General features: G+C 38.0%; 23 protein-coding genes and 2 long non-coding RNA genes across 47 annotated transcripts in view; 15 read left to right on the top strand and 10 right to left on the bottom strand.

Annotated features, from left to right (window-relative positions):
- Positions 1-10,822: 10,822 nt before the first annotated feature.
- On the bottom strand, positions 10,823-12,970 carry LOC115430262 (uncharacterized). Its single transcript, XR_003936907.1, has 2 exons — positions 12,300-12,970; positions 10,823-11,686 (listed from the first exon to the last, which is right to left on the bottom strand). It is a non-coding gene; the product is annotated as an uncharacterized LOC115430262 (long non-coding RNA).
- Positions 12,971-13,674: 704 nt separating this feature from the next.
- On the bottom strand, positions 13,675-42,241 carry nrip2 (nuclear receptor interacting protein 2). Its single transcript, XM_030150200.1, has 6 exons — positions 41,615-42,241; positions 26,373-26,687; positions 20,497-20,579; positions 19,773-19,879; positions 18,007-18,059; positions 13,675-15,261 (listed from the first exon to the last, which is right to left on the bottom strand). Exons 1-6 carry the CDS (start codon positions 41,768-41,770, stop codon positions 15,145-15,147), a joined length of 831 nt encoding a protein of 276 aa, XP_030006060.1. The 5' UTR covers positions 41,771-42,241; the 3' UTR covers positions 13,675-15,144.
- Positions 42,242-44,595: 2,354 nt separating this feature from the next.
- On the bottom strand, positions 44,596-48,820 carry klhl42 (kelch-like family, member 42). The gene is made up of 3 exons (XM_030150188.1): positions 47,631-48,820; positions 47,156-47,349; positions 44,596-45,964 (listed from the first exon to the last, which is right to left on the bottom strand). Exons 1-3 carry the CDS (start codon positions 48,392-48,394, stop codon positions 45,510-45,512), a joined length of 1,413 nt encoding a protein of 470 aa, XP_030006048.1. The 5' UTR covers positions 48,395-48,820; the 3' UTR covers positions 44,596-45,509.
- A 1,714-nt stretch (positions 48,821-50,534) lies between these two features.
- On the top strand, positions 50,535-69,857 carry LOC115430239 (UPF0577 protein KIAA1324-like). Of its 2 annotated transcripts, none has more exons than XM_030150175.1 (22): positions 50,535-50,777; positions 56,897-57,017; positions 57,101-57,299; positions 57,450-57,597; positions 57,937-58,023; positions 58,514-58,610; positions 58,700-58,849; positions 59,753-59,841; positions 61,045-61,225; positions 61,926-62,054; positions 62,550-62,640; positions 62,774-62,876; positions 63,046-63,183; positions 64,227-64,499; positions 64,779-64,952; positions 65,646-65,841; positions 65,921-66,017; positions 66,741-66,842; positions 67,273-67,399; positions 67,887-68,065; positions 69,163-69,325; positions 69,430-69,857. In XM_030150175.1, the coding sequence occupies exons 1-22, from the start codon at positions 50,673-50,675 to the stop codon at positions 69,499-69,501; spliced, it is 3,021 nt and encodes a 1,006-aa protein (XP_030006035.1). In that variant the 5' UTR covers positions 50,535-50,672; the 3' UTR covers positions 69,502-69,857. The 2 variants fall into 2 exon arrangements, with proteins under 2 accessions (XP_030006035.1, XP_030006036.1); XM_030150176.1 differs by lacking the exon at positions 50,535-50,777 and adding an exon at positions 55,181-55,443.
- A 9,048-nt stretch (positions 69,858-78,905) lies between these two features.
- On the bottom strand, positions 78,906-80,146 carry LOC115429274 (uncharacterized). Its single transcript, XR_003936755.1, has 2 exons — positions 80,058-80,146; positions 78,906-79,273 (listed from the first exon to the last, which is right to left on the bottom strand). It is a non-coding gene; the product is annotated as an uncharacterized LOC115429274 (long non-coding RNA).
- A 42,877-nt stretch (positions 80,147-123,023) lies between these two features.
- Positions 123,024-133,354, top strand: LOC115430316 (tetraspanin-9). Of its 2 annotated transcripts, none has more exons than XM_030150266.1 (9): positions 123,024-123,231; positions 128,337-128,378; positions 128,719-128,798; positions 128,935-129,126; positions 130,285-130,359; positions 130,450-130,551; positions 130,730-130,861; positions 132,765-132,848; positions 132,941-133,354. In XM_030150266.1, exons 3-9 carry the CDS (start codon positions 128,736-128,738, stop codon positions 133,010-133,012), a joined length of 720 nt encoding a protein of 239 aa, XP_030006126.1. In that variant the 5' UTR covers positions 123,024-123,231; positions 128,337-128,378; positions 128,719-128,735; the 3' UTR covers positions 133,013-133,354. The 2 variants fall into 2 exon arrangements, with proteins under 2 accessions (XP_030006126.1, XP_030006127.1); XM_030150267.1 differs by having other exon boundaries at positions 123,026-123,170.
- A 115-nt stretch (positions 133,355-133,469) lies between these two features.
- amdhd1 (amidohydrolase domain containing 1) lies at positions 133,470-137,928 on the bottom strand. The gene is made up of 9 exons (XM_030150265.1): positions 137,505-137,928; positions 136,766-136,872; positions 136,567-136,631; positions 136,209-136,486; positions 135,901-136,126; positions 134,816-134,940; positions 134,637-134,730; positions 134,353-134,513; positions 133,470-133,824 (listed from the first exon to the last, which is right to left on the bottom strand). The coding sequence occupies exons 1-9, from the start codon at positions 137,639-137,641 to the stop codon at positions 133,719-133,721; spliced, it is 1,299 nt and encodes a 432-aa protein (XP_030006125.1). The 5' UTR covers positions 137,642-137,928; the 3' UTR covers positions 133,470-133,718.
- Positions 137,929-138,023: 95 nt separating this feature from the next.
- On the bottom strand, positions 138,024-140,493 carry snrpf (small nuclear ribonucleoprotein polypeptide F). The gene is made up of 4 exons (XM_030150268.1): positions 140,358-140,493; positions 138,993-139,118; positions 138,657-138,721; positions 138,024-138,299 (listed from the first exon to the last, which is right to left on the bottom strand). The coding sequence occupies exons 1-4, from the start codon at positions 140,358-140,360 to the stop codon at positions 138,233-138,235; spliced, it is 261 nt and encodes an 86-aa protein (XP_030006128.1). The 5' UTR covers positions 140,361-140,493; the 3' UTR covers positions 138,024-138,232.
- A 4,239-nt stretch (positions 140,494-144,732) lies between these two features.
- On the top strand, positions 144,733-175,537 carry ntn4 (netrin 4). Its single transcript, XM_030149885.1, has 10 exons — positions 144,733-145,157; positions 146,759-147,312; positions 155,482-155,760; positions 161,313-161,439; positions 162,381-162,566; positions 167,496-167,709; positions 168,543-168,637; positions 169,097-169,165; positions 169,894-170,067; positions 171,033-175,537. The coding sequence occupies exons 1-10, from the start codon at positions 145,112-145,114 to the stop codon at positions 171,170-171,172; spliced, it is 1,884 nt and encodes a 627-aa protein (XP_030005745.1). The 5' UTR covers positions 144,733-145,111; the 3' UTR covers positions 171,173-175,537.
- Positions 175,538-177,235: 1,698 nt separating this feature from the next.
- Positions 177,236-187,258, top strand: usp44 (ubiquitin specific peptidase 44). 2 transcript variants are annotated; one of them, XM_030150541.1, is made up of 6 exons: positions 177,236-177,649; positions 179,813-181,533; positions 182,651-182,852; positions 183,604-183,712; positions 184,444-184,694; positions 184,979-187,258. In XM_030150541.1, the coding sequence occupies exons 2-6, from the start codon at positions 179,971-179,973 to the stop codon at positions 185,101-185,103; spliced, it is 2,250 nt and encodes a 749-aa protein (XP_030006401.1). In that variant the 5' UTR covers positions 177,236-177,649; positions 179,813-179,970; the 3' UTR covers positions 185,104-187,258. The 2 variants fall into 2 exon arrangements, with proteins under 2 accessions (XP_030006401.1, XP_030006402.1); XM_030150542.1 differs by lacking the exon at positions 177,236-177,649 and adding an exon at positions 179,333-179,424.
- On the bottom strand, positions 186,733-193,215 carry metap2a (methionyl aminopeptidase 2a). The gene is made up of 11 exons (XM_030150543.1): positions 193,036-193,215; positions 191,661-191,756; positions 191,503-191,565; positions 191,222-191,324; positions 190,108-190,269; positions 189,800-189,981; positions 188,932-189,026; positions 188,757-188,853; positions 188,429-188,532; positions 188,145-188,260; positions 186,733-187,813 (listed from the first exon to the last, which is right to left on the bottom strand). The coding sequence occupies exons 1-11, from the start codon at positions 193,190-193,192 to the stop codon at positions 187,561-187,563; spliced, it is 1,428 nt and encodes a 475-aa protein (XP_030006403.1). The 5' UTR covers positions 193,193-193,215; the 3' UTR covers positions 186,733-187,560.
- Positions 193,216-194,377: 1,162 nt separating this feature from the next.
- On the bottom strand, positions 194,378-207,901 carry vezt (vezatin, adherens junctions transmembrane protein). Of its 4 annotated transcripts, none has more exons than XM_030150537.1 (12): positions 207,695-207,901; positions 206,292-206,429; positions 201,909-201,998; positions 201,607-201,791; positions 201,098-201,382; positions 199,278-199,436; positions 198,907-199,054; positions 198,314-198,669; positions 197,991-198,184; positions 196,831-196,937; positions 196,500-196,707; positions 194,378-196,132 (listed from the first exon to the last, which is right to left on the bottom strand). In XM_030150537.1, exons 1-12 carry the CDS (start codon positions 207,728-207,730, stop codon positions 195,582-195,584), a joined length of 2,457 nt encoding a protein of 818 aa, XP_030006397.1. In that variant the 5' UTR covers positions 207,731-207,901; the 3' UTR covers positions 194,378-195,581. The 4 variants fall into 4 exon arrangements, with proteins under 4 accessions (XP_030006397.1, XP_030006400.1, XP_030006396.1 ...); XM_030150540.1 differs by having other exon boundaries at positions 199,278-199,424; XM_030150536.1 differs by lacking the exon at positions 207,695-207,901 and adding an exon at positions 207,254-207,654.
- Positions 207,902-208,215: 314 nt separating this feature from the next.
- fgd6 (FYVE, RhoGEF and PH domain containing 6) lies at positions 208,216-226,555 on the top strand. The gene is made up of 21 exons (XM_030150209.1): positions 208,216-208,458; positions 210,707-212,807; positions 215,289-215,397; positions 216,679-216,746; positions 216,857-216,887; positions 219,811-219,962; positions 220,648-220,804; positions 221,137-221,224; positions 221,492-221,542; positions 221,656-221,714; positions 221,806-221,877; positions 221,970-222,038; positions 222,164-222,247; positions 222,540-222,619; positions 222,748-222,850; positions 223,840-223,983; positions 224,071-224,173; positions 224,273-224,367; positions 224,511-224,639; positions 224,741-224,889; positions 224,979-226,555. The coding sequence occupies exons 1-21, from the start codon at positions 208,449-208,451 to the stop codon at positions 225,022-225,024; spliced, it is 3,900 nt and encodes a 1,299-aa protein (XP_030006069.1). The 5' UTR covers positions 208,216-208,448; the 3' UTR covers positions 225,025-226,555.
- A 905-nt stretch (positions 226,556-227,460) lies between these two features.
- On the top strand, positions 227,461-230,361 carry ndufa12 (NADH:ubiquinone oxidoreductase subunit A12). Its single transcript, XM_030150751.1, has 4 exons — positions 227,461-227,585; positions 228,372-228,457; positions 228,710-228,797; positions 230,087-230,361. The coding sequence occupies exons 1-4, from the start codon at positions 227,497-227,499 to the stop codon at positions 230,265-230,267; spliced, it is 444 nt and encodes a 147-aa protein (XP_030006611.1). The 5' UTR covers positions 227,461-227,496; the 3' UTR covers positions 230,268-230,361.
- Positions 230,362-233,886: 3,525 nt separating this feature from the next.
- On the top strand, positions 233,887-278,409 carry LOC115429644 (transmembrane and coiled-coil domain protein 3). Of its 4 annotated transcripts, XM_030149271.1 has the most exons (7): positions 245,471-245,520; positions 246,319-246,330; positions 249,180-249,186; positions 271,177-271,347; positions 272,053-272,834; positions 274,710-274,845; positions 276,382-278,409. In XM_030149271.1, exons 1-7 carry the CDS (start codon positions 245,486-245,488, stop codon positions 276,685-276,687), a joined length of 1,449 nt encoding a protein of 482 aa, XP_030005131.1. In that variant the 5' UTR covers positions 245,471-245,485; the 3' UTR covers positions 276,688-278,409. The 4 variants fall into 4 exon arrangements, with proteins under 4 accessions (XP_030005130.1, XP_030005132.1, XP_030005131.1 ...); XM_030149270.1 differs by lacking the exons at positions 245,471-245,520; positions 246,319-246,330; positions 249,180-249,186 and adding exons at positions 233,887-234,068; positions 234,930-235,033; XM_030149272.1 differs by lacking the exons at positions 245,471-245,520; positions 246,319-246,330; positions 249,180-249,186 and adding an exon at positions 237,758-237,939.
- A 3,481-nt stretch (positions 278,410-281,890) lies between these two features.
- On the top strand, positions 281,891-287,539 carry eri1 (exoribonuclease 1). The gene is made up of 7 exons (XM_030149406.1): positions 281,891-282,303; positions 283,500-283,681; positions 284,560-284,776; positions 284,858-284,941; positions 285,023-285,132; positions 285,262-285,376; positions 285,993-287,539. The coding sequence occupies exons 1-7, from the start codon at positions 282,229-282,231 to the stop codon at positions 286,233-286,235; spliced, it is 1,026 nt and encodes a 341-aa protein (XP_030005266.1). The 5' UTR covers positions 281,891-282,228; the 3' UTR covers positions 286,236-287,539.
- Positions 287,540-287,948: 409 nt separating this feature from the next.
- lamb1b (laminin, beta 1b) lies at positions 287,949-321,660 on the bottom strand. Its single transcript, XM_030149405.1, has 33 exons — positions 321,566-321,660; positions 320,980-321,155; positions 316,130-316,265; positions 313,472-313,545; positions 312,204-312,392; positions 311,982-312,045; positions 310,768-310,970; positions 310,485-310,605; positions 309,419-309,607; positions 308,024-308,200; positions 307,072-307,184; positions 306,899-306,978; positions 304,716-304,851; positions 304,464-304,622; positions 303,550-303,683; positions 303,360-303,480; positions 303,080-303,266; positions 302,803-302,946; positions 301,740-301,971; positions 301,352-301,509; positions 300,908-301,132; positions 299,934-300,151; positions 299,105-299,201; positions 296,480-296,849; positions 296,212-296,396; positions 295,428-295,669; positions 295,020-295,220; positions 294,789-294,933; positions 294,337-294,544; positions 292,332-292,473; positions 291,271-291,447; positions 291,001-291,160; positions 287,949-288,595 (listed from the first exon to the last, which is right to left on the bottom strand). The coding sequence occupies exons 1-33, from the start codon at positions 321,597-321,599 to the stop codon at positions 288,459-288,461; spliced, it is 5,334 nt and encodes a 1,777-aa protein (XP_030005265.1). The 5' UTR covers positions 321,600-321,660; the 3' UTR covers positions 287,949-288,458.
- A 3,188-nt stretch (positions 321,661-324,848) lies between these two features.
- On the top strand, positions 324,849-332,261 carry ssbp1 (single-stranded DNA binding protein 1). Of its 2 annotated transcripts, XR_003936827.1 has the most exons (8): positions 324,849-324,908; positions 325,289-325,373; positions 326,848-326,905; positions 327,015-327,155; positions 330,168-330,255; positions 330,991-331,079; positions 331,154-331,249; positions 331,283-332,261. XR_003936827.1 is itself a non-coding variant. In XM_030149408.1 (7 exons), exons 2-7 carry the CDS (start codon positions 325,350-325,352, stop codon positions 331,195-331,197), a joined length of 444 nt encoding a protein of 147 aa, XP_030005268.1. In that variant the 5' UTR covers positions 324,849-324,908; positions 325,289-325,349; the 3' UTR covers positions 331,198-332,261. The 2 variants fall into 2 exon arrangements, 1 of the variants encoding a protein (XP_030005268.1); XM_030149408.1 differs by having other exon boundaries at positions 331,154-332,261.
- A 1,156-nt stretch (positions 332,262-333,417) lies between these two features.
- On the top strand, positions 333,418-362,245 carry creb3l2 (cAMP responsive element binding protein 3-like 2). 2 transcript variants are annotated; one of them, XR_003936955.1, is made up of 13 exons: positions 333,418-333,998; positions 352,080-352,320; positions 353,248-353,465; positions 353,559-353,637; positions 354,737-354,939; positions 355,162-355,308; positions 355,425-355,483; positions 356,099-356,167; positions 357,600-357,699; positions 357,873-358,002; positions 359,288-359,522; positions 360,257-361,231; positions 361,278-362,245. XR_003936955.1 is itself a non-coding variant. In XM_030150624.1 (12 exons), the coding sequence occupies exons 1-12, from the start codon at positions 333,900-333,902 to the stop codon at positions 360,327-360,329; spliced, it is 1,653 nt and encodes a 550-aa protein (XP_030006484.1). In that variant the 5' UTR covers positions 333,418-333,899; the 3' UTR covers positions 360,330-362,245. The 2 variants fall into 2 exon arrangements, 1 of the variants encoding a protein (XP_030006484.1); XM_030150624.1 differs by having other exon boundaries at positions 360,257-362,245.
- A 7,062-nt stretch (positions 362,246-369,307) lies between these two features.
- Positions 369,308-436,638, top strand: dgki (diacylglycerol kinase, iota). 9 transcript variants are annotated; one of them, XR_003936941.1, is made up of 35 exons: positions 369,309-369,812; positions 400,964-401,072; positions 405,361-405,456; positions 407,385-407,459; positions 409,723-409,779; positions 409,888-409,956; positions 410,051-410,119; positions 411,043-411,159; positions 411,608-411,682; positions 412,061-412,156; positions 412,269-412,351; positions 412,703-412,763; positions 412,858-412,971; positions 415,915-416,040; positions 418,001-418,079; positions 418,364-418,419; positions 419,076-419,138; positions 420,227-420,300; positions 421,037-421,148; positions 421,268-421,354; positions 422,854-422,966; positions 423,900-423,962; positions 425,684-425,784; positions 425,864-425,943; positions 426,251-426,295; positions 426,888-426,957; positions 427,345-427,385; positions 427,496-427,677; positions 428,781-428,806; positions 430,024-430,061; positions 431,569-431,689; positions 432,191-432,227; positions 432,519-432,618; positions 433,810-434,831; positions 434,894-436,638. XR_003936941.1 is itself a non-coding variant. In XM_030150472.1 (34 exons), the coding sequence occupies exons 1-34, from the start codon at positions 369,586-369,588 to the stop codon at positions 433,918-433,920; spliced, it is 2,970 nt and encodes a 989-aa protein (XP_030006332.1). In that variant the 5' UTR covers positions 369,309-369,585; the 3' UTR covers positions 433,921-436,638. The 9 variants fall into 9 exon arrangements, 8 of the variants coding, with proteins under 8 accessions (XP_030006333.1, XP_030006332.1, XP_030006331.1 ...); XM_030150472.1 differs by having other exon boundaries at positions 407,388-407,459; positions 433,810-436,638; XM_030150471.1 differs by having other exon boundaries at positions 409,891-409,956; positions 433,810-436,638.
- Positions 436,639-439,968: 3,330 nt separating this feature from the next.
- On the top strand, positions 439,969-448,448 carry LOC115430458 (apoptosis facilitator Bcl-2-like protein 14). The gene is made up of 7 exons (XM_030150479.1): positions 439,969-440,099; positions 442,539-442,952; positions 444,611-444,718; positions 445,450-445,511; positions 445,619-445,771; positions 446,486-446,599; positions 446,696-448,448. Exons 2-7 carry the CDS (start codon positions 442,544-442,546, stop codon positions 446,735-446,737), a joined length of 888 nt encoding a protein of 295 aa, XP_030006339.1. The 5' UTR covers positions 439,969-440,099; positions 442,539-442,543; the 3' UTR covers positions 446,738-448,448.
- Positions 448,449-450,540: 2,092 nt separating this feature from the next.
- On the top strand, positions 450,541-535,886 carry rassf3 (Ras association domain family member 3). Its single transcript, XM_030150478.1, has 7 exons — positions 450,541-451,133; positions 469,700-469,812; positions 524,518-524,625; positions 526,944-527,117; positions 527,934-528,021; positions 530,608-530,723; positions 531,208-535,886. The coding sequence occupies exons 1-7, from the start codon at positions 450,593-450,595 to the stop codon at positions 531,355-531,357; spliced, it is 1,290 nt and encodes a 429-aa protein (XP_030006338.1). The 5' UTR covers positions 450,541-450,592; the 3' UTR covers positions 531,358-535,886.
- A 2,288-nt stretch (positions 535,887-538,174) lies between these two features.
- Positions 538,175-556,281, top strand: LOC115430025 (adipocyte plasma membrane-associated protein). Its single transcript, XM_030149897.1, has 9 exons — positions 538,175-538,265; positions 541,960-542,049; positions 542,219-542,340; positions 544,521-544,622; positions 549,037-549,189; positions 549,287-549,402; positions 551,120-551,280; positions 551,355-551,550; positions 553,049-556,281. Coding segments are annotated over exons 1-9 (1,155 nt in total). The 5' UTR covers positions 538,175-538,263; the 3' UTR covers positions 553,262-556,281.
- Positions 555,510-566,359, bottom strand: gnsa (glucosamine (N-acetyl)-6-sulfatase a). Its single transcript, XM_030149896.1, has 14 exons — positions 566,043-566,359; positions 564,625-564,684; positions 564,178-564,384; positions 563,784-563,849; positions 562,434-562,532; positions 562,048-562,215; positions 561,826-561,908; positions 561,206-561,324; positions 560,782-560,885; positions 560,548-560,649; positions 560,132-560,242; positions 559,136-559,246; positions 558,863-559,023; positions 555,510-558,281 (listed from the first exon to the last, which is right to left on the bottom strand). The coding sequence occupies exons 1-14, from the start codon at positions 566,208-566,210 to the stop codon at positions 558,206-558,208; spliced, it is 1,635 nt and encodes a 544-aa protein (XP_030005756.1). The 5' UTR covers positions 566,211-566,359; the 3' UTR covers positions 555,510-558,205.
- A 1,410-nt stretch (positions 566,360-567,769) lies between these two features.
- The window catches only part of tbc1d30 (TBC1 domain family, member 30), a 23,548-nt gene continuing 16,284 nt past the window's right edge, over positions 567,770-575,033 (top strand). Inside the window, exons 1-2 of one of the 4 annotated variants that reach the window (XM_030149887.1) lie at positions 567,770-568,433; positions 571,542-571,706. In XM_030149887.1, the coding sequence (XP_030005747.1) occupies positions 567,911-568,433; positions 571,542-571,706 (688 nt within the window). In that variant the 5' untranslated portion in view covers positions 567,770-567,910. Of the gene's footprint in view, positions 568,434-571,541; positions 571,707-574,644 lie in introns of those variants that run through there. The other 3 variants (XM_030149888.1, XM_030149889.1, XM_030149891.1) reach the window with 3 other exon arrangements.

Genomic DNA, 575,033 nt, shown 5'->3' with positions numbered 1-575,033 from the left:
TAAGCTCACTCTGATACATGGTTATGACCATTAATGGTCAGGCACATGTCATCATGTTGCTTTAATGGATCCTACCTGTTAGACATGGATTTAATTTGTGAGGCCCAGACTCAGTTAGTTTAGTATCATACAGTTTAAATCAACAATTCGTCTCCTGTTTCTATCCCTTTTTCCCAAAGAAAATGTCAGTCTGTTTATTATGCAGTCCTCCCTGGTTTTCCTGTGATGAATCCTGTGTGAGTCTGACTTTTGCTCTGATATTTTCCCCAAGCAGGCAGGCTGGACATAAAACATGTCTCAGACATCTGACCCTGGGACATGACCACACAAGGGTAATGGTCTTGTCACAATCAAGCTGACCTTGAATGTGCATGTGTACAGCTTTGTCGGTTGCTATTTTAGCCACATCCTTTCTTGTATTAACTATATATTGCCCTTTTTTAGCAGCGGTACCATCTGGAAGTTGATCTGTAAACGATAATATCTCCCAGGAGGCATTGCTTGGATTCATGAAGCATTTTGTGCTTATCCTCTTAGGAGCTAAGAGAAAAATATGATTGGAAAATGATGTCTTCTACTGCGGGTTCTAATTCTGAGTAATAGGTTTTTGTGATCTGTTGGATGAATTAGATTTATTAAATGTCAAAGTCAAGATTTCATGAATAACTTCAACATTAGCTTTTTCAAATGTTAAATAACTAAATGAATCATATGAGCAAGATAGAAAAGTGAACAGGAAAAAAGATAACTTTTTGTCAAAGATTAATGTCTGACATTTAAGATGTGGCTTTGGATGCACGGCCACTTGCCCAGAGAGACTGAGGCAGCCATACCACCCCTTTAATATCTATAAAAGACCACTGCCATAAGACATTTCAGTGAGTAATAAGCTCATCACAAGAACCCTGTCTATAGATCTTGACAGTATACAACCACACAGCCTTCAGGCTAAATGCTCTCTGCTCTCCCACAAACTGATGCTGCAGTATTCTGTAAATGTATTATAATATTTATATAATATATTAAGCCGATCATTTTAAAACCAGCTGCACTTTGTCAGAATCTCAACACACATTTCTTATGAGTGTAAACAAATTAAAGACCTTGAACTTAGGCCTTATGTGGACTGAATTGAGAGGGAATTAAATACAATTTAATGAATTATTTGAGAACTTTGACTTATTTTCTAAAATTGTGTGTTTAATTTACTAAAAATGTGTTCCAAGTAATGGAAGATACTCATTAGACAAATCTGAACTGATAGGCCAGCCCCTCCTGAACCACATAGTGTCCTGCTAGTCTCCTAGTTGTCGGCTGTTGGTGAGAGAGGATGATCATCCATTAATCAGTGAAAGAGGGACTGCTCTGATCTGAAATATTAAAATGAGACCAAGACCTAAACTTTCATACAGACCTGTGTTTACACAAGGACACTTTACACCTGGTCAGCAGTGGTGTCTTCTTTGTTATAAAGCTTTGACTTGAAGAACCCAAGCAACAGTTGTTGTTTGGATAGTCTCTTCCAACTCAGCTGTTGAAGGCTTGACAGAGTAGTCATCCGTGTCTTGCTGGCCTCCTTCACTACCCTCATTCTTGATGGTCACTCACTCTGAGGATTGGCCTACCCATGTGCCATATTCTCTCCATTTCTTGATGATGGATTTAATTGAACTCCAGGGAATTTTTTTCTGCATTTCTATTTGCACATTTTTTGTGTCCATCCCCTGACTTGAAGTGTTCTTCTGTCTTCATGGTGTAATCATAGCCAGGCATACTGATTATCCAGTTACTGGACCTTCCAGACACAGGTGTCTTTTTACTACGTTCACTTGAGCCACATTCACTGCATTCAGGTGATCTCCGTTACACTTTGTGAAACTACTTGCACCATTTTGCTGGACCTCTGTTGAATTAGATCAGTCACTTTCAATGAGGTGAATATTCATCAGATCACTTAAGGTACATTTGGTGGTTTTTACTGATTGATATTACTTGGTAAAAAAATACATTTTGTCTCTAAACCAGATAATGTTGACGCAAAGATCCAAAACAAGCATTTTAACAACTATCAGTCCAAAATGGCAATGGTCTACGACTACTACTATACACTGCTATTCATCGAAAAAAAAATTAGGTTTCACTTCTCATATAGGAGTATGCATATATGTATATAATATGAATATAGGATGCTTGACAGAAGCAAAGAGAGGCTTATAGATTAAAGAAAAATACAAAACTGTGCTGCTTTTTGAGTGTTTAGAGTCAGTAGTGGTGGAAAAGTAGCTCTGTTGGTGGGTGTCTGTTGCCATGGAAATACTCAGTCTGACCAAAAAAGTCTCACACTCTTTCATTGGACTGCCTTTTAGCCTTGATTACAGCATGTATTCACCATGACATCATTTCAGTAAGTTCATGCAATGTCACAGCATTTATTCTGGTCATTTTTTGAATATATAGGTTAATGGTGTTAAACCTAGACCTGACCAACTGAACCAACCCCAGATCATCACACTGTCCCCACAGGCTTGTACTGGAGACACTAGGCATGATGGACAATCACTTCATCAGCTTTCTTCTCACCCTGATAGGTCCATCACTCTGGAACAGGGTCAGTCTGGACTCATCAGACCACATGACTTTTTTCCATTGAAGCACAGTCCAGCCTTTATGCTCCGTAGCAAACTGATGGTTTACTGATACTCACTACATCAGTCAGAATTAAAGCATTTTTTTTGTTTTGTCCTTTGGTCCAGATTGTGTATGTGTTGACTTTCAATAAATAACTTAAAATACCAAGAACTCAAAGTCACTGTAGCATATCATAACCCAACAACAGAGCTACTTTCACCTCTTTGCTTCCATGTTTATTTGTTGTCAGTTCTAGACAATATATGCTGTTAAGATATTCAGAGGGGATCCTAGAATTCATGAACAGGAATATCTGCTCGGTTATAGCTACTTAAGGATGATCCATTTTTAAGAAATGAGAAAAGGGATCACTGTAAAACCCCTCATTACTTCTTCAGTAGTTCCTGTGACTCTCCCTGTTACTATAAATACTATTGTTTAGTTTTGAACCTTAGCAGTCAAAAGCCTTTTTTTTTTTTTAACATTTATCTGATGCACATTCACCATATCTCAACATTCAGAGGAAGATGTGATAAAGAAATATATGCAGCTTTTGTGTTTTATAGCACAGTCTTTGTTAACAAACACAGCCAGTTATTTATTCACACACAATGATAGTTTTTATTTACACTCTTTATATACCAGGAGCAAATAGGCCTACTAACGAGAAACAATACACTGTATCTTGAGTAAATAAGGAGAATAAAGGACTGAATATTTACAAAACTGCTGTTTTAAACCTCAGTGAGAGGAGATGAGGCCACCTATGGATGCAATGAAATCCACTGTAACAAATGACACCTTCTCTGTTTGTGTTTGAAATGGAGTAGTTATATTCGAGCCTGTGTTTTACTGCGCATTTGTTTTGGAATGTATAACATTAATACATCATGTAAGGGGATGTGGGATTTAGTGAACAATCATACTGTGATTTTTGTGGACAATATTTAAATTTGTGATCACCATTGCAATAAATAAATTGAATCATACATGTAACTACATATAATAATAAAAATAAGAAAACTTCACAATAGCTTGTATTTAATTAAAGTTGCCTGTTTGTGATTACATATTTGCACCAACTGACATTGTAATTACATCTTGATTCACTGTACAGTTCTAGATGTATATCTTGGCATGGATTTGCAATCCTTTGCCACTTCAGATGAGCATCCTCAGTTTAAACTCTTTCCTCGTGCCTATGCTTGGCTGTGGTGGCACAGTGGGATGTGGGGCTATGGCGATCTGATCCTGACTGACAAACAGCTGGATTCCCAGCCCCCAAAATGGGAAGGGCTCAACAAGAGCTCCTTCATGTTCCATCAACAGCTCCAAGTCACTCGGAGAGCTGACACCACTGATTAACAGCATCCAATTTTGTCTGTGTCAGATTTAATTCAGTACAGTTTCATTATCCAGCCCTACATGCTGGTCGTAGCGGCTGCACGAACAGCATGACAGGCAGTTTTAAAAGCCACTGGTTTTATCTCAGCAGATGCAGGGAGGATTCTCATCTAACTGGCTGCTTGATTATACATTGTAGTCAGCAAGTAGGCTTGTTGGTTTCAGTTAAATACATTTAATGGGTCGATTTTGATCAGACAAATAATGTGTCTTAATGCCTTTTGTAATTCATGGCTGTTGCTTTAACATTAAACGAGAAAGTCTATGTAAGTTTATTACTAAATAAATAAATAATAATATACATTCACATGATATGTTTTTTTTTATGTCAATTCATTAACATTATTTTATTCAACAAGGAATTTAAATCTGTATTTGCACAGACATGAGGTCTGCCATGCTGGGTTAGTTGCATATTAGGTTTTACATATGGATTTTTTTTCTGCCTCTTATGTACCATCTTAGGTTTTAAGTATCACAGGTCTTAAATTTCAAGTTAATCTGTACAAGTAAAATCCATGCAAAATAGTTTTGTACTCCACAAGGTGCTGTATGATAGATATCAAAAGATTAAGTTATTACTGAATATATATACAGTAGACTGTATTTGTGTTGTGTCACTGTGTATTTGATATAGATGTAGATGTATGTAGATATAAATGTAGATGTAGATATAGATGTGGATATACTGTAGCTAGTTTTCAGTTGTAATTTCCCTTGAACAGTATATATGTTGTTGGTAAATGGAAGCACTGATTAATCCTGATGACATTATTAGCACCATGTGTCGTCTTCTACTGCTTCATGCATAGCTTAAAGTTAGTGGTTTTGCACATTAATTAAAATGTGAATGATTTCAGGCAAAGGCTTACATGTTTCTATTGTCATTTCAACCCTCTCTGGAGGATCTCCCCCTTAGTGGTGCTGCATGTTACATAACAGCTGCATCACCACAGAGGGTCTAGTCTAATCAATATTATCCTCACAGCATTTCAACCTCACTCGATGGGGTGAAGGCTTGTGGGTCATTCCCACTGAGTTACTAGAGCCTGCAGAGCTGCACTGGGTGTGTGTCTCTGTGTGTATGTGACCAGATGGAAAGAGGAGATGCTATTGATAGAGACAGCAGACAAAAAGAGACAGAAAGCTATTTCTGGTGACAAGCAAAGTAAATAATTTCTTCTGTAGCTGGGTTCAGAGACAGTCTTATGGTGTGGGAGTGAACAGGCTATAAGGAGGGTTTTGATGGGGGCGTGGACTGTGCTTATATGGAAGGTCTGTGACACAAAGGCAAAGCCTTCCTGCCCACATGCCGTGTACAGTCTTTAGTCATACACAGAGGAGTGGAAATTCTACTAGGTTAAACTAGGTTTCCAATGCAGGTGTAAAATTTCTTATTTCTTTTCCTTTTTCTTTAGTGGCCATTTGTTTTTAAAAACCCTCTTTGCTTTCACTATAAGATAATCTGTGTCAAGACAAAATACATGTTGAAATATAGTAATCTGAGAGGACATTAAATATCAGCATTTTTTTTTTTTTTAAATTCTCTTTATTGAGTTTTTTCATATAGTAACAAAAACGTGTTCATGTACATTCATTGTGCTCAATGCAACAAAAATGAGAACATGCAGTAAAACAAAAAACACACAAAAAACAGTAAACAATGAACATCAAAAACCAAACTGAGGACATCATATATCACCAATCCTAAGTTGTTTACACATTTGCATTATTAAAATAATCAATGAAAGGTTGCCATGTTAAGTGGAATGCATTTAATTTCCCTTTTAATGAAAATTTAATTTTTTCCAATTGTAAGTGTTTCATTACTTCTCTCATTAAGGTTGAATGGGCGGGGGGAGTTTTTTGTTTCCAATTTAACAGGATTAGTCTTCGCGCTACCAACACTACAAAACATATCATATTGTTTTGGTTGTTGGAAAGCTCTACAGCAGCCGGCTTCACACCAAACAAAGCAAAAACTGGATCTGGTTTAAGTTGTTTTTTTAAGATTTTGGATAAAGTCTGAAATATCTTGGTCCAGTACATTTTGACACAAGGACAGTTCCAAAACATATGTGCAAGTGAGGCCGGCCCCTGTTTACATCTGTCACAGGAGGGGTTTACCGAGGGAAACATCTTTGATAGTTTCAGCTTTGATAAATGAAGTCTGTGCAGAATCTTGAATCGCAAAAGGCCGTGTCTGATGCATACAGAGGAGGAGTGAACACGTTCTTGGGCTTTTAACCATTGATTGTATTCAATGTCTACACCCAAATCCTCTTGCCAGGCCCTCTTTAAATGATCCAGTGTGATAGTACAGTCCAACTGTGACAGCATGTTGTGGATTTTAGCTATTGCACCTTTTTTAAAAGGATCAGACAAAAACAATGCATCCATTATGGAATCAGGAGGCTGATCAGGAAAGGATGGAAATATAGTTTTTACAAAGCTTTGGAGCTGTAAATATTTGAAAAAGTCTCTTTTATCTATGTTGTATTGTTCTCGTAGCTGATGGAATGTAGGGAAGACCTTATTTATAAATAAATCTTTTATAGAATTTATTCCTTTGAGATTCCACTGGTGGAATTGGTTTAAAGGAATGGTGTAAACATGTGGTTGTTTATCAATGGAGTTAATAAAGAAGTACTATCCCATCCATAATACTTCCTTATCTGAGACCAGATTGTAATTGTGTGAGAGACTACTGGGTTCTTAAACTTTAACTTAGAAATAGGGAGAGCTGAATAAATATATGCTTGTAATGAGGAAGGATAGCAGCTTTGATTCTCCATCCTTGTCCACTCAGTCTCTCGGGTACAAAGGCTAAATAACAAAGAGCGAATATTACAGGACCAATAATAAAGTCGAAAATTAGGTAGTCCCATACCTCCCTGAGATTTCGGTCTTTGTAAGAAAATCTTTTTAATTCTTGGAGTTTTTTTATTCCATATGAAACTAGATATTAAGGTATCTAATTTATTGAAAAAAGCTTTATTTATCAAAATTGGAATACTTTGAAATAAAAATAGAAATTTGGGTAAAATGTTCATTCTAATAATATTTATTCTTCCCACTAATGAAATTGGGAGATTCATCCATTTATCTATATTCTTTTTCGTTTGGTCATATACTTTTGAAAAATTATGTTTTAACAGGCCAGAAAATTCCTGAGTAATGTTTATCCCAAGGTATTTAAACTGAAGTGAACTTGCAAATGAAAAGGTGTTGAAGGTATTTGTGTTTTGTCGGGCTTTGGAGTTGATTGGAAATAGTATAGTTTTGGACAAATTTAGTTTGTATCCCGATATTGCTCCAAAATCTTTTAAAATTATTATGACCGGAACTGATTTTATAGGGTTCGAAATATACAATAAAAGATCATCTGCATATAAAGATACTTTATGTACTGTTTCCCCTCTTCTAATCCCAACATATTTTTTTGTTGCATGCAAAGAGATAGCAAGAGGTTCGATGGCTAGAGCGAAAAGTAATGGTGAGAGGGGTCATCCCTGTCTGGTAGGACGGCTAAGGGGGAAATAACTGGAGTGTACATTATTTGTTTGTACTGAGGCTTGGGGTTGAACATATAATAATTTAATCAAAGAAATAAATTTAGAGCCAAATCCAAATTTTGACAGGGTCGAAAATAAATAGTCCCATTCAACCCTGTCAAAGGCTTTCTCCGCATCCAAGGAGAGCAGGATCTCAGGGTGAGGGTTCTCATTATCTTTAGTGTGAATAATATTTAATAATCATCGATGTTAAAAAGAATTGTCTGTCTTTTATAAATCCAGTTTGGTCCTGGGAGATTATTGTTGGTAAAATTGTTTCTAGGCGTGTTGCTAAAATTTTAGCAAGTATTTTATTATCTACATTCAATAAACTTATTGGTCTGTAAGAACCTGCATTTGTGTTTGTTTTGTAATTAAAAAAAAAAAAAACATTAATATGACTTCTTGATATGATAAGATAGATAAAATAATACATAGGCATTGTTACCTTTATGAAGCACTACATATAGGTTAAGGTCTTTCGGCTGGGTTTGTTGACATGAACAAAACACACTGTGTAATGTCTCCATCTTTTTAGCCTTCAAATATTATAATAGTAAACTGACAGGGCACTCAGTAGAGCAAGACCCCATAGAGCTGTAATTCAGTTCTCACAAGGTTAGAGGACTCCTTCTTTGGTTAGACAAAATGGACAGTACTCTAATGCAGTGCTTTTCACTGCACTATTAAATAGATGATTAATATTCCATTTGGCAGTTTTGTTGAGTTTTTTCTTTTTTTATGTAACAACTTTTTTCTGGATCTGCTCCAAAATATAATGGCTCTGTCCTGCTCCTTGCCCTACCCTTCCACCCAGTTTAATTAATATCAGTGCTGTAGTTTTTGTGTAATCCTGCTAACATTCAAACCAGCAGACAAGCTAATTATGTAACCTCCTTATGAGTTTAACTGTGACTCTGTAGTGTCTGTTATAAACAGGCAGAGTAACAGAGGAAGGGTCAAATAATTTTGATTCATAATACTGTGGGTGTTGTTTTAAATTGTACCCTGTCAGGACATTCCCACTTGGACGTCTGACCCTGCTCACCAACAATTAGCCATAACTGCAATTACACAGGTCACCAGGCATGAAGCCGGTTTACTGTGTATCTATGGTGCCAGAGATCTAATCCCTCATGTGCACTGAGATCACTGTTACTCTGTGTGCTCAGTCCTCTGGGTGGAGATTTATATTCCTCTGTCTCCACTTCATATCAGCATGTGCTTGTCAAGATAACATATTTCACGAGATGAGAAGAATCTATATACCATAAACACGTTGCTTTATACAACACTTTTTCTGTACAGACAGAAACCAGCTGTTGTATATTACTTTAAGTTCAGCTTGAAGGTTAAGTACATCAACATAACATTTTCATTGTTTTTAAGACTGGTGATGTCTTCATAAATCAATCAGTGGTTTGAGACAGAATTTTTTGCCTGTCTTAAGTTACCAGCACAGACAAAAAGTGTGACAACACATCAAGATTTCTGTGCATACTTGACTGATGGTACTTTCCTACAAAAGGTGTTGCCATCTACATTGTTCACAGGATGTGGTGTGCAAACAGGAGGGGTGAACTGAGGGGGATTTTCTCTAAAAGAGTCGTTGTAAATTTGTGTTCCCCTATTTTTCCTATTTCATGTTCCTTGGCTTAATGGTGCTGCGAGCTGTCACACAAGGCATCTCAAAAAATACCATCACCTGACAGCTCTGACAAGATGAATGCAGTTCATTGTTTTTAAAGGGAGTAGACGTGTCAAACCAGAAGTGAAAATGAATGCATATGTGCCCCTGAACAACAGAAAATGTCAATAGGTGGCTTCTTTTGCTGTGAGCATTTTTTAGTTTTATACCCCTTGGCTTACAATCTGTCACATTAGTTTTGCGAAGATGTCATGGTGTACGTTGTATCTCATTTATTGTGACTATAAATTTTGCTCATATAAGATTACAGATAATCATATTTTATGATAATATATTTAGGTTGCATTAATTTCATGTCAGTAGAATGAATGGTATAGGAATATTTTCCATGATGAATACTTATTTGTACATTATGTTATTGTCATACAGTTCATAATTGTATATGCACTTTCTATAATTCATTTAAATGCATGTAAAACATCCATACTGTCAATGTTAAGATTGTGCATACTGAGAAATGGAGTAATCATTGCCTGTCATACCAAATAACATTACTGTTGGTTAATTGAAAATTAGCCTGACTTCAGTAATGGAAGCTGTTGGTCATGTTCCTTCAGGGCACAAACTTGTGTGTGCATACGTTGTGCACTGATTGCAGTGGATATTAATGACATAAAATGTGGAGATTCTTTTTTTTTTTTTACTTACAGGTCCAGTGTGTCACTTACAGGACAATCTAATTGCAGAAATGGAATCCAATATTCAGAATTATGATTTCATTAGTGTATAATCTCACAAAAATAAGAAATGTTTTTCATCAACTCAGAATGAGGCTTTTGTATCTTGAGAGATATTGTCTTGCATTCAGTCTATCATGTTTCAAATTAGAATGGACATCCTCTTTTTCTGTTTTTTTTAATATATAGTGAGTGGCTTCCAGTGCTAAGGAACTGATCAGCTGGAAGGGCAAGTGTGAAAATTTGTATGGCAAAACAGATAGTGTAACCTGAGGGTGATTATTCCTCTCTCATCTGTGATCCATTTTACATGGGAAACACAGCCTAAATTATTTGCTGCAAACCAGTATATGGAAAACACATTTTTGTATTTTCATTTTTACGACTTTTCAAAAGGTTGCTCAAATTCACTTGACATATTATGAGAACAGAACTGTTTAGCTTTGGTACAAGTTGTTTGTCTGTGAGACTGAACTGTAACAATACAAAGATGAAGATCTTCAATGGTCAAAGGGGTCAACTATTGCAGAAGCCCCCTGGTACTGTTGAAACATCTGCTGATTCTTTATATAGCAGAATGTACCAGTGAAGGGCAAATATGCAGTGTTTGTTTGTGAAAACCATGGGAATCAGTGTGAGACTACAATAAACTAGGAACTGGCTTCTCTGCCTGTCTTGCAGCACAGCCCTCCCACAAACAGTCTGGCAATTCACTTTATTCAGATAGATGGAGATTAGCCATATTAAACGGCTGCCCTTTCACATCATGTTGCTCTGGTTTTCCAAATAAGTCCATCACTCATATCCCATACTCTGTCAGGGAATAGAAAAATTATGACAACAAACAGGGCTAGCCAGAATACGTATTTTTATTAGGCAGAGAAAATACTGTTTAGAGGAAGAGAAACACCAAAAATAAATTTCTGTCATACACTGATTCCTCTCACACGGTGTAGGAAGTTCACTAGTACATCAAAGAGAAACCAACATACATTGCCAAATCTATATGTGGATGATCTCTGTAAAGAGGTTAAAATGGATACTGTAGCACAGTCAAAAGCACAGCACGGCTCAGATGTTATTAAGCAGAGCATGATGGTCTTCAGAAAGCACATCTGAGGCAGTTCTTGATTCTCCACGCTATGAAAACACAGAGAGAGAGAGACAAGAGAGGCAGGTGGCACTGCAGTGGGCAGGATAAAGTAGTTTTCATTGTGACAGGTTTCATAAAAGACCAAATTGGTTAACGTAAGGTGTCAGCATGAATAACATCGGCCAAAAGGTGGTAGGTACACAAAGAAACTGGGTGTGTAAATAAAGATGGAGCTCAAAAGATGAGCCTGAAGAGCAGCCTTGGCACAGAGAGGAGCCTCAGCTGAGTGGTTAAAATCTCCTGAAAGAGGCAGAAAGGGAAGGCAGCTGGGGTCGGCTTTTGGCAGCTTGTTCTGACCGGAGCTCAATGGACCGGTTGGGCAGGTAGGGCCTCCTTTGCCCATGTGAAACATAAACTGTAACAAGGCAATAAAGTCCTGTTTCAACCCTGTAGCTTTTCCGCTATAAGAACTTTCCGACCCATAACTGAATTGTCCTTGGTTCTGTTTTTTTCCCACTGTCCTTAAGTTCTGGGGTGACCCTTCAGAACGTGGCATTAAATTAAATTCCACATACTTATAGGACATAGAGGTTCTCCACTAACCTGAGCAAGTAGGTACAGTCTACTCTTGTTATACCGCCAACATCCGTTCACGGCCAAATTGGCGGTATAGCGAAAATGGCGTTACAACGGGTTGCGTCCATAATGTGCATGTCTTTACTATATGATGTCTATGCTGCCTCCGTTAACCCGTTCTAATTGCGTTTCTGAATAAATCTTGATTCTGTTATGTTGTAAGGGATCATTTAAAGTGGGGAAACATTTTAAGCATTATTATACCGTGTCGGGAAATGATACCCCATCATCTTGAGGCTTTGGCTTAATCCCACGTCCTCTTCCCGACATCCTGACCTACTGAGTGTTCTGCGATAAATGAACGGTGGCCGTTCCGTAGACCTACTCGTAGCTTGTCGCGATCAGCGTCTGGCGCGTTTGTTTCAGTGCATTGTTAAAATTTATGTGTACTCGATGGCAATCACGCTGGCGGTGTAACGGTCGGGAAATCAATGGTATAAGTGTTGTTTGTGCATGGAACTGGGCTGGCGGATGGTGATAGGCGGAAATGGCGGTAGCTAATGGAATAATGCATTGGGGATTTTTGTGCAATGGTTTTGTTCGGCGGTGAGCGAAAATGGCAGTATAACGGCGGGCGGTTTAACGAGAGTAGACTGTACAAAAATAACATTGTGAACTCATAGATTAAAGTAATAATAAAAAATGCACCTTCACCATCATGTTTACAATAATAAACATGTATTAAAGTTTGAGGAATATTTATCTATAAAAACAGCAAGGAAATGATAATGATGTTCAGCCTCAAAGAGGAAACCTGGAGTGCTTTGCCATGTTAAAATCCATATATTCATTCAGCAAATTTGACTTTTGTGGTCATACGCTTCATCTGCTTGACAAGATAGCTTCATCATATCAAATATCAAATATCCCATGTTGTAATACCACTATACAGCTACTAGGCCTTGGCTCCAATTCACTTCCACTGAACTTCCCCTTAGAAATATTAAATCTTTTTTTTTTTTCTTTCAAATCACCAATATGGTCTAAATCTCTGTATGTAGGCCATCTAATATGTGTACTTTGTGTGAACTCTTGTTTGACATTTCTGGGCTAATAGCATGGACTTGTATTGGGAGTGATTGACAGCTCACCCTCCTGCCAAGGTGGAGTTGTGGAGCCTCTATTTATTTAATAAGATGTACAGCAATTTTAATTTAAACTTTTTAAATGTGATTTTATCCTGTTTGATTACTAATTTATATTCTCATACATGATGTTGTTTTATCTCATTTATTCATTTTTACATTGATTTAACAGCATCATGTTATGTTATCCCTGCTCTCTTTACTCCAGTTCACTTAATTTATTCGAAGTACCATATTTTTTGCATTTGTTATACACATCTTTCTTATTGTGTTGCTTCTGTTGTAGTGTTTTTACTTGCTTCTTGTATCCTGCTGTTGTGCCCTCTGTCAAAGCACTTTGTAAACTTTGTTTTTAAAGGTGCTATACAAATAAAGCTATTATTATTATTATTATTATTATTTTATTATTATTATTATTATTATTATTAATAATAATAATAATAATAATAATAATAATAATAATAATAATAATAATAATAATAATTTGTAGATGAGTTAATACACTAACAAGAACTTTATTTTGTCACATTTTATGAGTTGCTAGTTTTGTACCACTAAGTTAGCATTAGCACTAGCTTGGTTTGTCTGTCCCACCAACTCATGCATGTCCCTAGAACCCATTTTGGGCACTTTGGGTTGAAAAAAGTTAAGATAGAAACCGCAAGGTGTAAACATTCGGATTTGAAACAGAAAACCAAGGGGTGTATGGTTGTATTTAAAAAATGGCTAAAAATAAAAATAGCCATGAACTATTGCCATGTCAGAATTTTTATGCTGACTTTTGTTTGATTGACAGAATTGGTCAAAGTACCATCCATACCCAAACCTTTGCTGGTGTGTTTAAAGACATGCCTGTAATTTTTCCTGGAAAAATTCACTACCAGTTCTAATATATTGTTGTAAAAACTAATGAATGCCATACCAGTTCTAATAGGCTCAGGTTATGGGAAGCTCCAGCTAATGGATCGATAAGCTCCTGTAATGGAAAAGTCTCATTTGATTGGTGACACACACAGATTCACACACATACAGCCCCTTTAACGTGACACAATCAGACTAGTACACAAACATGCAGACTTATACAAAGGCAGAACTTTACAAAGTCATGCAGATGGAATGTTTTGATATTTCTGTAGCTGAGTCTGACTCAAATAGATTTGGCTGGCCTGAAGTCTATTTTGAATTAGAGGGGATTTGTAAGAAACTAATTTAGTCCAGGTCATTGTGACTGACTGACTGACAGTGCTGGAAAACCTAACCGCAGCAGTCTTTTGATGAGGGGGGAAAAAAAGAGTAAAAGGGTTTTACAAAGCTGCAAATACATACTTCAAAAAGCAGGGTATTTTCCTCAGATATTTTTTATTTCTAGATGTGATTTTGTCTCTCAAGGAGGTAGGCTAATTCATACCAAATTACACAAGACTTCAGAAAACTTCTATATTTCCTTAAAGCACACTCAAATAGGCGTCCTGAGTTCCAGCTGGATTTGTGACTCATGCTGATTCTTAAAAACATCTGAACTGAAATAAACTATATTTCATGAGTCTGCTTTTTTCAAGTAATTTCCAGCAAACTTATCCAATAAATTCTTTAAGATTCACTGTTACGTACTGCAGGTGTTAATGACAAGAAAATTTGCAACACCAAAATGATTGTTATATTTGACTTTTAAGATTAACAAAAACTTTTATTTACTTGTGACATTTAGCTGTCACATAAATAGCCTTGGTAAATGTGTATCTAAGTGACATTTATGCTGTATATTGTTTGTCAATCATCATCTGAGTCTGACGCTCCAAACTAAAGTATTTTAATACAGTTAACAAGTGGATGTGTGTTTCAACCAGTATACAAAATATTATGTGTGGACACTGGTTGCAACTTTTCACCAATTTGTATGGGATCTTTTTAATTAGCATTTCAACATCAACTCATTTAGTAGAGTTTCCATAAAATACCTGGAAAGGACAAGAACTGTGAAATAAAATTTACAAATCAAGAAGCTATTAAAGCTTTTGTCATTAGTTGATTTAAGGTAACATTTGACCATCTTGGTTTTCAGCCCAATCAAACAGTATACAACAGATTTCTGAAGATTTATCAGATTCACAGAGATCAGATTTGCTCCAAACGGTCTTTTATCTGCTCTGTAAACTAGACTAATTGAACATAAAGATAATCATTTCATACTTCTACAAATACAATGGTGTAAACTCAAGAGAACGGTGGTGGCGAATGCTCATCCATGTTCTGGCAATGTGCGACGCTGCGATCAGACAGTCCAGACACAAATGGCTTCGCACCGCACATCGACACCCAGTCAAGGTGCGAGGAAGTGGTCTCCACCATCCTGTCAGGCTCACAGGTTTTCATTTGTGTCATGTTGGCACTGGCTCTCAGCCGGTGGGTTCAGGAAGGACAGCTCCTCTCCACAACCTGTCAGCTTCAGGACCCGACTGTTCAGATCCAAGCAGCACTATGAGGAAAAAAAACACCCCACAGTGTCGCATAGTTGAATAGTTTCAAGGGGAAATCATTCACTTATTAACCAGTGTAATTATGACAAGGTATCACAAGTAGTCATTAGTTGGACAGAAGATGAAAAAAGTACACTTAACCCAGATTAATTTGGAACTTCAGTCTAAGTGAGGAAAGCATGAGTCGAGTACACAGTATATAATCTAGTATTCAGTATAATGTGTATAATCTAGCATTTAGTGTATAATCACACAAAAATAAGACTTGCTGTGTTTTTACAACCTTAGAATGAGCTGTTTATATCTACAGAGGGAGTGTTTCACTGTTCATGGTAAACACCATGTTTCTAGCTCAGAATAGATTTTTTTTGAAAGATTTATTACTTTCACCTACTTTGTGTGAGGGCTTGAGTTTATTTCTCCACTGATTCTAAGGAGAATACAAAAACACTTAAGTACTTTTCCTTGAGTTTGGGTTTAAGCCACTAATGTATTCAGAGTCTATATTGATCTTCTCTTGAGTATATTTATATACATCTCTAATGTTTGAAGAAGCTACCAAACTATACACTGACTTGACCTGTTTATGGTGATAACAGCCACTCTGGACCCTCTTTTCACTGAATGAAGAGTCCTCATTACTGACTTTGAGTATAGTACAATCTGTTCCAAACTATATAAAAGGCAGAATGTGGAATTTGGAATCCTGTAAAATTTAGGCAATAAGGCCACTTTAATTAGCATTATGTTTTAGTTTAAATATTGCTAAATGTACTTTTTCTTTTAAAGCCCAGGTATTTTTCATCTACCTGAACCACCCACTGTAAGTGTGTAAACAATCATAAAATGTTAAACAATGAATGCTGTTAATAAAACCATGTGATATTGTAAACATTTAGATTCATGCCAAAATGACAATAAATGAAATAGAAATAAATAAAAATAATGGATTCTCTGACTACTCAAAAAGCAACATGCTGAACATTAACCTTACTTAGATGTACAAGGTGAAGCCCTGAGTTCTCACCAGGGCTAACAAAGCCCTACAAGTGGAGAATGAAGAGCTGACACAAGAGCATAAGTCGAGAATAAGGAGAAAACCACTCTGCTCTTTGAAACTCAAGAGCTTCAAGTAAAGGCAGACAAAGCATCTTCACTATACAATCAGTGTCGACAGTAAAAGTCTACAGTCTTTGTATTATGACAGAACAGCATCGGCTAGAAGCAAAATGCTTATGTATTCCTGTTTATATCAATTTTCTATATAATAATTATATAAATAATTGTTTGGTTAATATCATTTAGTGAGGCCTGTCTACCCTCAGGAATAAGAAAAAACATTCACACTTGCAATTCCCAAAAATATCTTTGGAAACATTTCTTTTGAAAAATAAAAGTGAATTACACATTTGTAATTCACGCTGGCAGTGGTTCACAGTTTACTGCATAAATACAAGCATATATCCCTCCAATCCCTTTTTTTTATTTTATAATAGTTTATTATACACAGTCTTTGATTGATCTTTGCTTACATTTTGCCCTGAATATGATTTGCTTGATTACATAATATACTAAATCACTGAATTTCATAGCAGGGAGATTTAAAGGTAGAGGTTCAGTATGATCATAATAAACCAATCTCAACTGCAGTAAAACTACTGAACCACTGAGTTATAAGTCATATAAAAAGGAAAAATGAGCGTAACTTAGTTATAACTGAGAATTTAATAATTGAGTTATGCTAAAGAGGACCTTTTATTTAAATTTTTAGTGACCACCTTAGAAGAGGGTGAGCTGAGGAGTATTCAGGTGGTTGAAATGTGCCATTTTATCCCTATATTCCACTAAATAATACACACTGAACCGTCAACCTCTATATAAGAATATTCTGGATATACACTTAGAATAGATATTGAATGATATTTAAATGTCCAAAATGAGCTTATTGTTTGTATTGTGGTTCAATGTGTGATATCTATTTTTTTAGACATCTATCAGTGAAGTTGCAGATCCAAACTAAATGCATCCTCACCTCACATGCAGCAGCCATAAGACTTGTAGAAGTCCTTCATTACAGCCAGTGATTGTTTTATTTGTTTAGTATTTTTAGTTAAAGGGATATTTACTCTGGTCCACATGCAAACTTAGTAGCTGACACACAGCAGCCACGTAAAACAGAAAAAGAACAGGAGCCCAGTTCTGAGCGACTGTAGAAATGTGCCAGTGCAACATGGAGGACTCACGGTACTTAAATCTGCCTATTGTGAAGTCAATATCTGAATCTTTGTGTTAAATGCTCCATTATTTTCCCCTGTTCATTACTGACTTTGTCTGCCTTACATTTCATACAGTCAAGTGTGGGTGTGCCACATAACTTCCTCCTGCAGTTCCAAAATGATAAAGTTGCAAAAAAAATACATGAAACCAAAAGATTGCTTGGATGATAAATAAGATGAATGCAGCAAGGAAAAGCCTTGACCATTTGATTGAATAGGACTGACATTGCTCTTTTTCCAATAGCCCTCAACTCCTTGTATCTGTCAGCTGCTCACTGTGCAGTTGGTAGGTACTGTAGCTGTAACTCTACAATAACACTTCCAGGCCTTCCCATGAGATAGTACCACATACAGTGCATATTCTGGCTCACTTAAAGCCATGTGAACCATTTTGGGAGATGGTTCAGATACACACCAATAGACATATGACAGCAGACAAAATATTTGCAAACCAAATGAGGACCTTACTTTAAGATCCAGCAGAGTCTGAAGACCCAGGCACAGCTCAAACGCCTCATCCTCTGACAGGGAAAAAAGAGGAAAGATAAGGACAGAGGGATGGAAATGAAAGAAACTTAATTTCATTACTGCTTTGTGAAACCCATTCCAGTCTCCATTCATTAACACCCTACCTTGAATATGCATACATCAACCAGTGCTGAGGTTAAATCATCCACACAGTTAAATTATTTTGCCATGTCTTAATGAGTGTGACTCATTGGGTGTGTGTGGTTTTTTTATAACTGCAAAGTGATAGTTTTGGGTCTTGGTGAGAATTTAATGTCCATGTAAGAAGCAAGAGGATGAATACTTAAAGGAAGACAAAACTGTATGTAGACTTGTTCTTTTCCTGTTCATACCAAATGTCCTTTAACTTACAGCTTCAGAGGGCACTTTTGACCATGTGACGTGCAGGGATATTTCTGTAATTTTATGGTTGGCAATTCTAGGAAACAGGATTTGACTTTAAAATACTTTTGTAGCCTTCACAGCGAAGGAGAAAATATGCACGCTGAATGAACTTTTAAGAAGCATATTGCCCTATTTATGACAGTTTTATACATTTTATGTTCTAAGCATCCATGGAAGATTCCATTTTTCAGACCTGCACAATATGTTTAACTATACAAATGCATGCAATAGTATAATACAAGAATCATTATAAATGTCACCCAATATGACCACAAGAAAAATCAACATCATAAATTCCATATTGAACTTACTGCATTAGTTTGGTTTCTGTTGGTTGTTTTTGCCCTTTTGTGAACTATACCTTTTAATGTATTGTTTGATGTTGCTGTTTTGAACATTATCAACATTTACATTATGACTTCGTCTGAAAGCTGTGTGTACATCTCCACATTACAATATCTAAAATGGATCGATGTAGGTTATATTTTATGTGTGCACTTCAATTACATCACACATTGCCAACAATATTCATTTTCTGAGTGACTTTTGGGTTTTTGTGTCATTATATGATTATCCTGCACCATGGTTAAGAATGAATGAAATACCGTTCAACTGTTACACTTAGTTTGGTTAGTTAATTTAAGCTGTTCAACATATCCTTCTCCCATTTATGTCAAATGTAATTTTTTTGTGGTTTAGTGGACAGAGCACCTTCATTTCTTAATAAAACTTTCATTGTGAAACAGATACATGTTGTTGCTTTGCAGATATATCTCTATACCTACCTATATCTTGACATTTTAAAAATTCCTTACTTCATTTCTCAAATAAATGCTGAGTTTAATGGCTTTAAAGTCTTTTATAACTCATCAACATTTTGGCATTAGTCTTTAACTCTCTGGGCCTCGTTTGAACTACTGACTTGTCTTTGCTGAGTACTTCTGTGAATATGCAGTACATCTACTTCTCATTCAGACAAAAATTTGAACATTGTGTTTATCTGAGGAGTCTGTTAATTAATTAATTTCCACTTTAAAATGGTAGTGGTCCACCTAGCAGTTCCATTATTTTATGGTAATTTTTGATGGTGTGTTTTCTCAATGCAAGAACACAGACAAGACATATCCACACTCTATGGTTCTCTTAACAGCATCTGTGCAGAAATGACACAATTCTTAAGTTGTTTCTTATACTAGAGCTGAAAGGGCAGCCATGGTAGAGGACAAAAAGAACATTAGCACCTGTCTTAAGTCATATGCACAGTAAAACATTCATTTTAACACAGACATTACTCATTGGATGTTCTAGTCTCAAAGCCTTACCCTTGACATAGGCTGAACACTGGACTGTCTGTGTTCCCAGCTGCAGCTGTAGACCTGTCACTGAGCTGGTGGCACCACATGGTGAACTGTCCTGACTGGGTACCAGTCTAAAAATACCCACACCCACAGAAAAACAAAACATTATTCTCAGCAGGATACAATTATTATTTCATACTGCTGTAGTATATGTCAGTCATTGACAAATTGATGAACAGTTTTTTACTACAGCTGTCAATCAAAAGTTTGTACAGATGGGAATTCAATTCAAGACAAACAATATCACAGTTTTAGCAGGTTTTACTTTCTGTCTTCCTTCTAGAGCTGCTTTGAAATTAAGATGAAAACCAAACATCACATATTTTTCCACTCTTCCTGCACCACTGCACAGCTTCTAATCTGCAGGCAGAGCTTTTTTTGGATTTTTTTTTTTTTTTTTTTGAGTCATGGTTTTAAGATGAAGGTGGTGTGAGAAAACCCTTCCTCTAGAGCTTAAGAGCTGCTGTTAATAAATCCCTCTTTTTTTAGTCTTTTTTAGTTTTGCTTTAAATTTGCCATCTCTTTGTATCTTTTTTAATCTTTATTGGTTTTCTTGGTTTTACACCACAGTTTTCACTTTTGAATGCATCTCCTTGACTGTGTTTTTTTTTTTTGTAAGTTTTAAGATATAAGTTGCGTACTTATTATGCGTAAACAGTGTGTTTTCATTTTAGCGTGCGTCTCTTACCCCAGTCTCTGGCAGCAGGAGCTGGAGATGTGGTTATGTTGGCTGCCAGTGTTGATGGATGCCCTAACTTCAGTCTCACAGCACTGTAGAGAAGACAAAAGGGGACTTTAGTGGCACATTGAGAATTTCCACTTCAGTCTGGCACTGTTGCACGCAAGGAAACAACCAGTCACAACACATTAACACAACTCTAGGGAGTCTTTTAAATTCACTGATCTCTTCTCTTTTGAACAAACCCATTCTACTGCCAAACATCTGTGAAACAGTCAAGCTCGAATATTAAGGCAGAGGGGGCCATTAGTCAGTTTTGCATAAACAAATGTCCCATTAACGAAATACTTCCCACTTATCTCATTCTTACAATGTTTGCTTGAGCCAAATGTTACTTTGTGCTTGAAACATGATCTGCACTGACTCTGCGTTATAGCTTGTTAATAGTTGCAGGTGTTTGGTTCAATAGTCCAGTTAATAATTTAAACCAAATGACCACTTAGTTGATGTCCTCTGATCGTGTTGCTGACTGCGTCTTCTGTGAAGATGCTGATTCTTAAGTTTTCTAAGTGCACTTTGACTTTTAAACATGTATGATCTGAAATGCATCACCAGAGCATGAAATACTATCTCATCGTATCACGTGAACAAATACAAAGGGTAAAATAAGACCTGCAGCATGATTTATTTTACAAACTAAATTCAAAATTATAGTATATTCACATTCTCAAGATTGGTACAGTAAGGATATACACAACACCACTGTGAAAAAAAAACAAAAGTCACAAAGAATATCCTGCTTGACAACCTTTAGTGTTGATTATGGGTTGTACTCGCCATGGCATCATTTATGCTATGTAATTCTTATGGAGTGTCACAGGAAATGTCACATTTATTTTTGTCTGGAGTTGCACGAATTTTTGGCCAAGATCTTGTATTGATGATGGGAGTTGTAACACAGCATAAAGTCTATGCAGAATGGATAAAACCTATTAACTACAGAGTTTTTTTGGGTAATTAAAGGTAGATGTTATTAGCTTTGGGCAGCGCTATGCTTATAATTTAGTTTCATCCAATGCTTACTTAACTACCCTTCTCTATATTGTGGTTTAATATTGAGAAAAATTGAACTATTGCTTTAATTTAATTTAATTTAATTCCGTCCTGCAAGATAGGTTTTACAGTAGCCATGCCAACTGGCACTTTGTCCTAATTTCCAGTGACATTTCTCTTCTTCTGCATCTCACAGTTGCTCTGGTGCCTGCAGGGCACTTCATGTCACAACAACATGTTTAATGGGAAGCAGAGGAAAGACTGTAATACAGCAGATTGTAATGGTGTATGGAGACTGTTCTCCTTAACCCATAAAGACCCAAACATCCACCAGCAACCAAAAGCATCCACTGACGTAAACTGTGTAACAACTGTTGATCCACTAATCCTATCAATACATGTAAATAACTGGTGAAAAATACAGTTTGTCATCTTTTCATGGTCATCAGATATGACCCATTTGGACGTTTAGAGGCTCCATAGTGAACGTGGAAATACTGTCATCTTCTACGATAGCAATGTGTCCACAAGTGGGTACAGTACATGTTTGAGAAAAACACAATAATGGAGGGAAGGTCAGGAGTCCAAATTATGTGTTCGGAGCATATGGGAGCTCTGCATGCATGTGAAATAAGCAGTAGGTTGGCAGCCACCCTGCCACATTAGCAGTGTAACCCAAGTACATTTTTTCCTCTATGAACACTGATTAATCCCAAAAATATGGTCTTATACATTCATCTTCGGAATCACTCTGTTCTCAAGAGGGTGGCGGGGTGCTGGAGCCTTTCCCGGCTACCACTGGGCGGAGGCAGGGTACACCCTTATACATGGTCGTATAAATAAAAAATATCATTATATTTTCATATTTTTACTTCCAGACAAACCAGTGCTAGGGTAGAGTGATTTATTAAGGCCTTGATAATTTTTTAAAATGGTTTTGACATTTCCATTTTTTCCTGTGTATGTGTGGGGTTTTTTTGGATATAGGTGACTGGAAAATGTTAATGTCACATACCTTCATTAAGGTAAAGCCACATTTGAATCATATTGTAAAGTGACACTTGATATTTTACTTAGATGTGACCAAATCCCACATGTCTTCAGAGTTTTTGATTGTTAAACTATTGTTAGAGCAATATAAATGTCATTTCTGCATTTTAACTTTGATTGTTAACTGTTTAGTCATTATATTGTTAGATTATGTTATAAAAAGTGAAAGACATGTTCTTAAGTCTTAACAAATATTTTGTGCCATAAAATGTATGAAATTTAAAATCAAAGTTTAAAATCAAAATTTTTTTATGTAATACAAATAATATTCTTATTATATAGCCAGTAAATCAGAGGGAAATGGGACCACTATGTTTATGCAAACACTGTAAACATTTAATCTCAACATTTCTCAGTGAAAAATACATTTCATATACCTTTCTAGATAACTATTAAGAATTGTTGTGGTTATGTTTATGTATTTACAGCGCTTGATTAAGGTTACAGAAAGATACCAGGAGAGACAGAGGAAAAAATCCACATAAGTGTGAATAAAAAAAATGGCAATGGCTACTACCACAGTACTGTGGCAAGAAATATCGGTTTGTCTGTTGCCACAGAGTCAATCAAATGATCCGAATTCTGCACCCTGAACGTTGTGCCAGTGCCTGATTTATGTTCATCAAAAACCCAGGCAAATTCCTCATATGAAGCAAAACAGTCACCATGTTTCATGTTGTTTGCCTGCATGCTGAAACTGACAGTGTGAATAGGCGCACCAACCAGCTTCTGGTAACTGGTACCCCAGCCTTTTCCTACAACCGGATAGGCGCATGGCATGTGCTATGCTTATTGCCCCAATACTGTGGCAGCAAGATGACAGGTTGCAGGTTACCAGTCTACACATGATATAATGAGGGCGCTGATTGGCTCTGTGGTAATACACAAATATGAAAGTAAGTCCCACAGTACTGTGGCAATAGCCACTTCGTAAAAAAAGAAAATACCTAATATTATTCAGTCCTGCCAGGAGATTTTATTACCTACATCTGAAAACCTACAGGAGTCAGTCTGTGATGACAAAACCCTGAAAGAAAAAAGAAACACCTTTTTGTAGCCTCAAATTCAGACATTTTATAATACATGAAGTCATTTTAACTGTCCAGTCTCCTTTCCAGTTCTTGAGGACGTGTCTGTGCATCTTTCCCCGCCTGTCATCTCTCATGAATCAGTGTCTTATATCCACTTGGCTTGAGGATATTCACCCCTTTGGAAATAAACACATATGGTTTCGATGAGGCTTGTTTTGGTACCTCACTCTCTGTACAGACTGAGCTGGGCCCTCTTTGTCCTCAGTTTCTCACAGGCTTATCAGCAAGTGCATAAACCTGTTCTTTTGTCTCAGTCCAGACAGTGCAAAAATCCCCCCATCTCCCTGAATTTAAAAATAGCTGCTGAATGAGTAACCAAGGAACACTTTGCATTTAATAAGTTGATGATGAAACCAAGCAAAGGACAATGAGTTATAGGGGAAAGTGCTGAATCCTCTAGAAAAGGCTGTGCTCAACAAAATGTAAATTTAACATACATGCTGGATTCACAGACACTGTGCTTTTAACACCACAGGGAACAGCAGTAAACTGTGATCAACACCACTGATTTCCCACAAAGGATGAAAAATGGCTTTATCCTTGAAGTCACACATGCCTGCATTTCTCTTAAATCACAATCAGAAGGAAAATTACAAAATGTTGGCTTGGTTATTATTGATTAGAATGTAAAAATACTGGGCCATTGCATGCGTGATGCAGTTTTTACTCTGTTTCAAATGTAATATGTATAAAATATAACTCCAGTGTCCAGAGACTCATTATCTCCTCCAATTACTCCACTAATAACTCATTTTCATCCTCCCAATATTAACAACTGTCTTGTAACTTTATTACCCCACCCCCCGAAAGGGAGGCAAGGGGTATTGTTTTTGGTTCACTTTGTTTGTTTGTTTGTTTGTTTCTTTAACACTCTAGCAGCAAAACTATTGGTTTCATTCATACCAAACTGGGTTTATAGATTGCCAGTGACCCAGAATAGATCTGATTACATTTTGGGAACAGTAGGTCAAAGTTCAAATTTTTAAAGAATTTTTAAAATCTTTTTTTCCCCCATTTACTTATAATGGGTGAATATTTACATGTATGTGGCAACAAAACTATTCGTTGAATTCATACCAAATTGGGGTGTACAGATTGCCAGTGACCCAGAATAGACATGGTTACATTTTGGGAAAAGTAGGTTAAAGTTCAAATTTTTTATGAATTTTTAAATAATTTTTTTCTTTTTCTATTTACTTATAATGGGCGAAATTTCAAATGTATGTAAAAACATTAATTTCGTTTCAATTTACTTCAAACTTGGCACATATATAGGGGCAATTGATATGCTGACATCAGTTGGATCGATGCCAAAATAAGATACAATACGTTTGTTGTTCCTGGCACCACTTGTCTACATATGCTTCTGTTCATTAATTCCTAGTTGGAGCCTGTTTTACTTATATGGTTGTTGTTGCTGCTCTGTCCTTTCTAAAACATGTTATTACAACGCCCTTGTTAGGTCTTCCTTGAAAAAAAGGCTGCCAACTTCAGTAAGATTTATACAGATAAATAAAGGTTTAAAATATTATGTGACCACCAGCTTATTAGAATGTTAGCAAACCCATCTTTAACAGTCTGACATTGCAACCACATTTGCAATGTCAGGGCCTAAGTAAACATCCAGTATTAACAGACTGCAACATGAGAGTGGAATGAAGACGACCTGATGTAGAAGACAGAGAGGACAAAGACGACCCAGAGTTTCATTTCAGGAACATGCCACTAAATTGTCTGTTTATTGTCTATTCATTTGTTCACATAATTGTGGTGATTTGAGGGAAATTCCTGCTTCAAAAATAACTAAAAAGAAAAACAGCTGTACATATCAAACTCCTTTGCTCAGTACATAGGCTACTGTATGTTCCAGGGTAATCGTTTTAGTTGCTTAGCAGATATTTGACGCCAAACTGTATGTGCAGGCTACTTAATGCAGTTATTATATAGTAATGGATGTAGCTAATATAGTTACCTTGGAGGGACTGAGGGGACAGAACATATAATGACAAAATGTTGTTTGTTAATTACTTTGTTTTAGTGTGATAAACAATGAAATGGACAGACTTAAAGCTCTGTAGCTGACTAGCTACTGTATCTGAAGCTAAATTATATCAGTTTTGGTTAATTTTACTTGTGTTTTACTCAATCATCCAGTCTTAGTCAGAGTATCAACCCTGTCCTTTTGTAACTAACTGAAAACCTGAATCCCATAATGTTCATGCTGTATTTGGTCTGGTCTTGGTCATGACTTGGTCTTTGTTTAGAGGGTCTACAAAACTAGCAGAGGGTTATCTGTGTCCTGGAGTAAACATGCTACAAAACAAATTTAATGCCAGTTTAGTCTTGTTTTTTTTCCTCTTTTTGTCCTGAGGCCCACACAGGTTTCTATTTTTACATACACTTTCACACTTGCTGCCCCATGTAACCTGATTTAATCCATTTGAGGCCTGTGTGTGCAAGTTGGATTTTTAGATATCAGCGACTTTGTTATTTGTTGTTTGGTTGAACCACACAAATGGGCCAATCATCTGTGTTTTAAAGGAAACGAACTAAAACGAGGAGCAGGCTTGAGTTAGTGAGATTGTATTGCTGTCTCTTTATCTTCTCTGGTTTTCAGTTGTTTTATGCTCTAGTAGATGTGTCAAAGAGCTGAATGTGGGTGATCAGAGTCCATTTAAACCAGAGCAATACCTTGCACTGAATGAGCAGAGCTGTGAGCGGGGTCGAGCTCTCCACGGCCTCGCTTTTCTCAGCTGTCTGTCTGGCCCCGGCTTCACTGCTGTCATCCTCCTCATCTGACCGTAGGCTTCTCTCGCTTTCCTCTAGAGATTCCCTCTCCTCTGTGGAGTCATCAGCTGTGCTCTCGCTCTTCTCCTCTGGGTCAGTGGGTCCATCTTTAGTGTCAGCCAGTGGGGAGCGAACCCTGGTGCTGGGGTCCCGGGCCTCCCCTCTCAGCCGTGTGATATTACCTTCCAGAAGGCGGCGTTGGACAATGCTGTGTGGTTGCTGAAGAGAGAGCAGAATGAGTTATCTGAGACATCACATCAAGTAGTGTTCAAGAGCATATTCAATAAACACCTCAGGATGAAATTATAATCAGAAAGCTTGAAGATTTCATGCACAAATCAGTTACATAAAGGCAAGGCAAGGCAGATATATTTGTATAGCGCCATTCACACATAGGGTAATTCACAGTGCTTTACAAAAATGGAAAAGAGACAAGTTAAAAAAACAATTACAATTAAAACATAATCAATAAAACATAAATAATAATCAATAAAAGTGAAAGAGGAGAGTGCAGATAGAACCCTTTCAGTTGTTCTATGCACAGTTGAACAGAGCCGTTTTCAGCCTGGACTTAAACATTGTCAGAGTAGAGGCCTGTCTCACGTCATCAGGAAGACTGTTCCAGAGTTTAGTTGCATAGAACTGAAAGGCAGCTTCACCGTGTTTAGTCCTGACTCAAAAAGACCTGTATCTGAGGTTCTCAGGGTCTGATGTGGTCCATATGGGACCAACATGTCAGAGATGTATTTTGGTGCTAGACCATGGAGAGACTTATACACGAGCAGAGCTTTTTTCCAACCTTGGGATTGGGACCCCACGTGGGTTCGCCTGGAATTCAAATGAGGTCGGCTGAAATTTCTAGTAATTGATAAAAAAAAAAAAAAAAATCTTACTAATAAAAAATATATGGTAAGACAATCCCAATACATAAAAGACATGAAAAACTGAAGCTGAAACTGAAGCACTGTGGTACTGTTTCTCTTTCAAATGTTCATTGTGGTTGGTTTAAGATGCTGCAGCTCTTTCATAATTCATAGTTTGAGTTATTGTTTTTTTTTGTTTGTTTGTTTTTTCAGTGTTAATTGTCAGCCTTGTAAATATAAGCTGGACTGACTGTACATATCCTGACTAAGGAAAATAAAATTCTCAGTGCAGTAATCTACACCTGGCTTTTCTACCTCCGTCCAAAATAACATACATTTATATAGACTAAATGTCATCTAAAATCAATGTCGATTTGCAACATAGTATAGCAAACTATTACATGATCAAAAACAAATTAATTTTATCCAAAAAAAGTCTCTGTTTTGAATGTCTGGGGTCGCCAGAAATTTGTGATGTTAAAATGGGGTCACAAGCCATAAAAGGTTGGGAACCACTGTATTAAAGTTTCTAAATGTTTTCCTGACTACTTACAGACAAGTGATGGGCTTCTCAAGCAAATTAAAAAAAACTGCAGAACTCTCTGCAGCATGCAAGTGAAACCGGAACCTCAATTCAGTGAAGATAGCCTATAAGTGTGAGATTCTTCCAATCCTATTTTCTCACCAGACTTTGTGCTAGTGGTGCATTAAACTGAAAGAACGTGGCATAAACTGCCTGAAAGTGTTATGTGTGGCTCCATATCACCCACACACCCAGACAATGTGAAATTTCCCACCCACAAGACTGATAACTAAATATTTTATGCACATAGTGATAAGAGCAATATATTTACATAAGTTCCAGTGACATTATACCCATACACACAGCACAAGTTGGTTAATCTTCTCTGTTGTTTCAAGGTACTTTTTTTTATTCACTGAGTTTCCTTGTACCTGTAATTATCCATGTGAGAATAACATGTGGTCCAGCTCAGGGGCAATGTTGTAGAATAATAGTTAATTAAGGTGGATGAAGAGCACATGATTTTAAAGACAAATAAGTGGCCTGTTAACACTTTCAGGTCATCTAGGATATCTGCTGTGGTCTCTTTGCTCAGTCTGCAAGACTTTTTTTTTTCTTTTTCTTTGTTGGAATGTTTGTACAGCATCACATATATTGGGTGTTTTCTCTGTAAAAACTTAATTTGTCCTGTAGACTCAATGCACAAGGCCTGTGATGATACAATTAAGCCTCAAAGACCTGAACTAGCAACAAAAAGTATCTTGATATAAAATGTTTAATAACTTTTTTTCCACTCATCCTATCACTACATGTAAATGATTCAAGTTACATGCAATTTCTCAGCTTTTCAGAAGCATCAGATATGACCCATTTGGACGTTCAGAGGCTCCATAATGAATGTGAAACACCATCATCTTCTACAACATTTATTCACCTCTAAAGCCATGTAGTTTGACAAGTGGCAGTAGATGTAGATGCTTGTTTTGATGTTCAGTTAATGCCGTGTTTTCCAACCTTGGGGTTGGGACCCCATGTGGGGTCACCTGGAATTCAAATGGGGTTGCCTGAAATTTCTAGTAATTGATAAAAATAAAAATAAAAACTTACTAATAAAAAATACATTGTGAGTTGATAGAGACAATCCCAATACATAACAGACATGACAAACTGTGAAGCTGAAACTGAAGCACTGTGGTACTGTTTCTCTTTCAAATGTTCATTGTGGTCAGTTTCAGATGCTGCAGCTCTTTCATAATTCACAGTTTGAGTTCTTGTTTGTTCAGTATTAATTGTCAGCCTTGTAAATCCAAGCTGGACTGACTGTACATATCCTGACTAAGGCAAATAAAATTCTCACTTTGTGCAGTAATCTACACCTGGCTTTTCTGCCTCCATTCATAGTAATATACATTATATAGACTAAATGTCATCTAAAATTAACATTTAATTGCAATATAGTAAAGCAAACTATTACATGATCAAAAACAAATTAATTTTATCAAAAAAAGTCTGTTTTGAATGTCTGGGGTGTCCAGAAATTCTGGATGTTAAAATGGGATCACGAGCCAAAAAGGGTGGGAACCACTGAGTTAATGGTATATCTTGCTTTTCCTTAGTTTTCCCCTCTTTTAATATAATAGTCTTTTTTTGTATTTTTTGTATTTTATTTATTTATCTAGACAGGGACAATGTGCAATATACATTAACCTTAAGCACAAGAGATGTAGTGTGCCAAGTTGTAGCAGTAGTGCTAATTTCCACCTGCAGTCCCTGGGCAGGCTGATGTGATCATTAAAAAAGCATGATGAAAAAATAAAGTAAGGTCCGCACAATGGACCTTGCAGACCTTACTTTATTTTTTCATCAAATTTTTTTGGGGTCCTGCAAACCTTTCATTTTCTGGATGTGAGTGTTGATCACCTCTCATCACTAAAAAAGCAGACATTTATAAAAACTAAAATATTCAAAGAGCAGTATAATATGCATTTCTATAACTCCATGTATATAAAAAAAAATCATTCACATCCAACCATTCACTCTTATTCGTCCCACTGCAGTCCGTCACACACACTCTAAGCATGTTTGCATTACATTACATTGTGGCTACAAGTTTGGTTAGAGTAGCTGTTTTTTCACCATGCAGAAGAGTGTGTGATAGTTTTCTGAACATCTATGTGATCAGTAAATTAAATATAGGAAAATACCAGATTTTCACTGAAAAAAAATTGCTAAATTTGCAGGGTAATATTATAACAACTGGTGATAATTTTGGAAAGGTTAGATGTAGAGAAAAATACACTTCAAAGTTACCATAAAGATAGTTCTAGATATTTAAAGATTAAAAACACTCATTCATGGCTGCGCAAACATCTTTTCTGACCATATACATTACATATGTGGCGCCATGAGCAATTTCAGTGCACGTGTTCAGTCGAAATGTGTTGGTCTTGATCAAGGTTAGATTGTTTCAAAACATGTGGCCAGTGACTGGTTGTTCTTTCTGGATCATAAGTAAATTATATTTAAGCTGCCTGTACCCTTATAATCACATTGCTGTTCAGCTGTACAGTGTTGGGCTTTGAAAAGAGCAGCTCACCCAGCAACACCAGCAGAGTCTCAGTGGTAATAAAACACACACCAAAACACCATCATCTGTCAAGATATATGTATTTGCTCTGTTTCATCATCTTACAGTATGAAACATGTGACAACACTACTGATCTGGTATTGTGGCTGTTGTAAAAGGAGTCAGGAATAAACTGAAAGATGTTTTTTCATGTAGGTATTAGGTCTTCTAGATAGAGTAGTCTATATGTAAGATACAATTTGCATTTGAATAAATTTAACCTTTTGAAATGTGCATATTTCTCTGGTTGACAGTTTGATTCTACTGTAGAGGATTGGAAAATGATGACATCCATTATAATTATACTGCTCTTGTCAAATAATAGCACATTAGGATTAAACTTGAAGGCCAGCCAAGGCTGATAGGACTTAAAGTATCAGCTTTTCTATTATGAGTTGACATGTTGGACATGTTGAGAGCTTTAGATGGCAATATAAAAGCAAGGGGGTCAAACAGAAACACTTTGCTAATCTGAATTCACTGCGATCAATATACAGTTTCTCATGATATGTGGAATGGCTACACTTTGTTAACACTGTGCCTACACTGAAGATAGGTCTAAAACTGTCCCATCAGTCTGGAATGGAGGTGTTGTGGAAAAAATACTCTGCTCATTCGTCCTCAGAATAAAAAATGGTCATTAGACTTTCAGTGTCTTTCTGCGTATTTTAATTGAAGCTTCTAGGTACAGGCCGTACAGAGGCAAAAGCTGTCTGCAGGAGTGTACAAAGATTACAGCCTGTCATTGTCTCTTATATGAAACTAATTTTAAAAAAAATCATGTTCTCTCTGTGTCACAATGATATCCCATGTGTGCCAGAATGGAATGTCTGGAAGAGATAACTTCTGTGAGAAACTCCTGTGACAAAGCATTTTTGAACACAGGCGTCCCTATGTCCTAGAACAAACACAGAGTGCAAAACAACCATTTGACTAACAGGAATAAAACCCAGTCTCATATAATACAGAGTTCAACCAGTCGTATATGTAATATAGAATATATGTAAAATTACCATTGCAGAGGAAAAACCCCTTGGCCTCTTAGGCTAATTTCTATTTCTTTGAACAAATTGCATTCATTTTGGTAGCTGCTGAGCGATACAGCAACAATATGCCTGCAGTTGTTTTGATGGAACATTTGTACATGAGGAAGCAAGCAGTGTTATTAAAATGACTAATTGCCCACAAAAGACAAGACAACAGCACATATAAAGGGGCATGAGCATATCCAAATTTGCTGTTTTCTGCATTTGCCATTCAGAGGTTGTTTTTCTTTCACATAGTGATGGGGACTATGAAAGCAGTAACATGCAGATAGTGGAAGGGAGGGGAAAGCCAGCTGAAATGGCACATTATTCAAGCAGAGAAAGTGACATCCTGTGAGCTAATTTACACAGTGTATATAGTCTGGATGTTGATACATTAAACTCTAGACCAAAGCAAAGACATATTACCAGCTACCATGAATTCTGACAGTTGTTACTTTTTGTACATCTGCCACAGTTGAAGTTTTTCCTGCAGTGCTGTTTCATAAACATCATTCTTTGGCTTCTATGTGCCTCACCACACAGTTTATATTGCTTATTGAAGCAGTCTCAGATGCATAAATCCATTTTTAAGCATTATTCCAGTCCTCCTTCATCTTGCCTAATGGGCTAACAGGCTGTTATGTCACCAACATTTGTATATCTGACCACTTCATAATATTCATGTTTTAGAAAAAGACCTCCTAAACATCCCTGTTATTCTAAGTGATGGCAATGATTTTCACAGACTGGAAAGCATTTTATAATCCTGATGAATAACCTCTGATCACCATCAGATGTGCCGACATTATGGGCTGTCTTATTAAACTGAACAAGACACTATAGTGCTTGAGCATACTTCCACTTTCAAAACCACTAGATTGTTGTTAATTATTTACATTTTTTTAATGTTCACATAATTCTACAGACCATTTGTAGGATGATATTGATGTACTGCGACACAGATAATGGTTGATTAAAATTACTGATCTTCTGTCTATGAGGCAACTCCACTCAGCTGTGACTCTATGACATTGACCACCATTTAGTGGAATCCTCGGACAAATAAAAGTGGTATAGTAGAGACACTAGTATTCTCTTCCCTGACTTATTTAACCCTAGATTCTGCTGTTATTCTATCCATGACCAGAATCTGAATGAAGACAAGGACAAATGCAGTGCAAAAAACAAGCAAAAATGTGACAGCTGCAAGACAGGAAAATAAGTAAGAAAAGGCATCATGTCCTCCAAGACTGAGGCCATATTACCTTAACTTGGCTGCAATAAACTTATCTCATGCCCGAGCATGTCTGAGTGTTTGTGGCCTCAATCTATGGGATCTGTCAATATGTTTCGATAGCATTTTGCCTCAGACATCCATCTCTCTTCTACTGTTGGGCATAACATCTACAGAACAAAAAGTCATATGATTTTCAAATCAAAATCTCATTTTATTGAAGTGTAGTACATTGTTATCTATTCACAAGTCTGTCCCCATCTGCCCAGCTACAGGACAACACCAGTTCAAACTGGTAATCACCACCTGTGTCGATTCAGACCATTCACTCCTCCTCAAGCTCCAGCTGTAGCTGGTTTATAAACAGACAGTAATGATGGCCTCCCCTCTCTGTCCATTATCCTAATTTTCTTCTTTTTCCTTCACAATTTCTCCTCTACTTTATCCAAACTCTCTCTTCTCTGTACCCTGTTCCAACTAGCTTTAGGTTTTTTTCCCTTTCCTTTCCTTTCCTTTCCTTTCCTTTCCTTCTCATCTCATACATTCCTTGTCTCCTCTCTCATATCGTGTCATTCTGTTTCCTTTTCTTTTTTGACGTTCTTTCTTCACTCAACTCTCCTTATCTTCTCACTGTGCATTGCCTCATTTATTTCCTCACCTGTTTTTATTTTCTTACCTTTTCTCTCCTCACCTCTCTTCCCTCATCCCCATCTCTTCCCACCTCTTCTTTTTATTAGTGCAATCAATACAAGACAGCCTTTGCTTGATTATAATAATTCTCTGAGCCAACTCACACCTTGAGCCTAATGAAAAATAAACCAGAATCTGAACAGTAATCCTCTGTTCCTCTCTTGACATGAACCTCTAAAATAAATATATAAATAATCCTCTAAAATAGGTTCCTTCATGTTGAGCTTGTTGACGTGTGCACTAATCAAATTCAGCCGAGAGGTTCACTTAACATTGGACTGAAGTGTTGTTACTATTGTTGTGAATCTGGCTTCCTCCTCGTATTAAACCTCCTTGCTGTCTTGGTACTTACTGATTAAATCACACATATATTTATCAGTAATTACGCTTATTGTTAAAAATTACAAATAGTGCTCTGGGAAATACAAACAGTTTATGGTTTGTCTGCATCTCTTGCTGTATGACTCAACAAAAGTGCATTAAAACACCATTTTAATAGTTTAGATGCACTGTGATAAGGTTTTTATTTAAAAGGGCTTCAAAAGGAAACATGTCAAGCTCTAACACTGTGTAGAGGAGAGGCAAAGACGGACAGAGCAACTGATTATGGGGTCTTTCTGTGAGAGATGTTTCCCCCATCTGTGCTTTCATCAGCTGGAAAAGAAGCAAAGATTGAATCTAACAGACAATGTAATTTCTCTCTCTCTACCTTATTTCTCTCCAGTCTGTGCTCTGTTGGTGGACTTCTGTTTCTGCTGAGCCATGGCTGCACCAGGGTCAGCCTGTAAGCAAATCATGTTAACAACAGCAAGCTGCCAGGCAGCATTTTGTGTTGCCACATGTGACCCAGTTCTATTTCACAGTAGAGGGGTGAACTTTTAATTTTACACCTGGCAGGCTGCATTTGATCTATGTACACTTATAACAGTGTGATTTCTGTGAGCAAAACTGTGTATAGAGATAAATTATCACATGAGAACAGTCTCATCAAGAGGTTTCAACAAATTTCTCACCTCGAGCCACTGACTACTTGTTAACAGGCTGAGAATATCTAAATTAGCATTAATCATATGTCGTCCTCGTGGATTTCCTGTTTTGATTTCTAATGGAGGCAGCAGGCAGCAGTGTCCCATGATGCAACCTGGTGTTACACATCATTTGACAATGATTTTTTTATTTTTGAAGAAGCTGAGGTAGCATCAATGAAGTGTAAACTGCTTATTTTCCACAGCATGTGAACAATATCGATTTGGACATTTATTGCCTCTTATTGCGAGGCATATCCTAGACATTGCGGCTGCTGAATTAACTGACTATTATACATCATAGCAGGAAATTAATGACAATTTACACTACTCTGCACTATCTATCTTACTCTGTGCACTTGTCTGTACTCAAGAAATGACAAAGGTTAATCTAATCTTATCTTAATAAAAGGACAATCATTCTTCATTTTCCATGGTCCAAAGTCATCTTGGATATTTTCTTGTTGTGCATAAAGCTTTAGAAAGAATTCTGGATGAAACTGGTTGACTGTCTCACAGACACTTTGCTCCTTTGTGTCTGTCCATACGTGGGTTATTTCTGATTTTTGCTGATGTGCTTCCTCTGATGACCCCAGAACTCCAACCAGACCAAACCGGTCTGTTGCCTGTGGGACAGAAAGACTGTTGGTGCTGTGTGATGTGAGTGCTCCACATCATCATCATCATCACCATCATCATCATCCTCCTCCTCCTCCTGCTTCCTGTCAGTCTTTTCTCTGATTCTTGTTCATGGTATTTCTCCCACTGTGAGTCAGATTAGAGGCTAATTGCCTTGTGGACTAATTATCTGACTGCAACAGGCTCCTCTCTCTCTTCCAGCCAGTCATGTGAGCTTTCTAATGCCCTCTTTCTCATTCTGATAGAGGTCCCCAGTGGCTGACTTCCTGTCGTACTGACCAGGATGCTCCAGCAGCAGCAGTACATCTGCTTCTGCCTGTCTGTTTGCCTCTCCTCTTCCTCTTTGGACTCATTTTACGTCCCTGTTTTTCTATTTTCTTACTGTACATGCATGTAAACCTCCATCTGTCTCATTAATATGTATTAAAGCAAAGACCTTGACCCAAATAAATTTTTCAGTGGAAACTCCAGAGGGTGAAAATTATTTTCCTGTTTTTCTTTTCTGAATGTAATAAGAATTGTATTTGCAACCATTAACCATGGTTAAGCACCATTACTGTTTTTCATCTGTTTTCTACATCTGATTTAATACAATAAAGCTTCAGTAGGCAATATATTTTGGCATTAGTGAGCTAAAATGCCGTGATAACAATTCAACATATTGCAGTTCAAGTGTTCTGAGAGAAAATAAGACATTGTGTGCCACCTCTTGGTTATTTTTCCAAGCTTCAAAACAGTCAAGGGTGCAGTGTAAGATGGCCAAGCACATATCTTTTCAGAACAGCAGCTATAATGACAGATGCATCTCTACTTCACTTACTCTTGGTCATCACAGTACCATAGGAACATGAAATACGGTTGCATCACTCATCTTTCTGTATAGCCTGTGCTACAGTATGTGATTTAGAATCATATAGCTATGAATTTTATCGGAAAAAAAAACAAAAAACATATGACTGCTTTTGAAGAAATACAGGGATCCTAGTTTGAGGGCAACAAATAGTTAAAAACTTAGTTAGAAAAGCATAACTCTATATTTATTTAGAAAAAAAAAATGCAGACATTATAAACATTATAAGCATTTCCACTGACTCCCAATGTTCGGAACAAGTTCAATCACTCAACTGACAGAATTAAGTACAAACTCTGATGCTCACAAGTGTTTTCTAATCCTCTCTATTTTACATCACTGTAAATGTACCCTGTGTTGTGTCTAGCCAGCTGGTCATCCAGGCTTTGGCAATCCATAAAGTTTAAGTAGAATGAAATTGGACTTCTTTTGGTTCTTCAAGACGTTTCACCTCTCATCCAAGAGGCTCCCTTTGTCCTCCTAACAAAGCCTCTTGGATGTGGAATAAAGAGCCAAAAAGAAATCCAGTTGTTTTCTATTCCAGCTGTATGGACCTTTTATTTTCTTGTTTTACACATACAGCATAATCCAAAACATGAAAATCAAAGACGTTACTTTGGCTTCTGCAGATTTTTAACATTTATGAACAAATCTATTGAGAAAGTAATAAATAGCTGCATCCAGACCCCTAAATCCTTAATCTTTTGCATGTGCAAGTATATATCTGCATGTGAGTTTGTGTCTATAGATATTGCAACTCTTACATGTTTGGGAGTTCTTGAATCTTGTGACTAATAATGAAGCCCATTACCAGTATGCCTATGTGCCTCTTTGTCTTTAGGTTCCCCCTCCTCTCCTCTGATGTTGGGGTTGTTTGTGTTTTTGTTGGGTATTTTTAGCCTCCTGCCTTCCTCCACAGCACTGAGGGAGCAGCTGAGGGGAAAGTGTTTCCGCCCATCCCCAGCTCCCGATGACACAGAGAAAGACAGGTTCACACTGACACCTCCTGCCCACCTAATTGTCCTCAAGCTAATAATACTCCTGAATCCGAACCAATTTAACACGGTTTGTTTTGAAGGGAACAGGCACAGGAAACAAACTCCCAAGAGGTTGATGATCACATTGAGTGACATTGTCAGGTTTGCTGTTCACTTTCATGTCCTGCTTTATGTTGAGGGAAAAAAATGTGAACAACTAAATTTGGAAAGCAAGGACAAGCATTGTATATTATTGTATTAACCATCTGCTCTTACAAATTCATCACTTTTAGAAAGAATAGATCACCAAAATGCTGATTTGAGGGGGAATTTCATAAAATCTTTGAAGTGTTTTAAATGGCTAACGAGGATTGGACAGCTGTGGCTACAGATGTAGTTTACCACCACCAGAGTGTGAATGTGAGCGCGAATGAATAATGGGTCAATAATGTAAAGCGCTTTGGGTGTCTAGAAAGACGCTATATAAATCCAATCCATTATTATTATTATTATAATGTTTTATAGATCAGGGCTTAGGACCTGTATGTTGCTGCACACAGCAAATGTACTGCTCAGTCATCAGTTTCTTATATTCACACCCAGTTGTGTAGCTTTTGATCTTCCTCAAAAGTACATGGAGAGTCCAACCTCCCCATTAGACAGGCCTTCACACACTTATAGACTCCTAAACACACACAAGCACCCACACAGGCTTCAGACCTGCTCATGTGTAAAACAGGGACATGAGCAAACGGACAGCTATGCTGCAGAGAGAAAAAGACCAGGACTTGTCTGCAGCAGGTTACGTGTGTGCAGAAAACCTGAAAATCTGATTGAAATGTAATAAGTGTTTATTTACTGTTCACCTTGAGTCTTTGTTTGATCATAGCAGAGCAGTGACTGTAAAGAATTAAAATATTTAATCACTTGACATTTTTATGATTGTGCCAAAAATTTGAGAATAGCAGTCTTTTTTTAAACATTATAAAATATCCCAGTACAAAAACTGAATATAAGAATAATTATTAAGCACAAAATCAATACTCCTACTGTGATAAAGCAATGTGTTGTCATGACTGCCTCTAGAGAAAAAAGTGGCATTGTCCTTTAAATTTTTTTTCTGCATCCAACATGATGCTGCAAAGCCTGACCTAGCTACTCATGTGCCTCATGTTGGTGCAGCTTTTGGGAGTAAACATTGAGTGTGTACTGTGCAAAACACTGAGGTTACAAAGTGGCTCCAGAACAACTAATGCCAGGTGTTAGCTCAGGTGTAAATGTAACCAGACTCAGCTTTTACCCTATCCAGTTCAGTTGTGGTTACAGTCAGAGAATGTTATATAAATCAGTCCCACTAAACTGTATGTCCTCCCTAACCTCATCTCAGGCCATTGCTTTCCTTCCCCTCTACTGCCCTTGCATTACAACAGTGGATTTTGCCCTTTTCATGCTCACTGCTCCCCACACTCTGCCGCACAACACGGCTGGATTGTAGTGCTGCTGAGTGAGAGGTCCTCAGGCTAAAGTGCAGCAAAACAAATTCAGTCTTACGTAACAGCCTGTGCTGCTGAATACATACTGGACAGGACTGGGTTGGAAAAATTAAAAGGAAGAAAGACAAGGTCTATTGAAAACTCTAAAGATAGCAAAAAAAACTCATATTTTGATTAATTTTAAGTGGCAGAAGCTTGTAGCACAAGAATATTAATATGAATATTTAAAGGAATTGTTCAGAAATTTGACAAACTGGCCTGCTTGTGCTTTGCAGTACATCTTCTTTATAAATGAGTTGGGAGATCAGTTTAAATTAAAACAAAGAAATGAGGGAATGGGAAAACACTTAAACTAAAAAAAATATCTGATGACCAGCAGTGACTGATTAAAGGTGGAGTAAAAAAAAAAACAAAAAAAAAAACAAGAAATTCATCACATCTATATTATAAAAGAGAAGTGGACTCTGTCTGTCTCGGGCATCACACGAAATCCAGAATGAGCTGACTGCTGCAGGTTGGCATACTTATGTATTTTTGGTCAAGGAAGAGACTAGCAAAAACAGCGAGTTGATAGGATCCAATATTTTGGGAGATATTAGTCATTTTGGAATACAGTAGCCTTCTAATCACATTGCTGTGCTCAGAATCATAGAATCATCATTGAAGTGGGTTACCTAGGAACAGATAAACAATAGGGCCATCTTGCCATGGTGTCAAATTTCATGTGCAGAAACAGACCTGCCAGCTGAGAGGTTATTCAACTGAAAATGCCAGTGGAATTTACCAAGAAAGAAAAGGAATGAACTGTATCAGAGGATCTAAATATATTGTGTAACTATTCATTGACCTGTTAGAATCAGTTTTAAAAGTACTTCTGTGCAGCACCTCTGATGGTTGCCTGATAACCTCATTACGAGGTGAACTGGTAAATGGTATTGCATGTGGAGGGCTATAACTAACATTTACTTACATAATTTTCTCATTTGAGACACATAAACTTCTTTTTTTTCAGATTAATGACTAAAACTTTGAAATGATGAGAGTGGTCATCCATTTCAATCAGATGATTCATGTCATCATTGCCAAAGCCCTGATTTCAACTTTAACTATATTCTGTCAAATTTAAAATTTAAACCAACTTAGTAGGAGGTGTTGAATTGAAGGTCAAGAATGTAGGAATTATTCAGAGTATTCAGAAGGATGTAATTGCAGAAATATACAATATTTCAATTACTTTTGTTAGTTTACAGCCCCCAAAAAGTGAGCCACTGTGTTTTTGTTACCTCATAATTATCCGTTTATGTCTAGAGAGGGAAGGAGTCCACCACGTTTAACATCAGGTTTCTACAGTAGCTAAAAACAGACTTCCTCTTTTCCTTTTTTCCATTTCATAGTGGGTGACTTCCAGGGTTAAGGTACATTACTGTCACACTTTGAGTGTGACCAGAGTTAATATCCCCATAACGCTGACTGTAAGGAGGGACTTGTGTGTTTTTTGTGGCCTCTATTTGTAGGGGCATTCATTTAGTTGTTAGATGCCAGCAAAGATCACTCACAAGTAATTAATTCTATATTAGATGGGGAAAAAAATAAAATTAAGTCAGTGTCAAATAACAAGTCCTGGTTTTTAGGAAATATTAAGGAGGCTACAAGTCTGTAATGTGATCCAGTAGAAGAATGTACACTGCTGGAGCTGATTTGTAGTCACGTAGCCTCTCAGAGACGATGGATCCCACAGATGATCTTATCCTTTATCTAGACACATTTGGTATGCAGTGTACCTCAGGAACACATACTTTCATTTCTTTGGTAAAACCCTGTCTATTCAGACCATAAATGATGTTGCTGCTTAGAAAAGATGGTGTCATGATGGAGCTCTGCTGGCAATTTCTTTTCCTCCTCTCTTCAAGTTTCAATGCTATTTTGACATTGAAAATAACATGTTAGAGATTCCATGCAACTCTCATTGCACTCCTTGAGAACACGTCTGCACCACAGATTGGGTGGCTGATAACTGAGACTTTCTGAAAACTGTTGAGATGGGATCTGTTCTCTCTTCAGGGAAAAGATAATTGGTGTTATGATAAAAGGGTTTGTGTCTCCTGCAGGAGATCTGAATCAAAGGCTGAGTTGTACATTAAGGTCTTTGAATCTAATGGAGTTCTGGGAAACTAATAAGAACCTTTATAAGGATTTGTCATACTTCATTTATCTTTTTTTGCATTAAAAACTGTGAGAATGGGATGTCTTGTTGTGATGGCTAGAGGTGCAGTTGTAAATAGTACATAATTTCCCAGACACAGTATGTGGCAAAAGGATCAGCTGAAAACATGAATGCCATTCAGCCAAAGAAGAAAAAGGATATGGAATGTTTTTCTAGCAGCAAATGGTGATATTAAAATTTGGCAAATATAAATGCATCATATTGTGAGCACTGCTCCCACAGCACTGCTACTGATTCCTCCCAGTGCCAGTGATGGTTTTTTTTTTTTTTTCTCAGTGCCAGTGATCGTGTTGAGGTTCTTGGAGAGCTCTGGGGAATCTGGGAACTCGGCATCAAACCAGAACTGTGTCAGGAGAGGCAGAGTAATAAATTGTTCAGATTATTACAGGGACTTCCTCTAGAGTGTATAACAGTCTCAGATTAGGAGGCTACTCCAGGGAGAGAAAACGAAAAGGCTGAAAATGTTGATGTTCTACTTAACATGCGACACTGTCTTTCATCCTTCATGTCAACTCTAAAATGTGTGGTTTCTTGAATATGATATGGCATTTTGTTCAATTTCAGAGGCCCTGCTCTGTGTACTGTAAAGGCTTTGACGACACATCACCTTCTCTGTATGCAGAGTACAAGTCTCTGAATTTTTCATGATCTCCCAAAGACAAATCTCCTTTTTAAAGGCCTCGCTGTGTTACAATACATACAGTGCAAATGCTCAGATGGGTTATTTAGAGTCATAGTGTCATCACTCAGTTGACCTCAGAAGAGCATCAATGAGGTGTCAGACATGGCTTTTTACGTTCACCACGTTGTCATTTCCCCTCACAGTTGTCAAGACATGCAGTTTTTTCTTGCAGATTCCATACACCTCAACTTAGCATCTAGCAACACAGATAATAACCTCTCCAATCAAATATATTATTAACTGCCTTTGGATTCTCTGAGAGCTCTCAGTGGTTTAAGTCTGTTCCACTTACCAAGTCTTTGGATGTGCCCAGTCTCTTCAGCCCATCCAGGGGCAGGAGGTCAGCTGAGTCCTTGTGTGTGAACTGGGTGGCCTGCTTCAGACGCCTCTGCTGGTGCAGAATGGCTTTATCCCGAATGGCTAGCTCACCTTTCTTTGCTTCACTCATGGCTCAGACTCACTCAGACTATGAAGCAGTTTTTTCCGCTGCTGTGCACAGAGCACGGAGCCTATAACCTCTCAGTCTCTCAGGAGCTTCCTTTCAGCAGAGATGTACGTGTGGATGTCCGTGTACAGAGAGAAGAAGAATCCCAAAATGCAGCTTTTAGGGGTTGAGTGGTTCAACCCACAGTGCTGGATAGGTTCTCTTTAAGGTCCTCAGCAATTAAACAAACCAGAAAATTACCCTCTAAAATGCAGCTGCTGTCCTCCCCTTTGGGCTTGCTGCTCTGTGCTGTGTGCATGTAGTCCTTGGCATGTATTTATATCAGCAGGTTTAGGAGCTATTGTCCTGTCCTGAGAGATGATGCTCCTCGGATGTAGACATGCATCTTCCTCACAATGTCAAGATGTGTCTCTCACAGACGCGGTGGGGTTGGAGTGAGTGAGTGTATTTTTTCCCCTCCCCTCAATGCCGTCTGTCCTTGGATTTCTCTCTCTCTCTCTCTCTCTCTCTCTCTCTCTCTCTCTCTCTCTCTCTCTCTCTCTCTCTCTCTCTCTCTCTCTCTCTCTCTCTCTCTCTCTCTCTCTCTCTCTCTCTCTCTCTCTCTCTCTCTCTCTCTCTCTTACACTCACATCTCTGCTTTCATGAGTACCCCCCCCTTGTTGAGCCCTCCTCTTTCCATCACACGTCTGATACAGACGCATGCTCACCTCTGAATCTCCTCTGAATGCAGTGCATATTTTAATCAGCTGACTCTCAGAAGGGGAAGCACAGAGAAAAAGCAAGTAGTGTTAATAAATCAAACCTTTACACAGGTTATTAATGAGTGGAAACATTGAGTGGAGTTGTTTCACAGGCAGCAAAACAGTGCAGATGATTCCTTCCTACTGTCGTTGTATTATTCAGTGTATAACTCTGGGTTTTGTTCTGAAACCCAGTAGGCTGTAGTTTTCAGTATCAGTCCCTTGAGCAGTGATTAGCCTCTGGAACCCCACTGTGGAGGTGTGACACAGACCTCCGTGATCTGACCCCTTACAGGAGATCAATCTGGAATACTGAAGGCAAAAATTGATTTCTTCATGCCTGCAGCAGCCACCATAAATTAAAGATCCCAACTCCAACCATCCATCAATCCACATGAACAAAGCTATAAATACCATCATCCTCCTGATGATGACACATTTTATAAGTGATGATGATACAACCCACAGGTCTGTTAATCATACCTGTATTACCACAAGCTGTACTAATCTCCTATCTGTATATCTATTCATGGACTGTGTTTGTTCTTGAATGCATGTAAAGCCATTAAAGGGATATAATATCAACAGTAGTATTAATATCAGTGGTATTTGAAATAGTACAATTTTATATATATATATATATATATATATATATATATATATATATATATATATATATATATATATATATATATATATAGAGTCCTTGTGAAGGTGAGGTGAGAGAAAGTTTTTTAGTATGTGCTGCCCCCTGCTGGTCATTGCTCTTTACTTTTCTGTTTTTTCGGCCTGTGATTCATCTGATGATCAAATACTGCTATGACATGATTGAACAACAGATATGGCCATGTGTTGTCACAAAAAAAATCATCTAAGGATGTCATTTTACAAAAGATTAAATTCTTGGGACATACTTATTAAGGTAAAATCAAAACAATGCTTCAATCACTTTGTTTACTCAAATTGCCATTGACATATTAATCTATTAAACCTTATCAGTTGCCATCAGTTATACCTGTCATTCTTAGATATATTCTGTTTGGGGACAACTCATTTACTGAAAAGTACTGGAAAAGCTTTTGGATATCATTTGTTCACCACATTAACGTGAAATAATGATTTCCATCTATTGTTATTAAATCAGCTACAATCTCATGGCTTCAAAATGTAAAACACTGATAAGAACAATGTATCAGTTATTATGTCTGTGACAGCAAAGATGTTGATCGAACACAGCTTCCACTCACCTGTTCAACTGAATGGAAGCCTGATTAACTTAATGAAGGGAAACAATTGTCTGAATAAATCATACTTAAGTGGATTTAAAATGTAATGGCTAGACACTCCTAAAAGTGAGGGATAAAGTGTTTGGGTTTTTTTTTTTGTTTGTTTTGTTTATTTGTTTTGGGTAATGTGGCTGAAACAACCTTTATAATAAACAATGATACACCAGTAGATGTATATTACAGACCTCTAAATGGTATTATTACACATTCATACAAGTCTTGGCTGGCAGGTCACCAAGACATACAGTCTTTAAGATTTTGTTTTAAGCTTCCATAATATCCTTTATGACAGTACAAGGCCAAATGCTGCATGCTTGAACTCTTCTACCTAAAATGTCTTAATATATAACCTCTATCTGATTAAAAAAAGACTTTGTCCAGCTGCAGGACAATTAAAAGCATGGAAATTTGAGTACAAAGCATTTCTTAGCTCCCTATATGGGGTGTTGAGATGTGGAGAGTCAGCATGGCTCCCCTAGGGGCTTGATGGACATGGATGCAGATTGGTTGAGTTGTTTGGCCAAGCTTTCTGAGAAGGAATGGAGCCCAAAGGACCACAGAGGCAGGGATTCCTGCAGGGTCATGTCCTCACTCAAATGGACCAACAAAGCAAATGCCATAGCATAGGAGATGAAACTTCACAGACTGTATGTATTAAAGGCAATTCTGATTCTGATTATATTGCAAAATATTATGAATAGCCTGGAAGAAAATAAGAAAAGTCACAGACAAAAAAATAACAGCATTCAAATAGCAAAAAGAAAATGTTATACAATAGATTAAAAAATGACAGCAAAATGTATCCCTGAACATCATCTTTATTGTCATGACCTAAATTTCCAAAGTGTCAAACAAAATAAGTAATGCAGAGAGAGGCCGAAATCCATCAAATTAAACATTAAGTGCCATCTTTACTCAAAACATCAAGAGTTTCAAAAATGAATTTCACTTCATCTTTCTGCACACCACTATTAATAATCAAGGAACTAAAAAGTACCTTAATGAAAAACAAATCTGCTTTAGCAGAGAAAAAATAAAACACAGCAGTTTTGGTCAGTGGCTGGAAATGTAACAAAGTCTTGCATTTTGTGCTTTTTTTTTGTATCAAGTTCCTAACTGAGGTTGCAGAAGGCACATGTGCATCATTTCATGGAATAGCGCTTTAAGCTTTGTGTACCTTTGAAAAATGACTGTGCAAGTGTTCAACACATTAAGCTCCCTCTGAACCATCACATCACACCTCAACCAGTAACCCCTCTAACACCCGTAAAACTGGCAGTGTAAAACCAAAGCCATTTTCATGATTATCTGCTATTTACAGTACATAACAAATAATGTCTTTTGATTCTGAGATATTTTAAGGTTTGTAGTGAAATATGGATACAGAATACCAATGCCATACTTGGAGTGTAAACATCAGGAATACTGTGGCCTATAGATTTAAAAGCATGCCATTATGATGCTGTTGATCTTCAGGCCATGGAGCTTTATCACTTTCATACTTATCACTGTAACTTTTGTATTTGAATCCACAGAAGTATGTACAATGTAGTGCATTTTTTGAGGCACAGAGGTTACCAGGATTTGAACCTGGTGCAACCGTACAATGTTCCCACACCTGTTCAGTAATGCCACAGAGCTTCAATCTGTGCAAGAAAAAGCAAGCCACACAATGGCCTAAATTAAAAGGTGCCCAGGCTCTACCATCCCTGCAAATCATAATACATTGGGGAGGTAAAGAGAACACAGCAGCATGTTCTGTCCCAGCGCTGGGAACCGTCTGAAAGCCTCCCAGGCATCAGAAAAGATGTTGTATTTCAGAAATACACGGTGCTCCAGGCTGGTTGGCAGGCTAACATCCCGGCTCATGATGTAGATGCCATCATTGTGCAAAGTGCATGTCAGGTTCAGGCCCGACTTGGACGTGTTCTCCTTCAGTTGGATCCACTCCCCTGTAGCGATGTTGTACGACTGTACTGTCAGCACGTCTTCTGTTTGGCTGGGTCGGCGCTGCCGTCGGCCTGGCTCTAGCTCATGGGTGTAACCACCCACCAGGTATATAGTGTCCTCCACAGAAAGCATCTGCTGCTTTCGGATGTGTGCCACGCAGGAACGAAATATTGTCCATGTGTCAGAGGTTGGGCAGTAGCGAAGGACGTTTGTGTTCCTATCTATCAAACACAGATTAAAAAAATGTTCAACTTAATGAAGCCTGCCTAAAAGGTCTCAGCATTTGTCATTTACTTAGTGCTGTGACTACATGAATTGTAACATCCTATGCATTTGAATAAATAAAGTTATGTAACATTATAAGTAAGGTTATATATGAGTATGTATAATAAACACAGTGCTAAAGACTGCTAAAATTACAACAATTTTGTGTTCAGTGGATATATGCTGCTTATTGCACTCCGCTTTACAACAAAATCTACTAAAATAAATGGAAAAGACTTCTCAATGTAAGAGTTATCTTACAATGGCATCTTTCTTTTGCAATTATTTCCAACTCTGTAAAATTTGTGTATCTATGAGAAATCCACTGTTTCTGCTTTGTACAACTTTTTTAAGGATCTAAAAGCTTCCGGCTAAAGGTTCCATTCACTTTTTCTCATTTACCTGGTCATTCAAAATGCTACTTCTATGAAAAGTTTCACAAAATAATCTTAAAGCTGCTGCAGACATCACTTGAGCACTTAAGCTTTAATTTCAAGTAACTGAAAACGTGTAAAATTGTGTTCTTATACAGCACAAATACTGTAAGCAGTAAAAGTGCTTCTCATTGGGACTAGTTTAGAGAGAGTTCAAACCACCAGCCCTGCAAACAATAGATTACCACCTAGGGCTGTACAATAAGAAAAATTATTAAACTGTATAGTTTTGTTTTATTTTCTATTTTGTTGCGTTACAAATCACTCTAGAGAAATATCTTTTGTCATTCGAATAACACTTTGCATTTTTCCATTGATACTGAGTTGTTTGTCATAATTTATACATTTATATCATTGTTTTATTGTTTTAGATAAATTTTTTTAGCTAAACTTTTGTTTGTTGCTACAAGTCAAGTTAAACCTACAGTGCAATACAGAGAACTTTGAAATTTTAGAACACTCCCATTTTTGGCCTACATTTTTTGTAAATAACTTTTAATTAAAAATGTAATAATAAACAGGCCATTCCACATGATCATATCTGATTATGTCCTTATTAATTACAAAATGTGCTATATTGGGACATGTATTGTTATTTGCATATAAAATGACCTATACTGGAATATGACATTTTGTCATATCACACACCCCTATTAGCATAAAATGCACAAGTAGTGATATCTAACAGTGGAATTCACATGTAGCTATACCTACCTCTTGCAGTATATCCGCCCATGACATAGATCATACCCTGGCATTCACAAGCAGAGAACTCAGCCAGTGGGTCAGGCATTGAAGACACACAGGTCCACCAGTCCTGCTCTGGGCTATAACACTCCACTGTGCCAAGACACTGGCCTCCAACAGCATAGAGCTTCCCCTGAACTGCCAACAGTTTGAAGTTGGACCTAAAGAGATGGCATAGTGAATCCAAAATGAGAGCAACACTTGTGGTGGTTGTGGTCGGAGTAGGTAGGTAGGTAGGTAGGTAGGTAGGTAGGACGGTATAGATGGATAGATAGATAGATAGATAGATAGATAGATAGATAGATAGCTAGCTAGCTAGATAGCTAGATAGATAGCTAGATAGATAGATAGATAGATAGATAGATAGATAGATAGATAGATAGATAGATAGATAGATAGATAGATAGATAGATAGATAGATATGTTGTTGTTGTTTTTTTACCTTTTCTGGTTGAGTGGAGCCACCTGGTTCCACTCGTTTCTACAGGGGTTGTAGCAGTGCACTGCAGAGATCTCCTGACTGGTCATCCTGTAGCCACCCACTATGAAGAGGTAGTTGTCTAGGACAGCAGAGCCATACCCTCTGACATTGATCATATCTGGAGGCAGATTGTTTGCAAGAGGTTTCCAGCGCTGCTCCACCTCTCCGTACCTTAGCATGGACCAGGGCTCATCCTGATCTGGCACATCTAAAGACAGACAAGTGAAGTCTCCGATGGCCACAAGGGTGGCGGTGCCTTTCATGCGCATCTCCCTGATTTGATCTCTAACAGCCAAGGGCAGGGTGCCAAACTCTGGCCGCCTCAGCATGGGGTGATAGTAGCAGCTCATGTACTTGAGACAAGCATTACGGAGGTCATGAGTCCCGTAAACCTCAGAGAGGTTGTACAGCTCCACACAGTTCTCCAGCCGGATCTCCGAGGTGAGGAGTTTGAGGATGGAGGTGACCTGTAGGAAGGAGGCGGTCTCAATCAGGTCCTCCAGAGTCTCATTGACAACCTGCACTTTGGAGGTGTTGATGAACTCCAGGACCAGCTCCAGGCCAGGGACACTGAGCCCCTGCAGCTGCACTGAATCCTCCGTAGACTCTCTCATACCAGAGCTGTACAGTGCACGGAAGTAGTCGCTCTTCTCTATGAGCTTCTTCTTGTTCACCTCGTAGATTTTGTCATCCATAACGATGGCAACATTCTGCTCCGATGACATCTTTGAGTTAGCGTGATAGTGTTTTGTTTTTCTTTTTCGTCCTGGCTTAGTCTTAAATTGTGTTGTTGCTTGTCCTTTGCCAGCTTGTAGAGCGACTCGCCGTTTACATTTCACCGGCGAGGGGGGTCTGTAGCCGGTCTATATATGGTAATGTTCAGCCCATAGATCGCCATGGAACAACTTTCTCTGGTCGAGGAAGCTAACTAGCTAGCTACAGGGGAGCTGCTACTGCTACTACATGAACTAAGTAAAAATACATTTCCACCGTTTAGCATTCCTCGACAGTCGACTAAAAAGTCACTTCAGTGTGTAAATATGTCGGCTAAGTTGTGTGCATCGATTTTAATATAAGCTGTAACATCTTCCATTACGTTTTATAATCCTTCTGAGGAATGACACTGAGCTGTCAAACGTTAACTGTTTTGATCTGTACCTACGTAACTTCCGGGTTTTCTTCTTCGTGTTAAATCTGTAGCTGTGTCTGGTGCTTGCTGCTGCCACCTACCAATCAGTGGACGAATAGCTCAACTTTCCAACTATCTTATCCTGGTATCTAATAAAAATGTGCTTGCATGGAAATGAATAGCATCACAGACCATTAAAGAAGCTTTACAGTTTTACAGTTATATTTTTACATGTTCTTCTTTATACCCATAGTCGACAAAAAGTCAGTCTTTTAAGAGTGAGTGAACACAAAAACTTTTAAAGATATATAAATTATTGGTCTGTTTCCTACTAAACAGCCATATCAGGCTTTCGTATAATGAGATCGTTTGTATAATACTTAACATTTACACTATTTTCCTGTAAGTGGGTTATGTACTAAGGCTGCCACTGTCCTATATGTCTTTGTTTGCGTGTACCTATGTGGAGATGTGTGTGCGCGTCACCGGACGTGATTAACATAACCTGCTCTGGCTTTGTTTTAGTCACAGTTGTAGGATAGGGAAGGTGAGTGGTGTGTTGTACATGCTTTCTTTTTAAAGTAAAATATCCTAATATGTGTGTGTGTAACCAAAATGCAAAACTTGACATCTCACCTCCATAGCCCTCTCATTGACTAACTTAGAATATCTTAGTCACTGCCAAATAAATCAGAATATAGACAGCGCTGAACTTGAAATTCTGTCTAAAATCAACATCTACATAGATAGTCTGGTATCAAATGCATAAAACTAGCCTATCAAATTGTACTTATTGACCAAACTGTATTTTGGCTCTGAACATGAAAAATGTTTTTGTTTGTTTGTTTGTTTGTTTGTTTGTTTGTTTTATCATGTATTTGTTTGTTTATATATTTAGTTGTATTTTTTATTGTGTTGATCAGATGGTCTGCTTTAAAAGGCTACACATCTGTTGATACCTGTACCCTAATGTTTTTTTATTATTTCTTGAGTGGAAATCTTCATCCTTTATCCTACCCTCCCTTATAAACCACTGATCACATTGATAGTGGATTCTAGGCCTTGTTTTTGTTTTGTTTTGTTTGTTTGTTTGTTTGTTTGTTTTTGTTTTTGTTTCTTTTTTACATTCCATTTATTTATTTATTTATTTATTTATTTATTTATTTGACAGGCACAGTGCAGTCAAAGATAATTGCAGTTGATGTGATGCATATAGAGTTTATAGCTAGTGCTAATTCTCAACTCCAGTCCCCGGTTGGGCTCCTCCACAACATTGCACACAAGTTGACAAAATGTTCGCAGTTGATGGATGCTTTCCCTTCATGCTTTCTACACAAAGCCCCCAGTGATACTGATAGTGATGTTATTATTAGCTCGGCTGACAGTGGATCAGTTTTCTTTACCTGTCAATCAAGATAACGTCAGTTATCACGCATGGCGTCTGTCTGAGTGAGGGCTTTGATAGAAACTCAAGTCAATAACTGAAAATTAAAACAGTGCTTCCAAATTCAAAATAAAAGTCTGTCCCTGGAGTTTCATAAAATAGCTGAGTAGATTTTAAAACGGTTTTAAGGCTACACATCTGAATGTTGTTGTTTTTATTCTATGCCGAATTACAACAGAAAGTATATTTAATAATAAATTAGGACATTATTCATCTGTCAGTGACGTTGTGTGGCAACAGCTTTAACTTTGAAGGCAGAGTGTGGAAGTGCAGTGGCTGAACCTTCGTGGACTTGATGTTGGTGTGGGTGGAGAGTGTCAGATCCATTGCATCAATGATAGCGGCATCAAATCAACCCTCATCCCTCGGCTTGTTTCATGATTTTGACTCCAGGCAGCGGACATCAGGCCGTCTGTGATCCGACCTGAGGATGCCGGAGCAGGTGTGGGCCTCCTGGTTCCCCCGCTGCCTTTTCCTCCTCATCACCGCTCACAGCTCCGTGTCCGCCGACAGAAACCTGCGGCCGTGCAATGAGGTGAGTGCGGCTGTCTGTTCATCATCATCTGCCACTATCCGGATTTTTTCTAACGCAGAGGATGCTTTTAGTGGAGTGAAATCAAAGTCTTAAAGGTTCACCTATATACACAGCATTTTTTTTTTTTTTTAATTTAAAAGTGAAGAAATTGGCATTGATGTAGATGTAAACAAAACTGTAATGCACAACCCTACAAGTCCATCTAAAGCTTTATAGTAGCACAACAGAGTCTGGATCTAATCGAGAACATACGGTCCTCTTCCCGTCACTGATCGGCTTAAAATTGCGGGTCTTGTTGACTGTCAACACGCACTGTAACAAGATGTGGCCGTCTACTGGCCTCCATCCCTGCTCTGTGCATCCCTCCGTCCGCCAGCCCCAAGAGAGGAGCCCGAGGGTGTCTGTTGTCCAGTCTCCTGCTCCTGAATCAGGCTTACAGCAGACCGATTTCATGGTGTGAACACCGGAAAGGGCTGGTATGTGTCTTACACATTGTGCGTAAATGGATGGATGCATCAGAGCAGGGGTATCAGACTCATTTTAGTTCAGGGGCTACATTCAGCCCAATCTGATCTCAAGTGGGCCGGACCAGTAAAATAATAACAGTGAAAAAAGTCAAATTATTATTATTATTATTATTATCAGGTTTACATCTACAAAGTTTCCTTAAAAGTCTGAATAACACGAACAACTTGAATTGTCTTAAGAAAAACAAGTGCAATTTTAACAATATTATGCCTCGGTTTATCAGTTAATCATATACACATGTACATTACAATCGCACAAAACATTTAGTAACAGGCAGAATATTGGTAAAATTGCATCTACTTTTCTGAAGACATTTCCATTTGTTTATATTTGTTCAGGTTATTCACATTTTTTGTAAAAGTATAATTTGGTAACGTAAACATTTTCATGTAATTTTACTTTTTTTTTTACACCAAAAAAACTAAGCGAAAATATGGGGTTGTCATTATTTATAGGTTATTATGATAATATTTTACTGGTCTGACCCACTTGAAATTTAATTGGACTGTATGTGTCTGTATGTGGAACCTGAATTAAAATGATTTTGACACCATTGATTGTTAATATCTTCAGTGTAATTTTTGCATTTCACAAATTCATCCCGTGGACCGGATTGGACCCTTTGGTGGGCCGGATTTGGCCCCCGGGCCGTATGTTTGACACCTGTGCATTAGAGCAATCTGCTTTAACATCTGCCTTTGTTGGGTAGTGTGTTCCAATGTGTGCTCCTGAGTTGTCTGGGCTCATCTGAAGTGGAGTTAAAATCAGTGGAAACGTGTAGTGGTCAAACAAATCCATGTTTACATATAGCCTATGAAAAAGAACATCCAGATTGTTATTCAAAGGTTGTTTTTTTTTTATTGTTCATTCACTAGATGCATGGGACATACAGAGTATTGAGATACCATTTCTTTCTCACCTTGCTATTAAATGCAATGCAATTTTAAAAAGAAAAAAAAAGAAAAAGGTAAACATAGAGTAAGCATAAATAAGTAGTATAAAAGATAAACTACAACATAACATATATATATATATAAACCAAACCTATTTACAGTAGTAGTGGTAGTGGAATACAGTATCGGTTACGTGAGGAAGTGCATAATGGAGCAAAACAGCAGCAGATATGACAATTGTGCAATTTGCAATAAAGTGCAGAGGACAGTCTAGCAGCAGATGTGAGAAATATCACAGAGCTTACAGTATGTCTACTGAGTGTTATGTGTGCAAAACATTTGAGGTGGTGGGTTACAGTCCAGGGGCAAGGGGCAGAGGGGACAGGTAGTGGACTGAGTTCAGCACCCTGATGGACAAATCTATTGAAGTAGTTTTATTTTTGTTTTAGTTTTATGTTTTTTTTTAATGTTTTAGTTTCATAGTTTTATGGAGCAGGCTTGGAAGGTGCAAAAGATCTATCGTGGTGTGTGTGTATGTGTGTGTGAGTGTGTGTGTGTGTGTGTGTGTGTGTGTGTGTGGGGGGGGGGGGTTATCACTGCCCACATGGCTGACCTGCATATGTGTGTGAGGGTAAGACCACAACCACAAAGGAGAAGCTCAAATCTATTAAACAGCAAGACTGGGCAAAAAAGTTTAAAATAAATAAATAAATAAACTTTTGTCCTCAGTTCCCCCACAGTTAACATGTCATTGCAGTGGTCACAATCTATATTTGTTTATATAAACAGAATACAAGTTGGTTGGTCTATGAAAACCTAGAAAATCTTTTCTCTGTACTTGTGTCAGTTAAAATTTGAAACAACTTATACAAAATTACAGATTTTAGTTTTATTGTGTTTTTGAGAATGTCTACTCCTTTCTGAAAGTGCGGGTTGTGAATATAAATTAGTACAAGTAAGTACTATATGGTTGTAATAAGTACAAATTATCAGCAACTTTAGACCAAATGATTATTCTAAACCCTCCTTAAAAAATGTATATCCTCCTTCTGGATCTTTTCTCACAGGATGGTTTACGATAGCATTGCATTGTATCCACTGTCCCTCCTCTTCTTCCCATCAGTCTCCATGACAACCAATGCGAGTCACCCAGGAGACCAGCAAAGAATATTAGCCGGTGTCCTTTATGAGTCTCACCTTTTCCCCACTGTCAACACATGTGCACAGGCAGCAGCCCTCATGTTTGTCCTTTTGCACACAGACGCAGCAGGTGAAATTTTGCTTACTACATATAAATGAAGTCTCCCACATTGTAGGCTAGTGTGTGTCTGTTTGTGTGTAAAGAGGAGGCAGTGAAGCATGAACAGACATATTTGTTGCTGCAAAGGGGTGATTAGTTGTTGGGGGGGGTTCCGGTATTTTTCTATAGCACACACATTAACCCATATCTATATACCCACCAGTGGCAACTCATCAATAGAGAGCACAACAGCGCCGCTCCACCTGTCTCACATGAAGACGATAGGAATCACTTAAAATAAATACAAAAATAATGAATATTTAAATAAATGAGCTATACATCATACAGTTCGTGAGTACCATGTATAATTTGCATTCAAGTGTTGTTTAAAAATGTTTTCCATTGTTTAGGGTGAGTGAGCAGTTAAGTGACGTATTTCCTGTTTTTGGCATAAAATTCTGCGCCCAGGCCCCACCCATAGGAGTCAACACCACACCCTGTTTTTAGGTAATTTTTTCAGCCATGGAGAAAAACAACTCAGTTCCGTCCCTAAAAACGAACCATTCATAGAAGAACACAAGAGGAAAAGCTTCAGCTTTAAGATCTTGGACCTGACCAACCAAAAATGAACAACAAACAGAAGACAGAGGAAGGAAGTACATGCGGCCTTTCTGCAGGAGCAGGTATGAGAAGAAGGTCTGGCTAAGTGGTTGTTGTGAGACACCTGCTCTGTTTTGTTTTCCCTGCCTCCTCTTTCAAGTGCCAGGAACCAAACAAGCGGGTATTAAAGATTAAAACAATTTAACGAAAAAGCCAAAAAGCACGAATAAACCAAGAACCACATGGAAAAAGTGATGCGTCTTGCAATGTTTGACAAAGTCAGTATCACTGTGCAGCTTAATGAGGGCTACAGGATAGGGATCCGGTGACATAATGAGGTGGTTGACAAAAATGACACATTTTGTCTAAAATTATAGACACTATTAAATTCTGTAGTGCATTACAGCTGGTACTGTGTGGCCATGATGACAGTGAACACGTTGAAAGTCCTGGCCTTTTTAGAGGGCTGGTGGACTTTGTTGCATCCCTGGATGCAGCAGTTCATCAACATCTGTAGACTGCTGCTGTGTTTAAGGGGACATCTAAGACACAATGAGCTCCTTGACTGTATACTCTCAACTGCAAGAGAGCAGATCATTGTTGAGATCAGGAGTGCTGACTGTCTCCATCCAGGCTGACAAAACAATGGACATTTCCACTCGGTTTCAGCTTGTGATTGTGATTCACTACATCGACAAAGCCCACAATGCGCAAGAATGTTTTTTTGAGCTTGTATCTCTATAGAATGCAATAGCTGAATCCATCACCACAGCACTTTTGGAAAGGCTGATCTCCATTATCAGTGGTGACCACAAGATCAAGCTTATTTCTTAGTTATATGATGATGCAAGTGTCATGAGAGTACCCACAGGTGGTGTGCAGAAGAAGATGCAAGATGTGTATGAGAACGCACACTATATCCATTGTTATGCCCACCAATGGAGAACATCAGTGACTCGGATGACTTTGATCATGTCAGTATAGGAGAAGTTGGATGGCATGGGAGGATACTGGAGGATTAGGGTTAGTGTTAGGGTTATATTTATATTTATTACCATTTCCTAAGCATTCACAGTGGAGCTCTGTATTCAATTATTGCCTCCATTTTGTTTTGTTTTGTTTTTTTAAGGTTGTGACACTATGTTGGCACATGTGAACGAGAAGTTTGCCTTCAGCGAGTTCAAAAAGGAGTTCCCCGATGCAGCACTTAACACTATTACAGAGACTTACCCAATGCTGAACAAAAACTGAGCTGTCACTCATTTACAGCAATGATGAGTTCAGGAACTGCACTGGTGCTCTGTTCCAGCTCTTTGAGCACAACAACCTTCAGAACATCTTTTCAGAGACTGTGGCACTGCTGGAGATCTTAATTACCACTCCCATGAACAGCTGAATCTGAGAGGTGCTTTTCAACTCTGAAAAGAATCAAGACCTGCCTGAGAAATTGTTTGTCACACAACACTTGTCACGGACATGCCTTACTTTAACAACAGCGTTATAGTAAAATTTGTATGTTTCAAGAATAGATGGGTGAGATTTACATATTAAAAAATAAAGGACTGAAAACATATACTATGTATTTTTATTTTTAAATAAAATTAATATCTTAAAATAGTGGTTCTTGTGCTTATCCTAGTAGTGAGATGTGGTTATAGCGCATCCAAAAACTGACTTGCATACTGCACCCCACCAAAAAGTAATTTCATCAGCCGCCACTCATACCCACTTCTCATTTTTCTTGAATAATACCCAGGTCATTGCTGCAGTTGCTTCAATTAAATTCACTGCTACTTAGATAATTTTATGCACTGCTACTGCCAGATATCTGCATATTCAGGGGATTTTGTCAACCCAGCTGAGTAGCATGAGGCGACTGAAATCTGTGAGGGCAAGTTATTAGACTCAGAGGAAGTTGCATTAAAAATACAAAGGAAGCTTGTTTTACAAGTTCAGATTTTGTGCAAGATTTACACATAGCAGAAACTGCTTTGTGTTGAAATTTAGGTTTACATTGTTACAAGTATTTCCAAACATGGGGTGCACGGAGTATAAAATGTAACATGAATGTCAGTATTACGTTTTTTTACTGCCCTCCTACATTTTTACAGGTATGATCCAACTAATTTCCAAAAGTGCCACTTTGTGGAAAAACTTTAATGAAACTTATTTTGAGAGTAGTCTCATGATCTAATCCTGAGAACAGGATGAAATATGAAATATGTGGCACAGTAAACAGTTTCCTAAAGGCTTTTTTGAAATCAAAATGTATTGGTTTAAATTATTTACATTTGTCAGTTTTTCCATTGTGTTTTGCTAACTTTTGTAAAAGAAAATTAAAAAAATAAATGCAGAATGTAAAAATGATGTTGAGGAAAGTCCGCACTATGTTTTTTGACACTTGAACTGAACTTGGAGTTGTTTGGGTGATGTTCTGTACTCAGGCAGAATCAAGGTCAAAATTTCCATTTGGACCAAAGTGCTTCCCAGATGAATTTTAATGCACTGTCCTATTAATTCCAGTGGTGAAAATAATGTCACAAATTGCTGTCCTTGAAAAGAAGTGCGTGTATAGATGTCCTGCTCTTAATGGACCATTAGCAGTCTGTTGCCATGGTGATCGGGGTCAGTCATGACTCTGAATACACCCTGTCTTTTGTATGACCAGCTTTTTGTTTTTGTAATCATTGTGGTGTTACCAGGGCATGAGTGTCCAGGGTTCTCTGTGGAGGAACTGGTTTTACAGAGAGAGATGAATGTGTGCACAGTTACGTGTAATGATGGCATTTCCTCAGATAAAACCATATAGATTGGTTTATTGTTGTTTACACATTGATGTTTATATGTGTGTTCCGCAGACAGACTACTACTACCAGTACACACAGTGTGACAGCACAGGGTCGCGGTGGAGGGTGGCCATCCCTCTGAGTCCAGGCTCCTGCTCAGACCTTCCACCTCCAATCAGAGGAACAGACTGCTGTGAGTACTGTTAGCTTTTGTCTTACTTATGTCTGTTTCCACATGATATTCTCATGTCTTGTGTCTTGATGTGTGCACTGCAGCTTTCTCCTGTCCAGCTGGGAAGTTTTTAGACATGTCTACACAGGAGTGCACACCGTGTGATACCGGCTCCTACTCTCTGGGCAGTGGCATTCGTTTTGACCAGTGGGATACCATCCCTGCAGGTTTTGTCAGCCAGGCATTCTACCTGGACCCCGGACCAGGTGGAGACGGTCCAGGGTTTATTGAACCTTGTAACAGGTGACACAGATACCCACAGACTGGCAGATTAAGTGTACACTCTAAAACTGAGATCTTATTTATGATAAACAGGATTAAAACATTTAATGAGGCACTGTGCTGTTGAGTGCATATTAATGTTTTGCTGAGTCTGTTTTGTCTTTGCTGTAGCTCCTCCTGGACACCGCAGGGCGTGTATCTAGAGTCAAATCGTGATGAGTGTACAGTGTCTCTGTTTTATGCCGTCCATCTGGAGAAACAGGGCTCTGTCTCCTTCACCTACCAGTACCCCGACAACACCATCTTCTTTGAGTTTTTTGTAAGGGATACTTTTCAACATTAAGATTGATCACTTAACTAACTTGTCAATGTGTTAGTCTGATATACAGTGTATATATATATATATATATATATATATATATATATATATATATATATATATATGTGTGTGTGTGTGTGTGTGTGTGTGTTATGTTGCATATAGTCTTTTAATCTTCTTTTACCATTTATCATTTTTTGCACATATTTCTTTATTTTTGCAGTTGTTTGTATTGTTTGTACTTTGTAAGATACTGAATGCCTTATTATTTTGTGGTCAGTGAAATATCTTCTGTCTGCATGTGTATGCTTTATAACTTTCATATAAATATGTTTTCAGGTACAGAGTGAACAGTGCCAGGAAGTTGTCCGGACTGATGAGCTGATGTGGAAAATCTCCAATAATGGAGAATGGGCCACACACACTGTGAGTCAATTATTCTGTGTGTACACATCTTCGTGTGGGCACAAATCATCCTCCATAATGTAAACCATTAACGTCCTGCTCCATTTAATGTATTTTTCAGTGCTCATTCACAATCTGCCTGTTGATACTTCAAGTGCTCTCTCACATTCATTCACATTTAGGGAGAAGTCTTTCTATGTTCAACAAAAACCTGACTTTAGGGGTAACTATAGAGAGGATTTCACATTTCAATCTAGTGTGTATCTTTTTCAGGTGTCATGTAGACACATGAAGCTATCAGCACACAAATTGGACTGGTAGGGAAGCAGCAAAATAATGATGGAAGCAATGTGGATGTAACATTTTTAACAACATCTCAAATTTTAGTGTGGGGGAAAGCTATATGTCACTGAAATAATTATATATTGCTGAGTATTTTTTGTCTCATAATTGTCACATCAAAGTTTTATATATTATCTTAAGCTTAAGTATGTTCTCTCACCCCTTTCAGGCAGATCTGAAGCCAGGTACAAACATATTGTACTGGAGAACCACAGGGATCCTAGCAAAGGTAAAACCTGTGCTCCTCAAGAACATCCAGATAGAAGGTAAAGTGTGGATGGTCAGATACACAGTATTGTATCTATGTAATTTGTGCAGTACTGTTGCTGTAGAACATGTTTACACTTGTGTCTAGGTGTAGCATACACTTCAGAGTGTTTCCCGTGCCGACCTGGGTGGTACAGTGAAGCTCCCGGCTCCTCGTCCTGCCAGCCATGTCCCAGCAACACCTTCTCTGTGAAAGGGGCATCCTCATGTACTCCCTGTCCTGAAAACCACTACTCACGTAAGTAAACACAGGACAACAGACCCATGTTCCCAGTTTTTTGTGCATTCTTATGCACAAAATGCATCAACATCAGAACCTTTGTAAGTTTTAAACAAAAGCACCAGAAGTATTTCACAATTCTCTTCTTTGCACTTTGTTTCTACAGCACAGTTACTTCAAATACTTAAACAATTATTGAGAAACCACTTCCATGTAAAAGGCACCTTGTATGTAAATCAGTATTTTTGGTGAAGTGAAAGAGTAATCCAGATGGTGCACATGTAAATTATTTTGTTGCAAAAAAGCCATTTTTTGGGGGGATGTTAGGTGTTATTGTAGTTTGATTAGGTGCATTTAAACACATAAATGTTTATTATGTCTCCCATTACAAAATGTTTATGAAATTGGATTGTTGAGGTGTTTTTTGCTTATTTATTTCCATAAAGTATGAAAACACAGTTGATAGAAATGGCTCTAGGGCTGAACAAGCTGAAACCTTTCATTTGGGGAACCTTTATACATTTATTCCAGACATGTTGCCTTTATCTTAGCATATTGACAACACCATGTAGCCCAGTTTATTCACTTCTAAAAGTTTATGGAAAAGCAGATATTCTTATTTTCTTTTTGCAGCCTTTTCTGCTATTGTACTGTTTTTGTCCTCTTTAGTTGGTGCCTTTGTAACACTTTCAGACAAAGACCCAAATTGCACACTGTGTAAGGAATCATAAAAAAACTTTTAGTAGGTCAATGTAAATTTATATTTTTAACACTAAATATTATAATAAAATGTGTAAACTCTTTAATTTCATTTTAGTGTAATAAAATGTACAATTTGTCCAAAATTCTCTTCAGCTTTAAAAGACAAGTAAACTGAATTTGTTCTGTGATATTTATTCTATTGTGTTTCCTTGCTCTCAGATGAAGGATGGGCAGAATGCAAAGTGAAGCCACCATGTTCAGAGGAGGATTATTTTCAGATCCACACAGCCTGTGACAGCGAAGGGAAGGTAAGCTGGACAAAGACAAACCCACACACAGTTTTTACTTGATTTTTGTCCAAATTAAGGTAAAACCACCAAAAAATAAAGACAAAGTGAAAATGTGCAGCTCTTTGACAGTATACTTGACCGTCACATTTAAAAACAATGGTAGGTTTTAGTAAATAGATGCCTGTTAATTTAAGCACTTGAAGTTTTTTTTCTGTGTTGACTGAGGAATAGTTTTTACATATAAATGAACAATAAACACTGAACACATTTGCTCAGCTGTCCTTTGGCGAGGCATCAAGAGACAATGTGACCGCAGGAAATGATGAATAGCTTAGTCAAAGCTTTGCATGTCATCTGATCCCAAATGGCACTCCTACATGACCTTGGGCCATTTTGTTTCAGATTGATACACATTTTGCTGAGCCAACTGACAATTGTTAGAAAACAGAAGAAAGACACACCCCTGTGTTTTGTTGTAATTAATCTTTATCATGATTTATCATCTTTTTTTTGTCAGAGAAAGGAGTGATATTTTGCTTTTTTAAATGGAATTATGCATTTTAAAACATTTCCCTGTGGTCTACATGAACTGTAAATGCTATGCTTTGGTCTGAATTCTTCATTAATTCAACTCCACAGGTCCATCTTCAACCCTATTTCTGAATAATGACACCAGAATGGTCATTTTGAGCTCTGGCCCTTTAAATGCAAACAAGACACTTCACACCCCACCCTCTCCAGGTTGTTGGCAGTGCTGCTATGTCCCGTTCAACCAACAACTGAACATTTTAGGTAATCGGCTCAAAGTTTGGACATATTTTCAGTATTGATTACAGCCGCTGCTGCTGACAAACAATTATGGTGTACTGGGAGGTATGTTCGATGACAGTCTTGACCGTATATGTGCAAATGTTGTGACATAACTAGTTATAGACATAACAAATTAAGCAGGAATTAAAACAGGTTGTAGAAATCCACTCGATTTTTGCCAAAATTAATATAAAGATAGCTTTGCAGCACCTGGAGGGTTCTAATTCAAACTTTTTGAACTATTAGGGTCCGAATACATAAATAAATGAACCAAAGACTAATAAAAGTGGCTTTAGCAAAATATGACTCCTTTAATATGACTCCAACTACAATGTAGTTTTTATGTGGAAAATAAACATGTACACCTACATTTTCACTTCTAGTTGTAACCTCTGGCTGTTTCTGTTACAGACACAGATTTTATATCACTGGGTGGAGCCAAAGATTTGCTTGGAGAATGTCACCGGGGCTGTGGAGCTGCCTGCAACAGGGCAAAGGGAGCCCTGCCCCCCCTGCAACCCTGGCTACTACAACAGCAACGACTCCACCTGTTCACCCTGCCCGCCTGGAACCCATTCTGATGGCACCTATGGTATACCTGCTCACACCTGTCTACACCTGACATCTATTGCTCCAAGGCAGGCTAGTGCAGTGCTGAGGGTCCTTTTGAGTCTTAAAATATCACCCATCCATTAATTTAAAAGTACCAGAACGCAGGGTATTCTCTGCAGAATCTTAAGTGTAAAAAAATGCATGTGAATTAATGATGAAATTCAAACAGTGCTTTTTTGTATTTAAAATACATTATAAATGAGTTATACAGGTAATTACAGAACTGCAGTTATGAGAAAATGTAACACAAGTACACAGCTTTGAAAATGATTATGTCTATACAGTGCTGGTGATACTGTATCCCATACTGTATTAATATTTCATATACCTTCATACAGTAGCATAACTGAAACAGAAAGCCCCAGTGGGTAAATTATGAAAATGATTTATTGCTCTCAGGAAGAATTAAGCACTGCAGGATATTGTGTAACTTTATTGACAAGAGATCCCTTACAAACACAGTGACAACCCACCCATGCAAGAACATAGTGCTTTTGTACTTTTACAGTAATAATACACTATAATAGACCTATAGTTCCTCCTGTAATGAGCCTTCAATCTGAATCAAAGTTGTACCAAAATGTTACCCAGCGATATCCCTAAGAAGATGTTTTTTAGTAAATGTAATGTTGAAGTGAAGAGTGAAGGGAAATATTTAGAATTTTTGTGTGTTTGTCCAGTGTGCAGAGACTGCCCAGCTGGTACAGAGCCAGTGTTGGGTTATGAGTATAAGTGGTGGAACGTGCTGCCATCCAACATGAAGACTTACTGCTTCAACGTGGGCAACTCCAAATGTAACAGCATGAACGGTGAGTATGAAAAGAACTTGCTTTACCAGAATATCCAGTTCATTAATATATTGAGGTCAAAATTTTTTCTAAGTTGAATGAATTTTGTGAAATATGAGTATAAATATGAGACGTCATAGTCTAAGAATTACATCTCAAACAGATTCATTCATAGAACATCCCCTGCACCTCTACACAAAGATGATAGTCTTCATCTCAACTTGAAGCATTTGTTGCAATGTGATCTACTCACATAATGTAATCATGTAAATTTAAGGTCCTGCAGGTTGATGTAAAATGATGGAAAATCTCAGTTTATCAGCTTTAATTGCATTGCTTTTGATTATCTGCTGTAAAATGGCACTTAAAATGTTCTAAACCCTTTCCACAAAGTCATTCTAGGCATATCTTGCGGCTTAAACCAATAAAAAGCTGCAAATTAACAAGAAATGAGCGTTAAGTTAATGTGTGGGTGAATGGTGTCATTAGTGACTGTGGATCATTTCTGTCAATCAGGATGGGAGGTAGCAGGAGACCACATCCAAAGTGGAGCGGGCAGTTCAGATAATGATTATCTCATCCTCAGCTTGCATGTGCCAGGATTCAAGTAAGTGGTTTTTATTTGATAGCGATGTTGAATAGTAGAGTTTTTTCAACATAGTTCTGGATCTCTGGCTCTTGTTAGGAAACACAAATCCTGTCTGGGAGACGTGTATGCTGATGGTGTATTTTTGTGGCAGGGTCCCAGTCTCGCTCTCAGGGATGACTGATGGCGAGTTTGGACGAATAACCTTTGAGTTTGAGACCATCTGCTCTGCCGACTGTGAGCTCTTCTTCATGATGGTGTGTGTGAGAGTGTGTGAGTTTACCCAAAGCTGATGGTCGTATTTAGGTGACTGATTTCATGTACAACCCAGTACAGTCATGTTGCCCAAGTTTATTACCTACATTCCGCATGTTTTTCTTTCATTGCCACATGTTGATTTTTGTGTTGCTTTTGCGCCCCCTGCAGGATATGTTTAAGAACAGCACCACAGTGGTGGAGTCGTGGGAGGGCAGTAAAGAGAAACAGTCATTTTCACACACCATGACGAGGAATACTTCTGTTACATTTACATGGGCCTTTCAGAGGACAAACCGAGCACAGGATGTGAGTAAACACAAACACCGAAAATGCATCACTGACTTGGATATAATATTTGATTTGCATTTAATGGTATTTTGTACAAGTGAGAGTTTTATTAACAAAAAAAAACAAATTTGTATTTATACACTAAAACAATCATTTAATCTTTTTTTTAATCAAATGAACAGTATTTTTCCATCACCTTTAAATAAACAAGGATAGTCTGTTGACTCGCATAAGAAAAGCATCAAATCTCCCTCATGTACAGGGTGGGGAAGCAAAATTTACAATATTTTGAGGCAGGGATTGAAAGACAGTGTATGACCAGTTAGTTTATTGAAAGTTATGAGAATTTATTTGCCACAAGAAAATTTACATAATAGAAAATGTTTTTATTCTATGTGTCCTCCTTCTTTCTCAATAACTGCCTTCACACGCTTCCTGAAACTTGCGCAAGTGTTCCTCAAATATTCGGGTGACAACTTCTCCCATTCTTCTTTAATAGTATCTTCCAGATTTTCTCGTAATAGTTTTGCTCATAGTCATTCTCTTCTTTACATTATAAACAGTCTTTATGGACACTCCAACTATTTTTGAAATCTCCTCTGGTGTGACGAGTGCATTCAGCAAATCACACACTCTTTGACGTTTGCTTTCCTGATTACTCATATGGGCAAAAGTTTCTGAAAAGGTATGGATAATAGTGTTAGGTATGATTATGACATCAATATATATTTGGTTTCAAAACAACTGACGTAGTGCCTGCTGAGAAAAAACAACCAAATGTTCATTGTAAATTTTGTTTCCCCACCCTGTAGAAGTCTATAATGTATCTTTTTACCTTAGTCTACATTCTTTGATCAATTAATCTTTGCAGTCCTCTACTTCTTAAAAATATTTTTCTTGTCTAAAACCATAAAAATCAGGAGACAGAACAAGACTATGGCTATGGAAAAACAAGCATAAACTCTAACAAAAACAAAGACTTGAGCGTCTACAACATAAATATTAAATAAAATGTCTGCATATCTTTTTCATCCTCATCCCCCATAAATCTATGTCTGCAGATGCGACGCTTCGTCAGTGACACAGTGAAGCTGTACTCCATCAGTGTGACCAACGTCCTGGATGGGGTGGCGGCGTCATGTCGAGCCTGCGCCTTGGTTCCTGAGAATTCCCAGCAAGCTGGTGCCACTTGTGTTCCATGTCCTGTTGGTTTTTACATTGACAGAGACACCAACCGCTGCCTGGAGTGCCCACCTAACACTCACCTGGCAGGACGTCACACATACGGCCAGGATGCCTGTGTTGCATGTGGACCTGGAAGTATAAGCAACAAGGTACAGAAATGCCCTTGGTTTCCTTTGGGCTGAATGATATGAACAAAATAATGAGATGTCGATGAATTAATCATATTTTAACATTAGTGAAGTGCAATTCGGTTTCAGAATTTGCATAATTTTCACAATTTCATGTAATATATATCCTCTACATAATTTACAATTGCAGCAGATATTTGTAACTTCATTATGAGCTGAGAGCCAGTTCAGTCTCTTGTTTGTAACACAGCTATTGCATTATTTTGTTTTAATGATATAATATATAGTTTTCCCTTTCAGGAACACACCCACTGCTACAGCGACTGTTCCTTCACCCACACAGAAAACAACCGAACACTGACCTTTGACCTCAGCGCTATGAGCACTGTGGCTTCGCTGACCGCAGGGCCAAGGTTTACTTCTAAAGGCACCAAGTATCTGCACCTGTTTAATATCAGCCTGTGTGGAAATGAGGTACGTCACACACACCTGTAGCTTCACTTACTGTTTTATCCAAATAGTCCGTTTGACCTCTTTATTCAGACTTTCAGTCCTCTGTCTGGTCTCATTTCCCTGTGTCTTAGATATTTTTGGACGTGTGTTGATGTAGTTCTCATTGTTCTGCTATTTCACTCATGGTTATCAGTGCTGAATGGGTGGAAAATCAATTTAAAGCCATGAAGTGTCATAAGAACTGATTTTTAAGGTGACATGTAATGGCATTAAATCACATTGTCTTCTTGTTTTTAGTATGTTTGTATTTGCTATACCTTCTTTACAAATATTACATTTATTTGTTCTAAAATTAAAATAACAATATTTGACTGGAATTTTAAAAGCTTAAAAACACCTGAACACTTTTTATTGTAACCATAGAATTAAGTTGGGATAAACACAATAGCAACAAACTAATCAAAGCTCACCTGGGAAATTATGTCAGAGTAAATTGCTTTGTGATGCAGATTGTCTCTCATTTCTACCACATTAATATTTCTACACACAACACAAACTGAATTTTTCCATCTTGATCAAATTGCAATGTGAAAGCAAATTACATTTTTAAATGCAGTCTTGTCACTCCAGTGTAATGTGATTAAAATGGAAATGTCAGGTGTTACCAGAGAAACCGATGGTCACACACTTTTTATATGTTTACATCTGTTACAGGGGAAGAGAGCCGCTATCTGCAGAAATAACATCACAGAAGTCACCGACACGGCCAAAGATGGCCAGAGTGACTCCAGTCGGTTCGTCACCTCAGTGGAGGCCTTCATCTGTCAATCAACCATCATCCCGACAGATGGGCGGGGCCTCCGGCTGGCCATTTCTTCCCTGTCCATGACCCTTGCAGACATCTTCCTTGGTATGTTTTTCTAACCATATGTGTGGTTTTATCCTCATCACCACATTTCTCATGCGTTTTCCCTCTCTTTTTATCTCAGGAGCTACAGCAGACACCGTCTTGGATGGCGTGAAGGCAAAGCTGGATCTTTTCCCTAAAGCCTCAAACCAAGTTCCAGACATAAACTTTTTTTACAGGTATAGTAACAGTGTAAATTATGTGCAAAGAGTGATCAAATTAAATTTCATTTATCAAATCATGACAAAAGGTATCTCATGACACTATACAGAGTGGGGAAGCAAAATTTACAATGAACATTTAGTTGTTTTTTCTCTGCAGGCACTACGTCAATTGTTTTGAAACCAAACATATATTGATGTCATAATCATACCTAACACTATTATCCATACCTTTTCAGAAACTTTTACCCATATGAGTAATCAGGAAAGCAAACGTCAAAGAGTGTGTGATTTGCTGAATGCACTCGTCACACCAAAGGAGGTTTCAAAAATAGTTGGAGTGTCCATAAAGACTGTTTATAATGTAAAGAAGAGAATGACTATGAGCAAAACTATTACCAGAAAGTCTGGAAGATACTATTAAAGAAGAATGGGAGAAGTTGTCACCCGAATATTTGAGGAACACTTGCGCAAGTTTCAGGAAGCGTGTGAAGGCAGTTATTGAGAAAGAAGGAGGACACATAGAATAAAAACATTTTCTATTATGTCAATTTTCTTGTGGCAAATAAATTCTCATGACTTTCAATAAACTAATTGGTCATACACTGTCTTTCAATCCCTGCCTCAAGATATTGTAAATTTTGCTTCCCCACCCTGTATATTTAGAGCTGGTCAAGACCAGACTCTTAACCCCATTCAATGATTTGTTTAAGTCCTAAATCCACATCTTTTTTCTTTCAGGTCAATGCAGCCAACAGGTTCATGTGAAAATGGACGCAGTTCAATCATCACTCTTCGGTGTAACCCTGACAAGTCTGGACAGGGAGAGCTCACTCTACCCAGGTTTGGTGATCATGTAGTGTTTTTGTGTTGTTTTTTGTTTTGTTTTTTTTACAAATGTTTGTTTTTTTCTGTTTGGTTATGAATGAACCTGATAAGCAATATAATGAGAATAAGAATGTAAAAATAAAGTGAAACAAAGGAAACACTGCACTATAACTGAGCAAATTATATCAAAAACTGTTAAATAAGATACAGTTGATGTCATACACCTTGGTTAAATGCGTTCACATTGGGGTCTTTGCAATTCTGAAAAATGTATTTCACTATACATATATTTCCAAACTACTTTGTTTAAAAAATTCTGAATGATGGAAGAAAATTTTTCATTTCAGCTTTTATTTAATCACACTTGGCTGAGATGTATAACTTCAGACAGCTGTATTGTATACTGACAAATAAGACATTTAAATATTTTTGTATGTTTTTGTAGCGCTTGTCCTGAAGGAACATGTGACGGATGCACATTCCACTTCTTGTGGGAGAGCTCTAGTGCTTGCCCACTGTGCACCGAGGATGACTACCATCAGATTGAGGAAGCATGCAAGGGAGGCGACCAGGTACATTACTAAACCTATTAAGGAGGGATGTGCTTCCTACATATACTGAATGTACTGGATCGCTAAGGATGAAGCCATAGCAGTTGATCGGTTACATTTGTACACATTTGAGTTATTGTGTGTGTGTGTGTGTGTGTGTGTGTGTAGGTGTGTGTGCATGTGTGTGCGCGTGTGTGTGTGTGTGTGTGTGCATGCATGTGTGTGTGGTTCTGAAAAGAGAACAGAATAGACAATATAATGAATGAAGTTCAGTAAATTACAAACAAGTCAAACCAAGAAACGATATGATGTGATAATTATCCCCTAATCTAAACATAGTAAATTAGAACACAACAACAAAAATAGTAGAAACATTTAAACTTGCACTAACACAGTGTGAAAAGCTCTACTATCAGAATTAACACTGTTTGCAATGGCCTTTTTTATAAAACCGATCACACAAATGCACAGCACAAGGCAACATAAAAGACATTTTCGATATCTGCAGGAAACAATCTACATGTGGAATGAGCCGAAGGTGTGCACAAAAGGAGTGTCACTGCCTCCTAGTAGCTCCACCCACTGTGTGTCTGTGGAGCTGTGGCTGAAGGTCGGGGTTGGTATTGGAGCGTTTGTGGCTGCACTGCTCATCTCCCTCACCTGTTACTTTTGGAAGAAAAACCAGAGGTAAGAGGCACTTACATTTCAACAATACAACCTGTATCAGTGCAGGCTGATGGATCGTTTTTAAGAGCCCCGGGAATTGTTAAAGTAAGATGGTCTCAGGGAGGTAGAGGGAAAATGTGTCATCTTTAGTTTTTTTTGTCGAAAAAGATGATATTATTTCAATTCAATTCAATTCAAACTACTTTATTTATCCCCATAGGGCAGTTTAGTTTACAGTCTACCAGTCGTTGAATTCAACAAAAACATCAAATATACACACATACACAAACAAAACAAAATCACATGGACAACCTTTCAGTGCAATTGAAATGCAGGAACCAGAGCAGCATAGGTCAAAGTGCATAGACCAGCAGGGACCAGAGTAAATAAATACATAGATAGATAAGCCAACAGGTACATATTGTGGTCACAACTTTTGACCATCAACAGAATTAAGAAGCCTGATGGCAGAGGGAATAACAGAGCTGGTGTATCCATTTGTTTTCCTTGGTGGGGTGAAGTATTGGCTTCCTGATCTGTGTTCATGTAATCAAGTACCTCTTCCCAAGTTTGAGGTACTTTTACTGGACTATATTTGCATGATAGTTCTAGTTAATTTACAAAAAGTTTGTGTTTATTTTTTTATCCCTGTCCTGTGAAAACCACATATCCCTAAATATATTAGTTTTGATCAATAATTTTTTGCATTTGTAAGGTCATTATAACTTATTATAACTATAACTTATAACTATAAAATAACAAAGTGCCCTAAAACTTTTACACAGAATAGTATCCATAACTAAATATGATGTGAATAAACTTTAATACACTACCCTGTCTTTAACACTATTTTATGTCATTTTTGTTATTGGCAATGGTGGAAATAACACCCATACAACTTAATTTCATCTACTACTACATCTTTAATGTGTTTTGATTCAGTGACCCTTAGAAGCAGAAACTGCATTAAATATTATAAATATTCCCTCAAAATGTCCCACCATAGCAAAGCATTTCAGTCTAAAAACTTATGTAACCAACACCAAACCCCTCCTTGTTGATCTACACCTAATGATATGCTGTCTCATGCTTATGGTGTCCCTGTGGTCTGTGGACAGGCTGGAGTACAAATACTCTCGTCTGGTGATGTCTGCCAATAAGGACGGTGAGGTGCCAGTTGCCGACAGCTGTGCCCTGGATGAGGGAGAGGAACCTGATGACGATGTGGTCTATGCCCAAAGACCAACTCTGCTGAGAAAACTGCGGGCAATAGCCAATAAGGTGTGTGTATTTTAGATAACATAGTGCCTGTTTCTTTAACTTCAGTTACTGTGTTTATATCTGGACAAACTAAATAAATAGCCTGTCTGATATCTGTATTTCAGCAAGAGGAAGAAGAGGGCAGTGAGTCTCTGCAGATGAACTCCTCTCAGTCTGAGCAGTGGACTCTTGGATAAAGACATTTCAACAGCGGAATGGTTCAGCAAAGGAGGAACAGCTGTTATGCATTTCCTAATACATCATGTCCTTTGACCCCTTCTCTGTTTTGGGGGTCACCGACACAGACCCCAGTATTCACTGGAGACTCCCCAGTTGCCACAGAGATGATGGGAAACAAAAAGGGCAGTGGCATTTAATCAACTGTATAAAACACAGGAAAACTCCTGCTTTAATGCCATGGATGCTGGAGGGCAGCGGCTGAAAGAAGAGCGTGCTTTTACTGTTTTTTGTATATTTTGTATTTTATTTGGTATGTTCTGTTTAAAGTCATGTACTGATGAACCTTTAATAAAAGTCCTGTTTGGCTTTTGGATTTGTGTATGTACAACAAGGCTGCACATACAACAGAACTGACCTTTACTGACCACTTGAATGGACGGTTTTCTTCAAAGAAACATACAACAGTTAATAAAACACCTAACATTGCACCACACATTAAATACAGATCGTGCCATATGTACACAATCTGAGTGTACATTAATGAGAACTCCGTAATTATTTGAACTGTAATCACAGTATCAGTCAATACAATTTACAGGTCCATAAAAGGATTCAGGATGATCTCACTGAAAACATGGTGAAAAAATAGATACAACTTCTATTGTCTGGAGGTATTTTGGGTTTGGTGACAAATGAACTAAGACAATTACTATGTAAATCATGCAAAGTTGTTTTTTTGTTGGTTTTTTTTGTATGTTTTTACACTAGTTAAAGTTTGCATGTTGTAATTGTAAAAATACATATTTTAAAAACAGGTAATCTTTGCATTTCCTTGGTAACCAAGCAAGAGACTCAAATAGCAAATGCAAATCGCAGTATTGCCCACAATAATCACAATATGACTTTCCACTAAAGTGTGTAGTGCTAATATTAACATTATCACCATTTCCAACTGAGGATTCAGTATATATTCATTTCAAAACACAACTGTTACAACCATACAGGCTGTTGACAACATACACGTTAATAAAGAGCAGGGTTTTTTTTTTTTTTTAAATATACACATATTTCTGTATGCTACATTGTGCAATTCAGTGAAATTATTTGCAGGAGTCATTTAGAAATGAGGTGTATTCAAAAAGTCAGAATATCCTCACTCTATCAACAATACATGAATTTCATTGCAGACATTTTGACTCTTTATGGCAGAAAAGGCTCAGACATCACTGATCAATATGGTTGCCTTCCATTTATCTGTGTCAGATTGAGGGGCTTGGTGTTGTGCAGGCAGGCTCAGTGGGACAATTAAATGTAAGAGCTGTTGGTAAATGTCATCAATAATGACAATGTTTCTCCTATGTAACATGTCTGCTATGAAGAATGGCTCTGTTGTTGCTCTGTTGCAACAACTTGACTTTTTACTTGATGAACAAATTGTCCTGAGATTGGAATGTTTGTCCTTAGTCTCCATTTTTGGTCGGTACAAACCACTGCAGCCCAGTAACACCCAACAAGACCTGCAGTTGTGGAGATGTTCTAACCCAGTCATCACCGTTACAATATGGACCTGGTGAAAGTCACTCAATTCCTTACATTTTTGTTTGTTTTTCAGCACAAAAAACAGTTTAATACAATGTTGATTTAAAATATAAAAGAAACAAAACAACCCTACCAAAATACATGTAAAGACAAAAGAATAATAACATGTGAATAATAACAACATCAAACAACATGAGCATGGGAGAGGTAGAAGCCAAAAAGGCTTATAAAACACCACGCCCATATAAACTAAAGAATGAACTAAGAATTAAATAATTTTACAGTCATAAAAACATAACAGGTTCAGCTATCTGATATCATTTACCAGTTCACTTTGGGATGGGTGAGTTTTAGTCTGTTCCTATATGTATTGTAGAGACTGATGAAGAGGTATCTAAGACATCTAAATGAGTGTTCCATAATTTTGCACCATGACATCTAATTGAAGACAGGTTATGAAATGTTTCACAGAATGGTAAATGCAGATTTACAGACTGCCTGGTAGGATATCGATGAATCTGGGAGTTGTGAAGAAAATAATGCTTGATATATGATTGATTGATTGATTGATTGGTTGATTGATATGATGATTATTTTGTTTCTTCTATCACATCAGCTTCGAGGACTAAATGATAACTTGCTGCCTAATATATCCAACCCAGTGACAGACATCACCGTAGTGAAATTATCAATGTTATCACCATTTCTCACCGTTTCCGTAACGCCATGGCTGATTGGTGTTCATATAAAGGTGGTGTGGTTGCATATAATCCACTGAAGAGGGAAGTAGCCTACCTCTCTCAGTCCCTTCCTTTTTTTAATATGTGAAATTGAAGATCACACACACTGTTTCTCCCCTTTAAAAGGACCATCTCTGATAAGAAGGGGGCTTTTTCTGTGTCTGATTGTGTGTGTGTGTGTGTGTGTGTGTGTGTGTGTGTGTGTGTGTGTGTGTGTGTGTGTGTGTGTGTGTGTGTGTGTGGGTGTGTGTGTGTGTGTGTGTGGGTGTGTGTGTGTGTGTGTGCATTGGTATTTGTGGTTTAGGGGGACATTTCACCTGACTACACACCTGGGCTCCGAGGACCTATGTGGTTTAGCCGGACCATGCCAGAGTCCTCATAAAACAAAGAGTGTTACTGTGTTATTGAGTGTCTAAATAACACTTTTTCGCTTCCTTATGTCCTTATGTAATACTTGACCTGATTTTGAGTGTATCCCAGTGTATAGGACAGCGTCGCCACTGGCCAGTGGTGGAACTGCACTTCCTTACACATTTTCGATACACACGTCAAATTTGGCGGGCTTTCTTCTGATTGGCTGGTTTTTGTCAGTGGGCGGTACCTACAATACGTCAACTCCAAGGTCCGCCCACACTTTCTCCAGACCTTCAGGACGTTTAAAAATGGAATACGGGAGGAGGAAGTCGCTGCTTGGTGGACTAACTAACGGAGTAAACACAGACAGGTAAGGGTTTTTAATCTAATTCAGCCTCTTTTTGCTGATTGTGTGTCAAGCCATCGATGTGTGTGTTCTTTGCACATGGTAAAGTTAGATGAGAGAGCTAACGCTCATTAGCTAACGCTGCTATGGCTAAAAGCTTTGTTAATAAGAGGTCAAGGACAGCCGACAGCTCAGGTTTGGTTTTTGGATTCAATAGTTATAAACCAGTATATGTTATGGCACCATTGTTGGTTTTGTGTCCTGCAGCAAGCTATAGCTTGCTCATTAATTAAGCCTAATTAACATTACGTTGTGCAGTCTTTAACTGTAAGTGTACACAGAGAGTAGACAGCAGTCTGACAGCTCAGGTTTGGCCTTATGATTGAAAAGTAACAGCACTGTATATAATATGACACCGTTGTAAGTTTTCTGTATGTGCAGCAAGCTACGGTGGTTGTTAATTAAGCCTCGTTAACGTTCCGGTGTGCATGCGGGGCAGGGGGAGAGGAGGACAGACAGCAGCAGGACAGCTCAGGTTTGGCTTTTGGGGGAAAATATGAACCACAGCAGGATATTTAAACTGTAACGATTATGTGATGGTAGGATACCACTTTAAAATGTTCATGGCCTGCTTTGTATAACACATGAGGGGGAAACAAACCTGACCTGTACCTGGTGCATGTAGTTAACTGAGGAGGCCAGGGGCAGGTGTTCTGAGCAATCAGCACACAGCTGAGCCTGCTTTAAATGTTGGCCTTTACACTGGTTCTTATTACTCATCAGTTTGGGACTGACAGATTGAACAGGTAGAGGAGGATCTGAATGTCTTTCTCCTGTTGTTGGTTCACAGTTTTTTGAAGCATGCGTCTAGCTGAACTCTCTCAGTAATTAGTCTCTTGTAGTTATGTCTTTAAATAAGAATCAAACAATCAGAAATTAATCTGATGTCAAAATCACTATAGTGAAAACCCCGGTTTGTGTTAATCTCACAAGGTTCTTGGACCCAAAATCATAATGTGGCTCCTATCACTGTCATATCACAAAATCAAAATGCTGCCGACCTGCTTTTATTTTTATTAGTGTAATATTATTGCAGTAATAATCTATAGTGAATGAAGAAAAGTGAAAGAAGGAAGATGTGATTTGGAGACTGAGGATGGTGATGCAGAGAATCAGTCAGATCGAACACCATTTAATTTTTTTTATATGAAACCCATGGCTGCTAGTGGACTCCAGTTAAAATATTTCCCTTGCCGTAGCCTTGTCAGTGTGGTTCTTTTGGAAGCTCACTGGAATTGGTTCTATAAGTGAAACTGTTTCATGTTGTGGGGGACATTGTGCACTATCAAAACATGTAACAACTAAAGCATTGGGTGGCAGAATGCAGTTCAGCCTTATGTAGTCAAGAACAGCTGCACATACAGCAACGGTCATCCGTCTCCTGTTAGTGTCATGCAGACTCCAAACCGTGCATTTCTATAGTGGAAAGGTGTTTCTCCACTTAGGGAGAGACACATGCACTGTACAGCAAGGAAACTTAATGGGTTCTTCAAATGTGAACCTGTTTACCTACTGTTGAACAACATTTTATCTGAAGAGTAGCAAGGGCCATATTCCTCCTGTTGCATATGACAGCAACCAGAGCCAGTCAGCTGTCAGCAACCAGAATCAGACAGGTCCAGTGGTCAGTCTGCCCAACACAGTCAGAAAGCTAAAATAAATCCAATTTATGGCTTAACTTTGGGCAAAATATCACAACTGCAAATGTGGTGCTGTGTGTGTACTGACATGAGTATGACATGGTTTGTATGGACAGTAGTATGGTTTATATGGACATGGTTTGTGTGGACGATGGTATATAAGGTAGGAGGTAGAAAGTGGCCTAAAGCCTAAATAGGTTGGGAAATGCTTACTTAGAAGATAGTAGTTTTTGGAATCTATAGACTGTAGTCATGCGGTTGGCTAAGTGACTTAAGAACTGTTTCAGAGTGGATTTGTGTCTTACAAAAGACTTTCAGTAGCACAGCCATAATACCTTTTTTGTAATGTTACATAAGCAACATCCTATCTTCACATATTTAAGATATCCCTCTTTTTTTCTTCTTTTTGCAGGGTCTTGATGAGGAAATGCATTCAACAGTTTGTGGAGCTTCAAATTCCCCATCCACAGTCAAAAATATTAATGAGGTATAGCTTCATAAGTGATAGATTTTAATCAGTATCTTACATTGATTGTATCTTGTAAAGCTATCTAGAGATTCAAAACAAAGTTTTCCTCTGTGTCCTTGTCAACAAGAGGATGGTTTCTTTTATTAAAGCCTCAAATGTCCTTTCTGGTGGTACATTTCCAGTACCTGTCTCTTTATTGTCCCTCTCCTATTTGTTTTATCCATTACAGGTGCTGACCAACAGCAACCAGAGCCAGTCAGCTGTGAGCGACCAGAATCAGACAAGTCCAGTGGTCAGTCCACCTAACATGGTCAGAAAGGTAAATTAAATCCGATTTATGGCTTAACTGGGGCAAAATTTCACGACTGCAAACATGTTTCATTGATGTGAATAGAATAGGCTTTATTATGATTACACCAGTTGTGCAATGAAATTGCAGATGGTCTCTGCCAGGGACAGTGCACATACATCTGATAACAAAACAATAAGATACAGACATATCTTTAAAAAAAACAACAACTTTAAATTATAAAAGTGTGCATTGAAAAATATATGCAAATTAGAGATATACAGTATGAAAGGCTAAGATTTTAAAAAAACGCAGTAGTAGTAGTGTAAGTAATGTAAACACATGTGTTACAGTGACATGTCAGTACACAGTGTGTGTACTGACATGAGTATGGCATGGTTTGTGTGGACAGTGTTATGGTTTATGTGGACATGGTTTGTGTGGATGATGGTATAGAAGGATTCTCTCATAACATTATTTTCAAAGCTTCAGTCAGTATATCTGAGTGTATATGTGTGTCGAACTGTGGCCTAACCAAATGTGACTTACGAAGTCCTTATGGTTTATATGGTCCTGCCACCATATGGAGTTGAAAGAAGCATCGTATTGGTTTTTAAGAAATACTTGAATTACTATACTTGATTTTTTTTTAATGTTGGTTAAGTGTGTACGGTGGGTTGTTGACTTGCATGTCTGCAGTAGATAAACAATGAAGTAATCCAGTGCTGATTTCATGAGTCAGTGTTACCTTAGAAGATAGTAGTTTTTGGAATCTACAGACTGTAGTCATGTGGTCGGCTAAGTGACTTAAGAACTGTTTCAGAGTGGATGTATCTTACAAAAGACTTTCAGAGGCACAGCCATAATACATTTCTTGTAATGTTACATAAGCAACATCCTATCTTCACATATTTAAGATATCCCTCTTTTTTTTTTCTTCTTTTTGCAGGGTCTTGATGAGGAAATGCATTCAACAGTTTGTGGAGCTTCAAATTCCCCATCCACAGTCAAAAATATTAATGAGGTATAGCTTCATAAGTGATAGATTTTAATCAGTATCTTGCATTGATTGTATCTTGTAAAGTTATCTAGAGATACCCTTTCTGGTGGAACATTCCCAGTACCTGTCTCTTTATTGTCCCTCTCCTATTTGTTTTATCCGTTATAGGTGCCAACTGACAGCAATCAGAACCAGTCAGCTGTGAGCAACCAGAATCAGACAAGTCCAATGGTCAGTCCACCCAACACAGTCAGAAAGGTAAATTAAATCCAATTTCCTGCATAGTAATGTTTGATGAAATATTGCATGAGTGTGACATGGTTTATATCGGATATTAAAGTTCTCCGTCACCATGACGGATTTCCGTCAAATGGAAAAACTAAGGGGGGAAAAAAGTCATATTGAAGTAACTTCCCCAGTCCAGTCAGCACTGCGATCCTGTCCTGGGTCTGCTGTCCTGAATCTGCAGGTGTTTAACACAGGCACGCCACGCACAGGGGGCTGATAGGTTTAACAGTGATGATAAGAAGATGACTTCTTTATTTTTATGTCGGGAGGAGAGATTGATGACTATTTCTCTTCGGAAGGAAACGCTGCCCATTCTGTGCCTCAGGAACACATGGACAAGTTCAGCTTTACCGAAGTTCAGCCTCCAGACGCTTACTTTAGTTTAGTGCTAACAAGTAGCTTTCATTATGAAAGAACCACAGCGAAAAGGGAAGAAGACAGAACTGATCTACATGTACCTTCATGTTTGGGTTAATAGCTTATCTCCTCTTGCCGGTATATGACTAGTGTGTGTGTTTGTGTGTATGTGCCCTTCCCGTGCGTGCGGCTGTGTACGCCCGACTGCATAAGTGCTTTATTTTGACCCATTTAGCATCTTATTTCTATCTGTGTGGTACAGTACGAAGATAAAATTGAATGAATGAGTAACACCCTTGGTATTTGCAAAGCCGCTGTATTTTAAATACCCTCAGAGAGTATCTGGAACGGAATATAATTTCTGTTTCATTTGACGTAATTTCTTCCAATCAAAAGAGAACATGATATTGGCGGGAGGGGGTTGTGGACGCAGGTTTGACGACGTACAGATTATTTTGGCTAGCAAATACGACATCATGGACACGTTTGTAGAGGAAGGTGCTGAGGTGGTAACTATTGAGAGATGCGTGAAAAATAGATGGACGTGGGTGTGGCTTGATGAGTAGGGAGACGATGGAACTCCAATTAGATCATGGTGCAAAAAAATGAAGCTGCCTGGTGCGTGCATGTGCGTAGTTTGCCACAAGAAAATTCTGTATGATTCCAATGGTAAAAAAGTCCTGATCCGCCATTAATCTGAGAAGCTGAAGATTGGTCTGTGATACTGGTTCTAGTGAGTACACGGGCAGCATTTTGGATTAGCTGAAGGGTCTGTAAGGACTTTTGGATTAGCTGAAGGGTCTTTAAGGACTTTTTGGGACAGCCTGAGAGAAGTGAGTTACAATAATCTAGTCTGGATGGAATAAAAGCATGGATTAATTTTTCTACATCGTTCTGTGTTCAAATCTGTCTAATTTTAGTAATATTACGCAGATGAAAGAAAGCAGTTCTAGAAATCTGTTTTATGTGAGAGTTAAACGATAGATCCTGATGGAAAATAAGGCCTAGATTCCTCACAGTGGTTTTGGTCTCCATGGTAACACCATCCACAGTGACTACTTGGCTGGACACCACATCCCTAACAGTTTTTGGTCCAAACACAATGACTTCAGTTTAGTTTGAGTTTAACAGCAGAAAGTTGTTGTTCATCCAATCTTTAATCTCTTTAATGCACTCCTGTAGTTTGGCTAGCTGATTGGCGTCATCAGGTTTAATGGATAAATGTAATTGGGTATCATCAGCATAGCAATGAAAGTTGATGGAATGTTTTCTTATTAAGTTACCTAAAGGAAGCATGTATATGATAAACAGTATTGGTCCAAGAACCGAGCCTTGAGGTATTCCATAACTAACTATAGCGCACTGAGAGGATTCATTATTAATGCTAACAAAGTGAGAACCATCTGTTAGATGGGATTTGTTAAAAGATTAAACAGACGATAAATGGAGCATGAGAACCAACGCTGACCTGGACCATGTAGAAAACTGTCTGCTAGAAATAAGAATACGCTCACTAAAGTTAAAAGGTTTATATTTATTGTCATTAAAAGTCACTGGTCACATCACTGGCCAACGGACGCCGTTAGTCTATACATTCATATTTCACAAAATATTACAGTATGAACATGGATGTGTCACTGAAGGAACAGATGATTTTTCTGCCTTTCCGCAGGTTTTCTATTTGAACACACTGGAGCCCTGAGTCAGCACGCTGCATTCACTGCGCCTGGGAAAAAAATCCCTGACTAGAGAAACCTCATCTGGTATGCATTTGTGTAGTAAAACTGTATGTTTGTACTTTTTTTATGCAGGAATCAGTTTACTGTTAATACACAAAAATAAGATTCAACAGATGCAGAACATATGGTTTTACGTGTTAAAGTCTGATCAAACTGTTGTGACGGTGGTTTTCAGAAGGATTTGATGATGATGATCCAAAGCTTCAGTTGTAATCTGTAACTTTACGATCAGTTTCTGTATAAAACTAGGATTTTAGCAGATGTGTTTTTATGCAGCATCCTCTCCAGATGTTACCTGTGGAGCTGAACTGGAACCTGCAGCTTTAGGCCTAAGGTCAGAGCGCTGCTTCAATCCTGTCTCTTCTCTTGCTTTTACAATCTGATTTAATGTTACTTTTGTTTATTATACTTATTTTAATCTTTTTTGCTGACTTTTTCTTCTTTCAGTGCTTGGCTGTTAGGTTAAAGAAAATGAGAAATTAGAGAAGAATTTTTTTTTTTTCTCTTTTTTTGTAAATACGACCATAAATGCACAAGTATTTTGTTAAAGGGGCAGAAAACTGAATCGAAGCCTCATCTTCATGTCTTTTCCAGTTTTTTCCCGCAGGTTGTGAATGCAGTGTCACAAAAAAACCCCAAAACAAAACATTGCCTCTTCTCTGATCACACAGTGTGGATGTTGTTGCCAGCGGTCGCCACAGTTACAGCAGCATCCCAGACGGAGGCGGGGCTCCGCTGACGCCGACCTAGTGCAGGATCTTGTGGTAGGGGTGGAGCGGCAGCGATGCTGTGAAGGCTCTGATGTCAGTGATGAGCGCAGCGTCCTGCAGCTGCGGCGTCCAGGCCGGCAGGAAGCTCAGCTCGCTGTCTTCGCCGTACGCAGACAACGGGGGGTTGTTGGCGCCGTCTGAGGGGCAGAGGACGCTCTGGTCTGAAGGGTCGTTCTCCTCCACGCCGAAACCAACCACCTGACGAGGGCCAGAAAACCAGCGCGTTGAAACGTGGGTGAAACAAAGACTAACGTTAAATCTAATGACACCGGTGAATATTACAGCAGAACATGGAAGTGTTGTAGTATAGATCACATTTTATATAAACTAATAGAGTTGTGGGATATATAAAAAGATCATTGAAATAGTCATATATAGTGTAAATTAGAAGGAACAATGCATATAATTATGGATTACAGCCAACTGTATTTATATGGGTTTCTATGTAGTGCACTGCAAAAATCTACATCTGTCCACATGTATTTGTCTCATTTCTAGTTCAAATATCTGATCCCACTGAAAATCAGGCAGAATCACCTGAAGAGGAACTTTTCAGTCAGATAGAAGAACTGATTTATAGACAATAGATCTGGAAAATCTGACTTCAAGAAATCTGAACAAGTTAATTTTCACTTGGTCCATTGGCAGATTTTTTTGCTTGAATTAAGCAAAAAAAAAATTGTGTGTGTATATATATATATATATATATATATATATATATATATATATATATATATATATATATATATATATATATATATATGTATATATATATATATATATATATATATATATATATATATATAAAAATTTTTTGTGTGTGTGTGTAGACTTCTTGTATTGATCTAATTAGTGTTGTATTAAAGGGGGTGGGATAAACAGTTTGTTCCTGTGAGCTACCACTAACCCTGCAGTCAGTCATCTTTTGTGTAACTGTATGAATGTGTCTTTGGTTTTGGCCGGCTTAGTTTCTTTTACTTACGTGGACGCTGAGTTTTCTGCTGCTGTTTCTGTGTTCCAGGAACCAGGAAACCAGTTCAGCCTGAGAGAAGAGTTTCAGAGCCTCGATCTGGAGGAGAAACCGCAGAGGATCAGGACCAGGAGCAGGTCACAGAGCACAGACTGGAACCCCACAACAGGACTACAGATCATAATCAAAGGCCAGAACCACATACCAGAACCAGGTCCACAGACCAGGACCCACGATCACTTCAAAACAATCACTTTCCCACTAGAGAATATTAATTATATATTAATTATCTCAGCCTTAAATTTAAAAGGAACACAAAGAAAGTAATTATGTCGTCAATTTCATTTACATTTAACCTTTCCTCAGTGATTCATCACCATTTATTAAAACATTATCCTCTGCATTTTTCAGTGTAAAGCAAGTATTTTCCTACATTTAATTCATGTAGATGTTCATAAAAGCTAAGTAAATTCAAACCTTATTAGATGAAATCAGGAAAAAAAAATAAGGAAAATGTGACTTTTCCAGCAAAATATATCATGAACTGAACATAAACCAAATGTCTCCATCCACTGTCACTGATCCAACTACTTCAGTTCCTCTACATGTATTGATAGATTAATGGGAAAATTTTTCAAAGTGGCACCAAATCCAGAATCAGATCCGGATCGAAATAATTTCAATCCCTTGTGTTGACATCATCATACAGAAGCTGTATACCAAGTTTGAAGTCAATCAGAACTGGAGTTTCAGAGAAAAAGACGATTGAAATGTTTTCCCCATAAGAGCCCATGTTAAATTTTGTGTCAGTTCCAGATCCAGAAGAAGATCCTGATCAGCATGTGGACATTATGTTTGGGTCATCTCCCCATCAGGGCTGGACTGGAGAAATTTACACTGGATATCATTTAGATTTACTGAGTTACTGCATCCATCCACTTCCTATCTCTGATAATGGGGACATTTTTCAAAGTGGCACCAAATCCAGAATCAGATCCAGGTCCAAATAATTTCACTAACTTTTGTTGACATCATCATAAAGAAGCTGTATACCAAGTTTGAAGTCAATTGGAATTGTAGTGTAGCCCGATGGAAATAAGGGGATGGGTGTGTGTTAAAAAAAATAGCATAAATACATAAATACCTAAGTTCATAAGTGGAATACAAAGGGTTAAAAATTAAAACCATTTCAGTGTGGGAGTATTAAAAAGATCATGTATTTGTGAAAAGGTATGTAACTTTGTTGAGTTCATGCATTATATTGTTTACAGGATGTTAAATGCAAAGTTTGTTAAAATACTTAATTATAAATAATATTAATAATATGGGAAAGTTGCGCAAATATTTTATGTTTTGTTAAAAAGTAATGAAAATGTATATTTTATGTTATATGTATTATGATCTTGGAGAATAGTTCGGGGTCAAGGGGAACAGGAAACAGGAAGTAGAAGAGAGAAAACCTGATGAAGACGACGAGCGCATGCGAGAGTATGGAATAACACACAGTGTATTCGGGAAGAAAAGAACACCAGTTTAGTTCAGGAAAGTGGTCGGACAGATCACAAACGTGACTTTAATGGTGAGAGACTGTGTTGTAACAGCACTTCGACTAGAAGTCCAACGTTAAAAAAAAAACACAGACTGCGACCTCAGTAAGTTAGCTGCATGTGGCTAGCTATGGACGGACTAGGCTAGCAGGTTAGCTAACCGCTAACTGCAGAAGGTTCGGAGGCCCGGAGGACCCAGACTGAGCCCACAGCAACACTGGAGCTGACGGACAGGGGGACTGCCGATTACCGGATTCTGGATTTCCTTTTCACTGGACGTATGGATTAACATTTCTCGGGAGCTGGTGATACAGGTACCTTTTTGTTTTTTTTATTGCCCGATGAGGTGAAGAGGCCATTTGGTTTTCGGCTGCAGCGCACAGGCCTGCACAGCCCTTATAAACTGTGTGTATGTTTTTGCATTGTAAATGGAAGATTTCAAGTGCATACAGTGTGGTTAAAGTGCCCACGGTGTTTAGAAAAGGGTTCATTTCAAGGGTAAATGTTTTTAAAAAGTATGTTAAGTTACATTGCGCTAAAAATAGTATAAAAAAGAAAATAGAATCATAGTTTAAATAATCGTTAATATTGTAAGAGATTACATACTTAACAAGAACCCAGGTTAGCTACCCCTGTCAAAGCAATGAAGAGCAAAGGGGCGCTACTGTAGTTTCGGAGAAGACGATTGAAATTTTTGTAACAGATGACAGACGCCACATGAGGACAATAGCTTACTGCCTGTCGGCCGGTAAGATAAAAATCAGTCTGCAATTTACACAGAAGGATGTGGATGATACAAAGACACAGTTGGGCAATCCAAAACAACAGAGTAACACCACCCAGACAGACTTGTTCAAGGTATGTGACAGTATGCTGGTCGTGTCTGATAAAATAGAGTATCTGGAGTCTCAGTCCAGGAGAAACAACCTGATGATAGATGGCGTTACAGAGTCACCTGGAGAAAGCTGGACGGACACAGAACTAAAAGTGAAAAAGCTTTGAAGTGAGAAGTTCCAGTTCCAGAAGGATGTTGAGATGGAGAGGGCTCACCGTGCTGGAAATCCTAAAGGAGACAGACCAAGGCCCATTTTAGTCCGGCTTCAGAAGTTCAAGGATAAATCCGAGATACTACAGAGAGCCAAATGCTTCCGAGGTACGAAAATCTATATTAACAAGGACCACACAGATGCTGTTTAGATAAAAAGAAGAGAACTAATGCCAAAGCCAAAAAAACACTGGACTACATTGAAACTACAATGGATCCACATCCAGAGATAGATCCTGATAATAACTTTCTATCTACCATAGCAACGGATTGCAATTATTTCACCCAAGAGCAGTATGAAAATATTAAATCAGTAGGTAAGTTGTCAATCATATATTTTAACAGCAGAAGTATGTATAAAAATTTTAATTCCATCAAAGTATATTTCAACGACACTCATCCATTCAGTTTCATTGTCATTTCAGAAACCTGGTTTGACATTGATAAAGGTATTGACTTTTGTCTGGAGGATTATGAATTGAGATATATGAACAGAAGAAAGAAAATGGGGGGTAGGGTTGCACTATATATTCATAAATCAGTAAAATGTAAGGTCTTAACAGAGATGATATTAGAAATAGATGAAACGATGGAATGTGTGAATGTAGAGATCCACAATGAAAAGAAAAATGTAATTCTAAGCTGTGTATATCGATCACCTGGTTCAAGTATTGAACTTTTCAGTGAATGGATGGAGAAACAATTTTCTCCTGTAAAAGAAACTAAACTTAACTAAAAACTATAGCTGACTTCTTGGACATAATGTACAGTATGTCCCTTTATCCATCAATAACTAAACCAAACAGAATAACATCACATGGTGCCATGATTCTAGACAATATCTACACTAACATCATGGGAAATCAAACCACCCGTGGCCTGCTTATATGTGACATCACTGATCACTTCCCTGTTTTCACTCTGTTTGACTGTGACATAAAAGGAAAGAAGACATGAAAATTATCTGTAAACCAATGCCTTTAACAACAGTCTAATGCTCCAGGATTGGAGTACAGTCTACAGGGAATCAGATGTGGAGAGTGCATATGGTAATTTCTTAGATGTATTTATTTTTCTGTATAACACACACTGCCCTGCCAAAGAACTCTGCATAAAGAAAAAGAAAATAAAAACACCCATGGCTTATTAAAGAAATAACAAATGCTTGTAAAAAGAAAAATAATCTCTACAAATCGTTCATTAAGTTAAAAACTAAAGAAGCAGAACAAAGATGTAAGACTTACTGAAATAAATTAACAAACATAATCAGAACTACCAAAAAGCAATATTATAATAAATTATTATATGAAAGTAAGAATAATATAAAAGGAACTTGGGATATATTGAACAACTTAATTAAACAAGGACCTACTAAAGCAACATATTCTGACTATTGATAAAAATAGTGTAAATCACAGCATGAATAACATAGTCAACCATTTTAAGTGGTTTTTTTGTAAATGTGTGCCTGGAGTAGGCTGCAGATATTCCCAACCAAGGTGATGACCAGTGTAATGAAACCATTAAAAGGAATCCATATTCAATTTTTCTGTGTGCAACAAATGAGCAGGAGGTGATAAACACTGTTCTAAAGTGCAAAAGTAAGCTATCCACTGACTGTCATGATATTGACATGATTCTTAAAAGAGTCATAAATAACTTTGCAAAACCTCTAACCCATATCTGTAACTTATCATTCCATTCAGGTCATTTCACAAATAAAATGAAAATAGCAAAAGTCATTCCACTGCACAAAAATGAGAGTAAACACAGCTACACAATGTACAAATTTTCCAGGTCATATGAAATCTGGAGTTTGTAGACGTTCGTGGAGGGGGCATGTCTACGATGTCCAGATTTAGTACAAACCCATCGTTTTTAAGAATCTTTGTGACCTAGGTATTAGTGCTCTTTCCTTGAAAATGACAACATCCGGTCTCAGAAAATGAAAAAGACAGGCATTTTTGGTCCATTTTTCCATTTCTGTCAGGTAATAACTTTCTTTTTTGTTACTAGAAAGAGAAAACGAACATCAGAGAAGTAACAATAAATGAACAGCATTATGGTTCTTTGTAGCAACGACACCAGCGCCACCACCTGGAGCTCCTACAGTATAGAGGGTCTGCACATACATCACTTCTCCCCCAGGCCACACCCCTCTCAGTCAGACTGAGTGTCTTAAACCAACCTGCTCAATATGACGGAGTATAGCAGTAAACACAGCCAGAGCGGGAAAATGTGAAATCTGAAATTAAATGAAGGACAACTGGATTGGACATGGATCTGTACGAGCGGCCAAAGAACAAGTGGTCCATGAACACTGACATGTGAACAGAAATGGAGTATCCGGACATCCAGGGTGGAGGGGATCAGCGCTATTTTTACATGAAGCAAATATACATGGTTTCATCATGACTGACAACCAGGGTCCAAAACTAGGGCCCAGAACCAGCTGATCCAAAGTGCATTTCCAGTCGAGCGTGGACTGACCCCAGGGAATATATGCATGATCTACTGGGACTGAGCAGATTTACTGAGTCTAGTTCAGATCCAGTCCTTTATCCAACACAGATACTACTGCTGTGGACCAGCAGGGCACCACTGGATTCTGGGAAATTAGCAGATTTACACCACCTGTTTTTAAATTGCGACATTATTCTTGTAATATTATGGTTTTATTGTTGGAATATGACAACTTTAATCTCATAAACGAATGACATTTTTCTGAGTTCTTTTTGTAACTACAACTTTATTCTCATAACATTGTGATTCTTTTTGTATTCAACTTTATTCTCATAAAATTACGGGTTTTATATCGATGTTTTATGACTTTATACTCGTAGTCACAAGTATTTTTCTTTTCTTCTGTGGTCCTAATACTCCATTGTAGCTTTATTCTCCAGTTCCCCCGTATTTGTAAAACTAGGTTGGCCTCCGTTTCATTTAGTTTACTAATCATGTAGGAGCGCAAGGTTCACAATCACAAAATGAAGACAAAAACCATGAAAGATCTGATCATGAAACCAAGAGCTGCACTAAGAAGGAACGTTGGCCAAAACAATAGGTCATTTAAGGTGTAATTTTACCCAAAAATACAGCATCAGTGAATGTTAGCTGACACCAAACAGGATCCACAGATCTAGGTTTTGTTTCCTGGATTTTTGGATCCATCTCCTTCTCTTTTCTTTGTCTTTGGGTGTCTGTAAAACTTTAGCTCCGACTGCTTTAGAACCTGTTCATACAATCAGTCACACAACAGCTCTTTCCCCATTTTTAATTAAATATTGTTCTTCAGTTTAGACAGGATTGAAGCCAACGCTGTCACTCATCTCCCTCTCTCTGCCACTCAGTGGGTGGAACTGCGGTGACTTCCGCTAGCGCTGACGTCACGTGCAGACCCTCTATTGTTTGCCACAGAAGTTCAAGCCTTCAGGTAGTGAGTACTCCACTTTACATTTCAGTCAGGAGCTTTGATGTCACTTTTTTCTAACTTCAATCAAGTCACAATCCACCAAATCATCTCATAATGAAGTCCAGTTTAAAGATTGTTGTGTTTGGTGCAGCATTAACCGACAGTATGTGAACCAAGGGAAGCTGGGAGCAGCCAGACTGGGAAGCCACACAACAAAAGAGGTGAGGTGGGAGCTTTGCCACACTGTCACTTGTTTGACATTAACTTTTGATTTATATGAATAATGCATCTCTTCTTTTCTTCAGTACAAACTGCTTCTGTATCTGAGCCATCAGAAACAAGTGACCGCTGCCAAGGTCCATCCAGGCTTTATGTTAACGGTGAGCACAAACCCAAAAAAATTTTTTTTTTTTTTTTGTTTTTGTGGTTTTTTTGTTTTTTTTTGACACTTTTATAAACATTGTAGTTTTACAAAACAAGAACATGAAATTAAGGTCTAGATATGGCGATTATAACATCAAACATGCATACAACATCAAATGCTTTTATTAACTAGTACTGTCACTGTTTGTAGAGTCTGTCCATTTTCTCCAGCGCCTTTTTCAGGGCTCCTCCTGGAGCCGCAGGGTAAAAGTCAGCTGTTCCATCAGTCAAATGTTTTCTGCGATAGAAATAAAAAAGCCTGTTGCAGGTGGCTCTTTCTGTAGCCAACATTTTGCTGTGACTCTTTTAGCTGATGTCAACAGAATCTTTAGGAGATAAACATTGTCTGAATCCAGTTTGTCTGGGAAGCAACCAAGATACAGTACAGTAAAGGAGCAACTGATGTGAAACTGATGTTTTGCTGGTTTTGAAATGTACAGACAGATTAGAAACAGCCAGATGAACAAATAGAATAGAATAGAGTAGCCTTTATTGTCATTGTGTGTACAATGAAATTAGGAAAATTAATATCGTTAGACATTTCTGGACTTTCTTTTTTGTTACTAGAAAGAAAATGAAAATCAATCTGTTTTTTAAATTTGGTTTCTCTGTTTTGACACTGAAAAAGAAAAACACCTTGAAATTCCATTTTAATTTGCCTGTTTTAAAATGAAAATCAATTACCCACTAGTTTTCCTTTTGTTTCTGAAAAGAAAATCCAATTACCAAAAGATACACTGACTGGTTTTTAACAAGCACATCAGAATTTCATTGTGTATGCGCTGTGTATACAGTGACAATAAAAGGAATGTTGTATTTTCTCCCTCCGCTCTGTTCTCTGCATGTGTTTCTGCCTGTCTAACCCCCCTCCTTCGCTTCATGTCTCTGTCTCTGTCATCCCTTCTTTTACTATTCTCTCAGTCTGACTGGGGGAATGGGTGAGGAAAATGGAGAGGGGCCATTTTTCCAGACCACAACCCCAGCCAAACCCCCTGCGCCGGCCAGCAAGTAGGAAGAGAAGGAGGAACTGGTCAGAAACCATCTGTAGAAGTCCAGACTGAGCGCTCAGATTTGGTGGGAAACCCCGAGCTCTGCCTTGTGTTCCGTCTTATGTGTTCAGTCAGACACCGTTGTACCAGATCTTTCCTCATACATCACTCATATTTGATTTCTTTTTTCTCTCTTGTTTGTGTTCAAAGCTTGAAGGGGCATTCTTCACCTGCTCCCCCTGCTGTTAAGTGACGACGACGAAGACGATGATCTGGACTGGCTAAACTGACATGACATGCAACCACAATAGTGTCTGTTTTGTTTGAATGGTCAACACTGTAGTAAGTAAATCAAGCTTTATTTATATAGCACTTTTTAAAACAACATGTTACAAAGTGCTTCACATAAAGGAGACATAGATAAGAACAAATAGGAAAGACAAGAATAAGAAAACAGTTTCAACATGCAGATACAAACTTTCTGGCACAAGCAACACACACTGAACGAACACCATGGTCACATATGTTACAAACAACCCCTAAGACAGACCCACAACCGACACTGAATACAGCAACATACAGACACAATATAGATGGAAACAAACCTCCATACACAAATATATGCACACACACACTACACTGTCCTGATTTAATGAAATGCTTGTTTATAAAAGTGAGTTTTTAAAAGTCGCTTGAAGGCAGATAAAGAGGAATCTGGTGCTTTCCCATCTGTCTGCGAGGAGAAGCTCATGCTGATGAACTGAAGGAAAAGTCAAACAGATGAACAACTTCTCTGCGGTTTCACATTGACTGAGCTGCTGCCACAGCTTCACGGAGGACAAAACTACAATCCCTGGCTTTTATTCTGGTTAAAATAACAAGCCTGTAATTCACAGAAACTGCTTTTCTTTAATTGTGTCATATCTGTTGGTGATACGATTTAATGCCCAACTTTTTACACAGCACTGTAGCAGATTATTTAGTTGGATCAGCAGTTACCCTGTTTACATCTGTGGTTTCAGACTGTATCGCGAAATGGTTTTTAATTATTAGCTCGCTGCTTTAAGAATAACTTTTACACAATTTTGCTAAAATGACATTCATTCCTGAATATAAATGAGATGAAATTGTGGCCTTCATTGCCCATCATAATGTTTTCATTCATTCATTTTCTGAACCTGCTTTATCCTCACTAGGGTCGCTGGAGTCTATCCCAGCTACACAGGGGCGAAGGCGGGGTTCACCCTGGACAAGTCTCCAGTTCATCTCAGGGCTGAACATATACAAACAATCACTGTCACATTCACACCTGTTGGCAATTTAGATTAACCAGTTAACCTATCGGTGCATGTCTTTGGATGGTGGGAGGAAGCCGGAGTACCTGGAGAGAACCCACGCAGACACGGGGAGAACAGGTAAACTCCACACAGAAAGGTCCCACCCCCCATCGACGGTGTTGGAATCCAACCCTGGACCTTCTGTCTGTGAGGCACTAGTGCTAACCGCTGCACCACCGAGTTGCTCATTGTAATGTTTAGTTCATGTTAAATGTGTTTTTGTCTGCCATATTTTTATTAAGTCCTCTGAAGATGTTATTTTCTCTCCTCCATTTGCTTGTTAATTTATTTCTCTGAATATCCACTGCACATATATTCATGAAACCTGGATGAAGCGTAGAGCGTCGGCCATGGATGAACCCAGTAGTTTCTGGAGCAGACATGTACAAATTGGATACTTTTTTTTTTTTTTTTTTTCTCATTGCAAGATTTTGATTGAATTAAATGACTTTCTGCAGAGGTATGTCCTACTTTTTTGGTTTTTCACATTGTTTTCATCTATTGTGTATTTATTGTATAGTTAATTACTTTGGAATCAATGAGCCTGGTGCTTGTGGAACAAATATGTGCCACCAGATACCACTGATTTAATTATTGCCTTTGGAAGTTTTTGTTGAAATGGTAAACTAATTATGTTGTAGTTCAGTCTCATGTTAAACTTCAAAATATGGAAATGAGCAATCATACCATTAGATTTAAGTGTCAAAACATGAATTCAAACCCAATCAGATGTTTGTTTTAAAAAGATGTAATATTTCTAATTTGGACTTAAATCTAATGCTGTTTATTGTAATGTACATAAAAGCCTGAATTATTTAGTTCAAGGCTGTTGTAAATGTGTTTTTACATTTTTTTTTTTTTTTTTTTTATACTGAAAATGTTGAGTTGATGTTGTGACTCCTTTGAGCCAGCAATGAGAGCTTAAGGCCCTCGTAAACCATTATTGTAGCCAAACAGAAGCACCGCACTGGTCATAAACTTGGATCAAAGCCCAAACTAATATGAAATATTCTGTTACAGTCATGTAAAAGGTAGGTTTATTCCAGTGGCATTAGGTTTGGTGTAGGGTTATTAGTTGACTGTTGACCTCAAAATGAAAAACACTTTATTTATATATATATATATATATATATATATATATATATATATATATATATATATATATATATATATATATATATATATATATTGTTTTTTTTTCTTTTTGAATTTTTAAATTTTTATTTATTTTTTTTCATTTTTCTCCTTTTTTTCATACTTTACTTACAAAATACCATATACACATAGGCCAGAACATGGCATGGAGAAAAAAAATATAATGCTTGAGGTGAGGCAGGAAGAAATTAAATACAATTACATAAATAGGCAAGTAAATAAAATAAAAGAGGAATAAAAAAGAGAAAAAAATAAATTACAACTTAAACTCTTCACATAAGGCTTTAGTCTTCACAACTTTAGGGTTAGTGCAGAAGTTAAGTGTGTCTAGATAGGATTTCAAATAAGATTTAAAGACCACAGAGCTGGGTTTCTGATTGGCAGACTTGCTTGTATGTATATGAAATTTAGCTAATAAGGAAATGAGATTAAGAATAAATGATTTCCGAACAGGCAAATCAGTAATAAAGAAACCAAATAAAACATCTTTAATTTTGAGGTTAAAAGAAATATCCAGCTTCTATTTAAAAAAAAAAAAGAAAAGATTATCACACTAAAAAGTTGAACAAAAGGCCCATTCCCAAAACAAATGAGTTAATGTTTCATCTGAATTATGACAAAATGAGTAAAAAAGGGTCGACATTGATCATCTACTTAATCAGAGCTAAATTAGTTGGATAACAGCTATGGAACAGTTTTAAAGACGCCTCTGTCACTTTATTGGAAATAAAACACTTCCTTGGTAATAACCATACATTTTCCCATTCTACATCAGAATATAAATTACTCCAAAAAAAGATGGAAGCTGGCTTACAAATTGTATCCCTTTGAATCACTTCTCTAATGCATTTATTATTAATTTTTTTTTTTTACTCAAGAATGGATGTAAATTTTCTGTGTATAATTCTGATTGTGCAGTTTGAGGGCTAGTGGTTGTTGAAGGACTAATAGTAGAAGGTAGCAAAGGTTTTAAACCTGAAGGGATAGAATCAAACACAACTGCATATTCTGTAGGGAGCACCGGAGTTTTATATTCCAACCAAAATTCACTGTAAGTAAGTAAGTGACCTTCCCTGTTAAACAACTGACAGACAGGCAGTGTTCAGTAATCAACCCAATTCTTTAAAAACAACGACTTACGTTTGAAACATATATTCCGGTTATTCCATATACAGGGTGTCCCATAAGTCTCCATACATAGGAGACAATCCATTCCATGGTTCTAACATGTATTTCTTTCTAGTTCTTCAGCAGTGGAGGACACGCATTGAAATGTGTTCCCGACAAAATGGCAGTCACATAGAGCATATTCTAGAAATTAAAATGGTTTATGTCAAGATTACAAGAAACGTTTATTTTTCCTATGTATGGAGACTTATGGGACACCCTGTATAAGATTTGTGAGGGGAAAAGTTATGGAGGACCAACATAATAGTAAGTATTAATGAAAATGAGAAAGTGTCTTTGGTCTAAATCCGGTATTTCCTCCCGTTTGCAAAGACATGAATTTGCACGTACACTTGCCTCTGATAGGCTAGAAAGGCTCTTCCGCGATTGGCTACTTCAATCTTTATTTATTTTATTTATTTTTATTTATTATTATCTTTATTTGACTTGATTTGAGGCGTTTACTCATTTCCAAGGCAGGCTGTCAATAGTTTTTTTTTTTTTTTTTTTTTTTTTTTTTTTTTTTTTAGAACGTTCTGTCAGAACGCATTTTGGGGGTGGGAGGGGTGAGGCGTGACGTAATTTGTATAAGGGTTAAATACAGTGTCGAGCTTCCAATGGGTGGGGCAGCCCGTTGGTTCAGTGGTCTAAGCTCATGTCTCGCGAAGCAAATGTTGTGGGTACGAGTCCAGGTGGGAACCCCTATGGTCAGACATACTGGCATTAGCAATGTGGCACTACGCTGCGTCACCTGGTCGGCATGGTGCTCAGGGTGCGAGCGGAAGGGCGTGGGGTCAACGGTCCTATTGAGGGGGTGGTTGGGTGATAGGCTCCGCCCACGTCTGGAAGAACGTAATCATCCCTGGTCCAGTGCTGTGCGGGCTGGGCTGGCAAGGCGTAGGGGGGGCCACGGGAGTTTGCGTGCCAGTACGTCCCCAGGGGCATACGTCGAAGGGGGCGGGGCCAATGGGTTCCGTTGAGGTTGGCTGGCAGGAAGACAGAACTCACCCGCCCCTGGAGGCGTGTCGACTCCAAGTAGGGGTTGTGCGTGCGTGCGTGCCTGCGTGCGTGTGTGGGTGAGCGTGGGTGAGGGTCGCTGCGCTGGCGTGCTGTCCTTTTGGGTGTGCGTCAAAATCACGTCATCCACATTCTAGAATAGAACGAGAATGCTTTTTTTTCTTTTTTTTCTGCTTTTTTATACATATTAGTACATAATGTATACTTAACAGGGGTGAATGGATGAATGCATGGGAGGTATGTTTTGTGTGTTTAAACCAAATAAATTATATTAAATTTATAATTATATTAAATTCATAATTCTATTATATTAAATGTATAATTATATTACATTTATAATTATATTACATTTATAATTATATTATTAAATTTATAATTATATTAAATTTGTAATTCTATTATATCACATTTAAAATAATATAAAATTTATAATTGTATTATATTACATTTATAATTACATTATATTAAATTTATAATTATATTAAATAATTCTTTTCTATCTTTTTCCTTTTTTTTTTTTAAATAGACATAAAAATATCAGGACACATCTACAGCTTGTAGAACTTGACATTTTGTTATTTGACATATTGTGACTGACATAAATGCCAAGTCGTCAATAATTTTTAGGGTAAATATCAAAGCAGTATTTCTTGTAAGTTTAAGTTTTGATTAATTGTGCAGCTCTAGTTTTAGCCTTCCTGGATGCACCGCCACAGGGATTCCCATATTCAGTCATTTGTACATGTTTTGTAGAGGGATCCTCTGTTTGTTTTCTTCATGGAGCGGGCCCTGCTTATGTGACCGTTGGCTCAGACAGTCTAGACAGGTGTCCGCACAGCTGCTCTACCGAACTGAGAAGAAACAGAAGAAGGGAGAAGAAGACCCCAAATGAGCCAGTGTGTGTGGAAGTAGGTCAACAACACAGATGTGCCTGACCAAAGAGCATTTAATAAGAAAACAAGAGCTTCTGAAGGGGACAGAAATCAGTAGATAATTTCTGCCGGTGGAAAAACAGGCCGAACCTTCTAGAAGGACGGAAAAGGGTGTAGAAGCTTGTGGAGAACAGCCCGTGTGTTTACTGTGTGTACCCGTGGAAAAGCTGCTGAAGACGGCCTGACCCAACTCTGCTGTTTTCACTCCAACTGTGAGTTTTTGAACTTCTGTTAGGAACAGGACTTAGTATTCAGTTCCAGTGAATTAGTTTTAGAATAGAGTGATTTGGTCTTCTGTTAACGGACGGGTTTTCCCGTCAGTTGAACCTCCAGAAGGAAGGAAACAAACAAATGGAAACACACTGAAAAAAGGGCAAAGGGAGGGTGCTTCACTTTTCAAATATGTACTTGGTATATACAGCACAGTTTAATTCATAACATATACAACAGTTTAATTGTGTTCTTCCTCCTAACATATGTGGGTCAGGTTGACTTCTGAAACACTCCTGCTTCAGGAGGAAAAGCTCAGCTGCACTCGGACAGTTTTTCGCTGGGACTCAGAATAATGCTGCTTTGGACCACTCTGTACAAGGTAAGGATGAATTCAGTTTTATACAACGTTTTTCAAAATGACTTTATGCACTGTTTTCACAGAGCCGAGCTGTTCTATGCTATTAGCACCGAGCTACATGAATATGTCAGTGTCAATGCTAAGGTTAGCTTAAGCTACCACTTACGTTAGCTACACGACTGTTGGCGAGTAGTGTTTTATATGTGGTCATATTTATTGAAATGTACACACAGCATATGTTTTGTGTCGACTTCAGTCTAAAGTGTGTGCTTTCAAGAGGGCTGTTGACAACTGAGCTTAGTTTAGTGGGGCAGAGGCAGTTGGAAGCGGTGCAGAGGAGAGCTAACATGATGGTTGTGGGTAAACATCCTTCTGTACATTTACATTACGGCTCAAATGGCCTTAGGGGGTCAAAGGAGTGGCCATTTTTGGACAGACAGCGAGTGCATATTGAGGCACCGACACCGCCGGTGGCTCACTTCCGGTACCACGGCTCGGTGCCGCCGCTAGCTGCCGCGGTGCCACGGCTCGCTGCTAGGTGCCGTGGCACCGCGATACCAGGGCTCGGTGCCAGGTGCCATGGTGTGGTGCCAAGGGTGCCTATCAATTGCACTGGACTGTGAGCTAAGGAAGCACCTTGTTCGGAGCGGTGTTCTGAACCATGTCAGTGCTACATAGAGGAGTTCCAACTCACTACCAGCAGAAGGTGTACCTGCGCAAACAGATTAACATATTGTAAACACTGACTTCGTTGTTGTGTTTGCACGGTAATTGTCATATTCTTCCCACTATTTTTTGGCAACCCTTTAACGAAAACGTGAATAAAAAAAAACCTTTTGGGAAAACTGGGGCCTGTATAATTTTAATACAATCCAATGTCATAGATATGCAATGGAAAATGTTTGAGGGGGAAAAAGGAGCAGTTTGTCATGAAAAGAACAAGGTATGAGCAATGGCTGAGTGCATGACAGGAAGAAGAAGACAGAAGGAACACAATAAATTTGAAATAATTGATACTGGTCAAATCCAATCAAATTTTATTTATATAGCACCAAATCATAACAAAAGTTATCTCATGACACTTTACAAATAGAGCCGGTCGATTATTCAAAGCCCTGACTGTCGCAAAGAAAATAATCGTTCTCCACTGGAAAACCAGAAATCAGCTAAATATTCCACACTGGAAGAACCTGTTAAACACAACGGCATATTAGGGCCGCATAAGAAAATAAAAACACTTGTCACTACGAGAATAAAGTCGTAAAATATCAAGATGAAACCTGTATTTTCATGAGAATAAAGCCGAACACAAAAAATCATAATTTTACGAGAATAAAGTGAAATATTGAGAATAAAAGTCATAATTTTGAGGGAATAAAGTCGTATCTTAAAAAAACAAAAAAAAATCTTAATTTAACGAAATTTCAGTTGAAAAAATGTCCACGTTACTCAATCTCAAAAGTACTCGTTTCAACAAAATCTGGTCTATGACCAAATCAATGAACAAACTTACGTCTGCATTATTAGCCTGACTCCTGTGGTGGAAAAATTTACTTTTTATATTTTATACTCTTTATATTTTATACTGTTAGTACATCTTCTTTTAATGCTGAGTCATTATTCATTATGTGTGATGTTTACCACTCTGTAACACCCCCAACCCAGGAACGGAGTTCTTGCCTTGAGTTAAAACCCAAACACCTAAATGTCTGAATGTGTAGATAGAGAATGGCGCCTGCACTCCAGATTGGATCCAAGCAAGGTTAGAGTGGAGAGGTCATCATGACCTCTTCACGGAGCAGAGAAGGAGTAGTATGGGGTGGTACGATGTACGTAAGGAATGACATCATAGTTTGAGGGGGTTGGATTTGGTTCTATATAATCTTTAGTTTTGTCTTGTTTAATCAGACTTCACTTACAGAGTTTCTCTGTGATTGACTTCTCAATAAATGCATTTATTTATTTTAACTCTAACTTTCTCTCCTCCTCTTTGTGTGTGTGGGTTATCAGTTGAACATTTCCATAACAAATTGGCGTTGTCGGCAGGGTTCCATGTGTGCTGTCGGGCGGGGAACGGAGGTTGGTGGACTGATCATCCTACGGGCCAAAAAGCGGCTGTAGCCCCGTGGTAAAACGACACCGCAGACGGGGGACCGGCCCCGAGCCCCGCCCGTCTCACCACTGGAATCGGAACTGAGTTCAACGCCACACACGGTGAGAAAGTTACAGTTTGGGGTGTTGGGGCTTTTACTCTCTGTGTTCCAAACTCACGTCACTGGGCACGTCACTGAAACAATAGTGGCGTGCGATTCGGGTTTATATATATATAAAAAAATAAATAAATAAAATAAAATAAAAAAATAAAAATGAAAAATAAAAAAAAATAATAAATAAAAAATAAGAATAAGTATATATATATATATATAGACCTGAGTCGGGTTGCTATTGTATGCAAATACAATAGAGTACAGGCGTTTTTGTGAGATTTTTTCGCCTTCAACCAAAAAGAAAATCATATAGGGTTGCTATTGTATGCAAATACAATAGAGTACAGGCGTTTTTGGGAGATTTTTTCGCCTTCAACCAAAAAGAAAATCGTATAAGGTTGCTAGTGTATGCAAATGCAATAGAGTACAGGCGTTTTTGGGAGATTTTTTCACCTGCCTTCAACCAAAAAGAAAAATCGTATAAGGTTGCTACTGTATGTAAATACAGTAGAGTAAAGTTTATAACAAACTTGAAAGCGTTTTAGGTGATTTTTTCGCTGACAACTGAAAAGAAAAATCAGGGTTTTTTAGTATTTTGTTCGCCAAGGAACAAAAACCACTTAGAAGACGTTCTAAGTGTAAAAATGGGAAACCGGCCGGGGCACAGTGACGGGGGTGTGGCCAGAGAGGCCCCTATTCCAAAACCCATGGGTAAAAAGAAAATATGGGGAAATTGTGCTTGAATGTGCTGATTATTGGGTAAACATGGGTATTTTTTCTAAAACGCCAACTTTGGGTGTGCAAAAACTGAATGAGTTAAAGGGAGGCAAAGAGAGAAAAAACAAGGTCAGGGAATTTAAACAATAGGAAACTTGTAACAAATGTTTTGAGATGTGGTGAATGAAGCAAAAACAAACTGAGGCATGTGTAACCGTAGATGACACCATCTAGCTGTGTTTTTTTCCCTTTATGCCTAATTTGTTAGAATATTTAAACCACTTCTTTTCATTCATAACTTTATACTTCCCTTGTATTTTTGTGCGACGTCTGTGCTACGTCTGTAAGATCTGGTAAATTATGCTGCTGGTTATAAAAACAGATATAAAACAGATTATACAGATTAAACAGTTATATTTTCGATTGTCAAGGAGCTTGAGCTCCGCCACTTTACCATATACCATATGCCCCCCCCTTGTGTTTCTGTGCAGGCAGCGAAGTTGGTGTCCGGGTCTGGACGCCTGCCCACAAAGACGCCGCGAGAACCCGCCCCCCCTCCCGGAACACTCAGCCGTAATTCCAGAACCGGCCAAACGTCAACGGGCCCCAGCAGGCCCCCCCAGGTCTGCTGACCCCCGGCCTTCTCCACCACCGGAGCCGGACTCCACACAACCCGACTCCACCCCTGCTGCTGATGCTGCAGGCAGGGGGGAGGACTGACTTCTGGCACAGCTGCACAAATGCCCATGGTGGAAGTCAGCGGACCAGACGGTCCTGTTGTGGTGTTCAGGGCATGGACATTCACTGAAACATCTACCTGATCCATCCGAGGGACTTTCTGCAATGAACACAGACCCACTGGGTCTGAACTCAGGCGGCTTCTGGCTGCACAGATGACCCCTAGCCTCTGCCGGACGTTTTTTCCCACCTGAGGCTGTCTGTCTGCATGGACAAACCTGAAACAGGCCTGATGAGACAGTGGAAGATTCCAGATGCAGGGCAGGGGTCACTTTCATCAGACACTCCGGACTGGTCCGCCCGACCCCCCCCCCCCCCCGGGGAACAGCGTGGGCGGGGACCGGAGAACACTCGAGGCCCACCTACACCCGGAAAGGGGTGGTCCGACATGTGAAGGGGTGGGCCACCTCTGTGGCCAACCAGGACATGGGAAAAGGGACTGCCCACAGAGAAGGCGGGGCGGAGACAGCCACGTGGAGGGAACGGGGCAGGGGATTGGCTCGCGGCCCTGGAGGGCGGGTCTCCAGACACGGATTCCACACCCACTACAGCTTCTGCTGCACTGCCCAAGGGAGGAGGAGGTGACACACACACACACACACACACACACGCTCAGCTGTGTACTGACTCCTATCAGAAGCTCCCTGTGGTTGATCTTACTTTAAGTAGGTTTAAGTTATTGTTTTTAGTAGATAGTGGAGCTACATACTCTGTGATCAGACATGTAGACTTAACACCTACACTAAAGTTGAGTGGAAAAACTATTATTTCTGTGTCGGCTGGTGGTAAACAGGACAGAGAGAGCTTTACTGTTCCGTTGACATGTGTTTCACAAGAATGTACTTTCTAACATTCTTTTTTTACTCGCACCCGTCTGTCCCATTAATTTGTGTGGGCGGGATTTGATGTGCAAATTGGGGGTAAAACTTGAATCGGGTCCAGAGGGGTTAACGATAACTCATCAAAACACAGTCGCAGGCACAGATCTCCACTCACATTGTGTGTATACACACACAATGGTTAGGTATGCTGCTGGGTTACCAGATTATGTATACCAGTGGAAAGTCTGTTCCCCCCAAATTACAGAAAAATGGGTCGAGCTAAGTGACAGCAGACTTCAGCCTGGCGCTTATGTCTCACCCCCAAATGATTTATAGTGTGCTTCTCATTTCAGTCCTGGAGGCCCTGACCCCACATATGAGGAAAAGTTTTTTCACACAGTCTGATAAGCTCACAACTGGTTACATGTTTTGGGATTCATATTTTTTTGGGCATTGTCTGTGTCACTGACTGATAATCAACATTCTTTTTACAGGCTTGGTGCTGCACCACGCATGTTGCTCTTTCCAAACCATGCCATGCAGATTGGAAAGACGTGGGCCCGTTTGTGGAAAAGGCCTTGCAGGTGTCAGATTTGTGTCCCACCTCTGACCCTGCCATCATGTTCGCTCCCCGACTGGGGGTATACAGACAGAGCATGATATCAGTGTTTCACTGTCAGAAAACTGTACAGTTGTTAAATGATGAAGCGCTGACCTGTATGTCTACATCTCCCACAGGCCTCTCACCCGTCTCCGTGCCACCCAAACTGGCTGATATCCCACCTGGTGTCTGGGCTACTGGTCCACATGATGTGGGTCTCGTCCGGAACTGCCCACTGGTCATCATTACCCCGCGATCTGATTACAGGCCATGTCAAAAAAAGTCCGAGTTCTAAGCTTATTTGAATGTGGGAATTATAGTTCCATGTCCTGATTCACCGGTCAGGACCCCAATTTTTCCTGTGGAAAAAAGTGCGAACCCCTCCTGACCCAGACACATGGAGGTTTATTCAAGACCTACAGGCGGTAAACAAAGCCGTGGTTCCACGCATACCCACGGTCCCAAATCCACACACGATTTTATCACAAATTCCGCCGTCTGCATCTCACTTTTCTGTCATTGACCTTTCGAACGCGTTCACATCTGTTCCCGTGCATGCAGATAGCCAATATTGGTTCGCGTTTCAGTTCAGAAACAAAATGTACACATGGACACGCATGTCTCAGGGGTATTGCTAGGCCCCAACCATTTACAATTCGATTTTGGCCGACTCGCTGTCCCACTTTGACCTCCCACCAGGTGTTGCTCCTTTACAGTATGTTGATGACCTTCTCCTTTGTTGTCCTTCTTCACAGGCTTGTGTCTTTTGTTTCACTTGAGGCAGCTGATGGACGACCTTGTCGGCCCAAACATTTCTTCCCCTGGTTTGCTAAGCTGACACATGGCGTAGATCATGTGTCTAAGGGAGGAATGTTAGATAAATGTTTTCCTGCAAAGCATGCAGACAGCTCTGCAGTGGCTAAGGCTTTGGTAACTGAAATTTTGTTTTGTTTTGTTGGGGGATCCCAAAGAGGATCTCATTAGACGATGGGTCCCACTTTGTGAACACAGCACTAACTGAGTTAGGGGAAATGCTAGGTTTTGACCTCAAAACACACTGTGCATACCATCCACAATCAGGGGGGGCTATTGAAAGGGAAAATAGCACCCTAAAATCAAAACTGGCTAAATGTTGTGAGGAAACAGGTCTTAACTGGGTCAAGGCCCTACCTCTGGTTCTCATGCAAATGAGAATGAGACGTAGGAGTCGAAGTGGGCTGAGTCCTTTTGAGATTATGTTTGGGAGACCCCATATACAGGTCTCCAGGCCCCCCAACTAACCGGGTTGACATCATTGTTGGAGCATGACATGGTGTCTTAGTGTAGAAAACTCTCCTCTGAACTATTTCAAGTACAGGTACTGGTGAAATCAGCATTACCGGTTCCTGCAGAGGGGCTGCTCCATCCGCTGCAGCCGGGGGATTGGATCCTGGTTCGGGACTTCAGACGAAAGCACTGGAAACAGCGCAGGTGGCGAGGCCCTTTCCAGGTGCTCCTGACGACGCACACAGTGGTCAAGGTTGCTGAACGTGCCATGTGGATCCACGCGATCCACTGTAAGCGGTTTCTGGGAGAACCGCCAACTGCTGCAGCCGAGGACGGGCCGGAGCATCGATCGACAGCGTAGACTGGACGACTGGACACCGGAGCTGGACACAGCTGTATCACGCACCTACACTCACAAGACTCACTGGTTGAAACCTAGCGGTGGTAACGACCCCAGTGACGTCTCATATACACTTATCCTTTGCCTGGTCACTGGCGAGTGACTGAAGACCCCCTGCCCCACACATACACTGATTCGACGACGATGGAGGTGATCAAAGGGTCAGCTGTCATCTGCATCACCCTCCTGTGCCTGTACATGTGGTACATGGACACATTCTATCAGGTATCTGATCCTTCACCACCGCATCACATTCCTGTTTGCGCCCTGGTCTGTCGGAGGACAGCTAGGGTCAGAGGAGCTTCGGGGACGTCACGGACGTGACCTCCACCTCATTGATCACCACGACTAGCGATAACACATGGTGGCGAGTGACACGTGATCTGACACGACGTGTCACTAATCAGTCATGCTATGTGTGTAGTTTGATGCCACACAGCTCACATGAAGATACTCTGTTCGCTCCTTATCCTCTCTCGATCAATCACACACTATTGACAATGATAAAATGGACAGTGGCCGTCTGTCACGGCGTACCCCTGGCTGGGGTTGAGACCCAACGTGACCTTCCTTCAGAAATCCCAGAAATTTCTCTAGAGACACTAATATTACTATGGTACAGAAAAATGTTGTTTTTCGGCTCAGAGATCTGTCTAATCTTTTTTTCACTCCACAGTTTTGCTTCCATTCCCCAGTCACAGAACACACACGGTATAATTTGAGACACACATCTGGGTGTAACATTACTCTCAAGGTAGCATGCGAAAAAAGGGCTGATAAATTTACTTTTCTCTAGTTATAGTCCTTTACAATCTCACGGCATTACTAGGTACACCATCCCCACTGACACATTATGATGCTAAGACCTCATATTTTTATTTTATTTTATTTTATTTTTAATGTTACTACCACATATAATGCCACCGTAGCTCTAACTCCTTCTGATTATGGGTATGGCTGTCCTACAGATATGGTGTGGACGTGTGGTCAACACTCTTATTTGTATTTCCCAGCATGATGGGCAGGTACATGTCACCTCTCTTATTTGGTTCCAGCTACCTCCAAATTGACCATCAGCCCAGTTATGTCACCGCCTCACACCTGTGTAAAACGGGATCGGATTTCAGGTGGCCATAAGTTTGAAATCAGTATTATTCCCATGTACGGCCCTGATTGTTTAGCTTGGTACATAGAAGAACTTTCTGTGGAGCTAGAGAATCTCACTGCGTCTGTTGAACAGGGGTTTAATGACCAGTGAGATGAAAGCTCTCCGCACTGTCGCATTACAGAATAGGGCAGCTTTAGATCTCCTATTGGCTGAAAAGGGAGGTGTCTGTCATCTTATTGGCGACCAGTGTTGTACCTATGTACCTGATGTTTCCGCAATCAGTTTGATCACCCTAGACGAGTCCTACATGAGGAAAACACTGCATACACTACAACAGGCTGGGATTTTTGGGGCTGGCTGCTGTCTGGGGGATGGAAGGCAATGTTGATGAAAATTATTGCTGTGATTTTTGGTGTGTTTGTATTACTCCTCGGATTATCCTGTTGCATCATTCCAATAATACGTTCAATGATTAGCAGTGTGATTGGTACTTTTAGTATGGTACAGCATGAAGTGATTGATGATGATGATGATAATTATGATTTTGATGACTTAGATGATCTTGATGATGATTTGATGGTGTATGAAGAAAGCAACGTGTAATCCTGTCAAATGAACAAAAATTGTGAAGCTGGAAATTACTGTTCTGACTGATGTCCAAAAGCAGATAGATCATGGGTGGATGTTTATAGTATTTTTTTCATAGTATTTTGCTATTTGTCCTCCAATGTCAAACCTGATCTAAAAAGAAAAAAGACACAAAGTCTGGAAATTTGGCTACATATAATTTATCTGGAGAATATCTGGAGAAATATGGCTTAATTAGGTTGTCTTTGGGTTGATAATCATTTATAATCATTTATTGATACTCGTACGTAAATTTTATGTTTTTGCATGATTGATTCGGTTGAATAATCAAAAGGGAGGAAATGTGGTGGAAAAATTTACTTTTTATATTTTATACTCTTTATATTTTATACTGTTAGTACATCTTCTTTTAATGCTGAGTCATTATTCATTATGTGTGATGTTTACCACTCTGTAACACCCCCAACCCAGGAACGGAGTTCTTGCCTCGAGTTAAAACCCAAACACCTAAATGTCTGAATGTGTAGATAGAGAATGGTGCCTGCACTCCAGATTGGATCCAAGCAAGGTTAGAGTGGAGAGGTCATCATGACCTCTTCACGGAGCAGAGAAGGAGTAGTATGGGGTGGTACGATGTACGTAAGGAATGACATCATAGTTTGAGGGGGTTGGATTTGGTTCTATATAATCTTTAGTTTTGTCTTGTTTAATCAGACTTCACTTACAGAGTTTCTCTGTGATTGACTTCTCAATAAATGCATTTATTTATTTTAACTCTAACTTTCTCTCCTCCTCTTTGTGTGTGTGGGTTATCAGTTGAACATTTCCATAACACTCCCATTCCATAACCAACAAACAGATTTACTTCATGCCTGGCTTGAACGTCCGTATAGTCGTATGATGCGCCTGCCATTGTAAACTGCTCTTTACCAATAGACAGTGCAACCTATATTTTCATAAATATTGGATTTTAATAACAGGTGTATGTGAAAACTTTTGCTGGTGGACGGACGTGACATTACCCATGACGCTCTGGTCAGTACCAGTACTTTATTAGGAATAAACTTATAGACTTACTATTGCTAATTGTGCTCTTCTTCATAAATGTTAGTATTGTGGATCTAAAACAATACCAGCTGACACAAAAACGCTAAATGTGTCAGTGGACAGATGTGACATGGTTGTTGTGGATCCCATCATACTGATGCTCTGCAGCCATGTCACCGTTTACACTAATGATCCCTGTGCAAAAACTAGGATCACAATTATTTATTGGATAGTTCATCATCAGACTAAAGAGGAAAGAACAATATAGAATTATTTCTTTACAAAAATGCTTATTATTAGTAAACTGTTGATTTAAAAAGTGACGTGTGACATTCTTCATGTATGCATTGGCATAACATAAGCAGGATGGATCAGCACCATACTCCATACTCTGGGGGGGGGGGGGGGTGTTCAGTCATAGTACTGGGTTGATGACGTAAGCTACTGCTGCTGTTCCTGGCCTGCCACCCCCTCTACTAGCAAACTGTTTTGTTTTTTTTTCTTCCTCTTTTTTGCAGACGTACCGTGACCTAGTGGAATCTGTCCTTGCATATGGTTAGTAGCTCTATACTGTAGCTGTGGAGCATATACCATCTGTGCTCTGTAGGCTGTGGATGGTCAGCTGTGTTTGCTGTTTGAAACATGGATAATAGAAAGAACAAGGGTGGTGTGGAGAAGACAAGAATTAAAAAGAGGAAAGCTCTGGAAGCAAATGCAGCCAAATGTGACAAAATCGGCAATTTTTTCACAAAAACGACCTCACGGTTGGAAACAACTAATGAGGACGATGAACCGGGTAAACCACCTTTCAAGTTAGTTAATTATTGAGTCAGTGAATTCTGTGGCATTGTGGCGCGGAACATAACGTTATGCATTTTAAATAATAGTATGATGTGACGCCACAGAACTGGGAAACTTTGTCTTGTAGCTCCTCAGAGTCAGAAAGCAGATCCAGCAGTAGACACCAGTCATTAGCCCACAAGTCTAGAGTGGGCAGGTAGGACTGCTCATAGAGGGAAGATTATTAGAATAAATAGGCTCCAATGAAGAGTATGGTGTAGGCCTGTTCAGTATGAAAGGTGCTCTGAGATGCTCCAGGATTCAGCACTACATGAATGAAACTGACACCAAGGCTTTGCAAAATAGAAGATTTGTGCTGAGAATTCTGAGCATTTTTAAACTGTGCTTTAGTGTCAGAAGCAGAGCCAGGAGCCAGTAGTGATGAGGGGATTGTTCCTGTCAGGATGGAAGGAAAAGGTGAGCTGTTGGAACAGACTGTGTGAACAAGCATTAGTTCCAGTAAAACCACTTTCTAGACCCAAACCATAGTCCTGACCGATTTTATTTTTTATCATTTAAAGTGAGACAGTAAATACACAAAGCCCACAACTGATAGGCAACAGCATAAAGAAATATTAAATAAGCCTGCATATTTTGCCAATGTAAATATCTGAATTGGTTAAGTAAGTCCAAATGTCTGTCGATATAATTTTTTATTGTGATACAAGTGCAGGAGAGTCTAGAGAAACTGGAGGAAGTGTGAAAGGGAGAGCAGAGTCTACTGATGACAGAGGAGCAGCTCAGCAGCACAACCCTGAACCACTAGGCACAAAGGAGACAGATGAAGATGAGTCTGTTGTTAGCTTTGATTACTTTGCTCACCCTCAGTCACAGGATACACATACATTTTTTTCGTATCATCCTTGTCAAACCCCTAATATCACTGTACCAAAAGTTTTTTAATTGCAAAGTTGGAACAAACCACAAGTGGCTGACTTACTGTGAAAAAAATCAGTGTCTCTACTGCTCTATTTGTCTCAAGCTTTGCAGAACAGTGTGTAGACCTAATATGTAAGGTTAGAATGACATGATTTTAATAATAATTGGTTGTGATCTAAAATGGGCCGGTCTGAGGTATGAAACTCCAGGGCTGAAAATGAGTCTCAGTCTGGCCCTGCCAGAAATAGTGAACCACAGGCACTGGAAGTAAGCCACAGGCCACAGTGAGGTCTCGTCCCTACTGTTGAGCTGGTGGGTCAATTCTCCGTTTTTCTGGAGGTTAGGTCGCTGTGCCGTGACGTAGACCAGGGGTCAGCAACCCTGGTCCAAGAGAGCCACTATCCTGCATGTTTTAGATGTGTCCCTCTTCCAACACAGCTGATTCAAATGATAAGCCTATCATCAAACTCTGCAGAAGCCTGATAACGACCGTCAGGTGTGCTGGAACAGGGAAACATCTAAAGCATGCAGGATAGTGGCTCTGTAAAACCAGGGTTGCTTGATGCTATCCCTTCAGGTTTAAAAACTTTGCTATCTTCTACTATTAGTCCTTCAACAACCATTAGCCCTCAAATTGCACAATCAGAATTATACACAGGAAATTTAGATCCATTCTTGAGTAAATAAAACTAATAATAAATGCATTAGAGAAGGGATTCAAAGGGATACAATTTGTAAGCCACCTTCCATCTTTTTTTGGAGTAATTCATATTCTGATGTGGAATGGGAAAAGGTATGGTTATTACCCAAGGACGTTTTTTATTTCCAATAAAGTGAGAGAGGTATCTTTAAAACTGTTCCAGAGGTGTTATCCTACTAATTTAACTCTGATTAAGTATAAGATCAATGTCGTCAATTAAGGTATAATTTTACCCAAAAATACAGCATAAATGAATGTTAATTCAAAAAATGTTTGGGAAGGAATGCTTCTCGGACCAAAAAGAGTTTGTTTGAGGTGCTCTTTGGAAAAAGGGATTCAAAAAGTATTTATCACACTGGAAGAAGAATCCAAGGCACTCTCTTTCAACATTCAAATGCCTTTATTATCATGGCATGGTCATATCTAGACCTAAAAAACTTCAACGCGTTTCAGCTTCAAGCCTTCATCAGGAAGTCAAACAGGAGCCTGAAAAAGTGTAGGTTCCTATATAGTAGGGTCTAACCAATAGGAACCTGCCAGCTGGGCATGAAGGGAATGGCCTGCAGAGGGTGTCCACATGGAAAAGGCCAGCAGATGGTGTCGCTGCAGGTCAAATAGAAATATTTACAAGTATACATGAATAAAAAAACAGTGCAAAATTTACATATTAAGATGAAACCAGTGTAAAGTCTTTAAAACAAGAAACAGATAATACATTATAAGAAAACAGAAAAGTTCCACTCTTCATTCAGTCCAAGGGGTACAGTGGCTTGGAGTTTAAAAATCCAGAAAGCTTCCCGTTGGTTTAATGTCTTTTGCCTGTCCCCCTTTCTTAAGGAGGATGGAATGTGGTCGATGCCAATAGCTTGTAGTGTAGATGGGTTGCTGTTGTGGAGTTCCAGGTAGTGTTTTGCCAACGGGTAGTTTGTGTTTCCAGTTCTTATTGCATATTTGTGTTCTGACAGTCTGTCCTGTAAGCGTCTTTTTGTCCAGCCGATGTAGAACACTTTGCAGGTTGGACATTCCAGTCTGCAAATGATGAATGTTGTTTTACAGTTAATAAAATGATTGATTGTGTATTGTTGATGTGATGTAGAGTCCATGAAAGTTTTGGTCTGTATGACATTTGTACAGTGATTGCAGTGGCCGCATTTGTAGCTCCCTTTAGGTTTCTGACCCAGCCATGATGGAGTGCTAGGTTGGAGATGGCTGTGGACCAGTTTGTCCTGCAGTGTAGGACATCTCCTAAAGGTGATGAGTGGAGGCTGTGGAAAAATTCGTCTGAGCTGTTTGTCGCTCTGAATGATGTCCCAGTTTTTATTAATTATTCTTTTGACTTGGTCCACTTCTGTATTATATGTAGTGACAAATACTGTTCTGTTTTGTGTTTGTTTAGGGGGATTCCTTTCTAGTAAGGTGTGTCTGTCCAGATGTTTAGCTCTTGTGTAAGCTTCTTGTAATGTGGCATTCTTGTAGCCCCTTGCCTGAAACCGTGCAAACATCTCCCCTGATTTACTCACAAAATCTGCATCTTGGTCGCACCCTCTGAAACTGGCCATAAGGGATGTTTTCTTTAAGCCATTTGGGATGAAAGCTATTGGTATGTAGAACAGTGTTTCTGTCAGTGGGTTTTCGGAAAATGGATGTGTGTAACATCACTAAATTGTCTTCATAAATAGTGAGGTCCAGAAAATGAATGCTATCTTTACTGTAGTCCAATGACAACTTAATGTTTGGGTTAATGTTATTAAGGAAGTCATGGAAAGCTTTAAGTTCTGCCTCTGACCCTGACCAAAACAAGCGTACATCATCAATGTAACGTCCCCACCAGACAATGTGCTTTAAAAAGCTGTTCTTTTCCTGATTAAACACAAAATCTTCTTCCCATTTACCTAGGTAGAGTCCTGCATAAGATGGGGAATAGCAAGCACCCATTGCACATCCTTTTGTCTGTCTGAAAACCTTATCCATAAAAATGAATATATTATTGTTCAAAGTCCATTCTGTAAGAGTTAAAAGAAAATCATTAGGTGGCATTTCAGATTCAGGATGGTTTTTCAACTAAACCTTTGTGACCACCAATAAAAAACAAACAGAGCTTGACAAGTGTAGTCTGATCTAGTTCAAAGGAGTGGCTTGAAGTTCTGTATATCAAGAAAAATAATTAGGGCTGAAAGGACTAACTGACAAATAACATAAATAATCAAAATTAATATGTCTATCGACAGGTCTCTAGTGACGTTATACACTTTTGTATAAAGGAAAGTTATGTAATTCTTGAGTATTTAGTTGTGTGTTTAAACTTTGTCAGACTCTGTAATTGTTAATCACAAAATGCTCTTTTGTTTAACCCATAAAGACCCAGTAGTATTATTGCCCAAGCTCCCAAATAAATGTTTCTCTCCATTTAACCTTCCTCAAGTGATGTAGCAGCTTTAACTGTCATATTATCCTCTATATTCTGCAGTTTCACCATAAATCATGTATTTTCCTATATTTAATTCCCTATTTTTAATATAAATCTTCATGAATATTCACAGTAGATTCAAAGGTTATTGTATCTAAACAGAAAACAGAAGAAAAAGATATAAATAACTGAACATAAACCCAGTGTTCCCATCTACTGTCATTGATCCAACTCAGTGGGTTTTACTGGTAACTTAATGGTGTAGAAGATGAAAATGTTTCCACAGTAACTACGGAGTATCCGAACATCCAAATATGGTCTGATATCTGATGACCATGTAGAGATGAAGAACTGTATTTTATTATTGATAGGATTAGTGGATCAGCAGGTGTTAAACAGGTTAGATCAGTAGATGGTTCTGGTCACTGGTTGTCTGGGGCTGTATGAGGAAAGGGGGAAAAAATGTCATTGCTGCTGCAGTATGTTTTGAATTTTGAAAAATGAATTGAATATTTTGTTCTACAAACTGTAAGAATTCAAATTGTTGTGCAATAAGTGTTCCCATTAAAGGAAAGAAAATGTATTTAATCACTGCAATAAATATAAGTCAGAGCCAGTTCTGCTTTTACCCATTGCACCTAGTTGAAAAAGCACAAGGATTGTCAGTGTTTATGTTATTTGTGTGCAACACTGAGTCACATTAGAATTTACTTTTAGAAGTCTGCAGAGTTTGTCTTAAGTAGGCCTGTATGTGTAGGTTAGCCACATTGTCAGACCAACTGAGGTGCAAGTAAGATAGAGGAAATTCGTGTTTAAGCTGTAAGATTTCTTTTGCAATAACTGCAGTAAATTTGAATGTGAGCGAAAACTTTCAAACCTGTAGTTTATGTACAATTTGCACATTTTTGGGGGAGTTATGTTGTAGGCCTCATATTATAGCACTCTACTGGAGATTGTCACTGTTAAAAACAGTTAAAAAGGCTCATTTCATAACTTTATTTGAATAGTAAAGTTAATTCATTTTCAGACTTCAGCCTCAACAGTAAAATGTATTCCTTCGTGATCAAATGTTATTGGAATATTTTATGTCTCTTTTAAGTCTCAACGGGATAGAATGTTAAAGTAATATCTTTGTTTTTTATTTCCTTCTTAGATCTTATGGTGTGTTCAGAGCAAAGGTTTAAGAGTTACAGTGCTGTAATATAAAGATTTTCACAGATTTTCATTTTTCAGTTCAGTTCTGTTATTAATTAGTGATTAGAAAGTTCATCATTTAATTGCATTTAAAAAGGTGTCAAATGATTGTAATATAATATTTGCTTTATAATTTGCATGCTCATGGCATTTTAGTTACTTCATGTCAATGTATAGACAAGTTGCTAAGGATAAATATAAGACCTTGTAGCTTTAAGATCCTCAGGTGAGCTGGGGGGTGCTATAAGCCTAGGGGGTATGTGACATTAGAGCCCAGAGGAGCTCACAGTTTTTCTGGCTGTGTTTGGACTGTGTGCTTAAGTTCATATGTATTTTATTCTCTATTTTTTGTATTTTGTTAAATAAATCTGAGAAGACGAACTTTAGTAGAGGAAACCCTTTTTACAACAGGAATTAGTGACAGATGACCTGTATTGAGGAAGATTGACCCAATTCTTTGACTGTGGCTTCCTACGTGTTGTCTTCACTACTGTAGTGGCATTTTCAGAAGTAGGAGTAAGGGCACAATAAAGATGGAACGACTATGAAAATAGACAGGAGAACAAGGCACCACAGGATGCTCTGAGGTCACTAAATCCAGGCCCCCTGAACGGGTGCCGTGGTCTAGGTCTATATCATAATTAACACTTAATATTTGCGTTGAACCTTACAGAATACAAGGGTAACTTTTACAACAACAACAACAAGGAGAGACAAGAAAATGATCAGTACAGTCAGGGACGCTGCTTGAGATGGTTGGTTGGTGTGTGATGACCATCAGCTGAGTCCAGGCCCTTTCTTCAGGCGAGGACGTAGAAGGAGTGATGTCTCTGAACTGTCCGTCAGAGTTCATGAACACAGTCCGTTTGTGAACCACCCCTATGTCTTACTAGGGTTGGCTTTAGTTGACACTAGGGTTTCCATGAACCAGAGGTTTGTGTTCTCACCTCTGTTTGACCTAGTCAGACACAGGCCTAAACATGTACTGTGCAGTGGTTGTGTGATGTCAACCACGTGACCCATGAGCAGCGCTAGGCTTGCACTCAGGGTTTTTAGCTGTATATGTGAAAGCAGAAAGTGAGAGAAAAGTTTACGTTCTTGATCTCGTTCAGGGGGTCTCTCCCATGTAGGAATGTCATCAGCTTCACAGGTGGAACAGAGCGTTTGAATTCCCCATCTGTTCGTTGGTGGTTTTGGCTTTACCACTGATGTCAGCCACTTCTCGTCCTGGTCTACCTCGTTGGGTGTTGACTTGGGTCATGCACCTTTTAGGCGGCTGATGCAGAGATGACCTTTTTGCAGTGACTGACGTGAACCCTGGTGGCTTGTTGGGCCTTCTGAAGTCTGTGACCAGCATGAAGTCACCTGGTTGAAGGCTGTGAAGTGGACCTGAGGCTGGAATGGACAGGTCCACAGCTACCTGTTGACAAATCTGTTTGAGGATGGGAGAGAAAGCAGCACAACAAGAGAGCATATCATGTTTGAAATGAGAAGTAGGAAAGGTTTTGGAGATTCAGAGCAGAATCTCAAACGAGGAGATGTGGCAAACCGAATGTCAAAGGGGCTGAGGCTATGTCTGTCACAGGTTCACATGCACATACCCTACAGAGCACCAGTGTGGTTTTAGTGCTTTAACCATCCCCTCTTTGACACTTGGTCACACCCATGGGTCAATTTCACCAACAGCTTTTCAGGCTGACCTTCAGGGGACCACTGTCTCCAATTTCCCTTCTAGGAAAAATGAGTGAATACACAGTTGAATACCATCGATGGTTTCTGTCTAAGACAGGGATTAAAGTTCTCCGTCACCACGACGGATTTCCGTCAAATGGAAAAATTGAGGGGGGAAAAAAGTCATATTGAAGTAACTTCCCCACGTGTTTTGCGGAGTCCAGTTGGCACCGCAATCCTGTCCTGGGTCTGCAGGTGTTTAACACAGGCACGCCACGCACAGGGGGCTGATAGGTTTAACAGTGATGATAATAAGATGACTTCTTTATTTTTATGTCGGGAGGAGAGGTTGATGACTATTTCTCTTTGGAAGGAAACGCTGCTCATTCTGTGCCTCAGGAACACATGGACAAGTTCAGCTTTACCAAAGTTCAGCCTCCAGACGCTAACTTTAGTTTAGTGCTAACAAGTAGCTTTCATTATGAAAGAACCACAGCGAAAAGGGAAGAAGACAGAACTGATCTGCATGGACCTTCATGTTTGGGTTAATAGCTTATATCCTCTTGCCGGTATATGAGTAGTGTTTGTGTTTGTGTGTATGTGCCCTTCCCGTGCGTGCGGCTGTGCGCGCCGTGGCCTTACGCAGTTATTTGCCCGACTGCATAAGTGCTTTATTTTGACCCGTTTAGCATCTTATTTCTATCTGTGTGGTACAGTACGAAGATAAAATTGAATGAATGAGTAACACCCTTGGTATTTGCAAAGCCACTGTGTTTTAAATACCCTCAGAGAGTATCTGGAACAGAATATAATGTCTGTTTCAGTTGACGTAATTTCTTCCAATCAGAAGAGAACATGATATTGGCGGTAGGGGGTTGTGGACGCAGGTTTGACGACGTACAGATTATTTTGGCTAGCATATACGACATCATGGACACGTTTGTAGAGGAAGGTGCTGAGGTGGTAACTATTGAGAGATGCGTGAAAAATAGATGGAGGTGGGCGTGGCTTGATGAGAAGGGAGACGATGGAACTCCAATTGGATCATGGTGCAAAAAAATGAAGCAGCCTGGTGCGTGCATCTGCAGAGTTTGCCACAAGAAAATTCTGTATGAATTGGTTAGGGTTACATTTACACAGACATTTTCCCCAAAATTCATGTGCTGTTGGAGTTATGTTTTAGGAGTTCCTAAATTGTTAAATAAAAAGTTTTTCACTCATTTTTTGCAGTAAGCTTTTCTTCTAGTTATTATTTTCACTTGCTTCAAAGGTTTTCATACCCTTTAAAATTAACCAGAGAGCACCAAAATTGACCTGAAGCTCTAAAAATTTTCTGGGGGAGGACCCCCAGACCCCCCACCACTACCACTCATGAGATTTTTTCTATCCATGTTACTAATCTTCTACACCTGTACACTCTCCCATTCAGTGTGTTTCACAGTATTGCCAAATTTGACTATATAAACTTGTACGCTATAGTAGTATTGTATTGCATCATTTTTAATAGTGGCCAATGATTTTGACCAGAAGAAAATTTTCAGTCAGATGAAAAATTTTTGCTTTAATCCCTGGTTTATATTGACAATGGTGTGTTAAGATATTCTCAAAACATGCTCTTCAAAGTGTACAGTGCGATACAGTAATCATTAAGCATGCATAAACACAACATAATATTTTTAATGTCAGTTCTTGTTTTTCAGACTGCTGATTTGCCACTCAATTTTTGTTCTTTTTTCATGGTTTAAAATTTTGTAACAATACCAACTCATGCACAAAAAGCACCCATTTGCTCTCATTCTTTCTTTTTTTCAGGCGGCCACTGATCACTACAATCAGCTCTCCTGTCCAGGTCAAATGGATCCAGCTGTCAGCACAAAGGTAAATTAAATGTCACATTTAACTTGAATTTTTTTTTCTTCACTGGTAGATATTAACTTGTAAATCTGTGGTACATGTAAGTGTTACATTCAAGGTTTTGCAATGTTTGTCGGGCAGTGTCAAAACTATCGCTTGGTATCTGCAACAGTATCCTCCGTGGACAAGTGTGTTGAGTGTCTGGGACTTATATCTTCCTACAAGTGGCTTGGCTATGTATGCAAAGGTGAGATATTTAGTGAATTCATACAGTGTGTAAAAGGACAGTAAGTGGATGTATAGCATGTGTTATGCTCTAATGATAAACAGTGTTGGGGTTAAAAAACAAACTTACTAAAGTAATCACATTACATTTGTCTGTAATGCTGTAGTGTAATGCCTTAAGTGCTCTTAAATTCAATAATCACATTACAGTTAATAATCAAACACTTATCTCCAAATTATCTGCATGATTGAGGTAAGACAAAAAATCTTTAATCTATAGCTGTTTATGCATATTCCCACATCAACAGCCTGAGCTCTACAATAAAGACTATATACCCATGAAATTCAACACAATGGTGTCATGTTTTCACCCATAAAGAGGCTCTTAATCCCAGGCAGTCTTGTGCTAACTCAAAGGAGCAGGTGATTTGACTCCTCCTGATTACGTTTAGCCACTACTTCCATGATAAACATGTCAAATTAACTGGACAAGTCTACTGTAACGCAATGGTTTTGTCAGCAAGTTACAGGGGTAAATTTGTTGCTTTTGCGATTTAGTGCATTTAGCCTATTACATGTGGTTAAGGCAATTTAAACGTTTCTGTCCTTTTGAAGTCTCTGTTATGAGTATTATTTTGAGGTGATTCATATTTGCACTGGGTGGTGAGAGAGAGAGAGCAACTGCTTTTATATTGTTTTATAAACTGATATTGTTTCATTTTTAGGGCAAAGTGATCGTGCTGCAGTATCAGTCGTACTCCACAAAGATCAAACCAGAGAGTGTAACATGTCTGTGAAGAATAGTGCCACAGAAATGAATCCTAAAACCAGAAAATTAGTTAGCATTTTTACACTTCAGTTTCCCTCATCTCAAAGTCGACAGGTCTTTGTGGCAGATACTTCAGGGCAAAAACAGGGCTGACAAGCCACTCCAGGACCCACAAAACTGAAGTCAAGGTCACCATTAAGACTGATGGATGAACAACAGTGTCTTTGTAGATCCGATCCACAATGCACATGTGTAAATGGTAAGTTGAGGCAGAATATTGTTAAAATTGCACTTATTTTTCTCAAGAAATTTAATTTTTTTCAGGTTCTTTACTTCTTTTTTGTTTGGATAGTTTATAAAAGTATTTTCACAATTGAATTGGGTTTTTTTGCACTTAAACAAAGACAAAAATTTTGTTTTGTCATTATTTATAAGTTATTATGCAGTTATTTTACTGGTCTGACCCACTTGAGATGAAATTGGGCTGAACGTGGCACCTGAAAGTAAATGAGTTTGAGAGCCCTGATCTAGGGTATAACGGTACACACAGTTCACGGGCTGGTTGAGTATGATTCAGTGGTGTCACTGTTTGGTATGTTTTCGGTACAGCCAAACAGAAATGTCCTTGACTTTATTATTTACATTTAAAAAATGTAATTTGGCCTCCTTTTTTCTTTTTGTCGTTTCTATTGCCCACCGTGTGTCAGCAGTGAATTTGTCATGTCCCCTGAGCTCTCTGAGCTCTTTTAGTCTGATAAATACATGAATTAACATCTGTGTTGAATGCTACAATCATATAAACACAAGCTGAACAGCCATCACTAATGTACCTCTCTGTCGTTCTGGCCAAATTGATACGCTGGCATTTACTACACACTGCTGCTTTGGGATAATGTTCACTGCTGTCAGCTGCTGAACGAGAAGCTGTCACCCAAAGTGGGTTTCATTTCCTGGTTCAGGATGCGTGTGTGCTCTAGGTCCGACTCCTGACATGAGTCGTTCACCATGCAGCAGCTCATACTAGGTTAGCCACTAAGGAAAGTCTGTAGCCTTGCAGTGGTTCGTTCTTCAGTTCGGAATGTTTTTATCCACCACTCTCTCACCATCGGCCTCATAATTTACAACAAAACTGACACTGATGTGGCACCAAACACGAGATCTGTAGGTTATCAGAGGATCTTGTTCTGGCCTGGTAATAGTGTTACTAACTATCTTGCGGCTAGCTGGCAGTAGCTTAGCAAAGCTGCATCCCAGTGTATCTTACTGGAGTAACATGGTATAGTGTTTTGATTGTGGTTTGGCAGGTTGAGGGCAGTGATAACTTCATTTTAAATACACTTTGAGCTAGGGCTGCTTGATTATAGAAAAAAAAAAAAAAATCACGATTATTTTAGCAATAATTGAAATCACGATTATTAAAAACGATTATTTGTTAACCTTAAAGTTGTTTATTTTTTTCTTGCAAAACAATGTAAAATATGCTCTTTAAACATAAATAAAGCTTTTAACCACTAAAACAAAGTATTTTCACTTTTGTACGAAACAAAAAAATCTTTGAAATCAAATAAGTGTACTGTAAATTCAAGTATGTTTCCTTTTGTAAATAAATAGTGCACTGTAATTAAACTACTATAGACTTGCCATAGAACTGTAGCAATAAAAAAAAAAAAAAAAAAAAAAAACTCACGTAAAGTGCAAAAAAATTCAAGTATGTTCAATGTAGTATGAAACATAGTAAATTCAGTGGCGTGCTGTGAGGTTTCAGTTAAGGCCTTCTGTATACATCAGCCATCTACAGGGTGTCCTATAAGTCTCCATACATAGGAGACATACAGGGGTTGGACAAAATAATGGAAACACCTAACATTGTGGCATCATAGAAGGTGTTTCCATTATTTTGTCCAACCCCTGTAATACATATGGTTCTAACATGTATTTCTTTATATTTCTTCTTTATAGTTCTTCAGCAGTGGAGGACACGCATTGAAATGTGTTCCCGACAAAATGGCAGTCATATAGAGCATATTATATAAATAAAAATGGTTTATGTCAAGAAACATTTATTTTTCCTATGTATGGAGACTTATGGGACACCCTGTAGAATACGTACGTTAGGGTTATACAGGTTAGGGTTAGGTTAATACGGGAGTTGCAGCGTAAAGAGATTCGGAGACTGAAGATTGCATTGCAGACGAAGTTGTTTTTATGCGTTTTAGTTTTTCATAAGATAAAGAATATGATAAAGGTGGCGGTGGTTAAACTTTAGATGGTTAAAAAGGTTTGTTGTGTTACCGGTCGGTGCGGACACAACTACGAAACACTTTTTGCACGTGATGTGTTTTTGCTCTTCGTCTTCTTCATCAAACCCAAAGTGATTCCATACAATTGAATTTGACTTGCCTTTTTTGTTTACCAAGCACTTCTGCTGTGATTCTCCTGCCATTTTTCCAGACCGCTAGGTACAACTTTCCTCTTGGGGTGGACCTGCCGGCTAGCAGGCAGCAGTAGCTTAGAGGGGGGCGGGGCAGAGCAGCTCATGGTAGCTTGCGTGCGCGTGAATTAAAACAACTCAAAATTAATAATCGTTTTTTCTCGATTACATAATTTTTGTAATCGTTGTGTGTAATAATCGAAATCGTAATTGAATTTCGATTAATTGCACAGCCCTACTTTGAGCTATATATTTTGTTTTCAATATATTATAAGATTTGTTTAATGTAACATTTGGTTTGTAATGTGTACCAAACTGAAAGCTATGTACCAAACAGTTCAATACAAATACGTGTATCGTTACACCCCTGATATAAACATCACTGCTGCATCTCAGAGTGGGCTAGTTTAAAATTTTTACTTTACTGTGGCTGTGTTAATTCATTTATTTTGCACATTTTCAGTTGTTTTTATGTCCATCTATTTACATGAGTTTCACTTACGCCTCTTGCCAGATGAGATTGTGTTCAAGCGAATCTGATGACTGCAGCACGGCAGTCACAGCAACAGAATGTGGAACTGTGGAGCCTATGGATACTGACGCTACAATCAAAGAGCAAGTTCATGACATGGAAGATTTTGGTAAGCTACCTCACATTATATTTGTTTCTGTCAATAAAATTTGTTATGTTCCGTGCAAAAAAAAATACTCTTGTCAAATTATCTGTTCAGCAGGGTCTGTATTGTCAGTGTCATCTATAGTAACTGAGGGTACGTTTACACAGAACACTTGGATCTAATTCTGCAAAGATTTCTCCTTTGCGTTATAAAATCATTCCGCGTTAAGACGAAGCCGCTATGATAATGATCTGCGTTAACATGAGTCCGCGAGGACGGCTGAATACGCTGTACTGACCATGCCAGACCAGTAGCTGGCGATCTCCTAACTGTCCTCCTTCGATGGTACGTTAGGGATTGACTCAGGCATTGGCGAATATAAGAAATGCGTCTCCGCTGGTAAGAGTGTAGACGTAGTAAGTCTAACTTTTGGTGGAGAAGCGACAGCAAACTGAGCACAGTTAGCAGCATGTATGTTGTTCTGAAACTGGCCATTGTTGTTGTGGTTGTTCCTTCTTTTTCTGCAACTTTATTGTGTCATAGAGGCTGGCATACCAGCTTGGAGGCGCATTACTGCCACCAACTGGCCTGGAGTGGGTTAACTGGCGGTTCTTGGCTGCGCGCGCATGCGGTGACGTCATATTTTACCCCGGAACGCTCCAATTCACGTTAACACGGAGCTGAAATGCGGAGCGTATCGATAACATTCCACCCTGGACCCTGGTATCAGAAGTTTCCGGATTCAGGCACTCTAGGCACCGTTTCCATGTTAACAGAAGGCTAATCCGCGATGAAATCTTCCCGGAGTCGACTGAATCCTACGCCGTGTAAACAGCCCCTGAGACTGCTCCTCCCTCTGAAGGTAAGCCAAGTTGACTATAAAGCAAAAAGTGAATTGTGAAATTTTTTGTGAAAATTAAATGCTGTATCGTTGTCATGGGCAGGGAAATTAGCTATAGAGATCAAAACAATTTTTTTTTCCCAGGCTGTGAACATTTTTATTTCTGTTGTAAAGTGGGGCATTTTAGCATTGGCTATTATGGGGGTTTGTTCTCTTCTGGAGACAAGCTGAAGTGTCATTCAAGGAATTTCAGTTTTTGGCATTTGTGCGTTGTCTTCACTTTGCTTCAGTTTGGTTCACTACTACAGATAGATCACGACCACAGGTTTGACACACATCGCTATACACTAACATTGTTTCTTTTTATACGAATCAGGCATTCTGAGTTCATCTTGTTTATCTTGCTGGTGTTGTAACTTTCAAGCCTGGGTGTTGCAGTTACTTATCAGTGTCCCAGGTTCAGACCAGTGTTGGTGAACCCAGGACAGATAAGAGCAGTGATGCACAAAACTCTCAAGCTTAAATTTCCTTGTCTATGAATAAGCAATGATAATTAATGTGATGCATATCAGTAATTTAGCACTACTACTACTGTGTTATTGGAGATTTTTGATGTAATGCAAAAAAAAAAAAAAAAAAAAACCTGTCTAGTTGTTGGAATCACGTTACGTGAGCAATCAGTTGGAAACCTCAACTGAATTATTGTTTCCTCAAGGAGACAATTTCTTGTCAGCCTTAGCAATAGTTTAACTTAACTTTATTGACTCAAACTAACTAACACAATTTTTTTTTGGTTTGTATGTTATTTATTTTTCTATTTTGCATATCTTCTAGGACAAGATGCTTGTGAAGACCAGCATAGAAGAGTGCCAAAGAAAGTGTGGTTGAAGGCTGAGGTTGCCGCAGTATTGCGACATTTCAAAGATCACATTCAAAAAGGAAAACTGGCCACCAAAAATGAATGTAGTCAATGCAAGCTGGTAGAAGGCCTTGTGCTAGCACAAAGAACAGTGCAAAATATTAGGGACTTTGTTAGAAACTGAGGAATAGCTGCAAAGAGGCAGTCAGAGAAAAAAAAGCTTTAAATTCGCTGTCAGCCTTTTGTATTATTCTTAACACTTGGAGATAGATTAGTCCAAACCAACTGTATGGAGCCATTTTAAGTTGTTATTTTGTTTTGTCATGTTACGAAGTCTTATGTTTGTATAGCAGAATGCTGCTTGGTTTTGCTGTGAAGCAGCAGAAATGTAAAGTCATCCTTAAATACTGGAGGTAATAAAATGTTTGAGTTAAAAGGAATTAAAAAGGCCCTTGTGATTTTTTTGCTGTATTAGGCTGTTGGTCAGTGTCACCACTGCATTTTACTGATGTTTTAGATCTATATAGTACATAAATAAATATAAATGTCCTGTTCCTTTAATGCATGGTGCCGTCAGGTCAGTGTGTTTTTATATGTTAATAAAGGGTGATTTAAAAATGACATCATTGTCCCTTTAAAGTCCTGATAATGTTTGTCAGGTCATTGTTTGTTTATGTTAATGAGGGGTGATTGACAAGTGACATCATTGTCCCTTTAAAGTCCTGATAGGGTTTTTTTTAGTCCGTGTAAACCACATATTTGTCAAAAAGAGAAATGTCTGCCTAAACCATTATAAAGTTAGGGTGGTGTGTATCGAGTTCTGTAGGGTGTATCTGAAAGCTAAAGTGACCTAAATTTTTTCAGAATTTTTAAAGTGTTTCAATGCAACTCCTATAGCTCTACGACCCTGGGAAAGGGTAGTCCACCTAAACCACCACCAAGCCTGTTTGGAGAAATTGTCTGGCTAAACCACATAAACCCGTGTGTGTGTGTGTGTGTGTGTGTGTGTGTGTGTGTGTGACCTGCAGCTCCTGTGGGGCACTAGAAGGGAACTTTACTTAATCCTATCTGTTATACTCATCTGTATAATAAATTTATATACTGAACTTAATCTCTTCTTCTTAGAAGGTTCTTTTTGCCACAACAGTGGTTCTATGGCAGTGTTTTTCAACCTTGGGGTCGAGACCTGAAATTTCTAGTAATTGATTAAAATAAAAACCTACTATATATGGTGAGTTGATAGAGAAAGTCCCGTCCATAAAAGACAAACTGTGAAGCTGAAACTGAACCACTGTGGTTCTGTTGATCTTTCACATGTTCATTGAGGTCGGTTTCAGATGCTGCAGCTCTTTCATAATTCATAGTTGGAGTTATTGTTTGTTCAGTATTAATTGTCAGCCTTGTAAATCCAAGCTGGACTGACTGTACATATCCTGACCAAGGAAAATAAAATTCTCACTTTGTGCAGTAATCTACACCTGGCTTTTCTGCCTCCATCCATGATAATATATATTATATAGACTAAATGTCATCTAAAATTAACATTTATTTGCAACACAGACTATTATATTATACAGCAAACTATTATATTATAAAAAACAAATTAATTTTAGCAAAAAAAAAAAAAAAAAGTATCTGTTTTGAATGTCTGGGGTCGCCAAAAATTTGTGATGTTAAAATGGGGTCACGAGCCAAAAAAGGCTGGGAACCAGTGTTCTATGGTGAGCCTTCTGGACTAGTGGACAGTTTGTATGCAGTACCACGCACGGCCACTAGATAAAAAAAGGCACCAATAAGTCACTCCTCCACAACTTTATCCTGATAAATTAGACCAGGGGTGTCAAACCCATTTTAGTTCAGTTACATTCAGCCCAATTTGATCTCAAGTGGGCCAGACCAGTAAAATAATAACAGTGAAAAAAGTAAAATTATATTCTGATCAGGTTTCACATCAACAAAGTTTTCTTAAAAATCTGAATAATATGAACAACTTGAATTGTTTTAAGAAAAATAGGACCAATGGCCCTGTAGCTTACCGGCCAAATGAAAAGCTTTGGGAAATGTATCCAGATGCCATTTATTATCACCCAGTTATGTGTATTTATTACATTACAGAAATAGCCCATGTTTTGGTCATATTCCAATCAGATCTGTAAAACATTCAAATTCCAACTTGATATCATTGATACTTCCTGATTTATTGGATCAATCCACTTCCTATCTGTTATAATGGGAAAATTTGTCAAAGTGGCTCCAAATCCAGAATCATATCCAGATCGAAATAATTTCAATACCTTGTGTTGACATCATCATAAAGAAGCTGTATACCAAGTTTGAAGTCAATCAGAACTGTAGTTTCGGAGAAAAAGATGACTGAAATGTTTTCCCCATAAGAGCCCATGTTAAATTTTCCATAAGTTCCCGGATCCAGAAGAAGATCCTGATCAGCATGTGGACATTATGTTTTGGTCATCTCCCCATCAGGGCTGGACTGTAGAAATTTACACTGGATATCATTTATATTTACTGAGTTATTGCATCGATCCACTTCCTATCGCTTATAATGGGGAAATTTTTCAAAGTGGCACCAAATCCAGAATCAGACCTGGATCCAAATAATTTCACTAACTTTTGTTGACATCATCATAAAGAAGCTGTATACCAAGTTTGAAGTTAATCAGAATTGTAGTTTTGGAGAAGAAGACGATTGAAATTTTTGTAACGAACGACAAACAGACGACGTCGACGGACGCCACATGACGACAATAGCTTACGGCCTGTTGGCTGGTAAGCTAAAAACAAGTGCAATTTAACAACATTCTGCCTCGGTTTATCAGTTTATCATTTACACATATGCATTACTATCGCACAAAACATTTAGTAACAGGCAGAACATAGATAAAATTGCATTCACTTAAGACATTTGTCGTTTGTCCATATTTGTTCAGCCTATTCACATTTTCTGTAAACGTATAGTTTGGTAATGTAAACATTTTCATGTAATTTTACTTTTTTACACCAAGAACCAAAGAGAAAACTTGGGATTGTCATTGCTCACAGGTTATTATGATAATTTTGTAACGTAGATGGAAGTTTTGCAGAGTGTTGAATTTATGCCAAGTTTGTGTTCAAGTTGTAGCATAGTTTGGAGTTTAACAGAATGTTAAATTTATGACAAGGATGTGTTTAAGTCATTTAATCAATATTTAATTTGAAAAGTAGATCTAATCATGACATTTGACTCACAACAGGATATCCATTGCTCTGCCTATGACTCTCACTCAAGTTGCAACTTTACAAATTACAAAAATACAAAAAAAAATAAACAAAAAGGCCAATAAGCATTGCCATACACATATTAAGTCAAAACTTATACTAACACAACAACCCCACTGAATTCTTGCACATAAAAATAACACATTTACAACAAAATACCCACTACCCATAATGCACTGCGGCAAACATGCCACAATATTTGACTGGTCTGACCCACTTAAAATCTTATTGGACTGTATGTGTCTGTATGTGTAACCTGAAATAAAATGATTTTGACACCATTGATAATTACTGGATCGTTGTTAACACTGGTCTGCAAGTAAAATACCAGAATAAAAGTAGTAAAACCTGAATCTGAGTCACTACTATAGAAAAAATTAAGTCAAAAATGTAGTTTCTGATACAGTCTAGGGTCAAAACGTGAAATTCTGATAATTAATGAGAGAATGGGTTTTACTCTAAAGGAATGTTTGTCTCAGATCTACTTCACAACAGTCTGTACATTACAATACATTCACTTGAGAGGTTCATTTTAAAGCAGGGGTCTCAAACTCATTTTAGTTCAGGGGCCACATTCAGCTAAATTTGATCTGAGGTGGGCCGAACTAGTAAAATAATAACATAATAATATAAACATAATGTCAACTTCAAACTTTTCTGTGTATTTTAGAGCGAAAAAAGTAAATTTACAATATGAAAAGGTTTACATCTATAAACTATCCTTTCAAAAGATGTGAATAACATGAACAAACTGAAAAAATAAGTGTAATTTTAACAATATTATGCCTCAGTTTATCATTTACACATGTACGTTATAACTTACAGATCACAGTGGATCTACAAACACAAAACATTTAATAACAGAACAAAAATTGTTAAAATTGTACTTACTTCTCTTAAGACATTTCAGGTTGTTCATATTTGTTCGGGCTATTCATATTTTTTGTGAAATTATACTTTGTTTTAGTGTAAATACATGAAAATATTTACATTTACAAAGAGAAAAATTTGGAGCTGCCATTATTTATATGTTATTATGATAGTATTTTACTGGTCCTGCCCACTTGAGATTGAATTGTTCTAAATGTGGAACCTGAAATAAAAGAATTGTTAATATCTTAGTGTCATTTTTGTATCTCACAAATTCATCCCAGGGGCCAGAGTGGACCCTCTGGCGGGCCGGATTTGGCCCCCGGGCCACATGTTTAACACAGTGAATAAGACAGAAAAGAAATTACAAATATGTCCCTTTTTTTTCCACATTTCCTCCAGCGGGTCTTTGGTGGGTTGTTCGTGGAAAAACACGCCTTCGGGGCCGCAGCTGCTCCGCCCTCTCCAAAGAAAATATCCTGCTCTTTTCTTCTCCAGCCATCGACGGAACTTCAAAGCCGACCACAGAGTTTACAGACAGAGAATTTCTGTTTTCTTCTGTGGAACGGCGGTGAGGAAAAGCAGCACAAGTAGGCATGTGAAGGTTTGTGCGGCTAAAACTTTGCGCCAGTATCGGAACCATGATGTGCAGTTGGTAGTCAGAGGTAGGACACTGTCTTCTGTTCTGCTTTCATTTCCGAGCCTGAAAACAATCACGGCCTCAACAGCACTCAGGCAGATTTAACTGTCGAAAGAACTGCAAATACGGGTATGTTTGTTATATAGCGATGGATAAACGCATGGCTTGTCCACTTTTTAGCGATTTAATCTGTTTTTAGCGCAAAGTTTTCTTAAAACCGCAGATTGAAGTTCGCTCCAGTGACGTCACGCCGAGACGAGATCTTTTGCGTCAAATAATAAAAAATAAATAATGATGTAAACAGTTGTATTTGACTCGGGGAAGTATAGTTAAATTAGATACAGGTTGTCGGAGCAGATATTCAGGTCTGATTACACTGGGTTACAAAAAAATGTTTTTTGCAAGTTGTCTAGGTTTTTTCAACTGAATTAGGACCATTTTGCACGGCTAAATCCAAAAATGACATCTGTTTTTCACAATCAGGTCAGGTTTTTTTTTTTGCTAATTTAATTTTGAAAAATTTGATCTTCTCACAAAATTGATTACATTTTTGTGACTTTATCAGTTGATTTTTTTATATACAGGGTGGGGAAGCAAAATTTACAATGAACATTTAGTTGTTTTTTCTCAGCAGGCACTACGTCAATTGTTTTGAAACCAAACATATATTGATGTCATAATCAATCCTAACACTATTATCCATACCTTTTCAGAAACTTTTGCCCATATGAGTTAACAGGAAAGCAAACGTCAATGAGTGTGTGATTTGCTGAATGCACTCGTCACACCAAAGGAGATTTCAAAAATAGTTGGAGTGTCCATAAAGACTGTTTATAATGTAAAGAAGAGAATGACTATGAGCAAAACTATTACCAGAAAGTCTGGAAGATACTATTAAAGAAGAATGGGAGAAGTTGTCACCCGAATATTTGAGGAACACTTGCGCAAGTTTCAGGAAGCGTGTGAAGGCAGTTATTGAGAAAGAAGGAGGACACATAGAATAAAAACATTTTCTATTATGTACATTTTCTTGTGGCAAATAAATTCTCATGACTTTCAATAAACTAATTGGTCATACACTGTCTTTCAATCCCTGCCTCAAAATATTGTAAATTTTGCTTCCCCACCCCGTAGTTCTCACCCAAAATAGGTTTTAAGAGAAAAAAAAAAATCATTTTCTAACAGGATTCCTGTTAGGTACAATGGTGTATTCACCGCAGATGTAGCAGAATACGTCAGGCTTATTTTTGCAAGATCTTCTAGTCGAAGCCATTTCATTTATCTGTAATATTAAAAAAAAAAATCATAAATTGGCAAAAGTAAAATCTTCAGAACTCGTTTATTGCAAGAAATATGAAAGAATTTTGTATCATACGATGTGAAAATGCCCATAAATGTAAGCAAAAATGTTAAAAAGCCAATATGTAGCATAGTTCAGAAAGTTGACCTGATTGAGCAAAATTAATGTGATTTTTTGATTCAGCACACCAAAGTTATCCTAAATCAGCTCAAAAAACTTAAACAATAAATTTGTTGTTGACCAGTGGTATTTTATGTGATATCCAGTACAAAAAATGAGTTTAACCCTTTCATGCATACTGGTCACTACAGCGGACAGTTCTTCTACAGCTGTTCTCTTGTATATTCATGGGTTTTGTTGTTTTACTTCCATATCAGCCGACACAGTGGACACTTATGCACCATCCCATACACTGACATTCATACTATTAACTTTATGCTCTTGATAAACCTGATCTGTAGTAACATGATTGTGTGTAAATCAATCGCTAGTTGTTATTAGACTGAAATTAACAGTTTTCTTAAACAAAAAGGGTTTTTTTATATTATCTCCATGAAGTGAGTAAGAACTAGTATTAGAGTATGATAAAAGATGAGAAAACATCAGATAAGCTACATTAAAAATGCTTTTGTTTCATAGTTTTCACACAGTATATCACTTTGATATTGCGTTTTAAATACATGTTTCTTTGCTTCAAAAATTAAACACATGGTGTCCAATTGAGTGGACATTTTTGTAACTCTGTGAAAAATAGGTTAATTAAGAAAAAAAAAAAATCATTCTCATCGTTTTTTTCATGCCTAAAGAGGAATAAAAACAGTCAGGAAAAAAATCTTGACTAAGGTTTTCATAATTCGTGCATCAAAGGGTTAATATATGTTTTCTATCCACCTCAGGTCTGTGTTTCATCTAAAGAACCACATGTTTTAAGATGAACTACTCTGATCGAGGATGCTTCATTATGGTTACACACCATGCGTAATAGCCAACAATGTAATGAGTAAAGAACAGTTGTTTATTTATTTACTAGTATTTACTGGATCATTGTTAACACTGGTCTGCAAGTAAAATACCAGAATAAAAGTAGTAAAACCTGAATCTGAGTCACTAATATAGAAAAAATTAAGTCAAAAATGTAGTTTCTGATACAGTCTAGGGTCAAAATGTGAAATTCTGATAATTAATGAGAGAATGGGTTTTACTCTAAAGGAATGTTTGTCTCAGATCTACTTCACAACAGTCTGTACATTACAATACATTCACTTCAGAGGTTCGTTTTAAAGCAGGGGTCTCAAACTCATGTTAGTTCAGGGGCCACATTCAGCTAAATTTGATCTGAGGTGGGCCGAACTAGTAAAATAATAACATAATAATATAAACATAATGTCAACTTCAAACTTTTCTGTGTATTTTAGAGCGAAAAAAGTAAATTCACATTATGAAAAGGTTTACATCTATAAACTATCCTTTCAAAAGATGTGAATAACATGAACAAACTGAAAAAATAAGTGTAATTTTAACAATATTATGCCTCAGTTTATCATTTACACATGTACGTTATAACTTACAGATCACAGTGGATCTACAAACACACAAAACATTTAATAACAGAACAAAAATTGTTAAAATTGTACTTACTTCTCTTAAGACATTTCAGGTTGTTCATATTTGTTCAGGCTATTCATATTTCTTGTGAAATTATACTTTGTTTTAGTGTAAATACATGAAAATATTTACATTTACAAAGAGAAAAATTTGGAGCTGTCATTATTTATATGTTATTATGATAGTATTTTACTGGTCCTGCCCACTTGAGATTGAATTGTTTTGAATGTGGAACCTGAAATAAAAGAATTGTTAATATCTTGGTGTAATTTTTGCATTTCACAAATTCATCCAGAGGGCTGGACAGGAGCCTTTGGCGGGCCGGATTTGGCCCCCAGGCTGCATGTTTGACACCTGTGTTTTAGAGGATGATTTATAAATTTCTTGTATAAATGTAGCTGCATATCTGTAATTGGGCACAGTCAGGGGACTATGAACACGTTGGATGAAATAAAAACTTTAAGATAGACTTATTTTGTCATTTTTAGGTTACACATAACTGTTTGGTAGTCCTAAAACCAACTTTACTGTTTCTAAGTGATGTCTACAAAAAAAAATAGAGCCGATTCATTTTCATTGTTTTAAAAGACTAGATTTGATGTCCACATTTACATTTTTGTCTCATACTATACTTGCCCAAGAGAGTACTGGTTTATATCTCAACCTTAATTATTGTAGGTTTTAACCATTATTTGTACTTATAATTATTCATTCCAATCATGATATTGGGGTAATATTAAATCATTTGTGCTTAACAGATCATTTTGATTACCAGCCTCGAGGACTTGAGAATTTACCCTATGTAACCACACTTCCCTTCATATTGATATCCCCCAACCCTAGACCGATTAATTTTTTTCCCCCAAAATTGTAGGAGTTGCAGTCAACAATATACCTCACACTATGGTAAAGTTCATTTTGGCAACTTCAGGTGAAAACAGCAACTTTTGATATGCTGAAAAATGTGCCAGTTTTTTATGTTTTTTGTTTGTTTTTTTTTACCCTACATAACCGAGAACTTTTCATAAAGATTTTGGTGAAAATGACTGAAACTGACAAATGACAGCATGACGTCAAAGTACTACAAATACACTTTCCATCCATGTAATTACACTTATATGCCAGGTAAATGTAGGCCAACTCATTATCATCTAAACAATGTTTTTACCCTACGTAACCACTTGACCATACCCAATTGTTACACTTTTATCACATACATTAAAAACTTCAGCTAACCAACACTTTCGTAATTTGTTTTCCAATTCATCTTATTAAAGTATGTAAGATTTGGTGCCTTTAACCTCTGAGGCGCATACTTTATTTTTAAAAATTTTAAAAAGTAGACCAGTGTAATCAGAAATCTGAAATGTACAAGGTTACTAAACTGTCTATACAACTGCACTCAGTGTGTGAGGGTGATGTGAACCACAAGTATCAAAGTAAAAACAGTAGTAGGTGCATCACTGGGTCAAAAAACTAAAAATGTGAATGTATGTAAAGGAATTAGACACTGATGGGGGTGGGATGTATGGAAAACACAAGAGCAAAAAAGACTATTGCAAAAAATAATAATAATTAATGTCCAAATAGTAAGTAGTGGAAGTTTACTACAGCCAGTCTGATGTCTGTTGAACTCTGATAGAAAAAATTAAAATTTTCTATTACCTACAGGGACAGTTTTGCTAATGTATTTTGAGTTTTTAGAGAAGTGGTGTCCCTGTAACAAAAAAAAATTTTGTTTTTATTTATTGTCTGAGTGCCTCGGCTCAAACTTGTTTCTGGCTGTTGGATATTTGCACTACTTATATTTGAACATTTAATATTGTTTTTTTTTTTGTTTTTTTGCTGCAGTATTTTTTGCACCTTTGTTTTTTGTGTATTTTATAGGCACAATTACATGTTTTCAATACTAGATGGAGTAATGTGTATTTGCTTGTACGTTACTACATTATTATTGAGCACAGTACTTTCAACTGTCAGACCTGCATTCATGCTACCCAAAAGGTTTGCAAGTTATTTTAATTACTTGACATTGTGTCACATTTTTATTTTTGATGACCATCCTAACTGTGTATCACCTTTATTTAAATGACCAATTTGACTATAATTTCCAAACACAAAAGTGCTTAAAATGGCATAAACTGATAAGGTCTTGTTGAATCATCTCCATACCTGCGTGACTCCTAAATTGTATTTACAATATGCTGTAATTGTTTGTGTCACAGGTTCACCATCAGAGCTTCTCAGTTCATCTGCTTGTTGAAGTGGTAAGTTTATATCTTGTTATTATCAATTCTAGGTAGAGAAATGTCTACAGTTGGTGTCTGAAACTGGAGACAAACATAGACGTTTGATGCCTGATCTTAATCAGTATGCTCAAGCTTTTTTTTTTTTTTTTCAAGCTATCTTCCTTAACGTGTACTAGGTATGTCATAAATGTTCATGTTTATCCAAACTTAACTTTTTTATTTCATATGTGCTTATTTTTCACTACCTACAGTGTAGTAGTATATTTAGATTAATGAACAGTGTATCAGTCCTGTGAGGAACCTCTTCACATAATTCACTGATACCTCTTTTTTTTTCCTTCTTTCTTTTTGGCTAAAGTTTCCATCAGTTCAGTCATGGCTCGTGGCTGCATCTGCTGCGTTAAATACATGCTCTTCCTCTTCAACCTGCTCTTTTGGGTAATTATAACACTCGACACACTGTGACTCAGTTGTTTTGTAGATGTTGCTACAAATCAGGAGTCTGATCAAAGTGCTTAATTATCAGTGAATCTGCAGTTTCAGGAAGTCTCTGAGTTTCCCGTGTGTGTTTCAGCTGGGTGGGTGCGGGTTGTTGGGTGTGGGTGTGTGGCTGTCGGTATCCCAGGGCAGCTTTGCCACCCTCTCACCCTCATTCCCGTCTCTCTCTGCCGCCAACCTGATCATCACCCTGGGCACTGTTGTCATGGTGACAGGTTTCCTGGGTTGCTTGGGTGCCATAAAGGAGAACAAATGCCTGCTGCTGAGTGTGAGTGTTTATTCTGATTTAATTAAATGAATGTCATACAGCTAAACAGTCAGTTGTGATGATTTTGTATACATTTTGTTCATTATATTATGCAAGGGTGATATAGACAAAACCTAAAAGTAATTTTCCTAATATATCTAAATCTGACACAAGGAGTCAGTAAGGATGTTTGGATGTTTTGCTCTGATTTAAGAACAACTATCTCATCCTTGTCATTAAATGTTATTCAGCTGATTATTACCCTGCCCCCCAAAGGGGAGGCAAAGGGTATTGTTTTTGGTTCGGTTTGTTTCTTTGTTTGTTAACACTTTAGCAGCAAAACTATTGGTTGACCTCATACCAAACTAGGTTTATAGATTGTCAGTGACCCAGAAGAGATCTGATTACATTTTGGGAACAGTAGGTCAAAGTTCAAATTTTTATGAATTTTTAAAATCTTTTGTTTTTTCCCCATTTACCTATAATGAGCAAATATTTACATGTATGTAGCAGCAAAGTTATTGGTTGAATTCATACCAAATTGGGTTTATAGACTGCCAGTGACCCAGAATAGATGTTGATATATTTTGGGAAAAGTAGGTCAAAGTTCAAATTTGTAATGAATTTTTAAAATCGTTTTTCTTCTCCCATTTACTAATAATGGGTGGAATTTCAAAAGCCTATAAAAACAAATTTGTTTCCATTTACTTCAAACTTGGCATATATATATATATATAGAGGCAATTGGTATGCTGACATCAGCACACACATAGACATGATGACATCAGGTGGATCAATGCCAAAATAAGCTACAATACGTGCGAGGGGCAGGGTTTGTTGTACCCTGGCACCACTTGATTTATTGTTCTATCTTAAAATGTTAAAATAGTGAAAGAAACAACTTTTCAATTTCCCAGATCCCCAAATGACATTTTCAGTATAATAATGATAATAAGCAGAATAAAAATAAGAATGATGATGATTACCAAGAGTTCAAAATGTCAATGTTCTGCTATTTTTCAGTAAAAGTTTTCTTTATTGGTGACTAATTAGAGAGAATATATAACTGAATAGATATATAATGTAATTATAGAGTAAGTCTGTCAAGACTGTTTATGTAATAGTTCTAGGTGTAGTAGTCCTAATCTAAACTGTTTCCCACTATTTGTTGCTGTGTAGTTTTTCATTGTTCTGTTGGTCATCCTCCTGGCTGAGCTTATCCTCCTCATCCTGTTCTTCGTCTACACAGACAAGGTAGGGCTGTCTTAAGAAACAGTCGCATATACTTAACAGTTATCCGCCTTTGTGCCTAAACATTGCATTTCTTCACCTCTGTCCATACAGGTGAGTGAAAATGCCAGACAGGACCTGAAAGAGGGGTTGGTGCTCTATAACACAGATAATAACGCAGGCTTGAGGGATGCATGGAACACCATACAGGGAGAGGTATGACAAAAATGACTTTGTATGTCCTCCAGCTGTTAAATAGTACAATTTGTGCAGTCATTTCAGCTTGTTTTCTTTTGAGACCATCTGTATTGTTTTTCCTCCCCTGTCATTTGTCAACATGAATACATTTTACTATTTCTATTGTAACACATCTTTGTTTGGCTTTTCTTTTCAGTGGAGGTGTTGTGGAGTGATGGGTTACACTGACTGGTACACAGCCCTGCAGGTCAATGTGGTTCCTGATCGATGCTGTCAACATGTTTTCCCAGGCTGTGGCCACAATTCCTCCAATTCCTTTTGGACACGGGTCAGTATGTGTCAGTGATCAAATCATTGGTATGGTGGGTTAGATTTAAAAGTCCCACAAAAATACCCCAAACCAACTTAGCATAACTCTCCCCCAGTTCTGTGTTTAACTCCACCCAACTCATGACTCTGAAAACTACTACACAGTTGGAAAGCTGTTGAGATGGAGGTCATCAGGGTCTGACGTGCAGGTGTAAATGTGTAATGGGAGAGTTCAGGGACAGAGAATAACATGACGCCTATGTAGAACCATGTGAGGCTGTGAAAGGGTTAGAGTTTTTGTACTAGTTTTAAGTCCACCTACAAGTCAATATATATGAATTCCATATTTAAAACAATTATCGACATTATTTTCCCTGTCATACATTAAACCTACAATATTTCCCTCACAAAACAAATTCTATAGCTTGCTCTTGTGTTATTGTGGTGTTTTAAAACATTATTTCGGACTCAAATGCACCAATTGAGGCAGCGGTTTTACACTGTGCTTGTGTGAGACTGGGGTTTGAAAATGAGCAGTACAACAGCCTCAATTTGACCCATCAGAAGAATACAAACTTCATGACATAGAGTCGCACTAACCCAATACTGAAAGTGCAGTTCTACAGTTTGACATGAGTGGGAAGGGTCAAGAAGATTTAAAATTTAAAAAAAAATAATAAAATCATTAACAGAATGCACAATTTGTACACATTTATCTATGTTGTGTGCATTATCATAAGCATTGATGCATTTCATTAAAACCAAGTCATATATTTCTGTTTGCAGCTCAAAAAACATGTTTTAGTCTTTATTATAGCTTTAACTTAACCAATTTAACAATTTCAAAAGTACTTAAAAGTATCCCAAAGCTGATATTTAATTTTTATTTTGCTCATCATATCTAAAATTGTTCATTTCTCTGAAGCACTGGGTGTAAAATTATTACAATGAAAGGGACACTTTCCTATTGCTACAAAATACTCATTAGAAAACTAAATATGTAGACTGTGGTAAAAACAGATGCATATATTCCGTGTAACAGATTGCTCTAGATAGATTCATCAGAAAACACTGAGAAGCAGAATAAAGGCAGTCTTGGTTCTAGGTATATAAAATTCTTAGCACTAATGTCAATCTTCTTTGTTCAGCTTTGGTTCTGTATGTGTTATGTTTTTCTTTGTGCTCATGACAGAATCCAAAGTCAGATGCCTTTTATGATACTAATGTTTTAAGTGTTAGAAAAGTCAATTCAGTGCTGACTATGGTTACTGCAGTTACAAGTTAGTGTTGTAATCAGCATATTTTTACTTCATGTGTTTTTGTGACCGTTTGCCTTGAATAAAAAACGTCATCATGGAATGATGTTGAAATACAAGTACAAACAATATTTTCAAAAATGTTGCATGCAAAGTGCCTTTCTGAGTGCTTTTTTACATTAAAGCAGCAGCAGGGGCTGAAATCTAGAGGAAAAAAGATTCATCTTCAATATTCACCATTAAAAAACATTAGGAAAAAAAATCTTCTCCAAGTTTCCATGTTAAGCCACAGAGTAGAGTAGTAGTCTTGTCTGAGGGAATACAAACAGTGATCAGTAGCTCCAGCTGTCAGTCACATAGTTAACCCTCCTACCTGCATGAAAACACTAAAACCTGCATTACAGGGTGGATTTTCTACAGCTGGAAAACAACCCCACAGTTGGTAGAATCCTTGTTTGATCTCAAAACACTTCAATGACAATATGATGAAAGGTAATTATGGAATTTTTTCCCACCGACGCCAAAAAAAACTCTCAAAGCCTGCAGCTTTAACTTCTGGTTATCTGTTGAAACGTGCTAATAAGAATATGAACTGATGAAGTCTTGGCTTCAGATTGAATATTTTCTGATCTTCAGCCTCTAATTGTGGTTGGTGTGTATTTTCAGGGTTGCTATGAGAAGGTAGAGGAATGGCTGGATGACAACAAACACCTTCTGGGAACCATTGCCATGTGTGTGTTGGTCATACAGGTAAGTAGCTGTTTACATGTCAGCGCTGAAATAGAGTGTGACGGTATTCACCGCACATCATTTGATGATATGTTTTTGCTCTGTTTCCACAGCTGCTTGGCATGGCTTTCTCCATGACACTTTATCAACAAATCCATCGATCAGGAAAGAAGTATGAAGCTTAATGGTTACTCTTTAATATATAAAATATATTACAACCAATCCCACAACACACTGCATGTGTTTGCCTCACTTTTTGTTTATGTATAAATATGCCAGATGCATACTCATAGTGTGTGCCACTACTGCCTTAATCTCATTTATTCTCCCATTTACTGCTGTGAATAGCATGTGAATTAGTTTTTCCTGTGGTTAGCTTAATTATCACACGAGTGTTTTTATGTAAAATATGTGATGAGGATTGGTCTCTGAATCAGAAAAGACAATGGTTGGTTGTCAAAAGCCTGTGGATCTGTTTCAACAATCATTGTGTACTAACATGTTCAATAAAAACAGAGCTTTCTTCACTTGTGAGTTAATGATAGGGTTTTATTTCATTGACCTCTTTACTTTTGTTTTCTTGCTCCTTTTCCACTCAGAGGTTTCAGTATCTGCTTTCACCCTGGTAGTCAAACACCAGCTCTTAAATGTGTCAGATAAAAGCATAGTTAGCAAATCCATTCAGTCAACAAACCTTTTAACCTCTTAAGACGCCAAACATTTTATTCGTTCTGAGAACAAAGAAGAAGGCACATGCATTACAGAAACACAAAGTCAATTGATATGACATTTATCTAAAATACCTGAGCATCAGCAGGATTTGTTAATTACTGTTAGGATAGAACATTGTTTCATTGATCTTAGGCACAATTCTTAATCTTTGTTCCTTTGTTATAAGGTTGTGATTTTGTCATTGTCGTAGATAATGTTGCCCTTGATGATGACATAACGAATGAGTTCCTGATGACCACCCAGCTGGTAGATCAGGTGCTCCCATCTGCAATAAAACACAAGGAAAGTGTGCAGTTAAAGCTGTTTTTCTAGTGTACTAGTAACAAACTTGTGCAAAAATATATCCTACAGCAACAAAATATTTTTATGGTTTAGTTCTGTTTCAACCCAAATTAGATCATTTTCTTTAGAAACAGATCAAGTGGTTCTTCAGATTTTTGTTTCATGATGCTGGTTAAATATCAAAACAACACTAGGTTTAGTGTTGATTGCAGTGTCTGTACTGTGCACCAATTTCAATTCAATATGGAACAAAATCAAAATAAGTGAAAAGAACAAAAATTTTAAAAAAATCAAAATCAAAAATCAACTGAAATGAACAATTACAGGTGTGCTCTAGTTCACAGTTCATATTCAACATCCTAAAGCTCTTATTGATTCACATCAGCCTGTTTACCTGAAATGACATCTCAGGAGTGAAAGGTTTAAATGAGCAGTTGATCACAAAATAGGTAATCCACATGTTACATCAAACTCCAGTCATCTGCACCTTTTTGTGTGTCGAGTGATTTACCGTGTGGTGTTGAGGACCAGTAGGTCTCCATGTTTGTTGACCTCCAGGGAGCCGTGTGTGTGGGAGCAGCCAAGGGCGTAGGCTGCATTGATGGTGGCCGCAGCCAAAGCCTCAGGCATGGACATCCTCATATTGACACAGGCCAGGTGCATCACTATTGGCTAAGAAAAGACAGACAGACATGGTTGAATTTAAACCTCAGGGCAGAAACACACTCTTTTCCTCTGCTTTTAACCTCTGATCTAATGATGTCAGACTTCTCACACCTCTCCTGCTGAACTCACCATGGAGCAGCAGTAGGCATTAGGGTTGAAGTCACTGCCGAGGGCAACAATTACTCCAGCATCCAGCATGTCCCTGGCCCGGGGCTGGGGAAGCCTAAACACATACAGATCATTAGACAGTTCACAGCTGTAAAAGATAACTGCTGCAGTGTGTATGTACATGCGGCTACTACAGTTACCGCAGAATGTAAGCTGTAGTTGGCAGAAGGACTGCAGCAGTTTTTGCTTTTGCCATGGCAGCAATCCCTTCATCTGTGACTTCCTCCAGGTGACTGATGGCTAAGGCTCCAAGCTCTGCCCCCATCTGATACACAAATACACTCAGGTGAACAAACCCACAGATTTTGTTTACGTTTAACCAGATCAAGTGTGTTGTTTTTTGCAATTCTAAACTTCTTGCAAGCCTGAAGAAAGCATATGATCAATAAGTTTGGCTGTCTTTTAGAGGCTTTCTGCTTTTCAGACTGAAGTCACAAGGTTAAACTAGTGCCAGCAGCCACATGGAAAAAAAAAAAAATCATGTGAAAACATCTTAGGTTTATGGAACTACTAAAACCCTAAAGCTTTGCTCAAAATAATAAAATTTTACCAATGTTTTTATGCAGCCCTCAGTACATCTGATCATTTTTATGTGTATTCTAAAACTCAACAGCTGTTTATTTTTCACTGGATTAGTTTGAAATTTGTAGTAAACAACAAGAAGTCCTGAGGATAATTTACACATTTAGGTTGTTGAAATCAAATTAAAAAGGATGACCCAAACAAAGAATCTTTAATTATTTCCAAAAATGTTTACTTTTTTTGGAACCAAATTTTGAATCGCTGTACTATTACTATATTTCTATCTTAAGTTATCTTATCTCTTAAGTTTTATGGTCTGGTATAAAATTGCTGCAGAGCTGGAAATCCACATTTTGACTGCAGTTTCCTAAGAAGTGTTCTAATGTCTCTGAATGTTTTTTTAAGAGAAAGGTTTAATATTTCCAGAAGATATTCAAGCAGAGTTACACTTTTCACTAGACCAAACTTTAAAAATCCATCCAAGAATCTGGAATGTGGTTTTAGGGTTTTATGAGACATGACCAGAGGGCTTCACTGAGTTACTTTGGAATGACTCATAGGTTAGAATTAAGATGTTTCACATGTATGCATTACATAATCTGTAGTTTGTGATTTTATCGAATACGATGAATTAAAAATATTGTACCTAATATATATGTTCAGCCTGCAGTTTCTCTGTGGAGTTTGTGTCAGTTAATGATACCTGCGCAGAGTTCATGGGATGGAGCTCATCTCCATGGAAATTGATGTTGAGACCCATGTCTTTGCCTGCCTGCAGGATGGAACGTGAAGAGCTGAGGTCAAACACTCCCTGCTCACAAAACACATCGATGTTGTCCACTCTAAGAGTCCCGGCTGATATGCGTTCTCTGAGCCGAGGCAGTTGAACCTGTAGAATGTCTTCAGTAGCTTCTGCAACCGTCTTCCCTCTAAGTAAGACAAGAGAAGCACAGCGGTGATTAAAATTCAGGAAGCTGTGTGATATTTAACCATTTTCAGTATGGTCCTTACTTAGGCACTGCATGTGCTCCACAGTAGGTTGAGGAGATGTTGATGGGCAGAGTGCGCCTGGCCTCCTCAATCACCTCCAGCATCTTGACTTCTGTCTGCAGGTCCAGGCCATAGCCACTCTTACACTCCACCAGAGTGGTTCCGGCTCGCTGCATCCGAACCAACCTGCTGCTCAGAGAGGACAGCAGCTCTGAAGCTTTAGCAGCTCGGGTGTGCTCCACGGTGAAGTGGATGCCTCCACCTGCCCGATGTACGTCCATATAGGTAGCACCTGCCAGCTGCGAGACAAACATGCATCAAAGGTTTAGATGAATGCTAAAAAAAAAGGGAGCAAAGCATTGGGATCATAAAAATTTACCTTCATTGCAAATTCATGCACTCTGTCACCAGCCCAAACTGGATGAGTGTGGGCGTCAACCAACCCTGAAACCAAAAGGTTTTGTTAATCAGCTCTATGGACATTATGCAGTTATATACACAGTGGTAAATACATATTGAAAGGGTGCAAAATAACTTTTTTTCTGGTTTGCTATGTAAAAATTATGTCTCAAACTCACCAGGCAGGACACACATTCCTGTCGCATCAATCACTTTATCAAATGAAGCCTCTGGATACTGAGCTTTGATAGTGTCAGCAGGCCCCACAGCTTTAATCAGCCCATCACTGGATGAAAAGTAAGTCTAGTATTATCATTAAAAACATACCTGAGCCTGTCTAAATATTAAACATCTTTTTTTATGTTTCCTAAGAAAAGAGAAATTCTAAAATTACATTTTATATCTCTACTTCATCACACCTTTAATGTTCCTAGTGATGAACTAAAACTATACTATTATAATTGTTAGTAGCCTGATTAATTTCACCTGCAAAAATCCAGTTTAATTTTTGGCAGTGGTTTACTTTAACAAGTAAACCAGTCTAAAAGAAAACTACAACTACAGAAGTCATTGGTAAATCCATCAATTTAATTGGTTTTCCCCTGTAAGTCACTTTGGAAAAAAGCATCTGCCAAGTGCATAAACATAAATCCGTTTCTTATGGTGCAATCAAACAATATAGAAGCAAAGCCTTGAAGTTGCTTGCTTGAGACAAGTCCTAGAGTTTCACAAAAATATGAGGCTATGTAGAGAAATAATTTAATTCCTTCATTCTTTATGTTTTTAAGTTGATTTGGTTCATTATTAGTAGTCTATACTTCCAGTTGCATGTTTAATTTATGTTGTACCTCTTTTTCTTCTGTGTAAATAGACAAAACTCTTCCCCATTTGGAGCCAAATTATGATTTTAAAACTTACCTTCCAATCACCACACTGCCATTTTCAATTACACACAGACTGTGCAAGCCATCATTTCTCAGGTACTTTTCCCCTTTGTTGCAGATCAGAACCACCTGTTGAGCGTTCTTCACCAGAAGCCTGTTACTGTAGGACATTTTGATTCACGCCAAGCTGCTCAGAGACTGTCACCTCAAAGAGAATGGTTTATCCATCAGTCAAGGACTAGGCAAATATTTGTCCAGGAGAGCAGAGTTCAAACTGCACTGATGAGGGGCGGAGCTTCCAAGCTGATGCATCTCCTAGTTTGTGAAATACTTTGACCAACAGGATTATTATGTAATCTTTTCTGTTTGGTTAAAGCACATGACATAAACAAATGCATTACAGTGAGGGGCAAAATCATAAAAACTGGCAAAGAATGAAATTTTAAGAATTTTTTTCCAGCAAAATAACATATTTGGCAGGACCTTTGGCAGATCAACCGTCAGTATAGTCATTTTAAATTATAAGGAGAAAAAAAACACCAGTCATTTCTAGAAAGATTACAATAGTCATTTATTGTGTCGTTATCACAATGTTATAACATAAAATTGGCCCCACATACAGTAAAAAAAAATGCTTGAAAAATAACCCAGACCCCAGACGTTCATTTGTCTCACATGGTGAAAACACAAACACACATCAACTCAACTACAAGGTTGAATCACACTCAAGACAGAAAACAGGCCGAATCATCTTCACTAACATCACTCTCTCATTTCTCCATCCTCTTCCTCTTCTTCTACACCTCTGATGTACAAGACATTATTGCATCTGTGGGAATGAAAAACATTTCAGCACCAAATGCTGTCAATTATGAACAAACGAGCAGTTCACTATATAATTACTCCTACTTAATGTGATAAAATTACACATGGATTAGATATTTTGAGGCCAAAGAACATAAATTGACTTGTTTGGTTTATTTTCAATATTCAGATTTCAATCTAATAACTCTTCAACATTTCACACTGCTAACACAAATACAGGCTATGTATTTTTCTTGTTATGTCTTGTTGACAAGATCTTTTAAAATGTTTACAATAAAAATGTTAAACATGTTATTTCAGATAACTTGAATATAAATAAAGAAAAGCTTAAGATGACCATAGGTTTATGTTCACAACATACCTGATAAGCACCTCTCCCAGATGTCCTGCCAATGCACCATCCACATACTCTTCTGTGTTTGCCAGCTGTAAAGAAAAACATTTAAAATATAAGCAATGTTTACATTGTCAGATAAACAAATATGCAATACTGAGATCCACATCTGACACTTATCCACTAAGCAGGCCATTCTTTGGTAAAATGTGTAACTTTTGTCCGAGTTAAATATACTCAATGCCACTAAAAAGAAAGTCAACGCTTTAAACTGACAACTCAAAAAAAGTCCACAAAGGACACTGCATCACTACAACTCAAATGATGGATTAATGAATATGGAAGAACGTGTGCTGTACTCACCTGCATGTTCATGTACCCATCCACAGACACCAGGTAGCCCTTATACTCCATACCCCACTTCAGTTTCACCATTACTGGCTTCCCTGTCAGGCCATTTAGGAATGGCTTTGGATTCAGAGGTAAACTCTGTGGGATAAAGAGAAGAAGCAGGCTGATTATTATATATAAAGGAACTTCTGTCGATGCCGTAACTAAAACCTCTGGAAGACACAGTCAAAACATTTTTCTTAAGAGCGGTACAATACTCTAAGACACAGGTGTCAAACATGCAGCCCAGGGGCTAAATCCGGCCCACCAAAGGGTCCAGTCCGGCCCTTGGGATGAATTTGTGAAATGCAGAAATTACACTAAAATATTAACAGTCCTTTTAGTTCAGGTTCCACATTCAGACCAATTCAATCTCAAATGGGTCAAACCAGTCAAATACTATCATAATAACATAAAAACAATGACAACTCCACATGTTTCTCTTTGTAAATGTAAATATTTTCATGTATTTACACTAAAACAAAGTATAATTTTGCAAAAAATGCAAATAACCTGAAATGTCTTAAGAGAAGTTAAGTACAACTTTAATAATATTCTGCCTGTTACTCAATGTTTTGTGTGTTTGTAGATCTGCTGTGATCTGTAAATTATAATGTACATGGGTAAATGATAAACCAAGGCATAATATAGTTAAAATTACACTTATTTTTTCAGTTTGTTCATGTTATTCACATCTTTTGAAAGGGTAGTTTGTAGATGTAAACCTTTCATGATGTAAATTAACTTTTTTTGCTCTAAAACATAGAGAAAAGTTTGGAGTTGACATTATTTATATATTATTCTGTTATTATTTTACTGGTTCGGCCCATTTCAGATCAACTTTAGCTGAATCTGGCCCCTGAACTGTTTGACACCCCTGCTCTAAGACGACAGCACATTTAGAACTCCAAGTGGTGTTGAACAAGCACAAGAATTTTGTTACAACTAGCTGAGAAATACATAAGATGCACAAAATTAGCACATTTGACTAATAATATAACAATGTCCGGTAGGTTATCTAACTTCAGCAAAACCAAGTTAGTGACTGTATTAGTGCAGGGAAGAAAATACAGCCTGGACTTAAGAATAGTCATTTGATACGTTTCATAAAATTACGTTTCACATTCATAAATATGACAGAAGTCAATAACTACATAATATATGTTTACGCATTTGAATATAACATGTTACTTTGCTCTTGTTTGCTTCATTCAATTAAGCTAAATTATGAATGAGAAGCTAACGCAGCTAATGCTAACTAACTCTTATGCTACTATATACTGCACGATGAGACGGAAATCTGTTCCAGAAAACATCCTCTGAGTAGTGCGTACTCACCATTTCTGTTTAAATTGGTGCTGAATATAGGGGTATAAACCTAATGTTTTGGTATCTTTTCGTCACAATAACGTCTGTTCCTACAAAAGCAGCCACACACGCTTTACCGCCGAACCGGAAGTACAACCCTTTGACCTTAGAGGAGTCTTCACATCTCTGCAAACTGACGCCTAGTGGCGGGAGGTGTACACTGCAACTAGTCAGAAAGTCAAGATTTCGCTCAGTGTTTATCTATTTTTGAGGACTTTATGTGTATTTAATTTTTTTTTTTTTTGCATTCTTCTACTTCACTGCATCTTAAAGGCACATATATTTTTATCCAGATCTGTGTGACAGCCTTGGTTTATGGATTACATTTTGCAGAACTGTCAGAACTAATCCGTCCAGTAGAATGCAAAGTATGTGAAACTGGTTCCATTTTGACAAGCTACAACATCAGATTTGTTGCTAGTTGTGTTTCTTACTGATAGAAGCATAGTAACATAACAGTCGACATTGATTAACATTTTGAAATGAGCCATTTTGTACAATGACCACTTTTACTATGACCTTTATTGCTATAAACACTTGTAAATTTTTACATAACATTATTCATACTTTTATTTTTGTAAAGTTATGTTTGAAAACTTCTTCCACCTCTGATTGTTGACCAATAATTTACACTATGCAAATGTGTTAATATTTTTAAACTAGTGATTTCATGATTTATAATAAACTTTACATAGTGAAACATATTTTACTCATCTTTAAACATATTCTAATAACTCTTAAGTCCGATGATAAAACAGTTACTTTTTAGGATTCCAGCATTAGACAATGCCACAATTCTTTCTGTGTGTCTGTTCAGCAGCACTGTTAAATTTTACATTAGCCCTGAAGTGAACTGAACCACACATTGAATGATTTCTATTAAAATATCTTTCACTGACATGAAGCTTGACAAGGAATCATTCACCTACTAGAAATCCTGATTTGTTATTGGAGCAAAAAGTGAAATGACTGTCATATCTGGGTCGTTGTGGCTCTGGGCAGTTCATTCTCTCCGGGCACAAACTCTGAAGAGTCTGGAGATTTCTCTCATTTTTCTGTGATGAAGCGTTCAACGGTTACTAAAGCGTCTGACAAGTTCAAACCTGATATTTTGAATAAAATCAACATCTAACTTTCTACTGTACAGGGCTGGGTTCTGTCAGGAATTCCTCTGAAATTGCACTAGAGCTTTCTCTGCATGTTTGAAATACCCCTGTACTTACATCACTTAGCCTATTTTTCTTCACCCATCTTTTCAGTGTAATTAACTAGTCTGTCAGTCAGCCGCCGTGTCAGTTACAGTATGATGACAGTATGAGAATAGGTGTATTAAGAGGAAGACTTCATAGTACTGTGAGTGTAAACTTTTAATTCCTACACTTTGCATATCTTCTACCCTGCACATGTTGGTATCATCATTTGAAGGGGAAGAGGTTCAAGGCCAGATCCAGTCAGATCATTCCAGTCTGATGCAACGTAGCTCTTTGATGTCTGCTGAAAACTGCCTGAAACGCAGTAAATGCACTAGTGTGTGAACTGCAGGAAGTGTAGGGTTCAGGACTCCTGAATAAACCTACTGAATGAAACAGTCTGCTGCTGGACAGACTACGTATTTATTTATTTTTGTGTGTTTTCAACTTTACAAACACTTTATTAAGTTTTTAAGTAAAAAAGAATAGAAAACGTACAAAATGTCCAACAGTAAATCCAACACACAACACCAGGTCAGACTCATTCACAAAACTGTTATAATGATAAAAAGCATAAAGTGCATATAACATGATGGCAGAAACAGCAGACTCCATGTAGCTCAAATGAGTTTACAGACTGTTAAAGAACTGATCTGTCTAGGATATATATATATACATGTGAGGCTTTACAGCAGTTCTAACACATCTCTTTCTGCAAGACTTAAACTTTACTGAAACGTTTTTTCTTCCAATTTAAGAATAACGTGCTTTATGATGTCATAGTGGACCAAAATGAGGGACACTGGATCCATTTCCAAAGCCTGTATTTTTTTTTTTTTTTTTTTTTACTATTTACATTAGATAAGAACATTTTAAATTTTTTGTTTGTTTGTTTTTTAAATGTCACTGGTTAAAGACTGAAAAGAGACAAGGTTGAGGTGATGCAGGGGTAAATAAAAGAAGATATAAGCCAAATAAAAAGGAGGATTAAAAGAGGCTTAAGTGGCTCTAACTTCCACTAAGTCCCTGGGAAAGATCCTAGTTTTCATCCTTTGAAATAACAGGGCCTTCACTGAACCAGGACAGACAGAACAAAGTGAACAGGTGAGATAGTTTCCTTTGGCTGGGTGCTTATTGGACATGGGTCAGATGCACAGAAAGCAGGTCATGGTCCGATTACATTGCAGACAGAGAAGCTAAAACCATGCTGTGTTCACTGGAGCCTGACCCAAATGGTCAGGAGCCCTGGAAAGAACAGTTTTCCAGCATCACTTTCCAACCTACTTCTGTTTTTTCATGCCAATACTGAGCACAGGGGGGCACACTGCAGCTGCACGTTGTCGTCTTGTATTGTTCATGCTGATTGGGAAAAAAGCTCACTACCATACTCTCAGGCTGAGGAAGTTAGAGGCTTGTTTCAGACCTTTAAGTCTTCAATAATTCATATCCTCTTTAATTTTTACGGGCTGTTAGGCAGCTATTGTTGTGAATAGACAGCCATGTGGAACTGACCTGCCATTTGTTGGCTTGCATATTTCACTGGTTTTGTATGGACACGAACAATGATTTAAACAAAAGCCTCAGTCATGTTCAGAAGAGCAACCAATCGGCGTAAATCAAAAATGCGTCAGCAGCTCATTCTGCATCATGTTGTGTGTTCACGTTTTCTGTGCAAAGCCAACTGCTCAGAAATTTGGATATGAGCATCCTGTTTATGCCCCGTATCAGCTTTTCATTAGGCTCCACATGATCTGTAACAGGTGGTCCTGAACTCTGCCATTAATTTATGATCTTAAATAATCATAATATGTATTTAAGGATTATTTTATACAAGGAAAACTTCTAAGTATAACACACTGACATTATGTTCTATATACTCCTCAAATAATAATATAATTATATTTTGTTAAAAAATTAAAAAAGATTTTATATAAATAAAGATATGTGGGCCCAATATTTTGCAAGAGAACATTCACACAGATTATTTCTCTTCATTTTTCTGGACTTTTTGTAACATTTTGCTGATAAGAAAGACTCAGATCCCTTCAATACTAGACACATACCACACTGTTCAACTCTTCCACTAGAAAAAGGAACTGAAAAATGCCAGCAGTTTTTAAGTATCAAAGATCAGCATTTAAATGTTGTAATAATTATCCATATATCATATATAAGCATTATAAAGTAATATATGCAATCTTCTACTGTTTGTCTGTATATATCAGGCATCCTTGCAGCTCTTCCAAGGACTAAATGAGATGGATGGATGGATGGATGGATGGATGGATGGATGGATGGATGGATGGATGGATGGATGGATGTTCTACCTCTGAAATGTAGTGAAAAATATGACATGAATAGTTTGTATGTATTTTTGAGGATCTTTTGCTATTTGGAAAAAAACAGTTTAAACATTCTTAAAATTTTACACAATCTCAAGTATTATAATGAAATATTTGCAGAACAATCTTTTTTGTGTTTCAAAAGGTGTGGCCACATCAAACAGACAAAAATAAATGCAATTTTTTTGTTGTTGTTGTTGTTTTTGTTTATAACTGACAAAAAAAAATCGCAATGTATTTCATTATTTTGCTGAAACATCTATTTTTGACCTTGATGGAACAGAGCATGTGCAAAAGGGAGCACGTGGGTTTGAAGAATGGCTTAAAAGTGATTCTTAATACAATACTTCACAAATGCATGGGGTGTCCAAAAACCTTTTTCCAAGACTGTATTGTATGTATGTGGAGTCCATGCACCATCCTTCCATGCCACCCCTTTGCCACCCCATCTAAAATGTTCTAGGTCCACCCCTGGTTTTACACATGATTTTCCAAGTACCACAGGAAAAATATGCTTCATCTACTAATGCATGTGACAGAGGAGCCCATGTGATCTGACAAAGTATAAAACATCTCCAGACGCGTTAATCTGTTGCATCTGATATTATTTCTTGTGGATTAATCAAAGACTCCATGAAGCCCCCAGAAGGGCCCCCCAGAGGTCCGGGCACCTCACGTTGGCAGCCTCCTGCTGTGAGGAGAAGGGTCGTGAGATCCGTGCCAGCTCTGCACAAATTGGAAGGCTCCTTTAAGTCAGAGAAAAATCCGGAGGAGAGGCGGAGCTGCCGCACAGCGCTGTCACTAAACAACCTCTGTGTCTGTGCGCTCCTTAGAAATAGATCCACGGGGCAGAGCGGCCAGCAGACGGACCCACTGTGGGGAAATGAAACACGCTGCAGGTCCCGAAGACGCAGACGAGCTGGCCAGAGCCCTTCACCTCCTCAGTCTTGTCATCACACACCGTTCCGGATCATGTTTTCACCTACGACTCGGGTTTTTCTGCTTCTTTGGGTCGAAGTTGAGTGAAAGAGAAAGTCCACATTGGATTTGATCCTACGCACTTGTCTCCTTCTGCGGTGCCACCGTGGATGAGGTCCTTGGCCACTTTATGTTTCAATAACTTAGACCGGTTTTCTTATTCAGCTGTCTCACCATTTCTCACCTAATTCGGATTATTCTGAGACAAGGAGCTATGTGGATTTTATTTTTGATCAATCTGGTCGTGATTTCAGATTCAGGTGAGGGTACTATCTTTATTTATTTATTTATTTATTTAATTTAGAGCTCACATGTTAAAACATCTTGCCAGTCATTGGCATCAGTGACTCTTCTCATGGACAAGTGCAGCAGGGCAGAGTTCCCCCTGAACCTTTGCAGTCACAGCAACAGTTTCTACTGCTTATTACTGACACATTACATTTTATGTCTTTTAATCTATTCTTGTATTTTATTCTATTATTTAGTTTTTTTACTCTGTTGTACAGCACTTTGGTCCACTGTGGTTGTTTTATAGTGCTTTACAAATAAAGTTGGATTGGATTATCCACATTTATTAATACTTTAACCATATCATTATAGAATAATAACCTAAATAGTGGAATCATTATTTTCCGTGAACCTCAAAGTAAAGCAGAGTAATGTGTAAAGCCAGTGTCACATTGTTATTAAACTGGATTATGATTAAAATAAGTTTGGATTTACACATGAGGCTCTAAACTGGGACGCCTCATTCCCCTGCAAAATTAGTTCTAGTTCATGCTGATATCGTCTCATCGATAATATACTATCTGTAAATGAACTGAGACAGTTAATGTACTTCAGTATTTTGATAAAAGTTTCAGTCTTTCCACCTGGGCCTCTCTACCTGCAGACAGTTATGTAATTGTGCCCAAACTTCTAATAGAACATGTTCTTTTAGAAATAGTTCAGTACAAACTTGGCAGTATGGCTAAACTATGAGGACTCTGACATAAAAAAGGGGAGAGGTCCAGGTTTAAGATAATAAATCCAGTTTGGAAGATGACACTGTGGCCCTCAGGCTCGCAGAGCGTCTGGGAGGCGTCTCAGAGCAGCTCATCCTCTGAGTGCTGCCAAACTTTATCTGTGTCAGAGTCCACGCTCGCCGCAGTCTGTGGCAGGCAGGTGCACAATGCCTCCATTATCCCTTTTGCATAACATTTCCGATCAAGGTAAATCTTTTGTACACACACACACACACACACATACACTGGGTCAGTGTTTGTGGCCTGTGTGCACACACCCTGGCTCTGTTACTACAACCAACCCTCAGGGGAGTCTGATGATCGGCCACAGGTTCAAACTACACTGAACTTTTAAACCTGCTTAGAAAGTAAGTCGAAGTGGGGGCATGAATGCTGACTAGCAATGTGTTTTATTGCTTAATATGGTCAATTATTTTATATAGCTAGGTCATAAGATTATCAGCTTTTAGGCAACACCTGCTGTAATTGCTTTTCCAGTGTGATTTATTTGTTCATGTTGAAAGTTTCCTCCCTTTTTCCTCCTTCTTCTCCTTTATTAAAAAACTGTGACAGTGAATTTTTCAACATCTGCATGATACAAATGAAAGATCTGTCACTTTGTATGTGTATGGAAGATATTCCTCCCTTTGTTTCATTCATCATATAAACCAATGACAATGACATCTGTGGTTATATATTGTAAGACTCAATGCTTTTAAAGAAAATGAAAACTGGTCAGTGGTCTCTCACCCACTGGTCAGATCCATTGTCTTCTTTGTACAAAGCTGTTACATCGCCTCAGTTCATATTTACAATGCACTTGTGTGAATTACTTTTCTTTCACTTCATCCATCCAGGCCTCACAGTGGAGGTGTTTCGTGCAGGTGTGGCCCCTCGCTGTGAGAGCCGGGCCTGTAACCCCCGCATGGGTAACCTGGCACTGGGTCGCCGGGTCCTGACGCAGACCGTCTGTGGGAACAATGGCACCGAGCTCTACTGTTCCTACTCCGACCCTAACATCAACCTGGCCTGCAGCAGCGCCAAGTGTGCCAAGTGTAACGCCGGCTTACCCCTGCTGTCCCACCTGGCCGGGGCCATGTCCGACTCGTCCTTCCGTCACCCCAATACCTGGTGGCAGTCAGCTGAAGGCGTCGAGTCTGAGACGGTGCAGCTGGACCTTGAGGCTGAGTTCTACTTCACACATCTCATCGTAGTGTTCAGATCTCCAAGGCCTGCCGCCATGACCCTGGAGCGCTCCCAGGACTTTGGCAGAACGTGGAAGATGCTGCAGTACTATGCCAGTAACTGCAGTGCCAGCTTTGGACTGGAGGAGGGAAAGGCAGGCATGGGCCGAGATGGAGCCACATGCACGTCCAAATACTCAGGGGCTTATCCCTGCAGCCGAGGAGAGGTGAGGAATGAGTGATGTCTGATTTACATTTAGGCTCTACATACAATAAATGTAAACGCAATGCATCCCCAAAAGGCATTTAGAAGAATAGACTGTGCACATTTTAATTTCTTTTTAATTAATGAGCATCCATCAAAAGTGGTTTGGCAGCTGATATAAAGTCTTGGTGGGATTTCATAAGTCAGTCAACAAGCAATGTTAAAGCCAAATGGAGAAGAGGATCAATACACACCTGCAGTTAAAGGAGACTTTCTGTCACTCCAAGGTATAATATGCAGAAAGACTCACATTGTGATCATTTTGACAGAAATTGTTGCGAAATGAGTGGGAATGGTAATTTTGGTATTTAATTTTCACAGAAATAATAATAATAAAAAAAGACTGAATCAACCAAAAAATAAAAATTGATATATCCCTATGATATAAAAATCATAGCGGTGGACATGTTTACTGTATGAAATCAGTTGATCAAAAAAAATGTTGCCATTGTACATTTATGCAAATCACAGATATGTATCATCTCCTAACCATAACTTTTAGAATTTTTAGAACTTTTAGTGCCTACATCTAAACACATACAGGTAGTCATAGTTGAGATGTGAACTCCAGTCACTACTGGCAAAGTGTCCACCATGCACATGGTCACCTCCTGCCTATAGAAAAATAACAAAGTTTTGGGGACATTGTTTTGCTTTATTTTTCATATCTGTAGTAGAAATGTACAATGGCAGCATTTATTTCTGGGTTCTGGTACTAAAAATCCTCATTTATAATTGGATGCTGTGACACATTTGACCAAAACACTGCAGTTCCTGTGATGTAGACATTGTACTTGGCAGTTTTAAATCTACCTTTTGCTCCTCCATGCTACAAAGTGCTTCTGCTGTCATTTTCTATGGTACATTTGCACCAGGCAGATCATGAAGCTGCATAGACTACAAACAGCAAATGACAATCTGCCTTTTCTCTTAATGTCCGTCCTTCTACTGGAACAAATTCACTTCATTCTGCAGTAAGTCACGCAACATACACAAGTCATATGGCATACTTAGCACACTGAGCAGAATGAAAGCAGAGCGTAGTCAGGTGGGGGAAGCCGTGTGTGAGTGTGAGTGTGCATGTGCATGAGTGAGTGTTTAATAGGCGTACTTTGACTGTAGCACAAGAGGGCTTCCTGAAGTCCACTGATGTTTAATTGAAGCAGTGTGTGTAGGGAGCTGTGGTGCACATGTGTGTGGGGAGGCACATGCCAGGCGTGGTGCTGCTCAGAACACCCTGCAGTGATGTTGTATGTAATGTGTGTCCACACCGGGCTCTCCCTGCTACGACTCCTTCTACGTCCTCCTCACAGCTGTTACAGCCCTATACTACTGCTCATAAATCTTTCTATATGGTGTCGTTCTTTGTGTGAGTTTGAGTATTAAAAGCTTCAGTGTGTAATTTTTAGTGACATCTAGCAGTGAAGTTGCAGATTACACCCAAATGGATACACACCTCTCCTCCTTTACAGAAGCATCAATACACAAAAAAAGCCCTTGTCAGAGCCAGTGTTTGTCATTTTGTTCCAGGCTGTTTAGATAAGGAGATATTAACTATGGTCCGTACTCACACATAGGAGTTTTTGAATAATGTACCTTAACACTGGATCCTGCACACTATAAAACAAATAAAGAAGAAGTCTGCTCTGAGTTACCATAGGAACATGGTGAGAAGTGACCTGCTCCCTCTCAAGATATAAATGACTCATTCTAAACTGACAAAAACAATTATTTTCCTTCATGTGATTATACAGCAATTAAAATATAATTGTGCATATTATATATCATTTGTGTAATAAGATCTCCCTAAATCCTCCTTAATCTTACACACCCTGTAATAGTGTCTAGGTATTTACATATGAACATGTTTGCACATGTCATAGTTCTTTTGCATACGAGAAAGACAAAGCATGTTATGCATTTCTGATTTTTTTTGTCTGCCTTTTTTCAGAAAGGTGTAAAAATAGCAACTTTTTCTTTTTTTACTTTGGCTTCGTAGTGACTCAGCCACCTGTGCCAGGAACATGATCTTTGCCTTTTGACCCTTTCAACTGATTGACCTCCAGGTCAGAGGAGGTCAAGTGGCGCTCTGACAGACATACTACAGCTGCTGCTGCTCATCTGTTCACATGTTCTCTACTTCTGTTTGTTTTTGTTGTGATGGAGGCGACTCGTACAAAAATTCTGACAGATAAACTGTCTGTGGTCTGTTTAGGCTGATGACAGCAAAGCAAGTCTTTACAGAGTCTGGTGGTTTGCGGCTGTAATGTCTCACTTTGCCTGTTTAATGCACAAATATCTTTTATGAGCATGGATGTGCACCTGATTTAGTTCAGATTAAATATCAAAGTAATGTAAATTAAATTCATTACCATAATTCTGCTAGAATTATTATTACTATTTTTATTTATTTATTTATTTATTTATTTATTTTTTTACAAAAAATCACATCTTCTTTCTCATAAACTTTACAAATATTGACAGTGAAAAATAAATAATTTGACAGAAATGAACCACAAGAATGTAAGCTGCTTTTCTCTTTTTTATACCATTATATACTGAACAAAAATATAAATGCACGACTTTTGTTTTTGCTCCCATTTTTCATGAGCTGAACTGAAAGATCTAAAACTTTTTCTGTGTACACACAAGGTTTATTCCTCTCAAATATTGCTCACAAATCTGTCTAAATTTGTGTTAGTGAACACTTCTTCTTTGCTGAGATAATCCATCCACCTCACAGGTGTGGCATATCAAGATGCTGATTAGACAGCATGATTTTTGCACAGGTGTGCCTTAGGCTGGCCACAATAAAAAGCCACTCTAAAATGTGCAGTTTTATCACACAGCACAATACCACAGATGTCACAAGTTTTGAGGGAATATGCAATTGGCATGCTGACTTCAGGAATCTCCACCAGAGCTTTTGTCTGTGAATTGAATGTTCACTTCTCTGCCATAAGCCATCTCCAAAGGTGTTTCAGAGAATTCATGAAGAAGACTGTGCAAGGAAAATGGTGGTCACACCAAATACTGACTGGTTTTCTGACCCCCCTGGACCACCCAATACAGTAAAAGTGCACATTTTAGAGTGGCCTTTTATTGTGGCCAGCCTAAGTCACACCTGTGCAATAATCATGCTGTCTAATCAGCATCTTGATATGCCACACCTGTGAGGTGGATGGATTATCTCAGCAAAGGACAAAGGAGAAGTGCTCACTAACACAGATTTAGACAAATTTATGAACAATATTTGAGAGAAATAGGCCTTTTGTGTACATAGAAAAAGTTTTAGATCTTTGCATTCAGCTCATGAAAAATGGGAGCAAAAAAAAAAGGCGTGCATTTATATTTTTGTTCAGTGTAGATTAGATATCACAGTGTTAGTTACTTGGACAAACCCAGCAATTTTGAAGATACCTCCAGTGGATCTTCACCATATTAATTTACAAGGTGCAACCACATTAATACTTTATATAGCTTTGCTACTATTGCACAATGAACTTGTGTCATGAACATCACTGTCTTCACTGACTAAGACAGTGAAGACTAAAGATCTCAAAGACATAATTGCATCAGCAATATGTATTCAAATACTTAAAGTACAGATAACTTGATTTAAAGGGTACTTGCACGCATTGCTGTTGGCAAAATGTGTTGCACGTGCAGCTTTGTAGTGTGTATCAAAGCATGTTGAGCTGCATGTGAGTGTCTGTGCTTCAGTGATAAGATAAGTGGGAACTTTGATGGATGGTAGTGAAGGTTTGAAGGGGTGTAGAAGACGGGGCGGGGGGGGTTCTTAGCTGGCAGCGATTACAGGGAGCAAGTATTCTCAGCTTTCTGCTTTTTCCCGCAAACATGAAAGCATGTCATCTCTTGTGAAAAAAAAAGCTTTCACCTGTAAAGTGGGGAAAAGGTAGTTTGGTGTGTGTATGACTGTGCAGGGTTCCTTGTCTTATTTATGAGGTCAGCCCGGCTGTAAGAATGTGAGTGTTTGTTGTAGAAGCTGACCTCCTTAGGGAAGAGAGTGAGGCAGACCAGTCTACACACACACACACACACACACACACACACACACACACACACACACACACTTACATCCGTGCCCTTTCAGATAAACATATACAGTCAGTTCTCCGTCTGTCTGCTGGGAAGGAAGTGCTGTTGCTCTGATGGATATTGGTACTGTTGGCTAGACACCCATCCCCCCCTCTCTTTTTCTCTCTCCGTCTTTCTCCTTCCATCAATGCCCATTGTGCCTGTTTACCAGATTACAGTCCACAGTGCTTTGATGGAATTAGGACTGTTAAAGCCAGACTAACTGTATTTTTCAGCCTCAAATAGGATGAAAGTGGACAAATACCCAACATTTCCTCCGGTCTCTGTGAGACGATCCTAAAATGCTCCAAAAGTTTGGCCTGAAGTTGGCCCAGTTGTAAAAACTTTTAATGTATTTACCTTCAACACTCTGATGTTTAGTCTCTAATGACTAATAAGTGATATACGCAAAGTTAATCAGACTCCTGTAACAAAGGAATGCGATGTAATGTATAAATTAAAACAGACTGTTCTTTTCTTTTATATCTTATAATGGTACAAAAGAAATTTGAAGTTTAAGAAAAGTTCAACTTTCAGCAATTGTAGGAAACACATACTTATTCATGATACTCATACACTCATGATACAATATTATCATGAGACTTTGCCTATGATAATGATGACATGATACAACAATGCTGTGATACTTGATACGTTATTATCATCTGTGACACATAAAAATGACTCAGTAACTGAAGAAGAAAAATAACCCTTGAGAAGGTAAAAAGCAGGAAATATGTATGTATTCAGTGCATTGTGGTGTCAGTGACCCATAATTGGACAAATGAGACGAAATGTATGAAAAGTGTGAACTTTTAGCCTGGTAGGTGTTTAATACACATTGACTGCAACTTACTTTACCTTACAGTCTTTAATGTGTAAATGTTGGTGTGTTGATGTGTACGGAACAGTTTTTACACGAGAGGCAAAGCAGTTTCTTTGTATGGGTGACTTATAATGACAATACAGTATTCTATTCTATTCTATTCTATTCTATTCTATTCTATTCTATTCTATTCTATTCTATTCTATTCTATTCTATTCAACTACTATATACACAAATGCATCAAAATACAGATACTTAGTGCAACTGTATCAATACCCAGGCAAAGTAATGCAATGTATTCCACTGTCAATATATTGCTAATACTAAACGTCTTCTTACAGCTGATACCTCAGGAAACACTGCCTAACTAATCTGCTGATCACACCGAGAAGTTACTTAAAATAATCAAATATTATTACACAATTATGGGTTCAGTACCTATAATTTGCGTGTGCTTCTGCTGTGTGTATTTGTTTATTTTAATTTATTGGTTTATTTAACTGAGGCATTGTACATTAATTCACAATACTGTAAATGCACCATGAGTTAGGATAATGACCATTTTTCATCTGCAGTCCCTGGACAGATGTTCAATTGTCACCCTAAAAGGTAATACATGCAATTTAAAAAATACATATGTATAAATTTAAAATACCATATGTGTATGTTACATTTGTGTTGGAGTCTGTTGTGGGTGCTCATGTTAGCTGGCTACATTTCCATGCTAACATTAGCTGGACTGTGCTGCTGTAGAGGAGAAAAAGAGATGCTTTAAAGACCTCAGGAACACCTATTATCATTTTTGTGGGAGAACCATCTTGAGTCCTCATAGAAGTCAGTCTACTGACTCTTATCACAGATGTTGGGAACTCTGATACAAACTTTGGGTAACTGAACATTTGAAGGGCTCCATCGTAGATGTTTTTAGTTGCAATGAGTTTTTTAACACATTCCACAGAATGTCTATGACCCTTTTTTCTGTATGTTTTTTGTGCATTTATTTAAAAGAGGTGACAGGAAACCAAAGCACAGAGATGAAGAATGTCTTGAGGTAAACTGGGATTTGATTCTTGTCTTGTTGTGCTTTATTGTCAGTGCTTTTTGCCCTTAAAGATCCTCAGTGTCCCTGGGTTCATATCCTTATAGTACATAGAGTAACATAAACAAGAGTATTATCAGTGTGTTTGCTCATGCTCATTTTGAATTCCACATTACATGGAAAACTATGAGGCATGACTTTGTAGTGAAAACTCCAGGAAGTCCTTTTGCAGTGGTATTTTTGTGTAAATGGAAACACGGCCTTAATGTGTTTTTATCAGCATTTGCTTGTGTGCGGGTGTATGTGTGCGCTGGTGTTGCTGTGGTGTCGCCGAGCTGTCGCAGGCCTTTTGTCCAGCTCTGAGTTATGTGAAGCTGCATCTCCATCCCTGTCTTTGTCTGGCCCTGCTGTCCTTGCTCTCCCGTGGACCGGCGCCCCTCGTCCTATTTGTCGTGTTCTCTTAATTGCGGACCACAATGCCGTGACCCCATGACCTTTTCCAACAACAGGGAAATTAATAGTGCCCCTCCCATCACACTTTTGGCAAGTCATATAGCCAATGAGGGAGCAGCATGGGGGCTTTGCTTACATTTCAACCAAAACTTCTATCGAAAACACACACTCACTCACACAGACACACACTGCTCTGCCAATAATATCAATGACAGCCTGCCAGTGATGACAACACAAACTCTGCTGAAGAGACACACTACAAATACACACATTTCTTTCACAGCGAGAGTTGGGGCATGCACCAACTTTTTCACCCCGACAACAGCAGCGGTGTTGGTTGCTAATGGCAGCAGTAGCCATGGTGATGGCAGCCTATAAAAGGATCTTCAATTTGAAGGATGTCCAGGGACCAGACAGGGTAAAGAAAAAGAGGGAGAAAAGGGGAAAGAGGACAGCCAGCTCCCTCATGGTCATGTGAGGATGTAGATAATGACGGTGGGTCACAAGGCCAAAGTTTAGTGCACGACTGACACCAAAACCATTAAAATGACAGATGTTGTAACATGAGGAGCACCAATGGACCTGATTGTGTCACTGTATGCATCTGACACATTGCTCTAAATCATCAACAGCAACAGAGATCATTTTGAATATTAATATATTTTATATATTTTTAATAAATGTACTGCTGGATTTATATTTACAATTCCCATGCAGCTCCAAACAGCTTCATAAGGGTGCCAAAAGCCACTGAACCCCCAAAATATGCCTAGATTGTTTTTCAATTGTCACTCCAAAAATGTAGTATTGAATTAAATATTGTAACCACATGTTGGTGTATTGACAGGAAAACTGCATTATAAGGAGGCAATGAAATGGACAAACTGCAAACTGTTGTGAAAAGGTTGTTATTCAACATTCAGGTGTTTCTTCTCTCTGTTCCACCTGCATCTTGTGAAATAAAGCACTTTAGATGTTGGTTTATAGTTATCACAATCACCATTGCCATGGAGTAACAGCCTTTTATATGCAAACTTCTTTGAGAGACCCTTAACATTTTCTAGGTCTCGACTTTTGGTGCTTTCAGTTTGATTCAGAAAATGAATAGTGTAGAACCTTCCCCAGTCCACAGTCCAGACCAAACAACCAACCCTGAAGCATAATTGAATTGTTTCTGGAAGGTAAAGACTTTCATCATTATTATTATTATTATTATTATTATTATTATTATTATTATTATTATTATTATTATTATTATTATTATTATTATTGCTGTTGTTGTTGTTCAAATTTACAGACCAGTTGCAGAAAGTTACAGCAGGCTATCGTCAGCCTTGAAATTAAAAACAGTGGAAATAGGAAAAACTGAGCCAATGACATGCACATCTACAAACTGATCAGCATCAAGTAGAGACACAGCCCACATAGGTATTACAATAAGATATAGGTATGTTACACAGCTGCAATGTGGAAGTAGGTCTCATGGGCACAATTTAACAACAGTCTATAGTTGATTTCTCAACTTCATGGCCTGTCAAACCATCTTAGATTGATGCAAAAGTCTGTTGCTAGATACAAGTTTAGGTGTACACTGACACATATTTTAGTCTGTGTCACTTTATTTTAGTGTCATTGTCTTACAGTCGTGTGTTGCACCAGAAGAAGTGGCAGTCACCCATTTTCAGACCAAATATCTCTCCTGTCCTTTTCCACAGGTGATTTATCGTACCCTTCCTAAATGGGAGTCCTTGGATCCGTTTGGGGTGGAGGGACAGCAGCAGCTGAGGGTGACAAACATCCGAATCCGCCTGCTGAAGCACCAGTCTTGCCCCTGCCAGGCCAAAGACCCTGCCTCTGCACATGAAGCTCTTCCCACACAGCATTTCGCCATCTATGACCTGATAGTGAAGGGGAGCTGTTTCTGTAACGGACACGCTGAACAGTGTGTTCCTGCAGCAGGTTACCAGCCCGTCAGAGACCGCACCAACCATGTGGTAAGTAAAGAATAATCTATGGCTTTTAAAATCCATCTCATCAATATGAAAAGGCTCAAGGGTATCCTGTGGAGTTTTGTTTTGGATACATTTCACAGTGTGTTGACACTGTACTTTGTGAGTAGGCTGATTACCTTTCCAGTTATCTTAGCAGATTTTTCCCACTTGATCCATGAAAATTAAGATTATAATGTTGAAAGCAGACGGTTGCATGTTCTGTATATCAGTCTCCCTGTGTTGGCAGGCGGGTTAATGGCAAGTAAATAGAGGACTGACTTGGGGGCGGACCCCTTTCCCTCTCCTACTTCCTCCATTTTTTTTTTTTTTTGCTCTGTCTGATCTGATAAACGGCTGCCTTTCCTCTGAAACCCAAGAGATGTAGAAATTGATTGAAATAGTGTCTAATGATGGTGTTGATGTGTGTGCGTTGATAAAGGTGTGATTCAGTGTTTTTGCTGGAGATTAACCATATCAGACCCAGGTTCCTATCGCAGCCATCTCCACAAACATAAACAATGGACAGCTTTGAAGCAGACTGCTGGTTCTGCTACAATCAGCGGAGCTCGACGGGGAAAGTGGAGTTTCCTTTAACTTATGAGCACAGAGATTTTGACACTTACTTAACTAATATAATACATGGAAAAGCCTGATAATAGATTTTGAGGACAATACTCATGTCAAAACTTAAATGACTCTGGTTACTGAAACTAAAATTTAGTTGAAAAATAAATATTTTGATCATGATTCTTAATACAAGTGCTATTTCTTTTACCTTGCTCAGGCAGGTGCAAATGCAGGGGATAATGGATTTTTTTTCCCCTGTCTTTTCTAAAATAAATATTTTGAACTCTTTTAAAGTTTCTGCTTGATTACTTACTTTAATTTCTAACTAAAATACCCTTTTCATTTCATAGTATTATGGATCCCTGGGTTGTTTCATTAGTGTTTGTTGTTAACTCTGAGCCATCATCTTTAGTGGATTTTACCAGTGCACCAAACACCAGTCTTCATTATAAAGATCATATTAGGGAAAATGATAACTCATGTTTTCAATAGTGTATAATAACCGGAAAAAAGAGAATTCTTGTACTTTTGTTATCTTAGAATGGGACCTTTATCTACTGCTGCTTTTGGCAGATTTATAACCTGGCATACACATAAAAACAACTAGTTCAAGTGGATGCAGCTGGAATTCTTTGTCAAATAGACAATTATGGCTGGTATGATCATCAAACTGCTTCTTTATTTCACATTCCCAGATTTCAGCCATTACTTTGATAAGTCAGTGTTATTATAACCAATAGAATAAATATATTATGACTAAAACTTGACAGGGATCATGCTTAAAAGAGTGAATGAAATGCAGTTCAGATTATTTTACATTCATGATTCATGCATTTCCACTGCCTCTGCTTATCATCAGGCATTCAATCATTTAATGTATATTGTTTAAGAAAACAACACTATTCACTTGGATAAGCAACTAAAAAATGACTGACATGCACATTCTTTTATCCTGATATAAAACAGAGAAAATGTTTAGCATTTTACTTGATGAATAAATTAAATGATTAATTCACAGTAGAGGGTTTCTGATGCTGATACCAGCGTTAATGGAATAAAGCTGCTGATAGCTGATTTATTGGACACAGTTGTTTAAGTCTTTAATTGTGCCAAGAAATTCCAAGTGGCTCTACTGAATGTTTCATCAGGATTTCCTTCTTTGAGGGCAGAAAATCCTCTGAAATAGTATTTAGACCACGGGACTGTGAAGTTCATGCCAGAATGTAACATTAATAAAAACAAAAAAAAAAACAAACAGCATTTTAATGCTTACTTGGATGGACTGTTGCACAGAATGACTGAGATTTAGGTGTTTTTTTTCTTTTGCCAACATTGTCTCGAAACATGAGTGTGACTGCACAGACGACTTAAAGTTTGAACTGTAAATCTTTCCTCACTGTCCTCACAACATTACCTCAGGTCATTGGAGTGCCATGCAGGAGCGTTCGGTAAACACACAGAGGTTATATAAGTGGGTTTTTGTCCCGCCTATCAGCAGATTGTTTTGTGTCTCTGTTTCAACCCAGAGCCGGCATTTTTGGCAAAACCCAAACAAGCAGAGCAGTACAAGAAATGAGATGAGGGCAGAGATTGCTGATCACTCAGGGAAGGAAAGGGAAGGGAAGGGCGTGTGTGTGGGGGCATGCATTTTTGAGCCTTTCATAAAAGTGTGTGAGCTTACTGTGAAATGTACAACCAATTTCTTCTCCTTTCTGTTAAAATGTGCACAATATGTCATGTTTGTTTGGTCTGCTGAAGGTTTGAGGTGCGTGTGCTTAAGCATGTTGTGTTTTGTCTGCTCTGTGTGTGCATGTGTGTGCAGTAATCAGTGGTGAAAGTGTCCCTGATAAACTGAGCCATTACTGCCCAGACGCTGTGAGCAGGAACGAAGGGACTGGATTGTTTGTTGTCGTTGTTTTGTGCTGCCATTCCCCCACATGGGGTTTTGTGGTGCAGGGTAATTACACTGTCTGTTAGTCAGTCACAAAGCCAACACACACACACACACACACACACACACTTACACTTAATGACCCCCAGGGCCGGCTACTGAGGATTTAGCAGCAATTAAGGTTTGTGTGCTTCTTTGTGTTTTACCATCTCTCTGCCTATCTTTCCATCACTTTGTACCTGACTTTCTCTCATATTGCTTTTCCTTTTTTTTTTTTTTTGCTCTATTTTGTCTCTTTTTGTTATCTATCTTCACATCATTTGTCTTGCACTTTCTGTGTTTTCTTAAGGAGGAGCTGAAGAGAAACCCATTTTACACATCAACTTTAGTTCACTCCCTGCTAATAGAATGTTAACCCAGTGAAATCATGTGAAATATATATCTTATATGGCTTCAGGGGAAGCTTTCTGAAAACCCCTTGATGTCATGAGACTTAGGTCATTAAGAGCTTTTATACTGGAGGGGAAAAGTGACAGGGACAATGGCAGTGAGCAAATAAGATGGATCTGTGTGAATGTTGTACATCTTCATTGGAGCTTGATCTTAAAGGTCTTCTTGAGTGGTTATTTTTTTAAGAAATTGGGTTTTTGATGGTAGAAGGTAGTTCTTCTTGTTTTTAAGTAGACCATAAGTAAAAGATAAAGCATTGTCAAGTGCTGTCATTGGCATTATGCACACATATTGACTATTAACTACAGTATTTGCATGTAGTCGGGCATATTAGCTCTTTATTAGTCATTACAAATGACTTATTAATGCTGTGTTCTGTGTGAGTATAGTGTACAACTAGTTGGCCATTAACTAATTGATTTCCCCCCATAACCTAGTCATTACTGCTTACCGATAGTGCATAAGGAAGTTACTATATACAAACTATGATCTTCATTTGATCTGCTCAGTAGGAGCCTTATATGATAGTACTGACTGTTCTATTCATAACAACAGAAGTATCATAATGTCCAAATAGCTGTAAATTAATTCATAAGTTTTCCATTCTAAAGGCAGGTTTTGCTGATAAAGAATTCAGTTGTAGTTTTATACTAACAAGTGCTATTGAAATATTTGTAGTTAAAGTATGGTCATGCCAAATAAGGCATTATAAGGTGTTTTATAGTGACTAATGAAGAGCCTTTATGCTGCTAATGTTAAAGATTGGGAGTTACAAAGATGCAGTCTTATAGGTGGAAGCAAATTATTTGCTGTGGCAATTCCTAAAGGAGGCAGCCAAAAGTAGTAGTAGTAGTAAGGATCTAATCATAAAAGTGGAATATAATATGCATAATGTTGCTTTCACTAGCGTATAATAAGATGAAATGAGAACTGTTGCGTTTTCATTACCTAATACCTTACAACAAGCTGTTTATATCTACAGAGGGAGCAGTTCTTGATATCATACCACCATATCTTTATAGGAGCTTAGAACAGACTTCTTCCTCTCTAGAGGGGAACATCCATTTTTAAGGTGCTTCCCTGTCAACTACCATGTTTGCATGCAGACCAGAATTGACATTCACTTAAAAGCCTCAGAAAGGCAAAACAAACATTGGTTTTAACTATTTTTTGGTCACCGTAGGGGAGGGAGTGGTGACAGAACAATCTGTATTCTCCAACTCCGCCACTAGATTTCACCCTGATCACACACTGAGCATTTAATTTGTTAATACGTGTGCTTTTATTGCAAAGTGTCACCAAATAGTTTTGTGGCATAAGGGTGTTGGTATTTAAAGATGCTGGAATGCTAAACAATCAATGTTCAGGGGCTTGCATTTTTGTCAGCATTTAGGGTCTCATATCACCCAGCCTGCTTCTCTCTTCTGCATGGCGGTGATTACATAGTTGCGTGTGTTGAGCTCTCAGTGTGTACATGTGTTAATTGTCCTGTATCACGGTATGGTAAACATATGAAATGGGTTGAAATACCAGCTGTCTGGACCCATGCCAGATGCTGCTGGCCTTTTCCCCTTCTTTTCCTTCCTCTATGTCCTTTCTCTCTGTGCCCCTCCTTTTTCTCCGCTCTGGACTTTTTCATTAATTGCCTCTTTTTCTGACTGGTATTGAGTCCCCTGCCACCAATTTTCCTGGACCTGACATTCATGCAATTGCTCCCTGTATTAGGGTGATTGAAACAGTGTGTGATGTTTGTAAAGTCAGTCATGTGTGCATGTCTGTGTGTGCAGAACTGATCCAGAGTCAGAGCTCTGTTCCTCTGGCATGTGGATGTGTTTAAGGCTATGCCGAGCACTGTGACTGTATGTGTTTCAGTGTGACATCTATTCAGGAGTTAGTGACACAGCATATTGTGGGAAATGAATGAGTGAATGAGTTGATGTGCATTTACAACTATTTTCAATGAATGTGTATCTGTATGGACTTACCTCTGTAATCATTGTATAATTGTGTGTGTGTGTCCTACATTACAGTTGCTCGCTGTAACGCAAACAAATAAAGAGCTTCCTCAGATGCCTTGAACCCCCCCCTTTCAATCATTATCCAGCATGCATGGCATTCCAGCTCACAGGAATGACAAGGAGATTGTTATTGTGCTCTCAGTGCTGCATACTTTCACCCTCCGCATACACACACACTTGTAAACACACACATACAATCACACACAGGCTTTTCAGACCAGAGGCCCTTTTTTGTTTCCAGTGATGAAGCCAAACAATCAATTTCCATTCACTAATTTCAGGCAGAGAGGGACTGAGAATGAGATGGAGTGGGAAGAAATTAGGAATAATTTCTTCCCACTCCATCTCATTCTCAGTGAACGTCTGTCTCTTTATCGGTTCAGAGAAAAAGAGGAAGAAAAACATTTTAAAGGAAAGACAGTGTGTCCGAAAGGTAAAACAAAATAGAAAAATCAGTGTATGAGATGAAATTTACATTATCAGAGGAGTCCTCACCCCCAATGTGCTTGTTCTCACATGGGAAATTTCCCTCTACATCACACTGACCTCTTTGTTCATCCCATCTCTACCTCCGTCTATCATTTTCCTATTGCTAATGAGCTCTCACTCTCTTTTTCTCTCTTTCTAAGGTCCATGGGAAGTGTGTGTGCAGACACAACACTGCAGGTGATCACTGTGAGTACTGTGCACCTCTCTACAAGGATCGACCCTGGCAGGCGGCTGATGGACTCACAGGAGCTCCACATGAATGTCGGAGTGAGTCATATAGACCCACACCTTTACACAGAAGGAACTGAACTAAATGTTATAAAGCTGTGTCACAGCTTGATTTTTCTACTTCATTTTTCAGAAATGGCACCTAGCACCAAATCTTATCCCACTCATTCCTTGGAGAAATGAACCTTATCACAGATTAAAAGTCATCCCAAATAAATATTGGACACATTTTTAACAAGCTACATATTTTCTGAAGAAGCTGGCACTTGAAGGACGTTTTCACATTTTCTAGGGACCCCAGTTTTAAAGTGAATTTGATTTTTTTTTTTTTTTTTTTTTTTTTTTTTTTTTGCTCTTGTGAGATTTGGTGACACATATCTCTTCTAAAGGAAGACAGCAGGACAATAAAAGCACATCATATTAATAAACTCACAAAGAAGTGATGTTTGTTACCTCTAAAAAAACAACAAAAAACGCTACATTACTGAATTATAATTTTATTCAGAACTCATTAATATACTTTCATCCATGCTCATAATGTTCCTATGACTGCGCCCACTTAAGACACTTAAGTCTTAGAACAGTTATAGAGGCAGAGAAAATGGTCGTTATGGAGGTTGACAACTGAGGAAGCTCATATGTAAGGATTGCTAGTATACTGGAAATTTTAAAAAAAAAAACAATTATTGCATCAAAATGTATTCACATACTACTAAAATTAGTGAATCGTAGTTTGTTTTTTTTAAAGTTCATTATGTTAGTTAAAAATCCATTAGACATTACAGCAAAGTGAGTGAGTGTGAAGTACCATAAAAAGGCTCATTAACGTAACTAATTAAAACTGTACTTGAATAAATGAACATGTTTTCCTTCCATTACCACACTTAATGTATGTCCATGTAAAAGCCAGTGTATCAGTCTAAAAGCACAGCTCTGTTATCTGTTTGCTCAGTTCTCCACCTTCTACTCTCTCATTGCAGAGTGTAAATGTAACGGACATGCCCAGAGCTGCCACTTTGACTGGTCAGTGTGGCGTGAGTCTGGCCAGCGAAGCGGAGGAGTGTGTGACTGTCTGCACAACACAGAAGGACGTCAATGTCAAAACTGCAAAGCCGGCTTCTACAGAGACCCTCACCGACCCCACACTGCCCCTGACTCCTGCAAATGTAAGACATCACTTACACCAGCAACTTGAACTTTTTTTAATGTTATTGATATACATTAAACCAAAGAAGACATGTGCAAGATGTGAATTTACCAACTTTTACCATTGATCAGTGAATTCTGTTGTTTTTATTTGTATTATTTTCATCTACAGACAAAATGGTGCGAAATTGTCACAATATAAGTCACCAATGAACTCAACAATATTTAGATTTGAAGACATTTTACAAATAATTAGGACATTAATTTAACTTGATTCTAAATTCTGACAGACACCCTGAAGCCATAACCACGACATGTAAAACACAATGTCATCAAACACAATTAATCATACGAGTGTTGACAAAATGTTGCTGGTGTATATCATAACATTAACCTCATACACACCACACTGGCACAGTGCTCTCATTTTCTCAAGGAATGCTGAGGATGGGAATCACAAGCTGGGACGTGCTTATAATGTTGATTTGTGACGGGCACCTGGCTCTACGTGTGTGTGTGTGTGTGTGTCTGTGTTTGTGTGTGTGTGTGTGCATGAGAGAGAGAGACAGCAGACGACCCACGCCACATCCAAGGCTTACGCTGTAGTTAATCATCAGATAGCGGCATACCTACCTTTTGACTCAAAGCTCTACACACTGCCCCGTTTGTCCATCTCCGCTTGTTTTGCCGTTTCTCACTTGTGACTCAGAGCTCGAGTATCTTCACGTTAATCATTGGTAGTATTTGTAAATGTGTGAGGGTCTTTTGTGAGTGCGTGTAGGTTGCTGGTTGACGTGCTTCGTGCTGCCCTCCGGTGATGAGACGAGTCTTAAGTAAACATGAGATAGTCATCCATAAACACAGAGCAGTGGCTACATTCTCCCTCTGATTATCTGTCTGATTTGACCCAGTGAGCTCAGTCCTGTGGAGCATGTTGGACTCATCATCCGAGAGACTGGAGTGTGTGTTCATTTAACACATGCATCTACTTTATTCCAAAACAACTGTCAAATTGCACCAGACCATTCAAAAACACCTTAGCTTGAGCAGAAAGCATGATGTTGGCTAATGATCCAATTTTGTCACCAAATGTTGGAGTGTTGTGCGTTTTTTGTGTTTTTCGCACCTGAAATCTCAATTGTGGAGGCCAGAAGGCTAATGATCCTCACTGATGGCTGATTGCTAGAAGAAAAAAAGAAAAGAACTGTTGGCATGCTTGGAGAACCCCTAAGATGTAGGAGCAGGTTGTGAAATCCTGCTGCAGCCGCTCGCTGACAATGGAGGAATTTCCCTCCGTCGTGAAGAACATTTCTTTCATACCAAGCACCGAGGGGCCCAAGAAAGAAAACACCCATGTCAAGTGCCACACAAGCTCATACACACCAAAACACTTTAGTTAGAGGGAAGGTTACAGTGTGTGTTTGTGTACGTGAGGTGAGTTTGTTTTCTGTGGTTGTTCAGGCAGGTGCCCTGTCATGTCTCAGCAGACGGTCGTAAAGTTTTCATTGTCAGAGCTCCTGAAGCTGACAGCTTTCATGAATGTGTGCACAACCGTACAGACATATTAGCATACATAAGTCCTTGTGTAGTGTGGCCCTTTCAAATGCTCATAAATTCCCACACTGATATGTAAACACACAGGAGCACAATATCGCACGTGTTTTTGCTTTACATGGGGCTCATGTGGTGTGGTGTAATCTCTGTTAATTATAAACGTGTGGAGGCTGCTCACTAGACATAAGATAGAGTTGTTAAATTCAGATGCACGCTCACATTAACTAAATACATAGACTGATGTCAAACCTCCTTTTCATCTTACTCTGTAAAGGAAAATGTGTGCATTTTAGTGTTGGTTCAGCAGTTAAATGTCTGTGTGCACATGTGAGCGTGTCTAGAAAGTCCTAAAGGTGCTATCTTTATGATTATATTGATATTGTGCAGGTCAGTCTTTTGATAAGGTTTATCTTATCTGTGTTACCTGGTGGTGTTTTATTTGATAAAAAACAACAGCAGGTCTGTCTGGTTCGTAACCCAGCACATCTGCATCCAGGAAGTTTTATGGAGCAAAAGAACTGCACTTCTTTTAGACTTTTTGTTAGAGGTTTTTTAGAGGTTTTCATAGATGACCCTATAATTAACCCTATAACTTACCCTATAATTAATATATACTTAGAAACCCCCATCTAGAAAAAGGATGAGTTGATCATATAATTTGAAAGACAGAGCAACAACTAGAAGGATTCAGGTGACACCTCACTATTTAATTCATTTTATAAATAATAAATTAGCTAGATTTCTATTCTTATTCCTCTTGCTCTTGTTTTATTAGATATCTCTGTTTATCACTGCAAATCTGCATATTCTCATATTTAAGTGTCAGTTTTAAGTAATAATAATAAGAATGGATTAGATTTCTATAGCGCTTTTTGAAGGCACCCAAAGCACTTCACATTATTGATCCATTATTCATTCACTCTCACATTCACACTCTGGTGGTGGTAAGCTTCGTTTGTAACCACAGCTGCCCTGGGGCAGGCTGACAGAAGTGTTGCTGCCAATTTACACCAAACGGCCCCTCTGACCACCACCGAACATTCAGACACCAGTGTGAATGACACTGGAGGCCAGGTGGGTGAAGTGTCTTGCCCAATAAGTAATAGTTACTTAGTCTGTTAACTATAAAGCTGGGAAATTTTTGTTTTCAGACATATTCCTCTGTTTATTCCTATTTATACACCAGTAATCACCTTTGACCAGTTGTAAGGATTACATTACACTTTATCTGTCAAGAATAAATCACAATGTCACAATCATTTCATTCAAGATTCAAGAGGTAGAATTATTTTATTCCAACTTTATGAGCAATTGTGTATTTGATGAAACATTTGTCTTATAAAACTTAATGAGATGTTTGGGTTTTAAGCCAAACATGAACAATCTAGTCTTGTTTTCTTTCATCTCAGCTGTGCTCTCTGTTACAGGAATAAAATCACCTTTTCTCTGAATGGACTAATCAGTTAATTAAATCATTATTACACCCTAATGTTGTAAACTTTACCACAAGGCAAATAGGCCAATTATTTTCTTAAATATTATTACATTAAGTGCATCTCTGTCAATCATTAATCAGTCAACTTGTAAAAATGAAAATAGGTTGCTGTTAATAATCTGTACAAATGTAACAAAATATATGTCATTCTTCAGTTTATGCATTGAGCTGAAAATGTAAAACAGATTGACTTAGCGTGTGGATACTTTTTGTGTAGCACAGGTATTTGTGAGTCATCAAGTCTCTGATGTGTCAAAGTTTACTGCATATATAATTTGTTTATATACGTTGTCATGTGAGTTTAATTTCATACCATAACCTTTTAAGAAAACACAACAGCCCATGTGTTGTTATGTAACATCATTCCTATAACCTATAATCAAAGACAGCATTAACAGGGCAGACAGGCCCCTGGGTTTAATGTAACTAGTCTGAGTCATTTACTGCCTGCCGAGCTTCAAGCATCATTAAACTGCAGAGAAACAGCTCCTAACAGCACCCTGTCTTTGTTTCTTCTGCATCTCCTTCACCGTGTCTCCTCCTGTCCTCCCTCCCACCCTGTCTTCCCTCGAGGTAGGGACAGATTTATGGGGGAGGCCTGACACCTCCTGTGAGGCTCTCAGTGGGTCTCAGTTTAGAGACAACAGACAGTAGTTTTCACAGTGGAAACATGGGTGTGTATATTTGTGTGTGTTGGTATATTGTTTTTGGAGGTTGTTTAAAGAACACCATATCAGTACACAATTAGAGGGGGCGTGAGGGAGGGAAGAAGCCGGTTTGTGTGTGTGTGTGATAAGGAAAAGAGAGAGGCCATTGTATTACAAGCTCCTATAACAATACCAGACAGACAAATAGAATAACCGATGACTGATGAAATACTTTGACCTTTGGACCACAGTAATCTGTGAATGTGATTTAGTCAGGTTATCCTTTTTAAAAAATAATTTTTCAGTTTAATGTTTTACATTTTGAGGTTTGTATACATTTTCTTAATTAATACATTAGAATAGTACCCATTGTAATGATCCCATTAAAGTGTTCATGTCAGGTATAGAGTACAGTGAGCCTTGCATTATTGCAAAATAAAATCCGGATAGGGGTGTCTTGGATCTGCTCTGCAAAAAAATCCAATGATTCTAAGTGCATACAGTGCAGAAACAGTCTGTTATGAAGACATAGTAGGCTCAGAGTTTGGTATTGAATGCTGTGTAAACATTTTAACCCATAAAGGCCCAGAGCTACTTTTGTGGCAGTTCCCAAATGACTTTTCCTCTAGATTTAACATTTCTTAATTAATTTATCACCCTTTAATTTAATATTATCCCCTGTATTTCCAATTTTTTCAGTGAAAATCATGTATTTTCCTGTATTTAATTCACTGATCGTGTAGATGTTTATTAAAGCTCAGATTAAAGTTGTGTTATTATGCTAAAAAACAAAGAAAACTGAAAAAAGTGACTTAAAGATATTGATAACCAACACAAAAATAAGCATGTATAAGCACTGTCATTTGTCAAACTCCGTGGGTTTTACTGGTGAATCAGTGTTATAGAAAATGATAGTGTCGGAGCCTCTGAACATCCAAATGGGTCATATCTGATGACCATGAAAAGATGACAAACTGCATTTTATACCAAATATTTACATGGATTGATAGTATTAGTGGATCAACATGTATAAACATTTTAGATCAGTAGATGATTTTGGTCGCCAGTTGCTGTTTGGGTCTTTAAATATCGCGTCTCTATCTCTGTCCGTGGTTCTTGGTCAAAACAAAATCCTCCCCTGTGAACATCTTACAAGATATTTGCTGCTACATGAAGTCAAACATTTAACTATATGACACTTGAAAATGCAGTAACATAATATCAATAATTCACTTCTTCACTTCTTTTTCCAGCATGTAACTGTCATCCCTTGGGCTCCATGCCCTTCCACTTGGCCGACGGCTCGCTCTGTGACCCCTCCAATGGAAACTGCATCTGCAAACCTGGAGTGGGTGGTGCCCACTGTGACAGGTGCATGGTGGGATACTGGGGCTTCCATGAATATGGCTGCAGACCATGCGACTGTGCAGGAGACTGTGATCCCTTCACTGGAGACTGCATGCCTGGGTAAGAAAAAATATTATGCTTTTGTGTGATAGAGGCTGACAAATTTGGTAAATACACTGGATTGGTATCTTGCTTAAAGCTGCCATTATCATCACACCCCACCAATGGACTAAACATACAAATAATATAAAATAAAGCAAATATTACATGACACACAAAGTTTATCTATACATGCTTGGCTTTTTGATAGAACTTGCTATGTCTGCTGAGGGGAAAAGGCCAAATCTAAACATCACTTTTGCATGTCAGTATTGTATCACCTCATCAGGAATCGTCTACTGGACAAAATTAATTCATACGTGTTCATACTACATTTTATAGCATTACAGCAAAAGCATGAGGACATATGCTTTGGTTTTTAGAATTTGTAAGAAACCTTAAAGTACAGGAAAATAAAAGTTAAAAAAACATACAAAAAAGTGAGTCATCAACAATTTCTGCTGTCATAGGAGGGTTTATGTAGTTCTAAAAAAGTTTTATCATCATAAACAAGTTTTAATATGGAAAACGTGGCGCAGCAAACAGATACTTTGTTGTAAAACACAATGTAAATGTAAAATACAAAAGACAAAAATAGGTACTTTTTCAGAGCCTTTTTCACTTTTACATGATGAAAAAATTAAGTCAATACTTTCACACTCTTACGTAATTATCTGTACTTTATTAAATAAAGTGTGTTTTCTGACCAACCTCAGCCCGCAGAGAAAAAAATAAAAAGTGAAACTTCACATTAAATACATTATAGGTGTGTCAGCTCAACATTCCTTTCGATGGCATTAAGTTGATCATTTCTGAAGTGCTTTAATTAATTAAAAAAAAAATGTGTTGGCCAGGCCTGATCTGGACCTCTACAACTTGGAGGGAAACTCTAGTGAGCCGGTGAGGATCTTCAGAGCTGATGAACTCTTCTCTGCCCTTCACTACTCAGGTGAGATCCAAACTGTGTGTGTGTGTGTGTGTGTGTGTGTGTGTGTGTGTGTGTGTGTGTGTGTGTGTGTGTGTGTTATCGTCCCCCTCCACAGTCCAGTGACCAAGCATTAATGGTTAAGTAATGAAAGTCATGACAGGGCCTTAGAAGGACATGGAACAAAAGTGCGAGTGTGTGTGTGCATGTGTGTGTGTGTGTGTGTGTGTGTGTGTGTGTGTGTGTGTGTGTGTATGTATGGACGGTTTCCAAGTGTCCCTTCTTACGGACCCCCCACCGCCATGTAACTGCAGCTTTCATAGGTGCATTCCTCACGGGACACACACACCATGCTTGCATTCTTAGGACGCCATGTACAGTATCTGAGACCACACACACATACACACACACACACACACACACACAGAGAAGTAGTCAGTTATTCCACAAGTATTAATCTACCCTTTTATTTGTCTCCTGCAGAAAAGTGTGAGTGCAAAGAGCAGGCCCTGACCAACAGTAAACTCTTCTGCACGATGAATTATGCATATGGTAAGAAAATGTGTAACATCTGACACACGTTCTTTGTGATCTTATTACTGTGTTTAGAATTAGGCAGGACACCTTTTTAATGGTGACGTTGTGGTGTTTTGTGACAATGCAAAAAGTTTATCACTCATAGCAGTGTACTGTGCTTCATCAGAAAGACCCAGAATTATTTAGACTCTCAAATAAATCATTAATTTAATGACTATTTTGATATATCTCATATTGGATTTTAGATGCCATCCAAAAGATAAAAATATTGGCCCTAATTCAAAGTACAATCCCAAAAAATTATCCCAAATCTTATATGCAGAAATATCTTTATACAAAAGTGTAGACAAGATTTATAAGGGACTAGAAGACAGTCAAATACAATCTCAACTGGTTCCCAACTGTGCAAAAATGTCCTATTGTCTTTGATTTAGAGGTTTTATTTCAGATATGAAAGTATTTAGATCAATGATTTATTTTGTTTTGGGCCCTCTAGGGAAAGCATATTTGATTAAACTTTAAAATCCTTTATAATCAGATAAAACTTCTTCTGAAGTTTATCCAAACACAGCAGGTTGGCAGCTGGCTTTTTCTTTCAGTCTACATTAGCCTCTTACTGTGGATCTTTTTTAAAGTACAATTAGGCACATGTGCCATGATAAATTGGGTTGGATTGAATGTACTCCTTAATTTCAGAAAAACACCTAAATGCATGCACATTTTGGCTCTTCTTTCTCTCCCAGTTCTGAAGGTGAAGGTGCTGTCGGCCCATGACAAGGGCTCCCATGCAGAGGTAGAGGTCAAAGTTCAGAAGGTGCTAAGTCAGAATACCAAGATGAAGATACAGCGGGGTCGGGTCACCCTTTACCCTGAGTCCTGGACGGCACGGGGCTGCACCTGCCCCATCCTCAACCCAGGTCAGACATGCAAGTACATGCACCCACACACAATGAATTACCCTTTAGGTTCACATGCAAACCAGTTCCACTTTGAAAACAAACAGTATGGCATTTCTTCCTTGGCAATGAGAACATATTTGATAAATACAAGGTCTTCTTATTTATACATGTGCGTTCCTGGAGATTTTTTTCTTATCTCATGTCATTCCTGATAAATGGTAGTTAGGTCCTGCATTTAAGAAAGGTTCTTGGATAAATAACTTAATAATAATAATGATAATGATAAACTTTATTTCAAACATAACTAAGAGTAAGATATAAAGGTGAACAAACAGCAAAAAGAAATTACAAATTTAAAATGGAACACTCAAAAAACAGCAAAAAAAAACAAAAACAAAAAACTGTCACATAATGCACAGCTATTTCATTGTGGCTCTGTAACAACACTTTATGTCAGAAATGAATTAAATTAAATATTTATCACAGAAACTTTATTACATCTATTTTGCTGAAGGTAAGGTATAACCATATTGGATTTAATATATCATCATTAAAATGAAAAAAAAAAAGCATAAATCTTTACAGTCTGTTACTTTGTTTGTTTAGGAGACTTCAGAATGTCTGAAACTGAGTGACCTACCACAGGCAACAAGAGAAGAATTTTATATAGCATAGGGTGTGATTTATTGCTTTATTATTCTACTTGATTGCCATCTCTTATATTTTACCACTGCTGTTTATCATTGCTGTAATTCCTTTGATTATTCTGTTTTATTGTTAATTGAATTTATTGTTCTTATCACCATTGTTTGGCCTCAGTTCATTTCAAAATTGAATAAAGACTGAAAGACTGAGATTTACCAGAGTAGTTAAACATCCACAAAACAAACTTTTTTTATGCTAAAGTATGTAAATAATGCTGAGAGTGATGGAAATTGCCTTCTTGCTACAAATTTTATTTACTTTTTGACCTCATTTACCAGGGGTGGAGTACCTGGTGGCAGGCCACTCGGACCGCAAGCAGGGCCGCCTCCTGGTCAACATGAAGAGTTTCGTTAAGCCCTGGAAAGCCAGCTTGGGGCGCAAAGTCCTCACGCTACTCAAAAAAGACTGCAACTGGTAGACAGAGAGTACACTGGAGGACAGATGGACACATGGACAGACAAGACTTTTCTCAAAAAAAACAAGACTGTGGATTTGTGTTTTGCAGTCCTCCAGGTGTGGATTCCTTTAATCGCACAAGCTGATGAGTGGGTGAGATGAACTACAATGATTTAAGCCTCACCTTTGCTCTTCTCTTGTCCAGTGACAGCCTGAAGCTGCTGGTGGACTGTGCCGCTAAAAGTGCACAGGATGTAATTTTATTAAGGCGCATCTGTCTTGTATCTGAGCAATCTTATTCTTACATTCATATGTAGGATTCAAGCGAAAGAAAAATCCTCTACTGTCTCAGCTGCAGCTTAATCTTGACCGAGTGCTCTATTTGAGGGACTGAATAGCCTTTGGACTTAATGAGACTCACTGAAACACACAAAACAGAAATGTCTCTGCAGCACTTTAGCCTAAGATGGACTATGAGAGGATATGGACACACAATGAGAGGAAGATTTAACACACACACTCCAAAACTCCCTGACATGGAGCTCCATTACAGTGGACACACATTCACAGAAGCAGCAGTACGTGTGTGTGCGTTGTGCGTGTGTGTGTGTGTGCGTACAGACATAATGTGCAAAGCATCCAGAGTGACGCTGAACAAGCCATACAAGCCACTACAGGTGGTTAAATCTTAGCCAGTCCAGGTGTGCCTGTGTTGTAATCAGAGTGAATGGGTTTTACCCCAGCGTGAATGTATTTGCCTGCCTGTTTTGTCGAATATGTGTGTGTGTTTGTGTGTGTGTGTAACCCAAGTGAGAAACAAGGAGAACGCTGAATGATAATGAGTGCAGTCCAGATTCAGTCCAGCTCTATAGCTCTAGGTTTTTATTTTTTTAGGTAAATATATACTAAAGAAATCAAAAACAGCCGTTCCAGTGTTTATTACTGTGTACAACATTACTATTAATGTTTCATTATCATATTACTGTCCACTGCTGAATTCAGAAAATTCTTATTATTCCTTCCTTTGTTCTTGTGTACAGTATTATTTGTATATACCTATATAAATATTATTGTGTATCATTCTTCTGCTTTTATTTTGACCTCTGTTTTGTAATATTAAAGGGTAATAAATAGTTCGTGCAACTTGGGTCTTTTTAAAAACACATTAAGTCGTAATTTCTTTCACTTATGATTATGCTGTGCTTTATGTTGAGCTTTGAATTGCTGAGATCTGGAACCAAAGACCAATTGGACAAAAAAAACATAAGTAATTAGACAGGTAGTAAAAAGCCAAATTATAGAAAATGACTGTTTGAGTGTAAAACCTAATGTGTAAATACACATATGTGCATTTTCCTTTTTCCTTGTGATTAATTTGTTTGGATTGTTTCAAACTTTTTTATTTGTCTATGTGTTTTTTGCTTTGTAAGTCTCTTTTTAAGGATGCTGCTTCCTTTCCACTTCTCAGCAATTAAACTGGTGGTTGAAGCTTTTCGTAACTACTAGAAATGCTGGCCAAAGCTACAAGTACCCAAAAGACCCAAGTTGTAAAAAAAAAAAAAAAAAAAAAAAAAATGAAATTATCCTTTAATAAATTGCAGCACTCTCTCCTTGACAGTGAAACTTTGTTGCACAGTACAACTATTCCCAGACTCTTAACAACAGCTGATATAACAGAGGCCTTGAAATACTTCACATAAATTGGACTAAAATATCCTTATCACCTTCCTCTGTTTCTCACACATACACACACCTCCTGTTTCTCTCTGTCTGTCCCTTCACATTAAGTCATCCATCACTCTTGCTCCCAAAACACTCTCCCCTACATTCACACAGAGCCACAGAATGTAGACCATAACAGAGAGGCCGGTGCAAGCACACACACTCTGTTTGGGTTTAGGCGGAGTGCATGTTTTCCACCGCCTCCTCGCCCACTCGCCGTGACGTGGTTGGCCAAGAGGTGCGGACACATTCCTGGCGCGTCGTGCAACGCTCCACGGCAGGCAGGGTTAGGGGTCACTCACCTATCTCTGTGATGGAGAGAGGTGAACAGGAATGGATTTTTTTTTTTACCTTTTTTTGGCAGCTGTGGCCGGATAGCCTCCTGTACCCACATTTCCTCATTCGTGGCCCATTCACAGATCTGTGGCAGAGGGGTCACGGCTCCTTCTAGTTTATGCCAAGCTGTTTCCAGACAGCAGGGGAAGGGGTGAACGAGTGCATTAGATGAGAGAGGAATGTGGCTTGAGGGAACGGCTCAGCACAGACCTTCAGGTTAGATGGGGAAGGAGATGTTTTACATAGCGGGAACTGGCCTTGATGGGTAGACGCAACAGGGAGTCACAAACTGTACGTACTACTACAGCTGAACCTCAGACCACTCCTCTCTCTCACACCCACACACTTGTTCCGTTGCTTACTCACTCATTCATTGTGCCCAGATTGACTGGCCATTCCCAGCCTGTGATGGAGATGTCCTGTGGGGGGCTGTATGGTGTGGGAAACTAGTTGATGAATGAGTGTTTGGCATGCTTACACAAATGCATAGTTTGCTCCTGTATAGTTTGTGTGTATTATTGTAGTAATGGCGAATGCATGTGTATGAGTGTGTGCGTGCTGTATGAGCACAATGCCTCACTTGTATTGCCATAGAATTGAGTTATGGCCTTTGTCCTGTCAGCATTCTTGTGTTGCTATTGGCCCCGGAGTGTATGGCAGCTCCTGCAGGCTTGGGGACAATAACCTTCCACCCTCCCCTCCTCTCATTGGGAGTCACAATGCTCCTCTTCTGCAGCACCCATCACCCTGAGACAGACGCTGCGAAACAGGCTGGCTATGGGTGTCACACTGCAGCTAGCGCCCACAGGTCCTGAGGAGGACAGGGGGAGAAAATAAAAGAGGGGGATAAAATATGTAAAGAGGGGATTTTGTTTTGGCAGCATTAGACAGAGGAAGTATGCGCAGGATGAGTCATGTGGTCAGCGTTACCCTCTCAACTGTGATTCACTTACAGAGGAAATGAGAAGATTAAGGAATAAGGAGCCAGACTGCAAATCCTGTACTGAAGTCCTTTATGCAGGTTGTCCTAAAAAATGTAGACAGTCACACTGTCCTTAGAGAGCATCCATTGCTGTTTAATTGCACATGAAAAAAGCACATGCATGCATACACGCATCAGGAATGTTTCTCTAGCAGAAGGGCTTCAGAGCAAGCCAGAACAGGGAGGGCAGTGTTGACATAGCAAAGAGATTGAGACGCTACTGATTATTATACAGCCATGCAAACAAGGACCTGATGCCATCAACTCATTATGAACAAACCCACATAACATCAGACAGACAGTTTGAGTGAACTGATGTGTGAAAAAAACAGCCAGGCATGATGACTTGGAAACTCTTTAAAAAAAAAAAAAAAAAGAAAAAAAGAAAAAGAAACATGAGCAGTTGTTTCAATGCCAACATTAACATTTAGTCTTACCAACCAGAGCAGACAAGCTGCACATCCTAGTGCAGAAATTACAGGAGAAGTTTGTTTACAGGATGTAAAGTATTTCCCCTCGCTTCATCAGCACCTGTGCTTTCACCCACCACAAAACCAACACCGTGTCCAGCTGCGTTAACATCACCATAAACCACCGGAAAGGCTTCCTTGTATTGGAATTATCAGCCACTTTCAATAAAAACTGGTTCCAAAGTTGTATGTTTTTGTCTGTTACCTTGTATTTTAACCTTTATGGGGGTCTTCCTTATATGTTTATTCCAAACAAAACACTCTGCAGATGCTGAGCAAACAAACAATTTCAGGTATGTACAGGAGAGGAAAAATCTGCAGACAAAGGCTTTTTAATCTTGCTATGAGGTGAAGAGCAATATAAACATGTAGTCTTTGGATCTTAGGATCCTCTACTTTAAACCTGCATTCAATTTGTTTTTCATTTTTAATAGGTTTTTATTTTGTTTGGTACATTTTTGTGATCATCTCTGCCACTTTGTTGTAATACTTTTGGACAGACTCTGGCCAATTGGCTCACAGAAAATATGTTACATTCTATTAAATGACACTAGTATTAAAATTAAAGCTTGATAGGGCTTTGCCTTGAGCAGAATCAGCACAACAAAGTAATTGAACTACATTTCTTCATTTTAGAGAAAAATGGAATTTAGCATACACACACTGACCAAACAGTTTATTCTTCTTTTTGCATTTATATTCACAACAACTGGTTTAGAGTTGTTGTGTTAGATTGTGAACAAAAAATGGCGCTGGGACTCTGGTTACGCTATATTATGTCAGTCACATCAGATAACACTAGGAGACAAACTATTGTGTCTTCACACATCCTGCAGTAACAGAGCAACAATACTGTCTTATTAAAGTTGTTTTTTGGCAACCTGATGCCTCTAAGTCGAACATTCATTTGTTTTGTAGTTCTGTCTCAATTTCCACCACCTCTAGGGACAAATACCTTGCTCTTCAGCTGCCACTTTATCTGTGGCAGGAGAGGGCACAGTGTGTTTTATCTGTTAGTTTGCTTAAACAGCTGCCTGCTGTTCCAAAAAACAGGGCTGATATAAAAAAGGGACACTGATCCATACAGTAAATATGCGATAGAACCAAAACAAGGAGCTAAAATAGCACCAAAGCAAGGTACTGTTGCAAGGCTGACTGATTTCACTAAAATATATTAACAATAATCAAATGATACATTTTAAGAGATAGAAAGAATAAATATATAGAGGTCCTCACAGGCATTTTCAGGCTAAAATGTGTGTTTATGAGAAGGAGAATACAGATGAAAAGAGGACAGAAGGGGAGGGGGAGAGTTAGCATGTGCAGACATGAAGGCAGTAAAGGCCTGGGGACATAGAGGGAGAAAAACATTAGATGTGATTCACAGGCATTGCATGGCACATCAACACATACCTCTTTCTATAAGTCACTCACAAGTGCCCCTAATCTCTCTCACACACACAGACACACAAAAACCTCATGTCTCACACAATCATCTTTCTCCATACAGTACACACAGACATACCCTCACTTGCTTTAAACTATACACCTATTACCTAACTTTACTTGCTCGTGTGGGACTTAAGTAGGCTTGTATGGATGAGTTCCCCACTAATCAGCACACAAGAAGGATTTTTCACATGCAGCCAAAGTGTGTTTACAAAGATTAAAAGTCCTCCTTCAGGCAAAATTTCGTAAATGAAAATTTACTCCTTCTTATTATATTTACCCAGTGAGAAGTGTGAGGATTGATAATCTTTTATAATAGCAGTACCTTATAAAACTTCCTCTGTCAGACACCTGTGGCTTCACTTGTAATGTTTCTAGTTTTAAGCTTTTTTTGCTCTCATATTGACTCCGTTGCAATATTACAGTTAAAGGTGTAAGTATACTATGTTCCCCATTGTGGTTCATGAGGCTAGGTGCTTATATGTGCACTGCACTGACAGTAAAAAAAACAGTGGCTTACACTGATAGGATCTACATAGTGAGTATCCCCAGCCCCCATTAACCAGCATAAAGTGCTACACCTGCATCCCACACCAACAGACAGGTCTTTAAAATACCTTACTCCAACCACAGGGCTAGAGGGCATCGGATGTACACACATGCACTCATGATCCATGAAAATGGAAGAGATTGGCGATGTTTACATGATCAAATTACTTGCAACACACTGCTAGAAATGGAAAGATACCGTGGTGTACCAAAAGATGATTGACAATTGCAGTCATATTTGACGCAGAGATAATAATTTACCTCTGAAGGTACATTTTACTGACGGGCTATATCCAAAGTAACTAGAGAGTATAATAAGTCAAGTGAATAAAGTGGGGTTAAAAATGATACTTTAGACTTAAATATGGGGAAGCAAAGGGAGGCTATGGGCTGAAATACCTAAAAATGTAACCTGTTTAAGTACAACAGCAGAAGAATGACTCCCTCCCACACATACGTGACTTTATTATCACATACCATATACCTATTCTGAGCAGATGTGGGCATTAACAGTCTCTTTAAATTGTGCAACACTGCCCTCTAGTTGCAGAGAAATATACTTCATCATCAGTGGTGAGCAGTGATTTGGTTCCCTCCTTTTTTGGCTTGTTGATTATTTTCCATGGAAAGAGGCGCTGTTAATTAAAACGAAGAAAAGCCCTCACAGTGAATTACAACTGAAAGTGATACTGGCCTATTCAATGGCAAAAGAAAACTGACACTATTACTAGGTTAACTATGTAGCGTTTGACTTTAACTAAATATAACTTGATGTTTAATAGGGAATAATTACTAAACTGGAAACAGAACATAAATATAATGGAACACATCACCAGCATAAAATGTTTACTATATAACTGAACACCGTTAACCATTCACAACAACAACGTCACACATCGAGGACGCGCTCGAGCAACACCATGCGACGGGGACTGACAAGATGGCGATCATTTTAGAAACAGAAGAGTAACTGCCGTGAAGGAGAGGCTAGGTACGGTGTTTTAAATTCATATGAAGTGTTTTGTTTCACGTTTAGAACAGTTTGACCTATGATACACGCGTTCTTCTTTATTAACACTCTCAGGCTGTTATAAAGCCAAGCTTACGACAACAAACTGACCTCCGGCTAATACATGAATTTAAGATTAACGCATCTAACTAGCATGGCAGGGTAATGCTAGTTAGCATGCTAGGCTAATGCTAGCAGCAAGGGCAGCTAAGACTCACTAATCTCTTGAATAAATACAGTACAGATGATAGAGCTAGCATAGCCGACGATCTTCTATATATGTACTGCTATGTATGGAGACCATTCAGATACATATTTTGTAATGGTTTTACGGCCATTTAGGTTTGAGTGTAATTTCAGTATTTTGTTATTGCTTCTCATAGTTGTATCAATTACACGTTAGCAACGGTAAGCTAATGTAAGCAGTGGAGAGTCCTCTTGTGTCGTGTCGATTAACACCATCGTGTGTGTCGTTTATTTGTTGACTCGTACCGTTTGCTGAACTGTCAGACTAAGAGATTGTGTTTTGTTGTGGCTTTTGAAAGACGGTGGTACGTTCAGCCACTTAGGAGCATGCAATCACAAGGACGAACCAGACAAGGCGCGCTAACTTGGGATAAAACTTTAAAGGCAGAAAGAAACTCTCAACAGGCTTCCCAAGAGGATTCATTCAGTGTTGTGTTCTTGATGCAGCCCTTTTCGAAATTACAAATCATTAGCGTTATTTCTGAAGCTATGTTGCGGTGGCTGTACTGTCCATAGAGCCGTACTGTCTTACTGCAGTGATGTGTGCAGTGTAGTTAAGTCCTAGCTTGACAGAAGTGCCACGTTATTCTAAAACTTTGATGGAGATGTGATACGACCCTGAGTTACGTGCGAAATTAAGTCACTATGTACTTTTTAATGAGTTAATAGTAAGACTATCTTCCAAGTCTTCTCTATTTGTTAGGGTCTGTCTATATGCTCGAGATCCCATCTAATTACCACGGTGATGTAAAGGATCATACGTCTTTTACATCAGAGTGGGAAATCAACCATTATTTACCCATATTCATTATATTTTTAGTGACTTATGAAATGAAGGGACAGCAGCATAAAATCAAACTTTCCATAATGAGGCATTTCTGAAGCTATACAACACAGTGTGTCTCTAAGTCAGTCTATTACATAAACAATTTCTTATAGTAATTTCGTGTCTTTGGTTTCTTCCATTTCAATTGCCTGGTAAGGTCGTCCTGTTAACAGTCAATGGTGAACCTCTGCAAGCTCAGGCCTCCTTTTGTTGGTTAATCTTACTTCTTTGACATCAGTTAGGGGACACTGGTAACCGCAGCCCACTCAAGGATCAGCACCTTTTAGTTACGTAAACCCCTCGGGGGACATTAAAAGTTTAGCAGTAACTGATAGTTCTGAGTTTTTATTCTTTTTCATTTTCTGGCTTCTTGAGTAAGTTATTTTTAGACAGGTCTTTTGTGTGCCTTTGAAGTAAAATACCGTAATAATAATACATTGTAATACTTAGGTTAGATGTGCTTTGGTAATTTAAAATATTTTTGTTCATGTTAGTTTGCTATGATGGCTGTAGTATTTACAAAGAGCTTGTATTAATAAACGTGAGTCATCCAGATTAATTTCTGTATAGCCTCTGTGATTTGGTGTTTTCAAAAACTATCTCTGGAAAAGCTCTCTAGATTCAGGATGTGAAAACACTGAGAGAGTTTGTGTTAACTACACACACCTTTCTGTATAAAATAGAGGTACCTGGCAACACTCAGTAGAGTCATTTTTATCTGCTAGTTATTTTACTATTGCCCCATGTTTCTGTCGGGAAATGTTCAGTCCTTTTTGCCACTTGGCAGTGTGCTATTATCTGTAGCTATGACATTATAAATCATTTTAGGTCAGATGGAACTTTGAAATAATGACATTTATTTATAATCTATTGTATTTCCAAATAAAGAGCAGGATGTCATGTTGAAGTATAAATAAAATAAACATGCTTTTGTTGCCTGAATTTAATAGTTGAAAATCTAGATGCTCATAGCAAATAATGCGGAACAGGTCAAGTTATTTTCCCAGTAAGAGGTTTCCTTATATTTTCCCCATCACATTGAATAATCATATTTGTTTTTTTCTCTCTTTTAGATAACACCATGCCCTGGGAGGGTCCCATTTCTCAATTCACCATGGTCACCATGGTGATATGAAGCCAGTGTGAAACACAGATACACAAAGATTCACACACAGACAGTCAGTTATTGACTGACACAACCAGCCGCCACCTTGGCAGGCAGGTGTGTGTAATGGACAGGTGTAAGCATGTGGGGCGGCTGCGGCTGGCCCCAGATCACTCCATTCTTAACCCCCAGAAATGGCACTGCATGGACTGCAACACCACCGAGTCTATATGGGCCTGTCTGGGCTGTTCGCATGTGGCATGTGGACGTTACATCGAGGAACATGCTCTCCAGCACTTCCAGCAGCAACGCCATCCATTGGCAATGGAGGTTAATGAACTTTATGTTTTTTGCTATTTGTGTGATGATTATGTCCTTAATGACAATGCCACAGGAGACCTCAAGCTGCTTCGTAGCACACTTAGTGCCATCCAGAGTCAGCGTTATGAGGTCACCACCCGCAGTGGGCGCACCCTCCGCTCAGCAAGCTCTGCCCCTGACGCCATCATGCCCTCTGGTGCTCGTGAGCTGCAGCTGAGGGATGAGGACAGGATGTTTACTGCCCTCTGGCATCGACGAAGGGCGCTTATGGGACGTGTCTTCAGGTTCTGGTTTGGACTCACTGAATGTGGAAAGAAGAGAGAAGAAGAGGAGAGGAAGAGGGAGGAAGAGGAGGAGCAGAAAAGGGAGGCAAGGGAGAGGAGGAACGCTCTTAAGAGGCAATTGCAGGAGGAATTGGAGAATGCCCCTCTCAGGAAGAGTCGTCGCCTACGGCAGAAGAGCCAGAGAGTAGTGGACGCGGCAGCAGTAATACCAGCCTCTCGTAGGGCGCGCAACGTGACAAAAAATGTAGTGCCCTCATCCCTTACGCGCAGGCCAAGGACTCGAAGCCCTGCCACATCGACACCTCAGAAAGCTGGGCAAACAAAAAAAGTTCAACCAACTCCCAAACTCCGCAGCCGTTCCTCTGCCACCAAAACTAAGCCCAAAACATCCTCAGTGACCTCGCGTGCACCCCCAACTCCTGTCCGTCACAAACAGCAGAGTACAAAACAGGGTGGCTCACCCTTCAGACGGCGTCCTACAGTCACTCCTGGAGTGACAGGACTGAGGAATTTGGGCAACACCTGTTATATGAACTCTATCCTTCAAGTGCTCAGCCACTTACATGTGTTCAGGGAGTGCTTTCTGCGCCTGGACCTAACACAGGCACTGGAGCTCCTGGCATCTGCTGTACATGGCCAGTTGTCAGGGAAGGCTTCTTCCCATTCATATATGGTCCACATGAAGGGACCTCAGGCCAGCTCAGGCTCAGGAGTTGGGCTGAGCGGTGGGGCTTCACGGGCCCGCAGCATGGAGCTTATACAACCCAAAGAGCCAAGCTCAAAGCACATCTCTCTTTGCCACGAGCTGCACACCTTGTTCCAGGTTATGTGGTCCGGCAAGTGGGCGCTGGTTTCGCCTTTTGCTATGCTACATTCAGTCTGGCAGCTGATCCCGGCATTCCGGGGCTATGCTCAGCAGGATGCTCAGGAGTTCCTGTGTGAGCTGCTGGACAAGGTACAGCATGAGCTGGAGAGCACTGGCAAGCACACGACCACAGCAGGAGTACCACAGACACAGAAACGACTCATCAAGCAGGTGCTCAGTGTGGTCAACACCATCTTTCATGGCCAACTCCTTAGCCAGGTATAACACACACCTGTTAATAGCTACTAACATCTATCACACACAGAATAACGTTGTCTTAAGTGTCATCTGTCCCAGGAGTAATACATCTGCCCACTGATAATGTAACATCAAGACAGCAATTCATATTTGTTGACCATAATGGATCAATTTCCAGATACTAAGGTTAGATCTCAAATGTTGATTTAAATCTAAAATCTGGAATCTATTTTTAAGGGCTGCAAGTTGGGCTCCTTTCTTGATTTTATTTATTTATTTACTTTTTAAAGAAGTTTTTCCATACAACTTGAACTTATTCTTTTACAAGCATGCCTCTCCCTCTATCAGTTTGGGCATTTATGATGTCCTGGCCCCCATGTAGTTGCTTAATCACTGGACAAAGGATGGGGAATGAAGCAGAAGTTCTCTCAACTTAAGCTAGCAATTTCTAAAAGTTTACAAACTTTACTTTTATTTCAAACAAACAGTTTATCAGTCATTTTTTTATTGTTCCAGCTCTTTTTTTTAATGTTCCTCTGTTTGTCGCATTCATTATAATAATTTTGGCTATATCATGCAGCCTTACATACTCCCTATGTATATAACCAGATTTAGGCACTAGTGCTGGTTATCGACAAATTGTATGTAAATCTGCGTATGACTGTGACTTACTAACACATGTTTTGCTGGGGCAAACAATACTAGGATGAATTTAGGCAACTTTTAGGTCTACAAAGTTTAGCATTACTTGTGATTGATGGAATAGGATATAGGGAGGGTAAGACTGGGGAAAAGATGATAGTATATACTTGCAGAAGCTGAACACACTGACACACCTGCTCTTGCTGAATAGAGGGTTGTGTTAGTAACAGTTGTGGGGTGTCTTGGACTTGTGGCTAGTCACTATATCAAAAATCTGTTGCTTAAAGTTTCTGTCGAGCACAAAAATTGAGCATATTAACATTTCTGTATTGTCTGCCAAGAGATGAGCACACCAGATGAACAGGACTATGTCAAGTTCAGTGTTTGTATTATGACTGTAGAATAAATTAAAGTACATGTACAACATAGTACTATATGATGGCACTTATTTCTTGTGACTCACTCATCTGTTTATTTTTCTCACTGTCATTTGTAGGTGACGTGCCTTGCTTGCGACCATCGCTCTAACACTGTGGAGCCATTCTGGGATCTGTCTCTGGAGTTCCCTGAGCGCTATCACAGTAACAGTAGCAGAGAGTCGGCTGCACAGGCTTCCTGCCATCTGACAGAAATGCTAGCCAAGTTCACCGAGACTGAAGCCCTGGAGGGAAACATTTACTCTTGTGACCAGTGTAACTGTGAGTTCAACAAGGCTGCAATAACTAATCAGTGAATCATTTGTTGAGTCAACTATGTTAATCATTAATTGCATCAGTATATGTAAGATTCAGTGAAACATCTTTAGGTTTTAGAATGATTGTTTGTGAGAGAAACTGGAGATGTCACTTAGGGGCTTTTTCACCTTTATTACTGACTTTTTATGGTAAATTGAGAAAATCAGAGTATTTGCTAGGAAAGTAGTTTGTGCTTGACATTTGACATTCTGTTCATCATTGTAGCCATCATCAGTCAAACCGTTAATCAATGGTCTAGTTTGGTCAAGCACTGTATGTATACAGAGGTTAAATTATTATTTTTAAAATAGACGTACTATATTCCTGTGCACCTTGAGATTGTTCTGACTTCAAAACTTCAAAATCACACTCAAATAACTGTGATTGAAGGCAGACGTATATCATTTCAGAAGTAATTTCAAAATGTACGTATATGCTCAGTTTGATATCTATTTAGGTCTGGAGCAAAAAACTGAACCCATCTCATGTCAGTGCACAGGAATAAAGGGTCAGAAGTTTAGAGAAGTCCATTAACTGTTACAGGATATATTGTCACGCAGTTTTTGGAATGGATTGTGTAACAATGTGATCTACATTTAAGGGGAGTCACTGCTCATAAAAGCAGTGTCTCTCTAGTCACAGGCACGAAGCAATTAAGGGCCACTTGAAGAAGTAATATTCATAAAGTATGTTAATCCTTTGTTCTTGTCTGCAGCTGCTCGAAGGCGGACCTCCTCCAAACCAGTCATCCTGACTGAAGCAAAAAAACAACTCATGGTCCACAAACTGCCTCAAGTCTTGCGGCTTCACCTCAAACGCTTCAGGTATGAGGAGTAAAATGTTGCATGAATTCAGCTGTAGTTCATTCTTCACTGAAGCTGGGAGTGTGGTGATTGTTATGCTGCATTCCAGAGTGCAGGGAGGTAGAATATATCTCACTTGGAGTTAACGACATCGCACCTCAAAGTATTCCAGGTGATCCATGTTGAACATAAACAACAAATCTGGAGATTGCAGATCTGATATTTGCTTTGTTACTGAAGAGGCATTTTGACTGTCCACAGTACAGTGTTCTCATAAACGCAAATGAGATGGAAGAGATGAAATGACAGATGAGCTAATTATATATTGTGAAGTTTTTGGGGGTTTTTTTCATTGCGAACTTGCACACTGTGCGCCACCATTGTGTTGATGTCACGTTGTAGTTCATGGTGAGGTTGGGGTACTTCTATCTGGCCCCACTTTGCAACTAGGACCTCCGGCTTAGACAGGCATTCTAATGCATTTGACTTGAGTTGGATGTCGGAAACTTCCCATCTCCCAGCACTCTTGAATGCAGCATCACTCCATGATTTTTTTTTTTTTTTTTTCAGGTGGCTTTGACATTCTAAGTTGGATAGAATTTCTCAGTTAGTGGCATGTTAGTGTGTAGTAAGAGTAATTAAATGAAACATGTATTTTAGGTATTTGTTACCATCTGACTGGTTGGTCTGTCAACCTGTGACATGTCTTGTTATGTTAACTATAACCTTTCTCTCTCCTACTTATTCTTCAGGTGGTCTGGGAGGAACGACCGGGAGAAGATTGGAGTCCATGTCAGCTTTGACCAGCTTCTCAACATGGAGCCTTATTGCTGCCTTGAGCCTTCACCTAAAGGTGTGCCCTGCTCCAGCCCCAGCAGCCCCAGCTCTGCAGGCTCACCTCGCCCTAAGCACTTCATCTACGAACTCTCAGCTGTGGTGATGCATCATGGGAAGGGCTTTGGCTCTGGTCACTACACTGCCTACTGCTACAACACAGAAGGGGGTTAGTAAAGAATTTACAAAATATTAATAGCTTTTGATAAGCTTTGCTTTTGTTTGTATTGGATTTTACATTTATGGTGTCAATGTCTTACAAAGTGAATATTTTCTGCATATGCTTCTTTTGTCAGTTGTAAACTGGTGTCTGGAATGAGCATTATATCAGCTGACGCTAACAATCCCAGTAGAAGTTCATAACTATCTTTAAGACTGTTCAGACTGTTTTGACTGAGTTTTCTCTGTGCTATTGTTCACTCTAAAATGTTTCTCCTCTTCTCTTCTGTCCAGGCTTTTGGGTTCACTGTAATGACTCTAAGCTGAATGTGTGTTCAGTGGAAGAGGTGTGTCGTGCTCAGGCCTACATCCTCTTCTACACACAGCGTGTAACTCAGGACAAAGACAGGCCACTATAGGACCACAGGCCCTAATCCCACCTTTTCCTCCTCAGCTGCAACCTGACCACTCAGCGAGAAGGTATCAGCACAGCCCAACCTGTCACTTTCCCTCTCCCGTGTGTTTCTTTGGGCATTTTATATCCTGGCTGGATGGGTGTTTTTTAAATCTAAAAAAAAAATAGAGGAAAGACTCCTTTTTTGAAACAGTTCTGCTTTGTGAATTTATTGTATATGGTGTTTATATGTAGGTATTTTTTTTAAAAAGGTGATGTTTGTGATTGGTGTACAGTTGTAATTTTATAAAAAAGAATTATCAGCCAAGATGTGTTTGAGTAGCAGCCAACAGACTTTGGCCGGGCATGACTACATACAAGTGTCCTCTCCAGGTATATTCACATGTGGCTTGTTGATTGTAAATTCAATTTGGTCATCTAAAATCAGCTGAGATGTTTCTCTGTCACTTTAGATAGTCAACACAGAACTGGATATAGGGTTGTAAAATGTCATTCACTATTACTAGAAATGGCCTGGTTTTGATAATGTCCCCTTTTCCACAGACAGTCCTGCCACAAATGCACTATTTTCTACATAATAGGTTGTCTGCATTGTTTGTACTTGCACTCCGTGTTGGTTCAAAAATCGGTACACAAGCAGAGTAGAGGTTATTTTTCCACTCTGCTGTGTCTGTCAGGAAAAGATGCAATTGGCAGACCTCAAGCCTAAACCTTGGGGAAAGTGTTTGGAAAGTCTCAGCATTTCCAAAACAGCTCAGCATTTGCTGGGTGCTTTAATTTTTTTCCTTCTCTGTTGGATTGGTAGAGGAGGAGAAAGAGTTTTCCAAAGGGATGTTTTTGGTTGAATGCTGCCACCTCTATGCTCCAGAATGTAAATTGTCTGAACACTCCCTGACAGATGACAGTGTACTAGAAAAGTGCCCTTTTGTTGAAAAAGCAGATATATTTTAAGAGACCATATCAATTCAGCAAAGTGGAATCCGCACAGCTGTAGACCCAACCAGACCAGCATTTAGATTTTGAATGTATTTTTCTACAGTCCTCCTCAGAGGTTTAAGAAAAGAGGCCATTGACTGTTTAAAAAGTTTTATACAACCGCTGATTCTTTTCAACTTCTTGCTGATTGTTCAATGCCACCAGCAGTTATGACAGATTCCACTGTTTTAAGTAGTGTGTACTGTATGTGTACATACTGTATTTGCCAGATCTACCTGGAATTTTGCAGTGTATACAGATTGTGGTATTTATCTCCATACTGGAGAAAACTGTACAAAAGAAAATCTCCGCCTCATCCATGTTCTCTCTGACTTGTCCATCAGGGGGAAATTTAAAGCACACTTTATCTTGTGTCCCTTTACTGTCAGATGTTGTGACACATTTTTGGCTTTTGGTTACTACTCCATGGATGTGTGTGTAAAATTATGGAAGATATACTATGCAAATTGTTACCTCAATTTTTTCTAGAGAAAATTACCTCAATAAATGAGAATATTTTTTCATTTTTCTACAAAAACTTGGTGATGTTTTCTTTCTCATGTTTGGGCAGTAGCTTTTATCACAGTTATTAACCTTCACATTATTCTGAACCCTCAACCATACAATTGATACAGAAAATATAAGATGAGGACAGCTCTCAATGAGCAAAATTATTTTAATTGTTTTCTTACAAAAACATTTTAGGGAGTTCAAAATGAAGCATTTAATTGGGAACATACATTGGCAGCAGCCATTTCAAAGATATTTTACAAATATCAAAGAAACAATGACTGGAGGGCCAGAGTGCAGAGTTCCCTCCTGTAGCGACAGAAGCCAAACATACAGCTGTAGATGCACGGTGTCTGTATGAAGATGGCGTTATTACTACAACACCCCGAGCTTAACGTTAGAATTGTCTGTTTGCAGAGATTTCTGGCCATGCATTGACCTAACCACCTTTTATGCCTGTCAGTAGCATTCATGCTCAATTTAACTCAAGCATTAGACACTGTAGGCTCAGAGTGGTGCCAGAGAAACTTTGAAAAAGGGAGGTAAAAAGGGGCTTCCCACCCTCACCATTTCAAAACAAGGTTGCATTAATGCAGCACAACCTTAAATATTTGTATAACCATCTCATCTTTTGTAAAATAATGGCTGCAAGGCTTTTGAAGGACAGTGTCTGCGAAAAAAATCCTGACAGTCATGTTGGCTCATCTATAATTTCTTTAACTGTGGTTGCCACCTTTAGACTAATTTATAGAAAACTCAGAAAGCCAGTCCTCCTCCTTTGCAAGCTGTGAGTGGTGCATTATGGGTAATATACAGTAGCATTTGGCATCCTTCACTGCTGTTCTAAGACAGCCACTTCCTGTTCAAGGTTTCTTCTGTTTCAGGTTGAGTCTCTGAAGGAGGAGTTGGCTAATGGGTGCTGGGAGGTGCAATGGGCGGTGAGGGGGGTGTGGTGGCGGTGTTGGAGGGTGGGGTGTCAGTAGTCATCTCCTCGGCTCACCACCTCCTTACAGGTGGGCCTGAGCAGGATGGTGTGCTCAAACTGAGCGGTGTAGCAGCCCTTGGTGTCACAAAGAGGGGGGTAGGGGTCCACAATGCCCAGGTCACACAGGTTCTTCAGGGCCATCAGGTACTTGCTCTCACCCAGGCGGTCGAGCCAGCGGCGACAGAATGCCAGTGTGCCAAAGTTCTCGTTGATTACATTCAGCAGATGCTTTGCTCTGGGCAGCCTGTAGAGTAATAGCATAAATGAGTCCTTTTAACTGAACAGTTTAGAGTCCGCTATTTAAAAGTTGAGAACTACGCATCAAGTAAGGTGGTCGTGTGTGTGTGTATATTTTTTATATATATATATATATATATATATATATATATAGAATTTTTTATAAGAATTTTTTATTCATTTATTCTTTATATCTCTACATTTCAGAGATTTAATCATTATAACCAGTAAAATAAAAACCATTCAGCCACAAACAAATTTATGACTAACCAGTAGCAGGTACAGTTTACTGAGAAAAAGAGGATCTTTCTTAAAAACAGAAAATGTTTGTCCATTACCTGATAGGAACATGGCCAACATCAAAGTTTTTCATATAGTGAGAGCACTCCATGTCATCGTGGACCACACCCTTCCCTGTGCTGCCAAATGTCTCAATGGCATAGACCTCTCCCTCCTGGAGGGAGAAACAATCAGTAAAAAGGTTTAAAAAAAAAAAAAAAATTCTCCTTGCAGAAACATGAGGCATTATAGTCTCAAAACTCGATCAGTATCATGCAACGCTATCTTAAATAATGACACTAGTAGAAGAAAACCTGGGTGTCAGATTCTGTAATAATCTCACCTCCATTCTTGTTGCTTCTCCTCCTTTGACGATAGGTACAGTCTTACCAGCGTGTATTCTGTATTGGCCAATTGAGTGACCATTCAGGTTTCGGATTGGTTTCACTAGAGAAAAAATTTTTTATTTATATATATATATATATATATAAATTGAAAACATGTTTCAACTAGAAAGCTCTCTGAGAGCGCAGACCTCTTTCATCTTTCAGATTTCATTATTTACGAGTAAAGACATGTTTATAAATATTAATATGTTGTTTAGTTTATATTCATATGTGTTTTCTTTCCGTTACTTTATGTCTGGACATATGAGTAGATGAAAATTTTACCTTGGTATGTTTTGCCATCAAGTTCAACTTCATATGATTCCATCACTTCTTGGATTGCCTCTCCAACATCACACAGGCGCACATCAATTCCAGCGTTCTGCAACATGGGAAGAGGCGGGTTTTAGCCCAAACCGACCACATCACAGTGAAAGGTTTGTATGTACAGGAGTCTTACTTTGATCCCAGTATTGGTGGCGTCTCTCACAGCCTCCAGCAGCTTGTCATACTTTGGGTTAAATGTGACAGTGAAGGCACAGTCGATGATCCGCCCTAAAGACACACACAACCATAAAATGCAACAGCTTTTAGGATCCTTAATTGAGGAGATTCGTGCTTTTGATGGTGTGTCTGAACTATTTTTACTTGCTTTCTCTTTAGTCAAATCATTGGCAATACATAATTTTAAGTTTGTCTCTCACTCAAAGATTTCTAAAATATAACCTCTGAGCTGCTCACGTCAAAACATTAAAAAGACCAACATTAAAAGATACACTAAACATTACAGTCACTGATGATATCTATTAACAGCTTATCTCCCAATTATTTTCATCACTGTGACAGTAAATTGACATTGAATCCTTAGCACTGTTGGTTTTACAGTCAATCTTTTTTTTAACTCGTTTAATTTTTGCAGCTCTAATTTCAGCTATTGTTTTAGCAAACCATTTTTCCATTTCTTCTGTTTGCATTGCCTTTCTCCATATTTATTGGGTAACTACAATTGCAAAATAATGAAATAGACTGAGTTTTGGACTTTAAGTTACTCAAAACATCCTTTTGTGCCCTCGGGAATCATACCTATGGACTGAACAAATAGTTGCAAAAATTACCATCAGATTCTTATTAGCTGAACCATTTTTGCAGTGCCAGAGTAGCTGACCATTGCTTTGATTAAAGAGTTGCACGTTAATTACTGTTTGCTCAAAAAAAGCAGCTACTCCATCTACTCGTTGTAGCTACAGAGCAGTCCTTAAATGCAAACATTTTCAGCATCAGCACAAAATGTGATTGAGGCAGCACTTAATCTGGATAAAATAAACTACCATTGATGTGTGTGCCGAAGTCAATCTTGCAGACGTCGTCGTATTGCAGGACAGTGGTGTCTCCGGCATTGGGAGTGTAGTGGGCAGCACAATGGTTCAGGGAGCAGCCAGTGGGGAAGGCCAGGCCAGCGTTCAGCTTGTTTTCCTTTATCAGCTTACGAGAACAGTCCTCCAACCGTTCACTGGGGAATGAGAGGAACACAATGAACAGCTACAAATGAAAAACACATCTAGTGCCTTCCCAAAAGCATGTGTACAGAGTGAAATTCAATTGTAATAAGTGATCACAATCATAGAGGTAGCCTCACCAGATTTCGATCATGGTCATGCCAGGTTTTAGGAAGCTGCGGACGTGCTGGCGGACCTGTCTATGGGCTTCAGCTGCCTGTCTGAAGTCATTCCATACCTCCTCATTGGCTTTATCCAGTACTCTCTTCTCGTCACTGGTCGTACGCCACACTGCGCTGCGACTGGGAGGTGAACATAACAATGCATAGCATTTATAACAAAGAGAAAAAAAGGCAAACACCAGCTTCAGAGATGACAAATGCTGATAAGGTCATGTACTTCCCACTGAGAATTACTTTGAAATAGGGGTGTGCGATATGACAATATTAGATCGTTAATGCTGTGTGAGACTTTCGTTACCAATTTTTCATCAAATCTGTAAAACCCAAGTCATAGCCTAAGTATCACAAATCCGAAAGTCTTTCCGTTATTACTCACCTGAATCTCTTACCTCACAGCGAACAATTCCGAAGTGTACTGCACCATAAACAAACCATTTGTTTACAAACAGAGCTGGTAGGTAACTCGGGCATCTTCAGAATTTTGTCGCAATGTGCATTGTGGGAAGCGGAGCTCCAGCCGTTTCCGCATCGTGTTTGTTGCAGCTGCCACTGCCAGGCAGCTGTGCGAACCTCCACTTCCCACGATGTACATCGCGACAAAATTCCAAAGATGCCAAAGTTACCTACCGGCTCTGTTTGTAAACAAATGGTTTGGTTATGGTGCAGTACACTTCGGAAAAGTTCATCCCATAGTATTATAAGTAGGATGGAAACCAGCTGAGCCCTGCCAGACCCCATGCTGCCGCCAACCCCCCATGACCGACCAAAACGTGTGTATTACCACCAGATACCACCATGATATTTTATATCATGAATTGTCTGGAAAATGGCAGATAAAGTTTGCTTTTGTGTTTAAGATTACATTACAGCAGTTTCATGCTGCGTCACTATGACAACTAGCTACATTGCAGTGGAATATGCAAAGCAAACAAAAGGAACAACTGGGGTTTTAAAACTCTTGCCTCAACAAAGAGTTGTTATACTGCAGCTCCAACAGTCCTGACAAGTAACTATGAAACTATCTGTCCAAACAACTAGAGATCTATATGTTTGAGTTGGGTGTTCTCCTTACCCATCCTGTGAGGCAGGGTATTCACACTCCTGACCAATGGGGAACACTCCATTCGGGTATAAATCACAGATGGGCACAGATGGGGGATCAGTTTGAGCTTTGGCTGAAAACATAAAATAAACACATCAAAAAGTATTTGGAGTAAGCAATCTAAAACTGTGTGCACACTTGCCCCACAGAACAGAATACAATACATACATCATGTGTAACTGTAACCAAATTAGTGGATTAATCATTACATCCATTTTACACCCTCAGCAAGAAGAAAGAGATAAACTTACGTCCTTTCTTCTTCTTTTTCTTCTTCTTCTTTTTCCCTGCTGAGTTTTCTCCATCATCACCATCTGTGGACACACCACCATTTTTGACAGCTGACACTAAAGTTGTCACAAAAGATCCAAGAGGAAAAGCTACAAACTCAAAAGGGTTGAGCAATCACCTTCTTCGCCATCCTCCTCTTTCTCTTTGTCTTCTATAGCTTGTTTTTCCAGCTGTTTGCTCACCTCAGCCACTCCATCCACCTCTGCCTCAGGGCCTACAGCAAGAAGCAGAATATCAACAGTTACACATGAAGTCAAAAAAAACAAACAGCCTGCAGCCAAAAGGAGTTGACTCAACATATGATGGAGTAAACTGAGAAGCTCTACAAGCAACAATTATCAATAGCAGTCCAAAACCATTCAAGTGATCATGTTGTTACAGCATGGGAAAAACAGATAAATATATGAAATAATCAACCAATTACCAACACAGCATGTTCTGCGCTCGATCTGGGAAAAACTGATAAGTAAAAATATTATTTATATAGCATCAGTATGACACTTTAAGTTGACAGGTCTTTTTTTTAGCATTTGCGGTGAAATTAATTGAGCTTAACAGTGACAAATACCATTTTGATTTAGTTAATTTGTTTTTAAAAACCACCATTGCGTATACTGTCCTTACATAATAAGTCTGGCAAAGAGTGAATTACGAAATAGGAAACCTTGGCTCTGCACAGAACAGGTTCCCAGTAGGAGGAGGTTGCACGCTAAACTGTTCAACTTTCCCTCGCTTTACTTGATCGATCACTTTTTCTTTCGATATTGTTGTTTGAAGAGTCTGACTAAACCCCGGCGTGTTTCATGAGGCCTGAGAGGCGCCACAGCTCCACAACCTACGGTGCTCTCAACCCGCATGGCTAATGAGGATGAACGTCAAGTTGGGGTTTTTAACTAGGGCTTCCGGCATCCGGCTATTAACAATAAAGACACATCGACAACGACGACGAAAAAACAATCCATCTTTCAAAAAAATTCAGCGGTAACGATGATAGATGGAATTACTTGTACAGTGTTTTCCCTGCATCTGCCACACATTCAGACACTGTACATAAAAGGTCTGATTTGTGATATATTTAGCACGCTGTGCAAGAGTCAAGCGATTGGATGAAGTACCCGTCTTTAAAGACTTTCCCATCACCCACATCACTAAAATAACAAACACCTACCGAAGATCAACTGGACAGGTGTAGAACAGAATTTTTCTTTTAGTTTCTTAGACTCATCTATTCCTGTTGTATAATATAGTGTTTAGAAGCAAAGCTGATTAGTACACTGTTTTACAGTTATATCAGCCATTTTCATTATAACAACACCTAAATAACGTTACATATAAAAAGGGATTTACCGACTCCCTTCCCCATAAAGGCCTTTATTTTGAAGCTATGGTCTCTACAGCTCTGGGTTAGTCGTTGCTGATTGTCGCCGCCTTAACGCTGCGCTGTTAGCCCTGCTAGCCTGTTAGCAAGAAAGTAATCGGAACAGACAGTCCACCTGTGGTTGACGACTTATTCTTCTTCTTCTTTTTCTTCTTCTTTTTCGCTGTCTCCTCAACCGGGTCGGCCTCTTCCCTGTCCTCCGCCTCCCCGTTCAGCTCCCGGTCCTGGACTGGTTTCTGGTCTGCTACCTGCTCCGCAACCACGTCCGCCATGATCGCAGGCGCTGCTGGAAAAGGAAGCGCCAAGGATTGTGGGAGTGCTGTGAATGGTGTTGCCTTAAAATACACTTAGTGTTTTACACAATCTATTCATCAAAAAATAAAACATGTATGATTTCATCAACATTCATCCAGTCTTTGCCTTAGTTTCTCTCTAATATTCTGTCCTGATGAATACCGTGGTATTTTTATGTAGCGATACGGATTTAACAGCAAAATACATGTGTTGTTAGAACATAGGTGTTTAGGTGTTCGAAGTTACACTAAGAGCCTGAAGGTAACAGAAAGTAAAACATGCCGAATCAGCTGAAGGCTCGAGCTCAGCTTTAAGCCTAATGAGAAAATACCATAAGACCGGTAAGTAGTGTAAATTAGATTCTTGTATTAGCGCACATTTATCTTTGGAAAGACAAAAAGTGCTTAACACAAATTCAACAGTTACACAGCACATACCTAAAATACTGCTCAACAAACAGTTTCAAGCTCATTTATACTAGATTCAATTCTCCATAAAAATGTAAATATGTACGCTTCCGGTCCCCTTCCATGACATTTTTAAAGGCAGTAGTTTTGCCATATGGAGTACGCACTGGCCGCTAGGTGGCATAATCATTACAGATAATAACCTAATAAAGCCTTTTTAATTATATAGGTCAATCAGTCAAATTTTTACTTATATAGCGCCAAATCATCGCAAAAGTTATCTCATGACACTTTACATATAGAGACCAGACTCTTCAGCCAATCGTATGTCTTTGTATTTAGAAGCATTTGTTCATTTAAAGCATGTCAAACTCTCAGGATATTGCACCGTTTCAGTAAACGCAACCATAATGGACGTCAAATCCTCAGTTAATGTGTTTAATTCCAAGCTAAAATGTTAAAGCTCCACTTTTTTTTTTCTTTTTCTTTTTTTTAATTGTGTTTGCCCTCTTAACTGCATTACATCCCAGGACAGGGGGCTTAAGATGTTAAGTCTTTGGGCTTGTATTTAAGTTTCCCCAGTAAACAACAGACAGGGGTGGATTAACAGGAGAGCACCAGCTGTTGTGGGTCAGACAAATGCAGAATCCCACAAAAGGTATCAAGTAACCCACCAAACCTGTTTCTTAGCCGTGGATATCAAAATCTTTGAAACATGAGTGTGATGCCATGTCAGAAAAGATTCAGTATACATCAGAAACTTCAAGAATGGTATTTTATTTCACATTGGAAAATGCAGAAGACCTCCCCTTGAGGGAGGTGCAGGACCAGTCGTGATGGGGGGTCAGGACAAGGCAGACACGGTGACAAGAAAGACTGGAAAAGTGAAGTGGTGGGTGTACATCAGGGCTGTCAGACATATGGCAACTTCATATGAAACAAACATGTCATAGATTGCCCTCACAACAATGTTTTTTTCTTTTTGTTTATTTTACAAACATTACTCCTTTATTACTATATCCACATAGGTATTTTATTTTTCAACCCCACAGCAACTCAGTTCAACAATCCCACCATTCAACAATCCCACCATAAAGCTTCAAGGCAAAAACAAGGCTTCCTGACCTTTCTACCCCTGTAAACAGATGCTGAACAAATGGGATTATTGAAGTCTCCATAGATAGTATTATGAAACAACTGTATAGTTTTCCATCTATTTCACTTTTAATAAGATTGTGAGTGTATGGCTGGCTATGTGTCTTCATTTCTGCCACCCCATTGTGTCCAATCGGCCAAGAGATGGATGGCAGAAAGTGCTGGACAAAAATAAAGCGTTGAAAATAAAAATAGCATTCCTGCTCCTCTCCAGAGGTGCTCACTCAGGCTTCTTCTGTGTGTCTTCCTGTAAGGAATAAGGTCAGCTGAGTTCAGCTTGGACGTCTTCATTCTTTTGCTTTAGTGAATTACCTCTATATTTGAGAATATTGCCCTCAGCACCGCACCTTTGTACCTTCCACACATCATGCACAAAACCTCATGACAGTAACAGAGCTTGTATTGTTTGTGACACCACTGCAATTAAACCATTTTTGTTTTAGGTTTTACACATTTATGTATGATGCCAATTACTTGTTTCCTACAATCTCTGTTTCCACAGCTACTAATGACTGGAAGCAATATACACTATGTGGATGTCACCAAGTAAACTGTAGACATTCTGGTCTTCATGACCTATTTTGTTTTAGTGGTTCTGATACCTGAGTTTTTTAACAGCAATAGAGCAGTAACAACTGTGGGTAATGTCAAATGGACGGATTTGAAATGAGTGGCACAATTTGAAATTCTGCACACCAAAAAACAGTTAAGATCTAACACAGATCCATCGATAAAAGATACCCAGACAATCAGACATAAATACAGTCTCTGTTCAGTGTTTCAAGAAAGCAGCAAAGTTTCAGTTCTAGTCCTTTTCAGGGCTTCGTCTGACACTCTCTTCCTCTTCATCGTCCTCATCATCATCGCCAAATGTCTGCTCTTCCATGTTGAACAGTGAGTGTGAACGTGCCACCACCTGGGCAGCGAGGGCAGAGCTGAAGCTGAGAGCCTCTGAACCGTGCATTTCTGTCAGCCTGTCCATCACAGAGACAGCTGGAACTTTGGATTTGAGGAAGAGGTCCAGACCGTTCTGTCCCTCTGTCTCTTCCAGCACTCCATCGTATTGGTGCAGCTCAGATGCCCCTCCTCCTCCTCTTCTGCAGACTGAAGTTGCTCCTAACTCCCCTTCGTCTGGCTCCAAACCACAGCTAAACTCTGTCAGTGGCTCTGTGAAGGGGTCAGGTGTCACCCTGCCTTCTTTTCCTTCCCTTTCCTCCCCTTCATTTCCTGTAATGCATTCTGATAGGTGGTTTCCTTCTTCATTTTCAGCTTCTACAGAGCCTACAGACATCAGAGCATCTAATAGTTTGGTAGCAGGATCAGGTACATCACTGTGAACTGAAGGTGCTGCAGCAGCTGCAACAGACAAGAATAAATATATAACTTACAACTGGATGGATACATTAAGTATATTTGCATTTTATAAACCATGTGTTTCAAATCTAATATGGACAAATCAGTTGCCTTCTGATATAACAGATTCATGCATTTGTGGAGATTCATTCATTCCATATTACTTCATCATTCTGGCTTGTAACATAGATCTAAAGTCATGAATACAAATCTGGGAGAAACACTGGTAGACAGAAATCAGCAAATTAACACTGAATTCGAACTAAAATCAGCCCCATTTCAAGACAATGCAGAAAAACCTATCCTTTCAATTCAAAGGTAATTATCTTCAAAATTTAATGTGACTGAGATGACATGGGTCAGCACAGACCTTGGTCATTAAACAGCAGCTGCTTCCTCTTCATCCTCTCCCCCTCTGAAGCACGGAAGCCTAGCACAGCTTTGAGCTCTGACAGAACACGATGTGACTCCTCTCTCTCTCGCCGCTGACGTTCACGTTCCTCCGGTGACAACATATCGCACCAAGATTCTTTTCCTTCAGCATCAGAGTCTGAATCACACACATATGCCTCCCACTCCTGGACAAACAAAACAATCCGAGGACAACAGCAGGGGAGGCAGATAATTGGGGGTAACAAGTGAAGCAGGCTGATTTTTGTAATTTTTACAACTAAAAGAAATTTGTAACATTAGAGTCTCACCAGTTCTTCTGGCACTGGGTCTCTGTCCAGGATCAAGGGATAAGATGGAGGAGAAGCAGGAAACTCTGGTACGGGAGGGGTACACTGCTCTAGACCCTCAGCATTATCTGCAGAAATGGGAGGTGGGCAGATGTTACATTTGATACAAAAAAATGGATGACTGGAACAAATTGCTACTGGAGCTCAGCTGGTCATTGTTTACTGAACTCATGTGGTTGGACAATATCTTGTTCTACATTTTGAAGGACCTACTTCCTCCATGACTGGCTATATTCTCGTATGGCAAAGGAAGGAGGAAGTCTGTGCTAAAAATAGTACAATATAAATGTTGACACCCATACTACAAAAGGGGGTAACACTATCCTGTCTTGTACACATATTATGCATGTTTTATATAGGCAAGATATGAGGCACACGAATAATAAGTAGATGGGGATTGTTTTGGTGAAGTGACAAAAACCAGCAGCATAATGTTGACTATTTAGCATTTATAGATGCTTAAGTTGTTTTTGTTTTTTTATAGATTATTGTGAGTATAGCTGTAATTGCTGTAAAAATAATATTACAAATATATATACTCTTATTGTTATTGTTACTCAAATGTAACTTTTTATAAGGTACCTCAGAGTATGCTTTATGGAGCTCAGATCACAGTGGAAATATTGATTTTTCTCATAATTTGCTGGTAGTTTTGAAGACTTCTATCATGAGTATCATGGAAAATAAAATTACCTTTTCTCAAATCTAGCAACTTTATGGGCTAATATAAATTATTTCAGCTCCAATAAAGAGTAACAAATGTTACAACAACAATCTGGTTTTCTGCATTGGCTGCTCTGTGGAGAGATTCACAAACTTCAATGGTTATGTTTCAAATATATAGGAACAGTCGTGTCAGGACATCTTGAATATGCATAAAGTAGCCTGTGACACAGTCTAGCTTGAATTTTCAGAACAGGTTTTAGAGACCTATTGAAGGTAGTTGTCAAGACTGGCTCAGATGTGAGTTGATACAAGAAAAAAGAACAACATATGGATGAAATTCTACACAAGGGCCCAGTGAAATACAAGCAGGAACACTGGGATTTGTAACTGGTGCCATAACATATCTTAGTCACTATATTTACTTCATTAGCAGGAAGTTGTGTGTATTTGCTCACCAGGACAGGCATTGGCCCGTCGGAGCATGCGCTCCACCTGGTTGATGGTGTCTTCCCAGCAGCCAGTGCTGGCCTGCATGTGTGGCTGGAGCTGATGCAGCCGGTCATTGAGGTCCTGGTAGCCCTCGAATGTCAACTCAGCTGGTTCCTTGGACACCATTAGTTTCTCCAGGTCATCCTCCAGAATGATCATCCTGACCACAACATAAACAGAAGAAAAATGTTAATTGCAGAATGTGAAAGATCAACAATGTCAATTAAAGTCCTTTATTGGGGGAGTTGTATAACTCAAATCAGGATGCGTCTCTATGTGTTTTTCTCACTCGCTGAGCAGTGCCTTGAGGTGAAGTTGCAGGCTTCGGATGGAGGTGTGTAAGGTGTTGAGCTCTCTGCATTTTTCTCTGGCTCGCCCTGTTCTGTCTGAGCCTGTCATCCTAGGCTGGGTCTCAAAGTGGCGGTGGAAGTTGTAGCTGCGCTGCACTTCACAGAGACAGCTGGCAAGAGCATGGTGGAGGGGCTCTGTCACCGCAGAGATGGATCGGTGCAGCGGCGCTGTAGGAGAAGAGACATCAACTTTGGGTCCACTCTCCGATGGCTCCTCTATTTGCTGTGGGGACAGAAGAAGGGCCAGTCGACGGAAACATTCAGAACTCTGTCCCACCCACAGCTGGAACAGCATCTGAAGGAAAACAAACCAAAAAACACAAGATTAACCCCAGACAGAGTAGCTTCAAGGCATAGCTGCAAGGCCCTATCACTTGGTACTATTTCACACCCATGTAGACAACGATATGACATTTTTTTATGGATTGAGGGGTTGTGGTCCTCTAGCATTTCAAACAGGGTATTTTTTTAGATGCAATTTAGATAGCCATCATTCTTTCCTTTTCTACCACCCCAAATCACCAGATATTACCTTTAGGGCAGGTAGGCTGTAGTCATCTGTCAGCTCCTGAGCCTGTTCATCACCCAGGTGTTCGATTCCTAGTCCAAGCCCCAGCTCCTTCAGAGGCACCGCAGATACATAGTTGGTCACATTATCAATCTCAGAGTTCAGAGGGAACGTTCAAGAAAGTTAAGGACAAATGACACATCCACAAAAACAATCTATAGATGGCTTATTCATCAATGACACAAGCATTAGTATGTTGGTTGAAACAAGTCAACCCTCCAAAAAAACAGTAATATCAGAAAAATTATGACAACAAAATGTGTATAATCTGCTCCAAAATAAAAGTCATTATTGTTCCAGTACAAATAACAGTTATATTTAGCAATGAAGGATATGCCTTCAGCATGTGACAGGTAGCTCTACGTGAGGCTCTGAAGGCTGAGCGCAGCGACCGGTACAAGGCCTTCCTCAGTCCAATCAGCTGCTGGCCTCGTGGCACCGCCCCTGGCCCCGCCCTGCTAAAGGAGCTGGCCGCACACACCCTGTCGAGCAAACTTGACAAGTGAAATGTGATACAACTGTGGAGATGTCCCAAAGAGGCAGGGGGCACACACAACACTGAACAGCAGACAACGAAAGACGACACATGACACATTAGTTATAAAACAAAACAGCATAGTGGCACAATGAACAGGATTGTTTAATAGACCAGGACGTAGTGACAAACAAGACAACATCACATGCTATGAAATCACTTGTGAATTGAGCTTTAAAAGCTTATAGACAAAACTAAAGCTATAAACACATAAAGAGACAGTGGTGCCAAGAGAGATAACAAACACCTACAAGTAAGCCCATATGAACTTAGATACCCTAATAGTCCATAACATAGATTTAGTTGAAAAAAATGTTAAACATCTATTTAGTTTGTGACTTTGCAAAATACTAAGATGTGCTCTGTTTTTTAAAATTTTGAATTTTTCATTTCAAGAGTAGCTTATTATTTTCATTGGACTGAAATTCATGCTTTTAGTTGCAAGAAATGGCCATTCATTAAATTAGAAAATAATAAAATGATAAAGTAATATAACATCTTCCATCATCGAACTATTCATCCATCTCTTTCTGCTCATCAAGGTCCAGGTTTTGGGGGCAGCAACCTAAGCAGTGGAGCCCAGGCTTCCCTCTCCCCAGCCACCTACTCTAGTTCCTGCAGGGGGAAGCCGAGGGATACAATCCCTCCAGCATCACCTACTGGTTAGACATGCCCAAAACACCTCACCAGAGGTGCCCAGGAGGCATCCTGACCAGATGCCTGAACCACCTCAACTGGCTCTTTTTCAATGTGGAGGAGCAGTGGCTCTACTCTGAACCCCTTCTGAATGGCTGAACTCCTCACCCTATCTCTATGAGAGAGTCGAGCCACCCTGTGGAAACTTATTTTTGCCGCTTGTATCCATGATCCACTTCCCACGGCTCAGGACCATCAGTGACGGTAGGAACGCAGACCATCCAGTAAATTGAGAGCTTAGTTTTTTGGTTCAGGTCCCTCTTCAGCGCAACAGACCAGTACAGCGACTGCATCACTGCAGGCACTGCCCCGATCCACCTGTCCATTTCTTGCTCCTTTTGAACTACATTCATAATAATTATTTATGCAAGATCATATGATAAAATCCTATGAATCCAACGTAATCAAAAATGAAAACCAGTGCAGATATTAGTTTTTTGAAAATCAAACACTAATAAAGACAAAATAAAAATAACTATTTGCATTTACATGTTGCAAATTATCTTTAGATTTTCTTTAATGTTTGATACAAATTTACACCCCATCCAGTGGAAAAAAAGAATTGGTGCATCTTCAAGTAGATTAACAGTAATGATGGAACTTGGCCAAAAACTCAGTCAAAAACTCCAAAAATCCCAGAGCTAGGCTAATCCTAATTTTAACAAAGATACATATTTAATGTAGAGCTTTAGGATTTTGCAATTTTTTTCCCCCAAGATAATCGATGACATGAACTGGAATGGTCTTGCATGGAATAACCTCTATAGACACACTACATGAAGAGCTAATGTTTAACAGGTGGGAACAAAAGAGTGCACTACTTAAGCAGGCTCGACAGGACAGATATGTGACACCTGAGAGAAATGCACACTGATGAAATGCGATTGGGTGACAGGTAGGTGGACAGAAAACAAGCACACTTACAGGGTGAACCCTCTCGAAATGACCTCAGTCTCCTGCACGAGGCGCAGGGCTTTGCGAGACAGGCCCGTCAGAGTCTTGCTGTTGTGGACCAGGGCCAGGAGCTCTGTGGCCCTGGTGTGGACGGCTCTCTGCATGCAGCCCTGTCTCCACAGCATGAACCCCTTCAGCCCCACCCAGCCAAGAAGGGCCAGACTCCAAGGGGCCGCAGCCAGGGACCACAGGCCCTCAGTGATGGAGCACAGACCTAGCAGTACTGCAGCCAAACCAACAAGCCCTGCCATGTCCCTGAGTGGAGAGAACAAGGGGAAAGGTTTTGCTCATGGATCATAATCTATAAAGGTAATCTTGAAGGTGGATACTTCAAGAGAATCTTAATGGAATCATGGAAATCCTGTATAAAGAGGTGTTTTCAACTTTATAAAACTTTTTAGCCAGCAGCTTCAGTTTGTGGTAGTGTACTGAGTTTTTTGCCTCAATTACTGATGTGTATTTGTTTCTAAGCATTGTACCATAGGGAGGGGCTGGCGATGAGGCTCGGTCTGGGCAGGGTGTTAGTTCGAGTGGGTGAGCCAGAGGGTGAAGAGCCCAGTGTGAGCAGGCCTGGATCTAACAGCTCGATGAGCTCTACATCCTCCTGCAGCAGCACATCCTGGTCCAATATGCATCTCACAGAGTACTGGCCAAATGCACAGTCCTGCAAGGAGCAAGAACAATCTAAGAAAGAGCTTGAAGGGAACAGATGCATTGAAAATCCAACTGAAGTACTGCTGGTGGTGGCAGAATCCTTTAAGATTTCCATTTTAGAACCTACCAGTTCCTGCTCCAGCTTACGAGTTGTAGTAGCCGGGTGAATCGGGCTGCATCGCCACAAGGCTTCAACCAGTCTCCATAAGCGTCCTCCCTGTGAATCACGAACAGTCAAAAAGGTCAGGCTACATTCCACTTTTAGTCAGTGCTTCAAGATTAATATATAAAATTGTGTAAATTACTCATGCTATGTTTTGCATGTTTCCTTTACTTTTCTAGTGAAGCCTGAGAATATTTCCCATGAATCCTACATTCAGGAATCACACACAATCAATAGGAGTATCCCAGGAGACAAACTCTTTCAGGCAATAACAAAAAGTGCAATGTGTGTTTGTAAAAGCTCACTCCTGGGACTTTGTGTATTGCTACTGGGGCACACAAACCACATGACTGCTTTAGTTTGTTCTATTTCTATTTTGGTATTATAATTAAATGTTTACATTTTTGGCATCAATGAAATTCAACTAGGCTATTATTCTTTTTAAAAAGATGGCAGACAAGGAAGAATTCTTTTCATACCAGGAAAAAGAGGTTGTGTGGATTACAGACCAGCACCACAACACTGCTACACATCTATTTTATTACTTGCTTCCTAGTGTCTACATTTCCCCCATCAGTGTCTCCCACTTTAAAAAGTTTGAGAAACCCAATCACAACCAGAGAAACAAATCAAGTCATACTTTTCATTTTAACATATCAATCAAATTTTATTTATATAGTGCCACATCATATAAGTTATCTCATGACACTTTAATTTTAGAGCTGGTCTAAACCAGACTTTTAATAGCCCAACATACATTAATGTTTCAATGCCTAATAAACACTAGGCTTATAATGCTGCAAGAGAGCCTAAAAATATGTAAAACTGTAATGCCTAATCATGAATAGGATGAACTATTCACTAATCTGCTTATAGAGCTTTGTGGACTCTATGAAATGCTTTGTTAAAAATCGGACTATTTAGAGAGATGGATGTTTGCATATGGACCATTAGGCTTCAGTAAAGATAATATCAGGAAATAAAACAGCAAATAATCAGTGAGTATAACATTAAAAAGCTGGGGACCAGGTTTATTTTTATATTTATGTACCATCTCCAGTTTTATAAATGTATATAAAAACAAAAAAAAAATAGGACCAATGGACCTGTAGCTCAACGGTATGTTTGATCAAGAACCTATAACAACTTGAATATGTGAGGTTGTCAGGTTCTGCCGCTATGTTAGTCCTGTGGTCTCGATGCAGGAGATCAATCTCCCAATAGAAGTAGGTGGTACTTTCACTGTAGGATAACTCAACAAATTCAATGAAAATCCATATATGACTTTCTATCAGTGCTCAATAGTAAGTATATTGATATCTTTAAGCATTTCCATGTCATCAGCCATTAAAATATGGCCCATTATAAGTAAAGGTACATTTTTAAAATTTCAAATATTCAAAAATCTAAATTTCTCAAAACTGTGAACAAACTTTGTAGACAGTCCCAATGAAGCTACATATAAAATTTGAAATGAAGCCGACCAGTAGTTTCATCTGAGAAGATGTTTGAAGAAATTGCTAATGAACTGAGACAATGACGGGCACAGTGTCTTCACAACAGCTCATGGCCACAGTGAGCTAATTAAAAAAAAAAACAGGCTACTGTGTATAAATGGATGGAAGTAAATGTGTTTCAGTAGAAGCAGGACACTATTGATCCAGACTGGGCAGTCTGGATTCTGACCTTTTTCTGGGGTGTTAGGCACTACTGTTATAGGTCAAATGGCTGCAGTAGTATTGATTAATAACGGGAGACTGAGGCGTTTAATAACACTGATTTCACGCAACACTTTTTTTGGGGTGAATAAAGTAGACCACATCTGCTCGATATTCACTGTTGTATCAAGCAGCTAATCGTGTACAAGATGGTGATGTAAACCGTATACAGATTAAGACACATATGCTTACTTTTTAAATTTTATATTCTCTTTGAAACTCTGCACTGCAACTTTTACTTTAATATGTGTGTGTTTTTATTTTATTTTATTTTATTTTATTTTGATTTTATGTGTTGTTTTCTTACTCGCTGTTTTTAATCACCTTTTATATGTTTCTTTTATAATGTTTTAAATGTGTTTCTTTTTGTTTCTTTTATTTCAATGTCCTGTGTGAAGCACCTTGAATTGCCTTGTTGCTGAAATGTGCTATACAAATAAACTTGCCTTGCCTTGCCTTGCCTTGCTTATAGCATAATCCCCTTACAGTTTATATGCTGGATTGGTCGTGTTGTAATTCATAACTATTCTGCCCCTTAGTTTCCATAACTGAGAATGGGAGAACAAATAACCTAAGCACAAACTACATGTTTGTGTAAAGAAGCATTTATCAACCACAACACTGATCAGTATGGCTCATTTACAACAATAATTAGGAAATAAATACCAAAAATATGGTTATTTTCAGCAAACAACACAAGAACAAGTCTTCATACTTTAAATGTGGGTTTGGCACTACAGTTAATTTGAAACACCCTTAGTTGCAGCCCAAAATGTAGGGTACTGAGAGAAAAAACAACATTGCATTAAACTTGCAGCCTTGCTGTTTTGTTACTTGTGAGCTTTTACAAGACAGGGCTGCCAACATTTATAACAGAATATTAATGTGTAAGGTTAGGGGGTTCAGGACATCCATTCACTAAAATCTCTCTGCAAACACAATTTTTACTAGTAAGCAGTTGTATGAAATGTAATGTGGTCTGTCTATAAGGTGTTTATTTGCCTCAGTCCCAGCTTTATCTAGGCTACAGGAAAGTGGTCACATAGGGACAACCCAAAATCTTTCCTGTTTCATCGAAATGCCTCATCCTCCTTAACTCTTTAGAATAACACTGTACCAGAGAGGAAGCATGACATGTTCGGAAAGTTCCTTAACAAAGCAAACACAACACTGTTTCCCGTCGTAAGAGGAGGAGGCCGAGGGGAGGCCAAGTCATGTGATCCTGAGCTGCCCAGGACACATCAGTTGTCCAAATGAATCACAGGTTTAGTCAAATTACAGTCCTCCACTGTTATGTTAATGCAAGTGCTACTGAAAGTTCAATGGTTTTAATCCTTTGCAAAAGCAATCCTTTGCAAAGCCAGTGTACACACGGTTCCATTAAAAAAGCAAAATGGGTCTCAACACAATCCACACTTAGTGGGAAGATGCACTCAAAGCAGAAGGAATAATGTCAGATAGAAATAATTCAATAATTGCATCCTGATAATCTCTTGTAAGATCAGTACCAGGGCAGAAAACAGGGAACACGGTTTCCCTTGCAAAAATCAACTCTCAATGTACAATAACAGAACAAAGACCATACAACACAACCTACCTGATTGCGTGGGTAGAATGTACTCTGTGCTTAATTTTATGAGTGAAGTAAAGCATATAAGGCTGAAAACATAACTGTGAATGTGCAGATATATGTCACTGTTCACAATTAATAATCATATTAATTACCCTCCATCTGATTACACAAGATAAACAGAGACAAACAAGTGCACATATGCATTGCCCCGGGTTAGCCAGAGATGCAGAATGTTCCAAGTTGGTGTACTTTGCATTTTATGACAACTACAATAATTAAATCTGAATACCACAAACAACTCCAAATGAAACCTCTAAAACAGCAGAAACCTAATATCTGTTTTAATATTTGAGAAAGCTGTGACAAATATATAGATGTTATGTTAAGTTTTAGAGCTTTTTCCAGGGTAAACATTGATTAAATACACAACTCTGTTGTATTATACACTACTCGTGATTTGGTTCAACTGTTTGGATAGATTTAACATACAGCACACATGTCGTTTATGATAACAACTGATGACAAAATTCTTATTAGTCAATTACTGACAGTTGAGAAATTAAAGAAAAAACATTCTAAAGTATCTTAATACAGTGATAGGACATCACATACCTCCACTACAACTCCACTGTCCCTTGACATTGATTTTACAAGTCAAAATCTCCCATAGATATTCAATTGGACTGGGATCTGGTGACAGTGAAGGCCAAAGCATGTGATTCACATCATTCCATGCACTATGGCTGAGGCACTGGTATCCCGAAAGAAACCACTCCATCTGGATTTGATTTGTCACCCATCTGTAGCCTAGATAGACTGGTTATATGATGTTTTTTTTTTTAATTTATTAATGTGCATTGGTAACATCAAAACAACTTTGATAAATATGCTAGAATCTGTTAAATGTGCTTAATTTACAAATGGACTTTTTCTCTGTATTTTTCTATGGAACTTCTATGAATATGTTAACCAGAAAAAGTCTTTCACAGGACAACTCTGATGCCAACAGCTGTGGCATATGTAGTATCTGTGGTATCTGCAATGAGAGGCACTTACTGAATTTTTCTTTGCCTCTTCTGAGTGAGATGTTGCATCTCCCTGGTCTCCACCACATTCCTCTTCCTGTGATGCTGTCGGACATGCCTCGAAGTCTGTGTGCCCTAAATCATGCAGGTACTGGAAAAGAGGAGAGTTCTGCAAGAAAGAAAAAGACATTCAAGCCAGTTTAGTGGTATTCCAAGGCTGACGGATGGCAAGTAAAATTAGAGCGGTGGGACAGGACAGTGGCAGATGGATGAGGAGGGCGGGAGAAAAAGAGAAATGTGGTGATTAGGTCATCAGACTGAAGCTCGTTGAGCTGACACTCATCCTGGTTTTGTCCTATTTTTTCCCAGTGTGAATCCAAAGGTGCCCTGACTCCGATAAGAGCGGGAAAAGCATTGTAGATTTTCTGAGCTGCTCTCAGGATTCATGAGCTAAATTTGAGGCTTTACTCCTGCGTAAACAGTAGCTCTCTGGCCAGAAATATTGTAAACCCAAGTGCCTTTACATATTAATTTGTAAATCAACAGACATTTATACAGATGCCCCAAATATCTGAGCTCCTTTTATACACTGGAAAGTACCCTCTACAAAAATAGGGGACACTACATGTGTAAACAAGTCATCAAGTTGTAAGCTTATGTTCTTACAGGGTTATAGAGACAGGCAGTACACTGTTTCTTGCCCTGAACAAAGAAGGCTCAGAGACAAATTAGGCATGAAGTAAGCAAAAAGGGTGAAAAACATCCCATGCTGAAATCTAACCAAAAGATGCCTGACCCAGTTCCCCTCCGGCTGCTTATTCTGTCTTGCTGGGAAAGAATTCCTCTTAGTTTCTCTGCTGTATTTCGATATTACTAGGTAGCTGCACAGGAGCACCCTGTCTAATGTGATTGGATGAATGTCTCCTATGTATGCACACTCATCCCAACACATTACCTGCCTATAGAACAGTCAAACAATTAGATGGTACTCACTTGCATTGTCACACTAGTCGCAGCGCATGTTGTCACCATCCAGCTGTACGTGTTTCAGTGAAGCTTTTTATTTTTTTCAGAACCGACGCATTGGTCATCCCCACCCCACCTCTCGATACAGCACAGTAATGATGAAACACCAGCAACAATGCGCACACTAGCCCAGTTCAGCTCCTCTCATGACCACAAAAGCTCCTTGGCAGAAATACAGCTAGCAACCAGCCAAATGTGTGGATTTGTTTAGAAATGTCAATGCGTGGCAACAGGGCACACGGGTACTAACTAAAGCTAGCATTCCCTTTAGCTTAGCGAGCTACATCTGCTTGCTAGCTGCGTTAATCGAATACTGTTCTTACGTCCGTATTTACCGCTGAACCCGAATGGTATGACAAAGCACCAGTTACAGGTTTCGATTAAAAAAACAGTGTCGGTCATACAAACCTCGAATACCACATCTTCATCAAACTCTTCAGTCATTGCTGTCCGCCATCCATACACAGCCCGTTTTGCATTCTGAAGTTGTAGGCTACAGAAACAGCAGTGAAGTTGATAGTCAGCCGGTAGCTAAACTTGTCTTACAACTACAATTCCCAAACAGCCCGTCTTTGATGGCCACTTCGTTGTCACCGAAATATGTTCGTGTGGGCTCGGACGCCTCTAGTGTCTTCGAGAGGCACAGCCCAACCGTTTTCCAATCAAACGCCAAGCAGCTAAAACTAGCAGTGAATACCGGAAATATTACTTCAGAATAAAATAGACATGTTTAATATAATAGTCATGAATAGAAAAACAAGCACATATCTTTACCTAATTTCCTTCGGTTAAATTTTCTTATTTAAGACACAAACTATGGGACATTTTGCAGCAAATATGTAGAAAAAAACTTTAAAAACTATGTTGACATTTATTTTGAAAGTCCAGGCCGGAAATGCCTTGCCTTGCTGTATCTTACTAGACACGGTTTGGAAAAGCACCGTGGCCGAAAAGTTCGGGAAAAATGGAAAAACTAACAGGCGTAAAGACTTTATTCGTGCATCCGCTGGCGGGATAAGGAACAACAGCTATGGATCTACATATCTCCTTCTCGAAGCTCTTTTCGTGCTGACAATGGTGTCGAAGGCGGAAAAAACGCAGCCTTTCACGCAATTCCATTGAAAGTAAATTTACTCATGGAGAAAGGAGCAAGTCAGGAGTCATGAGCACAGGTTTGTTTCGTGGGGGAGCTAACTTAACTTAGCACAATTCTGCTGTGCAAGCGCATAATTTGGTAGGCTAAAACCGAATCCAGATATAGTTGTTATTTTGTTCACATAAAGTGGACAACTATCTAATGTGAACGTTGTAACTAACGGACGGTAATGTCCACTCTTCTTTGACGCAGCCGCAGTTAATTACAGTTTTCTTAATAACAGCTTAAGATATAAAAGTGGTCGGACTCGAACTCAATTTGAGTGCCTTCTAAATACACCCATGGTATCCAACAATTAAAATTTCCCTTTCCGTTTGTTATTACAGCCTGTGTTGCAGCTGAAGAGGGTTCAGTCCTTTGTCTTAAAACATCTGCCCTGCTGTTGATGCAGCAAGTCTAAGGCCACAATAAGCTGCAACTTCAACATCTTATATAAAACACTTCAAATCAAGTCAACAGGCATGTCCTTAGCTCTAACTGTTTGGTTGTGTGCCGTGGTTTTCGGATTGTTGTTTTCCACGGTCAGCCACTAGTGCTACCTGACGCTGTCTTTACACAGAAAAGTTTAGGCCAAATGTAACTATCAGGAGTTAAGGTAACTTTTTAGTTATTGTTGAGCTTATTCTTTGATCAACCGTTTGGGTCTTTTTCTTGCATGCTTTGGATTTTTCGGTTTGTTACGTATTAGTAAGTAAAAGTTTAATACAGTGTCTCCATCTCAAATCTGGAGACGTTTGGATGAATAATTATTGTCACTATTTACAGTATTGTGTAATTGAAGTGTGGCGCTCGTTTATTCGTAAAACCCTTCTGTAGTTGTGTGTAACATTGTTGTTATACATGTGTTCAGTCCGTTTGACTTTTAGATTTTTTGAGCCCGGTTTGTTGCGGGACTCCTCCGCTAAAGCAGAGGCAGAGGTGGGTTTGGGTTGTTCGCCTTTTCGGAGACATCCGCTTGATGACTCCACTTCTCGTGGTGTCGGCCAGCCAAGGCTTTCAGGCAGTACAGCGGAAAATATGGCCTACAATCTTAAATCACAGCGTTTTATTAATGTACAGCCTCTTTTTTGTTTACCTTTAATTCACTGTGGCTGGAGACTTACCATACAAAAGTTCATACTCATTTCAGTTTAAATACACTGCCATGAATCTCTACATATTTCCCGCTAGGTTTTTGTATTTTTCAGCGACAAGTATTAAAATATGTTTTCACGTAGGCTATATTTACTTCCAATATATTTATCACCTTCATATGTAGGCCTGTGGTATTACAAAGTTCTCAATGTGTGTTTTCTATGTAGATGAAAACCAACTCCAGGCAAATCCACACTGAACTGCATATGCAATAATGCAGTTTGTATAAACTGGAATTATATTACAAATACACAGTTTCCCATAAAGTTGGAAAAATTTTGTTTTCAGACACATTCCTCTTTTTATTCCTGTTTCTACGCATCAGTAATCATCTTTGAACAGGTGCAGTGATTACACACTGAGCCCCAGTTACATTGTCTATCAAGAATAAATCACATTGTCACAATCATTTCATGAGAAGAGGTAAAAAAAATTTAATCCATCTTTATGGGTAATAGTGTATTTACCACATTTATGTATGTTTGGTTTGTTAAATTTTTGTACAGCTTTTGATATCCGTACAGCAGAGACACATACACCACTAATATCACTTCTTATTTACATAGATTTAAAAAAGACAAAACAAAAAAACCTCAAAAAGATGCATGCTTGCAAACTGACAAAAGATGTGAAATATAGGGTAGGAAGAAACAAATGTTTAGTATTTTTAGAACACATAAATGAATCCCTTATCTGTATTGTCTGTTCTGTTAACATGTAAATCATGCATAGCCCTCTAAAAATGCACTGAACAGTCATGCAGCAATGTATGTGATGTACACTCAGCCATCCCTCCACTATGAATTAATTACTTTGTAGTAAATCATAATATTTAAACAAAGTAATATGAACAGGGATTTCTTTTTTTGAGTTTCAGTAACTTTAACTTATTTCTGATCCTTGAATTCATTTTGCACATTAGTACAACCCCTTTTTCTTCCCCTCTGACCCCTAGAAGGAACCTTTGACCCTAGCCTAACTGCAGCTTGCAGCTGTCTATATTAGACGAGCCAAGGATTAAGTATGATTTCATGTGTTCTGCCAGTGCTGCTGCATACATTTGAAAAGCCAGAGATGTGAATAATTTTGTCTGTTTAAATAATCTTGTCCTCCTTTCTCTTAATATACAGGTGTGAAGAAGCCTCCATTAGCTCCCAAACCTAAACTCCCTGCCACTACCAAGCCCTCTCCCCCACCCATTGCTCCCAAACCTGGTCTTCTTCCTCAATCCACTGTTGTCTCCCAACCATCCCCAGCTACTCTCAAGAGAACCAAACCAGCTGTTGCCCCCAAACCATGCATTCCCAAATCTACTGCCTCCTCTCCCTCTGTTTCCCCCCTGCCACCCAAAGCCAGTGGACCCCTTATCCCATCTCAGGATCAACAGGAGGCTGTAGAAGATAGCCTCTCACTTCTCAACTCTAAAAATGGGTTTTTATGTGAGACAAGCAAACATGAATTGGACTACATTATTCCCACTTGCTCATGTGGACTTCAGGACTGTTCTCAGTGCCAGCATCTGGAAAATGGAAATGCAAGTGATATTGGGAATGATTTGCACAAAGATCTGCCACACAATGGGATTTCTGCAGAGGGATGTGGTTTCACAGGGACAAGGCTACAAGGCTTAGCAGAAAAGCTGGGAGAAGGAGTAGCTGGAGAAAAGGACGAAGGAAGAGGGATTAACAAAAAACCCAGGGACAAACCTCAAAGGCAGAGACACTTGGAGAGGGGTTTTGTGAGTAAAGCGGCACAGAGGACTGAAGAGCAAAAGGAGAGGGCATCAGAGACTTTAAGCACTCAGGAAAGCCCTTCAAGTCAGGCATGTGCTGGTCCTGAGCCTGCAAAGATTGATCCACACACCGAGAGCCCACACACAGATTTAACAGACTCACATTCAGTCTGTGATGTTGCAGGCAGCATCATTGTCTCCCCAACTGTCACTCTTTATGAGCCTGCAGGTGCTTCTGAATCTTCTCAAATAGACAACAGTGAGCCTGTCAGTGGAGCATGTCCTACCAGGTTAAACCCAGACCTGGAGGTCCCTGCTCCGCCCAGTAAGCCTCTCCCAGTCCCTCACCCACGTAAATTTAAGAAGCCAGCCCTTGTGAGACAGGATGGCATGGAAGGCAGTGTTCAGGATCAGGTAGCAGGGGAACAACAAGAAGTGCTCGAGGCTGAGGGGAAACTGAGTTTAGCTGGTCTGTGTCTCAGTTCAGAGGCCGAGGAGCTGGAACGGGATGTAAGTGAAAACCTTCTACTAGAAAAAGACTTGTTTCTGGAAGATGATGGGTCCGTTGCTCCCGTTCCCCCTCCTCGACAGACCTCCCTGTCACCTAGCCTCCATAGGGCAGTTCAAACACCCTTAAAACTTAATAGAAACACCTCCCACTCTTTAGACCTGCTCTCACAACCAGAACCCATGAGCCACAAAAAAGAGGGGGAGGAGCATCAAGCAGTGCAGGAAGAAGAAGATGGGTATGGCGATTTTGCTCGGTACCCAATTGCTCACAGCCTCCCCAAGCAAATCAAACTCAACTGCCACCCACCTTTGGTTGGCACAAGGAAGGCCTTTTCAGCAGATGATCAGCAGTCACCAAGGGCACCACCAAGAAAACCTCAGCGACACAGCCTGCCAGCACCCCCCCCACCTTCAGTTTGCCCTCCTGCACCTCCACATGCTAACACCCCCATGAGAGAGCTGCCTGCTCCGCCTCAGGAGAAAACATCCTGGCGCTTTACCCGACCCTGTGTAACCTTCTTTAGCCGGCAGATGCCCACAAGGAGCAGCGTGCCATCAAAAAGCCGTGTCCCAGCACTTGGGGGCAAGCAGAGGGCGCAGTCCTTCTCTGCCGCTGACCTGGCAACCCGAGTCGACTCTCAAAAGAGGAGTCTGTCTTTCCGGAAGCTGCTGGAGCTCAGGCTGTCTGTCAAGATGCTGCCAAAGCTGTTGGCCAAGGGAGGGCAGTCTCTGGATTGTACCAGTGTGGAATCAAACCGGGGAGAGAGAAGCCTGGAGCGGCCCAGTAGCTGCATAGGGGAGACTGATATTAGTGGAGAAGTTGGAGAAGGTTCAGCAGAGTATGAGAATGTTCCCCTCTACGAGGAGATCCCTGAGTACATGAACCTACCGTTTCACAGTGCAAGGCTGGGCTGGCCACATGATCCTGATTCTGACATCTATGAGGTGCAGGATCCCTATCAGAGATGCCAGGACTCTGACTATGAGAGGTACAGTGCATTTTCCAGAATATCTGCACCTGCTGCAATGAATATGTTGTTTTGGAATGAATAACTTAGTCTTCATTAAAGAGATTATAGTAGAGAGATGACATGAAATAAATGGAGAGAGATGAAACCTAATATATATGAATTTACGGATAATATAACAATGCATTTGATTACTTTTTGGTTAACAAAAAATTTAAATGGGGCAAGAAAGCTGCACTCCTAAAAACAACAACTGAAAACAGGCAGTGTAAACCTAACAAAATACTTGGTACTTATTATCAACACAATTTTTATTAAAAACAGTTATTTTTTACATGTGGACTTCTTACAAATGTACCTAGAACTGATTACTGATATATTTCTTTAGTAAATCAATTACTTAACACCATTTCATGTAATCAATTATCCCCTCAACACTGTTTTGAAGGTGTTATAGCAATAACATGTGCTGTTTATAAAGCCATCTGACCTCCCTAAATGCAATAAAGCAGTAACATGTCCAAAATGTTGTGTTTTTATCAAGCCAGTTTTCAAGGTAAAGGAAAAACAGAGAAAGCTGTCAAAGCATCATGTGCAACAGGTTGCACAGGTGATGTTGTTGGTTTGTGAAAGTTGGACTCCAAGCCAGTGACATTGACTTTGAATAGTGCATTGATGTGCAGCAGGTCGGCCTGTTTTCCTGTGGGTTATTTTCAGTGGCCAGGGCAGGAAATGTCTGAGAATCGCAGAAACGCCACACAGCTCTCTAGAACAGGGAAAATAAACCTCCAGCAACCACCAGCCTCCTCCTCCTCACACTGCCCACTCTTGCGCTGTGTTTAGCCTCTTCCTAACCTCATCACTTTATTTATCTCCTCTGTAAGTCTTTGTGAGAAAACATGAAGTGACTTCTGTACACACAGAGCTGATGAATAGTCTTTTTATTTCATATTTGCCAGAAGGTCTACATGCAACTCTGCTCACTACACTGAAACATTGATTTGATAAAAATATTGAGTAAAATGACATAAAAGACTCCAGAGCTTCTGTAATTAACAGATTATTTAATTAGTTATTAGTAACTATTTCAAGCAAAAGTCAAACTTGGATGTAAGTATTAGCTCTGTATGAAAGTCAGTGAATAATCTTTTTACTTTGCAACTTCAAGTTCTAAACAATATTTTGAAGAGCTTTGATTTGACTACATTTTTGTCACCATTTTTAAATATTTGTTGGTTATTTATTCATTTTTCAGGAAAGCAATTAGCATTGTCAGAATTGGTGATCATTATCAATTGACCGATTAAGTTCAAATTTAAAGTAAAGATTGTGAATTTAATACTATTACCGGTGTGACCACTTGATGATACTCAGTAATGTGAAATTAAAACAATTAAGATGTAGTCTGTTTCTTAATTCAGTCTGGTATGCAAAGTGGTTGGAGTGTATCTGTAGTGTTTCCCAGGCATCTGAGCCTGTTAAGTTTATGTAAGTAGCCTCAGGCTGTAAACAAGTGGAGCTCTGTGCCTGACCCAGTACGCTGGAATGCTCTACCAGAGAGAAAGGAGATGAGAAAAGGGAGGAAGACTGAGTGTGAATTGAAATTTAGGTAAAAGAAACTGAAGAGTGGCACATAAGAACAACACGGAAGTGAAGAGTGGACTGTTGCCAATGAAAGGAAATGAGGGGGTTTTGGAGTCCCACTGTCTTTCCCATCTTTGCCAGAGGAAAAGCTTGAATGTGGTAGACTCATGACACAGAGAGAGGACTAGAGGCCTGAAGAGGAAAATCAAGACACTTAAATATTTCTCTTTTGAATTCTCTGAAATCAGACAGATGCATTCTAGAGAAACACTATGCGAACCAGATCAAAACATTAGTGACACACAAACACATGTTGCTGCTTGTACTAACCTGGCAGACTGCACTGTTTGTGGGTAGCAATGAGTCGAGCCAGCATGCTGTCTTGCTGCCAACAGCAGGGGCGATAGAGACACAGCATGGAGAAATATGGGTTTGTAATGTCTGGCAGTAGTCAACAAAGAGGCCCCTCTGAAGCATATAAAGGATAGGACCGGGCAATATGGATGAGATGAAATCTAACAATAAGACTAACAATACTAGCAATAACATTTGCCATCTCCAAATCTAATGAATCAAGTTTAAAGATAGAGACTAATTCACATTATTGCCAACATTGTAATCCATTTCAACAGATAAAAGTCTTCACCCAAACACCAAAAGCATGTTATTGTTTGTTTAATTGATCAATCTCCTTCTTGCACAAAACCCAGGCCTATATGAGAACTTTATCTTTATTTATCCAGGGAGGGTTTTTATGAACACACACAATGTTATTTAGCCCTTCCCTCCTTCTGATTCACACATTTAAACAAGTCTAAATCCACTCGGCCATGGTCTGAGTTTAATCTTTCCCATCTGACGCTCTCTCTGTTTGTGGATGTTGTGTTGAATGCGTGGGCTTGCGGTGTTGGCGAGCAGTGGTTGGCTAAGGCAGGATGTCCACTCTGAGGAGGAAATCCACAGCTCAGATGAAGAGGACAACAGCTCCACCTCCAGCAAGGAGCATCTGGATGAAGCAGATCGACAGGTAATTTCTCTGTAAAATGTGAGGACAGGTCAGTTATTATAAACTAGTAAACAGCTAATACTGTCTTAAATACTTTCCAGAAAAAATCCCAACAAGTGATGCCAGGCACAACAAACCCCACCCCTTGCACGTACTTCACCCATTATAAGTAAATGGGAATTTTTTTTTTTTCAAAATCATAAAAAAATTGAGCTTTGACGTACCTTTCCCAAAGTGTAATGACATCTATTCTGGGTCACTGGAAATCTATAAACTTGATTTGGTATGAATTGAACCAGTAATTTTGCTGCTAAAGTGTTAACAAACAAACTGAACCAAAAACAATACTCCTTGCCTCCACTTCGGGGGGCAGTGTAAAAATGCAATTCGGGGATCACACTACAAATGAAGAAAAATCAGAAAGGTAATTACTACTGCTGTAAAGTATATGGAATGATCTGAATTTATCAAAGAATACCTATCCAGTATATCATGATGTTGTTTTTGGGCTAACATAAATTTATTTGCCAAGATTCATAAAAATTACTAAATTTTAGTGGTTGAAACTAATGAAAACCCTGCTTAAAAACTGATCAGTTATTTAAAAAAAAAGTAGTTGTCACTTAATTCATCTTTGTTTGTTAATGGTGATAGAGTTATAGTGACTCACTCCACTGTTGGTGACTATACTAACACTCCGCCTGCAGGAGACTTTGTGTGTGTTTGCTGTTAAGTGTGTGTGTCACCTCCAGCAGCCCCGCTAAAGTGGGTGTGTGGGTTTGTGTGTGTTGAAAGGGGGATGGTGAGCAAACACGGAAGGGTTGCAGGTTCAGGAATAGCTCTCTCAATGACTGAAAGAGCTTTTTTCCTTTGTCCTGTATGACCCCGTCTATGATACTGTCAGCACCTGTGTCTGATGCCCCTCAGAACTCCATGATATCACAAATACAGGCTCTGATAGGACCAGTAGGGCATTTCAGTCAAGCAGTGACCAAGGCTGCTGTCCAAATTAAGTCAGTGAGAGACCGCCCCATTACCATTCAACAACACACACCATCAGAAAGAGACTGGGAGAGAAGACAGAGGGAGCAGAGTGAAAGGTCGCTGCTCTACTTTCAGGCCTGAGTGAGCTGTAGTTTAGAAGACTGAACAACACCATTCCAATGGTTTTCCACAGTGAAGCAGTGTCCAGGGATCATGGTGATTTGTAGTGAGACTGTGGGTGAACAATTTTGGTAAGGCTGTAAAAGTTAGCATCTCTTTATTAGCATTGCCTGACTGTTTGTGTTTCTGGTCTTTCAGCAAGAGGATGAGATGAAGAGGAAGAAGGTGGTGCACATTGCCCAGGAGATCATGAGCTCAGAGAAAGTGTGAGTGGTTTAATAATGAACCAGGAACACATAACATCCTTTTATTTGTAGCATCTGTATTAAATAGCCATATTTACTGAACTAAGTTGTGGTTTTGTATTTTTTACTAGGTTTGTGGATGTCCTAAAGCTTCTTCACATTGTAAGTTTCTTATTTATTCAAGACTTTTAATTCAGGAACATTTTTACGAGTGTCGTTTTTGCAGCTAGACAAAAAGGAGCTGTGGTGTATAGTGTTTAGAGTGCCTAATATATTGTATATTTTCTATCACCCACACTGACACCATGATTGTTTTGAATGGTGATCAAAGTATGAATTAATGAACTCTTGCCTTTCATTGTTTCTGCTGATGTGTCTTCACAGTGGTAAATAATACAGTTAGTCCAGAACTGGGGATTTTTAAGTTGCTGTGTTGGAGGATTTTTTATTATTTATGCGGGAAGGTTAGCACACATGGCCATAACTGGGCAGGCAACGCTTTGATCAGTTCCATCACTGGGCGCATTGACAGGTGTGTGCATGTAAGTGTGAGAGATCTTACAAGAGAGACTATAAGCATTTCTGTTAAGGCTTGTTGTGAGGAGCCGTGCAGTTTGAGCAAATTCAGGGGCCAGAAATACTGTTAACATACAATACACTCAATATGCCTGAAAATTCATGCTATTATTTGGTAATGTAGGGAAAAAACAACAGTACAATGTGTGTAAAATAAGAGAGCTTTCTTAAAAGATTTTTTGTGAAAAATCTTTTTTAGGTGTCATACCATTCATTATCCTGCTGTTTGACCTCTAATTGTTCTCAAATCCATTAAAATGTCACAGTAATGCCAAAAATGACACATACACAACTCTGTGAGCACTTTAAAGGAATAATACTCACCATTTCCACATTGAAATATATAAAAACAGCTTGGCCTGGATAGATTTTGTTGACTTGTGTAGGTATGTAATCAGAGAAATCTCAAATTTTATTCCATGTACCAGCCCATTTACTTTGACCATCTGTCAGTGGTGTTACATCCCTGTTAATGGGAAATAACACGAACACCAGATAAAACCTCAGGATGATTAGTGTCAATCATAGAATGTCATAGAACTTTACTTAACAACACAGCTGCATTTCTTTTACATTGCATAATTTTTTATCACACAATCAGGTATAAAGCTTATTATCCCTGATATATTTATCTCCCAGGATGTGTAACCAGTAGCCTAGCATTTTAATATCTTAATATTTAATTTACCAATGTCAGCTAATCTAATGTTGAGTTAGCTTTTAATATGCATTTGTTAACATTTCTTGGTGACTTTTTATTGGAATGAAATGACATAACTTGAATATATGCGACTATAGGTATTGTTACAAATTTTTTTATTAGTCATGTTTAATAGATTTTCACTGGCAATGGTGGTGAAAGTATCAGCTCTCATAATAACAATCTATACTGTCAAACTATGTCATTTTTTTTGGTTATTGTTTTGAGTAGCATGCGCCTAGTGGCAGAAACAACTACTGTGAGTTTAATTTGGCAGAAAAAAATCTAGTGTCTTTAAAGGTATCAGTACATTAGGGAATGTTTCTGAGCTGTTTCTCTTTGTGATAGATCAATTGTCAGGAAAGCTCTGACTTTGTTTACAAATATGTGAAGGACAGCACTCAGGGAAATCCCAGGTGAGAAGGTTCAGACAACCCACAGTGAGGGTCAAGTGTCCACCTGTCTGTTAGCCTCAGACTTGTCTTTAGTGAAACCACTGCAGGATTAGTAGAAAGTGTTGGCCTGTGGCTGTTGGGGGACAGCAAGGCATGGCGCTGCATACAAGAAAAGAGGTCAGATAGCATTCTTGTCTTTCTGTGGACGGCCTGGCCATGCCGCAGCTGCTTCCTCGGGCCACGGAGATGACCTCCAGACACACACATGCCTTAGATAATCCAGTGTGTGCTTGAAGTGTTTGTGTATGAACATGTATGTGTGCAGGTGGGTGTGTGGGTTGGTGGTGTATGTGTCTGCACATTCCTGGGGTAAGCCATCCAGCCAACATCACATTAGTTTTTTCATTTTTAAATTTAATGCTAGGTTAATTTAATGTTATTGTTGACTCTTATGCGTAAAACTCTAAATATTATGATGTTTGGCTGTGGTCACTTGAACCAGAATTGACAAAATTTTATTTATGTTTTTTTGTTTTAAGTACTGGGGATGAAAGATTAATAGATATCAGTAGGTGTTTTTTTTTTTTTTTTTAAACAAACCACAGGTATTGGCAGAACTTGGTTCCAGTACTGACTGATGGGTAATATTAGGCCTCATACCTGGAATTATTGACTTAAAAGGGGAATAGCTCAAAAATAAACCATCAGTCCCCACTAGATTTATTTCCTTATTTATGGAGGTATTTATTACTCTGACTTTGACTCAGAAGTTAAAAAGTATAGTTCAACAGTTTCTAATAAAGTCAAAGATTGTTAATCTCCAACACCCTCAAATTTTAGGGGGCCTAATAATTCAGTATATTTTAACCACTAATAAGAACACAGCTGTACTGGTGAATTGACTAGTATGAAAGTGGATTACATTTAATAAATCAGAATATGTTTGTCCAATAGCAACTCACCAAACTAAAGCGCAATTGTTCCTTCCTTCTATTTTTACTTTTTATTAATTAATTGAACAAATTTTTTCGTTATCTAACTGCTAATAGCTGGATCCTCTCTGATGTACACTTAATGTGATCTTAAAATAAATGAGAGCAGCGGCTGTAATTATCTGTATGAAAGTGAGACTCTAAGTTAACTGGGACGTTGGGATCCTGCGTGGCCTCCCTGCTTCCTTCCAGGTGGATGTATGTGTTGGCACGCTGGATTGAGTCATTAGTGCTGACTCAGCTGCGTGTAGTGAAATACACACAGAGGAGTGGGGGAAGGGTGGAGGAGGGGTCACTTTACGAGGTGCTAACCAGGTGTTCCTGTTCAGTCATATTACAGTTTGTTGTCATGCATCCCCTCCACCCAGCGCAGCTGTGTGCATACAAGACGTCATCAGAATTAATCCTCAGTTTCTCTACAGGACTTTCGGGATGCTGTTGCCAAGGCAACCCGCCAGAATGGGAAACCAGTGGTAGATGAGCGTATCCTCACCCAAATCCTGTATTACCTGCCACAACTGTATCAGCTGAACAGAGACCTGCTTAGAGAGCTGGAGGAGAGAGTTGCACACTGGTACTCAAATACTGTGCTTTTTTTTGTTTTCTTTAAACAAACAGTACCTTATATTCTCTTACTGTGGTGGGAATCATTTAGTTATGTGACATTTAATTGCTGAGGTGTGGTAACAAGGCAACAGGAATGGCATTACAGACAGTCAGGTGGTCAGTGATCATGTTATAAACAAATTCCTAGATTTATGCATCATGTGAATCATTTGTGCGGCTGTAAAAAAAGAAGTATAGCAGTTATCTAAACTATCTGCTGTAAAAGTCAGATGTTAGATTTTGTGGAGCATTTCAACATTGACCTTAAGTAATTTTATTTTAAATGCATAGTTTTGTGCAGTGGGAAAAGTTTCTATTCCTGATAAATGACATATAAATAATAGAAAAATATAAATAGTCGTAAATAAATAGTAAAAACAAATTTTTATTATATAATTAAATGTTAGCTACTGAGCTGTATCTACAGTAAGCTCAACTGCTAAGAATGGTAGCGGAGTAAAATAACAAACTTTTAAAATAACTTATAATAATTTAAATGTATGAGTTCTAGTACTTTCAGCAGGAAGATACATTGTACTGCTTTGCTAATACAGTACTTTGATGGGCTCCAGGTGCTGTTCATAACTGAATAAACAGATTTCTTAATGCATCTGTGTCACTGTAAGGAACTGTAAATGTCTGTCCGGTTGTAGGAGCGATCACCAGAGACTGTCCAACATCTTTGTCCAGAAGGGTCCTTACCTAAAGATGTACTCCACCTATATCCGTCAGTTTGACAACAATGTGGCTCTGTTGGATGAACAGTGCAGGAAAAACCCAGCATTTGCGGCTGTTGTTCGAGAGTTTGAGGTAAAGCTGCATTTCTAGCACATTTTCGTTTCATCTTTATACACACAAGGGAATGAGGACTGCTGTAATCTAGGATTTAGTTTAGTTTTATCAGAAAACTGTTTTATTTCATATTTTCTGTTATACAAGTGTGCTATTTTTAGGCCTTTAAAACCTTGAAGATTGCAGCATTAACGCTGTTACATTCTTAATTTCATGGCAGACGGTATTACTATGAATTTATTTGTATCAAGAGAGCCTGTCAAGAGTCCAGATACCATAATATTTTTAGGTTTCAGTGTCTCTGTATTTACAGCAGTCTTGGAACACATTTTTTGTTTGCTTTGATTCAGATGAGTCCAAGATGTGCAAGTCTGGCTCTGAAACACTATCTGCTGAAACCAGTGCAGAGAATCCCTCAATACCAGCTTCTGCTCACAGGTACAAACACTGACACACATTCAGCCTTCATTTTGGTTTGTTACAGCAGCCTTTGCTCTCTGTACAGCAAGGGTTTATTGAATCATGCCGCTCTTTTATTGGCAGCACGTGAACGCAAACTTGAAGGAAGCAGACTGTTTTGGCTTGTCAGGTGTTGGTACTATACTGACATCCAGTGGACAACCACTGTAAATAACATGTAAATAACAATGTTAGATGATCATTAGGAGAATAAACTGAAATGTCGTTTTGCACTTTGTGCTCCAGATTATTTGAAGAACCTCCCAGAGGACTCTGAGGATTATAAAGACACACAAGGTTTGATGAAAATCATGATAAACAAACCAGTGCAGATAAATATGATACTTTAATTTAGATCTGCGATAATGTCTACTGTGGTAATTTATGTTTCATTTTAACTCTTAATCCAGCTGCCCTCAGTATAGTGAAAGAAGTGGCCAACCATGCTAATGATATTATGAAACAAGGGGTAAGAAATTAGAAATGATTCCATTTTAAGATTTAAGGTGTCATGATCTACTTCGGCTTTCATGTCAACTCTCAACTGTAATTTATTTTAGGACAACTTTCAGAAGTTGATGCAGATTCAGTACAGTCTTAATGGTCACCATGAGATTGTTCAGCCTGGAAGGGTAAGTCACACTCCTTTGATTATAAATCCATCTGATATATTCTCCTCATAGGACTTTATTCAGTCCATTTAAAACCAACATTTCTCTCTCAGGTTTTTCTGAAGGAGGGTACGCTCATGAAGCTGTCCAGAAAAGTCATGCAGCCACGGATGTTCTTCCTGGTGAGCAATAAGGAGACTAATGCTTTACCTTTCACTCGACTGATTTTATTCCCAAAATGTGGCCATATTGATTTGTTATGTTTGTTTAACGTATATGTACTTTGATGTTTTCTTTGTTTCCTCAGTTTAATGATGCACTAATGTACACCACTCCGGTCCAGTCTGGCCAGTATAAACTTAACAGTGTCCTCTCTCTGGCTGGAATGAAGGTTGGAGTCACACTTATTATTCTTATTATTTACTTATGTTTTATAAATGGACAGTTATTGTATTTAATCTTTTTTTATAAAGAGTGTGTCTGATTGTTTTTTTTCTCTGAATGGCCTTATGGTCTTTATTTCATTAATTTGATTTATAGCAATGTTTTTTTGTTGTTTTTTTTTGTTTTTTTTTTAATGTTTCTAAGATGAGTTTGCAGTCATGCTTTGACTATAATTGATGACTCATTGCAAATATGCACAAATGTTCCTGGTGAGATTCTAATGCTCCTGTATTTTCCAGGTGAGTAAGCCCAGTCAGGAGGCCTATCAGAATGAGCTGAACATTGAGAGTGTTGAGCGCTCTTTCATCTTGTCTGCCAGGTCAGTATCACCTCTTTGGAAATGTAATTTTTTACCCTAATGACCTTAAAATATGATATTGATTTGGTTATGACTCACTGTAGCGTCACACTGGTTGCTAAGGATTATGGTGTATCTTGTGCTTGTAGCTCAGCTACAGAGAGAGACGAGTGGCTGGAGGCTATCGCCAAGGCCATAGATGACTACACAAAGAAGAAAATAACTTTCATATCCAGTCGTAGTCAGGAGGAGGTAAAACAAATCTGCTTTTCATGTGAACATTTTTATGAGTCACAATGTTTTCCAATGCACGAGATCTCAGGAACTGAGGCGGAACTGAGGTGACATTGTCTTGGTCTCACAGATGAATGTAGTAGATTTTGTTGGTCAAAGGTCATGGTCACTGTAACCTCACAAATACATTTTGGCCATAACTCTAGAATTCAAATACTAGTAATGTCAAAATGTTACACTTTTATTTGTATTATAGATTAAAATGGTGAGGTGATGACAATTTCTATCCAAAAAGGTCAGAGCAACTTTACTGTAACATCATAATGTTCTGTCCATTATTCAAGTCCATACTTCAAGATAAAAACAGTCAGTCTGTCAACCTAGACACCATGTTTCTCACAGGGAATGATTCACTGGAATCAGACATGCCTATATTATTGACAAACTCTTTTATACAAAAAAACTGTGCACAGAGACTTTTCTCACACCCACTACATACGAACAATCATAAATAGTATTGCACTTCAGTGTCATGCAGTGTAGATACAAGCCAGGGAGATATTGTACCAAATATATAAACTCAACAACAGAACAGGAGTTACATACATAGGCAACAAGACAAACAAACAGGCATAACAAGACAGATACTGCAAAAATAAAGAAGATGCATGGAACAAGTGTATGCAACAGACAAAGGATAGAGAAATATTATCATGTTGAGAAACAACTGCATTTATGATAGAGTTCCTGAAAGCTGACTTACAGGTAAAATTACATTTTTATTTAGTTAATGAGTATCATTTCTGAAGTGGACAACAAGGTGTCAAACACTTGTTTTTCATACATTTTTAGAATTATTTATATGATTTATAACTTGTTTTTCTGCTTTGTGAGTGTTTGTACAGCTTCTGCTCCTGGCTTCTGGTTTGAATTCTCTTGTAATTGTCTTGTAAAATCATGTACAATTGTTGTATTCATGACACACATACAAAATTAATTCCCTGTAGGCTGAGGGTGTTGTGGACAGTGGAGCCCCATTGGGTTCAAAGGCTCCAATCTGGATCCCAGACCTGAGGGCCACCATGTGCATGATCTGTACCTGTGAGTTCACCCTTACCTGGAGGAGGCATCACTGTCGCGCCTGTGGCAAGGTCTGTGCTACTAAAGTGACCACCACTGCAGCACTACAACATCTAAACAGCCTTTGCCTTACTGAGATGTTTGTGTGTGTGCTGTAGGTCGTGTGCCAGGCTTGCTCCGCTAATAAGTACTACCTAGAGTACTTGAAGAACCAGCCAGCACGTGTGTGTGACCACTGCTTTGCCAAGTTGCAGGAGAGCAGTATGTGACGAGGCATTCATTGCAGCATAAAAACCCAAGCCAACATGAAATATTTATGTGTGGTACAAACACTATATTAACTGTACTCTTTTATCTTAGGTGACCGCTGTGCATCTACATCAGTTTCTCCGATCAAATCAGGAGCATTCTCCTTCACTAGGAAACAGAAGAAGATCCCTGCTGCACTAAAAGAGGTGAGGAACATGAATGAACATTTATTAATGAATGCATTAGAAGACTACTTTTCAGGGTTGTTTTTTTTTTTTTACATTTCTTTTCCTTTTTAAAAAATAATATTTTCTTTACATAATTTGTGTTTCTCTTGCCTTTTTCTTAGGTGTCTGCCAACACAGAGAACTCCTCCATGAGTGGCTACTTAAACAGGTCAAAAGGCAACAAGAAGCAGTGGAAAAAGCTGTGGTTTGTCATTAAGAATAAAGTCCTGTATACTTACGCCGCCAGTGAGGTATTTATTCTGTTTTAATGTGAAGTGGCTTCATTTTTTTTCCAAAGATTATTTTCTAGTATTATTCTGCCTTTTGGTTCAGTGATTATTTTTCCCTGCAGGATGTTGCAGCTTTGGAGAGTCAGCCTTTGCTGGGCTTTTTCCTGCGAGAGGAAAAAAATGGGCCAGCTCAGAAGCTGCAGTTTAAACTCTATCACAAAAACACGCTGTTTTACATCTTTAAAGCTGATGACATCCCCACTGCACAGAGGTAAAATGTTTGAAAATCCCTCAACTTTAATTGGACAAATTGCTTAATGAAAATGTATCTAACAATGTGTCAAACCTGTTTGTATTTAGATGGATCGAAGCCTTCCAAGAGGCGATGATTCTTGAACAAGAATGACCTTTTTAGAGAAGTTCTGGAGCCAGTCAACAGAAACTTACGACCCCTGATCTCAAGTCAAGGGCCACAAGCTCAGGAAGTACTCCAGATGGACCGTATACTTTGAACAGAAACACCACAGAATGTATGTGGAAATAAGGCGGCTTTTCCCTCTAAGAACTGGATTGCATTTCGGCTATGCAAACTTATTTCTGTCTCCAGCAGCGACTGATGCTCAGCACTGCTGGTTGAAGTCAGAGCCAACAGCTGTGGGTCAAAGGTCAAGTTCAGAAGCATGTGTGTGGAAGTGTCACAGTACAGTTGTTATGACCAGTTTAAAGCCCTTGGAAATCCTTGGAGGACTGGAGTTTGGGGGTCATTTTAAATACAATGTATGAAGGAATTAACTACAAAACAAACAAATAATGCTGTCCATCTTCATTCAAACATGTTGGTGTTGGCTACTTTTTTGGTATTAAAACACACTATGTCATTTTGTTTTAGCAATTGATCAAATTCACTAAGCAGCCAGCTTGAAATGTTCATAATGGTGAGGTTTAATTGACTCGTACATGTAAAATATCACTAAAATTAGTTTATGGATTGAAGGTGGGATTTTACTGTGAAAATCAGACATCTGCAAAAAAAAAGATATTCAGCTCTTTAGGTTAATCTCTCTGGTTTAGAGATTTTATTTTTAGATTTAAAATGCCACATTTGAAGCAGCATCCTGGTGAAAACTGGAATTGTCACAGATAATGTAGATATTTTTTAAATACAGTTGAAATGTGTCTTTGCCTAATTAGCCACATTAGAAGTGGCCCATAGGTAATACTGTGTATATGAACATAAAAAGAGCAACATTGACTTTTTTATATTGAAGCCAAGAGCTAATATTTATGAAGTGGGAAGAGGTTGATTTATTGTTTGAAATGCACCAGCTGCCACTTTTTGAGGAGTCAGGGTTTATCGGTAAATAATTTACATCAAAACCATTATTTTTTTTAATTGTGTTAAAACATTTGAAGAGATCTGCTTACAGAAATGAGCATATGTTTTTCTTTAAGTAAATACTGTGGAAAAAGAATTCATTAATTATATTTTTAAGAAAATTCACAAAAAAACAGGAAACATTTTGAATTAACTGATTTTGTTACCGTTATTGTGCCTTAATCTTTTGTAAGATCAATGCAATAGAATTAATGTTATGACATATTTCACTAAATCGGGACATGTAGGCATTCAGAGTTTACAATTACTGTTTATAGTAGGACATTTGTGGATTATAAACATACATATTTTCTGGTTTGTTTGCTCTTGGTTAGATTGCTGTATGTTGCACTACCCATCATGGACCAGTAACCAAATCACATATTTACTGAAGGAATGAAACAATACTTTTAAAAAAGAGCTGCCACATATTCATATCCTCATGATTGTACATTACTAATGATGGTTTGTAAACAGCCACTCTGTTACAGAGTTAGAGTCCTCTATAAACTACAATTCTAAACTGTCAGGCAACAGTTTTAATAAAATATACATAAATATATCTATTGTTGTCCTGTGTTAATTTCCTGTTTAGTCACTTGGTGTGAAAGTCAATGAGCTGTGGCGAGTCCCCGTAAGTACAGATTGTGAGCAGCACTTCACTGCAGACAGGGTTGTGGGAGGCAGAACTGCACCTCTGTCAGTGTACAGTGTCTGTGTCACTGTTTGCGAAATAACAAAATTGTAGGATATTTTATGCTCTATTTCCCCCTGCCCCCCTCTGGGGTGACACTGAGCTGTGTTAGATCCACTGTTTTGGGCAGTCAGGAGATAATGAGGGGAAAATTTGCCCTTTCATTAAAAACACAGATCAGGGTGGTGTCAGTGAGCATCACCTCAAGCAAACTAACCCCTCTGATGTTCTGTTCACCTGTATATTTCACATTTTAAAATCCTTGTTAGAAACATTTTTGATTATTGCAATGGTCCCATCCCCCATGCACCCAACTAAACTCATGCAAACACGTTAACACACTTGGATTTGTAATGGAAAGGTTAATGGCACATGTGCAATTTTTAAATTTTCACTACCCAAGACAAACATATCTAGTAAATGCACCAGAAATAATGAGATCTGGGTGAAAACTATGATAAAACATCTCTCTAATAGAATCTCTAATATCTTTACAAAAGAAAAAGAAGAAGAATTATTATGTTTTTGCCGTTTATAAGTATAAAAGCTTTGTGCAGATAGGGCACTGTGATATGGCCAAAAATGTAACCATAATAAACCTCCTCATAAATGTTGATACTGATCTTTTTTATCTGATATTATATCATAGTAACACAACTATCCGTCTTCGTGCCGTTGTAGTTAAATATTAGAGCTGACTGATGTATGTGTCAGCGTTTGTATGCGTGGAACCATAAGCGTATGCGCTTGTTTCATACGGACTGACGTAAATACAGTACGGTACGTCTTCTTAATAAGTCCGTCTAAAGATGGCGGAGTATGCAAACCTTGTCCGAAGGGCTTTGGGGCAACTAAGAGGTCATGCAGGTGTAAAAGGTTTCCTTCTTCAGCTATTCAGGTGAATATTTTGGGGTCTGTGCTAAACCAATTAATATGACTGTGTAATATGAATAAGCTTTACACAGACAAGATATAGATATGTGACCCGTGTTTGTCTTTAGACCAAAGTTAGCTTAACAGCTAATTCAGAAAACTGGCACGATCCGACAAACTGCAGCAATACATCTCTGGATGTACGTTTAGAGTTAAGTCCGATCGAATAAAACATACTACAGGGCTTGTAATAACTAAATTATTCATCTGGCCACTAATAGAATTATCTGAGCCTTTCGACTATCATATTTTAATGTGCAACAATTAGCTACGAGGTGATCAAAACACAGAAACGAATTGAAGGAAAACTGAAGCTATGTCTACGAATCAATCCTCTGTGGCGTCAATACACAGCGTTGGTAATGTTTATTTGAGCACCTTTTGGGTTTCAATTTAGTTCATTAATTCAGGATAACATACCTTCAACATATCTGTTTGATGTTGTGCTTTTGAGATAATTATTTCTGGAATGTTTGTAAATATCTTATCAGTCATCGATAAGTCATTTTTATCATGAATGTTAAATTTGTCTACTTTGTCACAGTGGTCCATTAATTATTTCTGAAATTACCTGTATTTTTTTCTCTCCATGTCCCATAATTTTAAATGTCTTGAAACTGGCTAAGAGGTTGTGTAGAGAAAGTGTTAAAATATTGTGCAGTTTTGACCACATTGTTACTTTGTCTCAATGGGTCTTCTTTTTTGAGTTGTAGACTCCATTATTGCTGATGTGTCTTCATTTTGTTGGCAGAGTGAATGATGTAAAAGTAGGATCCCTGATTGGTGTGGATAAATATGGAAACAAATACTATGAGGATAAGAAGCACTACTTCTTTGGTGAGTAGAGACTGCCAGATAAAACTCTAAATGGCCATCTGTTTAGATTTGTCTTTCAACACCAAGATAACAAACATCATAGAAGCTGGAGATATTTTGTAATCAACCTTAAATAGTTACTTTATGAGCTCTTTCTCTATTAAAAGTTAAGAGATTCATTTTTCAGCTTGTAATTTACTTAATTTTTAAGCTTTTAAAGTGTGTTGAGGTGTTCTTTGTTATGTGTTGAAATGTTTATCTCCGTTTATCCAGGACGGCATCGCTGGGTGATCTACACCACAGAGATGAATGGGAAAAACACCCTTTGGGAAGTGGATGGCAGCATGGTGCCAGCTGAATGGTATGATAAGAAACTGAATGCAGAATTACCACAAGCATGCATGTTTAAACAAAATCCTATTGAATAATGAACTCCAGAGTGCAGTCCAAATGAAAAACAAGGTCTTGTTGAATCTTCACACTCGGGAAAGTTTCTTTAAACACAATGGTGACCAAAATTATTAGAACACTTTGCATATTCAAGAGGTTTCATCTTTTTTTTTTTTTTTTAATTTCCATTGAAATACCCAGAAAACTGATGAAATATCTATAAAATCATCGTTATACTCTATAAATAATAGAATAATCATAAGGAGATGTAGTTAATTTTCTGTACAAAATCAAGCTGTGCTTACATTATTTTACTGTCAGTATCACACAATTATGTTCCTTCACAGAAGAAGCCAAATTACTGTAATCCTTGTGAGATGGGATTGTGGTTAAATTGCTTTGATGCAAGACTCTTGGGATACAACTGTGTGATTATTTAGAATGTACAAGGTCTATCCTGCACATTAAGTAACTAGAAGCACTCGGAGAGCGCAGACCTCCGCCAAGGCTGATCAGTGGCCCCCCCCTGTGGGCCCCCCCACCCCCGATCACCACCAAAATTTAATCATTTCTTCCTTATCCCATTTCCAACAAACCCTGAACATTTCATCCAAATCTGTCCATAACTTTTTGAGTTATGTTGCACACTAACGGACAGACAAACAAACAAACAGACAAACAAACAAACCAACCAACCCTGGCAAAAACATAACCTCCTTGGCGGAGGTAAATATTAATATTGAAAGTGGCTAAAAAATAGTAGGACCCACTCTGGCTCTAGAACACTCTGGCCCAACATAACATATGTGCACAGTCCATCGAGCACTTAAATCTCTTTTAGTGACGCACCTGTTTGCTAAGGCTTTTAATACAAGTGTGTGACTTTTATTTGTTTTATCTTCTGGTTGTGTTTTAGATGCTGTTTATCCTATTATTGTGTATCCGTTTTTATCAATTTTAGTATCTCTTGTAATTATTCTTATTTGACTACTTTTAGCATGTCTTGTATTTTGTATCTACAACTTCATGTTGTTTTAAATGTGCTATATAAATAATCTTGACCTTGATATTTGTTGTGCTCAGAGCAACCATTTGCATAATAATTTTGCCTAATAATTTCAGCCACTACTGTAAGTTTTATAAAGCTCTAAACAAGTCACAATTATGTAAACTGATATTACAATATATGATATTAAGATTATCATGCTTATCACACGTATTGAAATGATTCGTCTTTTTCTTTTGATACGTCTTCTTCAGGCATCGCTGGCTGCACTGTATGACAGAGGACCCACCCACCACACACCCACCAGAGCCCAAGAAGTTTCTGGCTGAGGTCCACCAGTTCAATGTGAGTGGCTCCCCACAGCAGTATGTGCCCTACCCGACCACCCGCAAGAAGATCCACGAGTGGGTTCCTCCAAAAGCCGGAGCTCAGTGACCCCTGACTGCACATTTCATTTTCCAAAGTGTAAATTATAATCTATCCTGCCACTGTCCCCACCATGTGCTGAATAAAACCTGTATATGGAAGTATAAGATGGGATTGTTAATGGTTTATACATACACATTTTTTAAACTTCTGTAAAGTATATTTGTATTTCAGTCTTTAAATTCATAACATACGGACTGTGTTGCAGTAAAATGTAACATTACTTCCAATTAGACTTGGGCAGTTTATCAAATTGCAGCATCACCATATGCAATTATACTGTACCAGGAGAAAAATACTTGATTTTACCTACAGTGGCAAGAAAAAGCATGAGAACACTTTGAAATTTCCTAGTTTTTTACATTAATTGGTCATGAAATGTGTTCTGATCTGCATCTGAGTGACAAATATAGACAAACACAGTGATCTTAACTTAGTACCACACAAACAATAATATTAATATCTTTATTGAAGGCACCTATTAAAGACTCAGTGCATCGGGCAAGAGTAGGTGAAACCTTGGACTAATAATTGGCAGAATCTCTTTTGGCAGCAGTTATCTCAGTTAAGCCCTTCTTGTAGCTGCTGTACCATTCTTAACAGATCTGCTTTAGCTCAGCCAAATTCTTTAGTTTATTTGACAAGGCACCATGTACAAAACATAACGGGCTGTGCACAACTACCCCTCTGCCTAAATGGACAGACGGATGGCCAGACAACAAAACAATCACAATACTCCTTTGGCCAGTTGGCTGAGGGGTAAAAACACTACTTTCAGCGAGAAAACATTTCTTGCACCATATTTAGGTACAAGTTAATTTCCATCAACAGAACACATGTCAAAAGTAGTAGCTACATTTTCAGAGGGGTCATATGTGCATGCATATGGCAGGTTCAGTCCTCCAAAGTATGACCCCACACACACACAGAAAATCTTGTTTATTCCTTTCCTTAATGGCATTGATAGAAATGGCAGATCATCCAAAGACAGAACTTCTTTTAGGGACACTACAGCCCCAACGAGTTGTTGATACTCTGGTCATAAATTCTGAATAAAGTGCATAAATCTATTCAACAGTGGAGGTGGAGTATTGTGACCTAAACACAAGATATCAGAGTATAAAATTAAAGTCTTAAAATGTAGTATTTGTATTTACCAAGTATGTAACCATGATGAAACAATTGTGTGTGGGGGGTTCTCCATTACTTTAGGGCCGGATTATAAAGTGATCTGATTGGTTTCAGCGTTGTCTCACATAGTAATTAACATGACAAAGAACCAATGCATTCAGTTCCACTCTGCAGGCTTCATCAGTGAGTGAATGTCAGTGTGCACAGCTTTCTTGAGGTCACGCCACAGCATCTCTACTGGATTCAGGTCTGGGATCTGACTGGGACACTCTAAAAGGTGGATTTTCTTTTTCTGAAGCCATTCTGTAGTACATTTACTTTGATGTTCAATTCTGTTTTCCTGCAGCAGTGCCAAACTTCTACTGAGCTTCAGCCACCCTGTTAGTGTCTTATAGGACACGTTAATAAACTTGGAAATTCATTTTGTCCTCGATGATGCCGAGTGGTCCAGGCCCACATCATGATGCTCCCTCCTTCATACACCACGAGATTATGTTTGCATACGTGCTTGTCACAAACTACTCATCTTTAGTTTCATCAGTCCAAACAGCTTCTTCCAAATTATCCCGTGGGGTGTCACTGTGCTCTTTGGGAAATTCGAGGCGTGCAGTAATGATTTTTTGGGAAAGCTGCAACTTTCTCCGTGAAGTCCTGCCACAGAGGCCAATATTGTTCAGTCTTTTACGTATTGTAGATTCATGGACAGAGATGTTAACTCGTTCCAGTGACTCCTTCAACCCTTTAGCTGTTACTCTGGGGTTCTTCCTCACCTCACAGAGCATTTTGCGTTGTGCCCTTGGAGTCAGTTTGGATGGTCTGCCACTTCTAGGGAGAGTAGCCACAGTGTTAAAACGTCTCCATTTGTGGATAATTTGTCTAACAGTCGACCGATGAATCCCAAAGGTTTTTGAGATTATTTTGTAACCCATTCCACCTTTATGCAATTCAACAATTCTTAATCGTAGGTATTCGGAAATCTCTTGTTTGGGAGGCATGATTCACGTCAACAGATGTTTGTTGTGTTGTTGTGATTCCGGGTTTAACGTAGAGACGTCACTTTCTACTTCCGTGTCACGTGCTTCCGGTTCCTTTATTTTCAATATGCTGCAAACTGTATCTGAGTCAACGAAACACGTCCAGTTGTCATTCTAACACTGTACATGTGATGATAAAAAACAGAGTAAGTGGATGAAATTGAAGTTTCAAGTCTTAATCAAAAAAGAAATGAAATTTGGTGCTAGTTAGCATCACCTCCCACTGCATCTGTCAAATTGAATCAGGTTTGTATGGTGTTTGGTTTGTCAGTCCTTTATCTGTGCTGTCTACTTCAGGGGAAAGTAAATAAATGTTTTTGCCAACACACAGCTGAGTATTAAATAAAATGGACCTTTGGCTTACACAAGATTTAAGATACTTAAAATCGCTATCTACTGGAGGTAAACCACTGACAAAGGAAAATGGTACTAATTACTGTATTTGAATAAAATAAATAAATTTAGCCCCTTCTGAACCCTGATTGGTGCCTCATTTAAAAAAGAGGACACAGTAAAGGAACATACAGGATCTGATTGTTTGGACCCTGAAGTGAATTTTATAGCCCTTGACATTAGAGTGGTTTGTTTTTGGGTTTTTGTTTTTTTTTTAACTTGTTTATGAGTCAAAGTCCACACATGGCTCAAATTTCAAATGATGATTAGACTTAAGGTTTGCTGTCTTTTGATTCAAATGAGCTCTTTTGGACTCTTAAGCTTATGGGATCACTGACTTTTTCAAGCTCCACTGAATCTGTACTAATTCTGTAGTTGTGACATAGGTGCAGATCAGATCACATTTTATGACCAATTCATGCAAAACTATGAATTTTCAAACGTTAACTCACTTTCTTCTTGCTCTCAATTTTCTTTTTTGTTGCTGATGTCCAGTGTAATAACAATGAGAGGACAGTTGTGTAGGCTGAACAAGTTTCCATCCATCTTCTCAAAACATCTGGTGTCGGAAAATCTAAGGGCTATTAGGAGTTGGAGCATTAGATCTTTTTTTTTTTTTTTTTTTCTCAGATGCCATATGTGACAGTTGGTCATCTTTTTCTGTTCAGCTCCACAATGACCTCCTCACTGAGCTGATATCTTTTCAACATCATAAAACTTAAATAGATTGAGTAATATCCCTAACCCTAAACTTTCAGTGACTGTTTTGCTCAATCCATTTCTGAGGGCTTCCTAAAAATTGCACCTTTTTAATGTTTAAAGTTACTATACTGGATCCATTTTAGTGCAGCAGGTTGAGAGAGAAAACTAAACCAAAAAAAGTAAAGGTTTATGTTAGTCGTTCTCTATTTTAAGATGTTCTTAAAGTTTTGTGGGTCATACTTTAAAGTTACAAAATGATCACATTTTGAGGATGGCTAGGCTTATCAGTTTAAACATCCTCCTCCGAGGCAGGCGGTGTGTGTTACAGTAATCTCACACCACAGTGTGTCTGAAGTGTCTGCATGTTAATCACCCAGGATTAGGTTGAGTGGAAGGAAAGCTGCACCACATTGCATTTCACGCTGAGGTATGTAGAGCCTCTCCAGAGCTAACTGGACATGAGGTGTGTATAAATGCCTGGATGACTCAGAGCCTCAGTCCATCTGTAACACCAGCTACAACTCTCATGTAGGACTACTGCGAACTAGAGGTTTGTGTACTTGCTTTCTTTTTTCCCCTTCTTTGAGAATCACAATGAATTTGGTGATGCATTTTTAAGTAGTTTGTGCCTGAGGAGACAACACCTCATTTTGTTGTTTGGCATAATTATACACTCAAAACTGCATTTATTATTTAGCTTTAGCAGCAAAATCATGTTGCATCATCTAAAGTTACAGTCTTTCAGTGTAAAATTGTCTTGTTTCCCTGAGGATGTTTGTACTAAAAATGCTATAACTTTGGATTATATTAATTTTGTTTATGTGTTCGAATAACTCAAATCTTATTTTGGAAGTCAGAAACTTGAATGTATTTTTTGGCCTAAAAGGGGAATTTCCATCACTTACATTAGTGTACAAAATATTTATTTAAAAGTACATGTTGAAATCTGTTTTATGATACTAATACGATTCTTAAAAATTCTGCACCATGAATAAAATTTATACAGAATGCATTACATTAGTACATTTTTTAAATAGCATAAGTTTTCATTAAATTCCAGTCATAGTCTTGAAGCTTAAATTGCTTAAACATGTTCTTCAATGTGCCTCAGAAATGTTTATGGGGGAATCGAAAAAAAAACCCAAAACACTAAAGTAGAAAGGTGCAAGAATAAAAATGTGTGTCACTGCCAAAACTTTTGGAAATAACTGGTAGATAAAAAAAAATGCAATATATCATTATCATCATCATCAGCTCACTTTGTCACAATATATCAAAATACACTAAGCTATGTATCATTTATTGACATAATGTATTTCCAGATTCTTGTGATTACACAACCCTAATATGGATCTTACAGGATGTCAGGATGATTGAGTGTTTTGATATATAAGACCCTGTCTTTTTTCAGGTAATTGTAGCTGTTAAATGAGGAGGCTCACTATATCATCTCTTCTTCCTCATTGGGACAGTTTAGAGGAAGAGGAAGAAGAAAAAGGAAATAGTCACCTTAATGTAAGTCTCAGCATATGTATCTTGTTAATGCTATTCACCATAATGGCCAAAAGGGAGCGTTGTTCCTTTTGCTTCAAGTGTGTCAGTCAGCCCTGTCATCCTGACTGTATCGGTATAAGATCAGTGAGAGAAGATGAAAAGGCTTTTGGCATCTATTGAGTCAGCATTTTAGAGAGCAACAATGCTCTCTCAGCTTTATTTAGAAACTAGACAGGGCTTTGTTTAGAGAAAGGATGTGGTACTTTCAGCAGAACCCTTGAGACTAATTAACTACAAATTGCTTGTACTTATTGAGGGATTAACAATAACAAAGTATGGGAGGAAAATAATACCATGTCAGTTTTTAATTTTACATTTGTTCTCTGTTAATGGCTCTTTTGTTGCACTTTAGTTGTGTCTGACAGTAACTACATTAGCTGTTAGCTATTGTCTGGTTCATCCTCTGCAAATGGAGCACATAATCTCTCTGTTGCTTTTGAATTGCTGATGCAGCATTATACTGAAGTGGCAGCTGGCTGGGTGAAGATGCCAGCTGGGCATTGGGTGGAGGCTAAAGAGGGTCATTCTAATGTTGAGACTCTCTGTGTCTAGCTTAGAGCCCTAGTGTTCCTCTTCTTCATCACTCCTGGCAGCTCTCATAACTCATTCATGCTCCTTTTGTAGTCCATCACCTTCTCCTCCTCATCTTCTTCCTCAATTCTCCATCTCATTGCTTTAACATCACTGTCTTTTGGTTCTCTGCGCCTCCCTTCTCCCTCTCCCCTTGCATCATTCATGCATGACTTTGCCCCGTGGATGGATCAGACTCCTGGAGGAGTGTGAAAGATCCTTGATGGGTATTTCCAGACTCCCATTGTGTCTCTAATTAGCTGAATGTTACCCATCCTTAATGGGTCAGAGTCAGCCTTGGGTCTTTCATTTTTAAGGTCTCTCCCCTGAGGATTTTTGCTGTAAAAACACCAATGTCCCAGTTTTGTCCAATTCACAACGTGTGTGTCTGGAGAAGAGGGAGAAATGAACAGAACAAAAAAGGACTGAAAGTCTCGAGATCCTCTAGATTTTCTGTTTGTCTTGTATTGATTGTGCACTGCAATTCCCACAACACACACATTGGTCTACTTGAAATCAACTTGAATCACATTTGATTTACTTCTCACAGACAACAGCAGACAACAGCGGCTGAAGAAGTGCTCAGATTCTTCACTTCAGTAAAAGCAGAAACATCACAGGGTAATAATCAGTTAGCCTATGTACATGTTATTTGAGTAAAAGTGCTGAAGCATTTTCACCAAAAAGTGTCCAAACTAATAATAGTCATTATGCAGAATGGTTCTTTTAAAGTCAAACAACATACTGTTATGTGTAAGACAATTTTAATGCAGCAGTTTGTCATTGTGAAACAATTTTAGGTACAGGTATAGTGTATAGGATCAGGTATAGTGCTGTAGACATTAACAGTATCGTGCTGCATCATATCATATAAATGTATCATCATTTTTAGTGACAATTAAAAACATCAAATCAGTGGAGCAAAATAAAAAGCATGATATTTCCCTGTAATGGATTTCTGCATGCTTTGTGACCAGAGGCTCCTGTTACACTTAAATTAAAATAAACCAATTTTATTTGCATCCACTCTGCTAATTTAAAATAAATATTTAACATTATTGTAATATGTATCACATCGAGTTACATTTTCTGTATCATATGTTTGTTTGGTTTTTTTTAATCAAATGATCAACTATTACTCAGTGTAGATTACAATCCAACGCCTTTACAGATGATACTCTTATGCATTTTAAAACAATAAACATAAAGAAATTGTGAACTTTGATACACCTTTACTGAATGTGGACATGGATGCAACAGTCAGAAAATGCAGTGAATTGGTATTTTGCATTGTGTCGTCTCAGTGATTAAACTGTAAACCGACACCACAGTTCCTGCCTTTTTGCCTTTTTAGGAGTACTATTCTGTTCAGTTACACAGATGTAATTGATTGTCTTTCAATGAATTCTAATGTCTGTATAATGTTATGGCTACATACAAAGAAAATGCATTGTTTGTTTGCATTTGTTTGTTTCAGTGTTTTTCATGGTGTAGACTGTTACATAAAAAGCTTTGGCCTTAAACTTTAAGCTAAATAGTTAAAATCATGAGTAAAACATTCACCCTGCTCTCACTCCCACTCATAAAGAATGTATTTTTATTTGTGGGAGAGTCCAGCTCGCATAAACAGTAACACACATGCTGCTATTTGGCTCTGCAGATTAGAAGTGCTGTCAAAGTCCTTGTCCTTCAGAGTGCATTCACCCTCAGGGAGGGAATCTGGCAGGAGTTCCCTGCACTAACTCAACATCATTCTCATTCATTCCTTTAAATATCCCCCCCCCCCCTCACTCCCTGTCCGTCCCCAGCTCTCCATCCTCCGTCTGCTCCCTCCTGATTGGCAGTGGAGGTTGTTGTTACTGTGGGGAAATGTGGCTGGGCCAGTGAATTGCTGATAGGGATCTGAAAATTCCAGCTCAGGCTGTCTCATGCCTTTTAAGGTGGTATTTTCCCCGCCGGCCACAACAGAGTACAGTACACAGCAGGACAGGAGAGGAATGCACCTCAGGACAAGAGGATGTGGTGTAAGGTGCTCAGGGAGCTGTGGGTTTGAGCCTAATAGCTGGCAACACAGGAAGCAAAATATTTCTCAACGCAGTAAGGGCATTGCACACACACAACTAGGTGCACACGCCTCCCTCAGAGGGTAGTCCTAAAGCTTAAAAGAGACAGACAGAGCGCTTTGATGTGCAGGGGTCCTCTGGAGCTGGTGTGGCATGCACTTTGACCTCAAGCTCTGAGGACGAGGAGGCATGAGGAAGAACTACAGCACTATTCCGCTCATCTATGTGACAGAGGTAGAGTCGTTTTTAATCTTTGCTGTTTGATATCAGGCAATCACTTCTTTTGCTAATCAACCAGTCAGCTCTCTGCATGAATGCACCACTGTACAACACAGCAGTTTGAAGGGAGGGCAAAATGAAGTCATTTTCAGAGTCACATGCAATCAGCTGTGCATTACTGCCCTATGAGCTGGAATCACACGAGGAGGTGTTTGTGTCAGTAAGATAAATTCAGTTATGGTTTAAACCTATCGTTTGTTGCAAACATGCATCATACATTTGATAGCTTTCATCAGACTTTCTTTGCACCTTTACAAGTTGTTTATTTGATAATTTTGGGGAAGCATAAAAATGTACTTCCTAATAACCATGTTAACCATGATTGTGTTTTGCTAAGCTATACGGTCATGGAGGTTTCATCCTATTTTCAACAGTACAAGGAGTCAAACAAGTTTCATCATGTCTCCTTTGTCTTTTTACTGAGTATGAATCATGGGATTGGCCTTTGGGACTTGTAATATGTAAGGAATGTCTATCATACACCATAGATCCTGCAAAACCTATTGAATCTGTGAGAGCCAGTTTTCATTTTCTCAGACAGGAGGTTGTGTGTGTGTGTGTGTGTGTTGTGTATGTGTGTGTGTGTGTGTGTGTGTGTGTGTGCGCGCGTGTGCGTGCGTGTGTGTGTGTGTGTGTACGTGCGTGCATGTGTCCTGTGTTTATCTGTCCATCACTGTCTCAGCTGTTCCATCAAAGAATTTAAAAGCCCAAAAGAAAAAGTGTCCCTGAGCCAATGCCTAGACAGTCTGTACTTTAAGTTCCCTACATTGTGCTGACAGTGTGTGTTTATGTGGCTGCATGAATTTTGTGCCTGCCTGCCAGTATATACACAACAAAATGCCGTAAAAAATAACGTTATGTAACCCTTCCACATAATGGCTCTCTTCCTGTCAAGCCAACTGCCTTCATCAGTCCACACACAAGAAAAGAGTACAAGGAAGAAGCAGCAGGACATTGGTTTATTATGGCTCCCCAGTGTGTTGTCATTCATCACAAGGTCTGAGCCTCACAAGAAAGTCTTGCAACAAGTCTCAGTGTGTGTGGTTTTTATTTGTGAGTGCAGATTACCTGGCTACATATCCTTTGAAATGTAGATGCCCTCCGACGGTTTACTGTCGTCACTGTTATCCATGTACCATGGTAACTGGTGCAATGTCTTTCACACACATTTTACAGGTTGCAAGGGGTTTGTTAAGGACAAGACAGTTCTAAATAAAGGTTAGTTTATGTTACACGGGGATATTAGCAGGACCTACTGTAAATCACATCCCACATAGGACTGCATTTCCTATGAACTGTCTTCCATCTATATCATCTTTAATCAACACAAATGCATTATGAAAGAGCACCTTCGATGCATCTTTCCTATCGCAGCTTTTCTTACCTAGAAACACTGGAGATGTAGCAACACACTAACTTCATCTCTTGCTTAAGCAAGAGTTTGCAAACACTTTTAACATCAACATAAAGAACACTATTCACATTTACAGTGTGCTAGATATATATTTATGTTCACCTTTCATTTTATTTAGTTATTTTTTTCTGTATAAGCAGCTGCGTGCCTTATTTTTACCTGAGAATGTTAAATTAGCCGTCTGTGTTTCTTGCTTTAGCGGAGCAGCAGAGTACTTTGCAGGTACACAATTAAAGAAAAAGTATTTATTGATTTTAATAGTAAAGGAAGTCTCATAATGACAAAATACTTTCTTGTTGCCTCAAAGTGAAGTGCTACTCCACATGTCACATGTCATTGTGGGTCGGTTTAAAGAGCACTCCTTCACCTTCCTAAAATATCCTTGTTTTCTTCAACATGTTTATAGTAAAGTCTGTGATTTGTGAAACTATTGAAAAATGCAGATTTTCAAGTTTCTTGTCTTACACACAGTCCACTCAAAGGCATTTAACTCATAACACTGTAAAACAAATCTCAAATCCATCTCCTTCTGCTCCTTCACCAACATTCCCTGGAGACAAACACATCCTGAACTTGATCTTATCCTCCACTGTACGTTGTGTCACACTGATTAGACCTGAGCTACGTGTGTGTGAGTAATTTTCCTTGATGATGATGACCTTAACATCAACAGTCCTCAGCCTTTAATTCTGCTCACACACACAACTGTAAACTGTTGCCTTACAGACATCATCCATTTCTCATCATGTGTGGTGCAGATGAACTGCTCAATTTGTCGCCATGACAACAGGAGATGACGCCAGTGCTAAGTCACTCTGTCTTCGTCCATACTGGTAACCATCTGGCTTCAGCTGTACGACAACCAGACACCAATATATTCATGTATTTGTAGTTTTACTCTTTTGAAGATCATCACTGGCATTATTTGTATTAAAGACAAAAATGTCTGTGAATCTCTTGTATTATCAAAACACCTAAGCAGTTCTGAGCCGTAATTCATTGGAAATTTTTCAGTATCAAAATCTGAGGTGTCCTCGATGTCTAGTGATTTGTGTGTATAACATGTCCATTTTGATCAGTGACAGTAGTCTGTGTATCATAACTTTATTTATCATCTGTATCAGATAATATAAAATGCTTACATAGATAATCTGAAAATTCAGAGGTGACATTCCCTGCTGTTCTTACATGGTATTTCCCCAATCCTTAAGGGCTTTTGTTTTCTAATTTTATTAAAAATCTTAGAAGGTAAAAGATCTTTATCCATTACATACTTAAGTTCTACTTCCTGTCTTCCCATCAATATACTGAATCTCATGATGCAATGATATAATTGGGCTGTTTTTAATCATGTAATACTTTGTTTATATTTTCTTAATCTCTCATCTTTATGACTCAAAGTGAGCATAAAATATCTAACACACTAAATATGGTTTAAACTTCATTTTACAAACCTGCTAAAATGCAGCATAGTATAGGGGGAAAAACTGAAGGACTGCATTTTCTTGTCATAAAGAAAGAGAGACAAGTCAGACAACTGTTGTCAAAACATGGTAAGTTTTTGTTAGTGGTGTTTATGACAGCCACTTATGAATGTGAATTGGGGGGGGGGGGGGTGTCTCATCTCCATGTCTGTGGACAATGTGACAGGTATCATGGGATTATTCATGATTGAACTGCCTCATTAAATCAAGGTTAAACAGAGCTGTATCTGCAGTGCCAGGTATTGCACACTTCATGGGAACAAACCTCAGCTTCTCATAACATGTATCATTTAATTTAAGGGTTAAGAGTTGTTTATGGTTAAATTTAGGCATGCTATGAATGAATGTAAGTCAGTGTAATCACTCTGAAACACGTTATGTGCATGTGTGTGAACTGTGTGCATGATTTCATCTTCATTAACATATAACCTTGTCTGTGTCTGTAGCCTTTAGCTTCAGTATCTGCTCTGAAGAGGAAACCAGGCTCAATGCTTTAAACACACATTTAGTCTTTTCTCTGTCACCATCTGTTTTCTCTGCGGAGTCAGGAATAAAAACAGATTCTATCTGTGTTTGTTTAATTTCATGCCATCTTGGCTTCATTGCCAGTTTATTAAAAATGTAAAAAAAAAAAAGTTAATGTTGGCTAGTTCAGTATCTTTGTGAGTACGTCTCAAAGTTATAGAGGCTTTTTGTTACGCTCTTCAACACATTTCTACTGACAGGTGGTTAATCATGTTTTTGTCAAAATTTTACTTGAATGATTACACAATTACATCACAATCACTAAATTCATAAGAGTTGTTAATAAATAACAAATGCATCATTGACCATAACATAAAGCTGCAGTACTTGACTTTTTGGTAACTTTTTGGTGTTACCGAGCAAAAAATCCATAAGTATCTTCCAGCATGTTGTAATTTAAGTGTTGTGAGAGGAAACAATAATTCTACCTATTTTTGTCGATTGTAAAATAAAATTCTATTCCTTGATGCAGATGTTGGCTACTCCTGGGTGTTGTCAAACAACAGTTGTTGATAAGTTTCAGTCAGATGTAACTTTACTGCTGTACTGAGTTGTTTGGAAGGTACAGATGAGGGAAAAAGAGGGAAAATTCTAAAAAAAAGTACAAATTAGTGTTATACTAAGAAATAATATTGGATTATATTCATAATATTCAGTTCAAGCAAGTTAAATTTTTATGTGTGAATCAGGATGCAGGATGTGCTCACTTTTCTTCATTATTAATTAAGTTAATACATTTCATAAAGGCAGTAAATGGTTTTGAGACTTCTTCATCTAAACATATCTTGTTTTCCTTCCCATATGTATATTACTTTTCTTAAAGGTGAAATTATTAGTGTTTGCCAAACACACTGTTTAACACTCAGTGGGGACATATTTATATTTAGTCCCTTAATTTGAATAGACAAGAGAGAGCTGCAGAGGCAAGGAGGTATTTTATATTCAGGTTGTTAACACTGAATACAGACCCATGTGGAGCATGGTGTTAAAACTGAACCCAGGACCTCCTTACTGTGAGGTGACAGTGCTAACCACTGTACCACTGTTTTACCCTCTGTGCATAACAGGAAAAAAGATTTTAGCATCCCACAGTCTAAGGTCATGTAGCCTATGTAAAGAGACTTTTTCATCATCATTATTATTATTATTATTATTATTATTAAAACATCGACTCCTCACATTTGAGCTGTTCATTCATGCCCAGAATTCTTCTTCATTGTGAGTAACTGATCACCATAAATGCTGATTAATTATTGATTAACTGATTAATTGCCTAATCATCACACCTTTTTTGCAAATAATGTTAGCACTAGTTGAGATTTGGCTTACCAGCCATCATATATCAGTGTGTTAAACTGTATTTTTTAATGTGTCTCTGACCTCTTGCTGTAATGTCACACCTTTGTGTCTTTCAGTGCTTTTAACTCTCTCCATGCACCTACATACAGTATCGCAGCAGCTGTCATTTATTCTAAAAAAATAAATAAATAAAAATCTTTAATCCACTTGGATGGAGACAAAGGGCTGAAATGTCACAAGCTGGTTGTGGTGGGTGGGCAGTGACGTGGGTGTATAGCGAGATGACACATGAAAGTGTAGCTTGTCTCCCACCCTTCCCCCCACACACGCTTTGAAAGTGTGACCCCTTAGATATTTATTTCAAACAGTCTCTGGTGCCCGCCGTGGCTCCGACTCAAGCTCACTGTCCTCTTTGAAAGCATTTATACATTCTGATATAGCTATAGACCTAGTCTTTAATGTTCATGTTTTTACATTACTATCATCTCCATTTGTATTGTATAGTGTGACGCATGTAAAATGATAGTGGGTCATTACTTGCATGTATTACATTACGAAATAATTGTAAATGTAATGCAGTCACTGAGAAAATATATGCTCTTTAGTTGGGTACTAGTTAAAGTGATGGTGATTGCATCCAAATATGCATGTGTGATTTGTTTTGAAGTTACCTTTACTAAAGGTTCGGTGTTACTGCTATGAGGTTAACTCTACCTGCTTTAAATGTGTGTTTTTAGGACTCTGCTGCCTTAGTTCACAGTTTAACACTGGAGTAGCTGGGTGTTGCTATAAACCTAAAACCACGAACTAGTAAAATTCAAACGTGCACCATTTCTAGGCTTCAAAACTGTAAGTTTTTATTACTGTAAGTTCCCTTTCAGTTTCTTACTGATTTTTTTCTATCATTAGCTGTGTTTTCATTGTCAGATTTGTATACTGTAATTAAAGTATCTAAAGGATTTATATAGAGTTACATTTTGTCTGGTTGATGATTGATGTAGATGCTCATATTTTCATTGGATCCATCTTCAGTGTATTTAACAATAGGGATTGTAACAAAACACAGTGTTAGGAAAAGTCCAAATCTGAAGGGTTTCAATATTCTACTGAAACATAGTGATAACCAACTCAAACACAGCTGTGATGTTTCAGTAGGAAAGTAATCAAATGCAATATATTAGTTTGATGAAGTAAGTACATTGATTATTAATGAAATTTTTTAATAAGGCAACCTGTTGGATGGCATGAGTAATCTTCCCAGGACTATGTACAGTATGTGCATAATGTGTATAAATGTAAATGTAAGTGTCTAAGGGAAGATTAAAACAGATCGGTCTTGTGGAACACATAGAGACAAACATCATTTTCAGCTTCTGGTGCTAGGAGGAAAGAAATATGAAGTTAATGAAGTAAAGCGTGAAAGTAGTGGGAGGTGCAAACAGTGAAGTGATGAATGTGATGTTAGCCTGGGTTCACATAACCCTAAGACACAACACATGGCTAATGTGTGAGATCTTTGCATGGATGCTCTTTGTTTTTATACATTTTGAGATTTTGTAAATTTCTCATTTTGTCTGTTCAGGTGACCATCTGTCTTTCTTAGCGTGGTTGATACATTGACCTGTTGTACTGCGGTTTGTGAAACCATGGCTGTGTGATTAATGTTGACAGCAACTTGTATATCTTGTGCAACGCTTCACTTCCACTCAGCTTAAATTTACCGCCAGATTCCCCTCTAAAACAGCCTGCCCCCTTTTCAGTCCAAGCCTCCTCATTCAAATGCCCCTTGGTTTAGTCCCCCTGCTAGGCTGGGACAAAAGACACGGCTGGAGAGCAGGGAACCTTAGCTGTCCCTGAAGAAATGCTATTATAGTGTATGAAAAGACCTTGATGAGCGTGAGGATGGGGCGGAGGGGGAAGGAGAGGCTTCTGTTCATTTATATGAAAGAGAGAGGAGCTTTTGAGTCGGAGACAGCAAAGAGGAAAGAGGCAGAGAGTGAATTCAGCGGTTTGGTCTCCCACCACATGTGCTCATTTGTGTCCTGACTGACCCAGTGTCATGTTTGACTGCCTCTCTGCTGATTACTTTTGCCTGTGAGACTCATTAGTCACTGTCCCCCGCAGACTTCCTCATGCTCTTTCTCCTCTTTGTTGCAACATGTTTGTGTGCAAGAGAAGATCATTACGTATCCACATTTCTGTATCTACACAATGTTTTTGCAATTGAAATCCATCATGCTAGCAAATCCATCATTTTTTGGCAGTGAGATCCAAGGACATTATATAAATTCAACTGTCTTGGGATAAAACTGGGGCTCCAACTTATAATTATATTCACAGTCTATTAAACTTACATTTCTTGATAGTTTTTTAGCATCACTAGGCAGAAAAAAAATCAGTTATTACTTTTCATTTTATTGTAATTCAAGTGCTCTGAGAGAACATGAGATTTCTGCATGCAGCTCTTCCCTGTGTTTTCAGGCAGTAAGTTTTTAGCTAACCACAGGTGGTTTCAGACAGGCAATAGAGATAAATACATGACTGACAGTGGTCATTTCCAATCACTGCCCAGATTCTAACCTGGAAACAATATTACTGCTCCTCTCTGTGTCTCGATGAGGAAGTTTGGAAAAGTGGATTTAAGAGTCAGCAATTAATCAATTAATAATTGCAGCTGAAGGGAAAACTCAGACAGCTTTCCTTTCCAAACAAAGTAAGGCTGCAGTATTCACATGGATGTGCAGATCTGACTGAGTATGTGGTTTGTAAAGATAATGTCATGAGGAGTGTAAAAGAAAAGAAGGAAGAAAAAAAGTCATGACGTAAAAAAGACAGGCAGCGAAATTGTCTGTCAGAGACTCATGATATTAGAAAATGTAATTGCTGGCTCTAAAGCATCAATGTAATAAAAAAAAGAGCAGGAGGATGACAGCTTTAATAAGAAGAGAGGATGATGCGATGGTTACACATAGGGGGTTTTGATGAGATAAGGGATGTTTTTTTTTGGATTGGTTTGTGGTGGGGTTATATAATCCCAAAATAGACCATAGCCTCAATGCTCTGCTTGCAGAGGCCAGAGGATGCGTATGTTAATGCGCAAGTGTCTCCCTGTTCAATTGATTCAGACTGAGTTGATGGTGATTCTGTCTTTGCCTTGCACTGGGGCTCTGCCTGGAGTTATATCAGCAGACGCACTGGCGTTTTGCCTCTGTGCTCATCTGGATGCTGATGTACTGTTTCCCCAAAATATGACATGTAATATTATGAACACATTAGAACATCTTTGTGACAGTAATACGAGTGAATAATTGTACTACAATACAAAGCTTTCATTTAACTTCACCTAATGTCCATGTGAAGAGTGCAAAGGTGAATGTAATCTTCTGCTTTTCATGATACTGATCACAGAAAGACATTAGCTGCCATGGAGAAAAAAAGAGTGCAAGATTTATTAAACATGACCTCTTTCAGTCTTAATCTCATTTCTATCAGATGATTTAAGTGGCCTGTATTATACCCATAAAATTTGTGTAGGGCTGTGTGTCACTGTCAGTTCGTCCAGTTCTGTTTCTGTTCTATCTTCTGAGGAACAAAGGAAATGAAAAGGCAGAGAGAGGAGAGACAGTTCTTCCCACAGATACTGAATGAGTCTCCTCTGCAGACTTTCCCTTCCTGTCTGGCTCAGCCGCATTAGGACATCTGTGGGTCAATTACGTCTCAGTTGCACTTTCTGTTTGTTGCTGATTTTCTCACACATATAAAGATAAGCCAGAAGGGACATGTTGTGTTAGTGCCGATATTAGCACTTACACACTGTCATTGAGGAGTCGCAAACAAAGATAAACATCTGCAAACTGCAGATTTAGCACTATTGCATAATTCTGTTTTCTTCTACTTTTATGGCCATGATAATATTTAATTTTTCCTTTTAACTCTTTATTAAAAAAAAAAAAAAAAGACATTAAGAGAAAACAGGCTTTGGGACATGCACTCCCTTACCCTCCATTAAGGTCATAAGTTTAGCTCTAATTGGTCCAATCACATGTCACCAGACTGAGATTTCTACAGTGTTAATTTTTTGTGCAGTTGTGCTTCTTATAAGTTCACTTTAAGTGTCAAAATGTGACAATTTTTCACTAACTGCCAGATATGGATCCTTTTTGGGTCAATCCTTATAATAGATCTTTAGACGCTACTGAGGTATTTTGGCAAGATAACATTCATTTATCACTATACAAACAAACATACATACATAAGAATATTATCAAAGTGAATTCAGTTGTGGCAGTAACACAAACTGACTTTTTGAAGAAATGTGATGTGATGCATTTGAAACTAGTAATTGTCTTCAACATACCTCAGAAACACATTGAAAATAATCTAAAATAAACTGAAGCAACAAACAGCAAAAAAAAAATGGGCCCTGCGTGTAAAAGCTGTAATAATCAGTAATTATGTCATTTACAGAAAAAAAATTCAAGAAATATTGTAGCCTTTAAAAATGTTCAGGAATCCTCAAGCAACATTCTGACGGCCCTAAAATATCCTACAAGATCCAAAACTTATGATCAGGACCAAAAATCTGTCACAGACATGTATGTATTGGCTTGCCAATTGCCATATTGAATTATAAGACAATGGTATGACGTGTGAATTAATTTTCTTTATATGTATGTTTATCTCCAAGAATAAAATAATTCTCAGCAACACAAGTCAAAAAAATCCTGGGCAAAGGAACCTGTGACAAGAAAAGATTTTCAAGAGACATTTTCCTGACATGACAATTACTGAATTTATCTTGTAGCTGCAATTAACATTCCCACATTCTGTCCTGTCTTGTCCTCAAAGCAAAGTACATTTTAGTCAACCCTGTTTTGAAAGTGGAAGAGACAAAAAAATGTATCTTTTGTGTCTCCAGCTAAAAAAATTTTGACCTCTTGTTCTACAGAATGATAACTGTGTAAACAGAATACAGAATTGTGAATCTATTTATACACATTTTGAAATCCAACTAGATCATTGTGATGCCTATCCTAAATGAACCAGCCCAGATGTTTCCTAGATATTCCAACATAACTAAAACGTCCTGATCCAGAGCCACGCCTACTGCTGTGACGCTTGGGAATGGTATCAGTGTTCTGGATATCTTTGGAGTTCAGACTGGTGTCACTGCTGAGACAGAGGCAGGAAGTGCCACAGGAAGTCCATAAAGAACACAAACATCAGCAGTGAGGAAAGAGAACAATGGCATAGTGTGATTAGCAACATGGATTTTATGTATACACACAGATTCCTTGACAAATATCTGAATTTCATATCATCATATAATTGTACATTCTTACATTTACTTTGAGAAAATGAGGTGCAGTATCTGTCTTGTCATTGGATTGTTGGATAATTGGATCATGAACTCTAATGCATTTATTAAAAGTCAAATGTTGTGACATTTAGATGAAAAATCACAGTTGCTTGCACGTCAGAGAGTGTGAGTCTGGGTGTGCAGTCACCTCAGATCAAATGTGCTGAATGGCTTCCAGCGAATTTACACGGACAAAATACAAGCAAACCTCTTCTTGCTCTTTCCCACTTGTAAAGCCTCTTAAGTGTTCTACACTACCAGTATTGACCTAGCCTAAAGTTGATGTCATTGCCAATCTCTCACCCAGATCAATGCAAAAGTACAGAGAGACCACTAATCCAGGCCTAATTAAATGTCACAATTTACTCTGTGTCTGCTATCGCTCTTACACACACTCATCAGCATGACTTTTATAAATCAATAGCCAGGGCAAATGGACTGGAAGTGTGTGAGGGCATTGGGATCATTCAAAGCTGAGAGGTTTGTTGTGGCTCTGTCATGAAGCTATATCCTCCTACATGTGCACGCACACTCATGGAAAAATGATTTAATCAGCCTGGATGAGATTCAGACTTTAATAACTGAGGTCTTGTCCTACACACTGCCTCAGTGCCAGGTGCTTTCTTTGCTTCGTAGGCTGAATCACCAAGCCTTAGAGTGTCCAACCTGTCAGCACACACACTTGTCACAATGATAAACAGTCAGCTGACTCAGGCACCATCCTCATAAGGCAGACAACAGGTCGATGGGAACACAAGGGGGATAAAGTGACAGAAAGAATAAGAGAAGAGGTAGAAAACAGGTAACTAGGCTGTTATCTGTGAAGTCAGGGGGCAGACTGGTGGACAGAATTGTGAGGATGAATATTTAATGCACGTTTGGACAGTAAACTATCAGTAGAGGTCCTAGATCATGTGACAGGGCCTCTAACCATGCTAATTAGTTTCTTTATCACTAGGGCCACAGTAGACCTGCTGTGCTTTTAAATCATTCATAACACATTCTGCAGACCTTTGTGGGGTAATTCATCTATCCTTTCACTTCAGATATGGGCTGTGTAATGTAATGACTATCTGTCTATGTAATTATTCAGGTGTCTGTGTGTTTTATCCAGCCTTAATGTGAGTTTCTAAAAGGAAGGCCTCTGAAGTTAGATATACTTGACATGTAAAATGGGGGTTTAGGATGATTTCTGGGGCTGATCAAGTAATGCAGGAGCAACAACCTTACCTTTACTTTCTAAAGACAGTTTTTTGTCTCAAGCCTCTATAAATATTTGAGCCCAAGTATCACTTGGCATATGAGACACATGATTGTCAACACATTTTTACAAGTGGATAATTTAGTAATTACTTTGGCCTAAAAAAACATCATAGCAAAACATTAAAAGATAAGTGGTATTAATTTCTATATGTTTTCATATGTTTTTCATATGAGCCATAGGTTGACTTCTACTGCAGTAATGGTTCAAGACACTATTAAGATATATATGAATACAAATGTACATTACAGGTAAAGACTGATATAATAACTGGAAAAGCAGGTCAATTACCTGAAAACCCTGAATTATTGTCTAACTTTTAATCAGAACATCTTGAACACTATTTACAGTCAGACTGTCTTATGAATGCGCTTTACAGTACAAGGATTTTCTCTGCAAGGAAAAAAAAGAGATAGTAATGAGTACAGAGGCATCAGTAGTACAGATTAAAACATACAAATGAAAGACAGATAGAGAAATAAAGGAAGAAAATTGTAATTACAGTAGAGAGCTAAATGTAAAGTAAGGACCAGTTGAACCAGTTTGTATACCTGTCTAAATTCTCCTTTCTATAATCTTTTACGAGTAAATAGAAAGTGAGTGATATTCTCCGATGTCTTTATTTTTGAATATTTCAGTTTTTGATGTGGTTGGAATAGTTTATATAAGACAACCTTATGTGGGAGTACTTGTCTTTTGAGCTGAATATCTCAACCAAAGTAATAAATATATAAATAAATCTGGATCATTGACAATCAAATTCAAATTAATGAATTAATAAAACTGATTCAAGGTGTGATTTTTCTTCTCCTCAGATTACTATTTTAATGACTGCCTTACAAAATTTAGATTTTTTGTTGGCTAGAGTGACTATAAAACAGCTTGCATAAGCTCCTTCTTGACCTTCTTGTTTGGTTCACTCTCTTGAATTTTCTACAGAATTAACACAAACAGTAACAACAAGAAGATACTAAATTACATGGAAAAACAAGACAATATTGACTGAACATGTGAAAAAGCTGCATGCAGCAATATGATGAATCTGTCATTCTGCATTAGTATCACTTTCATTTGTTGATGATTGGTTTGTCAGGAGTGCATCTTGTGATGTGTTTGCTGTTATGTTGTTGTTGGACTTTGCAGACCTGTGAAATCCATAACACTGTGTGGTTACTCTGGTGTACTTTTTTTTTTTTTTTTTTAATAGAAATGATCTGCCCCAGAGATTAAATGTGTTATATCTTCCATACTTTAATAAGATGAATTGGAAAACAAATAACAAAAGGGTTGATGAGCTGATGTTTTCAATGTATATGAAAAAGGGTTATGATAGATAGATAGATAGATAGATAGATAGATAGATAGATAGATAGATAGATAGATAGATAGATAGATAGATAGATAGATAGATAGATAGATAGATAGATAGATAGATAGATAGATAGATAGATAGACTCAAATAAAAATCAGTTATAAATAATATATAGTTGCAGGCTACTTCTCCTTTTTCACTACTTTTATTCTAAGGTTGTTGTTTTTTGACTTGTAGACCAGTGTATGAATTAATTTATGAGAGTGTACTCGATATCCTCCGCAGCCCCTCCCTCTGTACAAACAGGTGGGCGGGGCGTACTCACACACTTTGCCTCCTTGGCTCCGGAGGTTAGCCAGATTACCGTGGCGGATAGGCAGACCGCACAGCTCTTGTACTCCAGTCGGCCGCAGCAGGAGCAGCGGCGGTTAGAGCCCTTTGAGCCCGTGATGGCATGTGTTTCACCGAACGCCTCCACGGACAGTACCGGTGAGCCCGAGGACCACACACCGGGGGCTCCCGTCTGATTATGCCCGGCGTTTGTTCTACTGCTGGCGGAGAAAAGTTTATCAGAAGTAGGGATACACTCACGGCAACGGCGGTAACATGGTAAATATGCGTTTATTACCCTTTTATTATGAAGCAGCTAGCTAACAAACTAACTAACTAACTAACCTTTACAAAGAAGTCATACACCGTCTGCGGAGAAAAACCAATCCTCCATATTATACAGCTGGGATTTTCTACATTAACGTCTGTGGCCACGTTGACAAAAGACAATTATGGAGCCAATATGTGAAAATGAAAACATGAACAAACATATTAACACTTGACAACTGACTTTAATTCCTGAACATCTCCAAAACTAGCTTATTCGAGTTTCGGTTCACTCTGTAGACGAGGCTGACTCGTGAATCTCTTCTTTTTCCATTTTGCGCAGCGGTTAACAGCTGTCTATGCGATATTTGTTGACTAGTCCAGACCCGTTTGGGTTTCCTGAAAGAGGAGTGGAAATTAACACACTGTACTTTAAAAGTGCAGGGTTCTGACATTGGAAAATGTGGGACAGAACCTATGAATAGGCTATTTGTGTAGAATGGTTGGGGGCTGTTGTGCATTTGGGCTTACAGTACATCTGATCCACCTTGTGTTTGAAGGGCTGCATGATGTTGGCAAAACTTGTGATACGCGATATGGGTGTACAGCATTGCCATAACGATAATATTGCGATATTTCTCGTTCACCTAAAGAAATACCAATTTCATCTTCTAAGAAAAATGTTCCCTAACAATATTAAAATGAGCCAGTTGTATGCGGATTCATTTATAATTTAGGACTAAATACTGTACTGCTACAATCACTTACACAGTTCTGTCCAAGAACCTGCTGCTGCTATAGACCCCCTTCAGACACAAACATAGTCAAATACTTCGTCATTTTATTCACATATAACAATGTGTACATGACATGGATGTATTTCATAATAACAAAAGTGCTAGAGTACTGCCATGTAAGAGCTTTAACAAAACAATATTCCATTGCTTGCCTGGTTTGGTAAATACTGCATATAAAAATAAAATTTTTAAATATAATTGTTCAGGCCTTGCCCAGAGTTGTGCTCTGAACATATTCACATCTTTTCAACATTAATAATATGTACATTTGCAGTCAGCAGTAGCATTACTTCGGTAGCATGTTAGAGTAGTAGAAAAAACCATTCTGGTACTCCCAATACAGAAAGTTAATGGAAAAAAAAGAAAAGAAATTATTGCACGTCTTTGTGATGCGAATATTACACACTCTGTTATCGCGATAACGATATTTTTATATATATGTTTTGCACCCCTACTTTGCAGTGACTTTATCTTTCAATAGAAGTTATCTTCATATTCTTACATTCTTGTGTGTGTATATATATATATATATGTATATATATATGTGTGTGTGTGTGTGTGTGTGTGTGTGTGTCGTGCCTCCAAATGCTGCTCTGTTTACAGCTGTCTTTATGTATTTCTGTGTGTCAACATTAAATTAGATCAGTTTCGGATCATTTGTTGACTAAACTGTAAACTTGGCTTTGCCATTTGAAAGCATTCAGCCTTTGGTTATGTTGACTTGTCGTTCAGGTGTCCCAGCTATTGTTTCCAAAACACTAGGTGATGATGGTGCAGCAGCAGTGGAGCAGGTTTGTCCAGTTTGTGTGCAAGTGATTTCAGATGTCATCCCATGTAATCATATCTAAATAGTGTCACTGCAGGGAAGCGTCTTTCTCTGACCCTGGCTGTGTCCAGTTCTACATCACAGAGCTCCTTGAAGGGAAAGTGCAAACGACCACATGTGCCTTCCTGAGTGGTGCTGCATCAGTGCCACACATCATTTGAAGACATACTTGTGCCAGCCTCTTATTCATCTTAAAGGTTGCATGACAGGTTCTTCAGCGGGTCAGTACAGGCTGCTGCTGCTTTGTGCAGAACCAGCAAAAATAAGTTACTACTCCTATGCACAGGGACTTTTCTGTCTCTATGATTTACTGATACACATTATCTCTAAAATGAGCCTCACCTGAAACAGTATTTATTAAACAGCTTAAATTATATGTTTAGATATCTCTGACACCTAAACAGATGTAATAGATATTAATAATCCTGTTATGAACTATTACATTTTTAGTGGTGCTATATTCAATATTATCATGACCTCGGTGTATAGTCATCAACTTCTTTAAGAAATATAAACCATAAAATAATAAAAAACCTCAAAATATTAATTCTATTAATCATACATTTGCAACAGGTAAATCTAGTTATTTCTGTCCATTTTCTTCGTTTGCTGAGTGTCCTTGAACTCATACTCGCCCTTCTTAGTGTGTACTTTACCAACCCTGAAAGACAACTACAATACCACTGAGACCATCTCAGGATTTTTTTAAAAAAAATTTCCACACTCGTAAAGTTCCACCCTGTTTGCAGGATTTATCCATGTATGGAGATTATACTCACAAGACAAACATACTATATCTGACATTATTATCTGTAGAATATTGACTCACTAAATGTTAAAGATCTATGGCTAACTTGGCTCTGTTGTAATAACATTTATTGGAATATTTATAGCAGAATGGAATGCAAATGTATTTTTTTTCCCCTCCATCTGCTCTGTTTTATAATTATTAGCAATTGCTACTTTTTTGTCCTTGAGTTTGACAAATACTTATATATTCCTAAACGATTAACATACCACTATGCAGCAACAATGAAAAAATGACCTTAATTAAAAAAAAAAAAAAAAAGAAAAAAAAAAAAAGAAAACAAATAAACACTTCTGAGGTCAGAATGTTACCAGATACCCATGTACCTCGATAGACCCACATACTCATTTAGTTGTATAACAGCTTTTGAAAATTAAGGGGACTTGTGGTGGCTTCTGTGACACCATGAGATCCTCTGTTCTGTAGTTTAAAATTTGTGTAAAACTGCAGTCACATCCCAGTTTTCATCATTCAGTTGACTCATTATCCTTAACAGAACTGTTAAAAGAGCCTCTCAGACGGTTACAGCCCTTAGAGAGATGAGAGCAGCTTTTTAGCCAGCTGACACCCACATATACAAATGTGAACCATCACGCCATGTTGTCCTGTTTGGCAGTGCATTGGTACACCTAGGTACATGAGATAAGGCACAGGGGCATTTTATTTTTATTCATGAAAGCTTTATGAGGTGTTCTGTGATGGGAGGCAGATCATTCTGTCGTCAGTTGTTAGGGTTTATTTGACAGCACTCACGGGAGGCTGTAGGAGCGTTGACTCTCTTTCACACCTGGGAGCTCCATGGCTCTAACAGTTTATTAGTTGGCCCTGAGCGGCTTTTTTTGGTGAAGAATGAAGTGCTTGCCTAAGGGATTCTCAGCAGCTAGTTTTTTTTTATTTGGGAAGAATATACCATGACTCACTGTATTGAAGAAAAGAAAACAAGCTTTAGTGTCTGTGAGGGATTGTAGAGGATCTGTTGCCTGAAGTTCTCTGGAACATATCTTTTACTGACTGTGTTTCCTTGTTGCTCAACTGATTTCGCTGTAGGAAATTGCAGTATAATTTCTCGTTGACCTAAATAGTCGCCTGGTTTATTAACTAAGCATATTTAAGAGACAAATAGTTGATCAATTAACCAATTACACAATTGAGATGAGACAATTAGTCTGAGTCACAGGAAGTATCCTGCCATTCACTGACTATTTCAGTCCTCTTGCTGTTCATCTGTCTGTGTTACTATTTTCCCTCATTCTCTGGGTTGTGTGTATTCCTTCAAATCACTCACTACTTTCTTTGATGGCACTAAGCACAGTGTGCAGCCAAGATGTCTTTGCAGAGTTGTGTTAAGAGAACTTGTTTTGCTGGATTATATGCTCAGGGGAAGTGAGCTGTGGGATTAAAATGAGTAAATCCCTTCAAAAGAAAATGACAAAGAAACCTGCCATTTTCAGTGTGCAGGTTGTCATTTCATGTAGCAAAGGAGACTTCGAAGATGGTAACAAAGTTAGCATAACTGTTCCACGGCCACCACCAGTTCCTCATGCTATTTCTCCTATTACTTTTCTACATATAAACCACTTTTGTGAAAGCATGATCATTAGCCTACCTTTATTGTTTACAATTATACAGAAATGATGTGCACATGGTGGCATGTAATTGTTGGACTTTTGTCGTTATCTGAGATACAGTAGGTGCTAGTTTTGCATATTCTATGGTACCCAGGTTCATTGGATTCATGTCACAGTGTGGCTTCCAATAAAGTTATAAAAGTGCTAAAATCTCACAATCTGCAGGAGCCTTGTCTCTTTACAGGTCAAAATATTTTACAACAGAGAGATTAATTATGTCTGGTTCATCCTGTTTGGTATTTTTCCAGCTCCTCCACTGACTTCAGAGGTTTGTGTCTTCTGAAGGAGCCAGCCAATAAACATAGGAGGCCTGCTGTACACACCTGTTCTGTCATGACAAGAAAAGACAAATTAAGTTAGCGAAGAAATGGATTTGTGCAGCCAGGTAATGGCACAGCGGTTTGACTCAGCTCATCGAAATATCAATATTGATCATACTTAAATGTCAGCTCACTTTTGTGTGTGTCTACGTGACTGTGAGCAGTTTATGTGGGTGTATAATTAATGCACAGAGTGGCTTTTTCTCTTGCCATAATTAGATCCCTTTTAAGGAGGAATTTACCTTCAGCAAGTTAGACTTTTCTGTGTATACAGTATATGTGCATTTGTTTTAGATCTGAAGGAATATGATGGTGTGCTTCTTGTCTGAGCTTTCCCTCTGGCAGTGCTTTGTTTGTGTGTACTTATAGGTTTTTTTTCTTTGGATTTTAGTCAATAAAGCCGAGATCATCTCTCTCAACATCTAACCATGTTTTTTTGCAAGGGGATAGTTAGAGTTTATTTATTTCAGAAACAGCAAGATATGGTTTGCTCATACATTTAGTTTTCTTTGGTTGAGAAATATTCCAAGAAAGATGTCTTTATGCCTTCTGGGAAGATAAATGTCGCTGACGTCTGACTGAAAGATCAAAAGGAAAAGAAAAAATAAGCCTGCACCATCAGCAGCAGGATCCCTTTTTTGCACCTTATAACAGACATGAAAAGAAGTCATAAATTGTTTTTTTTTTTCTCAGTTTAATTTTGCTTTCACACTTCACAGTATTATTCTGCATTCATTTACCATAACTGTCTCATAAATACACCTGAAAGGACAGTAATAACCAACCCTTTGGGTGATGATATTTCTAAAATGTGACAATTTTCGGCTCCTGTATGTTTTTTCAAAGGTAAATTAAATGTGAGATGGAACAGAGATTTCAAAGATGCCAGTTTAGAAAAGCTGTGCTTTTTTCAGTACTTTCTGGCATTTCGTATTTAAAAGCCCAGGAAATTAACTTTGAGGAAATACGGAGTAGCTGAGTGACTGTAGATTCATATTCATCGTTTGTGGTATCTATGGAAAAGTGGCATCAAGCCTGCATGATTTGAACAAAATATACATATGTTCAGAACTGAGATGGTTATATAAATGTGAGGATATATATTGAAGTTTACTTTTTAGCCAAATGGTTCCTATATCTTTTTTGTGTTAATAGGCTATGTATATTGCTTTTGTAGACATACAGTTTTCTTACTCAGCACTATTTCAATTAGTATTTAATGCCCATTTTCTATCAGAATTCCAAAAGTTGACTGGTAGTAGACTCTAAAATATGAGGATTTGATGTGTTTTCTTTGTCATACCTAATAGTGACATGTTGAGGTGTTGGACTGATTTTTACATTGTTTTGTGACAATTAAGATTCATTTGTGGTGAAAATACTTGTTAGTTAGCTCAGTTTGTGCTTCATCAGGATTTTTCTTTTAGTTTTGACTGATCCGCTCAAGTTCATATGGAAATGTTGACATTGAGAATGCGTTATGCATGTCTGAAACTAAGTAAATGTAAAAATCAGATTCACTGAAAATCAAATGCAAAGCAATTCAAATATACTAAACTGAAAATATCAGACGGGGTGTCATTTCCTGGTTAGAAGCCAGAATGGGCACCAAATGCTATTGATACTTGGTGAACTGTTCCTGTTTCAGACTTGAACAGGAGGCCATGAAGACACCATTGAAGTACTATATTGTGTCTCCTGTCATTGGGGTTGATTCTTACTGTCCTCACCAATCACAATACATGATGGTGTTCAACAGGTCAGAGCTTGCTTTTGCTCTGTTTCTGTAGTATACACCAAGCCAGTTTTCACAACTCCCACAAAGTCACACAAAGTCCCCCATCAGCGCCACAAATCACAGGGATGAGCTGCGCTGCAACCATTGTTTGCCCGTTGAGAGGGATTGAAGTGGTACTGAATGGAAGCTGACTGATAGTGGTTAGCTTCAACACCTAGGCTAGTTCACCCCACTGTTTATTACGGTGAGGCATAAACCAAGCTCCACTCATTCGCGTCTGTTGTCAGGGTAACCAGTGGAATCTGTGTCACCCTCTCATGTCATGAAATAAATGTTGCTTATAGTATTAAAATGAGGGACCATGTAAGCAAGCAGTGTAACAGGCGACGCATGCTGAAATGTAAATGATTGAGATGGTTCCCATTTGGTACACAGGTTTGTCTCTCTCTGTGCTTTGGATTAGGGGCTGAGTGGGCTAAGCTGACACTGAATAGACACACACTGCCAGTGATGCCGGGTGTCTGAGTAACACTGTACGGATTAACCATTGCACAAATGCTCTGCCCATCAAAGAGATCCTATGTCGGACACAAACACAGCAGTGCTGTTTCCCCCCTAGTCATATCATATAAAGGTGATTCATCTGCAATTATTGCACTGTGTGAGCAGATGTATTCTGCAACATTTCTGCTATGTTCAATGAGAGACTTGAACTCATTTATACAAGTATTTGACTAAGCTAGCTCATGTTTCTCCCCAGTTACTGAGCTGTAATTTGTTACCTTTTGTAGCACAGTAAAGTCTTTCAAAAGGATAAATTGCCTAGTCATAGAAGTCATGTGAAGTTAGCATCTCAGCTATCCAGCACAGCCTGATGGCCCCCACACACCTGCTGCCAGTCACTGGATTGAAATACACAAGCGGGTTGTGTGTTATAAGAAAAGTACTTGGACATGTTTCAGACTTACTACAATGAGTAGTCTAAAGATAGCTCTATTTTGTACTCCTGCCAGTAACTGAGTGTGCTTAGTGTAGTTTTGTGAAAAGTAGTATATCTTTATGTGTGGCAGAGGGAGCTGGTTCTCTCCTTACTTGAGATTTTACATCAGATTTCAAACTCTGCATGTGTCTTCCTGAATAGCTTTAAAAGCTGTAGAATACAGACCAAAACCCTAGAGTTTTGATAGTTTTGTCAGTAAAACAGATCACTTAAATATGTCACCTTATCTCTTCTTAGTAAAAACTAGATTAATATTGTATATTAAAAACTAAAAGATGGCCAGACAAAAGTAATTGCTGTCAGAAGTTGTCAGAAAATAATGAAATATTTATTTAATTAATTTATTTTATTTAATAGGGACAGTGCATATTAATGAACATCTACAACAATTGCAGCTGTAAATATGCCAGATTGTAGCAGCAGTGCTAATTTCCATCTGTAGTCCCTAATAAAATATTAAATCAATAAATCTGGAACTCTGCATTAAACAGTAACAAGTGTAATTCAGCCCTAATCTATGTGTCATCTTGTTTAGCTAAACCACATACAAACAACAAACAAATATGTCCCTAGTGTTAATTGCAATATGTACATGCCAGTTCTGTACACCACTCTGTATTATATATTCACTCTAATGAATATACACTGAACAAAGTATGTACACAAAAGGCCTATTTCTCAAATATTGCTCACAAATGTGTCTAAATCTGTGTTAGTGAGTACTTCTCCTTTGCTGAGATAATCCATTCACCTCACAGGTGTGGTATATCAAGATGCTGATTAGAGAGCATGACTATTGCACAGGTGTGGCTTAGACTGGCCACAATAAAAGGCCACTCTAATGTGCAGTTTTACTGTATTGGGTGGGGTGGGGGGGGTGGGGGGGTGTCATTATCTGGTGTGACCCCAATTTCCCTCACTCAGTGCAACACATCTCCTTTGCATAGAGCTGATCAGGTTGTTGACTGTGGCCTGACGAATGTTGGTCCACTCCTCTTCAATGGCTGTGCGAAGTTGCTGGATATTGGCAGGAACTGGAACACGCTGTCATATTCAGAACATCCCAAACATGCTCAATGGGTGACATGTCCGGTGAGTATGTTGGTCATCCAAGAACTGGGATGTTTTCAGCTTCCAGGAATTGTGTCCAGATCCTTCAACATGGCACAATGCATTATCATGCTGCAACATGAGGTGATGGTCGTGGATGAATGGTACAGCAATGGGCCTCAGGATCTCGTATCTCTGTGTATTCAAAATGCCATCAATAAAATGCACCTGTGTTTGTTGTCCATAACATACACCTCTGCCCATACCATAACCCCACCGCCATCATGGGCCACTCGATTCACAACATTGACATCAGCAAACTGCTCACCCACATAACACCATACACGCTGTCTGTCATCTGCCCTGTGCAGTGGAAACTGGGATTCATCTGTGAAGAGAACACCTCTCTCGAATGTGAGCATTTGCCCACTTAAGTCAGTTATGACGATGAACTGCAGTCAGGTTGAGACCCTAATGAGGACAATGACACATGACGACGCATGCAGATGAGCTTCCCTGAGATGGTTTCTGACAGTTTGTGCCGAAATTCTTTGGTTATGCAAACTGATTGTTGCAGCAGCTGTCCGGGTGGCTGGTCTCAGATGATCTTGGAGGTGAAGATGCTGGATGTGGAGGTCCTGGGCTGGTGTGTTTACACATGGTTTGTGGTTGTGAGGCCGGTTGGATGTACTGCCAGATTCTCTGAAATGCGTTTGGAGATGGCTTATGGTAGAGAAATGAACATTCAGTTGACAAGCAACAGCTCTGGTGGACATTCCTGCAGTCAGCATGCCAACTGCATGCTCCCTCAAAATTTGCGACATTTGTGGCATCATGCTGTATGATAAAACTGCACATTTTAGAGTGGCCTTTTATTGTGGCCAGCCTAAGGCACACCTGTGCAATAATCATGCTCTCTAATCAGTGTATTGGTATGCCACACCTGTGAGGTTGATGGATTACCTTGGCAAAGGAGAAGTGCTCACTAACACAGATTTAGACAAATTTATGAAAGAGAGAAATAGGCCTTTTGTGAACATAGAGAAGTTATAGATCTTTGAGTTCAGCTCATGAAAAATGGAAGCAAAAACAATAGTGTTGCGTTTCTATTTTTGTTCAGTGTATAATACATATACTAAATGACCAAATGTGTTCTTGTAATGTCACAACATAAACTCTGACCTTTAATTGAATACTCATTAGTCTGTTAAAACTCTAAAGCAACTCTCATCATCCACCTGTTCCAACGTTGACCATGACTTGTTACAGCAGGCATGATTTTCTTTTCTTTCTTTTTTTACTCTCCCTCACGTCTTCCCTGTCACCCTATGTCTCCATCACTTCCTCTTCTACACCCTTTAAATCTGTTTTACTATTCTTGTCTTTTTTCTCAAGATTACATCCTCACACATCTGTGTCATCACCCGGTCTGTTAGGCCTGCTTGAATGGGAGTGAGGACTGCTGGATAATCTTTAGTGTGGAAAGAACAGATTAAAATCTGAGATTACAAGAGGAGAGAGAGGAGGACGGATTACAACTCTTTTTTTTCTCCCAAAAAGCTTGCCGATATGTAATGCACGTTAAATAGAAACATGAAAGTGGTTGTGATTGTACAGAGCTGTTCTGGCATATGGTGAATGCATCTGGATGTTTATAGCTCTGTGTGTACATTGTTGTTTTTGTAAAAGTAGGTGCTGTATTTGAAGTCGTTAGTTGCTGCTGAGCTACCAAATGGATTGCCAACAGTTAATTGATTTTTAACTCAATATACATCAACAACTTTTCCTCACTAGAGAGTGTTTTGTATAGATTACTGAGTTTCCTGTGCTGTTGTTAACATTGCAGTAACGGAATCACCTCACAGTATGCAGCACATTTTAGTGTTTCTCTTTTTTAAATTTTTGGTTATACTGCAGCAAGGCACTGCTGAACTCAAATGAACTGTTATAATATATGAAATGTTCCATATCAACTCTGAATAGCAAATGTTTAAAAACAACTTACATTTGCTCCAGTAACTGTCATTTTATTTTCACGTGTCATTAGTGTTATTCATTTAGGGAGATTATCTTAATTACTGCAAACAGATTAGACCAGATGACTGAAAAGTTTGGCAGCTGTGCAAAAATCATGTGCACTGTTCTGGTAAGACTAGCGCATTGACCCATGGGGAATCATGGGTTCTAAATGTGGTACTTTTTATGCTGGGGAGAGCTGACTTTTGGGAAAAGATCTTCCACCTCCTGGACTTCATCATTGTCAATACCAAGGGTGGGATGTGAAAAGGGGGGATGTTTTTAAAATCCACAACCCGAACCTGAGGGGCAGTATCTCAAAAGACCATATCCCAACCCTTGAGGGGCAATATCCCGGTCCCCCAGCACGGATATTTGTTGCGTATTCACGGATGCTGTACCGCATTTGTCCTGCAGTTTCTGCCAAAGTGTAACATTACCCCATTGTTCTAAGTATAGGCAACATGATTCTGTTCATAGCAACATGATTGTAAGGCTATTGTATTCCAAAAATACTAATGTGTCCCAAAATATTGGTCCTATCAACTTGCCATTTTTGCTAGTCTGCTCCTTGACCAAAAATACATAAGTATGCCAAACTGCAGCAGTCGGTTCTTTCTGGATTTTGTGTGACACCCACACAAACACACACACACACGCACACACACGCACACACACACACACACACACACACACACACACACACACACACACACACACACACACAGAGTCCACTTCCCTTTTAAAATGTAAGATAACTTCATCATCATTCTTTGGACATGCACTTTCCAAAAGCTGTTAACTTGAAAAGTTGCAGCTTCAGTGCTGACTGAACCATTTCAGATTGGGTTCAGGTGTGGTTTAAAGGCTAAAGTTTCAATTTATGGCTTTTTCTTTTTTTTTTTTTTTTCTTTTTAAAGAATTGACATGAAAGCTTAGGTTTGTGAACACCCAAATTTTCTTTTTTTTATTTTATTTTATTTTATTTTTTACTTTTTGTGCTTTTGATACCATCACATTGATGAATGCCCCATTTGGATGAGGTTTTGGATTATTTGTTCATTAACTAATTTATTTTCCAAACCACTTAATCCTCAAGAGGGTTGCAGGAGTGCTAGAACCTATTCCAGCTACCATTCAGGCAGGACACACCCTGGATGTGCCGCCAGTTCATTGTAGTAGATGATGTGTTATTCTATCTATTCTGCATCTGGAGTTTGCATGTTCTCCCTGTGTCTGCGTGGGTTCTGTCCGGGTTCTCTGCCTTCCTCCCACCATCCAAAGATGTTTATGTTTATGCATTTGGCAGATGCTTTTTTCCAAAGCGACTTACAGGGGAAAACCAATCAAATTACTCAATCAACCAAATTTTATTTATATAGCGCCAGATCACAACAAGAAAGCTATCTCATGACACTTTATATATAGAGTTGGTCAAAACCAGACTCTAAGCCAATTTACCGAAACCCAACAGAATCCTCCAGAAGCAAACACTTGTGACTGGTGACAGTGGTGAGGAAAAACTTCCCTTTAACAGCAGAAACCTCGAGCAGACCCAGATTCCTGGAGGATGGCCGTCTGCCTTGACCAGTTGGGGTTAAAGAGAGAGGGTAAAGAAAGAGAAAAAGAGAGAGCGATAGAGATAGAGACTGGGGGAGAGGGGGAGTAGGGGGAGACACATGGAGGCAGTTGAGGATAAGTGAGTGATGATGATGATATGCAGTAATAGGTTGCTTGGTCAACCTAAATCACCCATAGGAGTGAATAGATGGATCGATGGATCGGTGTGTGTGTGTGTGTGTGTGTGTGTGTGTGTGTGTGTGTGTGTGTGTGTGTGTGTGTGTGCGCGCACGCATGTGCGCAACCTTAACTGTATCTTGGCTGTTCTCAAGATGTAAGGGTGTAGTCCCCATCCCTCCGGTCCTCTGGGAATATTATACCTGATCAAACTTTAAATTTGCAGCAAGTCTACAGAGGAATACACAATGAGAGTATGGGAGCAGGATATCTTAGTCAGTCTGACTCGGTGCCCCCTCCTCCCTCCCTCTTCCCTCTCTCCTCCCTCCATCTGTGGTTTGTTAATGAGTCTCTGGGGGCTTTTCCTCAACCATGACACTCTAACACTCTGACACTTTCATATGGACATCTCAGTCTGACAGACCACAGAGCACAGCAAGAAAAGTAGGGTTCTTTTGAATATCTTATCACAAGCCCACATATTGCAACCATCCAGTTTTCTAACTCACCAACTAAAAGGCAAATTTCCAAAAGTTATTTGAAGTTTTTAATGTTTTCCCAAATATTTGTTAACTTTTCTTTTTTTGAAATGTCTTATGTTTTAAAACCTGAATCAGTTTGCCGTTATCCCCCAATGTCTCACTGTGTCTAAACTGTGTCTAGGAGTTTTTAGAGCCACAATTTTCAGTACTTTGAGAAGAATCACTGCTAACACACAACTCTTTACACACCTTACACAACCTTGATTTTAGAATAGCTGTAATTAATTGAGTGGAATGTGTTAATTAATAGAGACACAATGTAAATGGGTTTTTTTCCAGCACAGAACCAGCAGAGAGCCAGAGAAGTGCCATGAAATTAAATGAAGTGGCTTAAATAAAAGTAATAATAATCATGGGAGCGGAAATGACAGTCATTTCAATCATGTTGTCTTGAAGGTGGTTATTTCTGAATATCCAGACCCTGAAAGAGTGTTAAAGTGATTTGATATTAAATAGAGAATATTATTAAAGTGGTGAAGATTGTCCAGGTACTGATCAGTTACATTTTTGTAGATCATCACAGATTGCATATTGATGTTACAGGTGTCATATCACTTCTGGGCAATGTGGACATGTTTGACTCTGTCAGCTATGAATTCAGCGTGTGGTTGGGTGTGTGCACAGAGCAAGCCTGTTTAGACTTGAAATCAGAGCAGTGATATAGTACTCAAGCTCATGCTGTTTACTTCCCCTCAGCCCAGCTTTAAGATTGGCCTCTGTACAGCTGTGAGTGTGTGGGTATTATCCAAGGTAGAACAAAGGTGAGGCTTTCAGCTCACTGTGAGGGTAGAGCCATATAAGGAGCATGCAGCACGCCTTTAGATCATATGCTTTCTTTGTATGGTAGAGTGTGTATTTCCCTTTACTTTTCTAACTCTGAGAAGTTACTGTAAAGGCCTAGAAATACACCAAAATTGAATTAAAAATATTTGGCTTGAGCTTGCCATCCTTTCTCAAATGCTTACAAAATCGCATGAAGTACAAACTAATTGTAAGGGTTCATAATTATGTGGATGCGTCTAAACCTTGCACACATTTTAATAACAATTAAATGATGACTAAGCGATTAATCAATAAAGACAATAATCATTACTTTCTGTGCTACAAACAATGACTAGTAATAATCACTGTATGGTTCAGATATTTAACTGCAGTATTGATTTTGCTATTGATATTGTCACAAATACTCTCTTAGTTTATAAAGCATCAGGCACCACTGATATTGTATTTTGTCCACACTAGGGATGCAAATTATCGATTAATTCATTAATCATTAGTCGGTTGCCCTTATCGATCAATTCACGATTAATTGATAAGCAGCGATTTTCCTGAGAACCTGAATTTCTTTTTCAATACGGTCTATAAGAATGAAAGCTAAATATTGATTGTACACTTCATGACAAAGGTATGTCATATTCCTGATTTATTGTACCATTGGATACAGTCAGTGTTTCCTGTGGAATTCATCCGTTGATGTGGCGGTGTGTAATGAGGGGGGGTGCACGCGCGTGACTTCCGCCGGATTGTGTGTGTGTGTGTGTGTGTGTGTGTGTGTGTGTGTGTGTGGTGGTGGGGGTGTATTCGCACGCGCGCAGTACGGTCGGGGGTTGCGTGCGTGTTGGTTAGTAACCGCGCGCGTGCGTGCGTGACTTTCCGTCCTGCCTCTATGGCATGGCCACTACAGCGTATTCAGCCGTCCTCGCGGACTCATGTTAACGCAGATCGTTATCATAGCGGCTTCGTCTTAACGCGGAATGATTTTATAACGCAAAGGAGAAATCTTTGCGGAGTGTTGCCGTGTAAACGTACCCACCGTTTCCATGTTAACAGAAGGCTAATCCGCGATGAAATCTTCCCGGAGTCGACTGAATCCGACGCCGTGTAAACGGCCCCTAATACTGTGGGGGTACTGGGCAGTCCGTGCCCCCGCAGAAGTGAAAGTGAAACTTTTCACTGACTGTAGACTACACCAGCCTCCAGGGAAAACGCTCCGATACCGACCCCGCATTTGTGCGTGTATTTATTCGGGGGTGTACCGCTGCCACAAACAGACAGGCTGGTGTGTGTCTGGCTCCACCATGTCCATACAGACATTCTAACTCATCAACGCCATGATCCGGTTCAGTGACCAGCTAGCCCAGCCGTGGCGCAGCGCGAACAAACCGGCAGCCTTTGGACAGGTGTGGACAGGCCGAAAAGGGCAATTAACCGACAATTAATAATTTAATCGAGCAAATTCTTATCGACAATTAATCATTAGTCGATTAATTGTTTACATCCCTAGTCCAAACCCCAAAATATATCCAATCTATTAAACTGTGAGACTGAGAAAGAAGGCAAAATCATCACATTGGTGAACTACAAATCATCAGATGTTTTGTGAATTTACATAAAACACTTCAAACTGTTGAAACACAGTGATGAAAATCATCCAATGCTACTTGAAAATACATACACTATTCAGTTCTGTTCAGAATTGCCTGAAGTCTCTTTTCCATTTTCTGTCTGTTCTGTTACTGTTTTCCCTTCTCTTCATTCTCAAGGGATAATTCACTCATATTTTTGGAGCCCCAAGGGGAAGATGTGCTCGTCTGCCGGCTCCTCTGCCCCACAGGAAGCTCCTCTTGGTGGTCACAGACGTAGACAGGAGGCTCTGATGAGCTGAATGTTATATTTCACCTTAAGCTGTATTTTTTTTTATCAGGTGATCTGAACTTCTTTGTATATTTGAGCTTAATTTGAATACAGTTGTGTTGCATATTAACACACCCAGGGGATATTGTGCTGCTAATAACAAGCCGTCACTGATGTTTTTTGTCTTTCTCTGCATAAATCTGTCTTTTAAATATTTTACTTTTCAAATTAATCTTGTCTCTTTGAGGGAATAAGAAATTATAAGACCTCAAATTAAAAGAGAGGCAATGAAAATATGGGTAAAATATATGAAAGGGCAGACGGAGCCACATTTTTCTGAAAAAACAAAAACAAAACCCAAAACAAAATAGCAATAATGTGATTAATTTCTAACACACTGCTGTGATTAGATTGTCTGGCAGCCCATGTAAAGCACAAGGTAATCTTATCAATGAATTTTATTGTTAAAGATGCAGTGTGAGACTGTGTCATAAATTATTCATGGGTAATACTTTTGCTCCCATTCAGTTAAATGTGTAAAAAGGATTCTGTCTGCGTACAACACTCCCCCCTCGCTGCATCTGCTTGTAATAGACTGAATGGATCAAATTGGATAGCAGGTGCAGAGATTTTCGTAAAGTGGATGTGGTTCTGTGGTGGAATGGTGCATTAGTTTCAGTGTTTGAGGTTTCACTGCAGCCCTCAGAAGTACAGTCATAATTTGTCAAGAATATTTATTTGTGTTTTTCTCAAGTGTGTTGGAACACAGTGCCCTGGCCAATTTTAAGTAGGCTGGCTGGATTGAGCCTTTTTAAGTGCCACTAATGTCTAAATGATGAGTCCATATTCATATTTGTCCATAGAGCTGCTGTACTGTTAGGAAAAAAATTAGGGAAACAGTACAACGACCTCTCTTTTAAACTATATCCTATTTTGGTATCACACCAATAACTGACGAATCACTGAAGAACCTCTTAAAAGTAATAACATATATCTCTATGAATACTTGAAGCTATGTCAGAGACTACATACTGATTTAGATGTGATGTAATAATAAATTGTGATGTGTACAAACAGGGCCAGTGTTTTTCTATCAGTGCACAAGTTAGGTTAAGGACATTACCTCTTATTTGTTTGTTCTTAGGTATTTTCCTTTGATTGGCTTAAGATCCTTGAGTTTAAAAGTATCTTTTACTAAATCTCTTGATTCCCCCAATCCTGTAATCTCTCCCCAATGCTCCAATACAGACCAGTTTTAATCAGTATTAATTTACTGTGCTGGTTGAGATATTGTGTGGCTTCATGCTAGGTGAGAGTCAACTTGTTGAAGCCCAATGTTGAATAATCCCTGACAAAATAAAGACAATGCATATTACATTGTGTGAAGCAAAAGACAATTAAATAATCATGTTTGCACAGTAGTAGAGCAAACGCAATATTCTTTATAACATATCACATACTGCCAATGGACCTACCAATGCCATGGACCTGTCAGTTAAGCCAGATTAATATAATTGTTTTGTCCTAAATTTGACAAAGGATCAACTTCATCATTTGAAGGAGCCCCATGTGATAACATTAAACCAGCTGTTTTGTCTGAGTAATGTCAGAAAAACAAAGCTGGTGAATTTAATAGACAGTTCAATAAATAAAAAAAACTCATCACATGAGGTGTTATGAGCACATTCATCTTTTGCCAGGGTCAGAAGAAGTGACTTATGGCATCAACAAATATTTAACTGTCAGTCAGCAAGGCTTTAGTTTTGTGCTTAACATCTTTAGCTTGAGTTATTGATCTTGTGCATTGATTTGTTCCTTCACTGTTATTGGATGGATGCTAATTGGTTTTTGACAAAGTATTACATCTCCTCTCTGTTGTCAGTTTTTATATTTACAGTGATTTGCTGCTGAGTTGCATCATTCGAGAGTGATGACATGCTTATGCTTGCTTTATTTTACCCCTGGCTCATGTTAGTTATAAGGTAGTTGATGAAATGGAGGCAGGATTAAATCACTTCTGACTTTGTGGTGGAAGAAACAGAAGGGAGGTTTCCATAAGGCAGATTCCTGTGTGTTGATGCCAGGCAGTCATTTTCCTATGGCAAGGTCGCTGCTCCCAGCTTCATCAGTGAGTCGCTCAGAGGGGCTGGTGTACTGGGATGCGGAATAACACATGGTGGTCCCTACTATAGTCCCTCTACAAATTAAATATACACCTGATATCACACACCAAGATGTTTAATGCAGAGAACTAAAGTAACGCATTAATGCTGACTGATGAATCTTTAACATCATCTTGTTATAAATGTGAGATCATTAACGCAGAAGAAGACTATGTGAATTTTGACAAATAAGAAAAGTGATTTTATGTTTCATCATTTATTTTATGTGTCACTGTGACATTCATACTCTCAGAGCATGAAGCCCTGGATACATGGTCCATGCATCCAGATCATTTGACCAGTTAGATGAAACCCACCAAGTCAGCTATATCCCCAAATCTGTTGTCAGTTTAGTGGTGACTGGAAGGTTAATTTACCCATTTTATCATCAGTGCTGGCAATGTTGTCACACAGTGCTCATTATCCTCACATCGTGTAGGACTACAATACACATACCTTGTCTTTTAGATGAGACCAGATGTTATGTAAATGAAACAACTAAGCCTTTATTGCATTAAACTTTTCCTTTTTTGAGAGGAATCTAATTTATAGCAGGTTTATAGCTGTAGTTTCCTCTAAGGAAAATATTTGGGTCTCTTGCAAAACATGCCCTGCATTCACATCAAGTCATACATTTTTTATTTCTGGTGAAGAAATCAACTGATGTTAGATCATGGAATTTCTTAATATGTCCATTCCCAGTGGATGAACAGAAAATGTATAATACTGAGACTGTTGCTTTGTTTGTGTTTTGGTCTGCATTTGCCTGTCTGTGTAATAATCTCTTTGGCCTCAATGCCAACCACGGTCACAGGATATGTAGTCAGCAGAGAGCTGCTCTATAAAAAACACACGTGTGTCCTCAGAGACATATGTTGCCTCTGTGTGTTAATAATTTCCGACACTTACGCTCAGACCCATTTTCCAGTGGATGTCCAATACGTGTGTGGACTGCTGAATGTGATGCACCAGCAGCTGCACATAGCCTATACTTTCCTGAATGTCCTGCACGAAGCAATTTATGGTGTGGCTGTTTGTGTGCGAAAGGCAATAAAGTGTTGGAAGTAAAACTGCTGGTTTGTATAAATTCCTGTATAAAATGTGATTCATGGCCTTGTGAGAGTCCTAATCCAACATCTGGGAAATGCTGTACAAAGAAAAATGTGACAGTCCCTGATACTTAAATATGAATGGTGTTTCTCTTAGTATGATACTTTGGATTTTTTTTTTATTCTGAGATACAAGAACAAGATAATAAACTGTTTGGTTGTGGATGATAACAGTGTCAAAATTTGTTATTTGAACATGTCACATTTGATTTATGACATCTTTTAACACTTAATTTAAGGCCAGTTAAAGATTAATCCTCACAAAAACCAGATGATTTGTTGATGATGGAAATGGCAGCTGTAGCTCCAATCAGTAAATGTTCAGTGTTTGTATCTAATACAGTCAGATCATAAAGAGGATGAGCTGTTTCATTCATTGTGTCTCTGGAGCTCTGGTTGGATTAATAGATGTGTTCTGTGTGGTGTTATGAGAACATTATCCATCTGTGCTCAGGCCGAACTGACAACCATCCATTTGCATGAATGGCTCTGTTACTAACTGCTTGATACTGTAGGTGTGTTTTTACACTGTTAGGGATGATAGTTGCTGAGTCTGTAGGATGCCTGAAAGGTTGTGCAGCTCCAAGCCGCAGGACACAATAATAGTGGCATAAAGGTGTATTCTATTCGTCTGTGTGTTAAGACAATAGAGCCAGAAAACCTGCCTTCAGGATGTGTCAGCAGTTGGCTCGTGTGTGTATTTTTGAGCTTAGAGCTATGTCTGTGTGCGCTTTGCTGCCGTGGCAACTAGAATTACCAAATACTAATATTTTAGGGTGCCTTACATAATCGTCTGCTTTTGTTAAAGTAGTAAGTGGAGTTTCAGTACAAGAGGCACTGGGGGCTGTATGCTTGGAGGCCTGGCTAGGCTCCACGCTGCTTCACTAAGTGACCATTGTGCAGTCTTATGGCAGATTTACTGTTTCATCAGCTGCTTCTTTTGCCTCTTCCCCCTCAGTCTAAATACAAGAATCCTCTCAAGACTGCACTCAATACTTGGTTAATCCTCTTGTTTTTCTTGTCTAGCTCTGCCCTTATTTTCTGCCCTTTTTTTCAAGGTGCCTCGTGCCTTTAACCAGAGATGAGACAGACACTTTAGTCACACGTATAGAGAAAAGCAGTCGAGTGGAAGATAAAAGAAACAGACATAGAATATAAATCTCAGAAACTGTGCTGAAAGCTTTTTTTACAAAATAGCCTGAAAACCTGTGCAGGAGAAAACCTTTCTGTGCTTTTTTTATTGTACCACAATGTCTTTTGAGTCCAAAGTGATATAACCTCCTTTATATCTATACCTCTTCATAGACTCTGCTGTAGGTATGCCACTTTAGTACTCTAGAAGAGTTTTCATTTTCTCTCTACAGCTGCTGAAAGGGGTTTTCACAGCTTTTCCCTTTCAGCATTGGCCATTGTCATACCTGAATTTGTAAGAGGTTATTCATCTCTAAGGCTTTACAGATAATGCAGGCATCAGATGGTGGTGTTCTAATATTAGCTCTTTTGAAGAAAAATTTCAAATAACATTATCTCTCTTCACCTTTGTTTTTTTTTTTGTTTGTTTTTTTTGTTACCAGGCAGAGCGCATTGGCTCTGATGTCAACATCCTCAGTATTCCAGTGCCCATTCGTCGTGGTGGTTCTGAGTCCAACCTAGACGTGGTGAACAGCGTTGGAAATGATGGAGTGGGCCTGGATTTCACCAAGGGAGCGCTGGGTATTGACAGCCTGCAGCAGAAGATCCTCAAGGTCAGTTTACTGTTTGATTTACATCTGATGTGGAGATGAAACAATGAATAAACACACAGGATAAAAAAAAAAACCCTAATCATTTATATTCTAACTTATTGCTCAGTTTTTACTTGTTTGTATTTTGCAACACAGTTACAAATTTGGCTTATCCAGAAATGAGCCAATATCCATTTAGATACCACAAACAATACAGCATTTACAAGTAACTCATATAACTATTACAGTAGTAGTTAGTTTGATTTACCTGAAATTGTGTTCAACTACTTCTTTTGCTGAATTTCATACAGGTGTCTCAGCTTTAAGATGAGAAGGTAGAAAATAATTTCACCATAAAAATATTCAGTGAATAGTCTTAATGGTTTATATAAGGGATACTCAACATGCTGTGACAGGAGTTAATAAACGAACAACAATGATTTGTTAAACAAATAAATATTAAGACGCCCATATCTCATCTTTTTTTTCCAATTACTTATTTTCACATTACCAGGCTTAATTTATTTACTAAATTAACTTGAGATAAGAGTGACACAAGGCTTATATGTCTTATAAACTACATATACAGTATTGCCACTTGTGACAAGTGTGACTACTTTTTAAATTTGTAAATGCTTGGTTACAATAATAATAAAAAAAACAAAGTTCCAGGTAGTTTATATTCATTGCATCCGCTCAGTGTATCTCCTCATCTTGTCTGTTCAGGTGACAGAGCAGATTAAAGTGGAGCAGACGGCTCGAGATGAAAATGTTGCAGAGTACCTGAAATTGATGAACAACGCAGAGAAGCAGCAGGTAGCGCGCATTCGTCAGATCTTTGAAAAGAAGAACCAGAAGTCGGCGCACACCATCGCCCGGCTTCAGAGGAAATTGGAACAGTACCACCGTCGCATGAAAGACAGTGACAGCAATGGCAAGCACACCCACAAGGATGGTAACCACAAAGAGTCTGGGACTCACAGCAAGGAGGGCAGCCTGCGGGACGTAAGCACTAGTGGACGGCACCAGACACTAGACAAAGTGAAGACCATCGGACCAGGAGTGACACTTTCACCACCATTCTTCTTTAACAAGCCACGGGAGTTCGCCAACCTCATCAGGAATAAGTTTGGTAGCGCCGACAATATTGCCCACCTAAAGAGCTCCATGGAGTCAGGGTCAGGGCTGCAGGTGGACGGTGGGGCTCGAGGTCTGAGTGGTAGCGCCACCACAGTAGCCAAGCCAACTAAGTACCAGAGTGATGATGAGTGCTCTATTGGTTCAACTGGGTCCGCGGATTCTAATGGTAATCCAGCTGGTGGCTCTGGGACTGGGTCTGGAGGTCCCGGGAGGTCTGAATCCAACGGACGTCTGGTTGAGGTGCTGGAGATGGTCCGAGAGATCAGGGAGGCCCAGGCACAGCTGGCCGAGGACATCGAGAGTCTGAATGCACAGTTCAAACAAGACCACAGCTGCTTGTCACAGGTGCTTCAGGAGGAGAGATACAGGTGAGAACAGCATCAGAAAACAGGTTTATCCAGTCAAGAGGAAAATCACACTTCGCTATGTGATAAAACCCCATTCAGCATCCAGTTCACAGCTCATAACAAAGCAAGTTATTAAACATCATGGAACATCACATTTCATAGTAGTATGCCATGAGGTTCATTATGATCATTTTGTTAATTAAGGATGTAACACAATTTTAAATATTATATAGATGGTCTGAAATGTGGACATGAACCTACCATAAGAACCAGTGTGCAGCAGACAACATGTAGACTCGTTTAAACATCATATCTATAGCAGCCAGCACTGATATCATCATATTCCAAGCTGACTTTGTATTTTAAGTGTATGTGAAGGCTGCATACCAGTTATATGACATACAAAATAAATCAATAGTTTGAGTTCTACATCCATTTATTTCTCCTCCAGTAGTCAGTCTGCATATTTCCCCTTGGTCCCTATGAATATTGAAACTTGTTTAGTTGTATTATCACCATGGAAGCAAATGAACTGTTTGCCTGGTTTGTTCTGAGAATGGGGAATGTAAATCTGTGATAAGAGGGGAACGGCTGGATGCCTTCTCGATCATACTGGACAGATACAGGTGGTACAGCTCATCATGCTGCTCCACCAGCATTTTTCACACAAAGGACTTCTCATAGATAAACTATGTCCATGTGACAGAAGTACCCCCCCCCCCCAGTATCAGCTTCCCATTTTGTCTCAGCTGTCCAGAGCTCACCTCCTGTTTACAGTTATTATGGTCTTTGTCACATTCACTTCATGTTGGTTGTGTTGCTTTAATACAAATTTCCTGACTGCATCTGTGTCATGTGGCAGAACACAAAGCACACAAAGCAAGTGTCTTTCAAATGACAATGTGTTGCTTTGAAGATTTGTGAGTTGTGATGAGAAAATAAACCAGTCTGCAGAGTGATCTGTAGTCATATAGCTCAGTCCTAATTTCTCAAAACCCTTTACTGTCAGACATATAGCATTAGGTTTGATAAAAAATGAATGAAAGTCAGGCCTTAAATTAAGGTTGCACAATTAATTGATTTTAAATCAAAATTGGATTATTTAATTTGGATGATGGTTAAAATAGGGTAATTGTTAAATCAAATTTCATCTTTCTCGTGTCTCTGGGTTGTGTGCCTCCAGGCCACTGTAGGCTCCTCCTCCTAACTGTGAGAGCACCGGTCTCCACAGTCTTTGGTCTCCCCACACCAGTACAAAAATGCCTGTTTGTGTTGGATTATGAGCAGTCGGAACACCAGGAACATGTTGAAAGAAGAGAAAGGAAGTACTTCAAAGAAGTCGTCAATGACAGATCGCATTAAGGTGCAGAAGCTCGTGGAACAGAGGCTAAACAGGAAATCTGGACCTTGGCTCTATTATGTGCACAAACATCACTCTTCCCACAATGGATTTATGTAAAGTAACAAAAGGCAAAACATTTTTAACACTTATCTAGACAGGCTGAACATTGCACCTTACACAATGGGAATATATTAAACTAAAAATAAAGGAAGACTCATTGTTGTACATAACACTAGGTGGTCAAGTTTTCTAACTGGCTCAAGTTTGTTTCCACTTCTGCTGTTAAACTTTTAGTAGCTTTTGACAGTTGACCCATTATTATAAGCGTTTATAAACTAAAAATAGACAATGAGGCATACACACAAACCTCCCAGACTGTTCCTATGCAAACCAAGGGCAAATGTTTCCGCAGCTTTGTTGTAGTTGTATATAAACTGCTGTACTGTTACTCGCCCACACACATACTCAATTATGCATTGTTTCTCCTGCTCTCCTTGGCTCTCTGCCTCTATCCTCTCTGCATCACTGAGTGTGTGGGTGTTTCTCTCTGTCAGGTATAGGCAGTTGGAGGAAGAGTTAAATGACCTCACAGAGCTCCATCAGCACGAGACCAGTAATCTGAAGCAGGAACTGGCCAGTATTGAGGAGAAAGTGGCCTACCAGGCCTATGAGCGGGCCAGGGATATACAGGTAATGTGTGTTTTGTGTTTACACACTAGTGTAAAATGAGTGTGAGAATTTGATAAATAAATGAACTACACGTTCGTATCTAACCTTATATAGTCATATATCTGAAAACAGAAATCTGTGCACAAATTATAGGCTTTAGCTATATTGTTTTTGCGGGGTTTTGATGAACATTGTATTTTATTATTTGTTTGGGCTACTTTTTGCCAAGGGGACACAGGTCACACTTATTACTGAATTACATGTGACACTTTGCTGCGTGTGTAGACAGTGTTTTTTGTATTATAAATTCCCCATATATTCTCAGTTGGTATCTTGATACAGAGACTGAGAAAGACTGAGAATTGCATACCCTAAGATTTTACACTGTACTATACACACACTCTGGATTTATTTTAGTTTTTGTTTGTGGTGTATTTTAACAATTGTGCTGATCTCCCTTGGTGGCTTTGTGAAGCTGTAATATTTATGCATAATGTATTTCTACACTGAATTGTCTACAGTATGTAGGCATGTGTCATGTACAGTATTTTGTTGACTCTGATGATCCTGATAGTTATCAGATGTTTATGTTAATGTTCATTTTCAGAGAAGCTGTATTTCTGTTTCATTTAATTCCTGGTCAGCGGAGCCCTTTTCTGATATTAATGTTACGAACATTTTCTCTCTCCTCAACCACAGCCAAGCCTTCTGCTCTGGCTGAAATAAAGACTCCGCGCATTTTATTTCCTGTAATTAATCAAATTATAAGTAAATTGCATGACACAGATGCCATACATGGATGTATATGCAGCTGAAAGCAGCATATGACAAAGCACTTTTCTTTGACGGAGACGTGACGCACCGATGGTTGGGCCGTCTTAATGTAAACAGACTGCTCTGACTCAGAAACAGAATGAATATGAAGAGGGAATAGTAACAATAGTTATTATGATGTGAAAAAAGATTCATTATTCTGAACTCTCAGCACAGTTTACCCTTTTTGACATATTTGCTTTGCTGTCGTGGAAATTCAGTCGACACTGGGAATTCATTTATGATTTATATTACTGTTTGTCAAAACTTATTGCCTTCTAAGATAATTTAATGACTTTGATGGTTTTGTAAACCAAATAGCATTCTAACATACATGGATGGGGTTTGTTGCTATTTCTGACAGTTGGTTCAGAGTTCAGACTAGACTTCACAGCAAGAAGGTCATGGGTTCGATCCCAGCACCGGCCAGTGGGGCCGTTCTGTGTGGAGTGTGTGTTCACCTGTAGGTGTGAATGGTTGTTCATCTCTATGTCAGCCTACATATGGCAACAAGCTGTGCAATTAATCTACCAAAAAAATCTTTTTGAGAGCTTTAGGTTTTGGGCATTTTGACGGTGTCAGGACTAGTCTGTAATGTTTACATGTTAAATACTGGGGCTGCTTCCCATTTCCATTCAATTTATACACAATGTACAAACTCCTGGTTATTTCTAATGCAGTTTTGCTATCCTACACTATTTCTTAACCATCTTATGTGTGTGTGTTTTGTTAATGTGTGCACAGGAAGCCCTGGAGTCGTGCCAGACTCGAGTGTCCAAGCTGGAGCTTCAGCAGCAGCAGCAGCAACAGACTGTGCAGCTGGAAAACACAGACGCTAAGGTGCTGCTGGGAAAATGCATAAACATTATGCTTGCTATAGTCACTGTCATTCTGGTGTGTGTCTCCACGGCAGCCAAGTTCACTGCACCACTGCTGCGTAGCCGCCTCCACCTGGCACTCACCTGTGTGGGAGTGTCTGTGTTAGCACTGCTGTGGAAAAACTGGGAATTTTTACAGAGTGCTTTGGAACGATTGCTCCCCCCGCCCTGAGCTATGAGCACAAAAGAGTGTGAATAAACTTTGAACATCAGTTTGATCAGGTCTCCAGGAGGTGTGTTTTCATGTAGACGTAGAAGAGAGGAGGGGTTTACATGTAGCCTTACACTGACCCTCACCTCCATGGTGACTTGATTTACGGCTCTGTGCTTTGCATGTCACACTGCTACCAGGCGGTGATGGGCGTCTGTGACCAGACAGCCTCTCCCAGACAAACAACGCACAGATGTAAGCTGTAAGATGTAAGCTGATATACGTTATCACCACTGAAAGAACTGTGACTAAGCTGTGCAAAATGCTGAAGAAGTGGACATAAATATGAGGATTGTACAGTGGTGTTATATGTGTCACTACATTAGTTCCACTGGACCGACAAAAGAGCAACAGATACACACATAGCAGTTGTATTATTGGCTTTTGGACTGTGGTCACACCAGTAATAGACACTGATCTAATCTGAACATAGAGGAAGGCTTGATTATTACCTGTCCTTAAAAGGTTTGTGACCTCACCTCTGAACAAACACTTTGGCAGTATGTGGCCTGTCGGTCATCTGCACACACATCCTCATACACCAGCCAGCTGTAACAAACACTCATCCATCTGAAGGAAGATTGATTTGTCCTGTGTGTCTGTCCTTTACTGTACTCTATTTATGTGAAGTTTTTGTCATTGTCCCCTCTAAAGATAAATTCCTGAGGCCTGATATACTGTGGGTGTGTTTGCGTGTGTCTTCAGTGTCTGAAGTCTGTGCTTTTAGATTTTGTACACCTGTCTGTTTATTCTGTGTTTTTAAGGAATAGTTTGGCAATTTGGGAAGTATGGTTCTTGGAAAGTGTAAGATGAGAAAATAATGTTCTGTTAGCTCAGCTCACTTTCATAAGGTATCCAGGTTGTGAAACATTACAAGCAACTTTTATCAAACTCACTATACACAGTAGAGTGCTATCAAAAGATAAAAAGTTTCATTGTTCATCCAAACGCCATCATTATCACACTTCCCATCTCACATTAATGAACATTAATGTTGATCTTTTTATACAGATGCTTTAAATGAAACTAGAGTTAGCGTAGTTAAGCACAAATGATAGAAACAGAACTCTATCTTGGGTCTGTCCAAAGATATAAAATTCACCTTCTGGCACCTTTATGGCCAATATTATATATTTATACAAAAAAACAAAAGGCTAAAACCAGTAATTTGTGGTTTTTACTGAGGATTATGACTTTTCTTGACACTGTGTGAGTGGCCTGCCAGTCTCATAGTGACAGGAATTCTGCAGGAGTTTGAGGTTGCCGAGCATGAAATATCCAACACATAAGTCTGTGTTTATTCAATTAAATGTAACATGAACATTACAACTGCATAGTTTTTTAGCATCATTGTGTGAACGTTCCATAATTACCATATAGCATATTGTAATTCAAGTGGTCTGAGAGCAAATTCAATTGCTACCTCATTTTGAAGACTTTAAGTAAGCTGTAGAGGTTCTTGTTTATGTTTTGTACCTTTGGGCAGAGCAAAGCAAGCTGTTTTCCCTCCTCCCAGATTTTCATCCAACTCAAGCCAGTTGTCAGCAATTCATCTAACTTTTGGCATCAGCACTAATGAGCATATCTCCCAAAATGTGACACTGCTCCTTTATTGTAAAGCTTACAAACTGCCTCTTGCTGTGTTAAATTGAGTCTTGTCATGTTAAATGGTTTCTCTAAATTTTAAAAAATGGTCATAATGGACATGCTGTACTCTAAATACTCCAAAGACTGCAGCTTTACATCAACCATTGAGCATGCAAACTGTGAGGCAGGCCTTCCTGATCCATGTTTTCACTGCAGACAGTGGTGCTGCCTCATGCTGAGCAGAGGAACAGTTCATATTAAGCCCTGATCTGATTTTTTTTTTTTATTATTGAATTGCCTTTTTATGAGGTGAACTGAACAAATTAACTTGTGTCTGAAGCCTTTGATTTTTTGCTGCATTCATGTCCAATGGGAAATAACAAGCAACCATTTGTTCGTTTTTACCTAAAGGATTCACACCTGTTGAGTCTTGCCACACTGTACTTTTTACTCACTCATTATAATTCCTTTCAGGCTCTTCACGCTTAACTCTTTGACAGCAGGGAAGCGACTCATTTAAGATGAAGTCTAACCTGAGTTCACTAAGCAGTTCCCTGCTGCCACATTTGAAGACTTAGGAATTGTAATGGATGATGTTTCGGCCCTTTTACCGATACAGTGGGAAAATCAGCCTCGTCATCCTTTTCATAAGTGGCACTTTCATAACTGTTCTTCCCATGTGACATGAATGCAGCACAATAGATGTAACAGAGGGAACTGAACAATGTAGCTCAATGCTCCCTAACCCCGTTTATCACTGTGATGATGAAGAAGGGGATGAAATGGGGCTGATGCCTTTTCAGTGCAGCTTATTTCTTCGACTTTGTGATTCTTTATTCTGTTTGTGTCCCTTCAAAAAGCCAAATATGATGTGATTTTTAGCCAATGTAGGCTTGTCTGAATGACCAGAAATGATCAGAAGTGTTTTATTTTATGTTCTTACCATTGGTCTTGCTCAAACACTGTTTCTGCCCATCTGCCCTCTCCAAAGCTGTATTTGCAAGTCCATAATGTATATTTACAAGTCTGTCTTTTCTCATTATACATACATGTGCATTAGTTCTTTTTCCTTACTTCTTTTATTTTTCAAAAGATGAAATAAATCCTCTTTTTGTAAAAAAAAAAAAAAAAAAAAATTCTCCTGGTTTGCTGCTTTTTATTCCAAACATCTCATGCATCATACATAACCCACCAGACAGGCATAAGCAGATCTGTTGCAGAGATCAAACTGTTCTGCCTCATCATAAGGAATTCATACATAAAATGGTGTAAATGACTTTGGCAAACACTGACAAGCTGTGCACCGCAGATAAATTACTTGCATTCTCTGTAGTATTAGAAAGAAAGGGTTTTTTTGTTTATTTTTTTTTTTTACCTCACTTGTGTCCAAATTAATTTAAATAAAATCTCCAAGGTTTGGCTTTGCTAATTCAGAATGTAGCTAAAAGCATTTACCATTTCACATAAAACTATTTGTTTTAATACTGGTTTGTTTCAGTGTGATTCTACAATGTGCTCTGTTCTCCAACATAGTGATGAGCTCCTTTGTAGATACAGACCTTCAGAAGTACATGTGAGGGGGATGATAAATGTGGTTAGTATGAAAATTAGATATATTCAATTGAATTATGTTAAACAAGGTCCATCTCTTAGTCTGATCAGTACACATTATGTAATATATTTTACCAAACCGTCTTCCACATTTTAAGAGTCAAGTAGAGCACTGAGAGCTGGTTCAAAGTGCCGTGAATAATACATGTCTAATGTCATCTTGAAGGGAAGTATTTCTGCAGATTCACCTATAATCAAATACCAGGTAGTCTGCCTGATTCTCAATAATGAAGAAAAACCTTCAAATGCAATGTCATGACAGATGTTTCAATTACATTCCGTATCCATATTATCAGAGTTTTGTATCCTAAAATAACTAGTGTGTGGATGAAAATGTCTGAACTTCATTTAACACACAGGGCAGGCAGAAAGTCCACGCTCCAGCTGTTTAGTGAATCATGAATGTTTAATCCAGATTCACCAGCCTCAGATTCATTATTCAGACAGTGCTCTGCTCCTGGTTCCTCTTCTACTCTTTGCTCTGCATACTGCTCTACTTCAGTTCATTTCCCTTGTTGAGAGATGAGGCTCAACAAGGCTCTGACCAGGTGAAGGTCAAACAACTGAGGGACATACATCTGTATAGTTTGTATGTTTTCATGTGTGGTTCAGTGAATAAAACTCAGAGGCAAGTGTCACCTACTGGTAAGACAGGAGCAGTGCCTTCAAATGATTCATCCCAAACCACATTTCCAGAATGGAAATATAAATGTTTACAGAGTTATTCAGTTCTCCTAAACATCCCAAAACACAGATTTGTAAAATAAATCATCAAATCAAAATGTATAAACTCTAGATGGACATAGTAACTAATTAAGTTATAGCATTATTACCACTAAGGAAATATTTTTGATTAAATTTGTCTATTTTGGGATGCCCTGGTGGCAGGTATTGACAGCAGTCTTATCACAGTGACTGTTCTCCCATGTGGAACTCAGTTACATTGGGACATTTCATAAAATACAACAGAAACTGTATGTGTTTTGCTAATTTGTGTGAACCGTTATTTAATTATCAAAAGATGAAAGAAAATACTTTCATTGTTTTAACTGTCAAACTTGATTTTTATTTTAAAATATAAAGGTCTTCATAAGGGTCATAGACTGTATATAATTGGGCGGGGGGGGGGGGGGGGCAGATGATACATCCCCTCAATATTTAGATCACAGTGTGATGATGATATGCAGAAAATTCAATGTTTGGTGCTTAGAGGTTCCTGGGGACTCCTAATTTACAAACTGTTTGCCACACCAGGACATAAATTAACCCATAAAGACCCAAACAGCTAAAATCATCCACTGATTTAAACTGTTTAATACCTGTTGATCCACTAAACCTATCAAACCATGTACATAATTGGTGTGAAATCCAGTTTATTATCTTTTCATGGTGATCAGATATGACCCATTTGGATGTTCAGAGGCTCTGTAGTTACTGTGGAAACACCTTCCATACACCTTCCACCTTCCTTTCATCTTCCACAACATTGATTCACCAGTAAAACCCATGGAATTGGATCAATGACAGTGAATGGAGACGCTTGGTTTATGTTCAGTTATTGATGTCTTTGCTAAAAAAAAAAAGTCACTTTTTCTTCAGCTTTCTCTGTTTCTGATATAATAACCCTCAACTTTAATCTGAGCTTTTACGAACATCTACATTATTAGTCAGTTATTTATAGGAAAATACATGACTTACACTCAAAAAACGCAAAATAAGAAAGATAATATTACAATCAGTGGTGATAAATCACTTAAGAAAGGTCAGATATGGACAACATTTAATTTAGGAACTGACATAAAAGTAGCTCTGGGTCTTTATGGGTTAATGTATGTATGTATGTATGTATGGATGGATGGATGGATGGAGGGATGGAGGGATGGATTGATTGATTTTGCTCCTGCGTGAAAATGATCGTAAACCAGCCACAACAGAAGGTGGCGATAGTGAGCACATTTAGCGTTTACTTTGTTTTGGCGCAAAACCGGAAGATGTCCTAACTGTCTGCACCTTAAGAAAACTTGAATAACCTGACCGCAGAGACTCTGTGGCGCTTCAATCCAAACTAGGTCAAATCCGCGTTTCTTTAGTGTGTATTTTTAGATAAATAGGCTCCATTGGACACCTTTAATATTACATTCTACAGTGAACAGCCGGTACATGTGATGCGGGAGTGTTAGCATTTCTGTTAGCTAGTGGAGCTAACAAACCAGCAGCTGGTAGATGGTAAGGTTGCGTTCAAGATTTGAGATAAAGTGAAGTGAATCGAGCTGTTGCAGAGTTTGTGGTTTGGCTGCGGGTTTAATGGATGAACACAAGGAGAATATTCATGCTAAGGGCGCCTATGTGAAGATGTCTGATTCAAGAGAAGATGAGAAGGTTGGTGTTAGCTTCATGCTTCCCACTGGAATGGTCTGTTGACCTCAGTTGTGTCACAGAAAGTAAGCAAAGGTTAATTACTGATTCACCATCCCGTGATAAACTGATACACCTGAGGTATAAACTGACATATCAAAGGGCATGTAGCCATTTGGCAGAGAGACGCATATTAATGCTCGAAGCCTTTATTTTTAACATTTCTCATTGTAGCATTTGCATATGCTAGCCTAACAGCATTGTCGCGCAGTTTTTCTTGGATTTTTCACATTTTGTTGTTGGATAGCAAAGTGAATAGTTCTTTGTTGGTTTTACCTATAGGTGGGTGAAAACGTATTATTGCGTATCAGTTGTTGTGGTCATTGCATTTTGAGACAATTTACCTCAAGAAAATGCATGTATTCTTGACCAATTTCTCAATCCAAATACACAAGTTTGAACTACAAGCTAGTATAAAACAATACTAAAACCCCAAAACTAAAGCTGTTGTGACTTAATTTATCCTTTTTCACACAGTACACAATCACTGTTCAGTGTCAATGGATACAAAATATCACCACACACTGCATCTTTACATTTAGCCTTTTTGAATATGCTGTACATAATGTATAGTGATGTGATTTATTATGCATCTGTCATATCAACAGTACTGATGGGTGCCGAAAACTACAACTGACATGGTTATAGATAAAGGCAGGTTTATTTATATAGCACATTTCATGTACAAGACAATTCAAAGTGCTTTACATAAAACATTAAAAGCATTACAGCAGAAGCAAAAAAAAAAAAGTAAAGGCATGAGAAAAACAAACAAACAAAACTCAGGTAAATAGATGAAACAGTTAAAATAGAAAGGCAGATAAAACAGATAAAAACTTTTAGCTTAAAAGGAACAGTGCAGATCTGAACTGATGAATACAAACTCTATTGAAATGCAGCTGAGAACAGGTATTAAAATGGATTTAAATAAATTGAGTGTTTCAGCTGATCTGAAGCTTTCTAGAAGTTTGTTCCAGACATGTGGAGCATAGAAGCTGAACGCAGCTTCTCTGTGTCTGGTTCTGACTCTAGGAACTGACAAAAGACCGGATCCAGATGACCTGAGGGGTCTGGGGGGTTCATACTGGGTCAGGAGGTGTAAGATTGTCTCTAAATAGGATCTTCAGCTTTTCTGATTTCATACTTTCACTTTTCTTTAGGCAAAGCCTTGCAGTAGGATATGTTCTGCAGGAGAGTCTGCACCCAACACATCCCCGTCTCAGTCAAACAGTGACTATAGTCACCCTGTGTATAAAGAGATTGCTTTGGCCAACGGACAAATCAACCGCATGTCCAAGGAGGAGCTTCGGATCAAGTTGGCAGAACTGAAGCTTGACACACGGTAAGAAAAAACAGAAACTGACTTTAGTTGTGTTTACTTGAATGCATGGATGACTCTTGAGGATGAAAGGCATCCAGTGATAAGCTATTTTCTCTCTGCATTTATTAAGATTTTCATGTAACACTGGTCTACAAGGAAAATGCTTCCAGAGTAAAAGTAATGAAATTTTACCACATGATAGTCACTGATAAAGAAAAGTCAAGTCAAAAATGCTGGTTGGCTGAAGTTTCCAGGATACAGCCTTGGGTCAAAATGTGAAATTCAAGAATTAACGAGAGAATGGGTTTGACTCAAAAGGAATATTTGTCTCAGAGCTACAAGATCTACTTCAAAACACCGTCTGTACATTAGAATACATTCACTTTACAGGTTCTATTTAGTGGAAGATTTATAAAACTATTATATAAATGTATATACACCAATATATATATGTGTAATAACACTTTATCATATACCTTGAAAACATGAGCAAACCGGCACTTTTGTCATTTTTTTCCCAGTTAATCTTATTAAAATACGTAACATTTAGCACATTTAATGTCTGAAGCAAATCATTTCTAAAAAAATGTAGACCAGTGTAACTTAGTGTGAATTACTGATGGAAGTAAAATTTTTCTTCCATTAACCATGTGCTAAGAGGTATTTCACCTGCGTTTTGTGTTGAAGTTATTGTTTGTATTTTATTGTGTCAGTCCTGTAAAAGCGTGGCATCATTTAACCTTACAAAAATTATTTCAACAATGGTGATTTCTTTAGAGAAAGAAATTGAAGTATACTGCTTTTTCTGAAGGGTATATTTCATGCTCACATCTGTTGCTGATTTGACATTATTTCCTGTACTTATGTGTTTTGTAAACCTCTGCGTTTGTCTTCAAAAGAGGGGTAAAGGATGTGATGAAGAAAAGGTTAAAGAGCCACTATAAGAAGCAGAAGTTGATGCAGTCTGCTGCAGAAGGAGGACCCACTGACACCTACTACGACTACATCTGTGTAGTGGACTTCGAAGCAACATGTGAAGAATATAATCCATCAGACTTCCTTCATGAAATCATTGAGTTCCCAATGGTTCTTATCAACACACACACCTTAAAAATTGTAAGTTCATAATTAAGTACGGATCTGTGCATTTTTTTACTCTGCAGTCTAAGTCTTACAGCTCTATGTTTTTCTACACAGGTCGACACTTTCCAAGCATATGTAAAACCAGAGTTGAATCCACAGCTTTCAGACTTTTGTGTGAAATTAACAGGAATAACACAGGTTGGTAGAGCTCATCTCGAATCAAAAATAATCTGGAGTTCTTGTTTACTTGAATAAATTTTTGTTTGTTCTGCTGAACAGAAAATGGTTGATGAAGCGGACCCATTTCCAGTTGTTCTTCAGAGAGTCGTAGATTGGCTTCAGGAGAGGGAGCTCGGCACAAAGTATAAATATGCCATTCTCACTGATGGGTAGGCTTTTTCTTTCAGTTCTGTTCCAAATAAAAAATAAATTGTAAATATTTCTGTTTCCACTGTTTTTTTTTTTGTTTGTTTGTTTTTTTAATCCTAAAGCCTGTTATGATAATGAATCTTTTTCAGGGCCTGGGATATGAGCAAATTTCTCAACATTCAGTGTCGTATAAGCCGGATCAGATATCCTCAGTTTGCAAAGAAATGGATAAACATAAGGAAATCCTATGGAAACTTTTATAAGGTAGGTAAAAAAATAGTTTCATGAAGATGAATTACTTCATTTTTGTTTGGCCTTTACTTTTTTTTTTTTTTTTTTTTTTTGGGGGGGGGGGGGGTTGGGGGTTATATTGATTACACCATAATATGAAATCAATCAGAAGTGATCAGAGTGCTTGCTGCTATTTGTGATGTGGTGGATGGCCTAATCTGGCACCCCCTTTTATTTAAAAAGAAGTTTGAGCTACTTTTATCTTATACAGGGAAATATAACTTCAGGAAGATCTGGCTTTAATGGTCATTTGAAGCCTGTAGACAATAACATCTTTGAAGCCAACTGTCCCTAGTGCAAGAAAATGCTTATATTAAGAACTCTGGGTAAAAAGGCACTTGTGGAGTCAGAAAATACAATCACACAACTAAAAGCCACATCAAATGCTTGTCATTATCACCCAGTACTATTCTATATTCACCTCTGGAGTATTTTCCTTCATATCCTTTATACTTCTTTTTATCCTAATATGTTCATTATGGTCTCAGTGCATTTGTTAAGCCCTGAATTTTCCTTGCAAACATACAGAAAGCATTTAAACAACAATTAAGGCTAATTTAAACCATCATCTGGTTGTTTGTGGCCTCAGGTTCCCCGTACACAGACGCGACTGAGCATCATGTTGGAGAACCTCGGTCTGAAGTATGAAGGTCGGCCTCACTCTGGCTTGGACGACTCTCGTAACATCGCCAAGATAGCACTGCGCATGCTGCAGGATGGGTGCCAGCTCAGGGTCAATGAGCGCATGCATGCGGGCCAACTGCTCTCGATTCCTAGCTCAGCGCCTGTGGAAGGAGCCCCTCCACCACATGGTCCCCGCAGTAGGGACTAAAGCCCAGAGACTGAGGCTTGTGCATACCAGCGTTAAAACAGGAACCCCTGATGTCTGTTTAAACTCTTGGATTACCCCTGTGAATTTAAGAACAAAAACCCAAAGGACTTTCACAATCTTGGTATAAAATAGTTTGCTGTCATTTCACTGATAAATGGGAGCAGTACTTTGATTTAAAATAGTGTTAGTCCTTCTATAACTGCGACTCCACATTATTTTTCTACCAGATGTTTGAATGAGAGAGCCTTCATGTGTCATTAACGTTTTCTTCACCAATGTAGTGGTGTCAGTCTGTAAAACCTGCCTTATGGAGCTGCTACAGCACATGAAAAATAATAAATTATATAAGTAGGACATGGGATCGTACCAATGTTGCATAAATCCCGTACAGAGTACAACTCTGAAGAAACACTGGGTCTTTGTCATTTGGAGAGTCACATTTATAAAACTTGTTCTGCAGCAGTTTCACCTCAACATTAGAAATGTCAGTGCAGGCCTTCAGAATCGCATAACATAACAGTGGTGCAAGTATAACATTATATAGTGTACACCGGGAATTCCGTCCGAGATTTTTGTCCAACCGATTTCTCGAAGACTATTCACCCAATTCTTTTTCAGATTCAACACATATTTTCTGACTACTAAGAGAGGTGCTGTGCATAATTTAATGGGTAACTTTGAATTTTTGGATTTTTTTTTTTTTTTTTAACTTTTTTTTTTTTTTTTTCTTAAAGATCGAAATTTGAGACTAGGACAGAATAATGTTTGCCTTGGTTTGACTGAGGTATCCAAAAAGGACAGTAATTTAGTTTAGTTTACAATTATCTTTAGTTTAAAATTCAAAAATAATTCCTTACTAGGCAAGGTATCAGTGAGCAAGAGGGGTAAAGTGTTGAGCGTCGGGTGGGGGAATTAGTAAGCTGCTTACTTTTTCACTTAATATTCTTTTACTGCTGCTACTTTTGTTTTAAGTGCTATGTAATAACAGAAGATCACACTGTTTGCCACTTTCCAGAGCTTGTTGAAAGATTTGGGACTGTTAGAACATAATTTATCTGTTATTTCTTAATTTCAGAGATCGTATGATAAGATATAAAGTTCAGTCCCTTTCAAAACCTTTTTTTATGAACAGCCAAACAATATTTTTCATTCAGCACTATAAGTCTTACATCTATGTTGTCAGATTTTACTATCTTTTATATGGATATGAATAAGTTTTGTTTCATGAAGCTTGATCTATTTTGTTCAGAGAAAATATTCTAAAAAATGGAAAACGTTAGAAATAAAACGTGTTCTTGTATGCAGGTTGTCTTCTATTTTTCTAATATGGTTTGCTTCGAGGACTCTCCTTTTTTGACAAAATATCTGGTTGTGTAGCTGGGAATTTGGGAATGAAGAGCCTCAAAAAAGTACACCTCATTGCATTTTATAACCTGCTAAAAATGATGTACCACCACACAGCCACCAGATGGCGTGAAGGGACTTTATCAGGTTTCTGGATGTTAAGTTACTATTAAGTTGAAGTCGTACATAAAGCTGAATGTTAGAGGTGAGTGTCTGTGATTCAGCACAATGCATGGTTTAAGTTCATATGATGCTGATCAAATGCAGTGTAAACCCCAGGCTGATTATATCAACAAAAATATTTTCCACGCATGAAACCAAGCACCAAGAAGATTAAAAAATACAGCGATGACCCATTATCATCTTTAGAAATCCAATTTTATTCTTTTTATAGTCGCACCATTCAGAAAGGCTTTTTGGTCCAAAAACTCATGTCTTTGGGGTTACTAAGTACATAATCACACTGTCAAATCTGGTCAAATATGTTCACTGATAGTTAACTATGACAGTAACTTATACAGTTAAAACATGGATTCTACTACAGAGTTCACATTGGCTTTTTGTCGCCCCATTTTTGTACATGTAATTCTTTAATATTCTTTGGCATGTTTAAAACTTGTTTCCACTGTTTGGTTTGTTTTTTTTGGCTGAGCTGTTTAATTTACTTGGGTGTTAAGTTACTGGCAAATACAATCAAAACATTTGGCATCGACACTGTCAAACACATTCTATCGTTCAGTTTTATGGCCTACAAAAATCCTTTGGGAATCATTTGGGAGTAGTGATCTGTAATGCTTTCAAAACATTTGGCACTATTAAAATCCTTGCCTGGACACATATGAACAGTAAAGGGTGTTACATGCCGGAGCGTCCCAGTGATCACAGACAGGTGCTGTACAGTGTGACTTTGTAGCTGATTTCGTCCAGGACGCGGCGGACTGTTTGCTCCAGTTGGGCCAACTCCGCAGCTCTGGCTTCCAGGATGCGCTGGTTGGCCTCATAGGAGGTTTCCAACACTGAAAACACAAAAGAACAGGGAATAACATCACTGTGTGTTTGAGATAAGACTTAGTGCTGGCTTTCAGAATGACAGTATGGGTGTAGAGCAGGGGTGTCAAACTCATTTTAGTTCAGGGGCCACATTCAGCCAAATTTGATCTCCAGTGGGCCGGACCAATAAAATAGTAGCATAATAGCTTATAAATAATGACAACTTCAAATTTTTAAGTGCAAAAAATAACATTAAATGATGAAACTATTTCTATCCAAAATAAAAAAGATGTGAATAACTGAAAAAAACTGAAATTTCTGAAAAAAAAAAAAAAAAAAAGCACAAGTTGATCAATATTATGCCTCAACTCATGATTTATACATGTGCATTATGGATAAGATCTACAAAGACACAAAACAGGCAGAATATTGTTAAAATTGCACATATTTTTCTTTAGACATTCCAGGTTGTTCATATTTGCTCAGGTTATTGACATTTTATTATTAAAGAATATCAGAATTTAATGTTCTTTACAATAAATCAAAGAGAAAAAATTGGCGTTGCCATTATTTATCGGCAAAATATCATATGATTTTCCTCACATTAAACCAAGAAGAAAATTTGGACTCATTATTTCTAGGTTATTATGCTATTATTTTTGAGTTTGATGCCCTTGACTGTTAATATCTTCAGGGTAATTTTTGCATTTTGCACTTTGTAAATTCATCTCGCGGGCCAGATTGGACCCTTTGGCGGGCCGGATTTGGCCCCCAGGCCACATGTTTGACACCTGTGATGTAGAGGAAAATGGAAAAATAAAATGTCCTCATGAATCCACAGCTGGGGGGAATCATGTAAGATAAAAGCAGCATACAAAGGAAAAAGGACATTGGGTACTACTACATGATAACAAATGAAAAAAAGCAAGTTTGCATTAAAACATTAAGACTATCTGTGTATTAGAGATAACTGGAGTAAGGAACTGTTGGTAGAATGATGTGGAACTCAAGTGACTACATCTAATTCCAGAAATTGGAAAATATTTTGTTGGAAAAACATAATGAGGTTTTTTATAACACCAAAGATCAAAAAAGGCTTAACTATCATTACCTCAGTCCTGCTGGAGGTTGTGTGGTGAGCAAGATGTGGGTCATGTGCATGTTTTTTGGCAGTGTACAAAATTATCCCAATATTAGAATAATATCAGCGAAGAATTTGGAAAAATATTGGGATACGAACTACGGAGTACATGTTCTGTGCTATATTTGGGTCATTTAACAGGAAAAGTCATACCAAGTAAGGAGAAATATTTGATTAAAATCCTCTTGGTAGCGTCTAAAAAAGCCATCACATGAAAATGATGTAAAGAGGACCCCCCCCCCTTAAATATTTGGAGAGACACTGTGGATGGAATTCACAACATGGAGAGACTTAGTTATACATGTGTGAATTATGTGAATCATCAGTTACTACAGCTTGTTTGTAACAGGTAGAAGTTATACTATGTAATTTGCATTGTCCCTATTAAATAGACTTGATAAATAAATAAATATCATAAGACTACAGCGAGCAACATGCGAAGATCGATGGAGAAAGTGGACAATATACAGCAGGGGTGTCAAACTCATTTTAGTTCAGGGGCCACATTAAGCCCAAATTGATCTCAAGTGGGCCGGACCAGTAAAACAGAAACATAATAAAATAAATAAATAAACAAATAAAACAGAAGCATAATAACCTGTAAATAATGACGACTCCAAATTTTTCTTTTTGTTTTACTGCAATCAAAATTAAATTATGAAAATATGTACATTTACAAACTATCCAAACAAAATGGTGTGAATAACCTGAAAAAACTGAAATTTCTTGAGAAAAATAAGTGTAATTTTAACAATATTACACCTCAAAATTTCACTTTCAAAAGTTCAGGTTTTTCACATTTTATTGTTAAAGGATAGTTTGTAAATGTTAATATTTTCATAATTTAATGTAAGTTTTTACACTAAAACTAAGAGAAAAATTTGGAGTTCATTATTTATAGATGTAATGTAATATTATGTTTTTCACATTAAACTAAGAACATTTGGAGTAATTATTTATAGGTTATTATGCTATTATTTTAGTTGAGATCACATTGTTCTGTATGTGGAACCTCAACTAAAACGAGTTCGACATCCTTGGTTGTTAATATCTTAGTGTAATTTTTGCATTTCACAAATTCATCCCAGGGGCTGGATTGAACCCTTTGGCGGGTTGGATTTGGCCCCCGGGCCACATGTTTGACACCTGTGATATACAGGAAGACAACTGACACTTTGTTCTAAATGTTTGTGTTGTAAAATCTCAAAAATGAAACAATAAAATGTGAGTAAAAAAAAAAAACATTAAGCCTAAAGAGTATGCAGTAGTAGACTGCTGCTTCCTGGTCACCTCTGAGCCTCTCCAGTTTGCTGCTGCTCTGGGCCAGCAGCTCTCTGGCCTCCTGCTGCAGTTCATCTGCCCGCCTCCGCGCCTGAAGCACCGACTCCCCTTTATCCTCCACCAGATCCTCCGCCTCCTGGAACTTATCTTTAACTTCTATTTCGAACTCCTAGACACAAAGAATAATGACTACAAGAAAAACATTTTGTAGCTGAAGAAAACCTGTCCTTCTTCTCCCCAGTTCAAATTACAGATCATGTTTGTGCTTGGATGCCGGACCTGCTCAGCCTCGTCTGCGTCCTGTCGGGCCTGGTTGGTGATCCGGTCGGCCGTGTCTGCCAGGTGGTTGACCTCCAGGTTGTTCTGTCTCAACAGACCGACCTCCCTCTCCAGCTGAACCAGACGACCTGTAGTGTTGCTCAGTTTGAGCTCTGACATGGCTGTTTCTGACTCCACCTACATACGTACAGCAACACATTCAATAAAAATAATAAACTGTGAACATAAATCATGGTAATGTCCATTATCCCAGTAGTTTTGGAATCAAACTGCAGAGGCTGATTATAAGGTGACTCAGAGTTCTTTAAATATCGATCTAAAAATGTGTAAAGACAGAAAAATGAGTTTACATGGAGCTGACTGAACTATAGTGTGTGACTTTACATTCTTATTGTTTCATGGAAGTAAGTAAATTTTATTTACAGAGCACTTTTCACAGACAGAGTCACAAAGTGCTTTATCAATTCAAATCAGAATCAAATCAAGTTTACAGAGACCCAACAGAGTCCTTCAGGAGCAAACACTTGTGATTGGTGACAGTGGCGAGGAAAAACTTCCCTTTAACGGGCAGAAACCTCGAGCAGACCCAGACTCCTGAAGGATGGCCGTCTGCCTTGACCAGTTGGGGTTAAAGAGAGAGAGTAAAGGAGGAGAAAAGAGAGAGCAATAGAGATATAGAGAGACTGGGGGGGAGGGGGAACATGGAGTATTTTATGATGAATACATAGAGTGTAATCAGTTTGTAACTAAAGGTTTTAGCTGCTAAGGGACAGGCAGACTATCTGTACAGTTTGAGTCTTGAGCAGGTAAAACACCATATTTTCTTTTTGGTCATGGAATGTGCAAAAAGTTGTGTTTCAATTACAGTTTGTTTTCTTATTTTTTTCTGGAGCTGTAGGAAAAAAAATGGAGTGAAAACTTTTTATGGTCTGCTTCTAAAATGATGAAATGGCAAATAATCTCCTCTGTATATCAAAATCAAAATGATGTGTTGATTTATTTATTTATTTATTTTTATTGCGTGGGACATGGTGATTTCATAGCGCAGAGGTTAAACTCACAGAAATGAGCAGGTCCAGTGTGCCTTTGGTGTTGTTCTGGGCCAGCTGAATGGCATCCATGGCAACACTCTGAGCATGCTCAGTCTCGTCTAGAGCCGCCTTAACTACGTCTGCTGTCTCCTTCATGTCAGAGGCCATCTTACTGATACACAGACACAAATGCAACAGGTTAACTAACATTCATACTTACTCATTTTTTTCAATCATACATGTTTTAGAGTTTATGTGTATTTGGCCGGCAGAAAAAAATAAAGTAATCTTCCCCACATACAGCTGACTGTAAAAATAAAATCAATATTATTTCGTACAGGTTACTCTGGAGTAGATATTTTGAGGTCCTATATATGTTTTGTCCCCACCCACCATGAAAATATGTTGCCCATGTATTGCAAAATCACGGTGTTGTTTGCTGCTAATCATACAAATAGTGATTTTACAGTTATTCTACTAACTGCAACCAAAAAGCAGACTGTGACAACAGTTACAATGAACAAAACAGAAAAGCTGCAATGATGAATCTACACAGCTATAAAATCAGCTGAATATTGCTGATAAGCAAAATATGGTGAAGAAATCAATATTTAGTCATGATTTTTTTTTTTTTTAAAGATGGCCAATAGAGACTTCACACAAATAATATTCTTATGCAGAAAGTCATTTATTGTCATACAACCCCACATTATTATTTTAATGTTAACTAGGTTTAAATTTAAAGGTTGAATATTTATATTTATGATATCTCGTGTGGAAATGGTGAAAATATGTTCTGAGCTACATGGTGACACACGCCCTCTGTAAATAAAAAACTCATTCTAAAACACAATTCATATTTTTCTGTAATTATACACTAATGAAAACTACTACCACTACTGCCACTACTACTACTACTACTGCCACTACTACTACTACTACTGCCACTACTACTACTACTACTACCACTACTACCACTACTAGTGCCACTACTACTACCACTACGACTACTACTACTACTACTACTACTACCACTACGACTACTACTACTACTACTACTACTACCACTACCACCACTACTATTACTACAACTACTGCCACTACTACTACTACCACTACCACTACTACTACTACTACTGCCACTACTACTACTCCTACTACTACAATTACTACCACTACTACCACTACTACTACCACCACTACTACCACTACTACTACTACTGCCACTACTACTACTCCTACTACTACAATTACTACCACTACTACCACTACTACTACCACCACTACTACTACTACTACCACTACTACTACCCCTGCTACTACTACTACTACCACTACTACTACCACTACTACCACCACTACCACCACTACTACAACTACTACTACTACCACTACTACCACCACCACTACTACTACCACTACTACCACTACCACTACTACCACTACCACTACTACTACTACTACTACTACTACTACTACTACTACCACTACTACCACTACCACTACTACTACTACTACTACTACTACTACTACTACTACTACTTCCAGCTGCTCCCTTTAGTATCTCCACAGCAAATCATCTACTTCCATCTCACCCTGTCCTCCATATCTTCTTTCACACCACCTACCTGCATGTCCTCCTCCACCACATCCATAAACCTCCTCGGTGCCTCCTGCCTGCTAGCTCCATCTTCATCATCCTTCTACCAGTATATTCACTATCCCTCCTCTGCACATGTCCAAACCATCTCAATGTGGCCTCTGTCACTTTGTCCCCAGTGTCCAACCTGAGCTGGCTCTCTGATGTACTCTTAATCCTGTCCATCCTTGTCACTTCCCAATACAAATCTAAACATCTTCAACTCTGCCACATCATTCTGAATATTATATTCCATTTCTGCAATTTGTTACACATTGGACCTTTAACTAGACAGCTGTTGACAGTCTATTCTGTGTATGTTTTTTTTTTTTATTAGATAAAGCTCCTTTGTGTTATTCTTACCTTAACTGGAGTATGTTCAAGTGTATTTATTACCTGGCTTCCTTGGCTTCTTGCAGCAGGATCTCTGCAGCCTGGATGTCCTTGGCGCTCTGACTCAGGATGGCCTCCACACTGGTTAAAGTGCCAACCTTCTCCTTGATCTCCTTGGTGAGCTCCTGCAGCTTCTCAGTTGAGGTGGGCATTTCCAAAGCCAACACCTCATTGGCCACAGCTTCAATAACTGACACATCTGCTTTTTCATCTGGATAGTGAAAACAGTAAACTATAATTCACCAAGAGGATTTACTGGTAAAAACATCTTTGAAATATGAGTTTTCTCTGTATGAATAAATATTTATAATCCATCTTTTATGTTTAATTTTCAAAAATGTTGAAAATGTACAGTTTTGGTTCAGATTATCCCTGTACTAAAGGTACAGTTGCGCTAAATATGTCTTTGTGGAGATGTATTTCCAATAGATTGTTAATGTTTTTGTTGTACTCACTAGTGAGGAGGTCACGTATCTCTTTAATGAGGTTTCGGAGCTGCTCATTGCTTTGCTCCACTCTCTCTTTACTCTGGTTTGATTTCTTCAGCACCTCCAGAGCATTCATTTTGGCCTCATCTGCATGGATTTTGGCTTCCCACACCTGAATCAAGCAGATTCATTGACATTTGTTCATATCCATCATATTCATTCTGCCTTCAATGGCTTTAAATGACCATCTTCACTCACCATCCTGGACAGCTTATCGACTTCCTGCATCGCTGCAAGAATCCCCTGGTCCAAATCCTTGGCCGACTTCAGAGCAGTTTCAGAGACTGTGACGAGGCCTTTGCATCCATCTCCCCCACAGTGAGGGGCTCCGTCCTCACCTGTGCAGCCCAAACCTCCACAGGGAGAGCAGCTATCTCCTTCTGCTGCACCACCACATGTCTGCAGAGAAAGAATAAACACAGATGGTAACGATCATCCAACATACTACAACTGTACCTGTGAATAGTTTGACAAAATCGCTGAGCAGTAAGATGATACTTTGAGTGTTAAGTGATGCTACTTCATAAAGGATAAATTGTGAAATTTGGGTTACATGGAAGAGTTGTAATGGAATTCGTCTTTTTTCTGTGCTCTGCTGTTTCTTACCTTCTGGCTAAGCGGTGACAGGTCAAATGAATCCAGCTCATTGTCCAGTTTCTCCAGCTTCTGCAGGTTTCTCTGATGCTTACGGTCAAACTCCTTCTGACTGTTTTTAAGTTTGGCCTCTGTGGCTTTTCGTGCTACAGCTGACAGCTCCACTGTGTTTCCAGGAGTACTCGTAGAGGCATTTGCACGGGCCTCAGCCACATTGGACTGCATGTGGGCAGCTGCAATAGTGTCCATAGCACCTGAGAACACACCCACATATGCAAATGATTCATTTTTGTGTCATACAAAATGAAACTGTCCCATCTGACTATAAATAGGATGGTGTATTTTTCAACTCAGGCTTTTCATGTCTCTTAAGTTTTATATGACTTGTCTAATTAAAATGTGACCTATGACGTAATATGATGTAGATGTTGACAGTTTGGAGCAAGAAGAGAAGCCAGTTAACTAAATCGTAGTCAAAGTCATAAACAACCAATTAAATAAATAAAAATCCCCTCCCCGTGGAATCAATAAAATCTTATCTTAAGTGAAATTCTTGACATAATATGCCTCAAGTTCTATAGACTTCATATGTTGGCATGTGACCATTGGATGCTGTATAGCTATTGACCACGATTGGAGGCCAAGTTTAAAAAACATCCCAAAATCCATTAACTGATATTTTGACCAAATGATTAATCAGTCAGCCACTAACATGAAGCATTATGGCAACAGATAATGGTTTTGCTTTTAGTTAAAGGTAAAATCCCACTCTCCTACAATCCTACAGATTTCTCACCTTGGATATTGGCATTTTTGATGTTGTACACCTGCTGTCTTAGCTCCTTGATGTTCTGATCCAGTTGCTCAGCCTTATCTCTCAGTGCATCCAAGCTAACGCTTGTGGCATTGGCATAAGTGTGCAGATGGTCTAAGGTCTCCTCTGTTGTGTTCAGCTTTCCATTCAGGTAGGACATCACACCACTGAGGATAGAAAAACAGTATTTAGCTCAAATAAAAGGTGCTGACCAGTGCCTCTGTGGGTCTCCATTTGCTTGTGTACATACGTAATCTGGTGCATCAGGTCTTGTATCTGCTCCAACTTCACAGCTGCTGGGTTGTTCTCCACTATGTCTCTCACAGCTTTGGCATTCCTCTCCAAGCTGCTGACTAATTCTTTATACGGAGCTGTCACCCCGCTGGTCTGGAGCTCATTCACTTGGGCCTCTAAACGCTGTGTCTGGTTGGTTAATTCACCAACAACAGTGTCCCAGACTTCGAAGCACTCATGGCAGGGTTCACATTCAGGGAACTCTCCCCGGTACCCTCTGGCACACTGGTCACAGCGCTGGCCAGACACACCCTTCACACAGGTACACTGTCCTGTGGCACGATGGCACTGTGGGCTGGAGATCCCCCGAGGGTCACAGTCACAAGCTGAGAACACACACAGTCAGGGATTAAAGGGTCATTCCATATATTTTTAGGAATACAAATCAATTTGGGAGTGCACATTCATTATAAAAGATAAATACCACAGGACATGATGGGAATTAAGAAATATTAAAGATCATTCACACAAGCAGTCCCTCCACATGAAGATCACACTGTCTATTAAAGTAAATATTTAGATTATTCCAGAAACTCTTCCATGTTTAGTTCATCTAACTTAACTTTTTTACTTTTACAACCTGCATCACCAGACTTTCCTTTTAATATAGCAGAAAAACTTAAGTAGTTCAGGAAGCAATTTTTTTTGTTCCTTTGCAATTCCTCATTTCATTTTCATGTTGTGTTCACCTCATTCAGTGCAGGTGGTAGGGTCTGTTTATATGAGAATGACAGGGCATAAATATTAGAGACTAAGGAGGGAGAGGCTACAAGTGGTTAGTTTTTATTTTCTGTTATCTCTAAGTTAGTTTGTCTGACTTCAATGTGTCTGCTTTTCTTAGTAAAATTAAACTTTTTTCAACTGAGGACACTGTCTTTTACAAAAAAAATTAATGCATTTTTTAGAGTTTAGTGCTAAAAAACAAAGTTTTTTTCTCATATGGGGTCTCACTGTGACATTCCAATCTTTCAAAATGTAACTGAAGACATCTGAGAGGAAACAAGGAGATGTCATATTGTCTCTGTTTTCAGGCTTTAGAAAATATAGCCCCTGTTAGTCTCCTGTTTTAAAGGATATTTAAGGTAATTAAGAGCTCAATAATTAAAAATTAAATAGTTATAGAAGATACTGTATGTGATATCCAGTTTTTCTAATGTCCTCTGGGAAATTAACTATTTGAGAAAAAAAGGTTTATTCAACATCTAGCAACCCTCAGAAAATAAACTACGACTGACCTTGTAGGTCATACTGACCCCCTAAACTCCACAGGGCGGCAGAAGTATGAGAGCAGGTTTGTGTCAGAAAGAAGGAATGCAGGGTTTCATCATTTCACTGCTGGTGTTCTTCTTTTTTTTATGTGATTTATGGCGCAGAAGGAGAAGGTGGTTTGAAGTCTTGCTTATGTCGAGGTGAAATATTATGCCTGTCTTTAAACCACATAGGGTCACCCCCATACATGGTGATTATGAACCACTTACTCTCATGTGCCACACGATAGCCTCATGCCAGTAACTCTCACTGGTTTTGTCCTCTTAAATCACACTATGCATACAAAGATACTGACACTTAAATCTAACCTTAAGAAAATACCTTATCTGTGGCAACTGCTTCAGGAGGCTAAAGAATCAACACTCTCCAGCTTGGGTGCACATTTCTTTCTCACAAATGTTTCTGTGAGGTGGTTGTAATGTTTAGATTTCCCATGAATGGATGCATTAGTCAATCATCCGTGAAGATAGGAAGAGAGGTCCAGCTGGTCTAACTGCTTAGGAGACCATTAGGGAATACAACGGGAATAATTGAGGATTCCTGTTTCCTCTGAGTGTTGCTGTGTGACGAAAATGGTTTGCCTGGGAGTTCTGGAGAACATCTGGTTCTCATGAGTGGAGAATAAGAGGTCATTCCCAGATCCTCTGCTCCTCCTCCCCTCTTCTCTTCTTTCTCTTTCTCTGAGGGCGATCCAGCTACTGTGAGGCTCACATGGTGAATACTGCCTTGTCTCTGTAACAGTTTATTCAGCAGACAATGACATTTTTCAGGACATGGACTGATACTCTGCATTAATACGCACACTGAGTGATGCTGTCCTGTAATAGCTAACACTTGTTGTCACCAGCAGCATGGTTTCTTGTATATAGCACAAACATTCAAAAATAGACCAAAAACAACAACAGAAAACCATGGAAAAAGTTAAGTTTTCAACATGATGACTCACAGCAATAAAATCCTATGAGAGCCTGACCCACACCAACCTAAATAAATGAGATGCAATAAACTTAAAAAAGGATACACACATAAATGGAAGACATTGAGTAAATAGTGGTGTGTTTTTCATTATTTTCAGGCCAAAGGAACTGAAACAAAACAATGACTTTGACATTTAAGTGTGATGACAAACAAGGGAGTTTTTGAGTTATGATGGTCTTGCTTGCAGCAAAAATATTTACTCACTAACCAGAACTATACTGATGTTGTCATTTGTCATGCTATTATCCTTCCATCCAGCTAGTCACAAACAACCCAGTTTTGTTTGTCTTTTTGTTACAGTGTACTGATGACAATGATTACGATGATACCCTACCATGACATTTGACCTCTGGATCCCCCCAGAACAGCTCTCTGCACTCCCGACATGTCTTGCCTCCAAAACCAGGTTTGCACTGGCACTGCCCTGTGATCTACAGAAGCAGCAAAAACACAAAAAACAGCAGGTCAGTGGTTGTGCAAGAGTCTTTTACCCAGTTCTTTCTGAGTAACTGAGTGGTTAGATTTCTGAAGTTTCTTTCTCATGCAGGCACAATGAACCTTTGTAGTTTGATATAAAATATTTCCCTTGGAGAAAGTGTTTTCATTTATTCCTCAGTGTATTTAGAGACTTCCTTCCTTTCATGGAGTGTAGCCAGTAAACATAGAAACCCAAGGTTTGTGTGTGCAAATGCATGTGGATGAGTATGAATGGGTGCACACTGTTCTGTTATTTATGTGCATGTTTCTGTGTGTACACAGGCAGATGTGTGTGTTTAAGTAAAATGGGGCTTCAGGAAAACAGAGGGAAACAATCCCCAAACAGCTGGAGCCAATGTATTAAAAAAGCTGCACAAACACAGGCCTCAAAGATTAGATGGGTTGGTCACAGAGCCTTAGTGCAGCCCACTACTATCAGTGAGAACAATTTGGAAACTTTTAAGTATGTTCCATGGTCAGTCCAATGTGTGTAACAAATATACCAGCTGATTGAGAAATAGCAGGATTGGGAATCTGGTCAGTTATACATCACACTCAGAGAGAGCCAACAGAAGCAGCTGCTGTGATGCTGATAAATAAATTAATACAGGTAGGTATAGGATTTACAAAGGGGTTATGACTCTATGCTTCTGCTCCTGTGGTTTTCATCACAGTGACTGACTTACCACATCACAGGAGGATCCAAAGGAGTGCACAGGATCGCAGTCACAGCGCTGGCAGCCCATCCTACTGGCAATGTTCCAGGTATCAGCAGCACAGCGATCACAGTTCTGACCCACGACATTTGGCAGGCAGGGGCACTGGCCGCTATGCTGGTCACACTGACATCCATCAGGAGAAGAACAGCCTTGAGGTACAGTGCCAACTGAGTAACACATACACTCTGCAGTGAGGGAACAAAGCAAGAAAAATGTGTGTTTGTCAAAACTGGTTAATATAGAATGAGGATGGAGAACATATGCATGTCTCAGAGTCCAGTATGATGGGTAGATTCAAAACATCTAGTGAAAGAGAAAACAGATGAATCCACATCGCAAATATATAAAACATGCACTCCCTTTGGTTTTACTTCATACAGGCATAATACTGTACATAGTTTATATTAGAGGCACTTCTGTCTCTTTGTATGTATAGTTGTTGGGAGAGATTAAACATTATATAGACATTAAATCACTAAGATGGGTTCATGTCAAAATCCTCACTGGAAACCTCTGGGGGCTGAAATGCCCAGTGTATGTATTGCCAGAAAGTTCAGACGAAGGTTTAGGATTAGGAGCAGACAGTTTATGTCTCCCTTACCATATAGATGTTTTATTACCTCAATGAAATCCATCAGCAGGAGCTGTTTGGTATGTAGACCAAGTACGCATTTTCTACTCTGCTCTACTGTTGTTTGTCATCTATACACAGTCAGATCTCTTTCATAGATAGTGATTCTGTGCATGGAAAACAGCAAGACCTAAATTAATCTGAATAAATAAGTGTGAAAATGAATAAATAAAGAAATGTCTCAGCAGGGCAAAGCAGAAAACTAAGAATATGAGTTTTTTATTACAAAACATGAGGTTTTTGTAATTTTTGAAGATCTAGTTTAGAGTTGTGACTCATAGTTTGTCTTAAGTTGTGTCACGGTACTCACTTCTACAGCTTTGAGTGGCAGCGTTGCCATAGTAACCCAGTTTGCAGTGCTGACACCCATAGCCTTGGGTATGGTACAAGCACTTGAGACAGGCTCCGGTGTGAGCATCACAGGACCCTGGATCATGCATGTCGATGTTGTTGTTACACTGACAGGGCATGCAGCGGCCTCCAGGCACCAGCGGGTTCCCGAAGTATCCAGGGGCGCATTCATCACACCTGGCACCTGAATGAGGACAAAGAATAGGAAACAACTCAGCTGCTTCTATGACAGACAAAACCTTCAAAGATGGCTACGTAAAAACACACAATTTCCCTCTAATTACAGGACCACTGAAGAGTTGCTTTTGGTGCGTGTGAGGTGAAGACATAAAGTGTAGGATGTAATGATTTGAGCATTTGTCACCTGTCACATAAAAACAAATCTTTGTGGGTGGTTATGTACCTCTGTAGCCAGGGCTGCACACACACACCAGCTGATTAGACAACAGGTAACAGCTGTCTGCAAACTGCCGCCCACTGCGTGGTCCGTCAGGGCACATGCAAGGGCGACAGTGGCCACCTGAACCCAGCTCTGGATCACCATGGTAACCATCCAGACACCTGCAGATAGAGGGACAGGTGAAACAAAAAACATGTATATGAGATTAATTATTTGCTGCTCAGTGAATAAGTCAGGACCTTTGTTACTCCCTAAAGAAATCCTAAATTAAACTGTTGACACCCTGGAAGAATCCAAGATATCCAAACTTGAATTTTACACATCGTACTACACATATTTTTGATCATTTATGGATACGGCTAAAGTCTGCTCCTTCCACATCAGTTTGTACCGTTCACAGTGGTGCCCTGTGGTGAAGTCTCGGCAGCCCTGGCACTCTCCAGTCTGAGGGTGGCAGTACTCGCTGTGGCCGTTACACTGGCATTGTCTACAATGAGGGAAGCCCCAAAAACCTGGCAGGCAGTGGGAGCACTGGCGACCAGTGGCCCCTGAGACACACTCACACTGACCGGTGGCTTCATTACAGAAGGCGCTCACTGAACCCCGAAGGTCACAGTCACAGGCTGGAAAAGGAGAAAATAAAATTATGATACATGTCACTAACTGTGGTTATGTGAACTGTATTTATTCCACCCAACTGAAGTAATTAAGACCAAAGGTTCCAATTTAATTGTTTATATGGCCAGAAATCTTCTTGGATGGTTTATTCAGGATTTGTTCATCTTTCCAAACCTTTACTTGCAGAGCTATATTTGATTTGACAATGACTGTTTGATTTTTTTATACATTTACACCCTCACAAGTCCAGATTTTGTAATTGTTTTGCGATGTTGCACATTTTCACAGTATGACATTCTAATAGTGAAAACTATTTTTACCTCCACCAAGTGTAACGGTGGAGGTTATGTTTTCATCAGGGTCTGTCTGTCTGTCTGTCTGTCTGATTGTCTGTTAGCAAGATAACTCAAAAAGTTATGGGTGGATTTTCATGAAATTTTCAGGAAATGTTGATACTGGCACAAGGAACAAATTATTAAATTTTGGGGGTGATGGGGGGGGATCTGCCCTGGCGAAGGTCTTCGCTCTCAGATTGCTTTTCAGCTTGAGTTATGTTTTGTCTTGATTCACTCAGATCAAACAATTCTGAATCATCTAAAATACTGAGAAAAAAAAGCTTTAATTTTTTTTTCCATATTTACCTTTTGTGGTTTAACTGTTTGGATGCTCATTGGCCCAAAATTCTATTTTTCCGTTACCAAATGTTCACATAACTCCTTTCAACCCAATTGAGAAGTCTTGGGACAGTCTCTTCTGATTGAGGTGGTTACATGAGTCATTTTTATTCTGACAGGGCAGATTATTAGTGGACTAAGACCAGCATCTTTTCAACTTACATCTGCAGCCAGCAGGGCTGAAGAGGAAAGTGGCTGGAGCACAGTGCTCACAGTTCCTGCCAACAATGTTGGGACGACACTGGCATTGACCTCCATTTGGCTCACACACAGCACTCAGTGATCCCTGTGGGTCACACTGGCATGCTGGGAAACAAGAAGAAGAGAATAGCTGAGAATATTGTCTTTAAAGACAGCTTAAGAACTTTAAGCTTAAAGTATTAAATAGGGTCAAGTCAAGCTGAAGGCCATCAAAAATATATGCAAAAAAAGTCCATACCCATGGCTCCTTTGTGTATCAGAGCAGACACACTGAAAATGTAGTCATTACAGATGTCTGTCATGGGGCTTTTGATGACGCTTTGGCTGCTCTCCAGACAACGGTAGCGCTGGAACGTATCCCACGCTCCTTCCCCATCTGTCCCATGGAACATGTCGAGCTCCCTGACCCGCGGCATCAGCACCAGCTGAGGAGGCAGTGATGCCAGTGTGAGTGGAGTGGAAAACATGATACAAATATATACAGTATGTAAGAGAGAGCAGATAATAACTCAACATACAGAGTCGATGAGTGTGTACGGGCTGTGGATGTCACTGGCCGATGAATAGAGAGGCAGACTGAGGCGAACTGTGTAGTTCAGTCCTTTTTCAAAACACACTGGACGCACCAGCAACACATGTCTGAAACAGAACAGATAATCAGTGTGTGCAGTGAAGTGTACTGACACTAAACAGGTGTGAGTGCGTTACCTGGATCCAGGAGGAAGAGAAATGTACTGCTCATCTCCACTCTGGATGGAGTTGCTGCAGTGGCTGGTGTAGTTTGGAGGGTTATAGACGGGACGTTGCACCCTGATATTCACTTTCTCCCACTGCTCTGGCAGCTACCAGAAAACACAGACATTTATATATTAGTTTTATTGTTAAAAAAACATTACTGAAGATAAGTTAGGCCATCCTTTGTTATGTCATTAGAAAGGCAACTATGTGTTAAAAGGAAGCATGCTGACTACACATACACAAAAAAAGATTGGGGATGTAGATAATAATATATAATATAACAATTAAAATAACTTTGTTATCAAATGAGTACGAATCCAATCATATAAACCATACAAATGTACGAAAAAGCTCCTAAAATAACATAAGAATATCACTGCCATCAGTGAAATGACATCTCATATGGGGATACTGTCCAACCCTGAGGTTAACACCAACATGTCAGTGCATCTTAAACATGACAAATATCATAAAAGCATGTATTGACTGTATCTCCATTGGTTCATTGGTTTTCAGTAATCCACTGCAACACAAAGAATTAGCTGAATAGATTCTTTACAACCAGAGAAATCACCACACACCTGAAGTTCATTTCCCAGTTTGTGTCCTTAAATACATTTATTTTTCTTTCTCATTTTGTACTTTGGGTGAATATTTTAGGTTTTCGTTTATTCTGTAGAAATCCCTCTCCGTATATGGAGGAACTCATTTTTCTGTTCTCCAGCTGACTGATCTTGCCTTGTTATTGAATGTTTTGCCCCTGTATTTTAAAACTGCTCTAAAATAAAACCTGAGGAAACACATCATCTTTGAATGCAGAATTTCTGCCATTTAACTGCATTAACTTAAAGTAATAAATGCTAAATAAATGAAATGTGAGTTACCTGTGGCTCGTAGCGAATCAGAATGTCATAATCCATAGACTCTGGGATGTTGTCAATGTTGAACTCTAAGTATGCTCCTTCTGGTACACTGACAAAGCCCATACCGGTCCATGTAGGACTGCGATCCAGTGGATAAGGCCTTGGTACAACTGTGACACCCTGACAAGTACAAACGAAGAGTTGGAGTCTACATAACTGAAAACTGGAGAACACCCACTAAAAAGCAGTGACATTATGTTCAAACACACTCACAGGTCCGTGCTTGGCGACCTCTGCTTCATAGGTGTAGTGGTCGAGAGTGATGAAGTAGAAACCAGACTCCACCTGGTCACAGCGACGTCCAAACATATGCTCCCTGCACACGCACTGTCCAGAGTGGGGGTCACAGCTGTGGGCAGAGATCGAAGGCGAATGTTTAACTCATTTAGTGTTATAGATTATTTGACTTGTCACTGATCATGGTAGGAAAAGCACATTCATTAGTCTAATTAAAGCTACACCTACCGATCTGGCATTTCGCACAGCACTTAGTAAAAATTTGAACATGAACAACCCGCCTCCTTCCCTCAGCAACCAGACATATCATCTACCTGCTGTACAGCAGGGGCTCCTGTTTCATCAGTAGACCCTGTATTTAAGGGTCTGGTCTGTGCAACGCTGGGTCTCTGTCTTCACTGCACCTCATCACCTGGGTGAACTGGGCCGTACTGTGAGGGTTTAGACTCCGCCACTGTCCGTGGATATTTGAGGTTTCATAGTCCATACATGTATCGTGCTACATAATCCTACATTGAGTGACACCAAGTACATGTACGTGGAGTCCTTCCGTCGTAAAAATTGAGCTTTGCATGGATGTGTCACTGAAGTCAAGTACACCCAACTCCCAGACTTTATCTCCATCCTTCATTCAATGGACTCTGACTGCTGCAATTGGGGTTTTTCTGTTTGTTCCCCTTGGTTGTTGTTTCTGTTAATAAATCCATTTTTTCATTTCATATGCATTTCAGTCCTATCCATACACATCCTAGACAGGAGACAGCAGTCAGTGACAGGAGGAGCAGCACAAGTGAAGCGTCAGATTCAGAGGTACCGATATTGGATGCGGAACGGCGGTAACTGATGACTGACAGGAGGCTCAGCCAGGCTCGGGCCAATTATTTCATTCGGACCGAATAAAATGATTGGTCAGACTTTTCTTCATCTGCCAAAGTTTCACTATGAAACTTTCCTGCTTGTGTTTGTGAACAGAATTGTTAAAACTTCACCTCCTCTCTGCAGTGGTGGAACAGAAATAAAATGAATGAGGACAGTGACAGAAGGTCAGAAAAGATGTTTGAGAAGGATTATTATTGTATGAGTCTGCATATTGCTTTAAAATGTCACATATTTTCCTTTAATTTTAAGCATATAGTGTGCCTTTTTTTGAATGTCAAATACACATTTTATGAATATAACTTTATTGAATATTCTACCAAGATTTATAACATTTTTCAACTTCATGTCTTACCATAAAGAAAAGTGTAAAACCACAAGTAACTGGGGACAACAATCCAGCCTTTACACTTGAAACAAGTAATGATTTGGCATTTATTATGATAATTGTCTGTATTGACTGATAATTATAATTTTATCATCGTCCAGCTTCATACTAGAAGTTATCTTAAATGAAAAAGGTGTGATATTTTGTTGAGAGAATTAGGGGGTTTTTCTGAGGATAACAGGGTCTTCATTCCTTTACTTTGTTAACATTATATTCATTTGTGTTACTTTACGCTCTTCCTGTGCTGTTTCCGTTTATTGCAAAGTTGTAATGACTCATTTTAGCCACAAACATTTTCCAGTTTTCACAGGTTCTTATGACGTTAATGAGCTTTTAATGAGAGCACTAGAAGGCTAAATGTTTGTCCTGATGACGTTCCAAACATGCAGACAAAGAGATTTAGGCTAACATCTATCATTAACACTCTTATATTTCTGTAATGTAGAGCAATATTTACTTTGCCAATGAAAAACATGGATTTGGCTAAACTTCATGTTGTTTTAGAGAAATGTCTGTTTTATTTACTTGTGCATGTGTTGGTTATTGGTGTGAATCTTTACTGGTGTCACCATTTGAATCAATTATGATTCATCCATCAATGATTTTAAACCCTAAAGCTTCTAAATGTATCTTAATATACTATGTAATCAGTTTTATATTACTATATTACTGCACATGGCCATTTTTTCATCAGTTAAAACAAACCTTAAATCTGAACTCTCAATAATATAAATGGCTGCATGGTTTCAGTACTAGTGTCTGAGTGGCCTCCTACTGGATGTAAACACCAAAACACAACTATGATTTTAATTCAATACAAGTAGAGATGTTAGGATTCAGATTATGACAGCAGCATCTATTCTATACATGATTGTTATGGGATTTGTAAACATACTTATTGTCAACAGCCCCGCCCTGGTCGCAGTCACATGGTCTGCAGCCATCCATGTCATTGGATAGACCCCAGTGCTGCGGCTGAAAGGAACAGGACACAGATCAGACATTTAGTAACCACGTCAACATACAGAGAAAAAAGTCTATAAACTGTAGTTGTGTTTAGATACGAACCATACACTGATCACAGTTATGTCCGTCAACAAGGCGTTTGCAGAAGCAGTGTCCTGTGTCTGAATCACATGAGTTTCCTCCAGGCAGCGTGCCCAGCGGGTTACAGGTACAAGCTGCCAAAACACACAGTGAAACAATGCAACAACAGATTAAACTGTAACCGTTGTCTCCACAGACTAAATGTGTGTCTGGGAATTTCTGAATCTCACATATAAATAGTTTTGGCTTTACACATTAAAAAATGGCCACTGGTTACATAACAAAATCATGGCAAAAAGGTCACACGTATATTTAAATAACACAATTAATTTCACAGGAAAAGTAGACTGAGATTTATTACATATTAGTCAAAAATGTGGGTAGATTCACTCTAATAATAGTATTTAGATAATAGGTTTTTGTCGTACTTAGAGTAAGTCTAATACAAGTTAATTACTTTTCAAGAAGTTTAAATCTATTCAGTATAAAGCGTCATTTTTTTCTTTCAAGTTTACCCAGTAATTAAACTGACTCATTGTTTATTAAATCTTACATAAGAAATATAAATATCTCATAAACAGTAATGCAAAGCAATGTAAAATATCAAGTGACATTAATTTAGTTACTCTCATTATCACAATCTATCCAGTATAGTTAGTTTTTTCTAACTAAAGTTAAATATGTTCAAATTTAATCTATATATAATTAAAATATGTGTATTTCCACTGTTAAAGCTACTTTTAGTCTATTGTATTGAGTAAATATTCCACTTATTTACTGTTTAATTATTAATCTAATCTTGTCTTTCTATTTACTGTGTAGTTCATATCATCATATCATTGCTGACTAATATAAGTTATCATTAGATGTTGTATTATCATACTAACTTCATCATTATATTAACCATTACTTTTTGTAAAATGTTGTAAATTTTAGGAATAATATTGATTTTTATGTGTAGTTCGTGACATACGCAGGCAGCCATGAGGTCCTTGGCCCAGTCCATAGTGTCCTTGTCTGCAGTGGTCGCATCGCTCTCCTTCAACATTGGCTTTGCAGCGACACTGGCCTGAGATCAGTCCAGCTACCACATCAGTTCGAGAGTCACACAGTCCTCCTTCCAGTGCTCCGGATGGGTCGCAGTTACATGCTGCAGAGACATGAATTGCATTATGGAGACTATGTGAGCACTTATGGCCTGAAAGGAGATTAATGTATTGTATGTTTAATGACATCGGACACAGTAATAACAACCTGAATCTATTCCCTGCCACAAAAAGCAAAAACCTGATGAAAGAATATATTTATCATAATTAAAACTATCAAAGAATTAAACTGTCAGCAACCTTTGAACAACCACCTGGCAATTGGCAACACTTTTAAAGGTTTGGGTAAGAGTAACATTTGAGACATGTATCAACTTATATTGTGAAGTTGTGTTTCCTCCTCATTATACATAGGATCTTAAAGATGTTCCCATTCAAATGAATAAAGTCTAACCCTAATCCCAGGTGAAAGTCTGATGAAAATCAATGTTAAAATGTTTTGAAACACTTCTCCAAAACACACTTCAAATCCAATACATAATATTTATACTTAGGGCTTGTTCACAGGAGTGAAGGCAAAAATACAATCATCTTAAATGTTGTGAATATTTTGCAACCTTTCAGAGGCACAAAGTTAACTTCAGGAAAACTTGTAGAGTGTCCAAAATATAAGCATGCAAGAATGTGCACCGTAAAAATCACAGAAATTCCAGGCAGTAGAGATTATTTCTTGTGCAAAAGTGGAAAATGTTGCCTAACTGTGAAGTAAGAGAAGAGGCCAAGTTTTCAGCAGATGCATTAGCATTCATCGCCTTGGGATAACTGTTCATGCTAGATTTATAACTCATTTTCATAAATTTCATAGCAGATGTTACAGTAAGTATATGCTGCACACATGTCAAAGTAGTTCCCTTTCAAATAAAGCAGTGGATGAAGGGATAAAAAAAACAAATCCGCCCTCATAAATTGTACCCAAACTAGGAGCAGGATTTTGTAGAAACTAATATGAATAATATGAATAAAGTTGTCTTAAATCACAACCGCTCTATTTATGAGTGAGAGACACTTAAGAGGAGGAACATAGAAGGAAGCTGTATCTTTTTACGGCACTGTTTCCACTTCTACCCAGCACTTAGTAGGTAATTACAATCATGTTCTAACAACAGATACTTTCTGCCTTTCACTTCAAAGACTTCAACACAGTTGTGAGTTCAGGTCCAGATGGTGCCTGTCTATGTTTGCAGAGCTGAAACATGCATTTTTACAGGCTGTTTGTGATTTAAGGAAAACAGACACTGGAAGGTCATATGGGGGTGACGTACGTTCACAGACGTTGGGGTCCCTCAGGTCTCGGTTGGGGTGCTGATAGAAGAAGGGCATGCACTGCTCACACTGTCGACCCCTGGTGTTGTGCTGACAGTCGTCACACACACCTCCACTAACGTTTCCAGTTGTCATATACACAGCCAGATCAAAATGACAGGAGGTGGAATGCTGGTTACACTCACACTCTGAGGGAGGAAGAAGGGCATTCATTTAAACACAGAACCTGACTTTACTGTGAAATATACTGATTCTTTACTCTGCTGTGTGATTTTAATTGGTAAACACTGTGTAGAACTTGAATAACACACTTTGAGACTTATAATTATTAACAGAGCTAATACAAATGAAACCTATTGAAAGAATAGTTTGACAGCTTGAAAAATGTCTCCAAATTCTTGTATAAAATTAAGAAAGTCAATACTACACTGTTGCTCATAAAGTTGGAATATTGTTTTTCACACATCTTTTCAATCCTATGCAGCAATCAGCTTTAAACAGGTGCCATGATTAGCCTACATGTTTGACACCCCTGGTCTAATCACTTTATCTATCAAGAATTAATCCCATTTTTCAGAATCATTTCATGAGAAGAGGTAAAATATTTTATTCTAACTGTATGGATAACAGTGTACCTTAATGTCATTTAACTAAATATGGAACTAGTACGTGGGTGTGGGTCATTAGTTTAGCTTAGCTTAGCTTAGCCTAGCATGAAGACACATTAACAAGTAACTTTGTTCAGACCTACTCTGATATTACTTCACAATATATTATTTTTACACTCCAGTTCATTTATAAATTAAACAACATACAGTGTGAGAGTAAATTAGCTTTAAAAAACATGTGTGTGTCTTTTTAAGCTAAGCCTGGTTAGCTCTTTTCCTTTAAGCTAAATGACTCTGGCTGTATCTCCATATTAAACATGAGAATAGTGTCACTGTTTTGATGTCACCCTCAGGCAAAAGGTTGATAAGTGACAAATACAAACCAAACAGTAAACCTGTCTTCACATGTGTGAGTTGAATCAGGCCAATCTGTATTAGTGGGTGTGTTTTTTCATACTCTTGCAGGCGTGGGTGTTGCGCCCCTCTGCAGGTCTCCAAGGCAAGTCCTGGTAGAAGTCTTGGCATCGCTCACAATTTAGTCCCTCAGTGTTGTGATTACACACACAGCGACCATGTACCTACACACAGTTACAGTTTAGTTCTGAATTTGCAGAAATAAGCACAATACTTCTATTGTTGAGTCCTTATCTCTGTAGTGAAAGAGTCATATCCAAATAAATCAGGCAGTCACATGTCTGGCAAATCATTGTGTGTGTTTGTGTAAAATGTGTTTAATGTACCATGCCCTCAGCTCCAGTTGGTGCCCCATCAATGGGAGCGCATTCAGAGGCGTGGCCATAACAGAAGCAGTTGCCACGGACGACCATGTCATAGAGGGCGTAGTAGTACTTCTCTGTCACCTCATCACGGGAGTCCAGCAGGTTGTCGCCCAAAGTGTGGAGTTTGATGAAGTTGATTCTGAGGTTGGTGATCTTCAGCATGTCTGCACACAATCAATCAGTCAATAGAGTGTTAGTGTTCAATATTTAACACCTAAAACTGAGATTTGGTGCACTGAAATACAGTAAGCAGCACATTATTGTGTTGTTTTTTTTAAAGCTTCCAGTCCAAGTTGGACTTTGCTGACGTTCGCACGCCCACAGAATTCACCACATACTTAAAATGAAGCCTCTCTATGTTTTGTGAGTGTGTATCAGTCTGGCTGTACTGTATGTGAATTTACAAAAGCTGAGTCGCTTCCACATGTGAAATTCCACAGAGTGCTCTTCCTGTTGGATCTCTGACCCCTGCAACTCGGATCCAGGTCAGTGTTACCTGGACTACAGACACCTCAGAGTTACTGGAAGTCATCTCAATACTTTACACTACGTCACTATAGTTATATTATTTCGGAAATAACATGTGTTTCATTCTCACTTTTACAATTTGTATTTTTCTAGCTTTTCCTGTCCTATCTGTATTTTTTCTGTCATCAAAAGGTAAGTACCTACAGGATGGTTTTGTACTGTATGTTTTGCACTACAGCACTATTTGTGAACATTTCTGCAGTACTACCTTGGCAAATTTAAATACCTAATTTTAATTCTGATTTTATTAAGGGCAGTAAATTGTTTGCGTGTTTGCTTACCAACCTGGGATCTATACCACAGGGAATTTCAAATGTCAGAGGTTCAGAGATTATTTATAATATGATTCTGTAATAGGGAATAGCCTTTATTTTGCAGAGTGTGCTAAAGTTTTTGTGAGATGGTGAATGACTTAGCTCCTTAAATCTAAGAAAAAAAAAATCTAAATTAATTAATCTGATAAAACTCTTAGTCACTCTCTCACTCTTAGCAGCTTAAGAACCAATTGTGATGAGGACCTACAACTAAATGCTGCCCTGTCTCAAGCCAAAAAAAGCCTGGGGTACTTCCTGTACATGCCACAGTAGAAATCATTTATACAAAACTTGAAGAAACATAGAAATCTGTCAAAATGTGTTTCCTCTTACTCTGAATCCTCAGGCTATAGGGGTCCTCGATCTCAAAGGCAGGATCCAACACCCTAAAAATCACCTATGAGAGAAAAAATGTATGACGCAAAGTAGGTTAAATGTTGATTTAGACTCATTTTCAAAAACCAACTTTCCAGATGCAAACATTTGATTTTTATATTAAAAAAGGGAAATAAGTTTCAACCTCCTCATACAACCCAAAAAATAAATTAGTCTCACCTCTCCCTCAGTGGATGGCTCAATGTCTGAGTAATGTGAGTCGCAGATGATCTCGTCCACTTTGATCATGGCTCCTGCAGACACGCCGGGGAAAGAGGACTCACAGTCGTACGCAAAGTAACGATAAACCTGCCACGATTTCCCAAAGTCCATGGACCGCTCGATCACCATGGCCGCCGGCCGAAACGTCTGTCAATGAACAACGGTAACCTGTTCAGTGTGTCTCTGATGTGGGTGAAATTCACTGAATGACCATGACTTTATTCCTGATGGAACTTTTTTTCCTCTTTCTTTTCCTTGTGTCTTATTTTTGGATTTGTGTATGTTTCCATCAGCTATTAAATTATTAACATACATCATTTCAGATGACTAATATTAATGTTAACAACACTTAATCTGGAATCGGTCGCAATGAAAGGCATTAAGTAATACATTTTCTTTTATTTATTTATTTTTTTAAATTGTATTTTGATCCCAGAGCTATTATTTCTTAATGCTTTTAATATGTTTACGTATATGTATATGTTTCCTTGTCTTACATTATATGGTTATACTGTGTGAAGTACAATTAAATCAAATTATCATGGTGTCAAATCAGAAGTTTACTATATTTTATTGAAGTGTTAATGCAATAATCTAATATCTTTCTTTCTTTCATTAAGATGTGATTGATCCTTTCTGATGTAGTGTGCATTTATTTTATTTAAACTATTCCTTGTTTCATGCATTATCCTGGTAGGTATAGGTGTCCGGGCATATCAAAAGAAGGAAGGAACCATGGTATCCTGTTCTCCATATTTAAGTGAATTGTGATGAGTTAATTTTCCTGTAGAGTTAATGTTGATCCTCCTTTTATAAAAAAAAAAACAAACAAAAAAAAACAGCTAATGGTGGATATGATGACAACAAGAAAAACTTAAAACACATTACCCAGAGGATATTATCCAGAGATGCTGATTTTTTTCAAAGAAAAACAGAGTGGGACAGGATGTACATTGCATGTGTATCTTTGTGTGTGTGTTGACTGTGATGAGAGACATAAAACCAGCTGGCCGACATCACAGCAGATCAGAAAGGCAAAGAGCACAAAGGTGTTTTTAGTGAACAGCCCTGTGCATGTCCTCTCCCTCCTCCTCTTTTCCCACTGTTCTCCAGAGACCAGAACAATTTTCCACATTCCTCCACCACAGCTGTCCAGAGCTGTGTTTATCTCTGTATGGGAACATACATACACGACACACTATATATGTGTGAGTTTGAACAGGCACCTTGAAGGTCATGATAAGGTGTGTGAAATGAAACTCTGCCTCCAGGTCCAGCTGGATGGTTACATTCTCCACACCTGGAGGTGAAAAGAAAAACACATAGACAGGAAATTAACAATTAAGGCCGCTGTTCTCTCTGAGCAGATGTTAACTTAGGAGAATTCATTATTAGATGAGCTTCTCCCACTCTAATAAACTCCACTTTAATCATTTACAACTTCTTCTGCCAGAAAATACTTGTCAACTCCTACGCGAGTATGGGACCTTATTTCGATAAAGAAAGAAATAAATAAAAAAGCTAAAAGACACACATGACAGAAAAACACAGAAAATGTCCAACTCCCACATTTTATTCTGTACTCTGTTCCACTACTCCTGGACAGTGGTGGGAATCTGTCAGAGGTGTGAGTCACGGTGGGAGTGGTGTCCAGTCATGCAGATGTCTTTGAAACAGCAGGAAACTGCAGACACACAATGGCTGTGTGTGGGATTTCCTAATCCCCTCAGTGCTGTCCGCCAGTTTCTTCTTGGATTCTGAGTTCACCAGCTGTTTCAAAGTCTTATTCCCAGACTTTAGTTATTTACATGGAGATTTACACGTCAGGAAATTAAAACTACTGTGGGTATGTGAGCAATTACTGGTTAATATTCCAGTATTTAACAGTTGAATAGTCAAATTAAATCTGCAGGGCTTGATAGTTTTAAGTATCACTGGGCAAAAATGACAAAATTACTTTCAACATATTTTTATTCAAGTGGTTTAAGAGGACATGAGACTTCTGCATATATTTCTTCCATGTGTTTTCAGGCTGTAGAAATCATACTCCATGATTATTTCCCACTTTGTCTAATCACAGGTGTTTTCAGACAGAAAGGGGGTTAAATATGTGCTTTACAGCTGTGATAATTGATCAGATTCTGTAAGCTTCACTTTCCCATAATGGCAGGAAACCTCAGTTTCATCTATATTCATATTTAGTCGATTACTTTGGACTGAGAGGAAAGAGCTACAGAAGGAAGGAGTGTATTTTCAAAATTTCAGCTCTTGCAGCTCTGACCTGCTTAATATTTAATACATTTTGAGATGAAGTCCTCATTTTGATGTACCTCAGGAAAAGAAACACAGGCTGCAAAATTAAAATAATAAAGGGCGACTTTAAAATAGTTTCAATCAACACTACAATACATCGGTCAACTAAAACAAAACATGTTATAAGCACCATGTGATCAAATTAAAAATTTTAAATAGAATTTGTTTAAATTTTTACTGAAATTTGTTAAGCTCATTAACTACAACATGAAGAATATGAAGAGTAGCCTTATAAGATAATGGTACATGTCTCCAGGACAACAAACCTCAAACACTATGCAAACCACGAAGCAGTGTTAAACAAAAAACGACACGTCGACTTTTGTTGTCTTTTGTAGTTTTACCCAAAAATTGAAATTGAAGAAATGGAGTTTTTAGACAAAAAAAATTAGGATTTTATTTTTGGCCAAAATCATGCAGCCAAAAAGCAATAGACACATAGCACCAGCGATTACCTAACATGACTGGGACATTTACAAGTATTAAACTGATTAATATTACCATATATTCATGTTATACCATTTCATTCTAATGCAATAGCGGCAAGTAACACTAAAAAACTAGAAAAGCACTCTGACAGCGCAGACCTCTCCCAAGGCAGATCAGTGACACCCCCCCCCCCCCCCATCACCACCAAAATTTAATCATGTGTTCCTTGTGCCAGTATCAACCTTTCCTGAAATTTTCATCTAAATCCGTCCATAACTTTTTGAGTTATCTTGCACATGGACAGACAGACAGACAAACCAATGCCGGCAAAAACATAACCTCCTTGGCGGAAGTAATAAATTGTGCATGTGCTTGAATTACCTTCTAATAAACAGTTTTTCATGCAGGAATTGAGCAAGTGCTGAAGTTTGAGCAATCTTATAATATAGAAAAAGTCAGAATTCTCTGATTCTGGTTTGTTAGATTTGACTATTTTTCTTCCCTATGTTTCTTTCCTCTTCTATGACTGTAAAGTGAATAACTTGGGGCTGAAAATTAAATTGGCAAAAAGGGAAAGCTGCATAAATTTGAGCATGGTATTATTTCAAAATATGCTAAATGGATCAAATCAAGAAACATTTAAGAGACAGACAATCAAATTCAGATATACTGTATCCACTCTGGAATCACCACATGTATAGATGTAAGTACATAGTAGGATGTTGTTTGATAAAGCGTACATAATTTGTCTGTTTCATGGTTATACTGAACAGTTTTATTACTCAAAGATTAGACTTTTATGTCAAATCAGTGTTTACGTCATTTCCATCTCCTCTCTTTGTAACGCTGTCTCATTACACACTCTGACGGTCTGTGTGAGTTCAAGTGTTGAACACACATCTGTTTCTATCTGCACACCTGTTCTCCACTGCACACCTATAAGCCCCGCCCCCCAAACCTGCGGTGATTGGCTCTGTGATCTCCTGTCTAGTCATTACCGAGGTCAGTTCCCATGAGAACACTGTCAGTTCACGTTCACGCACTACACTGCTCTTCCTTTCCTTTAAACCTGAAGGAATCTGTCTTTGACTCTTTAATTCAGAGACAAACTCTCCTCAGTCTTTCTCATGCATGTTTCTCACCGTTCTCCGACTGCCACCAGGTCTTGAGGCGATTGTGGGCGAAGGTGGTGACCACGTTTTCAATGGTGTGGCTGATGGGATTGATGTCTTCATCGTACATCTGCCTGGAGTCACAGACAAAACATTTCTTCTCCTCCTGATGGGTAGAGACCACACATAGCGCAGACATGAACATATCTCCTTACTCGCAGTAAATAACCCCTCAGACAGTTTGAGGTTTAATTATGGAGATTTCCTCTTCTAAACCCTTCTAAGTGAAAAACCTGATTATAAGAATCTCCATCAACTAAAAAACCACAACACAAAATACCATATTGCTGTTTTAATAATGAAGGATTTCTGATGTATAAATTTTAGATCAGTAAAAGCTGCACTTTTCTTTTTTTTTTTTTTTTGTGAAACTGATGGATTAAATCTTTGTTTTGTGTTTCATAATACAAACTGGAGGCCTCCATAGTGCTAAATGTGGCAGCAGTAACAATTACTTTTATTATAAACTCATGTGCAGATGTGATTTTCTCTTTTCTACCATGTCGAACTGATTCCCAAAGTTTCATTTGAGACCAAGAATCAAACAAGTCCTCACATTTAACGCATAAAATTAAAAAGAACAATTTTTGTGGGGACCTTTAAGTACAGTTTTCTCTATATTTAGCAGTTACTAAGTGATTTATCATCTTTTAATTATAATATTATCACCTACATTTTGCATTTTGCTGTGAATATCAGGTACTTTCCCATTATACGTTTGCTCATCATGTTGATGTTCATAAAAACTGAGTAGCGTCAAAGGTTATTACAACAGAAGAGAGGAAACTGAAGCAAGTGACCTTTTAAAAAAATATAACGTGTCAACAACCACTGTTTTTTATCAAACTACATGGGTTTTACTGGTGGCAATGACAGTGTTTCTATGTTCTACGGGGCCTTTGAACATCCAAATGGGTCAAATATGATGATGCTGAAAAGCTGAGACACTGCATTTTATCTCAATTATTATAATGTATTAATAGTAGTTCAAAAGCTGTTTAACATTTTCGATCAGTAGAGGCTTTTGGCTGCTGTTGGTGCCTGTTTAGGTATTTGTGGGTTAAATTAAGGAACAACTCCTGAGGTTTTAGGAATTTTGCTTTAGATGAATTTTAAGTATTCCTGACAGCTGCTGCCACTTCTCTGTTCATGATTAACACTAAATGTTAGGTCAACATTTTGGGTTGTTTTTCCTTTATGTAACTCTTAACTGTAAGTACAGTTTCATTTACACAATAGCGAGCTAATGCTTTGGGGCAGAGGTTTTCCCTTTAATTTTAGTGAACAAGCCCTTGAAAGCAGAGTCCAGACCTGCTTCCGATGAGCTGGATTCAGATTAATGGTGTGTATATATCAGGTTGCTGGAGCTCTCACTCACTTTGACTGGAGGCCTGGATGCCAGATGCTTTGGCATGTGCACAAGTTTTACTCTGGTTCACACACATATACAGTCTTAAATCACAAAACAGCAGCAGAGAGTGAATAAACAAGAGGAGTTTCTCAATTTCTCCGCGTCTTCGCCAACTATGTCTGTGTTGAAATGTGACTAGAGTCTGGGTAAGTGGCTCCACTTAGCAGGGTATGATAAAAAAATGTCTGCTACTTGACTTCACTTCCTTCTCCCATCATCTGCAGCTCATACTTTAGGACTGTGCTCATCAGCTGGCACAAAAAAATCCTCACACTGTGTCTGTGATATCATAAGGACACCATTCACACAGCAGAACTGCCAAAGGGGGTTTGATAAAAAGAGAATATCCCCTACCTCGCCCCCCAGGCCCTCATGCACACAGGGCTGGGATTGTGAAGCATACAGCACTTTATTGTGGAGGGGAATGTCTGCACTCCCACTCAACATGACAGCAAGCAGATACTGAGCAAGTGAACGCACCCGCACACAAATAATCCAAATAGTTTATCGGCTTAGTTACAGAAACAGACCTAAAAAACAGGGCGGTGTTGAAGGTTGGTCATATCTTTCTTAGTTTTTGTCACCACCACACTAGTAAAATCCTGTTATTCCATGTGATTTATGAGGGGTAGATTACACTCAAATTCATTTATTCAAACTTTCCTCTCATTAGGATTCAGAGGTAATAACTCACTGTCATAAAAATGTCATCTTCAAGGCTAGCAGTGTTGATATACTTCATATCACTGTAATGAATTCTGTTTTGTAAAAATAAATGACCTCTTCTTGTCATATACAGGCTTTTTTTTTTTTTACATCAAGTAACAATACATCCATTTAAAAGTCAAAGAAAATTGTCCAAATTATGTCTTATTACTTACATTGTACATCAGTCAGTGTATACCTCTGTATATGCATTAAAGATAAAGTTACAGATGTGGTCATTAGTTAATATGACAGCATCAGTATTGCTTTTTTTTCCTTCTTGCTTTCCAAGGCTAAGTTAGTAGTTTGCTGTTTCTAATTACTCTGCATGAATAAAGGTGTTTACTTAGAGTGCATTCCTGTACTGAAGCGCCCCGTGTTTGCATTTCTTAACCTTAAGTTTCATTAAAATGATGATTAATTGATACATTGTAGTATTATTCTTATAAGTCAAGAAAATGAAATGAAATATGTAGTGGTTCTATTACAAAATAACTGTAGTCATATAGAAGAATTATGCCATAATTCTTTCTTAGATGTATTGTGGCTTCTTTAACAGAGGGTGATCATATGTGTGAATAATTTTATATACTTAATGTGGATTTCTGGTTCAGCTGGTCAGTGCTGGTGGTGCAGTCTGATAGAATCATACATATTTCATTTTACGCAAATCTTAAAATGAATTGTTTTGTGCTGCTGTGTGCTTGATGTATGGACTTGTATGTAGTGTTAGTTATTACAGTGTAATGTTCAGTCTCTATACCATCCAGACCTGGTTTATAAGGAAATGGAAAAAATGCAAGCACTCTACAACAGCACATAAACCAAATAACATCTAGAACACAGGTGTCAAACGTGCGGCCCTGGGGCCAAAACCAGCCCGCCAAAGGTTCCAATCTGGCCCGCGACATGAATTTACAAAGTGCAAAATGCAAAAATTACTCTGAAGATAATAACAGTCAAGGGCATCAAACTCAAAAATAACAGCATAATAACCTAGAAATAATGACTCCAAATGTTCTTCTTGGTTTAATGTGAGAAAAATAATATGATATTATGCCTATAAATAATGGCAACATCATTTTTTTCTCTTTGATTTATTGCAAAGAACATTAAATTATGATATCCTTTACCGATAAGGTGTCAATAACCTGAACAAATATGAACAACCTGAAATGTCTAAAGAAAAATAAGTGTAATTTTAACAAAATTCTGCCTGTTTTGTGCCTTGGTAGATCTGATCTGTAATGCACATGTAGAAATGATAAGTTGAGGCATAATATTGATAAAATTGTACTTATTTTTCTTCAGAAATTTCAGTTGTTTCCAGTTATTCACATCTTTTTTGTTTTGGATAGAAATAGTTTCATCATTTGATGTTATCTTTTGCACTAAAAAATTTGCAGTTGTCATTATTTATAGGCTATTATGTTATTATTTTACTGGTCTGACCCACTGGAGATCAAATTGGGTTGAATATGGCCCCTGAAAGAAAATGGGTTTGACACCCCTGATCTAGAAGGAACCTAATGGCTCCACAATCCTCCTTTCATGTTTGTGGGTGGTATGGATGTAAGATCAGCATTTCCTAAACATGGTTAGGGTTTATTCTCTGACCCACTAGAGTGGTCCAAAAAAATTTTTTTTAAGATTCTCTGGATTAGAACCCTGCATTTGGTTCCATATCTGGCCAAATTACTTTAGTCCAAATTTTATGCAAATTAATTAATATTTAGAGGTTGCACAAGACACGTGAAGGTTGCTCTGTATACTATAACATAACTAGCCAAATGAATAGGGCATATTAGAATAATTTGTAAGTTTATTCTCAAAATCAAACTGCAACTCACATAAAAATGGTACTTAGAAAGTCCAGCCACCACTGTTGCTTTATTGAAATTACAAAAAATGTTCCTGTGTTCTTTAACAACTTGGAGCCAGAACTCTTTGTGATCTTCCTTTTTTGTTCGGCTACAGTTGAAGTCTTGAATAAGCTCCACCCCTCTTTCAGCAACATCATTGACAACTTTTCTGGAATGCACGATTTTTGCATCCTTCTGAAAGTCCTCATCATCAGCCCAGTCTTCTGGAGGAATTCTGAAGAATGTTTGTGGCAGAACCAAAGTTTCAAAGAAACACATCGTGCTGGTGGTGACAAAATCACTGATCTGCTTCCCGTCATAATCTGATGGATTAAGGACATCCCAACACTTTAGTGGAACCCAAAGAACCTTCATTTTCCATCATGTTGTGAACCATCAGCTGCTTCTGCTCTTGTGTCACACTGGAGTCCAAGAATGCCAGGCCAACCAATTCTTCACTCAAGTACCAAAGATGTCGGCCGAAAGCTGTTAAGGCTGCTTTCTTGACAAGTGAATTTTCATTCTGTGACAGTTTTTTAAGGAATGCCAAATCATTTGCAGGGGCTTTCACTGGTGATGGGGCTTCAAACCACGCTCTGATGAAGAGGCTTTGTGCAACCTCTAAAACATCTCCTTTTTCTTCTAAATGTTTTCCTAAATCATCTTTTGAATGCCAAAACCTAATGCAGGGTTCTAACTGAGGTTATCTGAAACTTGTTTTTTTTTTACCATGATTGTTGGCCCACCCTACTGACCCACTCTCCAGTCAAATCATCCTCATTCAACTCAACCCCCTGCTGGGTGTTAATGTGTTTGGTCCTTCAGGTCATGGGTTTTCTCACCTCCAGATGTCCCACTATGCAGAAGCGCTCCGGCTGCTTGAGGCCGCAGGTGGAGGAGGCGCTGAGCTTGTGCGCACGGCCGATCAGCAGGTCACCGGTGGCCGGGTAACAGCTGCCCTCGGTGCAAACATCCGGAAACTCCGGCTGCTGCTGCGCCCGGACGGGCCACCACAGGGCTGAAGGGATGAGATGCTGTCAGTGCATATGGTCTGACCACACTCTGAAGTGGATTTGTTCCTTCATTAGACAGCCACTGGCCTTGTAAAAGTAAAGCCCATGTCTCCTTTTGCCTTCAGCTGTAAAACTCAGCTCCTGAACAAACTCTCTGTTAATTCATTATAATGAAACTCACATGAATTCACTCTGCACCAATACTGGAGCTGTTTACTTATGATACCCTGGTATTCACTCTTATTCTCTTATTTACCTTTTCTGACTTGAGTAGTTAATAGTTTTCATATGGTTTTCATTACATTGGACTGCTGAAAACATGTTGGCAGCTGCAGAAATTCCACCCACTGAGCTGACAGCATCTACCGACGTTTGTGTTTGTACATGTAAGACTTTAAGAGTAAAACAGACTCACCCAAAGTTGTAATAATGTGGACGAGGATCAGCATCTCCACTGACAGGACGCCTGGTCGGAGTTGATGATGGCTCCTGCAGCGTTGTGTGTTTTTATGTGTGTGAAGAGTGAAGTCTGAGGCAGGAGGAGTTGTCTTGTAGAAAGTCCGCATCCCACCAACCAACTCCACCCCACAGTCCACAGTGCGCCTCGGATCATTCAGAGATGAGCGCGCCCTCTGCTGGCCCCACGGACTCAAAACATCACATATCAGTGTTTATTCCCATGTCCAATCATATATAGAGTGACTGACGTTTCAAACATGAAAAAAAGACAAAGATAGACATTTATAGGATAAACTACAGTTACTCCTATAATATGTTAATTAATGGAATTTTGTATAATGTTCTGGATCTACTAAAAATAAAGTGAGCTCCTTTGCTTTTCTGTGAAGCTATATTTATTTAGTTATGTGCTGTTCACACACTCCTGTCATATTCTTAAGGAAAAACATTGTTCTTCAAAAATAAGAAAGCATAATTTTTAAGATCCCCTTGGAGGTGTTTATGTTTGACGGTTAATAAATCAGTCCCTCCAGGATTTCGCAGGATTTTTAAAAAAATTTTTATTATTGTGGACTAAAATGCCTGATTTTGCGGTAGCTTTTCCAAAAAATTGCAGTGAAAGTTTCGATGATTTGAGGCTTCTTTTATTAAAGTCACAGGAACATGGGCATTTGCAAATTACCTAGAACAGTCTTTTTTGAGTTTTTAGCCTTAAAAAGCACCAGGAAGCAATGATTTTAAACAAAACAGGCATTTTTTCATTCATTCATTTATTTGATTTGAGCAGCCAAGAAGAGCGGAGCGTCAAAGAACATCAACCAATCAGAGCGCAGCGTCACAGAACGTCAGCCAATCAGAGTGCAGCGTCACAGAACGTCAGCCAATGAGAACGCAGCGTCACAGAGTGTCAGCCAATGAGAGGGCAGCGTCACAAAACGTCAGCCAATCAGAGCGCAGCGTCACAGAACGTCAGCCAATGAGAGCACAGCGTCACAGAACGTAAGCCAATCAGAGTGCAGCATCACAGAACGTCAGCCAATGAGAACGCAGCGTCACAGAGCATCAGACAATGAGAGGGCAGCGTCACAGAATGGCAGCCAATCAGAGAGGAGCGTCACAGAACGGCAGCCAATCAGAGTGCAGCGTCACAGAACGGCAGCCAATCAGAGAAGAGCGTCACAGAATGGCAGCCAATCAGAGCGCAGCGTCACAGAACGCCAGCCAATGAGAACGCAGCGTCACAGAACGCAGGCCAATCAGACCGCAGCGTCACAGAACGCCAGCCAATGAGAGTGCAGCGTCACACAACGCCAGCCAATCAGAGCGCAGCATCATAGAACGCCAGCCAATCAGAGAGGAGCGTCAGAGAATGCCAGCCAATCAGAGCACAGCGTCACAGAACCCCAGCCAATCAGAGCACACCGTCACAGAACGCCAGCCAATCAGAGAGGAGCGTCACAGAACGCCAGCCAATCAGACCGCAGCATCACAGAACGCCAGCCAATCAGAGCGCAGCGCAGCGTCACAGAACGCCAGCCAATCAGAGCACAGCGTCACAGAACCCCAGCCAATCAGAGCGCAGTGTCACAGAACACCAGCCAATCAGAGAGGAGCGTCACAGAACGCCAGCCAATGAGAGCGGAGCGTCACAGAACACCAGCCAATGACAACGCAGCGTCACAGAGCGTCAGCCAATGAGAGGGCAGCGTCACAATACATCAGCCAGTCAGAGCGCAGCGTCACAGAACGCCAGCCAATCAGAGCGCAGCATCACAGAACGCCAGCCAATGAGAGCGGAGCGTCACAGAACGCCAGCCAATCAGAGTGCAGCGTCACAGAACACCAGCCAATCAGAGAGGAGCGTCACAGAACGCCAGCCAATGAGAGCGCAGCGTCACAGAACGTCAGCCAATTAGAGCGCAGCGTCACAGAACGCCAGCCAATGAGAGCGGAGCGTCACAGAACGCCAGCCAATCAGAGCGCAGCGTCACAGAACGCCAGCCAATGAGAACGCAGCGTCACAGAGCGTCAGCCAATGAGAGGGCAGCATCACAAAACGTCAGCCAATCAGAGTGCAGCTTCACAGAACGCCAGCCAATCAGAGCGCAGCGTCACAGAACGTCAGCCAATCAGAGAGGAGCGTCACAGAACGCCAGCCAATCAGAGTGCAGCATCACAGAACGCCAGCCAATGAGAGCGCAGCGTCACAGAACGGCAGCCAATCAGAGAGGAGTGTCACAGAACGCCAGCCAATCAGAGCGCAGCGTCACAGAACGCCAGCCAATCACAGCGCAGCGTCACAGAACACCAGCCAATCAGAGCGCAGCGTCACACAACATCAGCCAATCAGAGCGCAGCGTCACACAACGTCAACCAATCAGAGCACACCGTCACAGAACGCCAGCCAATCAGAGCGCAGCGTCACAGAACGCCAGCTAATGAGAGCGCAGCATCACACAACGCCAGCCAATCCGAGCGCAGTATCCAGAACGTCAGTCAACCATACCTTATTAACTTACATTGAAGCCACATTTTTACTCTCAGATAAAAAAATATTAGATGACTAGAAGCATGACTTTATAGTAGTTTTTTCACATGCACATTTTGACTTGAGTGTCCCCAGAGGGTGCAAAAAGTGTCTGTAGTGTATAATAGACCTGTCAGAGTAACTGACACTGAATACAATATATGTCTAAAATATGTATTCTTGTAGAAATTCATGTCATAAACTGTAACACAGCCATAACGATCACCAAATTAAAGGAAAAAATGACAAAATCTATCAAATCTATCAGACCAGTTATATTAGGGAATCTTATTTCTGTGCTCCCTCGTGGACATGGAGAGAAATAATAAACTTATTCAGGTCACATTTTGAAAAGTTACCAACCTTTAAAAGAAATGATTTGTTCCCATGGTCTGGCTAATTTGTGATTAGTATAATTTCAGGTTTCACTAAAATGCTCCCAATTTTTATTAGGTTCAAGGTATCTTCATTATCCCCCAGGGGGACCAACATCAATCATCCAACAACAACAAATACTGACACAATTCCAAATTACCCTGTGTAATTTACAAGACTGATAGTATATTCGTTTCCTGTTTTAAGTGACTATTGAAACTACTTTTTTTGCCCACTTATTATTTTTTTTAAATCAAAACAAAATTTTATCTTTTGAAATATAAAAGTTTGATTGCGGAACTCTTTTGCCGAACCCCGGTGTTATGTGGGACGACTGTTGGAGGCGGACCGGAAACAGCGTGAGGTTACCGAGATCTGTTCTGAAGTGTTTCATCAGGTAAGTTTTCAACAAGCTTTTGTCTCTTATACACTGTCAGTTTTTATGTGTCGTTACACTCACATGGTGCCTCGTTGTGGGAATTTGTGTCCTATGGAAATGTATTGAGAAAAACCTACATTTTGAAGGTTTATTTCACGTTCCGATTCAAAGGCGGGAGACTACACGAGCCTCGTTACCGGTTTTCAACGGAAGCTCTGCCTCGACTTTGAGCCCATGTTGACATATGCATGTTCCGTTGATTGTCACTTTATTTATTTCTGACCGCAAAGACACACTGCTGTCAGCATGCAGTGATAAAATATACAATGAATCGCACGGAAATTTAAGACACCCCATTTAGTTTTGTTCTCTTGTGTTCTGCTCTTTGTATCTTTCAGACCTCATCCACTTTGACGTCTTCAGTTGACTTTAAAGTGTGCACACCTCTCCATTTAGAAGATGTTGAGAAGTGCCTCAGCTCAGGTGAGGGGTGGGAAACTGTTCTTCATCAGGTACAGATGCAGACAGGTGACAGGGCGTCCCACATAGTGAAGCACGATTTCATCCTAATGTATTGCACATTTTAAATGATGTTTCAGGAAAATTGGTAATAGAAAGCATTATTATAAAGCATCCCTTTGAAACATAAAAGTTACCGATATCCTGTTTAAGATGTCATCCTTTTACCATATCTATTAACTTAATCAATGTAATTTAACTTGTGTAACAAAATGTATATTTGGGAGTAAAACTGTAAAGTGTTGCACAGTAACACTAGAGCCCTTATGGATTTCAATACAAGGGAATTATTGATTTAATGTTTATTCTGTCCATATTTTTAAATGCAGTCTTCAACTTGACTATATTTTATTGAAAACAGTTGGAGAAGAACATGCTGAGGAGTCAAAATATATAGTTGTTTTTGATCAACAGTATATCATTGATATTGTATTGACACCTTTAGTGGATGATTGCAAAGTCACGTGAATAGTTTCAGGCATTTGTTATGTTCTGCTTTTTATTTTTCATAAAATAACTGACTAAAGTACTTTTTTCCTCATTTACCTACAGTTTGTAAAATGACCTGAAAATGATGTTATTAGTGCTTGAAAACCCATCTGTAAGAATGTGTGGGGCTAATGTAGATGACATTGTAACTTGTCCCACATTATCCCACATAAATATGCTCTTTGCCTTATATTTGGGTCGTTGGATCTGGTTATCACAGAAAAAAAGGGGAAAAAATCCTTAGAACAGCAAATGGATACGCTGTACATGTAGTGCAGACACAGGATGACTAATCAGACATTTCCTCATGAATGAGTTGTTGTATTTTGTTATGGATTATTTACACGTCTCAGCTGTAATCAGAGTAATCCATGACAGAACAAAATGGTGTAAACAGTCAAAGAAAGGACAGATAGAGGGAAAAAAGGCAAATAAATGGAAAATATCACAGAATCATTTTGGATTTTTGTATAAAATACAGAAGTGTGAGCTGCAGATGTGATTTGCATGTCTGTGCCATGTGTTAATGTTATGTGTGTGGTTTTCATGCTTAGTGTGTGTGTGTGGGGGCGGGGGGGGGGGGGGGGCAGTTGTTTAATGTATGCTTAGCCTTCAGTCCAAATTTGTATGAATGTGTTTGACTCTAATGAAGTCCAGTAATCAACCATTCCACACAGGAACGGTTACTTTTATACATTTCAATCTTGGTTGTATCTGGTATGGTACAGAAACAAGTTTATGCACATTTTCTTTGGACTAGAAATTTCTGTTCATAATAGGCAGATCTGTTCAAGAGTAGCTTAGTTTGGCCTTTTTATAGTTGACCTGGGTAAGTTTCTTTGTACAGAACTCATTAAAGCAAACAATATCAGGTAATTATTTGCACAGTTTAGTCTTTGTAACTCATTGAAGTAAACGTCATGATGATCATACTTCCATTCCTCCACAGATCTTTCGGCAGGTGGTCAGGTTCAGGACCACAGACTCCAGCCTCATCTTGGAGAGATGTAAGTAAAATCACTGCTGCTCTGTGAGTCATACATTGAAGTATATTAATAGATGTTAACATGTCATCGTGTATACACCCTAAGAGTTGTTTTTTTTTCTTTTTTTAAGCAATAAATCGTGTGCAGCTTTTAGGCCGAGTTGGTCAAGACCCAGTGATGAGACAAGTTGAAGGTCGTAATCCTGTCACCATCTTCTCATTAGCAACTAATGAAATGTGGCGCTCTGGAGAGGGAGAGATGAGCTCAACAGGTGGGACATCTGTGAGAACTGTGGAAAGAAGTATTTTATCCAGTTCAAGGCAGGCTTGGGGGGGGGTAATGATATTATAAGATTATTTTTCTGTGATATTTTGAAGTAGCTCTATTTAGAAAAAAAGTATTACTCTAGGATGATTTTGGTGGCTGTATCTGGTGTCAGTGCACCAAACACAAAAGCAGCCATGTGCTATTGTGTTTCTGAGCTGCTGGATAAAATTCTTCCATAGTGCTGTTGTCTGGTTGAACTAATCTTAAATTCAAACTCTTAGACACTGTGTTTCTTACCAAATACTTGTCATATTACAATGGAAATTTTCCGCTGTTGACCTTCAGCAGCAAAGATAAACAACCTTTTTTGCATCTTACATAGTTTGGCCTCCTGCCCTTCAGTATTACTGAAATGCACTTTATCATTTCTCTGCCACCATTTTTTTTTACAAAGGTGGTGAAGGTACAAGTAGTTTTAAAACAGCATTTTTTTTCATCTATCCAATTAAAGCAACTGTATTGGTGAACAGAAGATCAATCTGACATGAGCACAAAAGTAGCATAACAAATAATGTGTGTTAAACTGGAAGGAAATAAATGAATAATAAACAATATCATATAATAATGTGGTGAGCAACATGAATGAAATCAGGTTTTTAATGCAATTGTGTTCATCAGCTCTCATGAATAGTTTGCTAAGGATATTTAGGCAACTACATTTAAATACGGAGGGCGACACGGCGGTGCAGTGGTTAGCACTCGTGCCTCCCAGTCCTGGGTTCGATTCCAACACCAGTCGACGGGGGGTGGGACCTTTCTGTGTGGAGTTTGCATGTTCTCCCCGTGTCTGTGTGGGTTCTCTCCGGGTACTCCGGCTTCCTCCCACCATCCAAAGACATGCACTAATAGGTTAACTGGTTAATCTAAATTGCCCATAGGTGTGAATGTGAGAGTGATTGTCTCTATATGTCAGCCCTGCGATGAACTGGCGACTTGTCCAGGGTGTACCCTGCCTTCGCCCCTATGTAGCTGGGATAGGCTCCAAGCGACCCCCGTGACCCTAGTGAGGATAAAGCGGGTTCAGAAAATGAATGAATGAACATTTAAATACAGTTGGATGATGTTATTGTAAAGTAAGTGTATTGTAGGCCTGTAACAGTACACGTACCGAACCAAACCGTTTCGGTACACACCTGTTCAGTTCGGTGCACAGCTGTACCGAAACGGCACAGTATGATGAGAAAAAGAAAAAGGAATGAAAGACGTCATTTGACGCGGAACTTTAAATCAGCGCAAGTTTCACACGGACTTAATAAAGGAGCACACATTGACCCGAAATATGAAATAACAGTTGATATAAGGTTAAAAAAAACAACAAATATGATGTGAACCTGGAAGAAAGAGACTGAAGACCCTCCACCATCATTACAGACCAGTTTGGATCAGTTCAGGTTCAGGTGAAAGACAACAGCGAAGAAAGAGACGTTAATAAGACGGACTTTGTTTGGCCCCTCGGAACTACGGTAGTTCTACAACACTGACACGAGCTCTGTGTGTCTGTCTGTCTGTCTGTCTATCACACACGCTGTATAATAGAGGAATAAATAAAACGTAGAAAGTATGTAAAGTTTCACTTTCGTTTCACGACAGCGTTCGTTACGTTAGTTATGGACTGCACCCCCAGGTATATAACTGCGCGCCCCCCCTACCCCCCCGGTTCTGACCAAAAAAATATATATATATCCCTCGTGCACACAGGCACACACAAATACACACAGTGTCCTGAACAGTTTGTTCTCTGTCCTAAAATAAATAATTTGGTTCATTGTGTTGTCAAAGTTTCTCTTCAGTTTGTTTAAACAGAATACCAGTTTACCCTCTTGTTAATGTTGCACTTCATGTGGATTTTTTGTTGTTATTTTTATGCAGAATGTGAACTGACAGAACTGTGATTAGATTTTTCTTGTTTGTTCAAAACTGCCTTTCAGGGAAAAGTGCAATACTAATGTTTAAAATACATTTAGTAATATTAATCATTTATTTTATTTTCTATTTGAATTTTAGCAGCAGAATTATATTATTCCTGTTTTTCTATATTCTATTGTCTCCAAAAATTGGGGGGAAAATGTTAAAAAAAATCATAAATGCATTAATAGACATTTTGAGGGCTTTTCTTTCTTCCCGTACCGAACCAAAAAAAAAAACCGAACTGTGGCTTTGAAAACCAAAAACGTACCGAACCGAAAATTTTGTGTACCATTACAGGCCTAGTGTATTGTAATGTTTTATGCTCCAGTGTATTTGAGTTACAGTTTGTGTCCACTAGAGGGTGCAATAGTATGCCTCTTATTAAATGCAGTATGTTAGATTTATAAAGTGGTTCTTCTTTACTATTAGGCTACATAAAAGTTGTCAATATAAAACTGTCAAAAACAGTTTAAATAGTCTGCGGTATTAGACTAGTTGGCCCTAGTGATAGGGAATGCTTTCATTGTATTATACTTTAGAGGAAATAATAATTTAGACACCAATTTATAGACTTTCTTTATAATTTTTTTCTAAATGTGAATGTCTTGTAACAGTACTCGGAACAATGTCTGTTGTAAAGGGTCACTATGAATCTATATGTGGAATTATCTTTAAAAATATCAGAATTAGGCTAAATGTCATCTCCTTCTGTAATAAGTTATATCTTGTGACTGTTTGTTGGCTACAATTTTTTTAAGTAACTTTTAAGCTGTATTGCTAGTTTTACATTATTATTTCATAGCATTTTACGTAGTACATAAAATGACTTATAGGGTGTGAAATAAAACATGGTGAACCTTCAGATATCTGGTAAAAGATCACTGAAGTGTAAAGTTTAACCTGTTCAGTAGTTGTGGACAAAATTGGTCTTCTTGGATGCTTTGTTTGACCTGTGTGACAACTAAAAGTATATATGCTGTGGATGACTTAAAAGTATTATGTGCAGTGTTAAATGATTTGTGTTGCTCTGTGTGCTGGTATCTTCCAGGTGACGTCAGTCAGAAAACAACCTGGCACCGTGTTTCCGTGTTTAAGCCTGGTTTGAGAGACGTGGCCTACCAGTACGTCAGGAAAGGGTACGAATTCCATGACCCCTGACCAGGGAGAGGACCTGGTGTTGTTTGTGTCTGAGTTCAATTGTATAAAATGGAGCCGTAGACAGGAAGCGTGGGTAGAGAGGGGGATATCATACCACTGAGGACACAGTGTTTCTGCGGTTTACAACTTCAACCACTCAGCCACTATAATAATAGTCTGGGTAGAGTTGATCTTTTCAGCTCCAAATAGCTCTGAAGGTTAGAATCTATATTTAAGACTTTCTTTAAACAGAGCTGCATCTGTGGTCAGCTTGAATGTTTTTCAGTCACAACAGATTAAACCACTGTAATCGTTTGTGCCACAATCCATTTCTCCACTGTCCATGTGTTAGTATTTTATACATAGTGATTCTTCTTTGCAAAGATAATTCAAAGGATGTGTTGCTTCATTTTGGTAAACAGATCAAATGGGGGAAAAAATGAAACATTAGTACTACTACCCATTGACTGATGTTAAAATTTAACTTCAATGTAAAAAGTTTGAAAGCACGGTGAATGCTTCACTGTCAAAAAGCATTGTTAGAGATGTTAAAGGTTAACTCACTTAAAAATCCTCACCTAGCACAGTGAGTTACTGTTAACATTTACAACAGCACATATCACTGAATGTTTGTAATCCTCTTTATCACTACTTGAAAATCATTACAATGATTTTCAGGCTCACAGAGTTGTTGAAATTGCTGCATGAATTGACTCTGGGTCTGTGCATTGCAGGTCGAGGATTCTAGTAGAAGGGAAACTGGACTATGGAGAGTATGTGGACAAGAACCAAGTCAGACGGCAGGCCACCACCATCATTGCAGGTCTGAGAATTACACACATGCACACTTAAACATTTGTAGCCCCTTATGTCCTCACTTTGCTTTTGTCTCCCCAGATAACATTGTCTTCCTGAGTGACAACATGCGAGACAGGACCTGAAAATGTCCTCTTCTCATCCGTCCAAGACTACTTCTTTTTGTACAGTTTTCTTGTGTTGATACAAAAATAAGACTGTGGACCTGAACGCCACCAAAAGGAATTTTGTATAAGGATCCTATACAAAGGGACATGTTTGACTGTGACGCCTCCTACTGGTGGGAAATATCACTTGTGGCCTCTGAATTTACAGAAAACACCCCTTGTTGGAAGTGTAAATATGCTGGTTTGAATTGTGCTGTGTTCATACAATATATACACTCACATACTGATGTTTAGTGTCTGAGAATAATGTTAGAAGCAAGACTTGTTTCAGTTGCTTCACATAAATCATCAGGAAAGTTCTGATTCTGTTAATGAATGTCCCAAGATAACTGTCATGTACAAATGTATCTTTCTTTGATCCAAGATTCGGGAAAACCCTCCTCATACGGTAGCTCAAGAATTTAGAAATATTCTCTTGACTACAAGGGAGATGCCAAACGTTTAACACTTCAAATACTGCCCGTGAGTAGCTGGTTGCATGTATAACTGCGGACATGTTGCCTCTGGAGAGGACAAATCACACTCAAGATAAGATGTCCTCAGAAATGTAAAGGTTTAAGGCAGTATTATGTCCTTCAACCTGGTCCAATTTGATACCAGCTGTCTATCCTGCTCATGCAAAATTTTCACAAGTGAAGGTTTCACAACTTCGCAGATGGCTGAAACAGTTGGGTGCAAAGTTGTCCAGTACGCAAATGCAGACGAAGTGTACAGTCCATCTTTAACTCGTTTTTTTAGATAGTGTGCCTCCAGTATATACAAATCTAATAGTTCATACCAGTTTAGTTTGTTTGATGTTTCATTTGTTTTAGTTTTCTGCTCTGTCATGCTCTTTTCAGTTATCTTTCTTTTCCTTCCTCAATAGTGACTGGTTACTTATCTCCATTCATCACACTGCAGTTGTTTCTTCTCTGTTTTTGGTTACTGTAATAGTTTTTTTTTTCCCTAGAATGTTTTGTTTATAAATGTGTGCGCACCTTCTGTACTCAGTATATTATATCTTTCTGTTCTTCATAAATGCATGTATATTTGTATTTATCTTTCTTTGTAGATGAGTAAAACACCAAAAACTAAATCTAAGGGGAAGTAATGTCATACAGGCCAAAATTGCTACTAGTCCATTACTTCTCAGTTTGTTTTTGTCAGTCGGGTTCTGTGGGCGGCCTTTTGTCGAAGGGATTCTTGGCCTAAAGTGATTGGTCACCAGAAGTATTAAAGCCTTTTCTGATTGGCTACATGGATTGTCAGTTAAAGCTCCATAGCCTGACAGAGTGGACTTTAAACAGAGGAATGATCTGATTGGCCAATAAGATAGATGTGGGCAGGCTTTAACAGAAACCTGTTGAATCAGTTGAGAGCAGTGAAGTTACGGAAATATTGATAGTGAAACCGGAAACTTGGAGAGGACTTTAAAATAACATCCCTAGCATATTTTTTTTTTTTTTTTTTTTTTTTTTTTTACTATTTTAGCTCGTTTATGGATACAATAAAACAATTATGCCTTCCCAACAACAGCCTGTGACTTATAAACGATACAAAACATCAAACAAATAAACTTCAATTGCTAATGCTAAATGTGTAAAGTAACTCAATCAGTAAGATTCAGTGGACAATTTAGTCCTTTTTTGTAAGTTCAGAGGTAAACGTCTCAACTGTACAGCATATTAGTATAATAATATTGCATTTTATTCAGAGGCACTTTTCAACACTTGGTGGCACAGTTAAAAAGAACAACAAAAAAAAAAGATGCTCTTAATTGCAGAATGTGTTAAAACAAATTAATAAAATATGAGGTTAGAAAGCAAGATATTATAATGTGTTCACAGCTGAGGGAAAAAACACAGAATAGAAAATATGTTAGAAATCTTACATACAAATTTGTCGCTAATTAAACAACAGGCATTTTTTAGAAAGTCCAAACGTGAGTGTGTTTGTCATTTTTTAGTAAGGTATGAAAATATTACAATAAAAACAGATATTGGTTGAAAAATTAACATTAAAAATATTTACCTAACTGAGGCCTTTCCTGGTTTTGTTTGAATACTTTGAAGTTATAGTTTTGATCTTATTTTGAAATCCAAGACCGGAAACTGTACTTTAAGCAGTTAATGCAAGTACAATGATAAACAGCTGGAGTCGTTAAATCATCATCCTTGACATTTTAAATCCTAATCTGAACTCTGATATATAATGGTAAAGGTTCAGTGTATTATCAGTCGTCGATAACAGAGTGAATCATTTCATAGCATGTATGTTGTTTGTTTTATTCCTATTTCTTTCCTCTGGCTCCGCCCATAAATTCCAGTCTGTCTGGAGTGAGAGGAGGAGGAGGAGGAAAGAAAAGCGAAGAGGGGCTACAGAAATCTGCTTGTGGACCCTGGACCAAAGAGATGAGAAACAACAACAAAACTGGAGCTGGATCCGTCTGCTGTTCCACACCTGTGTTTTCCCTCTGGGTCTGACCGGTTCCAGTGTTGTGTTTACGTACATCCGCCATCTGAGTTGTCCAAAACTTTTCCCGGAGTTGGTGCTCTTTAACTTCACTTTCTGGCCTGAGAGGAGTTTTCCATTTGTAACACAAGCCCCGCTGTGTCTCTGCTGCTTCTGGAGGAAAAAACCCAAACCATCCACAGGGCCTGACAGAGTCTGTGGAGGACATCATGGAGATCCTGGACAGTAGTGAAGCCTTCCTACACTGGGACAGGAACCTGAGTGAGCTATCTGAGGCCGGGGAGGTGGACTGTGCACTCTACACCAATGTAAGTGATCCACCAGACCCTGGGGATGAGGAGGGATGGAGGGTTACAAGGAGGGGGTCGACGGGGGCCTGGGGCTGACACTTAGGATATTAGTTAGAAATAATCACCTTTATCTCAGCGTGAGGAGTTATTTTAAGACAGGGGGAGGGTAATCTGTTTAGTGTCTGTGTGTGCCTTGCTCTCCATTCACAAGTACAGACTTGGGGTCCAGGATGCACCAGGTATCAGCAGGGCTTTGTTAAAGTATTCTTTTTCTAAAACACATTGAAGTAAAACTCCTTTAGGGTGTCTTCCCCAAACATAGCCTTTTTTAAGGGTAAAATGCCCCAAAATACTTTAATATGTGGATTCATTTCCCTCATTCCAGTGGTAGAATGTAGCATTATATTTACTCACTAATATATTGTTTCATCTCATACTTTATACTTACACTGTAACCCATTACATTTCCAAAGATGTTTTACTCACTCCATTATGGTTATTTGACACTTATGCTTATGTGACATGATGAAAAACTATACCACTGATCTGAAATAGAAAAATGTAAAATAAGCTCCCCATTGACAAACTGCAACAGTAAAATGCTCTCACATGTATTTGTATAATATCCTACAATAGTATAAGACAATTGTACTGAAAGCCATTCTGCACAATAAGGAGGCATTACTTCTACTTTTGATACCTTAAATTGCAATTTGTTGAAAATGTCTCTGTACTTTTAGTAGCATTCAGGCTTTTTCTTTCTACATTTACTGAAGTAAAAAGTCAGGGTACATTTCTCCTTCTGCCTCCTTCAATTAGCAGAAGAATTATCTTTCTTGCTTCACTGATCTGTTCATCTCAGATGCTTTGTGCAGCATTTTAACAATGGAAAAATCAGCACAAAATGTGAATGTTACAGTAGTTCTCAATGAATTCTTCTTCTTCTTAGATCCCAGGGAGACACAATATATGTGTTCTGGTATTTGAGTGTTTAGAAGCCCCTGGTAAAGCGTCAGAGGCAGAAAACTATATACATTTATTTAAGTTAATTGAAATTTTAATAGGATGTGAGCACTGAGAAGAAGATAAGTATCATATAATCTCAGTTTAGTCATGGACAACAACTAGGCCTACTTGTAATCACTACTGCATTTTTTAAAATTAATTCTGGCATTCTGAGGCATCAAATAGTGATTAACCTCAGTGTTTCCATTTGTTTTCCATACTGTTTGACAAATTCAGGTATTTTTGCCCTTTACACAAAACAGAAGTTAAAAGCATGCATTGCTAATAAGTTTGGAATCAGTGCATCCAAGCATACTTTATACAGTCTTCACATAGTATTTCTTTATGAACAGGAGCTACATATGTCAGATTTTGGTTGCATCAGTGGCTGCTATCAGACATTACATTCCTCTTTTTCTTTCTTGAAGTATACTGTATGTTAAGTGATAGCTTCTTGTGAAAGTTGCTCTAAATCCTTCCCTTAAATTCACACTGCATCTCTGTTTGGATGAATCCTACATTTCAAAAAGGCCTTTACGTTCTCTTATGTAACTTGAAGTGTGCGTTTTAGCCATATGGTTTTGTGGGTAAGACCATAGGCCAAGAGCATAGTGTGTGCACATGAGTGTGTGTCCAGAGGATGGGAGGAGGAGGAGTGATATGGTTTACAAGGAAAAAATCCAGCTGGCTTGCAGGATGGGAATCAGACACCACAGAGGCCGACTGAGCCTGAGACAACACACACACACACACACACACACACACACACACACACACACACACACACACACACACTGTGACATTTGCCTCTTCCACTAACAGGTAAAGACTTGTGCTGTTAAAGCTTCAGAGGGTTCACACTGTGAATGCGAGATCTTTAAATAAGTCCTGAGGCTACAATTCCTGTCAGATACCACAGAGCTGTTCTGATGTCTGCTACACAAAGTTTGGTCACCTGTTGTGAGGGCAAAATCAGACAGACTAAATGATAAAACTTAAGGAGTGTCAATATAGGTGCAAGCCACTTAAAAACAGCAAGAATCAGTGAAGTAAAGCCTGCACCGAACAGTGTTGTCAGTGTCGACAGTGGTGCTTAGTGTGCTTCATGGTTGTCAGTTAATCCAAGTTCAGACTTTTTACTTCATCATCTTCTTAGTCATTGTTTTCCAGATTAAAATCTAAAAGAGGGAACCAAGCCTGTATTATTTGTCTGCTCTTACAGAGCCACACAGATGTTAACCTTGTTGCTATAGTCAGCTCTGTCTGTTGAATATTACATTGAAATTTAATTATTGATCATTAGCAGTTCTAATGGAAACATGGTGCAATGTTCTCATTTACCATCCTACAGTTAGATTAATTTAAAATATTTAACAATTTACACAAACTGTCACTATGCATTTCCAAATGGTTTTGTATTTAAAGAAGAGTTGAACTAACTTGTGTCCATTCTGGAATCACAAGATAATCTGCTAGAAAGAGAAAAGGCAACTGAGGCTTTTAAAATGATCAGACAGGCACTAAAGGTATAATATGTACCATTTATGGTTCATATAATTTAATTGGGTTACCTGTCAGTGACATTGTATTCACTCCACTAATGTTAACATTTAATGTTATTTTGAAATGAAATGACACAACAAAAAATATATATATCACTGAACATCATAGGAATAAAACTTAATGTTACTGTGGTTTACACCTGAGTCACGTCAGACACAGAGAAACAGATTTTCATGAGTATTAGAGGATAAAACAACAATTCCCATGACCCCACAATATGCTACAATTGAACAAACCACATCTTTTTTTCATTGTGAGACTCCTAGTAGCAGAAATTGCATAGAATGTGCATCAAGCACATTTGCATATAGAATATGTGGCCTCCTGTCTCTTTACACACAACCATTACAAATATAACTCTCTGTTATTAATAGGTTTTAGACCTGGAAGTAATAACTATCAACGGGGATGTGTTAATTATTAAATGCTCCAAAAGGACACTTATTAACTAAAAATGATATAGCCAAGTGTCTAAAATCAGGGGGAAAATGCCAAATGGACTAATGGTGATACCGGACAGTTATGTTCAATTCTGTTTCCTCGTAGTTGCCATATCACACTTGGATTGCTCTAAAAAAACATGTGCAAAAAGGGGTAAAATATAGAGAAGCTGCACTCCTCCAACACACAAAGCCCAGGTTGTGTTCAGAAAATGATGCTCTTGTTAGCGCAGTGAATATTCTATATATAGTAAAGCATGAGTAGTATGTGTGTGAGGGTGGGGTGGGGGGGTGCGTGAATGTGAGAGCCAACAAGACTGTAGTGTTTGGGTCTCAGACTGAAGTCTTTGTGCCCCCCCCCCCCCCCCCCCAAATGCCTGAGCCCCCTGTGGGTCGGGGCTCACTTTCTCTCCTGTGGTTTGTTGACATGGGATTCCTCACAACAATGCAAATGTTAGACTGTAGCATGTGGGGAATCCTCAACCCAGGATCCGGATCAGGTCCCTCCTCTGTCTGTTGCTGTTGTGTAATAGTTTTTATCATAATCAAGTTCCTCAGGTTTTAATAAACGTCACTGAAGGTGGAGCCCTTTATTTTCATCCTACTCACCTGCCACTAAAAACCTTCCTGACATCACAAGAGTATTAACACACGTTATGGCTTTGTCTGTTTGACATGAGGGAAAGCCTGTTCTAATCAAGGTGAAATAATCAATTAATCATATTTTACTGTCACAGTTTAAAACAATTACAATATAGCTGACCAAAAGCTTAAGAGTGCAACAAATGAAGAAAAATAGCTAAATGAATGAGTGCTGCATAAAAGGCAAAAGGGATGACATTTACAAAACAAAGGAGTTCACCTGTAAATGAACAGCTAATAGTTTTATCGAATCAGATCATTTGGATATTGATTAGTGAATGATTTTTTAATAGTTATTTAAAGCCTCAGTAGGAATAATGTGTGCATGCAAGTTTATGTGCTGTTTGTGTTGGAGTCTGTTTTATGAGGAAACTGGTGAACAAATTACACACTGTCGCCACTGTAGACGAGCAGAAGAGAGACGAAGCAGAACTCAGGAGCAAACAGGTTTTTCACTGGAAACCCAACAGAGACTCAGTACTCTGAGAGCAGTACATCCGGGTTGGATGTAGGAAACTTAGAAAGTTATTAGCTTAGTAATGGAGTTAACTAATGTCAACAAAAGGCTGACTGTCAACACAACAAAGACCCAACACAAACTTAATGCAAGCACACATGCAGACACAAATCTCTAATCTTACATTTTGGACTTTTAATCTGTTTGCATAAAGGGCTTAATTATTTTTGTACAGTTATTTAATAAGTGCACATGTGAACATGCCAGTTTAGGGTTTTCAGGGTAGTTTTGAGTGGAAGTTGTGGCCTCTCTGTTGTTTCCAGCCTTGGACTCAACACCTTTACAAGGTTCATGCAATAAATCAAAAGCATAATAAAATAATTATCCACAATATTATACAAAATGATGATGACTGCTGTCACAAACACTACAATACATGAACCATAACACATGGACACCTGTTAAAGAATCCAGATAAACAATATAGTTATAATTTGGTCATGAAACCACTGTACTACCAGTGTAACACTAGATGACATATCAGTCAAACTGTTGTGGAGACGAGAGAGGCCTTTCATTTGCACATGATATACTAGTTTTGACGTGTTGTTGCTCAGCACATGTTGAACTGGCTGCTCTGGTGTGCATGTGCATGTGTGCATTTATGTGTTTGCTTGCATAACACATAGCATACCTGCAGATAAAGAGCCACCTCTGTCCATGGAGCTGACACAAGCTGTAATCCTATACTCTTATTAAATATACCTTCAACAGCTCCACACACACTCAGGCTGGAGTTATTTCATTCAGCGTGGACAAACACAGCAGAGTGGAGGGTGAACAGCTTGCTCCATGTGCTCACAGTGCAGTGCCTGTTCTCCGTTGGTGCAGGGCATCCTGCTCCCTGGTGGCCTCACTCTGTCTGCATCTGAATGGACCGTGTGTCTGCTGTAATGTGAGCGTCAGTGTGTAGGACGACAACATCAGGACACATTTACACAACGGTGTTTTAAAAAACTGAATAAATGACCACATTATCTCACAAACTATCACAATTTGCTACCAGTCAAAGGTGAAGTATCTCTTAAGAACAGTTTTGCTTATTAGCATCTATCCTCCCTATCTGTACTCAGTGTAATCATCCCTTTGCATGATAATGAAGCAAACTGTGTTATTACTGCAGGTGTGGTGCCGGATGTTCAGGTTGTTCTTTCAGGGCAAACAGACAGTAGTGAAATGAAGTCTCTGCGTAAGAAGCGGCTAAAGTACACACTACTTTTAGTAGAAGTGTAACTGGTAGAAGTAGAAGGACTGGCTGAACTTTTTAACTGCAATAAAAGTGGAAAAAATATAGGCGCTGAAATATGCTCAAAGTATGAAAGAGGTTTACCTGCTGTTTCTATGAAAACCTATTATATACCTTGTACTATTATACAGTACAATGTCAACTATTAAACCATATCCTGCAAATGATGAACCTTAACTAACCAGTTTTCAGTGTGAGCAAGAGAACATGATGTATTATTTTGTTGCTTCTCTTCCACAGGTTTCATCTGTGTGTGTGTTCCTCTGTATCATTATTCCATCCATTTAGGCAGAAAACAGTCTTAACATTGTAAAGACATAGTAATGCGTTTTAAAATTTGTAATCCAAACACATTGCACTACACAAAGATGCTAATTTTGAAAATGTAAGAAAAGATACAAATATTTTGCTAGGAGCTAAATGCAGACCACCTCAGTACAGTAATGAAAAGTTTATTTCCCACTTCTGCTCTGCGAGAATAAAACCAAAAGTTTTGTCACAAATCTTGACATGAAAAATTGCTGTTCTGACTTTTTAATGTGAATCTGTTAATTAGCTCCTTCTGGACTAAAACACTTCCAACCAAGTCTTCTAATGTTTCATTATGATTGGTCTCTCTGCGTCCAATTGCCTTTTTCAGCCTACATTAGAACCAAGTCCTTACAGGAATGCTGAATATTTGGCAAATTTGTCAATATCTGTCCTGTTCTTCATTATTCATGTGAGTGTTGAAGCCACGTTACTGTTTTCTGCGTCCTTGGCGTGAAGAAGCACACGCACATGGAAAGCACGTTTTTGTCTTTGCCTTTTAAATCTGATGCAACTTCTATCCTGAGTCTGAAAATGGCCTCAGACTTCAGTTTGCTGCAGGCAGCCATTTCAGAGCAAAGTGAAGGTAGTAATCAGAGTGTGAGGGGTCATTATGGAAAATCCGCAGGAGCCTTGGTTCTGTGAGGCAAAGCTAATTCTACCCCTCTGTCTGTATTTCTGTCTCTACCTCAGCCCCCACTTCTTTAGCTTTAGGCTCCATAAAAGGTTGTGTGTGTGTGTGTGTGTGTGTGTGTGTGTGTGTGTGTGTGTGTGTGTGTGTGTGTGTGTGTGTGTGTGTGTGTGTGTGTGTGTGTGTGTGGTTAGCAGGGTGTGGGTTTAATATCCCTCTGAGTAATTTAGACACCCAGCCCTAAACAAGCCTGAAGCTATAGCATGAGTAAAATACTAACAAATTTACTCTTTCTATCTTTCATGTCATTTTGTTTGTTTTCTTCATCTCTTTTTACATTTCTTTTACACATTTCTATTTCACTGTGTACCACTTTATATATGGTGTTGTGTTTAGGAAGTATTAAAGACAATACATCTACAGAAGTGTGATTTGTGCAGAGTTTCGCAGCTGGTAAAAACAGTGCAGTGAAAGGACTGTGAACCTGTCTCAACATCACTGTTTATTTTATGGTTTTGGCCTCATACCCAGGATTTTTACTCTGTACCCTCAGCACCTCTCCATCCACTGTCTAGTTAACCTTTCACCCCGCTTTCCTCCTGTTGCTCCTTCAGAATCTTTTATCTGGGGAGGACGAGTCAGCTCCTGTCCAAACTGTTTGTTCCTCCTCATTTTTCACCTCCTAAACATGCAGCTTTATCTACTGAGATACTGCCATTGTTTTGTCCTTCATTTGCTATCTACTACCACTATGTTCTTGTTGCACTTTTCTTGCTTTGTCACAGTTTGCTGGTTGTTTAACTTCTTAAAGCCTTAATTTTCTCACTCAAATAAAGAAATCAGTAAAATTATGAAAATAGTCCTGTTTCATATAATAGATGAAACTGCCCAACCTATTTTAAAGGATAACTGCTTTTTTGTTTCTATATTTAGTCTATTATGAGTGATCGCCAGAGTTTTGTCAGTCATGTTAACCTCACTACTTACACTGTGAAGATTGGAAAAAACATCGATGTAAGTTGCACAATAGACAGTGAGCAAAAAAGGGGGAAAAAAGTGTGCTACTGTTTTATCATTAAACATTAAGTTGCAACACTTCAAGCTCAATGTGAAATTGCATAAGCAGAGTAGTGACACTCAAATTGTGTAGTCAGTAGTGATTTTGGGACATTTTCATCACCTATCTCATGGCATAAAACTCAGGTAATAGTTAAAAAAAAAAAAAAAAAAAAAAAGGGTATTGATGTTTACTGTTTATATCAGTAGGGCTCAGCAATAAGGCTAGAGCTAATAAATCTGTCAAGCATATTGTAAAATTATAATAAGTACACACAGGCATGCAAATTAACCATGAAGATAAACTTTTGTCTTTGTTGTCATTCCATAATTACCAAATTAACTAACAAATAACCAGAAATTAAACATTTTGCCAGAGGGCAAGTAAAAATGTCCTTTTTAAAGTAGATTTCTTGTGTAGAAATGAAAATAACAGCAATATAATAATGATGACTTTTGATCAAACTGTACCTCACCCGTCTCTTCGCATTCCTCTAAAAGGGCAGTCCTCCTTCACACCTTAGTTTTTTCATTTGTATACCGGTAGGCATAGACATTCATGCAAAGCTCAATGTGTTTGTGTGTCTTTGTTTAACTTGACACTCAAGCATGCTGGTACTTGGCAAGCCCCAAACAGCTCCTCATAACGCAGGAATTAAGATCTGAGGCACACCCAAACAAGTTAGTGTTTGCCTTTTCTGTGAATTAAAAAGCTTGCTGGGGGTACCCTGCATTGACCTATTTTTTTTCCCAGCATCCTGCAGGAAGGAGAGTGACTGGCTCTTAACTGATCTTGACAATAATAATTGGTGATAATCTTACAACAAACAACCTGCAAACACAATGAAACACAAAAGAAAAGAGTGAAAAATTAGAAGAAGTGAGCTTAGCTTTCAGTAAATCCCCAAATCATCTCACTTTGAGACATTAATACCTTTTAAGTGGTTCAAGGAAGATACTTTTGAAGGAAAGAAAGGCCTTTTGTTTAGGAGGAAAAACTTTAGTGAGTAGAGTGTGAGGAGAAGAGGTGAGGGAGTTCAGCAGTAGTACAGCTGTGTGTCTTCATGAGGACTGGTCAGCGTTTCAGTGGAAGGATGGAAAATGTTATGCATGTGCTCGAGTTGACCCAGTTTTAAAGCGGCATACACAAAGGAAGAGGGAGAGGATGAGAGACACAAACAAAGTGTGTCTGAATCTGACAGCTGTGTTTCAGAAGAGACAAAACATGGATTCAGTGATAGTTACTCCCATATAAAACTACAAGAAAACACTGTAATTACGATTACTATTAGTAAAAAGGCCCATATAAGTCAGAACCAGAATCCGCTTTATTGGCCAAGTATGTGAACACAAACAAGGAATTTGGCTTCGGTTTTTACATTGCTCATGACATACAGTTCAGACATGAACCCAGACAATATGAACCCAATCACATATGGACCTAAACATAATATAGGCAAACATTCGACTAGAGACAAGGACAACAATGGGTTGAGATTTACAGTGGATTTATAATGTAATATGTACAGAGTGTAAATTAGAGTTTTTATTCAGTGAGTGGGTGTGTGGATCCAGTCTATTGAAAATATGTTTATGTATATTATTATTTATAGTGGGTTTTATATTGTAGTATGTATAGAAAGTGCAAATAAGTTTTTATACAGTGAGTGGGTATGTACAGGGATACAGTCTGTAAAAATGTATGTTTATGTATATATTATTAAGTCCTTATAAATGTCATTATAGCGTGTTAAGTCCATAATAACAGCATCATATTAAGGCATTGTTAAACCTTTATTAACATTTTGTTTTTGCTTTTTTGAGATTAAACTTTATTACATATTCATTATCAGTTAACCATCAGTTTTAAAACATATCTATACATTTTGCCGCTATTTGATCTAAAGTTAAAGCAGTTCTTTTCAATTAATCTGTCATTATGCAAAGACAATGTGTTTCCACTGCCAAAACATTGTTTGTTTGTTTTTTAAATTATATCTCTGTCTTGTAAGAAAAATGTGTAATAACAAGTCCAGAATATTAGTGTTTTTGACTCGGGAGGTGGATTGGGTGATCCACAAACTGCAGGTTTGTCTATTCAATCACCAGTTTGGTTTATTTATCTCTGCAGACAGAATAGCACTGTTTAAGCTTTTATGAATTTGTGAGCCTTAATTGTTCTTATAGTTAACTGGTAGGCTAATAAATGTAAAGAAAGTACAGTCTTAATGAAGGAAACAGACTCAGTAGATGTTTAATAATGACATAATAATGAGAATTTTACTATTAAGGCTTTTATTTGTAAACATCTATAAAGTGTCAATTTTGGTATAAGTGATTTTAATATTATAATGTTTTATAATCCATTAATTAACATGCTTACATTGTCTTATTAATGCACAATGTTAGTGAGCATCTTACAAGGGCCTATTTGTTACTTAATAACTGAAACTTACTACATGTTTTTACCGTTTTTACTTTTGTTCAAAAAATAATTTGTACTTAAAATGGAGGAAAACGTACATGTTGTTGTGGACTATTTTCAGTTGCAGAATCCCCTCCGTTTATTGATTTTGTGCCTTTTCATGTCATGAAGGAATTGGTCATCCAGGTCATTGTGTTCTTGGACAAACATTCAAGGCTCTCATCACGTTAGTTCGTATGGATTTTGTTTTTTTCCTGAATTTATAGAAAAAATGTGTTCTTGATTCACTATTGTAAGTGAAGTAAAGATATTTCCATGAATGCAGGTATTTGGAAGCTGATATTCTAATCCAACTCTGGAGAAGTCATTGAGTAACATCTGGAGGGTTGGTGTGTTTGGAAAAGTGGGGGTGGTACTCACTGAACGGTCAGTATGCCTCAGCAAGACTGGAAAGTTTGTGTGCTCATGTGTTGGGGGGTGGACTTTTGAACTTTTGGGAAGCTTCAGGAGACAGACGGGGGGGACGGGGGGGTTTTACAAAAAGAGAGACCCAGAAGGGGAAAGAGACATTTTTTCCACTTGTCATGTGTGGCTTTTACTTATACACACACACACACGCACACACTAATATCAGCAGCACAGTATCCTCAGAGATAACAACTGACTCATATTTCTGAACTTTGACTGGGGATGTTTTTCACTCTATGAACCCAACATCTCTCCGACTCTGCTGCTTTACTTTCTGTTTTTAACCTCATTCAAGCATTTCCTGTCATGGCCCAGCATAAATTGACCTTTTCCTTCAAGCCTGATGCATTAATGAGGTAAAAGAGGTTTAGGAACACAGGAAATGGACATTTAAGTCTGGAAACAGGTTTATAATGGATCTGCTGTGAATTTATTCATGCTTCTGGGTGTGTGTTCCTTTGGGTTCAGTCCTGCTGGATGCCACAGCCTCTGTTGTCCTTTCACATCCTGTTGTTTACAGCTGTCTGTGCCCTTGTCAAAGTTGGCTTTAAAGTTGGCAAATCATAAAATCCATCACATTTATGAGAACTTTATCATTTATGAGAGATCAGATTTTTTTTTAGACCCAAAGTGGCTTCAACAACAAGGTTAATCCTGAACTACTTTGATAATAATTAACATGGCAAATAAAATAGCAATTTTCAAGAAAACATTGCTGAATACTTTACTTTAGCCAGACTCTCAGTGGTATGGATTTACAACTTTTCATGATCTATTTGAAGCATTTTGCAGCATATTAAGTTTTTTTTTTAATAGATCTAATAATTTGTTGAAATATTGTATGTGTATAAACTAAAGTCATTTCCAAATATTGTTGCTTGTTCTATTGCTTCTTCCTGTTTGGCACACAACATCCTTGATTAGATGTCATTTTTGGCTAAATCAGCCTGGATCAGTGTCTGGGAAACTGGGTCAGGGTGTATGCACTGCACTGTTATCCTTGTGAGAACCAGATTGAAGCTGCCTTGGAATCAGGACATTTTTGTAAAGTGAGGTCACTTCTATTGAGCTTCAGCTCTTTGGGAGAGATGTCGAAATTGATGGAAAAATTGATGTCAGCAAGGCAAATGCATGTCTGGAGGTGTTGAGATAAGTGGAGCAGAAGTAAGAAAAATGACACAGAATGGAAGAAGTAAAGTACTGTACTGAGTAACGACACTTGAGTAGATACTTTCCAAAGCTTGATGGTGTCACACTTTGAATACTGGATACTGTGCAGACATGCAGCCTTGGTGCTGGACAGATAGGACCCTGATAGCAGAAACCCTCCAAGGCCTGTGATTTGTCTTCCTCTCCTGACTCGCACAATATCAGCACTATGGCAAAGACTGCATATCCTGAAGTGAGCTTACTACTGTTACGACAAGTGATAAGTGGTTTCAGGGTGATGTATAGTCCTGTTAACTCTCATGGTTATCAGGTGCATGGTTTGGCTCAACCCAAGTCTGGCAATGAGGTTGCTATGATGTTTTCTGATTAGTATGGGCATTTTGGAGTGCAGCTCTATCATAACTGTTATGTATGAGCTTAGAGTGCAGAATAATGTTTGCATCACTTGCTACCAGATAAAAATCTATCAGTATTTTTTAAAATGACAACAAAAGTGAAATAAAATAGTGAAAAAAAAACTCTTTTCGGTCTTAGCTTCACTTTAGTTTCTTTTCTTTTTTTGTCCAAAAATCATGTTTCTTTTACAGTTAATTCTATTTTATGTCCACTTTCTTTATTTGAGTGTCATAGTAACAGAATTGTCACTGCTACTTCACCTTTTTACATTTAGAAATGTTAAAGGTCGGATTTGTGGTGGAATCCCAGCGTCTGTGTAGTTAAAGTTTCTGCAAATGTACTTCATCTGAGTGTTAACACAGCTCGCACACATTGTTAGCATTCCAGTGGGTACTTGTTGTAACTGTGCTTCCAGCTGCAGGAGTGGGATTCACCACTTAGAGTCATGAATGCTAACAATGCTCAAACACTGTAACTACAGCAGTGGAATCCAAATATGCAAATGTTGTAGCCATTTCTTGACCTCCAAGCAGCTTGGGAATTTCACCAGATGGTCAGAATATTGCAAAGAAAGTAAAGTAGAGATGACAGAATGGATAAAGATTTACAAAGAGGCCTGTATTGTATAACAGTACTTACACTTTTATTGTTCATTGATGTACCTTTTTAATGCCTCATTTATATTTACATACTTCGCTTATTTTTGCTTTGAAGTAGATTTCCTTCCTTCATTTGTTTGTCTTTTTTTTAAACTATTGAGACATGGGTATGCATCCTCATACTGACATCAAGCCTGAATATACACACTGTATTTACTGTATTTGTATTTAACCATTCTGGGGTTTTTAGTTTTGTGGATATTAACTGTGATCAACACTCAAACATACACACCCTATAGAATAGAAGAAAGAAGAGGAAAATACAGTAGAAACGCGATGGAGGTGACAGGCTCCCTCCGTAGATATAAAAAGGACCTTTATTTAAGTATAAATATTTATTTTTACAATAATATGAATACCACAGCAGGCTCATTTAGGTTCATTTAAACTCGACTATTAACAAGGGTTATCTAAAGTTCAGTTAACATGAAATCTTTCCATGTTTTCTCAAATTGTCATTGATAACTAAACGTTTTGTTAAGCATTTAGAGAGTTTGCAGAACAGGCTGTCTGACAGATAAGTGCCCAGATATGTGTTCAACCTTTAATACTGCTTATCTGTTTACTGCATGGCACGTGCTGCTAATTAATGTTACTGCAGAAAGTGGATCCAAAGTAAAGTGGTGACTCATTCATTTCTCTCGACGTAAATTCATTTGTGCCCGTGTTGGTTTGTGAACTCAGTTGAGTCATTGACCAAAGTATGCAAAAATGAGTCCTGGGCAAAGTATGCACACACACACATGCACACACACACAAAGATATATGTATGTGTTCCAGCGTACACATCTGGTTTCTCTCTCCAAGTGGATAATGGTGTTATATCATCAAACTTTCCTCTGTATCTCTGAACCTCAGTGGCCCTTAAGGGTTAAAACAGACACACATCCTACTTTCCAGAGGAATTATAGACCAGGAAGACATTCCTTCCAGCCTCTTCACTTGTAGACCAATAATTTCGCTGCTCAGTAGTGACCACACAGCTGTCCAGGCTTTTATTGTTGAATCTTATCACTCCTTACTCAGCCTGCTAACTAGAGAGCAGTCTTCATCTTCTTATTGGCAGCTGGTATCATCAAGTTTTCTTCTGCAAACAAAGCCTGTAGCTGGTTATTCTAACCGTTGGTCACAATAACACATGTGCTGCATGCATGTGCATGTATATGTCTACAATCCAATACACTGTCATCTTTGGCAAAATTTCAGAGCTTATGTTAAGCCCTAAAAACTTCACTGTTAGATATTTTTGTCATAAAAAAGTCAAATTTTTTATGACTTTGGGTTTGCTGTCATGTTTTAGAAAGTTAGATGTATTCGTCTTCTGTTTTCTCAGCTGACGCTTCCAGAACTGCAACTGTAAATTTCATTAGCGCTGAATTCAAATTTGTTACTTTTAACCTGTGACTCAACTTGTTTTGCTAAAATGTAGTCGTTAAAAAAAAGTTCAAAGTTTGCTTGCTGTTGCTAGTTTATCTGATTTGACTATGATCAAACACCGGTTTGTTTTTCTTCAGGCATGATCTCTGAGAAATGCAACCAAAACGCAGTAGATAACTGTTCTTCTGTCAATATACTGTGGCTTTAATTAAAAGATTCCGATCTGCACTTTCAGCAGAGATCTTCACTTCCTGCTTGTTGTTATTCATAAATATATGAGAATATCTTCTTTGTTATTAGCTCTACTCCACTGATTCTCGCTCTAGTTCCAGTGCCAAGTCCCAGTTCTCCCATTTAAGTTTCAACTCAGGAGGTTTTGTGTCTCAGCTGGAGAGCTTCGAGTTACACATTCAGCCCTAAATAACACCTCTCTGTTGGGCTCCCAGCACAAAGAGGTTTCTGTTGTGTGTGATGAGTTACACCCGGCTGGTGACTGATCCTGCAGCCCTGTCGACTGCCCTGCATTGCATTTTCTCTGTCACACACAACCACAACCACACACCGCGACTTGGGCAGTGATGACAGGGAGGGTATAAAGCCTCGCTATGTAACTTTGGTGTGGTTCTGTGTTCATGAAGGCGAAGTTGGACCTCTCCCATTTCCTGTTCTTAAACAAGATGAGGATTTATCCCGTCATGCTGGGTGGATTGCTTGTTTATTTCTTTCCGATTTCACCAGAGTTTATGGTGATGAGTTTCATGTTTTATGCTGTTTTATGCCACAACAGGAGAAATGTGACTAGACCAGATATAGAAAGGGGTTGGTGTCAAAGGTCATGTATGTAGAACCTACAACATTCTCAAGGACAAGTTTGTACAGCTTGGTTTTTAGGAATGGGTTAAGCACTACCATAACCCCCCCCCCCCCCCCCGTCTTTTCATTCCCTATAGTTAGCGGAGGGTATCACAGAGTGGCTCATCATATGATTCTTTCACAACATGTTATATACACTAACAATAGAGTCACAGTACAGTGATTGTGTGATAGGATTCAATATAAGACAATCATCAACAATATATCATGTGTTTCTTCACTGCAGTATATTATCAGTGTCACAGAATTTGATAAAATTGTACACACTGACTAAATCATTGATTTCTGTGTGTCTTCAATAGAGCACTGCATGATTAATATAATGTATAATTTATAAATCTGAGGGATAGGCATTTTAACATGTTCTGAAGTCCAATAATCAAGCCAGTATTAATCATTTAGTCGCAAGGTCACTGTTAGTTATATCTTCCACTCAAACCAAAATAATAATAATAATAATAATAATAATAATAATAATAATAATAATAATAATAATAATAATAATAATAATAAAGGACCAACCACATAATGGATGAACCACAAGTGTAGCATTTTTAATTTTTAAAGCACCTTAAACATTTTTTCAGACTTCATATATGCAGCATAAACATTAGTTCTGCATCTCTATGAAGTAAAACAGAAATCTCCTTTCCCCACTCCAAATAAAAAAACTAAAAAAAAAACCAAAACTGTCAAGTATGCTTACATTGATTATTTGCACAAATTCCCAATAAATATTGATATTTAGCACACTATCCTTCATGTATCTTAAGATATGGTGTAATTCTGTCTCATCAGTAGTGATAATGATTCTTTGGGCTGAAAAACAAACCTAACACCATCTCCCTCATATTACTCTTTTTTTTGGCCTGATAATGTAAAACCTCAGCCACATGAAACTATATTTGCTAAAACATAAGAGAACACTTTAAGTATATGACCTACAAAATGTCTCATATTAACAGTATCAGTTCTTGTCTAGTGGCTGCTATTAGCCACAATATTGACCTTGTATGTACTATTATTATTTCAGGAAATGTACATGCTGTCCTTGTCCGTGACGGTTTCGTTGTGATCACTGAATGTGTTTGTATCCTGGGTGTTGAACTGTTGCCTGTGGAGCTCTGTCCACACTATCGGCTCGGGGTGTTCACACATGGCTTGTCTTCCACTTTGTCAGCGTGTGCCTCCAGATGATCCACCTGGACATCTTCAGTTGCTTTGTGCAGTTAGAACATTTAATGAAAACATTGATTTCCTCCAGGATCACCAAAATAATTCTGATAATATTAACGTCATCACTGTTTCTTTGTTGCCATGGAGATGCTGTTGCCAAGATGTGTAAAAAAGGGTACTGTGAATGTTTGTCCAAATGTGATGGGTTTTGCTATGTCCACAGTCACACACATGCGCGCATACGTTATCATCATGGTTTGTTCACGTTAGTGTCACACACTGATGGTTGTTATGAAAAGTAATGGATAAGTGTGTAAATGTTTGTTTTCCTCTTGACTAGATTCACGGTGGGCTGTCTTTGTTTACATTACATTACACACACACTCCCGCAAACGCCAAACGCACACAGAGGCCTGAGACGCTGCCTTCTAGGGCAGTATTCAGCCACAGAAGAGTGTCATCTGTTGATGGAGTGAAGAGGTCATTTTAGTGTGTGTGTGTGTGTGTGTGTGTGTGTGTGTGTGTGTGCGTGTGTGTGTCTGTGTGTGCATGTGTGTGTAGTGAAGCTCTGTAATGAAAGCCACATGCTTGGCGTTCACTGTTCACTGCTAGCCCTCCTCCTATTTCTCTGTCTTCCACCATCTTGATTTCACTCTCCCTTTCTTACTTCATCTATCAGTACTCATCTATTTGTTGTACATTGTGATATTTTGTCTGTGCATAAACAACAACACTAAATTTATTTGAGTCATCCATAATCAATAATGAGTCATCTTCTTTACCGACTTTTGTCTCCACCTTCAGTTTCATGTGTGTTTGATTTAAGCTGTTTATTTCACTGTCATTGGTGGAGCACAAACTGTTCCCATATGGCTAATATTTTCATTGGATAAGCCTGGTTAGTCTGCCCAGCGACAGAACGTGAAGTGGGAAGGTTATACGAGAAATATTTTCACATGCTCATGGAGGGATGGGTTCAAGTCGGGACACTTTTTCCCCCCTTTTCTCTATCCATATAATAAGATGCAGAAAATTGTTATAATGAATTTGGCATATATAGTAAATGTGATGTAACTCACAATTTCAAGTGGGAATGAAAATGTATAAAGTTTTGTCTATACATGACTGTCAGACCAAAACAAGGATAAAAAAAAAAAAACATCAGATATATTCATGAAAGCGTATATTACGTGTATGCATGTGGCTCAGCTAGATCAAGAAGTTTTTTTTACAAAATACGGTAGCTTTCATACAGTATTTTGTATAATGTACTCTTTCATGGTGCAACTACAATTTAATTAAGTTTTTTTTCTCCTGTAACAGTCAAAAATTTGCAAAACCCTAGGGAATATTTGAGTTTTTGAACAAAGAAGATTAAAGTGACTTAATCAGGAGCTAATTTTAAAAACAATAACTGGAAATTGGCACTGAAAGTAGTTGGTAAATAATGATAATTACAGGAGTCTACACATTCCATGTCAGAAAATGTTGAAAGAAATCCAACCGGAGGTAACACACACACACACTCACACACACCGGAGATGTATGTCAGTGTGTTATCAGCACATCTGTTCCAGCTTCATCTTTTGTTTATGCTAGTCATAACACTGGAGGAGAGTATTTAACACCCACAAACGCACACCTTATTTATTGGTGGTAGAAAGAGATAGACAGGAGATACAGGGAAGGAATGTTGTTGAGAAGAATTAGGATGAAAGAGGAGATTGAAGGAGGGTGAAGAGGGGGAGGAGGGAAGGTTTGTCTTTAGACTTTTGCGTGTGTTTTGTAAATGTGTCACCACACTGAGAATCACACACACTCACTGAAAGAGAAACTGATTGATGGGTGAGATATTTACTCGGGGTTTGTCCTCAGTTTAGAGACAGCTTTACAAGTTTCTGATTGGTTGCTTCCCCGGGGGGGATGCTGGGGGAAAACTTCAAGGAAAGGTGGCAATAAAAAATTTAACAGTCTCTAATTACAGAAGAGACCTCCAAATGTCTTCATATAATTGATCTGCTGTCTCCTCCTGCTTGTGGCCTCATCTCTGATTGGTCCATGGAAGTACAAGGGTTTAATGTGATATTTGCGGTGGTATTAAGTGTCCTCTGAAGATATATTTATCATTTTTATTCCTTTTTTTCAGCATTTCTCAGAGCTCCTGGATGACCTCTCCCAGGATGCTTTGCTGGGCCAGCTGCTCAGTGATCCCTTCCTGTCCGGTGTGAGAGGCGGAGGGGAAGCCATGGAGGGAGATGACAGTGACCTGTCCCCATCCTCCCCTCTTCCCCCACACATCACAGCTGAGCACAGCTACTCCCTCTGTGGAGACAGCCGACCCCAGTCGCCCCTGTCGCACCTGACCGGAGAGCCAGGCAGCGAAGCAGGTACAATATATGTCATCTCATTATGAGGTTAAGGGTTTGGGGACATTTTTGTACAGGGTTTAACCCCTTACTGTCTAAATATATTTACAATTATAGAAAAAAATATTTGTGTTGCTGTGACACAGATCCTAAATTATGTGGAGATTGTTCATTTGAATATAGCGCATACAATAACTATGATGCAAATTAGTGACGTTAGGCATAATTGTGATAATAGTACTTAAATTTTCCAATCTCGGGTGCATAGATTAGTTTATTGATGCTGATATTGATCAGTTATTCCACTAAACAATCCAAACAGAACAAAAATCATCAAAAAATCAATAAAACTATGTAAAACCTGTAATTGCTGTGAACTGAATATATTGTTTATGTGAAAACATTTACATGATATACATTTCTGTTTAAGTTAGTGTAAACACACACACCTTAATATGTTTTTTCTGGTTGAAGAAGAAGCAGAGTAAGCCCTCTCCCACTTGTTATAATATTTCTTTATTCTACTAAAAAACCTGGATTAGCAATGATTACTCTCTCATTCACATTTGAGGATTTGAGGTATGGACATTGAATTGTACCCGAAAGGGAAGTTTTGTATGATTTATGTATGTATGAGAATGGGGGAGGGGGATCAATAGAATGTCATGGAATTAATAACACTGTTACAGAGACAGGCCATTGAAATTGATCCATGAACATCAGGGATCAGAGGTAACCAGGTAACATATGTGCATTCACAGAGAGTGTTGAACAACACCTCATTACAAAAACAGTGGAATATTGCAGTGAACTCATGACAACAGTCTACAATCTGTTTTACTATGTTGTGGGTCAACAATACAAAATTAATCTTAGAAACAGTACAAACAGAGACTTAATCTTGTTAAAGCCACACAAATAAATATTTCACATTTAAATGTTCTGTAGCTGAGTCAGATGGAGATTCTGCCGACTGGCCCATGGAGCAGGAGGAGGCCATAGACAGCCTCCTGTGTGAGACTCCGTCACTTCTCCCCACCCTCACACTCTCTCTGCCGACCCCTGATGGAGCCCAAACAGCAGAGGCCCCCACTGTGTCCCCTGCAGCTTCCGTCACCCCTATTCAGACCACAGCCATCAGCCTCAACCAGGGAAAAGGCATCAAGGTGAGAGCCATGAGAAAATAACCTAAACATGTCATATAGTCACATGTCAGACTTTCCCCTTAACTTATAAATTATCTTCTCTTGACTTTGTAGATAAAGGAGGAGAATATCATCCCTCAGATTAAACTGGAGCCTCATGAAGTCGACCAGTTTCTCAATCTGTCACCAAAAGGTCAGACTTACTGGATCGTGAATCTGCTTTTGTTTAAGTTAAGCTATGAGGACCCCTGCTGGACGTTTCCTCAAACACTTCACTCTCCTGTGAAACTGAATTAAAATGTCCAAGCCCTGGTCTGATATCCCTCCACCATCAATGTGGAGAAGGTGCCCTTCCGGTTTATGCACCTAAATTCAATCCACTGAAAATAAACTGGTCGAAACAAGGTCAAGTTTGATTGTAGTCATTATAAAGTAGCAGGAGAAAAAGTAAGCAGTATGCAGAACTAGTCAGAGATAGTCAAAGTAGATTTTCACATGGAAAAAATAACAAATAATAACAAAATGAAAAAAATGAGGGACATTTACCAAAGTTTAACATATTTATGAGTAAAAACCATTGAAACCTACCCTCTATCCCCTGATCTGTTTATGCCAATAAACCACTGCAACTAAAATTAGATTTGCTGTCCGATCTTGTAACTTACATTAACATTTTTTAAATAAAATCTTATTTGACAGGGACAGTATATATAGACATTAGTACATTTGAATAGAATTTAACTGATGCAATGTATTCTGGACTATATTTAGTCATTTGCAGACCATGTCCCTCATTAAGCCTTTAAGAAACAACAGTAAAACAAAGAAAACTTAAGTGTATTACAGAACATCATACAAATCAACAAAGTCTAAATGTGTGACAAAATTTAATCAAATGTCAATGAACAATAAAGTCTGATCATAATACATATTACATAAAACACATGTGTAAACCTGTCAGATTTACTTGAGGAAATTATTGGTCAAAAGTCATGGAAGCTTGTAAAATGTGTTTGTAAAAATGCCCCAGAGCCCCAGATGTAATGTGGCCCTTATGTGAAGCTGTCCTCATACATACTGGCATGAGGTGATGAGATATGTGCTTGTTTTTAGAGATTACTCTGCAACATAAGACTGTGTATGCATCTTAAATAAGTTTTGGCTTTCCTTAAAAAATGTTAAGAATAAACCTAACATCAAGTCTTATTAGTAAGTATTTAAGATTTATATCACAATTGATTATTTTCACCAAAATGACTGTTTAGTTTTATCACTTGTGTCTACTGCTCCAGGTCTGGAGTCACTGCAGATGCCTCCCACTCCTCCCAGTTCCCACGGTAGTGACTCAGAGGGCAGCCAGAGCCCCGTCCACGCCCCACCGGGTCTGTCCTGCCCCACCTCACCCACCAGTCCCCCTCCATCCCAGGCCAGTCTCAAAGTGTCACCACGAGCTCCTTCCTCTTTGTCCAACTCCCCTCTGCTCACTGCCCCTCATGTAAGTACAAGATAAACCACACTACCTTACTACTTTATAATTTGGTTTTAATCTGCCATTTACTTTAAAATGCTGATGTGTTAGATTGTATTATTATTTTTTCATATTCAAAAATGGATAATGTTAAGTATAAAGTGTGGGTATTTTGAAGTTTCTCTTTCATAATTGCATTTATAAACATTTAACGGATCAGAAAGACTAAATATCCTTGTTCATGTGTAGAAACTGCAGGGTTCAGGGCCTCTGATCCTGACGGAGGAGGAGCGTCGTACTCTGGTGGCCGAAGGTTACCCAGTTCCAACAAAACTGCCACTCACCAAAGCTGAGGAGAAGGCACTGAAAAAGATCCGGAGGAAGATCAAAAACAAGGTACCAACAGTATACTGATTATTTAGCTCATCAATCCTACTTTCTGAAAGCTAATGTAATTTAATGAAATATTTTGTGATCAGAATAATTTGATAAATGTTTTGTTTCCTGCCTAGATTTCAGCTCAGGAGAGTCGTAGAAAGAAGAAAGAGTACATGGACGCCCTGGAGAAGAAGTAAGTCCTCCTCCTCCTCAGCCTCTCTGAAGTTATGAGTGATACTTAAATTAAAAAAACAAAACAACTAAATCACTGTACAGAACCCATTTATATAGAGTCTATGTATAGGCTCATTTATGGATGCCATTACTGGTTACTTTCATTACTGAATAATGTGAAAAATCCTTTCTTGGATTAAATGTGGTGGTATTTTCCTTTCCTTCAGAAAACAGTATGTATTTTAGCTTTTTTGGACATGTTTCTGGCAGTGAAGTTTCTCTCTCGCCATCAGTTGAGTCATGTTTTAGCTGTTGGAAGTCTTTAATATCCTCTGTGAGATTTAACATTCTCAGTAGATGTTTTCATTGGTTTTATAATCTATTAACCTCTTCTATGTAGAGATCCTTACATGCAACTAAACTCGGAACTGATTTTATTTGTTACTCATCCACAGTGTTTTCAGTTTGTGATTACATGTTACCTTGTGTTTTTTCATAAACTACTACGTTCATAAACTACTAAAAAATAATAAAAATATAGGAATCTGAATATGTAATTTTGAATAAGATGAGAAAAATGTGTAAAGGCAGCTCTGAGCAGTCACTGACCTGCAGTACTCCTATCTAACCACAGGGTGGAGACCTGCTCCAACGAAAACAATGAGCTACGCAGGAAAGTGGACAACCTGGAATGTACCAACAAGTAAGAACTATGCAGATGATGCAAAGAAACATTTTTACACATAATTTAAATGTACCATAATGGTCCAGACAAGCCACTGAAAGTAGAACTACACATATCTCCCTCTTGTTTGTTAAGGAGTTAAAGCAGTTCAAGCAGAGAAAATTATACTTTATCCCACACTGTGACATTCTTCATAAAGCTGTTCTTGATTTAAGCAGAAATTACACATGTTTTAGTAATTTAAGTATTTTTGACTGATCTTTTTTTTTTTTGTCTTGTTTACTAATTCACTGGCAGTTCACAGCTTAAAGGCTTTGACAGTTGTGTCTTGGGACACATCATATTTATAGATGTGACACAGATGAGTGAGCTGCAGCAGCAATGACAAATCTGACTCGTGTCAATCATAAACACTCAAAGATCACAGCAGTCAAAGCTCCAGGACATTTAGGAGAGGACTTCCCTCTGTTTATATAGGACTCACTTTCTCTGGGAATCTTTTTTTAAGGCATATGTGTTTATTTCATTGTGTAGCTGAAAAGACTGGTGATGGTGTGTTGTGAAACACCACCTGAATTGTATTATTGGCTGAATCAAAAGCTCCCAGTAGATCTGCTCAGCTGCAGTTTTGCATCCATGCATAATCATGAGGCTATTTTAATGTAAAACACTAAAGCTGCTTCAAATCGTCAGTGTTGCTTGCTCTTGTTATGCATCGGTGACCTGTGTGACAGTGTGTTTGTGTGTGCACAGTGAGTGTAGTGTTAAGTATAGTTGAATGGAACGCAGCTGTAAACTCAGTGTTATCATCTGAAATTTAAATGAACCGATTGCGTCTGTGTGTGTGTATGTATGTGTTAACCCTGATGCACCTTGAAAATATGAAGCAAACGCCTTGCAGAAAAGGTGAAAACAATATCCGCAGTAGAGGGGATTTTGCAACATTAAACTGCATCTGATCAGAAGTAATCATCCCTATGACAACAGAAAAAAATAATGGCCATGTGGTTGTATATTTAGTAACACTTCAGAAACACTTCTGTGGAAGGAAATAATAACAGGAGAATAAAACAGTGTGGATCTCGAAATACTGGTTGACATAACTGGTGTTTTAAAAATGCAAAGTACCAGAAAATATAAAGAGATATAAAGATGCTGTCAGACTCTAAAATGAATTATTTATTCTTTGTGTTGCTCTGTGTTTGTGTCCTCTCGTCTAAAGACTGAACAATATAGGTGATCAGAACCCCCTCGTATTGAAACATACACACCTGTGATCCATTTTACTGTAAATATAAATACAGTAAAACCTGCATAACCATTTTTATTTCTTCATGTGTCATTCATGTTATTCTGCCCCTCCTCTAACTGTTTACAGTATGTAGACTATGTAAGTTTAGGACATGTGTGTGTCTAATGTGTGTCTTTAACCCATGTCTGTTCTCTCCAGGTCTCTGCTGCAGCAGCTGCAATCCCTGCAGGCGGTAGTGGCCAGCAAAGTCCCCAAATCTTGCAGGGTGGCTGGCACCCAGACATCATCCTGCTTAATGGTAACGTGTGTGCATGTGTGTGCGAGCATGCGTGTGTGTGAATCCTAACAGGAGATTATGAAACATTGATTGAAATATTGACAAGGAAGCATCTGCCTCCATCAATTATTATTAGCACATCACTTTGTGTGAGTCATCAGTTATTTATTCCGTTCCCCTTTCTTTCTCTTTAGGTGGTGGTCTTGTGTTTTGCTCTGTTTTTGGGGAGTTTTTACCCGAGCAGTTTGACTTCTTCGTCCACCATCACTGAAGCTGGTCACACTTCCACACAGCTGGCTGTCAAAGATTCCTACACAGCCACAGGTGTGTCTCATGCAAATACTCATGCAAACTGTATGCACTGCATGTACACGCACTACAGACATTTAACAATGGTTTGTCTGTAACATCTGCACTACAACACTAAAAAACAATGACTAAAATGAGAATTGAAACTGTATGACAAACGATTTTTTTTTTTACAGAATAAGAAATCTGAATTTTTGACCATTTCAAATTCACCTTCTCAATCCATTTACCAAATATCTGTTAAACTTCTTAGAGGACTCACTTGGCAGAAGTAGGCAGACCTAAAAATAAAGTCTTAGCAGCAGAGTTTGGAAAGCAATATCTGTATTTTGTCTTTAAAAATGTTTTGAAGGGGTTGTTCTCCAGCTGTCTAAGAAGACACCATCTCAAGCCAAAAGAACAAATGCTTTTACATTGAAACAAGACATTTTCTCACATTACAGTGAAAAAATCTTCACAGCAATGAATCACATTCTTCCATCACAAATTTTGCAAGACTAGGCTTAACTGTAACTACATTAATGTACAGATAGTCACACCTTAGATTTCAACACCCTGTTACCTATGGTTTAGAACAAATTTCAACCCAAGAAATACTAGCACAACTGTCTAATACCAAGGGAGTAGAATTAAGATTATCTACGTAGTCATTTAAAGATACTGACTTGTAAACACAAAATCCAACATATATTGATATATGTAGCTAAAATATGCACACTCAGACTGGTTATTTTACCCACCAGCTGGGTACCAAATGCATACACACGCTCACACACACTCACACACATACACACGCACAGTCACTTTCATACTGCTTCAGCTGAGCTGACCTGCCGTGCTGTCTCCATTTAATGAGTCATTAGTTCCCAGCTATAAAACTGTGGAGGCCCATTATAACATTGCCAATAATCAGATTCCACCTACAGCTGAGCAGTAACAGAAACAGAGACTGATTAGAGGAGTTGACCTTTTGATACATCCTCTCCGCTACCTCCTACACATGCACACACACTGTTGTAAAAGGGACCAGATATAATTTTCTTAACAATTAAATTCAGTTTCCTGTCCCATTCTGCCCACACAAATGGGCTGAATAGACTGTTTTTCAATGGAAGACAGTAACATGTGTTACCTCAGTGTGATAAAGTGCGTGTAGGAAGGTGTGTATTCATGTGGGGTTCCAGGGTGTCTGAATAGTTTTAAAACTTTATTACTGTGTTATGAAAACAGAGCTAGAGAGCACACAGTTGTAGCTACTAAGAAAATATCACAGCTACATATATTCTCTACTCTGTTTTAGTTAAATCCAGGAATCTGTTATCAACCTTCGAAGACGAGCAGCCACACCTCCTTGGGCTGGGCGGAGAATATCCCGACCAATGGGAAGATACACCAGCTGTTGTCATGGCAGCATGGCGTCGCTCAGAGCAACAGAAACTTGGGGCGGAGCCCAGCAGAGTGGAAACACACCCACCTTTCAGGAATAAAAACAATGATACGCAAACATCCAAAAATCTGCTTCTGGACCTGCACAGGTAAACTGACAAACATGCTGACATGAATACTAACATTTAGGTTTTTTATTTATCTATATTTATTCTTTTATTTATTCTTAAAAAATAAAGCTCACTGTATTCTATATGGTACTGCTTTTTTTGATGGGCCTATTTCTTTTGCACCGTATAGTATATTATTTATGGTTTTTAATCTAACAGTATTTATGTTTTATTGTTCTCATTCTCTTTGTTAGCTGGTTTTTATATAGCTGTGTCTTTTCACTGTTATATCGTGTTTGTGGTTAAACAGGGTGTTTTGAACTGCTACAATAATATAAATTATATGAATATATAATGTGGTGCCTTTTTTTCCTATGAGGTAGTTCTGAGTAAATGAATAAATAAATCTATAAATCTCAAACAGTTTTATGCAATTATTAGTGAGGTCTTTATTTCTTGTAATTGGCATTTAAGTATTTTAAAACCAAAAGAGCAGACTGCAAATTATTCTAAAAAATGACTTCTCATCCTCTAACCCTTTACTTGTGATGCACTCATTAAACTCCTTAAGGGACCTCTATGTCATTTGGTCTAATGTAACCAGAGGAACTTCAAATGTGGTCTTTTTTAGATGGTAAGTGTTTTATGTGTCTGGAGAAACATGAAAAGAAGGAGGGAAAAACAGAGAAACCAAAGTGAGATTAGAAGACATATTGGTGTTAGACTGTGTGTATTAATTGTCTTAACATCCTCTGTTGGTCTTCATTTCTCAGGTCTATGGAGCAGAGGGTGAATGAGAGCAGTAAAGTGATAGAGCTGGAGCGAACAGTCAACGAGACGTCCTGAGGCGGATGTCGACACCACCTCCCCTTTGACCTCCCCCCTCTAGAGCATGGTTCAGTGTCCTGAAGTAAACCTCTTGTTTCCACTGCTGATGATTAGAGGCTAGATTTTCCTGCCATCTCTGCTTAATTAGATACACTGTATTAGTAATAACATGATTACAATGACAGGGCACTGGTTGCCTTCATTTCTGGAGTGAACTTGCACTGAATAGTTTTCTACATGAGTCAACCTATCACTTTTAGTTCCTGTCTGTTGTCTTAATGGAACAGACTTGAGAAATTACTTGCAGATAAGTTCCAATATAACTAATGAAGTGTGGCATGGCATTTACTCCATTGCAAAGCGTGTTAAAAGATGACATGTGAGGCTTTTTACAGGACACTGACAAGCATAAAAGCACGGAGGATCTTTATATTTATAGAAACTTTTTTTTTTTCTAAAATTATTGCTCTTTGTCGTTGTATTTCTTTTAATATTAAATATTTTTATTCCATTCCAGTAAGTAAGTACATCCCATTTTGATACTTGTGTGTGTTCATCCTGTTAATGTTTTTCTTTATTGTATTCTTTTATATACAGTTTATATTTTCTGCAGTTTTATGCATCATTCTGTGCTTGGCTTGTGGGTTCCTGAGCTCATTTGGAAAATGTGAAAAGTTCTTAAAAAGTGTAAAGATTGGGGACAAAATAATGAGAAAGTGATGGTCAAATTTCATGCAAATAATGTGGGAACACTAATATTATGTAGCTGTATCATGTCATTTCACAAATCTGTGAGAATCACTCATTTAAAATTGAAATCCACCAATGCGAATGAACACGAAAGGTAAAAATATTTGACATATGGGACTGTAAGCTACACTTAACATGTTCTGCTTGAAGGGTTAGGAGTCATCATTTAAGTATTTACTTTGTGTCCCACAGATTTAATTCAGTTTTCATTGCCAGAAATAATCACATTTATCAGGTTGCTTTAATTGCTCTTACCAGTTTGGATCCAAACTGTATGGTGATCAGTAACTCTTATACAAAAAAAAGAAGATCTTTCACTTTTTTTTTTAGCCTTTTGTCTGCTGGCGAAGCTTAGACCTTGTACACTTTCATTGTCATCTCCAAAAATCTGTCAGCATTTGCCAAAAAAATCTTCCACTGAGTTAAAAGTATCTATTTTTGTAAATATGAGTTGTTAATAAATAAGGAAAAATGTGTCTGTAGTTTATAAAGTAATCCATAGTTCATTCCAAGTCCGTTTCATATACTAAATAATGAACATTTAGTGCTTATTCTGTCCTGACTTGCTTTGGGCTCAGTTTTGTAATAAAAAATGGTGACATTAAAAGTCTTAATTGTTCATTTAAAGTCCATTACTGGCAGGTTGTTGAGATTTGCTGCAGAAATATTTTCTTTTACAGACTGCTATTAAAACAGAGGAAAGGCCAGTTCAAGTTCTCTACATTTATTGTAAATAGAAAACAGTCATCTATCATCCTGGGGTTTGAGTAATATCTGTCTGACTGTTAATTAACCCTTGAAATGTAAGACATTGTATGAAACAGCTGATGGAGAATCAGACTGTCAATGCAGATGCATCTTTCTAACCTATTTAGTAGATCAGTCATTTGATCATCAGATATTTAATGTCTTTTCAGTTTTGTGTATTCTCAGGCTGCATTAGTAGCATGGTGTCTTAGTGCTTAAAAAACCAAAAACAGATTTCTGAACACAAGACATAAACATGGATTTTATTGGGAAATAGAATGGAAAACTTTGCCCTAAAATGAAAGAGGCAGTCACTTGAGAGCAGCTTGGTAACATTTTTTCCTAAATCAGATTTTATTTTGTTGTTGCTTCTGCCTGGACTAGGCTTTCTGTCTTTGCTTTGAAATGAATAAAGTATTTTCCGTAGTAAAAGCATATTTCCAGCAACTCTGTGTGATCTGTTCATTTTAATTCTTGATGAGTCATGTTTTTTGTGTTTAAGTTCATCGAGATGAATACAAATACACAAAGTACTTTGATTTTATCATAAGTAGCCATGTTGTCAGTTTCACTATAGTTAATGGCATATTACAATACTGTGCCATAATAGAATGTTGCATAATAATATCCACTACTATGCCACGGTATTGTTAAATTTGGTCACTGCACTACCATATTTATAGGTGCAGTATATTCTGAAACTGCAATTGTGTATTAGTACATAGAAGTACTGAACTTGAAATAACACCATAAGTTAACTTGTATTTACTTGTAGGATCTCCATTTGTTATTACTATAGTAATAACTAAATGCACAATAATTCCTATGTACCTGTGCAAATGGAATTCTATTCTATTCTATTCTTCAGGGGTACACACACAATTATTTGCCACCAAACAAAAACATATGCTACAGATTCATCTCCTCCTTGACCTTAAATTTCCTGCTTCTTCATTTTTTCTGACAATGATTTGATCTTGAAGTTCTTCATGTTTAACCATATAGACCCAGCACTACTTTTGTGTCAGTTCCTAAATAAAATTTCATCTATATTTAACCTTTCTTAAATGATTTATCAGCATTTATTATAATATTAACTTATGTATTTTGCATTTTATCAGTATAAATCAGGTATTTTCCTGTATTTAATTTACTGATCATGTAGGTGTTCATTAAAGCTCAGATTAAAGTTGAGGGTTATTATATCAAAAGCAGAGAAAACTGCAGAAAAAGTGACATTCTCAGTAAAATCTATCATTAACTGAAGATAAAACAAATCTCTACAACTGCTGTTATCTGTCCAACTCCATGTGTTTTACTGGTGAATCAATGTTGTAGAAGATGACGGTGTTTCCACGTTCACTACGGATGCTCTGAACGTCTAAATGGGTCAGTTCTGATGACCATGAATAGATGACAAACTGTATTTTACACCAATTATTTACATGGATTGATAGGATTAGTGAATCAACACGTATTAAACAGTTTAGATCAGTAGATGCTCTTGGTCGGTGATGGATGTTTGGGTCTTTGTGGATTAATGCACATATTCATATGTAATTCAATACATTAAGATTATGTGCTTTTAATGGAAGTAAAAAGGAAAAAAAGTCTGTAAAAACATTTTAGAAAACTGATATGCATTTATTTTAAGAGCAAACATGACATGCATTAACCAAAACATGCTTATCATTTGTGTCTTCAAAGCATGTTCTTTATAAGTTTAAATGAAGTTAAGACTGAACTGACTCACATGGTTTTCACACTGGTGTATAGAGGAGCTTCTACTTCCTCCAACACGACAAAGCTCTTAAAATAGATCCACAGCAGCGCCTCGTAATAAGTAGCACGAATCACTCTGACAGTCCCAAGACGATACGCAGTCTCACAGCGTCACAACAGTCCGGTCTCACAGCAACAATGAATTCCTCCATCACTGCAGCCACAGAGCATTGTCATAAAACTGGTATGAATAGCAGAGCTGATGTTGTGAAATGTGTGACGAAACTCGAGTAAAAGACGGTTGGTAAATAGATGGAGGAGGTGCAATCTGATTTCACACTTTGATGCAGGATTGCAAGAGTTTTTAGCTACATAATCCTATTAATTATAAATGAAAAATCCTTTCATCAGAGCTTACAGAGAACTTTATGAATTGTTTTCTGCCTTCTTTTTTTTTTTTTTATCATGGTGTAAGCATTATCTCGAAAAGGAGTTGAGGCTTATTGTTACTAAATTTGATTTTTACACAAGAAATTCAACTGATTAAATTTAGCTCAAGATAGTCATTATTTAGCACTTGAACCCATAAAGACCCAAACAACCAAAATCATTCACCAATATACAATGTTTAATAACTGTTGATCCACTAATCTTATCTATACATATAAATAATTGGTGTAAAATGCAGTTTGTCATCTTTTCATGGTCATCAAATATGACCCATTTGGACATTCAGAGGCTCCGTAGTGAACGTGGAAACACTGTCATCTTCTACAACATTGATTCACCAGTAAAACCCATGGAGTTGGATCAGTGACAGTGAAAGGATACACTCATTTTATGTTTAGCTAACAATATTTTTCAGAAAAAAAAGGGTCTTTTTCTTCAGTTTTCTCTGTTTTGGATACAATAACCCTCAACTTTAATCTGAGCTTTAACGAACATCTACATAATCAGAACAATAAATACAGGAAATTACCAGATTTTCACTTAAAAATGCAAAATACAGAGGATAATATTAGAATAAATGGTGATAAATCACTTAAGAAAGGTTAAAAATTGATAAATATTCATTTGGGAGCTGCCACAAGAGAGAGAGAACAACATAGCACAAACACAAGCATACACAGAGACAAGATAAAGTATCTAGAGTAAAAAAAAAGGAGATCACACAAATGAAAAACAAACTGATTTTTTTTTTAAAAAGCTGATCAATTAAAGGTGCGTTTTCAGAAGCAACACACAACAGATCCATTCTTTCCAAAGGTTGTGGAGATACAACTGTAAAAGCAGTCACCTCTGGATTTAAAATTGGCTTAAAGTTCAATATCAGAGGATCTGAGAACTGAAAAGGAATTTCTGCATTTGACATGACTGCTAATGGAGGAAGTGAAGGATTAGGAAATACATCAGAGAGATGGAGAACGTCATCCAAGAAATGTTGGTTCTGCTGTTATCATTTTAATCTGTCCTTTGTTTTGTTTTGTTTTTAAGACAATGTGAGTCTGTGGCACCTATTGACTGAATGACCATAAAATCCATGTTATTTTTTTAGGATAAAGAAGAGCTGTAATCTCTCTTTTCCTAAAATAGGAACAATTAGAAACCTTGTCTTTAAGTGCATTACACTGAAAATGTGGAGGATCTAATCTGATTTTATTGATAGTTCGAAGTTCAGGTTTCACATCTTAAAGAACTACAGGAAAAATGTAACTTTAGAGTGTTTTTTCTCAGATTCAATGGATTTAAGTCATCACTATGAACTTTGTTCTGTTCCACTTTGCATATATGAGACATGGGCTAAAGGTCTACGATGGGAGACTTGGAACACCACCCCTTCCACCCCATTGTGATTAGATAGGAGGCAAATGATTAGTTTTTGGCAATTTCCTCTCTAAGAAAAAATTACTTTGGAAGACAGATACATTTTCTGTCCAAAACTATATAATGTTCTGTACTTTTGTGCACAGATGCAATCATAAGAGTTACAGTAAAAGAGATTAAACTGGGATTTCTCTAGCAAAATATGATGTTTGTTTCTTGTGCTGATTTCACACCATTCTACTAATACTGCAGTTAAACAATAACTGACCAGGACGTGGTGGGGCATAACACATCTTTAAAGTGTTGCAAACCACATCTTATTAACATTTTCTCAATGAAAATAAAACACAAAACTGAAAATTTATGGTAACATTGTGATCCATATTAACCCATAAAGACCCAGTGCTACTTTTGTGGCACCTCCCAAATGATTTTTTTTCTCTATTAAACCTTTCTTAAGAGATTTATCTTCATTTATTACATATTATCCTCTGTATTTTGCATTTTTCAGTGTAAATCAGGTACTTTTTCCTATATTTAATTTACTGATCATGTAGATGTCTGTGAAAACCCAGAGTAAATTCAAAGGTTATTATTTTACAACAGAAAAAAACTGAAGAAAAAGTTACTTTTTCAGCAAGGATATTAATGACTCAACATAAAAACAAACATCTACAACTTCTGTAATTTGTCAAACTACATGGAATCAGTGTTGTAGAAGATGATGGTGTTTCCACGCTCACTACGGAGCCTCTGAACGTCATATCTGATGACCACGAAAAGTGCATTTTACACCAATTATTTACATGTATCGATTGGATTAGTGAATCAACATGTATTAAACAGTTTAGATCAGTAGATGATTTTGGTTGCTTGTGGCTGTTTGGGTCTTTATGGGTTAATACAAACAAAAGACAAACAAAAATAATTACAATAAATATATATTGCATTTCATTTAACCTTATTCATACTACATTAGAGTGCTCATACTCTTCAGTTTGCTCAAGAAAGCTAAGGCTCTTTATCTTAATAAAACTTTTTTTCTATTTGAGCCATAGGTCTTTTTGCTTCTTTTTGTGGAAATGTTCCAACTTGCCCAAACACCACAGTAGGTCTACAGGAACACCCTGACTTTGACATTAATCCACAAGATCTGTGATTTTGTTGCAGATTCTTGAATTAGTGCCATTTGTAGCTGATAAATGTGTTGTTATTTTTCAGCGCTGTGGATAAAAAATATGTGAGTTGAAGTAAAAAGTCTTAACCATGAAAGTCTTCCCTGGATGAAGTGTGTTTTGTGAAATTATTTATGGCAAGCGCTTTGCCTGCAGATGCTCCCAGTGGAGAAGAAAATGGGCTAAAGTCAAAGTTCACCTTCAGTCCACGATGATTGGATGAACTTGGCGGCTCAGTGTAATGAAACAAAAAGGAGGCTGACAGATGTGGCCATATGTTTGACTGACTGTAAACAACAATAAAGAATTAGTGAACATGCTGAACAGGAAAGTGGTACTGAATTCATCATGAAAGATCTGACATAAATACAGCATATGGACTGTGTGTGTGCATGTAATTATTGCCACAGAGGGAGATACTGACAGCATGCGTGTGTTCGTGCGTGTAAGCTCACCCTCTGCCCTACTTTCTGACTGATGATGCTGCAGAAAGGAGGAGTAGGAATATCCCACAATGCCACACTGCTCGTCCCCTGGGCCAGATGGATGGATGGATGGATAGAGAGACAGACAGACAGGCTGACACGGACCGATTGACGGAAAGATACATGGATCTGCAGATGATGGACAGATGAGTGATGCATGACTACATGAATGGATGGATGAATGTTGCAATTGACTGTGGTTTCATCCTCGTGTGTACTGTCGCCTCCCTCACAACAGATCGCGCTTTGCAGTGTTTGAAAACGCCGTCAATTCTAAAAAGAAGCAAATACTGAACTTCCTTTCATTTGTTTAAAAAATAAAAGTATAATTTGACTTGTTAATGCAAGAGAAATCATATGGTCACAGCATGTCTTCGTTCAGGTTTATTCATGACACATATCATAATATTGATCTGTTATTTAGGCCTGTTTAGGGTGCACACTTCATGGTCTTAAAGGTTTGAACTTGTGAAATGAAGTTCCTAAATCTAAATCTGCACACACACAAAAAAAAAAAAAGAAAAAAAAAAAGAAAAAGAAAAGCCTGTATATATGTAGCATAAAATAAACTGTGATGGAACATGTAGAGATATTCATGTCTGCCCACTTTCAAATGCATATTAATATGATTAAATACTTGTGTCTGCTTAGAAATTTTTAGGCACATAATGCCAATTAATTTATGTTAAATATGTGATCTGAAATTTTTTATTAAGATACATACTGTGAAACTATTCAAACTAAGGATCAGTATCAGCTAATACTGGGCTATGTTGATATCTACTAATGCTAAATAAAAGTATAGTTTGACCACTGATAGTGGTGAATATTTTTGATGTGTTGCAGGCTTTTTATTGTCACTTTATAAACTTGTATGAATTGAAAGAATCTGAAGATATTGTGCTGATCACCTTAGTTACTTTTTACATTCAGGACTTCTTTCATCCCTGGCAGAAAAATGGGAAAATAACGACAAAAACTAAATAAACAAACAGCAAATGACACTGGCAGTGACATGTTAAAATTACTGACTCAGAATTTTGTGATCGCTGCAACATAAAATAAATATGTGCATAGTAAATCTAAATCAGAATCAGAATTGTGTTTATTGCCATGTTAGTAAACAGTGTTCACATTACTAGGAATTTGCGTCAGTGGTTTGGTGCATACATAAAACATGGAGTGAGTATAAACATGCAGTAAAAAATAAAATAAAATAGAATAAAATAAATACAGGAGTAAGAAAATAAACAAGTAAGATAAAGTTCAAAATATACAATATGCAGTTTGGACAAAACCAATGGGTTTGAGTGAGACTCTAATGCACAGGTGTCAAACATGCGGCCCTGGGGCCAAATCTGGCCCACCAAAGGGTCCAGTTTGGCCCTTGGGATGAATTTGTGAAATGCAAAAATTACACAAAGATATTAACAGTCCTTTTAGTTCAGGTTCCACATTCAGACCAATTCCATCTCAAGCGGGTCAGACCAGTACAATACTATCATAATAACATAAAAATAATGACAACTCCAAATGTTTCTCTTTGCAAATGTAAATATTTTAATGTATTTACACTAAAACAAAGTATAATTTTGCAAAAAATGCAAAAAACCTGAAATGTCTTAAGAGAAGCAAGCACAGTTTTAACAATATTCTGCCTGTTATGACATGTTTTAAGTGTTTGTAGATCCACTGTGATCTGTAAGTTATAATGCACATGTGTAAATGATAAACTGAGACGTAGTATTGTTAAAATTACACTTATTTTTTTTCAGTTTGTTCATGTTATTCACATCTTTGGAAAGGATAGTTTGTAGATATAAACCTGTTCATAATGTAAATTAACTTTTTTTCACACTAAAACATAGTGAAAAGTTTGGAGTTGATATTATTTCTATATTGTTATGTTATTATTTTACTGGTTCGGCCCACTTCAGATGTAATTTAGCTGATTCTGGCCCCTGAACTAAAATGAGTTTGACACCCCTGCTCTAATGGTACCAGTAATGGTTTTTGTGCAGATAGCGCAAGTAATCATCAGTACAATCAGCTGGTGGATAAAGGGACAATGCAGTGTATTTGGTGATGGTGTTATTTAGAGTAAATAAATAAATTAAAAAAATAAATAAAACTATAGCAGTGGTCTAGGACTTTTTTCATCTTTATTTTATGAGTAAGACCCTGTACAGTTATTCAAAAGACATTTAGGGAAGTTGCTGCGGATATTTTAACATCTTAAGGCTTTTATTTTGAAAATTAGATAGCTACGCTTCCGGGATGGGTCCTCGAGCTTGACGTAGGTTGACGTTGGTCCTGTAGGGCTCGTGAGTGCAGTTCAGTCTGTTGTCCAGGCGGCTACGTGTACCGTGCCGTGCCGTGCCTGGCTGCAGTACACAACAGCGGTCAGACACCTCCATGGTCCAGCCGCTTGTAACCCGACCTTGAGCTCTTCACCCCCCGAGTCCTCCGCTCCTTCCCCGTCCCCTTCCCTCCTCTGCCGGCATCTGCGCCCCTCAGCAGCCGGAGGAGAGGGGGTCCAGAGCGGGGAGAGTCAGTGAGGGTACGGCCAGCATGGACCCCCAGGCGAAGGACCGCAGCAGTCAGGCTTCAGCGGGGGGTTTCAGCGGGCGCCTGGCTTCTCTGGGGGCCGACGGCGGCGACTCCGAATCCGGAGCCGGCTCGGAGGAGGCGGCCGTGGGGTGTTGCAGCGACACATTCAGCAGCCTGCCCGACATGGAACAAGACAGCCTGGAGGAGAAATTAAGAGGACTGGCGTTCAGAAAGCAGACCTCGTATCGGTGAGTGGGGATGCTCGGACAGGAAAATGACACATATGTGCGTGAATTTATCTGAATATACACCCCCATTTCATAGACAGACCTGGTTTGATATAATACTGGATACAGGTACGTTTTGGACTTTGATAATCCGGATGTTAATTTCACATGTGTAGTGCTATTTTGATAATTACATGTAAGCTAGCTGAAGCTTAGAAATACAAGCCTGGTGACTGAGGGGGGCTTTTACATTCAGGACTGTTTTGTTAATGTAAAAGCTGTAATATTCTAAGGAGACACGTTGAGCTCCTCATGATATTGTCAACAAGCTCAACATGGCATAATTCTCACACACACTGAGCAGCGTTTTAGCCCATGGCAGTGATGGATCAAAACAATTTTGCCTACACAATTCATGTGTGTACGCATCTCCCTGTGGTATTGCCTTGTTGTGTTGGAGCATGTGCAGAGTAGAAGGGGGGAGGGGGCTGTATTGATTTTGAGTCAGTTAAAGTGTGTGTATTTTAATGTGTATGTGTGTGAATGCCAGCAGCAGCCTGACACCCTGGTGAGACTGGCAGCTGCTGTTGATAGTGAAAACAGGCTATGATGTAGACACACTTATCTATCTATCTATCTATCTATCTATCTATCTATCTATCTATCTATCTATCTATCTATCTATCTATCTATGTCAGCCTGTCTGGTTCAGAGCATGTGTGCACTGGAAATGATTTGCATTTTGAGGTCAAATCAATCACTTGTTTGTGTCTGATTTGTGCCACAGTAGCAAGTAAACAAATAGTTAATCCTAAAACAAATCCAACTGTAACATCAGAGCTTCATCCTCATGTTTTTGACAGGCAGACATACATTATGTTTCTGTGTTTTTTCTATTGTAAATCAATGGTTGCTAGATTGTCTGGATTCCACTTGTAAAACAGGCTTGTATTAGCTTTGCCTGGAGATTTTGTTGCACCAGATATTACAGCAACCAGATTATAGATGCTTCGTGTAAACACATTAAAACAAAAAAAAGTGACCCATTTGGAAAGTAAAGTCATCATTGAAAGGGGGGATACTGTATAATCCTATTACTATCCATTTGACAGATAATTTGTCCTGTTTACCCCCTTCTCAGTATTTGGCCTTTTTGTTGTGTCCATATTCTTTTCATACTGTGTTGCACATTAGTGGAAAGCATTACTCAGGGAAGACTCAGCACTAGTTCACTTTTATTGTGTCATCATTTACACAGGTTCTTCCTCTCATAGTGTTTCTGTGGGGAACACAGCAATGGTTAAGTTAAGTGAGGCTGCTGGGGTATTGTGCATCATGTGGAGCTTTCACTGCTGGTGGAATCCTTCCAACCGAGTAGTTTTCCCTGATAAAACTGTTGAAAATGCTATAGTATACTCGTGAAATGCAGGATTTTGTGCACTTCAGATTCAGAGCAAAGAAGAAATCATGGGATTTCCTTGAAATGGTTATGCCGAGTGCCAGTAATTTTTATAGATATTATGATGTTTGTTTATATTTCCTTTCATGCTCCAACTTTTAGTATTTTCACATTTATTAATTTGCTAATTAGTAATTAACTGCTTATGTTATCTCCAAAATGTCAGAAAGCACTGAACTTTGTCAGAAATTAAGTTTGGACAATTTGGTCAAAAATAAAATAATAATCATAAAAATGATTAAAATATTGTTCCAAGTTGATAATGTTCATGATAAATGTCAAAACATTTTTTCTTTCCAATTTAAAGAGTGATTTTAAATCATGAGTGAAAAAGAGTATTAGTCACTTTTCTATTGACCCTCAAATTGTGTGAATATAATTTGCGCATAAAAATTTGCCTAATGGAAAAACATACAATTTTCCTAAAACTCTCATTTTTGATGAAAAGGTTTTGCACTGGCAAGAGGTGTTCTTTTTGGGCTTAGCAAAATTGGTATATCAGGCAAACCTGCCACGGCAAGACCTTTTGCTGCAACTAGAGTCACGTGAATAAAAAAAATGGATGTTATAACAAGCGAAGAAGAAGAGTTTTAAAAGAAACATGGTGCAGTGTGTGTGGACACACCAGGACACCGAATCATTTTTTAATTTAGTGGATAGAGGGGTAAAATATAATAATAATGAATAAATCTGTAAATCCACATGATGTTTTGTTGATTAATGTTCATCGCCATGTTTATGGAATGACTTCTCATTTCATCTTGCGATAATGAATTAACAAATCATCGCATTTGTGATTTAGTGGAAAAACTGACATTACGCAATTCTGTTTGTTCAACATTTGGTAAATATCAATAAAGTTTTGCACAGATGTCCAATGGAAAAGACACCATTGATGGTTATTTATGGTTTCAGTTTTTTTTAATGATCACAATGTTGATGGTAGTTCAATGGATAATTGATAATAAAATAACAAAAATGATTATGACTTCCCACATCTTGAGGTTATGCATATACGTGTGTTTTATTCAGCCTCCAATCCAAAACCCAGAGATATCCATGCTACTCTCAGATATGACAAGAAATGATCACATCCTCTCCATTTTATATTTTGCAGCCGTAAGAAATGTTGGCATTTCCGCTCAAAACCCCGCTAAAAACATTACTTGATTGTCAAAAATTGCTGCCAATGATTGTTTGTCATCAACTAAATTAATACTTTACTAATTAAATTGGCTAATTCTGGTTACCCTAAGTCATGTGTTCAGATTGGCTGTTTTGACAGTATTTAGTATTCAGTATTTTTACTTACAGTTCACTATCACATAACAAAGCTAGTTTTCTCCACCATGAACAATTATAGAGAACGTTAAAATAGAAAATCAACTTGAAAGACTAACTTGTCGATTAATTTGTTTCTGGGTGTGAACGGTTTAATAGAATATGAGACACATTTACCCTCGCCCTCACAAGTCTTTTGCAGCTGGGCCTGTCTGTTTGCACTTGAAACTCAAAATATAAAGAACATTTCGATATGAAAATTTTGAGTTGGTGTGAGTCAGTATGAGTCAGCATGAGAGGACTATCAAAACAAACCAAGATCAGATGAAGAAAAGTTTCCACCCCAGTCAACCCCTGCACTTCATCTGTATAGTTGTTCCACTCAGGAATCCAAAGTTTGATCAAATTCAACTTTTGGCTCAAGTTTTTGTGGCCACTGTTTATGGCGGTAATTTAGTGAAAGAAGAATGTGGACATAAATGATGGGGCAGTTACTGAAAAACTCCTTGTCATAGTTCTTGAGTTTTGGGCGAAAACTGTGATTATAGATGGTAGAGATGACTGTCAATAAATTCAGGACTACAACTGAAATCTTCTACACCATTGTATTTTAGTCATGCAGATGATCTTAATTGCATTTTAGGAATGGATGAGCACAGCCTTTTAATTACAGTATGTGAAATCTATCTGTGTCTTTGCTGTTTGTTCGATTCTAAGAGTTATTGTAACCTCTGACCTACTTGAATAAAGTGAAGGATATGTGCATATGCTCCAATGAATGATAATCTGTGAAATTCCCTCTTTTTAGAATCAGCCATGTGGAGGAAATGGCATTAGCTGGTCAAGGGAGATGGTTTGTAAGAAGGTAGTTTACATAGCTTTGAAGTTGTCGGTGTCAAGAAGTGAATTACCATATGTGGCAATATGAAAGTGCTGAAAAATGATGCCGTGGAACATCAAAGCTAGTGTGTGTGCATTTCTGTGTGAGGTTGGAGTAGTATGTGTTTATGGCAGACTAAGACACGTGTAACTTATCTGGCAGACATTGGTCACACTTTGTGTGTGTGTGTGTTCCCACCACACTGTCCCTTCTTTTATCTATTCTTAGACGTCTCACCCGTCTGCCTGCATGACGGTCCTTCCTCAGTCACAAAGACAGCTGCTTTGTGTGTATCATGCCAGCCAGTTAGTCAGCGGGCAAGCCAGTTTGTAAGATGTTACTTTGATTACGTAGTCTAACAACCAGCCGTTACTTTTCCAGTCTATTGTGGTTATGTGCATCTGTGCAGCTAGTACTCTGTATTCCTGAGCCCTACAGTACATACATTGTCATTCAAATGAACCTGAACAGTACTTCAAGGGCTCTTGAAGTACTTGTGTCTTTACAGCACGTGCACTCCAGTCTGAATAATGCACCATCCTCAAACACTCAATCTCAAGTCCTATCATTTCTTAAGTCAATGAGCGGACTCCTGCTTCATTAACAGCCTTTTTGGAGGCCTAAAAAAGACATTACTTTGATGGCAAATATGAGGATTTAAAATAGTCCCTCTCTGGTCCTCTGGAGAGAAAATCATGAACCATATTAGCAGAAATGGACACTGTTTTTTCAGGAAGAAAGTCTATCATTTGCAAAATGTATGTTTAATTTTATATGGGCAGGGTACCAGTGTGAATACAGCATTTTACAGAGCGCTTCATGATTAGGTTTAGTATTAATGTTGCTGAGCTCAAGAGTTAAACCTGTGCATTTAGTCTACCGTAACATGCTGCAGTTAATGAAATAATGTCTGTTGCAGTTATTACATAATTGCCTCATTGCAATTATTTGAGCTAATCGTGATGTTTTTACACAATTTAGATAATTGCCTCTGTTCACCCATATGAAAGCAGATGGTGCAACTGACTAACATTATTTGCACATCATTTCACACCATTTAGCTTTTTTTAATGACCAAAAAAGTCAAAATTATTCTGTGTGCTTCTCATTTCAGTCATGGACTGAACAGAGTGGTTAGCACTTTGACTTCACAGGTAGAATGTTTGAAGCCTTTCAATATCCATTTTGCCTTTTTTTCTCCATGCTAACTGGGTTTCTTTAGGCCCACCACTTTCTTGGTTTAATTTTCCTTTAAGTGTTCTTGACCATAGCACTAGTGAAGATCTGCAGTTGGTCCCTTCAAGCACCCTCAAGCACCTTCAATAGCAGCTTTATCTTAATATACTGAACGCTAATGCTAATAGCTAATGCTTGATGCTGTATGCACACAGCATAGCAAAGACTCAATAAAATGCAGGGACCGAATTTCCCTTTGGGGATAATAAAGTGAGTTGACCTTTAACCCTTCGTTATTCAATTAATTGAGAAAGTAATCAGCCCATTGATTTACAATGATAGTCATTAATAGCAGCACTATATGACTTTAATTTTGAACATGTGCTACAGTGGTTTGTTTTGACTTTGTACCTTGGTAAATATTTCGGTAATGGGCTTTATATTTAGGTCATGTTATATCTCACATGTTTGATTTATTATTAACAATATGCATGTTCCAAAATTGTTTGCCAGTGTCTCTTTTTCATGAGGAGTACATGCATAATTAAACCATTAACATACCTATACTACAGTGGTGGTATGAAAGTATCAGAATAAACAATAATAATCGTCAATTGATAATTCGTAATGATTTTTCAATCTGCAGGAGTCAATATCAGCAATCATCAGAAACACATGTTCCCTGTGCCGTACTTCCCTATTGGTCTAAATCAAAAGACTGAATACACTAAATATAGATAACCTGAGGCTGTTTTATGCTGTTGATAGAGATGTGAAGCCACTTTTATAAGCTTTTGGATTGAGACACAAACAATAGTGCTGGAATTATGCCCAGGTCCTGTCCGATGGAATCTGAGTACCGTTTGGTAATTACAGCTGTCAGTTTTGTATTTAATCTCCCTACCTGTCTGAAAACACCAGTGGTTAGACAAAAACCTGTGTCGTGGAGTAAAAATCACAGGGATGGAATAGATGTAGAAGTCTTGTTTCTTCTCAGGCCCCTTGAATTACAACAAGCTGAAAGGTAATTATTACCGCGCACCCCGAAGGGGAGGTAAGGGGTATTGTTTTTGGTTTGGGTTGTTTGTTTCTTTGTTTGTTAACACTTTAGTGGCAAAACTATTGGTCTAATTCAGTTCATCAAATTGGGCTTAGGCCTATAGATTGTCAGTGACCCAGAATAGATGCCATTACATTTTGGAAAAGTTAGATCAAAGTTCAAATTTTTTATGATTTTTTAAAATCTTCCCATTTACTTACAATTGGTGAAATATATGTGAGGGGCGGGGTTTGTTGTGCGTGACACCACTTGTTGATTTTTTGCCTCATATTTCAATATTGTGCTAATGTGACCCATGACGTCTGATTTCAGACTAAATCCTAACATCTTCACCGCAGAAATGAAATCAGATCAAATCTGTCAGACAGCCAGAAATTACAGCTGTCACAGATGATGAGCTCAGAAAGACAAGCGTGAAATCTATGATCTGTCAGATGAGGTGATTCTGAGATGAATTGACAGGGCAGTGAGCATTAAGCCCAGTTTTGGTGATGTCACTCTGTTTTTCGTCTTGATTATGTTGAAATATTGCAATGATATCAACTCAGCATTAGGAGTTTTTATGAAAGAAAGTTGAAGCTGCTTCTGTCTGTATTGTTTACCCTGTAGTAATTGTCCACTTAACATAACCTCTGATTCAACCACAGATTGTTGTCTTTGTTATGCTCTTCATTACTGATTGTTTGTCAAAAACATTACAGAATATGGTCAGAGGTGTTATACTTTTAAGACTCTTACTGTGAATTTCCTTAGAGAGCTGTTGTTTTCTGTTGCCAGTCTTTTGTCTGTCATTAGATTTACTTGTCAATTTGTAAGGAATTGTGACATGCTCCTTTGAGCGTGATACTTATCACAAGAGTCAAAACTCATAGAATCACTCATGTTGTGACTGTTGTATGTAGAAGCCGCAAAGACTGATGATGGAATGGAACTTTAATAATAACCCGAAAGCATGGTAGATAAACATCTGCAAGTACGTTCTTTATTTAGCTGCTGCTACCCTCTGACTGCATACTCTTGCCAACTTAACCTGTTTGCCCAAGAGGGGAAATGCTAAGAAACAAATGCTTTGTTTCGTCACAGTTCTTATCATGTGGTGAGATTTCACCACCGCCTTTGTAGGAAATAGTGCAGAAACAAACTACCTGAATATAGGCTGTTGTAACATTATCCATCCACTATTTACAGCCTATTTCACAAACAGCAGATCACAATACGTTCTTGTCATACCACAGTCCAGTATATTCTTGGTTTTATGCCATCTTGGAGATAGGCGCAACTAAAGTTGGGATAAGAGGAGAAGTATAAAGAATAGATGAAGAAGAGAGAGAAACATTAGATGCAAGAAGAGAGAGAAAAACATAAAAAGATATAAATGTATCTCATGTTGCTACCGCTGTGTACCACCTGCAGGGGTAAACAGTGATCAAACGCCTTTCATCATCTGATGCTGCCAGAATATAAAACTCTACATTCAGCCTTCAATTAGGACAGAATGTAAGGGGAGAGGGAGAATAGAGGAAGGGATATAAAAGAGGAGAACAGAGGAAAAGAGAGGTGGAAGAACGGCACATGTTGTGTGGTTCATGACTTGACTGAGACCCGAAGATATTTGTTTCTAGGTGCATTCTAGTACTGAATTAAGTTGAAACATAAAAGTTAACCCGTTCTAAAAATAAAACTTATCTGGCATTTCAGAAAAAGAATGAGGTCTCTTGTATATTTTTAGTAATAAGATCCTCAGCTGCTACTTAGTGATGCTGGGCTTGGGTCAGCTTTGATGAATAGTTGACTGTTGAAGCCAAATATTTTATCTTCCTCTATCTGTAACTGTGCAAGTCAAAGCACACCATAGACAGCCATGTTAGTGTTCAGATTAACATGTAACCTGTATCACATTTCATAGGAATACTTTCCTTGCAAGTGTGAGGCTCTTAAAAGCATTCATGAATTTTTAACCTTGTGATTGGAGTCCAAACAATGTACATACGCTAACAGCCTAAACTGATTTTTCACATTTACAACCCCTGTAATCTCACGCTGCCTTCAGTAATTGTGTTAGTGAGAATATACAGTGCATCACATCACAGTACAACAGCTTTAGCATTCCTATGGGAAATCACTGTAAATTTCGAAGGGCACAACTGAATGAATATTGATTGAACACGACATGGTACAACATTCAACACATTCAGTTTAACATTGTCAGTTGAATTAGTAAGGACAGCAGGGAGTGTCCATAGATCACTTTTTAAATAAATAAATAAATAAATAAGTGGTGCCAGGCACAACAAACCCTGCCCCCCCCACGTATTGTAGGTTATTTTGGCATCAATCCAGCTGATGTCATCGTGTGTGTGTGCTGATGTCAGTCTATCAATTTCCTCTATATATGTGCCAAGTTTGAAGTAAATTGAAACAAAATTGATGTTTCGATAGACATTTGAAATTTCGCCCATTACTATCAGTAAATGGGAGAAGAAAAAAGATTTTAAAAAATTCATAAAAAATGTGAACTTTGACTTACTGTTCCCAAAATGTAACCACATCCATTCTGGATCACTGGCAATCTATAAACCCAATTTGGTATGAATTCAACTAATTGTTTTGCTGCTAGAGTGTTAACAAACAAACTAACTGAACCAAAAACAATACCTCTTACCTCCCCTTCGGGGGTCGGGGTAGTAAAGAAATCCAAGCACTTACAAAGTAGCATCATTAAGATGGCATTGCTCACACATACCCTAAGCAATAAAATATATTTAAAAAGACTAGATCTTAATCCACAATCAATAAAACTTTAAAGAGTGAACCTTTAAGAACAACACCGAAGACATCCTGATGGTGATGCTGCACTGAAATCAGTGACTGACATTAAAATTTCACAGTTTTACATTTGAATACATCAAGTGTGATAAAAAGGTCAGCAATCCTTGGATTTACTTAGTTTGCCTTTTCGGCTTTTGAACCTTTGGTTAAAAAAAAAAAAAAAGAAGTAGTATATTTGTCATCAACTAATCCAACAGTAGAGGTTTGATTTTTAAGCTTTGATATCGCTATTTGTTTTTATTTTAGAGTTGAAGCGGGTTTGACATGTGTTCTGAATCAATACATTTGTTCACTATAAAATATGAAATGCTGTTCTCATGGTGGTGTATGCATCTGTTTAGTAGCGCAGTGAAGCGCTTGGTTTGGGAGTGACGGCAGCTTAAAGACAGTCATGAATTTTTAAGCAGATCATCAGAGCACCAATTGTTGATGAAATACAAGGCTCGTTGACACAATTTTTCCTCCCTCCTCACATCCGTCGAACGGATGAACAGATATACATACATATTTATGATGTTCTTTTCCCGTTATGAGGAGGAGGAGGAGGAGGAGGAGGAGGAAGAAGACAGATAGAGAAAGCTGCAATGAAGAAGAAACATGACAGCTCAACAGATTTATAAAGATGAAAATACTAATTGATTCGTGTTTGCTGATGTGTGTGATTTCTTATTGGGTTTTCATCAATTATTATGATAAATTGCAGTTTTATTCTCCACCATGATTTTCACCTACAGTAAGTATAATTTTCTATCATTTCTATGATATAAATACAAACTTTTGCAACCAACAAATCCTGTAAAAGATTCGATTAACAGAGTTTTGAGGGTGACAATGGGGTCAAACTGAAAACAGGGTTGTACTGACCGGATGTTGTGATACTGACAGGAGAAGGTGTCTCCTGTGGTGTGTTGAAGTGACTCATTCAGTCACTTCTCTATCTTTCTTAACATACATACAATATTATAGACAGACAGAGCCAGCAGTGCACTCTTCTCTTGTCTAAATAATACTGTTCCAGTTGGCTGCTGGTGTGTTTGTGTATGTTTATGCATATCAGTCATTTTCAGCTAAGACGAAAGGGAATAACGATGTCTGTTTTAGGAACAGTTGTAAGATTTCTGAGTTCTCTCAACCTTCTCTCTCTCTCCTTTCCTAGCCTTTTCAGGAGTGTTTTAGAGTGAGAGCATGTGTGTGCGTGTTGGGTTATTTTGCCCATAATGCAGTGTGCTGAGGCATTAACGGGGGATTGGCTGACAGGAGCCGCTCCTTATTAGTCGTCTGGCTGGCTGTAAGAGGCTTTTCCTGCCTGGAAATGGAGCTGAAAAAGAGGGCAAAAGGCAAAAGAGTAGAGAAAAGAGAAGTGGATTTTCGTTATTTAATGCAGAAGAAGAGAAAACTTGACAAGTTAAGGGTTACTCAATGACTTACTTCTCCATCAGACGCTGGTGTGGTTGAGAAAGTCTGTCATTATTTTCACTAGATAACAGTCTGTATTGTTCAAAAGAAGAATATTTCACAAAGGACACACTTAATGCAACTTCTGCTTTATTAACCATAATTGTTTTCCAAATTCACCGTAAGCTGTCAGTAAATGCAGCAAAAGAGTCTGCTGTGTCTTTTATAACTACAGAGAGCCAATCACAAATCCTGCAGCTGAGAAAGTGATTGTTAACCACTTCAGTAAGAGCCGTTCACTCTAAATTTGCTGTAGTGAAATCTAGTGTAATTTCAGCTGTAAAGCACTCTTAACTCTTTGGTCTGTTATACTGTCAAGGTGTCCGTTTACATTCCTTAAGTGTAAAGGAAACAGACACAGGCCTGGAATATGCTCTACGTTTCTTAGTATAGATATAAACCTATATTTTCCATCAACAAAAGTGTGAGTAAAGTCAATAAATAAACCGTCACTCTCCTGTACAGTAGCCATAAAAACTTGTAGTCGTGTGGTATTGCAGTCAGTGTTTTGTCCATTTTAGTGTCAAAACAACCACTACACCAACACTTGAAAAAATGCAAATGATTTTGTCCTAATCTCAGCAGTTGGAGTAGCTTATGGATGTAGACTGGTTCTCTAAACATTTTGTCTGTGCTAGTCCAACCTGGGACTTGTCTGGCAGCAAATTAAACATAATAACTGTGTGTGGGGACCTTTGACCTTAAAGTGGAAGTATTGAAATCTGAACACTTGTGATCACTTTGAAATGCATGGCACAGACATTGTTTGTTGACAGTCCACTTGTTTTCAGATCACATAAACCCATTTAAAGCTATGTATATACAGGTTCATAAACATTCATGAGTTTGTGGATGTGTTGGGCTGAATGATTGATTGAATGGCTGATTGACTTTTTGTGAGATAAAACGACCTACTGGCTGTTAGTGAGGTTACTTTCAAGTGTCCTACATCAAGATATTGAACCCATATCTTATCAGGAGCAAATGCTAAACTGGTACTAGGTTGTAAACAAGATGAAATGTTGAATACACTATTGGGCTTTCTGACTGGTGGTTAGTCTCTCTGACTTAAAGACCATTTTGTAGATCAATCTAGAGTGATCATCAGGCTATAGAAATAGTCAGTAGGAGTGTTGTCTTTCCCTGTTTTGCATTTGTACTTTTCGAGGAGCCCTTCCCTCTGTCTCTCTCTCTTTCTCTTTCCCTCTCTCTCTGTCCTTTCCCACAAGCCCATCTGTCTCATCTGAGCCGATAATGAACCTGTGGAGGAGACTGCTGAGGTGACACTGACTCCATCACCACAGCTCTCACGCTCTCTCCCTGTCTTATTCTAATATCGTGACATGATGACGTGACATGGACATACAGTTTTGTAAAAGAAGTGGGGTTCAAGCATTTACATCAGGACAGATGAAGACAAATGAAATACAATTTAAATTAGCCTACTTTGATCCATCCCGCGTCGTAACCTCTGATCCTTTTTTTACTCCCACTCTTCTTATTTTCAGCTAATCTGCCAGATGGACTCTACTGCTAAGAGACTGACAAAAGCACTTTTTGTTTTGTAATTTATTTTCCTAGCTTTGTTGTCTAGTGTAATCATTTTAAAAATGTATTTCAAAGGTTTTGATGGATGAGAGAGATCTGTAGCTCTGATGCCAAATGGTTTCGCTGACTAATTTGGTGAAGCTCCCAGCCAGCTGCTACATGGGCCGCACATCCAAAGAGCAATTTTACTCTTTTTGGTTTAGGAGGGACTGAAACATTTTAATTTCCCATTTTCATGTGTTTTCAGATGTATACATTCAAGAGCTGCGTTGTCTTCATAGTTTTTCCTACCAGTTAATCTGTGTTTCTTTCTATTTATAGAATTTTATTTATATAAACACAGACTGCGCTGTCAACATGTATGTGTTGCATGGATTAAGCCTGGCTTTTTAAAAGTGTTTTTCATCTGTATGTGTCTGTCTAGGTAGGATTACTAACCACTAATCACCCCTCAACATGCAGAAAGATGAGTTTCTACTCAGACTTATATGCATGATTGTACATACACAAGTTAATCCATTTATTAGTTTTTCTCTCTGGTTTCCTTCGTTGCTTTTCATTTTGTCCAGAACTCGGTAACACACACTTAAACAGACAACTTCAGCTGCAGTAACAGTCTATAATTAGTGATGCAGCATCTTAATCTTGCTCTCTCTGACTTCTGTGTGTATGCGCTCTAATTGCTCAGGTGAGATGAGAGTCATTAGTAAGAGATTAATTTTATTAGGCAGCTGCAGCCTGAAGTTAGAGAGCCCGTACACCTACATTTTTCAGACTGTTGTGAAAAGCTTTATTATTTTTTGACAATGACTGTTCAAATTCTGTATATTCTATACTTACGTCTTTCTTCTTGTCCCACTATATTTGTCAAACCATCTTCTCTTGCCTTAATTTCTCTCATCTTGTGTTTTGTCCTTATCTTCTCCTTCTCCTTTCATCTTATGCTTTCTTTCTCCTTTATCTTTTTCCCGTTTTCTCCATCGTCTTCTCACTGCGTGTGTCTATTCTAAGCAGCAAAGGTCAGATACAGATGCACAGCATGAATCTGATGCCTCCCCCACATTACATGCTCACACAAACACACACTGACAGACTGTAATTATGTAGGTGTCAGAGGAAGATGTGAGAGAGAAGACATGGGTGAGGAAGAGAGGGTAGTATCACTCCTGTATTCTGCCTGCAGTTCATGACATGTATTAACTGATTGCAGAGGAGAATACGTACAGTGTTATCATCACTACTGCTGTGTTACTTTGAGTATGTGTGTGCGTTTCCAAAAAAAGTCCTAATCCTGTTTTCAGAATATGGATGTTCCTAATCATTGCATAGATGGGGTTTGGGATAACTGCGTATAACAGGTTGTTACTTGGGCTGTACACTGATTTGTGGAACAGCTTTGAATAGTGAGTTCAAAGAATAACAATCAGCAACTGTTTTGATAATCCATGAATGAATTCAGTAGTTTTACATAGAGATATTTTATGACGTCGGTGAAGCAAGCGCTTTGAAGATCTCATTTTGAGACTATTTGGCACAAACACAGTTTGATTAAGGGTAAGAAAAGAAGGTAGTTTGGCTTAAATTACACCGGGGGAAATAACACAGTTTCATTGCAGCAGTAGTCTGCCATTTTGACCAAACACTGATTTTAACTCTATTAAAAATAGATAGCCCTAACTTTATTATCAATATATAAAATTATGTTTAATAAGGTGCAGTGATATAGGGAAATACTTTGAACACTAAAGTTTATATACTACTTGGTGGAGAAGCCTTTATTTATAATGAAGCTTCAAGATGCTTCATGTATGAAGAACTAATGGGTCTGAGTGCTGAGGTGGGACATCTTTAAATCCTCTTGTGAATCTTGATCTTCAGTTATTTTCTTTCAGTTCAGTGATAGACTGGGCCATGCCAGCAAATTTATTTTCTTCCTCTGGAACCAAAAGAGCACTAAATTGTGGATTATTGTCCTGCTGGAAGGTTTCCCCCGCATCTCATCTTCATCATCCTGGTGAATGTCAACAGATTCATCTCATGAATATCCTGATACATGGCTCCATTCATCTTCCATTCCAATTTATATTCTGGCACTACTATCAGAAGTGAAACAGCCCCATGCCACAGTACTTCTAGGTCTGAACTTCTCTGCTCATTTGGCATTTTTAGGGTCACATGCAGAGATGTTTTTTCTGACATAATATCTTTTGCCAGAAAGTTTTGAAATACTACATTCTCACAATAATTCATCTGCTTGTCCAAATATTTCACTTCAACATGCCTTTTCTCCAATAAAACAAACTCTCTCCCTGGATGACTCTGCATACACTGTGAGCAATTAGCTATCAGTACACTTTATGAACTAAAGTAGTCAACTATATGGACTAAAATAGTATGGTTTCTTTATCTGTTTGAACTTCATGAGTTAATACCAATGTCTGGTCAAAATTCTCCATTCGAACTGTGATTAAAAAAAAAAATGTTGATCTGTTGAGCATGTGTTTCTTCCACTGAGATTAGGACCAAAGTTACCATGGTTACAATCAGAGATAGGATGAATAATCGGCACCAACAGGACATTTTCCCAACAATCGTTATGGGCTGAAGTTATGGCTGGTAGTGGAAATACTGACTTTGAGTTATTTTATTTATTTTTTTTTTTTTTACAGTTGCTTTGATACTTATTCCTACATTTACTGATTATTTGTTTTGAGTTTGATATCAGTGTTTCTGATTTATGTTAATGAATATATAATGTTTCATAAATGTCAAAATCCTGGGGGGGATACGACAGGACAAAAACAACTGATTAATCAGTTATCGCCTTTTTCCTGTTTAAACTATTGTTGTTATTTCAATCTTTTCCTGTTATCAGTTTTAGTTGTTGTAACAATGATAAATAGATGCTTTTGGTCATACACTCATGCTTATATAGAGGAACACTTTCCCCAAAATTTAGCCTCTGTAATGTCCATTTATCCATCCATCCTGTGGTTCTCGTATACCTCACTGAGCTGCATTGTTTTGAAAATGATTGGTGTGATTATTCAGAATCAATTACATGTGAGAAATGCAGTCATTGTCCAGTCGTAGTGTTTTAAAAGGTGCGATGTATGAATAATTTAGTGTATAATTAAATGTTTCATAGTTTCATTACTTGAAATCAATATTTGATTTTTATGAGCCTCCCTTATTGCAGATATGCTGATGGTTACTTGTAGTAATGGGAGCGTGTGTGTGTTTGGAATTGATGGTTCAGTTAAAACATGCAGTATATTTTTTAGGCACTGATGTATCTCTTGGGCTTGGTATTGACTTGAGTGAAATAAAGACAACATGTTGCTTGTTATAAATGGGTTTCCTCTTTAACATGATCAGCGTCTGAGATTAGTATCACTTTAGGTTGCTTCAGGTTGTCTCTGCCAGGATACTGATATATTTGTAAATCTTCAACACTTCCTATTTTTAAGGAAATTTCAGCTAATTTGTCATGTGTTTTGTTAGAAAAACTCAACAGCTAACTTCAGTTACTTCCTGTTATCACTCTATCCTCCCACTTTTTCCAAACCATAAAGATAGAGATCACTCTTTGTGCATACGTATGTATGTGTTTCAGCAGTATGCGGTGTTGACTCTTCACCACTATGGCTCTTAGTAGTCAGTTCACAGACAATAAGCGGTTCTCTCACTCTCTTTCTCTCTTTCCTACTTATAGAAACAGAGTGGGTTTTCTGAGTGGGAGTTTTTGGAAAAGATACACTGCTGACTCTGCTGGACAAAAAGAGAGAAAGACTGGTCGTGTAGCACCAGTACTTTTTCAAAAATATCAGCAAATACAGAGGAGGTTTAAATACGAAGCAAGAAAAATATTTATATGCATCTAATCATTTTTTAAGTGGTACTTTTTCTGTTGTTTGATTTACTGGACTGAACCACTGATGCTACATGCTTATTCCATGTGTATGTGCCTATAATTTGGCCACATATTGTCACATATTGGAAAAGATAATGTGTGGATCCTGTACTGATTTAAAATACATACTGAGCCTCTTTATTTGGCCTTTGAAAATCAATCTGATTAATGACTCCATGCTTCATTTGCAAATTATAGATTCACGCAAAATATGGGGGATTGCATTATAGGAAGCATGTTTATTTTAAGCTTAACTTGATTGACAATGCAAGTATATAATTAGGTTTTGACATTATTACTCTTGTCATTTCTGTACTCTGTACTGCAGATTATGCAATTATTCTGGAAAAAATAATTAATAGGAAAAAACATTGTCATAGAGGGAGATAAATGATTAGGTTGAGGGGTATAGGAGAGGCTGAAATTGTAAAGGAAAGATGATGGCGATGAGGAGGAGGAGGAGGAGGATGAAGAGGATAGAAGCCAAGGCCTTCGGGCAAAGCCAAGACCGCCTACAGATGCTCTCTCCTTCACTCCTTCTCCCTTCCTACAGTCCCCTTTTCTCTCTCTCTCTCTCTCTCTCTTTCTCTCTCCGTCATCCTCTTCATCCACCACCAGAGGAGCAGAAATGTAGGCCAGTAGAGGAGTGAAGTGAAGGGCAGGCGCTCTCACTCACTCAGTCAAACACATGCAGACCCTCCTCACCTTGTTCAGTGAAGGACATCAGCCAGATGTGCATATGTTCTGCCCTGAACATTTCCACAAAGGAAAAATTAATAGGAATGGCATTATTACTTGCAACAGTTTTGTTTATTGATTCTTCGATTTTTTTTCTGTTATGACAGGAAAGCAGAGAGAGAGAGAGAGAGAGAAAGAGAGAGAGAGAGAGAGAGAGAGAGAGAGAGAGACATAGACAGAGCTTATAAATAGAGGGAGGAAGGTCAGAGGGAAAGAGTCAGGCTTCCTGTATCCAGCCTCACAGGAGGATGCAAACACACACAAGCTCACAGACAAAACAACCAAAACATGCAGCCAAGTGTCTAAATGGTTTACATTTTTAAAAATTAAATAGTAGCATGTTAAAATATTTTTAAAATCCTTCTATCATTTCTCCCTAATTCAGTGTATAAAATATTACGTGACCATAAAAATCCATTACAGCCTCCAAAAAACATCTTCACTGTCGTTCCATTTAATATGACACTGGAGCCTGGAGAGTCAATCATGTATTTTCTTCCAAAAAACAATAACATTCAGTTCTGCAGAGCAATGATGTGAACTGGGACTGAATACACCAAAATGTAAAACTAGTCTTCCTCGAGGGACTAGATTAGATATCCATTATGTCAATATACCTTTCAAGTGTCTTTGATAGTCATTTGTGAGTTATGCTTGTCATACACACACAGAAACAAAATTCATTCAGTAGCAATTTGATGGAATTGTCTTGGAATCAATACCCTTTGTGTTCCAGCACCTCAAATATTCTGAAAATAAAATATTTGTCAATTTAAAAAACTGATTGATGTAGTACTGATAGGTGGTCAAATGTCCCATGGAAGATTAGGGCACAGGCTGACTAAAGACAAAAACTTCCAATGTCCAGATATAAACAGGTCATGACCTTGGAGTCTTTGAGGGGTGACCAGAGGCTTCTATTTGAATGGCCATGACATGACAGTCCATCATGTAGCTGAGCCATGAGCCAAGCACACATGCATTTTTATATCCCTGTTCTTCCTCCATCAAAACTAAAGTAAACATGTGGTGCCAGGCACAACAAACCCCGCCCCTTGCATGTGTTGTAAGTTATTTTGGCATTGATTCAGCTGATGCCATAATGTCTGTGTGTGCTGATGTCAGCATATTAATTTCCTCTGTATATGTGCCAGGTTTGAAGTAAATTGAAACAAAATTGGTGTTTTTTATAGACATTTCAAATTTTGCACCTTATAAGTAAATAGGAGAAAAAAAATTATTAAAAAATTCTTAAAAATGTGAACTTTGACCTACTTTTCCCAAAATGTAACCACCTCTATTCTGGGTCACTGGCAATCTATAAACCCAATTTGGTATGAATTCAACCAATAATTTTGTTGCTGCAGACATGTGAATTTGCACCCATTATAAGTAAGTGGGGGAAAAAAAAGATTAAAAAAATTCATAAAAAATAAAAACTTTGACCTACTGTTCCCAAAGTGTAATCAGATCTATTCTTGGTCACTGGCAATGTATAAACCCAATTTGATATGAATTCAACCAATAGTTTTGCTGCTAGTGTTAACAAACAAACAAACAAACAAACACACAAACACACAAACCGAACCAAAAACAATGCCCCTTGCCTCCCCTTTGGGGGGTGGTGTAATAAAACAAGTAAACTCACCAAACATGTCAGTAATCTCTACCATCATAATCCCAAAATCCACTCTGCTCTACCTGACTAAATGTTGTAAACATAGGAGAATGTTTGGTGCCATTCAGTTGGTTTGCCAGTGATACACATGACCAAAGCTTAATTAGCAGCAAGTTAGACATTACTTTTTCATCAATGGTGAGCAGGCCAATTTGTAATCTTTGGTGTTTAGTCAGAATACCTTTAGTTGCAATTAGCAGTAGTGCCACCTCATAAAAATTTGTTAAAAGAGGACATAACTTATGGCTTATTTGTAGATTAATAACAGTGTGGAATGAGAAGTTGGCCTTAGGTGTCTGTACTCTGAGTGACTTAGAGACCCTCTAATCCTCTGTGTTTCACTGTTATAAGACTTAGTACTTCTATTATTCTTAAGAGTTTTACATCTGTTATCTTAGCTAGTTGAGCAGCTTCTTGTGTGAAACTGTTTAAACACAGTTTTTATGTCAGTGGAGTTTGTTAACACTCTTTTTTACTGTTGCTGATGTGTGCCTGTGTTTTTCTGGAGTCTCTGCCTGTGTCATCCATCACCATATTAAACCTGTATTCACATGAACCGTGTGTCATCCAGAAGTGTTTTAAACTTTGTGTACGTACGTGTGTGGAGACAGTGATCTAATAAGAGCTGATAGTGTACCCTACTGCAGCTGCTCTCAGACACCCACTCACTGTCAGACACACACAGTGAGGAGATACATAAGCTGTAATTAAATATATTATACTTATTAAAGTGGAGAGAACTGTTCTCGATCAAACACATCCTTGTCTTCAAGAACAACTAATATACAGAAGTAAGTGACGTAACTTGTGCAACTTACCACAAACAAAACAAACAGCCTTTACAGGGGTGTAAGGCCTCTCAAAATCCAAATCAAAAAACAATATTTTGTGTGGCAATGGAGGTGAAAAAAAAATCAAGAAACAAATTTTGGGTTTCAGTAAATCATCAACAGTTTGATATTTTAGACTTTTTGGAACTCAAGACAAAAAGTTAATCTTGGCTGAGGTAAAAAAAAAACAACTTTATATTTCAAACAAAGGAAGCAGATTAAGAGCCACAGAAAACAGGTAAACTGTGATCACAGCTCTTCCAAAAGCAATGGGCTGTATTGTTAGTTGTTCACAACCCTCAGTTTTCAGTCTTTCACTTGAGTTTTGTGGGATTCATGCCTTTGCCTTCACTTCTTCCTCTATTGCACAGTCAAACAGGCATTGCTATTATCACATGCTTGTATTCTTAAGTGTTTTTTTTGCACAGGAGTAGACCAAATGCCTTAAGCTCAACTTTTATCCCCAGTGAATCAAAACACCCATTAATTCACATGTTCTTCTGCTCATGTATCAGTATTTGATTGAAATTTGCATTACATGTGGATGGAAATCACAGTTTGGAGGTGGAGTACTTTGTCCTCTAAAATAGAAAATTCTGTTTGAAGGCTCCCAGATTCATATATAACCATGCGTTTCCTAAGAATGATATACGGCCAAAGTCATTTAAGATCTAAAACAACAGCCTTATGTTGTAAGAGTTTTTTGCTCCACACTTTCTTTCCAATATGCTTCATCATTCTTCAGACAGTGCTGCTGATCCTGAAAAGGTTGTGACCATTCAGGATTCATGATGTAGTCCCACATGTGTCTCCTCCTGGTCAAATGAGGTCCAACATCACTCACTTATCTGTTATATGTGACCATCTGTAAGGACTGAAAGGTTGTGTTAGCTCTATAAGTGTGGCAATAAACAGAGCAGGTTTAGGGCTTTCATGGCTCGCAGGTGCATCAGGTGTTTTATTTGGTGGATAATCAGTGTGGCTCAGCAGGGCGGGTAAACAGCCGACAAAAATCATTCAAGCTGGTGGCTGGGTGCTATCGACTGCTGGGTCAGATCCAGCTCTTAACACAACTAACTCATCTGCAGCTACAGTACATGGGCCATTAGCGGCTAACAGCACACAAACACACACAAAGGGTGGGAGCAGCACAGACAGACAGACAGACAGGGAGGAAGACAGACAGACAGAGAGTGGAATGCTGTATGCTCAGATAAAACTGGGAAGGAAGTCGGAGTGAGGTTGCCATGACAACCCTGCCCTTCGCACCCTGCCCCCATACACACATGTACGCACACTAAAATCCATTGGCACATTAATACAGGGAGATGGCCAGTGTTTGTGCATGATTATTGGTGAGAATGTGCTGATAAGAAATAGTATTGTGCAGATCAAGATTATTTTACCACACAAGAACTGTTGTCTGTCTCACAACAGTGACCGTGCCTGTGTGTGCCGTTTGTATGTTGATTTCTTCCTGCTATTGTCACTTGTATGTGTGTTGTTACGTTCCTGTGTGTATTCTTGTGTGATTGGGGTCAGACAGAGGCCGAGTCAAACCTCACAGGGGTGTACCCTGTAGCTTTAATAGTTCTCGCATTTTTTTATGATTTTCCTTTTGGAATGTATTTATTTCCTGTTCACTTTATATTGAAGACTAAGCTTACTGTTTGGCATTATTGCTTACTTGTAGCGAAAAAAAAGTCGGAGAATATAAACATACTAAATATATTGTACCTCGTTCCAATGGGATCTAGTGAATTACTATATTGCAAATATCAAGTACAAGTCACATCATTTTGTTAACTACCAGGATTTTGCTGTCATTTACCTTGCTCTCTTTGCACTCTTCCTCTCTCAAATATTTCTCAATATTTCTACAGCATGATGTACTAGGGCATTGTGAATCATTATGTCCTGGTCATTTGTGATCAGGGATTAAAATAATTCCAGGTCAGCAAAAGGACTGTAAAAGAGAGAGAGAATGAATGTCACCCAGATAGTTTTTTTCTGCCTCATTTCACAGGCATTTGAGGGCCGCTGTGTACTTTTCAGCCACACATTGACTCCAGGTGGTGGATTTAACCACAGTGGGCCTCAGGATGCAGTCAGTCAGACATTATCTTTGGCCTGCTGTCACCAAGTGAGTGCTGAGGGTGTCTGTTATCTCACTTTCAGCTACCGGAGTCAAGTTTTTAAAGCGAAAGAGGCTTTGTCACCAGAATAAGGTGAATGTCTGTGATCTTTGCCAGTGTCTGTCTGCCTTGAGAGCAACACATGCATAAGTTTGTGAAGGTGTGTCATGGGATGCTGAAACACTCTTGTCCCCTCTCTCACAAGGTCTCTGTGTATTTTGATCAGGCTTTATCTATCACACTCCATTACCTGAGGCACTGACAGGAAGCCTGTGGAGACGCTACAATAATCTCTGTTTTCTTACAGACACATGAACACACACATACATGTGCACACATGTACACACTCTGGGCATGCTGTGTCACCAGCGGCAACGAACAAACCTCTCAGACTGACCCATATAAAGGGAGAGAGTGAAGGGGACAATAATAGGAGTTAGAGAAATCAGGATGAGATGGAACGAAAGGGGAAGACTGAAAGGAGAACTATAAAGAGCAGAAGTGGAGCAACAGAAGAATAGATCATGGGTTCCATCTGTGTGTGCCTTTGTGTCTCTATAAGGAAGTATATGGATTCTGGAATTAAATTTATGCTCAGTCACTTTTATGGCAGATGATGCAGAGTTAGTTTAGGAACTTGTTTCACCTCATCGTTGCTTGCTTTCAGTGAAGTTTGTTGTGATAATAAACACTAAACTGTTTTTGAGCTGAAATGGAATCATATGCTGGTGATAATACGGATAAAAATAGACAAATATATAAAAATCTGCATGTTGCAGGTGAAAATGGCTCAACTTGCCACTTCCCCACTTGCCCCCTCCCCAATCAGGTCATCTTTTTAATATTGTTTTATGACTCTGTATCATAACATTTGTATGAAAATAAATCAGTGTCACCATTGCTTAATTGCACATTGTTCAGTCCACCTCTCCTTGAGTCAGACTCTGCCAAAACTTGTTTTGTTTTCCAATGTGTTGATTTGAAGCTGTTATTCTAACCTATTTTAAACTTCTGGACTGAAATAAGTAAAGGGATTTTGCCGTGTACAACGACTTCCTCAACCATTGAATTTGTTTGTTGGTTTGAATATGATGTATTGTATTAAAACACCATAGTGACACAGGCCAGGCTGCAGAAGGGCACTTTTTAAAAGGGCACTTATCATACCACTTTAGGGCTTCAATCTTCTGTGGGAAAGAAATGTGTGCTAAAAATCATTATTACTGAGAATATGCATTCATTTCATTGCTGCAACTGTCAGACAGTTTTTTCCTCTGACCTGCCAAGAGCAAAATTCTTCTGGGAATTTTAACACACCATGCAGTTGGAGAATCTCCTTATCAGTCCACAAACATTCATCTAACGCCTGTTTTCATTAGACTGATAAAAGTGTGTGTGCACATTTGCAAGTGTATATGCAAGAATGCGTGCACGTATTTGTGTGTGTCTGTGTGTGCTCCTCAGATTGCCCTTGCCTGCTTATCTCTTACGTAATGTTCCAGAAATAGAGCAGATTCACCTGTAAAGGACTGAAGGAGGCAAAGAGATGGAGGAGAAAGAAAAAAAAAAAGAAAACAGATGGACAGAGGGGGAAAACAGGGTGATATAAGAACTTCAAAGTTACTGAGTGATGGAATTAAATACCTTGCCATCTATTTATTAACTTTGATGTTTTAATATAGCATGTTATTACTGAAGTGAGAGTGTAATAGACAAATGAGCATGATTTTTAATGCATTTATTGATATTGTTTTACCAGTCATGGACTAATAGAAAGATTTGATGTTCATTTTAGAAGCAGGAAAAGTGAACTTCCTGTGAAAATAATTAATAATATCACTACCCGTCACATTAATAATGCAACATCATATGTACACACTCAGCTCTTCACTCCCTCCCACGTTAATGTTGCTTTATGATGTGATTCACTGTTGAATGTGCTGTTTTTCATGTGTTTTAGAATAATCTCTATAAACCAAAAGAAACAAAGGAGAGGTGAGATGAGGTGTTGTGGATCTAGTGTCATAGTTCATCGGACACCCCTGTGGCCGCCCACGCACGCACACATACACACATACAAACACACACTCTCCTTTTAATTTATTTTATGTTGATCTTCCACTGATTATATCCACACCAGGCTCACTAACCCTAACCTTAATCACCTGTCTCACTTATAACTCTACCTAATCTCAACCTAAAATCCAAATCTTACCACTTTTTGTACCTGCAGCTATTACCTGAATCAAACACACACACACACACACACACACACAAACACACACATTACAGAGCTCAGATGTCGGGTGTCAGGTCTCCGCTGCCTGTCACGTTGATTGGCATAATTACCTAACCCGTGCTGAGTGTGCTGGGAAGTTCAGCAACTGTTAGGGTAACTGATGCAGTGAAGCTGCCTTCTTCTGCTTTAAACACAAGGGCAACGGAACAGACAGATAGTTCCCCAGAAGAGTAAAGATGACAAATGTTGTGGCTGGAGGTCAGTGTGGAAGAAGAGGAAGGGCGAAAAAAGTGCGTTGGTTTCAGCGGCTTCTTGGCTACAGGTGAGAGGAAACTATTAGGCAGCCTCTGTGTTTGTAATTCTGCCTGCAACAAGTGGAACATGTTATATTATAGAAACAAATTTGCTATTGCAATGCTATTTGTTGTCAAACAATTGAAATGTCAGGATAAAGATAAATGGCTCTCCTTGTGGGTTTAGAAATCCGACTCTGACTTTTGTTCAGGTGTTTGGTCACTGAAAGTCCTGAATGCACGCTTCAAATGCAGATGTTAATCATATGTCTAAAGCATGGACACGCTCTGAAAAACATACCAGCTAGGCACTATGTACACATCCCAAACACAGCAGGAGTCACTAGTAGTTTAGGTCATGTAAGCAGTGCAAAGAAATTAAAATGTAATTGATTCCAAAACTGTTGTTTAGGGTAGGTTATTGAGTCTTTCATCTGAAGTGCTATTAGTGGTCAACCACAGGTGGATTTTTTAAGGTGCACTTAATAGGTATCGTTTGCAGCAGGAAAAGCTGATCACTGATGAATCTGTCAATGTCATCCCTGCCTCTGTCAGATGGTGCTGACAGTATGCATGGCTGAAATTAACACAAGGTTCATGTTATTAGAAACTGGATGACTGTTGAACTGAACATCTAAGTCAAAGGAATAAATACTTCAGTACATTTAAATCAGCAAACATAAGACAAAAATAATTCATTTATAAATGTGGGACTGAACACAAACTGTAAAAAATGTAGGTGGGAGCAACCTTTGTTAATCACCTGAACCAATTAATTTAAGTGTAATGCATTTACAAGTTTACAAATAACATAAGCCAGTATATGTAGGCTGCAAGCAATGGTTATATTTTGTCATCAGTCAATCTGCTGATAACATTCTTTTTGAACTGATTCATCATTTGTGCCAAAAGGTAAAAAATGTAAAAAAAATAAATAAAAAAAATTCCCTTGTACTGTAAGACCCAGTGATATGTTTGGCATTCGTCACTTCTCTTGTAAGACAGAGGGGCTAAAAATTTTCACATTTTTCACACCAATTGTTTGCCAAGAAAGGACTGAAAGAATGATTAAATGATCCAAATATCAAATTAACTGTTTTAGTGCTAATCAGCTGAAACATGTGTTGTGCTCCTAACTCTATTAACTTGCTGAAAATAACTGATGTACTGATCTTCTGTAGTTTAAATATAACTTAATCAGTATTAACAAAAGTTCACTGCAGGAACGCACATGAAGAAGACATGATGGCATACTTGTCTCCACCGTTAAAAATAACTCCTATTAGACTTAATCTGTAGAAAATAATTCTGACAGTGTGTCTGGGAACATTTGGAGATTCAGTATTGCACAGGTTGCAGTGATCTACAAGAGCATTCTAAATAAGTAATAATAAAAAAACCCACAAACATCTTCTCCTACAAGAGTCAGAAAATGTTAAATTCAGTTCCTCCCACTTGCAGCTGCTTTGTGTTTTCTGGATGTTACTTAACTTAATCGTTAGTGTTACATGACTGCAGTGAAGCATGTTGAATACATAGGGTTTTATTTAGAAGATGTTGTTCAATGACTGTAGAAAATTATATGTTTCAGAGTTGTGTGTTAGTCTCTGTACTGTGTTCCACCCACCTGATAAGCCCCTGCCCACCTGGATAGTATTAAACTCTATAAACAGCAAATGTTATAGTAACTGTTGACCTCTTCCTGTTTACAAGTGGTCTGTATTGAGTTAAAAGGTGAGAAGTTACACGAGATTAAATCAGTCTCTTTGTGTAGGCTGTAGAATGAAGATGTTCCATGTATTCTGTGTGTGAGAGTGTCCACATGTATATGATACCTTCCCACATGAGGTGGCCAAGGTTGTGTCTAAGTAACTGCATTCACACTTTACTGTAAAGTTTCTGAAACACACATGCACGAAGCAGATTCTCTACCAGTATAATTACTGGATGAGCTGCCGATGCTCCCGCTGTGCCGTTGTCATAGCAACACTGACAACCCACCTCTGCTGGAAGAGGAGGAGGAGGAAAATAAGAAGAGGAGGCAAGAGGGAGGATGAACAAGAGGGGCAGGGGATGGCAGGAGTGAACGAGAGGACAGGAGGAAGAGAGAAAGAAAAGAGAAGATTGGCGAGGAGGAGGTGAAGGGAGGGGAGACGGGGATGTAGAGACAAGAAGCCATAAAAGAGACAAAGAGGAGGAGGAGGAGGAGGAGGAGGAGGAGGAGGAGGAGAGCCTGGTTGGTAAAAAGAAGAGACTAAAGGAGGAAGAGGAGGATGATTGGGTTTGGATAGAAAAGACAGAAAGAGTGTGAAAATTGAAAGGTCCAGATAAAGAGAACAGTAAAGGGAGGGAGGAAGAGACAGAATCACAGAGACAGAGAGTAGGTGGCATTAAAACTGGGAACAGAGCAGAGGCAGCCTGTGTTCACATCAGCAGCTGTATTCAAATCCATGTTTCAGGGTTCACTTTAATCTCTCTGCTAACATCTCCATCACCTGCCTTGTTCAAGTGCATCTTAAGCTGAGAACACACCACCATACCATTTGGAACAACGAGCTTGCAGATGACTGAAAACAACAAATGCACACAAATCAGTGAACAGTTTTACAGTTTTACTTTCTCTATTACACTGGAGGGAAAAGACACAAATAAATACGAATCTGAATAGTTTTTTAAAATTAGTTTTCCAGTATTTGTAAGCCTTCCACAAACCTAGAAAGAAACCTTTGTATTTAATATCAGCAAAAAATTGCTATTCTGGTTAGGGCTGTTGAATATATCAAATCGACTGATAAAGATTTGCTTTCTGAAAATAGTGAGAAATACCTAAATCATAATCATTCCAACATTCTCTACAAAGATCAAAATGTTGGTCTCTTGTAATATGTATGAGATCTAACATTCTGGCCATGTCACCCAGCTCTAATCCAGATAGATTTTGATTGAATGTAATATGCAGTGTAATAAAGCTGTTCAGTTTTCAGCTCTGCAGTTTTCAGCTTTGCCGTTAAAAAGGTAATGAAAATGCCAACAACAAATAATATCTGTCTTTGACATATTCTGTTTGAACAACAAGTTACTAACAAGCAGCAGCATAAACCACATTTGTGATGAACTGCATGGTGAGGTGAGGAGGGAAGAAGGATACTGCAAACAGAATCTAAGTGCATGGAGGGTTTCAGTCACAAAATATTGTAAACAACTGTGCTCAACTCACTGTCTTTCTGAGCTCATTATCTATGATGTAAGTTAGTTTTGCAGTAAAGATGACAGGAGAGGATCTGACCTCCTTTCCAGATGTCATGACTTTATAGCAGCACCACAACATGTCACAAACACATATAAATGAATACGTGTCTGTGAAAGGCAGTGTTGGCTTTAAAGTTTTTAATGACAGTTTGTACTTGATGGCGGTGATATATTCATACATCCCACGCAAAAAAACACTGCAGTGCATTGTGTATATTAAACACACTACTGAACATTACCTGTATTATATAAATATGTGAAAATGATAATAATAATAAAAAAATCTTTGCATGTATTTACACTTCTCTAACTGTATGTAAATCACTTTTTCGCAGGTCACAGTCCCACCATGCATGTTATGTATAAGTACAGGTGGAAAAACCAGACACACAGCATTGGTGCATGGGAAATATGCTTCTCTTATTGATCAGATAATATCTTTTATTTTATCTGTAATCCAGACTCCTTCAAACGTACTGACTGTATATGACTAGTTTATTTGTAATGACAATCTTGTAGGGGCTGTGTCCTTTCCTGACCCCTGTGGACAAGCTTATCGACTGCCTCTGTACCAATATGGTACAAGCCTCTATTTAAATGGTTTTTAACACTATGTTGTAGCTTCAGGACAAAAACACTTTTTTTTATAATCATATGGCATCTCTGAATCCAGGTTGAGTGACGACTAGATATTGAATTTCTTCTACAACTGTCATAATTTCATCTTGTCCTTCTACATCTTCCTCTTTCTTTTTTTCATGCATAAGAATTTGCATTTTCACATACTTAAATGCTTTTTTTTAATTTTGCTTTTTCCCTATTCTGTTCACTTTCACAAATTGTTGCATTTTAAGGTTGTAAAGCTTTAAAAATTGTAGTGGGTTTAGTGTGTGGGATCTCTCAAGTTTTTTCCCACGCATTTGCTTAAGTGCGCTTAAATAAGATTTATTTTTAGGTTGATGGACTTTTTTATGGACAGATCTACTTGTGAGTGTGAGTGTGCCATGCTTGCTGAGTGCAGCTTCACACGGTAGATTTTTTAGGTTATATTTTAATTTTAATGCCTGTGATCCTGTCTGCTTTTAGCAGATTAGGACTCGTTCAAATATAATGGTGCCCCATGACCCCTGAATGAGACTGTGTGTTTGTGTGTGTGGGTTCATGGATATTGAAGCATGTCTTTTACAAGCTCTGACTTCCTTGTTATCAATAAAATGCACTCAGGTGTAGAGTCTAATAGAGAGATTGTGTCATAACAATAAGTGTAATACACACAGTCTGCTCATTTAGATCTGAATATCTGGAATTTATTGCGATAGTATCTGTTTAACACACAGACAAAGATCCTGAATGTCTAACTGTAACAAACAGGATGTTATCAAGATAGGTTTGGACTTGAAAAAGCTACCAGATTGATGATGAACAGAGTTTTTCCTCCTGTTGTAAGGGTTAGGTACAGAGTCTAAACCAAATGCAAAACCTGTGTCAAGATCATCAAAGCTTACTAAGGGACATTCCCCAAATCTAACAGTCACTTCCAGGTCCTCGTTTTTGTTTTTGTTTTCTTTGTAGTGTTGTTTATCATCTACTCTGGCTTTTCCAAATATGTTTGCATAATTATGCTAATAATAATAGTTTTTTAAATATATTTTTTTAAACCTTTCTGCAGGGGCACCCCAAAATATCCCACTAGTTCTTCCAACTTTTACACAAATTCAGAGAAAATGGTTTAACATAATGTAATCCCTCCAAAAACGTCAACATTAACCTACTGTAGTCACAGTTGTTAACAAAATGTTTTACAAGACATTAAATTAACAAAATTGTTATTTTTGTTATTTTCCTTCTTCCTTTTACTCATTTAGGTGAAGAGGTATAATATTTGTGCTCTGTTCTGGTTGTGTTGTGACTCATTTCTTTGTTTCACTTCCTTTGTGTCACAGTTTATGGAATAGTGTTAGTGTAACCCTAACCCTGGGGTTCCAAGAAATGTTACATATTTTTAACACAAACAAATTCAGTCACAAGAAATACCATACAGCTTTGGAAATAACTGTTAGCTCACCTATGATTTTTAGAATTTCAATATAATAATCCCTCAACACTGATCATTCATGAAATTCATCAAAGTGGTTAATAATTACTGCAGTTTACATCAGACTTGAAGAAATCTGATAATAACAGAGTGCATTCCATAGGTTCCAAAATTTACTCTAGACAACAAAACACACCATTATTATGTGCAAAAGCTATAAGGTTAAGACAATCCAAAATAATTTCTAATGTAGTCAGAAGAAGAGAAGTGCAAGATGAGAAGAAACAGACACTTTGGTGCTTAACAAAGATACAGTGAGAGAAATCAGTAAAACATGTTTTTAGCTGTCATAGTGATCTAATAATCATTTCCAAACCTATATGTTCGTTATTGTAGATCATATATGCAAATAAAATTACCAACAAGCACAGGAGACTGATTTGTTCATCCTATATGTACTTAATAGATGTTCAAACAGTCACTTCCTGCTTCAGTTTTCACTTCCAAATACGTGGTTTCAATAACTAATTCTAATACTGTAGATCAGTTCACAGTCCATCTGATTGTTAGATCTGCTCGTGTTACCTCCCCTGATGGACTGTGTTTGCAGAACTGCAGTGTTTTCAGACATCAATGGTGTTTATCATCACAGTATATCATGCTTGAACACATACTGACCAAGAATGTGGAAATAAGACACTGATCATAAAAAAGACAATTATCCTGTATTATCTGTTTATCAAACTGATGCATGTCATTTGACAAGTAACTTCAGTCTATGTGTGTATGAATGTGTGTATTTGAATGTGTGGTCCCTTGTCCCATGTGGCATACATCCAGTAACCATACGTCCTTGCATTTGTGCTGTTGTCACCCACGCACTACTATTTTTATCACAGGAGTCATGAGTGTGTGTGCATGTATCTGTGTGTGTCAGGGTGTGTCATCAGGTTACAGTGTGTGTAAGTGGACTCCTCTTTGTCCTGGTTGATAATTTTAGACAGACAGCCACTGAAACTTTCAACAGGGGGCTCAGATGCTCTGTGGAACCTTTTCCACTTACAAACACTCACACATTCATTCCCATAATTACTAATTTATAACCAGAGTCATACTTATCAGGAAGTGCAGCTTCTAAAACACACACTTTTATGTCCTTGGTCTGAAGAAAATGAATGAATTCATCAATTTGTCCCTGAAGGGTAGTGCAGCACAAATTAAAAATTATCAGTAAAATTAATGACAAATAGAAAAAAAAATACACAAGTTTAACTATAAAACATGTCAAAAGAAGTAATAATTAACATAACAGTTCAAAAATGAGTGTTTAGGTTACTGTTTCCTTACAGGATTTAGTCAAATGATGAATCTCTTGGCTAATTGGACTCTGAAAACAGAAACAGAATGTTGGATCTGGCACTCTGGATGTAACGGATGGGAGCTGCCACACTGAATGGACTATTTTCTTTAACATCTGTTATCAAGCATGAACACACTCTTCTGTTGAGTGCCCATGATTTTGCTGCAGACTGGGGCTGGATGATAGCGCCAAAATCTTCTATCGCAGTGTATGTATTTTTAGTTTGTCTGTCACTGATTTCAATGTGTCTCCTTTATATTTAGACATTTGATCTTTTCAGTTCATCCACACTGAGCTCACTCACTTTATCAAAAATAAATGTTTCAAAACAAGTTGTTTAGCTGCACATCACTGATGTAATAAAGTGACAGGCATGTGTTTATAGAGTATTCACCATGACTGCTAACGCGGCACAGACAATCAGAGTCAGTGTTATAAAAAAAAATAAAAGTGACTGTTAAGAAAATGATATGCTGGTAAAGCTGAATAATTTATCTTTTACTGCTGTAAATGGAATAGCTTATCTACTTCGCTTTTACTGGGGGCAGACAAAATGAGAAACAGGGATGCAGAGAAATGGATATGTAGTGTGTAAATGCAAGAAATTTCTGGGAAAATGGGAGAGGGAGAGTAATAGGGCGAGAGTCATAGACTGAAACATGGAGAGAGAGCTGACTGCTGACTCATCCTTTGACACAACAGTTCTGTCTCTGTCTCTGTCTCTCTCGTCACCCCAAAGTGCTGCTGGCAATCTTTCCTCCAAGCTGTTCCCAGTTCTCTTGTACCAGATTTCTCCAGCTGAACCCACTGAAATGTGGTCTTAGAACATGAATAATTAATTGATGTACTAAATTATACTGAAATCTAGTTCTCTGAGTGATCTAGCTGCTCTGTGGTGAGAGAGTTGTGTCACCAAAAAGGATGACGGTGCTGAATTTTGCATCAGGCATGCTATGTGTTGACTTGGTTGGGTGGCAGCGAAATCATTTCTTGTTTGTTCATTGTTGTTTTTAGGAAAGCGATTTCCCGCTCTGGCCTCCAGCACCTCGGACCACCCCAACCGTCCCTGCCTCCAGCATCCAACGGCCCCAACAAGGACCTACGGACATGTGTGGACTGGACGGTGAGATATGCAGCTTAAATAATTTAATAGGATTGTGTCTTTGTTCTTTGCTTGTTCTTTATTGTATTTGTATTTATTTATTTGCACACCACAAACAAGAAAAAAAAAAAATTATCATGCAAGTAACACCGTTGTGCAGGAAAGGATAGAAGCCAAAAATGTTTATATAAATACCTCCCCAAAAATAAACAACACACGAAAAAGAAAGAAAGAAAGAATAAAAATTTGATATAATTAAAGTAATAATAAAAAGATAAAATAAAAGAAGACTCAAATGATACAAAACATTAATTTTTTTTGTAAATTAGTGTCCTTTTCAGATGCTTTGTAAATAATGATAAAGTTGATGATTGAAGTTCAGGATGTAGATTATTACAAAGATGTGGTCCATGAAGTCTGGCAGTATGGAAGGTAAAACTTGCTAGAGTATCGTGTAAGATAATTGTGAATAACAGAAGACAACATAAAGTTCTGGAAACCTTTCGGAAGGTCGTGAGTAAAGTACACATATTTGTACATTAAGACACAGGTCTGTTAAACATTCACATTAAAAACTGAGAGAAGTTTGAATTTTTTTGAAGAGAGGAGCAGATGAGTCGTGTCTCTTAGAAAAGCCGATCATCCTTAAAGATTTCATTGTAAATTAACAATTTCATTGTATTTATCTTATAGGTTTAAATGTGCAAATACTTTAACGAACAAAATCCTTACTGTATGGGAAGCATAAAAGTACTCAAACAGGTCCAGATATCACACAATGCAACAGTTGTCCCAGTCTATGTGGTCCTTATTCTGTCTGGCTGAGTCATTGAACGACATTTGGATTTTCAAGCCAACAGATTTGTTAGCAGACTGTTTCAACCGCCGTATGTTCATGTGGAAATGGAAAGCACTAATTTTCTTTTGGGTTTTGAGCATTACTGCAAAATGTTTCGATTTGTGAGCAAGGAAATGTGTTGTACCTCGGGGCTTTATGGGATATGACTTTTTCAGGGTTTATCTTGCTCGCAGAGTTTAATGGATTTGATTTGCCACAAGCCTCGCGCAGCTTAAGAGCTGTTATGAAAGTGTTTTGCTTTGAAATATAGCAAAAGCCACGGATGCCGAGATAAATGCCAGGACACTATGGAAAGTCCTCAGTAAAATGCCATGGAATAACATTGCTAATAAACAAACCATGGTGAAAAGGCACAATAGAAAACTAGTTGGACTTTGTATTTTATGTAAACCAATGCATTTCATTTTTTATTATTGATGCAAGGCTATTTTCACCCACAAATATGTTCAATGTAATATTTGTTCTGTTTCATTCATTGCACAAAATTATAATAACTCTGGGAATATGTGGTCTTGTGATAGTAAGAACAAATTAAAAATAATAAACCAGTTTTTTTTATCAAACTTTCTGTTATGTTTGACTTTTTCTAACCAGTATTGCCTGGCCAGGTGCACTCAAAAACCCTTATCTCAACAAGTCACATTTGTTAACAGGTACATCTGGGGCTGGTTTTGTTATAATGGCTTTTGTTTCAGGCATAATAGTCACTGGCAACTTTACAATGAACCTAACAGAAGAAAGGCATGCTTCTATTTTTATCTGATTCAATAAGAAAAGAATGACTGAGTGAGGGACTTGTTCTACTTAGTATCATCAAAGTAGGAGCAATTTCAATTTGGAGCAGAAATAAGTGCACACTTTGGGCACAAATACAACATTTGAAAGCTTCAATCTCATTAAAGAAAGCACAAATGTACCCTACATATCTTATGTAATCGTCTACTTAAGGTCTGAAGGGAGTCTGGAGAACTTTTTTGATGCTTTTGCTTCTGATGGAGTTTCATTTAATTGGTCCACAGTGAGTGAAGTACACATTAATATTGAATATTAAATAAAATGTGCTGTATTATTAATTGAACTAATAGACTAATGTGACCAACTCAGAGCTCCTCTGGCTCTGTCTGCAGGGACACTTCCACCACGTCATCACTGGCCTTTACCTCTCCACATGACGCACATATACACCCATAACCTTATAAAATCATTATACCTAATCCCTCATGAATATACATTACAGGAGTGATTCATTAAAGATTAACAGCATATTTCAAGTGCTAATGAGTCAGATATTGTCCGTCCATGTTGTTCATATTATGAGGACAAAGGACTCGAGTGGGGAAAATGACACTACAGATGTATGACTAAAAGAAGATCTATTTAGGACTGAAAGGCGCAGACAGACATTTATATTGTCACAGTTAAAATATATGGCTGATAAACTTATGCTGCAGATTATTAGCTCTGATTTGACATGTTGGACAAGCACAGGAGAGATAAGGTAGCTGTTGCCCTGTGTATCACCATCCAGCTGGTCACTGATCACTATTTCAGTAAGAGCTACTCTAACACAAAATCAAATGCAGCACATTGGTAGATGTTTGTAGATTGCACTGAAGATTTTTGGATTGACAACATGAAAACACATACTGTAAATGTAAAATAACAAATTTATTATTTTTCACATAATAAATGATGATAGAAAATAACCTTCCTTGCAGAATTTTTAAAAACTCTTTTATCACACACTAAACAAAACCAAACTAAAACAGAAATGAGGGTTGTTACTTAGTCAGTTTCTTCCACCTGTATTTGAAGATCTGTGCCTTATTCCTCAGATGAAAGATCGGTTTTTCCTTCAGGTCAGTTCATGTGAAATCACTAGATTCTTCCAGACCGTCCATCTCTAATTTGTTTCGTACCTGGAGAAAATAATGTTATTAGTTACAGTAAACGCCATACAAAATGTCAGCTTTATATCCTATATTAGTTTTGTTAGATGCTGGGACTTTGAGAACTGGGCATGATGCTGCTTTAACTGCAAACATGAGTGGCACAGAAAAAAACATGTTTAGTTAAAGAAGTCATTACTTTTGAAGTATTCATGATAGGTGCATGAAATTTTCAGGAATTGTTCTAAGATACAAGATGTCTTCTTTTCTTTCTTTATAAAAGAAGATCCAGTTGTATATTTGCCAAATTATAGTATACTGAAAACAGCAAAAAAATTAATGCAAAAGAGCAATTTTGATGCCTAATAAATATTGTTTGTCTAAAAAATGGCTTCATATTTTGTGCATGTAATAATACAGACATTCTGTCTGTGGTAATGTGTATACACACACACACTCATATGTGTATATATATACATATATATATATATATATATATATATATATATATATATATATATATATATATATATATATATATATATATATATATATATATATATATATATATATATATGTGTATATATATATATATATATATATATATATATATTTTTTTTATTTTTTTTTTTTTTTTTTTTTACAGTAGAAGTTGTCATACATCAGCAAATATCATTTTCTATATTTATTGGCCCATAAATCAGATAAATTTATTTCTTTTTGAAAAATCCTTGTGTATTTTCACACAAAACCAAAAGACGTGATTGACTGACACCCACGTGCCCACACCATCCTGTTTTTGCTATATTCCTAATTGTTTACTTTAATCACATTTTTCTAGATTTTGTTTCATCTAACCATTAATTGTCGTATGTACTGTATTTGTCCTTGCATTATACGGGGTGATCTTGTTTACTGACTGATTATATGTGCACATAGAGAGCAAAATTAACGCCCACCAAGCACTAAATACACATACATTTTGGATTTAGCAGATACATAAAATGGAGTCAGGTCATCCTATCAGTGTACATGAACCATACTGACAGCAATTCATTCATCTTAGTTTTTATGAAAGTTGAAAATAAAAGTTAGAAATCTGATGCTATGAATTTTAAGTGACGCTGAAGTTGAGTATGCATACTGACAACATGAGGTAATTCGTAGTCAAATTATGCATAATTGAATTTTATAGCTTTTAAAATTATTTTTGGATAGTGTGTCAGTTTATTGGCCGTTCACAGTTGAGCCAGAAAGTTCATTCACATATACTTTAAATTTATACGGTTTGTCTGTGTAGTGTAGATGCAGGTTTGCACTTGAATAGGTTGCTCCGGTAGTGTTTTTATTAGCACCTTAAATCAACATACACTGTGAAATTTCCCTCCTACTCAGCAGCCACAATTATGTGCTTCAAACACCTCTTGACCAGTTTTGTTGCAGAATCTTAATGTGCTTCTATTAACAGTTTAATGCGACTGAAAATAATCTGAGAGAAGGATGCAGAGGGATAATGTGACGAATTATATTATGATTTGCCTCTTTTTCTCCGTCTGCGCAGGAGAACGCTGTGAATGGGGATCACCTATGGATGGAGACGAGTTGTTCAGGAGAGCTCTGTTATCTCGGAGAGGATACCTGTGTACTAAAGACTGCAGTGAGTAGTAGATGCAAACTAGACCGCATCTGCTTTTGAAGAAACACGCCATATTTTCAAACAGCTTGTTTTGTTGAAGCCTTTTTGATGTCTCTTTATTGACTTCCGAATTCCTTTTTCATTCTGTTGTTGAAGATCTCACACAATAATTGAGTACAGAAAGACATTCAGTGTTCAATTTAAGTCTTAAACTTAAAAACTTAACTTAAAAAAAATTCACATGTTGTAATGTAAAAAAAAACCCTCAAAAAACTTGCATATAAGTTGCTTTTCTCCATAAACGTTTACATGGAATAGTCTTTTAGGTTCAGACAAATTTGTGTGAGCACTGTGATCTCGAAAGAACAGCCTGACTATAGTGGAATCCCATACTGCTTTGACGAGTCATGGTTGACATGAATAAGCACATTCCTACCTGCACTCGGTTTGATATGGATGAGTCAGTCATCGAGGAAAGACCTGGCAGTCAGGAGGATGCAGGCGTTTAAGCTCAGTCAGCACTGAGAGTAGTGCAATATTGCAAAATACATTTGCAAGCTCTATTTACCATTTCTCAAAGTAATTTAATGCAGCTTGCAATGCCAGGGTCATTTGATCAGTGAGGACTGGAAGCTATGTTATGTTAATGCTGTCTGTTAATAAGAGTCTTCATCAGTAAGCCTCGCTCCCTCTTCTGATTCAAAATGTGTTGGCCTATGACTTAACTTTGGTTTTTGTTATGACACATTATATTATGTGTGGTATGAGTTACACTAAATATTTCAAACTTTTGCCAATCGTAAGTTGCAGTTATTATGCTTTATCTGACCCAGCCTTGTACTAGTACCTAATTTTTTCTTACCCTCACACTGTTTTTTATACTTTAATCAAGTGCTGCACTCATCATACTTTTCCTTCATAAAAGGCTGATATAAAGTTGATGAAAAAAACAATTGTAAACATGTTATACCTAACATGAAAGGCTGATGAAGTGGACTACATGCTAAAATCATGACTCTGGGATTACGTGAACCCTCAATGCAAGTGAAGATGATTTTTATGAGCTTACAAATGTAACTGTAGCAACAAAACAACTATCATTTGGTAAATATGTTCCTCTAGTTATGATTTTGTCATTTAAGATGCATCATTCCCTGTATTTTAGCGGTCAGAATACCTTGTGAAATAACTTCTCCCTCCCTAAATGTGATGTGTTCCTTTTGATGGGAGTGTGTGAGAACATTGACCAGTGAGATACAAGATTAAAAGGCATTTTTTAATGTCAATGTCACTTTTGTGTACTGTGACAGTGAAGTGGTAAACCATTTGCTGGAGGTGAGACCCCTCTATTATTTGTTGCCATATTATTATCCGTAATGAGTAGTTTGCTGTAAGAGTAAGGGCATAAAAACAATAATATTTATGGAAGGCAAACAGGATCATTACCTCAGAGAAGACTCCACCACCTCACACATTTATGTTTGGTCATTCCAGGCTCATAAATGGGATACTTGTTCTTTCTGCTCATTCAGCATACTCCCACTAGGACTTAAACAATGCTAAATTTAGTATTCAGGCTGTGTAAAGTTGTTGATCAGTCTTTGTAGACAACAGTGTGAATGGTGCTGTTACTCACACAGTCAGGAAAAATTTTATCCAGTTTAATTTAATGACAGCATAATTTCTTGGTTCAGTTTGAGTCACCACAGACAAATTAAAATGTTAAAAACTGTAAAATGTCAAGGTGTCTCTTTTCATACCTGGAGTGTTATTGTACTGTTAATGTTTCACGTAAAAAGGCTGTTAAACTCAATGGGAAGAGGTGTGTGTGTGTGTGTGTGTGTGTATGTATGTGTGCTTTATTCTTCTCAATGTTTGTGTTTGTTAGTTGTGTTGTTGTGTGCTGTGTCTCACCTCCCTCTGTGCTGTGCGTCTGTTTCTCCTTTAAGAAGTCAGCCCCCAGGAGGAAATGTGCAGCCTGTAAGATTGTTGTTCACACCGGCTGTATAGAGCAACTAGAAAAGGTATGACACACGCAGACTGTTAATCCATAATACTTTCCATTGTAGACTTGCCACACTGTTACTTTTGTTTTGGAGGATTTCATTTGTAAAGCCTAAAGGTCATTTTCTGGCTTATTTGTTAGAATTGTGTTTCCTGCTACAGTGTGCTGTTGAGTTCTGCTGAGCACAGTTAGGCATAAAAGAACAAAGGCAGCTTATCAGGATACATGAATGTTGGCCACCAATGGATTTTCTTAAAATGAATATCTGGCTCCTCTGTTGTAAACTGTTGTGTTCCTCCCAAGAGATACCTCTTACTGTATTAAAATGAACTTTAGAGGACAGTTATGCTTATATATGCATTCACCACAGGTTATGAGAAAATACTGTAATATTAGGAGTTATGATGTATCCAGTACTTTCACACCTTAAAGATTGGATTCTATCATAAAATCTCAAACTAGTTAGAACAAGTGGTGCCAGGCACAACAAGCCCCACCACTTGCACACATTGTAGCTTATTTTGGCATCGATCCAGCTGATGTCATCATGTATATGTGTTGTGCTGATGTCACCTTATCAATTGCCTCTATATATGTGCCAGGTTTGAAGTAAATTCAAGCAAAATTGATGTTTTTATAGACATTTGAAATTTTGCCCATTATGAGTAAATGGGAGAAGAAATAAGATTTCAAAAATTCATAAAAAATTTAAAGTTTGACCTACTGTTCCCAAAATGTAACCGCATCTATTCTTGGTCACTGGCAATCTATAAACCCAATTTGTTATGAATTCAACCAATGGTTTTGCTGCTAGAGTGTTAACAAACAAACAAACAAACAAACAAACAAACTAAACCAAAAATAATACCCCTTGCCTCCTCTTTGGGGGGCAGGGTAAATATTCTGTAATGTAGTAATGCATTAGCAGTGTAATGTAATGTATCATAGAACAGAGGCACACTGATTATTTAGCAATATTGATTAATCTTTATAAATTTTACAAATAATCACTTTCAGCAAATATATGGCGCATCCACACTAATGCTGATGTTTTGCAAAATGGATATTTTTCTTGACCTTTGAGTCTCTTGTCCACTCATAAACCATGTTTTAGGTCATACAAAACAGAGATTTAAAAAAAAAAAAAAAAAAAACACTTTCTAAAGAGAAGATTTTTGAAACACTGTGTGTACAGGGAAAATGAAGAGATTGGAAAAGGATGGTATCACACCTTGTTGCATGTGCATGTATGAACTTTCATTATTGCTTTGTGTAAAGAACCTGAAACATTAAATCCAAGTGTATAAATCCGTGTACGACATGCAGTAGATTGAGGTCTGCACGGATACCTTTGGGACCAGATCTGCATTATAGACAAATCCACATCATGTAAAGAATACACTTCGACAACTACCCAGTAGTATGCATGCTATCCACAGTTTTAAGTCCAACAGAAACAATGGTTTGTTTTATTTTTGTCTTATCCTGTGGACAGATACTTTATAAGGCAAACATCATATGCACAGAACTTCTTAAAAAAACATGAAGACAAGAAAAGCACTCAGAGAGCGCAGACCTCCACCAAGGCAGATCAGTAGGGCCCCCGTGCCCCCCACCCCCCCACCCCCAATCACCACCAAAATTTAATCTTTTCTTCCTTGTGCCAGTATCAACATTTCCTGAAAATTTCATGAAAATCCATCCATAACTTTTTGAGTTATCTTGCTAACAAACAAACAAACAAATACGCAAACAAACATGCACGCACACAAACACACAAAGCAAAGTGATCACAATACCTCCTGGTGGAGGTAAAAATATGTCTATTAAAATGTCTGTGGTAGTGTGGCCAGGGTAATGTTCAACTCCTCCACTAGAATCACTGACTTTATCAGCTACTTCTGGTTTGATTTTCACTGCTCTACATTGATTTATTCATTTATCTGTTCTGTTGACTTGATGTGAGTCCCTAAAACCCCAAAAGATGATATGTTTTATCTTCTATGTACAAGATAATTAACTTACTGGTACAAATAATTAACAAAACATAAATAAAAACATTTCTGTGTGCAGGAATAAACAATATGTTGAGAGGTTATTTAAAACTCTTGTTAATCAATCAATTAAGTGTCATTTACACTTTTTTACATCATCATAGGCTATCTAGTTTTGATCATGAATCTAGCTGGTATGCATGCATATGGCTGAATGTAATATGGTACTGGTAACTGAGTTTAATAATCTTTGTCTTGATTCTGCTCTCCTTGTTTTCCTTTCTTTAGATCAACTTCCGGTGTAAGCCAACTTTCAGAGAGGGAGGCTCCCGGTGCCTCAGAGACGTAAGTGTATGTGTAACTGTATGCACATAATATACAGTATATTTGAGAGAATGTGTGTTTCTCCTGTATGGAAAATGTGAGTCTGTTTAGCCTCTCTCTCTCTGACAGCAGAACATACTGAGACATCATTGGGTTCACAGACGAAGACAGGAGGGGAAATGTAAACAGTGTGGAAAGGTAAGTACACACAAACAAACAGCCTCTTTGAATATTTACATTATATGTATTATATTTTGAACTAATTCTGTGTTTTCCCTCTGTGTGTCTGCAGAGTTTTCAGCAAAAGTTCTTTCATAGTAAAGAAATCATAGCTATCAGCTGTTCATGGTGTAAACAGGCTGTAAGTAGTTTGATTTCTGCCCAGATTGTCTTTGGCCACATCAACAGACAGATTTGTGTAAAATAATATCATAAATCAAGTGATATTTTGAAAAAGGAGATTGTGTTCTTGAAGCCTCATTTGCTGCTATACTGTTAATGTCATTTTATTTTCTTTTATAGGTGTTTTTTTAAAACTATTTTTATGGTTTGTGTGATATTTTGGCATGTGCAGTTCTTTTTCTATCCTGAAACTAAAAGACTAAGTGCACCCACATTGCAAAAATAGGTACAATTCTGTGAATAATCCATAATTCACTATGAACTGTTATTGTTTGAAGTCCTTTCTATGACAGTAACAGACCCTGTGAAAACTGTGCAAAATGGATTCAGCTGTTTAAGCAGACTTAGCAGGATCTTGTCACTGGAAAGACATGTGGTGAATGTTTTTTCTAATGTTTGAGTAACAGAAAGGTGCAAGTTACTTATTGAAGCATACATACTTCGAACATCATGTATGTAAATGGGAAAATGCTTTTGTCATCTGATTGAAATATCCCTCTAAGATCAGATCAGAACCAGTATCCACATGTAACGTGTAGTTTTGATAAAACTGGTCTACATTTTTAAAAAAAAATAATCTGCTTCAGAGACTAAATCTGCTAAATCTTACATACTTTAATATGATGAATTGGAAATCAAATGAAAAAAATGATGGTTAGCTGATGTTTTCATTGTATAATGTAAGTTTTATTACATGGTTTATGTACATTTATTCAATATATTTATATATCTTCCACTAGAAAGACCCTGAAAGGTGAATGCATTGTACTTTTTCTTTGTTAGTGACTCAGACTTGGTAAAGTTTCACTGCTTTTATTTTGGAGGCATTTTACACATGTATTAGTTGTACATAATTAATGTAGAGGGGTGTTTCTGTTGCAGTTCCACAACAAAGTGACGTGTTTCATGCTGCACCAGATTGAGGAGCCTTGCTCACTGGGGGCCCATGCCGGAGTCATAGTACCACCCTCCTGGATCATCAAAGTCAGGAAACCGCAGGTGCACACACACATCCTTATTACAGAGCTCCCCCATCAGTCAGTCCACTGCATGATAAAGTTCACTTGCTGACATTTTGTGACAGTAATGAGTAATGACTTTGTGAGATCTAAATTTAAAACCTTAAAAGAAGGCATGTGTCAAAAACTATGTGCATGTCTGCTTTTGTTGATGTCTGTGTGTTTTGATGGGATACGAGCTGACACATGTCTGATTTGTCCGGAGAACCCCCGGTTTATGTCTCGTCGTCAGAGGCACGCACACACGTACAGACAAAGTGACTCACACGTACAGATACACACATCCCTGAGTCACATCACATGCTTCATTGCACTTTTAATTACCATCACAAGGGACATGGTGACAGTGAACTAACCACTGAACTCTGTACATGTACATATGTGTGTGTGTGTGTGTGTGTGTGTGTGTGTGTGTGTGTGTACCCTAGAGCTCACTTAAGAACTCTGCCAGGAGAAAAAAACGGACATCTTTCAAACGAAGGACGAGCAAGAAGGGACTGGATGTAAGTAACACTGTAAGACATTAAGAAAGATTGTCTCAGTAGTTATTATATTAATGAAGTTTCTTTGAGTAAATATCTTTTTTTGGTCACACATTTGTCAGCCCCTCAGAGATGCATCATTTTCTAAAATTAGTTCCTTTGTTCAAAACACAATAGTCAATTTGTGACTAGTTTTAGGATTGGAATCAAAAAATTTGTACCATTGAAACTAAGTTTTGCATCTCTCTTGCTCCATTTTGACACTGCCACCAACGTAGTAATTAAAATGTACATCAGTGGAATTATATTCATCACCCTGGCCGTGTTTCTGCTTCTGTGCCATATTTTTGATGTGTGCACCGAACAACAGCATTGCAGCCTTTCTCTTTGTTTCCGTAGGAGTCCAAATGGCGTCCGTTTATGTTGAAGCCCCTTCCTTCTCCTCTCATGAAACCCATTTTGGTTTTTGTCAATCCCAAGAGTGGGGGCAACCAGGTCAGGAAATATTTTGATTTATTTTAGTTTTGCATACCCAGAAGCAATCTCTAATTTCCTGTACATACAAGTGTCGGTGTAGGCAGTAATTTAAAAATGTGTTGATACATAGGGTGCCAAGGTGTTACAGATGTTCATGTGGATCTTGAACCCCCGACAAGTCTTTGACCTTTCACAGGGTGGGCTCAGAGAGGCGTAAGTACCCCATCTTTGGATGGTTTAGAATTTCTTTGAAAAATAATGTTCTCTACTGATTTTGGTTGACATCAGTGTGGCTTGCTTCCTTTCAGTGTCTGTAATCAGTACTGTTATTTGCAGTTTTGGTCACTAACAATATTAGATTTTTTTTCCTACATCTGTTAAAATCTTGATTACACATTACATTAATGATATTGATTCATGATCCACAACCAGATTAAAAATGCTGTCCGCTAGTTGAACACTTGCTCATTGGTTGATCACTTTGTCATGAATCTTGGGCCAGTTATACAGACTCAGAGCTAATCAGTGCTGCTTTGTTCTTTTATTCTCTCAACAAATTATCAGGTTGGAGTTATATAGGAAAGTGCCAAATCTGAGGATTCTTGCCTGTGGAGGGGATGGCACGGTGAGACTATTCTGCTCATGTTGGACTGCTCTTTATGCTGTATTGAATTGTTTTTTTTTTTTGCCGTGTAATTAATGTTTATGTCTCACCATAGGTGGGGTGGATCCTGTCCGCTCTAGATGAGTTACAGATGAACCCACAGCCTCCTGTCGCTGTTCTTCCTCTGGGAACAGGAAATGACCTCGCCAGGACGCTCAACTGGGGTGGGGTGAGTTCCTAGCCTTGACTTCTACTATAGAGTTGACAGAGAGCAGCAGGACATTGTAATGTGTCAGTGTAATAACGTAAATGTCCAGGAATAGCTTACAAAATAACGTGATAAGGTTGGTTTTGTTTTGTGCGAATATAAAATAAGTTACACTTAAAGCATCCAGTGAATGGACGTAAAATTGCACTGGAATTTTTTTATAAATTATAACTTTTTTTTTTTTTTGCATATTCAGTCTTTAGTCACTTGTTTGCAGTTAATGATGTTCATACTGCCAATGATACTCTCAGCTGAAATCCTATCCTCTCAAGTTAAGGATGCAATAAAAACACGTTTTCCACTTCATGAATAAAATATTAGATAAAAGAGGGCTACAGGAAATTGGAAAAAATAATTTAAACACAGCACAAACATAAAAAAGTGAATCAAAATAAATGTATGTACAGTATATAAATAACATGTAAGCATAATAAATCCAGACGCTACCTATCTGACACCTCGAGGTGCTACAGAGACACAGGTGGTCTGCAATAGGTTTTGTTTTTGTGCTTCTCATCCTCTAAACTCTGACATGTCTGCCATCTCCACAGTGCAACACATTTACTTAAAGCAACACAGTTGTCATTGCTCAAGTTCTGTTCAGTTACTTTTTGTTTGTTCTGCATTAATGCTGTATGTAACTCTTTCTTTAATATTATATATATGAACGCACTGATATATTACCTGAACGTTGGTATCTGATATTTGCTGATAATGTCATATAAGGTGTCTGATATATAAATCTATGTTCATTCATAGATAATTTGATGGAGGCCTGAAAGACTTCAAGGTAGTAGCTAGTTTTATATTTATAGTAAAGATTTGTTTCTTAAGGGGGGATAAATAACACAAAAAAATACAAAAACTAACATTAGTTTGGGCATCAAGTATTGGTCAAAATGTAATTTTACATATCGTGAGAAGGGAGAGACATTATTTTCCATTTAGTATTGCATCTTTTGTATGTGTCTACCAGACCACAATGACCAGCCAGAATGCATTCATAACTGCTATCATCTGAGCTCTTAACACCGATGAGCTTTCTGCCCGAGTCGTTTTTTCTCTTTTTGTGAAGAATGAGCTGTAGAGCATTTACAGAAGTAAAAGATAATGCATCGTCCTTCTTTATTAAGGCTCTTTATGCTCTTGGAGTTTGTTACTATAACAGGGTGAAGTGCTGAACCATCAAAAATCTGCCTATTGACATGCACATATTGCATAACTGCAGTAGAAGAAGAGACCTTTCATGCACCCACGTTCCTCCATTATGCTTTTCTTTACACCACTTATGTGGGCTCCAAGCAGTGATAGTAGATCAACAATCTCACTGAATCACTTTTGACTCTTGAGTCAAATTCTGTGTTACTAGATCTGTAAAACTACCAAAATTACTCAGAAATGACTAAATTATTTAAATGTATCATAAAACATATATTTTTCCTAACATATCATACATTAATCACTTTGAGAAATGTGTTTTCACAACTGGTTTAATCAGTTTTTGAAGGACATTTTAATTAATTTTGCAGACTTTAAATTATGCATCATCAAGCTACTGCAATACTTTATGAACTAATCCCCATGAGACAAGAACACTGATGCAGTTTCTTATCTTGAGCCTTAACTTCTGCATGACAGAAATGTTCTAACAATGGAGAAGGAACGGCCTACTTCATGAGTGAGGATGTGGACCCAAAATTATTCATTATAATGTGACCAAAAGGAGAAAAACAGTGATTTAATATTCCTACAGGTATTGTCTGGTATTATGCGAGCCCTGTTGTGAATAACAGACTGAAAATAGATGAAGTCATTTCTAAAGATTCTTGTCAGGCAATGCTGAAAACTTCCTGACACATACAGAGAGATAGATGCTTTGAACAAAGATAAGACAGAGTGAAAAGTCTTATCTACCATGTATGTAATCAGTGTAATTATGATGTCTTTTTGTCCTCTATGTCACTAGCATTTTCTGTTTTCAGGGTCTTTATCCTCTTTCCTTTCCTTTCCTTTCCTTTCCTTTCCTTTCCTTTCCTTTCCTTTCCTTTCCTTTCCTTTCCTTTCCTTTCCTTTCCTTTCCTTTCCTTTCCTTTCCTTTCCTTTCCTTTCCTTTCCTTTCCTTTCCTGTCCTTTCCTGTCCTTTCCTGTCCTGCCCTGTCCTGCCCTGTCTTCTCCTCTCCTCTCCTCTCCTCTCCTCTCCTCTCCTCTCCTCTCCTCTCCTCTCCTCTCCTCTCCTCTCCTCTCCTCTCCTCTCCTCTCCTCCTGTGACTGTGAATGTGAATGTGCCTGTGACTTGCTGTGTCACAGTGTGAACTCTGCAGTGTCAGTGTTAGAGGTCCTTGATGAGCGCTACTATTATCAGATTGTCTTTACACAGTTCTGTCTTTTGTGCACTAATTTCCTGACCCTGTTCAGCAGGAGAAATAAAAAAAAAAACAGAGGAAAAGACAGCAGAGGAGATGGCAAGATTAAAACAAAGACAAAATGTTATATATTAGAGAGACCTGACCTGAATAGTGACTGTGATAGAGGACAGAAGGGAAGAATAGGAGGCGAGACAGAAATGAACTGATCATCAGAAAAAGTAGCAAAGAGTGATAAAAGGAGAAGAGAAGTGTGTGCGTTAAAGCTTTACATGATTGTACACATCTTCACCATCTTCATAAGTGTGTTTATGTGGCAGGCTTTGAACTGTCTTTGCTCTTAATTGGTCATGTTGTAGATGATGCAGCCTCAGTGATTTCCTAATCAGTACATGTTCTTGCTCTTTGTTAACATTAGTCTCTGTGTTCTGTGTCAGACTCTTGTTAGGGAGTAGGTTAGGAGTAGTTTTCACCTTACAAACACAGAAGTTCAAGTACTGGCTTGTTTATGTTATATAACATCCCAGTTCTCTCACTACAGGGTTACACAGATGAGCCTGTGTCTAAGGTTTTATGTCATGTGGAGGACGGGTCAGTGGTGCAGCTGGACAGATGGAATCTTCTAGTGGAGAAGAGTGCCTCACAGCCAGAGGAGGGCACGCAGAAGGTCTGAAATCAGCTCAGACTCAGTGTGCATGTTTGGCGTGTGTGTTTATTGTTTCTATATTTATTGTCAAATCTTTCAGAACTCCTTCTTTTTTTCCTGAAGGATATACCTATACTGTAAACTGTAATAATAGTTTAACTTTGCTAATGAAAAAACATTATAATAATGATTTACATCTTCTGCAGTGGAATACTGTATTGTCCAGAATAAACTTAAGATGGTGTAGTGACAAAGTCTGTACTAGCACTGCGTTCATATAGACACAGTGTTTGTAAGTAATAAGTGGAGTAGTGCTTGAGGCATCTGAAGGCTTACTTTAGTTCCATTTCTGCAATAAAACTGAAATGTACAAAATTTAGACAATACACATTACTGCGCTACAAGAAGTTGTATATTGAAAAAGGTCATAGATTTAATAAGCCATTATAAGACGTAAAAGTGTAGGTTTTTCTTTCTGATTTGGACTGGTTGTGTTAATGTCTATTGGTGACATTGTGGGGACAATAGACATTTACATAGTCAAACTAACATTAGCATACCAACTTTATTTATTAAGCGCTTTAAAAACTTTACAGCTGGCTCAAGTGCTGTAAACGAATCCTAAAACAAGTGAATAAATAAGTAAAACAGTGATGACACAAGATACAGTGTGGAATAAGAACAACAAAATACAACCATCATAAAAATAAAGACAAATTCAAATCTGGTGAAAACAACATAGAAAATCTAAAAAACATCTCACTCATTGATTAAAAGCCAACGAGAAAAAGTGCGTTTTTAGACGTGAGTGCAATACAGGCAGAGACTGAGCCTGTCTAACATCTAAAGGCAACTGGTTCCACAGCTTTGGGGCAGCAACAGAAAAGGCACGGTCCCCACGAAGCTTCATTTTAGTTAACATTCAGTCTGTCTGTACTCCAACAAGTTCACATTCATTTAAAAGTAGAGTTGACTTTCTACCACAGAGTGACCAATTTGTCTGTTTGGCGTAAATTCTACATAATAATTATTTCAGCAGATTTTGGCTGCAATAATGTCCAGTAACTAATGTTAGGGTTGTCCACTGCTCAAAAAAAAAACCAAACAAAAAAACTGGTCCTACCTCCAGTTCAATTCCAGTTTCAGTAATTAATTACTTGATGCTTGATGTAAAGTTCAAGTGTTACATAAGTCAGAGATAGTTAATTTCTACCAGTTTTCATTTCTTTTCAAGGAGGACAGAGGGCAGGGTGATATCACCATATTTCCTGGTCCAATCTGTCTTATTATATATATATTTTTGCAAACTATATATTTTTTAAAATGTATATATCCTTATGAGTCTTTTTATCTCGATCTTCTTGTGGTACAATCTAGTACTTGCTGATTCACACTTGGACTGCTTTTGGCTCAGCAGAATTATTAAAAAATACTCTCCCCCAGGCTGTTCAACCATTATGATTGATTATTCTTGTACATTCCCTCACAAATACAGTGTATTTCTTCCTGCTGCATGACCCATGCAATTTGTTTGTGCAGATCTTTAAATGTTAATGGAGAGAATCAGAAAGTGATCGCTCGATTATAACTTAATACAGATGTAGGCAGGTATGGTACTGCTTGCTTCAAGACAGCTTTGTGATGAGTTACATGAATGGTTTACCTTGTAAATAAAAAGCTTTACCACTGATTTGAAACTGATTTGCACATCAATACAATGTCCTCACAGTTAAAAAAATAACTGATTTTTTTTTCTCTTTTTGTAAAAATCTGTACAAAAGGCATTTTTATATATACAGAAGTTCACAATGTATGATGGTCACGAGCTGTGTGGTTTACTTATTTACTGTCCACTGATGGATAGATGGATATATGTTTCATGCTGTTACAGTGCAGAAAATGTGAATATATATAGAGTCAATATATGATTTAATACTAAGGAAATAAACTGAAACATTGATGCTTTCTCTCGTGTCCTCAGCTGCCCTTGAATGTGTTCAACAATTACTTCAGTTTGGGCTTCGATGCTCATGTTACCCTGGAGTTTCACGAGTCCAGAGGTCAGTAACTTTCATTTTAATGTCTCACATTGTTTTCTCTCCATTTTTAGTCCATCAAGTTCTTTTTCCACTCAAGTCATCATGCTTTAATGTTGTAAGCGAAAGATGAGCGGAACTGAATAAATTATTAAAAGATAGATAAACATATCGTCATTCATGCGTACACCAGTGAGTCAGATTAGACTGCATCTCTTGTATTTGTTCATATCTAACTCTGTTGTCTTTGCAAGACTTTAATGTATTCTCCCTTCTTTCTTTCTCTGTGTATGACTCTGTCTTTCCAGAGGCCAACCCAGAAAAGTTTAACAGTCGCTTCCGCAACAAGATGTTCTATGCAGGAGTGAGTGTTTTTCAAAGAAATTCATGGAGCATTTTTCTTTGCTCTGTTTTTCTGTAAACGTTCCATGCAGGATTCAAGAAAAAAACACAGTAAATGGATAAACGGTTACGGAGCCTCGGAGTAATCAATACCGGACTGTAGAAAGGCAATTAGTGAAAGGAGAAATACAAGGAGAAAGAGTACAGTAGAGAGGTTCATAAATAAAATAAAAGGAATATAGAGCAGTATTAACTGCAACACGAAATTGACAAAACAAAGTATATGAGGATTCTTAAAAAATGAAATGTTATTTTATGCCATGGAGTTTTAATTTTATTCCTTAATCTGGTTGCATGTGATATTACTTTTCCTTGCAGCTTTCTCTTCATTTTGGATTAATAGGATCAGTAGTGCAATATGTATTTTATTGTGGTTGTGTAAGTTTTGAAATGATCTCATTCAAGTCAAAGCATTAAAGAGTTTCTTGACAATAGTAAATATTCAGAGATGGATGTAGCTGTAAGGAGAAAATGATGGGTGGGAGCTAGATAGGAAGCATATTGAGGCGTTATCTCTTTTTAATGAGGCAAATGTAATGAACTGCAATTGTGTTTGATTGTCTGCTTTTCTGTGTGTGTGTGTGTGTGTGTGTTTTGTGCATTCTTGTGTCGGTGTAGGCTGCGTTCTCAGATTTCCTCCAGAGAAGCTCCAGGGATTTGTCCAAGCACGTCAGAGTGGTGGTGAGTGTTAACACACTCTCTCTCAGTCTGTATCGTTTTCAGTGTCGACATGTCTGGGCAGCAGGTCGGCCTGGTGATTAAAACGGCCGTCCTTCAGCTGCTCTTAACTTCCACCCTGCTGAAGTGTCCTTCACTGACATCTTGTTTCCTTAGCAAGAGCTGCTCCGTTGCACCTTTGTCACTAACCTCGCTACTTGGACCAGGGCAGAAAGTAGAGAATATTATGACTAAATTCTAAACGTTTTTAGAAAATGTATAGTTTGTTGCACATAAATGTCAGAATTACATGCTTTTACACTATTGACTGCTAATATAAATGTCAGAAAAGCAGATCAAAACTCCTAGCATCGTGCTGAAAGCCTCCATCTTACAAAGATCTTTTTCAGACATTTAAGATCTATTTTATTCACTTCTACAGTGTTCCACATTCTGTTAATGGTAGTTGAAAGGACATGTATGATGTTGCCTTTGACTTGTATTGGTTACATTCTGCTCCCACTGCCCACTTAATGTAAGACCAAAAATGAGAACAAGACTGAGAATAAGAAATGAAAACTGAGAAGGAGGTTGGACGAGTCATGTTCAACCAGCTACATGATCTGAGAGTGAAAATGTCTATGCAGTACCATCAAGAAAATTCAGTGAACAGTTTCATTCCCAGTTTGTTTATAGGTTGTTTTGGGGGGGGGGGGGGTTATACATATTTTGTCACAATATTGAACAGATGGTGGTTTATTTCAGCAGTGTTCAGTCTTTTTCCGTATTTTTTTTTCTTGTTTGCAGTACTAATTATTATTGGAGCCTTTATTGTCTTTGTTATTTGTGAAGTGTGACAAGATAGATGGCTTGTCTTACTGCAAAGGGATTCTATCTTCAAGTACAAGTAAAGTAACCTGAACCTGAACCTGAACATGACCTGAGTTCAGGTTGTTCACGTTCAGGTTTTACAAAGCTCAGTTTTCAACAAATACATGTTTGTGTTTGATGCCCATTTCTAAACCACTTGTCCAAGCCTCAGATTTTGTACAAAATAAACTACTGTTTCTCCAACTGGATTGTAAATGTCTTTTTGCCTTTGGTTTTCTCAGTGTGATGGGACAGATTTAACTCCTAAGATCCAGGAGCTGAAATTCCAGTGCATTGTGTTTCTAAACATTCCCAGGTAAGTGAATATCTTGACATAAGATGCTGTTTTTCATTTAGATGCCTCGGTTTTGTCTTTGTATGGAGCTGGAACCAAAAAGTAAAGGGAGAGGCAAGAATGATGAACCACTGACTGATTGAAAATGTGTTAAATATTGCAACATTATGTCTATATTTCTTTATTACCTTCAAAGTGGAATCGATGTACACGTGTCTGCCTCTCATGCGATCATTTAACTGTCAGTGTTCATCTACAGCTGCCAACAGTGGTCATTTAGGGACAATAAGCACCATTTTTATATGATCATTTTAATGACCACAAATATCCACCTAATTATAATTACAGTGTTCAGTGTTTCCTCTTATTACTGTATTCCCATCAGAGTGGAAAAGCTTTTAACAGTATTAAGATAATCAGAGACACTTAAACTCTCCAGTGGACGCTGGACTAATGAAATACCTTTAAGTGAATCAGTGGCTCCTTGAGGCAAGGACAGCCAGTCTAACTGAGGTCTTTGTACTCACACAGAGGCTGTGAAGTAACAGAATTAATAATAAAAAGAGAAATCTGTGCTGTTTTAAAGGCTAGATGAGACTTGTCTGTTTTCAGTCCTCTGTCAATAAGCAGATTTTGGGTTGAACCGTTTTGAAAAATCATTTTGTTTATGTGTGCAACTTAATGAATGCAATATAATGGTGTGGTCAGCGCTGCAGTATTGTTACCATTTGTTAATTATGTGTGCGTTCATGTGTAGGTACTGTGCAGGCACCATGCCGTGGGGAAACACAGGGGACCACCGGGACTTTGAGCCTCAGCGCCATGACGACGGCTGTATCGAAGTTATCGGCTTCACCATGGCCTCACTGGTGATGGCAAATTAAAAGAAATTCTTGAAATAAAGAAAGAATAAGTAAAAGAGAAAGCCAACAACCATCCGAAACAGCGCTGTTATGTTTTCTCAGTACAAATGTTCTTTATCCACCAGGCGGCGCTGCAGGTTGGTGGTCACGGAGAGAGACTTCATCAGTGTCGAGAAGTCGTCCTCACCACCTTCAAAACTGTACCTGTTCAGGTGAGTGTGGAGCCGTTCCAGTTTCAAATCCAACACTGATCCTGATGGGTTTAAAGTGTTGACTGATTATGTCCTCACTAGTTTAGGAAATAATGAAGTTTTGGAAGTTTACCTTTTTTTTCCCCCGGAAATGTATTTGTCTTATTTGTAAACTTCTTTATTTTAGCCGAAGGAATTAAAACGGTGTGTGTAATAAATATTGAATAAAATTTTGACAGTGTTTTTATGTCAGCTGGTTCAGTTTTTCCACAAAGTTTTTTTTTTTTTTTTACATTAAATATGTTTTATTCTTAAAACAGGTGATACTTTTTATTTTTTGACAACTTTTTATTTTTACTTCAGTTAACACATATCTGCACTTTCTACTAGTAACATTTTCAAACTAGGCTTGTTAGTTGCTAGTTTTAATGAATTTGGGTGGAATTATTTATTATTTTGGATATTTTCACACTTTCCCAAAATGAAGACCATTTTGAATCAGTGCATACCGTAATGAAAACATAATGAGATGCACTTTCAAAATATATAAGATAATAATATATAAGAAGACATAACATCATAAAAACACAAATGTAGATTTAGTACTTGATTCCAGTTTAATATTATGCTGATCTTTGCAGCCTTAAGTCAAAATAAAGGAAATGAGTGCAGAGTTTTTATTCAGCAACATGAAAACAGAGTAGTGGACTTAACAAAACATAAAAGACATAACATAAAACAGACATAAAAGAGAGACTGGCCTGTGGAGAAATTCATTATGTTAATGTTCTTCATTTTCAGTCTGTTGTTTTTGCTTTGTTTTTTAATCTAAATCTTTTTTTTTTTTTAATTTTCAGGACATAGTGCACAGGTGTTCAGTTTTTACAGACAAATTATATGAATAGACGCATGTCAACATCTTAGCTCATGAAGAAAAAGGAAGAGAAATACTAAAGAAAAAAACCCAACAAAAAACAAAAAATAATCCCCAGTCACTGCCAGTGAGCTTCTGAATATCAGTATTAGCCTGTCATAACAATGATGCATGGAGCGTAGATTGGTAAGCTGTGATAATGTCAAATGTTCAGAAGGCCTGAAACATGTTTAAAAAAGGCCCCCACGCCTCCTAGAACTTTCCATTTCAATGCTGAAGTAAATACCTGACTTTTTCGAGCTTCAGGCAGGACATGATATCTGTCAGCCATTCTGTATGAGCGGGTGGAGTGGGATGTTTTTCCTTTGTTTGTTAGTCTGCACGTTATATTAATATGGTGTCCACTTTGCACAGTCAGAAGAAACATCCTTCAAAGGCCTACTTTCTATTTTTATACTTGAGGCAGGATATTTTTTCACATTTACTTAAGTGAAAACATCAGTATATCTACTTTTTCACACAATTACCTGTACTTCTCCTTGTGTAAAATAAGTGTGTATGGTATATCGGCTAGTGGTGAAGCTACATCTGGATAGTTCTTTGATTCTTTGATTATAATGCTGTTTGTGTTTTTGTGTGTGTTCAGGTGGATGGTGAGCCATGTCGACTGGCTCCATCAACTCTGCGCATCTCCCTCCGAAATCAGGCCAACATGGTCCAGAAGAGCAAGAGACGCACCTCTGTGCCCCTGCTCAACGAGTGAGCCACCAACACACACACACACACACACACACACAAAGACAGAGGAACTAGGCCAACAGTGTTGTAAAAGCCCGGGTTGCACTGAGTGAGTCACACAATCTGTTTAGTGGGAGCTGACATTCACTCCTCTCAATGTCCCACAGCTCCGTTCAACCACAATCAGAGGATGGATATGTATCACATCCACTCAATTTAATCAAAACAAAAGCATGAGGAGTGTGGGTTACACGCTGACATGTTATACGTTAAGGTTTTTCCTGTGGCAGCCCCTACTCTGACTCTGTTAACTGAGAAGCATCGGCTATTGATTTGTTTGAGGGCTGAAGCAGTAGAGCAGTATTGTTGCTGCCTGCTCTATTCAGGTTCATTTTGGAAATCATGATGTGGCTACTAACAATTGTCTGCCTCCTCCTCCCCTGTACTGTAGCACTAATAGTTCTTTGTGTATATCTTTGTGTATATGTGTGGGTCTACTTTCAACTGTCAACCAGCCACAATAATTTTGTCTGCATGTGAGAGAAACATAGATAGAGAAGTTATTACTTGTTGTAGCAGCAGTAGCTAGTGTCTCTGCTTGATGTACTGCTATGCTACTGTGCTATCAGTGTTTGTCTACTTACCTCTGGGCTTTTCTCCGTCTGTCCCTCCTTCTGTCCCTCCTCTTCTGTTTGTCTCTTCATTCTCTCTCCCTCTCTCTTCAAAACATGTCTGAAATCTTTTGGATTATTTATTGTTTTCATTTGTTTACTCTTCTGCGGTTTTCCCTCTCCCATTCATTATTTGTTTTCTCCTCTCCTTGTCTTCTTGTTTCTCCTCTTTTATTTCCTCTCCTTTATTTTCTCTAATTCCCTTCATTTTTGTTCATTCCTTCCTCTACGCCATACATTCCTCCTCTCTTCTGTATGTGTTTGCGTGCGTGTGCGGCCGTAGTATTCAGAAGGTGTGTGCAGCTGATCTGCGCCGCCTCTCTGCTCCCCCCGACTCCTTCTCTGTGTAAGTACCTTAGCCCCGTGTCAGTCGATGTATGTGATGTATCTGTCTATGAATGTTGTGTCATGGTTTGTTTCAGGTTTGACCAGTATTCAATATATCCTTTTGTGGAAACCAGTCATCAGTGTTTTCCCATTCTGATATAATGCATTTAATGGAGTTTGATGGTTTTATCCACTAATTACCATATACATAAGCTAATTGAAAATAAATACTAAATACTAAAAATCAATCATGCATTATTCTTTTACACATACATCTATAAACTGCATATGATGACAAGAAAAGCCTTTACAGATTTTTAAGTTGTTGATTTTTAGGTAACATTCAAAATTTCATATGTAACTAGTTCTAAATAAAAAATATTGTATTTTCACATTTAAGATTTTCACTGCTGCTCTGCAATTAGCTTATTGGTTATTATGGTTGTTGTTTTCTTGTTTGTTTGTTTTTTCTTTTTAATGGATTAATTTGGGAATCATAAATAATCTGTGCATGTTCTAGGTCCAAATTCAAGTGTCTTGCTGTAAACTATCTGGCACTTACTGAAAAAACTGGTAAAAGGGAGGTAAATATTACTTTCTGTGTGAACACTACAATGCCTGGGAATTGCTGACAAAAAAGCAGGTGTAAATTGCGTGTTCAAATCAAAATGGTGGACTACTCTTGGGTTTAGGGTTATGGTTCCAAGAGGTGTGCGGGTCTGGACCTGATACATGGGCTGAAAAACATTTGATACATATGCAAAGTCGTTGTGCAAAGTAATTTCAGGGGTATTCATGTGTATTTAGTCCTACAAAAATTAAGTGAAATCATTAAAAAAAGAATAACAGTTCAGTGCTTATCTCTAAATAACCCAACGCTTGCTAATAAAAACAACACATTTTTATCTAATATATTAAGGGAAACACAAAGTGAAAGTCCAGTTTCAGCGCTGCTTCAAACACTCATACTGGTCAAACTGTTGTTGAGTCATGTCTTGTTGCTAAATGTGAGTGTTAGTTGTGTATGTCTGTAATAAGTGGACTAACTGGGAGAGAATGTACTGTATGGCAGCATGCAGAAGCCTTTCCATGTTTCACTCTGCTTTTGGCTCCTCTCAATGTTTTTCCTACTGTCATCTCATTACCTTTAACAATAATCTGGACTGTTCTGTTGACTGTACCGCCACAAACTCTTGGCTCTCATTTGATGTTCATGCCTTTCTCCCCCAAAAATCTGCTTTCATACTTCTGCAATGAAGATGTGCTGTTAATGTACCTTCATTTGACAGACTTTCACTACCTTTAAGGTAAGGTTTTAGGTTTTGAGCATTGAGACAGGGCAGATACTGTAGGAGAAAACAATTCTGTATGACTAAAGAGCTTGTCCTTTCATTCGCTGAAGGCATTACTGCCCAGAAACGCTAACATATTTGCCTGTCACAAGCTCAAACAGAGAGTCTAACTGTGCCCCTGTGGGGAGTGTTTACTACTTTATAAACCTCTAGAGTAGACCTTCAGTCAGAAACTCCAGGGCAATAAACTGGACATGAGCCCAGATCTCATCAATTACGTGAGTCAGATGAGGATTTAATGTTTGGTTTGTGACTTGTGTATGTTTGCGTGTGTGCATGTATGCATCACGTCCTTACAATTATGTGTTTGTCTGATTCGTGCATCTGCTTGGCATGATTGTATATTTGTGTGTGTGTCCATGTACACGCACATATGTGTTTTTTCCAGTCCTCATGCAGTTCCAGATCGCCTGCGTCTGCGGGTGAATCGCATCAGCCTGCAGGAGTACGACAGACTGCAGTACGATAAAGAACGGCTGCGAGACATCTGTAAGGCTGTGTTTTCTCAAGTCAAGTGCTTTAATTAACTGTGTCGATGCATGATTATCTAAGAGGTATGTTTTTTCAGCCATCCCAGTCGGCATTGTGGTGGTGAGAGGAGACTGTGACCTGGAGACATGCAGGCTTTATATTGACAGATTGCAAGAGGCAAGTCTAGCAACTTTATTTTTATCATCAATGGGCTCATTATTATTTTAATTCTCTTCCTCCTCACTGTTTTTCCTCTGTAGTTTCTTCCTCTTCATCATTTTTTCATGATTCATGCAGCATCTTCCCTCACTCTCGGTTATTTATGGATGGATAAGTGACAAACACCACTGGGAAGGCGGAGCTGTTTTTAGCTGTGTGTCTCATGTGGGAAATGTTCACTAACTAAGTTAACATCTGTGGAAGTTTGTGATGCAAATGCTTTGGCTGTCTGTTAACCTTGAAACCTGTCTGCTGTGCTTGCTAGGATTTACACCAGGCGCCATCTACTGGCCACAGAGTGCACTATCAGGTATATGACTTTTGGGTGTCTCTGTAGGAGAAGTTTGACTATTGTCATGTGGGAAAGCTATCAGAGCTATTTGACACACATTAATGAGCTAGAATTAACTCTATTAAATATTTGACTCGATAGGATAAATCACACATCAACAATTATGATAATTTTATGTCAAAAAACGTTATTTATATTTTTTAGGTGAAGGTAAAATGCTGTAATAAAATACTCTGTTGGAAATTAATGATAAGATCCACTGAAAGCACAATAGAATGAATCAAATATAAGTTTTACAGACTGACACCCATTAACCCCTAAATTCCTGGAGCTAATTTCAGAAACTAAAATAACACATGCTGGCTTTTGTCCAAATCAATAATGTCTCATTGTCCTGATTGTCTCCGTCTTGTTACTAATTGTTGAATAGCCTACAATTAAAAAAACAGCACACACTTAAAAATAACACCTCTTTCTTTGTTTGCGTCTGTCAAGACCTTTCTTTTTTGCTTTCTCTTTGTTCTGATAATCCTGCATCTTACCTCAATATTTGGTTAATAGTTTGGTGAAGGTGTTATAATGGTCACAGTGTCCTACTCTGTCCCTGCAGGACGAGACCAGAGGAGTCCCGAGGACCAGTTCAACCAGTAGACTCTCTCCTAATTGGAGCTTCTTAGATTGTGAGTGACGATAAGACACAAAAGGGAACAGAGATGTTGAACAAGGATACTACTTAAAGTTATTTAAAGTGACACAAATAAAGAGATGAATAAAAGTGCACCCATTTTCATACATATGGTACAATGTTGGAAGTGTACTAGTCTATACAGCAAAATATGTTAAACATGTAACACTGTTAATGATTTTATCTTCTATTTGGTCAATAATACCATGGAAAATAGATTCATATGATCATATTTTAAAAGCCTTTTTAAACCAGATGTGTATTTTCAGAGGCTGTATAGCTATTAAATATAATGGCACCTCTGAAGTGCTCATCTAACCATCAGTGTGAAACCTAAATAGATTAGTTTTGACATATTTCTGAGGTTCTCTCTGCTCCACAGCCACATCGGCCGACCGGTTCTATCGCATCGACAAGGCTCAGGTAAAATATAAACTGTAGAAAAAACTAAACATCTCTGGATTTTTATCTGACATCTGCTGACAGTTGCTCACTGATGTCTCTTGCTGTGTGTCTTTCTTTATAATCTGTAGGAGCACCTTCACTTTGTCACAGAAATATGTCAAGATGAGGTTTTTATCCTGGACCATGAGGGCCCCACGTTGAACCAGGGGCCCTCCACGGGGATGCCTGATTTGGTGGTGGAACCAACGGCTGGGTACGTCAGCAATGACACAGCGTATATCAGTCACAGACACACAGCAAAACAAAAACAGTAAGTTAATGAAAAACTGCAAACTAACACAACATATGAATATGTTTAACAACTTTACCTTTGAGAACAAATTAATCATTAAATTGCATTCACTGTTTAGATGGTTTTCAGATTGACAGCTGGTATTATTGTATCAGTTATATTAATCTGACAGTCTGCTTGAATTCTGTTAATATATGCTTTTAATTCTTCTCTGTTTTCTGAATTTGAGAGGTTTAACTACTCTTACTACTGAAACAATACACAGCCTAGCCAAAAAAGAAGTCCTACCCTGTTTAATTTTTCATTGGACTCCCTTTAATTTTGATTACAGCCTCCATTCACCATGGCATTGTTTCCTTAAGGTTATGAAATTACGCAACATATATGTCTTTTTTTTCTCAACGTTTTTTTTATTGGAATCAAGGAAAAAAAAAAAAAAAAGTGACAGTTTCATAGAAGACAAAACAATACTTTTGGATTTTACACATAACATACATACAATTCACACCCTCCTGCCCCACAAATTCCCGGGGTAACGCATCCTATTCTGAAATTAAATAAATAAATAAACAAAAAAAGCAATAATATTAGTAGGTATGATACTCATCAGGCATAAATAGTTAAACAAAAAGAACATGAGAGTGGAGTTGGTCTATGAGCCAGATTGCAGCATTTATTTCTGTCATTTCGTGGACACATAATGTTGCTGAACCTAGACCTGACCAACTGAATCTACCCCAGATCATAACACTCGACGCACTAGGCATGATGGGTAATCACTTCATGCACCTCTTTTCTCACTCTGGAACAGGGTCAGCCTTTTTCCACTGAAACACGGTCCAATCTTAATGCTCTGTAACACACTGATGTGAAGCTGCTCACTGCATCAGTTAAGGTTAAAGTACTTGTTGCAACTGAAACATGTGAATCACTGCAGTAATTATCAAATGGAAGGACCTGAACTATTGGCTGTGCTAATTCAGGCGGGGACTTTTTTTGACTATGCTGTATAAAGACACTGAATATTACTGAATACAATAATTGTGAGATGCAGCTGTAAACCAAGTCTCATCTACTTAAGTTAGGCATGTTTTAATTCATTTTATGATTTCTGTTTTCAGTACTCCCTTGACACCAGAGGAACAAGGTAAAACACACATATCGCTTTTTTTTTTTTTTTTTTTTTTCATTTTTATGGTACAAAATAATGGTAAAATATTGTGTATAATAAAAACTGATCATCTTTGAAGGTCTTTGCAAATGACTCAACATGAGGTTTATTACATTTTTATGAAATGCTCTTTGTTTTTGTTCCATTTTCATGAACAGCCAAAATTCCAGGTACTCTCCAGCTCAATGAACCTCATCCTCACGTGTTCCAGCAAATCTATTTTTACACTTTCAGTTTAGTCATTTGTCTCTATATGGCCGCCCTGTACTGGGAAAAGCTACATTAAAATTCATACTAGCAATGTTTTAAACACTACTTATTGTGATTTAACTGGTAGAAACAGTCTCATCTATAATCCACACACTTAAAATAAAACGGTATGGTTGTGTTATGTCTTTTATTTTTTGATAGTGCCAGGTGGAATTTAATGGCCTTATTAGATAACAATAATGGAGACATGACTGGAAACTCCAAACACAAATAGAAATGCTGCATACGTATGTTCTATTACACAACCTATTTTACAGCATCTGTCTCAACAAACATGCATTAAACATTTTTTTCATCGTTGAATATCGTTTTTTTCATCTTTGTATACGGTTACACGGTTGTATTATTTTATCGCAAACAATGATATTTCAATTTTGAGTTCTTACTTTCAGTTCAGGCTAGATATGCAAAAAGCATGGCCTGAAAAAACACATAAACATTCAGTCTTTTCTTTTTTCAGCACATACTTACTGTACTGGGCTTTACTGATCAGAAGAAGTATCACAACAAAATGCTCTCAACACAAATTGTACATTTATGCGTAAAGCAGTTAGAGGAGTAGCCTGTCAATCCTGTTACTAACTATTTTATGTGGCTGTTAAGAACATGTTGATGACTAAAAATACCTGCTTCCAGGAAGTACTGCAAACATACGTTCATCGAGAACCAGACATAGTACTGTACATCTGCAGGAACTTGTTTTGGTGTTATCATATAAAATGCTTCACCTTGATTAACTTCGACTATTTTGTTACACACAAACATTTTGCAAAGTCACTGAAGGGCTTGAGTCATCTGCAATCTGATATTACTTTCAACATACCAGACAGTGTTTTACGAGTATCGTCGTTTGGTTGGTTTAAAATCTGTACTGGAAAAGCCTTTACTCACATGATGTCTGCCTTTTTGTATTTTATTTTCAGCACTACTGACAGCTGCCAGCTCTGGGGATCTGTCTATGGTAATGTGTTCTCTGTGTGCAGTTCACACAACTTTGAGCTGAACATGACAGCTTCTTGCTTTGACTTTGTACTTTGAACATATGAAAGTAGGAGCATGAGTCAACTTTACATCATTATTTAACAGAGTGATGAACAGACTAAAAGTGTCGATATGTATTAAAGTAGAAAAACAGAGCAGCAATGTCCAAAACCTCATTACACAGGAGGTTTGTCCATCTGTTATCCAAAACCTCATTACAGATGGGGTTTGGACATTACTTCTCTGTTTTTCTATCATAATTAGTATTCAGCAGCTTTGAGCAGAAGTGGGATTTAGCCACACGTGTGAAAGCAATAAGTCTCAAGTAAGTCCTAAGTTTCTGTGGGGAAAATCAAGTCAAGTCAAGTCCCAGATAAAGGCCAAGGAAAAGTCAATTCATTATTCAGGTCAAACAAGTGGTAAGTCAAGTTATATGAGCTTCTTATCACTAGTCCTGCATTAAAATATAGACATAAAAGTCTACATAACTCAAAAAAATAAATATTGCATTAAAAGTAAAATAAACCAAATGGTAACCAAAAATATTTATGTTTACTGACAGTGGTGGATTGTAAGTAACTCTTTTTTACTGCAGTTCTCTGGACTAATTTGAAGCCTTTATACTTCGCAAGAGCAGAAGATGACCCCAAAAACATCATAGTAAAACACTGACAGGGACACTGGCACTAACTACATTTAACATACAAACTTAGTATATAGCCATTTAATGACAGTGTGTATTACAGTGCTTTTACTTGTATTAGACCATTTCTATAGTGTTACTTTTACTGAACTAACTAATCTGAAAACTTCTTCCACCACTGCTGTGATTATAATAACATCAAACACATATTCAACTAGAAAAGCACTTGGAGAGTGCAGACCTCTGCCAAGGCAGATCAGTCCCCCCCCGATCACAACCACAATTTAATCATTTGTTACTTGTGCCAGTATCAATATTTCCTGAAAATTTCATCCAAATCCATCCATAACTTTTTGAGTTATCTTGTTAACAGTTATCTTGGTAACAGACAAACAAACCCCGATAAAAACATAACCTCTGCTGTTCCTTGGTAGAGGTAACTATGGTGTTTTTAGTGCGATTAAATACTAATATTTACAGTAGAATTAATGATGCATTAGTATCATATGTGACCTCTCAATATGCATCTGAAGAGGTTGACTTTTCGGATTATCTGCCATAACTCTAAGTTAAGTTGCGTCAGGTGAATTGTAAGCCAGGCCTTCAGTGTTAGTCAAGCAAATGTCATGTCTTAAAAATGCACTTTAAGTCATGTGACTCAAGTCAGTGCCTGGCTTTGAGACAGGTCTAATTACATACAAACTCTCCAGGGTCTGTCAGTGTTTTAATTTACTGTCTTTATAAGTTGAAACTGCAAATGAGAGCTTATTCAGTGTTTGATTTCTTAAATTGTTTTAGCAGATATAATTCTCTTACATGTTTTATCTTTGCCGACCTCTTCCAGCTGACGGAGTGTGTGCGTCATGGTGTTAGCTTGTTGGTCAGAGACTCTGGTGGCTGCTCAGTGCTACATGTAGCAGCTCAGAATGGACATGCAGATCTGGTTAGCTACATCCTGCAACAGGGTGAGCATATGTATGAAGTTGATATTACACTGTGTGTAACTGTGTGTGGAGATGATGCACACAAGACTTTAACCTCAGTGACTCAACACTGTAATAGCTTTAGTTGTTTTTTTAACTTAATTTTTATTGGGTTTGCTCATAAATATACAAGACATTTCACATACATTAACAAATCTAATCAGACATCCCCATACAGCAAACATGAAAAAAAAGTATATCCGCAGTAGATATTGATTACAATTAATCACAAATGAAACATGAATGACAAAAAAAAGCTTTAGTTTTGATATGTATTTAACTAATAAATCACTGTCAATTCAGTTTGGGTCCTCCCACCGGGCCTGCATACTTTCTGATTTAATGGGCAAACTACCAAATAAATTCACAAGTTATAAAAAATTTCATATGACTTTATCTGCATTTCTAAATGCAGATACTGACAGTCTGCACTCTGATGCACTTTTTTTTTTACTGTAACTGCTTCTTCTACTTCTTCCTTAGGCTCCAAAGTGCTTCTGGATTTAACAGACAGAGAGAAGTAAGTTTGATATGTTCACTGTTGTTTTTCATCTTTGGGTGTGAGGAAGAACACGCTGTATGCATGAGATGTGTACATTTTATTGGATTACTGTAGTAAATCACATGCCCTGAGAGTAAATGATTTCCCAACAGCCCCTTCTTATCTACTTCATGGTTGTTAGTTATAGCTGACTCTTTTCTGTCTCAGCGTGGTCATTGTTCTGGTTTATGATAGCTATCACATTATTTCGTAATAGGTGAGGGACTGTTTCCACAGATATTAATGGGTGTGTGGGTCTTCTGTGTGCAGAGGGGACACTGCCTTGCACAAAGCAGCCTCAGGAAAGCAGCATGCAGTGTGTCGACTGCTGGTGGAGGCCGGTGCTTCACTTGAGAAAACCAACTTCCAGGTAATCACCAGCTCTTCCTCCACTCCCTCTGATGACTCATATCGCAGATGACATGGAACAGCATGACACATGAATAATCCACAGAGAACACACAGGAGGTGGAGCTCTGATCGAAAATGCTCCTAAATAAAGACTAACTGTAAGATTAAAACTTAAAATTTTGTGCAGAACATTCATATTGACCACTGACTGGCCTGTTTCATTTATAACACATACATAAAATAATTTAAAATGGTAGAGATTAAACTGTACCAGTTACATTTGTCCTAAAGAACCTTTAATCTAGTTTGTTCACAGTTGTAGCAGTGAAGGTGATATGGGCCAAATATGACATAATATGTTTTAAAAGCATGCAACGTGGTATAGTATTATAATTTAGGGACATGAATGGAGGCATCATGATTATTTGAGACAAAATCTTGAGATACAATATTTTTTAGAAAACCATAACTTTGACCTTTGACCTAGACCAGCCAAAGTATTGTCATGTACATTCACGTCCAATAAATCAGGCTGATCTGTCCATAATTATGTTCACTAGACCGCTAACAGACAGGTCCTGGTTCTATTTTGGGGAGATGACAGTTTTTGTTTTTACCCCTCGGCCAACTTTGGGCTGAAGGGGTATTATAATTATTTTGTCTTCTGTCTGTCTATTCAACAACGTAATCGCATTATCTGAAGAATGCATTGAGATATCTGTACCAAATTTAAACTGTGGATGCATCTTGGCATGGAGCAGAGGCCTATTGAAAATAGGTGACCATGACCTACTTTTTCAAGGTCAAATGTCAACATGTCCTTTCAACGACGTAATTGCATTAGCTGAAGAATGCATTGAGATTTTCGCACCAAATTTACACAAACACAATCTAATGTAAATTATAGGGCTGTAACTTTCAAAAGAATCTTACTCTATAATTGGCCACAGGGTATTAAAAGTGCTCAACACATTATGTTTTGCTTTAGTTATACTGACATGAACCAGATTCTACAGAAACACTTCTCCTTCTGTGTTTTCACGGTTGACCTCATTATCATTCATGCAAAATACCAGTTACGGCTGCTGTGGTCGTCATGAGGTGATTGTAATCAATCAGTCTCATGCTTTTATGAAAATGTCAACATTATTTTCATATCTCACCTGTATGACAACTCTGAGTTGTTTGATTGTCTGGTTTATTGCGTCAGGGGAAAACACCAGCAGACCAAGCTGAAGGAGACTCGGAGCTGGCCACCTACCTGAGCACCCAACAGCACACATCCTCTACACCCCATGAAGACCTGGAGACGGCTGTGTGAGACGCACCCCCCCCCCACTCCCACTCACTCTGTCTCTGTGGACTCTGCACACTCGTAGTGGAGAAGAAACTGGGAGCAACTCCTTTTTAAAAAGAACCAAACAGTCTTTCCAGACAAACCAGAGGAGGGAACTGCCTGAGCTCACAGCAGCCCCACAGTGGAGAAATGTTTTATTGGTCAACTATTTATTTGTATTTATTTATTCATTCATATTCTATTTATTGGTTGTAATGATTGACTGAGTGGTTGATTGTCGGACTGGTCACAGTTCAGGATGCAAGTGCACTAAGACCGGTCGAGTCACTTGTCATTTTTTGGAGCTGAATTCATGACAACATATTGTTCTCATATTGTAAGGGATTTGTTTTGATAGCACATCAGATTTTAACAAACTAATAGACTTTTACAGTAGTTGGTTTTGAAAGAAGTTATTTCTGTTGAAAGTTAAGAGTCACTTCACTGCGTATGGACATAGTAAAGTATATATGCTACCCCATAAAACCTGCGTGCCAAAGACATTGCACTGATGTAGTGTCATATCTTGTCCTCACTTTTAATAATGTTACCAGCATCTTATTGGTTGTTTTTTTAATTTTATGATTTATCTACAAAAGTTATTTTTGAGCCTGTGTGATTATGCGGAATGAAATCTGTCACTTCTCATTTACTGTTCACATTATATGAACGCTGGAGCTGCGATAAGTACAGAAACTGCACATAAAAACACACATAAAATACCACAAAACAACCGTGACTGATGGTCAAACATCCTCAAAACCTGAAACTAAGAAAAGTATAAGCCACACAAAAATTAAATGAGTGATGAATTCTAAAATTGACACTTGGTAGTTATCAACTACTATTTTATTGCTAAAAAAAACTTTCAAATTGTTAGAAATAGTGGTTTCTATGTTAATTTATATCATTATAGGGCTAAAAAGATGAAAGCATGATGTTCTATTCTGATACACAGGATCAAAATAGGTTTAAAAATGTCCAGTAGTAGTTAAATGTAGCCATTAATATCCATTTTGTACTTTTAGTACACAGTTCAAACGATATTTACAAGATTTTTATGACCAAATGATGGCATCAGGAAAGTGCAATACATGTTAATCCCAACTGCAGGATGAAAATACGTAATTCCTCCTTTTAACACAATTTAATTCTCACCTCTGAAGTAAAGTTTAGACCGTCACAGGTCAATTAAACATTCAATTGAAAATCTCATTTGCAAGACTAATAGTTTGAGTAGTTTAGATCCAAACAAACAGCCTTTAAACTGTATTTTTTCACAAACTCCATCTTAATAGGACTGAATCCATCGTATCAGGGTTGGTTGACGCTGACTGGACCATGGGATTTAAGTGATAACTGCTGAGTGAAGAATGCTGGTGTAATGTGTTACATGGAGCAGACTGTTGTAAAAAAAGACGTTTTAAGATTCATCATCAGTTACCTGTTCATTTCAGTGACACTCACACCCACTATCTACCTTTCTACAGTAGGATGTTGTGAAGGCTTTTCATCTGCAGCGTGTGTCAGTGTGCATCTGTCTGTGTGTGTGCGTGTGCGTGCGTGCGTACGTACGTATGTGCGTGTGTGTGTGCGTGTGTGAGACGCTCCATTCCATATCAGTCCAATCTACAGCAACAAAGAGACTTAAGCAGAAAAGCAGCACTCCCATTGTCTGTGCAGCCTGTGCATAACTGCAGACTGTGTTGTGTTACTACTGTGTGTGTTTTCATGTGCAACTTAACAACACGTGCCCGAGTGTGTGTACATGTGTGTTTGTGGCATTTATCCAAGAATGACAGAAGAATCTGAGCCATATTCAATGCAATATGAATAGATGACTTCTTTTTGCATTTCTCTTTTAATTGTTTACATTACATTAATGTTTTAAACATAGTCGACCATTTAGCACCGAAGAGTATTGAATGTGCAGTTTTACTTCAGTGCTGGTTGGGTAAATGATTGTCTGTTTTTTTTTTTTTCTTTTGTGTGCATGTATGTCATTGGATTGGAATTTTAAAAAAAATAACCCTGTGAGGTTTATTTTGGTATAACCTGTTGTAAACTAAATAATCTTATAGTGGGATATGCTTTTTGGGAACAGGTTGTGGAGACTGAGAGAATTTGAGACTCAGACGTAGCCACTGTAGAAGTCAAAATATGATTTTTCTTTTACATTTTACTATTTAAACTTTTTTTATGCAACTTTTGGTTGAAAATAGAGCTGCTCAAGAGCTATTTCTTATTTGATCCACACTATAACAGGATGGCAGCTCCTGTTTTTGCTCAAATTAAATTCTTACAAGTAAAAAAACAGAAACATAGGTGGTAATTCTCAGTTTTTTTAGCAAAACTTCTGCCATGACCTCTATGGTGGCTACTGCTGTTAATGTCCAAAACCTTCCTCTGAGTGTCTGCAGACAAATTAAATAGTCAAAACTGTGTATAAATGAATCCTGAACTCTGTGGACAGTGATGACTTATTTTCTATGAAGTGACTGTGGTATAAGCTCGATCCTGTTCTGAATGACATGCACACATGCTTCTTATCACTCTTTTTATTGAGTAGAGAACATGACTTTGTATTAAATTGTGTCTCTCATCAGCGTTGGTTATGCATGGAATTTTCTTACCTCCTTCAGATCACTTTCTGAAGTATGGCATTGTTGTTTTAAACTATTAAATTATTCTAATTTTAAATGATTTATACTTGAATTTCCTCTTAGGTGTTATATTTTTGTTGTTCTTGGCTTTTGCATTTCTTTTGTCTTTTATTTTTATGACGATGATGAAGGGATTACTTGAAGTACCAGTATGTTGTTATATTTTCTTAATTTGTTAAAAAGAATATGTGATGCCGTAGTTTTGCCTCTGATGTAATTTCCTCTTTTTACTGCTTGTTGTGAGAGATTGCTGTTTATATCAGTGACGGAGCAGGATTTCATTTGTAAAGCTACAAAACCAGAAGGAAAGCAAATGCCCCACATATTAGGTGTGAAACATTTGCTTCATATTTCACAATCAATCACATATTGTCATCCTGTTTGGGAGACGGCTTTATATGCAGAACTCTCCTCATCTTATAAATTCATAAAAGCAGAAATACTCTTCTCATACAAATTTTGTAAATTCATTAGCTGAAGGTATATATCACATTTATGGAAGTTTTTCTAGTGCGTTTGTTTTAACACATAAAGGGGGAGTTGAGTTCATCTATTGCTGCAAAAGCAGTGGAGGTGAAATCATGCGAAATCACTTACAATACTTCCTCATACAGGGTGGGGAAGCAAAATTTACAATATTTTGAGGCAGGGATTGAAAGACAGTGTATGACCAATTAGTTTATTGAAAGTCATGAGAATTTATTTGCCACAAGATAATTGACATAATAGAAAATGTTTTTATTCTATGTGTCCTCCTTCTTTCTCAATAACTGCCTTCACACGCTTCCTGAAACTTGCGCAAGTGTTCCTCAAGTATTCGGATGACAACTTCTCCCATTCTTCTTTAATAGTATCTTCCAGACTTTCTCGTAATAATTTTGCTCATAGTCATTCTCTTCTTTCCATTATAAACAGTCTTTATGGACACTCCAACTATTTTTGAAATCTCCTTTGGTGTGACGAGTGCATTCAGCAAATCACACACTCTTTGACGTTTGCTTTCCTGATTACTCATATGGGCAAAAGTTTCTGAAAAGGTATGGATAATAGTGTTAGGTATGATTATGACATCAATATATGTTTGGTTTCAAAACAATTGACTTAGCGCCTGCTGAGAAAATACAACTAAATATTCATTGTAAATTTTGCTTCCCCACCCTGTAAATACCTGGAACTAAGTCAAACTGAACAAAAATTGTGTAGTTATTATTTTTATGCATTCACAGTGTTGTTAAATTGGCATAACCTCTGTTTATAAAAGTTATGGGTCTTGCAGGGATACATTTATGAATGAGGTGTTGGATGAGCATTTACACAGATCAGCATCAGTTATTTCATTGTGTATTATAACTTAAAATGCTGTTTCTGAATAATGCAAGAGGCAACACCTTGCTCTTTTGATGCCTTTATGTGTCAGTTCTCCTCTGACATAAAAAATCACCACTTTAAAATTGGATAAACTATAAAACAGTATAACAAACACTGGTTATAACCCATCAAAATATGATAAAGGAGGAGCTTACTTTTCCACCAAATTAGACAAAGTTTTCACCCCACCACGACTTCACCCTAACAGTGATGTGAACCATCACCCAGATTACTACGTGCGAATGAGTGAATGTAGCTCAAACCTGAGACATGTTTCAGCCTGTTGTGAAAGTAAACACAATGGTTTGAAGAACACACCTGACCCTGAGTCACAGTTGGAATTTTCTGAGCTGAGTGTTACTGTAATGGTCACTCAGTATATACCAGTAGTATTTCTATGGTTGTCTGTTAAAAGTGGACTTAGTTTTAAGAATGTGGAAATTTGTGTCAATTAGCTGTAAAGTTAATTAAAATCAACACTGACAAACATTGAAAAGAAGACACTATTTTAGTACAGTATAACTGTAGAAGCATCTGATAAAGGACTAATGAGCTCAGTATTTTACACATTTTTTTTGTCTTGTTCTCCTTTTATAAAAACGCCATGCAGTACTTGTGACCTATTTCCAGCAGTGACCATTTCAACCAACTAGTTTTTCTTGTCTTATTAGACTTTAAAACACTCAAAATGATGATAGAATGCATGGTAACCATGAAACAATTGAGTTTACTTTATTTCAGACACAGACATAACACAAAACATATGGAACAAAATAAAATAAATAAATAAATAAATAAACAATACACAAATAAAATATCAAACATTCATTCATTCATTCATTCATTTTCTGAACCCGCTATAGAATAATAATAATAATAATAATAATAATAATAATAATAATAATAATAATAATAATAATAATAATAAACAATACACAAATAAAAAATCAAATAATAGAAAAAAAAGAACAACTGTTGTGTCTGAAAGGGGAAAGGATGAAGCCACTGCTTATCCAGTCCTACCCCCTGACAATGCTCATATTTTTATATTAAATCTGAAAAAGTTTGAGTTTAAAATGGGCAGTTTAAGATGAGATGTTGAAAGAGGAGGGAAACAATAATTGGAACACCAAGTTTTCAGTTTAACAAAAGTTTTACAGTACTGGTGGAGTCAACAAAATGCAAATCAACTGAATCCATTTATTTCTAGAAGTAGTGAATTGTTCAGTATGTTTGTGTTAAGACTGGGTGTTTCAGATAGTCTGACTTCCCCTTTTTCTAGGCGTAACATGAGCAAATTTATGTTAATTGCAAAACAGCATTAAAAACAGAAGCAGCTGATGTTTTTCTTCTCTGGAAGTGTCTGGAAGGTTCTGAATAGGCAGAAATCCCCTCTCCTTCCTGTTAATGTCTGGATGACAAATAGTAAAGACAAAAGAAACATGTGAACATATAAAGTCGTACTAGACTGTGCATCTTTCAATACCTCTTACTAACCTCATCCTAATAATGTAAAAATGATGAATAATGATGAAGTCATTTTTCTGTCAGGTGTTTACTGGGTTTCAGTTTCGTTTTGTCGCACAAAACATTAGATAAATATGTTTAGTGAATTATCTTTAAGATGATTATAGCTGTGATTATATATTATGTTATGATCACAGTTTGGCTTCATATTTTAATTTAATAGAAGTTAAATACCTGTACAATGTATGGAAAGGAAAAGAGACGAACAGTGCTAGTTACTTTTGATGACAGTTTTCAGTCCAACATGGCGGAAGTGTATTTATGAAAGAAAAAAAAGGTAAAGACGAAAAGATTAGACCTTAAACATAAAGCTACTTTAAGAGAACCACTTTAAGTCCAAAATAAAGTGGAATTAGCTTGATATGTTACCTAGGATACGATATATTTACTTAGCAGGTCCTGTCCAATAAGGTGCTTGTCCGTACGTAACGTCACGACGTTACATCAGCTCCACTCGTGATGTGACGTAGAGTGTACGTAAGAGGCGTGTAGTATATGAATGAGTCCAATCACAGTTGATGTGAGGAGCTGACATCCACAGTGGAGCTACAGGAAAGAGATTCACGACCCACTTTGTGCTATTGTAGTGTTTTGGACCTTTTAACCGTAAGTAAAATACTTACGGTTTTATATTTTATAGTAGCTCTGTCATTGTAGTTTACGGTTAAAGACAGATGTTTTTTTTTTTTTGTTTGTTTTGTTTTGTTTTGTTTTTTTTTTTGTTTTTTTTGCTAGATTTTGGCAAGTTATCGAGTCTTATTCATGAAGTGTAAACAAACTACTTTCTCCTGTAATTCATTAATTGCTTGTTGAGATTAACCCTTACATTTGTCAAATAACCCACTTTTATCACTTCAGGGACTCAACAAAAACTTTAGAAGCTACGCAGTTAGCTGTTAGCTTTAAATAGATTATAAACTATTTAACAGTTTGTCTTTTACTAACTCAAAGTGTCACGTAACTGTCATATAACGTGTCATTCTTAATTTTATTGTGTGTTATCGTGAAATGAAACCGCAAGCTTAAAAAGTAGAAGTTTATGGCAGACGGAAGAGACATGTCTGAACAAAACACCATGAGCGTGTAGTGTGTGACAGTCACCACCAGGGGGCGACAAAAAAGGCTGATATTTATTTAAAAAAAATCAAACATTAAAACAATAAAATAACAACAGAGGCCTTAACATACACTGCTGCGTATGACATATTTAATAAACCTCCTGCTGTCCCCTAGAACTGAGAGTAATTTGTAAACTATTCTGATAGCAGAAGTATAACAGAAATAACGTGTCCAGATTCGTCTGTACAATATTAGGATTTGTTTTGTTTATTATACTGGCCTATTAGGCTGACAAAACAACAGTGTTTAGAGGTGTAATTTTGGCTTACAACATGTTTCACATATTTTCGCTAAAAAAAAAACACCAAAATATTTTGCCTACACTTTATAAAACTGGCAAAAGAACCAAATTGTGACATTTTTTGGAGGTAAAATCAGTGAATGTTGGACATTGTTCATTGAGTTCAGTGCGTGACAATTAGTGACCTATAGTGGTGAATTTGTAGATTTCAGCTATGGTGGATGGCAGAAAGTCCCTGGTAAAAACCAGTGTTTGTGGTGTTCACTCTCAGCTGATGACACAAAAAACACCCAGAAATTTCATTAACTGTTGATCCATTAATCCTACCAATACATGTAAATAATTCAAGTAAAATACATTTTCTTAGCTTTTCAGCAGCATCAGACATGACCCATTTGGACACCCAGAAGCTCCGTAGTGAAAGTGAAAACATGAAACACTGTTATCTCCTGCAACATTTCTTCATCAACAAAACCCATGCACTTTGGCTGTAGACACTTGTTTTTATGAAGAGTTAATGATATATTTATCTGAAAAAGTCTTGTTTTCTTTAGTTTCGTTAATAAACTTTTAAATTTACTCTGAGCTTTTGTGAACATTGCCATGATTAGTAATTTAAATGTGGGGAAAATGCCTGTTTTTCAGTGAAAACTACTAATGATAGGAGAATCTTGGGGTGTAAAAATTCGCACCTAAGGACCACCCACAGGAGTAAACATCACATCCTGTAAAGAATTAAGACCTTCCTCAGAAATACAATGTCACAAGATTGTCTAAACCAGGGGTTCCCACACTTTTTCAGCTTGGGAGCCACTTTCAAAATGATTGAGACAAAATCATCTACCTCCACTAGTACTGGAAGGTCTCAGAGCGTGTGTGTATTTGCACAGTTTGAGAAATTGAGATGTTCTTAACAGGCCAGTTTGGGTCCTACAGTTGATAAATATTCCTTTCTCCACGTTAAATATCACAGCAATATTTTGGGAGATATTATTATTATTAGCCTACTGTATATTTTAACTTTGATTTAAACTAATATTTTGAAATAGTGGTGCATGTGCTTTGGCGTATCCTAGTGGCTATATGTGGTTATAGTGCATCCGAAAACTGACTTGCATACTGCACCCCACCAAAAAATAATTTCGCCAGCCGCCGCTGGTTATATCTACAGTGGAAGGGGGTCATTCACGGACTTCACCATGTTGCACAGCAGTGTTTCTGTTTTAGCTCAGAATAAACTTGTAATCATCTTAAGGTACAGTCATGACCAAAACGTTTGGTAGTGACAAAGATTTTGCTTTCACACAAGCTTTACTGCCCTAAAAAATTGTCCATGTATTTCAGGCACACTGAATAACAACTTTTGGCATTTTATAGTTTCAGAGATGACATTTATGCTTTGCTATGCTAAGAGTCAATGTGTGTCATGATAGCGGAGTTCATATTCCCACAATGGACCAAATGTTCACTAAATAATACCATAGAGGAAAGTGAGTTTAGAGCAGCATCGCCTAATCTACAACTTCACCACTAGATGTCACTGAAGACACACTTCACCTGTAAGATTAACTATCAGAAAGTTGGGAGTAAACTGTTCACAACTGCATTATTTAACTCATGTGAACTAAAAGCAACTGACGCATTGAAACTTGCTTTAATTTTATCACCATATTTTCTTCCTAAAGTAAACATGGAGAACGGCCATGTGGAAATCCACGAACCCTTCTCTGGGTGCAATGGATTCAGCAGCAACACGGACTGTGATGCAAAACCTACTGACCTATCTGACCCAGAGAGCACAGAGGACACGGTGGAGTTCAAGATCCTTATGGCCTACGCAAAGAGGAGAAGGCAGGGGGAGGATACGGAGTTGACTACGAAGGGCAGTCCAGACACACTGAATGGAAACCAAGACTCACATGGAACACCCTCACCTCAGACACCAGACAAGACTGAAGAGGTGACAGAAAAGAAGAAAAAGAAGAAGAGGGGTCTCAAGCGTCTCTCCAAAATATGTACATGTTTTAAACCTCAGATAAAAGAGGATGAACCGTACAGGAGAAGTGATAACCGCCATGATGTTGAAGACCGATGTCTAGGTGAGTGCTTGGTGATTTTCAGTCATGTCAGGGAATCAGCAGAAACATTTCTTTACATGAGACATGTTTCAAAATAGGAATATAGTAATCAAAATATTCATAGTATTGGTTAATAGAGAAGAGCAGCAAAGCAACGTCTACTGATGTTTTAAAATGATTTTAGCATTCCCCTTGAATATTGTTTTCTAGGCCTGTAACGGTACACATACCGAACCGTTATGGCACACACCTGTTCGGTTCGGTACACAGCTGTACCAAAACGGCACAGTCTGTTGAGAAAAAGAAAAAGGAACGAAAGACGTTGTTAACGGAACGTTAAATCTGCTCAGGTTCCACACAGACATATTGAAGGAGCGCACATTGACCCGAAATATGAAATAGTAGCGGCCATAAGGTTAAAAAAAAACCCCACCAAATATGATGTCAACCTGGAAGGAAGAGACTGAAGACCCTCCACCATCATTACAGTCCTGTTTGGGATCACTACGGGTTCAGGTGAAAGAAAACAACAAGGAAAGAGAAGATAAGATGAACGTTGTTTGACCCCTATGAACTACGGTAGTTCTGAAACACTAACTCTCTCTCTCTCTCTCTCTCTCTCTCTCTCTCTCTCTCTCTCTCTCTCTCTCTCTCTCACACACGCTGTATAATAGGGGAATAGAACCCAGGAGTTGGACGTTGAAAGAATGTAAAAGTTTCACTTTCGTTTGACACCAGCGTTAGTTATGGACCACACCCCCACTTATATAACCCCACCCCCCACTGTGTTTTTGACAAACCACACCCTGCGCACACACACACACACATGTACACAAAGTGGCCTAAACAGTTTGTTTGCTGTCCTAAAATAAATTATTTGGTTAATTTTCTTGTCAGTGTTGCTCTTCAGTTTGTTAAAACAGAACATGAGTTTGCCCTCTTGTTAATGTTGCATTTCATGTGGAATTGTTTTTGTTGTTATTTTTATGACTGACAGATGACAGACTGACTGACTGACTGATTTTATAACTGACAGAACTGTGATTTGATTTTTGTTGTTTGTTCAAAACTACCTGTCAGGGAAAAGTGCAATACTAATGTTTAAAATACATTTAGTAATATTTATTTTATTTTCTATTTGATATTTAACAGCAGAATTATATAATTCCTGTTTTTCTATATTTTATTGTCTCCAAAAATTTGGGGAAAAATGTTCCAAAATTCATAAATGCATTAAATACATTTTGAGGGGTTTTCTTTCGTCCTGTACCAAACCGAAAAAACCGAACCGTGGCTTTCAAAACTGAAAACATACTGAACCGAAAATTTTGTGTACCGTTACAGGCCTATTGTTTTCTTCTGTTTTTACAATAGAACTCAAGCCAAACTAGCTGAAAAGTTGGAAAACAAGTATTTTAGAACTGATTTGACTGGCATTGTCTGTCCTCTTGTTGAAGTGACTCATGTAAATAATTCAAATAATACTTTGTGATGCACAGTCTTTATTGTGAAAACAGTACAAGTTTACACTCCCAAACGTGTTGAGGTGTTATCCAACTATTTTTTGTTAATGTTTATTTTCTTGTAAGATCTTGGTCTGAAAAAGTTGCTGAATAACATGTATGGGTCATGTCTGTGCTTTCCTCTCTGAAAATATTAATATGTATCATTTGTTGCAGGTGAGGATAAAACAGAGCAGCAGTTGGAAGCAGTAGCGAATAGACTCACAAAGATCTCAGATGGAATCCCATTTGTTCATCCTGAAGTGGAGGCAGATGCACCAAATGGTGAGTCCTAATTTTTCTCCTTTACTATGTGACTCAAATACCTGATTAACACTTGGTCACCTGTCATTGAAAACTGTCAGAGCTGAAGGAAACTGCGGCGCTGCACAAATACTGACTTTATGTTGATTAACAAAGACATGACCAGTTAAGGGACAAATGCATTCTGTTATTTTTCTTTACCATACATGTTGTTTTTTTGTGGCCTGTCAAACTTTTTTTTTTTATCAGGGTTCCCGTGGGGTCTTAAAAAGTCTTAAAAGTCTTGAATTTACAAATCTGCATTTAATACCTTAAAAAAAGTCTTTAAAAGATATTAAATTTGATATGGTAGGTCTTAAGTTCTGTTGTCATAAACTTGTTCCCTGTGTTGTGTTAAAATGTGTCTGGGAAATGTCCAAGCTGTAAAGAAACTAATGTTAGTTGACTTAGTTCCACCTGACAATTTATATTGAAATTAGGAACCAATTATCACTAACTTTGTAGCCCTCAGTGAGAAATGACTCAGAAAAGTGGAAATCAAGGCGTTGGAGTGGATACATAAATTTCCTAAATTCTAGGAGTCACAAATTTTTGCTAGTATGGCTGTGAAATAGGTATTAAATTCTGTTCTAAATAGTCTTAAAAAGGTTTTAAAAAGTCATAAATTTAACTTGTAGAAATCCTGTAGGAACCCTGTGTATCTTTTTTGAGTCTGAATGCCAACTTATATTATTATATTATATTTTTTGTAGATGATGTGGAGAAGGTGATCGGTCTGCTGCTGAGGGATGCTGGAGACAAACTGAACGAGAGGGTAAGAGACTCTTCTCTAACAGAAACATTTGTGTACCATCTGTATCTCTGTAATATAGAAATTCTTTCAAGGAAAAAATACCATTTTCTATAAATCCTCTTCTCCAGGATCTGAAAGATGCTGCACAACTTCTGGTAAACTACAGTTTTTTTGAGAAGGTTGTAATGACCTTCCTTCAAACGTTGGGCCTCTGGACGTCAAACACTGAAGGTCTGGGACCAAAAACATCTGCCAAGAGACAATTTGCTGTGACCTGTGAGGTAAGAAAAAAAATATGTGAATTTTAGACAAATATTAAGTAAAGAGGTTAGTGATGGGAGAGCTGCAAACAGACAGTTAACAGATAATGTAGATACACTGTTCTGTTTTGTTCTTCATTTGTGTTCAATTTGTGTTTTTGTGGTTTAAGTTCTTTAGCGTCCTCTGTAAGCAGGACTAATGTATAACACAAATGCATTTAGTTTTCTCAGAAATTTTGAGCGAGTCCTTGCAAAATTCTCTGGTCTGTGACTATAACTCTAACACAATGGGCCTCATCATGCCTTAAGAACATATGTGTATCCTCCCATTCTTTAGTATTTCAAACCATGTCAGATTTAACAAACATTCATAACTTAAGAAAACTGGGTAATGACCCACAAACACAATAAATGCCTCCTGTACCATCAGCTGTGTGTCACACAATATCACATAATGATTGGCAGAGGGCTTCAAAGTAAAGAAACATACAATTATTCAGTGAAAATGAATGACAGCATTCCTACAATAGGGTCTGGACCATTCTTAGGTCGTGCTTATACGTGAAAAAAAACTTACAAGAAATTGTGTTTAGCTGGTTCTCCTAAATAATTTAAGAAAGCATTTAATCAAGTCTTTTCAAAGTTTTCTAGTGCATGGTTTGTGTCAGGTGGATCATTCTGGATTTGTAATTCATTTAACTGAACTACTAAACATGTTTGTGTATTTTCCGTCAGGTCACCCGTCGTCTGTCGGTGCTGCAGACGCTGCCAACCAACCGACTGCTGGGCCACGGTGCCCGATACCTGCAGACTCACTACTCCTCCTGGGCTGAGCAGCAGGGTGGATACGTACGTGACACACACACCTCGTTAGTCCTACCATGTGTCAGAAACCATCAAACTATAAAATGAACCTAAAGACATGTTGTTCTTTGTCTTATTCAGGACACAGTCTTTGACAGTGAAGATGAGGATGACGTCCAATGAACCTGTGGTTTCCAGCCCCACAGCGCCCCCTGCAGCTGCCTCTCTCTAACTTAAGGGGCTGTCGGCCTGATGCTTTGTCAGGTCAGCCTGGACCCACACAGTGAACATCTGTGTTAATGTGGATACTCTTAAAGACAGTGACGGATGAGAGACACCAGACAGAGACGTCACATTCTGCCATGAACTCTGAATGAATAAGTTACACTGTAACTGTAACACATAAAGTTAGATTTAGATTGCACTTCAGATATTTTTGTTCCAGGGTGCATATTTTTCTTACTACACCAAAGAAGAAACTGCTAATGTGCCATTAATAACCTTTATGTGTTTAAAGTATATTTCTCAGGGTTATGTTGTTAAAATCAGCAATATTTTTGAGTGTACAAATTTTTCTGATGAGTTATTTTCAGCACTTTGCACTTTGTGACAGAAACAGGGAACTTTTTCTTTACAATTCATGTATTTATGAGATGTTTAAAAGTCATTGAGAACAAATGTAATTGTTGCTTACGTTATTCATTGAACTGTTTTATTGCAATTTTTGATGGTATGATGAAAATACATATTTTGGCAACAAACCTTTTTGTTTACAATCTGAATATGTTAATTTTGTGTTTACTATCGGGCTTTAGAAATAGTTATTAGACGGCTGGTGATTTTCTGTGTGGAAGCAGAACAGCCCATCTTTTTGACATTATTATTTTTATTGTTATTAATATTATTTTAATCTTCATTGTCCATTGTGTTATGTGTTATCTATTAACAAAAATACAACTTGATTTGTAACGCAAATATGTCATGTGTCCTTTACCAGATTTTTGCATCACATTTGCACACATTGAAAACTCTGAATCTTTTTACACAACACATTTATGTTGAATTTTCACTACATTATCACAATGGTCCAATAATTATTTCCAAAGCAGTAGATACATTTTTGTGTTTTTGATCTCTGTATGAGGTTCTTTTGTGTTGAGTTTCTGTTGGACTGTGGTTTATAATCCATAATAATAGCTGACACTGGCCCTGTGTTCACTCATACATATAATAGTACAACCTCTAATTTTAAAATGTTGGGACTCTGTTAAATCTAATTAAAACATGATGCTATAATATGCAAATCTCATAAACTCCTAATTTATTTACAATAGAACAGAAAATATAGCAAATGTTTACTGAGAAAAGGTACCATTTCATGAAAAAAAGGTAATTTTGACTTTAATGGTAGTAACATATCTAAAAAGTTGGGATGGAGGCAAAAATAAGGTTCTAAATGTAATGAACGGGAGGGACATTGTGTAACTGATTACAGGACATGACGGGGTCTAAACACAGCATCTTACAGAGGCAGAGGTTCACCATATGTCACAATAATGTTTCTCAATGTAAAGTTGTGCAGACTTTGAATATCACACCACTTAATAAACAATAAAAAGATCCAGAATATCTGAAAAAATCTGTCAGCAAGAGACAAAGCCGAAAATCAGTGCTGAATGACTGTCATCATCAGGTTCTCAGGCAGCACTGCATTAAAAACCAGGAGTGATTCTGTTACGGAAAGCACTGCATGGGCTCAAAACACCTCCAGAAATCACAACAAAGTTCACTGTGCCATCCACAAATGCAGGTTAAAGCACAATCATACAAGCCCAAAACTGGACAAAACTGTAAAATGATGAGTAAATGTTTGGAGATGTGTTACCACCAAATTCAAACTTAACCTCCTAAGACCCAGCTATGGGTCTTCTGTCCACATTTGTGGACAAGAGTTTCACAACTTTATACAAAAAACAAAAGAAAACTGTCCACCACAAAGGACATTCCATAAAACATTTAAAAACTGCATCTGAAAAAACTGTTGCATCATGATGTTTCCAATATAGGTGCTTATTTAATAAAAAACAAAAAAAAGCTGGTACTTTGCTGACATTTCCTGGGTCTCAGGAGGTTAACTTTTTTTTTTTTTTTTTTTCATAAAATTGTCTATTTGCTTAGTTTAAAAAAGTTGAAATGTTTTCTATATTCTGTTAATAAATTATAGGTTTGTGAAATTTGCAAATATGCAGCTTCTGTTTTTATTTACATTTTACAGAACATCTCAACCTTTTTGGAGCATATTTAGTATGTCAGCAGTATGACAAAAAAAAACAAAAACAGGATATCCTTTTTCAACCAGTCATGTTTGATACTGTGACAGTCAGCTGTTGTCTGTAAACCACATGAAGTAGCTGCACATATAAGATAATGACAGTATAAACCACTGTTTTTCAACCTTGGGGTCGGGATCCCATGTGGGGTCGTTTGGAATTCAAATGGGGTCGCCTGAAATTTCTAGTAATTGATAAAAAATAAAAACTTACCAATAAAAATATATGGTGAGTTGACAGAGACAATCCCAATCCATAAAAGACATGAAAAACTGTGAAGCTGAAACTGAAGCACTGTGGTACTGTTTATCTTTCAAATGTTCATTGTGGTCAGTTTCAGATGCTGCAGCTCTTTCATAATTCATAGTTTGAGTTATTATTACCTCCGCCAAGGAGGTTATGTTTTTGCCAGGGTTTGTTTGTCTGTTTGTTTGTTTGTTTGTTTGTTTGTCTGTCTGTTAGTGTGCAACATAACTCAAAAAGTTATGGACAGATTTGGATGAAATTTTCAGGGTTTGTTGGAAATGGGATAAGGAAGAAATGATTAAATTTTGGTGGTGATCGGGGGTGGGGGGCCCACGGGGGGGGCCACTGATCAGCCTTGGCGGAGGTCTGCGCTCTCCGAGTGCTTCTAGTTTGTTCAGTATTAATTGTCAGTCTTGTAAATCCAAGATGGACTGACTGTACATATCCTGACCAAGGAAAATAAAATTCTCACTTTGTGCAGTAATCTACACCTGGCTTTTCTGCCTCCGTCCACAATAATATACATTATATAGTATAAATGTCAACTAAAATTAATGTTTATTTGCAACATAGTAGAGCAAACTATTACATGATGAAAAGCAAACCAATTTAGCAAAAAAAAAAAAAAAAAAGTCTCTGTTTTGAATGTCTGGGGTTGCCAGAAATTTGTGGTGTTAAAATGGGGTCACGAGCCAATAAAGTCTGGGAACCACTGGTGTAAACTTTATACTACAGGGTGTCCCATAAGTCTCCATACATAGGAGACATAATACATTCCATACATATATGGTTCTAACATGTTTTTCTTTATATTTCTTCTTTATAGTTCTTCAGCAGTGGAGGACACGCATTGAAATGTGTTCCCGACAAAATGGTAGTCATATAGAGCATATTATATAAATAAAAATGGTTTATGTCAAGAAACGTTTATTTTTCCTATGTATGGAGACTTATGGGACACCCTGTAGAATCCGAAGGTCTGGTTAAAGTCAAACAGCGCCCCCTGTGGTCTAAGGAGTGACTCATCTGTCATGACTTGGTTTAATACAGTTTTCGAAGGTTACTGCTGTCATTAGGCTTTTTTATTGTATCCATAACAACATGATCGTTTTGTGGCTCAATAATGTAAGTAACTTTTAAATAAAACAGGTGACTTCCATAAAATAAGTGATCAGTATTTCTAAGTGTATTTGTTTGTTTTGGATGTGACTGTAAGTGTAGCCTAATTCCCATATTCAAATAAAATGATTTTTCAGTGAACTGTGGTATGCGGTCTGTGCAGTTTGAGGTCTGGATGAAATGAGACCCAACCCGTTCCTCTGCTCTCCTCGGTGACAGATCCAACCTACCGACGACAAACACGAGCGCGCGGATCATCTCCACAACACTGACGTCTCACCCAGGTCTCACCGTCAACATTCACCTGTGCGCACGCGGCCGCGGACTATGAGGACCGTGCGTAATGTTTAACGCCGTACACCAAGGTCGGAAATACGTCCCCACGCGCCCTCCCACCGCAGACGGCTCTCCGTTAACCGTACAGCCTCTCCACATCAGCAGGACACCGGTCACGCTGCGGGACGCACCGGAGGCAACGTGGCCGCCGCCGGGTGCGAAGATGCGCGTGTCTAAGGACGGGAAAGGCGGGGTGGTGGTGAAAGCAGTCCGGCGGCACCCCTCCCCTCAGCCGGCCAGCCTGGAGAGTCTGGAGGCGGCCTGGAGCGACAGAGGACACCCGGAGGGGAAGACACCCAGCCCGGACGGAAAACACGGCAAAGCAGAAGGGGCCAGGAACGGCCTGGAGGCGCAGGGAGGAGGACCCCCCAGGGCCAGGAAGAAGGGCTTCAGACCCCCCGATGTGAGGACCATCTTCTCCCCCGGACAGAAGGACCCCAGGGTGAAGGAGGAGTCCGGGGAGGGGCACGCGTTCGGGCCCGGCGGTGAGGGCACCTGGTGTGATGTGTGCTGCCACTACATCCTCAACCACGGACTCACCTGCACAGGTGAGTGTATGAGGGTGGGGGGGGCGAGACCCTCCTCAAACTCCTAAGCCGGGGGTGTCAAACTCACTTTAGTTCAGGGGCCACATTCTGCTAAATTTGGTCTGAAGTGGGCCGAACCAGTAAAATAATAACATAATTATAAATAAATAATGTCAACTCCAAAAAAATCTCTATGTTTTAGAGTGAAAAAAGTCAAATTAAACAATGGAAATGTTTACATCTACAAACTATCCTTTCAAACAATGTGAATAACATGAGCAAACTGAAAAAATAAGTGTAATTTTAACAATATTAAGCCTCAGTTTGTCATTTACACATGTTCATTATAACTTACAGATCACTACAAATACACAAAACATTTAATATCAGGCAGAATATTGTTAAAATTGTACTTACTTTTCTTAAAACATTTCAGGTTGTTCATATTTGTTCAGGTTGCTCACATTTTTTGTGAAATTATACTTTGTTTTAGAGTAAATACATGAAAATATTACATTTACAAAGAGACAAATTTGGAGTTGTAAGTATTTATAGATTATTATGATCGTATTTTACTGAATCCTGCCCATTTGAGGTTGAATTGGTCTGAATGTGGAACCTGAACTAAAAGGATTGTTAATATCTTAGTGTAATTTTTGCATTTCTCAAATTCATGCCAAGGGCCAGACTGGACCCTTTGGAGGGCCGGATTTGGCCCCCAGGCCACACGTTTGACACCTGTGTCCAAAGCTTTACCACAGAAAACCAAATATTTCCTCAGTTTTCATTGATATTTAGTTGAATAAAGTTAAAGTGGGTATGCTTTGCTGTTTGACTGAATGGAAACAATACCTTATGTTTAGAACAACAACCAGATCAATCACTGTTAGTTTAATATTATCACTACTGCCCTTCATTCACACCTTTTACTGAAAGTTTAACTGAGAAAATGTTTCATGAAAAATTCAATTCAATTCAGTTCAATTCAATTCAGTTCAAAAAGCTTTATTTGTCCCGGCAGCATTTTTGAAGGCACGTGTGAGCAGCATGATAACACAACACCTATAGAACCAACGAAATCTCAGAAAATAAAGTAAAAAGAAAAGAATACAATATATAAGAAATAATAATGAGAACAACGATGTACAATAAATAACAAAGCTTTGCAATAAAAAAATGGATCCATAGAGGATGTAAACATGTGACTATATGGATAAGGGGTTAAGTGGTTATAAAGTGCAGACAGGATATGACAACATCAAAACAACATCATTAGTGGATTATTATTGCAGAGGTAGGAATAAATATAAAGAACAACAGAAACAACCCTTTTCTAAGCAGGCAGAAATATTCTGTACATTTTCCTTTAATAATAATGGTATAGTCTGAAGAGGCAGTGACACTGATTCATGCTTTAGAAGGTTTTTGTGCTTTAATGGATGTACTGAATTTCATATCAGACACTGACTATTAGTTATATTAAAATCTTGCATGTTTTATATGTATAAGTCTATTTACTTGCACTATGACACTTTTTTTTTTTATCTCCATACCAACCTACATTATTATAACTGCAAGTTACCTGATAAATAAACATCAAAGACTTTTAAGTTCTTAGTACTACGTTTTAAAGATAATTATTCAAAAAAAATTGCATTGAACAAAATGCAGTGAATATAAAAAATGTGCTTATAATTATTTCTTCAGTCTGATTGATTGCTGAAACTTGCCCAAATTCATAAAGATCATCCCTAAAAATGTTTTTAAAACATAATCCTTTTTTTTATATTTACTTAAAAATGACCTATATAGTTTTGAAAACTATTAAAAATGTTCAATAATGCTGTTAAAATGATCAGTGTCCCATTGTAGGAAACAGACTGTCCAACTTCACCTGATAAAGGCTTCTTGTTGAATTTGAGAGATTCTAACCTTTAAATAACAAGAAATATCAAAATTAATTATGTTTTTTTTAGTATTATTATTATGAAGGCATCACATCAGCCTGTCAGTGGTTTTCAGGTGAGGTAGAGTGATTGGTTAAATGATTTCTCAAAATAATAAAGAGGAACATATGTAGGACGAATCTGATGAGGTTCTCGTGTTTATTTTGAGCCACAGGGCTCATCCAGGCAGCAGGGGAAACTCGTAAATTATTTTTCTAAACAGACTCTTATCAAACATCTGTCATATCTTGGATGGAGTATTTTCTGATAAGTATGTACGTAAGTGAACGTGGACTTCAACAGGTGGTTCTGAGACGCAGGACAGGAACAGGAACAGGAATGCAGTTGGTATGCTGGTAAACTGGTTCAGGTCTGAAAGGAAACGAGCTTCTAGTGTCTCCTCGAGTGCGGATCCAGACTGTGTTCACATTGTGAGGCAAACAATGGAAATAGGAAACAGTCAGGGCTTCTCCTCATGTGTCGACTCCTACAGTAACATGTCAGAGTGGTTCGGTTTGTGTTGTCAAGTGCAGGAATGAAAATTAGTGGCAGGTGGTTTTGAATATTCAACCAGTGCTCTTAAAAACAATGTTCAGATGCATAATTTTAGAACCGCCAGTGTTTTCCCTCTGGCAGGAGCTGAGTCACTTATCATTAAACATTTATCTTGAAGTTACAGCAGGATTTGTGACATTTGTGACGACCGCCCTGAGACCAGAGCTATTTATAGGACAGTGACAGTTTTGTGTCCTCTTGGAGTTTGGCCTTTTTAGTTGATGTTGGTGACAATATATTCTAACGTTTCATACAAAATAATTACACAGCTTTACTCATATCAGATAAATAGAACCGTCATCAGACTGTTTATGTCATATGATCATTTAAGAAACATTTCCAACCAAATATGGAAAACGCTGATGTTCATGATTTCACATAGGAACTGATCATCACCTTTCATCACCTACGTACTATCCTAAACTTATACCAGACTCATATTGTGTAATTTTACATGTTAGTTTACTACTCCTTACTATTATTATGGGATCACAGTTATTTATGTTGATTTTAGTGGTGTCTAGTGTTGAAGTTGTTTATTGCAACCAGCTGAACACCCCTTAACTCACCCTCTTCTTTGATGACGATCATATTGTGGACCCTAATACCAAATAAAACAAGAAAAACATTAGGTTTGTCTGTTCTGAGCTGCTGCAGAAACATGACAGACATTGTGGAGATGATTCGCTCTGTGTGTAGATATAAACCTCTGAGTCTCAAGCAATGAAAACACAATAATTCTTATGTGAAGGTGATCATTTTTTAGAGTAAATACTAACCTTAAGGGTAATTTGGTTAGTATCCTGCCTGTTTTGTTTTGTCTGTTTTGTCTTCTTGTGCTGTATGCAAAAATGCTGAATACTTAATAAAGTATCTATCTATCTATCTATCTATCTATCTATCTATCTATCTATCTATCTATCTATCTATCTATCTATCTATCTATCTATCTATCTATCTATCTATCTATCTATCTATCTATCTATCTATCTATCTATCTATCTATCTATCTATCTATCTATCTATCTATCTATCTATCTATCTATCTATCTATCTATCTATCTATCTGTTGCTAGTTAATTAATATACTAATGGAAATGGTACAGATTATTGTTTTACCAATAATTTCAGTTTTATTCAACTGCAAGTTTTATGTCCATGTGTAATACATTTGACCTTCTCCCAACCCAATGCCTGTAAGTTAAATAAAAACAGAGAAACAAAGTGTAGTACACATGTGAAACAACAAACTGACTGAACCATATTTGATTTCATGGTGAATATTGACTTGATTTACTATAATAGTTCAACTATTTGCATTTACCAAAACATGAATTCAACACAAAAGAAGTTTAAATTAATGGAGCTGTGACCACACAGATTGATTATACATGAAAGAAAGTGCTTTTTCAAGCAAAATATCAAATTTTACCTGGTTGCAGCATCTTACATGTGAAGATTTGTTTAGTTTCTTTCATCTCTTACATCTCATAATGAACCAAAAATCATCTTCTGAATTATTATCAGTTGCAGCCCTGAATGAATCTAAAGTAATATGTCCTTTATTTTCTATAAGTTTTGGAACATGGAAAAACAAAACAAAAACACTAATACTTAAAATATGAAACACTAAATTAAGTCTGACAGGTACAGATCTAAGCGTCTTTGCTCCATCTGCCCTTTAAATCTCATTATGTTTGCAGACAATAGGTGTGCTCCCTGAGCTCTGTGTTGACCATGCCTTTTACCAGCAGTGCTGATGGAGTCTGTGTGTGCATGTTTGTGTCTTTATTAAATGTGTATGTGTGGTTGTGTAGGCTATTTCTGCTCATTTAAAGGCGTCTCCCCGGTTCATTTGCACTCAGGAAGCCAGTTAAATTCCCATTAATGCATTGAAATGTCAACAAACTGAAGTGACCACTCCTCAAAAGGACGAAAAAAGATATTAGATTGAAAAACAAAGTCGACGAGGCAAAACATGACATCGTGAACGCCCTTGAGCTCTGTGCACATAACAGTTCATCCACCGGTTCACTTATTAAAAGACACAAACAGTCACGTATGAACTGGTTGAGCAACAGCAGCAGAACTTGTTCATTTATTAGCTATGTCTAAAAGTTAATATTTCTTGCTCATAAACCTGGACAGTTAAAATGCTGATCTGACTTCACATACAAGAAATTCATGTCCTGATCTTTTCAGTTGATTTGAGGTTGAAGTGTGTCATCATCTCACAGTCCTGGTCTTGAACTGGATCAGATGTTGATGATAAGAGCAGCTCCTGAAAAGCCCGACCCCTCTCTCTCTCTCTGTGGGTCTGTGTGTCTCTTGGCCTTTGTCTCTTTATGGGTAAAGTAACAGAAACCTGCCAAACAGTGCAGGAGTTGTTTGACTGAGTGGGTTTTGTGTTGCATCAGTGTGTGTGTTCATTAGTCATGGGTAAGAGGAGGGCGCACAGCTGACACACTCTGGTTACCTCGACTGAACTGTACTCAGCTCCAAGCATCAGATTAGGCTCAGTAGAACTGCACCATGAATCCAATCACAATTTTAATGCTTTTTAGTAACACTTCAAAAAAAAATTTTTTTTCATAAATTTTTATTTAATTTTTTTTTACATAATTACAATAACACTTCAAGGTTGTATGTTTTGACTAAAAAAATACAGATTTCAGAGTCATCACTAATCTGTGGTTATTTCCTTGAAGCCCTTAGATCACAAGTGCAATATTATCCACAACGAACTGCTGTTATATTGAAGCATCATCTATAAATTATAACTACACAGTTAATCCAACTGAATTTATAAATGCATCATCAATTTTAGCAAATAGTTCAGATTAAACTATTGGATAATTACTATAGTGATTATTATTATTATTATTATTATTATTATTATTATTATTATTATTATTATATTTCATATTGTACCTGCAGCCAGTAGTAAAATGGAATTTTCCCATCCAGCACACAGAATAGAAATATATGTAATTATAAATGGGTCCAATCAAGCGAAAGTGAACAACAACATGAAAAAGTAAATTTGCATACATCATTTATAAAATGGGCAGATTTTATAGCTTAAGATCTCTATTTCATGGAACTGTTACCTTTTTTAAAATACCACTTGTATAAAAAAAGTTACAGCCAATTTAACTGATTGTACTTTTTGCACCATAGCCATAGCTCGAATTTGACACTAAAAATGATATCTAAAACATTTGAAAATGTATTCAATCTGTTGATTATATGATGATTGTTAAGTTTCAAGCGCTAGATTTTTATAATTTTTGAATATTATTGATATTTATGAGTTTCAACATTTGTGAGTTGCTTAAAAGGCCCTGTCCACGTGTTCCCACAAAAATACCAATTTTTATTGTTCAAGTTACTTATAATTCAGATATTTGAGTGAAACTTTGAGAAAGTAATGATCTTTTGATACATTTTCAGTGATGCATACAATGGAACAGAGTCATCCATGTGTTACTATGGCAGTCTGTCCATGTGTTACCACATTCTCATGTCAATAAAACAGACTCTTTTCAATATTTTAGTCCAAAATTTATTGTCAGCATAGATGAACACAATATCTAAAAGGTTTTGTCCTACTTATATCAATTTCTGTCGAGAACCGCATGTTTTGAATATTTGCATAAAGCTTAAGAAATTGATGTGCATTTCAATTCCACGTTACCGAGCAGTAATTTGACATTTTTCACTTAAAAATTGTATCTCCCCAAATGTTGTTATACATAATGTTGAAGTGCTTATAAATACCTACTCAAATGTATATGATATATGCATATAAGTTACTCTGCTTACATGACAGAGACTGTTGAACACAAAATGTGTCAACGTGTTACCACTTGATCGGACACAAATCTATATCTAAAAATGTCAAATTAAAGGGAGTAACTCTATTATATACAAACAATGTACAGTATTGCAGTTAGTTATTTCATCTGAAACAAGGTCTTTAACTATAACTGATGCAATAAGGAGCTTCTCATTTGTTAAACAACCATCAGTTTGATAGAGAGGATAAAGACTGGACATTAGTCGCATTTCCATTGACCCTCAAATTGCGCAAATATAACTTGCGTATAAAAATTTACCTCATGAAAAAACTTCAATTTTGCCAGAAGTCTAGTTTTTCAATTGCAAGTTTTTGCACTGGCAAGAGGTGGTCTTTCAGGCATAGTGCAACTGATATATCACACAAAACTGCAACTGCACGTGATAAAAAAAATAAACAGATGTTGACGAACATTGCAACAAGCGAAGAAGAAGAGTTTTAAAAGGAACATGGGACAGTGTGGACACTCTAGGAAACTGAATCATTTTTTAATTTAGTACGGGAAAAAGTTATGGACAGATTTTGATGAAATTTTCAGGGTTTGTTGGAAATGGGCCCCCCCGTGGGCCCCCCCACCCCCGATCACCACCAAAATTTAATCATTTCTTCCTTATCCCATTTCCAACAAACCCTGAAAATTTCATCAAAATCTGTCCATAATTTTTTGAGTTATGTTGCACACTAACGGACAGACAAACAGACAGACAGACAAACAAACAAACAAACAAACAAACAAACAAACCCTGGCAAAAACATAACCTCCTTGGCGGAGGTAATAATGAATATATCTGTAAATCAACACAATATTTACGTTTGTTGCCATGTTTATGGAATGACTTCTTGTGTCATCCCGCGATAATAAATAAACAAATCATCGCATTTGCAATTTAATGGAAAAGCCGACATTAAGCACTTCTGTTTTTTCAACATTTAGTAAATATCGGTAAAGTTTTGCGCATATGTCCAATGGAAAAGTGACATGTCTTTCAACGGAAAAAGGTCATGCGGTCTGATGAGTCCAGACTGACCCTGTTTCAGAGTGGGAAGAGAGATAAATGAAGTGATTACCCATCATGCCTAGTGCCTACAGTACAATCCTATGGGGGCAGTGTTATGATCTGGGGTTGATTCAGTTCATCAGGTCTAGGTTCAGTACTGTTATGTGTCCAAAAAATGAAAGACGTAATAGTTGTGACATTGCATAAGCTTATTAAAATGATACCAGGCTGTGTATAATCACAAAAGGATGCAATTTAAAGGTTCATTTTAAGAGGATGTTGTATGATCCTGTGACATTGAGCAGAGAGCTACTGTAAAATGAAAATCCCTTCATTTTCAGTTTTTCTATATATATTTTTCTTTGTAACCAGACAAATAGACTTAAATTGAAATTACAAATAGCAATATTGTCCAATATGAATTTTCTGCCAAATTATGTAGTACCATCTGTGTTGTTTTGAAACAGCAACCATGGTTTTATCACCATTCTCAGTGCAGATTTATATATTTGCACCTTTAAATCAGGTGCAAATAGCTGGTAACACTGGATGATGTTATTTTCCCTGTGCTTGATGTTTATTTTAATACAAAATAAACTGCACAGATACAAGCATGATATGTTTGATTATTGTTTTTATTATTATTTTGTTTCTGTCAGCACTAGACCAGAAACTCCCATGTTAAATGTGAAGAAATTACAGGTTTTGTTCTGTAGTCTGGTGGCTTTGAAGAACATTGAACAACCAGACTAAAAACAACCACAGAAAAAAACATATATCAACAGTATTTTTAATGGACATGTTGTATCCTGATAAATGAAAATGCCTCTGTGTGTGTTTTGGCACTGCTTCATCAAGAAATGAAAAGGAAAATGGAGGATAGCGGTCATGATAACATTTTTCTCTGTATAACAACATATCAAACAAAAAACTACATACGAGTTTTGTTGAGTAGAAAGGAAACTGTATGTGATGGCTGATAGCAGTGGAACTACTGTTAAACTGTGGCTAAAGTTAAATGGATTAACTTAAATTAGAGAATACTGCTTCAGTGAAAAACACAAGCTGAACAGGGAGTTCATCAAGATTTACTGTGATAAGATGAGATTCAATGAGATTCAAGACAGTTAATTAGTTATTCATTAGCACCGTTGAAAGATTTAGTAACTTGGCGGAAACCAGCAAATCAGCATTTAACAAAGTGGATTACCAAGTATTGATTATCACTGTACTATGTATTATGTACTATAGAGGATCAGAGTATTGATTATCACTGTACTATGTATTATGTACTGTAGAGGATCAGAGTATTGATTATCACTGTTTTATGTATTATGTACTGTAGAGGATCAGAGTATTGATTATCACTGTTTTATGTATTATGTACTATAGAGCATCAGAGTATTGATTATCATAGTACTATGTATTATGTGCTATAGAGCATCAGAGTATTGATTATCACTGTACTATGTATTATGTACTATAGAAGATCAGAGTATTGATTATCACTGTTTTATGTATTATGTACTGTATATGATCAGAGTATTGATTATCACTGTACTATGTATTATGTACTATAGAGGATCAGAGTATTGATTATCACTGTACTATGTATTATGTACTATAGAGGATCAGAGTATTGATTATCACTGTACTATGTATTATGTACTATAGAGGATCAGAGTATTGATTATCACTGTACTATGTATTATGTACTATAGAGCATCAGAGTATTGATTATCACTGTACTATGTATTATGTACTATAGAAGATCAGAGTATTGATTATCACTGTTTTATGTATTATGTACTATAGAGCATCAGAGTATTGATTATCATAGTACTATGTATTATGTGCTATAGAGCATCAGAGTATTGATTATCACTGTACTATGTATTATGTACTATAGAAGATCAGAGTATTGATTATCACTGTTTTATGTATTATGTACTATAGAGCATCAGAGTATTGATTATCATAGTACTATGTATTATGTGCTATAGAGCATCAGAGTATTGATTATCACTGTACTATGTATTATGTACTATAGAAGATCAGAGTATTGATTATCACTGTTTTATGTATTATGTACTGTATATGATCAGAGTATTGATTATCACTGTACTATGTATTATGTACTATAGAGGATCAGAGTATTGATTATCACTGTACTATGTATTATGTACTATAGAGGATCAGAGTATTGATTATCACTGTACTATGTATTATGTACTATAGAAGATCAGAGTATTGATTATCACTGTTTTATGTATTATGTACTGTATATGATCAGAGTATTGATTATCACTGTACTATGTATTATGTACTATAGAGGATCAGAGTATTGATTATCACCGTATTATGTATTATGTACAACATAGGATCAGAGTATTGATTATCATAGTACTATGTATTATGTGCTATAGAGCATCAGAGTATTGATTATCACTGTACTATGTATTATGTACTATAGAAGATCAGAGTATTGATTATCACTGTACTATGTATTATGTACTATAGAGGATCAGAGTATTGATTATCACTGTACTATGTATTATGTACTATAGAAGATCAGAGTATTGATTATCACTGTTTTATGTATTATGTACTGTATATGATCAGAGTATTGATTATCACTGTACTATGTATTATGTACTATAGAGGATCAGAGTATTGATTATCACTGTTTAATGTATTATGTACTATAGAGGATCAGAGTATTGATTATCACTGTACTATGTATTATGTACTATAGAAGATCAGAGTATTGATTATCATTGTATTATATATTATGTACTATAGAAGATCAGAGTATTGATTATCGCTGTACTATGTTTTATGTACTATAGAGGATCAGAGAATTGATTATCACTGTATGTATTATGTACGATAGATGATCAGAGTATTGATTATCACTGTATTATACATTATGTACTATAGAGGATCAGAGTATTGATTATTGCTGTACAATAGATTTTCAAAGTTTTAATTTTTACTGTACTATAGATTTTCATAGTATTGATTATTGCTATACTATAGATTTTCATAGTATTGATTAATACTGTACTATAGATTTTCAGAATATTGATTATCACTGCACTGTAGATAATCAGAGCATTGATTATGACTGTACTATAGATGTTCATATTATTGATTATCACTGTACCATTGATGATCAGAGTATTGATTATCGCTGTACTATAGATCATTAGAATATTGCAGAGGACAGAGGCTACACTTAAAACAGTGTGATAAGTACTAGAGCGGACAGTCCACACTCAACAGCACAGTGTGTGTTTGTGTGTGTGTTTGTGTGTGTCAGCTGCCATCTCCTGTTTGTTCAGTCGCTGTGACAGTTTGGTTCCACTAGAGACAAAATACTCTCATCTGTGGGAGCTAATAACACACACACACACACACACTGAGGTCCAGCGCTGGTGAGGGGAGGGACCAGTTTAGACCTGAACAGAGACATCATGGGTGACAGAGGAGAGGGAGAGTTTGGATCTGAACTGAGTTACCTTCGGATATAAATCAACATCTTGAGCCTTAAACACATCACATCGTGTCTGTATGTAGAAGTGGTGAGAGGGAGTGTGAGCAATGGGCTTTGCCAGAACTTTTGGCAAAAGCCTGAGGAGAGTGTCTGGGTTTATTTACCGTTTTCCTAAAGTGATGCGACGCTCTGGTCGACTGGAGGTCAGTCTGCTGTGGAGGAAATCTGGTGAGTTCTTGTGTTCATGTTACAAATGGGAGGATAATTTTGATTTAGAGATAGATCGATTTAATAGATGGTTTGACCGATTAATTGATGCTGATAGGCAAGGCAAGGTTTATTTATATAGCACATTTCAGGTACAAGACAATTCAAAGTGCTTTACATAAAACATTAAAAGCATTACAGCAGGGAAGCAATAAAAAGTATAGGCATGAGAAAGAAAAAACAAAAAACAAAAAACCCCAGATAAATAGATAGAACAGATAAACAGATAAAACAGATAAAAACTTTAAGCATAATAGAAACAGTGCAGATCTGAACTTCGGAATAAAAACCCTATTCAAATGCAGCTGAGAACAGGTGGGTCTTTAACTTGGATTTAAATAAACTAACTTGGATTTAAATAAAGTGAGTGATAGGAAGTTTTACAAACTACTGGCAGAACTCTGCTCTGATTGTAGCTTGTTGTTGACATCAGGCTTTTCAAGTGGAATATCTCTGACTTTTAGGAAATATTTTTACTGATGAAATCACACCTTCAGTGGCATAAATGTAAGACACATTGTTTGAAGTTCAGTTATAGATTTACTTATTGATTCCCTTATTCATGTAGCTATTTAATATTGTGAGTTAGATAGTTATTAAATGGTTTTTTAGTTTAGTTTTAGTTAAATGGTTATTTAGTTTCTGGTAAAGTCAAAATTAGTACATTTACAATAGTTATTTCTTATACTATTTCTGGTACAGACTGATTCATTTGCTTTTTCTTGTTTGAGTTTATCATTGTTATAAATTCACTATTTATTTTGTTAAATCTATATTACTTACTATTTGTTTTATATCACTGGAAAGAAAAGGTTATTCTGTTAACTGTAAACTAAGCTGAACACTGTTCACACAGAAAGAAAGAAAACATAGCCAAGACATTCCTTTACAAGTCTGTTACATCATGTTCTAAACAGAACAACATGTTTAATCAGGTTTGAGTTCCCTGTATGCATCTATTTAATCACTAAAAACCCATTACAATTGACCCCTGACCTCTGGAGATGAATTGAAGTAACAATATTAGAGTTTTAACAATGATGCGTCACAAACTGTACATCGACCATTTGTAGAGCTGTGTGTAGCAGATCAGCTGTTCATGCCAGCCAGATGGTTTGTGTGTCTGTGTGTGGTTCAGCAGGTGACTGTTAAAAGAAGCTGAAGCCTCATAGTCCCTCCGTCTGCACACACAGACCTGATTAGAGACTTGGTGCAAAAAATCTTTCACACTCAGGAGAAAAAACTGTTGAGTCTGAGCACTTTGTGGTTTGTGACCTTTGACCTCTCGGCTGAGATCCCGACAAACACACTGAGATTCAAAATAAGAGCTGCAAAAAAGAAACTCAACCCTGACACAAAATAGTTATTTTGGATAACAACAAAGACGACATAATTAAACATAATTAAGACAATGAATTTGTGAAGAAGACGAATCACGATCACAAAGCAAGACTTGAAAAAGAATATTTGAAAAATAGCTCCCATGATTATTTTTTTTCCTCTATAAAACAATATATCAAACTAGATAAACTGCAGTTTCCAGAGAAACCGCATGTGGTTACTGATATCTGAAAGATTTATTCCAATGCAGTGGAACCGCTCTTGAATTGTGGCTAATTTTACTTGAACTGTCTTAAATTAGAGAGCTTCAGTGGAAAAAAAGAGGTGTAGAAACTGAGAAAATTGAAAAAGGACTTAAAAGAGTTTAAAACAGAAACATCGATGAAGTAAACAATTACAGTAAAGTTGAAATTGCTCAAAGGTGAAACATTATTTAAGTGTTAAATGAAAACTGACAGAGAATCTGAAATGGCTTAAGGCAGAAAACATTATTAAATTGGAAATATGTGATGCCTGGAAATTTTCAGCACAAATTACCCTGGTCTGCAAATTTGTTTTATAAATGATCCACCTCAGAGTTGAATGGTGCCGAATCTTACATATTTGAATTAGAAGAATTGGAAAACCGATAACAAAAGTGCTGGTTAGCTGATGTTTTCAGTGAATATGAAGTGTTTTTACACACACGCACGCACGCACACACACACACACACACACACACACACACACACACACACACACACACACACACACACATATATATATATATATATATATATATATATATATATATATATATATATATATATATATATATATATATATATATATAATGTATATATATTCATTTATAAAATAAATTTAGAAATCCATTCCATTAGAAAGAACCTGTAAAGTGAATGTATTGGAATGTGCAGACAGTGTTTGGAAGTAGATCTGGTAGCTCTGAGACAAACATTCCGTTGGAATAAAACTCACTTTCATTAATTCTCAGAATTTCACATTTTGACCCCAGACTGTATCTTGGAAGCCAACCAGCATTTTTTTTTAACTTAATTTTTCTCTATTACTGACACTGCTTTTATTCTGGAGGCATTTTAAATTGTTGACCAGTGTTAAATTTGATGCAATAGGATTTAAATTCTGTACAACTTACAACAGAAAGCATCCAAAATAATATAATTATTAGATTGTAGTGCTTGTAGATAGTCAGTATTCATATCAGCCATTCTTTATGTATTGTGAGTAAATGGAAGGATTTCAGATGAAAACTTAAATACTATATTATTTTAATTTATTATTTTATTTTATGTAAAATAACCTTTGAGATGTTTCTTTTATAGCCTTACATTAAATCCTTCACTCATTACTTGATAAATTTTTTCAATCACATTAACTCTGTTCCATTTAACTCTAAAACAAATCAAGGACCACTGTTGTTTTTTTCTTTTTTCTTTTATCCTTGTTTATTCATTCAGTTTGCTCTTAGATCAGGAACAGAAAGTCATAATGTTTGAAGTTTCACTCATCAAATCTTTATCTTAAAAACATGTTAAGATTATTCTGTAAAACTCATTAATACTAGTACTGGTCATTTTCATTTGATCAACTCAACTCCTCAGTGAAACATACGAGTCAAAAGTATAAGTGTATGTGTGAGTGTGAGTGTGCATTTTTCTGCCCTCTGCCCAACTGATTGAGTCGTATTGATTGGTGGCGTCTGGGAAAAGCTTTTATCCCTTAAATGAAGGAGACAGAGAGAAAAGAGGCAGCAGAAAAGAAAGTTGATGAAGGATGGAAGGGAATTAAGCATTAATAAGAGACAAATTTAGCCCTTTTATTTGTTTAATGAGGTTTTTAGATAAACAGATAAACAGAACAGTCATCAGCCTGTTATGCAGAGGTTTATGTCATATGGTCATTAAAGAAACGTTCCTAACAAAACATCTAATATCCATCTAGTAGAATCTTTCATCATCATCTATCTACTATTCTAAACTTATAACAGACTCATATTGTTTAACATTATATGTTAATTTACTATATCTTACTATTATTATGTGATCATAGTTATTGTGAAGCATCTTATGTAGATTTTAGTGGCATCTAGTGGTGAAATTGCATATTGCAACCAGCCAAACACCTCTCACCTCACCCTCCTCTTTGATGTAGTTCATATCGTGGCCCTAAAATCACCAAGCAGCTGTAGAAACATGACAGACTTTGTTGAGATAATCCACTCTCTGTGTAGATAAACATCAGAGTCTCAAGTAACGCAAACACTAGAATTCTTATGTTACAGTAATAATACACTAATGAAAACCAAGTTATGAATATTATGTTACATTTATGCATTTCTTCATTGATATTTAAGAATTAAGTTAATCAGATGGATCAAAGTTTACCTGTTAAGCATCATCTCAGTACAAGGTATATTAAATCAATAAATGTAATGAATTCAATGAACTCCTTTGCCTGGAAATGAATGCAGTTCCAAGTGCTTTACAGATGAAAAGGGTGCAATACCCACATTACAGGGCAAATACAATGAACACCTGCATAAACATGGCAAGGTTAGAAATGAAATTAACAAAACAAAGATCAAATAAAAAAATATTTTTAGCTTTTTAATGTGTTTTTAGAGAGTGTTATGGAAAAATGACATGACATAGAAAAGTTTATGTGTAATCATATATAGCAGGAAATAGAAAAGTACAGTGATGTGCAACAAAACCTGGAAAGTGCATATATGTAATGTAGATATTCTTTTCTAAAATGAACGTAGTTGACGTTTTAAGAAAAACAGCATAATAATGTGTAAAATTATGTAACAAAAGTAGATCTGGACCTAGATATAGTTAACAGAATGTTGGGTTTTGTGTTTATTCAACATTACGACCATTTGAATCAAAACATTTTACTTTCCTTGTAAAGTATTTCTAATTTGATAATAATACTAACTTTACCTATATTACTGCTTTATAGATGTTATTATTTTACTTGAAAAGCCCACCCGGGGACGAGAGTTGGTAATTAGTTAAATACTATGTACTCTTTGCACAGAGCATCACATGTCCTACATATTCTCTATGTTTCACTGCGTTGTTTCTAATAAATAAATTAATAAATGAATAACTAGCACGTTGACCCATGGGGATCCACAGGTTCTAGATGTGGTAGTTTTTCTGCTGTGTTTTCATATATGCTGTTCTGCATTTGTCCAGCAGACACCGCCAAAGCGTTCTGGGCATAGCAATATGATTGTAAGGCTATTGTATTCCAAAATTACTAATATCTCCCAAAATACTGGTCCTATCAACTTGCTGTTTTCACTACTGTCTTCCTTAACCAAAAATGCACATGCAAGTCAAACTGAAGCAGTCAGCTCTTTACGGATTTTGTGTGAATCCCCAGACACATGCACACAGAGGCCACTTGGCTTTTGTGATAGAGATATCGCTCCTTTAAACAAGAGTCAGATGATGAAGTAAAAAAAAAAAAGAAAACACATAAGATGCAAGATATGTCATGACATGGTGAAAATCACAAGTCAATGGACACAATAGAAAATGAATAAAGTGAAAGTAATAAAAAAGATAGTGTCACATCACAAAATAACAGCAATAACACAGTAACAAACTGCACTGAACAAGGCAACTAAAAGCAACTAATGGATAAAACAGCATAAAACGAATAATGTGATGTGTCAGGGATTGTGCATCAGTGTTATGAGGCGACACGCAGTTTGGATGTGTGAGTCCATGTGGTTCACATCCTCATGGGTGGCTGGGCTGATGTGAGCTGGGATGTAGAGGCTCTTCTTGTCTTCCTCTGTGGATCAGGTTCATTGTCAGGGGGGATCGAGGGGCGTTCGACTGGATGGAGACGGATCCACTCACTAGTCATAACAAGCCACGTAAGTGAGCACAGAGAAACACAGAGGAGTGGAAGAGAGAAAGACAGATGACTGAGTCAGCACCCCCCCATACCCCCCACCCCCTGTTTGTCCATCACACTCACAGCGGCCTCCATTTGACTGTTAAATCACCCACTCAGCACAACAACACACAGACCCACAGAGACAGGGAAACACAGAGCGTGGTCACTACGCAAATCACCATCTGAAGTCTGCAGCAGAAACAGGCTGTAGAGCAAACCTGGACGAGAGACACCGAAAAGCACTGCAGAGAGAGAGAGAGAGTGTCAGTATGTGTGTAGGATGAGGTGATGTAGCGTAAAGGATTTCAGTGAGGAGTGGAGTTTCTGTGTGAGAGGAAGATGGGAGATGGGAGCCGCCATGTGCAAACTGTCGGATAAAGTCGGGCAGCAGGTGAAAAAGAGGTCACCAGGTAGGATCATGGGAACAAACACACACACGGAGGTTGATGAGGTATTTGTTGACTCATGGTAGTGTTTTATGTTTGTGTGTTGATAGGAAGTGAGCTCTCATCCTTTAAGTTTCAATACTTAATGGTGTTGTTGGAGTCCAGCCAACCTTAAAGCTGTTCTGTCTGTGTGTGTCCAAAAGTAAAAGTTATAAGAATCAGGGCTGGACTTTAAAAGTAGGACAGTATTAGTGACTTCTCTATTTGACTAGTGGATATGTGGAGTAAGAAGTATTTGTTGTTTTGTTGTCATGTTTGTTTTATGTTGTGGTGTTCTTTATAACCACTGTAATTGTTACATATAGACTATATGGACAAAAGTATTGGGAAACATTGAATGTAGGTGTTTTATTACTAACAGGGCTGAACTATAAACTGATAAACGTCTTACTGTAATTATATATTGCAATAAATATCACCACAATAAATGTTTTTTTTTTTTTAATCTTTAGGGTTAATTTTGTTAACACTGTCATCTGAAATGCTTACAAAATTCTGCAGTTTTTACTTAATGCATTAGGTTTATAATTTTTTTCTTAATGATCTACCTCTAAGTTACTGAAATATTTGTCACATATTAACCATAAATAATAATTTTTAACCACAAGTAACTGTCTGGACTCAGGAAGAAAAATCAAACTTTTAACTTAAAAGAAATATTGACAGCAACTGAGATAAACATTTTTTATCATGATAATATTCTACATCAACTGGAATGTGAAGTCATACATGCTGTAGGTGAGATATGTCCCAATATTTGGGTCTGTATAAAGTATTTTATTACTGCCGTGCATTACAGAACAGATAAACAGCCTTTTTGTGTTTATTTTGACTCAAAACCCAAAGATACTTACTTTACCACAATATAAAACATGCATTTTTTGTCATATATCACACACCACCGATCAGTTTTTAACATAGCCAAGTATTAGTTGATGCACCAGGGTTTTTTACTTTTTAGTCCTGCAGAAATCATGAAAAAAGTAGTTTGGGTCAGTACTAAACTAAAATGTTTCTTTTAAAGACATCCTGTTGATGTAGAAAAAAACCCAATATTTACCAATACCAACAATATTATGTCCTGCAACTTATCGATATTATAAAAGCCAAGTGGCCTCTGTGTATGTGTGTGTGTGTCTCAGGAATCACACAAAACCCAGAAAGAGCTGACTGCTGGAGTTTGGCATACTTATGTATTTTTGGTCAAGGAAGACAGTAGTGAAAACGACAAGTTAATAGGACCAGCATTTTGGGAAATATTAGTAATTTTGGAATACAGTAGCCTTACAGTCACGTTGCAATGCCCAGAACGCTTTGGCGGTGACTGCTGGACAAATGCGGTACAGCATACATGAATACACAACAGCATAAAAACTACCACATGTAGAACCTGTGGATCCCCACGGGTCAACACACTAGTATGAAATATAAATCACAAATAATACCAATATTATCATCCTGAATGACTTTACAAAAGTGTATGTCAAAGGCTTGTTTTTCTCCTTTCTCTCAGTCCTTATTTGTGTGTCCCGCTCAGCCAACATTTGCATGTTGTCATTTTACATTCATAAGAATGAACTCCAACAGACAGACTCGCATATCAAACCTTTATTTGCATGTACGTTATGGACATGTGTCTCACCAGCAATGTGTGTTTTATTTTACATTCACAGACAAATCTTAACCGCTTTTTCCCTGCATTATCTTCATTTGAGCAATAAATAATTGATTTCTTTCCAGGTTGTAAATATGCATGTCACACCGCTTGTCGAGACAGAGTGTCACTGGACTGTCATCCTGCAGCTTCACCCATCAGCCCAGACCACATAAACAACAACAACACACAGCAACATGTGAGTACGCACTGCATTGCACTGTGTGTGTGTGTGTGTGTGAGAGAGAGAGAGAGAGGGAGAGAGAGAGAGAGAGAGAGAGAGAGAGAGAGACTAGGCTATAAAAGCTGCATGAGGTGGAAATAAGGGGAAAGAAACATCAGAATCTGAACACAGACCTTCCTCTGTCCAAAACAGAAGACTGAATATATATATATATATATATATATATATATATATATATATATATATATATATATATATATATATATATATATACATATATATATATATATATATATATATATATATATATGATATGATGCAGTTTGATGTTTCTGTGGAGAGGAAGAATCTGAATGTCTTGTTCATGGGAGCTGCCATGTTGCTTCTCTGTCAAGCCACAAAGTAGAGAATTATGTTTTCATTAGTTTGGAATGAACTGTTTATCTACAGAAGACCGTGTCGCTTTCCATGTTGACCTGCCATGTTTCCACAACAGACTTCCTCTTTTAATTTTTTCTGTTTCATAGCAGGTTAAGGTACATTACCATCACCTACTATGGACCAGAATTACTGCCTAAAAACATTAATGGACAAACAAACCAAACAGGGACTCTGTATTTTCTTTGGTCCCTATCCAAGGTCTAGATATTAAGTCTAAATATAAAAAGCAGATAGTCTAATATGATTTTGATTATGTATTTACTCTATATTGTTATACTTTAGTGTTGCAGTGTAGTGTTTTGATCTAATAGTATTGTGGTTTTATCAAGGCTTTCACTGCAAATTTTTGTTTGATGAATATATTAAGGATTAAACTATTCTACATAATAGTTTGCATATGGAATGTTCATTCAGTAACAAATGGGGTTAAAAAATCCATTTAAGATCCTCAAGAGTTGAAACAGAAGTCAGTGTTTCCTGATTTAACAAACTGTTAATAATCTCAGATGTCTTGCGAGTATCTTGTCTGTTGTGTTTTGGTCCAACATATGTTCCCTCGAGGTCAGTATCTTACTTAAAGTGGAAGCTGATTGATTTAATGTTTATGTTTAGTCTTGGTGTGTTAGATTAAAACTGGTTCAGGATTATTGTAAATACAGTTTGGGCAAATCTACATAATTTGTTGTAGTACCGTGTGTCACTACTAGGGGGCAATATAGTCAAAGATTTTAGCTGTAGTTCTCTTGCACAGTAAAGAGCAGATAGTAGTTTGTAGTTTCTTGGCAAAGTTGATCTAAAAGAATCAAGAAAGAATGGAAAAGCAAAACACAGCATGACATCTATGATACATATGAAACACAATAGGAGGTAAAAGTACAAATGGCTCCAATATCTGTGAATGAATGTAATGATTATAAGTGAAACCATGGCACAAATGTTTTTACATAGTATGCTGATAACATTTGTGTACACACCCTTAATGCATCACTCACCAAGAATGGTTTGTATGTGTGTGTAATGCCTAGAAGACAGCTGGGTGTGCAGCAGATCACATTCATGAATGAGTGTTTGTGCAGACCACATGAGGTTGTGCATGCATGTTACTCAACTGTTACTGTGGCTGGATATGTGTCGAACAGTGTGTTTGCATCAGAGGACAACATTGCGTCTTAGGATGAAATGATGATGAAGTGACTGTTGGTCCCGTTCACAGTGTCTGTTTAAAGGTCCTTCATGACAGGACAGGGAACAATCTATTAGATCCATCTGTGAAAAAATGTATTTAGCTTTTCTTTTTTTTTTTTTCTTGTTGATAATATTCAACAGTCTCAAAAGTGGCTGTTTTCTTATATATATATATATATATATATATATATATATATATATATATATATATATATATATATATATATATAGCATAAATGTTTCCCTATTGCCTTTGGTTTCCTCAGGAGGAACATTTCCCTGCCCTTTTGAGAGGATTTATTTAGTTTTTTGCGGCGTCTTCCATTTAATCTTTCATATGTAATTTGTCACTATTATCATATTATCCTCTGTATGTTGAATTTTTAATTGAAATCAGGTGTTTTCCATATTTTATTTACTGGCGATTCCCACATTCATTAAAGCTCAGAGTAAATTCAAAGGTTATTATATGGAAACACAGAAAACTGAAGAAAAAGTGACTTTTTCAGCAAAACACATCATTAACATAAAAACAACCTTCTACAGTCACTGTCATTTGTCAGACTATATGGATTTTACTGGTGAATGAAGGTGTTTCCATGTTTACTATGGTGTCTGAACATTCAAAAGAGACACATCTGATCCTGCTGAAAAACTGGATTATTTACATGTATTGACAGGATTAGTGGTCCAAAAGTTATTAAACATTTGAGATCAGTCGATGCTGTCAGTTGCCAGCAGGACTTTAGGTCCAGCATCACAATCAAGGTTTTACATTTTACTGTATAGTTGTATCTGTGTTTCATATCCTTTGTTAAAGCATTTCCTCTGTCTGGAAAGCTACATCCTTGCTCCTCATCAAGCTGACATTTCCCCCAGTGTTTCCATGTCATGTATAGCACTCGTTTTAATGGTTCCAGTGCCATCTGGGTTTGGCTCTGCTGCTTGTCAACACTAGTGTGGTTTCTTCAACAAGCATGTGGAGGATTAGCTCAGCACAATTGAAACCAGTGCTGAGCACACACAGTCTAATAACGCTGAGGTGTGCTGAGTATAGCGCTGCAGTTTTTCAGTCTGTCAGTTATTTCATAAAAATACAGCACTGGTGTGTTTGCAGCTGGATTCAGAGTGTGTGAGCTGATGAGTGTTAGTGTGTGGTGTCGGCTGCAGGACATGTGGGTTGGAGGTTGTCAAACCCTCCTCCCCTCCTCATCGAGTACAGCATTTTCTACAGTTTTTGTAAAAAAAGCAGAAGTTCTTGGAAAATGTCTGAAACATACAGGAGGAAAAGATGATGTCTTAATGTGTGTAATGAAAAGTTACCAGCATGTATTAGAAAGCACTGACCTCAGCTTCAGAAAAAGGTCTTAAGAGGTACTTTATTCCATCTGCTCTATTTCTTGATACCTGGTCTTTTGGGGTTTTTTCCCCTCTTTTTTCACTTTCTTTTTACAGAACTGTATGAACTACAAACATACAACACAACTGGTTGTCTGGAATTCATGCAGTGCAGCGTTGTGTAATAAATAGTTCCATTTAGGCCGTGTCACTTATTATGTAAATATTTCATTTTTTCCAGTTTTCCTTGAAAGGTTCCTCTTTGGTTCTCAGCATGTAGGTCAACTTCTCCACAGCAAAAATATCTCTAACAGTTTCCACTTACTGATTGGACTGTAGAGTGATCACATTAAGCCTCGTCATAGCTCTTTTACTTGCTGCAAGAAAAATTGATGTTCCCAAGATACACCACTGAGCAAGTACGTGGAATTTCATAGCCCAGGATATAGTTGTAGTTTTACTGGTATGAATGTAAAATGTTTACATGTACTTTAACTTGCACTTTAATGTACCATCAGAAAGGTCTTAAAAGGTTTTAGACTTTTACACTTTGAACTTGCAGAAACAGTAAACAGTGTATTATACTTACAGGGTGGGGAAGCAAAATTTACAATGAACATTTAGTTGTTTTTTCTCAGCAGGCACTACGTCAATTGTTTTGAAACCAAACATATATTGATGTCATAATCATACCTAACACTATTATCCATACCTTTTCAGAAACTTTTGCCCATATGAGTAATCAGGAAAGCAAACGTCAAAGAGTGTGTGATTTGCTGAATGCACTCGTCACACCAAAGGAGATTTCAAAAATAGTTGGAGTGTCCATAAAGACTGTTTATAATGTAAAGAAGAGAATGACTATGAGCAAAACTATTACGAGAAAGTCTGGAAGATACTATTAAAGAAGAATGGGAGAAGTTGTCACCCGAATATTTGAGGAACACTTGCGCAAGTTTCAGGAAGCGTGTGAAGGCAGTTATTGAGAAAGAAGGAGGACACAGAATAAAAACATTTTCTATTATGTAAATTTTCTTGTGGCAAATAAATTCTCATGACTTTCAATAAACTAATTGGTCATACACTGTCTTTCAATCCCTGCCCTCAAAATATTGTAAATTTGGCTTCCCCACCCTGTATTAGGTAAAAAAAAATGCAGAAACTGAACAAATGTTAAAACTCATTAATACTTGTTCATACGTTCATAAGACTCATTATGCAGATGTGTAAACCAGTGCCAGGTTTTGATTTTCTGATAAAATGCCAATAAAGCAGGTAAGATGCACATCTGGAGCGGCTAAAAAAGACAAAAATGTATTTTCAACCTGCCTTTTCCATTATTTAACAAACTGTCTTCTCTCCTTATGACAAAAATGTTGAAACGTGAATGAGCGGCTGCGTCTCTACACAGCTCTTACATAGTCTTACGTAGTTTCTGTCTGTCTGTGGTTTGTGGTGCAAAAGCTTCCAGAAACTGAATGTCAAAGATAATATGAAGCCATAAGACAGTCATAAGCTCCCATGTGTTTCTGTAGAACTGGTGGAAAAGAGTTGCTTTGTGTCTTTGTCTGTGTAAAGGTCACTTCTGGTGCTTGGGTTTGCAGGGAATAAGACATTTTTCTTGATGTTTTGAAGGTTAGGTAAGGCCTTTTGTCAGTACATCGTGTTTCATAATATTGCAGTGGGTTGTTAGTTTTTACGTCTCACTTGGGAGATGCGTGCAAATGTTTAAAGCTTTAAATACTGTGATTATCCAGCAGTGCTCCCTTTTGCAATGTGTGAATACCTGTTGGCACTGACAGATTTCCACACACCTGTGTCAGTTGTCACAGTGACAGGGATCCCACAGGGAAACCAGCCAAACATCAGTGGATTTACTCTGCCGACATGTAAAACGAGTGCAGGGAAGCATGCTGTGAGTGTCACTGTGTTTATGTTGGCACTGAGACTAAGAAGGTTGGTATTAGAAAGTATAAAACCACTTACTGAATTATCTGTACTTCATCTCATGACCACCCCGTGAGTAATAATCTGTGCTGAATTCAACCAAATGTATTAAATCCCATATATGATCAGCTGGGTTATGGGTTAAATGAGTTATAGTGCTATTTTTGTGGAATAATTTCTCTGAATTGCCTTTAATTAAGGTCAAAATAGCTGCGACATCCAAACTTGAGACGGAAAAGAAATAAAATTACGAGTTTGACGTCAGTTAAACTTTGTTAGTGTCGTGCAGAGACAGAATGATAAATGACTAACACAATCTGCAGTCAATCCAATCAACTGGCCTAAATCTTTTAACGCAAATGCAAGAACTCACAGTGAACTCTTTTTCTTAAGTGTCTGATCACCAACAGACAATACTCTACTAAGATAAATCACTGAAACTGCACTCAGACCATTTAACCCCATCCAAAGTTAAGATACAACACAGGAGATAAAAGTTTATTGACAGTTGCAACAGAGGACACACATTCAAATCGTTTACACACTATAATGAGTAGTCATAGATGTGTGCAGGCGATGGAGCAGGTTATCTGTCTTTGGATGGAGGATGATAGTCCCAAAGTGTAAAATAATGAGCAATAAAAAATAGTTGAGAAGCCATTACTGTTGTAATATTGCACAGAATGGCTTTTCATTTCTTCATTCTTCTTGTCTGAAAGTCTACTGACTTTTTGTATTTTAGCACATTTTTTTTTATATTTGTCTACTGGCTGTATTGTTGGTGAAATATGTGTCACGATCTATGCTTTTTGTTACTTACAAAAACCAATTCCACCTATGCGTAAAGTCTATCATGCAGTAGGTGTTTCACAATCATTTCCACTAAAGATACATTGAGCACAAATACTATACAAAGGCGTTAAGGCACATTACATGATAATACAGCAGCTCCACCAAAACAGTGAAAGGAATGGGCTCAGCCATAGTGGGAACTGGACAGTATGTCCACACTTGTAGAAAACTCTTCTTATCATACCCTCTGGTGTCCGTCTGTGTGTCTGTCTGTCGATTAGTGTCTTCACCAATTCATCCAGTACCCTTCATGTTTGGTATTAAGGTGCGACTTGTGAATGAGTGGATGAGTTTGTGATGAGTGATGAGTTAAAATTGTGTACTTCTCTGGTGCCTTAATATGTAAAATACTTATGGATTATAAAGTGAATTGACTTGGATGTAAAATAATTAAGGAAAACAGTTTAATTTTGGCTTGTGTTATATATTTTTTTATATAGTTGGTATTGGCATTGATATTGGTATTGGTTGGTAATTCCAGGATTAGAAATACTGTTGGATAAACATAAAAATTACAAGCCTTTGATTCCGCTGATTCTTTTTTTCTGTGAGGAAAATGTCTTTAATGTCTGATTTTTGCTCTGTGCATGTATGCAACTAAAATAAATGTATTATTCATTATTAAATTGTAAAATTATGAAGCCAAAATATTTTTCAGTAGAAACATAGCAGTTTCAGTTTTCATATCCTCTTGGTATAATACATTTAGCAAATGTAACTGAATATAATCCCACTATGAATTGAGATCAAGTTTGGAGTGTGTTTCTGCAATACCTGTTTAAAGACCAGTCTTATATAAGGGTATTTTGGAGCCTCAGTTTACTCTTTGTAGACCAAGTATGTAATTTTATAGGAATAAAATGTCTAACTTAATTGTTTTGTATATTTCCTTAATGGGTTATGTGTGGTTGAAGTTTTGATACACATTTCATGGACTGCTTAACTGTTCTGGGTTTCTTGTTAGTTATGGTTAACTATTTTGTTTGTCTGGTGTTTAGTGGTTTGTATTATTTCAATATGTGTTATTACATATATCAAGCAACCACATTATATCACCATAGTCATCACTATTGTTTTATCACCTAGCCAAAGCCACATTAGAAGTTTCAGTATATTCACCTGAAAATGTGAAGTTCTCTTAATACATTCATGCTGGCAAAGCTGATACAACATTATATTTAGTTTCTGCTCTCACTTGACCTTTCCATGCTCATTACTTTGAGGAGATAATGGAGAAAATGTATGTTTCGAGTTTCATTGGCATGTTGAGTCAAACTAGCCCAAACAATGATAACACTGTATTATCCTGTTGTCAGTGCAATGATGAGACATTCATGTTCTGTTGGTCCATTTCTACATGGCCAATTTGACATAATTTCTAAATAAAACTAAGCTATATTCTCCAGTTTATCAACAGGACAGATAAGATAACCGCTGTAGTGAAGGGTCTTTACACTCTTTGTAAGTCCTGTTCTCAGAGTCTTTAATACGACAGTCATGTCAAGTACAGATAAATGATCTCCCACTCTGACCAACTGGTGTTAATGAGTTGTCATTAGAGCCAAAGAGAAAACACATGAACATTCCTCTCCATCCGGACTCCCTATTTATTTTCCCTCCCTGTGCTTTCTTTGTTTTCTATGTGCTCTCTCCACCCGTGTTTGTCTTTCCCAGCAGACAGGAAGTGGACCAGTTAAACCCAGTTTCTCTCTGTCAGTCATTTACAGCTTCTCTGTCCAGCGAAGCCACTCAGAACAGGATGAACTGTTCTGTGCTGAAGGAGTCAGGGATTATTATGTTCTCTTTACTAATGTCAGAAATGCATCATTTTCTTCTCTTTCTTCATCTTCTGTGCAAGTCAGTTGAAGGAGCATATTGGTGTTTCCATGCACTTGAGTAAATGTGTGTTTACAGCCCATTTTTGCTTTTTTTTTTTTTTGACTTTGCAGGAGCTCATTGGTTTTAATTACTATCTATCTACAACTATGATGTTCTTAATAAAACACTTGTACTTATAATGGTACTCGTACTTGTACTCGTCATCTTCTGCTTATCTGGGTCCGGGTCGTGGGGGCAGCAGCCTTGGCAGAGAAGCCCACACAGCCCTCTCCTCAGCCACTTCCACCAGCTCTTCCGGGGGAATCCCGAGGCATTCCCAGGCCAGCTGAGAGATATAATCCCTCCAGCATTTCCTGAGTCGGCCCAGAGCCCCCCCCTCTGGTTGGACACACCCGAAACACTTCCCCAGGGAGGTGTTCAGGAGGCATCCTCACTAGATGCCCGAACCACCTCAACTGGCTCCTCTTGATGTGGAGTCCATCCTGGATGGATGAGCTCCTCACCCTATCTCTAAGGCTGAGCCCATCCACCCTGAGCAGGAAGCTCATTTTGGCCACTTGTTACTCATGACCTCATTCTTTCGGTGATTACCCAGAGCTCATGACCGTAGGTGAGGGTTGGAATGTTGATTAACCGGTAGTTGGAATCCTGTCGATCTCCTGCTCCATCCTATCCTCACTTGTGAACTCGATCCTGAGATACTTAAACTCCTCCACCTGAAGCATGACTTCCCCCCTGACCTGGAGAGGGCACTCCACCCTTTTCCAGCTGAGGACCATGGCCTCAGACTTCGAAGTGCTGACCTTCATCCCAGCCACTTCACACTTGGCTGCGAACTGCCCCAGTGAGAGCTGGAGGTTGCTGCTCGATGAAGCTAAGAGGACCACAACATCTGGAAAAAGCAGAGAAGAGATCCTCCCACCACCAAAGTCGAACCCCTCTACCACCTGGTTGTGCCTTGAAATTCTGTCCATAAAAGTTATGAACAGAACTGGTGACAAAGGGCACCCCTGGCAGAGTTCAACCCTCACCGGGAACAAGTCCACCTTACTACCAGCTATGTGGACCAGACTCGCTCTCCTTCCTTCCTACTTCGGTACAGGGACTGAATGGCCATGAACAAGGGACCATCCAACCCGTACTCCCAGAGCACCCCCCACAGGATACCCCTGGGAATGTGGTCATAAGCCTTCTCCAAATTAACAAAACACATGTGGACTGGATGGGCAAACTCCCATGCTCCCTCCAGCACCCTAACAAGAGTAAAGAGCTGGTCCACGGTTCCACACCCAGGACAAAAAAACGCTTGCTCCTCCTAGATCCGAGGTTCAACTATCGACAGTACCCTCACTCGGGAGGCTGAGAAGTTTAATCCCCCTATAGTTGGAACACACCCTCTGGTCCCCCGTCTTAAAGATTTCAGACCACCATCCCGGTTTGCCACATCAAAGGCACTGCCCTCATCCACGCAATGTTGCAGAGACCTGTAAACCAAGAGAGCCCTACAACATCCAGCCCCTTGAGATCTCATCAACCCCCAGGACTCCTCCAGAGTAGTTTCACTACCTTGGCGACTTCTGCCCTGGAGACTGGTCCACCTGTCTCCTGGTCTCTTAGCTCTACTTCCTCCAAGAAACATATGTTGGTGGGATTGAGGAGCTCCTCAAAGTATTCCTTCCATCGCCTGACTATATCCTCAGTTGACGTCAGCAGCTCCCCGTCCCCACTGTGCACAGTGTGGATAAGTTGCCACCTTCCCCCCGAATCTCTTGGGAGCCAGTCGATAGTCCTCCTCCATGTCATCACCCAACTCCTCCCACTCCTGAGTCTTTGCCTCAGTGACTCCTATGGCTGTGCAATGCTTGGTCTGCCGGTGCCAGTTGGCTGCCTCTGGAAACCCACAGGTCACCCATGCCCTGTACAGCTCCCCTCACATCTGGCGTCCACCAGTGGGTTCAGGGTTTACTGCCCCAACTGGCCCCCACTACCTTATGGCCACAGCTTGCCACAGCAATGGCCTCTGCCTTGACAATGGTAGAGAGGAACAGAGTCCATTCGGACTCAATGTTCCCCTCCACCCTCAGGAAGAGGTTGAGGCTCTGCTGGAGGTGAGTTGAAGATCATCCTGACAAGTTCTGCCACCAGGAATTCCCAGCAGACCCACACTACTCATTTGGGTCTACCGGGTCTGTGGTGTCTTCCCCTGCCACCTGATCCAACTCACAACCAGGTAGTGGTAGGTTGACAGCTCTGCACCTCTCTTCACCAAGTGTCCAGAGCATACAGCTGCGGGTCTGATGAAACAACTACAAAGTCAATCAATGATCGGTGACCTAGGATGTCATGGTGCCAAGTGCACCGTTGGACATCCTTATTTTCAAACATAGTGTTAGTTATGGACAAACTGCAACTTGCACAGAAGTCTGACAACTGTACACCACTTGGGTTCAGATTGGGCAGGCCATTCCTCTCCGCCCTCCAGGCCACTCTGTCATTGCCCACATGGACATTGAAGTCCCCCAGTAAGACAATGGCACCCCTTTTGGGGCACTTTCCAGCACCCATCCCAAGGACTCCAAAAAGGGTGGGTAGTCTGGACTGTTGTTCAGTGCATAAGCCCTGTCAACAGTCAGTACCCATTCCCCGACCCGAAAGTGCAGGGAAGCAACCCTTTTGTCCACTGGGGTAAACTCCAATATGCAGGCAGAGAGCCTGGGGACTATCAAAAGCCCACCCCTACTCTCCATCTTTCCTCCAGGGCAACTCCAGCAAAAGAGAGAATCCAACCCCTCTCTAGGACTTGGGTTCCAGACCCGACACTATGTGTTGAGGGGAGGTAACACTCAACCTCTTCAACAAGCTCCTGCTCCTTCCCCGCCAGAGTTTCCATAATCGAGGATTGGTCTGCCAAGGACCCCACTTTGGTCTGCTGTCCAATCCACAAAGCACCAGACCCTAATAAAACACATTCAATCAAATACTTTTTGAAAGTAAAATAAAATCAAGAAATAGGATCTAAAAACTATAGTGACCATAGAAAAGAGAACTTAAATTATCTTCAATTTTGATATTTAACCTAAAGAAAAGTTGGCTTAATTTATCAGACTTGAAACTAGACCTAGAACTATTTTTGTGGTGATCGTCACATGACTTTTTTTATACATTTAACCTTTCCAGCATGATTTATCACCATTTATTATAATGCTATCCTTTAAATGTTAAATTTTTAAGCAAAAAAATCATATATTTTCCTACGTTTAATTTACTGATCATCTTCATGTTCATCAAAACAGAGAAAACAGAAGAAAAAGTGACTTTTAAAGCAAACTATATCATTAACTGACTATAAAAACAAGTGTCTACAGCCACATTCATTTGTGAAACTTAGATGGATTTTACTGGTGAATCAATGTTTTAGAAGATAATGGTGTTTCAGTGTTCACTCTGAAGTCTCTGAATGTCAAAATGGGTCATATATGAAGACGCTGAAAAGCTGTGAAGCTGCAATTTACCTGAATTATTAAAATTATTGAAGGTTTATAAGTTATTGAATATTGTAGATCAGTAAATCTGAGGTCATGAGTGGCTCAGGTGAGATAATAAATAGAACATGTTAAAAAAATATCCAGATTTTAAAGGTTGGAAAGGGTTAATCTGCTTTAGTTCAATAGAAATGTGAGCTGAGACCGAGTGCAGAATAGCATTTTAAAAGCTAGAAAAGTAAATTTAAAAAGAAACAGGAATGTTAATGTGTTTTCCCTCTGGGTTTTATGGTTACTCATTAACAGCTACTGCTCACTTTACTGTCGGGGAGGGGTCACACTGAAGGAGCATGCACACAGTTATAAAACTGGACCAAACGTCCTCACTGTGGGACAATGTTCTCGTCTTTTTTCCATGTCTTAAACTTTTTAAATTGTTTTCTTTGTGATCTGTGACAGGATCTGACCATTGACCTATTTTTAGATTTTTATCTGATCCCATAATTAATAGTTTCACTTTGTACTTTCTGTTTGGAATCAGTTCATGACTTCACTTTGTTGAAGTGATCAGCAGGAAGTATAGACTAAAAGGGAAAAAAAGGAGTTTTTGCTGATCTGACAACTCTGTCTACATACAAATAAAGGGCAGCTCATTTTATAATTTTCTCAGCAGGAAAAATCTCAGACAGACACACGACTGATTCAGCAAAAGTACTCACACCTGTAACAGCAGCCACAAAACTATTTAGACTAAAAAAAAAAAACACTCACTGTTCCAGAAGTTTCACTTACACATGACCCTACAACACAGCTAGAAACACTCCACACTTGTACACTTGAAATACTTATATTATTACCAGTGATACTGAAGTAAAAACTGTCATTAAGTTCTGTTTATTGTTTCTTGAAGACACCAAGATTAAACCATTCTAGTATTGAATTTCTGTATATTATTACACTACATCCATGGCTATTTCTCTTGGTGTAGTAAAATTCTCTTGGTATAATAAAATCTGAGAAATTATTGTCATATCACTGTTTCCCCACTTATCAGCAATTTCAAAGATCAAAGATGGGAATAATGTTGAGGGACATATTTACTCACTCACATATTTCAAAACAATGTATTTGATGAACCCATTAACTTATAGTAACCAACAACTAACATCAGCATTCTACTGTATTTAGCAGGATTATATGATAGGAAAGGTATTAAGTCTGAAGAATCAACGCAGACCTATTTCAGCCTGGAGAAAAAATACTGCATATGATCAAATTTGGTATTTCTTTCTTTTGTTATGTAACATGTTCAAATTATATTCTACATTCAAGTGTAAGATATTTCATGATAAATTGACATCTCTTTATCGTATCAAATGATAATATTTGCTAATAAGTGGTTAATGTTAGTTAATGTTAGCTAATGTTAGTTGTTAATATTTATTATTTACATTTAATTTATCAAATGTCTAGTTTTACCTTGAAACATGGTCAGAGGTGCCTCTGGATTGTTCACTGTACACTGTCTCCACAGTGGCTGGTCAATGCAAATCAGTCACATCATCACACCATGATAATTTTGTCAGATCGACTGGTTGATGTTACATTTCCATATTAAACATAGTTGAAGTTTTAGATGAAGGTAACATACTGAACAGTTGCTCAGAATATTCAGTTTTTTGTGTTTCTTCTATTGCTATTCTAGCACAGTACAGTTTAATAAAAAGAAATGCACCTGAAAATGTGCAGAATAGGTCCTTTTAAGATTATTTCTGTCTCTCAGCAACCACCATGTTTGTGCTTTTGTTGCACTAAGCTAAAAAGATTGATTGCTGGATTTCCTTCATTATCAAGCATCTGGTTTTATATTCTTCTTCCTGTAAACAAACATCATCACCATGTGCCACTGCCCTTCCGCTTCATGTATCTGTCTTAATCTTCCCTTTCCTCCTGCCGTCTAATCAGCCAGCTATTGTGTTAAGGAAAAGGCAAACAGTAGAGGCTTACCTGCTAACAGATGAAGAAATGAAGGCAGAGTATGTGAGGAAAAGCATACAACATCGAGATGAAGTAGATTTAGGTGAAAGGGTGAATAAAATTACTGCTTTAAACAGAAAATTTATATTCTTACTATATTTTTTTGTGATAATCTAAGCATAATCTAAATTTCTATGTCCTAATCTCAGATTTTGTTTATGTTTTATGCATCTTCAGCTTTTTTCACCCATAACGTTTTAGACTTTTGACGCACTTTGCCCTGCTTCCCACAAAGAAATGGTCTGACACATAAATTAAGAGACAGATTATTTGCATTTAACAAATGAGGTTAGGTTTGCAGCTACAGGTTTTTTCATTATGGATTCATATACTGATTGTGGTTTCTATTAACTGATATTAACTGAGGCAAAATTTCCCGAAACAGCCCAAAATACTTGTTGTACATAACCTCCCACTGCCCAAGGATAGGGCTGCTTTTTTGATGAATCCAAAACCCAAATGTGTTCAGTTTTCCATCAGATATGTCATTAAATATGACATATTTCACAAGCAGTAGTACATATCTAGTTTCTGGATTTTTTTTTTTTTTTTTTTTTTTTTCAAGCAATGTACAGCTTCTGAAGACTTGACAGAATTGCTTCTTAAAAGAACTGCAGATGCTTTGGTCATTAAAATTGATGCAAATACAATGGAGAAAAAAAATCCTGAAAAGCATAATAACAAAAGTCAAAAGTGCAAAGAGATAATCATAAACAGAGTAAAAGAAATAAACAAAAAACCACAAAGCTATTGTAGGGAATATAGCCTCAAAACCACTGACATGGGTTTGAACCAGAACAACAAGAAACCCTAGATTCATATCCAGCTGTTGAAAAGTCTGCAGCCTGGAGGAACTGAAAACAAATGTAATTTAATGTGAATTGTCTTCATGCTGTTTTTATTATTCTGTTCACCCTCTGTGCTGTACATGCAGAGAGGCTGAAGCACAGTAAAGGGGAGGTGAATTACAGTAATCTTTGTGGATTGCGCAGGATTAACTCCTCGGACAGAAGCAGGTCCGACAGACAAAAGCTCCCTCATCATCCGCTGTCTGTTGCAGAAACAGGACACCAGCCGACAGCTTAGAGACCAAACAGCAGACGGGTGCCATCGATTTCCTTCATTTTTGGCTCCTGACATGTCCCAACATGGCCAACTGGGCTGCTCACATGTTTCATAGCGGAGTTAAAACGTCTGCCAGCTGAGCCCCAAATGACGCTAAAGAACTCTTTGAGGATGTGACTGTACACTGATATTTAACAAGTTAATGAGCTAAACTGTCTTTTTTGCATTTACTGCTGTTTTATCTCATGACGAGGACTATAAAATTAATAGAAAGTCAATTAATACCCAAAAACAAACAGTTTTGTTGCTTTTTCTACCTGTTCTCCACAGCAAAACATCAACAGTAATATAAAAGGGACAGAATGCTGCAACTAATTTGTATATAATGAAATAACCAACACACTTTCATGCCTGAGTGACAGTATAAGTAGCTTGCTATTCCCAAAATGGTATATATCCACTCACAGTGAATAGTGAATGGAATAATGAAGAGAGTAATGAATTTCCATCCCAGGGTAAAAAAAAACTAAACAAAACAAAAACTTGATCTGTACCTGTAGTGTGAAAAATTCTACGGAACTATTGCGTTAAAGCTGTAACAATGCCATGGCTAAAACTGATTTAGGCATGAAAAAACACGTTTAGGGTTAGAAAAAAGGGTCGGGAGTGGCTTAAACATGAGAGTAAGAAAAATGAGTAAACCTGTTTCTACACACATTGACCTTATGATGAACTGAAACTGGGTCAATTTATGTCCCTTCAAGGATTGTCCTATTTTGTTTTTGTGGTGATGTCAGGCTGGAAATAACCTTGTCATTTGTTGCTTTGTAAAACTTGGCAGAGCACCAGCTAAATCTGTTGTTTTCTCTTTAAGGAGGGTTTACACTTGATCGTTTAGATTATTTGCTCTTCTCAGCAGATTAAATCGTTCCTCATATTTATTGTCTGCCTGCTGCTGTTCAACTGTATGCGTTGGACATGAATTAATGTACATTTAGCTGTAAAACACATTTAAACACAAATGTTTTTAAGTACTCATGTGTTCTTGTGCTAAGAAATACATTATGACCAGAATGTGTTGAAATGTTGAAGTTCCTGAATACATGGCAGTCATACACAAGACTTACCCTTCAACACTTAGGCCCAATCCTGATTCACCCCTTAGCCCTCCCCCTTTACCCCTACCCCTTGGCCCTTGCACGTAACACTACCCCTTGAAACGGAGCTACAAGGGGTAAGGGTTGAAACATTCTCCTATGAAATGGGACAACCCTTCGAGACCTGTTAGATCAGGGGTGTCAAACTCATTTTCTTCCGGGGGCCACATTCAGCCCTATTTAATCTGAAGTGGGCCGGACCAGTAAAATAATAGCATGATAGCCAATAAATAATGACAGCTCCAAATTGTTTTAGTGCAAAAAAATAACATTCGATTATACCGATATTTACATTTACAAACTATCCAGACAAAAAGGATGTGAATAACCTGAAAAAAATGGAATTTGTTAAGAAATCAAAGCAAAATTTTATCAGTATTATCCCTCGACTTATCATTTAGACATGTGTTTTATAGGTCAGATCTACAAAGGCACAAAACATTTAGTAACAGGCAGAATATTGTTAAAATTGCACTTAATTTTCTTCAGACTTTTCAGGTTGTTCATATTTGTTCAAGTTATTCACATTTTAAAGGATAGTTTGTTAATGTAAACATTTTGATAATGTAATGTTTTTTTGCAGTAAATTAAAGAGAAACAATTGGTGTTGTCATTATTTATAGGTCATTATGATATTATTTTTGACTTTGATGCCCTAACTTGCACTATGCAAATTCATCCCACGGGCCAGATTGGAACCTTTGGCGGGCCAGTTTTGGCCCCTGGCTGCTTGTTTGACACCTGTGTGTTAGATCATCAGCAGATGCTGCTATAAACAGATGTGAAAACTTTGTTTCCAAAAGTATTCTTCATGCCATCGGTTGGTGTAACCGTCTCTGTTGCATGGGTTTTGGTCATCTTTTTGCGGCTATCTACCACAAACTGCAGAAATGTGATCTATAACACATTGAAACGGCATTAAACAGTCAATCAAATGATTAAGTTGTTTACAAAGAAAATACGTACATTTGTGTGTTTCTTTCATCTCACTGCTGCACTTTTTGGCTGTGTTTACCTCCATCTTGCCAATGATTGGAACAGAATTATAGGAAATTTCTCCTACCCCTCCGTTCGTAGTGTGGTCCTTGAAAATCTCCGTTTTGATGGTTATACAGCCCTACGCCTTAGCCCTTCCCCTTCATCTAATTGAGAATCGGGACAACACTACCTCTTCACATGTACGCGCAAAATGGAGGGGTAGGGATCAGGGGTGAATTGGGATTCAGCCTTAAACACTGGTCTGTTTTCCACTTCAGAGAACATTTACATTGACCAGTTTTTCCCTCTCTTCACATACTTCATGCACAAATACACCCGCTATAAACACTAATACATAAAATCACACATTATTGCATTCTGGTGTATGAGATGGAAGATGTTTTATGGCTCTGGTGTTACCTTCATTAAAACCCACAAAGACCTAAACACCCACCAATGAACAAGATCATCTACTAATCAGCTAAAATGTTTAATAGCTTTGAAACCACTAATCCTATCTGTACGTGTAAATAATTCAAGTAAAATGCAGTTTCTCATCTTTTTAGCAGAATCAAATATTTCTTGTTTGGATGTTCAGAGGCTCTGTAGTTAACGTGGAAACACTGTCATCCTCTACCATAATGATTCACCAATAAAATACATGTACTTTGACCAATGCCAGTGGCTGTAGCTGCTTGTTTTTATGTTCACTTAGATATATATAGATTATTGAAATAGTCCCTTTGGCTTCAGTTTTCTCTGTTCTGTTATTAAAGCCTTTGCATTTATTCTGAGCTTTTATGAACATCTTGTATAGACAAATACTATTCAGTAAAAAACACAGGGGGTAAAATAATAAATACTACTAAATCACGTAGGAAAGGATGGGTGTAGAGAAAAAAATAAGGATACCACAAAAACAGATCAAAGTCTTAAAGGGTTAAGATAAAGATAGCGTGAGAGAAGTGCATAAATCAAAACAATCATTCAATATATTGAATGCCCTGAACTTAGACAAAGGAGAAAATCAAGTTAAACAGTTATTTTTAGCTTGTTTGTTTCCATGATTGTTGTCAAGGAAACCTGATTATCTGTATCAGTCCCTGGATGATAGAGGCTGATAATCTCTGCTGACACATAAATGTGCATTTGGAGCAGGTCTGTCAGTGTTGTACGACTCTGCTGAGCATTTTGAAGGATTTTCCACACCTGACACATGCATTGCATAATTGTTTGACATGAATGGAGGAGAAAGGGTGTTTACATTTACACTGTTGCCATAAAGTTGGAATAATGTTGATTTCAGACTCATTCCTATGTTTATTCCTATTTCTACACATCAGTAATCACCTTTGACCAGTTGTAATGGTTACATACTGAGTCCCAGTTACACTTTATCTATCAAGATTGTCACAATCATGTCATGAGAAGAGGTAAAAATATTTTATTTCAACTTTATGAGCGACAGTGTATTTGTGCAAATATCTTGCTGTACATAGCAGCTCTGCAGGTCGGAAACCAACTCAGTTTAAGCCTTTGCACGTGTGTGGAGAGCACTAACTTTACATCAAGACATAAATGAAACCCGGTAAAAGGATTCGAAGTAATTTCCCTGCTTGGATTTTGGGAGGTTCAAAGAAAAACACAGATCTGTATCAGGGTGGGACGATGCATAAGAGTCCTCTGTGTGTGTGCAGGTCATGCTTTACAGCATATTTTGTTTTGGTCTTATCTGGGATCCTGTCCTTATCCATGCAGACAATCAGCTTCAGATACCAAGAGGCTGGGATAAGCTCACTGTATGACACACATTCATCATTCATACAGCTTTTATAGAGCAGCTGAACACTGACCTTACTGTCAGGAAAGTAAAATACACACCTAGGACTTACAGACCTATGGCTGAAACTTGCACAGACTGTATATTGTTTGGTTAATAAAAAAAGTTTCAAATTGACCAAAAGATATATTGCTGCCATAAATATTTCATTTGGTTTAGTTATTTTTTTTATGTAAGCTTGTTATTTTAAACAAAGTTCATTCTGTTTAGAAAGCAGAGACATGTGAGGAAGGCAGGCTGTGTTGGCAGAGGAGGAAAATCTTATCCTGCCAATAAATCTCCTTGAATTGAATTAAACTGTGTGTGCATATGTGTGTCAATACGTCTCACAAGTCTGTTTGGGAACGGCTCCTTTCAACTTGGAGTTCAGTGCTGCTGTATTTCCACGTCCTGGTAGATTAGAAGTAATTTAATTTAGTACTCGGGAAGAGTTTTTCAGGGACACAGTGGATTCTTCATGGCTTACAACTACTTTCACCCTAAAATACCTGCTGCAGTGTGCATTTTGAGCTGAACAAACACATTCATGTCTGGAAACTTGTTTTTTCAGATTAACCTTCAATAACCTTCCTGCTAAGTGGAAGTTGAATTTACTCCATGGATACCCTGCCTGAATCCAAATCTTTACTTGCTTTTGTAGTGACTTCATCTATGTTTTCTCATGTTGGACTGTCATGTGCATGCAGGGGCTTGATATGAGCAGTTGATCTCTTCATTGTTTGTCTAAGCTGGGCTTATCACAGTGAACGCTATCAGCAGAGTCTTACAGTTCACAGACCTGCAGTTGTGTCATTGCTCCAACACGGGACACATTCACAGTCAAACTATAGCTCACTATCCACATTCAGAGAAGGTTTTCACTCATATCTGACGTGAAAATTCAGTGGTAGCTCTGAGAGTAAATAACAATAGTTCTCTTTCTGTGACCACAGAGACAATCATTTACATGTCTCCAGTTCTCTTGTTATGACCTCTCTGTTGTGAGGTACGCTGTTGTTGTTGATAGGTCATGCCAGACAAAAGAACAACACAAGAACAACTTGAAACTGTAATGTTTTTACCAACTAACAAAATACTTGGCAAATTAGTGAAAATAACATTACTTACAGCCTTATTGAACTGCCTTTTTGTTTGTCAGACAAATGGCCTTGTGTGTTTATGTTCTTTGGCCTCGTTGCAGGTTTGATGAATCCTCCAGGAGGAAGATTTACAAAATGTCTGACTTCTAAACCTTTGTTTGCAAGAAGTTTCCAACATCTGATGAAATTCAGTAATGACCCATTTTTATCTCATGAAGAACATCATTCCCAAACAAGCACTGTTTTTGTAGTGTTAAATTCAAACTTAAAACTATAACATTTCTGCATTACAATAATTAAAAATACGCAATCCTATGTAATTTTGTTGACATGGGTAATCACATTAAATGGGATATTTCCACTTATGTCGTTAATGTCAAAATCTAACATCTTATGCAATATAATGACTGCGGTTTAATGATGTTAGTGGCATTGTAAATGTTACTAGAGAATTTTATTTGACCAAAATAACATAATATGAAACATCATTTAACATAATATGAATAACACTTTAATAATCATCAACATTTGCTGCTATGCATTTTGTTGTACTTTTTATTGAGGGACCTGGAGCAGCAGAAATTATCTACTGTGATTTAAAGAAACCTGATGACAAGTGAAATCTCCTAAATACATAATTCAGTAATGGCCATGTTTTGGAAAGAGAAAGAACGTTTGTTTTAACAGATTTGTTGGAAACAAAAAATTCATCAACTTTTGTGAAGTTTTGATGCCTTTCCAACACCCTAATATTTCGTTGTACTTCACTGTTGCATTCACTGTGGCATCATTTCACTAAGCTTATGCAACATCACAACATTTATTTCCATCCTTTTTTGGACACATAACATTGCTGAACCTTGACCTGACCAACTGATTCAACCCCAGATCATAACACCACAACCACAGGCTTGAACTGTAGACACTAGGCATGATGGGTAATCACTTCATCTGCCTCTCTTCTCACCCTGATGTGTCCATCACTCTGGAAAAGGGTGACCTCTTTCCACTGAAACACAGGCCAATCTTTATGGTCTATCAAAGTGATGGATGTTTAAGAAATGAGAAGCTCCTGCATCAGTTATAGAACTTGTAGCAGCTGAAACATCTTAATCACTGCAGTAATTATCAAATCCATCTGATGACTTTTTTGGCCAGGCTGTGTATGATTAAAATGAGCTCAAAGTGAATGAAATTAATTTAGTGATACAATAATTTAGTAGTGGTCAAAGAACTATGAAACCTACTTTGTTTTATCAGATTTTTTGGAAACGAAAGCGACACCCTCTCATCTCTATAACAGCTAAAGCTATGAATATCTTAAAACAAAGACAGTCCACAGCCATGCATTTTCTTTCATGGTGCTCATCCTTCCCGGCCACTCCCACAATAACCATGACCAGCCGTGTAATCCTGCTCCTCCAGCTGCTGTCCAACCTGCAGCTCTAAGTGTAGGTCTGTGTGTGATTAAGTGATACATTGAAGCTGCGTGTGATCCTCAGACAACATTCCTCTGCTCTTTGATCAGTAGACACTCAAGTGTTTTGTCTGTTGGGATGAAATACTGGGCCTGCAGGGGAAACACCGGATGCTGGGATGTACTCTCAACGAATAATCAGCATCTGTTCTCAAAAATATACAGTATGTATGTGTGTGTGTGTGTGTGTGTGTGTGTGTGTGTGTGTGTGTGGATGCTAAAAACTCAATCCATGCCATGCAGGAAGATGCATCAACCTGAAACACTTTTGCACACCTTCATGCAGTCTGCGGATCAGTTTCACAGCCCAGAGGCTATTGGAGCTCAGGCTGGATATTCAACACCTGTAACCCCGAAGATAGAGTCCAAACACACACAGAAACACAGTCATGACAAAAAACCCCACAAAATGCACAATGAGCTCTGCTGTTTCCTGTTTGTAATTCTTTAAGAGGTAAATATCTGCTTCCTCTTAGCCTTCAAAGATATGTTTAGTGTCGTCTGGACCTTCAGACTTGGGGGTTCAGGGTTAGGAAACTTTTAATCGCACAGATGTTAAATTTGTTCAGCAATAGTTGGTTCATTTGTTTTCTCTAACGTCTAATGTTTTTTGTTGTGGAGCAGACACTACTGAGAAGTTATCTTTTATCAGACAGATGCAGAGTTTTTGTCAGTACTCATGGCCATTTGTTAGTTTCTGTAAGTGCTCAGGTGCAGTGCTTGAGAGTGTATGACGAAGACCCTGACATGACTTTAGTTGTAGCTTGAGCCAAACACTGCATTTAGTTTTCCAAACCTTTTCATATCATTCATCATACCAATAAAAATTCACTAACAATACAGGTAAATGAGGACATTTGTTGCATGTCATCCTTCTCTCTCTTGCTGGTTTTGAAAATGTTTGCTTTGCTGTCACTATTAAAAAAAGACAAAATATCAAAATATGTATAAAAGTCTCTAGAATCCCAGACTAATATTTTAAGTCATTTTATCTGGTTTCTTAGTTTTGTAGTGTAAGTTATGTTTGCCTTGATTGAACCTTGAATTGGGCTAAATCACTAAAATGCTGGTTTGCTGCATTTAAGTTGTTTTTCTTGGGTAATAGTTTCTGTAAAGCATTTCAGTTTTGCAAGTTTTTGGTCATTATAATAACAGTACACAGTAGAATTGTAACAGAAAATAAGAAAACTGTTAAACGATGCAAAGACCTGCCTTTTGTTCTGTCATTTAAGAGTGTAGCCAAAGGCTGTTTCTGTGGGAGAGATCATCTTTAGCCAAGCGTTACCCCTGCATCGCCCCTGCAAAGCTATTTTATGAAAATCCATTGGTATTCTATTTTCTTAAATTCTGAATTGTTATTTTGTCAGAACACAACTTGCATAAAAGGTAGTTTATATCTAGGTCAGCAGCGCAAGAAGGATTTTTTACATAATGAAACCTGAAAAGCATCAAATCCCCAGCAGAAACACACTCACAGCTGGTTCTCACCTGTAGAGTAGTTTTAAAACAGACCCACCCGCTCACCTCCCCTATGGTTCAGCCTTTAAATTAGAGAACAGACGCACACCCACCTGCGAGAAAAGGAAACACACACACCTGTGCACACACAGAAACAACACACTTCAGTGAAGCTCTTGTTTCAGTCCCTTTGTCTGTAACACACTCATCACACACTCATACCTACACAAGGTAACTCTGTCTTTACTGAGTGAGCTCATAAGAGCCAGAGGGGCTGGTTTTATAAATATGACACATTCCTCAAAGTGTGACCCCTCACCTTTGCCCAGCCTTCAATGCCCTAACCTGACCTCTCTTATAGTGCTTTTCACCACCCTAAACCAGACTGACAGCCCAACTTCAGAGCATAAGTTGTGCTATGCTTATTCTGTGTATACAGCCACAAATGAACATTAAATCTATAAAAAGAAAGAGCTTTAATTCATCTTTACACCTGGACTCTGTGATTTGATGTTGCTGCAGGTCTGTGTATCGTCCACTGTCTGCTGAATCTGCTCGTACTTTGAAAACAGATTAATGTTTAACCAGATCATAAGCTGCAGACACACACCCCTGTTTATCACAGGATTATCTGCTCCAGCACAGAAATGGCATTAAACCATTGAAACCATCTGAAGCAAACCCAACTAAATGACTCGTTTCAGTGTTCTATCAATATTTTAGAAAATACAGTTCAGCCAGGACAGTATTTAAGACTGTTTTAAATCGTGGTACATCACTAAAGATGCAACATTGATAAAATTCATGTTGTTATGTAGTCATTAAAAGACCAGTAAAGGATAGCAGAAGCAACTCATTTTACACATTTGATGCCAAATGAAGCATCCTTTATTTATTTCTAGCACATCTTATCATTTGTGTTTTAGCAAGTGATAAAAATGTGTTATGTCATGATGTAAACAATGTTTCAACTGGATGTAATACTTAAGTTTGTATGGCTTAAATTAAGGAAGCTACTGTTGGTCATAGTTCCAGCCTTGGTGGAGCTGGTTCCAATACAAGGGGTCAAATTAGCAAAGTGAAAGTATTTTTCATTTTTAGTGTTTACAGCCACAACAAATCACAGTGACATGTACTGTATGTATGATGACAGATTCAGTGTAGGTTCAATATAGTAAGTTTGCATTTCCTTATGATTTTCCTTATGAACGTGGCATTACTAAATTTCTAGGTGTCAGTCAAAGGTGCATACGTAGTCATAAGTAAAAAATAATATAATATGTGAACATAAAGATTGTGTCACTTGTCTATGTCATGCCAGATGTTTTTGGTATTAGCGGATTCCATTTCTAAGCTAATGGAAGCTAGCATTGTGCACTGATGCTAAGCTCGCATACACAGATCCTTTGTAAGTGTTGCAGACAGATGTGGTACCTCCACTGTCCATCTGGAATAGGGGTAAAAGTTTATCTGGGTTGTTTAGCCAGTGACTGGACAGCACTGAGTGCAGCACATTTACAAAATACAGTCACGGAAAAAAATTATTAGACCATCAAAAGTCATCAAAAACAGTGATTGTGCAATAGAGTACTAACTCCCGTGTGTATCATGTGACTAAAACAGACAGAAAAGAAAACATGGAATGCCTAAAAACACTGTTTTTGTCAGTACAGTGCCATAGCTACTGATGTAAGAACTGAAGTGACTTTGGTTATTATCAAGAAAACAAGAAAAATGGCTAGATATCAGTTCTGAAATTAAGCTCTTATGAGCTATTTTTGTTGTTATTGTTATATTTGTCCAAACAAATATACCTTTAGTTGTACCAGGCATTACAATGAACAAGAAATTGATGAAAACAAGGGTGGTCTAATAATTTTTTCCACAATCGTAGTTTGAGTTTGTGAGGGTGTAGCTGGAGCTTGGAGGTTGTTGTTCTTCCACATAGCGATGGTGAACTTGCAAAGTGATAACACCCAGTTAGCAGAAAGAAGGAGAATGACTATCTTGCAACTTCACAATGGAATTATTCACAATTATTTCCGTAGACTAATTCCAGAGAGCCATACTGCACTGTTGCAACTCACTATCAACAAACGATCTGCTCTCACCTCAGAACAGATTCCAACACATACTTTGTACAATAACACAAGCATGTACACGGCTTTCATGTTGAACCTTAAAAACAAAATAGAACAAAAATGATGCATATTTAATCAAGTGCATAAAGAAGAACCATGTGATGTGAAGAGAATTTGTGTATGACCACAAAGTAGCATTTAATAATAAAATGTTTTTAGTATTTTATCATGCATACAAATATACTGTTACATCCCTCTGATCATGTCATGAACAACACGTATTTACTGTTAATGTAACATTAAGGTTGCATATCACACTGGAGGGGAATTAGTCATATTCACTGATAAACTCAGTATGAAGCAGGCCCATTAGAGGTCATAATAGTTTGATGAAGAATCTTTCATGAAATTGGGAGGATACCTGGAAAAACCTCAGCACTGACTGTAGCTCCAGTCTGTGTGATGGAATGTAGGTAACACCCATCATCACCCAACGTCACCCATCTGGCCAAACCACTAACCCACACTCCTCTTCCTTCACCACTAGCATATATTTTGAACCTTGTTATGTGGCTCTAACTCATGAATAAGCCGATTATTAACTGTACCTACTTTCACTTTGTGTCTTTATGTTCTTTTGTCATTACCATCAGATACAGAATATACATATATCTTCAAATATCTACAAATTGTAATTAAAGCGTCATTGAATTTAGAAAAATAGATTTTTTTGGTTAAATGTGCACAGGTTTTACAAATGCAAATATTTTAGATTTCTACAGCTGATCCAAGGTGAGGTGAAGTATAAATTGAGTCTTCCAGCTTGGTTACAGTACACTTCTGAATGCAGTGGTGGTTATAAGGGTTGTTTTAGGCCTTGCAAGTATTTTGAATATTTTTTAATGTATCTTAATATCAGACAAAAATTTCAGTCAAAATGTTTTTTTTTTACAGAAAGCTGCTCTTTTTGCTGCTCTGATTTGGTGAACCCACAGTAATCTTTGTGCTATTTTGTGCTCATGTAAAATACAGAGTACCATTTCAGTACCTTGAGAGTCATCATTTTTGCACCCTGGGAAAGTTCAATCTTCTTCTAGTCATCTTTGTGCCTCCATGCTCACAGCTGCCTAGTTACAGTGTAGTGGATGTATATTAGCTACGAGTTGCCCTCACTGGAATGTCAGAAATGTGTAACCAGACTGGCTCCAGTCTACAGTGACTGGACAGCAGCTTAACACCGTGACCATATCCATTCACCTCTATACATGTGCATGTTTGTCGTGGGTGCGGCGCTCAGTTGGCCTCTTGGGGGAAAGAAAGTAGATGCTGTCTTCGAAATGGTGATTACATTACAATATGCAGCCTTTTAGCATATTTGAAACAAGGCTTAAGCTAAATGATGCACAAATGTCAAGGAATTTAAAGCTGCAGCAGCAGAACTGCCAGAAAATTTGAATTTTAACTATGCAGCTCTATCCTCTCAATCTAAATCAGAACACTGAATATGAAGTTAAATAACCTGATGCCATTTCACATTACTGTGGAAGAGAGGGAAGCTGCTTTTCCAAGTTTCCGTGTTGAGCCACAGAGTAGAGCAGTACAGTCATATCTGAGGGAATCTTAATGATTGGTAATTACAGCTGTCAGTCATGTATTTAACCCCTCTACCTGTCTGAAAACATCTATGATTACTCATAGTCTGTATCACTGGGGACATTTTCTATAGCCTGAAAACAGAAGTGGGCAGGTAGTATTCCCTGTTTTGTCTCAGACCTCTTCAATTATGATAATCTGTTAAAGGTAATTATAGAATTGTTGCCCAGACACACTAAAAGACTATCAAGCCCTACAGCTTTAATTACAGGTAACAATAGCAACCTTGGTGCCAACTTGTAGACAGAATCAGTCCCCTGGAGCACCAGAAAAGCATATGATGCAAATAATACAACATCATAATGGTCATAACATTCACTGTTTTCTGTATTTATTTTCCTCTTGTAGCTCAGTGGACACTCATGGGAAGCATGGTGGCGGTAGCATGTCTGCTTATCTGCGCAGCGTGCATGCTTTGGATGCTTCACTGCAGCTTTTTAAAGGATAAGATGGTGGTTTGGCTCTCCCACATGTGCCAGATTTATTTTTGGTTCTTTTTCTAACCCAGATGGTTTTAAATTAGAGCCTGTCTGTCTAAAAATCTCCCAGCTTATCCACTGGTTGTTCCCAGTGCTGCATTTGTGTATTTCTGTGAATGTGTGTGTGGGTTAGGCTTGATTTAGTACAGATGTGCCATAGATTTCACCCTACTGCTGAACCTACTTTGCTGATGTTTTTTGGTGTTTTTGCAACATGGTGGGCTCTAAAATGAACTTACAACTTAAAATCAGTAATTCATCATTGAGTAGGAAGCATCCCCCTTTGCAAGTAGTTGAAAACAGAAGGTATATGCTCTTTTAATTGGCTCTCTGTGTAGTAATAGCTTCCAGTTGCTGGTCTGTGAAAGGGTGATATGAGGGGCATTAACCACAGCACCACCCACTGAAAACATGAGTAAAACTCTGATCCATTTTACGACCACATAAACTCTGTGGTTGGGTCAGTTTGTACCTAGAATGAACATACAGTGTAATATGGCTTCAGTTTGTGTGTTTTGACTTTCATCTGTGTTTTGCTGTGATGACAACATACAGGCACTATAGATGCATTTGTGGGAACATTTGGAGCCAATCCTATTAAACAATATGAGATACACATGAAAAACGCTTATGAGTAACATAGAAACAGGAAATAAAAGGCTTTATAAAATCTGTTCCTCATGTTTTCTGTTTTTCACCCCAGGTGAGTGTATCAAGCTCTTGCAGACAGTTTTATTTTGTTTTATCAGATGCTCATATCAAGAAGAATGTAAGGACTTGTTGAGTTTCATGTGCTTCTCCACCTTGAAAAGAATCATGTCTAGGGTGAAGCACTGAATGTGTACAAAATATTTGCATGAAAAGTTGTAAAATGTGTTTAACATGTGTTCAAGTTTTGAGCATGTCTCAAAGAGATAAGTCTGATGTAATACTGTTTTCAAATGTCCGGTTTGTCTGCCTTTAAAAGGTTAAATCTCTGGTTAGATCTCTGCACCAAACCATGTTTTATGGTAAAACCAACCTGCACCACAGGGAGACATGACTTCTCATTCTGGTTTGGCTGATTGTATTCCGTTGCTTCCCAGCCTCCCATTGTCCAGGGCATGACCTTAAAATATCCCAGATGAACAGATTTATAGATTTGGTGAGAAAAGTATTGTTTTCTGTGTCATTTCTCATTTTGAGGTACTTGGAGCAATGAAATCTGGATTCCTGACAAAGACTGCTGTTGTAGATTTGGATATCATTAAAATGTCATTTGTCAGGATGAGGTTCCTTTTGCCTGAAGACATATTCTTAGGTTCAATCAGTGAAGAAGAAGCAGAGCAAACTTTTGTAGGGGCTGGAGATGTCGCAAGAACCACTAACAGAGACCTGCAGCTCATTTTCACAGGGTGATTACAGTGTCTTCCTGCTGGGGCACGTTCACCATAAACTCTTTTAGGTGCACACTGATTATTGAGGGTAGAAGAAAATCTAATGGTTTAACTATTGATTACATGTTTTTGTTAAAGAACATGCATGCATCAACTACAGACCCGCATACAAACATACTACCAATGCAACCGAGGCCTCCTGGGAATTTAACATGTCTGAAAAAGACAGCTGTCTTTATGTGCCGTCCCACCCATGGAAAAGGCTACATGTGTACATTGGCCTTAGCAATTAAACACAATGCGTCAGTCCAGAGGCAACTATTAAATGTGTTTGGTGTCTGTATTTTAAGTTTATTTGATGTAAGCAGAAGCAGGAAAAGTATGCTGCAGAGGAAAAAAAAACTTAGAAAGCTAGCACTGCTTTGTTGCCTGTTGATCAAGGTAAGATTTTAGGGGTTTTTATTGACGTTTAAAAAAAACTGTGTTTCTAGTGGGTTCATTAAAATGGTGTCAAACCAATTTGAGCCCCTGCTCCTGCTCCTGCAGGGTTGCTGGTCTGTAACTAACCCCTGACCCTTTATTTAAAGACTGTGGTAACTTTATTCTAGTCTGTGGTGTGCTTTTCAGGCTTTTTTGGAATTACTGTGGTTTGAGGGTGACACTGATCCCAGATGAACTCTGTGGTGCCACCTAAGAGAGATAAAAAAGAAAACCTATCCTCTGGGCATTTGTGAATTTGGAGTAAAATGAATCAGGGCAACTTTACATTCTTTGCTGTCTATAGTGGTGACTTTGTTTTAATAAAGTTCACCATCCTTGAAACTTTGTTTACTCAGTGCAATGTTTTTTTAATCTACAGAACAATGGCATCATGTGAGCTATAATTTGAAATAAAGCAAAATAAATTATTCTACCCTGCTCAGTGTGTGTGATATAAAGTGACATCAAGTTGCAGATTGTGAACAAGCAAATACTCATCCACCCTCATCTACAGAGACCGAAAAGTCCCTCATCAAGTCAAAATAGTAGATAAGTTCTGTTACTGTTTAATTGTGTGATTCCCTGATGCTGCCAAGGGATCTCCTAATGTTTACAACAGTTACTCTTGTGGTCCAGTTGAGTGGATTTCTTGGCTGTGATGAGAGAGTGTAGTGAAATCACTGATGCGTTTGCTTACCTTTACTTTTAATTTTGACATTATGAAGAAGAAATGACATATAAAAATGCATGTGGGTTTTGTCCACGGTTTTTAAAAACATGACAGAGATGCTGTAAAGTGTAGATGGGCCTCATCTGCCGCAACACCTCAATCTGACAGTTATCTAACAAAACAGTCTTTTTGTTGTTATATTAGATCTTATCAGGTGGTGTCGTAATTTGCTAGTCTGAGGAAAAATTGCACCTCTCCCACAGGACTCCATAGAGACAGATCAGCCTGTAGTTGTGGTTTGATGACCCCAAGGCCATAACGTGGTTACACCCAGTCTGACATCTTCTACCTTTAATCTACTTATTTTGCCCAAAATAAATAGAAGCTGTGAAACGACACCAATCTGTCTGTATTATCCCGTTATTATTGTTATTATTATTATTATTATTTCCTTTTTATTTTATTTTTTATTTATTATGTTTTTTTCTTTTTCTGACTATTGTTTCTTTTTTTTTTTTTTTCTTTTTTTTTACAGAGATATAAAATATTGAGGAATGAACAACTAAATAAATAAATCTTTATTTTATACTATTTTTTTTTCCACCAATAATTAGAAGTAGAGTGTGTGCTGTGCTTGTTTTTATTACCGCTAAAGTGCATCTCGTTTTTACTGGACAGTGACAAAAAAATTTATTCTAAAAAGCAACGAAATAAAAAGAGACCAGATTTGCCTCTCTACTCTTTGTTGATATCATTAAAAACACAATGTCCCATATTTCCAGGTGAACACACGGGAATAAAATTGCAATATTATAATATATCAAGCAGCAGATATGCTTTTATTGTAAACCATCCTAACTTGGTCAGTTTAGATCTGAAAGTATCAATCTGGAAGGTGATTGGATGACTGTAGCGTCGACTTGAATGATGGGCGGGGTGTGTTTAACTGTCACGCATTTGATTGGTGTGCTGCAGCTGGTTCACTCATGGTGGGCGGGGTTTGACTGTAGCCTGGCTGTCACACGCTGAAGTTAAACCATACATTCAACAGAGTAACGGACAGGCGGCCTTTAACTGGAGATTTATACTTTAACGCGTTAATAATTGGCAGTTTAATAAAAGTCACTGTATGTCTTTAGTTTATATATCCAAAAAATAGACGTCACTGAAGCAATGTGAAGTTTTCTATGTGCTTGGGGTCATGCCGGTAGAGTAAATCGAGTGTTTGACGGAGAGGAGGAAGGAGGATCGGGACACCGTTGAGCGGATTTGAAAGAGGAAATCATCCCAGACTGAGCTAACATTGACTCCTGCCCATACTAACAGACGGGTCTTCAGTGTTCAGCAATACAGAGTTTGTTCTAAGTCAAGAATTGTCCAGCTTTGGGTTTTTTTGATGTGGTCGAGAAGTTTTTTCCGCAAATGACGTGGAATAGCACGATGAGCAGTGGCTACAGCAGTTTGGAGGAAGACTCCGAGGAATACTTTTTCACAGCCAGGACCTCCTTCTTCAAGAAACCCTCCGGCAAACTCACAGAAAGCAAGGTACGAAGAATACTGTCAGCTCTAGTTACTACAATATTTGTGTGTTTTGTGTTAGATACCCGTCTCACATCTCAGTCACAAGGCAGTTCTGTAAGCCTCACAGAAGCTTTAGTGAAACCAGCCTTTCCAGTGGACACTGTTTACAGACCAGTGGCACATTTATGACATCTGTCCCATTTACCAGTCACCTGAAGTCAAGGGCGTCAAAAGCACGGCCCGCGGCCCAAAACCGGCCCTCCAAAGGGTTCAGTCTGGTTTACAGGATGAATTGCAAAGTCCAAAAATTACAGAAGACATTGACAGTCAGTGGTGTCTCTATGTCTTGACAAGTTGTTTTGGTCATAAAGTTAAATACTGTATTTTTCCACTTCCAGATGCTTGTTACTAAATGTTTGTGTAGAGCAATGTTTCTCAAACTGGGGGGGGGGGGGGGGGGGGGGATTGTGCTTCCCCACCCTGTAGTTGTAAGATAATTGCGCATTTCCTATTTTTATTTGGAAAAACATTATCTCAGGGAGCAGTCTTGTTGAGTTTATTTGTATTATTCAAGCAAAAATCTTTAAAAAGTTATTTTTAATTTGTACAACAAATTATTCAAGGAAAAGCAAAAAGTATTGTTACAATATTGATGTTTCTTTCAATAAAAGTTATAACTGCACCACTGTTCCAATGTTGTTGGGGTTGAGGGGGGCCTGGAGATTTTTCATCCTCCAAAGGGGGGCCCCACAGAAAAAGATTGAGAACCACTGGTGTAGAGAAAGTTGTAGTGCACATGTGTAAATGATAAGCTGGGGCAAAATATTGTTAAAATGGCACCCATTTGTCTTAAGAAATGTTCAGATGTTCATGGATGTTTTTTGTTTGAGGATAGTTCGTAAATGTAAATGTTTTTGTACTGCAGTTTTACTTTTTTGTACTAAAACAAAGAGGATAAATTGGAGTTGTCATTACTTATAAGTTGATTTTCTATTATTTTACTGGTCCAGCCTGCTTGAGATCATATTGGGCTATATGTGGCCCCTCAACTAAAATGAGTTTGACACCCCTGCCTTAAGTCATTGTCAGTCATTCTTATTAGTTTAAACAGTACTTCTAGAAAAGGTTCACCTGTTGTGCACCATTACACTTCCTTTCACTCACCCAGGAAGCCAGAGAGTCAGTGGGAAACATTATGTTATGTGTATATAGTGTTATTTTTTGGCCCAAATTTACCAGTGGCTCATAGAGAGAAACTAAATATGTATTGTTGTTTTACATTGTGTAGGGGGATATTTGCATAACAACAAGCAGCCTGTAGTATAATCCCCTTCTTTCAGGTTTACCCTACATTTTATATGACAATAAGGGTCTAGTGCCCCCCCCCCGTTTCACATTGTGCCAATTGTGGATCCTTTAAAATACTTTACTGTGACCATTACCCTCAGGTACTCGCTGGAGTTCACCACAACTCATGCTCTGTAACTTCGTTTTGACTCCCAACTCAGAGTTCACCATTGCAAAATAGAAAATGCATTCCTTCTTTGATATAAATTTGTTTGGAGGCTAGGCGAGACTTCACAGCCTGTGAGAATTAGGTCTGGACTGATCAGTTCATTGAGTTACAACCAGAGACATTCAGCTTTATCATGTTTGGAACTTGGAAAAATTAGGTCACTCACATCGTCCTTGACTAAATACTGTCCTGCCACTGTCTTCAAGTGATACTCACATACGTGCACACAGATGCAACACACACATTCTCAGTGTCTTAGACAAACACAGACACAGCTGGTTTGTTCCACACTTTCAAGACTCAGCATACAGTAACAGAATTGAGCCATTCTTCTTCTCTGCCCACTTCTTGTGTGTGTGTGTATGTGATGAGGGTTTCTTGCAGATTGTGCAGCATTGCGCACGTTTCCATGACAGGGCCTTTAACATAGTTCTCCATTTCTCATGGCAGTGTGTTAGTGTGCGTGGAGTCAAAGCACAATGTGGCCATACAGTGCTGCGAGAGAGGTGATGACCTTTGGTGTTTTAAACTGTGGCTCCGGACCTGTAATGGGACGCTGGCTGCTGTTTGGTGGTTTCCCACATGCCAGCAGTAATTACAACTGGGGAAGGGACGTGTCCCTTGGGAAAGATGTGTAGCTCCACAATATGAAATTACCGGTTAACGGAAAAATAGAAGGTTATTGAAAGTGCTACTGTATATTTATGTTTACCACTGAATAGTTTGTATGGAGGCAGTAATAGATTACAACACCAGCCTGGCAATTAAAGGACTTGAGTAACAGGAATGAGACTAGTAGTATGCTCAAAACAAAACAAAATTGGAACTAGTGTCTCTTTGTCAATGCCAAAGCTATGTGCACAGCTTAAGAAGACTGTGAATCAGTTTCTCAAACAAGATGCAAACCTGCAGTTATGTTATCACCATGGAAGTTAACTAAAACATGCAACATGCACCTTAACACAGGGCACTGTTACCCTGCAAAAGGTACATCAGTGGGTTTACTAGTCTATTTAGGTATATATGAAGTCATAGCCTTCAGCTTGTGTGTGAAAGACCTCAAAGAGACTGTCTGGTAACCTACATATAAGATGGGCAGTAATGGAAGCCAACCTGTACCTGTATTTTGTGCTTCACATAGCTTTGCATGTTTCTTTGCAGGTGTATGCTCTGTGCTAATTTTGCTCTCTGTTCGTAATATCCTGCAGAATAGTAGTGCAGCACTGGTAACAATAGCAGCGTTTTAGAATTTGTTTGGGGCACTGCATGAATTTGCCATGAGTTTTTCCTTCTTTTGTGTTTTTTCCTCATAAACATTTATTTTAAAGTGTGAATTGGTTGAAATGAATAAAGCATTCACTAGGAAATATGGAAGTTAGTTTGTGAATAGTGCTGTGTAGTGTTTCAGTCTGTGACCATAAAATGAACCCTCAGACACACTGGGCAGCAGTACTTGCAGTAGCAGTAGTGTGAGCTTACAGCCAGGCCATACATAATTCTCAGTGACAAGGCCTCCCTGGCATGTCTCATTACGGTACTAGGCAGAAAGTGAAGTTTAATAAGGAAGACTGCAAACAGTGGGACAGAAACACAAAGGCTGATGGGTGATTGACTGATTCTCGATGGGAAATGAGATGTAACAGTCTGGTTAGAGGGGACTTAATCTCTGTATCACACACACAAAAGGGGGTTTATGTCCACCAACACACAAACGATTTTGCCCACACATCCACCTTTTCAGTGCGTGAATGGGGTTTCTGTCGGGAAATGTCACGCTGACCAGTGGGTCTGTGTGTCTCATGAGAAAACACACTGGGGTAATCTCACTCGACACCCAGGACACACACACACTCACACACTGGACAGCTAAAGCGGCTCATCTTCAATTCAAATCATCCTCAGACTGTAGGCTTACTGAGGCTTATTCACCATGTTTCAGATGTCATGTTGGGAGCTCATGGTCACATTGCATCAGGACTGTCTCCATGTCAAGTGTCTCTTTTAAAGTTGATGTAAAAACTCTGCACTTACAGCTCAATACAATACTGTGTAGTAGTAATTTACTAGCCTTAATTCGGTGTGTGCTTTCTGCCCAAATCTGTGGATTCCCGTGCATCACACAGCAACATGCATGTGGAAACATTTAATGTAGTTTCCTCTGACAGTGGTTGTGTTGTCCTTTAATGGATACTTGGGTGTCAGAAGGTCAGCTGTTAGTTATTCATTAACCAAGGATGGTTACAAGTTGCAGCCAGTTGTGGGTACATTAAAAAAACTTGGATTTTGGTTCTGTTTATTAGTTTGACTTTATCACATCTGTCAGTGTACTAATATAAGGTGACAATGATGTGTAGCAAAATAAGTTCACAGAATTATGGTCAAAGTTAAGAAAAGACACACAACGGCTAACTGCATAGAGCAACCCTGACATGAGTCTGAATTCTACACAGCAAGGTAACATTAATACTACTAGTGTGTCAGGCACATGTAAAAACAAGTGTAAAACTGAATATTATGGTGCATAAAAAATTAGAGGATGTTTGCTAGTCTTTTGGCAAATCTAATCTTAAATCTTTATTTCACTAATTGAATTTTTAGTGAATAAATTATAAGAAAACTGCAAAATGTGTTCTTTTGCTTGACCAATAGCTAAAAGCAAGAAATGCACATCTAATGATTAAAGAGAACAAAGCAGCCAAGTCTCACATGAATGAAAATGAATTCATTAGAAAATGTGACATTTTTGTTTGAAAATGATCATTTCTCTCTAGTTTCCTGTAAATTGATTGAAACAGGCTTCGACAAATACAGCTATTGAAATTTACCGCACCTATCATCTCAGTCTTCTTACTTGAACACTTTTCTGTGAGGACTGTATGCTGTATCTCATAAGAGATGAGCTTTTTCATAAAGCTTTAACCCATCAAACTCTCAATATTCCATACAGAAAATATCAATCATATGGCTCCCAAAGAAAAATTCCTGACCTATAAATCAGCTTATGATATGTATAGTGTTAAAACACAGCATTTATGTTGGCCCATCAACACTGTCACACATTCATGACTTGGACTTAAGGATATGTCAGTCTAGGACAAGGAGGTAGTGGTTCCTCATAAGTTTAACGGTACATGCTAACAAAATCTGTTAATGATCAATGAAACTGTTTGCAGCGAGTTCAGTACCTGACATCATACTGTACAGTGTATGGGAGGTTGTTTACAGTCCCTCCTCCTCTGACCGCTCACTGACAGATTAATGGCGCAATATTTTTACCTGCCCACGCCCTGCAGACCTCCTCTGTAAGGCAGGTTTTCATTCTGTGTTTGTTTATAGTTGGACATTTTCACAGTTGTTTCATACTCCGGTTAGACCAGTCTGTGTGCTTCTTGGTTTCTTTATCACTGGATTCTTATGAACTTTCCAGCTGGTGTTTTTATGAAGGTTTCTCTGGAAATGCACCTTACTAAACTGATGTTACTGTCAACTGTAAAGCTAAATGTTTTAGTGTTCTTATCTGCTGCTGTGGGAAAAGAACATTAAGGTTTCTTTCTCCAAGGGCAACTGATAGACAGACTGGCTGCCAGAGTAGTAGACTGATAAACATCTTATCTCTCCTTCTTTGTCAGTAAACTACTCTAGTCGTAACAATCAGTTTACTCTGTGAGGACTTTGTACCTCCACACTCAAAATGTTTTCCTCTGCGTGGAAGCTTTATTATTTTCCATCATGATTTCCTCATATTTTTGTCATGTATTTGGAGTAACACAAAAATACATTTCCTTAATTGCTGAATGGCATAGGCTTCATTTGAAAGGGGACAAGTTGTGGTTTTTTTTCCTGAAATGTGTTCTGAGAAAGGACTGAACCAACCTCAAGACTTAGATTAACTATTTAAGTTAGTTTAAGGCAGTGATTCTCAGTCCTTTTAAGCACCTGACCCAGAAAGTCAGTTTTACGTTTTCTTGGGACCCAGATTTCCAAAAACACATCATCAAACACCTTAAAATGACATTTTTAGTGATTCTTCCACCTTTAAAATGCTGTGAGTTCTTTTTTTCACAGTTTTACATCTTTTGCATCATTTTCTTGCATCTTTTACCTAATTTTCCCAATTTTTGCATTTTCATTCATCATTTTCTTGTGTAGGCCTGTTTTCTGTTATTTTCATCTTGATGCATCATTTATGTGCTTAACCTCTCTTTCACCAACTTGTTTTACAGTGGATTCTGTCTTGTTACATCTCTTACCTCACCTACATTTCATTTGGCTTTAGCGAGGTCAAGTTTCATTAACTCTTGTAGAGAACACCCTTCTACTATTTTAATAAGTGGAATTGATTTACTTTATACATCATTTTGTTGTGTAGTTTACAAAATAAACAGCTCTGAATCCCATCGTGGATCTGACCCTAAGCTTATGAAAGGCAGGTTTAAGGGAATAGTGAGCAAGGAGGCAGCAAGGAGGCACATCTACCTCCATTTATTGATGTATTGATTGAACATACGTAGTAGAAAACAAAACAAAATATAGTTTCTTATCACATCAGAAATGTTTAGGTATTTTGTTTAAGACTACCTATATGCATATATGCATATAAAACAGATGCAGATTACTTTCAGTTCTCTGTCTAAGTGCAGTTGTCTTTCCTGTAAATCCAAACCCTCTTTTCTCACATTCTGCCTCTCAATATTTCCTTCCTCTTAGCATCCACTCTCACCCACAGTCCTCTCATCCTCACCCCTTCTCACCTCTTCCCCTTCTCTCTTCTTTTCATCCTGGTTCCTCCTCCATTGTATGTCATTTCCTGCCTGTTCTCGGTTCTCTATCCTGTTCTCTCGATGGCAGAAAGGCCACTGAGGTTTGTTATAGTCTGACAGAAACCACCATAACATGAGTGGGTAACAGGAGTCTGGCTTTTGATTTTTACTTTTGCAAAAATGGCCCAATTCGAATATTTGTCTGTATCTGTTAATTTCCCCATTGACATAGAGAATATAAAACTTATTTGGTTGGGTGAGTGAGTCATTTTGTCTGTGTGGGAACAATCAAAACAGTGTATATGTAAGATCATTTACTGTTCTGTGAAAGAATTAAACATCCTCATCTCATTTAGTTGCATCTTTTCCTGCTGCTACCCCTGCTTTTGATTCAGTTTACCTGTTTCTCCTTTTGCAACAGTTTTGTGTTGCAGTTGATGGTTGTAACCTGTTAAACACCAGATAAAAATGTCCTGCTTTATCCTGCAGCAGCCTTATTTTCTGTCTAATACTGTATCAACTTCAAGTATAAGTCTGATTCACTGTGTCTTTGGTTGTCCATGATCCATGCCAAAGACTATTAGACCACATGATCTGATGCAGATTAAATTTATGACCCACTAAGCGATGTTTGTCCCTTAAGCGATGACGGTAAAATGGTGTTTAATCCTTACTTTCAGTATTAAGTAATGCAGCAGTCTCTTAGTCGATCAGATATGTCGAAGAATGTGAGACAACAGGACTTCACAAAAGTCTGTTTGGTGTATGAAATTAAAGCTTCCTGGATTTCAGGTTGGCAGTCTGGTGGATCAAACATCATGTGAGCAACTGTGTGTTTCTCAGTCAAGTGTTTAAACTTACAACACTGACCACAGTAAACATCATGAGTCTGTGTGTGTGTGGCAGGATTAAAAGCATGGTAGATTGTTCCTTATTCAACTTGATTAACCTCTTTCTGGCACTGACGTGTTGATTGTTTGCATTTAGTTACAGGCACAGTCAGTGTTTTTTCACAGCTTATATTTATCAGATGAGTTCCCACTGTTGTATTTGTTTACAAAAAAAACCCCTTACCCTGCAGTGACTTTATTGGTCTTTATTATAACTGTGGGTAAACTTAACCACAACATGTCTTAAGGGATTTTTCATCAGTCTGACTTTCATTTTCATATATTATTTTGGGTTTCATCAAGGTCAAGCACTTGGCTTCATGTTTTTTTACTCGACTCAAGTGAAGATTACAGGTTATGATGGTTTTCTGAGGGCCTGATACTGCTGCCAAAACATTGTGAAGGACTGGCTCAATACTTGTTCATTGTGGATGTGAGTCAAACACCAATTTATTCCTCTTAGTTATGGACAAAAAGGGTGTGCCTTGAAGTTACTTAATGCTATCCCTACTTTGTTGCTCATCCTTAACTCAGTGAAATGACATATGTTTCATCTTATTTATTTTTGTATTACTGTGTCCCAGAAATTATGTTGATTAACTAACTGCAACTTCAGTCACATTTTATTAAAAGCCTCCTGATGGAGTATATTTCAAAATAGTGGTCATAGCTTTAATTGCCCAAAATATAACCTGCAACAGAAGAATTATGACACATTTTTAAACAGTCAGATAAAATCAGTCCATTGTTTCAATCTGTTCTTTCTTAGCCTTTGTCATCATAGAGTATATGTGTATTTGTGTCAGTGTACAATGTAACTATCACGCCACTGATTTTGAAGTACAGTCCCTGTTGGCTGTGGGCAGGTTATATAAAAGGTTTTATGAGACTCATTTGCCTGTGTCCCCTCCTGCACTTGGCTTTTCCAAAGGAAACACAAGTGGAATTGTTCTGAAGTGTGCAGCCTGAGCTATCTCTTCAAACAGACCTGAAGTGCTTTTATGCCTGGAAACACACACATATACAGTATATACACACACACACACACCTCCATTATACAGCAGTGGGCTGTCTTGTATAATAAGATAAATCTGGCTTTGAATGGAGCCACCTGCGTCATGGAGAGTATGAGGTGTTGGTCAGGACTGTGTGAGTGAAGATGGAAATGGGGGAAATTGAAAGTGTTCGCAAGACGATGTTTCAACGTACAGTACATAGTACAGTTCATGTACATTTTGCAGTACAAGGCCTGAGATAATTTTCATCAGCCTGTCTTATGATCATGTGATTTCAATACCAAATGGTTATACGTCAAAATCCTCAGTTTCCATATATGTAAGTTTGTCACTGTAGTGTACCATACCATGACATAGCAGGTGTCAATTCAATAGCTATCGTTTACAGTGACATTTTTTGTATTTTGACAAAAAAAAAAAAAACTCAGCATTTTTACATCATATTAGATGTGCATCATCATAGTATTTAGAAAATGGCCCTAAGAAACACATCTGCTCAATTTTGTAAAAGGACCACTTACTTCCAGAAAAAAATACCATCTATTTGTACTTATCCCTCTCTGTAGAGGTAGTCTGGGGTATTACTGTATGTGCATTAGGTGCTGCACAAAACCATTTAGGTACTGCATCTAATTGTTACAATAGTAGGGAAAATCCTGTTTGTGTCAGATTCACTTATCTCCATGTTATTATGTGTTTCCTTCATGCAATTTTTGTGCTTGTATTCACAGAAGAATTCAAATCATCCTCCAAATACTGCTTAAAAGAGTTAGATTTTTTAAACAATATAAATGATCAGAACAGAATATTCAATGATGACATTTGTCTATGACACAAAATATGTCATTATATCCCATATCCCCAGCTGCAAGCATTTACATTAACGACCATTTATGATTAATGAATAATCATTTGATGTGTAAAACCTTGAGAAGTAGAGGAAAAATGGAAAAGCTTAGGAAAGAAAAAAAATGAAGTTCCAAATTTTGTTAAAAAGCTGATTTGCAAACTTCACCTTGGGTACTGCAAACGTACTTCCTAATATTTTCATTCTTTAATCTTAAAAATCTTGTGTGAGCTCTAATACAGTCCTCCAAGTTTTACCTGGCCCCTCTAATATCCGTGGTCTCGTCTTATTAAAGTTGTTGACAGTGATGAATCACACAGGCAGCTGCTTCAGACAGACCCTCTACAGTCAGCTCTCATCCAGGCCCAGTGAACAGGTGGTCAAGTAGTTAAACCCCCAACTCCACCTGACCCACCTGTGCACTAAATGACCACCTGTAGCATCATGTTGCAAGGTCAAAGGACACCAGATGCAAGACGTAGCCTGTCTTGCAAGAAAAATGAAGTGCTATATTTCAACTTTGATTAGCTTTTTTTTTTTTTTTTTTTTTAAATGTGTAACAGAAGATATTCCTTAAATCCCTAACTGATCCGGTTATATGTTTTTCAAAATTTAATGCTGATAACAACTATCAGCAAAAATTGTAGGGGAAGCTGTAGTCAAGTGACGAGAGGACATAAAGCTAGAAGAATGAGCCATTCAATACATTTCCAGGAGTTGCAGAGTTGTATTTGTATCTCAGATCAGACATTTCTTACACCCTCCACATAAAAAAATGTGCTTGTACTGCTAATTAAATAACATGAGATAGACTGCTAAAGTCATGATTTGGTTCTAAGTACTTCCATTGAATGAAAACCTGATGCCAAGCTCCTTATATAACTTGAGGCAAAAGCAACACAACATGATATTTTGTCTTGGAGAAATCAACTGACTTTAGCTTTAATGTAATAGATCTTTATTCCCCTATATAGTCTGTGTTTGTTCTGAATCATTTAACTGTTATAAAGTGAATAAAAAGAACGCTCTGTCTTCCCATTTCCAAAGTTTAGGAGTTTAGGTTGGTTTTGCTGCTGGAAATGTGTAGCCTAATTATTTCAATCTACTTTATTATGATTGCTGTAGGAAAGTGATTGCGGTTCTTGCAGTGAGTCTTTGTCCTTGTCTGTGTTTACATGATCAGTAATGAAGCGTGTGTTGGTCTCTGCTGTTTCTCTGTAAACTATTCTGTCCCATACTTTGGCAGCCAGTTCAATGCTCATCTGGGAGCACTTTAGACCGGCTCTGATCTCCAGACCCCATTATCACTAAACCACAGCACACTTTGAGGTGGTTTTGTGCTCTTTAATGTGCAAAGGGGAAAGTGAGAGTAAAATGATGATGAATGACGAGGCAGATCTGCACTATGTGTGTGGTGGTCCTCACATCAGACGGTCATTTTTAGAGTTAGTGCTGTGGGTAATGCTAAGGCTGGCATCTTAGGAAGGGTTAAAGGTTAAGGTAGGAAGGCAGATTTCATGGTCTGTTTGAACTGGTTTGGCCTAAGAAAGCAAAACGCAGACCACAAGAAATTAATAAGTGGTTCAGTGCTGGTGGATCCTTACTGCAGCTTCATGAGTCAGACATGAAGCAACAGAGCATCAAACTAGTCACCATCAATCACATCTGACATCTGTGTTACTACACACCGTAACACGCTGTAGGTTTCTCTAAAACAGTGAGAAGCATAACATACTGTACTTTTTTACGTTGCTTTCTGTGCAGTTACTGTAGATGTACCGCAGCACCCAGGACATTTTGACATACCACCTAACTAAATGATTTTTACCTGATCAAATAATTATTGTTGATACCCAGTGGACATTTTATTCATTTTCAACCCAAGTGTTTTCTTTGGTACACAGATATACAATAATAATAATTTATGGAATTAAATGATGTGAAATTATTTAAAAATATAAAAACCTGTGCATCTAAGCCTTCCATAAACCTATTCAGTCAGTTCTTTTATCAACCTTTTCTGTAAGCACAAGTAATGCCAAGTTTTTGTACAAATATTATTTAGACAGCTCCTAAGTTATCTGAAATCCAAGGGAAAACTATGGGATAGAACTATCTGAACAGTAACTGAATGAAATATCTTGGGAGTTATTTAATGGTCTAATATGGTGTGTATATTCCCAAGAAAAATGAATAATGAATATAAAGATGTAGGGCCTTGCTTGTTTAATTCACACAAAAACCTACAAGTTTCTCTTAAATAACTATATATTGCTATACTAAGCTGTTTTGCACTTTGTTTATTCTGTCCAGAAAAGAAATATGCAGATCAACTCAACAACCGTTAAAGAATATTGAACGTGAGCCGTATGCTTTATATGTTGTCACAGATTCTTGTAGCTTGAGGAAAAGTAGAGATAAGTTACATAATGTGATATGATGCTGGGCTTTGGTGTGATAACAATGGACACAATGACTATATGAAAGGCAGGTGTGTCTGTATGGAGCCTGATAATGGAAAACCAGGCAAACAATACCTGTGAGATGTGCTGCTCTGTGATTGTGTGTAATGATGAGTATAATGTCAGTCAGACATTGGAAAATCCCTTTAAACAGAGTCACCCACTCCCCCACTACTAAACACATACTCCCACATCGAACTCACCCAATCACTGAGTGAGTGATATTCAATAAAAAATCCCACTGTGAAAAACCACCACACACATCAACGCAATCAACAGCCAGAAAAAACCCACAGACCATTGAGGGTTTTACTTGGAACTGTGTGTGTGTGTGTGTGGTGGGGGGTGGGGGCTCAAAACTGTGGTGTTGCTTCATTTTAAGTGTCATATGAAACAACTAATGACACACAGGGTGATGGGTTACTCGGCACGCAAGTCAGTGAGTCGAAACACCATCATTATGTGGAACCTAACATTTAACATGTAATGGTGTGATGAGTGTGGCATATGGAATGTCATTTACTACACTGTTTTACTAGACCTTTAACACTGTTTTCTGTCACTGTGAGAGATTGAGTGTTGATTTTAGTTTCATATTTACATTTATACTAGAGGTACACGATACATTGGCCAGCTGATTTCTTGGGCCAATTTATTGATTTTTTTCAATATCTGCCCTCGGCCTTAATTTTTTTTTTTCATTTTTTTGAAAGCTGATATTTGATCAGTAGTAAAGATGTTATAAGATACTTGATCAAGCACCTGTGTGGGCAGCACTTAAAGTTCAATAAATGTTAAAAGAGTACTATGTGTATGTGTATTAATAATTTCATTTATATTGCTGCATAAAAATCTGAGTGTTTCAGTTGTATTTTATAGTCAATGTGCGTTAAAAAAAAATTAAATCGGCCTCAAATATCAGCTGTAGATAGTGGCCATTGGCTGACCAAATTTTTTAAAACTCGGCATCAGCGTTAGAAAAACCCATATCAGCATATCAGTCGACCTCTAATTTATGCACTTAATATAAGAAGGTGATAGAGGAATTCAGTTGTCACCCATTGGTTTCTGTGTGGAAGAAAAAAGATATCCTGCACACTGTGCAATCAACTCGCAAAAAACATTAATATAATTATTTATAATTTAATATTAAAGTTTTTTTGCAAGTTGATTGGAAAGTGTGCGGGATACCTTTTTTTTTTTTTTTTTTCTTCACTCTTCACACAGTACCTCATGCTCCTATGCACCTGTCCTCTGAGGACTTTAGGTGTGCACCAGCCTCCATACCTTGTACCCATTGTTTTCTGCCATTTGAAGCCAGTGGTTTGTGATTTGGTGATGGTTTGCATGTTGTCTTTTTTGAGCTGGAAGTGACCTTATTTGGACAAAAGGGGCACTGCTGCAGGAGTCTGAGGGGTCAGGGGTAAGCTAAAGCTAAATTTGAGCTTGCTTACTCAGTAAAACAGAATGACTTCTGAGGGAAAAAAAATAGTATTTGTGTATTGTACTATTTTAAGAAATTAAATGTAAGTTTATGGATCAGGGCTTTTTGGAACATTACAGGACAACTTTAAGATACTTCTACATTAGCTTAATTTTGGAGCAGAAGTACTTACCACTTGGTTACATTAGATTTATTCAGCAGTAGATAATCCTCACTTCTTTAAATAATCAAAATTAATAATTATGCCCAACATAACTTGACTTCAGAAGCTTCAAGCTTTGAGTTTCACTGCACAGAATTATTTTAAGTGCATAGTCTAACACTGCTTTAAATAGAAGTTATATGTGTTTGGCAAGACCGACAAATTCAGAATTTTTATGTTAGTTCAGCAAAGTTAAGATCTTGATTATTTTGTGCATAACTGCAGATTCATTGATTCATTGAATATTTGCATTAGAATATTAGAATTTATACACTGATTAAGAGTGTTTTTTTAATATACTGATTGGAAGCTCTGACTAATAACGTGTTTGACTTTCTATCTCTTATTGTTTGCACAAATGCTTATTCCTTTTCTTACTTACTTTCTTACTTTACTTAAATTACCATGAATTCTAATCCTTCAACAAACTTACTGCAGTTGGAAATATTAACGATAAAATTGATTCTCGATTATTTGATTAAGTCATGCTCAAAATTCAGCTCCTTTATGTGAGGATTTACTAATTTTTGCAGTTTTATTTATCTGTAAATTGAATGTATTTTTAGTTTGCAACTGTTGTTTGGACAAAGAGTGCTTTGAAAACATCGCCCTGGGCTTTGGCTGACAAATGAAACTCAGCAAAGGAAGTCTGGCTGATTGTCGGCAAACACACACCTCTTTTCTATTGCTGCCCTGCCTTCGCATTTTCCTTCCAAGGTCAGAGCATGAATGTTTCATAATGTGGAACCACACATGCTTACTCACCACACACCTCCCTCTTCGGGTCCATTGCCCAACTCTTCCTGTATAACAAACGTGTACACTGTAAAACTTTTTTCATCTTTTACTACATTAAACAGAGTTAGACTCCACAAACAATGATTACTACTTTTTAACATTGTTTGGGGATGAAAATCCTAGCATGTATACGTGTGTGTGTGTGTGTGTGTGTGTGTGTGTGTGTGTGTGTGTGTGTGCTTGTATGTTAAATTCCTGGCCACTAGTTTAGTTTCCTCCCCTCTGTACATCACTGTTGTAATGAAAACTGTTTTTCAGTCTAATGGGAACATTTCTCAGCAGGCAGTTAACAGTTTGGACAGCAGCTACAATGTGAGCTGATGATTAAAATAGCTGGACAGCACCCGCATCTGAATGTTTTTGTTTTTTTTTTATTATTCTGAAGCAACTAAGTTAATGACTGAGCTGAGATTAAAGATCCAGAGTTTTTCTGGACAGTAAGCTAAAGGTTAAAGACCGACAGCAAATAATTTAATGTTTTCATTCGAATAATTTTCACCTTTGGTTTTCCCCGTCTGAATCTTTCCATTTTCTTGTTACTTCTTTCTTTCTCCTTCTCCTCTTCTTTCCTCATCCTTTTCCCTACTCCTTTTGTTCCCTTTTTTCTAGTCTTTTTCATCCTCTTCCCATTTTATATGTGTTTCTTTTGGCATTCCACTGGTCCTCTCCTCCTCGCCGTCCTTTTTCCTCCTCCTCTTCATTGGTGTAGGTAAAGGTCTTGATTGAGCACAGTGTTTCTGGGTGGTCCCTCCAGACAGACCACTTTGTGGTCTTCATACTGTCATTGGTCCAGTTTAGTTCACATCATTGTGTCATGCAGTCTCTTGTCTCTATGTGGTAAAACAAGTTTAGTCTGTCAATGTTCCATTGTTGTTTGCAAAGACAATAGAAAATATTGAAGAAAAAGCTGATATTTGTTCTGTGATTTCTTGCATGTTATGTAATGTAATGTTGATTGGAAATTTGTTACTCTCATGCTTTGTCAGAATTTATGCATTAAAGTGGTTTCTATTTCCCATCATGCACATCATCTTATGTAAAATACAAGCACATTAAGTAAAATTATGGAAATGTACCTTGTGACGGCCTTAAAGCACTAAAGGTCAAGAATGGGGAATGCTGGTGAGCAGCTAGATGGAATGCTTTTGAGACTGATTACCATATTTATTATATTTCTTTTAAAAGTTTTTTCTGCCTGAGTTGAAAAGATTTATAAAAGCCTCTAATCCCACGTTGTGTAACTATGTGTCCATTATTTCAGGAATTTCTCCTTAGTAATAAGACTCTGTCCTCATGTCCTTTAGCTGAAGAATTTTCTTCAGAGGAAAGGTCTGAGCAGTAGGATGTGCGGCACATGTATGTGGTGCTGGACGTGCATGTGTGTACCCATTAGTGTAGGAATGCTGGAAGGAAAGGTGTGGCCCATCTCTGCTTCCCCCAAGGACTGTAGAGGAAGTAACAAAGCGAGGGAGGGGATCGGGGGAGAAAGATATAAAACTGATGTGGAAGGAGGAAGAATGAGACAAAAGTGACACAAGAGGTGTTATGTAAAGAGTTTTATGTACAGAAACAGGAGAAGGCCTCTACACAGGTTTCAGATTCGGCTTAGATCTCGCTGATAAGTCACAGCTCAGAAGTTAGCTGGGCTACATGTTTGTATCTGTAGCAAAAAGATGATTTGCTCCTCAGCAACTTAATTTGCACTAACTTGCTTTGAATTCTGAAAATAAATGGACCCTCCTTTCAAACAATAAAATAAAAAATCTAACCACTCGATTTAGTTCACCCTAGCAGAAATATTTTGTTGTCAGGAAGAATTATGGCCATTCTGTCATTCATCAGGGACAACACACTGAAACACAGCGTGCATATAGAAGATTTGATGTTCTGCACAAAGAATATACAACATTTAGCTAATTCTCAACTCCTGTCTTTTGTTGGACTTTTCAGTAAAGAAGTACAACCTGTGATTTAACAGTCTCTCTCCCCTTTGTATTTCTTGCAGAACTCTTGTCATTCCTTAATTCACTTTGTCTAATAATAACAACCTGTTACCAGAGTCTTATCTCTAGGTTAGGTTGTCATTATGGCTGTTAACTTTCAAAGCTCAAAATGAGTCAATTTTTATGTTTGTGAAACTGTCTAAGTAGCATTAGACTGATCTAAGAAGAAAAACTGAGAGTGGACTCTTTCCAGCCCAGCTGCCCCAGGCTGTAGGACTAATTATTGGGTTTTGAAGACATTGGCTAAATCTGTAATGTGAAAATAATTAAAAAAAAAAGGAGGTTTGGAACTAAAATAATCTTTTACATATAATTTTTATACTCCTCAATAGAGAATCAGGACACTAGTTTAGCTCTTCTCCCATAAACATTTTGCAAAATAAAGTGACCTCTGCTTTTGTCATTTCATTCTGAAACTTGGTTTAAGAAATAAACACAACAATAGAAATAACCTTTCCACAGTTACTTTCTCTAAAATGTAGGTCAAACCTAGTTAGCGCGGTTAAATCACTGTTTAGTCTGCATGACGCATCAATAAACACAAACCCACAGTCCACAGCTTAGCGTGTTTTGTCTTCACACATATATCGACTGACACTGGTGAAGTCATCTGTTTACAGACAATGGATGCAGATGAGTGGGCTAGTGTTAAACAAAGGCAGGAATGCTGCAGGTGTGTGAGATAAAAGGTTGAGGCCCAAAAGTGCAGTGATAACAGACTAAACCTAAAACAGCAGGGTTATTCTTGAAGCAGGAGTGGGAGAAGACGGAGATGGAGATAGGACCTGATAATGTCTGTTTATAACTTTGACTTTCAGCACCGCAGACCCTCTTTCCCTCCCTTCTTCTACTCTCATCACTTTTTCTCATCTCTCTTTTTTTCTTGTTTTTCTTCACTGTTTCCTGGTAGCTCTGGTGTTAAAATGGACTGCTCTGCATTTTATACTCTTCTACTATGATCAGCAAGTTGTGTAAAGTCTGATACATTTATTAATTTTAAACAGATTTGACATGTACGTCTTTAGATGAGGAAGCATTTTCTTACTCACTGTGTGTTTTCCAGATTGAAATTCTTAGCTAAAATGTGAACAAATCGGGTATCTAAAGTGAGATAATGTTACTGGAAATGCTAATACAAATCAGTTTTAGTAGGTTTTCTTGAACTGCTGACATAAAAGCTGGATGTGAATGAGTTAAGTGAACAAATGTGCATGGGCATGAAATGGCACGTGATGCATGTCAGGATCTTTGGTTGAGTATTTCCCAACCAGTGGTGTTTGTTTTGGTTCAAATTAGTGACTCATACAATCTCACACTCCTCTGAAACTCACTGATGTCAGACGTATATATATGCAGGTGAAGACGTGGAATGATTGTGGTTCTTGAGGCTCTAAAGTCTAGACAAATCTCTCTACTGTCTCTGTCTTGTCTTCTCCCCTCAGTCCAGTGTTGATCTTTCACTTCAGAGGGAGGATTCACGAAGCTCTGAAATAGGAACATGATCTCATTGTGTTATAGCTCTGCTGTGCTCTGCTCTGCTTCTCCTGTTTGTTTGGATTTGGTCACTCACCCTCCCGGTTGCTCTTAACCCTCTACTTCCTGGATGGACTGGATTGGACACACACACACATCTCTAGTGACAGAGTGGTGTGACAAGGGGCCATCTTTAATATCTCAGGTGTTTTTGTTATTGTGAAAGTTCTTCATAGGAATTATTCAATTGTTGGAGTTGAGAGGATTTTACTCAACATTTAACAAGCTGTTTTATCAATGTGGAGTGAAAAAATATTGTACTATTAAATAATGCTTGAGTTTAAGTGATGTTTTTTCCGATACAGTTTTTAAGTGTGTGGAAAAAGTACCGCAACTCGAAAGCAACAGTGGCTATCAGCATCTCCAGCCAAAAAACATTAATATTATCCTGTATGAACTTACAAAGGCTTAATACTTTTTAGAATAAAAACGCATAGAAACAATGTTAAATGGCAGCCGCACAGAAACAATGTACACTAAAGCATAATATAAAAATCTCTGCTACATATATCTATATATCAGACATCTAATGAGCTTGTCTGCTATAATTCTTCATTAAACAGTTACTTGATTGAAGTGACAAATAACTGAAACCTGTTCAAATTCTGTCTGTAGTATTATGCATGCTTGAAACAAAACAAACATACTTCAGATGTCCTGTTTTTGCAGTAAAGTAATGTCCAGTTGTCTGTCAATGACTAAATCCAAGTCAAGAGTTAACAGATTTGGACATTGACTGAGATCACAAAAATTCCATAGTTTTTATCCAAGTTTTTCCTCCTGAGACTTTTTGTGTGGTTAAGCTTTAACCTGCATATTCAAGTGAATAAAGAGACAATGTCTTTTAAATCACTTCTTAAAACACATTTTTATAAACTTGCCTTTATGTGGTGTCTCTTTTTAATGTTTGAATATTTAATTTGACCCGTTTTTGGTTGTTCATTTATCTTGACATATATGATGTTGTCTTATTCCATTCCTTCATTTTATATTGATTTGACAGCATCATGTTATGTCTCTGTAATCTCTGCCCTCTCTACTTCAGTATATTTAAGTTTATTCGGAGGGTCATGTTTTTCGAGTTTGCTGTTCTTATCTCTTTTACTGAATTGTGTTGTTTTTCAATGTTTTAGTGTCTTTGCTTGCGTCTTGTTTATTTCAATTGTATCCTGCTGTTGTGCCCTTCTGCTTTGTCTGTCAAAGCACTTTATAAACTCAGTTTTTAAAAGTGCTATATAAATAAAGTTATTATTATCATAAGTGATTAGATTTATTACTGACCCCAGGTTTGGTTCTTCAGCGTCTTTGTGAGTGACATAAAGGCAGCAGATGTAGGTGAAGTCTGTTGATCTACCAGGCCGCCAGGTTTAGTTGGTTACCTCACTGCTCTGACACAAAACAGTCATAAGAAGAAAGAAGTAGCATTTAGTATATATATATATATATATATATATATATATATATATATATATATATATATATATTTTTTTTTTTTTTTTTTTAATTCTGTCTCTTTTCTTTCTTTTTTCTTCTTTGTCAAGCTATCAGTCTGTGTGTTGCAGTAACAGATAATCCTAATACCTGTCACTTCCTGGTAATAAGCTTTGACTCATCTGACTTGGCAGGTGCTTAAAGTGAAGACTGAATGTGAAAAGAAGCCCTTAGGTCAAATTTAATGTCACAAAAAATGTAGTGGATGCAATTAGGAATAAACAATGGACATTTTTAACTCGGCTTCTATTAATTTTGTCATGAAAAACCTACATCTGGTCGATGTGAGTTACATAAAAGATTTGTTAAGGTCGTTTTTTTATAATCCTGGTGAGTCATTGGCGGATAGACGGGGTCGCTGAAATGTCAGGTCAGGGATTCCAGGCACACAGTATGGAGCAGTAAAGGTATAACTGACTAGATTTTGATGACTGTTACATTTTTTTATTACTTTTAAAATGTACCAGAATTGACAGTCCCATCTGCTGTTCATCATAGCTTTCTTTGACACTGACACTGAGGTATACATACATATGTTTGATTATGATTTGGAAACATTTATACATTTTACACATTTCTACACCCAAACATTTATTTGGGTGAAAAGGATGTTATAATATCTTCATGGCTTGCTTCTTTACAGTCAAAAATGTACAAATGAATTTTACAAACATTAACAAAATAACCCTAACCCTACTTCTGAGGAGATGGAACAAGTGAATAATCAGTTTTTATGTCTGAATTGATGTCATATTAGATCACTCATGTTCCTTTTCAGTTAATCATGATCTACTGACTGATAAATAATCTGATACTTTAAGGAGTAATTTATGGTAACATAATGACAAAATTGGATTGCGACAAAAATTGAGCCACTCTGGTCACTTTTTCTGTTCATAGAGTAGGGGTGTGTATTGGCAAGGATCTGGCAATACAATACAAATCACAATACTCAGATCACAATACGATATATCATGATATATCACGATACTGTTAAAAAGGCAATTTTTTGTTTGTTTCTTTTTTTCTTATTAATGATTATTTCCTTGAAGAATTGAATTACACCAGAAATATGCACAAATACTAAACACATTTTTATTTGATCAGAACAGGATCTAAAGCTATATCACAACATTTTCCTGTGTAAAATTGAAATTATGTTATAAAGACATTACAGTTTAAGATCCTGCTCAAATGTTCATATTCTATTAGTTCATAACTGACATCATAACATTATTTTTGTGCAATCCCAACAAAAGAACTAACATTATGTAATAAAAGAGTGTTAAATAATAATAATAATAAATAAAATATAAACAAAAAAGAAAAACAAAAATGAACCTCCACAATATCTGCATAAAAATATCAATACAGTACTTTTTAATATCAATACAGTATTGTGAAATGAAATATTGCGATATATTGCAGAACTGATATTTTCTTACACCCCTATCAAAGAGTAAATTTCTAAAGGCTGTTCAGTCAGTGTTGTTCTAAAGTCATCATGTTGTAAAAACAAAAACACCCTCTGTTCTGTGTTTTGGTTTCATTTACAGACGTGTTGATTCAGTTGCTGCTCCTGTTTGTGTTCAAGTCTAATACATAGTCAGACACAGGACGCGCTACATTCTGTGCACCTTGGAAACTATCTCCATCGTTTCAAAGAGCAAAACATAGGTGCCACCACACACTTGATGTTAGCCTACATTTAAGGACACTTCATACATTCAAAATTCTATCCTCAAATGGTCATGAACATTGTTTAAATATGAAAATGAATATATATATATTTTTAATTTCCCTTGTGTAAATACAGTACATAGGCTAGTACTACATCTGCCATTACAATGAGGGTATAGAAATTTGTGAATGTTAAGTTTAGTCAAGAAACCCTCTGTCTTAATGATCACAACATCTGTCAAACTAGCAGTATTATTAAATTATGTCCTTGATGTCAATATTGATCAATATGAGAAACATTATTGTGGTTGTATTATTTCCCTATTTCCACAATAAATAATAATTGTATCTGTAAGCCACATTACACCGTCTGCGATGAAGTTGTTTTCTACTGTGAGAACTCAGTCACCCTGCACTCATAGTCAGATTTTTATTTTATTTCATCCAAGTATGTGCTGAAGGGCTTTAAGAAGAGTGTGCATATAATTCACTTAAGTTCAGGCACAGATGGTCATTCCTGTTGTTTCTCTCAGTTGTAAAGTGCAGATTCCACAGATGTAGCGTCTCTGTGTTTGTACATGCTACACTGGCACCTTGTCTTTCTTGTGAGCAGTGTTTGCTCTCCATATAAGGGTGTATGTGCCTTCAAAGCCTCCCTGGATTCTGCACTCTGTTTGTGTGTGTGGTTTTTAATAGATGCAGAGGAGAGCTGAACTATGCCCATGTAAGCACACACCACTGTGGGGAGTTAAACTCCGTCTAAAGACTCTGCGTTGGCACTCATAGTGGACACATCAGGATGGCACGAAGTGTTTTTGATCCTGTTTCATACACCTGGTATTAGTGGACTTCATACAGAGGATATCTCATAATGTAATGCAAAACTCAAAAGAGATGGAGTTGTCATCTTATGCAAGACTGAATTTGCTCCTTTTTTCAGTTGATCCAAGACAGGGGTGTCAAATGTGTGGCCCACAGGCCAAAACCAGCCCTGCCAAGAATTCCAATCCAGCCTGCAGGATGAATTTGGGCAAAGTGCAGAAATTACACTGATGATATTAACAATCAAGGGTGAGGGCCATATAAAGACCAATATGATTTCATTTAAAATAACAGCATAATAACCTATAAATAATGACTCCAAATTTTCTTCTTAATTTAATGTGGGGAAAAAAAAGAAAATATTTTTCTCTGTGTTTTAGTGCAAAAACAAAACAAAAGACTCAATTATGAAAATATTCATATTTAACAAACTTTAACAATAGAATGTGAATAACCTGAACACATATGAACAACCTGAAATGTCTATAGAAAATAAAGTGCAATTTTAACAATATTCTGCCTGTTACTCGATGTTTTGTGTTTTTGTAGATTCGATCCATAATGCACATGTATAAATGATAAGTTGAGGCATAATATTGTTAAAATTGCACTTATGTATTCATATATTAAGAAATGTCACTTTTTTCAGGTTATTCACATCTTTTTTGTTTGGATAGTTTGTAAATTTCATAGTTTCGTAATGATTTTTTTTCTCTTGTAATAAAACATAGCAAAAAATGTGGAGTTGTCATTATTTATCAGGTTATAATGTTATTATTTTACTGGTCCGACCCACTTGAGATCAATTTGTGCTGAATGTGGCCCCTGAAAGAAAATTAATTTGACACTCTTGATCTAAGGTCAAATACCTGTGATAAAATCAGTGTATAGCAGCATATTTTCACACATAATGTTTAATATTTTTGGGGTCTGGAGTTGTGTTTGGATAAAACTAGCCTTTAAAGACCTCACTTTTTCATCTATTCCAAGGGGAGGTTTTACACAATTTTTTTGATGGTTAACCTAAAAGTTTTGAAAAAATACATTATTAGTTAATGACGATAATAAATGAGGGTTTTTCCGGCATAAAATATCACTTCCTTCTTTATATTCTGTTACATATAAAACATGCCTGTGTTTTCAGTCAGAACAACACAGTAACATTTACATTACTAAACATGAGTGTATGTTTCAGTGAAACATATGTCTATGTTTTTGTGGCACTGTGACCTAAAAAAACAGTGTTTTTGTATGAGGTGACTTCGTGAAAACATTTTAATTGGCTCTGAGGTCAGTGGACAGGCACTTTACAATTGATTATGTAACATATTTGGCTTTGTCATGTGACCAAAATTATAACTTTCAGTGCTTTATGCATTTGCAGTGGTACATAAATAAGACAAACATGTCTTAGTTTGTTCTTTTACAGGGTCTCGTGTAGTTATGCAATCAGGGTTTGTGTATGTTTTAAAGGCATCTGTTACACTAAATGTCAACAAATTAGTGTTCATTTCTGCTTGTTAGTGTACATCTTTGTTCACACACATGTACACACACTCCCTCAATCAGATGACCTCTGGTTTTACTTTCCCCACACTCCAGCCCACCACTCCTTAGGCTATTTATAGATAAACACAGAGTCAACGGCTGACTATAGCGTTCCTGAGTCCTCTTAAAGCCTCTGTCCTTTAAATACATGCAACGCTGTTTAAAGACAGACACATTCAGTTAGTCAAAGTATTGTGTTTTCTACTGATCTTTTCTTCAGTGGGCTCCCATTTTGGTTTAATATTAGAAATCAGTCACACACCATGGGACACAGGCTGATTAGAAATGTGTGTTGTTGTTTTTTTTCATGTGTTTACCCTACAGCATTGAAGAGAAGAGGGAAGTTCCACATTTAAAAAAAACTATGTTAATATCAACTGATACACTCAAAATTTATTGTTGTGAATGCATCATGATGTTCTTACCAATGCTAACCTAGATTTCTGTGAAATGTCGTCATAACTCTGCATGGTAAAAGACGCACATGGATGTACAGTCCTGCTGTGGCTATGATAAGATGATTTTAGACAGTGCAGGCTAAATGAGAAGCCTATGTTGTGTTTTATGTGTATTTGAGCTGACACTGCTCTGACTGTCGTACAAGAAGGCTGGACCACGTGTAATATACTACATTTCTGTACTGTAACATATAACATTATATGTGTAAAAATACATATACAGAAACATCAGTAATGCTGCCTCTCTTTTGCTTCCATGTCAGGGATGGTTTCTCTTCCCAGAAGTAGCAAATAATTCACAATCACAGGTGTTTCCTTGCCTTTTAATTTTCAATAACCTGTTCCATTCTTTAAAAACATTGACAGTTTTCTTGCAATGTCTAACTGGAATCTAGGTATGTTTTTTTGCAGATTTGTTCATATATATCTAGGATCATTTAGATAGGTTCACCAAACAATGACAGCATGAAAATACATTTCAAGCATTTTTTAATACTTCAGAGATATTACAGCTCATTGCTCATATTTTCGTAATTACTCAGGAGCTATTCAGTTCTTTTAAAGTTGTGTGTTTTGTCATTGTTTTAACGTCACCTGAACAACTGCTCATATTAGAAGTAAGCAGTAGAACAGAGTACATCAGTATTAACCTAATAAAAATCTGGGCAAAATGGTGAAAATACTCTCTTCTTAGTTGTGATTAGAAAAGCTCATCCACGTGTCCTGCTCGTGTCTGAACAGACATTGTATTGTTTTCCAGCTTTTGGTGAGCTTGTGACTTACCATGTCATGTTTTCCTGTGTTGTCCCTGTCAGGATGTAGAAAAGGAGAGAGAGCTGCGGACGGAGTTCAGCAGAGAGGAAATCAGGCAGAGGATCGAGATCTACAACTCCCTGACCAAAGACCACCTAAAAATGACACTGGTGAGTAAGTAAACATAGTCACTTCCTGCAGTTTATGTATTGTGCAAAAGTCATGTTTGTACTTCAGTGTTAGTTTTTATGTCATGTGATCCTAGTGCTTGGTGATCCTGTACGAAGTCAGGCAGGCCTAGAAACAATCAAATGGGTTTTAATTGATGGAATGAAGTAGACAAACTTCCCTAAAAGCGAAGATAAAGGCCCCGATTAGATCACAACAGTACGTTAACAGCCAGAGTAGTTCTGTGCATGAATCACAGATGTTGTACGACCCAGTATCCATAGAATAATAGTAATAATAAAAAGTCAAAGTTTAAACCAAAGACCGATGTTCTAATATACCAGAAATATTCTATTTACCTTGAAATACACTTGTCACACTCAGTAGTCAGAATGCTATTGCTGATTGCACCTGCAGAGTCCTGGTGTTTTCATTTACACAGCTGTGATGTTGAAACCAAAATATTTTACTTCCTCAGTTTCATTTCCAGTGAACAGAGTAATGTCCAGACTCGGCTTTGAACCGGGTAGAATGGTTTCAGGTACCCCAGTATGGTGCTGTTATAATTTTATAAGGTTAATGTTTTTGTGTTTCAGATACATGGGCCAGACGTGGCCATCAAACAGGCCAGGAGGATCTGGCACAGTATAGGTTTTATAGGGTTAAGAGAACTGTGTTGTGTGTGACACCTGAAACCATACTACTCATAGCTGTAATCATTTATTTAGGAGGCAAAGCAGTGTTGGTTGTGAAAAATATTTAGAAGTTGTCGGTAAGTCAATGAAATTTACAAGATTCTTTTTTTTCCCCCAATGTTCTTTTTATTGGAATCAAGGTAAACGAAAAGTGACAGTCAAACAAGGAAAAATTTGCAAGATTCTTATACAAAATGAAGTGGCCGTGATGTCTCAACATGCTTTATATTCAAGCTGTGCTGATGTTTCAACTTTCACGCTGCCTTCGTCCTGCTCTCAGCATTCCTCAGCAGTCACATCAGAGTGATGTGATGTTATTCCTGCTATTGTTCTCCCCCATAATGTTTTCCCTGGCAGTGTGAAAGGTGTCTGAAGTTGTATTCAAACCATGGGACATTATTAACCCCATGTTAGAACAAAAGCATTAAACATCTTTAGGGTGAGGCAGGTCTCGTCGTCCTGTCATTTGTCCATCAGCTGACAAATGTTCAGTACATCATGGGGAAACGTGAATGTCATGTAAAACGATGCATCTGTTCTTCCTGTATTTGTAGCATTTCAGTCAACCTACCTACCATGTTTCAAAGCCGTCTGACTTCAAGTGGTTTAGAAAATAGATTTTAAATGTAGAAGGGGGAAGTGATACATGAAGGCCATGTTTTCTGCAAACTTTACTTATACCGGGAAATGAGGTAGGACTCAGCAAGAAGTTAAAAATAGATACACAAGTCAAAATCCTGCTGGAGGTAACAAGTTTGTGCTGATAGGATTGCTATGTGAAGCCTGCACACATGTAGGTCTGCTTTTGTCTGTCTGTTAGCATATCCTTTGCTGTCTTCACCTTTTGTCTTCTTTTTCTGTGTCATGTCATTTGGGATATTTCCTGTTGTTATATTGCGTTTGTATTTAATTTGTTTGTGTCATTATGGCCTTTAGTCACATATACACAGTCCCCCTCCACAGCCCCATGTGGAGTAATAAGATTAAGATACCCCTGCTCCGTCTGGGGCCATCTGTGCTGCAGGACACACTGGTTGAACTGGTTTCACCTTTAGAGATCACACACACAACAGCCTAAGCCAATCAAAGAAAGATGGAATAATAGTTGTAGATTAGCATTTCTGTTCACTGGTACTCATATTAGCAGATGAAAACATACATTTGAAATATAGTTGTAAAAATGTCCACTAAGAATGCTCATACAAACTACAATAAGGCTGTCCATAAGGAGGACTTACAGGTTTGTGATTTGACAGTCACACTGGTCATGTTTGACTTCTCAATCCTATGTATTTGGATTATGTCTTAGTTTTTCTGTAAAAGTTATGTTTTTCTTCTTGCTAACATTTTATTTAGTTATCATTCTGTTACTTTTTTTGTAAAAATATCAAAGTTTGACCATTATTTTGTGCAGTGACTGGTAGGCCTATGTACCATCCTCCTCTAACTGAGATGCTGCAGATTCACCCTACTGTCTGTACCATTCACTCCACAGGACTGATCCAAACAAATAGTGGCCATCCAATTCACAGAAAATCTGGCCTTTGTAAAAGCGAAGTAATGGTTTTCATAGACATGTTCACAGTACATTAACATGCTACCTCTGTGTTTCCTCCTTCTCTCAGGGTCCTACTGGTGTTTATACTGGCTTCATCAAGGTCCAGATGGATCTGAGGAGGCCAGTGACAGTTCGGGGGGGTCAAACGGGAGCAGGGGGAGCCGTGGTTGAAGAAGCCTTTTATCTGCCCCGGGGAGTCACCAACACACTCCACATCAGCTCCATTAACACAGTCAGACAGGTGGCTAACGCACACACACACATGTATCAACACACTGTGTAGTCTGCTAATTTAACTTGATTAGGATCTGATGACATATGGGTTGGAGCCAGGGTTAAAGTTGCATCATGGGAAGCATTTAGTCTTTGGAGCCTGACTTGGGACTAAGGCTACATGCGCACAAAAACTGCATCACCTTCTAGTGTTTGAGCAAAGTTTCAGAACATTTCCATCCATTTTAACACAACGTAAATGTGTATAACAGTGCTTTTCACATACACTAAATCAAGCACTAGAACATAAAAAAAATGCAGAATTTTACTTCACAAAAACTTATGGCAGAGACGAGGTATCAGTATCCATGCTAAATTAACAAGTTGTGTAGAAAACTGATGTCTTCTTTTCACCTGGAAAGGGTCATGTAGTATAGGTCTGACAAATCACTGATGGGCACAAGGGATTGACAAGACCCAGTGTCTGCTTCTGTCCATTCACAGTAAAAGACAGCTCATGGTTTATAAAGTAAAAGTAGGTCTGCAGGGTTTCCAAAAATCTTCCATTATAGGGATCTTGAAACACTGGAGTGGAGCGCATATTAGGTGTAAACACAGCAAACTTTCTGTTTTAAAACAGAAACATATTGATAATGTGTCATATTGTGTTGAAATTTACTATGAATTGATTTCTGCTGCATGCCCCTGTACCTCTCAGTTCATTACTGACTATACAACACGTTGAAACCTATTGATACCTGATCACTGTGTTTCAAAGAAGAGGTTTGGTCTTATCTTTTCTCTCTGTGCACCACAGTGTCTTGACTTTTTTGCATGTCTGCAGGTGATCGTCGCCCTGCTGAACAAGTTCACCGTTGCAGACAACCCGGCCAAATACGCCCTGTACAAACGCTACCACAGGGAGGAGCAGGGTAACATTCAGCACACTGACACAATTAGCATGAGTGAGTGTGTGAGAGAGAGGAACGTGAAAGCGACAGGACTGGAGACAGTGTTTCATGCCGCTCATGCCAAGCTCGGTATCAGATTCCTTGGCGCTGACATAGTGTTGATAGTCCCTGTGTGAGTGTGTGTATTTCTGGATGCTCGTGTTGCTGGTTGTCGGATACCACAGGGCTCTCCCCACTATCAGCAGCTCACAAGGAATACACACCCACATACAGCGTATATAAATACACACTCTGTGAGCTAACAGCTGCTGCAGGCCTGCTGGGTATCAAATATTATCAGTCCACTTAGCGCCTCCAAGCAAGAAAAATAAAAGTTTATTGGCATTATACTAGAATATAAACTATAAACCAGGACCTGGAGTCACATAAAATCATGTGACTTGTTAAATGTACTTTTTGAAGTATTCTGCCACAGACTTTTATAGATGTTTGGAGTACTTCTGCCCTCCAAGGGGTGCGTGCTACTGCTGTCATATAAGTCCCTGGTCTGGTTTTCTCCCGTTACTGGAGACGTACAGTAAGACACAGTCTGCTAATAAAAGACAGTCTAGACAGAGGTCTGACAGCAGATGTGTATAGATTTTTCTTATAAGACCTCATCAGACAGTAGTGGGGTTTATTTAAGTTATTTTAAACTAGATGAGGTTCTGTTGTGACTTGTTTTTCATCAAATATAATATCCTGGCTGAGCTGTGGTATGAAACTGTCTGTGACCTTCAGCGTTTGATTACATGACTCCAGTTGAGTCTTGATAAACTGTCCTGGATGAGACAGATGTCTGACTCTGGGGTAAAATATGTAAAATAGAAAAAGAATAAATGTAGATCAGTTTCATTTGGAAAGGAAAGATCTTGTGGGTATCAAATTGCTCATTGGGGTGTGAATCAGAGTAATTCCAGATAAACTGATGGTTATGATGATGGTATCACAGTATAGTGATTCTGAAATACTTGACACCATGCAAGACAACCATGAAAAGACAAACAACAGGGACATTAAGCACATCATACCAAGATGTATTCTCATATTTTGGTTGTATAGAAAAGAAAATGCTCAGGAATTAAACAAAGGATGTTACAGTTGCAAAAAGATGCACTTTGGACTTTGTAGTCCTCTTTGTAAAACATAATATAAATAACTGTACTCACACAGCCCTGACTGATGTAAAATGACAGTTTGTGTTAAGTTAAAATTAAGTTGCTAAAAGCTGCTGTGAATGAGCTGTTTCAGGACCAGGATAAGATAAACCAATGGGACTAGAAAAATATATTAAAATATAACATGTTGCTAAAACTGGCTGCCTCAGATCCCAAACAAGGAGTACGTAATGTCGGTACTTCCATGTTGTATTATTTACTCTTGAAAGCAAAGGTTTGTCTCCTTTCTGTCCCTACCTGGACCACTTTCATATACTTACTCAGAAATAGTTGAATTTTTGATTCCAAGAAGGATCCATCCTATGATGGCATATATTGATATTCTACAACTATCTAAACCTCCAGATGCTGCTACAGCTGAACTCACCCCCATCTGCCATCACCTTGCACCAGCAATATTTCCTAAAAATCCCATCAAAGCTCTTATGCAGTTTTGTCAAGTTATGTATCATTCAAGCATATAATACTTAATAGTGCCTTTAATGCGTATCCAGCTCCATATAATGACCAAACATGACCTTTGACCTGAACTTATTTGAATATGTTGGAAAATACAGCAAAATCATTAGATTTGACTTTTAAAATCTAAAATAACATTCTTGCCCACCTTGTAGATTCTGTTGCTTGAAATATGTTAAACACACTACATTTATACATGAAATATATCAAGCTTTAGAATCTGCAAGGAGGGCCAGATGTTCAACTTTAAGGCAAAAGAAGGTTTAAAAATTGTCCATTCCATGCAGAAGTGAATGGAACATTCCAGCTGATCACCTAAACATCTCTTATTTACAATTGTTTATTATGATCATACGTATTTGTTGCTTTAATGGAACTCCTTTCCAGTTGAGTAAATCATGTAGCTGTTAACACAAAAGAGTTCCAGACTTAGTATCACAGACATTGTCAGACTAAAAGGGATCCATTTTGGAGATACTTGATATTACTGTTTTGCTTCAGCGACTGAGTCATGCATCACTGAACATGAACCAAAATGATTTTCTAGACAAAATTATGCATTTTACTGAGCCACACACATCTATTTTTAAAATAAATCCAAAGTGAGCAAAACAGATAGGATACCAGAACATGTCCTTTGATTGCCAATATTGATCCAGTATTATGGCTGCCATTCATCAGTTTTTTAGCTGCAGATATGCAGCATCATGCCATACTTGTGTCACAGATGTTCCAACATCTTTCTCTCTGTTTTTGTACATTTCTGTGGTCGTTAATGCACCACACCCATGCTTTCATCGCCTGCCATGTCTGTTTATATGAACACACACACAGTACAAAATGGAACTGCGGTGACCGCAGTGCTGCCTGCATGTGGCTTGAAGGAAGGCACCACACACACTAAATTAATTTGTTTGTGTGTGTTCCTCAGTGTATGTGTGTAAGCTGGCGGATGGCGAGCAGCCGTTGTTTCTCCGTTTGGTGGCGGGACCAGACGTCGACACACTCAGCTTTGTACTGAGAGAGCAGCAGACCGGAGAAGTCATGGTAACACTACACCTCTGCCTTGTGCTGTGTCTGTCGGATTAAGATCATATTTATTCCCCAGTCTCTCATTTTGTTCAGACTTTTTTAAATTTATTTTTCCTTGTGTACTCCATTACGTCCATCTACATCCACGCTCTCTCATTAATGACTCCTGTTTAAGGCCTCCTTTATTCAGCCTTTCTCCTTTTCCATCCTACTTTTCTTCGTCCCTTAAGCTGCCGCATTTATCTCTTAATTTCTCTTCTTTCCTTTTTCTTTTTCAGGTTTCTTATTTTCATCTCTCCATGGTATCATTCTTCCTTGTCCTGCTCAGTTTTCCTCCTCTTTTGCTCTTTCCTCCTTAAATCACATCTTTATCTTCTTTCTCTCACATTTCTCTTCCTTCTTACAGTTTTCTCTTGTTTTTTCCAGTTTTTATTTTTGCTCAGTAGTTGATGGATACCTGCAGTGATTAACCATTGGTTTGTTTGCTCCTCCTCCTCAGTGGGATGCGTTCTCCATCCCAGAACTGCGTAACTTCCTGCGGATTCTGGACAAGGAGGAGGAAGAACAGAAGGAGGCCGTGATTCGCCGCTACGATACATATCGCCAGAGACTGCAGGAGGCACTGAGGGAGCTCAGAGGGCCTTCGTAGAGAATTAAAACCTCCATTTCATAAGACTTCAAGAGGAATGTTGGAGGTGTTTTTTAAAGCCTCCTCTTAAATGTTGAGAGAGGGACGGATGCAAACCCAGAATGAGAGGAGATGATCCAGGAGCTCAAGGGAGGATACAGATGGACAGATTTGGAAAAGCCCTGAGGAAAACAAAAACTGAGAACGTGAAGGACAAGCAAAACACAAATGAATGGTTGAGAAACATTTCGAGGCTGCCTGAGTCTGATTCAGACTTCAGCTCGTTGCCTGCTCTGCTCCGTCTGCCTGAACTCACCAAAGATTCACTCTGATTATCAACGTGCCATAATATCACTTGTCCTCCTGTCTTCCTCTGTCCGTCCATCCCTCTCTTCTTCTACTTCTTCTTCTCTTACTCTGTCCAGCTGTCACATAATTTATGCAGATTATTCAATTCCTCTTTATTTTCCACATTTTAAACTTGTGAAACACTCAAGGCCATATGTTGAGTTAGAGTTTTATTTAATTTGTTTGTTGCAAAGGTGTGTACATATTTTTTCTTAATTTATATGGGTGAAGCTTTTTATTGTTTTTTTTTTTTCCTTATAAAAGTCTTATATTATTTTTTATCTTTTTTTTTTTCAAAAGGCGGAGCAACAATCTGGTTATTGACACAGACACAGAGAATAGTTTATCCAATCTTCTACTAGAAGAGCATTAAACACCACTGGATAAAGGATTCACAATTAAAGATCACAAAAACACACAGGAACTTTAGTCATAAGGGAATAACCTATATGTTAAGTGTGGTTCAGTCTGAAGAAATAAGTGTAAACAGGATAAGGAGTCTGAAATGCATTCAGTCTAATGAGTGCCAACAGAGTAACTATAGGCTTTACTTTATTTTGAAATCTCAAAACTAAAGATCAAAATTTGAAAGAAAAATTTATATGGTCCATTTACCACTGTCTAATTTATTTGTTTCTGCTTAATTTTGTCTCTTTTTACATATATTATATACTTATGTCAACATAGTGTAAGTCTTGTTATTGATAAACAGCAAATATTGGCTTTTTTTTTAAAAATCTGTAATTACTTCTTTGACATAGTTTTTTTTCTCACTCAAGGCTGATCTGAGTCTGCGTACTGTACATGAAGCTTAAAAGACCGAAGAAATAGCTGAGCTTTGAGTTTCATGTGTCTGAAAATAGACTGAAAAGGACACATTTTGCCGAAAAAGGAAAAGGACTGAAGGTTTAAATGTAAGTTTTTGAGCTGAGGAAGAAGGTAAATCTGTAAAAGCATTGCTGTAAAAGTGAGGATGGTGATGGTGGGATTTTAAGCCTTTGTTTGCATTTTCACACTATGAGTGGAGTTTGACGAAGCGTAGACTGAACAGACTGGCACAGTTTAGACAAGGGCTGAGAATGGACTGGTTTCTGTAAGTTGACTAAGCGTTTTAGAGGAAGTAAAAGAGAAATATTAGATGGAGGAAGGATGAAACAAGTGAAAAACAGAGGATTAGTTTTGTTTTGAAACAGTGTAGGGAATACACGGGAGAGAAGTGTGAGCAACCACAAGTCAACAAGACTAATGGTATGTTCCCATTTGGCCTCTATAAAGCCTCCTTTAATCCAAGGCTGAGACAGAGCGAGGTCTGTAGGTGCTGATAGCTGCAGAGGCTTTGTCTCCTCTGTGTCCTGCTCATCTGTCTGCAGGCGTTCACTGAATTTGCCTCTGTTGCTGTCCTTATCTTAAGTTTATACCTGCAGCCTTGTCCTCCTGTGGAAAGTGGAAAAATATTACAGAAGAAACAAAGAAAGAGAGAATGGGTTGTTGCAAGGGAAGGAGATAGAAGTGAAGTATAGAGAGAAAGAAAATTTCAGATAAATGTGCATCAGTAAGTGCAAAAGTGGAGTTTCTGCAGCTGATTGTAAGGTCATTAAAGGCCTGTGGGTAGTCAGATGCCTTAAACTGTGTGTGTGTAGTGTAGTCTTCCTTATATAGCATAATGTTAATGGTTTGTATGGACATGTAGGTTTTTTCAGACATTTTCGACAAAAATGTAGTTCTAGGCTTTGTAAATCTGATATTTTGTGATCATATGCACAACAAATCACAACATTATATTTTATCTAAGATGTAAGTTGCTGCATGTACTGTATGAAGTCAGGCTGATGGTGCTGCAGAGCATGTCTGTAGAAACTTGTACTCTAGAATAATGCTGCCATCTAGTGGACACAACTGCAACTATTCTCCTTTCTGTGTCAAGTATACCATATTACAGCTGTCTATTTTATTATTTTAATTTTTCCTTTATAATAACCAAAGATATTTTTGTGCTGTTGCCTGGAGCAAATAATATTAGAGGCCTCATCCCACTGGAGGGAAATATATATAGTTTTATTTAAAGGGTTTTAACCCTCAAATATTCTACGATTAAACACTGGGTTAGTATATTTTAAGTGATACGAAAGTCTGCATGCAAACAGTTGATTGAATCTTAAAGCCATGTTGTTGTGTTTGTACCTGATAAAGAAGTTTAACTGATGAAATAGCATCATACCAGACCAGTTGTATCAACAAATTTATCTCTTTTTGGGCACTTTACCTTGAATTCAGGGAAGACGGGTTTATGATTTTTTTTTTTTTTTTTCTCCTGCCTACAAACCACCGTCATCACACTCTGAATTTTATCTTAAAATGTAACACACTATCTTATTTTGATAGATTTCTTGTTAAGCTCCACTCATAACTTTATTTTTTTAGGAAGTACAGTGTGACAGAAGTTGATTTTGCTCATATGTTAAGCTCGTTATTTTATGTCTCCATATGTTTTTCTCTGAGTTAGCTGTAGACTGTGAAATGTTCTGCATGTGTTCTACTCTGTGTCTTTGTATACATATGTGCTTACTGCACACACTACTGGGCTATTTAACATTAAAACATGCGTTGTGGTATTTAAAACAGCAGGCCAGATGACGCTGATGCTGTCTGATCAGCTGGTAATAGAATGAGGCTTGTTGATCTCCTTAAATGTTTTAGTCCAGGACTGTTACTGTATGAAGAGCTGATGTGTGATACCTGATTATATTCACATGTTTTGTTTTAATGCAGTTCAGTCATAACTAGAGACAGAAAGCTACACATTAGGTTCCCTCTTGTGTTGTCACATCTTCATCAGCTGATGAGAGCTGTTGCATCCAGTTGTTATGGGTACGGGACATGCATACATGGAACTACAGCGACTCTCAGTGAGGTGATAGGAGGTGGTCTGCAGAGATCTGAAATCTGGTTCCAGTAACTGACTCCCTCCACTGATGACAGCCATGAGTGAGTGGAAGCTCTGGAAAAACACCTTAAAGTGGACCTGGATATTTGTCAGATTGGCTGAACTGAAGCAGCAAAGCATGCTATAAAAGGTGCTGTTGATTGTTTGCCTAGCAGCTACTTTTTATTTTCTGTTCTCAAATGCAACCATTTTTGTGCTTTACTTAAAACAAAAAATATCCATCTACTTGTGATTCTCCAAGAGCTTTCAGACACATCTGGATGAGTTATTGTTAAAGTGGCTTAAGTGTCTAATGAGCACACATATAACATAATCATGAGCTTACACAGTCAGTGGTGGTTTCAGTGTTCAGGATGTCTTTTTCCTTTATAGAACAACGTTTCAACATGTCAGTGTGAACATAACTTTAAAATGTCAGCATTAATGGTATAATGTGACACCAGTGACTATATATAAGACACAGTAAACTCAGTCTGTTTTGTAGACTCATTTTACTCCCATGTTCATATTTATGAGTAAAAGCTCCTGAACTGGTATTAAATGGAGCCTCTGAGTCTGAGATTGTTTTTAAGCTCGTGGGTGAGGCCAGCGGGGTCAGTTTGACATGTTTAGTTTGATCTCTGTCTCTAGTTTGAACAACCACAAACTGTTAAATGCCAAAGATCTGCGTGTAGCTCTTCTGCGATTTATTGCTTCTTTTATATTCTTGATTTCCCTGCATACAGGGGCTGATCACTAAGGAACAGATGCTCTGGGATCCATCAAGTTTATCTCATGTGACTGATTCCCTGTAAGCGTTTGAGTACAAAAACACAAAGTTCACCCTTATTTAGCACTAGAGGATAAAAATGGTCACAGGTTTTAATTTCAGACTGCGCTCCAAAGTCCAAAACTAATGTCAAATAAAGCAGCAGAAGGATCAGTAATCCTCTATCTCTATCTGTTCTGCTCCAGTTGTGTTAACTTGTGTTGAGTTTTGGTCTTTAGAGCTCCGTCTTTAACGCCGTGGCCTCTGCAGTGCCTTCCTGAAGCTGAACAGCAACAGAAGAGGAGACGCAGACAGAAACACACACTGCAGAACAGAATGAGCATCTCATCAGATGCTGCTTATTTCTCACAAACCAGAACTGAGGCAGGTTTATTTTTGTAGGTTTTTTTTTTTTTTTTTTTTTTGGTTTCTCTTTGAATCGTTGTCAAATGTGGCCTTTCTTTGTGCAAGGCGGGCTGCATCTATTAAAAATTAAACTGAAAAACAAACCCTCTGTGTCCGAGTGGTTTTATCTGTACTAAGGAAAATGAATATTTCTGTTCAGTGAACTAAAAGACTTAAATCAGACTCTGAACTTCTGCACTGAATGAACCACAGGCAGCAGCTGAAACTTTATCCACTTGATTTAATACATTTCTACTGTAGTTCCCTTCAGAGATACAACTGCTGATCCTTTGTCTTGTTTGGTTCCCAGATGCAATAACTCCGCCTCATGACCTCTGTTTGACCCCAACTTAAGTAATTTAACTGCCAACAAATGGGTCTGCGCCCCCCCTCCCCTCCTGTCTGACACATTCAGATGAAACCCAAGCACATGTCAAGTTACAGCAGTTCAACTGGAAATACAAGAATCATTTCAAAGTAAAATCTAAGGCTGAGTTTGTAGAAAGGTTGTTGTTTGACAGTGGCTGGTGAACAAAGGCATCTACTGATATGAAACATGTAATAACTTAAACCACTATCAGTACATTGAAATAATTCAGGTAAAATGTAGTTTGTTATCTTTTCATGGTCATCAGATATGACCCACTGACACTATCATCTACAACACTGATTCACCAGTAAAAGCCATGGAGTCTGGTTGTAGACACTTGTTCTTATGTTAACTTACTGATATATCTCTTTTTCTCCAATTTTCTCTGTTTTGATATAATAACCTGTGATTTTATTCTGAAGTTTGATGAACATCTACTTTATCAGTAAATTAAATTTAGGAAAATACCTAAAAAATGCAAAATGCAGAGAATAAAATTAACCCTCAAAGATTTAAACAACGAAAAGCATCTACTGATCTAGAATATTTAATAACTGTTGATCTACTAATCCTATCAATACATGGAAATAACTGCAGTTTGTCACCTGTTCATGTAGAGACACTTGTTTTTACTTTCAAATTATGATATATGCTGCTGAAAAAGTCACTTTTGCCTCAGTTTTTTTCTGTTTTGACATAATTATCTGTGAATTTATTCTGAACTTGTATAAACATCTACATGATCAGTTAAATAAATATAGGAACTGAAAATTGCAGAGGATAATATTAGAGTAAAAGGTGGTAATTCATTGAATAATGGTTAAATATAGAGAAAATTCACCACAAAAAATAGTTATAGATTTTTAAGGGTATATAATATAAGGGTAATATAATAGTAGGTCTGTAAGGGTTGGATATGTTTATCTTCAGTGATGCAGCTGGTGATGGAGGTGTTCATGTACATGTGTGTATAAACTGTGTAGGTCACAGATGTCAAACATGCGGCCCGGGGGCCAAAACCAACCTTGCCAAAGGTTCCAATCCGGCCCGTGGGATGAATTTGCAAAGTGCAAGTTAGGGCATCAAACTCAAAAATAATATTATAATACCCTGTAAATAATGACAACACCAGTTTTTTCTCTTTGATTTAATGCAAAAAACATTAGATTATAAAAATATTTACATTAACAAACTATCCTTTAACAATAAAATGTGAATAACTTGAACAAATATGAACAACCTGAAACGTCTAAAGAAATATAAGTGCAATTTTAACAATATTCTGCCTGTTACTAAATGTTTTGTGCCTTTGTAGATCTGACCTATACTGCATATGTATAAATGATAAGTCGAGGCAGAATATTGATAAAATTTTACTTATATTTCTTAACAAATTTCATGTTTTTTCAGGTTATTCACATACTTTTTGTTTGGATAGTTTGTAAATGTAAATATTGGCATAACTGAATGTTATTTTTAGCACTAAAACAATTTGGAGTTGCCATTATTTGTCTATCATGCTATTATTTTACTGGTCCGGCCCATTGCAGACTAAATTGGGCTAAATGTGGCCCCCGGAAGAAAATGAGTTTGACACCCCTGGTGTAGGTGAAGTTGACATGTGTTTATTCATTTCATTGTAGTGTTTGTGTTTATTCCAGTGTTTATGTGTGAATGGTCTCCATCCAGAGGTGTCAGTAATAATAATAATAATAACAATAATAATAATAATAATAATAATAATAATAATAATAATAATAATAATAATCATAATCATAATCATAATCATAATAATAATACATTTTATTTATAGGCGCCTTTCTTGGCACTCAAGGACATCGTACAGTAAAACAGGAGAGTATAAAACAGAGTAAAGAATAAAAGGCAGGTTGAAAAATTGGACAATGCAATCGCGTTCACAAAGAGAAAGCGGTTCTGAACAGATGGGTTTTGAGTTTGGATTTGAAAAGAGGGAATAGGTTTATTGTGACAGTCCAGGCCGGATGAACTCGTTTTCACTAAAGTTTTCTTCACGCATCTGTTCGTATGTTGTGAACTTCCCACACCTGTGAGATTTAACAGGACGAAGAGGAGCAGACACGACCCTCCACCATGTAAGTGTCTTCTCCATTCAGTCTGGGCCTTTCAGATCACCACTGTGCGCCTTTTACGCATCATTTGTTTAAGCGTTTCCTTGCGTCGAGTCTAATTTCGGGATTAAAAAAACAAAAACAAACCCACATCTGAGAGCATTTATTCCCATGAAATAAACTTTTAAGAAATCGGTTTAGTAAACAGATTCAAAACTGAGTGTGTGAAACAGTGAAGTTAAATGTGTTGAACAGTATTCTCTTCAGTGCGTAAATGCTGGAGCAGGTTACAGATCCTTGGTGTGAGTTTTACTTCCTCTTCTGATTCAAACACATGCGGATGAATGTGCGGCTGTTTCACTGTGGATTCAACTTTTTGCACATGCTTTGACATAACAGTGCACATCCTCTGCGTGTCAAAGTTCACTGTACCATGTCGTGGGACCCACACTGTGAGTCCACTGATAAACCGTGATCGTGGGCTGTATACATATGATCTACTCCAGGGGTGTCAAACTCAGATTTTTTTCAGGGGCTACATTCACCCCAATTTGATCTCCAGTGGGCCGGACCAGTAAAATAATAGCGCAATAGCCTATAAAGAATGACAACTCCAATTTTTTTAGTGCAAAAAAATAACATTAAATGATTAAACTGTTTCTATCCAAAACAAAAAAGATGTGAATAACTGGAAGAAAATGAAATTTCTGAAGAAAAATAAGTACAGTTTTAACAATATTATGCCTCAATTTATCATTTCTACATGTGCATTACAGATCAGATATACCAAGGCACAAAACAGGCAGAATATTGTTAAAATTGCACTTGTTTTTCTTTGGATATTCCAGCTTGTTCATATTTGTTCAGGTTATTGACATTTTATTGTTAAAAGATATCAGAATTTAATGTTCTTTGCAATAAATCAAAGAGGGAAAAAATATGTTGCCATTATTTATAGGCATAATCTCATATTTTTTTCACATTAAACCAAGAAGAAAATTTGGAGTCATTATTTCTAGGTTATTAATCTGTTATTTTTGAGTTTGATGCCCTTGACTGTTAATATCTTCAGGGTAATTTTTGCATTTTGTACTTTGTAAATTCATCTCGTGGGCCAGATTGGAACCTTTGGCGGGCCAGTTTTGCCCCCCAGGCCACATGTTTGACACCTGTGATCTACTCAGTCCACTCATCTGTACAGTTTAGAGGACACTTTAGGGCTAATGTGCATGGAGTAACATACTTTAATCCAGTTTGATTTGACTCTTTTATTTGCTGCTTTTGTTTTAACTGCTGTCAAGCATTTGCATTATGTTCACTGTGTGCATGCAACCTTTTCCATATGTTCTATACAAACAAAAACACTTAAAATAAGACTTTATATTTGACTAACACAGTTGACTGCACACTAACAGAACTCATTTCTTCCCCCAAAAGTACAAAGTGTTCTTAAATGCCTTTCCTTCATTTACTCTGCAAAGGTACAAAGTGCAAATGCTGTGTTACTGAAAAGATGTTCTCTGTGGCTTACTTTACTGGAATATAATTTAGTAGGTTTATTTTTCCAATGAAGATTATTTTTACTCCCTACCTTACGCTAAGATAAGATAGAAGGTAATCCTTTATGAGTCCCACAATGGGGGAAATTTGCAGTGTCTCAGTAAATCCCCCCGTATCACACCATGTGCATTTGTATCTACACTGCAAATTTGTATATATTATTATTTAAATCTAAATTTATATAAATATTTTTATAAATAGCAGATTTCTGTCTCTGTATCTTATGTTTCACACATACATTTTCAGTCTATTGTCTGTCTTCCCTGCACCTTATTTTGTATTTACTGTTGTCAACTATGAAATTTCCCCATGGCACAATCAGTAAAGTCTTATCTTATCTTATCTTATCTTATCTTATCTTATCTTATCTTATCTTATCTTATCTTATCTTATCTTATCTTATCTTAATATTATCTTATCTTATCTTATCTTATCTTATCTTATCTTATCTTATCTTATAGCAGCATAGGGAAAGTAATATTAACAGTAAGATTCATGTAAGAAATACGCTGTTACCCATCAAGTTGGAATAATGTTGTTTTCAGACACATTCCTATTTTAATTCCTATTTATACACATCAGTAATCACCTTTGACCAGGTGGAATGATCACATACTGAGTCCCAGTTTCACTAAGTCTTTCAACAATAAGTCATGTTGTCACAATCATTTCATGAGAAGAGGTCAGACATATTTTATTCCAACTTTATGGGCAACAATGTATAAAAAGTACTTTAAAAATATACAAAAATATATGAAGTGGTGCTCAGTATAAACTAATAATAAATAAGTAGAGAAAATATATAGAACAGAGCAAGGTATGGTATTTTACAGCATGTCCTTGCACCATGCTGAAGGACATATACTCTATAATAATAATAATAACTGCACATTTTCGAGAGAATTGAATGTTTGTATCTGTACTGCCCAGGCCATTCTTTCTCATAAGAGGCTTGTTACTTTATTTTAATGCATTTGAGTTGAATTATCCATCATCTTATTTTCTAAAGCAGCTGAATGTGTCTGCTCCCAAAAATGTCCTTGCTTGGATTTAACCGAGCAGATAGTTTAGATCCTTCGACTGAATCATTACAACAGTTAATAAGTTTTTTTTACTCTTACTGATGCCGTGAGTAGCTTCTCATTTCTTAAACAATAATCAGTTTGATAGAGAACATAAAGATTGGACAGTGTTTCAATGGATAAAGGTTACGTGGTCTGTTGAGTCCAGACTGACCCTGTTTCAGGGTGATGGACGTATCAAAATCCAACTCTCCCATCATCAATTTAAAGGGGTTATATTTTGCTCAACCCACTTTTATTAATCTTTGGTTCATTTATTTATGTATTTGGACCCTAATAGTTCAAAAAGTTTGAATTTGAACCCTCCAGGTGCTGCAAAGATATCTTTATATTCCTTTTGGTAAAATGTAGTAGATTTCTACAACCAGTTTCAATTCCTGCTTAATTTGTTACATTTTATAACTAGTTACGTCATGACATTTGCACATATAAGGTCAAGACTTCCAATGAACATTTCTTCAAGTACGACATAATTGTTTGTCAGCAGCAGTGGTTGTAGTCCATACTGAAACTATGTCCAAACTTTGAGACGATTACCTAAAATGTTCAGTTGTTGGTTGTATTAACAAACGCAAGTAGTTGAACAGGACAGAGCAGCACAGTGAACAATCCAGAGGGGGTGGGGCATGAAGTGGCTCATTTGCATTTAAAGGGCCAGCGCTCAAAACAACCTTTCTGGTGTCATTACTCAGAAATAGGGTTGAAGATGGACCTGTGAAGTTGAATTAATGAAGAATTCAGACCCAAGCATAGCATTTACAGTTTATGTAGACCACAGGGAAATATTTTAAAATGCATAATTCCATTTAAAAAAGCAAAATATCACTCCTTTAAGATCTTGCTCAAAATCTAATGCAAATTTGGATAGAAATAAATCAGCGTATTGAAATGATGCCATGGTGAATATGTGCTGTAATCACAGCTAAAAGCAGTAAAACAGAATAGAGTGTGGGGTTTATTTTTCTGTCTGTGTCTATTTCAGCTTGTGTAAATAATATGTTGACCTTTGCCACCTCTGTTGTTCGAGGTGTGCATTTGATAATATTCTGTGTTTTTTTTTTTTTTTTTTTTTTCAGGTTTGGTAAGAGGTCATTAATAGTGGTGGTGATTTCTGTAGCCGTGGGTGTTTACCTGTTACCTTCTCCAATCGACCCCAAACCACACATGTACGTACAGTTTTTTGTTAACCCTCACATTATGGTTTGATGTTGTCACACTTGTAGTTTAGTTGGATAGTATTTTATACTCAGATGATTTACAAATGTCATTTTAGAATATGAGAAGTGATTATTAAGTGATACTGCAGTTAAAATTAATAAGAATTTGCATTGTCAGACTGAAGGGGCCCCCTCCAGTGCTCGAGGGGCCCCTGGCCGTCAACACTCGCCTGCAGAAGGGTCGCAGGTTATTCACTGGAAAACTCCACGGACCAGAATCCTTCACTGCTGATGTGGAAGGTGAGTGATTTAAACTTCATATGTTTTTACTCTCAGAGGGTTTCTTATCAGACACCAGACGTTTTTAACCTTTGACCCTGTATGTTCGGTCCAAGACCTTTTATGGATATCTGTGTTGCTAAAATATTACCACTTTAACGTCTCTGTGTTGAATTTATCAGCTTGGTTTTATGATGTGTTTTTCTAAGATAGTAACACAGATTGTTTCCTCTGTCATTAGAGTTTGTTTCAGTAATTTTCTGAGCTCATAAAGGTGCCTTTAATGGGATCAGCAACATCTGCAATAATGAACTGAATAATGGAAGCTGAATGAAAATAGATTTTATTGTTCTTACACAGTTGTGTGCAATGAAATTAGGGTACCAACTCTATATGTAAAGTGTCATGAGATAACCTTTGTTATGATTTGGCGCTATATAAATAAAATTTGATTGATTGATTGATTGATTGATTGATTGATTGATTGATTGATTGATTGATTGATTGATTGATTGATTGGTGGATTGATTGGTACTCAGAACAATACAGTGTGCAATGATATTTAAAAAAAAAAAAAAAATCAGTTAAGGAACATAAAGAAATACACAATAATAAAAATAGAAAAAAATCCAAAATATGAAATTAACTAGATGGAAGGAAAAAAGGCCCAGGTAGCTTACTACACTGGAGATGTAATATTGTGCTGTAAAAATGATATAGTATTGCACTTGAAGTGTAGTTTTGCAAGTGTAGTATGTAATATTGCTACTGAGGAAAGACAGTGTTCCTATAGCAAAATTGTCAACATTGGTCTATAAGTAAAATACCTCTAGAATAAAAGTAATGAAACTTTACTGTGTCTGAGCCAGTAATAAAGAAAAATAAGTCAAAATACTGGTTGGGTTTTATTTCCAAGATACAGTCTTTGGTCAAAATGTGAAATTCTAACAATTAATGACAGAATGACTTTTACTCAAAAGGAATGTTTGTGTCATAGCTGCTATATCTACTACAAACCACTGTCTGCACTTTCTAATACATTCAGTTTTCAGGTTCTTTCTAGTCATAAATCTACTTTATAAATGTACATAACCAATATATGTGTGTAATAACACTACATTGAAAACATGAGCACGTTTGTCATTTGTTTTCCATTTCATTTTATTAAAGTATCTAAGATTTAGCACATTTGATCTCTGAATCAGATGATTTCTGGAAAAAAAAAGTAGCCCAGTGAATATCCTCAGGGGCAAGTTTAGGAATAGATTTGCTGATGAAAATGTAGCTTGTTACTATTTAAACTAATTAAACACCTACATCCTCTTAAAAGTCAAAATTTTACAAAGTTCTTTATCATTACTCAAAATAAACTGAACATGGTTTAAGGGCAAGTTGAATGTTATGTATTTGTGGTATTTTACCTCCGACAAGTGTAATGACAGTCTGTCTGTTTGTTTGTCTGTTAGCAAGATAACTCAAAAAGTAATGGATGGATTTGGATGAAATTTTCAGGAAATGTTGATATTGGAACAAGGAACAAATTATAAAATTTTGGTGTTAATTGGGGGGGGGGTAGATTTTGATGAAATTTGCAGGAAATGTTGATGCTGGCACAAGGAAAAAATTATTAAATTTTGGTGGTGATGGTGGTGGTGGGGGGCACTGATCTGCCTTGGTGGAGGTCTGTGCTCTCTGAGTGCTTTTCTAGTTTTTTTTTTGTTTGTTTGTTTGTTGTCTAAAAATGTTGATGTGATTATTCAATTCATTGTAAAAATCCTCAGTAGATGAATTAATAACGGTAACCAAAGCGGTACATTCAGCCATCAGCAGTGTCTGTGTGAAGACATCTTGTTGAAGCCACTCTGTCTCACAATTTACACTCTACCTCACAATATTAAGCGCAATACAGGCCAGTGGCCAATCAGACTTCCTCCCTCACATTCTGCACAAGCACAAGGGTTTTTATACATAGGTCTTTATTTATTTATTTATATATATATTTATTATTGCAAAAGTCTTTTTTTTAATCTACCTATTGTTTATGTATAGATCTTGTTGGGCTAAATCTGGGACCTCGAGTACCAAGTTTTATACCATCTCTTGTGTAAATGTGTGCTGGTATGACAATAAAAATCCTTGAATCCTTGAACATATGAAGACACTGTGTCCAGCCCATGAGTGTTTGTCCGTGTGTGTGTCAGGTAACATGTACACGGGCACAGTGGACGGGAAGCTGTGGAGAATCGGTCCAGACGACAGCCTCACCCTCATCACTCAGATGGGACAGAATCGACCAGAATGTGGTTTGTTATTTTATGTCTTCTGTGTGTGTTCAGTGCTCACAGTTTCCTTCCTCTTTTTTGACACTGGGACATTTTACTCTGAGCTTAAACTACAGAGCTGTATAGGAATTAGTTTTCTTTGGCTTATATTCGTTGTATCTCACCATCTTAAATTCCAGCAGCTTAATGCATGGTTTTAACTTCAGTGTTTTCTATAGTCAACTTTTAAAGGCAGAATATAACAATTTCTACAATATAACGTTTCAGTCATTTCACCTGTTCTTTTATGTTTATTTATATACTAACGCGTTGACCCGGGGGATCCATGGGTTCTAGATGTGGTAGTTTTTATGCTGTTGTGTATTCGTAAATGCTGTACCATATTTGTCCAGCAGTGGCCTTAGCAACATGATTGTAAGGCTATTGTATTCCAGAATTACTAATATCTCCCAAAATATTGGTCCTATCAACTTGCTGTTTTCGCTAGTCTGTTCCTTGACCAAAAATACATACGTATGCCAAACTGCAGCAGTCAGCTCTTTCTGGATTTTGTGTGAATCCCTGAACACACACACACACACACACACACACACACACACACACACACACACACACAGAGGCCACTTGTTTATAATATAGATTATTATCTGCACTTTGCTCTGTGGTTATCTATTTTAAATGTGTGTGTGTTTAAAATGTCCACTCACTATTGACTCATTCATGGCAATTCAACCAAAGGTCCCCACATGACCCCCTCAGAAAATTCTGAAAAAATTCACACTTGTTCACCTACCAGATAAACGAACACATCCAAAATTTTAATGTCATATCTGTATAATCTTAGCTCCATTTATGTCATTGACCCTGGTGAAATTGGGTCAACTGACCAGCTCCATCCAATTTCCGAGAAGTCTTTACTACAGGCATCAACCTGAGCCAGTTCTGGGAAATTTATAATTATTCTGTCTGAACCATCATGCAGTTCCACACCCTAGTTCAAATATCTCCAGTATTATCATAACTTGTGCAATAATCAATGCCATTGTACTGTTAAAAATGCCATTTACACCTACATTTGTATACAATTTGAAGAAAATATAGTCATGCAGTAAAAAAAAAAGTTAAAAAAAGAACCAGTTCTATCCCAAAGCTAAAATTTTGTGCACAACATCTTGAAACATATATGAAGACATGGTAAAAATTTTAGAATTTTCATTAACTGGCCACATGGTAATTTGGGTGCTCAAATAAAGAGTATTTTTGTGAAAAATTGAAATTGACCCATTTTATTCATTGCCTCACAGCAACACTTTTCAATGAAATGTAGTCTTTTTGCAGTATATTGTTGCATCTTGACCATAAGAATCCATGCAAAAAAAAAAAAAAATTAGGTCTCTACATTCATCCATTCTGGCACAGTGCAAGCCTGAAGAGAGAGGACATTTGGAAGAATTAGCCTTTTGGCCTGATTTCAAGGCCTCGTGGACCAAACATGAAGGCACCTACAATTATTTTGATGCAAAATATGGTCTTTTCAGTGGGATTTCACCCCAGACAGTAAGTTTCAGCAGTGTGGCTTGAATACCTAAGGAGATATTGCTCCTCAAAGTTGGCCGAAAAGTAAATTTGCAAAATTAAAAAAAGAAAAAAAAAAAAAAATTCAAAGGGCTGTATGTCCTAAACTATTACACATATGACATTAAAATTTTGGATGTGTTCGTTTATGTGGTAGGTGAACAAGTGTGAATTTTTTCAGAATTTTCTGAGGGGGTCATGCGGGGCACTTTCTGAAATCTGGTTGATTTGGGATGGAATGACCCTATTGATCCTGTGAATCATAGTTTCATTCATCATACTACATCGCTGAATGACGATAAAGGATCTGAATCTTGATTCTAACATAGGTGGGTTATAACAGAGAAAGGCCAATGGACGTGATATTATCCCTGCTCCTCCTTTCAAAGCATTTTGCCGCTGAAAACACAGTATGTTTCATTCACTCGATCTGCAACCAGATAACTGCTGAACAGAACATTTCTCTCCATGTAATAAATCAGTAAATGTAGAACATCATACTGTAAAAAATGGAGGCATCTCTAATCTTTTCTGATGTATCTAACTAGAAAAAAATGCAACGGGTAAACAGTCAAAACCCTTTGCAGGATATGGTGGTGATCATTTAGATTTATTTGATTGTTTTTAGATTTTTTCCCAGAGATTTGAAGTAGGGTTATTCCTGAGCAATTAGTTCAATAACAGCATGTTCACAATAATTTCTTTCATTTCTTCATGCAGCGTGTGTTGGCTTTTTACCTAAACTGATCAGCCATAACCCTACTGTTGACCATTTTATAGTTTCTAACACATCAACTTTAAGGCCAAATGTTCACTTGTTGCCTAATATATTCCACCCACTAACATGTCCCACTGTAACGACATCATAAAAACTATTACCTCTTCGCCTGTCAGTGTCAGAATGTTATGGCTGATTGGTGTAGTCATTTTCAGAAGGTAGAATAAGTACACCTGTTTCCTGCTTTAACAGAAAACGTCTGTGTTTTTGATTAAAGCAGGAAGACCTAGAAACTTTACAGCTCTTATACACAATTATTTGTCTTTTTGTTGCAAGACATAGCATTATTACAGTAGGGAATCATAATAAAGCTCAACTCAGATTTTCCTCATGTCCTGCAGGCCTTCTGTCTGACTGTTATTAAAGGGTGGATGTCAGATGAAAAAGTTTTCCTCACTGGACCGAACAAGTGAAACCTGACATCAACTCTCTGGCCACGAACGTTAAACCATCCTCTTTGACCTAAACCTGAATTTCAATCTTCACATTAACAAGTTTATGCAAGTCTGATTCTATCAAGTCAAAAACAGTTCTCAAAGTGTGTCACCGTCAACAACCAGACGTCTAGGAATTCTGATTTATGTTTTTTCTCAGCCAAGTCTTGTCTTTTCTCGCTGGTTCCTCATATGGTATAGATTTCAACATGCTGCTCATCACATCCAAAGCCCTACATGGTCTCACTCCCTGGTACATCCTGAACTCCTGCTTTCCTTTTCTACCTCTAGGCCACTAACATCATCTGACCTGGGTCTCTTATTTATACCCCTGTCCTCCAAAAATCCAGGTTTAACTGTGCTTTTGCTGGCGGCTCTGTCCCTCTGGAGGCTCAGATCAGCCGAGTCTATAAATGACTTTAATAAGCTTCTTAGAGCCCATTTGTCCTGGTTTGTTTTCACTCTAACAGGGCTGTGATGCAATGCTATTTATTTTTATGTAATTATTTCAGGTTAATTACCCTGCCCCCCGAAGGGGAGGCAAGGGGTATTGTTTTTGGTTTGGTTTGGTTTGGTTTGGTTTGGTTTGTTCATTAACACTCTAGCAGCAAAACTACTGATTGAGTTCACACCAAATTGGGTTTATACTGTAGATTGCCAGTGACGCAGAATAGATGTGGTTACATTTTGGGAAAAGAAGGTCAAAGTTCAAATTTTTTATGAATTTTTAAAATCATACTTATATACTTGTCAGACATACCATTTACTTATAATGGACAAAATTTCAAATGTCTATAAAAACATCAATTTTGTTCCAATTTACTTCAAACTTGATACATATATAGACACAATTGATATGCTGACATCAGCACATGCATAGACATGATGACATCAGCTGAATTAATGCAAAAATAAGCTACAATACATGCAAGGGGTGAGGGTTTGTTGTGCCTGGCACCACCAGTGTTCTCCAACTGTTATTTTGGGTTGTAATATTTATAATAATATCTGGTTGCCTAAAAATAAGAACTGTTGTGTCTTTTTATGTTAAAATGAGCTGTGCATGTCTACAGTTGGAAATTCATTGAGGAACTTCCATAAAAGTAGTGGTGGGTCTTTTTGAGTTAAGCATTGGTGTCATTCCCAAAGCTGTGGCTACGACTATACTGTTCAGATGATTTCAAGAAAAGTCATATTGCAATAGGATTATCCAAAATGTGTTGTTTTTATTTGGTCATCTATGTGTATTTTTCTGTTTGTGACATGGAAGTTAGTCATGTGACCATACACTGTACAAGCTTCATTGCCTAAATAGACATTGATTCATTATTATAGATGTAGATCATGCGCAAACTGCACACAAACACAGATCAGGTTGTCACATTCACAAATGCATGTGTTTATTTAATTTAATTGCAGCCTTTTGTTATTGTAATTGAAATAATTAACTCTATAGCTCATGCTTTTTTAATTGTTATCATTGTTGAATTTGATCAATAAAGCCTGAATTAGTAAAACCATAAATGATTTTCAGAGCTAAAAGATACCTGTGTCCTGTCTTAGAAGATAATCATCAGTGTCTGTGACTGAAGCCTTAAATAATTTTCCATTAGATGACACACTGTTCTTTGTGTTTTTCTTTCCGCAGGCAGCAGCACAGACTTTGAGCCTGTGTGTGGTCGTCCTCATGGTGTTCGTCTGGATCGTCACGGTCAGCTGATTGTTGCTGATTCGTACCTCGGGCTGCACAGCGTAAACCCTCAAACTGGACAGAAGACTCTACTCGTGGCCAATTCACAGGGTTTAATGAGTTTCCTCTGATTTGATGAATTTGCTTTACACACACATTTTTTCCGTTGCTAACTCCTTATTTTGTCATTTCTTATCTCATTCCACAGGTGCAGATGGCGTTCCCTTTGCTTTTCTAAATGGTTTGGACATTTCCTCCCAAACTGGAGTCATTTATTTCACTGACTCCTCCAGTCGCTGGGGTCGAAGACATGTCAAACTGGAGGTGAGATGGATGAAATGCTTCAGGTACAGGCTTCAGAAACACCACGAGGCAGCTGAGATAAGTGGACTGAAGGTTTATAACAGATGAGGGGCCGAGAAAAGCACATGGAGGCAGGACCCATTTATGTGTTTTTTTTTTTTTTTTTTTTTTTAATGTTGCTTGGTAACTGCAGCTTTCCAAAACAAGAAGACACTCAGGCCCTTTGTTATCAGTCCATCTGGCCGCTTAGCCAAAAAAGAAAATACTGAGTGCATTCAGTTCAGGAAGGGGATGCGAAATCCCTACGAGCTGCATAAGACACAACATCTATATGTACCGAAGAAAAAAAGTGAATCCTCATCCATGAGCTGTCATGTAATTGAAGGGACTAATTTGGCCAAAACTGACTACAAACTGAATACAAGTTTATTGGAGCTCACATAAAGCTTGTATTTAGATGATCTACAGGGCACTTTAATATGTAGTCTGAAATCTGACATATATCTGATGTTTTGCAGTGCAACTTCTGTCTGAACAATCTGACTTTTACACCACTGACATGGGACAGACATCACAATTCTGTGCTGGAGGAGGCGGGACTCAGTGAGATCTATATTCACTTCCATAAACACAGTGTGATGTCACATCTTCTGTGCATGTGGTCACTTCAGGACTGTAGACTGTTCACACATGAGTTTGATGATTCAGATTCAGATTCAGAAAACTTTATTTATCCCATACGGGCAATTCACTTGCAGCTTACCACAGACATCAGCCCACATCCAAAGTGCAATGTGACAAACATAAATAAATCAGTGCACAAATACAGGATTATTGAAAGCAACTACGAATAAATGCATTTAAATAATCAACAATAAACAATCAATAAATACCATTCATTCCTTTTCTGAACCCACTTTATCCTCACGAGGGTCACGGGGGTCGCTTGGAGCCTATCCCAGCTACATAGGGGCGAAGGCGGGGTACACATAAATACCAATGTAGACTAAAAGACTAAAAGACCCTATTGGTTCTGCTTATATTTAAAAAAAAAAAAAAAGAAAAAAAACAACAACAACAACAACAAAAAATCATATAAAATGACTAAAATGGCTTCTGTCAGAGTTTAAAAGTGTGCTAGCTGAAGGAAGAAAAGATTTTGAATATCTGTTGGTTCTCCTCTGAGGAGCATGGTAACGCTGGCCTAAAGGCATCAAGTCAAACTTCAGATGTAACACATGGTGAGGGTCCCTGATGATGGTCTCTGCTTTTCTCACAACCTGAAGCTCCCAGAGAGACGACAAGTCTCTAAGTCTGACTCCGATGACCTTGGAGCATATTTTTACAATAGCATACAGACTGTTGTTGTCTTGCAGATGGCAGTTGCATCTAAATTATCACGTGAACAACCATGCAAAAAAAAAAAAAAAAAAAAATCTGAAATGAGCATTATCACATGCAGTGTGAATGTACATTGGAGATTGAAGTGACCACACTGTACTTTCATTTGTTCATGTTAATGTGTTTGGTAAATTAATAATTAGAATTGAAAGAAAGAGGTTGTGGGATTCAGTGACATGCGATAAATGGAAAGTTTACTACACATCCACATCAGAACACAAACAGTTACTATATCTCTGGGCAGCAAAGACAAACCAAACTGCGATAAATCATTGAACCAAAACAAGGTATCTATTGAAATTTAGGCTAAAACAGACTGAAATGTTTGATGTTCCAGGTGATTGAACTGAACAGCCTTGGCCGTCTCCTCTCCTACGATCCTCAAACCAGAGAAGTGAGTGTCCTTCTGGACTCTCTGTACATGCCTAATGGCATCGTCCTGTCGCCAGAGGAAGACTTCCTGCTGTTGGCAGAGACCAGCATCGGACGCATACTGAGGTACGAACACTGGACAAACTTGTGAAAAATCCAACCTCAGAGACGCACAGTATTTACTCTGTCCGCTGTTTCAGATATTGGCTCAAAGGCCCCAAGGCTGGCACCAAGGAGGTCATCATGGACAACATGATTGGTTACCCTGACAACATCCGCCTTAGTGACCATGGAACATTCCTGGTTGGCATAACAACGCCCCGCTTTCGGAAGTTAATGCCTCCCTTCCTGGACATGATCGCTCCATATCCGGCTGTCAAACGCTTCCTGGCCAAGGTCAGTGTGTCCCCACATCTCAGACACGAATATAAGGTATTTAACAGAACCTAGGAAATATTTTTGTGTTTTGTCATGATAGATGTAACTACTGGAGATTTTTATCTATCCTTTTCTTTTCTTTTAGCTGTTTGTACTTATTTATTTTTAATTTCAATGTGCATGTGTATAATGACAATAAAGGCATTCTATATTCTATATTATTGTTGTATGTGATAAATTGTTCAACTGTTCTGCCTTGGTATTGATTCCTACTCACTATGAAGCACTTTTTTAGTATTAAATAAAATTACTCTGAGCTGTATTGGTTGTTAAACTAAATGTTTTCCATGTTTCAAGCGTCAAAATGAGTGGTTTCACATTTATTTTGTGTGTCAGTCAGCAGACAATAACAGGCTGCACAGAAACTGGATGGTGTGAAATCTGACGGGACAGGGGCAGGACCCATTAGTCACACACACACACACACACACACACACACACACACACACACACACACACACTTATTGCAGAGTTTTGTTTCACCTACAGAGTGTCTGATGAGTAGGACTGAACTCTCAGTGAACTCTGACGGGACACAGTAGGTAGATTCTTTTTATTGTCATTGCACATTCCTACACAACCAAATTCTCTTTGAGAGAAGCCCTCAAAAAATCCAGATATGTAATTAAAAGGACAGGAATAAAAATCACAGTGTCTATTAAATATAAAGTTAATTTAAATTGATCTTGCTCATATATGTGACTATTTTGTAAAAACAAAAAAAAACTTTTTTTTTTTCAGATTTTTTTCACATACCAGTCAGATATTTCCCTTTTTCTGAAGTCTGATCAGATAAAAATTTTATATTTATCTTTATTACAATTGTTTACCACCTTCATTGTAATTGTGCTGTTAAAATAACCCAAATGATAAGGATAATCTTCAAACCTGCAACAAGGTCTTCAAGTAAAGATGCCCAAAAATGTGTAAAAATTTACAAAATTATTGACTTAGAACATTTGCAGATTGGAGATGCTCAAGTATGTATGTTACTTTTCTTTGAAGAAAGAAAACAGGCATTTTATCTTTTTTTAATAAACAAAATTTTCAGTCACAGAAATACCCTGTTACCTGTATAGTTAGAATAATCCTGTTTTCAGACACATTCCTCTTTTTATTCCTATTTATACACATCAATAATCACTTTTGACCAGGTACAATGATTACACACTGAGTCCCAGTTACACTTTATCAAGAATAAATCACATTGTCAAAATAATTTCATGAGAAGAGGTAAAAATAGTTTTATCAGGCAACAGTGTAATTGGCAGATTAATGGATGGTTGTTAAAGGAGTTAAAAATATGCAATGACAGCTCCATATTTATTCATAAATATATTTACTGAAAGTTTTTAATGCCAGTAATTGCCTAAATGTATTCCCAGTGTGAACACAGAGGTGCAAACCAGGAGCAGTGATCAGTTTAAGTGTGATTGAACTGTGTCTGTGTTTCTAGGTGATTCCTCTCAGCTGGTACAACGCCCTACTGCCACGCTACGCTCTGGTCCTGGAACTGGCGTTGAACGGGGAGCTTCTGGGAACCCTCCATGACCCAGAAGGTCGGCTCACATGGGCCATCAGCGACGTCTTTCAGCACCGAGGGAGGACTTACCTGGGCAGCACCGACCTGCCGTTCCTGGCCGTGGTGGAGGGACCGTGGGAGAGCTGATGAAGACTGGACTACATGTAGGAGCTTTCATTTTGACTCTGGACAGTTTGTGTTGAGAGCTACGATACTCTGAGAAGATCTGTGGTTGACACAAACACATTATGGTGGTCAGTCAGTGTCCACATCTAGATCAATGAGTGGAGGTGATTTCAGGTCATTCTCTGTTCAAGCACTGAAAGTAAAACACTAACTATGATAACATACAGCGGTGACATGGAAATGAAATGGAATTGATTTTAAAGGATTTTAGTGTTTTAAAACAACAGTAAATTGAACCCGCCTTGATGAAGTACTGAGAAGATTATTGGAATTATCGAAGTCACATGAAGTCATTTTAATTTTATGTACAGTGAGTAATAACTTGCCAAATGCAGCAGAGATAAAATAAGATGCATATGAAGAACAGAAATTATATGCAGAGGTTGTGGCAGTCTTCTTTTCATCGCTCTCCAGTCAGCCAATAGTGACTTGAAAAGGAAAATCCACATAATATCTCCAAAAATAGTGAACTGTCTCTGTATGCTTTGTGTCAAACAGATTTAAAGAACGATAAGAAGCTGACAAGAACTTGTTTTATTCAATTCACTATAAACTGTATTAAATTTCCGCAGTATCATGAATCTTTAGACCCTTTTTCTTTTTTTTTCAGTATCGAAAAATAAGCTTGGGGAAACTAGAAAAACTGAACTGAAGTTACATTACATTATATCACACTATAGTTGTGAAGCTGATTTTAATCCAGAGCTGGAAGGAAGACCACACATCTATAATTTCAGATGATATTATCTTTTTATAACAGTGTTGTAGCGTGTATGGGCTCATCATTTTCCATTCTAACTAGAAAGTCAGTAGAGTATATACCGAGGCCTTAGTTCACATTGTTAGTAAAAGTGAATAAAAAACTCTAGACTCTGCTCCTTCTTCTGGATTAATTTCATCGATTTGTACAGTGTGTGCTCCGTTCCTTACCATTCAATCAACCCTTAAAGACAAAACTTTTTCTGTGATTTTTCTCTTTATTTAAATTTACTGATTTATCACTGTCTATTAGTTTATCTTCTGTATTTGTGAGTGAAAACCACATTTTAGTTATATTTGCTGATCACGTTGATAAAAGCTCATCAAATTCAAAGGTTATTATATCGAAATGGAGAAAACTGAAGAAAAAGTGACTTTTTCAGGTTAATGTTTCATTCATTGAACACAAAACAACTGTCATTTGTCAAACTCCATGGATTTTATTGGTGAATTAATGTTACAGAACATGACCGTGTTTCCACATTCAGGTTCAGCCACCGATGGATCAGTTAGTTCAGATCTGATGCCAGTGAAAACCTTAGAAACTGCATTTTACCAGAATCCTTTCAATGTATTTAGAGGACTAGCAGTGCAAATGACACAACATTTTAGATCAGTAGATGTTTTGGTGGACAGCAACTGTTTAGGGTCTTTTAGGGTTAACAGTCAGTTGGTGCAGGAGTTTTTGTGTAATCCTGTTGAAAGATCATATGTTTATTCCTCTTTATACTTTTTTTGTATATGCAAATTGTAGATGTACTTTTCACTACCCGAAAACTTGAATTTGTTTTGACTGGAACTACATTAAAAACTGATTAGTCAATGTACAGTATAGAACTACTTTTTATTCATGCATTTCATAATCTATTGAACATGTTCCAAAGTGTGTGGCTTGTTGTCTGACATATAAGCAAATGATCAGTTGGATACATGTGGCTTATATATAAGAAATACATAAGGCCCCTAAAAATAAATATGACTTTTCCAGAAGGTGTTTGAAGGAACAAAACATAGACACTGAGTTCACATAGAATATCTGTACATCTTTGAACAGCAGAAGTCTTAAAGGGGATGCAGAGCAGCATGAGAACAGGAATATGGGTGGAAAATTCATTTTCATGAGTAAACAGCTCATTGGGAATTTGTCATTTTAAGAATTAAAACCAGAATATTCAGTGCATGCAAATGTAGTCACTGACTTGGGGTTGAGTTTCTTTTCCAATTCCCAGAGCCTGAACTGTGTACATGACAAAATAAGGTAAGTCATGGAAGGAGGTAAAATGTTAAAATAGTTTTAAAAAATTAAGTCCAGTATCAAACATGGATGTTTGTATTTGACTGTTTTAATGAACTTTACATAAATTAAAACAGGGCTTTAATATCTATTTTTTTTTCTGATGCATGTTAGAGAAGCATTTAAATGAAGCAAACAGGATGCAGGGTATATTGATAGATTGATAATTTCTTTATTTGGACAAAAACACGAGCCAAAAATACATCAACAAAACTATTCAGAAAAATAAACTAAAGATGCCAAAACAGCAAAACAGTTCTGACAGGATGGAAAGTGCATCAGTGAAATGAAACAAAGTGTTCAGTCTTACAAGGAAAAATAATCACATAGTGAATGTGGAGTCCTGTGATATTTCACCACACGACTTAAACCTCCGTGTTGTTGCATGAAACTTTCAATCAGTCCAGTTCTGACTCCACAAACTGACTACAGAGGAAGACAGAGCTGTATTATCCAACAGTAGTAACATTAATAACCAGGAAATCTGGATTCACAAGAAACAGATTGGTTTTCTGCCCAAAAGAAGGAAAAAAAAAGCTTGAGATTAAATTAACACTAAAAACAACTGAGTCTTGGACAACAAATGTTACACAGAGAGTTAAACATCACCTTTTCCTATAGTCAACATAAAACTTTGGTTAGTTGTTAATAATCTCCACAGATTTGACCAAACATTAGAAAATATCAGTTCTAGGCAGCTTCAGTCTTAAAATTGTAATATGGAAACAGACACAGAAAAACAGTAAAGTGTACAAAAATATACACAGTTTGCAATGTTAGCATAAATACAGTTAAAGCAAGTTAAATCTTTCAGTTTGTATCTGAGCCTTATGGGCTGGAGCATAAAACCAGATATGCAAGATTGTGTGTTCAGAAAAAATAACAGCTGTGAAAATAAAAGATAAGCATGATTAATATATTTGAGTTGAATTAAATCCTACTGTGGAAAAGGAGATGCTTTATGACTTGGTTTTCCTCTAATGAGGCTCTAGTGTCAGTTTTTACTTCTGTCTCTTGAAATTCTAGAGGAAAAGGATGACAGTAAAAAGTGCAGTGGCCCTGAGAGATCAATGGACAAGAGAGGAAACATGCAGACAGACAAGACACAAATTAAAAGAAGCCACATTATAAATATGAGAACACTGTAAAATAATAATAAAAATAAATAAAACACAGCAGATGCTACAAGAAGCACATGACAGTTCCATGAGATCCAAGAATGGGATAAAAACATGTACGTGTGTGTGTATTGTTGCCATTGTTTGTGGTTCATGTGTTCATCTGAGTGTTTCCTGTAACTCATGTATGATGGTAGAACTCACCACCGCATACTTAATCTTCATTAAATGTGATATGCACATTAGTGAATATCTGAAACCCTGTATAATTTTCCAGCATCAACGCTTAATAATTAAAGAAATGGCATCTGAAAACTTTATGATTTAAGTCTTTATCGCTGATCTACACTTTGGCATTAGTGCTGCAGCTGCTGTATTTCCTACCATGCCCTCCATCATTTTAATTTTGTGTTTGTCAGAAGTCTGTTAAAACAACAGGTGACATGAAGGTGTGTGTTTGTGTTCATGTGGTTGTAAAATTGACAGTATTTTGTCAGTACTGTAGTGTATGACATTGATCTCTGAGGGCCACTGTAAAAAAGACAACAATAGCGATTACAACCTTCATAAATTAAAAATATATCCAACATTTGCGTATTCTGTAATCAAACGCTCACAATGTTGAAAGTTAGGTTTAGTTTTCATTTAACCTGTTGACAATCAATAAAAACCAAATTAAAATCCAAAGGAGTCATTAATGGAAACAATAAAATGTTTCAGTTAAAAAGACAAAGTCATGCTTTAGAATGTAAAAGATAAACCAACTTATGATTTCTGCTCATTGTTTTAGAGTCTGCAGCACCAGAAATGAGCTGTAATTCAGTTTAATGTCTGTTTACAAAAATGTTCTTTAACTGTTAGACATACAGTCAGTCTGAAACTACTTTGAATAAACCAGTTTAATTTTGATGCTGTGGCCTGGGTTGTTGTTTTGCCGGTGCATCATCCAATGTATAAAATGTGTAATGGGTTGGAGGATTTCATGTTAAATATTGGTTGACGCCTCCATTTCAGGCACTATTTACTGTCCAGTTAATGTTTCCCTCTGCAGCTCTGACACTTGATTAAATAAACTCATTGACAAGCAATAATTTAAAGTAAAGGGGAAAACAAAAAGGGCCCTTTACATAAAAATAATTGAAAATTCCAGAAGATTTTCTCACCTCAGACCTACTGGAGCAGTGTTTTTCCTGTGAGTATCATTAGGATTTGACAGACCTAGTCATGTATTGTAAGTGATACTTATTTGGTGTCTGTTGATGGTCATTTAATGCTCCCAAAACAAAAAACACTTAGGCACCATGTGTTCATATGTAAATTAGATTTATAATGAATAATATCCTTTGCCAAGAACTAAAATGACCCATTTAGACATTTTATTTTTAGTTGTAACCAGGGTTGTAACTGATGTCATATGCGGCCAAACACTTGCAAAAATAATACTGGATTTTAATACATAGTTTGTTTGGCCCTTGACACCTCACTGTTTCAGGAAACAAACAACAAGGCCTAAAAGTGTAGTTTCCACTCAGAGAGGCCTCTTCTCAGTCTGGACGACAACAAAATGGCCCCCTTTTTCCCCAAAATATGGCCCTACCTGATCCTGTCTCCCTCCACAGACTGGCTCAGGAGGCCAAAAAACAAGGCAACAACAGCAGGGAAGGCTGAAGTCAACACACAGTACAGCCCTTCTTCCTCTGTGACTCCATCCTCTTCATGATTCATCTGTTTGTCTTATTTCATTGTTTGCCGGAGTCTGTTGAGCCGCCAGCTGTGGCCGATAAACATCTGATGTGGATTGAATTTATACCTGGAAAAAATAGGCAATATTTGTGTTGGAAACTGCAAAAACAATCAATTTATTTTATACATTCTTAAAAATGTAATGTTTAGTTTACCCACTTATTTCCCTGCTCTCTTTTAAAGCAAATGTAGTACAACATTTAGAGGCTTGGTTGTGTTTTCTATCAAACTCTTTAATGCAAATTTAATGTTTTTTCCAAGAAAAAAACAAAACAATTTTGAACATAGGAGGCAATATGAAATACTATACTTAACCCTGTAGCTTTATAGGAGGCTCTATCCAATACTTAGAACCTGTTTAATGCTTAACAGCCAAATGAGTGTAATATGAACAGGAAACCTTTTCAGGGTTCCTACAGGTTTCTACAGGTTAAATTCAAGACCTTTTTCAGACTATTTAGAACAGATTTTAATGCCTATTTCATGACCACTTCGAACCTGTTTAATGCTTAACAGCCAAATGAGTCTGATCTGAACAGGAAACCTTTACATACATGTATGAATAAAGTACAGATGATAAACAGAGCCCCTCCTAAAACAGTCGCAGATACTAAAATGAACATACAGACATGGGAACACTGAACAAACCTTGAATCATACACCCCGGGTGTCCGACACGACTGTCCAGAGCAGGACTGCAGCATCATCAGCCGACGGTTCATCTTCTCCAGCACTTCCTGTTCGATGGTCTTTGCGATGTTGGTCAGCTGATAGGGATCTGCTGTTACGTTATAGACTTCTACAAATACCTACAGGCACATCCGCATTATACTGTTAATTGGTTTTGTCGTTTGCCTTCATTTACAATCTTTACAAGCTAAAACAAATGTGATGCCAAAGTGAAGCCACTAGTTCCCATACCTCATTATCGTCAAACTCACAGTACTGTAGGTTGGCTGATGGGGCGACAGTGCGGACACAGGCATAAGTGTTGTTGTAGGAGTCTTCACACACACAGTCTGGGAAACACTCCTGGAGAGGAAAGATGTATATGTAATTCATTTAATTACAAATTACACACAAAAAGTGAGCAGAACCTTTGCTTTTGGGGAATTATTACACTTAAGTTATTCAATGTACACAGCCTGACCAAAAAACACAAATACATACATGTGCTTACACACATATTTTGTTGAACTTCCTTTAGCTTTGATTATGAGACAGATTTGTGTAGAGCTGCACGATATATTGTTTGAGCATCGTCAGTACAATGTACGTGTGCACAATAGTTACATCGCAGGTCCTGCAATGTTGGAAGTAAATGAACTCAACGTGTTCTCATCTAATTTCAAGTGTACCTGACACACACTGCGCGCAGCGATCCACCAATTACATTCAGTCTTAATCTGTTTGCTGAAGCAGACCACGCCCCTGCACAGGGAGTGAGTCACTGGTAACAACATTGAAAAATGAGCAGCGAACAAGAGAAAATCACCGAAAACGAAGACTTGGTGCCAAAAAGAAAAGCAAGGTCAGTTATCCGGAATTATTTTGGCTACAAGAAGGATAATATTGAAACACCTGTTCTGTGTCGACAGTGCCTTGCACCTGTTGCCACAAGGGGTAACACAACTAATTCATTTGACCATTTATGACGGCACCACACAGCTGTTATATCCTCCTGAGTATTTTTTTCATATCGCAATATATACTGCAGGGTTAGAAAAAAAAAAAAAATCGCAATGTCATTTTTTTTCCAATATCGTGCAGCCCTAGATTTGTGGTGTTATAAATGTTCATGTGCCAAATGCTGTGTTTTACATATTCATGTGTTATGTTGTGTTTATGTTTTACTAGAAACTTGGTGTGTAATATATACTGGACTGAATCTGTGCGTAGTGGAATAATGTTTTGTACCGATACGCCGGGTCCCAGCAGAGGACAGGCAGGGTCAGACACATTACTTCCTTCTCCTTCATACTCCACCAGGATGTCTGTCCTCCAGCTGCTGCTGTTCATCTTCCCCTCCTGGTGGAAACAGGAGTCAACAAATGTAACTGCGTAACTTGATTTCAGGTCATAATGGATGGGTTCCTTGCTGATTTTGTTAGAGATTTGAAGCGGTAACTATTTTCTTTTCACTATATTACCAGTTTGGACAGTTAATTTGATTATTATTGATTATAAGGGTTTTTTTTATTTGAATATGGTGACATAGGATGATAAGAAGCAGAATGGAGAAGGGAACTGTTGTCCAGTTGTTGTTCAGATCCAAAACTCATTAATCCTGACTTGCACTAGTTTATTAGATTGAAAAGTAAAGGTCTTCTAACCATTATGGGCAGGAAGGACATGCCATCCATCTGAGTCTTGTTGACACTGTACCCGGCAATGTCCAGGACTGTTGGACCGAGGTCAACGTTGGCCACCAGCACCTGACAACAGGAATTCATCAACTTCAGTTAGACTAAGACTGCAGGGAGACACAGAGCTGAAGCAGAGGAGCATCACAACACAGGTCTACTTCAGGAAGATTTAGGTTTAGGTAAACAAAGATATGTGTGCACCTGACTGGTCTGGTTGGGCTTGATGTTTGGGCCTCTGACCATAAGAGGAACTCTGATATCAAACTCATAAAGCTGCCTTTTATCCAGAGGAAGAGAAAACTGACCTGGAGGTGAGAATAAAAGGGTTACAAAGCTACAAACACTCAACACTACTTCACAAATAGTGGACAATACAATCTGGATTTGCTTTAATTGGAGAAAATTAATGGAATTGCATTTTACAGTGCATTGATACTTGAGTGTTTTATATTCACACACCAGTGAAACAGCCGTTAGGAGCAACATAAGTGTCATACTCAAAAAACATCCCCATGTGGACTGGGATTGAACCATCAACCTTCCTGTGTGAGGACAACCTGGTCAACGTCCTGACCCACAACTACCCCCCCCCCCCAAAAAAATATGAAAATACCTGTGCATTTACCTGTATGGTAACCGTTGTCAGAGGTAAAGAAGATGTAGGTGTTGTCGAGTTCACCTCTAACCTCTAATCTTGTCACTATTTTCTCCACTAGGTCATCCACAGACAGTAGAGTGCGCCACCTACAGGTCAGAAAAACAAACACAATGAAAGCGCAATGATGTTAATCTGATTTTAAGAAACACAAAGAGATAGAATAGGTTGACATGGAAAGCTGTACCTATATCTTAATATAATTCAAGTAAAAGAAGCAGAAACACTCACTGGTTGATTTTAAGTGAAATTATAAATATATAATACAATACTGAGACAGATGGTATGGTTTAAGTGTCTCCTAAGCTCGGTACCAAACACAGTATTTTCTGGTGAAACAGAACAAAGACGCTCAACTTCTCTGGTCAGTTTATGTGTATTAATGCAACTGGCGTTTACAGGGTTAATTCACTCAGTGAAACACATCAACACATATCATCTTGTTAATCATTTGTCAACAACTAGCCACAATATAATGAAAGTGGCCCAAATACCTTAATAGATGCTGTATTTTACACCTTAATTTCCACAAACGTCTATGATACTTACAAAAGACAAGAGAGTAACATAAAAGAGTTGAAAACACTGACCGTTTCCTGAAGGCATCATCCAGAAACTGGACAGAGGAGTTGGTCATGGGGGTTTTAGCCTGTCGGATTAACCAGTGTTTGTCCTAACGAGAGATGAATAAAAGCATTTTTCAAAGATTCAAGCTTTACTGAGGCTGAAGTTACAGCAACTTAAAGCATAAGGCATACTTTAAAAACTTCTTAACGTGACTGCCACTTGGATTCAGCAGAGTAGCGGCCTACCTTCCCATGGATGTTGAAGTTGGGGTCTCTGGGCGCCTTGGTGGTGTTGAACTTGTCCTGGTACTGGGGGGCTGCTGTCCAGGGTGAGTGGGGGGCTGGGACAGACACCATCATGAAGAATGGCTGGTAATTGGATTTATACTGAAGGAAGTCCAGAGACATGTTGGCCTGACAGCGAGAGAGCAAACAGTCAAATATAAAACTGAATTTTTAACGAAATAAAAATCACTTAAAATGAACAGACATAAAAAATGTAAATGATTATGTAGCTCTGTATGTAAAAGTAATGAATGGCTTGATCAGTGTTTTAAGTGATATCAACTAATGCATGTTCAAACTAAAGTCTGTACAATAATAAGAGATGGAAGGAGTTGTACAGTTCTCACCAGGACGTCTGTCAGATAATCTTTGCTGTAATTGGCTCCATGTTTCTGAGCCTTCCCGTTCACTGACAGAGTGTAGTTGTAGTATTTTGAGTTCTTCTCCTGAAAAATTATGCATAGTGTTAATATGTTGCAAGAAAAACTTGTATTTTACGGGGTGGACATTTTCTAGGTTTATATTCTATGTTGACCATTTCAGCAGAACATGAATTTAAACTTTTATGACTTCTCAAGGGTTTCATAAGTTAGTCTCATATTAATCTCCTTGGTTGTAGAGTGCTTTTCCACTGTGCTTTTTGTTAAAAAGCTTCAATGGAGCTCAAATTTTTTTCAGAGTGAAATGATGCTTTAGATATATGTTTAATTACAATATTGTGTTCTCTTACACAAGTATTACACCACCAGCAGATCTGTTTTCAGAGCCATTTCAGATGTGTTGCTTATGCCACTAATATCACCTGAGTTCATACATGACTCCAAATAAACATGAGGATTCTCTACGTTTGCTTCCCCCATACAGTGCCCACTTGCTCAAACTATGATTCAATCTAATGCAATAATGTCTTACAAAAGTTGACCTAGAAGTGGCTTTCACTGTAGGTGATATTTGTTTCAGTGTAACTTTACAGAATCCAGTGTTAAAGCATAAACAGAGTTATTGAGATGAAATATGTAATTAAATTACAGTTACTGATTAAAATATATTTAAAGGATTCATGAATATATGTAATTTTCAGTAAAAAACAAACAAACAAACAAACCATATGCTTATTATAACAAAATAATAACATTCTCTTTCTTTGCATCATTTTGCTTCCTCTTGGCAAATGTCCATATATCCTGGGTAAGCAAGTCCAGTGGGACAGATTAGAGTACGACACTTAGAAGAATATGTCTCTGGCAGTGTCTAAAATTACATACTAATATGCTAATTAGGATATGAAAACAGTGTGCCTTGGAAGATATATTCTACTGTTTATTTACACAAAAGTATGTCCAATGTCTGTTTAGTTTTTGTATATGTGGTACATAGCAAGGCATTTCACAGGACCCTATATACATCGACAGACTTCCTGACAAGGCAGAACCTGCTTGCTGATTTGTGATACGATATGCTGCAAGGTCATGAGACCAGTCTGTGCACCAGTGTTTATTCAGTCAATAACCATGACGATAACCTGGTCCGCACTGCTTAGACTACTACTGCAGCTGCTTTATTAGTCTGGCTCTTTCTGCAGTGATTAGTTACATGACTAAATAAAACTTATAAGGTAAACTGGATTCAAGTTACCCTCAAGAAAAAGCCACTCTGAAAGGATGTCACTAGGTTAAAAATTAGGTTGTTGGTCTTACCAGTCCAACCCAGTAGCTCCAGCCTGGAGGAACGTGCTCCACCCCACCAGCGTCAGAGTGCCCATACTGAAATGCACAAACAGTGACGTCAAAAAGGTTTACAATGACATGTACACATAGAAAGACAAAGACCTTTATCTTTTCCTGTCTTTTTAGACAAAAGCCTAACAGTGAAAAATGTACAGTGCAATTTAGTAAAAAGGAATTGACTCTCCTTTTGATGTGAAATTAGCAAATGAAGACAAAACACTCCTATCAGTAGTGCAATCATTTTTAACTTCCTTCATTTCTCAGATAACCGCAGTGTTTTATAGGAAAAAAAACAGCTGCTTGCACAGTCATTGAAAACCAATGAAAGTTGAGTTCACAAATACAGAGTCCAACTGTGGCTCACCTGGTTGAGGTATTTCCCAGCGAAAAAGGTCTGGTAGCCAGCGTAGGCCTTCAGCAGAGCAGGAAATGTTTGGCCTTCCTCACTCTTCTGCCAGGCTTTACTGCTGCAGTTTCCTTCTATGGTGTTGTTGATGACACGGTGATTGTGGGGGTATTTACCCGTCAGGATGCTGGCTCGACTTGGGCAGCACAGAGGGCTGGCAACAAACTTGGGTAGAGCAGAAAAATGAACACAGGAAAATGACTAATTTTTAAGACGCAAAATGTTAGAGACTTTATAAAGCATTTTGACTACATTAACAAGCATATATTTATAATGAAAATATTAAAGAAAACAAAAAATATTAAGAAAATATCATCTTTCAGCCCCCCAAAAAATGATGCGGGATTAGACATAATAAGAACAAATATGAGAGGATGTGGGTGAATAATATTTAATGATACTTACTGCATTTGTAAAGGATATCCCTGCATCTCCTATTAGTTTTTTTGTTTTGTTCAGGGGACTCTGAAAAAAATGACACATAGTTGTTAAATTTACAAATATCCAGCATTACATGCGGAAAGTGGCTTGATCCACAGAATATGACATCAACAGTTCTTATAAGTAAGTGATTTTTTTTTTCTTTTTTTAGCAGAAACTTTCAAGGCTCAATCTGAAAACCTTTACAGTAAAAGCCCACATTCTCAACAGTTCCTTGTAAGATTCTGCAATAAGTAGTCAGGCAACATACCAGATACAGCTTTGAAAATGGATATTCTATCCTTGTGACTTCTTGTTGAATTGTATTTTCTGCCTCCTTTGAGCATGTTGATGGAACCAAACCATTTTTTCTGGAAGCTGTAATAAACAGCTGTTTCACTGATTCCAAGTCCAAGTAATGAGTCTTTCTGTGCCCCTCTTCGTAAAGCACCACAATGACTGTCTTTCAATCATGCAAATCTCTTCTCTTGGTTAAGTTATGAATTGCTTTAGATGGTCTTTACCTTGTAATTGTAGCTGATGCACATGATAATAGTGGTTCAAAAATGTTTCTGATCATCTCATGTCAAATTTAGCAATTCAATTTGAACCATATTTAATGTTTCTATACAAGACTAATGGAATGCCCTGCAAAGTCATATCTATTATAAACTGCTGCAATTATTTAACCATCTCAATGAATTTCTGACAAAATTATCAAAGCTGAAGGATTGTTGTGAAACATCTAATCAATAGATCCATAGCTGTATGTGCATAGAAAAACTGACAACATTTTAAACTGGAAGAGACTATAATCTGCATTAATATTAATCAACTACTGTTTATATATATATATATATATATATATATATATATATATATATATATATATATATATAATATTCAAATGTTATGTCATGACATCTGATGACATGTTATGGCATTGTGTCCCACTGTATACACTGTTTCTGCAAATATTCCTTTTTAAAAGACCACAAAATATTACTGTGCTGAAAATATTTTGATGTTTAGACATATGATGAAGATATATGTATCGAATTACAACGATTTCAATCATTGGATCTTGAATACTACTGAACAATTCATATTTTGATATTACATTAGACCTTAAAATTGGATGGATTCTGCAATAATAACTTATGTTTAAAAAGCATAAATGGTTTTGAAGGTTTTATTGAGGGTTGTGAAAACAGACTGGACCAAGTGATAAGTGGCTGCTGACTGTGTAAGATGCCTAAATGATGTGTCTGACCAGGAATGTGGGCAGTCAGCTTGATCACACTGGACTACACGTCAAGTTAAGACCCATCACTGCAATATATTAAGGCTGAACGCATAATGTCACAACTCTTATGACACATATAACGACCAAAGTTACTGACCAGACCCCCAATAGCGACGTCCAGGTCGTCGGTGAGAATCAAAACAATGTTTGGTCTTCGGTATGATTTGGCAAACACTCCACTGCTCAGGTCGCTAAACAAAGTGACGCAGATTAGGAAACATTTCAGCAGCGTCGACACACAGAAGCGCCTTGAGGACATTTTCATAATTCCGTCATTAACAGCCGTAGCAGTCCGTGTCTTCGCTGAGCTCCGAATCTTAAAACAGCGTGAAATGTTGTTACAGTCCTTTACGGAGAAAAAAAAATACGGCACAGACTCGGCCCAGTTTCTGACTCAGTCACTTCCGTGTTCCAGGGTCATGTGACGCTCAGCTACGGAAGCCGGAGTCAGCTGATTTGAAGACCAAGATGTAAATGTAGTTCTGAGATATAATAAATGTACCTGTTCTTTTTCCATTAAGGGTGTTAAGTGTAATGGGGTTCTTGCATTTTATTCCCCAGAGCATAGCTTACGAAATGCCATTTAAGCCTGTAAAACTGAAAAATCTGGTCTATTAAAGCCACCATAATTTATACTCTATGGCCACTATTAATATTCAGACTAAGTTTTCCCATAGAATATTGTCTTACACGTTGTAATTATATGTATCCATTTATAAGCCCACAAATGAATATTTAAAATATACTAATTTCAGATCAGCAAAGCCTTTATCTGAGAACAGGATGAGTAAGTAGTATATATTGTACAAAAATTCTACAGTACTGGAAAACAGTTTTCAGACACCCTTAAAATGTTACACAATCTCAAATATTATCCTGAAATATTTACAGAAAAATATATATTTTTTGTGTTTCAAAACAGAATTTTTTGATAAAGGTCCCCTGCTACAGTAATGTAGAACAATGTAGTGGAAATGTTTCATTATTTATGACTTTAAACAGTGATGGAATTTTTTTTTTCTTTATTCCATGTATTTGTGATATTTTGCGTTAAAAATCACTCTTAAATCAGTGAACTCTGCCAAGGACATTTCCATTCTCCAAACCCACATGGTCCCTTCTGCACATGCTATGTTCTAGCTAGGTCAAAACTTGATCTTTTAGTAAGACAATGAAACACATTCAGGGCATGATATGTCGAAACAGTCAAGAATGTAATTGTGTTGTTTGTTTTTTTTTTTTGTTTTGTTTTTTCCTTGTTTGCAATAAACAAAATAATAATAATAATAAGAGTTTTCAGATATTTCATAACATTTTTTCGAGACTGTGTCCGTTTTTAAGGGTGTCCAAAAACTGTTGTCATTACTATACTACTAGAAAGAATATTACAAAGACACTGTAGAAATACTTGACAAAAACTAAATAAACTAGCACAGGTCAGGCATCATAAAAACTGCTCTAGGTCTTTGGGGGTTAATGTAGTATGGTGAGTTTTGAGCTTTGCATACAACGTTATTAACAACATTAAATCTCACTATACGTTTGAAAATATTGCGTTAACATGTGCTTACGGATCTCTGTCGCGTTTCCAAAAGGAGGATGCGGATTGGTGGATAAACCTTGGGCTTCTTCCTGATTGGTCAAATCATTAACTGCTCGCACCTGCTGCACCTGTCGCGCGGTGGAAGAAAGTTTTGTCAGCCGTTTGTAAGTTGGCCAGTGGGCCGGACCATTGTTCAGTCTGCAGGGGGGGGGCAGGGAAACCGACTCTGCAACCCTCAGGAAGGAAATAAAGCTGTCAGACTAGTTCCTACCTTTCCGAGGAGAGGAATGGAGCGCTCCAGGAACTCTATCCTCCTCGAACTGAGAAAACTTTGAAACCTTTGCTAATTTGTTGAAGTAATGTAACTACTTACTTGGAAAAGCTTTATATAACTGTATCTTACATTATTTGGTGACTGAAAAATGGCGTCGGAGGTTAAATTAAACGGGAATGAACTTTTGGAAGTTGACATATGTGACGGCGGTGTGTGTTCCGAGGAGGAAAGTGGAGTTTTTGTCAACTCCACCGCCTCCTTCCAGGATGACTTTACGGGCTTTCAGCAGTGGACCAGCCCTGCCGAGTCCCCGAATGACACATCATCATCATCACCATCTCCGGGACAGCAGGACGTCTCTGGAGAAGACGGAGCTCCGCCTGGCACTGGGACTGCCACACCAAGGACTAACATGGCTGGTGACACCGACTCCGAATGCTCGGGAGGTGAGGTGAGAGCTCCGAGGACTTCCATCGTGGACTGTCTTCTGGTGGAGCTGTATGAGACGTACAGCGGAGGCAGCAGGAGGAATGTGGACAGCTGGGACAGCTCCACCGAAGCGTCCGGATCTGATGCCTTTCTGGGCCGCAGCAACACCGCGTCCAGCTTCCTCCAGGAGCTCCAGGAGAAACACACCAGGAGGCATCAGATGAACTACCTGGCCCAGAAAGGTGAGAGACTGGGAGAGAGTTTGGTGTGCTTAGGATGGCCCCATAGCTCCATAAAAGGGAGGAGTATTCCCCTTAATACAGGGGTGTCAAACTCATTTTAATTCAGGGGCCACATTCATCTCCAGTGGGCCGGACCAGTAAAATAATAAAAGTGAAAAAAGTAAAATTATATTATGATCAGGTTTACATCTACCAAATGTCCTTAAAAATCTGAATAACATGAACAACTTGAATTGTCATAAGAAAAACAAGTGCAATTTTAACAATATTCTGCCTTGTTTTTGTCAGTTTATCATCTACACATGTACATTACAATCGCACAAAATATTTAATAACAGGCAGAATATTGGTAAAATTGCATTTACTTTTCTTAAGACATTTCCGTTTGTTCATATTTGTTCAGGTTATTCACATTTTTTGTAAAAGTATATTTTGGTAATGTAAACATTTTCATGTAATTTTACTTTTTTACACAAAAGAACCAAAGAAAGTTTGGGGTTGTCATTATTTATAGGTTATTATGATAATATTTTACTGGTCTGACCCACTTGAAATCGAATTGGACTGTATGTGTCTGTATGTGGAACCTGAATTAAAACGATTTTGACACCATTGATTGTTGATATCTTCAGTGTAATTTTTGTATTTCACAAATTTATCCTGCGGGCCGGATTGGACTCTTTGGTGGGCCGGCTTTGGCCCCCAGGCCGCATGTTTGACACCTGCGCCTTAATAGATCAACCGTTAATACCCCTAACCCTACCTTATTTAGGGAAATGAAAACGCAAAACTATGAGACCTAACTTGGCAAATTAACTTGGCGCCTTTAATTTTTCTCTGTCTCTGTCTCTCTCTCTCCGTCTGTTTATCAGTCTGTCTCTGTGTGTCTGTCTCTCTGTGTCTCTTGTCTATCTGTCTGTGTCTCTGTCTGTCTGTCTCTCTGTCTGTCTCTGTCTGTCTCACCCTCACCTATACAACGTCTTCCAGTCTATCAGTAGAATTTGGTGTGTGATGGCTTATGTGTGTGTGACACAAAAAAGTAGGAATGCATAGATATATCATCTGAACATCTATATCAACCTTGTCAACTAATATAACAGATATTTGTCAACATGTCTGCAAATAGGATGCCATTTCACTGATAGCATGGCTGATCTGTTTTATTCAGTGTTATATCATAAATTTGTATGCTTGAATTTGTTCTCATGCAAAATTGTCATCATAAAGACCTAAAACAGTTCAGTTGCTATTTTACAATGAATATGTATTTGTTCCACTGGCACAAAGTATGGGAAGATAACAACAAAATCAGGAAATAACAAAACTGCATTGAATATCAGACAAATTGTTATTTTAAACATCTGTATTGGCTAAGATTTTTACAATTGATGAATCCCTATAATAAAAAAGGCAGCTCGGTCTGCATCTTAGTGTTTAGGTTCATTTCTCTCTTGGTTTAGTGAGAAATGTCATAACTCAAGATCCAGACTAAGAGATTGACTCGTTGTTAATTTAATATGCCTAAACACTGCCTTTTTAAGTTTGCAGTTTATCAAAATATGAAGTTGACTTGCCTACATGCGTTCACTGTATCAGATGTCAGAAGAAGTTAAACTGGCTGGGACAGTGCTGATAAGTAAACCTCCACAGTAACAAACACACATACCAGTTTTAACATCTGATTTAAGTCTATCTCAGTGTGAGCCACAGTGTTACCTTGGAGTCTTGGATGGCATGTTACGAGTGTGCCACGCTGTCGCCATTCCTTCTGTTGAGGTGGAATCCTACGGTAAACACAGCCAACGCTATGCAGTCAGTGTTTGTCTGCTATACATGAGGTTCAGTCAGCTTAAACAATGCAGAGGGCTGCTGCTTAGAGGAGCATTCCTGAGGTGGACAAATGGCTTAATAATGTGTTCAAGGACAACTTTAATAGAAAATGTTTTTTATATTGTGTTTGTGAAAGATTTGACAGCCAGTAATAAAAGTCCCCTTTTGTTATAATACAGAAAGGGTAGATAAGATGGCTGCCAACATTATATTCCCACAGTAAACTTTCATCTTTTCAGAATGAGGAAGACTCTGGACTTTGTATTCGTTCTTCATCTTTTACCTTTGTCCTATTACCCCATTTCTGTAAGACAGAAAATATACTTTAGTAAATAGATAATTTCCATGGATGTTTAGATAAAATGACAGTGGAGAGATTACTGTGGATTATGATGTCTAACTAAAGATATTGTCAGTCAAAATAAGAAAATAGTGTTTAATTTATAATAATTTGAAACTTGGAAGTTGTAATAACCAACCATGCAGTGTGGCACTTGAATTTGATGTAAAAAAAAAAAAAAAAAAAAAAAAAAAAAATTACCAATGCAGCAGTAAAAGGTCAAAACAGAGGTATGGATGTGTTATTGGTTGTACAAGGAAATGACTGGATCTATTATGTGAACAATTTACTATAAAGCAGTTTTTGTTTGGTAGTTGTTAAGAGTTTATTTTTGGTTTTATGCTCTGATGCATGGTGTTTTTGATAACTGATTCATTAGCAGATCATTGTATTTAAAATACACAGTATCAAGCCTTTTATTTTACACTTAGAAAAAAGGGACAATTCAAGTGTAAAGTCATAAGAGATACGTGTTTCTCTGTCATCTGATTTTCTTAACCTAAATGGTTTTGTCTCCGTCACTGGGGGGTGGATGTGTGTTTATTTGGGGTAGTGTTCTGGTTTTAATTTCCTCTTTGCCTGCAGCTTGGAAAACAGACTTACCACAGTGATATTCTGATCTAACAGACGTACTGTCTGACACCATGAGTTGATCCACATTATTTGATCAAGTTTACTTTCTTAATTGTCCTGAGCAAAAGGTTGAATGTCTGGCTTTGAGCTGGTTAATGTCAAAGGAATCATTTCTTTGGCTATTACAGTATTTCCAACTTGCTGTGACATTCTGTACATAACTTTGTGAATTTTATTCCTAAATAATAAATGATTTGACCTTCTGACAAAATAAACGGTTGACATTCAGAAAAGAAATAAATGTAACCTATTATAAAAATATCAATTTAACAGTAGTTGAGTCATGTATTATTTTACCTTTTCAGCCCCTGAAGAGCTGTGTTCAATCATCCAGGAGGTCAAATACCGTACTGGTTTGCAGTCAGCTAAACTCATTCGTCAACTCAAGAGACGAGACCGACTTTGCCACAAACTGCAGAAGAACTATGACATAATCACAGCATGCCTTCAAGCTGTCTCACAAAAGCGACGTAAGAAAACACTTTTCTACATTAAATAAGATGTGTATTATGGAATGAATATGGGTATTACGAAAAAAGTGTTTGATCTTATCTAATAAGTGAAAGCATTTGCATTAAACCACAGCTGGAAAGTCCTAGTACACAAAATTCTTGTGACTTGGAAATGTATTTGTGATGACAGATATGCATTTGTCTTTGATTACTGATTTTGACTGTCTCAAAATAACATTAAGAAACATAAATACAGTCAAAGAACTCAAGGAAGTTTCATATGGGGTACATAAGTTTGTAAACACTGGAAACTGTGGGTATGTGTGATGGGTATAGAGCAAAGTAGAGCCAAGATGAAGCCAATCAAGGTAACACTCCTAACTGATTTTTCTAGCTGTATGTTTTGTGGGATTTTGGTCAAGATATATACATAACAGGACGTTGCAATGGCATTGTATATTTATATGATATGAAATTAAAGCAAGTTCCTTTATGTTCTCTATATGTTTGACATTTAAAGGGGTCATATTTTGCTAAACCCACTTTTATTAGTCTTTGGTGCATTTATTTGTGTATTTGGACCCTAATAGTTCAAAAAGTTTGAATTTGAACCCTCCAGGTGCTGCAAAGGTATCTTCATATTCATTTTGGCAAAAATTTAGTGGATTTCTACAACTCGTTTCACTTCCTGCTTAATTTGTTACATCTATAACTAGTTCTGTCATGACATTTGCACATATAAGGTCAAGACTTCTAACGAACATTTCTCCGAGTACAACATAATTGTTTGTCAGCAGCAGGAGTTGTCCATACTGAAAATATGTCCAAATTTTGAGCTGATTACCTAAAATGTTCAGTTGTTGGTTGTATTAACGAACACAACAGTGGTTGAACGGGACAGAGCAGCACAGTCAACAACCTGGAGGGGGCAAGGCATGGAGTGGCTCATGTGCATTTAAAGGGCCACCGCTCAAAACGACCTTTCTGGTGTCATTACGCAGAAATAGGGTTGAAGATGGACCTGTGGAGTTGAATTAATGAAGAATTCAGACCTAAGGATAGTATTTACAGTTTATGTAGACCACAGGGAAATGTTTTAAAATGCATAATTCCATTTAAAAAGCAAAATATCACTCCTTTAAATAATAGTCTTTAACCTTAACTATATTTATGAGCCCATTTTGATATCTCTAACTACAGATATTTATTTAAGATTATTTCATTTCACTTGACATGCCTATGTGATTGTGGTGCCAGATGTGGGAAAATTGTATCTAATACATATGAACAGAAAAACACGAGTTAATTCAGGTGGGATTTTATGTTACATTTACATTTCATCATTGTCTTTTCTATCAACATGCAGCATTGTGGCTCAGAAGGAGGTAGAGTATCAACTGTTAATTATGCCTGTTAAGGCAGGGTTTCAGTGGGAACATCAATTACCGCAGTCATTTAATTTATTATGTTACATGTTACAAGATGAAGTATTGTCTAATGTTGTTTTTAGTTTAGAGAGGTAATAGGGACACATGTTATTTCTAAGTCGCTATATCATTTATTGACCTTAAGATGCGTTCGATAATTATGTCGGAGGACAAACAAGTTATTGTGGTAGTCATCTGTTTGAAACCTCTAATGAGAAGGTCATTTATCATGGTGCATTATGGTTATGGTACACTATCATCAAAGCTTTGTCATTATCATCCAGATTGTTTGCAGATATTGATTTAAAGCATCATTAAATGTGGATGTGTTTTCCATTTGGGAAGCACTTACTGTATCTGTAAGAGGGAGTCATGTCTATTTAGATTACAAATATCATTTCTTTGATTTCTACAACCTCAAGATTGCTTTCCCTACCACTGAGATGCTAGTTTTTGAATAGCACCTCTACTGAAGAAACTGTCCTGCTTTTATTTATTAGAAGTATCTTTTTGTGTTATGGGAATTGTCTTATTTGCTTAATTAGAATCTTTGTGGGATTTTCAACATAATACAGGTCCCAAGTTCTGCAAAAATGGATAATAATCAAATAACAAAAAGGCCTTGACAGCACCTATATCCTGCACAAACCATGGGAAAGTGAGATCAGTGTAAGTTAAAGAATTAGACTTGCATGTACAAAAATTAACCGTCCATTCATCCATCATTCAGACTGAATGGATGGCAACAAAAGTAAGTTCATCAGTGTGACTGTAAAACAATCTTTTTTGTCTCCCTAAATTTGCAGCACAACCCCTTTAACCGATTTCCAGTCTTACAATGTTTGATACATCTTCATGCTGTCTTTAACCAATAAAGACCCAAATGTCCACCACCGATCTAAACCATTTACTGATCTAAACTGTTTAATAACTGTTGATCCACTAATCCTATCAATACATGTCAATAATTGGTGTAAAATGCAGTTTATCTTCTTTTCATGGTCATCAGATATGACCCATTTGGATGTTTAGAAGCTCCGTAGTTGCCATGGAAACACTGTCATCTTCTTTCACCAGTAAAACCCATGGAGTTTGATAAATGACAGTGGATTGAAACGCTTGGTTTATGTTCATATATAATATATTTTACTGAAAAAGTGACTTTTTCTGCAGTTTTCTCTGTTTTTGATATAATAACTTTAATCTGAGCTTTTATGAATATCTACATGATGAGTGAATTAAATACAGGAAAATATCTGATTTATACTGAAAAATGCAAAATGCAGAGGATAATATTATAAATAAATGGTGATCCATCGTTTAAATGTCATTTAGGAAGGGACTTAAAAGTAGCGCCGGATCTTTATGGATTAAAATAAGAATGGACGGTTTAAGACAGTCTTAGAAAAGGGTCCAGGCCTGCCTCTCTCCTCCACCATTACCTCATCTTTCTGTATCCCCTCCCCTGTGTCACCACGTGTCAGCCATCCTACTGCATCCCTCCGTGCTCGCACCTCCTCCTGGTGACGCCAAACCGGAGGATGAGGAGGTGTGCAGCATCAGCAGCACTACCGACCACAGGCTGCAGGACCGTTGTTTCCTCTTCACCCGGGCGTCTGTCTTTATGCTTCCTAAATGCTCTCCATGGCTTCCTGATCGCTGTTTTCACGGGATACGTGACTGATGAAAGGCTTGGTGGTGCTTCCAGCTGAAGTCGGACACACAAGTTATCCCCGGAAGAGATTTTAAGCAGTATCCAGTTTGATCGATGACATTTTTACGTCTCGGTGAAGCTAATTTGGAGGAACATCTGCGTCGGAATGGTATCTCCATCACTATCGGAAGACCTAAAGCCAGAATAACCACGGGACAAAACGATGAGGTGATTGATTGAAGGAGACTGAACAGATTCAGGATG

The sequence above is a fragment of the Sphaeramia orbicularis genome, chromosome 12, assembly GCF_902148855.1.
Source record: "Sphaeramia orbicularis chromosome 12, fSphaOr1.1, whole genome shotgun sequence".
NCBI lineage: Eukaryota > Metazoa > Chordata > Actinopteri > Kurtiformes > Apogonidae > Sphaeramia > Sphaeramia orbicularis.
Note: the sequence above shows the minus strand (reverse complement) of the source record. Positions and strands in the feature narration are given on the sequence as shown.

Bases quoted from the DNA above. Each gene is read 5' to 3' on its own strand.
- dgki (XM_030150470.1), top strand. From the start codon at position 369,586: ATGGACCCCCAGGCGAAGGACCGCAGCAGTCAGGCTTCAGCGGGGGGT. The intron at 419,139-420,226 runs GTGAGTGTTAAC...TGGTTTTCTCAG, and splicing joins CCAAGCACGTCAGAGTGGTG to TGTGATGGGACAGATTTAAC. The intron at 420,301-421,036 runs GTAAGTGAATAT...GTTCATGTGTAG, and splicing joins GTGTTTCTAAACATTCCCAG to GTACTGTGCAGGCACCATGC.
- ntn4 (XM_030149885.1), top strand. From the start codon at position 145,112: ATGTGGATTTTATTTTTGATCAATCTGGTCGTGATTTCAGATTCAG. The intron at 147,313-155,481 runs GTGAGGAATGAG...CCTTTTCCACAG, and splicing joins ATCCCTGCAGCCGAGGAGAG to GTGATTTATCGTACCCTTCC. The intron at 161,440-162,380 runs GTGAGTCATATA...CTCTCATTGCAG, and splicing joins AGCTCCACATGAATGTCGGA to AGTGTAAATGTAACGGACAT.
- usp44 (XM_030150541.1), top strand. From the start codon at position 179,971: ATGGACAGGTGTAAGCATGTGGGGCGGCTGCGGCTGGCCCCAGATCAC. The intron at 181,534-182,650 runs GTATAACACACA...TGTCATTTGTAG, and splicing joins ATGGCCAACTCCTTAGCCAG to GTGACGTGCCTTGCTTGCGA. The intron at 184,695-184,978 runs GTTAGTAAAGAA...TCTTCTGTCCAG, and splicing joins CTGCTACAACACAGAAGGGG to GCTTTTGGGTTCACTGTAAT.
- fgd6 (XM_030150209.1), top strand. The intron at 212,808-215,288 runs GTACAGTGCATT...GTTGGCGAGCAG, and splicing joins CAGGACTCTGACTATGAGAG to TGGTTGGCTAAGGCAGGATG. The intron at 216,747-216,856 runs GTGAGTGGTTTA...ATTTTTTACTAG, and splicing joins ATCATGAGCTCAGAGAAAGT to GTTTGTGGATGTCCTAAAGC.
- ssbp1 (XM_030149408.1), top strand. From the start codon at position 325,350: ATGTTGAGAAGTGCCTCAGCTCAG. The intron at 325,374-326,847 runs GTGAGGGGTGGG...ATTCCTCCACAG, and splicing joins TGAGAAGTGCCTCAGCTCAG to ATCTTTCGGCAGGTGGTCAG. The intron at 327,156-330,167 runs GTGGGACATCTG...GGTATCTTCCAG, and splicing joins GGGAGAGATGAGCTCAACAG to GTGACGTCAGTCAGAAAACA.
- lamb1b (XM_030149405.1), bottom strand. From the start codon at position 321,599: ATGCTGATCCTCGTCCACATTATTACAACTTTGG. The intron at 309,608-310,484 runs GTATGAAAAAAC...TTCCTCCCTCAG, and splicing joins CAACACCCACGCCTGCAAGA to AGTGTGAGTGTAACCAGCAT. The intron at 303,684-304,463 runs GTAACTCACATT...GTTTTCTGGTAG, and splicing joins TGATTCGCTACGAGCCACAG to CTGCCAGAGCAGTGGGAGAA.
- LOC115430458 (XM_030150479.1), top strand. From the start codon at position 442,544: ATGGAGAACGGCCATGTGGAAATCCACGAACCCTTCTCTGGGTGCAAT. The intron at 444,719-445,449 runs GTGAGTCCTAAT...TATTTTTTGTAG, and splicing joins GGAGGCAGATGCACCAAATG to ATGATGTGGAGAAGGTGATC. The intron at 446,600-446,695 runs GTACGTGACACA...TGTCTTATTCAG, and splicing joins CTGAGCAGCAGGGTGGATAC to GACACAGTCTTTGACAGTGA.
- eri1 (XM_030149406.1), top strand. From the start codon at position 282,229: ATGGATGAACACAAGGAGAATATTCATGCTAAGGGCGCCTATGTGAAG. The intron at 284,777-284,857 runs GTAAGTTCATAA...TTTTCTACACAG, and splicing joins ACACACACACCTTAAAAATT to GTCGACACTTTCCAAGCATA. The intron at 285,133-285,261 runs GTAGGCTTTTTC...AATCTTTTTCAG, and splicing joins TATGCCATTCTCACTGATGG to GGCCTGGGATATGAGCAAAT.
- nrip2 (XM_030150200.1), bottom strand. From the start codon at position 41,770: ATGAGTGAAGCAAAGAAAGGTGAGCTAGCCATTCGGGATAAAGCCATT. The intron at 20,580-26,372 runs GTATTGCTCTGG...TCTTCTCTACAG, and splicing joins CTCTGCTCATTCAGTGCAAG to TGCTGTGAGACTGAAGTTAG. The intron at 19,880-20,496 runs GTAAGAGACGCA...GGGTATTTTTAG, and splicing joins TCCTGCTGCCAGAGACTGGG to ACTGGTACCCAGTCAGGACA.
- LOC115430316 (XM_030150266.1), top strand. From the start codon at position 128,736: ATGGCTCGTGGCTGCATCTGCTGCGTTAAATACATGCTCTTCCTCTTC. The intron at 130,360-130,449 runs GTAGGGCTGTCT...CTGTCCATACAG, and splicing joins TCTTCGTCTACACAGACAAG to GTGAGTGAAAATGCCAGACA. The intron at 130,552-130,729 runs GTATGACAAAAA...TTTTCTTTTCAG, and splicing joins GGAACACCATACAGGGAGAG to TGGAGGTGTTGTGGAGTGAT.
- ndufa12 (XM_030150751.1), top strand. From the start codon at position 227,497: ATGGCGGAGTATGCAAACCTTGTCCGAAGGGCTTTGGGGCAACTAAGA. The intron at 227,586-228,371 runs GTGAATATTTTG...TTTTGTTGGCAG, and splicing joins TTCCTTCTTCAGCTATTCAG to AGTGAATGATGTAAAAGTAG. The intron at 228,458-228,709 runs GTGAGTAGAGAC...CCGTTTATCCAG, and splicing joins TAAGAAGCACTACTTCTTTG to GACGGCATCGCTGGGTGATC.
- rassf3 (XM_030150478.1), top strand. From the start codon at position 450,593: ATGTTTAACGCCGTACACCAAGGTCGGAAATACGTCCCCACGCGCCCT. The intron at 527,118-527,933 runs GTGGCTAACGCA...GCATGTCTGCAG, and splicing joins CCATTAACACAGTCAGACAG to GTGATCGTCGCCCTGCTGAA. The intron at 528,022-530,607 runs GTAACATTCAGC...TGTGTTCCTCAG, and splicing joins CTACCACAGGGAGGAGCAGG to TGTATGTGTGTAAGCTGGCG.
- LOC115429644 (XM_030149270.1), top strand. From the start codon at position 234,947: ATGAGGAGGCTCACTATATCATCTCTTCTTCCTCATTGGGACAGTTTA. The intron at 235,034-271,176 runs GTAAGTCTCAGC...TTTTGTTACCAG, and splicing joins AAGGAAATAGTCACCTTAAT to GCAGAGCGCATTGGCTCTGA. The intron at 274,846-276,381 runs GTAATGTGTGTT...ATGTGTGCACAG, and splicing joins AGCGGGCCAGGGATATACAG to GAAGCCCTGGAGTCGTGCCA.
- metap2a (XM_030150543.1), bottom strand. From the start codon at position 193,192: ATGGCGGACGTGGTTGCGGAGCAGGTAGCAGACCAGAAACCAGTCCAG. The intron at 188,854-188,931 runs GTAAGACTCCTG...CCCATGTTGCAG, and splicing joins CCACCAATACTGGGATCAAA to AACGCTGGAATTGATGTGCG. The intron at 188,533-188,756 runs GTAAAATTTTCA...TTTTTTCTCTAG, and splicing joins TGATGGCAAAACATACCAAG to TGAAACCAATCCGAAACCTG.
- amdhd1 (XM_030150265.1), bottom strand. From the start codon at position 137,641: ATGTCCTACAGTAACAGGCTTCTGGTGAAGAACGCTCAACAGGTGGTT. The intron at 136,487-136,566 runs GTAAATTTTTAT...TTTGTCTCGCAG, and splicing joins TGCATGAATTTGCAATGAAG to CTGGCAGGTGCTACCTATAT. The intron at 136,127-136,208 runs GTAAGGACCATA...TGTCTTACTTAG, and splicing joins GGAGCACATGCAGTGCCTAA to AGGGAAGACGGTTGCAGAAG.
- snrpf (XM_030150268.1), bottom strand. The intron at 138,722-138,992 runs GTGAGTACAGCA...TTTTCTTTACAG, and splicing joins ATGGGTACATGAACATGCAG to CTGGCAAACACAGAAGAGTA. The intron at 138,300-138,656 runs GTATGTTGTGAA...TCATTCCCACAG, and splicing joins CTGGGAGAGGTGCTTATCAG to ATGCAATAATGTCTTGTACA.
- klhl42 (XM_030150188.1), bottom strand. From the start codon at position 48,394: ATGTCATCGGAGCAGAATGTTGCCATCGTTATGGATGACAAAATCTAC. The intron at 47,350-47,630 runs GTAAAAAAACAA...CCATCTCTTTAG, and splicing joins GCTCCACTCAACCAGAAAAG to GTCCAACTTCAAACTGTTGG. The intron at 45,965-47,155 runs GTAGGTATAGCT...TGTGTTTGATAG, and splicing joins GGGCGGATATACTGCAAGAG to ATAGGAACACAAACGTCCTT.
- vezt (XM_030150536.1), bottom strand. From the start codon at position 207,292: ATGGTGACAACATGCGCTGCGACTAGTGTGACAATGCAA. The intron at 201,383-201,606 runs GTACAATGCTTA...CTCTCCACTCAG, and splicing joins ATCGCCAGCCCCTCCCTATG to GGACATGGCAGGGCTTGTTG. The intron at 198,670-198,906 runs GTAATATCTGGT...GTTTTCCTTCAG, and splicing joins ACAGCCTACCTGCCCTAAAG to ATGCTGTTCCAGCTGTGGGT.
- creb3l2 (XM_030150624.1), top strand. From the start codon at position 333,900: ATGGAGATCCTGGACAGTAGTGAAGCCTTCCTACACTGGGACAGGAAC. The intron at 356,168-357,599 runs GTAAGAACTATG...TGTTCTCTCCAG, and splicing joins AACCTGGAATGTACCAACAA to GTCTCTGCTGCAGCAGCTGC. The intron at 357,700-357,872 runs GTAACGTGTGTG...CTTTCTCTTTAG, and splicing joins AGACATCATCCTGCTTAATG to GTGGTGGTCTTGTGTTTTGC.
- LOC115430239 (XM_030150175.1), top strand. From the start codon at position 50,673: ATGCCGGAGCAGGTGTGGGCCTCCTGGTTCCCCCGCTGCCTTTTCCTC. The intron at 66,018-66,740 runs GTATAGTAACAG...TTTTTCTTTCAG, and splicing joins GACATAAACTTTTTTTACAG to GTCAATGCAGCCAACAGGTT. The intron at 68,066-69,162 runs GTAAGAGGCACT...GTCTGTGGACAG, and splicing joins TTTTGGAAGAAAAACCAGAG to GCTGGAGTACAAATACTCTC.
- LOC115430025 (XM_030149897.1), top strand. The intron at 549,403-551,119 runs GTGAGATGGATG...TTGATGTTCCAG, and splicing joins GAAGACATGTCAAACTGGAG to GTGATTGAACTGAACAGCCT. The intron at 551,281-551,354 runs GTACGAACACTG...CCGCTGTTTCAG, and splicing joins AGCATCGGACGCATACTGAG to ATATTGGCTCAAAGGCCCCA.
- gnsa (XM_030149896.1), bottom strand. From the start codon at position 566,210: ATGAAAATGTCCTCAAGGCGCTTCTGTGTGTCGACGCTGCTGAAATGT. The intron at 562,533-563,783 runs GTAAGACCAACA...ATAATTTTTCAG, and splicing joins GGAGCTACTGGGTTGGACTG to GAGAAGAACTCAAAATACTA. The intron at 562,216-562,433 runs GTGAGAACTGTA...TCTCGCTGTCAG, and splicing joins ATTATCTGACAGACGTCCTG to GCCAACATGTCTCTGGACTT.